The 514,048-nt window shown below is 38.4% G+C and overlaps 3 protein-coding genes and 2 pseudogenes across 3 annotated transcripts; 2 read left to right on the top strand and 3 right to left on the bottom strand.

The window, feature by feature from the left end:
- Positions 1 to 104,029: 104,029 nt before the first annotated feature.
- Positions 104,030 to 110,488, top strand: LOC114306879 (uncharacterized). The gene is made up of 5 exons (XM_082897145.1): positions 104,030 to 104,033; positions 106,773 to 106,909; positions 109,735 to 109,887; positions 110,001 to 110,070; positions 110,179 to 110,488. Exons 1-5 carry the CDS (start codon positions 104,030 to 104,032, stop codon positions 110,193 to 110,195), a joined length of 381 nt encoding a protein of 126 aa, XP_082753271.1. The 3' UTR covers positions 110,196 to 110,488.
- Positions 110,489 to 133,717: 23,229 nt separating this feature from the next.
- On the top strand, positions 133,718 to 400,229 carry LOC114297351 (heat stress transcription factor A-6b pseudogene; annotated as a pseudogene).
- Positions 302,888 to 311,838, bottom strand: LOC114273317 (BTB/POZ domain-containing protein At1g03010-like). Its single transcript, XM_082899524.1, has 4 exons — positions 306,745 to 311,838; positions 305,486 to 305,552; positions 303,923 to 305,110; positions 302,888 to 303,757 (listed from the first exon to the last, which is right to left on the bottom strand). The coding sequence occupies exons 3-4, from the start codon at positions 304,937 to 304,939 to the stop codon at positions 303,215 to 303,217; spliced, it is 1,560 nt and encodes a 519-aa protein (XP_082755650.1). The 5' UTR covers positions 304,940 to 305,110; positions 305,486 to 305,552; positions 306,745 to 311,838; the 3' UTR covers positions 302,888 to 303,214.
- A 15,825-nt stretch (positions 400,230 to 416,054) lies between the features above and the next one.
- Positions 416,055 to 417,495, bottom strand: LOC114297364 (receptor-like kinase TMK4 pseudogene; annotated as a pseudogene).
- A 13,809-nt stretch (positions 417,496 to 431,304) lies between these two features.
- LOC114288683 (BTB/POZ domain-containing protein At1g03010) lies at positions 431,305 to 438,914 on the bottom strand. Its single transcript, XM_082899525.1, is given in 7 exon segments — positions 431,305 to 431,961; positions 432,127 to 433,188; position 436,035; positions 436,115 to 436,239; positions 436,615 to 436,681; positions 437,868 to 437,970; positions 438,541 to 438,914. Coding segments are annotated over 7 exon segments (2,001 nt in total). The 5' UTR covers positions 438,641 to 438,914; the 3' UTR covers positions 431,305 to 431,418.
- Between the last annotated feature and the right edge of the window lie 75,134 nt (positions 438,915 to 514,048).

The following is a 514,048-nucleotide window of genomic DNA, read 5'->3' as shown; positions in this document are numbered from 1 at the left end:
ATTGGAGTTGAAACAGGAGATTTACAATGCTATTTTCAAAATGAGTTTGCCTTAGAAAAAATTGTTAATGATGTCACTCAGATTTATACCATAATTTGTGACAACTGATTCAACGGCACTAATTTACAAGCCAGACATTTAAAATCCCACCTTCGTATTCTTCATCGATGGATAGTTGAAAATGTCACTCTCAAAAAAAGACATTATGATACTGTTTCATGTTTTAATGTTTATTTGTTATATTGTTTCGAAATTGGACAAAAATTAGATTTATGATTCATATTACTAAAAGAAATGATGGTTGCAAAATTGGATACTCTGAGTGGCCGGTCACTATCTTTTGGAGCTTTGTTAACCATAATGTTCAAAGCGCATGATGTCAACCTTAAAGGTGAAGTATATGTCAAAACCACTTCACCAATTTCTAAGTACACACTGACCCGAGCTGGTGGTACTGACACATTGATGGGCTCTATTAATATTGAAAATGAACTAATACCTGATGAGGAAGAACCCAATGACAATGCCATGCCACCAAATGAACAACCCCATTACTGGACTGATTATTTAGCCTTAGAACAAGAACGGTACAATCAGCGTCTACGATGGGAACAACAAATGGTTAATCAGCTCAATACATTGGGTACTCGGTTCAATGAATTTGCCGCCACTCAGAACTCACTAATTCAACAATTTGGTGAGTTTCGTGTAGACTCAGGGAGACGTGATGAAGTGACAAGGAACCGCATTAGTCAGGTTGACCATCGAGTCACTCAGCTGTACCATCACTATTTCCCTCCACCTCCAACACCACCAGACAATGATACTTAACGTGTTCAAAAATCAGTTTAAATAGTTCACAGATGTAGTGGTTACATTTTTTTTCTTTTTTTGTTTTAGTTATTTGTTTTCTCATTTTGTTGTGAATTTCTTTTTTTTGTAATTTTGTTATAATCTTTTGTATTCACGTCATGAATAACAAAGCTTTTTTTTCGGCATTGTAAAATTAACTAGTCACAATGTTATAACAATGTGTGAGTTAGATTAAAAAAATTGGAAAAAAGATTTGTACAAAAATTAATAAAAACAACTTAATAAATGTCTAACAAATCCTTCATTTCAATAAAATGATAAAAGTAAACAATTAAAAAATAATTGGTGTGTATCAAGTAATAAAAAAAATTAAATTAATAACAAAACCAAAAAGTTAACAAGGTCAAAAAAAAAAAAAAAAAATTAACAAAAATAATGTTCTCAAATGAAATAAAACAAGTTAAAAAATAATAAGTATACTTTTTTTTTTTAATGAAAAGGAAAAAAAAGGTTAATATAAACTTACCTACAGAAAAGTTAAAGAGAACAAAAAAATTTAAATTCATAAACCGAATTAATAACAAAACCTTCAAATTGTTTAAAATTTAACAAAAAGTCAAAAAGACGGATATGTCATGTACAAATCAATTATACAAAATTTTAATTAATAACAAAACCATTATTTTAATAAAATGGAATAAACATTAAATAAAATTTTAAACCAAAAATAATAATTACACATTTTGTTTAATGACAAGGAAAAAACAATTTGGCATGGTTTGAGATCTCACAAAAAAAGTCAAAAAATTAAACAAGTTACTCAAAAATTAAAAAATTTATGATATTCACCAAAAATAAATATATTTAAAATAATGGGTCACAAAACAAATTCTCAATCATTGGTGAGTTTTTCAACAGAGGCAAATTGGTGAGCTTTTCAAACGAGCTTCTGTTCAGCTTCTGTTTTTCAAACGACCTTCTAGGCCGAATAGTAACAAAACCATTAGTCGATGGCGATTAGGTGCAATACAATTTAATAACACATGTATCAATAACAATTTAATAAAATGAAAAAAATAAAGTTATAAAAAAAGGTCAAATACAATTTAGGTGCAATACAATTATTAAAATTAATAACACATGTATCCATGCTGAACATTTTTTTTAATACAAAGTTAATGAACATCATAAACTGAATGAATATCATAAACTAACAAGTTTTGCATGCATCATTGAACTATCAAATTGAATAAAATACATAAAATTGCATATTACACATTGCATGAACAACATATTTAATTATCTTCGTTACTAACAAAACCATTATCTTGATTGACCATGTGATGATCTTTGTATTTCCTTTCGTTTCATTGGAATTTAGACCAATCGTTGTCCGCAGTATTAGTTATCCTACAAAAAGATAAAAGAAGTCAGTAAATCACAGTTACATAAAGTGGGTGAAGATCAATAATAAAGGTGTCATAATGATTGAAATTAGTAAAATAATTACACATTTAAAACCATTAGTTAGTACGATATTCACTTGCCTTGTTGACATCCCTTTTCTATCCATGCCAACATGATTTTGCCACATAGCAGTAGCAATTGCATCCCTAACGTTCGATTGGTACGTTAACCCATGTTGTGACATGTCAACATAGTTAGCTTGGTCTCCAACAAGCCCGTCTACTTTTACTTCTGCGGCCATTTCATTATCAGCTTCCATAAAGAATGGGTCCATATCTGCATGCAAATGGATCCAATTGTACACTACACAACATGCAATCACGAGAGGCCCTTGTCTTGTAGACTTGTAATTTGGCATGGACCACAATATTGGGAAGCGCTTTTTCAAAACACCAAATGTTCTTTCTATGACATTGCGTAACGACAAATGTCGATGGTTAAACAATTCCTTAGGTCCTGAATATTGACAGCCATGAAACTCTTGCAAGTGATACCGTTGAGACTGAAATGGGGCAAGAAATCCAAGCATGTTCGTGAAACTAGCATCAACTAAATAGTACTTACCTACATGTAAATAATGAATGGACACTGTTCTGTCAATTGATATGTACAAAAAAAAGACAAGGAAAAAAGTGTATCGTATGTTATTTAGGGACAGTCACCATTGGGTGGGTGTAGAAACTGTAGATCAGCTCGTGTAATAGAGTCAACCAAAATAATGTTGTCGTGAGCGCTACCTTCCCATCCAGAATTAATAAATGTAAACAACATATCGAAGTCGCAAGCTGCGAGTACGTTTTGCGATACCATTGATTTCCGACCGTGGAATGTATTTTGTCTTGAAACAGGGACCCATGCATCCACCAATATAGCGATCCCGGGTTTACCCTTATTATACCGTGATCCGGACATGTGTCCGTGGATGTTGGTAGTTGTTTATTATTTTGTTTACATCCTTTTACTTCGTATTTGAGTTATAGGATGTGTTGGGCGGATTTGTTTCAGGTTGGTTGAGTTTAGAAACCAAAACTAGTTGCCCAGATTTTTGGCCTGTACGCTCGAGCGGAGGTGTTGGCGCTCGAGCGGGGAATACACCTATCCAGTAATTCTTGTGCAGTGTTGTACGCTCGAGCGTGGAATTGGCCGCTCGAGCGGGGTTGAGTGAGTGCCGCTCGAGCGTAGGGTTGGGAGCTCGAGCGGAGGCCTGGTTCTGCAAAAGTGCTGGGCGAGTGCATTCTGCGCTCGAGCGGGCGGTTGGCCGCTCGAGCGGAAGTCTGTGAGTGGCCGCTCGAGCGGGGTGTTTTACGCTCGAGCGGAGACCTGGGTTAAAGTCCCGAATTTGTGACTCTTCAAATCACTTTTTCACTTTCTCTTCTCTCTCTTACTTTTCCAAAATCACCATTGTTGAGCCTCTCACTCTAAACTCTACCTTCTCTCTAGGTTTTGATCTAGTAGGAGTGATTTACTCACCTTTGGCCTTTACAAAAAAGTTGTTGATCGTCGAGGGCTTCATTTTAATCTGAAAATCTCGGGTTTTGGAGCACGTTGGGTTTTGTCGTCTTCTCCTTTGGGACTCCGAATTTGAGGTAGGGATATCCTACTCCTCTCTATGGGTTTTGTCTTTAAATTTTGGTATTTTGAGATGTTGGGCTTGGTTTGGTAAATTTGTGAAAGTTTGGGGCTTTTGTGTAATTTTACAAAAGTTGGGGTTTTATTCATAATAAACCTAGATGCATGTTTGGCATGGAAAAATGGAATAGATGTTAATTCATTGATGGAAATGGGACCTAAGGATTGAAATGGTAATTATGGAAAATAGCCTAATTACATTGATTGATTAATTGGGATAATTAATGGTAAGAAATGAGGAAATGAAATGTTGATTGAATATCCATTGTGCATTTATTTTCTGTTTAGAAATAACTGCTTTGGGCTATCGTGGAGGATAGTCGTGATTGTTGTAGACAATGCATGATGATTAGGTAAACTGAAACTAATCAATGAAATGTGTCATGGAACTTGACGGTTGATAGAATACATTAATTGTATGTATTGTGTGATTGTATATAGAACCAATGTGTTTATATACGTTGTGTGTAGAGGAGGAGATAAGGGATGTACTCCGCGGTTTAGGGGAAGATAGGGGATGTACCTCTAAACCGGATAAGTATTGGGAGAAGATAGGGGATGAACTCCGTAGACACAGCTCATATGCTTGTCTAGAGAAGTGAAGATAGAGCTCATATGCTTATCTTTGTGAAGTGTGGATACAGCTTATATGCTTATCTGTGAATGTGGGATATTGTTGTTATACATATCTGTTGAGAATGTGGATATAGCTTTTATGCTTATCTGAATGTGAGATATAGTTTTTATACATATCTGTGGAAATGATGATAGAGCTAGCATGCTTATCTGTTGAAAAAAGGGAAAATGAAAGGTAACTTAGACTCATAAGTTGTAAGACATAAATATGTGATTTATGTGATTGTATCAGTGTTGACCATCTATCAATTGCTAATATTTTAGTCATTGTCCATGGTTGGTTTAGTGTATTTCTACTGGGCTGTGGCTCACCCTATATGGGAATATCATTTTTAGGTGCAGGAAGCATGCCACCTCCAAGGACATAGCTGGGAGGCTAGTGGCGGACATACTTTTGTCGCTTAACTTTTGATGTATTACATGTAACTTCAAGCCTAGGGCTTAATGTGTAAACGAGTTAGTACTCTTTTGTTGTAACCAAGTGTTAACTTGGAAAGCTGTAAGCCCGTAGGGCATTTTGTTATGATGTTAACATGTAATACTTATGTAATGGAACTCTAATGAATAAAAGAATGTGGTTAGTTTATATGTAAATGCATGTCTTATCTGATGGGTTTATTGTTGTTATTTTGAGGGCGTTACAACCAATGTGCCATCGATAGCACCGATACAATCCTAATTAACAGATATTTGTTTGACATCAAAAATTAAACAAACTTGGATATTACTTTTATAATTAAAAAAAATAATATTTATTAACCCTTATTGATATATAAAGCTTATAGGACAGTCATTAAATTCGTATCTTGAACCAGGGAAAAAACCTCTTGTCATTTAAAATTTTTGCCAGTATGTCGTCTTGGTTACGTGGTTTGATAATCGTTGATGCAAGCTTGCACAATGCCCGCATAACAATTTTTATGTGCCGACAAATTGTTTCCGTGGAGTGTTGAAATCTATCTGCCAGTAGTCGATGGCGATCATTTTGTGCAAAAGTGTATAAAAAAATTCCAAGCGATTCCTCCACACTGATATGCATATGTTCAGTATCGATAAAGCCATTTTGGAGTAAAGTGTTTTTCAATAAAATGAATGTTTGTGCATCCATTCGCATAATGTTCATCATTGTTTCTGGATGGCCATTTAATAGGCTGAAGATGTAATCATCACCTTTGAATGGACATGTTTGCTGCGGTCGGCGACTACTTGACGCGTTGATATGGTCATGCATGAAAGCAATCATCAAAAAATCCATAAAATCATCAATAACCTCATCCGCCTCTGATGAGATCTCCATTGTATTATTTTCTCTGTCGGATGACATATGGTTTTGTCTACATCACAGTAAAAGCATAATTATAAAATAATGTTTGACAAATTGTAACACTTACCATTATTGGTGAAACATAATTAAAAAGTGAGTACATGAACAGTCGGCCGTAGTCATTTACCAGCGTACAATAAAATTCATACGAGAACAAAATTTATTTAATACGTAGTCATATTGTAATAACTGAACATATTTTTAATAAAACACAACCTACTTTGAAGTTCAACAAAAAAAAAACATACGAAGATAGAAAAGGAAAGAGGATATCATGGAATGAAAAAAAAAAAAAAAAACAAATTAGGAATAATGAAATCATCAAACAGTTCAAACAATGAGATTCGCTAACACAATCAAAACAGAACTTCTCACTTCACTGCAAAGCGAGGATCATGGCTAGGCGCAAATGGGTATGAGTGCGCATAAAAAACCTTCGCCATTCCTTATCCTTGAACAGTGCCAGTGCCCTAACGTATTGCACTGGTGGTATGTCCCCAAGCTCTAGCAATGCATCTTGACATGCATCAAGGGAATAATCACTACCACCTGCACTTACAGCCTCTATCTCATTTTCTCGTGCACGTGAATGTTCTGTTTTTCCCTGTACATAGGATGTGACAGCTGCGCACAATCATCTAATGTCACGACCCCAAACCGCCCCTAGTAGTTTGGTGCCGTGATGGCCAGTAATCCGTAATTACCGAAGGCCAACTTTTCAAAACTTAACACAATCAGAGTATGGATATAGGGGGCTCACAAATGCGGAAGCAATAAATCAAACACAAGTGGTCCATAAGAGCTGTGCGTAGTTCAAAGCAATGCCAAACATCTCCAATTAACTTTACAACTTAAATACAACAAGGTAAAAAAAATACATATTACATCTTGATCAAAAGGCTTCTCGAGCCGACATATACAAAATACAGCTAATACAAGTCAAGAAGCATGATTTTCAAGATTTGCCGACATGCAAAGCAGGGCATCGCCGACGTAAATACAAAAGCAAAGCCGACATAAGTACGAATCCAAACAAGCATCCAAAACGATCTAGGCGTCGCCGCCGTCCTGCTCATCACCTACATATATATAGAGGGGTGAGTACAAAACTCAGTGAATGATACTAAAAATAAAGGTTTTGCATGAATATAGCCGAGGTCCTTCTAAACAAACTCATCGACTTTAGTAAAACGAGGGATGAACCGTATTCATCAATCAAACATTACAAGTAACCAAAGATGTTCACTGACATAGGCAAAACAAGGGATGAACCGTATTCATCATCCAAGTATCATAACATCGGCAAAGCAAGGGATGAACCGTATTCATCATTCAAGTATCATAACATTGGCAAAACAAGGGATGAACCGTATTCATCATTCAAGTATCATAACATCGGCGAAGCAAGGGATGAACCGTATTCATCATTCAAGTATTATAACATCGGCGAAGCAAGGGATGAACCGTATTCATCATTCAAGTATCATAACATCGGCAAAGCAAGGGATGGACCGTATTCATCATTCAAGTATCATAACATCGGCGAAGCAAGGGATGAACCGTATTCATCATTCAAGTATCATAACATCGGCAAAGCAAGGGATGAACCGTATTCATCATTCAAGTATCATAAGGCTGTACGATCCGTAATCGTTTGGTCAAAAGTATTGCGAAAGTTTAGAGTCCTCCAATACAAGGGACTTGTGCACTTGGTACCGCGAAAGTTTAGAGTCCTCCAGTACAATGGACTTGTGTTACTTAGGCCCGTAGCCCGATTTAACAAGGACCGTATCCTTTTACACATAGTACTGCGAAAGTTTAGAGTCCTCCAGCACAAGGGACTTTCCGAGGATAACAGTCAAGCAAGGCCATTTATTCATGCTTTTGCAAATACCACGTCAAAACAAACAAAACAAGATTTATCAAAAGCAAGTGTAACATAGCTTTATTAGAAATACCACTCACCTAGTTCTTCGGGTGTAGACTCAAAGCAAATATCAAGGACCTACAATCACATGGCAAGTCACATTCTCAAAGCAAGCTCTATATATACATGCAAATGATCTCGGCATTCTTGCCAGATCCAAGTCAAAGACAAAACAAAACAAGCTGGGAGCTTAATCACTGCTCCCGTTTCTCGAAAGCACACTGGGTACTGCCCAGGACTACGCCGAGGTCCCGCTAAACAAAGTCAGGAAAAACCTGGGTTTTCCTTTGAAGAATATGAAGAACATGATCATTGAAAGGTGGATGCAAGCTCACAACTTGTTACAAAAATCTGAGTTTTCATGCCAAGAGTTCAAATCATAGACCTGGGTACCCATTCAAGAAAGTCATGCAAGAACAAACACAAAACATGATTTTCGTTCCAAACTTTTCGATCAAAAAGAGACCTTTTTCAAGAACACATGGAAAACCATTTTCTCTTTCCAAACTAACTTCAAAACGATGCATGACATGCAAAACAAATCCGATCATGCAATGCAGCTAGGTAATCCATAACAACATTCAAAGTAGATCAAGAATCTAACCTCAAAACTCGGATCCAACGGTTCAAGCCACGAAGATCAAGCTTGGAAGACTACTCTCACTCAAGAACTCTTCTCAAGAGCTTCTCTCTCTAAAACAAGGATTGAGACAAGAAAATGATTTGTTTTAGGGTCTGCCGGCTGTCTTAACAATCAGCTCGGACACGTGGCGTTATCGGATTGGTTCAGCTCCAAAAAGGTGATTGATAGACAAGACAAGTCTCTGACAAAGCGTATGCTGCAAGCTCGGGTAAGACACATCGGCAACAAGATGACATCGGCTTAAAACAAGGATCCAGCAACAGGATAACAAAACATCGGCTAGGGAGGACGACACTTGACTAAGCTGTGCCACACCTTGGCCGGGGTGCGCCACATCTCGGCCTAGGCCATACCTGCCTGCGGACAAGGTTCAAGTGCAAAACATCTCGGCAAAGAATGCCCGAGGTGAAGATGGGGTTGGACAAGATCTCAAGATAGTTCTAAGCATAAGGGTCAAAGGCGGACTAAGCTCAAGATGACCTCGGCTACGCACACACATACACTAAGCAAAGAACAAAATCATGCAAGCAACTTTAAGCAGATCAAGACAAGGCAAAACTTTCAAATTAACATAACAAGCAAGACCATGCAAGAATGTATGCAAGTATGGCAAGAGTAAGGTGAGGGTTGTTACATCCTACCCCCCTTAAAGAAGTTTGGTCCCCAAACTTGAATTACCTTGTTCCCAGAACAATTCCGGATAACGGACTCTCATATCCTCTTCCTTTTCCCACGTGGCTTCTGTGCCATAATGCTCCTTCCATTCGACCTTTACCATCGGTATCGATCTGTTCCTCAATTGCCTCACTTGTCGGTCAATAATCCTCATTGGCTTCTCCTCGTAGCCCAAATCTTCATTAACTGTGATCTCGGAATGATCGATTATATGCAGTGGATCTCGGATGTACTTCCTTAACATCGAAACATGAAACACATTGTGGACTTGACTCAAATCTGGCGGCAAAGCAAGTCTGTAGGCGACGGGATTAATTCTCTCAAGAATTTCAAATGGCCCAATATAGCGAGGTGCTAACTTACCTTTTCTTCCAAATCTGGAAACTCCTTTCATTGGTGAGACCTTCAGGAATACATGATTTCCAACTTCGAACTCAATCTCATTCCTTCTCTGATCGGCGTAGCTCTTTTGTCGGCTCTGGGCAGCTTTAATCCTCTGTTGGATAAGTTTAATCTTCTCCGTTGTCACTTGAATCAATTCGGGACCAAGCAGAGTTCTGTCTCCGACTTCGGCCCAACATATCGGCGACCTACATTTTCTTCCATACAAGGCTTCATACGGCGCCATGCCAATGCTGGCTTGATAACTGTTATTGTAAGCGAATTCCACTAAGGGCAAATGTGTTCCCCAACTTCCTTGGAAGTCCAATACACAAAGTCTAAGCATATCTTCCAGCGTCTGGATTGTCCTCTCAGTCTGTCCATCTGTCTGGGGATGGAAGGCTGTACTAAATCTCAGCTCGGCTCCAAAAGCCCTCTGTAGACTCTGCCAAAATCTAGAAACAAATTTAGGATCTCGGTCTGAAACAATTGACATCGGCATTCCATGAAGTCTGACAATCTCGTTCACATATAGCAAGGCGAGTTGATTGGCGTTGAAGGTAGTCTTAACGGGTAGAAAGTGTGCTGACTTAGTTAACCTATCCACAACAACCCAAATTGAATCCATACCCTTAGGTGTTTTCGGCAAACCAATCACAAAATCCATGGAGATGTGCTCCCATTTCCACTCAGGAATCGGCAAAGGTTGAAGAAGTCCTGCTGGTCTTTGATGTTCTGCTTTCACTTGCTGACAATGTAAACACTGGGACACGAATTCGGCTATTTCTCTCTTCATATTTGGCCACCAGAAGGTCTGCTTCACATCTTGATACATTTTGGTGTTCCCTGGATGGACAGCAAACTTAGAACCATGAGCTTCCTGCAAAATCCTTTTCTTCAGCTCTGGGATGTCGGCCACGCATAACCTTCCTTCAAACTTGAGTACTTGGTTTTCGATGGTATACCCTGGTCTCGGCTTTGTGCCAATTTCCTCGGTTATTTTCTTGAGGAAGTTATCCTCTATCTGTCTTGTCTTTACTTCATTAACAATAGTCGGCTCTGCTGACATCACGGTTAAACACGCCAAATTTCCATCTGACTTCCTGCTCAAAGCGTCGGCCACACTGTTGGCTTTCCCGGGGTGATATTGGATCTGCATATCGTAGTCTTTCAACAACTCAAGCCACCGCCTCTGTCTCAAATTCAATTCCTTCTGAGTGAATAGATACTTTAAGCTCTTATGATCTGTAAAGACCTGACAAGTAGCTCCATACAAATAGTGACGCCAAATCTTTAAAGCAAATACTAAGGCCGCCAATTCTAAGTCATGGGTAGGATAGTTTTTCTCATGAGGTTTCAACTGACGAGATGCGTAAGCTATAACCTTACCCTTTTGCATTAATACACAACCCAAACCCTTATGCGATGCATCACTATAGACATGAAACTCTTTGTTACCTGATGGTAGTACAAGTACTGGTGCTGTAATTAACCTCGTCTTCAGTTCCTGGAAGGCTGACTCCCGATCTTTAGTCCATTCATACAGTGTTCCCTTCTTAGTCAGTTGCGTCAATGGGATTGCAATCCTTGAGAAATCTTTCACAAACTTTCTGTAATAACCTGCCAAACCCAGAAAACTACGAATCTCGGACACATTAGTCGGCCTCGGCCAATTTACTACGGCTTCAACTTTGCTAGGATCTACTGAAATACCCTCTTCATTAATCACATGACCCAAAAATGAGATGGTAGAAAGCCAAAACTCACACTTGTTAAACTTAGCATACAACTTCCGTTCTCTCAAAATCTGTAAGGCAAGTCTCAAATGGTTTTCATGTTCAACATCACTCTCGGAATAGATCAATATATCATCAATGAAAACAACTACAAATTCATCTAAATATGGTTTGAAGATTCGGTTCATTAAATCCATAAATGCAGCAGGGGCATTGGTCACTCCAAAAGGCATTACTAAAAACTCGTAGTGGCCATATCTTGTTCGAAAAGCAGTCTTCTCAACATCTTCGGCTTTAACTTTAAGCTGATGGTAACCAGACCGAAGGTCGATCTTAGAAAAGACTCGTGCTCCTTGTAACTGATCAAGCAAATCATCAATTCTAGGTAACGGGTACTTGTTTTTAATGGTGACTTTATTGAGTTCTCTATAGTCAATACAAAGACGAAGTGTGCCATCCTTCTTCTTAACAAATAAAACAGGTGCTCCCCATGGTGAAGTGCTCGGCCTAATAAATCCCTTATCTAACAACTCTTGCAATTGTAGTTTCAATTCTCTAAGTTCAGCAGGGGCCATTCTATAAGGTGGTTTCGAGATCGGCTGCGTTCCCGACATAATGTCGACAGTAAACTCTATTTCTCTATCGGTCAAGTGGCCAGGCAATTCGTCCGGAAAGACGTCGGGGAAATCACTAACAATCGGGATGTCGGCTAAGTTAACATTTCCATTCTGATCACTCAGTATACTACACAAGTAACCTCGACACCCCTTCTGAATTAACTTACAGGCCTTAATGGACGAAATCAAGTATGGTGGGGGCACTATCCCTTTACCCTGGAAAATAATCTCGGCTAGGTTCGGGGGTCTCAGTGTGACACTTTTCGAAACACAATTAATAGATGCATCGTTTGCAACTAACCAGTCCATTCCCAGTATAACATCAAAATGAGTTAGGTCTAGAGGCATTAGATCTACTAGTAATTCAACATTCTCAATCACAACAACACATGCTCTGTAAATGGATGCAACAAACATAGATCTCCCAGATCGAGTAGATACAGACAACACATGATCAAGGGGCTCTAGTTCTCTATTAATTTTCTCGGCAAACTTAGCAGATATAAACGAATGAGTAGAACCCGAATCAATCAACACATAGGCATCTTGGGAGCAAATTAGTAACATACCTGACACCACTGCCTCAGCATTCTGAGTGTCTCCTGGTACTAATGCAAACACTCTGCCCTGTCTCATCTGTCCTTTCCCAGCATTCCCCTTCTGAACGGAACCCGAGGTATTCTCTTCTTTATTGTTGTTATCAGCCTTTGTTTTGGGGCAATCCCTCACATAATGGCCCATCTCGCCACATTCATAGCAGGCTCCAGACGTTCGTCGGCAGATCCCGAAATGCTGTTTCCCACAATCCGAACACATCGGTTTAACACTCCCTTCCTGCCTTAGGTTACTAGTACTGCCCATGTTCGTTCTCTTCTTGGTGCCCAGCTGTCCTCGGCGATTGTCATAGTTCTGTCTCTTTCGCTGGTTTTCTCCCGAGCTCTGGTATCGGTTCAAGTTAGCTTCGGCCTGAATGGCTTTGTCCAATACTTCGGCATAAGTCGGCATATCGAGCAAGTTGACCCGGTCTTGGATCGGTCCACGAAGCCCACACTCGAACTTCCTGGCCTTCATATATTCATCGTTGGTCATGTGAGGTACAAACCTTACCAATTCAGTGAAAGCGCGATCGTATTCGGCCACTGTTCTGTTGCCTTGCGTCAAAGTATGAAATTCGGTAGCCTTGCGGTTTCGAACACTTAGGGGAAAATGTTTCTTGTAGAACAACTCTAAGAATCGGGTCCAGGTCAAATCTGGATTGCTCCCTCTAACCATCATCCACCACCTGCGGGCGTCATTATCTAATGTGAATGCTGCCAACGTCACTTTCTGTGCGTCGGTGCTAGGGAAGATCTCGAATAACTTTTCCATTTCCAAAACCCATGCTTCAGCCTTCATCGGCTCTATACCCCCAGAGAATCTCGGTGGTCTCATCTTCTTGAACTCCCTGATCAAAGCTATCGTGCCATCCCCATATAAGGCTGGTTGCGGGGGAATTTGCGGCACTGGAGGGGGTGGAACTACATTTCGGCCGTTGGTCTGCTCGGCCTGAGTCGACGTAGCACTCGCGAACTGCTGTCTGGTTTGCCTCAACTCGCAGGCCAAACCTTCAACTAATCTTTCCAATCTGTCCATTCTGTCTTCGGGCTGATCTCGGCCAAGCGGTGGTCTACCTCTCCTCATGATACTATGAGTATGCAAGGTATGACTTTAAAACAATTAAGCAAATAACCACATAGGCAAATAGCAAATAAGCATATCAAAACAATGCACACCTTGTTCGAATAGCAAACACCATGATGCAACCCTAACATCTTTCTAAGGGAAATCCTATGCTTTTTAGGACTCAAGTGTGTGAATAGCGTATACCGAGGAACTCGTGCTCTGATACCATTATGTCACGACCCCAAACCGCCCCTAGTAGTTTGGTGCCGTGATGGCCAGTAATCCGTAATTACCGAAGGCCAACTTTTCAAAACTTAACACAATCAGAGTATGGATATAGGGGGCTCACAAATGCGGAAGCAATAAATCAAACACAAGTGGTCCATAAGAGCTGTGTGTAGTTCAAAGCAATGCCAAACATCTCCAATTAACTTTACAACTTAAATACAACAAGGTAAAAAAAATACATATTACATCTTGATCAAAAGGCTTCTCGAGCCGACATATACAAAATACAGCTAATACAAGTCAAGAAGCATAATTTTCAAGATTTGCCAACATGCAAAGCAGGGCATCGCCGACGTAAATACAAAAGCAAAGCCGACATAAGTACGAATCCAAACAAGCATCCAAAACGATCTAGGCGTCGCCGCCGTCCTGCTCATCACCTACATATATATAGAGGGGTGAGTACAAAACTCAGTGAATGATACTAAAAATAAAGGTTTTGCATGAATATAGCCGAGGTCCTTCTAAACAAACTCATCGACTTTAGTAAAACGAGGGATGAACCGTATTCATCAATCAAACATTACAAGTAACCAAAGATGTTCACTGACATAGGCAAAACAAGGGATGAACCGTATTCATCATTCAAGTATCATAACATCGGCAAAGCAAGGGATGAACCGTATTCATCATTCAAGTATCATAACATTGGCAAAACAAGGGATGAACCGTATTCATCATTCAAGTATCATAACATCGGCGAAGCAAGGGATGAACCGTATTCATCATTCAAGTATCATAACATCGGCGAAGCAAGGGATGAACCGTATTCATCATTCAAGTATCATAACATCGGCGAAGCAAGGGATGAACCGTATTCATCATTCAAGTATCATAACATCGGCAAAGCAAGGGATGGACCGTATTCATCATTCAAGTATCATAACATCGGCGAAGCAAGGGATGAACCGTATTCATCATTCAAGTATCATAACATCGGCAAAGCAAGGGATGAACCGTATTCATCATTCAAGTATCATAAGGCTGTACGATCCGTAATCGTTTGGTCAAAAGTATTGCGAAAGTTTAGAGTCCTCCAATACAAGGGACTTGTGCACTTGGTACCGCGAAAGTTTAGAGTCCTCCAGTACAAGGGACTTGTGTTACTTAGGCCCGTAGCCCGATTTAACAAGGACCGTATCCTTTTACACATAGTACTGCGAAAGTTTAGAGTCCTCCAGCACAAGGGACTTTCCGAGGATAACAGTCAAGCAAGGCCATTTATTCATGCTTTTGCAAATACCACGTCAAAACAAACAAAACAAGATTTATCAAAAGCAAGTGTAACATAGCTTTATTAGAAATACCACTCACCTAGTTCTTCGGGTGTAGACTCAAAGCAAATATCAAGGACCTACAATCACATGGCAAGTCACATTCTCAAAGCAAGCTCTATATATACATGCAAATGATCTCGGCATTCTTGCCAGATCCAAGTCAAAGACAAAACAAAACAAGCTGGGAGCTTAATCACTGCTCCCGTTTCTCGAAAGCACACTGGGTACTGCCCAGGACTACGCCGAGGTCCCGCTAAACAAAGTCAGGAAAAACCTTGGTTTTCCTTTGAAGAATATGAAGAACATGATCATTGAAAGGTGGATGCAAGCTCACAACTTGTTACAAAAATCTGAGTTTTCATGCCAAGAGTTCAAATCATAGACCTGGGTACCCATTCAAGAAAGTCATGCAAGAACAAACACAAAACATGATTTTCGTTCCAAACTTTTCGATCAAAAAGAGACCTTTTTCAAGAACACATGGAAAACCATTTTCTCTTTCCAAACCAACTTCAAAACGATGCATGACATGCAAAACAAATCCGATCATGCAATGCAGCTAGGTAATCCATAACAACATTCAAAGTAGATCAAGAATCTAACCTCAAAACTCGGATCCAACGGTTCAAGCCACGAAGATCAAGCTTGGAAGACTACTCTCACTCAAGAACTCTTCTCAAGAGCTTCTCTCTCTAAAACAAGGATTGAGACAAGAAAATGATTTGTTTTAGGGTCTGCCGGCTGTCTTAACAATCAGCTCGGACACGTGGCGTTATCGGATTGGTTCAGCTCCAAAAAGGTGATTGATAAACAAGACAAGTCTCTGACAAAGCGTATGCTGCAAGCTCGGGTAAGACACATCGGCAACAAGATGACATCGGCTTAAAACAAGGATCCAGCAACAGGATAACAAAACATCGGCTAGGGAGGACGACACTTGACTAAGCTGTGCCACACCTTGGCCGGGGTGCGCCACATCTCGGCCTAGGCCATACCTGCCTGCGGACAAGGTTCAAGTGCAAAACATCTCGGCAAAGAATGCCCGAGGTGAAGATGGGGTTGGACAAGATCTCAAGATAGTTCTAAGCATAAGGGTCAAAGGCGGACTAAGCTCAAGATGACCTCGGCTACGCACACACATACACTAAGCAAAGAACAAAATCATGCAAGCAACTTTAAGCAGATCAAGACAAGGCAAAACTTTCAAATTAACATAACAAGCAAGACCATGCAAGAATGTATGCAAGTATGGCAAGAGTAAGGTGAGGGTTGTTACATCTAACCTACTTGACCGTGACTTTTTGGAACGATCACTGTCAGTTTGGCTGGTTGTAGGGCCCCTCTTGTGACTTTTGCCCTTTGCTGTTGTTGGATCCATGTACTCATCGCCGAATAAGTCAACAAGAATGGCCTCAGCAGCATTACTCCCACCAATATCAAGGTTCCAAAATTTATTTAACATTTCATCTTCTTCTTCTGAGTCAAGGGCTCCTTGTGTGGATGCACGAGACAAGGCCTCTGTGGCACAACAATTTTTAACAATTTCTGCCATTTCTTGGAAATATTCAAATCCTTTTGTCCTAAACTTCTTCACATTTTTGCTAGCCTACAACAATTACAATTATAGAATTAAGCACTGTATGTATCATGAAATTCATAAAATAAAATTTCAAAATAGTATAGATTAATGAAAAACCTTATCCCAAAATTTATCGGGTACAACAACAGTGCCTACAGTAGGATCCTATCCCAGACCAGTCTGTGCCTGAAGTCGCTTAAATGTCTGGTAATAAGCTTTCAATCACTGATATTTTTGTCGCACCTGCTTTCCTGTATACCGAAATCCATACATGTTGTGCAACTGATTTGCATAATGATTCTAATGCCTAATTGTCCATGAAGTAGTACGACTCGTTGTTTGATTTTTTCTAACCTCATCTCTTAACATATTTATTAATTTCGTTTCAATTCTGGGCGTCCACATTTTTGTATCTTGATTGTCATCGGAATTATTTCCATCCATCTATAAACATACAAATTATATTTAAGCTAGTCTGGGGTGGATATACAAGAATAATAGAGCAAAATGGTTTGAAGGAGAACACAGATAAAAAATAAAAAGCAGATGATTTTATTTCAAGGAAAAAAATATGAAACAGATTAGTTGAATTTAAATAGTAGAAATATAACCACAAATAATAAGAAAATCAGGTAACATTGTCTTTAAATAGTAAAAAAAAAAAAACCAGTAGAAGAAGAAGTAAGGAAGAAATAAAGGAAGAAAAGGAAAAGCAGAAGAAACAGGGACGAAGTGGAGGACAGATAGGTCGACTGGCCAGATGACCCGGGGGATGACCGGCAGGGTGTCCCAGGTACTCACGGCTCACCTTCTCTTCGTCGAAAAGGGTTCAAACAGTTCAGAATTTATCACAACAGATCTGAAATAAAAAATACTCGGCTACAAATTCTCAGAAATCATTTGAGAACTGATTTCAACTTCTCTGAAATCATTTCCACATAACAGATGAATGATTTATTTACCAGATTAGTAACTATTCTTCTTGGCAAAAGGTTGAAACAGTTCAGACAAATCACAAAAGATCTGAAACTGAAAAAATACTCGGCTACACTTCTCAGAAAAGATTTGAGAATTGATTTCGACTCGTCTGAAATCATTTGCACATAACAGATGAAGGATTTATTTACCAGATTAGTGGGAGTTGAATAGTTATCGCTGGTGATGGAATGTGTATACTGACTGAATGTGCCACTCTTTGCTCGTCTGATTCGACAATAGATTTGATAAATTTGACCTGAAAAAAAAAAAATTGAACAAAATTAGGGATGAATTTTTCAAATCATTTCCCTATAACAAAATATCTAAATAAATTTGTGAATTATTTCACCTCGCACTCATCGTTGTTTGGTTGCCCGTAATAAGAATCTTCCACAACGCACAAATTGTAAGTCAGTCGATTTGTGGAAGATGATATGAGTAGGGAGCAGGTTCACAGGATTCATTATTTATAAAATGAGTTTGACTTCTCTGTGAAGCCTACCCGTGACGAATCTTGAGTACTGATGTTTGATACAGAGAAAGAAAGATGAGATTCACGTGAAATTTTCAAAGACGATGGAGATGGACATGGAGCTTTTTAGATCAAAAGAAGAAGAAGGCAGAAACGTTGAAAGTGGAAAACTGAAGTACAACCTGCCAAACGGGTTTTCAAAATGTAGTTTGAATTAACTCGCGGAATTGTATTTTGAACGCGCTATCCAAACATTAAGCGGGAGTTCACGTGTTGAAACTTAATTTGAAAACACAAACAAACAGAGCCATTGTTTTTGGACTATGTGGTTGGGTTAGATTTGTATTTTATGTTTGTTTAGTTATGGAATTTGATGTCTGGATTGAACTATTCTATTAAATCTTATATTTGTTTAGAATATTATGAAAAATGATAAATGTTCAAATGACTATTTTATTCTTTTCAATTATTATTAAGCAATAATAATATTAAACATAATTTTAATATTTTAATTATTTTTAACTAGATTAAATAAAAACTTATTTTATTTTATTTTTTATACAATTAAATAAATTTATTTAAAAAAAAATTAAATATCAATAAAAATATATGTTATTTTTTAATTAAGATTTTAAATAAATTTATTTTTAAAAATAATAATAATTAAATAAAACATCTATTAAAATTTAAATAATGAAATTAAATAAAATATAAAAAAAATTTTAAAATAAAACATCAATAAAATATCTATAAAAAATTATTTTAAAAAATTAAATAAATAAAACATTAATAAAAATTAAATAAAATTATTTTATTTTTAAATTGAGACATTTAAATTTTATTGAATTTTACTAAATATAATACATAATTAAATATCAGAGGTCAAAAATGTAATTTCATTAACTAATTTCATGGGATGAGTTATCCCATGGTTTCTATCTCACCCTTCCCATGAGATACCATAGTCCCACAAATATAGGACTAATAGTTCGGAGTAATACTTTTGCAACAAACAATAGACTATTAGTCCATCCGAACTAATAGTCCAATTCCATGTCCAATCCTTCAAAACAAACACCACCTTAATATTAAAAAATTATCACATAATTTTTATGTAGTAATTGGATTGAAATGTACATTAATTTTTGTTAATAGAAGTTATAAATTGACAATTATGCCTTTATTTTCATCTTTTTCTCTCTCTCCATTTCATCTTTTTCACAATTTACTGTCTAAACTTTACATATATATACATATACGTATATATTTTATATGTGTACATATATATACATATATAATCTCATGTGGTGTTTAATGATTAGCAATCATATATATATACATACAGCTGATGCAAAAATAATTGTTTTTTTAAACATAACACAGATATATATATATATGTATATAGATAAAATATGAGCATACAAAGTTTTTTTTTTTCAATCTTCACTGTGCATCTATATATACGTGTGTGTAAAATATAATTTTGGAGATATTGGATGAACTAGATGATTTGGTGATGTTTGATGAATCAGAAATTCAAAATTATTTTATTTGATTCACTGTGCATAAATATATATATATATATATATATATATATATTCTTCAAGAAGATGGTCAAACGCATTTAAATTGGACAACAACAATGGACACCCCAACCTCGATCTACGATTCTGCACCATGTCTTCTTCAGTAGGTGAAACTTATCCAAAACAACTTCTATTATCGTCCAGCCTCATATGTGTGTGTAAAATATAATTTTAGCGATATTTAATGAACCAGATGATTTGATAATGTGTTTGATGAATTGAAATTTAAAATCATGTTATTTAAGTTTTTTTACTATGTATATTTACATATATATATATATATATATATATGATTGGGAAACATTACAAAAATAAATATGTAAAAAAAAAGAGAAAGAGAGAGAAGATGTTGATTCAAAAAAACATATATATATATCTATCTATATATAAATATATGCATATGAACGTATATGATTCTAAAAAAATAAATATCTAATGATGTATATATATATATATATGATTGTATATATGTTTGTATAACTAACTGTTAATGGTTGAAAAATAAAAACAACACTATTAGGTGGCCCGAATTTTTATGACTCGAATGACTCAAAATGACATCATTTTGGGTGTAAAACGACGTCATTTTGACACATTCGAACCATTTGGGTCACCAAGCATTTTTCAAATAAAAATAAGAAAAGAATGGCATTCTTTGTAAATTTGAAGAGATAGAAAGGGTATTTTCATAATAAAAACTGACTCACTTTCTATAGAGGCGTGTGTAACTTTCACATTTTGCTATCTTAGACAGAAAAGTTAACAGTCATTTTAATTCACAAACTACATAGAGATTATGTGGTGATTTATGAATGTCAATAATAATTTGTACATGACCCAAATCACAAAGAGTAAAATAAAGTTTGTCCTATTAAAAATTTGAATAAAATCTTCATCGTGTTTGAACAAATTTTTTTTTGTCCGAATTTTTATCAAAATTAGGCGGATGTTTAGAAGCAATGATAAGGACACAAAAATGTTTTTATCAAATATTTTATTAAATGTGTCTTACATGGTAGGGTTCTTATATTATTTGAGATATTTACGCTGTGTTTAGTTAAGATATTTGAGAAAATGATTTAAAAAGGAAATGAAAAAAGTAAATAATATGTGAATAAAATATACTTATATTTCACATAGTTTTACACACATTTTCTTTTTCTCTATTCAAATCATTTCTCAAATCTCTTAATCAAACAGAATGTTAGTAGAATATTTGGTAAAATATTTGGAGTTCTTAATATTTTTCGGATGTTCAGTTAGGCAACCAATTTAGTCATAACTTGCAGAATAATTTTGCACAGAAGAGATTATTCGAGAGGATATCCGAGACGACGTCCAAACGAATATTTGGCCCAACAATTGTAAGAAATGGTTTGAAAAATAGTTTGGCAAAAACATATATTTTTTTCTGCAAAACTTTGATCTAATTTTTAGGTGAGACTCATGCGTCAAAGTTGGCAGGTCCATGTGGCAACGCGTTCTTTATCGTGTAACGATTCACGTCGTATATTTGATTGCTTAAAATCATTATCGGGTGAATGAGAAATTGAAGCCAATGTGAGCTCCATGAAAATAGTGTTTTTGGTGAAATTTCTATAAAGATTGAAGAGGTTTGTCCTGCATTGCTTTGTTAGGCAAACTTGATGTGGGTTTATAAGCCTTGGGTGTTTACAACTTGGGTAAGGTCCCAAGAGGTACCAAGTTTTGTGGAAGGGTGAAGTGATGGGTAAAATGGGTTAGATCCATTGGACCAAAAACAAACACACGCACCGTCAAACGGGCTGGGCTGGGTGCGTGGTATGAGGTTGGATTGGGCTTGTCCGGCTCAATGCTTATCTTTTTGGGCAAAAAACCTTTGACTTTTATTTTTCCTAAAATTAAGGCCTAGTTTGGCATGATACAAAAAAGTTAAAAAGTCATTATCCTATTTAAGTCACATTATCTCATTTAAATCACATCACTTCAAACCCAACCCATATTTCACGTTTTTCTGTAAAAAGTTAAAAAGTACACTTATTTAGATCATACCAAACAACCCCTAAAATTCTTACCATTTGGAATTTAAATTAATGGATTTTATTTTTTCTAAAATTAAATTCTTACCGTTTGGAATTTAAATTTTGATTTGAAATTCAAACTTAATTCCGAAATGACCCCAAACGTTGGCAGTTTGGTCCCTTGCTCCTCTTTAATATTTTCCTCCAGCCAAACAGATACACTATCTGTTCAAATTTAAACCCGAACAAGTACTGTACCTGTTCAAATCTGTTAGAACAGGTTTGGTACATGTTGAAGTCATTTTGAATAATCACCAGTTCATTTATAAATAGTTAGTCCATCATTTGAATTTTTGCAATCTGATTTCGTTTTTTTCATTTACCAAAAATGTTCCTTCATATTTCTGCATTTTTTTTCCTTCAGAGAGAATATATACACGGAGTGTGTTCGTTGTGCGAACAGTTAGTAGTGCTGCTACTGTTCGTTGTAGATTATTTCATCCTGGGAGATAGATGTCTGTAATCTGTGAGTATCCTAGAGAAAACAAATTTGTTTTAAGATTGTTAGACAATCTTCAATAGATTAATGAATTTTTTTATTTGTGTACTTAACAACAAAATAGAACACACAAATAAAATAAATAAAAGAAAGATTTCCAATTTTTGTTTTGTTTCTGTAATTAAACAGATTTTGGAAATTTTTCTTTTATTTATTTTATTTGTGTGTTCTGTTTTGTTGTTGAGTACACAAATAGAAAATTTTATTAATACAGTAAAGATTGTCTAACAATAATTACTTACAAATTTGATGAAACGTTCAAATCATCTTTAATTTGATGAAAAATTTAAAACATCTTCAATCTAATATTGATTTGATATTATGATTAGAATACTAAACAGAACTTTTTTTTTTTTTTTTTTATCAAATTTAAATTTAATTAAAAAATAATAATAAATAAGAGTTGGAAACGAACTTATAACTTACAAGCCCTCTGCAATTTCGCGCACAAAGCATTCCTGGAGCGGTTGTTGGACTACTCGGGATTACTTTTGGTTGGGCCGGTGTTGTCTTGGGCCGTTTTGCTAACTTTCATAAGCATTCCTGGAGAAGTGGACTTGGAATTTATTCTGGTTGGGCCTTTGGGGTCTTGGGCCCTTTTTTCATAGTACTGAAGCGCGACGGTGAATATTTTTTTAGAGTTGTTATACATACGTGAATTTTATAAAAAAATTTACTTCTTGTATGAATTATCTATATTTATATTTCTATTTATATTATATACATACATAGGGCCTATTCTGGAAATTATATTAAAAGATGATTTTTGAATTTTTTATTATTATTTTTAAAACGTGAAAAAAAATAGAGAGGTGATGTGACTTAAAAAGCCAAAAAATTAAAAAACTAACTTTTAACTTCCGTGTTTATTCTTAATTTTTTTTTTGTCTCTCATTGCATCTCTCTTCTCTTTTTTTTTTTTTTAATTTTATTTTAAATGTTACATCAATATACCTTCTTTCGCCATCTTGTGGCTCTTATGTAGCTCTTGTTAGCAGTCGGGTTGGGAAGGGTATACCAAAATTATATGAATCTTATTACAAAAGATTGCATGATTATTTTTACTTAGGCCTTGTTTGGGGTGCCTTAAAAAAGTTAAAAAGTCACTATCCTATTCACATCATCTTATTTAAGTCACATCACTTCTCTACCACATCACTTCAAACCCAACCTATATTTCATAAAAAGTCAAAAAGTATACTTATTTAGATAATCCCAAACTACCCCTTAAAGTCACTGTTATATGCTTTGCTATATGAAAATGTAAAATTATATTTATAAACTAAAATCTCCATAGACTTGTTTTACTATTCATGCTTTGGTAGTATGAAGTTTTATCTGATTCTGTTGTTAATAATCATTTTAGGTGATGAGATCTGAGTTGGAGGCCTTGCCTTTGCTTGATTCATGTTTTGACTTTGGAGCAGGCTAATTCCAACCTTGATGTATTTTTTTACATATCAGGGATGGAATTAAGAGAAGATTATGGGAGTTATGGACCTCTATTTCTGTTAAAAATTATATTTACTATTAACACTTTTAAAATATATATATATATATATATATATCTTATTTTATATATAAAATAGCCGCTCAGTATAAAAATATATATCATATTCTTCTACCATCCTATATTCTCTTTTTATTTCGAACAAAAAAAATTCTTTATCCTATTAGAGATTACTTCTATAGTATTTGAATTTTTTTAATGTGTATATCTAGTTTATATTTCATATTGTATGTAGTGTGTTTGTATATATGGTAAAAAAAAAAAAAAAATTTATTTTTGACTTCCCCAATAATGAAATCTTGATTCCGTTCCGAATATACCAATTATGAATGTAAATACATGTCAAAGGAGGTATATGATTAGCTCAAACCTTTGAGAATTTTTGAGTCATTGATTGTGACGTGGATCTCATGCAAGTCTTACTTATCTTAATACATGAGATTATCACTCTTTATTCATCCAATGGTCATAAATATTTCTTTTCCCTTATCCAATCATTTATTTTACCCTAATCAAATATATTACAATTCATTATATATCATATATAATCTTATCTATTATCTCACAATATTTCTTGCTCCCTTACTCCCAACTATAATCCCATAATATTTAATCCGTCCTAAATTAATAAATTAATAAATAAAGTTAAAGGGTATATATAATCTTTTTGTCTTTGCACACTGAAACTTTTCATGTGTCTTTATTCATTTTTTGTATACAATGTACACAATTTGTTATTCATGCATATTCATGTCTTTATTCATTTTTTTAATACAATGTACATAATTAATGTTATCCATGCATATTCATTTCACCATATACATATTTTAATTTTATTAAAAATTATCACAATATCCTTGCCAATCTAAATTGGCCATGTATTGAAAATGACCCAAAATTTACTTGAGATGTAATAGTTTAATAGATGTGTATTTTTCTTCCATTTTGCCATTATTTTTTTTTTCCAGAAATGCCTCGTAGCTCAATTTATTGAGGCTTGAGTGGCCCGAATTGTTCTCTCTCCTCCCCTCTTTATTCTACTTCTGTTCTTCTCTCTTCTCTAAGTGTTCTCTCTCTCCTCTCTTCTCTATCTCTGTTTTGTTCTCTCTCTCACTTGCCGTGACCGTCGTGACCCCCCTCGTCTTCGCTCAACACTACGACGGCGCAATAAACGGATCCGGCAACACCATAGTCTACGCCTTCAGAGAGTGCATGAAAGACCTTTCTCACTTCGATTGCGACCTCTATTTGCCCAAATCAAAACCCAGATCCTTCGTTGCCTCTCTTTCCAATGTTTGATTCACGATGGTCAATTGTTCTGCGATGGGTGTTAGTTGAGGTACGACGATTACATGTTCTTCAACGAAAGTTTGAGTGGATTGGATCGAACTGTGTGTGGGTCAAGTGGGTGTATGGGTGGGAATGAGACTCTATTTCGAGAAAATGTTGGTGATTTGATGAGGAATTTGAGCTTGGAAGGTGTTAACAATGGTGGATTTACTGTTGGGTCTGGCTTAGTGTTGTTTTTATTTTTGTGTTGTTTAACAATGGTGTTCTCCCATCTTTTTGTGTGTGTGTGTGTGTGTGTTGTTTAATATGGTGTTCTCCCATATTTTCTGTGTGGTGTTCTTCTATCTTTTCTTCTTCCATCTCTTTTTTTTGTTTTGTTCTCCCATCTCTTCTTCTCCTCTGTGTGTGTGTGTTGTTTTTGTTCTGTATTGTATTGTTCACCATCATCCTACTCTCTCTCTCTCGGTCCCTCTTCTCTCTTCCTCCTGCCTTTCTGTTTCACTGAGAAAAAAGAAAAAAGAAAAAAAAAAATGCTAAAATGACGTCATTTTGGCACTTCGAGCCATTCGAGCTAGTCCATTTTCGAGCTATGCAACAGAGGTGATTTATTTTATACTTCTCTTTGATATATATAGTTTGAAAAATAGGTGGTAGCTCGAAATGGGTGAGGGTCGAATGGCTTGAAATTTGAAAACCACGTCGTTTTGCGATTTTCTTTTTCTTCTTCGTTGAACTTCGTTGAACACAGGAGAATAGAGGGGAAGAGGAGGAGAGATGGAGAAAGTGAGAGGAGAGAAGAGAAGAGCTCGTCGCCTCCGTCCGCCGTCCTCGTCGCAGCTCGTTCGTCGCCTCCGCCCGCCGTCGCAGCTCACAGCTCGTCGCCTCCGCCCGATCGTGCCTCCGTCCCCCGCCTCCGCCTCCAGTCCTAATAATTGGGCCCCCTCCAGTCCTTCTCCTCCGGTCCTTCTCCTCATTTCTCCTCCTCCTCCCTCCTCCCTCCTCTTCCTCCTCCTCCTCCTTTCTGCTTCCTCCTCCTTCTCTGATTTTCTACTTCTTCTAAAAAAAAAAAAAAAACACCAAAGGGAGGGGATGAACGGAGCTCTGTGTGTGTGTGTGAGTTTTCCAGAGAGAGGGGATGAACAGAGGGAGGATGGGTGTACAAAGAAAAGGGGTGGGTGTACAAAGCAATTCGGGCCTTTCGACCCACGCCACTTCGAGCTACGAAATGGAGTTGATATAGTTTACAATGTTTCTCACTTTTTATTTTAAAATTTGGGACTAAGGCGTCTAGTGTAATTTCGACTTTTATCTTATTAAATAAAAAAAATAATTATTGAACAATTTAAAAGGTAAATACTTTGAGGATAAATTAATTTCTCCTGAAATTTTGAAAAAATACAACAAGTTTTACAATTTTGACATAATTATATTGGACATAACTATATTGGCTCTTTAAGGTTTTAATTCATATAGCACTTAATTCCATTTCCATTAATAATTCAGTAGTCCTATGAATAAAAAAATGATATTGTCATTCCTTTTAAATTAAAATAGATTTTTTTCTTGTTTACTTTTGTTTCTTCACACTATTTGCATTAGTTTTAGTCCATTTAATCCTATTAAAATGGAAGTTAGTGTATTTATTCTAAAATTGTAAAACTGTTTATATTTTTTTCAAATTTTAAGAGAGATTAGTGTAATTTATTTTTTAATTAGTAATTTTCAGTTTAAAAAATAATAATTGCACCAAAATTCATTAATTGCAAGATTCCAAGAAGAATCATACCACCAAGGTTTCAATCTCGAAGTCTCTTTGAAAAAATAATAAAGTATTACTCCAAGTCTCCAACCTTACTTTCATCAAAAAAAGAATCTAATAAACACTAGAACAATTTAGCAGGTTCATTTTTTTTAATCTATGCTATATATATATATATATAAACAAATATAGTGGGTGTGCTCTTAGGCCTCCAAATCTCTATTCCTAATTTCTTATAAAATTTAAAAAAATTATGCGACACTTAAGTTTCAAACTCCCTCCTCTTCCATCACTTCCATTTAAAACAAAAACTATTTTCTTTAATAATTTAATAATATATGCTCTTAAAATAATAGTTATCCGAATACAAACTTATCAACAAGAAGGAAAAAAAAAAGAAAAAGAAAAAAGTTATCAGAAAATTTCAAAATATTTGAATTGGAAATCTATATAAAGATAATCAATATCTATCAATAAAATTCAAAATAAAGATAATTTAAATTTGAATTTAATATATAATAAAGATAATCTATATTTATCTATCAAATTTCACATTTCTCTTATCCTATATAAACAGTTATATTTCAATTGATTATAAACACATGTAAAACTATTAATGAAATCAAATAGAAAAATGTTTGAGGGCCACAAAATCAGTGGCTCAAATGGCTTGAAACTGCCAAAACGGTGTCGTTTTGCGCTCAAAACGGCGTCGTTTTGACAGTTTTGACCTATTCGAGCCACTGAATTTCGGGCCACCAACCATTGCTGAATCAAATAGGGCCATTTGTATTTAAGTCTAGAAATTTGACCACCGACATGAATACTAAATTATTAATTGTTTATTATTTTTAAGCTCAGACCCAATGGTCTTGGTCTTCTGTGATTAGCTTATTATGTTATTCTTTCTCTTTCTTCCTCTCTTTCTATATATATATATATAACTAGTGCATACCTGTGCCTGAAGGCACGATGTAAATAATGTTAAGATTAAAATATAATTGTAATCCCAACACTATTTAAATTTATTTTTTAATTTGATAAAATCACAAACTTATTATAAAATTTTGGAATTCTCACAAAACTTCTCACGAAAACTCGCTTTTGCTTATATAATATACAGCTACAGAGATAGATGAGCTTGGCATACATATAATTTTCACGGGCATACATATAATATTGCTTTTGCTTATATAATTATATGAAAATTATATGTATGCCCATAATGTCCTAGTGTATTACGGCATACATACATTCTATGGAAATATGTGTAAAATATATTGAACAAAAAGGAGAAAATGAAAAAAAAAACAAATAGAGAGAAAAATAAAAACGGGAGAAAATGAAAAAAATAAAAAGAAAAGAGAGAAATGTGGGATCATGGAAGGATATGTGAGAAAATAAAAAGTAAGAGAGAGAGAAGCGGGAAAGTATAAAATGTATATGTATGATATTTTTTGAGAAAATATATTTCAGCTATTGTTTTATAATTTGAACAGATCTGAGCCATCCAAATGTCCTAATAGGACAAAAATATGATGAAGATTCAAAAACCGTCCTACTTTATTAAAATATGTTGAAGATTCATATAAGGTCTAAATTTATGAAGTCTATTAGGTATTCAATATATTTAAAAATAATAATTAATTGTTCAAATTCATTTAATTTGTGGACTATAAAATTCATAAATTTAATCTGCACTATACAAAGTAAAATCTGGTTCCTAATTCTGGGATTGTAAACTTTTTCATATAATGTGAATAAAAATAAGTGAACAAAAAGGAGAAAATAAAATAAAAAAAAAACAAATAGAGAGAAAAATAAAAATGGGAGAAAATAAAAAAAAATAAAAAGAAAAGAGAGAGGACGGCGGGATCATGGGTTCATGGAAGGATGGGTGATAAAAGGAAAAAGTAAGAGAGAGGAGTGAGAAAATAGAAAATGTACATGTAAGATATTTTTTAGAAAATATATCTCAACCGTTGTTTTATAATTTGAATAGATCTAAGCTGTCCAAATGTCCTAGTAGGACAAATATGTGTAGGATAAATCCAAAAACCATCATGCTTTATTATATAGATGTTGAAAATTCATATAAAGTCTAAATTTATGAAGTCTATCAGGTATTCAATAGATTTAAAAATAATAATTAATTGTTCTAATTCATTTAATTTGTGGACTATAAAATTCATTAATTTAATCTCCACTACACACAGTAAAATTTGCCTCCTAATTCTGTGATCGTAAACTTTTCCCTATAATATGAATAAAAATAAGTGAACAAAAAGGAGGAAATAAAAAAAATAACAAATAGAGAGAGAAATAAAAATGGGAGAAAATAAAAAGAAAATAGAGAGGAAGGTGGCATCATCGGATTATGGAAGGAAATGTGAGAAAATGAAAAAGTAAGAGAGAGAAGCGGAAAAATAGAAAATGTACATGTAGGATATTTTTTGAAAAATATATCTCAGCCGTTGTTTTATAATTTGAATAGATCTAAGCCGTTCAAATGTCCTAGTAGGACAAATGTGTGTAGGATAAATTTCAAAACCATCCTGCTTTATTATATAGATTTTATATTATTATAGATATGGCTGAAATGTTTTACAATTTAGTTTAATTTTTTTGTAGGTGACATCATAAATATAATACCAAGCTTGACAGTTAGAGAGTTTTTGAATTTCTTTTTATTGCATCAAAGTTGAATATTATGTACCAAAATTGCAAAAAAAAAAAAAAAAAAAAAATGTGTAAGAAAATTATTTGTGTGTATCATTCTCATTAAGAATTTCCCATCAAACTAAAAAACTCTTTCCTATTTGAGAATTTCAAAATAATTTAACTTGGCCATTTAGTGTTCATTATATTTTTTTTACTTAAAATTTTATCTTCGAGGATATTTTGGTTATGGGTTCACATAATTTTGTGATTTATATGTTTTTATATAATATTTAATTTTGTATATCTTTATACAATTCTAATGCATTTTTCTCTTTTACATTTGATATTAAATTTATTTTTTTGATAAAAAAAACTTGAATAATTGAGTATTTTATTTTGTTTTGTTTGTGAGTTGACAGTGGAATATTATTTATATCATAAGCATAACCATCAATTATATAATACTTATTGATGTTTCACTATAGTTGTTTTTTTATTATTTATGAGAGGGTAATTTATGTGAAAATTGGCTGAGCTAGGTGATGGGCCGTTATGAACCACGGTAGAAAGGGCCGAAGTAAAATGGCCATGTAAGATACTCCGGTCGTGCGATATTTTGGAGTTAGTCCGGTCCTAAGGATGAGAAGCTAGACCGGTCCAGTAGAAGATTGAAGTTAGACCGGTCTTGGAGTTGCACCGGTCTCGAAATATTAGTTCGGTCTGACCATGCTATGGGTTGTTCATGAGAAACCGATGTAAGAACAGTAAAAAGGAAGAACCGAACTAAGTATAATTCGGCCTACTCTGCGGCTTAGCATAGCCATGCTTATTTCGGTCATGTTGGAGTTCGGCCATGGTAGAAACCATCTCACTTGGTTTAAGCAGTGGGGGGTGTTAGAGGATAAGCATTATCCTTTAGGAGTATGAATCCTAGGAGGACTCTGCATGGAGGAATAGAAGTCCTACTAGGATTGTGCCACACGAAACCTATAAAAAGCTCACAAACATCACCTTTGGGGAGGTAACACACAACTTTGCTTTCTGAATTCACAGAGCTTTGTCTATTTGTCAAGCTTGCTGACTTAGGCATCGGAGAGGTTTTCGGCACACACCCGCCGGCTAGCTCACGTTTGTGTTTTCAGGTAATAAAGCGACGTCGTACGGAGGAGCGCAGACTTGGTCAGCAAGATTATACGAGAAGGTTTATTTCTTTCCCGTACAATTGGCGCCGTCTGTGGGAAGTACAGACAGGACAAAACCTCTTGATTAAGCTCCTCCTCTTCAGAGACAATGGCGCACATTGAAGAATTGCCACAGTCCGCCATCGACGGACAAACTCCAGATGGGGGCGCAAGGCGTGAAGGACTACCTTCTATCCCTCCCATGGCAGATTTGGAGCCCCAACGACATAACACCAGGAGGGATACTAGGGGAAGGCAGAATAACAGCCCCCGTCACTCTCGTTCGCAGAGTCTTGACAGGCAAAGATGGAGGATTGATCCTCAAGCTCTGGAAGACCGCGTGAAAGAGCAAGATGAATTAATAAAAAAGATGGTGGCGGACATGGAAGCTTTGAAGCGCCAGATGAAGGGAAAAGAAGTGGCGACAGGAGAGGGGCGCAAAAACAAGACGCCCCCTCGCCACTCAGAAAATCATAGTAGGAATATCACACCCTCGCAAGGAGAGAGCAGAAGCCTCAGGACAGGCGATATTCAATCCTGGTCTTCCAGAACTCGTCACTCCAGGTCTGAGAGGACGAGATCGGAAAGATCATACACTGAAGGAAGCACGTATTGGTCCTCGCATTCGCACCAAACCAGATCTAGACAGACGGAATTACTCAGATCATCCGACTTACGAACCGTGCTCGAAGCAAAGGCACGATGCAAGGAGGATGCCAGGGCAAGGGATCCACACAGAGTTTCGGCTTTACAACGGTTGGCTCCTCGGATGCATAGAAGCGTCGAGGTTGGAATGCCAATACTGCGCCCTGCCTACGAACCAACGGACAAAGCATTAGCAAGGCTACAGACTTCGCCGTTTGTTCCGGCGATTGAAAACGCGCCCCTACCATCAGGCTTCCTTCAACTCAAATTCACTACATATGAAGGGAAGACAGACCCCTACTCACACTTGAGCCACTTTCGCCAGGTCATGGCCGTATACAGGCGAAACGAGGCCTTAATGTGCATACTCTTCCCATCTAGCCTTGGCGACCGAGGCTTGACTTGGTTCGAGAAACTTCCAGAGGGAAGCATAGCCTCTTGGGCGCAATTGGCGGAGGCCTTCATAACAAGGTTTCGAACGAACACTAAAACCCCGGTGGAGATTGACCAATTGCTCTCCATCGACATGGGCGATAAAGAAACCCTAAGATTCTACAATAGTCGCTACTGGGAGACATTCAATCAGATTGGGGACTGCCCCACCAATCTCGCTATTGCACAGTATAAAAGAGGCCTTCCAGTCGGGAACAGACTAAGGGATTCAATCACCATGACGCCGCCCCTCACCATGGAAGCCTTGATGGAAAGAGTGCACCAGCACATCAGGGTAGAAGAGGATGGCGCGCGTGCCAAAGCAAAGTCTGGGGCAACCACAGTACCAGAAAGGAAGACCTCAGCAAAGGTCAACACAGTAGATCGAAGTAACAGAAACGGACGTGGCAGACGAGATAACGGAGAAGACCCGGATAAAAGATGGTTGAGAATCTGCACGGCCATAACCACGGTGTTCAAGAAACCGATATATCGGATTCTGAGCGAAATAAGAGATGAGCCTTTCGTCAAGTGGCCAGCCAAACTAGGAGAAGCTCAGAAGGACTATGACGAAAGATCACGATGCACCTTCCACAAAGAAAAGGGGCACCGCACTGAAAATTGCACGCCATTGAGACAACACCTGGAGGAATTGGTGGCAGCAGGACACTTGGATAAGTACATTGAAGGAGGAACGCAACCTGCCCCCCAGGATCACAATAACCCCAACGGGATGCCAGTCGACGCCCCACCTCAAGGCGTTATCAATGTGATACATGGGGTCTTTGAACCTGAGCGTGTATGTGAGCTCAGAGGATCAATCAAAAAGGCTGAACACTTAAGAGAGGTGCTAAGTGCCCAACCTGCCACCAAGAAGGGGAAGATAGAGGCAACAAACGTCATGCCTTTTTCGGATAAAGACTTAGAACGGATATATTGCCCTCACAATGATGCCTTGGTCGTCACTCTCCGAATCAAGGATTTTGACATCAAGCGGATTCTGATTGACCAGGGTAGTTCATGTGAAATCATGTACTATGAAACATTTAAACAACTGAAGCTACAAGACAATGACTTGGCGTCTGCTGTATCACCCTTAATTGGATTTAACTCTATGCCAGAATGGCCTGTTGGCAAAATAATTCTTCCAGTTAGAGCAGGAAGCATGACGAAACAAGTGGAGTTCTGGGTATTGAAGGTCCCCTCCACTTACAACATCATCTTGGGCAGAACATGGCTGCATGCTATGCGATCGGTGGCGTCATCCTACCACCAGGTAATGCGGTTCCCCAATGACACCGGTATAATTGAAGAAGTCTATGGAGATCAGATCATGTTGAAGCAATGCTTCGTCACGGTAATTGGCAGCCGCGCTGCCAAAGGATATGTTCATTCGGTGGAAGAACCAGAGAGTAATGAGCTATTCGCAGATGTTGGCAAAGCGGCGGATCAGAAAGCAGTGGAGGACTTGGTAGAGGTAAAAATAGATGAAAAGAACCCGGATAAGTTCTTTTTGCTCAGTTCGTCGTTGTCCAGCACTGAGAGACTAGAGGTCTTGGAATTCTTAACCTCTAACATCGAAGTGTTTGCCTGGACACCCTACGACATGCCAGGCATTGATCCAAACTTCATCTGCCACCAACTCAATGTCCATCCATCCGCCAGACCAGTCATTCAGCGCACACACAGATCGGCACTCCATCACGCCGAGATAGTGGCGGAAGAAGTGGGAAACCTACTGGAGGCAGGAGCGATCAGAGAAGTGCACTACCCAAGATGGATCTCCAACACAGTCGTAGTGCCAAAGAAGAATGGCAAGTGGCGTGTCTGCGTCGACTACAAAACAGTCAACAAGGCGTGCCCAAAAGACAGCTTTCCTCTACCACGGATAGATTAACTGGTCGACCTAACGGCAGGGCACAACCGACTTAGCTTTCTGGATGCATACAGAGGCTACCATCAAATCGCCATGTATGAACCAGGAGGTCAAATCCTTTACAACTCCCAGAGGACTATACTGTTACAAGGTCATGCCCTTTGGCCTAAAGAATGCAGGGGCAACGTTCCAACGGATGGTCACCAAGATGTTTGAACCATTGTTAGGCAGAACAATGGAAGCTTACATCGACGACATGGTGGTCAAAAGCAAGGATGAGAATGACCATCTCAAGGACCTAGGCAAGATGTTTCAGATCCTAAAGAAGCACAAATTACGCCTCAATGCGTCAAAATGTGCTTTCGGAGTAGGATCAGGCAAATTCTTGGGCTTCCTTGTGACCAACCAGGGTATAGAAGCGAACCCCTCCCAGATCAAGGCAATCCAAGACTTGGAGTGACCAAACTCAGTAAAAGAAGTGTAGCATCTCACCGGCATGGCGGCTGCACTCAATCGATTCAACAGCCGATCGTCAGACAGACTACGACCATTCTTTCAAGCTTTAAAAGCCAAGTTCGAATGGGACGAAGAATGCGACCAAGCACTGGAAAGCCTGAAAGAATACATGTCTTCTCCACCATTGCTGGTCACTCCAATACCAGGAGAAGAACTCTTCCTATACCTTGCAGTCTCTCAGCACGTAATTAGCGCAGTATTGGTCCGTGCAGAAGGAATTCAACATCTGCCCATCTATTATGTTAGCAAGACATTACTGGGAGCCGAAACAAGGTACTTGCCATTGGAAAAACTTGCATTGGCCTTAATGATGGCCTCCAGGAAATTGGCACACTACTTTCACACCCACACCATAGTTGTCCTCACAGCTTTCCCACTAAAAGCTTTGTTTGAGAGGGCGAACTTTTCTGGGCAAATTTTGAAGTGGGCAGTAGAGCTGGGACAATTCGACGTCAAGTTCCAACCTATAACCGCAGTAAAGGCCCAATCTTTGGCAGACTTTGTCGCAGAATTTACTCCAGGAAGTCATCATATCTGCCTAGTCGACCTAACTGACACAACCGAACTAGGGTTGGAAGTTGACGCCGGAATAGCACAACCCTTAGCAGAAGGTACTCAGTCAGATCCCAAGGCAGGCCAGACTATAGACAGCAAGGAGGGAGCAAACCATACTACAAATAAAGACTTGGTACAACCAGATAGTGAGGGGCAGACAACAAACACGGACCTTGAAGAAAACACCAGCGACATTCTTGATCCCACAACATCATCTGACCCCTCCATTTGCTGGAAGTTGTTCGTCGGTGAGATGTGGAAGCTCTTTGTGGATGGAGCATCCAACCGGCATGGTGCAGTACTTGGCATAGTCCTCATCTCACCAGACGGCTTGGTTGTGGAGCAAGCAATCAACTTTGGCTTCCCAGCATCAAACAACGAAGCGGAATATGAAGCACTTCTAGCAGGACTCAAATCAGCATACCGCATGAAGGCCACCGAATTAATGGTCTACAGCGACTCACAGTTGGTGGTAAACCAAATTTCTGGCGACTATGAAGCAAAGGATGACAGGATGGCCAAGTACCAAGAATTGGTCAGAACAGAGATCAAGAAATTCGAAGTAGTAAGGATAGAGCAAATCGGCAGGGAGGAAAATAGTAGAGCAGACGAACTAGCAGGCTTCGTCTCAATGGTAGACACCTCCATCCCTCATCCACTACTGATCGACTACCTACTTAGACCAAGCATTGAGGACCCCGAAGCAGAAGAGGTATGTTGCACAGAACTAGGCCCCTCATGGATGGATCCCATCATATTATTCTTGAAAGATGGCGTCCTACCGGAAGAAAAGAAAGAAGCTAACAAAATTAGAGCAAAGTCACAGCGATTTTGGCTCTCCCCATCATTGGCATTATACAAAAAGTCGTTCTCAGGACCCTATCTAAAGTGTGTCCACCCCAGCAAAGTGGAAGCATTCTTATACGAGATACACGAAGGGGTGTGAGGAAGCCATCAAGGGGGAAGATCGCTAGCCTACAAGGCCATTTCACAAGGATACTGGTGGCCATACATGCAGGCAGACTTAGAGAAATATGTGAAGAGGTGTGAAAAATGCCAAAAAATCGCACACCAAATACATCAACCAGCAAGAGAACTCCTACCATTAACTAGCCCATGGCCTTTCGCAATGTGGGGCTTGGACATAGTAGGACCACTTCCGACAGCACCCGGCAACAGAAAGTTCTTTCTTGCAGCAACAGACTACTTCACAAAGTGGGTGGAAGCAGAAGCATTGGCATCAATCAAGGAAAGAGATGTGAAGAAATTCGTCTGGCAGAACATCATCACTCGGTTTGGCATACCAAAAGCCCTTATCTCAGACAATGGCACTCAGTTCGACGACAGAATCTTCAGAGGCTTTTGCGAAGAGTACAAGATAGAGTTCTATAATTCTACACCGGCATATCCTCAAGCAAATGGCCAAGCAGAAGCATCAAACAAAGTCATCCTGGATGGACTGAAGAAAAGGTTAGAAAAGGCAAAAGGCAAATGGGCGGATGAACTCCCTCATGTTTTATGGGCTTACCGCACCACATCTCGTCGATCAACAAGAGAGACACCATTCTCCTTAGCTTATGGAATGGAAGCAGTAATCTCACCGGAAGTTGGCCTTCCCACAATTCGAAGCGAAAATTTTGATCCAGACTTGAATGAAGAAGCCATAGCATTAGAACTTGACCTTGCGGAAGAAAGAAGGGAAAGAGCACTGGTTCACATTGCCTCGTATCAACAAGAGTTATCTAGGAAATACAACAAAATAGTGCATCCAAGACAATTCAAAATCGGAGATTGGGTACTACGCAAAGTGATGGGAAACACCTTGATACCAGGAGATGGCAAGCTAGGGCCAAACTGGGAAGGTCCTTACAAAGTGATTGGGTTAGCAGGCAAAGGGGCATACCACCTAGAAGACAAGGACGGCAAAGCAATCCCTAGGCCATGGAACACCACCAATCTCAAGTTATTTTATTTTTAGTTTTAGTTTTCCTCTTTCAAACATATGTAATTTCTTTTTCCTCAATAAAACAATCAATTCTTTTCAGCATGAGTTATTCTCTGTAAAAGTTAGCCTTAGTGAAGTTTAGGAACATTGCGAACATTTTATTCTAAGTTGGCTGGAAAAACTAACTTAGAGGTTGGCTGGACTAAACCAGCACCCTTCCTAAGCCCAGGATAAGAATACAGGCTGCAGGACGTTTGGTCGGAATAACCAAACATTATTCTAAGTTGGCTGGAAAAACTAACTTAGGGGTTGGTTGGATTAAACCAACACCCTTCCTAAGCCCAGGATAAGGATCCAGGCTGCAGGACGTTTGGTCGGAAAAACCAAACACTTTATTCTAAGTTGGCTGGAAAAACTTAGAGGTTGGTTGGATTAAACCAACACCCTTCCTAAGCCTAGGATAAGGATCTAGGCTGCAGGACGTTTGGTCAGAATAACCAAACATTATTCTAAGTTGGCTGAAAAAACTAACTTAGAGGTTGGCTGGACTAAACCAACACCCTTCCTAAGCCCAGGATAAGGATCCAGGTTGCAGGACGTTTGGTCGGAATAACCAAACATTATTCTAAGTTGGCTGGAAAAACTAACTTAGAGGTTGGTTGGATTAAACCAACACCTTTCCTAAGCCCAGGATAAGGATCCAGGCTGCAGGACATTTGGTCGGAATAACCAAACATTATTCTAAGTTGGCTGGAAAAACTAACTTAGAGGTTGGCTGGATTAAACCAACTCTTTGTACACTTCAGTCGAAGTAAGGGTATGGCTGAAGGGTGGTTGGCTGGATTAAACCAACTCTTTATACTCTTCAGCCGAAGTAAGAGCATGGCTGAAGGGTGGTTGGCTGGATTAAACCAACTCTTTATACTCTTCAGCCGAAGTAAGAGCATGGCTGAAGAGTGGTTGGCTGGATTAAACCAACTCTTTGTACTCTTCAGCCGAAGTAAGGGTATGGCTGAAGAGTGGTTGGCTGAATTAAACCAACTCTGTGTACTCCTCAGCCGAAGTAATTATGTCGGCTAAGGAGTGGTTGGCTGGTAAACATAGTTAGTTTGACGAGCAAAAACCGAGATAACAGTTTGGAAGTAAAAAGATTATGGAAAAATCAGTACAAACATACGGATCAACCGAAGTAAGAGTTCATGAAAATTTTCATTCATCAGGAAGCAAATACAAAGGAGGGGCCGTAGCCCGGTTACAAGAGTAAAAAAGTAGCAAAAAAAAGAAAAAGTACAAAATCAAGAGAAAAGGTCTTCAATTTCGGCATCAATGTCAACTTGAACGCCGGTTGCAGATGGAAGATCCGTCTCAGTAGCAACTGGCAGAACGATATCAGTCGATGGCTCAATAGTCAGGTCTTCCACCGTTGCCTCCAACCGAGCTGATTGATCGTTGACTTACGCGTCGACTACCGGAATAACAGTTTGTTCATTTTCATCATCTTCATCATCTGAATCCTGCAAGAATTGTTCTTGGACCGAAGCAGCATATTCCGCAAGCGAGGCCAGAATGAAGTACTGAGGAGCATTGTAGACCTCGGTTTCAGGCCCACAGCCGAGCTGCTCCACAGCACTTCTCCAGCCGCACTTGAAGAATAAATCCTTTGCCCCCTCGCATTGCGGAATATAGAGGCCCTCCGCCTCTTTGAAACCTGCGGCGTTGGCATCACCGATCTTCTTCTTTAAATCGGCTATTTCGGTGTCTTTTTTGCCTTCGAGTTTGGCCAACTCGCGCAAGTATTTATCTTTCACCGTTATTGCAATTTTTTGTTTTTCAGCTTCAGCCGAGCTAACAAGTCCGGTCAAGCGACCGTTCTCGAACTGTAGCTCGGCTATCTGCTTCTTGGCACGCTCAAGTTCGGCTGTCTTGGCCTCGGCATCTGCCATGGCATGCCTTGTTGTCTTGCGGAGCTCCAGCACCTTTTTATGTGCAATATTGTTCTTCTGAATGGCCTGTAAAAGAATAGTAACTCTCTTCAGCCGGACTGACAGTTGGGAAAAATTAGACAGAAAAGGGAGAGCCACTTACCAGGATCATTGATTTTGTAGAAGACCGGATGGCCTTCAGCTCGGTGTTTAGTTGCTTGTTGTGGTGCTCCATATCCTTCGGAAGGCAAACACTCTTGGCTAGATTGAAATCCATCAAGTGATCCTTCTCAGTAACGACCGAATCAGTCTCCTGGATATCTCGGTCTTGAAAAGTGAGAATTGGAGCCCATTTGGAGGAGTCATCTCGGTCAGGTTGCTCCGGTTGAAGGATGGGTTGGGGACTTGGTGGTGGGATGGATTCTTCCTCATCCACAAGCTGTTGTTCGGTCGGGGTAGATCGGGCGCGCTTAGAGGGGCGTGATGAAGAAGGCTGTTGAGAAGGGAGGGCCACAACGGCGGGCTGCGTTTGGCTTGATGGCGGTACTTCGGGTCTGTTAGTTTCGGTTAGAAGAGCCCTTACTCTGTTCTTTTTAGCCATTTCTTCTTCAGCAGTTAGTGGGATTAGTCTGATTTCGGGCAAGGTTGGGTCCGGTTCTGGGGCCTCCTCAAGAAGAAAGTCGGTCACTCTCGCTTTTCGGTGACCGCTGTATCTGTAAGTCGGCTCGAACTTTAACAGTTTAGCCCAACTACGTTCTGGATACCGTAGTGCGGCGCGCAAAGTTGCTAGATTGGGGTAGCTGTATAAAGAATGAAGGTGGGTAGAATCTGCGAAAAAAGACAACTGTTAGTTCGGCTGAAAGATTGACAAACTGAAATGTAAAATAGCATGCAAGAAAACCGAAGTAAGTTTACCAAATTCCCCTTTTTTCCAATTGATACGTCGGCCAGGAATCTGGGCTTGATGATCCTCAAAATTCCCAGACACCCAGAAAAAATCGTCGTCGTTTAAGTCTTTATCCGGTGTGTTCTTTATTATTTTCTCACGATGGCGGCGTATTCTGAGGTAGTATACCCAGCCGTCTTCCTTCGAACCAATGGAGTATTGGTGAAAGATTTCGGCCAGACCAAGGTTGAGACCGGCTTGCCGGTTTAGTTCGGCTATTCCCATTATTATGCGGTATGAATTGGTGGATAGTTGGGTAGGGCATAGTCTAGTTTGCCTAAGAAACTCGCAAATTAAAGGTTGGACTGGAAATCGCAGTCCGGTTTCAATAATTGACAAAAGGGTGAAGGGGACAAAGCCTTCATTACCCCAAGGAATGACATCTTTTTCGGCTAAAATCAGGTGGACGTCATCAGGTATATTGTAGTCTTTTCTGAAATCGGCTAAGCCGCCCGGAGTGTCTACTAGATACCTATACTTCCCCATTTATGGTATAATTTATGAATAAATTAAAGTTCGGTCCACAAGATTGTCTCAGTAGCTCGGTTGAGCACGCAGAGGAGTGCTTGGGCAACCTAAGTTTGCAAAGTAGAAAACAGAGGGGTTAAGCACAGATCATTGGACCGTGCTACAAGATAAAAGTAAAAAATAGGAGCCTCACTTCGGCTATGTGGATGCTATAATTTCTAACTCGGTTTCTACAAGGTGATTTGTAGCTCGGTTTGAGCAGGACTTTGCTAGTTCGAACTCGGCAAGCGTCTAGTTATATCAGTTGAGGAAACGGTTCTGTTTGACCGGTTGATCGCCTAGGGGCAGTTTTCTGAGTTCCATCTAAAAAACTAAGGAAGCTGGTTTAGCCCCAAAGGCCTAGATCGGTCGGAGTTCAAGTATCTCGGTATGCTAAGTGCAAACCTAGTTCTGTTGGTTACCTTGGCTAAGGTCTATCAAGAAGTGGTTTGACTTATTCAAAGCTACTGGTGTGAACATGAAGTGTTAGTCCGATTTTAAGCTGACTAATCTTTTACCTAGCTTAAACAGTGTCCTAGTTCGGTTGTATCATGATTTTGGATCAAAAATCTGTTTCCTACAGGGTATTTCATATACACATATGTTCTACTGTTAAACTTTTCCATAGAAATACAAAGCAAAGCAAAACAGAAAAGCATGTTTGCAGAAAACATAGAAAACAAAACGCATAGAACCAATACGAAAATAAAACAGAGCAAGTAAGATGAATGATACTAACCAGATAAGGGAGCAGGAGCTGAAGATGGAAGCAAAAAGTAGCAGTTCACGAGCTCTTTCAGAACAATGAAGAACTCGAAGGAAAGGAAGAAGATGGATGGCAAAAGTGAAGGGGCTCTGGCCTCAGGGTTTGTTTTTGTTTGAAAGCCCAAAAATTGGACGGGACTGTTCAAAAAACACGAAGTACGAAGATTGAGTGACAGCCGTCCTCAGCCAATCAGAGCGTGCCACGTGTGATTAGAATGGGAAGCGTTACAGTCGCTGTGATTGAAGAGACGTTTTGATCGGACAAGCAGAGCCCGGAGTGAAATTAGCTCGGCTGGAAAGGCTAAAAGATTTTTTTTAGCTCGGCTGGAAAGGCTTAAAAACTTCAGCTCGGCTGATAGACAGGTAATCCCTATCATGCTGTGCAGATGGAATTAAGGGGCAATTGAGAGGGTAATTTATGTGAAAATTGGGCTGAGCTAGGTGATGGGCTGTTATGAACCACGGTAGAAAGGGCCGAAGTAAAATGGCCATGTAAGATACTCCGGTCGTGCGATATTTTGGAGTTAGTTCGGTCCTAAGGACGAGAAGCTAGACCGGTCCAGTAGAAGATCGAAGTTAGACCGGTCTTGGAGTTGCACCTGTCTCGAAATATTAGTTCGGTCTGACCGTGCCATGGGTTGTTCATGAGAAACCGATGTAAGAGCAGTAAAAAGGAAGAACCGAACTAAGTATAATTCGGCCTACTCTGCGGCTTAGCATAGCCATGCTTATTTCGGTCATGTTGGAGTTCGGCCATGGTAGAAACCATCTCACTTGGTTTAAGCAGTGGGGAGGGTGTTAGAGGATAAGCATTATCCTTTAGGAGTATGAATCCTAGGAGGACTCTGCATGGAGGAATAGAAGTCCTACTAGGATTGTGCCACACGAAACCTATAAAAAGCTCACAAACATCACATTTGGGGAAGTAACACACAACTTTGCTTTCTGAATTCACAGAGCTTTGTCTATTTGTCAAGCTTGTTGACTTACGTATCGGAGAGGTTTCCGGCACACACCCGCTGGCTAGCTCACGTTTGTGTTTTCAGGTAACAAAGCGACGTCGTACGGAGGAGCGCAGACTTGGTCAACAGGATTATACGAGAAAGTTTATTTCTTTCCCGTACAATTTATTTGTTTGTTTAATTGAATTATCTTTTATATTTTTTGTTATCAAAATCTCATTGCAAATAAATAATAAAAATAATAAATACGAATGATATTAAACCTAAAATCATAATACATCATATATTTTGTAGTTTTATTTTTAAATTATTCATTTTAAATAATACACACCCCGTATATAGCACGAATTACCACTAGCATTTCATGGAAGATTGTAATCACTCCTACCCTGCCACCTGTTGAAATATACCATGATTTGTGTCATCGTTTCACCTATGAAAATATACCATGATTTTTGTCATCATATAATATTTTTATTTTTATATTAATGATAAATAGAATAATAAAATGCTGTACGTATTTTTTGATTTAAAAATTATAATAGCTAGGAAGTGGGTTGGGAGTTTTATTTTCTCAATGCCATTTGTCTTATATCTTCAATAGACACGTATATATATTTTTTTTATTTTTAAAAAATGTTAGAGATCCTAAATAAATTATTAAATATTTTACTAAATTTTTCATATAGATGTGGGATTTGTATGAATCCCACACCTATATAAAAGATTTGACAAAATATTTTATAATTTATTTGAGATTTCTAACATAACTCTTTGTTTTCTAATATTTCTGTTTCCTCATTTCCAACAAGAATTAAAAAAATTTATTGTACCTATTTTGGATTTGAATAAGCAGAACTAGGAGTGGGTTGGGAATTTGTTTATCTCAATGCCATTTGCCCTATATCTTCAATCGACACGTGTAATGCTTCCTTTTTTTTTATAAATTAAAAAAAATGTAATTTGCAATAACTAAGGGTATGTTTGGTTTGGTTTGGTTTTGTAGAGTGATTTTGAAATTTTTTTTTCTAAAAAACTTGTTTGGTTTGAAATTTTTTCAAAATAATTTTCAAAATCATTTGTTTTCTTTTACATATCAATCAATCACTTTTTTTCTCTCCTCTCTCATTCTCAATCACTTTTTCTCTCACATACATCTACTAAATTACAACAAAATATCAAATTATTCCAAATTCCCAAACTGCAAAATTACTTTCAAAATACACAACTAAATAAACTAAAAGAATTTCTAAACTCTTTTTCCAAAATAATTTTTAAAAATTACTCTCTCCAAACTAAGGCCTTGTTTGGGGTACTAATAAGTACACATTTTTTATCTTTTTTTCATCACATCACCTCTTTATTTTTTTACACATGTTTTCATAAAAAATAAAAAAATACACTTATTTAGATTATCCCAAACTACCCTCAACCAAACATACCTCAATCTTTCTGTTTCCTCGTATCCAACCGGAATTAACCATGCTTATTTTATGTTACATAATCGCTTCAATTAACCACGCTCGTAACTTTGACTGTGATTAGAAATTTGAAACGTTAATGGTGTGTTTGGTTGAGGGATTTTGGGAGGGATTTAGAAAGGGAAAGGGAAAAGGTGAGTGAAACTATGTGAAATATAAGCATGATTTATTCACATTTCACCTATCTTTTTCATTTCTTTTTCCAAATCCCTCTCCAAATCCCCCAACCAAACACAGCATAAAGGTTACTTGACACGTGTATTGGCCCTTTGTAATAGTTTATTTTCATGTATATTAGCTTTTGTACTTTTGATTGTTTGATTGACTGTTATAATGTGAAGAAGAATAACAATTTTACACTTTTCAGAGATTATTAAGATTTATATCAGCAATGGATATATTAATATTTTTTTTTTAAAAAGGGACTATAATATATTGCTTCTGAGCAGAGCACACACTACCATTATTTATTTATTGATTGATCTAATATTATGTATGTATGAAAAGGCCTATTATCAATCATTTTATAAAATAGAAAAAAAAAATTAAAAAATAAAAACTAAAAAAATTGAAAGGTCTTTGTATTCCCAAAATGAGGAATCAAGCCCCACTAATGATATGCGATGATAATTAGACTTGTATGATTTCAATCTAATCCGTACACCTGTTAGAGAAAATAATGTAAGTTTTTAGAGTATATTGTGGTATCAGTCAAAGATTTTTTTATGCCTTTGTCAGTAGTATGGACTTAGAAAGAGAGAGTAATTTATATGTAAATTGAGCCAAGCTGGATAATGGGCCGTTTTGTGGGCCACAGTGAGAAAGGCTGAGTAAAAGAACCTTGTAGTTAGCCCGGTCCAAGAAGAACCTTGAAGTTAGCCCGGTTCAAGAAGAACCTTGAAGTTAGCCCGGTCCAAAAAGAGCCTTGAAGTTAGCTCGGTCACCATGGTCAGAATGGTAGCAGTTAACTCGGTCGTACCGTTATGAGCCAAGGTACTTTGGGTTTTTACTCAGGATCTTGTTATTGAATAGCTCGGTCCAAGCACGCTATGGATAGCGTGGTCTCAACATTTGAAACCGAAATACAAGCTATAAAACGAAGAGCCGAGCTAGTTAGAGCTCGGTCGTTTCTGCCAGTTTAACATGGCCTTGTTATCTTGGTCGTTTTGTCATACTACCGAGATAAAACCATCTCACTTGGTTAAGCAGTGAGGGGGTGTTGAAGGATAAGCACTATCTTTCAGGAGTGTGACTCTTAGAAGGACTCTACAGGGAGGATTAAAGAGTCTTACTAGGATTGTGCCACGCGAAACCTATAAAAGCTCATGGCATCACTTATGGAGAGGTAACACAACTTTGATTCTCGAATACACAGAGCTTTTTGTCTATTTGTCTATTTTGCTGACTTAGGCATCGGAGAGGTATCCGGCACACACCCGCCGGCTAGCTCACGTTTGTGTTTTCAGGGAGTAAAACGACGACGTTTGGAGGAGTACAAACTTGATTAAGAGGATTATACGAGAAAATTATTTCTTATTCATACAACACACTACCATTATTTATTGATTGATTGATCTAATACTATGTATGTATGAAAAGGCCTATTATCAATCATTTTATAAAATAGAAAAAAAAAGTAAAAAATAAAAAATAAAAAAATTGAAAGGTCTTTGTATTCCCAAAATGAGGAATCAAGCCCCACTAATGGTATGTGATGATAAATTGACTTGTATGATTTCAATCTAATTCGATAACCTATTAGAGAAAATAATGTGAGGAATCAAGCCCCGCTAATGATATGTGATGATAATTAGACTTGTATGATTTCAATCTAATTCGATAACCTGAGAGAAAATAATGTGAGTTTTCAGAGTATAGTGTGGTATTAGTCAAAGATTTTTTTATGCCTTTGTCATCAGTGTGGACTTAGAAAGAGAGGAAGAGCAGAGATAAGAGACCTTAAGGGTTTTTGTGCATACCTTGACATTTTATAGGGGGTTTTTGTGCATACCTTAAAGGGTTTTTTTTAGCTTTTTTTTTCCATTTTAGGTTATATCATCATTCACATTTTTTACTTATAAAAAGACAAAATAAACTAAAAAAAATAAAAAATCAACTTTTTACCAACTTCCCGAAACACCACGTATATCTGTTTTCTCATGTCCAAAAATGAAAAAAACAATACTTATTCTAAAGTTGCTTCAATTGATACTCCAATTAGTAGAGTAAAAAATGAATTGATTTCAATTGAGTAATAAGTTATTTAATTTAGAAATTTAATGAATTTAATATCATATTTAAATTTAATTTATTTACTTAATAAGTTAATTTTAAATAAATTTTGAATAACTTAGTTCATTTAAGAGTTTTACCAATAACTTCTGATGCGATGTAAATTGAAATTTGGAATCCTTTAGATTTAGGCTTGTTTTGAAAAAGTTAGTTAAAAAGTTAATTTTTGACTACTTTTTAAAAAATATATAAAAAAATAAAGAGATAACATAACCAAAAATAAATTAAAAGTCAAAAATTAATTTTTAGTCCAGTTCCCAAAATAACACGAATTACCTTTTAGTAATAAAATAAATCCTAGGTCCATCATTATGTTTCCTCGTGTCATTGTGACAAAAAAATTGTCAAACAAGTCTTCATATTTTAGGTAGTATATTCTTATAATTCTATTAGTTATACATCTATTATTTTTATTTTTTCTCTTATGTATTTCATAAAGTAACCAATAAAATTGAAAAAAATATACAATCTGATTGAAATTCCTAAAAACAGGATAATTCCTCTTTTGTTACATAACAGCTTGTTGACATATGTGTACTTATTCTTTATATAACAAATATATTTTAACAAATTCCAGGATTCATTAAATGCAATAGAGCATGAATAATTATTTTTCGGTGGTATTATATACATTAATTAATATACTAACTAGTATATTAATATTAATTGTGATATTATTATTGACCTACTCATTATACAAATTATAAATACCAAAAACTTTTTAAATTATGCCACATCTTCAATTGGTACACCAATTAATATATTAATTAGTGCATATAACATAATTCTTATTTTTTTAACACTTTTCACCGATGTGACTTGATCTAAATTTCACTTTAATTTTTGTAATTTAAATTTGAGTAATTTAGTCCATATTTTTTAAGTTTAGCTTCAATTTGAATTGAAAGTTAAAATTAACAATTTTGAGACACTTATTAATTTTTTAAAGTTTCAATTCAGTCATTCCGTCTAAAATTAAGGTTAAAATTAATAATTTTGAGATATTTGTCAATTTTCTAATATGTACACATAGACAAAATTAACAAAAATTTAAATGAAAGAATTAAATTCATACTAAACTTAAAGCGTAAGGACCTAGGGGTGAGCATGGTCCGGATTGGACTAGATTGGGGTAAAACCAGGACCAATCCATTATCTACAGTTCTTGAAAAGTTAGAACCAATCCAATCCGTTTAAATCGTGGAACCAATCTGGACCAATCCATTTAAATACGGATTGGATCGGTTTAGGACCACGGATTTACATAATTAAATAACAAAAAATATATATATAACACTTTAATTTCATAAAAATATAAATATAGCACCATATTATTTTCACAATGGCAACATGCTTTTTCATAATAACGACATACTGTTCTAAAATTTAAATAACCATAAGAAAACTAGTTCCACTATAAGTATTTAGACCATTACAAATTAACACTAAAAACTATCAAACAAAAGTAATAAAAGAAGATACTATGCGAGTTTAGATTTGGATTTAAGTTTTATATGAAATAAGAGAAGATACTATGTAGGAGAGTGTATAATAAAAATATAGACTATTTGTATACGGTCCGGATCGGTTCCAATCCGGAATCGTGGGGTTCAATCCGGAACCAATCCGTGAACTACGGATTTTTAATTTTTCAATCTGGAACCAAACCACGGATTTAAAAAACCAATCCAAACCTACTAGATTGGACTGGACTAGATCGGATTACGAATTTCACGGATTTCTTGCTCAGCCCTATAAGGACCAAATTGTTCAAATTGAAACTATAAAGACTAAAATGAAATTTGAGTCAAATTATAGGGGTGAAAAGTGTAATTAACCCTTAATCTAATTTTAATTTAATTATATTTTATTTCAATTTTTTAATTATTATTTAATGTAGTTATAGTTTAGATCAATCCGAAATTATATTTTTTACTTTATTTTATTTTAATTAATATCTTAATTTAATTTCAAGTTTGGAGAAGATGAGGGTAAGATTATGTCACGACCCAAACCCGGTCCTATGGGTTTAGCACCGTAACCGGCCAGTAATCCGAGATTACCGAAGGCCTGCAGAACAGTAATACAGTAAAACAGAGTACAGGGCCTGGCGGAAGCCAATACAGTAAATAAATAGTGTCCATTGAGCTGTGACAGTCTGTATGCAAAAAGGCTTTTCATACATTTATACATAAACAGTACAGAACAGTATACACAATATTTACAATCATTCAGACTAGGGACTCGACCCTATATAACAGTACAGTAACACTCAGTCTATACAGAACAGTAAAACAGTACAGAAGGGGGAATTGTAAAAGACCCCTAAGCCTTAACAGATAGGCTCGGAACCTCGCAGTGAGGCACAAAGGCTGGCTTGACAAAACTGGAGTCTAACCCACGCTCCTAGCTCCGATCTGGTGGCTGAGCACCTACATATATATATAAACAGTGAGCTAAAGCCCAGTGAATAACACAATGCGTAAAGGGGTTTAGAATGAATGTCCTTACAGTAATGAAAACAGTTCAATTCAATCAGTATTTCAGTTGTTCAGTACAGCAAACAGTCATATGTGGTACATCCATTAGCATAACAGTAACAGTAGGTCTTAAAAGACCGAACAGTAATGATGGCCATCAGTCAGTAAACAGTAGTGGTTCCGCGAGGGAACCGATAGAGATCTCTGTAACAGTAACAGTAACAGTAAACAGTAGGTACTAAGGATGCCACAGTACAGTTCAGAAATAAAGGACATACATTCATTCAGTAATACCAGTTCAGTAAACAGTTCAGTTCAGTATTCAAAAGATATCAGTTGAACATATCTTTACACAATTGTTACTCACAGAGTTTGGGCTACAGTAGGCTAGAGCGTGTCTCCCCAGTCGCCAACCCTACACAGTTAACAGATTGAACACACTAAGCTACACAGTTGGGAAATCTCATAACTTAATCCCCAATTTGCCTTGGTGTGTTCTACAACGATATCCTCATCTAAATGTCTTAAACTAGGCCTAAGAATGCCTAGGATGGGATGAGGATGCAAAAATACACTTAGAAAACATTTTGCAAAGTTTGCTGAAAATAGGAGCTTCGCTCGAGCGAGACTTTCTCCGCTCGAGCGTAAGTCCAAAATCAAAGGCTTCGCTTGAGCGAGTAATCCTTCGCTCGAGCGGTCTGCAAAACAGTAAAAATACTGGATGCTGAGATTTTACGCGCGATGGTCGCTCGATGGTCGCTCGAGCGGAGCCCTGGACAAAGGCGCTCGCTCGAGCGGGGAATCCTTCGCTCGAGCGAGGAAGCCAAAACTGGAATTTCCAGATCTGCCTCCCAAGCTCAAACCAAGCATTCTACCACTCCAAACTCGACCTCTTGGGCCCAAATTCTGGAAAACATCACTAAATTCAATGTATAACAAGTTTCAAAGCTCAATTTATGAATTCAAGCCCCAAAGGTGAGTCAATTAGAACCATATTCAAACCCATTTTCAAAAATATGAAGAACATGCAAACATGCATGGATTCAAACCAAATTCAACCTTCAAAGCTTGTTCAAATGGGCTCATTTCTTCAAGAACATGATGAATTCATGGAGTATGACCAAAAGATGGACATGCATGTAACCTTTGCCATGAAAACAACTCAAACATCTACATTACAAACATGCATGCATGAAATGAGTTCCAAATCAACAACGATGAACCAATTCTAGACTTGAATCACTAGAGGCTCAAGAATCTTACATGAATGAGCTTAAACACAACAAAGAGGGGTTGAATTCCTTACCTAGAGCTTTAGTTACAAGGTGAGGAAGCTAAATTTGCAACCTATGTTCCAATTCCTTCAATTTCCAAGCAATTCACAAGGTAGAACTCAATTCCTCTCCCTTTTCCTCTCTTGGTCGGTTAAGCTCAAGAAATGAGCTGATGAAATGCTCTGATTGAAGTGTATACAAGGCTCAAGTGTGTGTATTTGAGTGGACCACTAAGGGTGGCAATTCGGTAATTAAGTCCAACTCTTTAATTAGCTTATTTAATCTAATTTAATCATACCTAATCAAGTTTCAGATAATTGCACTATAAAATCACATAAATTATGAGGGTCATAGAACACTAATCGGTTTCGGATTCGGCCGCCGATAAGGCCTTCAATTAGCAGTTAAAACATATGAACATGAACAGATAATCATACTGTCAACAGATAAAATGCAATTTAACTAACATATACTCAATCAATTCGGTTTCCAATTTCAGTCAGTCAGTTCAGTACTTTTAATCAGTTCAATTATCAGTCAGTTATCAGTCATTATCCGTTTCGTTTAACAGTAATCGGTGATTATCGGTAATCAAGCAGTCATTAATCAGTAAACAGTATGGGGGTTATTACAGATTAGTTTTTTTTTTTTTTGTGTTAATTTTACTTCATATTTTAAAAAATCAGGCCTGCTCTAAAAAAACGGTGTATGTCATATACCTTCGGTTAATTAAGATAAAAAATTTAATTATGATACTTTAGTCTAAAATACATAGAACCTTTTTTGATATATTTGAACTATAAAGGGTTTTATGGACACTTTAGTATTAATTAAAATACTGATGGGTGCAAATCCAGTGAGTTTGTAATTTTGTATTTAAATTTTTAGATTATTTAATGATTGAGAAGCAGTTTGATGAATAAGAAAATAATTTAACAATTTTAAATAACTTGATGTATAAGAAAATTTGTTGATCAGTACATAGCAATTACAAAATGAAGGGCATTATTAAAAATAAAAAAAATAAAAATAAAAAAGGTGACAATTTTCGCACTAAATGGAAACCACACTTAAAAGGAGTGGCTTGATAACATTGTCAAGATATCTGTTTTTAATAAGAGACCCCAAAAAAAAAAAAAAAAAACGAAAGGAAAAACAAAATTATTTAATATATGAAATCATTTTAAAAATAAAAATAATAAAAATCAAGAAAACTATTTGAGACACTTAATTTATAACCCCTAAAAATTATCTCTAATGATGTTTCAACAATCGTTAAATTTTAATTTGTCAAATATTTCATTATGTGAAGATTTAATTTCAATATCATATCGTTAGAGATTATTTAGAAATGATAAATTCAATGAACATAACATTGTTAAAAAATCAATATTAAAGAAGAAGAAGAAAAAAAAAAAAAGAAGCATAAGTTATACAAGGGATTGGCTTCCCTCAAGTCCGAGATCGGACTGGAGGGTACTGTTGAGCCCGTAGGGGCCCACCATGGGTACCGTGGGGGACTCACCATAGGTCATGTTTCAATAATCTGTACTGTTCAATATGTAGAACTCGTCGAGTACTATATGTGAAGAAAAAATCACGTTAATCGAATATTGATAGTTATTTCAACGGATCAAATTTCTATCAACCGTTTATTTTTTTATTGTTCATTTTTTTTTATACAAAATTGATTTGATCGCGTAGTTATCGATATCCAATCAACGTAATATTTTACAGATATATAATATTCGACGAGTTTTACATATTCAATATTTTAAATTATCAAAACGAAATCCACAATAAACCTTTCACAAATTCAACAACATGCCACAATCTTATCACGGACGAGAAAGAGGGCAAACCCTTATCAAAACTAGTAGTCATCGGTAAAAATGGACAGATATGAAAACGAAATGATGACCGAAATTGGTCGGCAAAATTATTTACTAAGTGCCGTGGGGTTGGGGGTCGCTAGAAGTTACGGGCCGTAACACATAAAAGGTTTTTTTTTTTTTAATATTTTTTTTCTTCAAAGATTGTGATCTTTTTCTATCCTGTCACTGTGGAATATACCTTGTTAGAATAATCTTTTGTGTAAATAAAATAAATTGAAACTAAATCAAACAAAATAAAATAAAAATTTACAGAATTTATTTTGTCGAACCGAATGGAAAAATAAAAGACCAAGTCGAGTGTGTGGCACTCTATCCTTAAGACAGATTCGTCCCGTTTCGGTACTTACGGACTAATGGCATCTATCTCCCAAGATACAATGATCTTCACAAATTTATAGTAGCACTCTAAACAAATTTGTCCGGCGAACTAGAACCTTGTGTTCTATACTCTCTTTGATTTTTCTTTAAAACTAGAACGAAGAATGTATGCAAAAGTGCAGAAAATAGGACAGCAAAGAATGAATTTTTAGACTATTTTTGGATGCACCAACACTGCTGGAACTGTAGGTATTTATAGGCAAAAAGGTCCTGTCCGAACAGGTGCAAAAGAAATGAACAGGTGTGAAACAGATTTTGAACATATGCTGTTTTGAATTCAAACAGATTTGCAGCCAGGTTTTGAATCTGTTCTGAAGTAACAGATCTGTAATTGCTAGGCAGTTATAACACTGTTCAAAATAGTTTGAAACCGTTTGAAAATAAATCTGTTGAAGAATTAAATGAACAGATGCAATTACTATTCAAACAGATCTGTTAACTGTCCAGATTTTTTGAATCTGAACCTGTCTGGATTTGAACAGATTGAAAAAACAGTTTGGGCTCAAAAATCTGTTATGGAATAAAAGGAAGAGACACAATTGTTGGACAACAATTCAAATTACAAAATTTAAATTAATTTTTCCTTCAAGAAAATTAGGAAAAATTCAAATAAATTAATATTTTGAATTGACCCGATCCGCACCTGTGCCTGGCCAGATGGCGGCGGTGCGCGTATGGTGGTTTGGGCTAAGGTTCACTTTGTCCATAACTCATCCCTTCTACAAACTTGGGGTGCCCCTTGGGGCCCAACCCAAGTGTTGTAGTCTAGAGCTTATATACATACACAAGCTCTCTTAAAGTTTCAATGTGGGACAACCCATTCCAAGGAAACCCACATTTCATTCTTTAAATGCCTATTCCACGAACCCGAAAACGACGTCAAGTTCCCTTTCACTTATAAATGGTTTTGACGAACCGTCTTCACCGTGTGACTTGCCATGCGGTAAGGAACACGTCACCTCTTCGGACTCGTCCCAAAAGACGTTCGGGGCCCACTCAATTTTGGGCTCAAAGTTGGCCCGAAATAAGCCTATATTAAACCATTTTTCCAACAATCCCCCACATGAATGGAATTTGACGGAGAGAAAATGTAACAACATGATCTAAATACAGAGAGTACAAAAATTGGAAATATTCTGCAAATGATAGGTAGCTTTTGGCTTTGAACCTTCCATTGTGAGACACTATCGGATTTACTAGCTATCTAGTGAACATGATGTCTTGAATTGTTCAGCCGTTTGTGTAAACCAAGACAATAGAACTCACACAGTATATCCCCAGACACAGTTTAGTTCTCACTATTGTGTTCATTTTGGCCCTGAACAACTTGGTCTTTCATGAGTGCTCTAGAGAATTGTAGCCCTTCACAAATCTCATAGAACCGGCCCAGTTCACACTCACATAGGTGATTCTTATGAAGGGTATCCTGCCATACTCCACTAGGTTTACCTAGATATAAACACTGCAGACATCACTATTTCATCATAGAAATAGGTAGGAGTTTAACTCCCCAGTAATCTTTCTGAGTCAATCACAACTTGGTTGTCCCTTTGAACCTAGATCTTGGGATCTCCAGTCAACTAGGTTGGGTTGCCGTTGTGGTAACTCTTATTTAATAGGCTTTAGTCCCATTCCCCTTGATGAGTTTTCAACTAACTCTCTTGCTAACCCTTTGGTTAGTGGATCTGCTATGTTGTCTTTAGACTTCACATATTCAATGGAAATAATTCCATTAGAGAGTAGTTGTCTTACGGTATTATGTCGACGACGAATGTGTCGTGACTTATAGTTATATATATGACTCTGTGCTCTACCTATTGCTGATTGATTATTGCAATGTATGCATATAGCAGGCACCGATTTTGGCCATATTGGAATATCTTCAAGGAAGTGGCGAAGCCATTCTGTCTCTTCCCCTGCTTTGTCTAAAGCTAAGAATTCTGATTCCATAATAGACCTAGCAATGCAAGTCTGTTTGGAAGATTTCCAAGATACAACTGCCTCACCAAGAGTAAAGACATGCCCACTGGTGGACTTTGAGTCTCTAGTATCTGATATCCAATTTGCATCACAGTATCCTTCAAGTACTGCTGGATATCTAGTATAATTCAGCTCAATGTGACGAGTAAATCGGAGATATCTGAGAACCCTTATAATTGCTTTCCAGTATTCTACTCCCGGATTACTTGTATATCTACTTAATTCACTTACTGCATAAGTTATATCTGGGCGAGTGCAGTTCATCAAGTACATTAAGCTTCTAATAATTTGGGCATACTCTAATTGAGAAATACCTTCCTGTACATTTTTAGATAGAAACAAATTAACATATACAGGTGTTCTAACAAGATGATCATCATCTTTGCTGAATTTGTCAAGTATTTTCTCAATGTAATGAGATTGTGAAAAGGCATAACCTTCTGATGTTTTGGTAATTTTCATACCAAGAATTACATCAGCAATGCCCATGTCCTTCATGTCAAAATGTTTATTCAACATTTTCTTAGTAGTTTTAATCATATCATTATTACTACCTATGATGAGCATATCATCTACATAAAGACATACAATTGTTGGACAATCTTCACTGTATTTAAATAGATTAATTCTGTTGTGTACTTAACAACAACTAGAATATAAAAGAAATAAAGGAAATGAGAGAATTTGTTTGATTACAAAAATCAAACTAGAAATAAAATTAAATAAATAAAAACAGATTTTATTTTGTTACAAAAACAAAATTAAAATCTAATTTAAATATATAATAAAAAAACATCAAAAATAAATTATATAACTTACTTGATTAATTCTTGAATAATAATCTGATCAAGTCCAGTGTTTGACACTGTGTCCTTAAGACAGATTCGTCCTCTCCACTGTGCATTCAGAATGTGGACGTCTATATCCCAGGATGAAATGATCAACTACAAACAATAGCAGCACTACAAATTATTTGCCTTACGAACACACTAAGTGTTTATATTCTTTCTTACAAGAAAAAATAATAGAATAAATGCAGCAAAATGCAGACACGAATTTGCAGCAAGGAAGAACAAATTTTTTTTTTTTTTGAAAAACAAATGAGAGACTTGTTTATTTATAGGAGAAATTATGGCTGTTGGGTTTGAATTAAATAGGTGCAAAACCTGTTTGAACATGTATGAAACCTGTTCAATTTGAATAAACAGATACAAACCTGTTAGATTCAAATTTGAACAGATAAAAAGGGGAAGGACCCTATTTGGGTGTATAGTAAAACCGGACCAGTTTATTTCCGATTTAATTTGAATTCTGGAATTTTATTTTACCAAAAAATAAAATAAAATTCAAATGTTTTTTGCCCCAAAAGATAGGTATTGGGCCAGACAAGCCCAACCCAACCTCACACCACGCACTCGCGCCCAAGCCCAGGCCTAGGCCAGCCCGCCCGACCGACTGGACGGACGGACAGACGGACGGCAGCGGCGGCGCGCTTGTGTGGTGATTTTTGGGTCCAATGGGTCTAGCCTATTTTGCCCATAACCTCCATCTCTATAACACTTGGGTACCTCTTGGGGCACACCCCAAGTTCCAATCCCATACCTTATAAACCCATTCAAAACTTCCCACTAAATCAATGTGGGACAAGCCATATTCAAACCTTTAAGGATTTTCCACCAAAACTCCATTTCCATGGAGCATACTTTGGCTTCAATTTCCCATTCACTCGGTAATGGTTTTGAGCAACCAAACATACCACGTGAATCACAACACGGCATAGAACGCGTTACCACTTTGACCCATGAAAATTGACGCACGGGGCCCACCTAAATAATAGACCAAAGTTAGGAAAAAATTCTGGTTTACCCAGAATTTTTCCAAACCATTTCCAACAATCCCCCACATGAATGGAATTTGATGACAACGGAAATGCAACAATATGCAAACTTTATCGAAAGAGTATAAGTCGAAAATATCTTGTATCAGGATAGGTAGCTTTCGGCTTTGAACCTTCCCTAGTGATAACCTATCGGACTTACTAGCTAATCAGTTGAGGCGATGCCTTGAATTGTTCAGCTGTTTGTGTAAGCCAAGACAATAGATTTCACACAAAATATCTTCTAACACATCGTGGTTCTCATTGTTGTGTTCATTTTGGCCTTGAACGCTCCTGGTTTTCATGAGTGTTTCTAGAGAATTTAGCCTCTTCATTCTCATAGAACCGGCCCCAGTTCGACACTCATATAAGTGATTCTTATTGTGAGTATCTCCTTATACTCGTTTTGATTTTATACCTAAATCAAGATATAAGTAATCATTAAAAGCTAAACTTATCCTTATATCCCTGTAGACAACACATGTTGCAGATATCACTCTCACCATAGGAATGGGTAGGAAAATTTTAATCCCTTGGTGATTTCCGGCGAGCCACACATAACTTAGTTATCCCTTTGAACTTAGTTCTTAGGATCTCCAGTCATATAAGTAGGGTTACCATTATGACGACTCTTATGTAATAGGCTTTAATCCCATCCCCTTCGATGAACTATACACTAACTCTTTTGTCAAACCTTTTGTAGAAGGATCCACAATATTCTCTTTAGATTTTATATAATCTATTGAGATTATTCCATTTGACAACAACTGCCTAACGGTATTATGTCGACGATGAATATGTCGTGACTTACCGTTATACATGTGATTCTGTGCCCTGCCTAATGCAGATTGACTATCACAATGAATGCAAATAGCTGGCACAGGTTTTGGCCACATTGGAATGTCTTCTAAGAAGTGACGAAGCCATTCTGCTTCTTCTTCTGCTTTGTCTAAAGCAATGAATTTGGATTCTATTGTGGATCATGCAATGCATGTTTGTTTCATGAATTTCCAAGAAACAGCAGCGCCTCCTAGAGTAAAAACATATCCACTTGTGGATTTTGAATCTTTAGTATCTGATATCCAATTTGCATCACAATAACCTTCAAGTACTGCTGGATATCGAGTAAAGTTCAAACCACGATCACGGGTGAATCTTAGATATCTAAGAGCCCGAATGATCGCCTTCCAATGGTCTGCTCCGGGGTTACTAGTTTACCTACTCAATTTACTGATAACATAAGCTATATCAAGACGAGTACAATTCATTAGGTACATTAGGCTTCCAATAATTTGGGAGTATTTTAACTGAGATACCGCATCACCTTTATTTTTTGATAAATAAAGATTGACGTCTACAGGTGTTCTAGCTAAATTCATATCATCCTTGATAAATTTATCAAGAATTTTCTCAATATAATGAGATTGCAATAACGCATATCCGTCAGATGTTTTAGTAATTTTCATTCCTAATATAACATCTGCGACCCCCATATCTTTCATATCAAATCTTTTGTTAAGCATTTACTTAGTTGATTTGATCATGTTTTGACTGCTTCCAATGATAAGCATGTCATCCACATAAAGACAAACTATGACATATCCTTGGTCAGTGTTTTTAACATAGACACATTTGACACATTCGTTTATCTTAAACCCATTAGTAAGCATTGTATGATCAAATTTTTCATGCCATTGCTTAGGTGCTTGTTTTAATCCATAAAGGGATTTTACAAGTCGACAAACTTTCTTTTCTTGCCCTGGCACTACAAACCCTTTGGGTTGCTCCATATAGATCTCTTCATTTAGATCACCGTTTAAGAAAGTTGTCCCAACATCCATTTGATGTATTTCTAAATTAAACAATGCTGCTATAGAAATAAGCATGCGAATGGATGTTATTCTTGTCACAGGGGAATATGTGTCAAAATAGTCTAGACCTTCCTTTTGTCTGTAACCTTAACTACAAGTCTTGCTTTATACTTGTTAATTGAACCATCTGCTTTCATTTTTCGCTTGAATATCCATTTATATCCAAGAGGTTTAGAACCTGGTTTAAGATCCACTAATTCCCAAGTATGATTTTGCATAATGGACTCAATTTCATTATTAACAGCCTCTTTTCACAAAGGTGCTTCAGGACCTGTCATTGCTGTCTTAAAGCTTTGAGGTTCATTTTCTAACAGGTATGTCAGAAAATCTGGACCAAAGGATTTTGATGTTCTCGCTTTCTTACTTCGTCGTGGTTCATTATCAGTTAAATCCTGTTGGTTGAGACCATTACTAGTCTCTTGTGTATAATTGTTATTAGTCTCTTGACTTTGTGTACAATCATAAGTTCTTTTTTGTGAACTTAATTCCTGTCGGTTCTCGTAAGGAAAGACATGTTCAAAAAACACAGCATTCCTTGACTCTATAATAGTGTTCAAATTTATATAAGGTATTTTTGATTTATAAGTCAGAAACCGATATGCACTACTATTCTGAGCGTAACCAATAAACACACAATCTACTATTTTTGGTCCAATCTTAGTCTTTTAGGAACAGGTACTTCAACTTTTGCCAAACACCCCCACACTTTTAAGTATTTGTAGGAAGGCGGTCGACCTTTCCACAATTCATGAGGAGTGCTGCTGGTTTTCTTGTGGGGTATTCTGTTAAGAACATAATTAGCAGACAATATTGCTTCCCCTTACAAGTTCTGTGGCAAGCTTGAACTTAGTAACATGACATTCATCATTTCTTTTAGGATTCTATTCTTCCTTTTAGCAATTCCATTTTGCTGTGGAGAATAAGGTGCTGTAGTTTGGTGAATAATGCCATGTTGTGCACAAAATTCATTTAATGGTGCATCATATTCACCACCCCTATCACTTCTAACCATTTTAATGGTTTTACCAAGTTGATTTTCAACTTCTGTTTTGTAGAGTTTAAACATTTCTAAGGTTTCATCTTTACTTCTAAGTAAATAAACATAACAATATCTTGTGCAATCATCGATAAATGTTATGAAATACTTTTTGCCTCCTCTAGTTTGAACAAATTTAAGATCATATACATCAGTATGAATTAATTCTAGAGGTTCGGTTTTCCTTTCAATCGATTTAAATGGAGCCTTAGTTACGTTCGCTTCTACACAAACTTGACATTTATGATTAGGATTAATTTCAAACTTTGGTATATAATCCAAACCAATTAATCTACGCAAAACATCATAATTTACATGTTCTAATCTACCATGCCATAAATTCAACTCAAGAATATAAGCAAAAGATGTGTTATTCTTATTCATAACAACTTTCGGTACAATTGTCATTACATTCAACTTAAAGAGACCATCACTCATGTATCCCTTACCAACATACATACCACTCTTTGTTAATACAAATTTATCAAACTAAAAAACAAGCCTAAAACCATTTTTACTTAACAAAGAACCAGAAACTAAATTCTTCCGGATGTCAAGTACATGCAGTACATTGTTGAGGGTCAGTTTTTTCCCTGATGTCATCTTCAAGATCACCTTTCCTTGTCCAGCCACAGTAGAAGTAGAAGAATTTCCCATGAAAAGTTGTTCACCATTTGCAGCCTCATTGTAGGTAGTGAACATCTTCTTGTCCGCACATATGTGACGAGTTGCTCCAGTGTCAACCCACCACTCTTTGGGATTTCCAACCAAGTTAGCCTCAGACACCACAGCAGAGAGGTTGATGTCATTCACTCTGTCAGAGATGTAATCTAGTTCAGTTACATTGGCCTGATTGGTAGTCTTCTTGCTTGTACTTCCATGATCCTTCTTAGGGCGGCGGCAATCAGAAGCTCGATGTCCAGTTTGCCACAATTATAGCATTTTCCTTTGAACTTCTTGTTGCTATCGCCTTGTTTAGGACCATCTCCAGTAAACTTCCTCTTTTTGTTATGTGATTTATGAACTTGTTCAACCACATTAGCCTTGGACTCAATAGGATTTTTCCCATTCCTCTTTTTAACCTTTTGGTTGTCTTCCTCAATTCTTAGTCTTACAATAAGTTCATCCATGGTCATCTCTTTGCGTTTATGTTTTAAATAATTTTTGAAATCTACCAAGCTGGTGGTGACTTTTCCACTAAAGCAGCGACTTGGAAAGACTCACTCAGAGACATACCCTCAGAATGGATATCATGCAAAATTATTTGAAAACTTTGAACTTGAGAAATTATCGTTTGGGAATCTACCATAACGAAGTCCAGAAATTTACCGACAACAAATTTCTTCGTGCCAGCATCCTCCGTCTTGTATTTCTTCTCCAAAGAATTCCACAATTCGTTTGCTGTTTTCAAAGGACTATACAGTATATTATCAAGGCCATTGAGGATGTAGTTTCTGCACAGGAAATTTGAATGTTTCCAAGCATCTACAGCGGCAACAACTTACTGATCACTTTCACCCTCTTTATGGAGAAACCGGGCCAAATTAAGAGTTTTTCTCCATGGTTGATTGGTACATGAACATGGTTCTGGATAGGGACCGGTGTTGGTGTAACAATCGGAGTACCACTTCCAGTTGCAGTAGCCATAATCTTTGATTACAAAAATCAGAAAAAATTAAAACACAAATTAATTTTCTAGGTACTAAAATCAGAAAATAAATTATAACACAAAATAATTTTATTTTCCTTGTTACTAAAACTAGAAAAATAAAATACCACAATAATTTTCTGTAACACAATTAATATTCTGCAATTGTTAATAACACCAGTATATTACTACTAGTTGTCAAAGAAAAGAGACAGTATATTACTACTATCTGTCAAATATCATAAATCACTATTTGTTTTTCCAACCATAATATGTCTTTATGAAATCAAAAAATTAAATACAATGAAGATACCAAAAAAGAATCTGTTTTAAGATTGTTGGACAATCTTCACTGTATTTAAATAGATTAATTCTGTTGTGTACTTAACAACAACTAGAATATAAAAGAAATAAAGGAAATGAGAGAATTTGTTTGATTACAAAAATCAAACTAGAAATAAAATTAAATAAATAAAAACAGATTTTATTTTGTTACAAAAACAAAATTAAAATCTGATTTAAATAAATAATAAAAAAACACCGAAAATAAATTATATAACTTACTTGATTAATTCTTGAATAATAATCTGATCAAGTCCAGTGTTTGACACTGTGTCCTTAAGACAGATTCGTTCTCTCCACGGTGCTTTTAGAATGTGGACGTTTATCTCCCAGGATGAAATGATCAACTACAAACAATAGCAGCACTACAAATTATTTGCCTTACGAACACACTAAGTGTTTATATTCTTTCTTACAAGAAAAAATAATAGAATAAATGCAGCAAAATGCAGAGACGAATTTGCAGCAAGGAAGAATAATTTTTTTTTTTTTTTGAAAAACAAATGAGAGACTTGTCTATTTATAGGAGAAATTATGGCTGTTGGGTTTGAATTAAACAGGTGCAAAACCTGTTTGAATAGGTCTGAAACCTGTTCAATTTGAATAAACAAATACAAACCTGTTGGATTCAAATTTGAACAGATAAAAAGGGGAAGGGCCTTGTTTGGGTGTACAGTAAAACTAGACCAGTTTATTTCCGGTTTAATTTGAATTCTGGATTTTATTTTACCAAAAAATAAAATTAAATTCAAATGTTTTTTGTCCAAAAAGATAGGTATTGGGCCGGACAAGCCCAACCCAACCTCATACCACGCACCCGCGCCTAAGCCCAGGCCCAGCCCAACCCTCCTGACCGGGCGGACGGCGGCGGCGGCAGCGCGCGCGTGTGTGGTGATTTTTGGGTCCAATGGGTCTAGCCCATAACCTCCCTCTCTAAAACACTTGGGTACCCCTTGGGGCACACCCCAAGTTCCAATCCCATGCTCTATAAACCCATTCAAAACTTCCCACCAAATCAATGTGGGACAAGCCGTATTCAAACCTTTAAGGATTTTCCACCAAAACTCCATTTCCATGAAGCATACTTTGGCTTCAATTTCCCATTCACTCAGTAATGGTTTTGAGCAACCAAATATACAACGTGAATCACAACGCGGCGTAGAACGCGTTACCACTTTGACCCATGAAAATTGATGCATGGGGCCCACCTAAATAATAAACCAAAGTTAGGAAAAAATTCTGGTTTACCCAGAATTTTTCCAAACCATTTCCAACAACAATGACATAACCTTTGTCTGTATTTTTAATATAAAGACATTTGTCACACTCATTAATTTTGAATCCATTTGACATCATTACCTTGTTAAATTTCTCATGCCATTGCTTTGGCGCTTGTTTTAAACCATATAATGATTTAACCAATTTACACACTTTCTTTTCTTTCCTGGAACAGAAAATCCTTCTGGTTGTTTCATGTAAATTTCTTCATCTAACTCACCATTTAAGAAAGCGGTTTTCACATCTATTTGATGAATTTTTAGATTGTACAGAGATGCAATGGCAATTAGCATTCTAATGGATGTTATTATAGTTACCGGTGAGTATGTATCAAAGTAATCAAGACATTCTTTTTGTCTATGCCCTTTGACCACAAATCTTGCCTTGTATTTGTCAATTGATCCATCCGCTTTCATTTTTCTTTTGAAAATCCACTTGTACCTAAGAGGTTTACAACTTGGTGGCAAATCCACCAATTCCCAAGTGTGATTTTGCAAGATGGATTCAACTTCACTATTGATAGCTTCTTTCCATAAAGGAGCTTCAGGACTAGACATAGCCTCTTTAAAGGTTAAAGGCTCATTTTCTAACAAATATGTTAGAAAATCTGGACCAAAAGATTTTGAGGTTCTAGCACGTATACTACGCCTAGGTTCGTCTTCCTCATTTTGATCTAACTCTTGCTCTTGATCATGTTCTTGATCATTACTAGTAATAGCATCAAAAGATCTTTTATTAGTACTAGTCTCTTGTCCAGTCTTATTTGGAAATACATGTTCAAAGAATGATGCATTCCGAGACTCAATAATAGTATTTATATGCATTTCAGTATGTTCTGATTTATAAATTAATAACCGATATGCACTACTATTCTTGACATAACCAATAAAAATGCAATCAACTATTTTAGGACCTATCTTAGTCTTTTTAGGATTAGGAATAGCCACTTTAGCCAAACATCCCCACACTTTTAAGTATTTGTAGGATGATACTCTCCCATGCCACAATTCATAAGGTGTTTGATACACTTTCTTTCAAGGTACTTTATTAAGTATATAATTAGCTGAAAGTTTGCTTCCCCCCACAAGTTCTGAGGTAATCTAGAACTTATTAACATGGCATTCATCATTTCTTTTAAAGTCCTATTTTTCCTTTTAGTAATTCCATTTTGCTGAGGTGAGTAAGGAGTGGTGGTTTGATGAATTATTCCATGTTCTTTACAAAACTCACCAAAAGGTGATTCATATTCACCACCTCTATCACTTCTTAGTTTTTTTGATTTTCTTACCAAGTTGATTTTCAACTTCATTCTTATATTGAATGAAAGTTTTCAAAACTTCATCCTTGGTTCAAATTAAATAAACATAACTATATGTAGTATAGTCATCTATAAAAGTGATAAAATATTTTCCCACCTCTAGTTTGAATTGAATTAAAATCACAAATGTCACTATGAATTAATTCAAGTGGTTCTGTACTTCTTTCAATTGAATGAAAAAGAGTTTTAGATAATTTTGCCTCAACGCAAATTTCACATTTATGATTTGAATCAATGTCAAATTTAGGTAAACATTCCATATTAATTAATCTACGCAAAGATCCATAATTAACATGTCCTAATCTACTATGCCATAAATTTGAAGACTCAAGCAAGTAAGAAGAAGATGTATTTTTATTAATAACTGAGGGTACAACGGTCATTACATTCATCTTGAAAAGGCCATCTGACATGTAACATTTTCCTACATATATCTCATTCTTAGTAAATACAAATTTATCACTCTCAAACACTAGCCTAAACCCATTCGTACTCAACAAAGATCCGGAAACAAGATTTTTGTGAATGTCCGGTACATGCAACACATTGTTAAGAGTGAGTTCCCTTCCAGATGTCATCTTCAGAACAATCTTCCCTTGTCCTTCAACTTTGGAAGTTGAGGAGTTGCCCATAAAAAGTTGTTCACTATTGTCCACTATAGAGTAAGATGTGAACATCTTTTTTGTTGACACAAATGTGGCGAGTAGCACCAGTGTCCACCCACCATTCTTTAGGATTTCCGACAAGATTTGCCTCGAAAACAACTGTAGAAAGATTGATGTTATTTACACCATTGAAAATATTGTCCACTTCGGTCATATGGGCTTCAGCAGGCTTCTTGCTTGTTCTTCTTTTGTTTTTGCCTTTGCTATGGCAATCTTTGGCCCGATATCCCTCTCTGTCACAGATGTAACATTTGCCATTAAACTCGTACTTTTTAATTTGTCCCTCTTTAGAGCCTTGTGATGAACTTTCTCCAGGTAAGACTTCCGTTTCTTGGTTTTTGAAAAATGTTCCGCTACATTTGCCTTAGACTCCATAGGATGCTTACCAGCCCGCTTCTCTGAATTGCGGATGTCCTCTTCAATCCTCAAACGCACAATTAATTCATCTAAAGATATTTCTTTGCGCTTGTATTTGAGGTAGTTTTTGAATTCCTTCCGGGCTTGTGGTAATTTCTCAATTAAGGCTGCAACTTGAAAGGATTCACTGAGAGGCATGCCCTCTGCGTGAATGTCATGCAGAATGAGTTGGAGATCTTGAACTTGGCTGATCACAGTTTTAGAATCAACCGTTACAGAGTCGAGAAATTTGCCAACCACAAATTTCTTTGAGCCGGCATCTTCTGTTTTGTACTTTTTCTCCAACGACTCCCAAAGTTCCTTTGCTGTCTTGATAGGAATGTAGATGTTGTATAATGTGTTATCAAGTCCGTTCAAGATGTAGTTCCGGCAAAGGAAATTGACATGTTTCCAGGCATCGACCGCAGCAACCACTTGCCGGTCGGTTTCATCTCTTTCAAAATAGGAGCATCCTCACGGAGGAAATGAGCCAGGTTAAGAGTTGTAAGATAGAACAACATTTTCTGTTGCCATCTTTTGAAATTAGTTCCTGAGAACTTCTCTGGCTTCTCACCGTGATTTACCGGTACTGTCATAACAGGAGAGGGGGTTGGCGCAATTGCAGCCACCACACTAGTACTTGTTTGGGTATTAGTTTCAGTAGCCATGAATTCTAAATTATAATTAGAATTTATACTACACAGAAAATTAAATCAAATTCACAGAATTAAATTCTGTAAAAATAAAAGAAACAAGAATGTAGCTTTTATTTTTTTTAATTAATTTGAAAATAAAATAAAATAAAATTTTATTTACCCAAACTAATTCCACACAGAAAATTAAATTTCTGTAACACTTCAATAATTAAAAAACTGAAACAGAATTTTAATTAATGAACATTCAGAAAATAATTTCTAAAAACCAAAATTAATTTCTGAAAAAATTTCACAAATAAATATTCTGAATTGTTAATGACACCAGTATATTACTACTAGTTGTCAAAGAAAATAGATAGTATATTACTACTATTGTCAAATAGTATATAATCACTATTTCTTTTTCTAACCAGAATATTATTTTGTAAACCCACAGAAAATAATTTTTGTAAAAGAAGAAAGAGAAAGGGAAACAAACGAAAAATTCTATAAACAGAATAATTCAAATTTGTCTTAAGATTGTTGGAACAATCTTCTATGTAAATAAAATAAATTGAAACTAAATCAAACAAAATAAAATAAAAACTTACAAAATTTATTGTGTCGGACCGAATGAAAAAATAAATGACCAAGTTGAGTGTGTGACACTCTGTCCTTCAGACAGATTCGTCCCGTTTCGGTACTTACGGACTAATGGCGTCTATCTATCAGGATACAATGATCTTCACAAATTTGTAGTAGCACTTCAAACAAATTTGTCTGGCGAACTAGAAACCTTGTGCTTTATGCTCTCTTTGATTTTTCTTTAAAAGTAGAATGAAGAATGTATGCAAAAGTGCAAAAAATAGGACAACAAAGAATGAATTTTTAGACTATTTTTGGATGCACCAACATTGCTGTAACTGTAGGTATTTATAGGCAAAAAGGTCCTGTCCGAATAGGTGCAAAAGAAATGAACATGTGTGAAACAAATTTTGAACAGATGCTGTTTTGAATTCAAATAGATTTGCAGCCAGGTTTTGAATCTGTTCGGAAGTAACAAATCTGTAACTGCTGGGTAGTTATAACACTGTTCAAAACAGTTTAAAACAGTTTGAAAATAAATCTGTTGAAGAATTAAATGAACAGATGCAATTACTATTCAAACAAATCTGTTAATTGTCCAGATTTTTTGAATCTGAAACTGTCCGGATTTGAACAGATTGAAAAAATAGTTTGGGCTCAAAAATCTGTTATGGAATAAAAGGAAGAGACACAATTGTTGGATAACAATTTGAATTTCAAATTCAAATTACAAAATTTAAATTAATTTTTCTTTCAAGAAAATTAGGAAAATTCAAATAAATTAATATTTAGAATCGATCCGACCCACACTCGCGTCCGGCTAGACGGTGGAGGCAGCGGGCGTGTGGTGGTTTGGGCTAAGATTCACTTTGTCTATAACTCCCCCCTTCTACAAACTTGGGGTGCCCTTTGGGGCCCAACCCAAGTGTTGTAGTCTAGAGCTTATATACATACACAAGCTCTCTTAAAGTTTCAATGTGGGACAACCCATTCCAAGGAAACCCACATTTCATTCTTTAAATATCCATTCCACGAACCCGAAAATGACGTCAAGTTTCCATTCACTCATAAATGATTTTGACGAACCGTCTTCACCGTGTGACTTGCCACGCGGCAAGAAACACGTCACCTCTTCGGACCCGCCCCAAAAGACGTTCGGGGCCCACTCAATTTTGGGCTCAAAGTTGGCCCAAAATAAGCCTATATTACACCATTTTTCCAACAATCCTATCATGGTTTAGAGAATTAATCGATTAATAATTTTTTATAAAGTAAAAAAAAAAAAAACCATATTTTTGAAAAAATTATCAAAAAACATGGATAATTGATATATATGATTTGTTTTGAAAAATTTACTTGTAAATGCTACGAGAAATGTTGATTCATTTAGTTTTAAGAGTTTTTTTTATGAATTAATTAATTCTTTATGTTTTGAAAGTTACATTTATTTGATTTGGTTCCATTCTACTTTAAATAAATGTCTTTTTATGATTTATTTTTCTAATTTATTTTTGGGATGCGAATGGAAAGGTGAGGTGTGAAAATTTATTTTTAAAGGAATTGTTGGTTGAAGTATGGGTCGTCGAGCGTGGAAATTTACATTTCTGTATTGTGGGTTTCTAGTGTTACATTAGAGTGTTATATTTAGAAAAAACACATTAGGGAGTTTTTGTGTGTTAATTGATTGGAGTGTCACGCTTAAAAAAAAAATACGCTAAGGAATTTTTAAAAATATTACGTTATTACATTTGGAAAAAGTACACTAACGATTTTTTTAGTGCATTACGTTTGGAAAAAGTATATTAAGAAATTTTTGTATGTTACATTAATTGGAATGTTACATTTGAAAAAAATATACTAAGAATTTTTTTTCAAATGTTACGTTATTACATTTGAGAAAATATATTAAGAAGCTTTTTAGTGTTACATTAATTGGAGTGTTATGTTTGAAAAAAATACACTAAGAAATTTTTTAGTATATTACATTAGAATGTTACGTTTGAGTAAGAAGTTTTTGTGTGATACATTGATTGGAGTGTTACCTTTGTAAAAAGTATACTAATTTTATTTTATTTTAATTTTTTTAATTTTTTGTATTACATTGGAGTGCTATGTTTTTTGAGTGTTATATTAGAGTATTACGGTTAGAAAAAGTACATTAGAAATTTTTTTTTTGAAGTGTTACCTTTAGTGTAACTATCTTGATTTTTTGTAAGTCATTATTTAGTATTTTTGCTTTATTTTATTTTTTCTTTATTAATTACGTGGTTACATGAGAATTTAATGTGATAATTAATTAATTTAATATATTATTTAAGTATATATAATTAATTTGAATATTTATATATTTATATTTGTTATATAAAAAAAAAGAAAAAAAAGAAAGAAAGAGGTGTTACATATATATATATATATATATTTAATCTTATATTTATATATATTATAATTATGTTATGTTATATAATATAATATATTATAATAGTTTATTAGGTTATATACGTGATAGAGCCTCATTAAACCCAAAGAAAAAAAAAAAAAAAGAGCAGGCGCAGTAGCTGAAAGTCGAGAGAGAGAAAAGAGAGAGACGACAGGGAAGAAGAGGAAAGGAGAAAAAAAAAAGATTAGGGTTAGGGTTAGGATTTTGTTTTGGTGGCTCCATTAGTTCTTCAAATATTTCTTTGATTTAAAAAAAATAAAAATTGTGAGTACAAAATACACTTCCCTTGATTTATATTTAATTCGTTGTTTTTATTTATTTATTTTGTGTTAAATTGATTTCATATTTGCATGTAGATGATTAATCGATCAATTTTAATTATTTTGATTGGTTGTGTATGTAAGGTTTAGGATTTTTAGATGATTGATTGATTTTAATTATTTTGTTTAGTTGTGTATGTAAGGTTTATGGTTTTTAGTTGTTGATTGATTTTAATTATTTTGATTAGTTGTGTATGTCAGGTTTAGAGTTTTCACCATGACTCCATGGATTGTTGTTTTATTTGAGTGATGGTGAGAAATAGTGTATAAAAAAAAGTGGGGCTTATGAGATTTATTTGAATGCCTTAGGTTTGGCATTATTATGTTGTTCTCATGAGTGAAATGTTTTGTATATGTATATTATTGCCTTGTTCTCATGAGTAGACGAGTGTTTTGATTTACGCGCATACGTATATGCTAACCATCCAGGGAGTGTGAGTCAAACTCGGGACGATATCCCCGTGCAAGTTTGGCTTCGGAGCGGTGTTAGGTATACGGGAGGCACATGGAATATATGTGTAGGCCGGAAGTGAAGGCCGAAGTGGTGAAGTTAAGGTACAAAGAATTTAGTAATAAGTTTATTGTTATAGTGTGAATTGTATTGATTTGTACATCTTGGAAAAAAAATAGTAAACAACCTCGATAAATTATGAAATTTGAGGAGAGGCATGCATACGTGATTCTAGACAATTTTTATGTTTTAACTTTTTATTAAAAAGATCGATTTGTTATTGTAGTTTTGATTCATTTTAGCAATGCAAATTTTAGAGGCTGTTTTAACCCACGAAACGAGTTTATTTTTATTGGTTTCTCGTGAATTGAAGTAAAACATTATTCTACACACTTTTCATATTTTGAACTTTTCCGAAAAAAATTATCTTAGGGCAGTTTCTAACCGTTTTCAGCTTCAGATTTTTCAATTAAATTCCGTCTAGGCTCTTTTATCAAATTTTTCTCTCAACCTGTTCAGTTTCTGTTAAATTTGTTCACGTAGTCTTTTATGAAATTTGATTCTGTACAACTTTTGTTCTTTGAATTTTGGTCAATTTGAATTATTTAAGCATGAAACGGTGCATTTTTATACTTCTTCAGCAAGTTACTTATGATTAAATTAGACTAACTTTATTTTTTTGCAGGATGGTGGGTCTTACTATTTTTTTTTTATGCAGGGCTGACCCACCATATTTTTATTTTTATTTTGTTTATTTTATAATCAATTTATATTTCGTTGTATACGGGCAAGAAATTAAATGCCACCGTATCTCGGGAAACTACCTATTCGTCTCGATGTGGTCGGAACTACTTGTCTTGTCCCGTAACAGAAATTAAATTTATTTTTGTTTGTGTATGGTGGACACGTTGGTGTTAAATCTTGTACTCATACCAGTATACTTGTATACTGACCCGTTTGTCTCTTGGCAACTCCGGTGCGTTTTGTTTGAGGGCAGCCGAACTTCCTTTGCAGGATTAGTTGAGGTTATGATGGTGACGTAGAATAACTATAGTTGTTGGACATGTCTCTTGAATTTCTTTTGTTTTCTTGAGCTTAGGGTTGATATAAGTTTATGTATTTATTATTATTTTTTTTATATTAGTATTGAGATAATTTGGCATGGTTTGTAACCGTACATTATTTAAGTTATTTTGACTATGTATTGTTACTTTAATGTTGGAGGTATTAGTTAGTTATGAAATTATGGTGGATGGTTTGGTTGGCGTTTAGTTTTTTTGTTTCACCTCTAGGATTTGGATGATGGAATATTAATTGGGGTTTAGTCCTAATTTAATATTTAATTGTCCAAATTTTGGAGTGTGACAGTTTAGTATCAAAGCTCTAGGTTACTCTAGACTTGTGATAGTTTAGGTGATCCTCGGATTGTGGAAACATGGGTTAGTTGGTTTAGTTTGGTGGTTGAGTTTATTCTAAGTATTTGTGAACGAATTCTTCCTATGTTTTTAACTTGAAGGTGATGGCTGGAAGGTATAATTTAAGAAGTGTTGAGCCTAATGGCATAGGGAAAGAAACTACTGCTAACGTAGCGGCAGCGGCGACTGCTACCGAGGCAACCAATACGGTACAGGTTAATGTAGGGGAGATGATGGCTCAGTTACTTCAGGTTGTTCAGGACAATAATCAAGGCCAGCAAGGAGATCCTTTTGCGAAGAGAAACAAAGACTTTGGTTCTTTGGGAGGTCAAAAATTCTCTGGAGATGGAGGACCCATTGCAGTTGACGCTTGGGTTCAGAAATGTGAGATGGTTTTTCGTTGTATGCAGCTCACCGAGGTTCAAAAACAGGAGTTGGCTACACATCAGCTTGAGGGAGCAACCCTATTTTGGTAGAACTCGTGGAAAGAGGGTCTAGATTTGACGACTTTGACTTGGGTAGATTTCAAGACTCGATTTGACCGGAATTTTGTTCCTGCTGCTATTCGGTCTCAACTGAGTGATGAATTTTTGAAGTTGACTCAAGAGGGTAGAACAGTGATCGAGTATGTCACCAAGTTTAATAAGTTGTCTCGTTATGCCCTTTACTTGGTTGACACGCAGGAGAAAAAAAATGAGAAGTTTATTAAGAGATTAAATCATTACCTATCTAAGTCCTTTATTCCTTTTGATGCTGAACTGTTTGACAGAGTTCTTGACTTGGCACTGAAGTATGAGGAAAATAAGAAGTAGTTTAAAGAAGGGAAGGTTAAGGTCGGAGAGACTTCTAGAGTGAGTCATTTCCAGCAGTGGGATGGGAACAGATGCCGACCCTATGATCAAAGGCATAGGGGTCAGCAGTTTCAGAGGCCACAGCAACAACGTCGTCAGGGAAATTTCAGACCTCAAGGTAATTTTTAGCCTTAGGGCTATTTCCAACCGTAGGGGCACTATTATCAGAGACATGGTGGTCCGCGCTCACAAGGTTATCAAGGACAGTGGCAGCAAGTGCCACAATTGGGTTATCATCCTCCCGTACCTCAGTTAGAAGGGCCCCTACTTATCAGACTAGTAGCACTTCAACTGATCAATAGGAAGTGTTTTGGGTGTCAGCAGTTAGGGCATGTAATCAAGGATTGCCCTCAGAGACAGTAAGCGAGACAGGGTCAGGCAGCTCCAGCCAGGGCATTTGCAGTGATGCCAGGAACTGACAAAGTGCAAGGTACTTTTAATCTCTTTCAAGAACCCATTAGAGTACTTTTTGATACTGGTGCCTCTCATTCTTTTATATCTAGACAGTTTGTCGAAAGAGAACATATTATAACTACCACCTTGTGTAGACCTATTCGTGTTGAGACCAGTTTAGGAGGGGCAGTTACTCTTTATGAGACGTGTAAAGATTTTGAGATTGACTTTGCGGGCAAAGTCTTATACGTAGACTTAATTGTGTTAGGGTTTAAGGGGTTTGTAATTATTTTGGGTATGAATTGGCTGCGAAAACACTTTGTGACTCTAGATTGTGCTGGAAGGACTGTAAATATAGATGTTCCCGGTATGCCACGGCTTACCCATACTTCTAGCGATGGAGAATAGTCGACAATGACGAGTTTTCTATGCTCGGTAGAAATCTCTAAGCAGGATATTAGTGAGGTAGATGTGGTGCATGAGTTGGAGGATGTATTTCAGGAGATACCTGGACCTCCAACTCGATGGGTAGTAGAATTTCACATTGACCTAGTGCCGGGAACTGCACTGATTGCTATGGCAGCATACAGAATGGTGCCTAAAGAGCTTATGGAGATGAAAAAGCAGCTGGAAGAGATGCTTCAGAAAGGGTTCATTCGTTCAAGTAACTCCCCATGGGGAGCACCTGCGATCTTTGTCTCCAAGAAAGATGGCACTCTCCGTATGTGCATAGATTACAGAGAGCTAAACAATGTGACTATCAAGAACAAGTATCCGGTACCTAGAATTGATGACTTGTTTGATCAGTTGAAGGTGGCGGCCATGTTCTCTCAGTTTGATCTTAGAACGAGTTACCATCAGATGGGTATGTCAGAGGAAAGTATAACGCTTACTGGTTTTCGGACTCGGTATGGGTTGTATGAATTTCCTGTAATGCCTTTTGGTTTGACCAATGCTCTTGCTTATTTCATGGACTTGATGAACAGAATTTTTCAACCGTATCTAGATAAGTTTGTGATTATCTTCATAGATGATATCCTGGTGTATTTTAAGAATAAGAAGGAACATAGAGAACACTTGAAAGTTGTATTGTAGACTTTGAGGGAGCAACAGTTATACGCTAAGTTCAGTAAGTGTCGCTTTTGGGAGAAAGAAGTTTGATTTTTGGGGCATGTTGTGTCCAAGCAGGGGATAGCGGTAGATCTTGAAAAAGTTGTTGCGGTCAAAGAATGGAAGCAGCGTACAAACCCTACAGAGGTGAGAAGTTTTTTAGGGCTAGCCGGTTATTATAGGAGATTTATAGAGAAGTTTTCCACTATTGCAGTACCCATGACCAAGTTTACCCACAAGAATGTGAAGTTCTTATGGACAGATGATTGTGAGAAAGCTTTTCAGGAGTTAAAGCAGTGGTTAACTATAGCTCTGGTGTTAACTATACCGGTACAAGGGGAAAAGTTAGTAGTGTTTACTGATGCGAGTGGAATTGGGTTGGGATGTGTGTTGATGCAGCATCAGAAGGTTTTATCTTATGCTTCTCGACAGTTAAAACCTTATGAGAGACAATACCCTACTCATGACTTAGAGTTGGTAGCAGTTGTTTTTGCATTGAAAGTGTGGCGACACTATTTGTTTGGGGAGCGCTTTGAGTTGTACACAGATCACAAGAGCCTCAAATATCTTTTTTCTCAAAAAGAGTTGAACATGAGGCAACAGAGGTGGGTTGAATTTGTCAGTAGTTATGATTTTGAGATCTTTTACCACCTGGCAAAAGGAAATGTGGTTGCAGATGCACTTAGTCGACAACATGGGATTATAGCTTCTTTGATGATTTAGGAATGGAAGTCCTTGGAGTTAATTTCGATGCATGATGTTCAACCAATAGAGAGTGCTGAGAGGGTATACATTGGTAGTTTGACCGTGCAGCTGGCGTTACTGGGTAAAGTTTGTTAGATGCAGAATTTAAATAGGCTTCTCGTCAACAAGCTCGATGATCTTGTAGTGGATTTGATCGATGATTGTCCTACTGATTGGTCTATGGACCCAGATGGGGGATTGCGATTCAAAGGCAGGTTGTGTGTACCTAACATTGTTGAATTGAGAAAAGAGATTATGGATGATGCCCATAGGTCCCAATATACCATTCACCCTGGTGGGACTAAGATGTGTCATGACCTGAAGAGGACGTTTTGGTGGGAAGGTATGAAGAAAGACGTAGGAGAGTATGTTTCTCGATGTTATGTGTGCCAACAGGTTAAGGCAGAACACCAACGACTATTTGGACTTTTGCAGCCTCTCAAGATCCCTACTTGGAAATGGGAGTACATATCTCTATGGACTTCGTGGATGGATTGTCGTGGTCTAAGCGAGGCAATGAATCTATTTGGGTGATAGTGGATCGACTCACCAAGTCTGCTTATAGCGACCCCGGTCTTTTCCCACTTGATTATTGTATCCGGACTTAGGTTCCGTAGATTCTGTCATTGTATAATTGTTGTTGTTGTCCCTTATTTTCTCATTTGGAATTATAGGATGTGTTGGGCAGGTTTGTTTCAGGTTGGTTGGGTTTAGGAACCAAGTGTTGCTGTCCAGGTTTTTGGTTCTTCGCTCGAGCGAGGAGTTGTTCGCTCGAGCGAATGGTTGCGTTTGTTTTGGACCTGTAGCTGTTCATTCTTGGCTCGAGCGAGATTTTCTTCGCTCGAGCGAGTTAGTTCGTCCTTCGCTCGAGCAATAGTTCCTTCGCTCGAGCGTGTGTCTTGTTGCAGACCTGAGGGTTTGAGTTCTTCGCTCGATCGAGCTTTCTTTCGCTCGAGCGAGATTTTGAGTTGTTGGCTCGAGCAAGGCTTCCTTGGCTCGAGCGTAGTTTCTCTGTGTCTGGTCGCTCGAGCGACAAAGTCTTCGCTCGAGCGAGCCTGTCCAGTTTATATACCCAGCAACGGGTTTTGATCAGTCTTTTCTTATTATTTTTGGTTCTAAACCCTAGGTCCGACTTCTCTCCCTCAAAACTCATCTTCTCTTTAGGTGTTCATCTACTTCTAGTGTGAATCCATCTTAAGTTCTTTGTAAGAAAGATAGAGGGCGGCTTGGGCTTCATTCTAATCTGAACATTTGGTGATTTGGAGCACATTGGAATTTGGGCATTCATCTCTATCTTCTCCATTTGGGTTGTTTTCTTTGAGGTAGGGATTTCCTACTCCATTATATAGGTTTTGTTCTAAGTTTTGGTATTTTAACATGTTGGGGATACTTGATAAATTTTGGGAAAAACCCTAGTTGTATTATTGAATTAATTTGTATAAGTAATTCATGGAACTGGGAAAAGAGAGTTAAATTCATGGAATTCATTGATTAAATGGCGTAATTGGGTAATTGGTATCATTTGTCTATTGAATTGTTGACATAGTTATTTTCAGTTTAGAAATAACTGTTTTGGGCTATCGGTGGAGGATAGCCGTGATTGTTGTAGACATTGCATGTGGATTAGGAATAACTGAAACTAATCACATTGGTTAAGTCATTAATTTTGACTATGGCATTGATACAGAAAATACGTGTATTGATTGAGCATTGCATTTGCATACATTGTTTTGTGTGTGGGAGGAGATAGGGGATGTACTCCACGGTTTAGGGGAAGATAGGGGATGGACCTCTAAACCGGATTTTGTTTGGGAGGAGATAGGGGATGGACTCCATTAGCATCACTTTTATGTGTGCTTATTTATATAGAAGTGTTTTATTGATACATCACTAAAATGTGTATCAATCTGGAAGTATAAAGTGTTTGATTTGAGCTTGAGTCTCATTTGTTTGTTGATATTGGAAGAATGTGAATATTATATATGTGATTCACTGTTGTAAGTTTGGCCAGGTTCTGAGCCATGTTGATAAAATTGGAAAGTAAAACGTATCTTAGACAATAGTGTCATGAGATTGTAAAATGAAGTAATTGATTATCTTGGTTAACCATCTGTTGAATACTATTGCTTTATTCATTGCTTATAAGTGGTTTAGTATATTTCTACTGGGCTGTGGCTCACCCTTTATGGGAACACCATTTTCAGGTTCAGGTGATAAACTACCTCCAAGGACTTAGCTTGGGAGGGTTTGGCTTCTGGTTTGAAGAAGACTACCTTTAGTTAATTGTCTTTATTTATTAGTACATGTAAACATTCAAGCCTAGGGCTTTTCTTGTTTTGAGTTAGAACTCATATTTTTGTATCCAAGTGTTGGCTTGGAAAGATGTAAGCCTGTAAGGCATTTTATTCAATGTTACATGTAATGCTTTATTTAGTAATACTCTGATGAATGAATTAATATATTGTCTTCTTTAAGTAATGCATGTCAATGATATATATAATGGGTTATTTTTGAGGGCGTTACACTGCTCATTTTATTCCTATCAGTATTCACTGAACTACGGATAAACTAGCTAGGTTGTATATTCGGGAGGTGGTGTGATTTCATGGCACACCAGTTTCTATAGTTTCGGATCGTGATCCGTTGTTTGTGGCAGAGTTTTGGGAGAGTTTTCAGCATGCTTTGGGTGCTAGGTTAGACTTGAGCACGACTTATCATCCTCAGACATATGGGCAAACTAAGCGGGTAAATCAGATCTTGGAGGATATGTTGAGAGCTTGTGTCCTCGATCTTGGTGGTAGTTGGGAAGAACACTTGCCATTGGTGGAGTTTGCTTATAATAATAGCTATCACTCCAGTATCGGGATGTCACCTTTTGAGGCTTTGTATGGAAGGCCATGTCAATCACCTACTTGTTGGATGGAGGTAGGAGATGCGCCGTTGTTAGGGCCAGAGTTGGTGAGAAAGACTACAGAGAAGGTGAACATTATTCGGGAACGTATTAAGACTGCACAAAGTTGTCAGAAGAGTTACGCTGATAGAAAACGTAAGGAGATTGAGTTGAATGTTGGAGATTTCGTGTTTTTGAAGGTCTTGCCGATGAAGGGTATTATGCGGTTCGAAAAGAAGGAAAAGTTGGCACCTAGATTTGTGGGACCATATGAGATCACTAAGAAGATTGGTAATGTGGCTTACAAATTAGCCCTACCACCTGCTTGAGCTATGATTCATAATGTGTTCCATGTAATTTTATTGCGGAAGTGTGTGCAAGACCCTTTCCAAGTAGTATCACCAAAAGTGTTAGAGATTAGTGATGATCTAACGTATGTGGTGCGACCGATTACTATTTTAGACCGGGATGTAAAGTAGTTGCGACATAAGAAAGTGAACTTGGTGAAAGTGCAATGGAGCGAGGATGAGAACGATATTACTTGGGAGTTAGAAGAGAAAGTTCGGCGTATGCACCCAGAACTTTTTGCTTAGTACTCTCTCCTATCGAATCTCGGGCTGGTTGTTGCTTATATCTTGTTTCCGTCCTTCAATTCTTTGTGTATGAGTTTTAGGATGTGTTGGGCTGGTTTGTAACAGTTTGGCTGTGATTGTAAGCAAATGGTTACTGTCCAGCCTTTAGTCTCTTCGCTCGAGCCAGGACTTTGTCGCTCGAGCGAGCCTTGTGTTATTGCTTCTTCGCTCGAGCGAGAGTTTGTACGCTCGAGCAAGTTTTGTGTGTCTTCAGGTGTTTGTTCAGACGCAGTCTTGGCTCGAGCGAGCTTTTCTTCGCTCGAGCGAGCGAGCTGTATGTTTTGGGTTTCTTCGCTCGAGCGTGCTTCTGGTTGCAGACCTGAAACTTCGAATTGTTGGCTCGAGTGAGGCTTTCTACGCTCGAGCAAGTTATCTTTGTGTCTGGTCGCTCGAGCGACCACTCATTCGCTCGAGCGAGCCTCTGTTATATCAGTATGCAGCAGCAGTCTCCTTCATCACTTTTTGATTTCCTTTTCTCCCTTAAACCCTAGATCCGACCTCTCTCTCTCTCTATACACCTTCTCTCTAGGGTTTCATCTATTTCTAGAATGTTTCTACCCTAGTCTCTTTGTAAGAAAAAGAGAGGGTGGCGTGGGCTTCACTTTAATCTGAAAATTTGTGGATATAAGCACCTTGAGTTTCACCTCTCTTCTCTATTCGGTCTCTCCATTTGAGGTAGGGATATCCTACTCCATCTTATGGGTTTTGACATATATATTAGTCATTTTGATTAGTTGATGTTGTTGGGTAATTTTGGGAAAATTAGGATTTGTTTGGTGGTTATAAAAAAAAATAGGGGGGGTTTCAAATGTTAAACTCCATGTGTATGAGAAACTTTGGAAAGTGGAATTATTGTTGTCAAATTGATGAAATTGAACCTTAGGGTTGATATTGAGAAAGGGGGAAAAAATGCCCTAATTATGTTGAATAATTAATTTGAATAATTCATTTGGGGAAAAGTGAAATTGAGTTGAGAATAATGAAATTGGGAAATTGTGGGAGTAAATGGTGTAGTTGAATAATTTATTCACTCACCTATGAAAATGTCAATATTTTATCTGTTGATAAATTTATTACCTGTTTAGAGATAATTGCTTTGGGCTATCGGTGGAGGATAATTTTGATTGTTGTAGACACTGTATGTTGATTAGGGAAAACTGAAACTAATTGAACGTGTTATGTCATCGAATGTGACGGTTAGAATAATACAGAAAATATGTGTATTGATTGATCATTGTATGAGATAAAGTGCTTAAATACATTATATATGTATATTTGTTTGGGAGGAGATAGGGGATGTACTCCAGTGTGTGCGAGGAGATAGGGGATGTACTCCACACATATATGTGTTCATATACTTTAACACATTGTTTATGTATCTTTGTTTGGGAGGAGATAGGGGATGTACTCCATATGTGTTCATATACTTTAACACATTGTTTATGTATCTTTGTTTGGGAGGAGATAGGGAATGTATTCCATACGTGTTCATATACTTTAACACATTGTTTATGTATCTTTGTTTGGGAGGAGATAGGGGATGTACTCCATATATGTTCATATACTCTAACACATTGTGTATGTATCTTTGTTTGGGAGGAGTTAGGAGATGTACTCAAAAGGTGATTATATGTTTAAGTGCATTGTATAAGTACCATTATTTGCAAGAAGATGGGGAATGTACTCTATAGACAATTAAGTTGGTCGGAGTGTCCGGGGTAAAAGTCCCACAACCTTATAAATTGAAGTGCAGGAATGAAGTTGTCAATTGAGGTATTAATTACGTAAGACGTAGTCTCATTTTGAATTGAGGGTAACGGAGGTGTTAATAAGTCGAGTGGTAGTCTTACTTAAATTGTTTGGGTTAGATAATGAATCATATCTAGGAATTGAATTGGATAAATAAGGGAGGTGGAAGGTAGCATGGATGTAATTGTTATTGGGCTATGAGAAGGGTGTGAATTGGTTTACACGTGTTAATCACTTGTTGAATGATAATGTTTTAGTTATTTCTCATATTGAGCTTAGTATATTTCTACTGGGTTTTGGCTCATCCTACTTGGGACACCATTTTCAGGTACCGGAAACGTGCCAAGTTCAAGATCTTTGCTTAGGAGGTTTTCGGAATTGAAGACTCGGTTTTGTTATTTGTTTTATTGATTTTATGTAAATGCAAGCCGAGGGCTTTACCTGTAAAAGAGTTAGAACTCTTCTTTTGTGTAACCAAGTAACAACTTGGAAATATGTAAGCCCACATGGCATTCTATTATTTTTGTAAACATTTGTAACTTATATGAAATACTCTTTTGTAATATTAACTCTGATGTATGTATCGAAATGTGATCTATCTACCATGTATATAAAACTGTTGGGTGTTGGGACTATGTATTATTTTGAGGGCGTTACAAACTCAGTGGTTCTCTATCCACATAACTATCATATGAACACTTCAACCTTGCCATTTTACGAAAATTTCGTTTGCGGGATTGCCACCTACTGCATAAGATTTTGGGACTTTCACCCTGGACACTTCGACCAACTTAATTCTTAATGGAGTCCACCCCCTATCTCCTTTTAAACAATGGAGTATATCCCATTTCTTCTCTCAAAACGTTATATATATACAATGTATTTAAAAACATCGTCATATACAATGACTATCCATAACACATATTCAACGCCTTAATCATACTATCATATTCAATGACATAACTTAAATGATTAGTTTCAATTCACCTAATCCTCATGCAATTTCTACAACAATCATAGATATCCTCTACCGATAGCCCAATATAGATATTTCTAAACAGATATACAATTCTTAGAACAGATAATTTGTCAAAATTCCATGGGTGAGTGATTAAACAAATCCAATTACACCATCCATTTATACTTTTTCCCAATTTCACATTTCTCACATCAACTTCATTATTTATACAAAATAATATTCAAGACATATTAGGGCAAATTTCCTTTTTTTTTTTTTTTAAAAAATATTAACTGTAGACACCCCATTTTTGACCGTCCTCAAGACTTGGACGTCACCGTTTGAACACTCGGTGATCATCCATGTTTGTGTTCGTTTGGAGTTCCCGGAGGTTTCGGCTACGCTCCTTGTCTCAGGATCTCCGAACTCGACCGTTTAGTGTCTGGTTTTGCACCAAACACTTGTGTTTTGCCTTGGAGAGGCAGGGTAGGGCTTGTAGACCATCCCCATCCATCACCGGCAGTGGCTAGAGGCCACCGGCTGGTTTTTGCTGCCACCGGCAATGTATATTGCCGGCCGGCACTATTTGTTGCCGGTCAGCACTTTTTAGTGCCGGCCGGCACTCTTTTTGGCCAAGATGGCATTTTTGGCCGGCCGATTACTGTGCATCTGCTTTTGCAGATATTTTAAGACAGCTGTCTTGCTTTTGCTCCCCTCTATACACGTGTATGGAGGGATCTCCCTCTTATGAAGCTTGTCTTGTAAGCTTTACAAGACAAGAAGTGCCATATAGAGAGAGAGAGGTCTCTTGGCTAGAGGTTAGACATTTTGAGATATTTTGAGAGCTTAGACAGCCATTGTTAGGGTTTGAGATTTAGGGTTAGGGTTTGTTACACCTTATCTCTCTCTTTTTCCCTCTTGTGTGTGTTTTAGTGTGTTTGTGTCTTACTATTGCACACAAACACATAGTGTTTCACCTTCCTCTAGCTACTAAGGTTCTAAAGGGTTGTTCTTGGTGTTCTTGAGTGGTTTTGAGCTTGAAGAACCAGCTGGTCCACCATTTGTGAAGAAAATCATCAAGGGTAAGAAACTTACACCTTTATTTTCCATTTTTGCATTGATTTTCTACCTGTCTTAGAGCTGTTTTTGTGCTTATTGTATAACATAAAAAAGTTCTATTTTTAGGCCCTCTTTATTGTTTATTAAGAGTGTTTTGTTGTTTGAGGGTGGTTGACCCCCCTTAGGCCTTGAAAGGCCTCATTTTGTGCCCTTTTGTGCTAGCTCCGGGATTTTGGTGTTAGGGTCTCTTCACCACTGAAATCTTGAGGGATTTCAGTGGTGAAGATGATGCCTTGAAGTCCCAAGAAGGAGAGGGCCACCCCCTCTCCTTGTTGTCCTTGAAAAGGGCATGTTTTGGCCTCTTGAGAGAGCATTATGCTTGAGTGTGTGTTGAGCATGTTTAGGCTGTTTTTCATGCTTATATATCCATAATATAACATGATTTTAAGTTGGTTTTGGTACTCCATGCATGCTTAGCATAGTTGCCTTGTAATGCCTTGTTATGCCTTAACATGTCTTAGGTTGTTAGCCTTTGTTGGAACATGTTTTAGGCTTAGTCTTGTGAAGATTTTGTGCATGTTTTGCCCTGTTCTAGGTCTGTCCTAGGTTGTTTGGGTTGATTTTGGCATGCTTGATATAGCTCCTTTGTATTTGGGCTTGTTGGCCTTGAGTATGTGCATGTGTAGCATGACATCTTTGCATCGATTTGGTGATTTGGGGTCCCCCCACATGTTGTTTCAGTCCCATTTCCATGCTTGTTTGATTGCCTTGCATGCCTCTTTAATGCTTTGGAAGCTTGTGTAGCAATGCTCCATGTATTGACCATTATGCATGCCTTTGTTTTTTGAGTCACTTAGATGCCATCTAAGTAGTCCTTTAGCCTTGTTTTAACATGCTAAAAACCTGTTTTTAGCTACTTAATGCATGCCATGTTTGGTCTTGCTAAGTGTAGTTCAATGCTCCATTGATTTGCTTTGAGCATTTGGGCCATTTGTTACATGCTTGGCTTGATTTATTACTTGGTTTGGCACCATGTTTTAGCATGATTTCAATGCTTATGTTGCATGCTAATTAGTCCATGATTCCCCCTTTCAAATCTGTTTGAGGGTTGTGCAATTTGTGCTTAAGTGTTGGCCTTCAATTAGGTGCATGTGTGCATGTATATTTGGTCCTTCATTATAGCATTTTGGCTACTATTTTAGGCCTATTTAGAGTTGCCTAATTCATGTTTAAGTCCATCTTTGCATCCATTTGCATTGCCATATGTATGCTTGTATGCTTGCATAAGTTAGTTGCCATGCTATGTTGCATCCTTAGCTTGTATGCTTAGGTTGCATTGCATTTTGCATGCATTCCTTGCCCCTTGATTTGGTGATAGGGATTAGGACTTTGGTTTGATTTGGTTTGCATTTCATTTGAAATCAAAGTTGCATACTTGGTTCTTTGGACCATCATGCATGGAAATACGTGATTGGTGGTCCGAGAATCGAGGCACATGCCCCTTTGAGTCATTATCATGATAAGGGACATGGTTGGTGCATATATGCCTTGAATTGTGCTGTCATTTGCAGATTCTGCAGGAATACTCTGCCGACCGGCAGTGTAAAATGCCGACCGGCAACAATTACCCTGCCGACAGCTTCATTTTGTGCCGATGGCCACACACCACTGCCGGTGGTAATTCCACTCAGCCGGTGGCACTCCCCAGTGTCCAGGGATGCAGTCCTGAGGTTTTGACAGCCTCCAGAGGAGTGAAGGAAGGAAAACAGAGGCAGCCTATGCATGGCGGCGCGTTTCCCGAGGCGGTTTACCTGTTTTCTTAGCTTAATTTAATTTGTTAATTAATTAAATTAATTTGTAATTATTAATTAGCTTGCGTAGTTAATTAATTTGTAATATTTATTTGGTCCCTCCGAGTGAGGGCAAATCTGTAATAAGTGTGCGTGAGTGTGTGTATGTCTTCCAACCTCACGTCTTTCTTCCCTTTTATTTACCTGCTTACGATGGTAGATTAGGGCACGTTTAATTTAGCATATCTTATGCTATGCATGTGTGCATCCATGCATTTGTATTGCATGCATTAGGCTTGGTACATCACGCTAACTGCATTTATACTTCAATTCAAAAATTGAATATGTGATAGTTGATCGCATTTCATATGCCATGCTTAGGTTAGCCGAGCCTATCTAATTGCATCCTGTATGTGTTGCATTAGGCAATTTAACATGAACTAGGACACGCATGTTTGCTAACTAGTTTACTGTTTTGGCACGGAGTACAATGTAAGTATTTATGCTTTAGCATCTCGCATGTGTGTGAATGTTAACATGACAGTATGCTTGCCATGCGGCTAAATGCTTATATGATAAACTGTTTAAAATGCCTGTGGGTGAAGGTTAGATTGTTTGAGTTGGAAAAACTCATTGAAATCCGTGTTTTAGCCTACTTGCGAGTAGCAAAATTTAAAGCATTTTCAAAACAAACGGATATGCAATGTTTCTTTTCAAATTAGGCAATCTAGTCTATACTTGTTTGCTGCGCGCATAACATAGTAATTCTAGGCTAATAATTGGAATAAGAACACATAACGTTTTCAAAATCGGATATCATGGTTAGTAGAGGCCGGTCTTCGGACCGGGCGAAAGGGGGTGCTCATAGCTGACCTTCCCCGATCGTACCCAAGCTCCCGAGCCGAGACAACTCTGGTGATGACGGACATGTGGCCTTCGGCACCGAGTCAGGGTTTCCTAAATTTCCCCATTTTAAAAAAAAAAAATATTTAGGTGGCGACTCTGTATCTGGCAAAGCAGTCCATGTTTGGCACTACTTTTTCAAAAATCTGTTTCTCAAAACGATTTGCCAAATTTGGACTCTTTGGTTCAGATTAAGAACCGCGACAACAAAAACCGCGAGTCCGAATCGTAGCAGCGAGGTCCCCCTCCGCCGGCGCGTCTAACCCAAAGGCTAAAATCCACCATTCTAACACAAGATATCCTCATATTTAAAACCCCATAATCATGTATGAAGCATAACATAGAAGCCCCTCTTTCAATTTAAAACTAAGCCCTAGGTTTACCCAAAAACTCCCAAAATTTTCATCATTCATACATAACAACAAATAACTAGGTTAAAAGTCATACCAAAGTGTAGAATATCCCTACCTCAAAGAAAGAAGGTGAGCCAAGCAAGGGAGAAACCCCAAAAGTGCCGAAATCCAACTCTAATCGGTTCAAAGAGAAGATCTTGAGAAGCTCCACCTTCTTATCAAAGGGAGTAGGGCGGAGAGATCAAAGGATCTAGGCCAAAATGTAGAGAGATAAAGTATTTTAGAGAGAGAGGCTTTCAACTTTAGGGTTTTAGCTGAAAAGATATGAAAAAGTGCTTTTCGCGATCTGATACACGCGCAGTTCGCTTGAACGGAGAGTTTAACGCTCGAGCGTCAGACACAAAGACTTGTCTCGCTCGAGCGCAAGAAAGGACCAGCTCGAGCGTAGAATACATACTTCCAGTATTTTTTGTAGACGACAGACCGCCCGCTCGAGCTCAAGAAAGGATGCTCGAGTGTGGGAAACGCCGCTCGAGAGTGAAAGACACTCCTCTAGCACTTTTGCAGACATGCAGAGTATTGAGAGTTTGCAACTCCCACTCGAGCGGAGGACCAAAAATCTGGGCAACACAATGTTTGAAAACTAACCCACCAACCTATTCCAAACACAACCACAACAACCTAAAGACCAATTTCAAAGGTATACAAGGGAAGAAAGAGATATACAATAATGTGAAAGCATTAAACTCGAGTCCAAGACATCACAAGAATCGGGCCAAAACCGGGATTGCTATAGTTTAAGGATATTGTAACAAATATTTTGTAAATCTTTTAACTTAGCTATTTGCTCAGCTAATTTGTTGACCATAATTCCTATGTGTTTTCGAAATTTTACTTTGTTATCTATAATATGAGTTTTCCAAACTCCATTGAGTTCTATATAAATTTCTCTGGCTATACTAGGGTTGAATTTTTTTATTTATTTCAAATTCATCTGGTTTAGATGTCTGAATGTTAATTGGAACTAGGTTAGTTCTCATTTGACAAAAAATATTTTGATAAACAGGCATAGCTGGTGCACTGTAAAAAGCTTTTTTAGCCTTGGTCATGCTATCATAGGCTTTATAACTTGCTCCTAGAAATCCGCAAACTTGCTTATTGTAATCATTCAATTATGTCTAAATTTCAAGTTGTCTTCCTGCAAACACAACAAAAACTTTTTCCTATCTGGGGATTGGTTTTTTAGCAATTGTCACCCATTTTACTTGTGCGGATTGTTTTCTCTTATTCATTTTTTCTTCTTGGTCTAGAGGTCTTCTGCAAAAATAAAAATTACTTGTTTAATAATTTAATTTTCTAAAAACAATTCCTACTAAGAAAATCTGCAAGAGAATTGTTAGTATCTTTAAGATGTTCTATCTCAAAAATATATTTAGAAATTTTATTATACCTGGCTAACCTTCTTCCTTTCTCAATAGGCATTTTATTGATCAAGAAATCTTTTACTGGTTAATTATCAGTGAGTACAATAAAAAAATTTTGTGACTAAATAAATATGGAAACTTTTTATTGCCAATTTTATTGCAAGTAATTCTTTCAAAAATAATATATTTCTGCTCATTTGGTTGAAATGTTCCAAAATTATATCCACAAATTAATTATTCTTTTTGTAATTTTATGGGTATTAGATTTTTTCTTAGTCTAATCTCATTTTCTGATAAAGGTATCTCTTTATTATGCCATAATTTACTTGGTATTGCTTTAAGAACACATCCCTAGCATGCTTCGGAGGCATCTATTTCTAAACTTAATTTATCACCTATTTTAGGAAGATAAACATCGGGCAAAATTCTAACATTTTCTTTAATTTGTTTAATTAAAACAACATTATAATAACCCCAACCCATGATTAACATATAATCTATGATTAAGAATGCTTAGTAAGTATCTAAGATGAAATCGTGTGATTAATTATGTGTTATGTGTGTGAATTGCATTGTATCTGTCCATGGTAAAAATATATGTTTGTCTTTTTGTTTTGTTCTACGAATTGAAGGCCTCATCGGCATCCGATCATGAAATTGACTTGAATTATGTGTTAGTTGAAATTTTTAGAACGTTATGGTAAGTTTAATTGAAATTCGATTCGGAACGAAATAATTAGAATAATTAATACTCAATTAAGCCTAATTAATGAATTCCTTAATCCAAGCCTATATAAGGCACTAGTGGACCCCTGTATACACTTTACACTCCTATTTTTTCCTCCTTGATGAGCTTCCAACATGAGAGAGAGAGAGTTGAATTCAAGAAGGAAAGGAGAAAATTGCTAAGAAATGGAAAGGCAATTGGAGAATTGAGTTAGAACTCACTAAGAATTCAAGGAATTAAGAACTTTAGGTAAGATTTTCATTCCTTAAGCTTATGATTGACTCCTCCATACAAGAATTCAAGAAAAGTTAGAGATGTAAAACAATGATTGAGCTAGAATTGATGAATTGAAGCCATACCATGCATGCATGCACTTCCATCACATTTTTGGGTTGAATTTCAAGTAATTCTCACATGCATGTACCAAGTCTATCTTAGTTTTGAGAATTCATCTTGTTTTCTATCAAATTGCCTTATTTGATCATGATTTGGAAGTTTGAAGTCAAGAACTTCTATGCATCTCATGTTTTCAACATTTCAAGTTTGAGGTTGAGCAATTCACATGCTTTTGGCCTTGATTTTATGAAATTACTTTCATTTCAAGAAGTTTTATATGCCATATATATGTTTTCTCAACTTTAGGCTCAAAAAGATGTGTTTTGAAAGGTTAAAGTTAGGTTTTGAAGCTTGGAGGTGAATCTGGAAATTTCAGAATTCAACCTCACCGCTTGAGCGACAGATCCTGCGTTCGAGTGACCACCTTTGTTTTTGCACCTCTGCTCAAGTGGCCAAAACTTGGCTTAAGCGTAAATTGAATGCTCCCAGAAGTTTTCATATTTTGCAGACCACTCGAGCAACAAGAGTTGCACTCGAGCGACCGTCGAGCGTGCGTCGAGTGGAAAAATCAAGCAGCCAGTACTTTTGCAAAGTTTGTAGATCACTCGAGTGACTGAAGTTGCGCTCGAGCGACCACTCACATTTTATAGCCTTTGCTCGAGCGAAGGAAGTTGCGCTCGAGCGAGGCCCCTATTTTCAGCAAAATTGACTAAATGTTGAACAACATGTTTTGGTATTTTCATTGCATCTTAGGCATTCCTAGGCCAAGATTAAGACATAATGAGGATAAAGGCTAGAAATACCCTAAGAATGAAATGAAATAAGTTATATATGATCCAAGCGTGTGTTTCAGTATATGTATCTGTTATGTTTGTGTAGGTCACATGCCATGAGTTGTCGATCCATTGGTTTGCTATCAAGCTAGCAATGAAGCTATCTATGAGTAATAGCTTAGTAAAGTTATGTTCGATATGAAGTACTTTCAGAACATTATGATATGATATGAACTATTTTTGAATAACAGAAAAGAATGTGTTGTGATTACATGAATGATGATCCACTTCTTTGAAATGTTTATATGGTATCCATAGCAGAGGCCCTTGCCCAGGGGAAAAAATATTGTGGCTTATGGTCATGAGGCCCTCACTCGGGGGAAACAATATCGTGGCCCAGGCCCTTACCTGGGGGAAACAATGCCGTGGTCCATGTGTGAGATATGTTACCCGGTACCTGAGGTTCCAATATGAAAGTTAATATACTTGACCAAAGAGATATGTTTAATGCTAATAGATACACCATGTATGATATGAATATGCTTATGACTTTGTTTTTTATACGAATATGCTTATGCTTCTGTTAAATAAGAGATTTGAAAGTTATATCTGTGACGAACATCATGCATTAAACGCTTTTACTCTGTTATTTTTCATTGGGCTCTAGCTCACTGTATTATATATGTATGTAGGTGACCAAGCGCGTGACCAGGCTCAGAGTTGAGGACCTGGAGTTTCAGTCTGTCAGCTAGCTACTGTGCCTCCCGAGAAGGTTCCCTTTTGTAGCTCAAACGTGTTTGAGCCTTTGTTTTCTTTTGGAAGTTAAACAAGTTTTATGTTTATGTGTATATCTGTAATGAATGTGGCATGGACTATTGTATGTGTGGCGTCACGCCTATGTATATAAAGTTTTTGGACTTACTGTCTCATGTATGTCTACACAGCTTAATGGACTATACATTTTCTATATTTGCTTCTGTAGCCCCTTACATTTTATGATATTCAAGTCAGAGGCTTTTGGTAATTCGAGAATTACTGGCCGGTTACGACACTAAACCTATAAGAGCGGGTTTGGGTCCTGACAAACATCCTCTCCTGTCTATTCAAAAATAACATTTTTCCTTAATTTGGTTGACCACGAAATTTCTATTTTTGAAAGATTTTTGATGAAATTTTGTCCATAATTTAAAATACCTAATAAACTTTGTAATTGTGTTATATTTTCAAGAGTGTCAGGAAAATCTCATACTTTTGACAAAATATGTTCCTATAATTTTAAACCTTTCTAGTCTAAAATTATTCCTAAAAATTCAGTTGATTCTTTTTCTAGTTCAATCTTTTTTGGTGACAAAACAATTTCATGTTTTTGAAATTTTTCATAAAGTAATTTTAAATGTTTTTTATGCTTCTCTTGAGTTTTAGAGAATATAAGTATATCATTAACATAAATTACGCAACAATCCTTAAGATCTTTAAAGATTGTATCCATCTACTGTTGAAATACCTGTGGTGCTATATTTAAACCAAAAGGTATAACATTCCAGTAGTAATGTCCTCTAGGTGTATTGAAAGCTGTCAATTTTTTTGACTCTTTAGTCAATTAAATTTTCCAAAAACCACTCTTACAATCAATTTTGCTAATGATTTTTGATCCTTTGGTTAAGTTAATTAAAACATCTTTTCTTGGAATAAAATATCCATCAAATTCTAAATTTTAATTTAGCCATTTATAGATGACTACCATTTGAGCTTTCTCTCTTTTAATTTCAGCATGGTTTCTTATCACAAAAGCTGGACTAGAGTGAGGGTTTTTAGTTTCTTCAATTAACTTTTTTTCTAAAAGGTCTTGAAGTTGAATATCAAATTCATCTATACCTTGTCTAGTATAGATCATTGGTTTTACTCTAATGATAACATTAAGGTCTTTCAATTTCAAACTACAGTAATGCCGACTACGTTGCCATCGTTTTAATGGATTTTCACTAAAATTTTCTTATAAAATTTTATAAATCCAATGTGATTCATCAATAATTTTGATGATGGGAGTTAAATCACCACGTGGAACAGGCACAAACTCTTTATCACAAATATATTTTTGTTGTTCTAACAAGGGAATATGAATTAAGACATTGTTTATGCTTAAAGAAATGGTTTTTTCCTATATTTGCATTGGAAGGTATTTATATATAAAATTATTTCTAAAAAGAAAATCTCTATGCATATAAGGAAAACATAAATTTTTTGGTATAATGAACTTGCTATTATTTAACCAAATAGCTATATTTTTAGCTTTGAATTGTATGGAAGTATAGTTGCCATCAATTCCGGTAACCAAAATTGGATGTTTCATTAATGTCTGTTTTTCTTTTGGTATGGCATTCCATTTACATTAGCTGATTGTAGCTCCTGTATCTATGAGAACACTAAGGCTATAGGGTTTATATCCTACAAAATTAAATGTTCTCAATACATATGTGTATCTTCTTTTTCCTTGGCTAGAAGAAAAAATAATATCATCATTTTTTGTTGGAAAATGATACAGATATGCAGACTTAATATGTTCAGATTGTCTTCTTGTTCCTGAAAAAATAGGAATCTGAACATTTGTTGAAGCAATAGATTCTTGATTAGAATTATTACTCGATTCACCAATTTTTAATTTTGAAAATGCTTTGTTAGCAAAATCTTTTTCAAATACAGAAGTTGATCTTTTAACTTTTGGAACTATATTTTGAATATGTAATTTTTTTCCTGATGCTTGCATTTGCATTTGTGCAGGATTTTTTGTTTTAGACGATTCTCATTGTTCCACTAGGTTATGGATTAACTATTGTCGAGGGACTTATAAATCGGTCCAATTCATTATATGCGGTTGGATTACCGTGTCAAATGGTTTTGGTTCGAAGATTTCAACGATTTTATTATCATTTGATCTTGTTTTTGTTTTAGGAAATTTGGTTAATTCGTGAATTATTTTCCAACGAATAGCCAAATCATAGGAATTCGATTTCATTCCTAATCCTTGTGTTTTAATTCTTATTTTGACTGTGTCCTCAAGATTAGGATCATAAAGCAATTTGGTCTAACATTAAACCAAAACCACTTCATTATCCAAATTAGATTGAATTCCTCCAATGATTGCTTTTATTGGGTCGAAAAATCTTTTATTAAAGATTACTGCCAAAATAGAAGTATCTATCCTTTGGCAGAATAAGACTGTTATAGTTACCTATATTAATCCAATATGAATATATTGAATCTCAGGATATTTCGTTTTCCATCTTGTCATCTTTTTCTTATCAAAAAAAGGAATATCAATATTTCCTTTTTCTGATCATTTTGCTTGAGTGTTGCCACTGCATTGTTCAAACACTATTGCTGAAAAGAAGTTGAATTTTGAAAATTTGTAAATTTCCGGCACAACAAATTCTTGCATTTTTTCGAATTTTGCTAATTCTTCTTCAATAAAAGTTTTTCTTCTCCGATTACATCTCCAAGTCAAATTGCTTGTAATTATTCTTCAGATATACTATCTGCTTCTTGAGATATTTATTGACTATCTATATTAGTCATCATAAAGATTAGTTCTTTATCTGAACTTTCTTTATCATTAGAAATTTCGTATAAGATTTCTTCTTCATCATAAATTTCTTCGCCATATATTATTTCAAAATCTTGTTTTTCAAGAATTTCGATCATTTTCTTTACACTTTTTCTCCTTTTTGGGCATTCGGGGTGCATAGTGACCTTTTTCATTACAAATGTAACATTTAAAAGTTTTCTTTTTTGAAACACTTGTTGGTTTTTTTTTCGAATATACTTTTTCTTTGTTGAAAAAGTTTTGTTCTTTTTCCAAGGTTTCTATTTATATTTTCTACGTTTTTTGAAAAATCATTTTCGCTTTGGAAATGTATTACAATCAATTTTTCAATTTTCTTTCAAAATTTTATCACAACATTTTTGACTATATTGTGAGTTGGAAATTTGATTTTTTATTTATTTTTTCGCCTTTGCTTCTAGACACTGATCTGCTATCAGTCTTAGAACATAATTTATGCGAAAATCAAGATTATCATATTCTCTTTTCCTCATTTTTTTGAGAAAGTCCGGATATATTTTAATACATAACTCATCCTATGGATTAGGGAGTTTATAGAAAAATTGAACTAATCAGGGTTGATTTGCTGGTGGATCAATAAGATAATAATATTTTTTAAAGTTTGAACATAGTCTTCAAAAAGACAAATGTTACATAATTCTGATTTAGTTAAAATATAATTTGCATCTGCTTGCAAATTAGTATTTCCTGTAAAACTACATAAATTTTCTTTTATGATTTTTGCAAACTCAGCTAATATTGTGTCAAGGGCAAGAAAATTTGCCAATAAAGCTATTTTTTTGACTTTTTCCAATTTCAGATTTTTCCCACTATCTTAACCATTGCAACACATCTCCTTGGAGAGTTATTACAATATAATCAAGGAATTTTTCCTTTGACCCACCATTTTTATAATTGGTTATAATGATGGATAATGATTATACCAAATCATCAATTGCTTGTGGCTGGTCCTGTGATAACCCAACCCGTAGTATGCTTAATTGTGTATGTGATTATGTGTTTGATATGAATTTGCAAGTTTAAGTATGGAAAATATGTGAATTTAGAAAAATATCTGTTGAAAGTAGGAATATCTATTGCAATTGGAACTATGAACCAAAATTGAATGCCGTAGAGGCGTGATAAATAAAAACCGACTTCATAGTTATGATTAGTATGATTTTTAGAGCCTTTGGTGAGATTTTGAAAAATTACGATTCGTAATGATTAATTAAGATTTATGAGTTATATAAGCATAGCTTCTTGTGTTCTTCATTTTTGTTGAGAGCTCTAGAGAGTGAGTTAGAGAGAGAAGAAGAGGAAGAGCTAGAGTGTAACAACCCCGACCCGTGATTAACGTATAACCATGATTAAGAAGGCTTAATAAGTAATTAAATTGAAATTTTGTATGAATTGCCTGTGTGTTACATTATTTGTATTTATATCTGTTTATCGTAGAAAGATCTATTCATATCTATGTTTTGTTTTTAGAATTGAAGGCCTTATTGACATTTGATTACGAAATTGATTTCGGGTATGTGTTATTTGGAATTTTTAGAATTTTATAGTAAGTCCAAGTTAAATTCGATTTGGAACCGAATAATTAGAATTAAATAATATCACTTAATTAGCCTCAAGCCAAGCTTAATTAGATATCACTAATCAAGCCTATATAAGGAGCAATGTGGACTCACACCTTTAGTTACACCTCAATTTCCTCATTCTTGAGTTCAAAACGTGGGGGAGAGAGAGAGAGAGAGAGAGAGAGAGAGAGAGAGAGAGAGAATGAGGAAAATTGAATTTAAGCACAAGGATTGTAGAAAGTAGAAGAATTTGAAGCTTTTGGCTTGGAAACTCAAATAATGAACCATCTAGAGCACAATTGAGAAGCTAATGTAAGAATTCAAGCCTTTGGTCTTGTTCTTGAGTTGGTGAATTCATGAATTCAAGAGATTTGAGTGGTCTATTATGAGAAGTGAGTTAGAATGAAGGAACATAGATCATACCATGCATGCATGTCCTTTTGAGTACAATTTGAGTTTGATTTCAAAGAATTATCTCATACATGTGTCCATCTTACCTTTATTTTAAGACTTCATCTTGATTAGTACCAATTCATATCAATTGATCATGTTTGGTAGCTTTGAAGTCAAGATAAAGCATCCATGTTATGTTTTCAAAGAGTTGAGTTTTGTTTTGCACAATTAGTAAGCTTTTGGGGCTTGATTTCGTGAAATAACAATAAACCCATCAGATAAGACACGCATTTACATTTAAACTAACCGCATTCCTTTCATTCATTAGAATTCCATTACATAAGTATTACATGTTAACCTCATAACAAAATGCCCTACGGGCTTACAGCTTTCCAAGTTAACACTTGGTTACAACAAAGAGTTCTAACTCGTTTACACATTAAGCCCTTGGCTTGAAATTACATGTAATACATCAAAAGTAAAACGACAAAACTATGCCCGCCACTAGCCTCCCAGCTATGTCCTTGGAGGTGGCATGCTTCCTGCACCTGAAAATGATATTCCCATATAGGGTGACCCACAGCCCAGTAGAAATACACTAAACCAACCATGGACAATGACTAAAACATTAGCAATTGATAGTTGGTCAACACTGATACAATCACATAAATTACATATTTATGTCAACGACTTACAAGTCCCAATTACATTTCATTTTCCCTTTTTCAACAGATAAGCATAAAAACTATATCCACATTCTCAACAGATATGTATAACAACAATATCCACAGATAAGCATACAAGCTATATCCACACTCTCAACAGATATGTATAACAACAATATCCACAGATAAGCATACAAGCTATATCCACATTCTCAACAGATATGTATAACAACAATATCCACAGATAAGCATACAAGCTGTATCCACACTTCACAAAGATAAGCATATGAGCTCTATCTTCACTTCTCTAGACAAGCATATGAGCTCTGTCTACGGAGTTCATCCCCTATCTCCTCCCAATACCTATCCGGTTTAGAGGTACATCCCCTATCTTCCCCTAAACCGCGGAGTACATCCCCTATCTCCTCCTCTACACATAACGTATACAAACACAATGGTTCTATATACAATCACCCAATACATACAAATAATGTATTCTATCAACCGTCAAGTTCCATGACACATTTCATTGATTAGTTTCAGTTTACCTAATCATCATGCATTGTCTACAACAATCACGACTATGCTCCACCGATAGCCCAAAGCAGTTATTTCTAAAACAGAAAATAAATGCACAAATGGATATTCAATCAACATTTCGTTTCCTCATTTCTCACCAATTAATTATCCCAATTAATTAAACAATGTAATTAGGCCATTTTCCATAATTACTATTTCAACCCTTAGGTCCCATTTTCATCAATGATTTAACATTCATTCAATTTCTCTATGCCAAACATGCATTCAGGTTTATTATGAATAAAACCCCAACTTTTGTAAAATTACACAAAAGCCCCAAACTTTCACAAAATTACCAAACCAAGCCCAACATCTCAAAATACCAAAATTTAAAGACAAAATCCATAGAGAGGAGTAGGATATCCCTACCTTGAAGTTTTAGCCCAAAAGGAGATGAAGACTCCAAGATCAACTTGCTCCAAATCCAAACTTTTTCAGATTAAATCGAAACTCTCAACACCCTCTACCTTTTTAACAAAGGCCCTAGGCTAGATTCACACCCTAGGGAGATCAAACCTTAGAGAGAGTGCAAGTTTAGAGAGAGAGAGTGTCGGATTAAGGGTTTGCTCAAAGAAAAGAAGTGAAAAAGTGATGTTTTAGACGCTGCTGTGCGCTGATATAAAACACGCTCGCTCGAGCGAAGGATTGGTCGCTCGAGCGACCAGACACAGAAAACTCTCGCTCGAGCTAAGAAGTTCTCGATCGAGCGAAGAAAAACCCAGACCGCTCGAGCCACGAGAAGCTCGCTCGAGCCAGGAAATGCAACTCTCAGGTCCAGAACCGGTGCAACACAACTCTCGCTCGAGCGACAAACTCCTCGCTCGAGCGAAGGACCAAAAATCTGGGCAGCAACACTAGGCTCCCAAACGCAACCAACCTGTAACAAACCTGCCCAACGCATCTTATAACTCAATATACAAAGTAAAGAGGATGCAAACTAGAAAATAAACAACTACCAACATTCACGGACACATGTCCGGATCACTGTACAACAAGGGTAAACCCGGGATCGCTATATATACAGCCCAAAAACAGTGGGAAAACAGTAAGAAAAAGAGTGATTAAAGCAAGTAGAGAAACAAAGCTTTGTACCTCTTGAAGAGGAGATCACTTTCAAACAACAAAACTACACTTGCACACCTTTGAGAACTCAAGATAGGCTCAAAGGTACCTCAGCTCCAAGATGGAGAGGTTGGGTTAAGAGTGTATAGGCAAAGGTGTAACAAATTTGCAAGAGAGAGAGAGAGAATTGTAGAGAGAGGGAAAATATTTTGCTCCAAGATTTTTCTAACCTCTAAAGCAAGAGGGGAGGTCTTCTACATATAGAAAACATGAACCTCTCTCAGAAACATCCCTCCATATATGTGGGAGCAGATGCAAGCATCTGTGCAAATAGTTGGCAGAAAATATCTACAAAATACACACATAGTCAGCACTACAGCTGGCCGGTAAAGCACATTAATGGCCGGTAACCAAAAGCTATGGCCGGCAGCAATGTTTTGAAAACCGGACTAGTGAGCGAACCAGAAAAGGGACCGGGTGGACGGGTCACCGGTTTAACCGCCGGATTGAAGTGGTCGAACCTAGGGATGGATTCAGGATTATGTCTTTGGGGGGCTACTCTATAGTTTAAAAAATTGAGGGGGCTACTCTATATAATTTTGAAATTATCTACAAAAAATTTGGGGGTGCGAACTTCTATAATTTTAAGTTATTTTAAAATTTTTGATATAATATATGATATTTTTCAAATTTTTGGGGGTGCGGCCGCCCCCCCTAGCCCCCTTTAGATCCATCATTGGTTGAACCATGACATCATAATTATATTTATATATATATATTAAAAATATAAATATAAAAATGAAAAAAATAATTAAATTAAAAAAAACAATAAAATTTTCAAATATCACTCGCAATGAAATTGTAATTTGCAATAATAATGTGACATACTGTATTTTTATTTTTTGAAGACCTTTCTCTAAACAGATTGCGCAACACTTTTGACAAGCAAAAATCACTGCACAATCTTTACATATATCAAAGTTAGAAAATAAAATATATTATAATTACAATCATAATAATGAAAGTAATAAAAACATTATACTAAAATCAATTAATATTACCTATTTGTCAAATAAAAACACAAACATAATTAAATCAAAATAGTATTGTTTGCTACATCAATTAAGAGTCAAATCTCAAACACAAACATAAATCAGGCATAGAGATAAGATCTATAGTTCCAAATCTTAAAACACACTAATGAGCATCCATCATTCCTAAATAAAAATAGACAAATAAATATAAAACAAAAGGTCAAAACCAATCCACTAGCCAAGCATCGCCATCCTCATTTTGATTGTTGCTTGTGCCTACTTCACCACTTTGAGCATTAGATCTATCATCCACGTTGACATCACCAAATGATCCAAGGTCAATATCATCTCCAACCTCTAATACCACATTATCTTCGTCATCTTCTACAATAGTTACAACAAAATCAACAAGTAATCAATTTAATAATAACGAAAACATTGTTATATAATAATGAAATAATTAAATACTAACCATCACGTAGACCATGACATTGCTTCTTATTTTGTGGAGTCGAACTTTCTTCATGAAGCATATGTTCCAACTCATTAAAATCAAGAAGAAGAGGCTCTTTTTCATCTTCAACAATCCAAAACTCGGTTTTCTCAATACTTTCAATGTCAACTGGATCATAGTTCTTCATTTTGTTGAAATGCCTATAATTTTCACTTAAAAGTAAGACTACTTGAATAAGTATTCTATTTGTAAATGCAGGACAAGGTAAATGGTTCATTCACCTATTCTTCAACCACAAATTATAATGAATGTATACAAGATCATTAAGCCTTTGATGTTCCAATCTATTCCTCTTCTTTGTATGTATACGTTCAAAAACACTTTAATTCCTTTCACATCTAGAAGAGCTACTAGTTTGGCTAAGAATTCGAATTGCCAACTTTTGCAAATTTGGAGCACTATGGCCAAATAACCTCCACCATTCATCTTATTATTAAAAGAAAAGAAGAAATAAATAAATTAGATCTAATATTACACTTAAAGAATAATTAAGTAATCACAATGAAAAAAATCAAATGTAATAAATAATTTTACCTGGTTGTGTTGTCTTGGATGTAATAGCAGCAAGCTCTCTTCCAAAACTTTCTAATTGATCTCGAAACAATCTAGCTTTATCCAAGAGTTTTGTCTTGCTACATGTAGCTTTTGTTTCAATCACATCAAGCACATTTGCTATAACCTCTGGATTTTTGCAAAATGATGCTTGATCATATTGAAGAGCCGGATTCAACCAATAAGCTGCAGCATGGCTATTTTTACATAATGTCCTATCCCAACGCTCTTTGACAATATTTGTATAAGGCTTGTACAATCTTTTTTTCTTTATGAAAAGATTCTTAATTGCTATTCTTTCCCTATACATGCCCTCATATACATATCCCATTGAAGGCTTTTTATCTCCATCAACAATACACAACAATCGCATGAGTGGCTCAACAATCTTAACAATGATCAAGCAATCATTCGAAAACTTACTATCTAAAATGATAGCAACAACTTCTTTTGCTTTATCTTTTGCATGCCTTGAGTCCACAAAATCCTTACTTGTCACTAAAGTTTTCAAATCACGCATATGTTTTTGAATACTATGCAATGCAATGAAAGTAGTGGCAAAACGGTTTGCTCCTAGGCACACAATTTCAATCCATCCCTTCCTTTTTCTCAACCAAGCTATCAACTATGGGTGATTGTAAATAAATCTTGTTACACTTGATTCTCTACAGGCAAGCTCTTTCACATGTTGCAACTTGGAAATATCACTTAACACTAAGTTCAAACAATGTGCTGCACAAGGAGGCCAATTAATATTCTTGTAAGTTTGACTAACAAGTTTTCCAATAGCAACATAATTTGCCCCATTATCTGTCACCATGTGCACAATATTGCTCACTCTCACCCACTCAATAATTTTTTCAAACAATTTAAAAAAAAGAGGAGCATCTTTTACAGCATCAGAGGCATCAATAGATTTAACAAAAGTGACTCCTTTAGGGCAATATACAAGAAAATTAATGAGGGTTCTATGTCTACCATCAATCCAACCATCACCCATAATTGTACACCAAGTATCAGCCCAAGTACCTTTTATAGAATCAATAAACAATTGAAGCTCTTTCTTTGAGTCATTCAATAAAGGAACTCGAACTTCATGGTAAGTAGGAACTTTATATCCTGGACCAATGGAGATTGCAGCACAAACATGGGTTGAAAGTATATGAATTGACAACATTCATTGGAACACATGTATCATACAAAAATTTTGCCACAATCATTTGTGCCCTATGTACAACTTCTTTAGTTGCAAGGGCACTTTTAATAGTTGGTTGAGAGTCCGGAGTGGTCCTTGGTACAAAAAAATTATCAATTTTTGCAGGCTCCTTTCCTTTTCCTCTTTGTGTTATTGCTTTACTCTTATTCCTACTGCCACCATGTTCATTAATTAAGATGCCCTTATTACTTTGTGGAATTATTTCTTTAATTTCAATATCATCCTCAAATTCGAAAACAGCTCGACCAAAGGAATTAGATTCCTCACCTTGTTTTTTTTTTTTTCCTTAGTAATTGCTTTCAAAGCCTTTTCTATTCGATACCTAACATCACCTGGAACTTTTTTATATGGACCAACCTCACCAGACTTTCTTGCAAGATATTGCTTGATTCTATTAATCCCTCTACCTTTGATAGTTTTCCCACAATACAAACATGTTAAAGTTCTTTTCCCATCGGGAGCTTACCCCTCAGTGACATGGTCCCATGCTGGATCAGATTTACCTCTTGTTGATGATGGGGTATTAGAGTGTGTTGTTGAATTATGGCCAGATGAATCCATTTCACCTAAAACAACACTATATAATATATTTATCATATATATAACAACTATGAAAAAAAAAAACATTAACAAACAAACATTTAAATAATTACAAAATGGAAGTTTATATAGACCATTAACAAACATTAACAAACCATAACAATTATATTATAGACCATTAAAAAAAAACCATTAAAATGAATGCAGAAGAGGAAGAGAAGGGGGAGAGAAAAAAAGCAGTTAGCAAAACAGGGGTAAACTAGCCAGAAAAGAGGGACCAAAATCTATAAAAATAAAAAATATAATAAAAACATGAGACTTGATTATAATAAAAATGAAACTATTAGATAATTGCAAATGGGGAACTACTCAATTTTAAGGGATCCGTTATGACATGAGATGACTCAAGCTTTGACACAAACAGAATTACATGAGTAATTAAAAATTATGCATATACAACAATCACACACACACATATATATATATATATATAAACAAAACAGTTAACAAAATGAAACTGTTAAATCATTGCAAATACACAAATACGCAGCAATTTCATGCATATTATATTACACTAGTAATTAAAAACTATGCATAACAATCACATACATATATATATATATATATATATAAATCTAAGCAATCCAAAAGAAAAAAAAAAGGTTTAGTTTAATTGGAATTTGGGTTCACCAAATCACAGATTTTTGTTCAACAAATCACAAATTTTTGTATATAGGAAACTATCCCTAAATCATAGATTTAATTGGGTTTAATCAAAAAAATAAACCAAAAGAAATTAGTTCACCAAATCACAGATTTTTACTCACCTTTGTGTCCTCCGTTCACCGTCGGAATTCTGTGCAAACACCATCGGGATTTTTGCTCACCGGATTTGCTGCTGGGACAACAGAGAAAGTAAGAGTTTGAGTTTGAGAGAGACGACACCCAGAAGAAAAATGAGATGAAAGCCCTTCGTTGTTGAGCCTTAGGAGATTTTTTTAGGCTATATATATATGTACCAGACCCGGCTGGGTCTCCAAACCCATTCCGGGTCGCCGGTTATTCCGGTTAGACCGCCGGTCTCACGACCCAAACCCGCCCCTATAGGTTTAGCATCGCAACCGACCTGTAATCCTTGGATTACCAAAAGCCTCTGAACAGATAAACAAAAATAACGGGCTAGTGGAAGCAAATACATAAATATAATTGTTCAATGAGCTATGCTGACTTATATGAACGGAATATTGAAAACTTTATATACATATCTAAAAGTCATTCTTGCATTATACCCACACACATTATAGCATCTTAAGTACAGCCAACAAAAACAAACAAGTCTCGTATACAGAAACAACTAGAACTTATAACACGTGACACTTTCGGAACCTCCATATGAAGCACAATGGTTGGCTGACAACAGAACACAGATCCAGACAAAAGCCTTTAGGCTCGATCTCCAGAATGCCCACCTATACATATATATACATAGTGAGCTAAAGCTTGGTGAATAACATTAAGGTAAAGGGGTTAGTGAACGAATTCCGAACATTTCATAATCATAAGACAAATCATAACATAATCATTCTCATATCTGAACATACTAATGGTCTATCCCATAGAACACGTCACATATTGTCTTCCGACTAGAGTAATCGGTTTTGGATACCTATTAAACACATATCACCACAATGAAGTGGCTAACAAGATCTCGTAATCACATATATGTCATGGACCCGTATTAACATGCCGTCCCCCATGACTTGGGACTATCTATGGATGCCATAATAGATTTCAAACATAGGACATTCATTCACGTAAATAAATATCATTTCAGAAATCATAACTTATCAAATCACATTTGAAACATAATTCATATGAACATATCTTTACAATAACGTTACTCACAGTGGGTTCCCATAAATGGTCAATCGAACGGTAGACGTTGACCTACAAACACAAAAGTGCATTACACAAACATATCTTATCATTACACGTGTTCACATAGCCGTGATGGCTTAGCTCTCTTACTTCAACTTCTTATTCATTCCATGCCACATAACTTGTTCATATTGCCTATATACTCGGATTCGACACATATTTTCTAATTCACTTTACATACATCGATTCTTAGCTCATGACACTTCAATAACTTATAATTCATGTCTACATATGCTCAGAAATGGATGGAAATAAAATGCAGAACAACTTGTCAAAATGCACTAAAAATGACCTGGTCGCTCGAGCGTAACATTGGTTGCTCAAGCGAACCGGCCTATCTGAAAAAGTACTGGTTGGTCTCAATCTACACTCGAGCCCCAACTCCCACACTCGAGTGGTTCAAAAAAATACAAAGGGTTCTCTCGAGCGCGACTTTGGTCGCTCGAGCGAAGCGCTTATGCCTGCAAAAATGTTGAGAGCTCACATTCTCTGCTCGAGTGTAAGTTTCCTCGCTCGAGCGGACTGCGGAATTCTGGGTTTTCAAAAATAGAGTTTTGAGCTTCCAAATGCAATTTCAAAGGTAAACTCGTGCAAGGCTTGTCTTTAAAGCTTGAAAAATTTTCTTAAACATGAACACATGATCCTTTATAAACCCTTTAGCTCAAAACTCATGATGTTAGCCAAAATTAAGTTCAACTTTCATGCATGTAAACCTTTCAATCTCTTTTCTCCAAAACTTATGAAGTTAACAAAATTTGAGCTTATAAACTCCAAGCATGTGAGGAATTATTTTCCAAAACATGAAACCAAGGTTCAAACATGATAATTCAAACATGCATGTGTCAATTATCCATAATTTCTACATGAATGATCAAAATCAAACTTGATATAGAAAAACCCAATATGTTTAGGCATGCATATAGAATTTTCTTCTTAATTCTTCCCTAAGACTCCTCAAACATGGAAATTTACTTACAAAACTTGTTGACATATGCATGCATGTACATTTCGTACACCAAACTCAACACAATTGATAAAACTCATAATCAAAATGATGATTAACACTTATATATACATGCATGTTAGAATTATAATCAAATTCTTCATCTTCTTAACAAACATATGTGAAATACATGAAAATGATCATAACAACTCCATGAATTCATCTCTACAATACATAATCTGCATGAATTAATAGCCAAAGGCTTGCGTAGAGTGTTGAATCACTCTTGTTCTAACTTAATTTTGATGGATTCTAGCCAAGATCTTCAATTCTCCTTCAATCTCTTCTTTTCTCTCTCTAGAATTGCACTCTCTCTCTCTAAAATAAATTCTCAGAATTTAGCACTCACTTGGAGCAAATTGAGCTCAAGAATAAGCTTAAGGGCTCATATATATAGTCATGATGCCATAATACATTAATTAAAATATTTGGCCAACCAAACACAACTTAATTAAACGGACTGAATCAATTTTTTAATTAACTTACCATAACGTTCTAAAAAATCTAATTAGTCCATCCATGCGGTCAATTCCCATTTCAATTCCCATTTCTGACGTTATTCGGGCCATCAATTTAATATTCTAGGCGGAAATTGCAACAGATATTTTTACATTAGATAGATATAAACACAAATAATGTGACACATATGCATTTTTTTTCCCAGAATTTCACCTTAATTACTTATTAGGCATATTTAGGCATGAATTAACGTTAATCAAAGGCCAGGGTTGTTACAGCCAGGTCTATTGATTTTTCATTTTTACCCCGATTTTGAGCCTACTTCAATTTTAGAGGGCTGTCCGGACCAAAAACAGGCGCGGTTCCTGGTCCAACTGGTCTGACCAACCGGTTTGGTCTGGGTTTCATAATATTGGCCAGCAAGCCATAAGAGGTTGTAGGCTTGAAAAACTCTGGTTTTAGTCCAAAAATAAGGCAACAGGTTTGTAGGGTTTGAAGGCTCAAAACTGTGGCACTCCGTTGAAGACTTTCGAACACTTGACAAGCATATACATTCATCATTGGGTGTGCAAGTGATAGTGCCCATGTCGTAAGGGCCATAAAAAATGGGGTGTCTACACATTGACTTGAACAAAAATATGAATATTAATCTATTTCTGATTGAAATCTAAATATGCATAACTCTGTTTCTGATAAGAATCTATTTTTGATATAAACTCTAATTTCTAACTCTGTGATGGACATCATTCATTAAAACCCTACTCTATTATTATTCAATGGGCTTCTGCTCACTATTTATATTTATATATGTAGGTGAGTAGGTGTGTGACCAGGCCTAAGCTGCTATCTGGCGAGTTTTTGGATCAGCCAGTCACCATGCCTCCTGAGGAGGTTCCTTTTGAGAAGTCAAATTTTGTAGTCCTATTGAAGTCGTTCTTTTGTTTTTGTTAGGTTTATTTACCTATACATTGGGCGAAGTCCCTCATGATGCTATATGTATGGAAGTTTGACATCATACAAGTTTAAAATATTATCTGTTTCATGTATGTCTCCATAACTCGATGGACCTTGTATTTTGTATAATGGCTTCCGCAGCCCCTTATATTTTGTTATTCTGTTAAGAGGCCTTTGGTAATTCCAGGATTACTGGCTGGTTACGTCGCTAAACCTATAGGGGTAGGTTTGGGTTGTGACATGGGGATTGCAAGAGAATCAAGGGGCAAATTATAGATTTGAGTTAAGGTATAGAAATTTACTTACAATCTTTGTTTCCAACTCACCTTTGTCAAGAAATCATGAAGAAATTAAGAATTTTGAGCTAGGGTTTGAGTTGTGTGGTGATTAGAGCTAAAGACATGAACTTGGACTCTAATCTCTACATCTTTGTTTGATTTGAATTCATTCTTATGATTGATCCATGAAACAAACTCTAGATGGCTCATGCAAACAAGATTTGTGAGAAAATCATTCATGAATATATGTATTTTGAACTTGTGTATGTAGACCATGAAATTATGAAAAGATAAGACCACGAAATTGTTATTGATGTAAGATTAATATGTTTAATATGGAATTACACTTGTATCATGCTTAGATATCATGTTTTGAGTTGTTTTGCAATAATTTGGGCTTGGGAATGAGATGTGAGGGTCTGTATTTTTGGCCATTTTCGGACTGTCTGGGTGTGCCCAGACTGCTCATGTGGCCATGGGCTCCGCATGAGCAGCCTATGCCTTAAACCAAAACTGGATAGCATTGTGTGCTCGAGCGGCTGCAATTTTCACACGTGTAAAGCCAGACTGCTCGAGCGGCTGGACTGGCCGCATGTGTGGCCATGCGGGGGGAAAATTTTGTTTGTTTGTATTGATGCTCCCAACCTCCAGAACGCATTTCCAACCTTATTTAAACCCTTTTGGAAGTGAAATTATGATTAAAAACCATTAAAAAGGGTTGTGAATCACTAAAAGAAAGTGTATATGATATGAATGAATTATTTATCGAATATGTGTGTGACATGTTTGGTGTAAGTCATGTGCTGGAGGAAATGCCTTAAGATCGATCACATTGTGAGTAATAATACCACATCTATATATTCGTTATTATGTACCTCGAACCATGAACGGTGATTGGTGCTGTTTGAAATGAGAAACCTCATTAACATTATACGGGCGTAAGGCCGTTTTGTTATCTGTTAGGCCCAAGGCCATTTTGTTATATGTTGGGCCCGAGGCCGTTTTGTTATATGTTGGGCTCGATGCCATTTTGAAACGTGATTGGGCCCGAGGCCGTTTTGATATACGTTGGGTCCGAGGCCATTTTGATACACGATTGGGCCTAAGTCCATTTTGATATATGATTGGGCATGATGTTGGGCCTGAGGCTGTTTTGAAATATGATTGGGCCTAAGGCCATTTTGGTTATACGATTATGGGTATTGTAAGAATCTTATGACTATTTATTTACACTATTTTACTGTATTATTACTCATTGAGCTTCGCTTACCCAGTTTTATGTATGTACATGTAGATAATCCACAGAATTGGCTTACACCCCTAGAGTCAGCTTCAGGGGCCATTCTTTTTTAGACCCAATCGAGTCATGTCTCCGAGTTAGAGTTTTGTCTTTGACTCACATCATACTTTGACTTCACTTTGTTTTGCTAATGAGGTCTTGGGTTCGTAAATGTTATGCACAAATTTCTTTCAATATTTATATTCTTTTTGCATGGGCATGTAAATGACGTGGATGTGTTACATTTTGCTCATATTGGTATAGCTCAATGGACTCATTCTTTTGTTGTATACTTCCACTTTTGGCCCCATTACTATAATTACTCTATTTGTTTGCTTGAGGCCGAAGGCAATCAAGTGATTACTGGCCAGTTATGACCCAAACTTTTAGGAGTGGGTTCGGGTAACGACAGGTCCTTAAATGGAACATGAGACAAGTCTAAATAAGTACCGTTTTGAGCTATTAGATACTTATGATTATTATCTTTTCTAGCTATTATTGGCTCAGGTATAGGATTGGAGGTACTTCCCGTGTCAGTATCATTTTTAACTTCATTTGTTTGAATAAAGTTAAAATTTTCTCCATTTCCCCATGTGCCAAACAATTCGGGATCAATCAACTTTTCTGCCTTTCTTTTTCCTTTATTTATTTATGATGAAACATCTTGATCTATTATTTCTTCAGATAAGGATGATTGACTATCATCATCATTAGTTGACATATTAATATCATAATTAAAGTGCTGTAAAAGGGTTTCATGGTCTAGATAAGTTTCTTTTATCTAATCTAGTAGCTTGTTTCTTTCATCAATACCTAAATCTGGGTCGATATATAATTTTCTCCAATAATCCAATATTTCAACAATATTTTCATATTCAATCTTATAATAAGTATTGGTTTGAAGTACCAGGATATCTTCTGTACCATAAAATAGCCTAGGAATGGAGTTATTTCCTAAACTATTCATTCCATCATTATTTATTTTTTGTATTTCCAAAGCATATTATATCTTCAGGGTTAATTGCCATTATAGATTGTTGTTGATACCTAAGACCCTCCTAGTATATTTATTTGGTGTCTAAAACTTCTCTTTATGATTTTAAAGACTTAAAAATGCCTAATTATGGCCAATAGTCAAAAGATCTTAGAGTATATAGGCTTTGACATACACTAAGCATATAGGTTTTAAAACAACTATAAATGAAACAAATAATTATGAAGATATAAAATACAAAGGATACACAATTTAAGACGAAACTTGTCAAATAATATTTTTTTGATTTTTTTTTTATATCATTAAGCAAGCCATACAAACTTATATATATCAAGATTAATACATAGATCGAAATACTTACATAGTTTGATCTTACTTTCAAAAACTCTCCACCAAGCTCTGATACCAATTACAAAATAAGAAGATGAGTTTTCTACTATTTTTATTATGGAGTTATGGAGTTAAGAGAAGTTAGAGAAGTTAGAAAAGAAGCAGACAACAAAGAGATTGTGAGAATTTACATTGCTTCATTTGTTGGCTTGAATATCAATTTATAGAATATATCTTGTAGATACAAACAAAAATAAAAAAGTCATCATAATCTAAAAAGTTTATCCTAACATTATTATATGTCTACTTTGTAGAAAATTACCACACTAATACGGCCAAAACTTTATACAAAAGTCTACAAGCCTAGGCATATGCTTATACAAAGTTTTCACAAAAATAAATACAAAGGCAAAAAAGTCTTAAAAAAAATAAACGAAAAATGATGATTATTTGTCATATTCAGACAAACTACTAGTATAGACCTCGTTGGAAAGGTCGTTGTAGCTCCCAAGGTGAGGAATCAAGCCACATCATGATGGTTTTTTTTTTTAAAATTTATTTAAAAAAAAGACAAATTATACTAATAGTCTCTAAATTTTCTTTCTTATGTTAGTTTAGTCCTTGATATTTCAATTAAAACATATTTGCTTTTTCAATTTTTCAGTATGTGTCAAATAAGGACAATAATTAACTCCATCAAATGTTTAGATGGAAATTGATCACGTACAATCCACATGACACTCTTTTGAGGACAAAACATACAACCAACAAATTTTTTTACCATCAACAAATCACAACCACTTATCCTAATGTATCCACGCACTTGACCACACTAAATCCCCCATACACCCCCTTTGTAGCTCCCTTTTCCCCCTCACCTTTGCCTACACCGTTTTTTCCTCTCTTCATCGCTTCTGGCCTTCTTCTCCGGTGTTAACTGTCCCTTCTCTCTCCAGATATCCTTTTAAAAAAATTATACCCACGCTACCTCTCTCTATTACATATTAGACAAAGTAAAACCAAATCATTAACAAGCAACAAATTTATCTGCGAATTTAAACAAACCAACAAATGAGTTCCACTAGGGCTGTGCAACGGACCAGCCGACCCGCCATAATTGCCCGACCCGACCCCAAACGGGTGGATGCGTGGTACTTGGCGGACGGGTGCGGGCCGAATATTTCAAGTTTCTCGGGTTCGGGTCGGGTGGCGGGTGATCCGCCGTTTTACCCCTCAAACCCGACCCGTCCGTGCCTTTTTTTCCCCTTTGTTTTTTCCCTCAAATTTATACACGCATCAGGCCCTTTTGTTTAGAATTGGCCCTAATTTCTTCAGACCAACACGCTGAGACTCTCTCTCTCTCTCTACCCTACCTTACCGTCCGACGATGTACACTTCTGATCGACGATTTGCTTGCACTGAACGACAATCCCTTTGCTTGCACTGAACGACGATCGACCTACTACACTGAGGTATCTCTCTCTTTCTCTCTCTCTCTCTAAATAGAAGATTTACATCAAAAATATATATACACAACACATTGAATATACACAGTGTAATATACAGAGTGTAAATTTCCAAAAATGAGTAAGAAAATTGCATCAAAAATTTTACAGTACCTCTTTGTGTATATATAATATATATTGAGTTGATTGATCGTATATATAATATATATCGACGATCATTTTACAGTACCTCTCTTCATATACAGATATACCTGTCTCTGTATATAATTTACAGATACCTCTCTCCGTTTTTTTCCCCTCTTTGATTGAGGGTTTGATGTATATATTGAGTTGTCATGTATATATTGATTGAGGGTTGAGGGTTTGATGATGTATATATTAAATTCTGGTGTATATATTGATTGAAGGTTGAAGGTTTGATCATATTGAGTTTTTTTTAAGACTAGTGTTTGATTGAAAGGTTGAGGGTTTGATCATATTGATGTATGTATTGAGTTTTTTTTTTCCTGAGTATTTGACTGTGTTAGTCCATGGTTAAGGTTGGCTTCCTGGGTTTAGAAACTAATAATTGGTTAATTGAATTTTATAATTGGTTAATTGAAAATGAACATAAACATCACTGATATAAAATAATTGACTGTGTTAAATTTCTGAGTATTTGACTCTGTTAAATTTATGACTTAATTTTGTTAAACTGTTAAACTGTGTCAAGCTTTTCTATGACTCTATCAAGCTTTTTTTTATCACTCTGTCAAACTATTAAATTTATGACTGTCAAGCTTTTTTTTTTGTTAAACTGTTGTTAGACCATGGATTTAAAAAGCATATTTTGAATGAATTTTTATTGGATTTGGCAGTATATTTGATAATCTTGTGGTCATGGATCCTTCAAGTGATGAAATATTGTTTGTGAGTCATGATGTTGAGCTCGAATCATCGTTTATTGACCCATCCACCCAACCTAATGCTCCTCCTCCTAGACCACCCATAGCCAAAACTAGTAGTAGTAGTGAGAGAACAACATCAAAGGCTTGGGATCATTTTGAAAAGATTAAGGGCATTGATGGGAAAGATAGGGCTATGTGCAAGTATTGTAAGAAAGAATATATGGCAGGCTCTAAGAGTCATGGAACGAGTAATTTGTTAAGTCATTTGAAAAATTGTACAAAGTATCCATATAGGGATACTCATGGGCAACAATCATTGGGATTTAAACCTAGAGAAGTTGGTGGGGAGGATGTTGTTGATGTTATGGCTACGTCATTTTCTGTAGAAGTTGCTAGAAGGCATCTTGCAGAGATGATAGTAATAGATGAATTGCCCTTTAGATTTGTGGACAGGGTTGGATTTAAGAGGTTTTGTAATGTCATGCAACCTAAGTTCAAGATTTCATCTCGATATACCGTTGCTAGGGACATTCTAGACATATACATCAATGAAAGGGAGAGGTTGAAAAAAATTGTGAAGGGGCGTAGAATTTGTTTTACCACGGACACATGGACTTCCATACAAAATTTGTGTTATATGTGTCTAACTGCACATTTCATTGATGATGATTGGAAGTTACAAAAGAGGATCATAACAAAAGAGGATCATAAATTTTTGTCAAGTTGAAGACCACACAGGAGAAACTCTTGGTAAAAAAATTGAGGCACTCTTAAAAGAGTGGGACATTGATGGCCTTTTTACCTTAACTGTGGATAATGCGAGTTCCAATAATCTAACCATTAGATTCTTGAAACAAACCACAAAACTGTGGAAGGGAACTATCTTGGGCCATGAATTTTTACACATGCGTTGTTGTGCGCATATTCTAAATCTCATTGTTAGTGATGGATTGAAGGATCTTGAGGCTTCTATAGCAAATGTGAGGCATGCAGTAAGGTATGTGAGGTCTTCTCCAAACCGCCTTGACACTTTTAAAAAGTATGTAGAAAGTTTAAAAATTGAGAGTTAGAGTCTTTTGTGCCTAGATGTGCCAACACGGTGGAATTCCACATATCTTATGTTGGAGGCGGTAGAAAAATTTGAGAGTGCTTTTCAAAGAATGGGTGAGGAGGACTACAATTACAAACACTACTTTTTGGATAATGAAGGGGGTGAGAGGAGAGAGATGCCTACAGCCGAGGATTGGGATAATTGTAGGGTGTTTTTGAAATTTCTTAGAATGTTCTACAATGCCACAAAGAGATTTTCTGGATTTTTATTTGTTACTTCAAACACATTCTACACTGAAATTTTTGTCATTGAAAATATGATTGGACAATTAATCAAAGACAATGATCCTATTTTGTCTTCAATGGCAAAGAAAATGAAAGAGAAGTTTGACAAGTATTGGGGAAATGGGGATAAAATCAATCTACTTTTGTATGTTGCGGTTGTGCTTGATCCTAGAAGAAAAATGACATACTTGCAATTTTGTTTTTCAACAATTTTTGGTGGAGATATGGTGAAAGGGAAAGAAATGTTAGACAAGGTCAAAAATTGTTTGGGCAAATTGTATGATCATTATGCCACACTTGAGCCAACAAATGTGCATGCCTCCAATGTAAATGAAAGAGTAGATATGGTAATAGATGAAAATGACCCACACACTATTGTGAACTCTCAATTTAACTCATTTTTGGAGGGACAATTTTCTAATAGTGGGAGTATGTCGGAATTGGACAAGTACTTGGGTGATATTGAGAAAGGTGGGAATAATTCTCAATTTGATATCTTGGAGTGGTGGAAGGTTATTGCAACAAAGTATAAAGTATTATCACTTATAGCACGAGATGTGTTGGCAATGCCTATTTCCACTGTTGCTTCTAAGTCGGCTTTTAGTACAGGAGGTCGTATACTTGATCCATTTCATAGTTCACTTGCTCCCAAGATGGTGGAGGTTCTTGTTTGTGCACAAAATTGGCTTTGAAGTAACATTCCAATATGCCTTAGACAAGCAATGGAGGATGTTGAGCAATTTGAACAACAATATGATTCGGGTAATATATACAATGATTTATTTATTTTTTTTATACATTTTATTTATTTTGTATTATTCAAAATTCATTTTCTTTACTTTACATATTTTTGTTGTGTAATGTTTTTTGTGTAGTTGTTTCGGAGTCAAGCTCATGTTCAAGCCCAAGTCCAGAGACTAATTTTATTGAAGTTTAATATTATTGGTAAAATATTTCCCTTTGGTAAATGTTGTTAACATATGTTTACTTGTTTTAAGTTTAAAACTTTTTAGTGTTTTCTTTATTAAATAATTTCATTTTTTTGTTGTGCAGGTTTACATGGCTCATGATTTGGTGAAAAGAAATGAATGGTTTTTTTGCTACTTTTTGGATGACTGTAACTTATTTTTTTTGGATGCACAATATTTGTTGGATGAGCAAAAAAAAGTTACAGTCAAGGGGAAATATTGTGCATCCAACAAATATTGTGCATCCAAAAAAAATAAGTTGTAGAGTTATGTAGCTTTGAATTCTATTGGTTGTAAAATTGCTTCAAGGAATCCAACAAACAAAAAACAACACACACACACACACAAAAGAAAATAGAAAAAAGAAAAAGAAGCTTACCTTGATCATTTTTATCCATCTGTGCCTTTGTTTCAGTAATTATTATGAAAGCAATAAATGTAACGCCCTCAAAATAACAACATTAAACTAACCACATTCTTTTATTCATTAAGTTCCATTACATAAGTATTACATGTTAACATCAAAACAAAATGCCCTACGGGCTTACAGCTTTCCAAGTTAACACTTGGTTACAACAAAAGAGTACTAACTCGTTTACACATTAAGCCCTTGGCTTGAAGTTACATGTAATACATCAAAAGTTAAGCGACAAAAGTATGTCCGCCTCTAGCCTCCCAGCTATGTCCTTGGAGGTGGCATGCTTCCTGCACCTGAAAATGATATTCCCATATAGGGTGAGCCACAGCCCAGTAGAAATATACTAAACCAACCATGAACAATGACTAAAAGATTAGCAATTGATAGATGGCTAACACAGATACATTCACATAAATTACACATTTATGTCATACAACTTATGAGTCTAAGTTACCTTTCATTTTCCCTTTTTCAACAGATAAGCATGCTAGCTCTATCATCATTTCCATAGATATGTATAAAAGCTATATCCCACATTCAGATAAGCATATAAGCTATATCCACATTCTCAACAGATATGTATAACAACAATATCCCACATTCACAGATAAGCATATAAGCTGTATCCACACTTTACCAAGATAAGCATATAAGCTCTACCTTCACTTCTCTAGACAAGCATATGAGCTGTATCTACGGAGTTCATCCCCTATCTTCTCCCAACACTATCCGGTTTAGAGGTACATCCCCTATCTTCCCCTAAACCGCGGAGTACATCCCCCATCTCCTCCTCTACACATAACGTATATAAACACATTGGTTCTATATACAATCACCCAATACATACAGTTAATGTATTCTATCAACCGTCAAGTTCCATGACACATTTCATTGATTAGTTTCAGTTTGCCTAATCATCATGCATTGTCTACAACAATCACGACTATCCTCCACCGATAGCCCAAAGCAGTTATTTCTAAACAGAAAATAAATGCACAATGGATATTCAATCAACATTTAATTTCCTCATTTCTCACAATTAATTATCCCAATTAATTAAACAATGTAATTAGGTCGTTATCCATAATTACCATTTCAACCCTTAGGTCCCATTTTCATCAATGATTCAACATTTATTCCATTTCTCTATGCCAAACATGCATCTAGGTTTATTATGAATAAAACCCCAACTTTTGTAAAATTGCACAAAAGCCCCAAACTTTCACAAAATTACCAAGCCAAGCCCAACATCTCAAAATACCAAAATTTAAAGACAAAATCCATAGAGAGGAGTAGGGTATCCCTACCTCGAAGTTTAAGCCAAAAAGGAGATGAAGACTCGAAGATCAACTTGCTCCAAATCCAAACTTTTTCAGATTAAATCAAAGCTCTCAACGCCCTCTATCTTTTTAACAAAGGCTCTAGGCTAGATTCACACTCTAGGGAGATCAAATCTTAGAGAGGGTGTAAGTTTAGAGAGAGAGAGTCTCGGATTTAGGGTTTGATCAAAAAAAGAAATGAAAAAATGAAGTTCAACATCGCTACTGTCCGCTGATATAAAACACGCTCGCTCGAGCGAAGACTTGGTCGCTTGAGCGACCAGACACAGAAAACTCTCGCTCGAGCCAAGAAGTTCTCGATCGAGCGAAGAAAAACCCAGACCGCTCGAGCGAAGGAATCTCGCTCGAGCCAAGAAAGGCAACTCTCAGGTCCAGAACCAGACACAACACTCGCTCGAGCGAAGCCACCCTGGCTCGACCCACCAGACACGAACCTCACTCTCGCTCGAGCGACCAACTCCTCGCTCGAGCGAAGGTCCAAAAATCTGGGCAGCAACACTAGGCTCCCAAACACAACCAACCTGTAACAAACCTGCCCAACACATCTTATAACTCAATATACAAAGTAAAGAGGATGCAAACATGATAATAAACAACTACCAACATCCACGGACACATGTCCAGATCACTGTACAACAAGGGTAAACCCGGGATCGCTATAACCTCCCCCCTTAAAGAATTTCGCCCCCGAAATTAAGCACAAGTTTTCAAAAACAGGTTTTCTTTCATTTTAGACAATGTTACAATTTAACATTCAACAATTCGACCCATTACCGGTCATCCCATCCCTTTAACAAGAGACATATCACAATATGTAAACAACATATGTATTTTCAACATGCATCAACATTATGCACTATCTTTCCAATTTCAACAATACGTTCAACATATATAATGTCACATTCAACTTCCATATGAGGCAAGTCCCAAAACATACTTCCAATAAACAAAACATTTTCAATGTTTCACAACTTAAGACATATATAAAAGCTCTTAAGTTCAACAATAGCTCAAAATTTAAACACAAGGTTACATAGCAATAAACAAGTCCGGATATTTCTCATGGACTTCCAACTCACGTTCCCAAGTGGCTTCCTCCACTCCGTGATGTTTCCACAAGACTTTCACCAAAGGAATGGTCTTGCCACGCAGGACCTGATCCCGCCTATCCAAGACCCGAACCGGTCTCTCCTCATACGAGGCATCCTCATCTACCTCTAAATTGGTCCAATCCAACACATGTGATGGATCTGCTTCATACTTCCGAAGCATACTCACATGAAACACATCATGTACACCGGACAACTGCGGCGGTAAGGCTAACCGATAAGCAACCTCACCAATCCTCTCAAGAATCTCAGAAGGACCAATAAACCGAGGGGATAACTTCCCACTCTTCCCAAATCTCATCAAGCCTCGCCTAGGTGATATCTTCAGAAAGACATGATCACCTACCTCAAACGCCAATGGTCTCCTCCTACGGTCGGCATAACTTTTTTGTCGACTCTGGGCTGTAACAAGCCTCCTACGGATAAGCTCAACTTTCTCCGTCGTCTCCCTAACCAACTCCAGACCCAACAAAGGTGTATCACCCACCTCGGCCCAACAAACTGGAGACCTACACGGTCGGCCATACAAGGCCTCAAACGGTGCCATACCGATGCTAGACTGAAAACTGTTGTTGTAGGCAAACTCTACCAATGGCAAGTGCCTCTCCCACGTCCCACTGAAGTCCAGGACACAACCCCGAAGCATATCCTCGAGGATCTGAATAGTACGCTCGGACTGCCCGTCAGTCTGAGGATGATAAGCCGTACTAAAGGTCAACTTAGTGCCCAAAGCACTCTGCCAACTCTGCCACAACCTAGCAGTAAAACGAGGATCTCTATCTGAGACGATCGTCACTGGGACCCCGTGCAATCTCACTACGTCCCGAATATACAAATCGGCAAGATGATCCACCGAATCTCTCACGCACATAGGAATAAAGTGCGTCGACTTGGTCAACCGGTCTACAACCACCCAAATAGCATCACTACCCCGCTAAGTCCTCGGAAGACCTACAACGAAGTCCATAGTGACATGCTCCCACTTCCACTCGGCAATAGGCAAGGGTTGCAACAAACCCGCTGGCCTCTGATGCTCGGCCTTCACTTGCTGGCAAGTAAGGCACTTTGATACGAAAACAGCCACATCTCTCTTCATACCCCGCCACCAAAACTGGCAACCCAAATCCTGATACATCTTAGTACCTCCCGGATGCACCGCAAGGCGCGAATGATGAAACTCTCGGAGTACTTCCTCTCGGCAAGACTCCGGTACAAACAAACGGTCTCGGTATCTCACACTCAGGTCGGGATACACCGTCAAACCCTTCTCAACTTTCCCACTGGAGATCTTCTCTCGGAGGGATTCTACCTCAAGGTCACCTCTCTGTGCCTCTAACACTCTAACCACAAGTGTAGGCTGCGTAACAACAGAAAACAAGGCCGCAGCCCCAACAGATTCGCCCAGTAGCAAATCAAACTCGCCAAGTGCTCCCAACATCTCCCATTCCCGGATGGCTATACTAGCAACATCACTAATGGTCTTCCTACTAAGGGCATCGGCCACAACATTGGCCTTTCCCGGATGATAGTGCAACTCAAAATCATAATCCTCGATGAACTCCATCCATCTCCTCTGCCTCAAATTCAAGTCTCTCTGTGTAAACAGATACTTCAAACTCTTGTGGTCCGAGAACACCTCGAACCTCTCACCATAAAGGTAGTGCCTCCAAATCTTCAAGGCAAAGATCACAGCCGCTAACTCTAGGTCGTGTGTGGGGTAATTCTTCTCGTGTATTTTCAACTGACGTGAACCATAAGCTACCACTTTTCCCTCTTGCGTCAACACACAACCCAAACCCTCTCGTGAGGCATCACAATAAACCGCATAACCCAACCCTCTCTCCGGAATAATCAACACCGGAGCGGTGGTCAATCTAACTTTCAGCTCTTGGAATGACTTTTCACAAGTCTCACTCCACACAAACTTGACTCCCTTCCGAGTCAGTCTAGTCAACGGTGACGCTAACCTGGAGAAATCTTTCACAAACCGACGATAATACCCAGCCAATCCCAGAAAACTGCGAATCTCAAACACACTCTTAGGCTGTGCCCAATCTTGCACTGCCTCAACCTTGGATGTATCAACAGACACCCCTTCCCCAGATACCACGTGGCCTAAGAATTTGACTTCCCTCAGCCAGAACTCACACTTCCCAAACTTGGCATACAGCCTATGGGCTCTAAGCAACTCAAGCACCACTCTCAAGTGTTCCTCGTGCTCCTCCTCTGAAGGCGAATAGATAAGGATGTCGTCCACAAAGACGACCACAAATCGGTCTAAGAACTCCCGAAAAATCCGGTTCATCAAGTCCATAAAGACTGCTGGTGCATTGGTAAGCCCAAATGGCATCACCAGAAACTTGTAATGGCCATACCGCGTACGGAATGCCGTCTTAGGAATATCCTCTTCCCTGACCCTCAACTGGTGGTAACCCGATCTCAAGTCTATCTTAGAGAAACAACGGGAACCCTTCAACTGGTCGAACAAATCATCTATACGGGGCATAGGATACTTATTCTTAACCGTAGCCCGATTCAACTTCCGATAGTCAATACACAATCTCAAGGCACCATCTTTCTTTTTAACAAAGAGGGCCGGTGCTCCCCACGGCGAAACACTAGGGCGAACAAAGCCCTTATCGAGCAATTCCTGGAGCTGAACTTTCAACTCAACCAACTCTGCTGGAGCAAAACGGTAAGGTGCCATAGAAATCGGCGCCGTGCCGGGCACTAAATCAATAGAGAACTCTATCTCTCGGTGAGGTGGTAAACTAACAAGATCTTCGGGAAAGACATCCGAATACTCACAAACCACCCTCGGCAATAATACATGCTGGGTCTTACCACTCTCACCACTCTCAAAGCTAGCAAGTAGACCACTAAGTTCACTTCGCCCTCGCGAATCATACCCGGTGGCAAAACACTACCAACCCGGTCTCCCAAGAAATGGAACCACTCCCCGCTCAAGGTACATAACGTGACCCTCTGGCGGTAGCAATCGATAACAGCCCGGTATGACGATAACCAGTCCATACCCAAAATAACATCAAAACCCTTCATGGGCATGACAACAAACGGAAAAGGAAGCCTATAGTCGGCGACCTCTATATCACATCCTCTAACACCCTGTTTCAGGATCAACTCACCACCCAAAGGCGATACCACACAAATAGGAGATGCTAACTGTGCTAACTCCAATTCCAAAACCGATGCAAATGCAGCAGATACAAAAGAATGAGATGCACCCGTGTCTATCAACACACTAGTAACCGAGTTGCAAAACAGAAAAGTACCTCTCACTACTGATGGAGCCGGTACTAAATCCTGCGCGGTAACAGCATACACGCGCCCCGTAGGCCCCTGGTCTACCTGCTCACCTCTCGGAGCAAAAGACTGCTGCACAGACTGGGATGACGAAGCTCCCGGATTGGCCCTCGAGGCCTGCACAGACTGAGCTGGCTGAAAACCCTGCGTCTGCCTAGAACCAGACGCTCCCGAAGTGGCACTCAACTGCGGGCAAAACCTCTTCAGGTGCCCAGGCTGTCCACACTGATAACAAGACAAGGGCTGCCCCCTACCCAAACTCTGACTCTGCGGTCTAGTTGAAGAAGAAGCAGCTTTCTGACCTCCACCTTTCAGCGGGCAAACAGAAACCTTGTGACCCAGCTGGCCACACTTGTAACAGGTGAAATCCCCCTGACCACCTCTCCCGGAGCCTGCACTCGGCACTGGGAAGGTCGATCTAGCAACACCACCCTGCGACTGCTGAGGGTTAGAACCCCTCTGCCTCCTACCATCACCCTGACTATCCTGGCTCCTCTTGGAGCATCTCTGCCCCTCATCCTCCTCTTGCATCATAAGCTCCATATGAGCTGCAGCATCTACCAGGTGTCTATACTCTCGGATGTAAGACCCACCAACTCTCAACTTGAGGCCCCGCCTCAACTTCCTCTCAAACTCATAGTAGCGGCGTTCCTCAGACGCCACCAGTTCAGGTGCAAACTTGGACAGAATGGTAAAAGTAGCCTCAAACTCGGCCACTGACAAGCCCTGCTGATTAAGCCGGCTAAACTGATCCCTCAGCTTCTCCCTAGCTGCTGTAGACAAAAACCTCTCCTGAAAAGCATTTATAAACGCCTCCCAAGTACCACCAACACGAGCCTTCTCGTACTTCCACCATTGACCCGCATCTCCCTTCAGTTGGAAGGATGCCAAGGTCACTTTCAGTGGTCCGTCCTCGATGCCAAGCATCTCGAACGTCTTACTCATTTGCTCTAGCCACTCATCAGCCTTCAGTGGCTCCTTCGGATCCCCGATAAACTCATCCGGATTAGACCGGAAAAACTCCCTCTTCAAGAAAGAAGGCCCTGCCTCAGCTGCCTGATTCCCAGCTCTAAGAATACCCAAAGCTCCTGTTATCTCTCTGGCCAAGGCACCCATAGCCTGCTGACCCACTGGCTCGGCCACATTGGCCTGACCAACTCCCTCCTGCATTGCCGGAATCTCACCCGGTAACGGTGCTTCCTGCCTCGCAGGTCTACCACGCCTAGCACCTCTTCCTCGTCCTGACATCCTAATAAAGGTAACATAGAACATTAGCACATTCATAAATGTGCCGAAACTAAACACTCACGTCCTAATACATGGACAACTGTAATTCACTCCACGTAAGCACACAAACACATAAGCACTTACGAATTTCATTTCCGGATAATGATAGTCCCGAGGCGTTACTAGAGTTCCGGTTAGAAACAGCATTGATCAAGTGCTTTTCCAACAAGACTCCCAGAAACTCAAGGATCCAATCAACATCCTAGAAATTAAATCCCATACCCACATAGTCACATAAGCATGTTATCAATTAAGCACATAGCATATGATATTACATCTAAGTCTCTATCAAGCGAGACAAACCCATTGTGATACTAATCACTTCCCACGTACCCAAAGTATTCGAACCCGGTACGCTCTGATACCAAGTTGTAACGCCCTCAAAATAACAACATTAAACTAACCACATTCTTTTATTCATTAAGTTCCATTACATAAGTATTACATGTTAACATCAAAACAAAATGCCCTACGGGCTTACAGCTTTCCAAGTTAACACTTGGTTACAACAAAAGAGTACTAACTCGTTTACACATTAAGCCCTTAGCTTGAAGTTACATGTAATACATCAAAAGTTAAGCGACAAAAGTATGTCCGCCTCTAGCCTCCCAGCTATGTCCTTGGAGGTGGCATGCTTCCTGCACCTGAAAATGATATTCCCATATAGGGTGAGCCACAGCCCAGTAGAAATATACTAAACCAACCATGAACAATGACTAAAAGATTAGCAATTGATAGATGGCTAACACAGATACATTCACATAAATTACACATTTATGTCATACAACTTATGAGTCTAAGTTACCTTTCATTTTCCCTTTTTCAACAGATAAGCATGCTAGCTCTATCATCATTTCCATAGATATGTATAAAAGCTATATCCCACATTCAGATAAGCATATAAGCTATATCCACATTCTCAACAGATATGTATAACAACAATATCCCACATTCACAGATAAGCATATAAGCTGTATCCACACTTTACCAAGATAAGCATATAAGCTCTACCTTCACTTCTCTAGACAAGCATATGAGCTGTATCTACGGAGTTCATCCCCTATCTTCTCCCAACACTATCCGGTTTAGAGGTACATCCCCTATCTTCCCCTAAACCGCGGAGTACATCCCCCATCTCCTCCTCTACACATAACATATATAAACACATTGGTTCTATATACAATCACCCAATACATACAGTTAATGTATTCTATCAACCGTCAAGTTCCATGACACATTTCATTGATTAGTTTCAGTTTGCCTAATCATCATGCATTGTCTACAACAATCACGACTATCCTCCACCGATAGCCCAAAGCAGTTATTTCTAAACAGAAAATAAATGCACAATGGATATTCAATCAACATTTAATTTCCTCATTTCTCACAATTAATTATCCCAATTAATTAAACAATGTAATTAGGTCGTTATCCATAATTACCATTTCAACCCTTAGGTCCCATTTTCATCAATGATTCAACATTTATTCCATTTCTCTATGCCAAACATGCATCTAGGTTTATTATGAATAAAACCCCAACTTTTGTAAAATTGCACAAAAGCCCCAAACTTTCACAAAATTACCAAGCCAAGCCCAACATCTCAAAATACCAAAATTTAAAGACAAAATCCATAGAGAGGAGTAGGGTATCCCTACCTCGAAGTTTAAGCCAAAAAGGAGATGAAGACTCGAAGATCAACTTGCTCCAAATCCAAACTTTTTCAGATTAAATCAAAGCTCTCAACGCCCTCTATCTTTTTAACAAAGGCTCTAGGCTAGATTCACACTCTAGGGAGATCAAATCTTAGAGAGGGTGTAAGTTTAGAGAGAGAGAGTCTCGGATTTAGGGTTTGATCAAAAAAAGAAATGAAAAACTGAAGTTCAAAATCGCTACTGTCCGCTGATATAAAACACGCTCGCTCGAGCGAAGACTTGGTCGCTCGAGCGACCAGACACAGAAAACTCTCGCTCGAGCCAAGAAGTTCTCGATCGAGCGAAGAAAAACCCAGACCGCTCGAGCGAAGGAATCTCGCTCGAGCCAAGAAAGGCAACTCTCAGGTCCAGAACCAGACGCAACACTCGCTCGAGTGAAGCCACCCTGGCTCGACCCACCAGACACGAACCTCACTCTCGCTCGAGCGACCAACTCCTCGCTCGAGCGAAGGTCCAAAAATTTGGGCAGCAACACTAGGCTCCCAAACACAACCAACCTGTAACAAACCTGCCCAACACATCTTATAACTCAATATACAAAGTAAAGAGGATGCAAACATGATAATAAACAACTACCAACATCCACAGACACATGTCCGGATCACTGTACAACAAGGGTAAACCCGGGATCGCTATAACAAACACTTTGTCACGACCCTAAACCCGCCCCCATAGGTTTAGCGTCGAGACCGGCCAGTAATCCTCGGATTACCAAAGGCCTCATGACATAATAGCATATAATGAGGGGCTGCAGAAGCAACATACAAAACATATACAGTCCATTGAGCCATGTTGACATACATGGAACGGACAACTTAAAATTTCTTTATATCAAGATGCAATATTTACACACACCAAGTACATGCCAAAAGACATTCTGACTAAATATCACATAGTATAAAGTGTTTACAAAAGCAGCCATGAAACTCGACTTCAATCAGAACCTCCTCGGGAGTGTAGACGTCCCCGAACGTCCCGGGAAAATCCCGTTTTGTTCATTGGGCTCACTATAGCTCGGACTCAAATGTCACGGTTCTGAATCTAACCCCGCAAAGTGCAATGCGAGACCGATAAATCACCAAAGAGTCCAAATTCGGCAAATCGTTTTGTAAAACAGATTTTTAGAAAGAAGTGCCATACATGGATTGCTTTGCCAGATACAGAGTTGACACCTAAATATTTTGTTTTGGGAAATTTAGGAAACCCTGACTCATGCCTAAGGCCACGCGTCCGTCATCACCAAAGTTGCCTCGGCTCAGGGACTTGGGTACGATTGGGGAAGGTCATTTCATGAGCATCCCCGCTCGCCCGATCGAAGATCGGCCACTACTAAGCATGGTATTGAGTTTTTGAAAACACATGTGCTCTTATTCTGGTTTGTTAGCCTAGAATTATTATGTGATGCGCACAGCATACAAGTATAGACTGGTATTGCCTAAGTTGGAACAAAGCATCGCATATCCATTTATTTTGAAAATGGATTGAAGTTTGCTACTCGCAAGTAGGCTGAAACACGGGTTTCGACGAATTATTCCAACTCAAGCAACACAACCTTCACCCACAGGCATTCAGACAGTTATATCACATAAGCACACAGCCTCATGGCAAGCATGCTATCATGGCAGTCACTCACACACATGCAAGGATGCTAAAGCATAAACACTCACCGAGTATTCCAAGCCAAAACAGAAACTAGTTAGTAATCAATGCATGATCCTAGTTCATGTTAGGATGGCTAATGCAACATATGCAAAATGCAACTAAGATAGGCTTAGCTATTCTAAGATGGCATATGAGATGCTACAGATAACATGTATTCAACTTGGAATTAAAATACAATGCAGTTAGTATGATGCGCCGAGCCCCATGCATGCAATACAGATGAATGAATGCAAACATGCGAACATATAGATGCTAATTGAAACATGCCCTAAAACTAACCATCATAAGCTGGTAAATAAAAGGGAGAAAGACGTGAGGTTGGAAGACATACATCACACAAACGCACACTTATTACAAAGTTCGCCCTCTCGCGGAGCGTCCGAATAAATAATACAGACTGAATAATTAATCAACTATCCCGGCTAATTAAATATTACAAAGCCCTTAATTAATTAACGAATTAATTACAAAACACTCTAAGTATGAAATTAAAGAGGCCGCTGCAGTTCTGCCTCGAAATGATTGGATGATGCATGCTCGATTCGCCTCCCTCAGAAACCCGTTGCCATGCCAACTGTTGCCTCTGTTTGTACTGTTTAATGCCTCTGAAAGCTGCGCAAGTCCCAAGTCTGTTTCTGAACCACTTTCTGAGCACTGTGGAAGGTCATCGGCCAAGAGACAGGACTACTGGCCATGGAAGGATGGTCATCGACCAAAGATGGGGCCATCGGCTGGATGTTGGTAGTCGGTCGGCACTGAAAGTGGCCGATCGGCCATTTCTTCCTGCAGAACACTGGTTTTGCTGCAGCAGAGGACAGACAGTGCATGGCATGGAATTTACAAGCCAAATGTATGCACGACCACCCTCCCTGTAACGCCCTCAGAATAATACAAAATACCCAACATTTTAGACATGCCTTGATACAAAAGAAATCAACCATTTCTATTCATCAGAGTAATTCTTACAACTGTATTACATGTTAACAACAAAAGGGAATGCCCTATGGGCTACAGCTTTCCAAGTTAACACTTGGTTACAAAAAAAGAGTACTAACTCAATACATATTAAGCCCTTGGCTTGAATTTGCATGTAATACATCAAAATAAACAAACAAAAAAAAAAAGAGTCTTCAACTCTCATCATCATCCAAGCTATGTCCTTGGAGGTGGCATACTACCTGTACCTGAAAATAATGTCCCATAAAGGGTGAGCCAATGCCTAGTAGAGATATGCTAAACACAGTATGAGCAATAACTAAGACATTAGCAATTGATAAATGTTTAATTTCCATAAACCAATTCCTAATCCATTTTCATTTCATGACCATATGTTCATGTTTCATTTCAGTTTCCATTTCTTATCAATTTCACATTTTTTTCATCAACGGCTCAGAACCTGGCCAACCACTTATATGAGGCAATGCCTCATATTAAACATCTCCCATTTATACAACAGATAAACATACTAATTGTATCAACATCTCAACAGATAAGCATACAAGCTATATCCACATTTCAACAGATATGCATATTAGCTATATCAACACTTCCAATGACAAGCATATGAGCTGTATCAACACATTATCTGACAAGCATATGAGCTGTATCAGTGGACTCCATCCCCTATCTCCTCCCAAACAACATCCGGTTTAGAGGTCCATCCCCTATCTTCCCCTGAACCGTGGAGTACATCCCTTATCTCCTCCCACACACACAATGCATATATACACAAACGTCATATACACAATCAATCAATACATAACGTTAATGTATTCTGTCAGCCGTCATACTCTATGACATATCCAATTGATTAGTTTTAGTTTGCCTAATCATCATGCATTGTCTACAACAATCAAAACTACCCTCCACCGGTAGCCCAAGCAATTATTTCTAAACAGATAATAAAAGCTCCAACAGATAAAATATCAATGTTTTCAAAAGTGAGCGATTAATAAATCTAACTCCACTATTCAACCATATAATGACGCAATTCCATTATTTCCAACTCAATTCCATATAACCACAATTTCCTCTAATTAATCATACCAATTAATTTATACAACCAATTAGGGTTTTCTACCCCATTTCTCAATATTGACCCAATGGTCTATATTTCAACAACCAACAACAATAACACCATTTTGAAACCCAAATACATATTATGAGCCCAAAATCACAAAACCCTCTTTAACACATTTTGAAACCCTAAGTTCCAAAATTTCCCAAATATAACACTTTATCAAAACAACTAAAAATCTAGGTCAAGGACCATAAGAGTGAGTAGGAACCCCTACCTCAAATTCGGAGCTCAAGGGAAGAAGATGACGAAACTCAACGTGCTCCAAAACTCGAAATTTTCGGATCAAGGTAAAGCCCTCGACGATTAACCCAACTTTTGTGAAGACCCAAGGTGAGGAAAACACCCTAGCTAGATCAATACTTAGAGAGAAGGCAAGGCTTTAGAGAGAGAGGCTCTCAAATGGCTTTTTCGGAAAAGTAAGAGAGAGAAAGGATGAGAAAAAGTGATTTAAAACTGCCTCACAGCCAACTGATATACGACATTCCCGCTCGAGCGGAAAACACAACGTTCGAGCGTCAAGAACAAAAACTAGGTTTGCTCGAGCGCAATAAGACCCGCTAGAGCGCCAAGTCACAAGAATAAAGCACATCCGCTTGAGCACGAAAACCAGTCCGCTCGAGCGTAGATTTCCACCTCCCAGAACTTACACCCAAAGGTACTACCCGCTCGAGTGCCAAAGTACCTGCTCGAGCGCAAAGAAACTGCTCGAGCGTAAAAATCACACCTGCAGAAGTTTTGCAGGGACACGGAATACTGGGGGTGTGCAATCCCCGCTCGAGCGCAAGAAGACCCGCTCGAGCGGACCTCCTAAAAACTGGGTAACAAGGAATTGAAACCAAGGCCTAACCAACCTGTAATAACCCTGCCCAAAACATCCTAAAACTCAATCAAGCGGAATTAAAGGATGACAACAGGATAGATACAACACTCAACTCCACGGAACTGAGTCTGGAATACCACAGAACAGTAAAGGGACAACCGGGATCGCTATACTCCCTATCATGCTATGAACTCAAGGGAGCATGGCACTCGACCCTCGGGCCACCATTCACGCATTTCGATGCATTATGGCCAAAGGTGTCAAAGGTGCATATCAATATGGAATGAATGCAACAAAAAAATGAATACTACACACTCTATCATGTTGGGTCAAGAGTGTCGGCGACCGAGGATTGAAGGATGTTTTGTCACTTTAGGTACGAAACGTCCCTTGGTTCTCATGTTTGATTTAACACCCCAAACCAAACAAAAATGCAATGTATGTATGCCAAATGCAATGAGAAACATGCAATTAATGCAATGCAACATGAACATTGCAACTTAAAATGCAAGCAACATGGTAATGCAATAGGTATGTGATACTACAATGTAACCTAGGCATGTAAGTATATCAAGTGATAGGCATGCAACAATGACACTAACCACAAGGATGCGACAACATGCAATGCGGTAAGCCTACAACAATACACGAGTGCATGATCCATGGACCTGCACTAAGGATGGATAGGCCTCAGCCGTACCAAAATAGTGGCCAAAGTGCCAAGAAATGATGGACAAAACACACTCAAACACGCACATGTAAAGGTCCAACATTTAGGCATAAAAAAAAGTCGACTCTTAGACACATTAAGAAGAGACAAATATGGACATATGACAAGTATGATAAGCTCTGAAAATGCGCGAGGGATGATGCCAAATCAACCAAGCCATGCAAGTAGGGCATGCAATAAAGCCCAAAACTTGAGACTAACAAAGGGGTTCAAACCATGGCCATATCAACCAAGCCCCAAAGAGCCAAGATGACTTAAAATAGTCTTAGGGCAGACCAAAATAAGGCTACATCATACATGGAACAAGGCCAAAACACGCTAAGAAATGGGCGCAAAACAGGGGGGCATTCAAGGCCACAAAGAGAGCACTCCACTATAACTACCTCAACCAAACATGGCATGGGTTATGCCATGAAAAACAGAGTTATAATATGTCAAGATAAGCCCGAATGCCCACTTAGATAGAATCTAAATGACCTAAGTCTAGAGGTATGCACAATGGCCTAAATATGGAGCATAAGACAACAACTCTTCAAAGCATTGAAAGGATGGCAAATGCAAGCATACAAGCATGGAACATGGATTGAAATAGCATGATAAATGATTCCAAACCACTGAAATAGCCCGAGTAAAGCATGCTCATGACTCACACTCCCAAAGCTAACAAGCTAGAATGCATGGTGGCTATACAAAACATGGCAAACATGACCAAATCAACACTAAACAGAGCTTAAACATGTCACAACATGGATAAAAGCTTCATAAAGTCAAGCCAAAACGTGCAAGCATGATGGTCTAAATGCATGATACATGTTTAGGCAAATGAGAGGATTGCAAGGCAAGTGCATAATGCATGCAATAAGCCAACGAACTAACATGAAACAGAGCTATAACATGATAAACTAACACCAAATACCCAGTGAAATGAAGCTAAAACTATAGTGATCCCGGGTTTACCCTTGTTGTGCAGTGATCCGGGCATGTGCCCGTGGATGTTGGTAGTTGATCGTTATCTTGTTTGCATCCTTTCTTACTTTGTATTTGAGTTGTGGGATGTGTTGGGCAGGTCTATTATAGGTTGGTTGAGTTTAGAAACCAAAACTAGTTGCCCAGATTTTGGCCTGTCCGCTCGAGCGGGTATTATTGCGCTCGAGCGGGGATTACACACTTCCAGTATTTTGTGTCTCTGCAAAACTTCTGCAGATGTGATTTTTACGCTCAAGCGGGTTTGTTTACGCTCGAGCGGTGGCGCTCGAGCAGGTCGGTGGCCACTCGAACGGGTAGTACTTCCAGAGTACAAGTTCTGGGAGGGGGAAATCCACGCTCGAGCGGACTGGTTTTCTCGCTCGAGCGGAAGTGCTTTATCCTTGTGTCTTGGCGCTCGAGCGGACATTATTGCGCTCGAGCGTGTCCAGATTTTTGTTCTTGGAGCTCGAGCGTCGTGTCCTCCGCTCGAGCGGATCATGCGTATATGAGTCTGCTTGGTGATTTCAAATCACTTTTTACTTTTCTTTCTCTCTCTCCTACTTTTTCTAAAAGCCATTTTGAGAGCTCCTCTCTCTAAAATCTTGCCTTCTCTCTAGATTTTGATCTAGCTAGGGTGAGTTCCTCACCTTCGGCCTTTGTAAAAGTCGTGTTGATCATCGAGGGCGTCATTTTCATCCGAGAATCTTGGTCTTTGGAGCATTTTGATTTTGGTCTTCATCTCCTTTGGAGCTCAAACTTTGAGGTAGGGATATCCTACTCCTCTCTATGGATTTTGTCCTTAAATTTTAGTATTTTGAGATGTTGGGGTTGGTTTGGTAATTTTGTGAGAGTTTGGGGCTTTTGTGTTATTTTTACAAAAGTTGGGGTTTTATTTATAATAAACCTAGATGTATGTTTGGCATAGAGAAATGGAAATTTATGTTGAATCATTGATGAAAGTGGGACCTAAGGGTTGAAATGTTAATCATGGAAAGTGACCTAATTACATTGTTTAATTAATTGGGATAATTAATTGTGAGAAATGAGGAAATGAAATGGAATTGTTGAGATTGGGAATGTATGGGGAAAAAGGGTGTAGTTGAATTATTTATCACTCACCGAATTGAAATGTTGATTTTATATCCATTTGTTGCATTTATTTTCTGTATAGAAATAACTGCTTTGGGCTATCGGTAGAGGATAGTCGTGATTGTTGTAGACAATGCATAATGAGTAGGCAAACTGTAACTAATCACTGGAATGTGTCATTGAGATTGACGATTGAAAGAATACATTAAATTTATGTATTGTGTGATGATGTGTATAATTGTTGTTTATATGCATTGTGTTGTGTTGGAGGAGATAGGGGATGTACTCCACGGTTTAGGGGAAGATAGGGGATGGACCTCTAAACCGGATGTGTTGGGAGGAGATAGGGGATGGACTCCATAGATAGAACTCATATGCTTATCTAGTGATGTATTGACAGCGCTCATATGCTTGTCATTGGAAGTGTGATAGTGCTCATATGCATATCTGTGGAAGTGATGATATAGCTTGTATGCTTATCTGTTGTTGTGTGATATAGCTAGTATGCTTATCTAATGTGAAATGGGAAGTGTTTGATATGAGTTATTGTCTCATATGAGTTGTTGGCCAGGTTCTGAGCCATGGTTATAAAAATGAGAATTGAAAGGAACTGGAAAATGAATTATAAATGAAACTGTAAAGTGTGATAAGAGAAAGTATCAATGTTGACCATCTATCAACTGCTAATCTTTTAGTCATTGTTCATATTTGGTTTAGTGTATTTCTACTGGGCTGTGGCTCACCCTATATGGGAATATCATTTTCAGGTACAGGTAGCATGCCACCTCCAAGGACGTAGCTTGGGAGGCTAGAGGCGGATACACTTCTGTTGTCTTATTTTTGATGTATTACATGTAAATCCAAGCCAAGGGCTTAATGTGTAAACGAGTTAGTATTCTTTTGTTGTAACCAAGTGTTAACTTGGAAAGCTGTAAGCCTTTAGGGCATTTGCTTTCGTCGTTAACATGTAATACTTTTGTAATGAAACTCTGTTAAATGGAAGAATGTGGAAGTTTTACATATAAATGCATGTCTTTATTGATGAGTTTAATGTTGTTATTTTGAGGGCGTTACAAAAACACATTAAGCCAACATGTTACCTTTACAAGTCAACAATGTAAGCAAATGGGACATAAGGGGAGAGGGGTGTCCCTCCCCTATACAAGACCTCAAAACCACTTCTCTACCACTGAAAATCCTCTGGATGTCAGTGGTGAGAAGGCCAAAACAAAAGGGTTACAAAGCCTAAAGAGGAAAGCACAAAAAGTGTCCAAACAAGGCCTAAGAGGGGGTAAACAACCCCCAACCCAAAAGTGACCTTAATGAAACATCTTAAGCATGAAAATACAGAACTTTTATCAGTTATACACTAAGCTTAAAACAACATGCAAGAAAGGCTAAAAGCTTAAGAAAAAATGGGGAATAAAAGAGGTAGTTCTCACCCTTGAAGAACACTTCAAGAACACCAACTCCAGCACCTCCTTTTGATCAAAACCAACTCAAAAACTCTGAAATCAACCCCTTAACACCTCAATAACCAAAGTGTAGTGTAACACTAGGTGCCTTAGTGCAAAAATAAGAACAAAAACACACTTTTGAACACTATTACATACATAACTAGAGAGAGAGAGAGGGAGATATAGAGAGAGAGGTATATCTAACTTCTATGTCAGATGAATCAACCCCTGGAAAGGGAGGGGAGGCCCTCCTTTTATAGAAAAACAACTTTACAAAGCTTCCAAGGGAAGCTAAATAAGGCTCAAATCCCTCCATACATGTGTATGGAGGGCAGAGTCTGTGCTCACCAGCTAGCACAGCTGGCATGCACAATGCCTGAAAAAGGCAAAGAAAAGGTCTCGGCTAGAAAAAGTGGTCGATCGACCAAATAAATGGCTGATCGACCAACTAAAGTGCCGATCGACCAACACACTTAGCCGATGGAAAGAAAAAGGGGCCGACGGCCTCAAGCCCTGGCCGGTGGGTTGAGAAAATGGTCAACAAGCCATCCTCTTCCCTTAGAAGCAAAAACATAAGTGTTTGGTCCATGACCAAGCACAAAACAAATAAGTTGAGAGATCTTGAGGCAAGGCGTGTAGCCGAGACCTCCGAGAACTCAAAAAAAACACGAGCATGGATGATCATCGAGTGTTCAAACGATAACGTCCAAGTCTTAAGGACGGTCAAAAATGGGGTGTCTATAGGGAGGCACAAGGGTTGGCTGACAAAACTGAAGCATAGGCCATCAACTCTAGGCCTGATCACATGCTTGCTCACCTACATACATAATATAAATAGTGAGCTAAAGCCCAGTGAATAATAACAGAGTAAAGATTTCATTGAATGATGTTCATATGGAAATAAAGCCTTGTACATATTTAGCTACCATAACAGAGCAGATTCAAAGGCATTTTTACATTCGTAGTCAAAACTTGTGCATGTATCATATCATAGTACGTGACACATCCATCAGTATTAACAAATCCGATGACCCACGAAGGGACTGCCACGCTGGCTTACTGATGACTCATGTGCACAGAGACATTTCTGATTACCCATAAAGGGACTTTATAACCCATGAAGCGACCTGATGAACCGTGAAGGGATGTATATTATATAATGCTAAGGATGCCACGGATAACTTTCAGAATCTTGGACAATCATTCATTCATTTCAAACACAGTATTTCATTTAAGAAAACTAATTACTTCACATTGTAATATTCAGAAAGTACTTAACATTGAACATAACTTTACAAGGTCATTACTCACAGATGATTGCTAGCTCTAATTAGATGGTAAGGTGGCACTTCAATTGTCCTGAGGCGCGTGACCTACATGAACATGCATACGAAAACACACTTGAAACACACGTTCGCATTGTACATAACTTATTTCATTTGTTCTTAGTGTGTTTCTAGTCTTTAATCTTCATTATGGAGTCTGAACATGGCCTAGGAGTGCCTAGGATGGAATGAGGATGCAAAAATGTGTTGGAAAACATTTTTCAAAACTTGCTGAAAATAGGGTTCTCTCTCGAGTGTGGCTTTTCCCACTCGAGCGGACATGCAGACAATGAAGCTCTACTCGAGCGTGACTTCCCTCGCTCGAGTGTACTGCAACTTTTGAAAAAGTACTGGTTGCATGTTTTTCACGCTCGATGGACGCTCGACCCATGCTCGAGCGTGAGACTCAGACCCTCGCTTGAGCGGACTGCAAAACATATGAACTTCTGGGCATATGCATTTCACGCTCAAGCGGAAGTGCATGTACTCAGAGTGCACGCTCGAGAGTGAAGTCCTCCGCTCCAGCGTGGATAAAAAATCTAGAATTCCCAGATTGATCCTCAAGCACAAAACTCAACCTTTAAAGCTTTAAACTTGATTTTTCTGGGCCAAAATTTGAGAAAATACATGAAGTCCCTTAAAATAACATAAATTAAAGATCAATTCAAGAAATCATGGCTCAAAGGCTTGCCAATTGTACAAAATTCCAACACACACTTTATGAATATGACATTAATACAACATGCATGGACTCCCTTGAATTCAACCACTTCAAAACATGATCAAACCTAGTAATTTAATGGAAAACATGATGAATGACCCAAAATGTAAGTGAGATTAACACATGCATGAAAGAAGTCTCTGAAATCATGCTCAATTTGTAAGAAAATGCACATGCATACATGGATTGATCTACCTCTCTACTCCTTAAGCTTGATTCTTACCTCTTATAGTTCAATTTACTTGAATTCTTGTATGAATTAACTCAACTTCAAGGCTAAAGGCTTGGTTTCATACCTTAGATGTTCGATTAGGCTCTAGGTGCTAGAATCTTGAACTAGATAAACAAATCCTCAAGTTTTCTTCTTTTCTCCTAGTAATTCCCTCCTTGTGAAATCAATTCTTCAACCTAGGACCTAAATCCCTCAATTCTCTTCCTCTCTCACGTTGAGCATCAAAATGAGGAAGGAAGAAATGAAAAGGTAAGCTTAGTGGGGTCAAAATGGCCCTATAGGTAGTAATTAATCTAAATTAATCAAATGGCATTAATTTAATCTAATGTAATCGTTCCGAACCGAATTTTACTTAAACCTACCATAAAATTCTATAAATCCTAATTAGTATATAAATCGAGTCAATTTTTGTATCCGATGCCGATAAGGCCTTAAATTCGCAAATCGAAACTAAAACATAAACAGAGCTTTCTACGCTAAACAGATAGAGACACATTAATAATGCAATACACATGTCATTAACTCATGATTTCTTCTTAATCACTTGTTAGGTACACTTAAGCATGAATTAACGTTAATTAAGGGTCGGGCTTGTTGCACACTTGAACACCAACAACCAAGAAAAATCCCACGTCGAAAGAAATAGTTCCTTGTACAATCATCACAAGGCAAAGCCTAGAGTGGCAAATAAAAATTGGCGATGAGTACACACACTGAATGAAGGAAACATAGAGCAAACAAACCATGAAATTTCTTGTACACACACGGAAAATGCTCAATAATAGAAGAAACTAAGCAATAACATTATGATGAGAGAAACGTTTTACTTACATTTCCCATTGCATGTAGTCCCTTGTCAAAAAATAAATGATTCCCAAGAATGAGAACAGTAAGCCAAATGCTGTCAATCCCTGCCCAATCTCTGTTTCATCATAGAGTTTTCATTTCTTTCATTAATCAGAATTTTGAAATGCAACAATTCATAAAAATAGAGTTAATGTTATGAAGGTGAAGAACCTAAATAAGTTAATTGGTTTGTATAACAAAATAAACATATAGAAGAGTACCTTATCCAATGTCAATAAACACCAAACAATCAATAATGGGATTCGAGGATTTCAATTGCCAAACCAGTTTAAGAACATAGAATTATTATGCATACCAAAAAACAAGAAAGAAATCATCAAAATGCGAAAACTTTGATTAAACCATATGAGGGTTCCAAGCAATTGAGGGATAGATAGATGGTGGATAATTTGCAGCCCACGTGTCCAGCCCACACCTGCAAGGAAAAAATTAAAAAAAATAAATAAGTAAATAACTGAAGGAAACTAAACTACTTAACAAATAGAGCAAAAATCCAAATCCAATAAATAGCTCAAGGAATGATATAATTCTTAACAAACTTATTTGCATAAACAAATAGCACAAATTGATTCTCAATTCCCAATAATATTTGAGAGTACACATTTAAAAACACATAATCTTGTGGTTCCTCAATGATATACTAATATTATTGCTGTCAAGAGGATCAAATTCATCTTCTAGATCAAAATAATTTTGCTGTGAAGAGGATCTACCAATATTCTTGGTGGATTTAGTAATACCATTTTTCAAGCTAAAGGAAGACCATTTTCTTAGATGAAACCTAATTTACTTCCAGAAGTTGCTTTTAGAATCCAAACAAATTTAATCCATTTACCCAAAATACCCACCCAGCAATTACAGAAAACAAAGACAGAAGTTGGGTTGGGCATACTGATATTATTCCAGGCAGGGAGAACAAACTAGTAAAAAAGCAAGGTTATCATCATCAATCAATACAAGTATGTTATTATTGGGTTGGGCATATTGTCAAACACATGGTGAGCACAAGATAAAATTATAACAGAACAACAAAACAAAGATAGCACATAGTTTGAGCCACATATTAAATTGAATTAGGGCAACAAAACAAGGAAATCAAATACATACTATCAAACAAAGCACCCTTAAAAATCTAAGATCTTTCACCAAGAACCCAATGTCATATGATCGAGCACATGGTGGACACACAATTAAACAGTTGTAAGGATCAAGAATAGAGCCCCAAATAGATAAATTAGGAATAATTTCATAATTGATAAAAGGAAGAAGACACACCTCAGTTTCTGCAGGTTGTTCCAGCTCATAGAACATACACCAATCCAGGATGTATGGCCATAAATATACTGAACGTTCTGTTTCGGTGATGTGTTTGAAAATCCACTTAACTCTTTTAGATCTTCCACCGTTCCACCGATCACACCACTCAACTCCTGAAGAGCTTATTGGTTGTGTCATCAGCTTATCCCTTCTTGAAGGTTCCTGCTGCTTGTGATCTTCCTGAAATGGTGATAGCGGTGTATGCGTTTTGTGCAAGATTCCAGAAGGGAGAACTGGTGGCCTCCGATTAGTTGGTCAATCGGTTGTAGATGTCGTGGCTATTGTCATTGTTAAGAATAGAGAGAGGCATAGCCAAGCACCAACGTTACACCACTGCATTACACCACTGTTATATCCTTTTTATATATGTTATAGATATTGTGAGAGGTAAAAACTTGATCTCAAATATCACCCCGATGTCTATGGCCAAGTAAGGCAGGTGGTAGGGTAGCCAAGCTAGTAACTGGGCAAGATTAGTTGGTCGAGCTAGATACAGTTGGAAACGAATCATTCCATCAACACAATTTAACATAAAAAAAACGAATCATTCGTTTCTTCAGTTGGAAACGTTTCTTCATTTGAAAATTGTGATGGAACGAATCATCACTTTAACATTTTCATTTGATTGTTTTTTCAAGTTAGATTCTAATTTGACTAGGTAATTGTCAAAAAAAAAAAAAAAAACCCAAAAAATTTTAACTTCCCCCCCCTCTTCTTTGTTTTGCAATTTCTTCACTACTCTGTTCAAACTCCATTTTTTGTGCTCTGTTCTGTAGTATCTCAATCTCCTCTTTAGCACCTTTGGATCTTTAACAAATTTCAGCTTAACATTCATTTGATCAAACCATTTAATTGTCTGTCAAGTTAGACCGTAATTCGACAAGGGAATTTTGACAAGAATTCAAACCCAACAAGATTTAACCTTTTTTTGTGGCAATCTCTTCACTACTCTGTATTCTCAATACTACATTCTCTGTGCTTCTCTGTTCTTCACAGTATATCAATCTCCTATTTGGCACCTTTGGATCATTCACAAGTTTCTAGTTAACATTCATTTGACCATAACATTTTCTTCTTTTTTGCAATTTTGATTATGAATCCTTCATACCCAGTTAAGGAGGAGTAGTGGGGATCGAGTTCATCACAATCCGGTGAGCTGGCAAGGATGTGGCCACCGCTGCCACAGCCGATGGAGGGGCTTCATGATACAGGCCCCCTTCCATTTCTGACAAAGACCTATGACAAGGTGGATGATCCAACCAATAATCAAATAGTTTCTTGAAGCAGGGAGGGTCACAGCTTTGTTGTTTGGGATCCACATGCCTTCTCTACCAATCTCCTCCCAAGACTCTTCAAGCACAACAACTTCTCAAGTTTTGTCAGGTAGCTCAACACTTATGTGAGTACTCTTCTCAATTGAAAATCTTGTTTTTCCTTGCATTTTTAATATCAAAAGGAATAAATAAATAATAAATAATAACTAAATAAATATATATAAATGGTAAATGCAGTATGTTTGGGAAACTATGAGAATTTCCTCAATTCCTAGAACTATTTCATTGACTGTTTATTGATCTATTTTTTTAGCGTGGATGATCTTCATGTGGGTTCTTGGATTCTCACATATCTGAATGTTAAGGCACTTTGAATTGGTCTCCATTCTACCCTTTGATTTGGATGATTTAGAACTTCATTTCATTCTTTAAATCTTTTTATTCTTAGTTTTGCATATCTTTAAAGGGTAATGCTATGGTACATTTACATGTACCATACATTTAGTTATGAAGTTATGTGAATTTATATCATAACTAATATCATATAGATCATAACCATTATTGTCACAACCCAAACCAACCCCTAAAAGTTTGGACATGACCGGTCTCACATGAGGCCTAAACTTGGTTACTTTAATGGCACTTAACCTCGGGGCTTAAACGGAAGCGAAACAATAGAAGAATAAACATTCATTGAGTTGTGTCTAAATGCCAGGATTAAAGAGTTTTGCCATACATATATAATATTCTATGATCGTTTCACAATACAAAATGTAAAAGAAGAACAACTTGAAAGTTAAGCATCATCAACTTTTATACACATGCCCATTGTTCTCAAAACTTACAACAAAACATATTGTCATAGGGATTAATCAAAATGAGACAAAAGAGTCACTTTGGGTGACTTAGCAAAACAGGTTCAGTTACAGGCTTTTGGGCTAGCCTAGGGTTGATCCACAAGCTGGTGTAGACGTGCCCGAACGTCCCAGGCTCCGCGCGCGACATGGCGCGATCATTAGGCTACTATTACAGTTCGGACCCAATGTCACGGTTCTGAATCTAATCTCACAATGTGCGATGTGAGACTGATAAATCACCAAAGAGTCTAAATCCGGCAAATCGTTTTGGAAAACTGATTTTTGTAAAGAAGTGCCAAATATGGACTGTTTTGCCAGATACAGAGTCGCCACCTAAATATTTTATTTTGGAGGAATTTAAGAAACCCTGACTCGTGCCTAAGGCCACGTGTCCGTCATCACCAAAGTTGCCTCGGCTCAGGAACTTGGGTACGAGAAGGGAAGGTCATGCAATGAGCACCCCCGCTCGCTTGATCAAAGATCGGCCTGTATTAAGCATGATATCTTATTTTTTTGAAAACACATATGTTCTTATTCTGGTTTATTAAACCTAGAATTACTATGTGATGCGCACAGCATACAAGTATAGACTAGATCGCCTAAGTTGGAATAGAACATTGCATATTTGTTTGTTTGAAAACAGTTTGAAGTTTGCTACTCGCCAGTAGGCTAAATCGAGGATTTCAATGAATTATTCCAATTCAAGCAAGCCAACCTTCACCCATAGGCATTCAGGCAGTTAATCACTTAAGCAGTTAGCCTCATGGCAAGCATGCTATCATGGCAACACTCACACTCATGCAAGGATGCTAAAGCATAAACACTTACAGTGTACTTCGAGCCAAAACAAAGAACTAGTTAGTAATCAATGCATGATCCTAGTTCATGTTAAGGTGACTAATGCAACACATGCAAAATGCAACTAGAAATAGGCTCGGCTATTCTAAGATGGCATATGAGATGCAACATTTGATAAAATGTATTCAAATTGGAATTAAAATACAATGCAGTTAGTATAATGCGCCGAGCCCGGTACATGCAAGACAAATGAATGATGCACGCATGCAAGCATGAGGTATGCTAAACAAAATATGCCCTAAAACTAACCATCGTAAGCGGTTAAGTAAAAGGGAGACAGAAATGGAGGTTGGAAGACATGCATCACACACACGCACGCTTATTACAACAATTCGCCCTCTCGACGGAGGGTCTGAATAAATAATACAAACCCACTAATTAACTAACTATCAAGCTAATTAATTATTACACAACCAAATTGAATAATTAGCTACAAGTAATTATTACAAAAACTTAAACTAATTAACGAATTAATTAAGTTACAAAACCGAATGCTAATTAACAAATAAAGCATTAAAATATGTAGACTAGGCCGCCTCAGCTCTGCCTTGAAGAAGTTGAAGATGCATGCTCGATTCCCGTCTTGAAAGCTCTCCAAATGCTATTTAGAGGCTCTGTCTGCAGGGTGTCTTTGAGAACTAGCTGCTGGATCTTACCAAAAACATGCTGAGGAGTGCACCAGTGGCCTGCCGACCATGAGAAGCTGTTGCCGACCACCCAGCCGGCCAAGAGTGCACACCGCCGGCCAAGGATGAGAGGTTGTCGGCCATTGGTGTGTTGTGACACCAAGCTGCAACAGAGCACAAAACAGAGGAAATGGAGGGCCTCCCAAGGATATGTACGCATTATGCCATCTCAAATCACCTCGAAACATCAAGGGAGAGGCATTATCGGATCCAAGACCATCAATCACGCATCTCGATGCATGATGGCCAAAGATCCAACTTGTGCAAATCAATGTAGAATGAATGCACAAAAACACATAAGTGCCTAGAACTCTATCATGCATTGTCAAGAGTGTCGGCGACCAAGAATTGAGACACGTTTCATCACTTGAAGTATGAAACGTCCCTCGTTTCTTGTGCTCGGATTAATATTTAATCCAAACAACAATGCAACACAAGCATGGCAAACATGCAATATGACTTAAGCATGCAAACATGCAACTACATGGTATACTCAATGCAACGTGATATGATTAACTTAACAAAGCTAATGATATGCGGGCAATGCTAATGCATGCATGCGCAATGCAATGCTACAAGGGCAAATTAGCAATGTTAGGGACATGCATACTCAATGTAAGGCAAAATAACTACGTGGCATGCACAATGCAATGTAGGATGGCATACTACATGCAATGAACAATATGGCATACTCAATGCAATATACATAGCATACTCAATGGACTTAAACCAAAAGGGTAGACCTCAGTCATGCCCCAAATCAGTGGCCATTAGTGTTGAAATGACGGTATGAAAAGCATGAAAAGGCAAGGCAAACATGCATGCCAATTGGCTCAAGGATCAAAGAACAAAGATACGACTCTTAAGCACACTTAAAGAGTGACAAGCATGGATATGTGACAGCGCCATAAGTTCTGAAAACATGCATGGAATGATGCCAAACCACCCTAGCAAGACAAACAAATCATGCAAGAAAGCTCAAAGCTCGAAACTAGGAAAGGGACTTAAGCCAAGGCCATGCAAAGCAAGCCTCAAAGGGGAAAGGGCATCTAAGACAGTCCCAAGGTAGGTTAAGGTGAGACTAAAAACATGCTTGAACCTAGCCAATGCGAGCTAGAACAAAAGGCCAAAAACATGAAGCATGCAAAGCTACAAAAGGGGTATTACACTACACCTATTAAAACCAAACATGGCATGACTTGGACAGCATAAAACAGAGTTACATCATGATACAACAAGACCAAAAATGCACTGGTATGATGACCCAAAGGCCTAGGCTTAATGGTGTGCACAATGATCCATTCATGAGGCATAAAACACCAACCCTTCAAGGCATTGAAAGCATGACAAAGACAAGTGTATGACCATGGAACACGCACTGATATAACACTTCAAATGATTCCAAAGCATGCAAATAATCCAAATAAAGCATGCTAATGGACTTGGTGTACAAAGCCATCAAGCTAGATTGAACCATGGCTATACAAAGCAAATCATGCATGGCCAAAACAACCTAAATCAGAGCTAAAGCATGTTAAAACATGGATAAAAGCTTCATGAAGTTAAGCAAAAAACATGCTAGAATGACATGTTAAAGCATGAGACACACTAGGCTATTTCATGGAAATGCACTACAAGTGCATGGAGCATGCAAAGGCTAACCAAACTAAACCCTAACAGAGGTATGACATGGCAAGACATCGCCAAAAACATGCTGAAATGGAAAGAAAACAAACTAGAATGACATGCCACTTCATGAAGCATACAAGACTAGTTTGTATGATTTACACTACAAGTGTATTAATCATGCATGGAGTGACAAAACCAAGCAAAAACAATGGCATGCCACAGAAAAATAACCACAAATACAAGCTAAGATATGACCAACATAAACTTAACAAACATGCTCACACATGAGGCATATGAAGCAAGTAAACACGACACAAGGAAAGGGGATGACCCTCTCCTATTTAAGACTTCAAAACCACCTTTCCACCACTAAAAATCCTCTGGATTTCAGTGGTAGAAAGGTAATGCAAAGGTTGCAACAAGAGCCTAAAGGGATGGCTCAAAACAAGGCCTAACAAGGCCTAAGGGGAGGTAGATCACCCTAAATGAAAAAAAGACCTTAAACAAACTTTTTAAGCATTCAAAAATAGAACTTTTTCCAGTAGAAAGCTAAGCTTAAAACAGCATACAAGAAGGGATAAAAGCTTAAGCAAGAATGGGGGTTTTAAGGGATAGAAACTCACCCTTGAAGACCTTCTTCAAAGCTGCAGCTCCAGCAAGCTTTTCAAGCCCAAATCAACCCAAGAACACCAAAAACAATTTCAAGAAGCCTCAGCAATACATGCAAGGTGTTTGAGTGTGTGTTTGTGTGTTAAGCTAAGACAAAACTACATTTTCAAGACACAAAGCAAGAGCAAAAGAGAGGTATAGATACAAAACTATATCTATATCTCAAACCTCAAATTTCTGAACCCCTGAAATGGAGGAGGAGCCTCTCTTTTTATAGAAGAGAGGCAATGCAAAGCTTGTTCAACAAGCTTGAAAAGAGGCTCATCCCTTCATACACGTGTATGAGGGAGAGATGAGTGAAAACCAGCTGGCTCAAAAGATCTGGCGTGAAATTTGCTGAGACAAAGCGTTATGCTGGCCATTAGCTATGGTCAGCAGTGGCTCACTGATGGCCGGCAGGGATCATCAGTAGCAGGCAGGGGAAAGTGCATAGCTGGCAGTGCTAAACAGTGGCCGACAGTCCCCCATGAGAATCATGCAGAAAGGACCAACATATGGTCCAAAAATGGGGCAAAAAGGATACAGGGTTTGGAAAGCTCAAATCTGCGATGTTCCGCCGCGAAAGTCGAGTAATCGATGAGTAATTGAACTTGTGGTTGGATGTACCTGCAAGCACAACCAAGTCTTGAGGACGGTAAAAAATGGGGTGTCTACAGCTGGTCACCTACAATACATTCAGAAAAGTAAAGTGAGCAAGGCTCAATGAATGATAGTAGTATAAACAAATTCAAAGTACGAACATAAACTAATAGAGCATTTTCTCAAGTCATGCGCTTAGTCATATCTCCTTTTTCTGAACGGTCTTGGATCCACATAAGATAGAACGGCCTCAGGCCCAACCGAGTACAGAACGGCCTTAGGCCCATCATAATAGCAAAACAGCCTCAGGCCCAACAAAATACAGAACGGCCTTAGGCCTAATACATTACAGAACGGTCACAGGCCTATTATGTTACAGAATGGGCTTCGGCCCATTTCGTTACAAAATGACCTCATACCCATTATAGTAGCAAAACAGAACGACCTCAAGTCCATACTTCACATGTCGGGGCTCAAACATATATATATATATATACATATATCGGACACATTGCATAGAACATAAAGTATTGGGTCTTTAATAACAATTATAATACAAAATGTGAACAAAGCGTTTTAGTAAGCTACTATCATTCACAGTGATGTGGGTGGATGCCGGTTCCTTCCTGCGGATGCCCTACACAAAGCATATAAATCATTAATACATCACTTTTCTTTTCATTTCTCATTATTTAATTCGTTATACTTCACATAATTAAGTGCATCCTGGGAGCATCAAACGGACATAACCATATTTTTAAGAAGTCGGGAAGAGCAAGAGAAGATCGCGGATTTTTCCGGCTTGGGCCGTATGTGCGGAGGTCATCGCCGCACGTGCGGGACGGTTGGCCGCACGTGCCTTTTTAACGGAATGCCCTGACATTTCTCCCCTATTTGTGCTTCCTGCATGTGCGGCCATGGGTCCTGCACGTGCAGTTGTTTGCCCTGTTTTTCAATCCAAAACTTCAACAATCTTAGGGCACAAAGGGGTAGTTTTTTATAGCCAAACTCAAGATAAATTTGCATTAACACATGACATAACAACACATAAACATGTGATTCTAGCTCTTTGGCCTTTTACACTTCAAATTTCCATGATTTTTCACTCCTACTATGTAGATATACATGCACCATTGCTTAGCTATTCTTTGACATGAATTCAAACACATAAAAGAATGAGACTAGGAAAAACATAGAGAAATCAAGTGATTATATTGCTATCTTACACATTCAAGAGGTATATGATCATGTGTCCAAACAAACCTTAGCTTTCATGGAGAAAGAATACTCCAATACAAAGTTTAATTCAAGTCAATTTAAGAGGAAATTGAGAGTGTACCAAGGATCTATACTCACTTGAAGTTGAATTCTTCAATTGCTCCTAGCAAGTTTCTCAATCCCTAAACTTCTTGACTTCCCTCTTCTCCCTTCCTTTCTCCCTTCTACCAAGTTCTCTAGATTTCTCACTCCATTTATATTTCAAAGAATGAATCCAAGGAAAGAGTCTATATAACACTAATATAAGTTTAGCTTCTATCCTAGCCAAACGAGCCTTAACGATTCAGACAATAGATTTTCAATTAAGTTTTCCAAATGGCTCTAAAAATTCCCATTAGCATGTTCCCATATTCAATTTCAGCCTATTACGTCTCTACGGCCTTAAATTGTCAAGTTAACATTTAATTTTTAACAGATGTATTTCAACAAGCAACAGGTAAATAACCATAATTCAACTATTCCCACATGTAAGCATAACTTTACATGAAATTTCATATTAAACATATAATTTTTCGTAAAACTAGAGATGCAAAACACATAAGAGGGTCGGGTTATTACAATTATCATATAAGTTCATAACTTGGTTGTAATGGTTTATACCAACATATCATATTACCTCATAACATTCACCTTTCTCTTCTCTTTCACCATAGCCGAAGCTTCCGCCATGGCCAAAGACCACCAGCCTCGTCGGCGATCCACGCCAGCGTTGTCGACATTTTCTTCACAAGCCGTTACTCTGTTCACGTCTCTACCATGGGCTTGTCAGCAAATATTTTCCCTTCTAGTCGAGTTGAATATTTACGAGAGCTCTTTTCTATAGGTCAGGTATATTCCTATTTACAGCCACCCAAGATAACTGTGCCATTGGGGCTTTGATTTCAAAACCCTAACCCTTATTGAATATCTAATATTAAGGTTTGTTCTCAGTCAAAATTAACATCTGCAACCACCCAAGATAGGGCTTTGATTTCAAAACCCTAACCCTAAAAAATGAATAGCTGATGATATTAAGTTTGGTTTACATTCAAAATTAACATCGGTTCTCAATCATATTCGCATTTGTTTAATTGCTTTCTCTTTGCTATAGCATTATACATCTATATGCTGATTAAACACACAGGCGACCTTGCTCAAGCTTTTTTGAGAAAATCTAAAAGTGCACCTAAGGAGAAAAATTTAAACGAGTTTTTTTTTACAATGTAAATTTTTATATAAAATAAATTTTCTCTGTTTTTAAGCTACAAAATTACTTTAAAGTTTTATTTATTATTTTTTTTTGTGGAAAGTTTGGCAGATCCAAATTTTTATTTGACACAAGTAAAATAAAAAACCTAGACATATAAAACAAACACCAATAACATAATAATGTGTAAAAGAAAATTTATAATAAAATAATATAATCTAATTGGTGTATTTACTTATCTTAAAATGATTTGTGGATCAAGCTTGAATGGTGTTGTTTGATAGAATGATTTATCTGGGTATTGTTTTGATCGTATGATTATGTTATGAAAACCAATAGATATGTAAGAAATTGTAGACTTTGTTTGAGCTTCTGATTAATATGTTAGAATCAAAAGAGCTCTCTTGGATTGCTTCCTGATATGAAATTTTGGATTTGAAAGTTGTGTGCAAGATTAGTGTGATATGGGAAAACCCAACTCATCTTAACACTCTTGTTCAATTAGAGTTTTATCAAACATTTAAAAAAAAAAAAAAAAAATTGATGAATTTTTTTCTTTCAACTTAGGCTAGTTGAAGACAAGTGCAACCAATTTTCTTGATGAATTCTTCAAAAATTGTTATCTAGAAAAACATTTCATTGTGTGTATGTGTATTGTGGTTTTATTGAACCCTTTGATAATGATAATCTTGAACATTGTTTACAGATTCAATGATAATACTTGTTGTTTACTCATTTTTTTGGTTTAGTGGAAACTTACTTTCCTATGAGAAATGTTACTTTCTCATATCTATATATTTAAGATACATATATATATATATATATATATATATGCGCGCGCACACACACACACACATAGGGGTGACCATTGGTTGAATGGTAAAAATCTTAGCCTAATAACCTTTAAGTTATGAGTTCAAGTCTTGAGGTAGCTAATTTGTGTACTATGGCAAAGGTTAGGTGTGTACCCAATCTTTTCCCTCCTAGACACATATTAATGTGTACTATTTGGGTGTTGTTTATATATATATATATACACACACATAGAGATAGCATATCATATGCATATAGGTATGTATATATGCATACATATAATCTACCCTTATACCCATTAGTTTTCTTGATTGTTTGTATCAATCTCTAGACCTTGAAAACATATATTTAATAAATTAGTAATTATATCTCTTGTATCAATTATCTTTTTTTACCAATTTTAGATTTACGGTGAATCTACAGCGTCTAATTAGGTAGCATAATGGGGAAATGAGGAGTGGTACTTGGAGGACCCAAGACTAAAGGCTTTAGTAAATGGTTTTGTGTTACCTACTCTTCAGGGAAAGACCTTCTCTCTTGACTTCTAAGTTAAAGTTGCTTTTAAATAGCAACTTTTGTGGTAGTATGCCGTTATTCCTTTCGTTTTCAACTATTCTTTTTGAAATGTTAGTACCTATGACTCATCAATTATGCCAATAGGCCATTGACAGAACTTACCCATGCTTTGGAAGTTTGGCAGTGATTGTGATTGCAATTAATACCTTTCAATGGGTATGGCAACAAAAAAAAAAAAAAAAAAAAAAAAATTATGGTTTTGGAAAATATGCCTGCATCACTTGCATGTTCTATTCATTTGTGCTATTACAGATTTTGTACTTTTTTCTTACAGAAAACATGTTGCTATTGTTTGATTATTGAAAGAACAAGGTAAAAATTGGCTTATAACATAGTCCAATTATTTGAAGATGGTATAGAACATCTTGGATGTGGACTAATGGGAATTTGCGCTCCAATTTAACATTCTAGTGTTAGTTATAGAAATGTTTTATTTTAATTTTTAGTCAAAGCCTTTTGGATTCCATTGTAAAATAGTATTTTGTATGCATTACACGTTGAAAGCATATGGCCTTTTTTTGAAATGTGCCTTATGGATTTCCCGAAATCTGCAAGCAATCAATGTTGTATGGTGCATTCTAATTGTGCTTTATTTATATATTTCGTTACTTAATAACTGTCCTTCTAGAGAAAAAAATGCATACATTATTGTGCTAGTTACTTTTTAAGAAGAAAACAAATTGATAGGTATTATTGTTTCTTTTTACTTTTTAACGGTGAACATATAATTTTTTCCTTAGCTGCTATGTTTGTCATAATCTTATTCACTTTGGTATAGTTTTCTCTCTCTCGCAGTTGAAGGTTGTTCATCATGGCTTGCCATATGAAAGTGTTCGATGGGAGCTAATTTGAATTTAAAACTTTTTTTTTAAGTGGATGGCTTTCTAAGCTTATATTTGCTTTAAAATTTGTATGGTTGCTTTAAGTTTTCCATTGTCCCATGTCTCCATGTTGATGATAGAAATAAGAATGTCATAGTACCCCTTGACATAAACACACACCAGCCCCAGTATTTTTGTTAGCTTACATGTGGGGACACATACTAGCAAGGTGGGTAAGTACAAGGTTAGGTGGGTTTGTGATTCAGGACTTCTCTCTTGCCAAAGTACTCCTGGCTTTTGCCAACTCAAACGACTATGAATGGAAAAAAAAATGTCCTCTTAAGATTCAATGAGGAAACTTGACTCGGACATTATGTTTATTCACTAAAAGAATTACCCTAGAAACAATAAGCCTAACAGAAAATATATATAGTACTTAAATAGTACTTTATTTTGCTCAAATGTGTTTGTCTACTTTGTTTTATCACTTACCTTTAGATTTGAGTTTTCAACCCTTGCTTTAGAAAATCAAAGGAAGCTACCAAGGAGGGTTACTGATTTTAAAGAGGGGTTATAGAGCAAACATAATAGTTGGCCAAGGTTGGTGGTGTGTTTTCCTATACCTAATCTGAATCTTCTCCTTGATATTTGGCTTATATTTTTTTTTTATACAGGTTTTGGATTCTATAATTTTGTTGTGGTTAGTCTATTGTATACACTAAAATATTCCATCTGCCAATTGTGTTACTTATTATTGGTTAGTCTCTTGTATACATGGACAAAATGGATTGGAAATATGGGAGAGTTAAGGGTAAGGAACCCGGTCAACTTTAACATGTTATCAAAGAATCCAAGAATTTTAACTATTGTTGCAATTTCCTTTCTTATAAAATTTACATCTTCTCAATTATAGCGATCCTGGTTTTCCCTTCATTGTTTAATTGTATTTCGGACTCGGTTCCGTGGATGTGTTGTTGTCTTATTCCCGTTTCCATCCTTTACTCTTTGTATATGAGTCTTGGGTCGTGTTGGGCAGGTTTGAAACAGGTTGGGTGTGTTTAGAAAAACAGGTTGGTTGTGGTTGGAAAACAAGGGTTAGTGTCCATTAAATTTTCATAATAGTCCATTTAATGCCAACTAGTGTTCATTTAACCCAACTAGGGTTCATTTAATCCAACTAGTGTCCATTTAATGCCAACTAGTGTCTTTTCATAATCCAACTAGTGTTTATTAGTGGGCTTTAATGAACCAATAAATTCTAACTTGACCTTTCAATTCTAGCCAGCGGGCTTCTATGCCATGTTACACCAGATTTGCCTATAAATATCACCATTCCCTAGCATGGCAAACACTAGTAACACTCACACACACACACACATTCGACTAAAGGAGAAGAAGGGGAACAAGAGAGAAATCTTGAGAGGAAGAGGAAGGGATGGCTTGCTCTTCATTTTGATTCAAAAATTATTGGGTTTAGAGCACCTTCGAAATCCTTCATCTTCTCCATTTGGTCTCTCCATTTGAGGTAGGGATAACTACTCATTTTTATGATCTTTGACATAAACTTTTGGTCATTTTGATTTAATGTTGAAGTTGGGTGATTTTGGGTGTCAGGGTTTCAACTTGAATAAATAGGGGTTTTGCTAATTTGACCAATATATGTATATCTTGGGTCTTAAAATGAGCTTATTGATTGTTGTAGACACTGCATGATGATTAGGTGAATTAAAACTAATCGGTTGAATATGTCATTGAATATGACGGTTGGAATAATACATCGAATTTGTGTATTGGTTGATCGTGTATATGATAAGTGTTTATATACATTGTATTGTGTGGGAGGAGATAGGAGATGTACTCCACGGTTTGGGAGAAGATAGGGAATGGACTCCTAAACCGGATATTATTTGGGAGGAGATAGGGGATGCACTCCATTGATACAGCAAATCTGTGTATCATTTATGAAATATGAAGTGTTTTAATATGAGTTGCTATCTCATGTGAATTATGAAGTATGGAAGTGTTTTATTATGAGTTATAATCTCATTTAAATTGTTGATATTAGAAAGGATCATGGACATACTTGTCATGGATTTGGATTGTGTTGTATGTTGGTTTATATGAGTTAAACATTTATCAAAATGCTAATGTTTTAGTTATTGCTCATATTATGTTTAGCATATCTCTACTGGGCATTGGTTCACCCTATATGGGACATCATTTTCAGGTCCAGGTGATATGCCGCCTCCAAGGATGTAGCTTGGGAGGTTGTCGAAGCTGAAGGCTTCCTTTTTGTGATTATTTTGTGCGTTACATGTAAATCAAGCCAAGGGCTTATTTTGCGTTTTGAGTTAGTACTCTCTTCTTTGTAACCAAGTGTTGGCTTGGAAAAGTGTAAGCCCATAGGGCAATTTACTTTTGATGTCAACATGTAATACTTTTATAATGAATACTCTGATAAATAGAAATATGCTTTATCCTTTTATGTCTATGCATGTCAAAAATGTGGGTTTATATTGTATTATTTTGAGGGCGTTACAACTTGGTATTAGAGCGTACCAGGTTTGAATACTTTGGGTACGTGGGAAGTGGTTAGTACCACGGTGGGTTTGCCTCGCTTGTTAGAGACTTAGATGTAATGTTATGTACTTATGTGATAACATGTTTATGTGACTATATGGGTATGTGATTTAGTTTCTAGGATGTTGATTGGATCCTTGGATTTCTGGGAGTCCTATTGGAAAAGCACTTGATCAATGTTGTTTCTAACTGGAACTCTAGCAACGCCACGGGACTGTCATTATCCGAAAATGAAATTCGCAAGTGCTTATGTGATTATGTGCTTACGTGGAATGAATTATTGTTGTCCAAGTATTAGGACACGAGTGAAATAGCTTCGGTTTTTATAGATACGGGTGCATCTCATTCTTTTATTTCTGCTGCATTTGCATCTATTTTGGGGTTGGAGTTGGCGTAGTTAGCATCTCCTATATGTGTTGTATCACCTGTTGGGGGTGAATTGATTTTGAAACAGGGGTGACGGGGCTGTGATATAGAGGTCGCCGACCGCAGGCTTCCATTTTCTTTTGTAGTATGGCTATGTCAGGTTTTGATGTAATTTTGGGTATGGACTGGTTATCGTCATACCGGGCTGTTATTGATTGTTACTGCCAAAGAGTCACAGTATGTACCTTGAGCGGGGATTGTTTTCATTTCTTGGGGGATCGAGTTGGTAGTGTTTTGCCACCGGTGTATGATCCGCGAGGGCAGAGTGAGCTTAGTGGTTTTCTCACTAGCCTTATGAGTAGTGAGTGTGATGAGATCCAATTTGAGTTGCCGAGAGTGGTTTGTGAGTACTCGGACGTCTTTCCCGAGGATCTTGTTAGTTTGCCACCCCATCGAGAGATCGAGTTCTTTATTGACTTAGTGCCTGGCACGACACCGATTTCCATGGCACCTTACCGCTTTTCCCCAGCCGAGTTGAGTGTGTTGAAGATTCAACTCCAAGAGTTGCTAGATAAGGGCTTTATTCGTCCTAGTGTTTCTCCGTGCAGAGCACCGACCCTCTTTGCTAAAAAGAAAGATGGGGCTTTGAAACTTTGTATCGATTACTGGAAATTAAATCGGGCTACGGTTAAGAACAAGTACCCTATGCCCCGTATAGATGATCTATTTGACCAATTGAAAGGGTCTCGTTGTTTCTCTAAGATAGACTTAAGATTGGGCTACCATCAGTTGAGGGTTAGGGAGGAGGATATTCCGAAGACGGCATTCCGTACGCGGTATGGCCACTATGAGTTTCTGGTGATGCCTTTTGGGCTCACCAATGCACCGGCAGTGTTTATGAATTTGATGAAAGGGATATTCTAGGAATTCTTAGATCGTTTTGTAGTTGTTTTCATGGGCGACATTCTGATTTATTCACCTTTTGAGGAGGAGTACGAGGAACACTTGAGAGTGGTGGTTGAGTTGCTTAGAGCCCATAAGCTGTATGCCAAGTTTGGGAAGTGTGAGTTCTGGCTAAGAGAGTTTAAATTCTTAGGCCATGTAGTCTTCGGGGAAGGGGTGTCTGTTGATACATCCAAGATAGAGGCAGTGCAGGATTGGGCACAGCCTAAGAGTGTTTTTGAGATCTGCAATTTTCTGGGATTAGCTGGGTATTACCACTGTAGACGTCCCCGAACGTCCCGGGAAAAATCCCGTTTTGTTCATTGGGGCTTACTACAGTTCAGGACTCAATGTCACGGTCTTGTATCTAATCTTGCAAAGTGCAATGCAAGACCGATGAATCATCAAAGAGTCCAAATCCGGCAAATTATTTTTTTTGAAAAACTGATTTTTAGAAAGAAGTGCCAAACATGGACTGTTTTGCCAGATACAGAGTCGCCACCTAAATATTTATTTTGGGGGAATTTAGGAAACCCTGACTCGTTGCCTAAGGCCACGTGTCCGTCATTACCAAAGTTGCCTCGGCTCGGGAACTTGGGTACGATTGGGGAAGGTCAGCTATGAGCACCCCCGCTCACCCGATCAAAGATCGGTCACTACTAAGCATGATATCGAGTTTTGAAAACAAATGTCCTCTTATTCTGGTTATTAGCCTAGAATTACTATGTGATGCGCACAGTATATAAGTATAGACTGGATCGTTTGAGTTGGAACAAAACATTTCATGTTTGTTTATTTGCAAGATGGTTTGATGGTGCTACTCGTAAGTAGGCTAAGACGTGGATTTGTCACCCTCAAGTGGGCTTAAGAAAACATGATTTTGCCACTCTCAAGTGGGCTTAAAACTCTCAATTGGTGAATTGTTCTAATTCAAATAACCCAACCTTCACCCACAGGTATTCAGGCAGTTATATCACATAAGCAAATAGTCTCATGGTAAGCATGCTATCATGATAGTCACTCACACGCATGCAAGAATGCTAAAGCATAAACACTCACCGAGTACTCTAAGCCAAAACAGAAACTAGTTAGTAATCAATGCATGATCCTAGTTCATGTTAAGATGGCTAATGCAACACATGCAAAATGCAACTAAGATAGGCTCGGCTATTCTAAACATGGCATATGAAATGCAACAGATAACATGTATTCAACTTGGAATTGAAATACAATGCAGTTAGTATGATGCGCCGAGCCCGGTGCATGCAAGACAGATGAATGGATGCAAACATGCGAGCATAAGTATGCTAATTGAAACGTGCCCTAAACTAATCATCATAAGCTGGTAAATAAAAGGGAGAATGACGTGGGGTTGGAAGACATGCATCACACACACACGCACACTTACTACAACATTGCCCTCCTCAGAGGGTCCGAATGAATAGTACAAAATAAACTAGCTAATCTAAGCTAATTAAACTAATTATTACACAACATTAATTAATTAACGAATTAACTAAGTAAGTAAGGAAACTAGCATGCAAATTAAACAAAATGGACTGCCACAGCTCTGTTCCGAATGATAAGGATGCATGCATGCCCAAGTCGCCTTATCGGGAAATCCATCGCGATGCCCCGATTTGCCTCTGTTTGCAACTAGTCCTAGAACACTATACAAAGCTCCAGAAGGCTACTGACCAGTTTTTGCTGTTGGTTTTTGGTTTGCTACAACAGAGAGCAAGAAAGGGGCATGGCAAAGTATTTTCAATATATGTGTGCATGACCACTCTCCCCATCATTGCACAAGCTCCAGGGAGTGTAGTCCTCGATCCTCATACCACCAATCACGCATCTCGATGCATGATGGCTGAGGAGTTGGATTACACGACTCGATGTAAAATGAATGCACATATAAACACAGCAAGGCCTAAGCTCCATCATGGGTAGTCAAGAGTGTCGGCGACTGGGAATTGAAGCACGTTTCGTCACTTTAAGTACAAAACGTCCCTCGTTTCTCGTGTTTGGACTAACTCCTATTCCAAACACGATGCAACACACAATGCATGCACCAATGCAACTCTAGCATGCAACCTAAATGCAATACGACTAAATGATGCAAACATGCAAGGGATGACATGCAAGGGTGCGACTAGCATACGCAATGCTATGAACTAAGAATGGCATACTCAATGCACATGACGCTATATGGCATACACAATGCACGTATGAAGACTATGAATAAGATGATCAAGGCATACACAATGCAATGGTCAATCATGCAACAACATGGACTATATGGCATATGCAATGCAAGATGGACTTAAACCAAGATGGATGGACCTCAGCCACATCCAAATCAGTGGCCAATAAGATGAAAATGAGACAACAAAAATACGTGCAAACATGCACAAATGCAAGGGACCAAACCTAAGGCAGAAAGTGCAACTCTACCAAAGTATGGCAAGCATGAAATATGGTATACAATAACACAAGTTCCAGCTCTGAAATGGCATACAAGGCGGTCCCGAATCATGCAAACAACTCACCCGATGCATGTTGGATGACTCAAGTACCGAAATTAGTGAAGTGCATTACACTAGAGGCATGCAAAGCAATACTCAAATGGCCAAACCAGCCCCAAACAGTCCCTATGCAAGCCCAAAACAGTAAGAAAATTGACTAAAATGGTGGCTCAAAAGGCACGGAAATGAAGCTCATGCAATGGTCCATAAATGAGGCATACGAGCATAACCCTCAAATGCATTTAAGGAGTGTAAAACATGGGAACATGGAAACCTTACATGCTTTGAAATACCATGCACAATGACCCCAAAACATGCAAACACCTCAATATAAGCATGCAATAGGCTTCAAAACTCAAAGCTAGGCAAGGGTATTGCACTACAACCATGCATAGCAAACATCATTCGACCATGAGGCCCAAAAACAGAGCTAAGGCTGTCCAAAACATGCACAAAATCAGTTTAAGGCATGGCCAAAAAGTGCTAGAATCAAAGGCCAAAATAGCATGCAATGTAAGCTAGTAAAGATGATTTGCACTACAAGCATGTGAGGCAATCAAGAGGCCACTAAACCAGCAAAAGTTAGAGGTATGACATGCCAAATAAAGCCCAAAAACCTACTGAAACATGGTTAATGCATGCAAGAATAAGATGCTCTTGTGATAGGCTATGAAAAGGGTTATTCTACACATGCAAGATCGACACCCAATATGGCAAAAAAAGCTCTGGACAGAGCCTATGCAGGTCCTAAAACTCACCAAAAATGGCCTGAAACATGGCTTGGAAGCATGCAAATAAGGGCTCCTTTGTTAGGCCAAATATGCTAGAAATCAAAACAAGGAGAGAGAGGGTCACCCCTCTCTGATTTTGGCTCTCAAAAACACATAATAACCACTAAAAATCAGTTGGATTTCAGTGGTCAAAAGGGCAAACAAAGGTCAAAACAAAGGCCTTAATGCATGGCTCAAAACAAGGTGAAATGAAGCATGCAAGGGGGTGGATGACCCCCAACAGAAAATTGATCTTAAACAAACATGTTAAGGACCTCAAAATAAGACTTTTTTAGTTTACACCAAAGCTCAAAAATACTTCCAAGTATGGCTAAAAGAGAATAAAGCTCAAAAGGGAGGATATGGTGTTACCCTTGTAGCTCAGCAATTCCAGCAGCTTATGGACCAAAAATGCAGCTCCTTAGGACCTCTCAAGACCCTCAAAGAAGCTTAGGTTGGTGTTGGAGGTGTTAGGCTAAGAGGTAGTGTGCAAAAGGGGCAAGAACTTAGCACTTTTGAACACAAAATATAAAGACAAGGGGGGAGATGTATGTGTGTCTGCTTCAGCCAAATTCTCAACCCTTGCAAAGGAAGATGAGGCCTTCCTTTATAGACAAGAGGAACTAAAGCTTCTCCAAGAAGCTTCAAACCAAGATGGAAGATCCTCCATACACGTGTATGGAGGATCCATTTTGTGCCTTCCAGCTGGCACAGCTGGCAACAACTCACAGAGACAAGATAGGAAGAGGCAGGCCGACCAGTTCAGGTGGTCGGCCAGCCACTTTAGGTGGTCAGCCGACCAGTCCAAAAGGGTCAGGTGGTCGGCAGCCCAATTTAGTGGTCTCCCAACTGAATGCAAACTAGTGGTATGGTGGGAGACTAGTAAATGTGGCCTAAAAACTAAGGAGACTAGCTTCCTGTCAAGAAAATCGGCCGGCGAAGAGAAAGGTGGTCTCCAAGGAGGAAAGGTGGTATCCCACCCTTGTACCACCTCCCAAACAATGGAAACAAGGTCCATGCCAAAAATGAACCAAGACGGATGGAGAACGAGGGTTCAGGGGTCAAAACGCGCAGCCGGATGCCCCGAAAACAGGCTGTTAAGCATCGAAAGTGGCGTGCGACCACGAAGGTGGTCTCTCGGGCCACAGTGTCCCTCTAGGGAGAGGAAACAAGGTGTGTGCCAAAAACCGGAGCAAACGGAGAAAGTTAAGCGGTCCCGAACCGAGGTGCACGACGGACGGCTCCGAAAATCGAAAACTGGTCTCCAAACAGGAGCAGTGGTCTATGACCTTGAAAAGTAGCCTACGACCACTGAGAGATGGTCTACGAGACCTCTCCCTCCCTTCGGAAAGAGAAAACAGAACCTGGTTCGCAAACTGAGACAAAGCATAAAAGAGTCCCGAAGTCCGGAGGCAAGGCTCTCAGCCGAGACTCCGTAACCTCAGAATGAGCACAACATGCACAATCACCGAGCGCTCAATCAATGACGTCTGAGTCTTAAAGTTGGTCAAAAATGGGGTGTCTACAGTTACCCCTCTTTGACAGAACTCGAAAGTCATAAGTGGCGGGAGTGAATGTCAAAGCCCAAAGACAACCCATTTTTGACAAGACCGAAGACTTAGACAAACAGGTGAGATAAACAAGAGATGGGCCCGCAGGCGTGCCCACAGGCAGAGGCAAAATGAAAAACGACATGCACAAAGCCGAACGTAACTCATGATCATGCAAAGCAGCAAACTATAATGAAACAAATATTCACAATAAATGCAACAGTTTTAAGCAAGAATGCAAAGCAAAACTACATTTCATGCAGTAAGGATGTAAGAGAATTACAATTCTAGCTACGTCTCACACGGAGAAGATACAATACCTGTCTGGTTCGTCTGGTCGCACCAGCTTCGAATGAACCGTATATACAATATCGTGCCTGAAAGAGGAAGAAACTGAACATGTACAATATCGTTAGAAACAATGCGTGCCAATGCAAGCGAAAAGTGCGTAACAACGCAAGTCGAGGGACGCATAACAATGTGGAATACAATGCAATGCACTAACAAGTGCTGATAAGATGCACAAGATAGCGCGATGCAATGCACTAACAAGTACAGGTAAGGGTGCACAAAATAATGCGAGCAATGCAAAATGATGTGCAATGCAAATTATATGCAATGCATTTGAGATGATCAAACCACAAGCAGTACAAAACCACACAAATATCATGAAGGGATGGAGATGCAAGATTGAACTTCGTGCCTACCATAGCAAAGGTGCCGACACCCTCAAACCATAATCTCCTTAGTGGAATAGCCGCGTACACATGCGGAACTATGTGTGTTGTAAACAGAACACAAAATACAAGTAAGTGGGTAGCATGATATAAGTGAGGAATGATCTGCTGAGGAAAGATCGTGATCCTAAATGCTGGATGTAACAAATTAAAATACAATGCAATGGATGAATTGAATAAGGGGCGTGGCCAAACCACATTTTGCCTAGAAAAGGCATAAGCACAAACAAACCACGTCTAACACAGAAATGGTGCTGTCACCCTCAAACCACGATTCCCTTAGTGGAATAGGCGCGTACACATAAACACATAACCATGCTTTAACGCGAAAAGTATGGGCACGTACCAGACCAAGCTTAACATGGAAAGGCGGAAGCGATAGATGGACAATGCAGCTGAATGCAACAAACTACAATGCAATGGATGCAATGAATGGAATGAATAAGGCACGCGGCCAAACCACATTTCTACTTAGAAAAGGCATAAACACAAAACAGACCACGTCTAACACAGAAATGGTGTCGAAACCCTCAAACCACACTTCTCTTAGTGGAATAGGCACGTACACATAATCACAGAACCATGCTTTAACACGAAAAGTATTGGCACATGCCAGACTAAGCTTATCATGGAAAGGATGCAGGCGATACAATGGATATGCGGTAGATGGATGCGATAGATGCTATATGCAATGCAATGTAATAGCTAAAATGCAACGTAATAACTAGGAAGTGAAGGTACCTTACAAGGGCAATTGGCAATGACTTACCTCATGCTGCTAGGGATCTTTCGCTTCTTCTTAGTTGAACCACAGGTACTACTTTTCTCCCTGACTATGGTCCCAGCTTTCCCTATTCTCTAACAGGGTGATAGACTAGGTTAGTTCAGTATCCAGAATTGAGGCGCATATACATGCTATCTCAATCTATGGGGCTGCCATACAGATTTCAAGCCGAGGATATACCCCTGGGTATTTAAACCAGACTTTAGTCTCGAAAATCCTGAACCTTTGCGTTCTAGGCATGAGCCATTCAAACTCTAGTTTCTACCGTCTCAGTTGGTCTTTTAGGAACTCATCGCAAACACAGACAGGTGGCTATATCAGACCACTGGAAGTAGTTCGGGCACGACAAACACCAAAGGAATTGCACCTTTAGAGGATTTAAGGTCTCCTAGACCAGAGAGTGCACAAGACAGTGCGAATGAAGATGCAAGATTTAAGGTCTCATAGACCAAAGGATTTAAGGTCTCCTAGACCAGGGAGCACACAAGACAGCGCGAATGATATAAAAATACAATGTGCACAAGGCAGTGCGATGTAGATTGAATGCATAAAACAGTGCCAAGAAGATGGGTGCACAAGACAGCGTGAGCAATGCAATGCACTAACAAGCGCAGGCAAGATGTACAAGAAAGCGCGAACAATGCAATGCAATACATTAATGTGGATTACATTTCAGAACCATCTTTTTCCTTTTTTTTTTTTTTTTGTAAATATGACCAAACTGAAAAATTTTAAATTTCCATTTGAAACATGTTGTCATATTTCAAAAAAGTAAATCCCAATACTTTCAACTACACTCCAAATTGAACAATTGACAACTCAAAATACAATTTACAACTCTTTTCAAAACTGAAGCCTCTATTGGAGATAACAAGTTCAAATACTCTTTTAAAAATTATTTTCAAAACACATTTCAAAAGTCCACCACTAAACCAAACACAAGCTACGTAAGTGTTGTAATCGAAATAATGCACTTTACTTGCTATATAATTGATAATTTAGTGCTTATTATTGCTAAACTTTTATCAAGTATTTCAATGTCATTTACACTTTTCAGAAGAGTTCATAATTTCATGCAGCTCCATCACTTGTGTACTTCCCTACCCATATGAACAACCTAAAAATGACATTAGTCCAAACCGACAACAATCAGCCTATCCTTTAAGAACCTAAGTGCTACTCATTGCCAACCAAAAAATAAAAAGGTTCAAACAAGATTCAACCAAACTACAAACTACGGAGTGACAGTTGACTACTTGTTGGCAAAAATATAGCAAAAAATATCCAGTGATACAAGATTCAACCAAAACAAACACACTTCGGCCAATATCTATGTCGTGCAGTTTACATTTTATTAAAGTTCCTCAATAGTAGGTTAGAAGAATTAAATATACAAATATAAACACCTTATAGGGAATGGAAGCAAGCCAACCACAACAAATTTCACAATCCAATCTACTTGTTGACACAATTACATTTGTCAAACATACACCATTACAATTGTGAAGCATACACCATTACAATTGTGAAACAGACACCATTACAAATCTCAAAAATGACCTTCATTCAAACTGCCACAATTGCTTAAACAAATCAACAAACGTTGAGAATTACATTAACACATAAACTTCGTAAAAACATATGCAACTTCAATCACATATTACTCCTTGACAACTGTGACAGATGAATCTGTTCTGCAAGCTCATAACCCAGTTGACATGTGGATAGAACAGATAATTGGGGATCAGGGCCTACGGTGTCCAAACCAAGTTGTTGGTCCAATTGAGGGGCTTATACAGTCCAGCTAGAATATGTAGAATAGGTAACAGTTACAAACTTATGTTACTTTGGGTTCTTCCAATACTGAGGGGAGTAAAGATTAAATACAATCTCAAACGGAGTATGATAATGAGTCACCTACTAATATATGGAGTTCTAATAAAAACAGTGAGTCCAATGGTAGCAAGGAGTGGGTTGTTGACAAAAAATAGAATTTGGGAGATGACACGACGTCAAAGGCAAATGGTTGGGGGTCCAGTAAAGGAGGTTGGGGTTGTTCGAGTGAAGAGGGCCAGAGTAAAGTTCAATTTCGGACCTAGAGAAACAATCTCAAAGCCAAGTGGTTGGTCCAGTTGGGGGGGGGGTAATGCAGTTCAGACAAATGACGTGCCCTTTTCAACAACACAGAAAACAAAACAGGTAGCTCAGTCAAGAGCTTCCTTTAACTAGGCTTCTTCAAATAGTCATGGTCTGGGTACAAAAAATTCATAGTCTAAAACTCAAGAAGATAGACTCACCATTGAATTCTAGCAAATCCAATGAGGATGACCACTCTATTATGGAAGGGGGTGTTGATAGAAAACTAAACTTCGGGGCTAATACATTTCAGACACATGAAGTCCCACAATAAAGGCACACCAAACAGAATGGGCAACTCCGTCAAAAACCTCCCTTCACTGGGCCTCTCCATCAAGATAGCATTAACAGTCACCATTCAATTCGTCCAAGTCTAGTCAGAATGAGGACCATAGTGATGGGAAGTCAACCAATGGGGGGTTCACAAAAACCAAAAATTGGGGGCTGAAAAAACAATCTCAAAGGAAAGTGGATGGTCCGGTACCTCAGTTCTAGGAAGGAATGGGTGCTTCACAAAAATCAGAAATTGAGCGCTAAAATAAAAACGAAATTCGGTGGTCCGGTAGGGGGGGCAATACACCACAGAAACATGATAATCTCTCTTCTAGACCACAACAACCATAACACCTTTCTCAGTCTAAGGGGATGAGGACCAAGGTAGTTGTACGCCCTGCTCCTTATCCCCTGAACCCCAAGCAACGGTTTTCTTGGACTGAGATGTCTGGAGTTTCATAAAATAACTAATTTTGAGCTTTAAATTCCCCAATCAAAAATGTAAACCCTAATTTATCCAAAACAAACCTCAATGTCGATGATGGAAGGGAGAGGTGCGACGATGTATTGAGGTCTTTCTCTTATTCCTTCTTGCTACAGCTCTCGCGGTGGCCTTCGTCTTCTTGGCCTCCTCCGCGGTTCTCTTCGCGTCTCACCCTTTGTTGTTGTTTGTCGAAGAGCAGGGTGTCCTTCAGACTGTGGAGGATATAAATATCACCTTCTAACTCAAAACAAAGACCAAAAAAAAGAAATTTTTTTTTAATAAAAACAGCTTTACTAAAGCCGTATTAGAAAAAAAAAATATTAATGAAAATGGCTTTACTAAGGCCGTATTATAAAACGGTTTTACAAAACTCGTTTTCTGAGTTACATTATTTATGGCAATTTATATTTATGTTGGAAAATATTGGGAAATAAAATTACTAAAAAACGGGTTTTAGAAAAACCGTTTTCCATAAACTCAAAATTAATTAAACATTAAGTAAAAACGGTTTTTAAAAAACCGTTTTGGTGAACAAAAAATTTATTATTTTTTTATTCTTTAAAAACGGCATTGGCAAAACCGTTTTACAGAAAACGGCTTTAGGAAGACCGGTTTACCCTATAATAGGAATAAAGTAAGAAAGACACCCTAGAGTGGGACTAAAATTTTGAGACTGCCATAGTCAGGGAAAATGGCCACAGAGAGAGATGCTCAGCCTTGCTGAAAACGAAGAGAGTTTGAGCTGTTGGATTAAGAAATCATCCAACAGTTTGGATGGTGTCTTGGAATGCAAATTTATGAAAATTTATTGTTTGGTTGGTTTGGATGCTCAACCTTAATTATTGCTTGGTTCAAAATTTATGAGAATTTATTAAATTTTTTATATTATTTAATTTCTTTTACAAATTTTTTTTATAAAGATTATAAAATAAAAAAAAATAAATTAAAAAAATTCATTAAAAATCCATATCCAAATAAACTTATAAAATTACAAGAAAAGATGGTTCAGATTTGCCAAAATGGCATGTGACCATTAGAGTATTATTGCTATAATTTAACAGTTTATTACTATTCTTTGCCAAATTATAAAAATGACAAATGCCATTAAAAATGCTTAGGGTTCGTTTGGGAAGTGGGTTGGCTTTTTGACTTTTTGACTTTTTAGCTATTTTAGCTTGGAAGCCTCGTTTGGAAAAGACTTTTTGGCTTTTTCGACTTTTTGTAAGAGAAAGAGAATAATGATTATGTGTTAGATGTGATGTTTTGTCTTATTAAGCTAAAAAACTTATTTTGTCTTTTTGTGGCTAAAATAGCCTCAAACCTAACGCAACCCTTCTTCCCAAACGAAGCCTTAATGTGTTGTGTAAAGTGGAAAAGATTAGAAATAGTAAAAATTCAACATGTTTAGAATTTTAAAAGAAAATTTTCAAAAAACTAATTGGAATTTTGCAATGAAAAACTCAGGTAGTGTTTGGTAGAGTTTTAGAATTATAATTTGATAATAGAGTTGTATTTTAAGTTTGTCAGTTTGAAATTATAATTTGAGTGTGAAAAATTTATTTGGTTATGAGTTTTGAAAAAAGTTTTAAATTGAGTTTAGAATTTTTGATATGACACATGATATTTGATTAAAAAACTTACAACTCATAACCAAACATATAACCCAAAATTCTATTCAAAATTCATAAAAATTTTTTTTTATAAAATTCTAAAAATATTTTTTATTTAAAATATAAAAAATAACAGGTGCCAATTGTCTCCCCCCCCCAAAAAAAAAAAATATTGTTCTGGTCAACTGGCTAGACGACCAGTCAGAAGTTTGGGGGACGACGGGGTGGGCCAAATTTCAAAATTCAAATCCTCACCTGAAACGAGTTTTCAAAATGGATGTGAAATTAATTTTTAAAAGTTGTATCCAAACACCACACTCAACTATAAATGTTAAGTCATAATTATAACTCCACACCCAACACAGATTTATTTATGATCAGGTCTCATAACAAAGTTAAATATCTAAGATTTATTTGAAATTCTAAGTAAATTCTGATCACTTTTTCTAAATTTATAAACTTTATAAACTCAAACTTTGTCTGATAACTAGTTAAAAATTTAATATATATATATATATATATATATATCAAAAAGTCATAATTTTTTTTAAAAAAAATTCTCATTATATTTACTTTTTTTTACACATTTTTTTCATAAAAAATAAAATATTATTTCGAAGTATTTTAAATTTTTTTACCGCATATTTTAATAAAAAAAATTATTATAAAAATCACTTTTCAAATTAACCCACACTTTATTATAATTTATAATATTACACAAAAATGTGAGTCAAGCTTTAGACTTTGGAGACCACATCAAGTAACTACTTTGTAAGCAATTCTCACTCTCATGGGAAATTGTAACGCCCACAAAATAATACATAAAACCCATTACTTTAACATGCATTGATATAATAGAAATCAACCATTTCTATTCATCAAAGTAATTATTACAACTGTATTACATGTTAACAACAAAAGCAAATGCCCTATGGGCTTACGGCTTTCTAAGTCAACACTTGGTTACACAAAAGAAGAGTACTAACTCTATACAAAATAAGCCCTTGGCTTGATATACATGTAATACAGACAAAATAAACAAAAGGAGTCTTCAACTCTCATCATCATCGAAGCTATGTCCTTGGAGGTGGCATACTACATGTACCTGAAAATAATGTCCCATAAAGGGTGAGCCAACGCCCAGTAGAGATATGCTAAACACAGTATGAACAATGACTAAGACATTAGCAAATGATAAATGTTCAGTTTCCATAAATCAATTCATAACCCATTTCCATTTCATGACCACTATGTTCATGTTTTGTTTCAATTTCCATTTCTTATCAATTTCACAATTTACATCAACGGCTCAGAACCTGGCCAACCACTTATATAAGACAGTGACTCATATTAAACACTTCCCATTTTTACAATAGATAAACATACTAGTTGTATCAACATCTCAACGGATAAGCATACAAGCTGTATCCACATTTCAACAGATATGCATATTAGCTATATCCACACTTCCAAAGATAAGCATATGAGCTGTATCAACACTTCCAAAGATAAGCATATGAGTTATATCAACACATTATCTGACAAGCATATGAGCTGTATCAGTGGAATCCATCCCCTATCTCCTCCCAAACAACATCCGGTTTGGAGGTCCATCCCCTATCTTTCCCTAAACCGTGGAGTACATCCCCTATCTCCTCCCACACACACAGCGTATATACACAAAGGTCATATACACAATCAATCAATACATAACATTAATGTATTCTATCAACCGTCATACTCTATGACATATCCAATTGATTAGTTTTAGTTTGCCTAATCATCATGCATTGTCTACAACAATCAAAACTACCCTCCACCGGTAGCCCAACAATTATTTCTAAACAGATAATAAAAGCTCCAACAGATAAAATATCAATGTTTTCAAAAGTGAGCGATTAATAAATCTAACTCCACTATTCAACCATATAATAAGTCAATTTCATTATTTCCAACTCAATTCCATATAACCATCATTTTCTCAAATTAATCATACCAATTAATTTATACAACTAATTAGGATTTTCTACCCCATTTCCCAATATTGACCCAATGGTCTATATTTCAACAACCAACAACAATATCATTATTTTGAAACTCAAAATACACATTCTTGAAATCAAAATAACAAAACCCTCTTTCAACATTTTGAAACCCTAAGTCCCAAAATTACCCAACTTCAACACTTTATCAAAACAACTAAAAATCTATGTCAAAGACCATAAGAGTGAGTAGGAATCCCTACCTCAAATTCAGAGCTCAAGGAAAGAAGACGAAGAAACTCAACGCGCTCCAAAACTCAATATACTCGGATCAAAACGTAGCCCTCGACGATCAACCCAACTCTTACAAAGGCCAAAGGGAAGGGAAACACTCTAACTAGATCAAACCCTAGAGAGAAGGGAGTTTCTAGAGAGGAGAACTCTCAAAAAGTCTTTTTAGAAAGTAAGAGAGAGAGAGAGAATGTAAAAAGTGATTTTAAAATGCCCAGCTACCAACTGATATACGACATTCCCGCTCGAGCGGAGAACACAACGCTCGAGCGTCAAGAACAAAAAACTAGGTACACTCGAGCGCAAGAAGACCCGTTCGAGCGCCAAGACACAAGAATAAAGTACATCCGCTCGAGCGCGAAAACCAGTCCGCTCGAGCGTGGATTTCCCCCTCCCAGAACCTACACCCAAAGGTACTACCCGCTCGAGCGCCACCGCTCGAGCGTAAAGAAACCCGCTCGAGTGTAAAAATCACACCTGCAGAAGTTTTGCAGGGACACGAAAAACTAGGAGCGTGCAATCTCCGCTCGAGCGCAAGAAGACCCACTCGAGCGGACCTCCTAAAAACTAGGCAACAAAGAATTGAAACCAAAGCCTAACCAACCTGTAACAACTCTGCCGAATACATCCTAAAATCCAAACAAATGGAATTAAAGGATGACAACAAGGTATACCACCACCAACATCACAAAACTGAGTCCGGAATACAACAGAACAGAAAAGGGACAACCGGGATCGCTATAGAAACCACCTTTGCCTTTCGAAGAAATTTCTTCACAATTTTGTAGCAGTCTGTCGGTGATAATAAGGAGAATACTCATTTCTCTAAGTTTTTGAATGAATTATAAATTAATAATAAAACATAATATTTAAGTAGATAACAAATTTTATAGTTGAATCTCATCTTTTACCTAATAATTATAATTTGTTTGGTTTGGATGAAATTAGAAATTTATTTTAGGGAAGACAAAATTAAGTGTAGCAAAAAAAAAAAAATTAGTAAAACAGAAATTTTAACATTTACTTTAAGGAAAAAAATAAAATAAGAAGAAACATCAAAAAATTTATATTAGTTAATAATGAAATCAATAGGATCATATACTATTATATTAAATAATGGGCAAACTTCACTTTACCCTCCTATGGTTTAGACCATGTGCGGATTACCTCCTGACTTTCAAATATCACTACATAACCCTTATAGCGATCCCGGGTTTACCCTTGTTGTACCGTAATCCGGACATGTGTCCGTGGGTGTTGGTAGTTGTTTATTATCTTGTTTGCATCCTCTCTACTTTGTATATTGAGTTATAGGATGTGTTGGGCAGGTTTGTTACAGGTTGGTTGTGTTTGGGAGCCTAGTGTTGCTGCCCAGATTTTTGGACCTTCGCTCGAGCGAGGAGTTGGTCGCTCGAGCGAGAGTTGAGTTTGTGTCTGGTGGATCGAGCCAGAGTGGCTTCGCTCGAGCGAGCGATTGCGTCTGGTTCTGGACCTGAGAGTTGCATTTCTTGGCTCGAGCGAGCTTTTCTTGGCTCGAGCGGTCTGGTTTGTTCTTCGCTCGAGCGAGAGGTTTGTCGCTCGAGCGTGCTTCTGGTTGCAGACCTGAGGGTTTGAGTTGTTGGCTCGAGCGAGCATTCTTTCGCTCGAGCGCACTTCTGAGTTTTTGGCTCGAGCGAGAACTTCTTGGCTCGAGCGAGAGTTTTCTGTGTCTGGTCGCTTGAGCGACGAAGTCTTCGCTCGAGCGAGCGTGTTTTGTATCAGCGGACAGTAGCGTTTTTGAACATCACTTTTTCACTTTTTTTTCTTTCAAACCCTAGATCCGAGACCCTCTCTCTCTAAACTTATACTCTCTCTAAGAATTGATCTCCCTAGAGTGCGAATCTAGCCTAGGGTCTTTGTTAAAAAGATAGAGGGCGTTGAGAGCTTTGTTTTAATCTGAAAAAGTTGGGATTTGGAACACGTTGATCTTCGAGTCTTCATCTCCTTTTTGGCTCAAACTTCGAGGTAGGGATATCCTACTCCTCTCTATGGATTTTGTCTTTAAATTTTGGTATTTTGAGATGTTGGGGTTGGTTTGGTAATTTTGTGGAAGTTTGGGGCTTTTGTGTAATTTTACAAAAGTTGGGGTTTTATTCATAATAAACCTAGAGGCATGCTTGGAATAGAGAAATGGAATAAATGTTGAATCATTTATGGAAATGGGACCTAAGGGTTGAAATGTTAATTATGGGAATTGACCTAATTACATTGTTTAATTAATTGGGATAATTAATTGTGAGGAATGAGGAAATGAAATGTTGATTGAATATCCATTGTGCATTTATTTTCTGTATAGAAATAACTGCTTTGGGCTATCGGTGGAGGATAGTCGTGATTGTTGTAGACGATGCATGATGATTTGGCAAACGAAAACTAATCAATGGAATGTGTCATGGAATTTGACGGTTGATAGAATACATTAATTGTAACGCCCTCAAAATAATAACATTAAACCCATCAGATAAGACAAGCATTTATATATAAACTAACCACATTCCTTTATTTCATTGAGTTTCATTACATAAGTATTACATGTTAACATCAAAACAAAATGCCCTACGGGCTTACAGCTTTCCAAGTTAACACTTGGTTTCATCAAAAGAGTACTAACTCGTTTACACATTAAGCCCTTGGCTTGAAGTTACATGTAATACATCAAAAGTAAAACAACTACACTATGTCCGCCTCTAGCCTTCCAAGCTATGTCCTTGGAGGTGGCATGCTTCCTGTACCTGAAAATGATATTCCCATATAGGGTGAGCCACAGCCCAGTAGAAATACACTAAACCAACCATGGACAATGACTAAAACATTAGCAATTGATAGTTGGTCAACACTGATACAATCACATAAATTACATATTTATGTCAACGACTTACAAGTCCCAATTACTTTTCATTTTCCCTTTTTCAACAGATAAGCATGCTAGCTCTATCATCATTTCCACAGATATGTATAAAAACAATATCTCACATTCAGATAAGCATAAAAGCTATATCCACATTCTCAACATATATGTATATCAACAATATCCACAGATAAGCATACAAGCTGTATCCACACTCTACAACAGATATGTATATCAACAATATCCACAGATAAGCATACAAGCTGTATCCACACTTCACAAAGATAAGCATATGAGCTCTATCTTCACTTCTCTAGACAAGCATATGAGCTCTGTCTACGGAGTTCATCCCCTATCTCCTCCCAATACCTATCCGGTTTAGAGGTACATCCCCTATCTTCCCCTAAACCGCGGAGTACATCCCCTATCTCCTCCTCTACACATAACGTATATAAACACATTGGTTCTATATACAATCACACAATACACACAATTAATGTATTCTATCAACCGTCAAGTTCCATGACACATTCCATTGATTAGTTTCCGTTTACCTAATCATCATGCATTGTCTACAACAATCTCGACTATCCTCCACCGATAGCCCAAAGTAGTTATTTCTAAAACAGAAAATAAATGCACAAATGGATATTCAATCAACATTTCATTTCCTCATTTCTCACCAATTAATTATCCCAATTAATTAAACAATGTAATTAGGCCATTTTCCATAATTACCATTTCAACCCTTAGGTCCCATTTTCATCAATGATTCAACAATCATTCCATTTTTCTATGCCAAACATGCATCTAGGTTTATTATGAATAAAACCCCAACTTTTGTAAAATTACACAAAAGCCCAAACTTTCACAAAATTACCAAACCAGGCCCAACATCTCAAAATACCAAAATTTAAAGACAAAACCCATAGAGAGGAGTAGGTTATCCCTACCTCAAATTCGGAGTTCCAAAGGAGAAGACGACAAAACCCAACGTGCTCCAAAACCCGTGATTTTCAGATTAAAATGAAGCCCTCGACGATCAACAACTTTTTTGTAAAGGCCAAAGGTGAGTAAATCACTCCTACTAGATCAAAACCTAGAGAGAAGGTAGAGTCTAGAGTGAGAGGCTCAACAATGGTGATTTTGGAAAAGTAAGAGAGAGAAGAGAAAGTGAAAAAGTGATTTAAAGAGTCACAAATTCGGGACTTTAACCCAGGTCTCCGCTCGAGCGTAAAACACCCCGCTCGAGCGGCCACTCACAGACTTCCGCTCGAGCGGCCAACCTCCCGCTCGAGCGCAGAATGCACTCGCCCAGCACTTTTGCAGAACCAGGCCTCCGCTCGAGCTCCCAATCCCTACGCTCGAGCGGCCACTCACACAGATTTCGCTCGAGCGGCCAACTCCACGCTCGAGCGTACAACACTGCACAACAAATACTGGATGGGTGTATTATCCGCTCGAGCGCCAACACCTCCGCTCGAGCGTACAGGCCAAAAATCTGGGCAACTAGTTTTGGTTTCTAAACTCAACCAACCTGTAACAAACCCGCCCAACACATCCTATAACTCAAATACAAAGTAAGAAAGGATGTAAACAAGATAATAAACAACTACCAACATCCACGTACACATGTCCGGATCACTATACAACAAGGGTAAACCCGGGATCGCTATAACCTCCCCCCCTTAAAGAATTTCGTCCCCGAAATTAAACACAAGTTTTCAAAAACAAGTTTTCCTCCATTTTAAACAATGTTACATTTTAACATTCAACAATTCAACCCATTACCGGTCATCCCATCCCTTTAACAAGAGACATATCACAATATGTAAACAACATATGTACTTTCAACATGCATCAACATTATGCACTATCCTTCCAATTTCAACAATATATTTAACACATATAATGTCACTTTCAACTTCCATATTAGGCAAGTTCCAAAACATACTTCCAATAACCAAAACATTTTCAATGTTTCACAACTTAAGACATATATCAAAGCTCTTAAGTTCAACAAAATGTAAAATTTAAATATAAGATTACATAACAACAAACAAGTCCGGATATTTCTCTCGGACTTCCAACTCACGTTCCCAAGTGGCTTCCTCCACTCCGTGATGTTTCCACAAGACTTTCACCAAAGGAATGGTCTTGCCACGCAGGACCTGATCCCGCCTATCCAAGACCTGAACCGGTCTCTCCTCATACGAGGCATCCTCATCTACCTCTAAATCAGTCCAATCCAACACATGTGATGGATCTGGCTCATACTTCCGAAGCATACTCACATGAAACACGTCATGCACTCCGGATAACTGCGGCGGTAAGGCTAACCGATAAGCAACCTCACCTATCTTCTCAAGGATCTCAAAAGGACCAATAAACCGAGGGGATAACTTCCCACTCTTCCCAAACCTCATCAGACCTCGCCTAGGTGATATCTTCAGAAAGACATGATCACCTACCTCAAACGCCAAAGGCCTCCTCCTACGGTCGGCATAACTCTTTTGTCGACTCTGGGCTGTAACAAGCCTCCTACGGATAAGCTCAACTTTCTCCGTCGTCTCCCTAACCAACTCCGGACCCAACAAAGGTGCATCACCCACCTCGGCCCAACAAACTGGAGACCTACACGGTCGGCCATACAAGGCCTCAAACGGTGCCATACCGATGCTAGACTGAAAACTGTTGTTGTAGGCAAACTCTACCAATGGCAAGTGCCTCTCCCACGTCCCACTGAAATCCAGGACACAACCCCGAAGCATATCCTCGAGGATCTGAATAGTACGCTCGGACTGCCCGTCAGTCTGAGGATGATAAACTGTACTAAAGGTCAACTTAGTGCCCAAGGCACTCTGCAAACTCTGCCACAACCTAGCAGTAAAACGAGGATCTCTATCTGAGATGATCGTCACTGGGACCCCGTGCAATCTCACTACGTCCCGAATATACAAATTGGCAAGATGATCTACCGAATCTCTAACGCGCATAGGAATAAAGTGCGCCGACTTAGTCAACCGGTCTACAACCACCCAAATAGCATCACTACCCCGCTGAGTCTTCGGAAGACCTACAACGAAGTCCATAGTGACATGCTCCCACTTCCACTCGGTAATAGGCAAGGGTTGCAACAAACCCGCTGGCCTCTGATGCTCGGCCTTCACTTGCTGGCAAGTAAGGCACTTCGATACGAAAACAGCCACATCTCTTTTCATACCCCGCCACCAAAACTGGCGACCCAAATCCTGATACATCTTAGTACCTCCCGAATGCACCGCAAGGCGCGAATGGTGAAACTCTCGGAGTACCTCCTCTCGGCAAGCCTCCGGTACAAACAAACGGTCTCGGTATCTCACACTCAGGTCGGGATACACCGTCAAACCCTTCTCAACTTTCCCACTGGAGATCTTTTCTCGGAGGGATTCTACCTCAAGGTCACCTCTCTGTGCCTCTAACACTCTAATCACAAGTGTAGGCTGCACCACGACAGAAAACAAGGCCGCAACCTCAACAGATTCGCCCAGTAGCAAATCAAACTCGCCAAGTGCTCCCAACATCTCCCATTCCCGGATGGCTATACTAGCAACATCACTAATGGATTTCCTACTAAGGGCATCGGCCACAACATTGGCCTTTCCCGGATGATAATGTAACTCAAAATCATAGTCTTCGATGAACTCCATCCACCTCCTCTGCCTCAAATTCAAGTCTCTCTGTGTAAACAGATACTTCAAACTCTTATGATCCGAGAATACCTCGAACCTCTCACCATAAAGGTAGTGCCTCCAGATTTTCAAGGCAAAGATCACAGCTGCTAACTCTAGGTCGTGTGTGGGGTAATTCTTCTCGTGTATTTTCAACTGACGTGAGCCATAAGCTATCACTTTCCCTTCTTGCATTAACACACAACCCAAACCCTCTCGTGAGGCATCACAATAAACCGCATAACCCAACCCTCTCTCCGGAATAATCAATACCGGAGCGGTGGTCAATCTAACTTTCAGCTCTTGGAACGACTTTTCACAAGTCTCACTCCACACAAACTTGACTCCCTTCCGAGTCAGTCTAGTCAACGGTGACGCTAACCTGGAGAAATCTTTCACAAACCGACGGTAATACCCAGCCAATCCCAGAAAACTGCGGATCTCAAACACACTCTTAGGCTGTGCCCAATCTTGCACTGCCTCAACCTTGGATGTATCAACAGACACCCCTTCCCCGGATACCACGTGGCCTAAGAATTTGACTTCCCTCAGCCAGAACTCACACTTCCCAAACTTGGCATACAGCCTATGGGCTCTAAGTAACTCAAGCACCACTCTCAAGTGTGCCTCGTGCTCCTCCTCAGAAGACGAATAGATAAGGATATCGTCCACGAAAACAACCACAAATCGGTCTAAGAACTCCCGAAAAATCCGGTTCATCAAGTCCATAAAGACTGCCGGTGCATTGGTAAGTCCGAATGGCATCACCAGAAACTCGTAATGGCCATACCGCGTATGGAATGCCGTCTTAGGAATATCTTCCTCCCTGACCCTCAACTGATGGTAACCCGATCTCAAGTCTATCTTAGAGAAACAACGGGAACCCTTCAACTGGTCAAACAAATCATCTATACGGGGCATAGGGTACTTATTTTTAACCGTAGCCCGATTCAACTTCCGGTAGTCTATACACAATCTCAAGGCACCATCTTTCTTTTTAACAAAGAGTGCCGGTGCTCCCCACGGTGAAACACTAGGGCGAACAAAGCCCTTATCGAGCAATTCCGGGAGCTGAACTTTCAACTCAACCAACTCTGCTGGAGCAAAACGGTAAGGTGCCATAGAAATCGGCGCCGTACCAGGCACTAAATCAATAGAGAACTCTATCTCTCGGTGAGGTGGCAAACTAACAAGATCTTCGGGAAAGACATCCGAATACTCACAGACCACCTTCGGTAACACAACCTGGGTCTCACCACTCTCACCACTCTCAAAACTGGCAAGTAGACTACTAAGCTCACTTCGCCCTCGAGAATCATACCCCGGTGGCAAAACACTACCAACCCGGTCTCCCAAGAAATGGAACCACTCCCCGCTCAAGGTACATAACGTGACCCTCTGGCGGTAGCAATCAATAACAGCCCGGTATGACGATAACCAGTCCATACCCAAAATAACATCAAAACCCTTCATGGGCATGACAACAAACGGAAAAGGAAGCCTATAATCGGCGACCTCTAAATCACATCCTCTAACACCCTGTTTCAGGATCAACTCACCACCCAAAGGCGATACCACACAAATAGGAGATGCTAACTGTGCTAACTCCAATTCCAAAACAGATGCAAATGCAGCAGATACAAAAGAATGAGATGCACCCGTGTCTATCAACACATTAGCAACCGAGTTGCAAAACAGAAAAGTACCTCTCACTACTGATGGAGCCGGTACTAAGTCCTGCGCGGTAACAGCATACACGCGCCCCGTAGGCCCCTGGTCTACCTGCTCACCTCTCGGAGCAAAAGACTGCTGCACAGACTGGGATGACGAAGCTCCCGGATTGGCCCTCGAGGCCTGCACAGACTGAGCCGGCTGAAAACCCTGCGTCTGCCTAGAACCAGACGCTCCCGAAGTGGCACTCAACTGTGGGCAAAACCTCTTCATGTGCCCAGGTTGTCCACACTGATAACAAGTCAAGAGCTGCCCCCTGCCCAAACTCTGACTCTGCGGTCTAGCTGAAGATGAAGCAGCTTTCTGACCCCCACCCTTCTGCGGGCAAACAGAAACCTTGTGACCCAGCTGGCCACACTTGTAACAAGTGAATTCCCCCTGACTGCCTCTCCCCGAGCCTCCACTCGGCACTGGAAAGGTCGATCTAGAGACTGCACCCTGATACTGCTGAGGGTTATAACCCCTCTGCCTCCTGCCATCACTCTGACTATCCTGGCTCCTCTTGGAGCCTCTTTGACCCTCATCCTCCTCCTGCATCATAAGCTCCATATGAGCTGCAGCGTCCACTAGGTGTCTATACTCTCGAATATAAGACCCACCAATTCTCAACTTGAGGCCCCGCCTCAAATTCCGCTCAAACTCATAGCAACGGCGTTCCTCAGACGCCACCAGTTCAGGTGCAAACCTAGACAGACTGGTAAAAGTAGCCTCAAACTCGGCCACTGACAAGCCCTGCTGATTAAGCCGGCTAAACTGATCCCTCAGCTTCTCCCTAGCTGCTGCTGATAAAAACCTCTCCTGAAAAGCATTCACAAACGCCTCCCAAGTACCACCAACACGAGCTTTCTCGTACTTCCACCATTGACCCGCATCTCCCTTCAGCTGGAAGGATGCCAAGGTCACTTTCAGTGCTCCGTCCTCGATGCCAAGCATCTCAAACGTCTTCATTGTCTGTTCGAGCCATTCATCTGCCTTAAGCGGCTCTTTAGGATCCCCGATAAACTCGTCCGGATTACACCGGAAGAACTCCCTCTTCAAGAAGGAAGGCCCTGTCTCAGCTGCCTGATTCCCAGCTCTAAGAATTCCCAAAGCTCCTGCTATCTCTCTGGCCAAGGCACCCATAGCCTGTTGACCTACTGGCTCGGCCACATTGGCCTGCCCAACTCCCTCCTGCACTGCCGGTATCTCACCCTGTAACGGTACTTCCTGCCTCGCAGGTCTACCACGCCTAGCACCTCTTCCTCGTCCTGACATCCTAATAAAGGCAACACAGAACGTTAGCACATTCATAAATGTGCCGAAACTAAACACTCACGTCCTAATGCCTGGACAACTGTAATTCACTCCACATAAGCACATAAACACATAAGCACTTACGAATTTCATTTCCGGATAATGATAGTCCCGAGGCGTTACTAGAGTTCCGGTTAGAAACAGCGTTGATCAAGTGCTTTTCCAACCAGACTCCCAGAAACTCAAGGATCCAATCAACATCCTAGAAATTAAATCCCATACCCACATAGTCACATAAGCATGTTATCAATTAAGCACATAGCATATGATACTACATCTAAGTCTCTATCAAGCGAGACAAACCCATTGTGATACTAATCACTTCCCACGTACCCAAAGTATTCGAACCCGGTACGCTCTGATACCAAGTTGTAACGCCCTCAAAATAATAACATTAAACCCATCAGATAAGACAAGCATTTACATATAAACTAACCACATTCCTTTATTTCATTGAGTTTCATTACATAAGTATTACATGTTAACATCAAAACAAAATGCCCTACGGGCTTACAGCTTTCCAAGTTAACACTTGGTTTCATCAAAAGAGTACTAACTCGTTTACACATTAAGCCCTTGGCTTGAAGTTACATGTAATACATCAAAAGTAAAACAACTACACTATGTCCGCCTCTAGCCTTCCAAGCTATGTCCTTGGAGGTGGCATGCTTCCTGTACCTGAAAATGATATTCCCATATAGGGTGAGCCACAGCCCAGTAGAAATACACTAAACCAACCATGGACAATGACTAAAACATTAGCAATTGATAGTTGGTCAGCACTGATACAATCACATAAATTACATATTTATGTCAACGACTTACAAGTCCCAATTACTTTTCATTTTCCCTTTTTCAACAGATAAGCATGCTAGCTCTATCATCATTTCCACAGATATGTATAAAAACAATATCTCACATTCAGATAAGCATAAAAGCTATATCCACATTCTCAACATATATGTATATCAACAATATCCACAGATAAGCATACAAGCTGTATCCACACTCTACAACAGATATGTATATCAACAATATCCACAGATAAGCATACAAGCTGTATCCACACTTCACAAAGATAAGCATATGAGCTCTATCTTCACTTCTCTAGACAAGCATATGAGCTCTGTCTACGGAGTTCATCCCCTATCTCCTCCCAATACCTATCCGGTTTAGAGGTACATCCCCTATCTTCCCCTAAACCGCGGAGTACATCCCCTATCTCCTCCTCTACACATAACGTATATAAACACATTGGTTCTATATACAATCACACAATACACACAATTAATGTATTCTATCAACCGTCAAGTTCCATGACACATTCCATTGATTAGTTTTCGTTTACCTAATCATCATGCATTGTCTACAACAATCTCGACTATCCTCCACCGATAGCCCAAAGCAGTTATTTCTAAAACAGAAAATAAATGCACAAATGGATATTCAATCAACATTTCATTTCCTCATTTCTCACCAATTAATTATCCCAATTAATTAAACAATGTAATTAGGCCATTTTCCATAATTACCATTTCAACCCTTAGGTCCCATTTTCATCAATGATTCAACAATCATTCCATTTTTCTATGCCAAACATGCATCTAGATTTATTATGAATAAAACCCCAACTTTTGTAAAATTACACAAAAGCCCAAACTTTCACAAAATTACCAAACCAGGCCCAACATCTCAAAATACCAAAATTTAAAGACAAAACCCATAGAGAGGAGTAGGTTATCCCTACCTCAAATTCGGAGTTCCAAAGGAGAAGACGACAAAACCCAACGTGCTCCAAAACCCGTGATTTTCAGATTAAAATGAAGCCCTCGACGATCAACAACTTTTTTGTAAAGGCCAAAGGTGAGTAAATCACTCCTACTAGATCAAAACCTAGAGAGAAGGTAGAGTCTAGAGTGAGAGGCTCAACAATGGTGATTTTGGAAAAGTAAGAGAGAGAAGAGAAAGTGAAAAAGTGATTTAAAGAGTCACAAATTCGGGACTTTAACCCAGGTCTCCGCTCGAGCGTAAAACACCCCGCTCGAGCGGCCACTCACAGACTTCCGCTCGAGCGGCCAACCTCCCGCTCGAGCGCAGAATGCACTCGCCCAGCACTTTTGCAGAACCAGGCCTCCGCTCGAGCTCCCAATCCCTACGCTCGAGCGGCCACTCACACAGATTTCGCTCGAGCGGCCAACTCCACGCTCGAGCGTACAACACTGCACAACAAATACTGGATGGGTGTATTATCCGCTCGAGCGCCAACACCTCCGCTCGAGCGTACAGGCCAAAAATCTGGGCAACTAGTTTTGGTTTCTAAACTCAACCAACCTGTAACAAACCCGCCCAACACATCCTATAACTCAAATACAAAGTAAGAAAGGATGTAAACAAGATAATAAACAACTACCAACATCCACGTACACATGTCCGGATCACTATACAACAAGGGTAAACCCGGGATCGCTATATTAATTATATGTATTAAGTGATTATATATAGAACCAATGTGTTTGTATACGATATGTGTAGAGGAGGAGATGGGGGATGTACTCCGCGGTTTATGGGAAGATAGGGGATGTACCTCTAAACCGGATAGTGTTGGGAGAAGATAGGGGATGAACTCCGTAGATACAGCTCATATGCTTGTCTAGTAAAGTGAAGATAGAGCTCATATGCTTATCTTTGTGAAGTGTGGATATAGCTTATATGCTTATCTGTGGATATTGTTGTTATATATATCTGTTGTAGAATGTGGATATAGCTTATTTGCTTATCTGAGAATGTGGATATTGTTGTTATACATATCTGTTTAGAATGTGGGTGGTGCTTATATGCCTATCCGTTGAAAAAGGGAAAATGAAAGGTAACTTGGACTCATAAGTCGTATGACATAAATATGTGATTTATGTGAATGTATCAGTGTTGGCCATTTATCAATTGCTAATATTTTAGTCATTGTTCATGGTTGGTTTAGTATATTTCTACTGGGTTGTGGCTCACCCTATATGGGAATATCATTTTCAGGTACAGGTAGCATGCCACCTCCAAAGACATAGCTTGGGAGGCTAGAGGCGGACATACTTTTGTTGTTATCTTTTTGATGTATTACATGTAATTTCAAGCCAAGGGCTTTATGTGTAAACGAGTTAGAACTCTTTTGTTGTAACCAAGTGTTAACTTGGAAAGCTGTGAGCCTGTAAGGCATTTTGCTTTTGTTGTTAACATGTAATACTTTTGTATGAAACTCTGATGTATAAAAGAATGTGGTTATTTTAATATGTCAATGCATGTCTTACTTGATGGGTTTAATGTTATTATTTTGAGGACGTTACAACCCTCCTGTGGTTAATGGAGTAATGTACACCGTTAGTTTTTCCGTGTATTCTAACCAGTTGTGTTGTGCACGCGAGTGTGGTGCAAATGGGCATGAACTGATGATGTTCCCTTGCAATGAAAAGACCAAAATGCCCCTAGGGTTAAACATAAAAGCTTACCTTGCTTTTTATATTGCCTCCTTGCTTTGTATGTTGAGTTACAGGCTAGTCTATCCAGCAAAAATGTCATCTTCAAACATTGGAGGTGAAGAAGGACAAATGTTGAGGTACATGACCAAGAAATGTCGTTGTGGGAGAAAAGTAGCCATTCGAATCGTGAAGTCTGTGAAGCCTTCAAAAGGTAGGTTGTACTATCTTTGTGAAAATGCGGGTTTAGGGGGTTGTGATTTCTGGGCTTGGTGCAACCTAGTTGAATATGCTCCCATCTATGGAAGAGATGAGATTGATGATGAGAAGCCAAGAGTTGAAGAAGGTGTGCAGTTTAACGAAAGACTGATGAAGCTGGAGATAAAGATGGAGGCACTGACCATGATAATGAAGACATCTATAGTGGTTTTGCTTGTGTGTTTCATTTCTAGCATGTTAATGTTCAGTATGAAATGAATTTGTAAGAATTTGTAAGCTGCTTTATGTACTTGATGTATGTTTGAAAGAAACGAATTATGTCTATGAAACTTGTGATTTTTGTATGTTTTTTTTTTTACTGCATTCAACAAATTCATAATTTCTTTTACTGGAAAAAAATTCTTACAAATTCTTAATTGGAAAAAAATCAACCCTGCTGAGTTTAATTTGAAAAAAAATCAACAAATTCTTAATTTCTTTTACTGCATTCCAATGCAAAATATACAACCAACATTTCCAACACAAACAAACTGACTGTATACGCGAAGCAATGGTAACCCTATTGAGTTGATTTGCAAAACAACAGGCCTCATTCCAAATCAATGCACTTGAGACAATGGAACAAAAATGACAAAAAAAAACTAAGATTCACAATGCTATTCAATACCAATCCATTTACAGAAGTATGCTGCATTTGAAAACCATTCTCAAAAATCATAACTCTAAATACAAAACATAGCTTAAATATAAAAACCATAACTCTAAATACAAAACATAACTCTATATACAAAAACCATAACTATAAGTGTGTGTCTATCCTTTCTTAACTTAAATACAAACACAACACATCCCACAGTATTGTTTCATTACAAAAACATAAATAACAACAGGTAATCCTATAGTCTACTTTGACCCAGTTGTCAGTTCTTTGTCCAGTCTCCTTGCTTTGATTGTCTCTAGTACAAAAGTTACAAAAATAGCATGCCCTCTGACATTAGCATTCACTCCAGTTCTTCCAGCATTGACTGCAGATGCAAATGCATTAATTGGTTATCTACCCCTCCCACCAACTGTGATTTCAGGTCCTTTGCCAGGACCACTTGATGCCTTCCCACCATGGGTTGGTAGTTTTGTGGGTTGCAACAACATTTTCAATTAACAAACTGAAAAGTTACAAAATAAAAAAGTTGGTTATATAAACAAGTGAGTTACTTGAGTGGATGACCTAGTACTCCTCCTCTTCAGTCCAATAGAAGCAGTACTCATAAGTGGCTGAGATGCTGCTTGGCCTCCTCTTCTAGTTTGGATGCTACTGGACATCTGAGGCAAAAAAAGAAAAAATTGTAGTTAGGATCAAATTAGGCAAACTACTGTGAGTTTCCTACTTGAAGTTACAAGTTAGCATTCAAAGTTGGTTACCTCATTTGATGGGATGTTTATTGTTGGAGTAGGAGTAGGAGTTGATGCAGGTTGAGATGATTTCCCATTAGTACATCTCTGCTACAACAAACAAATAACAACATGTGTACAATAAATGAATGCATAAGTATACACTGACCTTCACCATTTGGACTTAGGTTGCAGTTTGTTCTTGCATGACCTCTGATTGTGCCTCTTCTATAGACACTTAGCACATGTGACATTGATGTTCTTCCTTGATGCCTTGTGTGGGTTTCTTGGCTCATCTGCTTGTCTGTTTCTTAACTTCTTTGGTCTGCCTACTAATTTCTTTTTTTCTGGTGGATTCAATTTCTGGCCAACTTCCTGATACTCATGCATGTCTGGAACTGGGTGTATCATGAATTCATAAGTATCCAAGTACCTAGACTTACTGTAATACTCATGCACATAGGCTTCTGGTTGCTCATGATTGATTTGAATGGCACTGATGACATGACTACAAGGGATTGGGAAATTTTATTCCAACTACAAGTTTGGGATCGTTCATCATCCCTTCTTTGTATTATGGGTATCCAGCATCATCTGCCTTATCTGATGACCCTTTCAGACTAATCAATTCATCATCATCATCAACATTTGAATACCAACCAATATCACCTGGTAGATTAACTTTAGGTGGTGGTCCTCCAGTTCTCTTGTGTGAGGTTTCATCAAAATGGTCATCATTTGGACCCTCTAGGTCTTCATACAACCAACTTTGGTCATCATTTTCCTCTTCACTATCCTCAGAAGTCTCAGTATCACTATATTGTTCACTAACTATATAGTCCAAGTCCTCAGAATCATCACTATCAGTTCTCTCTTCATCAACCAAAAATTCAGTCTCACTCTATGCACTGTCACTTTCATCAGCCTCATTACCTTCTACAGACTTGGTGTCAGTAGTATGGTGCAACCCCTCCTTATGTTGTGTATCATTACCCTCATGTTGTGTAACACTACCCTCACAATCTTTACCCACATCCTCACCTTCAACTACCTCTGCATTAAAAACCATTTTTACTAAACTCAAAATTAATTAAACGTTAAGTAAAAACGGTTTTTAAAAAACTGTTTTGGTGAACAAAAAATTTATTTGTTTTTTATTCTTTAAAAACAGCATTGGCAAAACCGTTTTACAGAAAACGGCTCTAGGAAGACCAATTTACCCTATTATAGCGATCCTGGTTTTCCCTTTCTTTGTTTATTGTATTCCGGACTCGGTTCCGTGATTGTGTTGTTGTCGTATTCTTATTCTCATCCTTTACTCTTTGTATTTGAGTCTTGGGTTGTGTTGGGTAGGTTTGGAACAGGTTGGTTGTGTTTAGAAACCAAGAGTTGATGCCCAAATTTTGGCCTTTATGCTCGAGCGGGGATTTTGACACTCAAGCGAGCCCTTGTTGTTGCTTGTCTGCTCGAGCGGGGGTTTTGACGCTTGAGCGGGATTTTCCATCTCTCAGCATTTTGTTCTGCAGGTCTTCGGACGCTTAAGCGTCCACTTTCATGCTCGAGCGGGGACCATTGACTACAAAACTTCTGGAAGTGTGCATCCGGCGCTCGAGCGGCGCTTGTGGCGCTCGAGCATGAGTCTGTGTCTGACACTCGAGCGGGGAGTTCCACACTTGAGCGGACCTGTTTTTATATCAGTCCGTGAAATCACTTTTTGGATCACTTTTTGACTTTCTTTCTCTCTCTTACTTTTTCAAAACCTCCATTGGAGAGCTCCTCACTCTAAAACTTCATCTTCTCTCTAAGAAATCATCTAGCTCTAGTGATCTCCTACCTTTGGGCCTTTGTAAAGAGTGTGGAGCTTGGTGAAAGCTACATTTTGATCCAAAAATCTTGAAGTTTGGAGCATTTTCAATTTTCTTCATCATTCCTTTGGGTCTCTCCATTTGAGGTAGGGATAACCACTCATTTTTATGATCTTTGACATGAGCTATAGTCATTTTGATTTAATGTTTGATTTGGAAAATTTTGGGTGTTAGGGTTTCAAAATATATAAAGAGGGGTTTTGTTACTTTAACCCATACATGAGTATTTTAGGTCTTAAAATGCGATTAGAGATGTCTTTGCTGATATTTGGACTATTGGGTCAATATTGGAAAAAATGTGGGAAATGTCATATTTGGATTTTTGTTGGGTCGTTAGTGTAATTAATGACTTCCATTATGAAATATGAAATTGGGATGGAAAAGATGAAATTGGCTTAAGATGAGATTGAATGGTGGAGTTGGATTTATAAATCGCTCACCTTTGAAAATATTGATAATTTATCTATTGATGCATTTATTATCTGTTTAGAAATAATTGCTTTGGGCTATCGGTGGAGGATAGTCTTGATTGTTGTAGACACTGTATGATGATTAGGCGAATTAAAACTAATCAATTGAATATGCCATTGAATATGACGGTTGGAATAATACATCGAATTTGTGTATTGATTAATCTTGTATATGATATGTGTTTATATACATTGTGTTGTGTGGGAGGAGATAGGGGATGTACTTCACGGCTTGGAAGGAGATAGGGGATGGACTTCTAAACCGGATATTATTTGGGAGGAGATAGGGGATGGACTCCATTTATACAGCGAATCTGTGTATCATTTGTGAAGTATGGAAGTGTTTTAATGTGATATTGATACAACAAATATGTGTATCTATTGTGAATTTTGGAAGTGTGCTGATATGAGTTGTTATCTCATTTAAAAAGGAAGTGTTTTAATATGAGTTGTCGTCTCATTAAATTGTTGGATAGGTTCTGAGCCATGTTCATAAATTGAAAATTGGATAATTAAAGAAACGTGGGATGAAACATGGACATATTTGTCATGGTACTGAAATGTGTTGTACGTTGGTTTATGTGAGTTAAACATTTATCAAATGCTAATGTTTTAGTTATTGCTCATATTATGTTTAGCATATCTCTTATGGGCGTTGGCTCACCCTATATGGGACATCATTTTCAGGTTCAGGTGATATGTAACGCCCTCAAAATAAACCCATAATAACCATAACATTAACATGCATTTATAAAAGAAAATGAATCATTTGAGTTATTCATCAGAGTATTCTTATTGAAAGACATCACATGTAACATCCTGCAACATCAAAATAAATGCCCTAAGGGCTTACATCTTTCCAAGCTAACACTTGGACACAAAAAGGATGAGTACTAACTCATTTACAAGTTAAGCCCTAGGCTTGAATGTTTACATGCAATCTCAAAAATAACAAAATAAAACATATAACTAAAGACAAGTCTTCAAAATCCCAAACATCAAATCCTTCCAGGCTAAGTCCGTGGAGGTAGCTTATCACCTGAACCTGAAAATGATGTTCCCATAAAGGGTGAGCCACAGCCCAGTAGAAAAATACTAAACCAAATATAAGCATTGAATAAAGCTATAGCATTCAATAGATGGTTAACTAAGAATATCAATTTTATCATTAAACAGTCTCATGACACTAATGTCTAAGACACATTTCACTTTCCATTATTATCAACATGGCTCAGAACCTGGCCAAACTTACAACAGTGAATCACATATATCATATTCACATCCTTCCAATATCAACAAACAAATGAGACTCAAGCTCAAATCAAACACTTCATACTTCCAGATTGATACACATTTTAGTGCTGTATCAATAAAACACTTCTATATAGATAAGCACACATAAAAGTGATGCTAATGGAGTCCATCCCCTATCTCCTCCCAAACAAAATCCGGTTTAGAGGTCCATCCCCTATCTTCCCCTAAACCGTGGAGTACATCCCCTATCTCCTCCCAAACAATATGCGTATGCAATGCTCAATCAATACATGTATATTCTGTATTAATTCAATAGTCTAAATTTATGACTTAAACAATTTGATTAGTTTCAATTTTCCCTAATCCACATACAATGTCTACAACAAACACGACTATCCTCCACCGATAGCCCAAAACAGTTATTTCTAGACTGGAAATAAATACATCAACAATTCAATAGGTGAGTGATTTAAATTATACAACTACACCATTTAATCAATGAATTCCTCAATTTCATGAATTTAACCAAATTCCCCAATTTCCTGAAATTAATTATACAAATTAATTCATTATTACAACTAGGGTTCTTCCCAAAATTACTAAAGCATTCCCAACATATCAAAATACCAAAACTTAGAACAAAACTTATAAGATGGAGTAGGAAATCCCTACCTCGAAGAAAACAACACAAAAGGTGAAGACAAAGATGAGTGCTCAAATACCAAAGTGCTCCAAATCGCCAAAAGTTCAGATTAAATGAAAGCCCTCGACTCCCTCTATCTTTTTAATGAAGGATCTAGGGTAGAAATACACTCTAAGTAGATCAAACCTAAGAGAGAAGGTGTGTAGGGAGAGGGAGAAGACGGTTCTAGGGTTTTAAAATCAAAAAGGAGATGAAAAATGATCCTGAAAGTCGGATCTCGGATTTTTATACCAGTCGCCCCGCTCGAGCGTGGAAACCCCCGCTCGAGCGCCACTCACAGACTCCCGCTCGAGCGCCCAAACTCTCGCTCGAGCGGCGAATGCACTCTCCCAGAAGTTTTTGCAGACAGGTCCCCGCTCGAGCGCCCAACTCCCCGCTCGAGCGTCACTCACGACTTCCAGCTCGAGCGTCCAATTCCCCGCTCGAGCGGCCAACACTACACAGGACATACTGGATGGATGTATTCCCCGCTCGAGCGTCCAAACCCCCGCTCGAGCGGACAAGCCAAAATCTGGGCAACTAGACTTGGTTCCTAAGCTCAACCAACCTGCTCCAAATCTTCCCAACACAACCCAAGACTCAAAATAAGAAAATAATGAATGACAACAACAATTATACAATGACGGAATCTACGGAACCTAAGTCCGGATACAAAAATCAAATGGGAAAAGACCGGGGTCGCTATATGATATGTCACCTCCAAGGACGTAGCTTGGGAGGCTTGAGGCTGATAGCTCGTTTTGTTAATTCTCTTTTGTATATTATATGTATATCAAGCCATGGGCTTAGTTTGTGTAAAGAGTTAGAACTCTACTTTTGTTGAACCCAAGTGTTGACTTGAAAAGTTGTAAGCCTATAGGACATTTACTTTTGTTGTCAACATGTAATATCTTTTATAAGAATACTCTGATGAAAGGCAATATGTTTTACTCTCTTAAGTTTATGGATGTAATGAATGCATGATTTATGGGTTGGATTTGAGGGCGTTACACCTATAATGGGAATAAAGTAAGAAACAGACCCTAAAGTGGGACTAAAATTTTGAGAATGCCATAGTTAGGGAAAATAGCCCACAGGATTGTTATAACACTCCTGCCAAGCATGCCCCCTTGTCCTTTCCCTAGGTCAAATGCCCAAACTGCTTCTAATTTAAAAAAGAAAAAAGAAAAAAAGGAAAAAAAGAAAGAGATTCGCCATTTGAAACTCACTACAAGAAGTTATATTTTAAATTTTTAATTTTGTCATAAACTCAATTGTGTCTCGCTCAACTCAATTGACATGCCATTGTGAGTGAATTATAAATTTTTAACATTTATGATCATTAAGGAAATTGAAGTTTTACGCTTCTAAACAAGTTGAAAGGGAAGGGGAGGGGATGGTTAGGGAATCCGACCACATTAATTCTACTAGGAATGCTCCTAACTAATCTTGTTTGATTTCTAAGCAAGTAGGGACTTTTTCTTATCACGTTTAAAAAGAATGTTATGGTTGATCAATCTCATGCATTGTCTACAACAATCACGACTATCCCCCACTATAGCGATCCCGGGTTTACCCTTGTTGTACAGTGATCCGGACATGTGTCCGTGGATGTTGGTAGTTGGTTATTATCGTGTTTACATTCCTTTTTCTTCATATTTGAGTTATAGGATGTGTTAGGCAGGTTTGTTATAGGTTGGTTGTGTTCGGGAGCCTAGTGTTGCTGCCCAGAATTTTGGACCTTCGCTCAAGCGAGGAGTTGGTCGCTCGAGCGAGAGTGGGGTTCGTGTTTGGTGGGTCGAGCCAGAGTGGCTCGCTCGAGCGAGCGGTTGCACCTGGTTCTGGACCTGAGAGCTGTCTTTCTTGGCTCGAGCGAGCTTCCTTCGCTCGAGCGGTATGGGTTTTTCTTCGCTCGATCGAGAACTTCTTGGCTCGAGCGAGAGTTTTCTGTGTATGGTCGCTCGAGCGACCAAGCCTTCGCTCGAGCGAGCATGTTTTATATCAGCGGACAGTAGCGATTTTAAACATCACTTTTTCACTTTCTTTTTGATCCAAAACCTAAATCCGAGACTCTCTCTCTCTACACTTGTGTTTCTCTCTAAGATTTGATCTCCCTAGGGTGTGGATCTAGCCTAGGGCCTTTGTTAAAAAGATAGAGGGTGTTGAGAGCTTCGATTTAATCTGAAAAATGTTGGATTTGGAGCAAGTTGATCTTCGAGTCTTCATCTCCTTTTTGGCTAAAACTTCAAGGTAGGGATATCCTACTCCTCTCTATGGATTTTGTCTTTAAATTTTGGTATTTTGAGATGTTGGGCTTGGTTTGGTAATTTTGTGAAAGTTTGGGGCTTTTGTGTAATTTTACAAAAGTTGGGGTTTTATTCATAATAAACCTGGATGCATGTTTGGCATAGAGAAATTGAATGAATGTTAAATCATTGATGAAAATGGGACCTAAGGGTTGAAATGGTAATTATGGATAATGACCTAATTACATTATTGATTAATTGGGATAATTAATGGCGAGAAATGAGGAAATGAAATGTTGATTGAATATCCATTTGTGCATTTATTTTCTGTTTAGAAATAACTGCTTTGGGCTATCGGTGGAGGATAGTCGTGATTGTTGTAGACAATGCATGATGATTAGGCAAACTGAAACTAATCAATGAAGTATGTCATGGAACTTGACGGTTGATAGAATACATTAACTGTATGTATTGGGTGGTTGTATATAGAACCAATGTGTTTATATACGTTATATGTAGAGGAGGAGATAGGGGATGTACTCCGCGGTTTAGAGGAAGATAGGGGATGTACCTCAAAACCGGATAGTGATGGGAGAAGATAGGGGATGAACTCCGTAGATACAGCTCATATGCTTGTCTAAAGAAGTGAAGATAGAGCTTATATGCTTATCTTTGTAATGTGTGGATATAGCTTTTATGCTTATCTGTGGATATTGTTGTTATACATATCTGTTGTAGAATGTGGATATAGCTTATTTGCTTATCTGAGAATGTGGATATTGTTGTTATACATATCTGTTGAGCATGTGGGTAGTGCTTATATGCCTATCTGTTGAAAAAGGGGAAATGAAAAGTAATTGGGACTTCTAAGTCGTTTGACATAAATATATGATTTATGTGATTGTATCAATGTTGGCCATCTATCAATTGCTAATCTTTTAGTCATTGTTCATGGTTGGTTTAGTATATTTCTACTGGGCTGTGGCTCACCCTATATGGGAATATCATTTTCAGGTGCAGGAAGCATGCCACCTCCAAGGACATAGCTGGAGGCTAGAGGCGGACATACTTTTGTCGCCTAACTTTTGATGTATTACATGTAACTTCAAGCCAAGGGCTTAATGTGTAAACGAGTTAGTACTCTTTTGTTGTAACCAAGTTTTAACTTGGAAAGCTGTAAGCCCGTAGGGCATTTTGTTTTGATGTTAACATGTAATACTTATGTAATGGAACTCTAAGGAATAAAGGAATGTGGTTAGTTTATATGTAAATGCATGTCTTATCAGATGGGTTTAATGTTGTTTTTTTTTAGGGCGTTACATCCACCGATAGCCCAAAGCAGTTATTTCTAAACAGAAAATAAATGCACAAATGGATATTCAATCAACATTTCATTTCGGTGAGTGATAAATAATTCAACTACACCCTTTAACCCCATACATTCCCAATCTCAACATTCCTATTTCATAACCTCATTTCTCACGATTAATTAACCCAATTAATCAAACATTGTAATTAGGGCATTTTCCATAATTAACATTACAACCCTTAAGGTCCCATTTTCATCAATGATTCAACATTTATTCCATTTCTCTATGCCAAACATGCATCTAGGTTTATTATAAATAAAACTCCAACTTTTGTAAAATTACACAAAAGCCCCAAACTTTCACAAAATTATCAAACCAACCCCAACATCTCAAAATTCTAAAATTTAAAGACAAAATCCATAGAGAGGAGTAGGATATCCCTACCTCAAATCCGGAGCCCCAAGGGAGAAGATGACAAAACCCAACGTGCTCCAAATCCCGAAATTTTCAGATTAAAATGTAGCCCTCGACGATCAACAACTTTTTTGTAAAGGCCAAAGATGAACAAATCACTCCTACTAGATCAAAACCTAGAGAGAAGGTAGAGTTCTAGAGTGAGAGGCTCAACAATGGTGTTTGTGGAAAAGTATGAGAGAGAAGAGAAAGTGAAAAAGTGATTTGAAAATTCAAAACTCGGAACTTAAACCCAGTCGCCCCGCTCGAGCGTCCAAACCCCCGCTCGAGCCGCACTCACAGACTCCCGCTCGAGCGGCCAAACTCCCGCTCGAGCGCCGGATGCACTCTCCCAGCATCTCGACACAACAGGTCCCCGCTCGAGCGCTCGAAGCCCCGCTCGAGCGTCACTCACAACCTCCCGCTCGAGCGTCCAATCCCCCGCTCGAGCGTCCAACACTGCACAGGAAATACTGGATGGGTGTATTCCTCGCTCGAGCGTCAAAACCCCCGCTCGAGCGGATAGGCCAAAAATCTGGGCAACTAGTTTTGGTTTCTAAACTCAACCAACCTGTAACAAACCTGCCCAACACATCCTATAACTCAAATACAAGGTAAGAAAGGATGTAAACAAGATAATGATCAACTACCAACATCCACGGACACATGTCCGGATCACTATACAACAAGGGTAAATCCGGGATCGCTATATTAAGCCTAGGTCATGTTAAGCCTAGGTCATACCATGCCTAGGTCATGTCAAGCCTAGGTCACACCTTTGAACCTCTTACCCCTAGGACCATCTTGGAACCACTTTGGTTGACCTCAACCATCACCTAGGCATATTGGCCGAGATGTCATCATCTAGGCCGAGGTGTGCATCACCTAGGCCGAGATGTGCGTCATCTAGGCCGAGATGTTATCATCTAGGCGCCCTAGATCCTCGATCCTTGCACCTAGTGATCTTGTTCCGGGACTAGAATGACCTAGACTGAGGTGTGGCACAGCTTGGCCAAGTGTTATCCTTCCTAGCCGAGATCATTGAAACCTTACTTGCCGAAGCCTATGTCCTTAACCAAGATCATTACCTGCCGGAGTGCCCATGTCATCTAGCTTGTTGTACACACTTTGTCATACACTTGTCTTGTCTTTCTATCACCTTTTGAGGAGAACCAATCCGGTAGTGCCACGTATCCCTGCAGAGGGTTAAATCAGCCGGCGGAGAGAGAAAAACATATCATTTGCTATATTCTTGTCTTAGAAGAGAGAGAAGCACTAGGAAGAGGAAGGAGAATTCTAGAGAGAGGTAGATTTCCAAGCTTGATCCCTAGAGATCGAACCGTTGGATCCGTGTTTTAAGGTTAGATTCATGATCTACTCTTGTTATTCTTTAAGTTGATCTAATCGCATTGCATGATCTAGCATGTTTCATGAACCATGCATTGCTTTGAAGTTCAGTTTTAGAAAGAGAAAGTGATATTCATGTGTTCTTGAGGAAAAGCCATGTTTTGATCCGAAAGTTTGTATCAAGATCCATGTTTTCGTGTTTGTTTTCATATGATCTTCAAGTATGGGTACCAAGGTTCATGTTTTTGAATTCATAGCATGAAACCTCAGATTTTATAATAACAAGTTATGATTTTAGCATTCATGTTCTTCATGTTCTTCGTGCCCATGTTCTTCAAGGATGAAACCCAGATTTCCAGGCTTCATTTCCCTAGGTGTGATCACCAAGACCACTCATGCCTAGATCACACACTTAGGCCAAGCATCGTATCTCACCTTGGCCTACCTTGCATGGCCACTTGCACGTTAGTTTATCTTGCATGCACACCTAGGCTAACCACTGCACACCTAGGCCGACCATGGTACACCCTTGTCGGCACCTTTTAACACCTCGGCAAGCAGCTACATACAGAAGCCTAGGTAACCACACCTCGGCCAAGAGGTGTGGGACCTCGGCCAAGACCTCCTAAGTTCACTCAGCTAGGTCATTTTTGCCTAGATCATTTCTGTGCGTCCATTCCAAGACCTGGTTGGTACCTAGCATGTTTTCCCTAGATGTTTTCTAGCATGTTTTCCAGCATGTTTTCCCTAGATGTTTTCCAGCATGTTTTCCCTAGATCATTTGCATTCATGTAAAGCTTGTTTTTAAGAGTACATTCAATAGACTTTGCCATGTGTTTGTAGGACTTGGACCTTTGCCTTGATCCCGACGTCCCAAGAACTATGTGAGTGGTATTTTTAATAAAGTTATGTTCTTAAGGATTTGATAAAGCTTTGCCTTGTTTTGATAAAAGTATTTGTTAAGCATGAATGATATCCCTATTTTATGTATCAAGTATAAGCTTCGTTTTGAATGGCAATGTATCAAGTAAGCTTTGTTTTGACGACATTCTTGGAAAGTCCCTTGTGCTGGAGGACTCTAAACTTGAGCAGCACCCAAGTGTTAAAGGGCTACGGGCTCTTGTAACATAGGTCCCTTGTGCTGCAGGATAAACTTGAGCAGCACCCAAGTGTTAAAGGGCTACGGGCTCTTGTAACATAGGTCCCTTGTGCTGGAGGACTCTAAACTTGAGCAGCACCCAAGTGTTAAAGGGCTACGGGCTCTTGTAACATAGGTCCCTTGTGTTGGAGGACTCTAAACCTGCGCAGCACCTAAGTGTTAAAGGGCTACGGGCTATAGCGATCCCGATTTTTCCTTCCTTTGTATACGGTATTCTGGACTTGGTTCCGTGGACTTGTTTTTGTATCATTATCACTTCTAGCCTTTCCTCTTTGTATTTGAATCTTGGGTTGTGATGGGCAGGTTTGAAACAGGTTGGTTGCACTTTGAAACCAAAAGGGTGATGTCCAGATTTTGGCCTTCACGCTCGAGCGGAAGTTTTAACGCTCGAGCGGGCTCTTCGTTGTTGCTTATCCGCTCGAGCGGGAGTTTTGACGCTCGAGCGTGTTTTTCCATCTCCCAGTACTTTACTCTGCAGTCCCTCCGCTCGAGCGGAGAGTTTGGCGCTCGAGCGGGTACCATCACCTACAAAACTTCTGGAAGTGTGCAATCGACGCTCGAGCGGCTCTTTTCACGCTCAAGCGTGAGTCTGTGTCTGACGCTCGAGCGGGGATTTTCACGCTCGAGCAGGGAGTCGACTACATCAGTCCGAGATTTCACTTTTTGGATCATTTTTTGACCTACTTTTCTTTCTTAACTTTTAGAAAACCGCCCCTTGAGAGTCTCTCTCTCTTTCTCTCTCTCTAAACCTGCCTTCTCTCTAAAAATTGATCTACCTAGGGTGAGTATCTAACCTTGGTCCTTTATTAAAAAGATAGAGTGAGTCAAGGGCTTTCATTCAATCTGAACGTTTGGTGGTTTGGAGCACTTTGGAATTTGGGTATTCATCTTCGTCTTCTCCATTCGGGTTATTTTCTTCGAGGTAGGGATTTCCAACTCCATGCTATAAGTTTTGTTCTAAGTTTTGGTATTTTGATATGTTGGGAGTATTTTGGTAATTTTGGGAAAAACCCTAGTTGTATTAATATATTATTTGTATAATTAATTTAAGGAAATTGGGGAAATTGGTTAAATGCATGAAATTGAGGAATTCATTGATTAAATGGTGTAGTTGGATAATTAAAATCACTCGCCTATTGAATTGTTGATATATTTATTTCCAGTCTAGAAATAACTGTTTTGGGCTATCGGTGGAGGATAGTCGTGTTTGTTGTAGACATTGCATGTGGATTAGGGAAAATTGAAACTAATCAATTTGTTTAAGTCATAAATTTAGACTATTGAATTAATACAGAAAATACATGTATTGATTGAGCATTGCATATGCATATTGTTTGGGAGGAGATATGGGATGTACTCCACGGTTTAGGGGAAGATAGGAGATGGACCTCTAAACCGGATTTTTGTTTGGGAGGAGATAGGGGATGGACTCCATTAGCATCACTATTATGTGTGCTTATTACATTGAAGTGTTTTTACATGTTATTGATACAGTACTAAAATGTGTATCAAATGAGAAGTACGAAGTGTTTTGATATGAGCCTGAGTCTCATCTGTGTTGTTGATATTGGAAGTAATGTGAATGTGATATATAGTTCACTGTTGTAAGTTTGGCCAGGTTCTGAGCCATATTGATAATAATGGGAATTGAAACATGTCATAGACATTAGTGTCATGAGACAGTATCAAGTTATAATTGATTATCTTGGTTAACCATCTATTGAATGTTATAGCTTTATCCAATGCTTATATTTGGTTTAGTATTTTTCTACTGGGCTGTGGCTCACCCTTTATGGGAACATCATTTTCAGGTTCAGGTGATAAGCTACCTCCAAGGACTTAGCTTGGAAGGAATTGGAGTTGAAGACTCTGTTTAGTTTAGTTGTTATTTATTTATTTGATATTACATGTAAACATTCAAGCCTAGGGCTTTATTTGTATTTGAGTTAGAACTCATATTCTGTGTCCAAGTGTTGGCTTGGAAAGATGTTAGCCCGTAGGGCATTTAATTTGATGTTACATGTAACGCTTTTATTTAGTAATACTCTGATGAATGAATTAATGAATTGTTTTCTTTACATATTGCATGTCAATGATATATATATATATATATATAATGGGTTAATTTTGAGGGCGTTACACGGGCCTTCTTACTTGGTCTTGTTTTGCCACTGGCGGTTTACCGCGTGGGTCTTGTAAGTAAGTAAGTAAGTTTTGAAGGACCAAGGTTATGCCGAGGTTATGTTATAAGATTTGACGTATGTTAAGTATGTAAGTTTTGTAAGATCAAGTTTGATGAACAAGATTTATCTCATGTTTTGTACAAGCTATGATAAGTATGGTTTTGACAAAGATATATTATGTATTGTTTTGAAAGACCTCGGGAATCATTCATTTAACCCCTTTATTACTTATACCATTCATTGAGTATCCAAGCTCACCCTCCCTATGTATATATGTAGGTAACAAGCAAGAAGTCGGCTACGTCGAGATGTGTGTTTTGCATGTATGTTTATGCCGGCAGTGAGGATGTCGGCAAACTAGAAGATTATGTTTCATGATTTGTGGCTCAAGTGTTTTTGTTTATGTCGGCAATTTTTGAAACTTATGTATTTTGAACATGTCAGCTCGAGAAGCCTTTTTCCAAGATGTAATATGTATTTTTGTACTTCATTTCTATTTGTATTCAAGTTGTAAAGCTATGTAAAGATGTATGCCATTTCATTTGACTTATGCACTGCTCTTATGGACCACTTGTATTTTTAAATTATTGCTTCCGCACTTGTGAGCCCCCTATATCTATTCTCGGATTGTGTGTGAATTTTAGAAGTTGGCCTTCGATAATCACGGATTACTGGCCATCATGACACCAAACTACTAGGGGCGGTTTGGGGTCGTGACAAAAGTGAGGGAAAAAAAAATAAGGAGCAAAGAAATGAATCAAAGATTTGATCAAACAAATTCCTTGAATTATAAATCTATCAAAATCCCTTGAATTATGAAATGGCTAGTTAATTCCTTAATCATTGTTAATTATAAAAAGAAATGAATCTTACTAAAAATCAATGAGAAAAAAAGAGAAAAAAAAAACATATATATATATGGACTTCACACATATGGCCAAAAGTTTTCATAGTATCACCCACATTCTTGGCCCTTACCCAATAACAAAGGTCTACATATAAAAAGTGCAAGAAATTAATAAGAAATCAATGTGGGACAAGGAAAAAATAAAATAAAAAATTAAAGCATTTTTTTGTTATCATTTTCTTTCAATTTTAACTTGACCCATTAAAATTTATACTTTATTAATATGTCTTGTTATGACAAAAAAGACACAAGATTATTGCAAACAAATTACGAAAAAAAAATCCAACTCTTTGATTGGTTAACTAGTGACATTAATTATTCTCATTGCGTAATATATAAAATATTGATATTTAACCAATCAATCTTCTAGGACAAGGGAATGGAATATTTTCTAGTGTAGCTATAAAACATAAACCCATAAATCATGTTTCTTCACTAGGGTATCATAAAATCAAAATCGAAAATTTTGGATCATCATCAGTACATACCTAAACTGGTTAATGTGTTAATATTTGAGTAGGACTAATTATGGGCATAAAAAACAATCAAAGGAAAGTTTACTTTAAGCCGAAAGATAGGCCGTTTACATATGTGTGCACGCATCGTTTAACCAAAGGTCAATTTCATTTTCTCTCCCCTAAATTATTTTAACTTTGATTTTTAATTTTTATTATTACTATTTTTTTGAACTTTTGGTTCTCAAGGTATGTAATTCTTTTTAATTTAGACCAATAACTAATGTTTATCTCAAATTAGATAGAAAAATGTCATGCCAATATCATGTGATATCAGTTTGTGACATGTGATATTTTATTCGACTCAAACTCAAGGACAACCATATGATTAAAATAGGTAATTTCTCATATTAAGCTTTTTAAGTATTACTATATTTTTTGTCACATTGATACTAAAAATATTATATTTTTTTTCTATTACACTATAAATTTGAGAGACGTGACACAGACATTAAATTTTTGGTACAATTTTAGATGGACATTTGTTGTTGATGCAAATTGAAAATAATTACATATTTTAAAGATTAAAGTGAGAAAAAAAAAATAACGGGCAAATTGTAACGTACCCTTAAACAAATACATTATAACCCAAAAGGCAAACCATAAAGTTGCAAATATCCAAGCTCATACGTGTGGTTTGAATGTGTTATATGAGTTGAACAATTTCCCATTCTTCGTTTTTGATGTTACACAATTGGTAAATGCACCTTCTTCTTTTTTAACTATATAATTGTTGAATTTAATCATCATAGCTCTAAGACATCAAGTGGTAATGATGATTCCATTGATTCCTCTATTTGTGTGGCCCTTTTATCATTTGGTAGGTAAACCGACTTCCATTGCTACACCATATGATCAACAATATATATCTACACTTAAAATGAATTTCATATGTACATTTCTTTTTGATCCAAAAAAGTTGGCCAGGTCTAACTTTATTTTGGATTTGCTTAAGCAATGACTTGTCGTCCCAGGTTTGATCCCAACCAAAAAACCTTCACCTATCTATCAATGAGCTGGGTAACATATTCCTTATCCACCGGGGCAACCCATTTGTTCAGGTATCAACCCAATTTGAATCTTTCAAATCACATGGAATGGGTAAAAAATGCAATTTGAATAACTAATTTTGAGTTTAGATGGTAAAAAAAATAGTGTGTAATTTCGTCTTATAATATATGTCTAATCTTATCCTATAATGAGTCTATTTGGGAATGATCTAGCCAATTCTTAATCAAAACTCAAAACTGTTTGCTAATTTGATTGTACAAAATTTGTAGAGTTTAGATCAAATCATATCAAATCAAGTGAGTTTAGTGTCCTCTTTTATCTAGACTAATAATAAAACATTATTGTTTCTTTTGTAGTCATACTACTCTTTGTCTTCCCATTTTCACTCTTCTTTCAAGACTAGGTGAATAACTTACGTGTCAAAAACAAAAGCCCCAAATTTGTGCATAATTGATTCAACAAGGATCTCTAAAATTTAGTTTATTTTTTTTAGAAGCATTTTTGGAATTTTATTCCGACTAATCCCAAATACATATAATTCTCCTGCTTCATATATAACAAGCAATTTATGACGAGACTAAACATGCATCGTTTATTTTATCTGCTAAAAATTTTTTTTTTTTTTTTTGGACAAAGAAGGGTTAATAGTGTGAAAAAGTACTTAGAGTTTGATTACTGATTATGAAGCATGACATTAATTTTATCGGAATATATTAGTAAAAAATATGCAATTTATTTAGAAAAAAAATAATAATAATGAAACTGCCTCTTGAAGAATCAAATGATGATAAGGCTTGCCTCGACATAGGTGGCAATGGAGCAACCCCCTCTCTTTCATTACACACTCCACCTTTAAGGGCACCCAATTTATTTATTTATTTATTTGAATAATTAAAAAAAATTGTTTAGTAAAATGTTCTAAAAATATTTTTAAAAATGCTGCTATAGGTACTAAAAGCGTCGCTAATTCTTTTTGTGACGTTTAGTAACAAACGCCAACAATGTGGCCGTCGCTATAGCTTTGTGGCATTTGAAAAACATCATTATAATAGTATAGGGGGAATTTTTAATTCATCATCTTACCAGCAAAACTTTGCACCATTGTCATTACTCACTTAGCTACTTGCTGCATCAACCAAAAGGCACAGAATATTGCCAAATATCCCACAAGATTTGGATTTTTTTCAAGGTACTATTTTCTAGGTTAATATATAAAACTATGTGGCTGATTTGGCCTAATTTAAGTTCTTAATTTGTTTCCAAACTAAAAACAACCAAATTGTATCACTCCAAGTTTTCATTTTCCTCATTTTTTCAGGTTATCCAATCTCAATATCGCGCAAAGATGTGTTGCGTTGCGTTGCGTTTAATTTTTCAGTTTTTAATTTGCTTCCAAACTAAAACCCACTCTTCTGCTTTCTAAGTCTTTTCCCAATCTACAATTATTCACTAATTTCCAACACCAAATCACATCATGTCTTAATAGATTTAGAAAATTGAGAAATTAAAAACTAGTGATGTTAGTACTTTCTTCTTCTTCTTCTTCTTCTTCTTCTTCTTCTTCTTCTTCTTCTTCTCTTTCTTTGAAAGGTGAACCTATACTTAATAAGAACAAGTATTGTAATTAATAAGATATTGTATTTGTCAAAAAAAGCTTCGATTAAACGATTGCTCACCTCTTGGGATGAAAATGCATGAGATTGTTGTTGATGTGACATTGGCCGAACAGTGGGTTGACTACTAAGTGAATCCATAACCTATCATTCAATAAGAGGCTTAAGTTGTAGATAAGCTCTAGGCAATTTAAAGTAATAACTAGTAAAAATAGTTAAAATACCTGATGCCTATATAATGGGTTTGTGAACCTCTAGTGTACATGGGAGACACACATTGGTACATTTTCTATAAATGAACTTATTCTTCAATTGATAAAGAAATTATAATCCTTAGCCTCACCTAATTCTGGACTTTATTAAATTTTCAAACCACACAACATGCAGAGAAATGAACAAAATTAAATAGTCCAATTAGTGGAGTTGTTTCCCTACAAAAACAGAATAAAAAAAGAACCTGAAACCAGTCTTCATGAAAATCCATAATGTCTATATATCCAATTCTTTGCTCTAAGAGCTTTTATATTCTATGTTACATGGACTCGTCACTTTGGGGCGAAGTACCCGTGTCGACACGACACGACACGGGTGTGGGTGTGAGATCTGTGTCGGATTCGCCTCGTCTCTCTCGGACACGGCACTTTACAGACAGCAAAGAAATGAAAGAGGAGAAAGGAAGAGAACCTAGTCACTGTTGGCTTCGATCATCGATCACGATTAGGGCTCTCACTATTGATCACGATCGTCTTCGTCTAGGGCTTTGATCACTGTCGATCTCGATCTCGACCTTGAGCTTGATCATCTTCGTCTCTCTCTTCGTTTCTGCTTCTCTCTCTCTCTCTCTCTTCGTCTTGTCTCTGCTTCTCTCTCTCTCTTCATCTCTCAATCTGTTCTGTCTCTCTTCGCCTCTGTTTTAATGATCATATATATTGATCATATATAATATATATAATATAATTTATATAATTTATCATATATAATATAATTTATAAATTATAATTTTTACCATATATAATAAAAACATCTAATTATTATTTCTTAAAATGTCATATATAATAATAATTTTTATAAATTATTATTCATATTACATTTACGTTAATATATAATATAGTATAAATTACATTAATATAATAATATGCAATATTATTCATCTAAAAAAAATTATATAAATTATATAGATATTATATAATAATTATTGTATAACATATAAGATATTTATAAGATAATATATACTTATATATATTAATAAAAATAAATAAACACATATATGTAAAATAATTATTTGTTATTTATATAATATAACTCATCTTAATAACTATATTTAGATACGCACCTGCACCCGATCCTCGTACCCGCGTCCGTGTAACTTAGTTTATATTCTCTGTTTTGATCAAAAACTAATTCAAAGGCTCACAACTAGTTAAACAGCTAGGTACAGCAGGATCTACCTTCATCCACCTTCCTAGTCTCAAACTAACAAGGAGTTTTATAAGACTGAAATAGCTTAATGCAAAATCATAGTCATTGAAGCAGTCTACAATGACAAAGTCCACTTTAAGAATTGCATACATAAAGCATAGCTATGGCAGTGGCACCTGCACCATCTGTGCTATTTCAAGTTCAAAACTTTTTATGCATTCAATGAGTAAAAGAGAATAGCGATTAAATAATCTGCAAAGAAAACCAACTTGAACCATACACACAAAATCCAATAGCATGTACTGGACATAGTTGTTTGATACAAAATCCATCATTGTACCCTATCCTAACACCTGTTTTGGTCTATTAACACAATTCCCCAACAATGGTGAGGGAACCCTTGTCCCAAAAATATTAAGAATATATATATATATATTATCATAACTAAGCAAAAATATTTGTGTTATTAATATCTAAATAAAAGATAAGACCACCATCTGAAAAAATAAAAAATAAAAGATAAGACCCATTATCACATAAGATGATATCCAAAGAGCAATCATCAACCTAAAAAAAAAATAATAGCCAAAATGTAGTGGTTGCTTTCATTGCCTCCTGTCTTGTCCTGGTAATTCCCGAGAAAGAAAATGATATAATGCGACTAAAATGACATACGCACATAATGGATTGTAAGACAGCTCGTTCAACCTAACAATACTTGAGCAACAAACAGCTCATTGGTTTTTCACTGGAAATTTCAATAAAAATTAAGCTATTATGTAATTGGTATTTTTAAAAATATTCTCTTCTTTCACACACAAAAAGCAAAGCTTTGCTATTAAAAGCAATAGAATAACTTTCAAAAGGTATAACCAAATTCACTGATTCCTTCCATTTAAAGATTCTATTAAATAGTAAAAAGCAGTCAAGGTCTTGAAAACTTGTGGCATGGATGGCCAGAAAATAAATAAATAAATAAATTTGAATAGTAGGCATGGATAAAAGGCAGAGCATAATAGACGCACCAACCATCTCAAGACAACATATGTAACGCCCTCAAAATAATAACATTAAACCCATCAAGTAAGACATGCATTGACATTTAAACCAACCACATTCTTTTATTCATTAGAGTTCCATTACCTAAGTATTACATGTTAACATCAAAACAAAATGCCCTACGGGCTTACAGCTTTCCAAGTGAACACTTGGTTACAGCAAAAGAGTACTAACTCGTTTACACATTAAGCCCTTGGCTTGAAGTTACATGTAATACATCAAAAGTTAAGCGACAAAAGTATGTCCGCCTCTAGCCTCCCAGCTATGTCCTTGGAGGTGGCATGCTTCCTGCACCTGAAAATGATATTCCCATATAGGGTGAGCCACAGCCCAGTAGAAATATACTAAACCAACCATGAACAATGACTAAAAGATTAGCAATTGATAGATGACTAACACAGATACATTCACATAAATTACACATTTATGTCATACAACTTATGAGTCTAAGTTACCTTTCATTTTCCCTTTTTCAACAGATAAGCATGCTAGCTCTATCATCGTTTCCATAGATATGTATAAAAACTATATCCCACATTCAGATAAGCATATAAGCTATATCCACATTCTCAACAGATATGTATAACAACAATATCCCACATTCACAGATAAGCATATAAGCTGTATCCACACTTTGCCAAGATAAGCATATAAGCTCTACCTTCACTTCTCTAGACAAGCATATGAGTTGTATCTACGGAGTTCATCCCCTATCTTCTCCCAACACTATCCGGTTTAGAGGTACATCCCCTATCTTCCCCTAAACCGCGGAGTACATCCCCCATCTCCTCCTCTACACATAACGTATATAAACACATTGGTTCTATATACAATCACCCAATACATACAGTTAATGTATTCTATCAACCGTCAAGTTCCATGACACATTTCATTGATTAGTTTCAGTTTGCCTAATCATCATGCATTGTCTACAACAATCACGACTATCCTCCACCGATAGCCCAAACCAGTTATTTCTAAACAGAAAATAAATGCACAATGGATATTCAATCAACATTTAATTTCCTCATTTCTCACAATTAATTATCCCAATTAATTAAACAATGTAATTAGGTCGTTATCCATAATTACCATTTCAACCCTTAGGTCCCATTTTCATCAATGATTCAATATTTATTCCATTTCTCTATGCCAAACATGCATCTAGGTTTATTATGAATAAAACCCCAACTTTTGTAAAATTGCACAAAAGCCCCAAACTTTCACAAAATTACCAAGCTAAGCCCAACATCTCAAAATACCAAAATTTAAAGACAAAATCCATAGAGAGGAGTAGGGTATCCCTACCTCGAAGTTTAAGCCAAAAAGGAGATGAAGACTCGAAGATTAACTTGCTCCAAATCCAAACTTTTTCAGATTAAAACAAAGCTCTCAGTGCCCTCTATCTTTTTAACAAAGACCCTAGGCTAGATTCACACTCTAGGGAGATCAAATCTTAGAGAGAGTGTAAGTTTAGAGAGAGAGGGTCTCGGATTTAGGGTTTGATAAAAAAAAGAAATGAAAAAGTGAAGTTCAAAATCGCTACTGTCCGCTGATATAAAACACGCTCGCTCGAGCGAAGACTTGGTCGCTCGAGCGACCAGACACAGGAAATTCTCGCTCGAGCCAAGAAGTTCTCGATCGAGCGAAGAAAAACCCAGACCGCTCGAGCGAAGGAAGCTCGCTCGAGCCAAGAAAGGCAACTCTCAGGTCCAGAACCAGACGCAACACTCGCTCGAGCGAAGCCACCCTGGCTCGACCCACCAGACACGAACCTCACTCTCGCTTGAGCGACCAACTCCTCGCTCGAGCGAAGGTCCAATAATCTGGACAGCAACACTAGGCTCCCAAACACAACCAACCTGTAACAAACCTGCCCAACACATCTTATAACTCAATATACAAAGTAAAGAGGATGCAAACATGATAATAAACAACTACCAACATCCACGGACACATGTCCGGATCACTGTACAACAAGGGTAAACCCGGGATTGCTATAACATAAAAAGCAGCATTTCACCGCACACTGGGAATCTCTCTGATTAGGTGCAAATGATTTAGCAAACATGTCTAAAAATATGAAACAAATATGGACTGCAACGGTAACACCATCCTCATAGTATCATCAGCCAATAAAATACTACAAATGAGACTATTTGACACTACCCGACTATGTAGCGGTTCGTAATATTATCATGTACTTTCACCGTTATAACTAATATTTACTCTTAAAAGACAAAGCGAAGATGTGGAAACAAAAATTGGATGCCAAGCAGATGCATGAAAATTATAAGCGGCTAAAAGAATTTAGGGTTCACGAAGGCAGTTGATTTTATTATTTTATGGTTCTCTAATGTTTCCACCCATTTTTCAAACATTTGGAATGACGCAATGCTATTAGAAGTAACAGTAACAGAATCATACAGACAGCATTAACTGGCACTCATCTAAAATCAATATCAGTAGGAAATCACAATTTGTAGCAAGGCATACATCTCGTCATATGATTTGAAAAGGAAGAATTGATTTTACGCATGCATACGTTCCCTGCAATTGCTGTGCGGATCTATCGTTCTATGAATTTGCTACACTTTGTTTATATCATTTGTTACCATCATTTTATTTATGCACATTCATAAAACCAACATTCCTCTTGTCATTCATGAATTTCACAAACGATGATGAGAAACAACGAGAAGTAAAACAAGGAAAGCATTAACAACACCTACTAGGAAAGCATGTTTTCAAGAATCCATTATAAGCTAAATCAAACGCGCACACACACGCACACACACACAAAAAAAAAAAAAAAAGAGTTTACTAAGAGCTAGAGATTGGAGCTAAGACACCATAATTACTAATACTAAGCATACCAACTAATAGATTCAAAGGATGGCTGGATATATAGTGATTCGAAAGGGCTTCTCATATTCCTGTCCTGGCTGCTCCCAGACCAGCAAGAAGCCTACAACAATGCCATCTCAAAGCACTTAATAAAGTAAAACAAAATCGAATGATAGAGCATGTAGCAAAAAAAATGTATCTTTAACTGAGCAAATTCATATTTGTTTGTACAACTATCCCAGAGAAGTAAACAAGATGAAGGTACAAAAATTATTAAGTTTAATTTGACGAATTGGAAAAGTCAACACCCCTAGGCTACATTACAAATGCAGTATGTGTTGGGACTTGAATATGCAATAAGATAAATCACATTTGCAAAGCAACTGAAAAACTCTAGGACTGAAGCCAAAGAAAGTGCCCCAGTAGGGATTTAGCCAAAACTCTATCACAATTCAAGGTAGTCCCTCCAACCATGCTTTTAACCATCTTAGTTTTCATGCACACAACCACCAGACCCAGCACTCATGCATACAACCACCAGCACTCATGCTTTTAACCATCTTAATTGGCACAAATTGATAAATGGTTCAAATAATGGCAGAGTCAGTGATGGCAGAGTCGTTAATAGAAGTGATGGCAGAGTTAGTAACATGCCTCCACATCTACTTCCAATAACACTCTAGCCAAAAACAGTTAACAGAAACAATGATAGATAAGATATTTTACACATACATTGGACATACTACCTATCATTATTAAAAAAATACGGGCAAGAAACAACTAGGCAGAGGCAATTATTGACCACAAACACAAAAGTAGCAGGAAAGATAGCAACTTCTGTAACAGAATCGTGGGTGAATAAATATAGATGGAAAAAAATGCTTTATGTCTTAAAACAGATATCGATCAAAATAATCTCAGATAAAAGTATTGAAATTAATGTGTCATTATACCCAAGAGACATACAATGCAAATTTAATCACAAAAGGTCTTTCAGTATCAATCTTCAGAATTGCTTCTGTTATGACATATCCTGCCTCAATTTCCATTAAAAAAAACAGAGTCCTTGCCTGAATGTTGAATCAAAGGCATGCAAATGTCATCGTTCCCCCTCTAAGATGAATCACTACGAGGAATCACCGAGCTGAAGAGGAATTGAGAGAGAGAACTTCATATTGATAAACCCCCACATGTTAATGTTCAATCATCATATATTTTGCTGAAATTTTATGCATATAAATCCAGCAGATACATACATTATAAACGCCCAAAACAAAACAAAACAAAACAAAACAAAAAAATTCAAATGAAAAACACCCATTAAAGGAATGGATTAAAAAGGGTATGATCGAAAAGAAAAAAAGCACCTTTCTTGGCATGAAGAAGATTCCGACCCATTAGAGATCTACCCCCAAATATATTATCTGCATTACTATCAGAGAAATCGAGCCAGTGTAGACGGTGATGGCGGTGGAGCTTCTAAATCGAAATCAAAATCGCTCTGAATCTCAAAGATGAATATGTGAGAATGATAAGGGTTTAGAGAGTGTTGAGAGAGAGGCGAGATTTGAAGGCGTGAGGATTCAAAATAAGGGTTTACAAAGGCTTTAACAATTATTCTCAGATTCAAAATAAGCTTCGAAATTGAGAAAGAATAACCAAAACATAGATTTCGAAATCGAAATCGAAATCGAAATCGAGAGAGAGAGAGAACTTCGATTAGGGCTACAGCGAGAGATGAAGCAGAGAGAGAGAGGAACGAGAGGGCCAATTTCCCTGTTTGGGGCATTTTTAATATTTTAGTCCGACTCGAGGGCCTCGTTTGGGAACCCTCCTTTTTAGTTAAAAAGTCAAAAAGTTATTAAATTAGTCAAAAGGCCAACAACTCATACCAAAAAATCAAAGATTCTCTTTTCTCTCTACTTTTTACACATCTTTTCGTAAAAAACCAAAAAATCATTCCAAACATACTATTTTTTTTAGCTCATATTTTAGCCAAATAGCCAAAAAGTTACTAAATTAGCCTGTTCCCAAATGAGGCCTAGGTTGTGTTTTCTGCTTTATTCCCAATATAGGGTGAAACGGGTTTACCAAAACCGTTTTCATTAAAACGGCATTGGCAAAACCGTTTTTGATAAATAAAAAAATAAATTTTTTTTTTTATTATTTAGCCTGTTCCCAAACGAGGCCTAGGTTGTGTTTTCTGCTTTATTCCCAATATAGGGTGAAACGGGTTTACCAAAACCGTTTTCATTAAAATGGCATTGGCAAAACCATTTTTGATAAATAAAAAAATAATAAAATTTTCCTTCATAAAAACGGTTTTTGTAAAATCGTTTTTACTTAACACCTAATTAATTTTAAGTTTATATAAAACGGTTTTTCTAAAACCATTTTTATTTTGATTAATTTTTTTTTTCAATTTATAAATATTGTTTGCCTAAAATAATAATTTGAAAATAAATAGAAAACGATTTTTGTAAAACCGTTTTATTTTTAATAAAAAAAAAATTCAATTTATAAATTTTGTTTGCCTAAAATAAGGATTTTATCATAAATGGAAAACGGTTTTCGGAAAGCCGTTTCATTTGACACAAAACCCATCTCCTTCTCCCTTTACGAAAGTCGTTTCTTCTTTTCCAGCCCATCTTCTTCTCCCTCACTCAGCCAAACTCCGAAGGGAAGACCGACGACAAAGAGGAAGCAACGAACAACGGCCAACAGTACACCACCGGAAAATCGAGGAACACATTCATCAAACACCCACATTCAAGTTTGTATCGCATAAATGAGGGTTTTCATTTCAAATTTGGGATTTTAAATTTCGAAATTAGGGCATTGAAAAGTTAGGGCATTAAATTTCGAAATTTGGGGTTTTCATTTCATTGCTGAATCTAGGGCATTGAAAAGTTACAAATTTTGTTATTCGTAGGATATAGTTTACGATTTTCTGTATCTCAGTTCACTTTTCTAGGGCATTATACGATTCAATGTATCTCAGTTCACTTTTGTGGATATTATACAATTTTCTAGGGCATTGAAAACCCTCATCTGTTCACTCCTTTTTTGTTTATCATATAATATCCTTATTTTCCTCTTTTTCAATACACTCTTAGCCACAAGTAGTGGAATTTTGAAATATTGAAATCTTGAGACATAATCTTGTGTTTGGAAATGTATTGGGAATATAGGGCAAAATTTTAGAACAAAAGTAGGAATAGCAATGAAGTAGAGTGGGATTGGATTTGTGGTGTTCTATTCCTACACCATTCCTAGTTGGGGCAATACTACTGGCCTTGGCTCATTATTAGGATCCTTGGGGCATCTCCAATGGAGATGCTGAGCACACTACACACAGATTTATACAAGTATACACACCACACGTTTTATAGCGACCCCGGTCTTTTTCCATTTGATTATTGTATCCGGACTTAGGTTCCGTAGATTCTGTCATTGTATAATGGTTGTTGTTGTCCTTTATTTTCTCATTTGGAATTATAGGATGTGTTGGGCAGGTTTGTTTCAGGTTGGTTGGGTTTAGAAATCAAGTGTTGCTATCCAGTATTTTGGTTCTTCGCTCGAGCGAGGAGTTTGTCGCTCGAGCGAGCTGTTGTTTTTGGTTCTTCGCTCGAGCCGGGGTTTGGTTGCTCGAGCGAGAGTTTGCGTCTGGTTTGGACCTGTAGCCTTGCATTCTTGGCTTGAGCGAGCTTTTCTTCGCTCGAGCGAGTTAGTTCATCCTTCGCTCGAGCTATAGTTCCTTCGCTCGAGCGTGTGTCTGGTTACAGACCTGAGGGTTTGAGTTCTTCGCTCGATCGAGCATTCTTTCGCTCGAGCGAGCTTTTGGGTTGTTGGCTCGAGCAAGGCTTCCTTGGCTCGAGCGTAGTTTCTCTGTGTCTGGTCGCTCGAGCGACCAAGTCTTCGCTCGAGCGAGCCTGTCCAGTATATATTTTCAGCAGCGGGTTTTGATCAGTCTTTTCTTATTCTTTTTGGTTCTAAACCCTAGGTCCGACTTCTCTCCCTCAAAACTCATCTTCTCTTTAGGTGTTCATCTACTTCTAGTGTGAATCCATCCTAAGTTCTTTGTAAGAAAGATTGAGGGCGGCTTGGGCTTCATTCTAATCTGAACATTTGGTGATTTGGAGCACATTGGAATTTGGGCACTCATCTCTGTCTTCATCATTTGGGTTGTTTTCTTTGAGGTAGGGATTTCCTACTCCATTTTATAGGTTTTGTCCTAAGTTTTGGTATTTTGATATGTTGGGAATACTGTGGTAAATTTTGGGAAAAACCCTAGTTGTATTACTGAATTAATTTGTATAAGTAAATCATGGAATTGGGAAAAGAGGGTTAAACTCATGGAATTCATTGATTAAATGGCGTAATTGGGTAATTGGTATCATTTGTCTATTGAACTGTTGGCATAGTTATTTTCAGTTTAGAAATAACTGTTTTGGGCTATCGGTGGAGGATAGTCGTGATTGTTGTAGACATTGCATGTGGATTAGGAATAACTGAAACTAATCACATTGGTTAAGTCATTAATTTTGACTATGGCATTGATACAGAAAATACGTGTATTGATTGAGCATTGCATTTGCATACATTGTTTTGTGTGTGGGAGGAGATAGGGGATGTACTCCACGGTTTAGGGGAAGATAGGGGATGGACCTCTAAACCGGATTTTGTTTGGGAGGAGATAGGGAATGGACTCCATTAGCATCACTTTTATGTGTGCTTATTTATATAGAAGTGTTTTATTGATACAGCACTAAAATGTGTATTAATCTGGAAGTATGAAGTGTTTGATTTGAGCTTGAGTCTCATTTGTCTGTTGATATTGGAAGGATGTGAATATTATATATGTGATTCACTGTTGTAAGTTTGGCCAGGTTCTGAGCCATGTTGATAAAATTGGAAAGTAAAACGTATCTTTGGCAATAGTGTCATAAGACTGTAAAATGAAGTAATTGATTATTTTGGTTGACCATCTGTTGAATGCTATTGCTTTATTCATTGCTTATATGTGGTTTAGTATATTTCTACTGGGCTGTGGCTCACCCTTTATGGGAACATCATTTTCAGGTTCAGGTGATAAACTACCTCCAAAGACTTAGCTTGGGAGGGTTTGGCTTCTGGATTGAAGAAGACTACCTTTAGTTACTAGTTGTTATTTATTGGTACATGTAAACATTCAAGCCTAGGGCTTTTCTTGTATTGAGATTAGAACTCATATTTTTGAATCCAAGTGTTGGCTTGGAAAGATGTAAGCCTGTAGGGCGTTTGATTCGATGTTACATGTAATGCTTCATTTAGTAATACTCTGATGAATGAATTAATTAATTGTCTTCTTTAATTAATGTATGTCAATGATATATTTAATGGGTTAATTTTGAGGGCGTTACAACTTGGTATCAGAGCGTACCGGGTTTGAATACTTTGGGTACGTGGGAAGTGATTAGTATCACATTGGGTTCGTCTCGTTTGATAGAGACTTAGTGTAATGTTATATGCTTATGTGATAACATGTTTATGTGATTATGTGAGTATGGAATGTAGTTTCTAGGATGTTGATTGGACCCTTGAGTTTCTAGTAGTCTTGTTGGAAAGGCACTTGATCACTGCTGCTTCCAACCGGAACTATAGTAACGCATTGGGACTATCATTATCCGGGAATGAAATTCGTAGGTGCTTATGTGATTATGTGCTTACGTGGAATGAATTTTTGTTGTCCATTGCATTAGGACGCGAGTGTTTAGCTTCGGCACATTTATTAATGTGCTAATGTCTTTGTTTCCTTTATTAGGATGTCAGGACGAGGACGAGGACGCGGTAGGCGTGGTAGGCCGGGTAGGCAGGAGGTGCCTATGCCAGAGGAGATTCCGGCAGTTCAAAAGGGAATTGGCCAGGCCAATGTGGCCGAGCCAGTAGGCCAGCAGGCTATGGGCGCTCTAGACCGAGAGATAGTAGGGGCATTCAGAGAGTCAGTAGGCATTCTCAGAGCTGAGAATCAAGCTCAGGCTGGTATTGCGGATGTAGGATCTTCCTTTCTGAAGAGGGAGTTCTTTCGGTCTAATCCGGATGAATTTGTGGGTGATCCTAAAGAGCCGCTTAAGGCAGATGAGTGGCTCGAACAGACAACGAAGACGTTTGAGATGCTTGGCATCGAAGACGAGGGGTTGAAAGTGACCTTGGCATCTTTCCAGTTGAAGGGGGATGCGGGTCAGTGGTGGAAGTTTACTAAGGGGCGTATAGGAGGTACGTGGGAGGCTTTTGTGAATGCTTTCCAAGAGAAGTTCTTATCTCCAGCAGTCAGGGAGAAGCTGCGGGACCAGCTTTGTCAGCTTAAGCAGGCGAGTTCTTCAGTGGCCGAATTTGAGGCTGCATTCACTAGTTTGTCCAGGTTTGCACCTGAGTTGGTGGCGTCTGAGGAACGCCGCTGTATTGAGTTTGAGAAGAAGTTGAGGCGTGGCCTCAAGCTGAGAGTTGGGGGAACTATGATTCGGGATTACGGGCGTATGGTTGATGCTGCAGCCCATATGGAAATCATGATGCAGGAGGATGAGGAAGGGCAGAAGGGCTCCAAGAGGAGTCAGGATGGTCAGAATGATGGTAGGAGACAGAAGGGTTTTAATCCCCAGCAGTCTCAGGGTAGCTTTTCGAGATCGACTTTTCCTGTACCGAGTGCTAGTTCGGGGAAAGGCAGTCAGGGAGACATTACCTGTTTCAAGTGTGGCCAGCTGGGCCACAAGTCTCCAGTTTGTCCTCAGAGGGGAGGAGTTCAGAGAGCAGCACCTTCTTCGGCTCGATCTCAGAGCCAGAGTCAGGGTAGAGGTCAGCCACTCTCGTGTTTTCAGTGTGGTCAGCCAGGGCATATGAAGAGGTATTGCCCGCAGTTGGGTGGCACATCTGGTGCATCTGGTTTGAGGCCGATTCAGGGTCAGCAGCCAGCTCAGTCGGGTCAGGCCTCGAGGGCCAATCAGGGGGGGGCTTCATCGTCTCAGTCGGTGCAGCAATCTTATGCTCCAAGGGTTGAGCAAGTTGATCAGAGGTCGTCTGGGCGCGTGTATGCTGTTACCGCGCAGGATCTTGTGCCAGCACCATCAGTTGTGAGAGGTACCTTTTTGTTTTGCTACTCGGTTGCTAATGTTTTGATTGATACGGGTGCATCTCATTCCTTTGTGTCTGCTGCATTTGCATCTGTTTTGGAGTTGGAGTTAGCACAGTTAGCATCTCCTATTTGTGTAGTGTCAGCTCTTGGGGGTGAATTGATCTTGAAACAAGGTGTTAGGGGTTGTGATATAGAGGTTGATTATCATAGAATCCCATTTTCCTTTGTAGTTATGCCTATGAGGGGTTTCGATGTTATTTTAGGTATGGACTGGTTATCGTCATACCGGGCAGTTATTGATTGCTACCGCCAGAGGGTCACTTGTTGTACCGTGAGCGGGGAGTATTTTCATTTTCTGGGGGACCGGGTTGATGATGTGTTGCCACCGGGGTATGTTCCACGAGGACGGAGTGAGCTTAGTGGTCTACTTGCTAACCTTTCGATTAGTGAGGATGATGAGACTCAGATTGTGTTGCCAAGGGTGGTTTGTGAGTACTCGGATGTCTTTCCCGAGGATCTTGTTGGTTTGCCACCGCATCGAGAGATTGAGTTCTCTATTGACCTAGTGCCCGGCACGGCGCCGATTTCCATGGCACCTTATCGTTTTGCCCCAGCCGAGTTAGTTGAGTTGAAGATTCAGCTCCAGGAGTTGCTAGACAAGGGTTTTATTCGTCCTAGTGTTTCGCCGTGGGGAGCACCGGCCCTCTTTGTTAAAAAGAAAGGTGGTGCTTTGAGACTTTGTATAGATTACCGGAAGTTGAATCGGGTTACGGTCAAGAATAAGTACCCTATGCCCCGTATAGATGACCTATTTGACCAGTTGAAGGGTTCCCGTTGTTTCTCTAAGATAGACTTGAGATCGGGTTACCACCAGTTGAGGGTCAGGGAAGAGGATATTCCGAAGACGGCATTCCGTACGCGGTATGGCCATTATGAGTTTCTGGTGATGCCATTCGGGCTCACCAATGCACCGGCAGTTTTTATGGATTTGATGAACCGGATATTCCGGGAATTTTTAGATCGTTTTGTAGTCGTATTTGTGGACGACATCCTTATCTATTCACCTTCTGAGGAGAAGCACAAGGAACACTTGAGAGTGGTGCTTGAGTTACTTAGAATCCATAAGCTTTATGCTAAGTTTGGGAAGTGTGAGTTATGGCTGGAAGAGATCAAGTTCTTAGGCCATGTAGTGTCTGGTGAAGGAGTGTCTATTGATACATCCAAGACTGAGGCAGTGCAAGATTGGGCACAGCCTAAGAGTGTATTTGAGATCCGCAGTTTTCTGGGATTAGCTGGGTATTACCGTCGGTTTGTGAAAGATTTCTCTAGGTTAGCATCACCGTTGACTAGACTGACTCGGAAGGGAGTCAAATTTGTATGGAGTGAGACTTGTAAAAAGTCGTTCCAGGAGTTGAAAGTTAGACTGACCACCGCTCCGGTCTTGATTATTCCGGAGAGAGGGTTGGGTTATGCAGTCTATTGTGACGCCTCACGAGAGGGTCTGGGTTGTGTGTTAATGCAAGAGGGGAAAGTAGTTGCCTATGGCTCACGTCAGTTGAAAATTCACGAGCAGAATTACCCTACACATGATCTAGAGTTAGCAGCTGTGATATCTGCCTTGAAGATTTGGAGGCATTATCTTTATGGTGAGAGGTTCGAGGTGTTCTCAGATCATAAGAGTTTAAAATATTTGTTTACACAGAAAGACTTGAACTTGAGACAGAGGAGGTGGATGGAGTTTATAGAGGATTATGACTTTGAATTGCATTATCATCCGGGAAAGGCCAATGTGGTGGCCGATGCCCTTAGCAGGAAACCTGTTGGTGACATAGCTAGTATAGCCATCCGAGAATGGGAGATGTTGGGTGCACTTGGGCAGTTCGATTTACTTTTGGGCGAATCCGTTGAGGCTGCGGCCTTGTTTTCTGTTGTTGTTCAGCCTACACTTGTGACTCAAGTGTTAGAGGCTCAGAGAGGTGACCTTGAGGTAGAATCTCTCCGTGAGAAGATTTCTGGTGGAAAGGCTGAGAAAGGTTTGACGGTGTATCCCGACCTCAGTGTGAGATACCGAGACCGTCTGTTTGTGCCGGAGTCTTGCCGAGAGGAAGTACTCCGAGAGTTCCACTATTCACGCCTTGCGGTGCATCCGGGAGGCACTAAGATGTATCGGGATTTGGGTCGCCAGTTCTGGTGGCGGGGTATGAAGAGAGATGTGGCAGCTTTCGTATCTAAGTGCCTTACTTGTCAGCAAGTGAAGGCCGAACATCAGAGGCCAGCGGGTTTGTTGCAACCCTTGCCTATTGCCGAGTGGAAGTGGGAACATGTTACTATGGACTTCGTTGTGGGTCTTCCGAGGGCTCAGCGGGGTAGTGATGCTATTTGGGTAGTTGTGGACCGGTTGACTAAGTCGGCACATTTTATTCCTATGCGTGTTAGAGATTCAATCGATCATCTTGCCGATTTGTATATTCGGGACATAGTGAGGTTACACGGGGTTCCAGTGACGATCGTCTCAGATAGAGATCCTCGTTTTACTGCCAGGTTGTGGCAGAGTTTGCAGAGTGCTTTAGGCACTAAGTTGACTTTTAGCACGGCTTATCATCCTCAGACTGACGGACAGTCCGAGCGTACTATTCAGATACTTGAGGATATGCTTCGGGGTTGCATTCTAGACTTTAGTGGATCGTGGGAGAGGCACTTGCCGTTGGTTGAGTTTGCCTACAACAACAGTTTCCAGTCTAGTATCGGTATGGCACCTTTTGAGGCCTTATATGGCCGACCGTGTAGATCTCCTGTTTGTTGGGCTGAGGTGGGTGATGCACCTCTGTTGGGTCCGGAGTTGGTGAGGGAAACGACAGAGAAAGTTGAGCTTATCCGTAAGAGGCTTGTTATAGCACAGAGTCGTCAGAAATCGTATGCCGATCGTAGGAGGAGACCTTTGGTGTTTGAGGTGGGTGATCATGTCTTTCTGAAAATATCACCTAGACGGGGTTTGATGAGGTTTGGGAAGAGTGGGAAGTTATCCCCTCGGTTCATTGGTCCGTTTGAGATCCTTGAGAGGATTGGCGAGGCTGCATATCGTTTAGCTTTGCCGCCGCAGTTGTCCGGAGTACATGACGTGTTTCATGTGAGTATGCTTCGGAAGTATGAGCCAGATCCATCACATGTGTTGGATTGGACCGATTTAGTGGTTGATGTGGATGTCTCGTATGAGGAGAGACCGGTTCGGGTCTTGGATAGGCGGGATCAAGTTTTGGGAGGCAAGACCATCCCTTTGGTAAAAGTTTTGTGGAAACATCACGGAGTGGAGGAAGCCACTTGGGAACGTGAATTGGAAGTCCGCGACAAATACCCGGACATGTTTATTAATTTGTAATCTTGTATTTAGATTTTCTAATATTGTAGAACTTAAGAGCTTTACATATGTCTTAAGTTGTGAAATATTGAGTTTGTATTGGTACATGGGTGTATCTTGAAACTTGCTTCATTATAGAAGTTTAGTGTAATATTGCATCTGTTGAGTACATTGTTGAATTGGTTGTATATATCATGTGATTGAATATGATATGGAATTGTTAACATTGAAAGGAATAGTGCATAATAATGACACAGATTGAGATTTATGTTGTGTTATATATTTAATATGAGATGCCTCTTGATAAAGGGATGAAATGACCAGTTTTGGGTCAAGATGTTTACTAATGCATTGCAAACAAAAATTTGTTTTCAAAAACTTATACTTAATTTCGGGGACGAAATTCTTTGAAGGGGGGGAGGTTATAGCGACCCCGGTCTTTTTCCATTTGATTATTGTATCCGGACTTAGGTTCCGTAGATTCTGTCATTGTATAATGGTTGTTGTTGTCCTTTATTTTCTCATTTGGAATTATAGGATGTGTTGGGCAGGTTTGTTTCAGGTTGGTTGGGTTTAAAAATCAAGTGTTGCTGTCCAGTATTTTGGTTCTTCGCTCGAGCGAGGAGTTTGTCGCTCGAGCGAGCTGTTGTTTTTGGTTCTTCGCTCGAGCCGGGGTTTGGTTGCTCGAGCGAGAGTTTGCGGCTGGTTTGGACCTGTAGCCTTGCATTCTTGGCTCGAGCGAGCTTTTCTTCGCTCGAGCGAGTTAGTTCATCCTTCGCTCGAGCTATAGTTCCTTCGCTCGAGCGTGTGTCTGGTTACAGACCTGAGGGTTTGAGTTCTTCGCTCGATCGAGCATTCTTTCGCTCGAGCGAGCTTTTGGGTTGTTGGCTCGAGCAAGGCTTCCTTGGCTCGAGCGTAGTTTCTCTGTGTCTGGTCGCTCGAGCGACCAAGTCTTCGCTCGAGCGAGCCTGTCCAGTATATATTTTCAGCAGCGGGTTTTGATCAGTCTTTTCTTATTCTTTTTGGTTCTAAACCCTAGGTCCGACTTCTCTCCCTCAAAACTCATCTTCTCTTTAGGTGTTCATCTACTTCTAGTGTGAATCCATCCTAAGTTCTTTGTAAGAAAGATTGAGGGCGGCTTGGGCTTCATTCTAATCTGAACATTTGGTGATTTGGAGCACATTGGAATTTGGGCACTCATCTCTGTCTTCATCATTTGGGTTGTTTTCTTTGAGGTAGGGATTTCCTACTCCATTTTATAGGTTTTGTCCTAAGTTTTGGTATTTTGATATGTTGGGAATACTGTGGTAAATTTTGGGAAAAACCCTAGTTGTATTACTGAATTAATTTGTATAAGTAAATCATGGAATTGGGAAAAGAGGGTTAAACTCATGGAATTCATTGATTAAATGGCGTAATTGGGTAATTGGTATCATTTGTCTATTGAACTGTTGGCATAGTTATTTTCAGTTTAGAAATAACTGTTTTGGGCTATCGGTGGAGGATAGTCGTGATTGTTGTAGACATTGCATGTGGATTAGGAATAACTGAAACTAATCACATTGGTTAAGTCATTAATTTTGACTATGGCATTGATACAGAAAATACGTGTATTGATTGAGCATTGCATTTGCATACATTGTTTTGTGTGTGGGAGGAGATAGGGGATGTACTCCACGGTTTAGGGGAAGATAGGGGATGGACCTCTAAACCGGATTTTGTTTGGGAGGAGATAGGGAATGGACTCCATTAGCATCACTTTTATGTGTGCTTATTTATATAGAAGTGTTTTATTGATACAGCACTAAAATGTGTATTAATCTGGAAGTATGAAGTGTTTGATTTGAGCTTGAGTCTCATTTGTCTGTTGATATTGGAAGGATGTGAATATTATATATGTGATTCACTGTTGTAAGTTTGGCCAGGTTCTGAGCCATGTTGATAAAATTGGAAAGTAAAACGTATCTTTGGCAATAGTGTCATAAGACTGTAAAATGAAGTAATTGATTATTTTGGTTGACCATCTGTTGAATGCTATTGCTTTATTCATTGCTTATATGTGGTTTAGTATATTTCTACTGGGCTGTGGCTCACCCTTTATGGGAACATCATTTTCAGGTTCAGGTGATAAACTACCTCCAAAGACTTAGCTTGGGAGGGTTTGGCTTCTGGATTGAAGAAGACTACCTTTAGTTACTAGTTGTTATTTATTGGTACATGTAAACATTCAAGCCTAGGGCTTTTCTTGTATTGAGATTAGAACTCATATTTTTGAATCCAAGTGTTGGCTTGGAAAGATGTAAGCCTGTAGGGCGTTTGATTCGATGTTACATGTAATGCTTCATTTAGTAATACTCTGATGAATGAATTAATTAATTGTCTTCTATAATTAATGTATGTCACTGATATATTTAATGGGTTAATTTTGAGGGCGTTACACGTTTGGCCATAAGCTAATACACCTAAAAAATCAAAATTTTATATATACTAGGGTAATACACCTAAAAAATCAAAATTTTATATATACACCTAAAAAATCAAAATTCTAAAAATCAAATTTTTTAAATGCATAGCCGTATGTCTTGTGAGTATAAAATTGAAAATTAGATAAGGTAGTTCATGTCTCATAAAATGAACCCATATATATATATATATATACTAGGCAGGGAGGCCATGGCCTTCCATGGTTTGTGTATGTAATGCCCTCAAAATAAAAACATTAAACCCATCAAATAAGACATGCATTGATATATAAAAGTTCCACATTCTTCGATTTATCAGAATTCCATTACATAAGTATTACATGTTAACAACAAAAGCAAATGCCCTATGGGCTTACAGCTTTCCAAGTTAACACTTGGTTACAACAAAAGAGTACTAACTCAATTACACATTAGGCCCTTGGCTTGAATTTACATGTAATACATCAAAAATAAAGCGACAAAAGTATGTCCGCCTCTAGCCTCCCAAGCTATGTCCTTGGAGGTGGCATGCTACTTGTACCTGAAAATGATATTCCCATATAGAGTGAGCCACAGCCCAGTAGAAATACACTAAACCAACCATGAACAATGACTAAAAGATTAGCAATTGATAGATGGCCAACACTGATACATTCACATAAATCACATATTTATGTCATACGACTTATGAGTCCAAGTTACTTTTCATTTTCCCTTTTTCAACAGATAGGCATATAAGCTCTATCCACATTCTCAACAGATATGTATAAAAACAATATCCACATTCACAGATAAGCATATAAGCTGTATCCACATTCTCAACAGATATGTATAACAACAATATCCACATTCACAGATAAGCATATAAGCTCTATCCACACTTCACAAGATAAGCATATGAGCTCTATCTTCACTTCTCAAGACAAGCATATGAGCTGTATCTACGGAGTTCATCCCCTATCTTCTCCCAACACTATCCAGTTTAGAGGTACATCCCCCATCTTCCCCTAAACCACGGAGTACATCCCCCATCTCCTCCTCTACACATAACGTATACAAACACATTGGTTCTATATACAATCACTCAATACATATAGTTAATGTATTCTATCAATCGTCAATTTCCATGACACATTCCATTGATTAGTTTTCGTTTGCCTAATCATCATGCATTGTCTATAACAATCACGACTATCCTCCACCGATAGCCCAAAGCAGTTATTTCTAAACAGAAAATAAATGCACAAATGGATATTTAATCAACATTTCATTTCGGTGAATGATGAATAATTCAACTACACCCTTTAACCCATACATTCCCATTCTCAACAATTCCATTTCATTTCTTCATTTCTCACGATTAATTAACCCAATTAATCAAACAATGTAATTAGGGTATTTTCCATAATTAACATTACAACCCTTAAGGTTCCATTTTCATCAATGATTTAACATTTATTCCATTTCTCCATGCCAAACATGCATCTAGGTTTATTATGAATAAAACCCCAACTTTTGTAAAATAACACAAAAGCCCCAAACTTTCACCAAATTACCAAACCAACCCCAACATCTCAAAATACTAATATTTAAAGACAAAACCAATAGAGAGGAGTAGGATATCCCTACCTCAAAGTTTGAGCTCCAAAGGAGATGAAGACCAAAACTCAACGTGCTCCAAATCCCGAAATTTTCAGATTAAAAGGTAGCCCTCGACGATCAACAACTTTTTTGTAAAGGCCAAAGATGAGCAAATCACTCCTACTAGATCAAAACCTAGAGAGAAGGTTGAGTTCTAGAGTGAGAGCCTCAACAATGGTGTTTTTGGAAAAGTAGGAGAGAGAAGAGAAAGTGAAAAAGTGATTTGAAAAGTCAAAACACGGAACTTAAACCCAGTCGCCCCGCTCGAGCGTCCAACTCCCCGCTCGAGCGTCACTCACAGACTCCCGCTCGAGCGTCAACCATCCCGCTCGAGCGGCGGATGCACACTCCCAGAACTTTTTACAGAACCAGGTCTCCGCTCGAGCTTCCAACTCCCCGCTCGAGCGGCACTCACACAACCCCGCTCGAGCGGCCAACCATACGCTCGAGCGTCCAACACTACACAGGAAATACTGGATGGGTGCAATTCCCGCTCGAGCGCCAACACCCCCGCTCGAGCGGACGGGTCAAAATCTGGGCAACTAGTTTTGGTTTCTAAACTCAACCCACCTGTAACAAACCTGCCCAACACATCCTATAACTCATATACAAAGTAAGAAAGGATGTAAACAAGATAATAATCAACTACTAGCATCCACGGACACATGTCCGGATCACTGTACAACAAGGGTAAACCCGGGATCGCTATAACCTCCCCCCCTTAAAGAATTTCGTCCCCGAAATTAAGCACAAGTTTTCAAAAACAAGCTTTTTCTCCATTTTAAACAATGTTACATTTTAACATTCAACAATCCGACCCATTACCGGTCACCCCCTCCCTTTAACAAGAGGCATTTCACAATATGTAAACAACATATGTACTTTCAGCATGCATCAACATTACACATTTCCTTTCCAATTTCAACAATATATTCAACATATATGATGTTACATCCAACTTCCATATGAGGCAAGTTCCAAAACATACTTCTAATAAACCAAACACTTTCAATGTTTCAACACTTAAGACATATATAAAAGTTCTTAAGTTTAACAATAGTTCAAAATTTAAATACAAGATTACAAATCAACAAACAAGTCCGGATATTTCTCACGGACTTCCAACTCACATTCCCAAGTGGCTTCCTCCACTCCGTGATGTTTCCACAAGACTTTCACCAAAGGAACGGTCTTGCCACGCAGGACTTGATCCCGCCTATCCAAGACCCGAACCGGTCTTTCCTCATACGAGGCATCCTCATCTACCTCTAAATCGGTCCAATCCAACACATGTGATGGATCTGGCTCATACTTCCAAAGCATACTCACATGAAACACGTCATGCACTCCGGACAACTGCGGCGGTAAGGCTAACCGATAAGCAACCTCGCCAATCCTCTCAAGGATCTCAAAAGGACCAATAAACCGAGGGGATAACTTCCCACTCTTCCCAAACCTTATCAAGCCTCGCCTAGGTGATATCTTCAGAAAGACATGATCACCTACCTCAAACGCCAAAGGCCTCCTCCTACGGTCAGCATAAGATTTCTGATGACTCTGGGCTGTAACAAGCCTCCTACGGATAAGCTCAACTTTCTCCGTCGTCTCCCTAACCAACTCCGGACCCAACAAAGGTGCATCACCCACCTCGGCCCAACAAACTGGAGACCTACACGGTCGGCCATACAAGGCCTCAAACGGTGCCATACCGATACTAGACTGAAAACTGTTGTTGTAGGCAAACTCTACCAATGGTAAGTGCCTCTCCCACGTCCCACTGAAGTCCAGGACACAACCCCGAAGCATATCCTCGAGGATCTGGATAGTACGCTCGAACTGCCCGTCAGTCTGAGGATGATAAGCCGTACTAAAGGTCAACTTAGTGCCCAAGGCACTCTGCAAACTCTGCCACAACCTGGCGGTAAAACGAGGATCTCTATCTGAGACGATCGTCACTAGGACCCCGTGCAACCTCACTATGTCCCGAATATACAAGTCGGCAAGATGATCTACCGAATCTCTCACGCGCATAGGAATGAAATGCGCCGACTTAGTCAACCGGTCTACAACCACCCAAATAGCATCACTACCCCGCTGAGTCCTCGGAAGACCTACAACGAAGTCCATAGTGATATGCTCCCACTTCCACTCGGCAATAGGCAAGGGTTGCAACAAACCCGCTGGCCTCTGATGCTCGGCCTTCACTTGCTGGCAAGTAAGGCACTTCGATACGAAAACAGCCACATCTCTCTTCATACCCCGCCACCAAAACTAGCGACCCAAATCCCAATACATCTTAGTACCTCCCGGATGCACCGCAAGGCGCGAATGGTGAAACTCTCAGAGTACCTCCTCTCGGCAAGACTCCGGTACAAACAAACGGTCTCGGTATCTCACACTCAGGTCGGGATACACCGTCAAACCCTTCTCAACTTTCCCACTGGAGATCTTCTCTCGGAGGGATTCTACCTCAAGGTCACCTCTCTGTGCCTCTAACACTCTAGTCATAAGTGTAGGCTGCGCAACAATAGAAAACAAGGCCGCAGCCTCAACAGATTCGCCCAGTAGCAAATCAAACTCGCCAAGTGCTCCCAACATCTCCCATTCCCGGATGGCTATACAAGCTACATCACTAATGGACTTCCTACTAAGGGCATCGGCCACAACATTGGCCTTTCCCGGATGATAGTGCAACTCAAAATCATAATCCTCGATGAACTCCATCCATCTTCTCTACCTCAAATTCAAGTCTTTCTGTGTAAACAGATACTTCAAACTCTTGTGGTCCGAGAATACCTCGAACCTCTCACCATAAAGGTAGTGCCTCCAAATCTTCAAAGCAAAGGTCACTGCTGCTAACTCTAGGTCGTGTGTGGGGTAATTCTTCTCGTGTATTTTCAACTGACGTGAGCCATAAGCTACCACTTTCCCCTCTTGCATCAACACACAACCCAAACCCTCTCGTGAGGCATCACAATAAACCGCATAACCCAACCCTCTCTCCGGAATAATCAACACCGGAGCGGTGGTTAATCTAACTTTCAGCTCTTGGAACGACTTTTCACAAGTCTCACTCCACACAAACTTGACTCCCTTCCGAGTCAGTCTAGTCAACGGTGACGCTAACCTGGAGAAATCTTTCACAAACCGGCGGTAATACCCAGCCAATCCCAGAAAACTGCGGATCTCAAACACACTCTTAGGCTGTGCCCAATCTTGCACTACATCAACCTTGGATGTATCAATAGACACCCCTTTCTCGGATACCACGTGGCCTAAGAATTTGACTTCCCTCAGCCAGAACTCACACTTCCCAAACTTGGCATACAACCTATGGGCTCTAAGTAACTCAAGCACCACTCTCAAGTGTGCCTCGTGCTCCTCCTCAGTAGGCGAATAGATAAGGATGTCGTCCACAAAAACGACTACAAACCGATCCAAGAATTCCCGGAAAATCCGGTTCATCAAGTCCATAAAGACTGCCGGTGCATTGGTAAGCCCGAATGGCATCACCAGAAACTCGTAATGGCCATACCGCGTACGGAATGCCGTCTTAGGAATATCCTCCTCCCTGACCCTCAACTGGTGGTAACCCGATCTCAAGTCTATCTTAGAGAAACAACGGGAACCCTTCAACTGGTCAAACAGGTCATCTATACGGGGCATAGGGTACTTATTCTTAACCGTAGCCCGATTCAACTTCTGGTAGTCAATACACAATCTCAAGGCACCATCTTTCTTTTTAACAAAGAGGGCCGGTGCTCCCCACGGCGAAACACTAGGGCGAACAAAGCCCTTATCTAGCAATTCCTGGAGTTGAACTTTCAACTCAACCAACTCTGCTGGAGCAAAACGGTAAGGTGCCATAGAAATCGGCGCCGTGCCAGGCACTAAATCAATAGAGAACTCTATCTCTCGGTGAGGTGGCAAACTAACAAGATCTTCGGGAAAGACATCCGAATACTCACAAACCACCCTTGGCAACACAAGCTGGGTTTCACCACTCTCACCACTCTCAAAGCTGGCAAGTAGACTACTAAGCTCACTTCGCCCCCGCGAATCATACCCCGGTGGCAACACACAACCAACCCGGTCTCCCAAGAAATGGAACCACTCCCCGCTCAAGGTACATAACGTGACCCTTTGGCGGTAGCAATCGATAACAGCCCGGTATGACGATAGCCAGTCCATACCCAAAATCACATCAAAGCCCTTCATGGGCATGACAACAAACGGAAAAGGAAGCCTATAGTCGGCGACCTCTATATCACAACCTCTAACACCCTGTTTCAGGATCAACTCACCACCCAAAGGCGATACCACACAAATAGGAGATGCTAACTGTGCTAACTCCAATTCCAAAATAGATGCAAATGCAGCAGATACAAAAGAATGAGATGCACCCGTGTCTATCAACACATTAGCAACCGAGTTGCAAAATAGAAAAGTACCTCTCACTACAGATGGAGCCGGTACTAAATCCTACGCGGTATCAGCATACACGCGCCCCGTAGGCCCCTGGTCTACCTGCTCACCTCTCGGAGCAAAAGACTGCTGCACAAACTGGGATGACGAAGCTCCCGGATTGGCCCTCGAGGCCTGCACAGACTGAGCTGGCTGAAAACCCTGCGTCTGCCTAGAACCAGACGCTCCCGAAGTGGCACTCAACTGCGGGCAAAACCTCTTCAGGTGCCCAGGCTGTCCACACTGATAACAAGACAAGGGCTGCCCCCTGCCCAAACTCTGACTCTGCGGTCTAGCTGAAGAAGAAGCAGCTCTCTGACCCCCACCCTTCTGCGGGCAAACTGAAACCTTGTGACCCAGCTGGCCACACTTGTAACAAACAAACTCCCCCTGATTGCCTCTCCCCGAGCCTGCACTCGGCACTGGAAAGGTCGATCTAGAAACTGCTCCCTGAGACTGCTGAGGGTTATAACCCCTCTGTCTCCTGCCATCACTCTGACCATCCTGGCTCCTCTTGGAGCCCCTCTGCTCTTCCTCCTCTTCCTGCACCATAATTTCCATATGAGCAGCAGCATTTACCAGGTGTCTATACTCTCGGATGTAAGACCCACCGACTCTCAACTTGAGGCCCCGCCTCAACTTCCGCTCAAACTCATAGCAACAGCGTTCCTCAGACGCCACCAGTTTCGGTGCAAACCTGGACAGACTGGTCAAAGAAGCCTCAAACTCGGCCACTGACAAGCCCTGCTGTTTAAGCCGGCTAAACTGGTCCCTCAGCTTCTCCCTAGCTGCTGCAGACAAAAACCTCTCCTGAAAAGCATTCACAAACGCCTCCCAAGTACCACCAACACGAGCCTTCTCATACTTCCACCATTGACCCGCATCTCCCTTTAGCAGGAAGGATGCCAAGGTCACTTTCAGTGCTCCGTCCTCGATGCCAAGCATCTCGAACATTTTACTCATTTGCTCTAGCCACTCATCAGCCTTCAGTGGCTCCTTCGGATCCCCGATAAACTCATCCGGATTAGACCGGAAAAACTCCCTCTTCAAGAAAGAAGGCCCTGCCTCAGCTGCCTGATTCCCAGCTCTAAGAATACCCAAAGCTCCTGCTATCTCTCTGGCCAAGGCACCCATGGCCTGCTGACCCACTGGCTCGGCCACATTGGCCTGACCAACTCCCTCCTGCACTGCCGGAATCTCACCCGGTAACGGTACTTCCTGTCTCGCAGGTCTACCACGCCTAGCACCTCTTCCTCGTCCAGATATCCTAATAAAGGTAATACAGAACATTAGCACATTCATAAATGTGCCGAAACTAAACACTCACGTCCTAATGCATGGACAACTGTAATTCACTCCACGTAAGCACATAAACACATAAGCACTTACGAATTTCATTTCCGGATAATGATAGTCCCGAGGCGTTACTAGAGTTCCGGTTAGAAACAGCATTGATCAAGTGCTTTTCCAACAAGACTCCCAGAAACCCAAGGATCCAATCAACATCCTAGAAATTAAATCCCATACCCACATAGTCACATAAGCATGTTATCAATTAAGCACATAGCATATGACACTACATCTAAGTCTCTATCAAGCGAGACAAACCCATTGTGATCCTAATCACTTCCCACGTACCCAAAGTATTCGAACCCGGTACGCTCTGATACCAAGTTGTAACGCCCTCAAAATAATAACATTAAACCCATCAAATAAGACATGCATTGATATAAAAAAGTTCCACATTCTTCCATTTATCAGAATTCCATTACATAAGTATTACATGTTAACAACAAAAGCAAATGCCCTATGGGCTTACAGCTTTCCAAGTTAACACTTGGTTACAACAAAAGAGTGCTAACTCAATTACACATTAGGCCCTTGGCTTGAATTTACATGTAATACATCAAAAATAAAGTGACAAAAGTATGTCCGCCTCTAGCCTCCCAAGCTATGTCCTTGGAGGTGGCATGCTACCTGTACCTGAAAATGATATTCCCATATAGGGTGAGCCACAGCCCAGTAGAAATACACTAAACCAACCATGAACAATGACTAAAAGATTAGCAATTGATAGATGGCCAACACTGATACATTCACATAAATCACATATTTATGTCATACGACTTATGAGTCCAAGTTACTTTTCATTTTCCCTTTTTCAACAGATAGGCATATAAGCTCTATCCACATTCTCAACAGATATGTATAAAAACAATATCCACATTCACAAATAAGCATATAAGCTGTATCCACATTCTCAACAGATATGTATAACAACAATATCCACATTCCCAGATAAGCATATAAGCTCTATCCACACTTCACAAGATAAGCATATGAGCTCTATCTTCACTTCTCAAGACAAGCATATGAGCTGTATCTACGGAGTTCATCCCCTATCTTCTCCCAACACTATCCAGTTTAGAGGTACATCCCCCATCTTCCCCTAAACCACGGAGTACATCCCCCATCTCCTCCTCTACACATAACGTATACAAACACATTGGTTCTATATACAATCACTCAATACATATAGTTAATGTATTCTATCAATCGTCAATTTCCATGACACATTCCATTGATTAGTTTTCGTTTGCCTAATCATCATGCATTGTCTATAACAATCACGACTATCCTCCACCGATAGCCCAAAGCAGTTATTTCTAAACAGAAAATAAATGCACAAATGGATATTTAATCAACATTTCATTTCGGTGAATGATGAATAATTCAACTACACCCTTTAACCCATACATTCCCATTCTCAACAATTCCATTTCATTTCTTCATTTCTCACGATTAATTAACCCAATTAATCAAACCATGTAATTAGGGTATTTTCCATAATTAACATTACAACCCTTAAGGTTCCATTTTCATCAATGATTTAACATTTATTCCATTTCTCCATGCCAAACATGCATCTAGGTTTATTATGAATAAAACCCCAACTTTTGTAAAATAACACAAAAGCCTCAAACTTTCACCAAATTACCAAACCAACCCCAACATCTCAAAATACTAATATTTAAAGACAAAACCCATAGAGAGGAGTACGATATCCCTACCTCGAAGTTTGAGCTCCAAAGGAGATGAAGACCAAAACCCAACGTGCTCCAAATCCCGAAATTTCAGATTAAAAGGTAGCCCTCGACGATCAACAACTTTTTTGTAAAGGCCAAAGATAAGAAAATCACTCCTACTAGATCAAAACCTAGAGAGAAGGTTGAGTTCTAGAGTGAGAGCCTCAACAATGGTGTTTTTGGAAAAGTAGGAGAGAGAAGAGAAAGTGAAAAAGTGATTTGAAAAGTCAAAACACGGAACTTAAACCCAGTCGCCCCGCTCGAGCGTCTAACTCCCCGCTCGAGCGTCACTCACAGACTCCCGCTCGAGCGTCAACCATCCCGCTCGAGCGGCGGATGCACACTCCCAGAACTTTTTACAGAACCAGGTCTCCGCTCGAGCTTCCAACTCCCCGCTCGAGCGGCACTCACACAACCCCGCTCGAGCGGCTAACCATACGCTCGAGCGTCCAACACTGCACAGGAAACACTGGATGGGTGCAATTCCCACTCGAGCGCCAACACCCCCGCTCGAGCGGACGGGTCAAAATCTGGGCAACTAGTTTTGGTTTCTAAACTCAACCCACCTGTAACAAACCTGCCCAACACATCCTATAACTCATATACAAAGTAAGAAAGGATGTAAACAAGATAATAATCAACTACTAGCACCCACGGACACATGTCCGGATCACTGTACAACAAGGGTAAACCCGGGATCGCTAAAGTGTACATGTGGTACTCACCCTGATGGACTTTCAGGATAGTATAGAGTTTGAGTTGGAAGTAGAGAGAGTTTGAATTGAAAATAGCAAGTTCACAAGAAGTAAAGTTCGAATTGGAAGTACGGAGAGTTTACCATTGCTTTGTTAGTTTGGCCAAATGATGCCTTTGGCCTTCAAATCTTCAATTAATAGTCTAGAGATATACACAAATATCAACAATCCAATGGTGTGGAAACTATCTAATTCTTCCATTTTATAACCAAATGATTGCCTATTATATATTTTAATTAATAGTCTACATATGTATAAATTTCAATGATCTAGTAGTATGAAAGCTATCTATATCCTTCCACCACCTTATGATGAATAAATTCTACAATTATCTACCTAATTATAGGGATTTCTACAAAATTTTACATAAATCTAAAATCGAATTCGTAACTCAACTATTTGATAAAATTCTCAAGTTGTGACATTATTCCCCGCCTAATATGACCACATCCTTAATGCAAATTCCTCGTGAAAGCTTTCGATCTTCTCTTCAAATTGATGTAAGAGTTTTGCTAACTCGCTAACTCTCAACTTGTCAATTTCAAGTAGTGCATCTATTTTACTTGGTATTTTTAACACATCATTGGAGTTCCTAGTGATTCCAAACCTTTAAAATATCCAAATTCGACCTTTTAAATCTCCACATTCAAGACGTATTAGTAGTATAATTTTCTCTCAATAAATGCAAATTATACAGATAGCATTTTTAAGCAAGAGACTATCTTATTTACGATTGAACCATATAAACACTAACTTTATAGTCAGTCAGTAAAGAGATGAGACATAAGCAAAAGAGTGGACTCTATGATTTCTTCTTCTTCTTCTTCTTCTTCTTCTTCTTCTTCTTCTTCTTCTTCCCTTAATCCCACTGTTCCACTGTCCACTACGTTGGGATTGATCTCTCATATTAGTTAGTCAATACGGCCGGATATCAATCCAAATATATATATATATATATATATATATGTATTTTTGAGATCATATTAGTCAGTCATTACGGCCGGATACCAATAAAAAAAATATATATTTTTGTAAGTGGGTTGAGGAAAGATTAAAAACAAAGGACAACAATGAGTTGCTTGGAGTTTTTGGTGATTGAACATCACATTGTTGTCCTCGAACCCCCTACGGCCATTGATGGACACTTGGACTTCATAATTTTCTGAGACTTTACCTCTTGAATGATCAACATGGAATTAATATGCCAAATGACCGAGGAATGGAGGGGCATATTTTAGAAGATTTAATTTTAATTTCTACATTTGGATTTTAAATTTGTTAATAGAAACGGCAAGAAAAAAAAGAAAAAACAAGATAAAAAAGTTCATGATTCTAAAAGTTTGGGAATAACAAATGCCTTCAAATAATAATATAATAGGTTTTAGAAAACTTCACAACAAACTTAACATATTTTTCCTTGTATTTTAATTACATTTTTTTTAGTACATAAAAAGAAAATTATAAATATGTGCAAGAAAGATCCTCAAAACAAATATAAAAAGAAAAAACCCACATCTAATAAGGGAATCAAACCTTTTTTGAAGAAAGGAAAATCCTATAATTCAGAGCCTCTAGATATAGAAGTCTGGCCCGTTTGGACCAAGCCCTACAATAAGCCCACAATTTTCTTGTATGAGCCCACAGCCTAGCCCAACCCATTACATCGTATGCAATAACAACAGATCTAAATCGAGTTATTCAAGCCTAGATATATGGAAAATGCTACCATATGCACCTGCCACAAAATGTGTAATCCTATTACAAATTGACGTAACAAAAAATGCCGCAACAAAACCATAAACTTTTACATCATGCATAACCTAACTACAAATTGGCATAATAAAAAATATCGTAACTAAGCCAAAAACTTTTACATCATTAACCACAAAATTTTGGACATTTTATTATGCTAATTTATAACGCGATTATACATTTTGTTACTGATGTTACACAATTTTATGGTAAAACCATATTTTTGTGATAGAGTGCAACCCTTTAGGGCCAGATATATAGATACTAGGGTAAAATGCCCATGCCTTGCACGGGGTTACAGGTACTATTGTGATAAATTTAAATTTAAGAAATACACACATTCTAATAGAGTTTAGAAATTTAAAAAAAAAAAAAAAGAGCTTTTATTTTTGTCTTCATCTATTTTTGATTTTTTTTAGATTTTAATTAAAAATCTATTTATTTTGATGCACCTAATATAAATATACTTAAAATTTTAATATTTATGAGAAGTTTGAAAAAAATTTCACTAAAAAATAAAAAATATGAAAATGTTCTTATTTTTTCTTCTTTTTATTTTTATTTTTAGTAAGCTTTTTTTTTTTCTTTTTTTCTTTGCTTGTTGTTAATTTTGGCTAGTACTTTGTTCGGTGGTACTGTATGGGTGTGCATATGTGATGTCAAACTTGGGTTATAAATTGATGTTAAAGAAATCAAATGTTGTTATTAAAATGTGATAATTTTCCCGTCTTCTCTAATAGGATCAAAATTTCGTTTCCGTACGTTCTTTTGGTTACGTTGGAAATGAAAATAGAATTGGAAACTTTTCAAACTATTCGAAAAGTTTGAGAAATAACAAAAGGATTTGAAAGTGTATGAAAATATTTAGAAAAAAAAACAAAAACTTTTATTGATGTTAATAAATTCTCAATAGTTAATTACTTGAACATGTTGAGTGTTATGAATGCTTAGTTGGATAAAGGGGTTTCCCATTTTAAGAAAAATATATTAAAAGAAATTGCGAAATTCTTGTAACAGTAAGCATGGAAAAATAAACAATCGGTGCATTGCTCCTTAATGGATTCTAGACTACGAGCACAATTGGTAGGTAATTTGTTATCACAATAAAGTCTCAAAAAATCTTTTTTGGTTGGTCTTAATTCTTGTGGTGATTTTTAGTCAAAAGAAGTTCAAAGGGTCTATGTGTCATTGATTTGCACTTGGTCTGACATCTGTTTGACTGACATTTACTTTACCAAGTTGCAAAGATAACCTCTTTATCAATGTAATTAGCCCAATCAAACGGAGTTAAGAAAACAAATGTTCATTCAACAATCCTCAGAGCTCCTTCTAAACTGAGGTGTTGTAACTCCATGCGTGAATTGATTAGTTGTAGCTACATGAATCTATTAGATTAGCGATTGACCCAAAAGCTTAATGTGTTTATGTTTTTAGAAGGCAAGATACTTTTTATTCTTCATGGAAAGTTGGAATTTCAATATTTTATACTATTGTTTCAGACTGAACAATTGTGGGCATGGTAGTTTAGAGTTTGAACTTGTGAACAATTTAGGATTTTCCTGTTGGAAGGTCTTAGGTTGTTATAGTATGAAAAATTAGGGCTTGTAAAATTAGGTTCTTATAGTATGAAGAAGTAGTTTAGTAGAGTTTTTCTGTATCAAAGGCTTATTGGTTATAATGTCTTACGTGGATGGTTCAATACATGAAGATGAAATGAGAAATTATGGTGCGCACAGTGAGGTTATGGAAAGAGTTCTTACAGTATGTGCATGCTATTTCATAGAATGTGAAATTAAAAAAATCAAAGTATGAAAGCAACTGCACGCGAAACACATGACGAAAATGGGTTTGATAAACCTGAACAAAATGTCAATTAAAGATATGGAAAAGGTTCTTTCAAAGCATTTGAAAACACCCACCCATGAAAGCCCCAAAAAAAGAGTTTTAATTGAAAAAATTATTTAAAAAAAAAAATAATACCAAAGGGAAAGCATAACAACATAAAACAAAGAGTAAAGGAAAACATAAGCTCGTAAGAAGGGATGAAGAAATCATGACAAATCACAACAAAAGAATTCAAATGTTAATTCATCATAATTGGAGAAATGATCCCACACATGATTTTTTGTTTAAATATACAAATAGATAATCCTTCTAAATAATACAAGAAATATAAGTCATGTAGGATGCTATTATATATGGAGCAAATAACTTTCATTTCCATGTTCATGTCGATATGCCACTTAAATATTTTGTAATACCAAAAGACCCATGCCTAACAGCACTCATGTGTAATATATGTGGTGTTTGCTCTCAAATGTGCTTACTTTATTATTTTGAAATAATTGAGTTACTTTGAATGCAAAGTGTAGGTATGGAAGTTGTGAGCATTATGTTCTATTGGGGTGGAAAGATTTTGCGCAATCGCGATGAAGGTGTGTCGTACGACATCGAACCTCAGGGGTTGTATAATGTGCACAGGGGGATAACATTGGCCGAGTTGGAGGCTATGATGGTGCCGAAGGTTGGTACGCATGGGAAAATAATGCGATTAGAGTTTAAATGTAGACTCCCATGTCGGGGGAAGTATAGGTTGCTGCCAATCAAAGATGATGAGACCTTAAGTAATGTCTTAGAGCTCCCACATAAATTAGGCCCTGATTATTTTTTGGAAATCTATGTGGAGAAGGAGAGCAATTTTGGTGGCACAGAGATGCCAATTCCGGTAGGTGGGACATTCACTCAAATGTTGACACAATCACAATCCCCTGACAATAAACTTATACAGTCTGCACACATGTTCCCTGCAGATTACCATCCATTCAATCATTCTCAGAGTTACAATCAATTAAATGCATCACAGAACGTAGATGGTTATTACAGTGCCGGAGCAGGTCCAAGTGCTCCGACAACGTATAATCCGATGGTTCTTACAACCCCATATCCCCACTGGAATGAAGAATGTCCACCGGTTTGTAATGTTCAACGTACACCGGAGACGACTGTCCAAAATTATGCATACTCCGATGATACAGTGCCATTGTTTAACGAGGTTGGAGTAAGTGATGAAGATTCCGTGGAAGATTTGGATGGCTCATGGGAAGGTGCGAACAATGACTCCAATGATCACGAAGTTGGAGGGCATCATGATATGCAGAAGGTATAGCGATCCCGGATTTACCCTTGTTGTATAGTGATCTGGACATGTGTCCGTGGATGTTGGTAGTTGATCATTATCTTGTTTACATCCTTTCTTACCTTGTATTTGAGTTATAGGATGTGTTGGGCAGGTTTGTTACAGGTTGGTTGAGTTTAGAAACCAAAACTAGTTGCCCAGATTTTGGCCTGTTCGCTCGAGCGGGGGTTTTGACGCTCGAGCAGGGAATACACCCATCCAGTATTTCCTGTGCAGTGTTGGATGCTCGAGCGGGGGATTGGACGCTCGAGCGGGAGGTTGTGAGTGACGCTCGAGCGGGGCTTCGAGCGCTCGAGCGGGGACCTGTTGTCTCGAGATGCTGGGAGAGTGCATCCGGCGCTCGAGCGGGAGTTTAGCCGCTCGAGCAGGGGTTTGGACGCTCGAGCGGGGCGACTGGGTTTAAGTTCTGAGTTTTGACTTTTCAAATCACTTTTTCACTTTCTCTTCTCTCTCCTACTTTTCCACAAACACCATTGTTGAGCCTCTCACTCTAGAACTCTACCTTCTCTCTAGGTTTTGATCTAGTAGGAGTGATTTGTTCATCTTTGGCCTTTACAAAAAAGTTGTTGATCGTCGAGGGCTACATTTTAATCTGAAAATTTTGGGATTTGGAGCACGTTGGGTTTTGTCATCTTCTCCCTTGGGGATCCGGATTTGAGGTAGGGATATGCTACTACTCTCTATGGATTTTGTCTTTAAATTTTAGTATTTTGAGATGTTGGGGTTGGTTTGATAATTTTGTGAAAGTTTGGGGCTTTTGTGTAATTTTACAAAAGTTGGGGTTTTATTTATAATAAACCTAGATGCATGTTTGGCATAGAGAAGTGGAATAAATGTTGAATCATTGATGAAAATGGGACCTTAAGGGTTGTAATGTTAATTATGGAAAATGCCCTAATTACATTGTTTGATTAATTGGGTTAATTAATCGTGAGAAATGAGGTTATGAAATAGGAGTGTTGAGATTGGGAATGTATGGGATTAAAGGGTGTAGTTGAATTATTTATCACTCACCGAAATGAAATGTTGATTGAATATCCATTTGTGCATTTATTTTCTGTTTAGAAATAACTGCTTTGGGCTATCGGTGGAGGATAGTCGTGATTGTTGTAGACAATGCATGATGATTAGGCAAACGAAAACTAATCAATTGAATGTGTCATGGAATTTGACGGTTGATAGAATACATTAACTGTATGTATTGAATGATGGTATATAGAACCAATGTGTTTGTATACGTTGTGTGTAGAGGAGGAGATGGGGGATGTACTCCGCGGTTTAGGGGAAGATGGAGGATGTACCTCTAAACCGGATAGTAATGGGAGAAGATAGGGGATGAACTCCGTAGATACAGCTCATATGCTTGTCTAGAGAAGTGAAGATAGAGCTCATATGCTTATCTTTGTGAAGTGTAGATACAGCTTATATGCTTATCTGTGAATGTGGGATATAGTTGTTATACATATCTGTTGAGAGTGTGGATATAGCTTATATGCTTATCTGTGAATGTGGAATGTAGTTTTCATACATATCTGTTGAGATGATGATAGAGCTAATATGCTTATCTGTTGAAAAGGGGAAAATGAAAAGTAACTTGGACTCATAAGTCGTATGACATAAAATGTGATTTATGTGGATGTATCAGTGTTGGCCATCTATCAATTGCTAATCTTTTAGTCATTGTTCATGGTTGGTTTAGTGTATTTCTACTGGGCTGTGGCTCACCCTATATGGGAATATCATTTTCAGGTGCAGGTAGCATGCCACCACCAAGGACATAGCTTGGGAGGCTAGATGCGAGCAGATTTTTACTGTTCAATTTCTTTTGATGTATTACATGTATATTCAAGCCAAGGGCTTAATGTGTAGATGAGTTAGCACTCTTTTGTTGTAACCAAGTGTTAACTTGGAAAGTTGTAAGCCCGTAGGGCATTTTGCTTTTGTTGTTAACATGTAATACTTTTGTAATGAAACTTTGATGAATAGAAGAATGTGGATATTTCGTATGTCAATGAATGTTTTATTTGTTGGGTTTAATGTTATTATTTTGAGGGCGTTACAGGAGGTACACAGAAAATGTCCATATCCCTTTCTACCATAATTTGCATTTCGACAATGATGGTTCTATCACTAGCCGTGATGTTGTTGAACGTTGGCCATTGTGGGACTTCGAAACTGCTAATTTAGAGAAAGGAATGATATTTACTAATAAGAAAAGACTAGTGCACGCTGTTCAGTTGTATAACCTGAAGCGCAATCGAGAATGCAAGGTCGTAGAATCCAAAGGAAACAGTTGGGTGGCCGAGTGCAAGCACGGCTGCAACTGGAGGGTTCGGGCAACGAAGTTAAAAGACAAAGATTTCTTTCAAATTAGAAGGTTTGAAGCGCCGCATCAGTGTGTGTACCCTATAATGAATAGGGACAATTGCAACCTCAAGTCCGAGGTCATTGCTCATTTCATCAAGGCACAAATTGCAATAAGTGCCATGCTAGATACATTATTGTTTTTAAGATTTCATTATGACTGTAATGTATTCAAATATAATTTATATTTGCAGATATCACCAGAATTGCCTCTTGCTACCATAATTGAGGTCGTGAAGGAGAAGTTTCAGTTCACTATATCATATAAGAAAGCGTGGCTTGCAAGGACGAAGGCAGTTGCAATGGTGTTTGGTGACTGGGACGAGTCGTACCGAAGGTTGCCTAGATATATGGCTGCATTGCAGGCATTCAATCTAGGCACAATTGTCATGTGGGACATGATTCCGAATTTGCACTCTACCTCAATCGGAACTAAAATGTACATGAACTATGTGTTCTGGGCATTTAAACCTGCAATAGAAGGCTTCAAGTATTGTCGTCCAGTGATATGCATTGACGGCACACACTTGTACGGGAAATACGAAGGGAAGATTGTTGCGGCCACTGCAGTGACTGCTGCGGACAAGATTGTACCTCTTACCTTTGCCGTTGTTGACAAGGAGATGATCGAGAGTTGGGGTTGGTTCATTACTCTGCTTAGGCGACATGTGTGCCGTGACCGAGAGGGGGTCACATTGATATCCGATCGACACACAGCTTTGCTTAGTGTCGTGTCAAGAATTTGGGACAATCCAGCAGTTCAATCAAGAGGGTACCATATGTATTGCTTGCGACACGTATGTAGCAATTTCAATGAAAGATTCGGCAATACAGTAGGGAAGGATCTTGTGTGGAGAGCTGGTTCTGCACGGTAAGTGCGAAAGTTTAACAAGATTATGGACGATATCTACAAGCTCGAGAAGAATACTGAACGGTGGTTTAGACGGATGAACCCTATTCATTGGACATTGTGCCATGATGGTGGTTGTCGTTGGCGCATATTGACGACAAACCATATAGAGGGCTTCAATGGTGTACTGAAAGGCGCACGCAGTGTTCCCATTACAGCATCAGTTGAGATAACTTGTTATCAGTTCATGAAATATTTTGACGAGGGCAGGACCATTGCTGAAAATGCGAGTAATCGGGGTCACTTGTACATGACTAATGTTCAGCAATGGATTGACGAGCACCAAGCTAAAGCGAATGTGCATATGTTGGTACCGATTAATAGGTAATTTTTATTGGATGCACCGAATTCACTACACATTAACATTTCGCACTCGTCGATCATTGATGTTAGTCTATATTTAAACATATATGCATATTAATCTACATACATATATTTTTCCTGCAGGGGAATAGGGGAATATGAGGTGAGGACAGCACCGCATGGGATGGGGGGTGGTGCTCGTCAAATAGTTAGTCTCCGACCACCGAGTTGTTCATGTGGGAAGTACACATTATTTCACTTGCCATGTTCCCACATGCTTGCTGTGACAGCAGATTTGGGCGAGGACCCTTTTCTTTTCGTTGCACCAGAGTATAGATTGGAAGACCACAAGCGTATCTTCGCACAGAAGTTTAGGCCCATGCCGCACGAGCAATATTGGCCTGACAATGATTACCCAACTTTGCTTGCTATTCCAGCTCGACAACGTGAAGTTAAAATGGGTTGGCCTCAACATAGCTGCATACACAACGAAATGGATACTTCCAAACAAAGTGGGTTGCACCATTGTAGTTTGTGTTTTCAAAGAGGGCATGATAAGAGAAAATGTCCAGTGAGAATCCGATCGATTCGACAGTAGTTTTTTGTCTTCTTTACATATTAGTTCCACACTACTTTCTTTGAATTGGAGTCAATGTAATATTCAATGAATCAGTATTCAGTAAATTGATAATGTATTTACGACTTCAATTACTAATGACATAGATTTGGTCAAATGTGGCAAATCTCTTCAATTGCTTTAGTTGTTGCAAGTGTCCTTTGTGCACTGGATTGTGCAGACTTTGGTGCGTTGATGGTCGATTGTGTCCTGACCTCGATGGACACCAGTTTATCTAATGTTAGAAAAATGCAAATATTCACAGAATGAATTGATAATCACCAATATAAATGCAGTTTATATTCAATGTTTTGCCACATTTTGTTATGTGGGAAACTAATTTTTTTTTAAATTTTTTTTCCAAAATCCATTACGTGTGTGAAGGCCCATTTTATGAATTCAATCATTTCTCGGACATTTACTACGCATTCGTATATGCTTAGTTCTTGTAAAAAGTTTGACTAATGTATTTCAAATCTACATAAAACCCTCTTCAAACCTTTGTACTTCTTTCCTGTCCAAATGACAACTCCTTTAAAGTGAAAGCACGTTTTTTCATGTCATACAGGTTGACGTGACAACACACTGACAATAACTTTAATCACATAGGTACCATGTGAACCTTATCTCCTATGACAATAATGTCAAATGAATTACTAATCACCAATATAAATGCATGTCATATTTAATGCGTTGCCACATTTTGTTACGTCGTGAATTGTTTTTTTAGTTTCCAAAAATTCATTACGTGACGGTAGACCATTTTATCAATTCAATCATGTGTCTTAAATTTAGTACATATTGGTAAATGCTTAGTTGTTCTAAAAAGTTTGAGTAGTGGATTTGAAATCTACTTAAAGCATGGGTTTTCATGTCATAAAGCTTGACGTGACAACGCGCTGACAATATCTTTAAACTCACAGGTACCATGTGTACCTTATCTCCTATCACAATAATGTGAAATGAATTACTAATCACCAATATAAATGCATGTAATATTCAATGCGTAGCAACATTTTGTTAGGTGGTGAACTGTTTTTTAGTTATCAAGAAATTTTTCCAGGCAACCCTTTCTTTTTGTTTTCCCTAACTTGTTGCAGTTTGTATACCTGTGATATACTGTCAGCTCGTATTCTAATTTTGTCAGCATATGTATGTACTATTGTCAAACATCTTGTTATCGGATATCGATTTCATATATGAAAACTTGTGCAGGTCTATGACTCATTTACCAGAGAAGATCCCATTATTGATTCATCAGCATCGAGCCGATACGATATGGCGTCAGTCGGTATGAATTATTTACTTATAATCGATATTTGAATACTACACAAACACTGTAGTTGTTACATAATATAATGTGAAACTGTAAATGTTAGTCCATGGATCATCCTATTTGGACATTTCAATGGTTTAGATAAATTTCCCCAAGTGTAAACGTTAGTCCATAGAGAGAGAACGAAGAAGATTATATTAAATGGATCGCTAGCTTAACCACAAAAAATGGTTAAAAATTGATAATCATCAAGTTTAACAATTACCCCAAGTTCACGCTTACGATGAAATAAAGGACTTTTAAATACAATTCCTAAAATAAAAGAAGAAATAAATATCACAAACAAAATTCTTTTTTATAGAGGTTGAATTCATAATCTTATAGCACAAAATAATATTATATAATCATCAAATCAAAAGTCCTAGTTCATCACCCATTACCTACTAAAAAAATCCAGTAAATAATCCTATTTCAGCGACTCATAGTACCATCGCAGTGTGGAAAACCTAGATCTGTCTACTTCCTTACTTGAACAACATTATTTCAATTGATAAATTTCAATAAAAAATTTTAAAAATAGGCGGAGTTTGCCCTTTCAAAAATAGTTAAGTGTTGTAACAGCAGGAACCACCCGCTGGTTTTTGGAATTCATAGTACGAACTGTTTTCACACTATTAACCCACATTGACTTTTTCAATTTTTATGAGACGATTTTCAGTATAATTTACATGAATTGTTTGTAGTTTTTTTTTTTAATTATAATTTCAGAGTTGCGTATTGGCCTGTTGGTGCAACTTTTATTTTTAAATAAGTTGAAAAAGTTAATTACCATAATGTTACAGAAATAATGCTTTCGGCGTCTTTTTTATTACTAACCTTTAACTTACAATAAACTGTACCAAATAAACACATGAAGGGGTTCGTTTGGGATGTGGGTTGACTTTTTGACTTTTTAACTTTTTGGCTATTTTAGCCTGCGGCTAAAAAGCCTCACTTGGGATAGGCTTTTTGGCTTTTGTAAAAGAAAAAATGAAATGAATATTGTTTAGATGTAACATTTTGTGTTATTGGCTTTTTAGCCTATTTTGTCTTTTCGCCATGGCGAACGAAGGACCAGTTGTTCATTCCTTGTCTTCTACCTAGTTAATAAAGTGAGTCAACATTATTTCTTGTAAAAATTGTCATCACGTAAGTAGTTGGGAACATTAAATAAATAACACCACATGATACTCTAGGATGACTCAATAATTATCCTTGCTAGCTGGCTAATTAAGTAGTTCTCTAGGAGAAAAATATGTTGATTCACTTTTGTTAAATAATTAAGAAATAATAAATAATTCACTTAATATGTTATGATTTCTCATTTGTTGATTCATCTGTGAAGCGTTTTGCCAATTCTGAATAACATAATCTTCTACTTGCCAGCGATTTCTTATTTTATATTTTGACTGTCCTAAAAATTATATAAAATAAGAACACAAACAATTTCAATTATTGACAAAGTGAGTATTTTAGCTTGTTCGTTTACTTAAATAACTTTTAACTTATTTCATACTACAATAACTTGCATTAATATAGTTCGAGCGACATTTTTCATTTCAAAATAAAGGACTTTAAACTCTTCAAAATATATTCATTATATGTTATATTAGTCTGTAATATTTCATTGTATTCATTTGATCCCCAACTTATTTAATTCTTATCTCAATGATGAAATGACGGCTTAGTTATATTTTACGCCCTTCTAATTTAACTGAAAACCACATAAACCCCCATTCCAGTCTACAGTGAAGGGTACAACCCAACTTCGTTAACAAGTGTACCAAACATTCTAAAACTTATATCAGTTTTGATGGAGCCTTTTATTTCTATGTCATGACACTGCAAATCTGTGTCAGTATGTATTTATCTTTGTACATTTACACCACTTACGCACTATGCACCACTAAAATGTTGGTTATCTCACCCACTGTGTCAGTTAATAGAAGATGGGTTCATTATGAAATTTCAATTGTCATTTGTACAAGCATTATGTCTCTTACACACAACGTTGTCTTGTGTAGGCGAAAGATCAGTCGAAATTGAAATGCCAACGATCTGATTCGGGCATATGGGACACTGCCTTGGACCATAGAGTCCTACGTTGCCTACTCCGTGCGGGGTTCTACGTGGTGTATCGGATTGGGTGTATTCGATTGGACCACCATCTCGTTACAACTCTCGTAGAGAGGTGGCGCATAGAGACGCGCACATTTCATTTTCCTGTTGGAGAGTCCACAGTTACATTACAAGATGTGGCTATTCTATTTGGCCTACCAGTTGACAGACACGTAGTCACTGGAAAAGACCCAGGAAATAAGTTGGATGATTTGATAGCGCTATGTGTGGAGTTGTTAGGAGCAGCACCTACAGAAGAAGACTTCATAGGCTCATCGCTTAAGTTGAAATGGATATCAGAGCATTTCCGTCACCTTCCACATGATGCATCCAATGAGAGGGTTCATCATTATGCTCAAGCCTATATTATGTGGCTTATTGGGGGGGTACTCATCCCCGATAAGTCACAAAATATAGTCAAGATGATGTTTTTGCCACTACTTAGAGACTTTGACCGTATCCAGGAGTACAGCTGGGGTGGTGCCACATTGGCATGTTTGTACAGGATGTTGTGTCGGGCAACTAAGGCTGATACAAAGGAGATAGCTGGCCCACTAGTGTTGTTACAAGTGAGTTGCAATGACTTGTAGTTTTATCTAATATTCTCAATTTCCATGTTTTCTAAAGTGCCTACTGTAATAAATTAATAATGGCATCATTCATTGTAGGTTTGGGCGTGGGAGAGATTGAGCAGGATCGCCCCTAGTTGGAAGTCGAACATTGCTGCTGGTGAGTGTGCCATAGGGGAGGGCAACCAACTGTTGCCACTTGGCCCGCGAGCTTGTAGGTGGAAGGTTCCCTTCAGCCAAGAGGTGATATCGACTAATGTCGGTGTCATCTTCCAGAACCAGTTCGACCGCATGGTGGAGGGGGAGGTTTGTAATTTGTTCATGTGAATTTACCCATTTTTTTTGTTTGTCAACCTCCCTTGTACGAATAGATCTCTAAATTATTGCATTGCTATTGCAGTTCATATGGGAGCCTTACGGGACGGAGGATGACATCATGACCAGCTTCCCATCGTATTGTACCGTTGGTCGAGACATATGGATGGCACAAGTGCCACTTATATGCTTCGATATCATTGATTGGCATCTCCCCGACCGGGTGCTTAGACAATTTGGACGAGTTCAGAGTGTGCTTGATCGCTTTGACGCCCACTTGGCTATGCATTTTAGAGATAGGCGTGGCAAAATGGCCATTGATTGGGCAAAGGAATACCAGACATTTATTGGTGAGTGGAACAACTGACGCAACACCATTGTCCATGCTGAGAGGAGCAATGAAGTGCTTACATCTTCGGACCCATACATGTTATGGTTTCGCCGTCATACACGTCTAGTACTTAGTAATCCGAGTGACATTGCTGCCTTCGGATACCAAGGCGTCGGGGGTAGTTTAGAAGGATTGGTAAGTTCTTTATATTCTCCAAAACAACATTTGCTTAAGTTTGTGTATGTTTGTTATTTGGCATTAATGGTTATGTAACACAGCTACCATTACATTACAGGTTCGTAGAGTTGCGAAGGCATATCACATGGCAGACGCTGCCCATATTACACGCGATGGTAGAGAGGGATCGGATGCCATTGCCGAGATACGGGAGTTATTGTACGATGGTTTACAACAGGCACACCGACGTGACCGACTAGATTTCAGCTACTTTGGCGAGGATCCTTATATGGGGGTAAATATTACAGTGACATCAATGTCGCACCTGAATATGCCATCCACTGAGCCATCGACATCAATGCATCCACCGCATCCTACCGCACGTCATGCACATCAATCGGACTATTTCGATATGGAACACTTTGGTGAGGGGCCTTCCATGGGCCTGTCCCCTCATGGTCCATCTACAGCAATGCATACACTGCAGACTTCCCCACCTGAATGTACCAATTACACATTCCAGTTTGCCCCTGAGGTAGATCCTCTAATGTCTGAACATACTTCCACACACCATGGCCATATATTGGACCCCTCCTGGTCACCACCCCCATATAGGACAGTGGTTGGTAACCCGGTGACTCCCTTAGCACCACTGTCTACTACATGCCTGTCTACTATGATTCCCTCTGCGTCAACATTGACCGCACCCGACCCTTTCACAGTACCATCATCTCCTACCCCACCATCATCTCCTACACCACATATAACCTTCACCTACCATGTTGATCCACTCATTACCCATGACTTCCACATTGACAGGGAGGGGGAGGGCCAGGTCCATGCACCTACCAGAGGGACAGGTAGGGGTAAAGGTTGTGGCGGCCGTCGTGGTGTAAGTAGAGGCCGAGGGCGAGGGCGAGGGCGAGGGCGACGCCAAGCAATAGACCATGACAATAATGCAGCGGATGATGGCGTTTCACAGCTTAGCGCCATATGTGAAAGTGTGTCAGAGGTGGTATCAAATGATTGTACTACAGCCATTGTTGATGTGCAGCCAGCTTCTACAGAAGCGGGCGAGGGAGTCGTACGTGCAGCAGTGCAAGATATACAGAGAGTATATAGTAAGAGACCCAGGAGACAAACCCATGGAAGGGGTTATGGAACAGGGGAAAAATTAGGACATTAGGAACAACAAACATTGGTAAGTATATTCAAACATTATCTTCAGGTGGTGTTTTCACTTGGATTAGTCTATATTGTTTAAGTTGTGGCTTATTATATAGTTCTGGCTTTTGGATTATCTTATCTTGTAATTGTGGCTTATTTTATAAGATTCTAGATGCTGATGCTGCTGCTATTTTTGTTACTGTTTTGAAGGAACGGGTAGCTGCTTGCTGTGTTGCTGGTTGCTTGCTGTTTCTTCATTCTGGTTGCTGCCGGCTGTGTGTTGCTGCTGCTGCTGATAATTGGGTATGAATTTTATGGTCTTTTGCAGTGTACATGATGCACATACTTATGCATTGAACATTTTTACTTAGATCTAATATTGCTGAACCTTTGTTTTTTGAAGCTTGGAACTGGGTTGTGCATCATGATGGCAAAAAGAAATCTCTCCCTAGTCACAACATTTGCCTTCCTTTCATGTGGATACCTTTGTAGCTCCTACCAAGAGGTTGTTTGTTGTATATTAGTAATAATTTTTTGCCCTTTATATACTTTTGTGCCATATGGAACAAAGTGTGTCATTTTTACCTACCAAGTATTCATTTTTTTTTTTTTTTGTGCAGGTTAAATCTGTTGTGTTGCGTACGCTGAATCGAGCCAGGTTAAATGTGGCTATAGATTCCTTCCTTAAGACAGGTTAGGACAAGTGCCCCACTCACCTGTGCTGATGGGGTTATGTTGTTTGATCATCTCAGTTAATCATCAAGTCCCATATGCACATAAAATGACAGCCCTTTTCTGATATCCTGTGGCTTAATTGTGTTGTGTATTTATTTTGCAGGGAGAGTTCCAACACTGAAGAAGGGAAATAGGATGGAAAAAATATTCAGTTTTCCCTAGTCAAAAGAGAGGCCTGTTGTTCTCGGTATGCAGCATGTATATAACAGCACCTGATGCACATTTTTTGGTGACTAAAATTCAAATTTGTCGGCGTTGGTTCAAGATACCGGTACTAAATTTTTTTTGTCAATAAATATTACTTATTGGCGACTAAATTTAAATTTAGTCGCCAAATAGTACTTTTAGCGACCAATATTTTCGTCGCTGTTCAGTAATTTAACTATTGCTGGTCTTTTACTATTAATACCATTTTCTCTATTCCAACAGATCGACTTGCAACTCTTTTGGCTAAAGACAAAAGCCATTCACTAACTTACATTGGATGCATAAAGAAAGGACCTGTGATAACTAACTCTAAACTGAAGTGGTAGATAGGAAAACTTTTATCCCTCCCTCTCCTTTAAATATATATTTTTGTGTTTTTTTGTTTATGCAATAATGTATATATTTGATGAAGTGTGTATAACTATTCGCAACCTAATTTTTGAGTTTGGTGTTGTATTGCAAATATTTGCAGGTATGAGAAATCAGGACATTTGATTGGTAGTAAATACGTCTTGCATGCTTATGGTACTACTTGACACGAAGCTAACTATCCTAATTTTTGGTGCTGCATTTTACGCAACTGGTAGTTAAGTTTTCTTTTCAACTATGATTCTCTTTGTTTTACTGTATTCTGATCCATTTTTTCTTTGATAACATTGCTTAACAGTCATACAACAGCTATTACTGCTGGTAATAATGGGATTCCTGTTAGAGTGCATGGATATGAATTTGGGAAAGCGAGTGGAATGGCTCCCCGTGCCAGGTGAGGATAAAGATCTGATACTAACTTTTCATTACCCTTTTCCCCAATGCTAGTTTTAATAGCAAATCCTTTTGTTCATGTGTTTAGAGTTGTTGTGTACAAGGCACTATACAGGCTTTTTGGAGGGTATGTTGCTGATGTGGTTGCTGCTATTGAGCAGGTAAACAGATATGTGGATACTGAGTTTAGAAATAGGAGATGCTAATACTAGACTTTTATTTTTCAAATGTTCACTCTAAATGATTTTCTTCACATGGGTAACTATTGATTTTTGACGACAAACCTATATAATCTAGACATGTTCCATCCTTACACATATCCACACTGTTGTCTAAGTGTCAGGAGTCGGGCGTCTGACATTGCTATTTGAGTTGTTTTGGGAACTCCATGTAACATAGATTAAGAGTTACAATAATTTAGTATAGACTTACATACTCTCTTTTTCTTTTTGGCTTCCTTATGCTAAAAATATACACAATAAAATGTGTAATGAGTTATTCCATTTTTTTCACTACATGGTGGTGGGATAAGTTTGGTCTTCATCTATTTTTTTATCACTCATTTTCCTGTATGTCTCAAATTTCAAGAGAGCAACCATAATTTTTAGCATTGGGGGATAAGAGACCAATCATAAATTAGTTGGATTATTGCATATGTAGCCGGCCCATTTGATGGGACTTCAGGCTTGGTTTTGGTTTGTTGCCTATGTACTCTATTTGCATTGTGTGCTTAGCTATCACCCCCACCCTCTCCCAAAAATAATTAAGTGAAGCAAATCTTCTATCTTTCTAATACTTTTTTGCCTTTGAGTTTTTTTAATGCCCTTACTCATTTAGCGTCTTTTGAGCTCAGTAAGTATTGACTATTTTGTTGGTAGGGGTGAAATCGGTTCGGTTCGGTCGGTTTTTTCACTAGTTTTGCACCGAACCAATCATTTCGATTTTTCATATTTGTGAACTGAACCGCCCAGAAAAATGACATAAACCAGCGCGGTTCGGTTTATTACGGTGCGGTGCGGTTTTTTCGGTTTTTCGATTTTTTGGCCTTTTTTTTTCCTAGTTGGGCCTCACATTTTGGGCCTATATTTCTATCCATTCTGCATAAAATTTGGGCTCAGGCCATGTAATTCCTACATAGGTTTGGGGCCTCACATTTTGGGCCTATTAATATTATACAAGTCGGTTCGGTTCGGTGCGGTGCGGTTCAGTTCAAAAAATCAAAAATTGTAAACCGAACCGAATGTACAGAAAAACATAAACCGAACCGAACCGAACGATTAAAAACTTAAAACACCGACCAAAAACCGTTCGGTTCGGTCGGTTCAGTCGGTTTGGTCGGTCCTTCCGGTTATTCTTTCACCCCTATCTGTTGGGAAAAATTGTTCTTTAAATTTATTTAAGGTTGTACCTTTTCTTGCAAATTGTAATTGAACATTGTGTGCATCAAGTGCGATAGTGATTTTTTAATTAATTATGATTTTTATATAGGATATTATTTTATAACAATTTTTGGGTTTTTTTTAAGAACAGATGAAGGATGAGAACCTAGCAGAAGTGCCACTCTCCTTAGTCAATTTAGGATCCTTGAGCTATAGTAATTTAGCTTAGGATCCTTGAGCTATAGTAACTTAGTTTGATGCCTTAGCTATGGAAACATGGCATGGGATAGATGTCACATGGTACGACTAAATTTTTTTTTAAAAAGAGGATAGGAATACACCAATGGCATGGTTTTACACACGTATTTATATATTTCTGGGCATATAAAGTCAGAATGTATTTTTTTTTATTATTATTTTGAAGAACAATCTGTTTTTATGAATCTTAAATATTCTAAATTTTTACACATCATTAAAAAATTATGCTTGGAGAAACCAATAAAGAAACGACACCAATTGGCAAAAAGAAGAATGATTCAAACCCTCAATAGTTCTTCGTTTAGAACTATACAACACCGAAGCTATTCACCACTCAGCTCTGAAGTAGTAAGTATAGCATTTGATTTTTTGTTATGATTTTCTGAATCATTTTAGTAATTATACTTCGCTGCTATTCTAGTAATGCAACATTTCAATATTCAAGATTCAGGTTTTAGTTGAGAAGTGTTGGGACTTGTTTAAAATTAAACACTTGTGTGCATAAAAATGGTGATCTATACTCTTAGGAAGGATTTGGCAGTCTGCGAGTACTTGTAGAGACGTGTTTTATACTCTCTAAATGTTTTATTTTGATAATTCGAAATTATTTTCTTCAATTTTGAAGGACGGTCAAATACTTTTCGATGCTCTAGATCATGTATCTAACCTATCTTGGAATTGAGATGTGACATTTGCATATACTACAACTAGTAGGTAGGATAAATGTGAAAATAATTTCGCATACACCTTGGGAGAAGAATTGGAAAATAGTAATGAAAGATTAAAGCATGTCAAATTTGGTCAAGTTCTTGTTCACACATATAATTTTAATATTACTTGCTGTATATATGGTATCCACTCACACACACATATTGCCCTATTTTAATATATCTGATCTTACTTTTTTTAGAATTTGTCCAGTTGACATATTCATATGATATCATATCCTCTTGTATTTCATTGGTTAAAAGTTATTAAATTATAGTGGTTGATTTGGGTAGTGACATCAATGTGGATGTGCTATTGTTAGTGGTTGATTCCAATTAAACCTTTCTGTAAATTAGTTTGATGATTGGTTTTTTCCGTAGCCTAGCTCATAGGCTAACCTCCCCTTCACCCTGTCCGTACAAGCAGACTTACGGGAGTTGTGCATCTTTTCAAACTGGGAACAGGGAATGCCACTAGAGCTATTAGTTGGCAGTAACCTTGGAATTTATAGTTGGTAAATAGCTAATGGGAACTTTTAATTTATAGTTGGTAAATAACTAATGGGAACTTTAATTTATTTTTTGGTGGTCAAACCTTGCTTTGGGGATTGTATCTTAAATTAATGAGCGATGGGACATTTCTACAGTAAAATTCAAGGCTTGTTTGGTTGTGTTTTCATTTTGTTCATTTTTGTTCTTCATGTTTTTGGAAACAAAAACAATGAAAAGTTTGAAAGCATCCATTCTTTTTTAATATCATTTTCATTTTGTGCAGAAACATTATTCAAGAATTTGAAAACAATTTTTTTGGAGTTTAAAAAACAGTTTGCCAAACAAATTTTATGTATTTCCAAAAACTGGAAATAGAAAATAGAAAATGATAACCAACAAGCCCTAACAACTCTTTGTTTTAATGATGAAAAGAAAGTTCATGGTAAATAATATTTGCCTATATAAAGTGGTTATCTAATGGGAGGAATGTGCCCTGCATACTCTCTCTCTCATTATGTGTGTTTGTTTGTTTGTTGGTTTGTGTACTTGTTTATACAATGTGACATGTGATTGATCAAAACATCCCTATATGCTCTCTTTTTTGTTAATCTGTTGTGCTATTCCTTGTCTGCTCTAGCTTACCTTGGGGAAGCATATGAAATAAGGGCAAAGACAGTGCTTTAGAAATGAAGATATAAGATTGCTGCTATAGTGCCATTGAATCTCTAGCTAGAGTGCTGCTGCTTTTTTTTTTTTTTTTTTTTTTTTGGATAAGGTAGAGCGGACTATTTTTTCATTTATATCTACAGTTTCAAATAACATGTCATACTTGACTTTACGTATGTAAAATGGCCTAAGGAAAATCTATCTTGTTTCAGTTCATAGAATACTTAATTTTCTATCTCCATGCCTGCTTAATTTATAGATAACGACATGTCATATTCCGAAGTAAGGTGGAAAATGAAGCTACACGATTATCTTTGATGCTGCTCCTGATCTTGTTTGATATAATTGTACTTAATGTAGAAAAAGCTAGCATTTTTTCAAGATTGTTTTATTTGTTTATTTATTAGTAAATCATTATACTAATTACCACAAGATTGTACAGAATCACGTGGAGGGATTTCTTTTGACATATATATGGTTCCTTGGAGTCGTTAATGTTAAATGTTTTGTTGTTTTGGGTTTATGAGGAGCTTGTTCAGGCTATCAAAGATGCAGAGCAATGGCTCCTTCAGTTGAAACGTGCAAGGTTGCTGCAAGAGGTGGATTCGGTTCTAGATAGTTCCAAGTATGTCGCTGATGATGTCAAAGTGGAGCCCCTTGATCCAACACAAGTTGAAGCAGAACCACTGGCGGATCTAAGTTATTCTGTTGGATCTAAGTGTAGAATCCGCCACACCGATGGACGTTGGTATGATGGTCTGATTTTTGGGTTGGAAGGTTATAATTCAACGAAGATTTCTTTCCTCATACCAACATCTAAAAACATGTTGGTGAGTCCAATCTTCTGTCTTGTTTATTTTTCCTTTATTGTAGTTACAACATCTGCTTTTAAATTGACCCTTCTAGTTTAACTTGTTTATTTATTGAATTATATATATTCTGGATGCCGATCTTTGGTTGAGTAGATTCTGTTAGAGAAAAATCTGCTATAAAGATCTTATTGCATTCCCAGTGTATCATAATTTCTGGTAGACGATAGCGAACATTGGTTTACTCTTTGATGCATTAAGATGATATCCTATGAGTTTGAGTAGAACAAAAGTTATTGACCCTGATGAAATGCTAATTTTCAGATGAAGTTTTAAATATTCGAGTTAACAGATCTCTCTCTCTCTATATATATATATATATGTGTAGCGTATACAGTAATGCTTTTAATTAGGTTTATTTGCACTACACTCCAAAACATTTCTTTGTTCTGTTCTTGGACTTTGTGAGATGACTTTCAGATAAGGCGAATGTATTTAGGAACGTGTTATACAGTTTCCAACTTTAATACTAAGTTGCATAAACATTATACACTGTCATACATGAACAAAGATGAGTGCAATGGTGACCCTGTCCTACGTAGTGTCACCACCCAAAAGAAAATCACAAATGGGTTTACATAGACATCTCTATTATTAAATAAAGTGAATCTTATTTTTTTTCTTCATTCGGCTTTTGTTCTTTCATTGCTTTATATTCAATGTGTACTTTGGACTTTGTCAGGTGGCATAGAGGTTGGCCAAGGAGAAATTGTTTTGGGATTTGTTTCTGGTTATGTTGGGGAGTTTGGACATTAAATATCATTGGGTTGGTTGGGAGATTGTTTGTGCTCCAGTTTGGAGAATAGGTTTGGGTGGCTATTTTTAATAGAACACTCTTGGGTAAATGTTTGTGGATATTTTCATTTGAAAAAGGATAAGTATTGGACTTGGATAAATGTGGTCATGGCTAAATAAGGGAGTTACTGGGGGAGATTGGAACTTACAGGAAGTGACAATGTCTCATGGGGTAGGACTTTGGAAGGGTATTCATTAGGTTTGGGATGACTTCTCGAGATTTGTAAGTTTTAGGGTGGGAAACAGATAGAGTAAATTTTTAGAAGGATAGCTGACCCAGTGTTTGAGACCTTGGACGAAGATTTCCTTTCTATATTTCTTCTTGAGATAAATTATAGAGCTTAACATAAATTATATAAACTTTACACAAATTATAGTGCTTGCTTAGTTATTTCAGGTCACAGATGATTGAATAGGAATAGAGCTTAACAGTTGGTATGATTTTAGCCCTCGCCTGCTCTGATTCTGTTCATATGCATTAACTTTGCTGAAAACGCCTTCAACTTAACCAAAAAAGGGCAATAAGGGGGCGAAAATATGAAACAGCCCCCGAACTACCGTATGGATGTCACGGTCACCTTCCCCATCATAAATAGGAGCTGTGACAACAGACATAATTTAATTAGCCCGTATAGCGACCCTGGTCTTTTCTCTTTAAATTATTGTATCCGGACTTAGGTTCTGAGGATCCTGTCATTACTTATTGGTTGTTGTTGTCCTTTAATCTCTTTGTATTTGAAGTATAGGTTGTGTTGGCGGGTCTGTTACAGGTTGGTTGATTTTAGATGCCAATAGGTGATGCCCAGATTTTGGCCTTTACGCTCGAGCGGAAGTTTTAACGCTCGAGCGGTCCCTTCGTTGTTGCTTCTACGCTCGAGCGGGAATTTTGACGCTCGAGCGTGATTTTCCATCTCCCAGTATTTTGCTCTGCAGTTCTTACGCTCGAGCGGTAGTTTTTACGCTCGAGCGTGATCCCTTGTTTTTGCTCCTCCGCTCGAGCGGGGAGGTTGACGCTCGAGCGGGTGCAGCGCCTGCAAAACTTCTGGAAGGGTGCAATCGACGCTCGAGCGGCTTTCTTCACGCTTGAGCATGATTCTGTGTCTTACGCTCGAGCGGGGCTTTCTACGCTCGAGCGTAGAGTCGATTATATCAGTCCGTGATTTCACTTTTTGGATCACTTTTTGACCTACTTTTCCTTCATAACTTTTAAAAACCACCCCTGGAGTGTTTTTATCTCTCTCTCTCCCTCTACACACCTTCTCTCTTTCGATTGATCTACTTAGAGTGAGTTTCTACCTTAGATCCTTTATTAAAAAGTTAGAGTGAGTTGAGGGCTTCGTTTTAATCTGAGAAACTTAGGATTTGGAGCACGTTGGTCTTTGGTCTTCATCTCCATCTTCTCCATACGGGTTATTTTCTTCGAGGTAGGGATTTCCTACTCCATTCTATAAGTTTTGTTCTAAGTTTTGGTATTTGATATGTTGGGGATACTTTGGTAATTTTGGGAAAAACCCTAGTTGTGTTAATTAATTAATTTGTATAATTAATTTAAGGAAATTAGGGAATTTGGTTAAATTCATGAAATTGAGGAATTCATTGATTAAATGGTGTGGTGGGATAATTTAAACCACTCGCCTAGTGAATTGTTGTTATATTTATTTCTAGTCTAGAAATAACTGTTTTGGGCTATCGGTGGAGGATAGTCGTGATTGTTGTAGACATTGCATGTGGATTAGGAATAACTGAAACTAATCACATTGGTTAAGTCATTAATTTTGACTATTGCATTAATACAGAAAATACGTGTATTGTTTGAGCATTGCATTTGCATACATTGTTTTGTGTGGGAGGAGATAGGGGATGTACTCCACGGTTTAGGGGAAGATAGGGGATGGACCTCTAAACCGGATTTTTGTTTGGGAGGAGATAGGGGATGGACTCCATTAGCACCATTTTTATGTGTGCTTATTATATTGAAGTGTTTTTACATGATTATTGATACAGCACTAAAATGTGTATCAAATGGGAAGTATGAAGTGTTTTGATATGAGCATGAGTCTCATTTGTTTTGTTGATATTGGAAGTAATGTGAATATGATATATAATTCACTGTTGTAAGTTTGGCCAGGTTCTGAGCCATGTTGATAATAATGGAAAGTGAAATGTGCCTTAGACATTAGTGTCATGAGACTGTTTAATGGTAAAAATTGGTTATCTTAGTTAACCATCTATTGAATGCTATAGCTTTAATCAATGCTTATATTTGGTTTAGTATTTTTCTACTGGGCTGTGGCTCACCCTTTATGGGAACATCATTTTCAGGTTCAGGTGATAAGCTACCTCCACGGACTTAGCCTGGAAGGATTTGATGTTTGGGATTTTGAAGACTTGTCTTTAGTTATATGTTTTATTTTGTTATTTTTGAGATTTCATGTAAACATTCAAGCCTAGGGCTTAACTTGTAAATGAGTTAGTACTCATCCTTTTTGTGTCCAAGTGTTAGCTTGGAAAGATGTAAGCCCTTAGGGCATTTATTTTGATGTTGCAGGATGTTACATGTGATGTCTTTCAATAAGAATACTCTGATGAATAACTCAAATGATTCAGTTTCTTTTATAAATGCATGTTAATGTTATGGTTATTATGGGTTTATTTTGAGGGCGTGACAACTTGGTATCAGAGCGTACCGGGTTCGAATACTTTGGGTACATGGGAAGTGATTAGTATCACATTGGGTTCGTCTCGCTTGATAGAGACTTAGATGTACTGTTATGTGCTTATATGATAGCATGTTTATGTGATTATGTGGGTATGGAACGTAGTTTCTAGGATGTTAATTGGACCCTTGAGTTTCTAGTAGTCTTGTTGGAAAGGCACTTGATCAATGCTGTTTCCAACCGGAACTATAGTAACGCTTCGGGACTATTATTATCCAGGAATGAAATTCGTAGGTGCTTATGTGATTATGTGCTTACGTGGAATGAATTATTTTTGTCCAATGCATTAGGACGCGAGTGTTTAGTTTCGGCACATTTATTAATGTGCTAACGTCTTTGTTTGTTTCCTTTATTAGGATGTCAGGGCGAGGACGAGGACGCGGTAGGCGTGGTAGGCCGGGTAGGCAGGAGGTACCGGTGCCAGAGGAGATTCCGGCAGTTCATGAGGGAATTGGCCAGGCCAATGTGGCCGAGCCAGTAGGCCAGCAGGCTATGGGCGCTTTAGCCCGAGAGATAGCAGGGGCATTCAGGGAGTCAGTAGGCATTCTTAGGGCTGAGAATCAAGCCCAGGTTGTTGTTGCGGATGCAGGACCTTCCTTTCTGAAGAGGGAGTTCTTTCGGTCTAATCCGGATGAATTTGTGGGTGATCCTAAAGAGCCGCTTAAGGCAGACGAATGGCTCGAACAGACAACGAAGACGTTTCAGATGCTTGGCATCGAAGACGAGGGGTTGAAGGTGACCTTGGCATCATTTCAGTTGAAGGGGGATGCGGGTCAGTGGTGGAAGTTCACTAAGGGGCGTATAAGAGGTACATGGGAGGCTTTTGTGAATGCTTTCCAGGAGAAGTTCTTATCTCCAGCAGTTAGGGAGAAGCTGAGAGACCAGTTCTGCCAGCTTAAGCAGTCGAGTTCTTCAGTGGCCGAGTTTGAGGCTGCATTTACTAGCTTATCCAGGTTTGCACCTGAATTGGTGGCGTCTGAGGAACGCCGTTGTATTGAGTTTGAGAGGAAGTTGAGGCGTGGCCTCAAGCTGAGAGTTGGGGGAACTATGATTCGGGATTATGGGCGTTTGGTTGATGCTGCAGCCCACATGGAAATCATGATGCAGGAGGAGGAGGAAGGACAGAAGGGCTCCAAGAGGAGTCAGGATGGTCAGAGTGATGGTAGGAGACAGAAGGGTTTTAATCCCCAACAGTCTCAGAGTAGCTTTTCTAGATCGACTTTTCCTGTGCCGAGTGTTAGTTCGGGGAAAGGCAGTCAAGGAGGCATTACCTGCTTCAAGTGTGGCCAGCTGGGCCACAAGTCTCCAGTTTGTCCTCAGAGGGGAGGAGTGCAGAGAGCAGCATCATCTTCGGCTCGATCTCAGAGCCAGAGTCAGGGTAGAGGCCAGCCACTCTCGTGTTATCAGTGTGGTCAGCCAGGGCATATGAAGAGGTATTGCCCACAGTTGGGTGGCACACCTGGTGCATCTGGTTTGAGGCCGATTCAGGGTCAGCAGCCAGCTCAGTCGGGTCAGGCCTCGAGGGCCAATCAGGGGGCTTCATCGTCTCAGTCGGTGCAGCAATCTTATGCTCCTAGGGGTGAGCAGGTTGATCAGAGGTCGTCTGGGCGCGTGTATGCTGTTACCGCGCAGGATCTTGTACCGGCTCCATCTGTTGTGAGAGGTACTTTCTTGTTTTGCAACTCGGTTGCTAATGTTTTGATTGATACGGGTGCATCTCATTCCTTTGTGTCTGCTGCATTTGCATCTATTTTGGAGTTGGAGTTGGCACAGTTAGCATCTCCTATTTGTGTAGTGTCGCCTCTTGGGGGTGAATTAATTTTGAAACACGGTGTTAGGGGTTGTGATATAGAGGTTGATTACCATAGAATCCCATTTTCCTTTGTAGTTATGCCTATGAGAGGTTTCGATGTTATTTTGGGTATGGACTGGTTATCGTCATACCGGGCAGTTATTGATTGCTACCGCCAGAGAGTCACTTGTTGTACCGTGAATGGTGAGTGTTTTCATTTTCTGGGGGACCGTGTTGGTAGTGTTTTGCCACCGGGGTATGTTCCGCGAGGACGGAGTGAGCTTAGTGGTCTACTTGCTAACCTTTCGATTAGTGAGGACGGTGTGACTCAGATTGTGTTGCCAAGGGTGGTGTGTGAGTACTCGGACGTTTTTCCCGAGGATCTTGTTGGTTTGCCACCGCATCGAGAGATTGAATTCTCTATTGACTTAGTGCCCGGCACGGCGCCGATTTCTATGGCACCCTATCGTTTTGCCCCAGCTGAGTTAGTTGAGTTGAAGATCCAACTCCAGGAGTTGCTAGATAAAGGCTTTATACGTCCTAGTGTTTCGCCTTGGGGAGCACCGGCCCTCTTTGTTAGAAAGAAAGGTGGTGCTTTGAGACTTTGTATAGATTACCGGAAATTGAATCGGGCTACGGTTAAGAATAAATACCCTATGCCCCGTATAGATGATCTGTTCGATCAGTTGAAAGGTTCCCGTTGTTTCTCGAAGATAGACTTGAGATCAGGTTATCATCAGTTGAGAGTCAGGGAGGAGGATATTCCTAAGACGGCATTCCGTACGCGGTATGGCCACTATGAGTTTTTGGTGATGCCATTTGGGCTCACCAATGCACCGGCAGTATTTATGGATTTGATGAACCGGATATTCCGGGAATTTCTAGATCGTTTTGTAGTCGTCTTCGTGGACGACATCCTTATCTATTCACCTTCAGAGGAAGAGCACGAGGAACACTTGAGGGTGGTGCTTGATTTACTTAGAGCCCATCAGCTTTATGCTAAGTTTGGGAAGTGTGAGTTCTGGCTAGAGGAGGTGAAGTTCTTAGGCCATGTAGTTTCTAGGGAAGGGGTGTCTGTTGATACATCCAAGACAGAGGCAGTGCAAGATTGGGTACAGCCTAAGAGTGTGTTTGAGATCCGCAGTTTTCTGGGATTAGCTGGGTATTATCGCCGGTTTGTAAGAGATTTCTCCAGATTAGCTTCGCCTTTGACTAGATTGACTCGGAAGGGAGTCAAATTTGCTTGGAGTGAGACTTGTGAAAAGTCGTTCCAGGAGTTGAAAGTTAGCCTGACCACTGCTCCAGTCTTGATTATTCCGGAGAGAGGGTTGGGTTATGCAGTCTATTGTGACGCCTCACGAGAGGGTCTTGGTTGTGTGTTGATGCAAGAGGGGAAAGTGGTTGCCTATGGCTCACGTCAGTTGAAAGTTCACGAGAAGAATTACCCTACGCATGATTTAGAGTTAGCAGCTGTGATATTTGCCTTGAAGATTTGGAGACATTATCTTTACGGTGAGAGGTTCGAGGTATTCTCGGATCATAAGAGTCTGAAATATCTGTTCACACAGAAAGACTTGAACTTGAGGCAGAGGAGGTGGATGGAATTTATTGAGGATTATGACTTTGAATTGCATTATCATCCGGGAAAGGCCAATGTGGTGGCCGACGCCCTTAGCAGGAAACCTGTTGGTGACATAGCTAGTATAGCCATCCGAGAATGGGAGATGTTAGGTGCACTTGGAGAGTTTGATTTGCTTCTGGGCGAATCCGTTGAGGCTGCGGCCTTGTTTTCTGTTGTTGCGCAACCTACACTTGTGACTCGAGTGTTAGAGGCTCAGAGGGGCGACCTTGAGGTAGAATCCCTCCGTGAGAAGATTTCTGGTGGGAAGGTTGAGAAAGGTTTGACGGTGTATCCCGACCTGAGTGTGAGATACCGAGACCGTCTGTTTGTGCCGGAGTCTCATCGACAGGAGGTACTCCGAGAGTTTCATCATTCACGCCTTGCGGTGCATCCGGGAGGTACTAAGATGTATCGGGATTTGGGTCGCCAGTTTTGGTGGCGGGGTATGAAGAGAGATGTGGCAGCTTTCGTATCTAAGTGCCTTACTTGTCAGCAAGTGAAGGCCGAACATCAGAGGCCAGCGGGTTTGTTGCAACCCTTGCCTATTGCCGAGTGGAAGTGGGAGCATGTCACTATGGACTTCATTGTAGGTCTTCCGAGGACTCAGCGGGGCAGTGATGCTATTTGGGTGGTTGTAGACAGGTTGACTAAGTCGGCGCACTTTATTCCTATGCGCGTTAGAGATTCAGTAGATCATCTTGCCGATTTGTATATTCGGGACATAGTGAGGTTGCACGGGGTTCCAGTGACGATCGTCTCCGATAGGGACCCTCGTTTTACTGCCAGATTATGGCAGAGCTTGCAGAGCGCCTTAGGTACTAAGTTGACCTTTAGCACAGCTTATCATCCTCAGACTGATGGGCAGTCTGAGCGTACTATTCAGATCCTTGAAGATATGCTTCGGGGCTGTGTTCTTGACTTTAGCGGGTCGTGGGAGAGGCACTTGCCATTAGTGGAGTTTGCCTACAACAACAGCTTCCAGTCTAGTATCGGTATGGCACCGTTTGAGGCCTTATACGGCCGACCGTGTAGGTCTCCTGTTTGTTGGGCCGAGGTGGGTGATGCACCTCTGTTGGGTCCGGAGTTAGTGAGGGAAACGACGGAGAAGGTTGAGCTTATCCGTAAGAGGCTTGTTACAGCCCAGAGTCGTCAGAAATCTTATGCCGACCGTAGGAGGAGACCTTTGGTGTTTGAGGTGAGTGATCATGTCTTTTTGAAGATATCACCAAGACGGGGATTGATGAGGTTTGGGAAGAGCGGGAAGTTGTCCCCTCGATTCATTGGTCCTTTTGAGATCCTTGAGAGGATTGGCGAGACTGCTTATCGTTTAGCTTTGCCGCCGCAGTTGTCCGGAGTACATGACGTGTTTCATGTGAGTATGCTTCGGAAGTATGAGCCGGATCCATCACATGTATTGGATTGGACCGATTTAGTAGTTGATGAGGATGTCTCGTATGAGGAAAGACCGGTTCGGGTCTTGGATAAACGGGATCAAGTCTTGCGAGGCAAGACCATTCCTTTGGTGAAAGTTTTGTGGAAACATCACGGGGTGGAGGAAGCCACATGGGAACGTGAGTTGGAAGTCCGCGAGAAATATCCGGACATGGTTATTGATTTGTAATCTTGTAGTTAGATGTTGTAATATTGTCAAACTTTAAAGTTTTTTTTTTATATGTCTTAAGCTGTAAAACATTTAGAATGTTTTGGTTAATGGAAATATTTTGGAACTTGCCTCGAAATGGAAGTTTAATGGAATATTGTATATATTGAATATATTGAAAATTGTTGAAATTGAAAGAAAATTGCATAGTGTTAATGCAGGTTGAAATATATGGTTGTTTTGCATATTGTGGCATGCCTCTTTGTTAAGAGATGGAATGGCCAGTGTTGGGTCAAGTTGTTTATTAGTGAGTTATCATATTGTTGGAATTTGAGAAAAACTTGTTTTCGAAACCTTGTGCTAAATTTCGGGGGCGAAATTCTTTTAAGGAGGGGAGGTTATAGCGACCCTGGTCTTTTCTCTTTAAATTATTGTATCCGGACTTAGGTTCTGAGGATCCTGTCATTACTTATTGGTTGTTGTTGTCCTTTAATCTCTTTGTATTTGAAGTATAGGTTGTGTTGGCGGGTCTGTTACAGGTTGGTTGATTTTAGATGCCAATAGGTGATGCCCAGATTTTGGCCTTTACGCTCGAGCGGAAGTTTTAACGCTCGAGCGGTCCCTTCGTTGTTGCTTTTACGCTCGAGCGGGAATTTTGACGCTCGAGCGTGATTTTCCATCTCCCAGTATTTTGCTCTGCAGTTCTTACGCTCGAGCGGTAGTTTTTACGCTCGAGCGTGATCCCTTGTTTTTGCTCCTCCGCTCGAGCGGAGAGGTTGACGCTCGAGCGGGTGCAGCGCCTGCAAAACTTCTGGAAGGGTGCAATCGACGCTCGAGCGGCTTTCTTCACGCTCGAGCATGATTCTGTGTCTTACGCTCGAGCGGGGCTTTCTACGCTCGAGCGTAGAGTCGATTATATCAGTCCGTGATTTCACTTTTTGGATCACTTTTTGACCTACTTTTCCTTCATAACTTTTAAAAACCGCCCCTGGAGTGTTTTTATCTCTCTCTCTCCCTCTACACACCTTCTCTCTTTCGATTGATCTACTTAGAGTGAGTTTCTACCTTAGATCCTTTATTAAAAAGTTAGAGTGAGTTGAGGGCTTCGTTTTAATCTGAGAAACTTAGGATTTGGAGCACGTTGGTCTTTGGTCTTCATCTCCATCTTCTCCATACGGGTTATTTTCTTCGAGGTAGGGATTTCCTACTCCATTCTATAAGTTTTGTTCTAAGTTTTGGTATTTGATATGTTGGGGATACTTTGGTAATTTTGGGAAAAACCCTAGTTGTGTTAATTAATTAATTTGTATAATTAATTTAAGGAAATTAGGGAATTTGGTTAAATTCATGAAATTGAGGAATTCATTGATTAAATGGTGTGGTGGGATAATTTAAACCACTCGCCTAGTGAATTGTTGTTATATTTATTTCTAGTCTAGAAATAACTGTTTTGGGCTATCGGTGGAGGATAGTCGTGATTGTTGTAGACATTGCATGTGGATTAGGAATAACTGAAACTAATCACATTGGTTAAGTCATTAATTTTGACTATTGCATTAATACAGAAAATACGTGTATTGTTTGAGCATTGCATTTGCATACATTGTTTTGTGTGGGAGGAGATAGGGGATGTACTCCACGGTTTAGGGGAAGATAGGGGATGGACCTCTAAACCGGATTTTTGTTTGGGAGGAGATAGGGGATGGACTCCATTAGCACCATTTTTATGTGTGCTTATTATATTGAAGTGTTTTTACATGATTATTGATACAGCACTAAAATGTGTATCAAATGGGAAGTATGAAGTGTTTTGATATGAGCATGAGTCTCATTTGTTTTGTTGATATTGGAAGTAATGTGAATATGATATATAATTCACTGTTGTAAGTTTGGCCAGGTTCTGAGCCATGTTGATAATAATGGAAAGTGAAATGTGCCTTAGACATTAGTGTCATGAGACTGTTTAATGGTAAAAATTGGTTATCTTAGTTAACCATCTATTGAATGCTATAGCTTTAATCAATGCTTATATTTGGTTTAGTATTTTTCTACTGGGCTGTGGCTCACCCTTTATGGGAACATCATTTTCAGGTTCAGGTGATAAGCTACCTCCACGGACTTAGCCTGGAAGGATTTGATGTTTGGGATTTTGAAGACTTGTCTTTAGTTATATGTTTTATTTTGTTATTTTTGAGATTTCATGTAAACATTCAAGCCTAGGGCTTAACTTGTAAATGAGTTAGTACTCATCCTTTTTGTGTCCAAGTGTTAGCTTGGAAAGATGTAAGCCCTTAGGGCATTTATTTTGATGTTGCAGGATGTTACATGTGATGTCTTTCAATAAGAATACTCTGATGAATAACTCAAATGATTCAGTTTCTTTTATAAATGCATGTTAATGTTATGGTTATTATGGGTTTATTTTGAGGGCGTGACAGCCCGTGTAGGTTGGGAGTTAGAGCCGAAAACGCCTTAAACTTAACCGAAAAAGGGCCTTAAGGGGGTGAAAATACGAAACAGCCCCCGAACTACCGTATGGATGCCACGGCCACCTTCCCCATCATAAATAGGACCTGTGACAACAGACGGATTGTAATTAGCACGTGTAGGTTGGGAGTTAGAGCCGAAAACGCCTTAAACTTAACCGAAAAAGGGCGTTAAGAGGGCGAAACTGCGAAACAACCCCCGAACCACCGTTCGGATGTCACGGTCATCTTCCCCATCATAAATAGGAGTTGTGACAACAGACGAAATTTAATTAGCCCGTGTAGGTTGGGAGTTAGAGCTGAAAACACCTTAGCTTAACCGAAAAAGGGCCTTAAGGGGGGCGAAAATACGAAACAGCCCCCAAACTACCGTATAGATGTCACGGCCACCTTCCCCATCATAAATAGGACCTGTGGCAATAGACAGATTGTAATTAGCACGTGTAGGTTGGGAGTTAGAGCCGAAAACGCCTTAAACTTAACCGAAAAATGGCGTTAAGAAAGCGAAAATACGAAACAACCCCCGAACTACCGTATGCATGTCACAGCCAACTTCCCCATCATAAATACGAGTTGTGACAATAGATGGAATTGAAGTAGCACATGTAGGTTGGGAGTTAGAGCCGAAAAAGCCTTAAACTGAACTGAAAAATGGCGTTCAGGGGGCGAAATAGCGAAACAGCCCCCGAACCACGTTACAGATGTCACGACTACATTGCCTGTGACAAATACGACCTGTGACAACAGACAAAACGTAACTAGCACGAGTAGGTTGGGAGTTAGAGCTGAAAATGCATTAAACTTAATCGAGAAATGGCGTTAACAGTGCGAAAAAGTAAAAAGGGCGTTAAGGGTGTGAAAAAGCTAATTGATAAACTCACTTTGTTGCTGTATAATTGATATTGTGTGTCATATCCTCATAAATCATAATTTGCCTATTTTAGATGAAATAACAATATGTTAAGCTAAAAGGAATGATTGACTGATTTTTATTTATATAGTCTTGCTATATCACTTGGTATATTCGTTGTGTTATTCATCTAAATTCAACTGAGTTAGTTATCTAATTTTTTCCTTCTCCATAAGCTAAATTACTTGTTAAATAAATTGAACCACATTCTGTTTAAACAAAAATCAAGCTCTGCATTTTTTATTACTTACCTCACTGGTTTTTGTTGCAGATTGATTATGTTGCCATGGATACAGTGATGCTTTTGGGGCAAATTGATGATGTTTGCATGGGCGCAATTTACATTATATTTTTTCTTTATGGAAAACATGTACAGTTGATATGTTTTGTTATTACGTTTCTTTTTTTTTATAGTTTGAATTGTAATTGTTGGTTCGGATAGTATATGTATTTGTTAGATTATACTATGTTTATGAATTCTTATTTTCTTTGATATGTACGACTAATAGTTAAGTTGTGTATATGGTTGAAAATTGAATGCTACAGGTTGTGGAGAAATATTTTTATTGAATGGTTGAGAATTGAATGAATGAATGGATGGATGAATAATTTTGTATATGCACAGGTTACAGGTGACACAAAAAGTATTATTTCTTGTACTGTTATTTGGTGTTAGAACAGGTGTGTTGTTTTTTCTTAATGGGTTGAGCTTCGAAAATAAACTCCGCATTAATGTTGAAAATTTACAGTAGGATTGTCATGAAAATTTACCCCCACCAATTATCCCAGAAAATGAAATTAAAATAGAAATATAATATCATGAACCCAAGTAAACACAAAATCACAATAATGCTGCATTGCATAACAACAATATATTGTACAAGTTCACATTAGAAAGATACAAAACTTAATGCACCATCTATTCCAATAGAACATGGAAAATGTTAGGGTAAGGAAAACAAATTCATTTCGACAGATAAAACAAAATTTGTTAGTTGGAGAAACAATCTCAAAGCCAAGTGGTTGGTCTAGTTGGGGGACTAATAAAGTTAAGACAGACGAACTGCCGCCTTCAACAGCACAGAAAACAGAATAGGTAGCTCAGTCAAAAACTTCCCTTAACTACGACTCATCAAATAGTGATCATCTTCTTAAAGAATTTCAATCTCCATCAGGAAAGACGAAAGAGTCGCCTTTCAATTTCTGGAAGTCCAGTCAAAATGATGACTGTGGTAAGGAATGGGGGGTTGACAAAAAACTAAACTTGGGGGCAAGACAAACATTACCGAAAAACAAGTGGTTCGTCCAATTGGGGGACTAATAAAGTTCAGACAGACGAACTACCGCCTTCAACAACACAGAAAACAGAACGGGTAGCTCAATCAAAAGCTTCCCTTAACTAGGGCTCCTCAAATAGTGATCCTCTTCTTAAAGAATTTCAATCTCCATCAGGAAAGACGAAAGAGTCGCCTTTCAATTTCTGGAAGTCCAGTCAAAATGATGACTGTGGTAAGGAATAGGGGGTTGACAAAAAACTAAACTTGGGGGCTGGACAAACATTACCAAAAAACAAGTGGTTGGTCCAGTTGGGGGACGAATAAAGTTCAGACAGACGAACTACTACCTTCAACAACATAGAAAACAGAACAGATAGCTCAGTCAAAAGCTTCCCTTAACTGGGGCTCCTCAAATAGTGACCTCTAAGTAAAGAATTTCAATCTCCATCAGGAAAGAAAAAAGAGTCACCTTCCAATTCCTAGAAGTTCAATGAAAATGATGACACTAGTAAGGAATGGGGGGGTTGACAGAAAACTAAACTTGGGGGCTGGACAAACAAGCTCAAAGCCAAGTGGTTGGTACAGTTGGGGAACTACTAAAGTTCATACAGACGAACTACCACCTTCAACAACACAGAAAACAAAATAGGTAACTCAATCAAAAGCTTCCCTTAACTGGGGCTCCTCAAATAGTGACCTCTACGTGAAGAATTTCAATCTCCATCAGGAAAGAAGAAAGAGTCACCTTCCAATTCCTGGAAGTCCAATCAAAATGATGACTCTAGTAAGGAATGAGGGGGGTTGACAGAAAACTAAACTTGGGGGCTGGACAATCAAGCTCAAAGCCAAGTGGTTGGTCCAATTGGGGGACTACTAAAGTTCAGACAGACGAACTACTGCCTTCAACAACACAAAAAATAGAGCAGGTAGCTCAGTCAAAAGCTTCCCTTAACTGGGGCTCCTCAAATAGTGACCTCTACGTCAAGAATTTCAATCTCCATCAGGAAAGAAGAAAGAGTCACCTTCCAATTCCTGGAAGTCCAGTCAAAATGATGACTCTAGTAAGGAATGGGGGGGTTGACAGAAAACTAAACTTGGGAGCTGGACAAACAAGCTCAAAGCCAAATGGTTGGTCCAGTTGGGGGAATACTAAAGTTCATATAGACGAACTACCGCCTTCAACAACACAGAAAATAGAACAGGTAGCTCAGTCAAAAGCTTCCCTTAACTGGGGCTCCTCAAATAGTGACCTCTACGTAAAGAATTTCAATCTCCATCAGGAAAGAAGAAAGAGTCACCCTCCAATTCCTGGAAGTCCAGTCAAAATGATGACTTTAGTAAGGAATAGAGGGGCTGACAGAAAACTAAACTTGGGGTTGACCTGAAATTTATGAAATCACTACATTTATAAGTACACAAATCCATTCATTGAAGTATTTGTAGAATTACTTGAACTATTCAAAAACAATTGAAATATCTCCCTTCATTGATAAGTCGTGGATAAGCATTACAAATCCATTACAACATAAATGGTTTGGTCATTCATCCAAACAATTTCATTCATTATCATCATCATCTGACATCTCAATATCATATTCATACATAACATCCATGCTCCAAGTGAAGTACTGGTGTGCATCATCCATTAACCCATCTTCGGCACGCTCATTTGCGGTCTTCATTAGTGAGGACCTTTGCAAACGTTGGGTCATGCGATTAACTTCGTCGCGGATACGATGCAATACCCTTTGCAACAACTATGGAGTGTCAGTTGGCATACGCATGGCTAACCGGTGAGGAATTTTAATATTAACTTCATGACATAACTTAACGAGAACGTTTGCTCGAGTTATGCGAAATTCCCACTCAGCTCTCATGGTATTGACGGTGGCACGTGAGTAACGCAAATTTGGATTAAGTGGGTATTGAAATTCATCTCCATCTGCAACCCAATAGTGACTCATTGCTGAATACAAATCAACCACCGTATATCTCATGATGATATCGCTCGAAATAGCTGTAAAACTTTTGTTGTGGTATGATGCGATATTTCTACCATATATACACATGGTAGCTGTATGTATAAAATTATTGTAAACAACTATGCATCAGAGTTGTCACATCAACATTTATGACCTGAACAACTATGCATCAACTTGATAGGAGTTGTCACTTCGACTTTTATTTACTACTCAGTGCATATCTGAAGGTTTTTAGCAAAGTTTAAATTCGCTTGGAAATTTAATTTAATTTTTCCGCTTACAAATATAATTTAATTTAATTTTTCCGCTTACAAATATAATTCAATTTATTTTGCCTTGACAACATATTTAATTTCATTTTTTACCTTACATATTTCATTTAATTTAATTGGAGAAATTTGACCAATTTAATTTGAAGTTAATTATGTGTTGATTTAAGTCGGTGTTGTTTTTGTTTGTAACACTTTCAAGTTCTGTTCATCGAAAAATCCATTCATTCTAACTCTACTACAAATTAATCTTCAATACATTCTAACTGTATAATATTTCTTCTTCAACGTTTATGAATCTATTTAGGGGTGCATAGGGTGGCTTTTTAAACACAAAGGGTCTAATTGTTTTGTTATTTTGTTCTGACACCCCCTCAGAATTTTTATGAATTGCATAATTCACATGGGCACAGTAGGTGTGGTACGATAATAAATTGTAGCTCGGCACAGTGATACGTCCAACATTTCTCAGTGATACTCGCCAGTGACTTGAACAGATGTAATAATTTGGATGCTTTGTTTTTTCCTCAGATGCTATGTGAATTTGTGCAGCGATGCAGTGATACATATGACTTTGTTCAGTGATGCAGTGATGTATGTCACTTTATGCAGTGATGCAGTAATGCATGTGACTTTCTGACTTTGCCATGCATGTGACTTTTTTCCTCACATTACGTGATGCATGTGACTTTGTGCAGCGCAACGTACATGCTTTGTTTTTTCCTCACATTTCAGAATTCATGTAAGTCACATTAATACGACCACATGGCAATAGTGTTGATAAACAATTATGTGATGGACTGAAGGCAGTGAAGTGTAATTTACCGAATATAAAAAGAAGCAGAAAATACTACTCAGTACACAAAGTCACGGGTACTTAGGAGTGCATGAAATGAATAACATAAAATAATATCACGGGTATCACTTCTTCCATAGTGCTCCATCATGCATTATCATCACTAGATCATCTCTAGTTAACCCCTACTATGATGTCTATAAATAGCGATACCCCCAGTATGATGTTTGCTCAAGTCATAACAATAGTAATATATCTACAATTACTATTATTATTTGTTGGTTTATTTTATGAACAATGTCTTCAAGAGATACAGGAAGTTCACACCGGCAAAGAAATCTGAAAGTGTGGTTGCTACCTCCATTTACTTATGACTACAAGAGCGAAAAGTACTCGAGTCCGAAAGATTATTATGCTGGTATCCGAGCAGAATGGGTGTTCAGGGTAACGGAGCAAGAAGGATTGTTTAATGATCTACGTAACTTTGGGCACCGGTACCTCATCGTCGTTCATTGACCATGGCTAGACGAAATGTGAGTGACTATGAAAACGCAGTTAGCAGAATTAAGAAGGAGAACAACAGAATGTTGATGCGGAGATGTCGACATTTCATGCTTCAGCTAGCCACCGAAATGGCAGAAGCAAGCAACAGAGATTTGACAGTGATTGAGCGAAATAATGTCTTAAACAATGAAAAATATCTCTCTGACTACTACATGTCAGATGGGGAATGAGAGATCAAACACCTTTATCTTTCATATATGTTTGTATGTTGTGTCGTATCTTCGTTCCTGGAGTGTAAGACGATGTTGTTGTTCATCTAACGTACGAATGTATTTTAGATTTATACCAGTTCTAATGACGCTGATTTTATATTTTTCTTACGTTTCTTACATTTTTTACAAGTCTAGTTTCTTACATTTCTAGTACCTGTCTTTTTCCCAAAAATGTAAAAAACTAGACTTGTAACCAGTTCTAATGACGCTGATGTTATATTTTTCGGATTTATACCGAAAAAGAACAACACTTCCGAAATTACTGTGTAACACCAGTTTCCTGGACAGATTTGAATGCACCAGTTTTCTGGACAGATTTGAATGCACCATGATATTCACAAACATTGGTGGCCAAGTACTCCTACCTAACCCACGTTTCACTCACAAGATCCACCATTATTTTAAAGTTTATTTCAAAAGTTGAGATTGTAAATGTTTCCCAAAATATTACAAATTGAATATTCAGAAGTTGATTTTAAAATGATTCCAAATGACAACAAAAATTCAAATAGTCATACATTTCAATGAAATACAAATAGTTGGTCGTAACAACGAATGATGCATAGCTAAGTGAAACACAACATTGCCTACATAAGCTTCCTTTTTTATTACAGTGACAACTCATCTCTTATTGATATATGTGGGATTCTCAATTCAGAAACTCACATGACAACAGTGAATTCACTGATTTACCTTACAGTGAACATGCCCTTATTTTGTCCGTATATGCAGATGGATTGTCAAGTCATGTGACTTGGTGGACAGGCTTTGGTTTTCTCAATTTTTTGCTCGATTTTTTATTACAGTGACAACTCATCTCTTATTGATAAATGTGGGATTCTCATTTCAGAAAGTCACATGGCAACACTGAATTCACTGATTTACCTTACAGTGAGCATGTCCTTATTTTGTCCGTATATGCAGATGGATCGTCAAGTCATGTGACTTGGTGCACAGGCTTTGGTTTTCTCAATTTTTTGCTCGATTTTTTTTATTATAGTGACAACTCATCTCTTATTGATATATGTGGGATTCTCAATTCAGAAAGTCACATGGCAACACTGAATTCACTGATTTACCTTACAGTGAGCATGCCCTTATTTTGTCCGTATATGCAGATGGATTGTCAAGTCATGTGACTTGGTGCACAGGCTTTGGTTTTCTCAATTTTTTGCTCGATTTTTTTATTACAGTGACAACTCATCTCTTATTGATATATGTGGGATTCTTAATTCAGAAAGTCACATGGCAACACTGAATTCACTGATTTACCTTACAGTGAGCATGCCCTTATTTTGTCCATATATGCAGATGGATTGTCAAGTCATGTGACTTGGTGCACAGGCTTTGGTTTTCTCAATTTTTTGCTCGATTTTTTTATTACAGTGACAACTCATCTCTTATTGATATATGTGAGATTCTCAATTCAGAAAGTCACATGGCAACCATGAATTCACTGATTTACCTTATATTGAGCATGCCCTTATTTTGTCCGTATATGCAGATGGATTGTCAAGTCATGTGACTTGGTGCACAGGCTTTGGTTTTCTCAATTTTTTGCTCAATTTTTTTATTACAGTGACAACTCATCTCTTATTGATATATGTGGGATTCTCAATTCAAAAAGTCACATGGAAACACTGAATTCATTGATTTACCTTACAGTGAGCATGCCCTTATTTTGTCCGTATATGCAGATGGATCGTCAAGTCATGTGACTTGGTGCACAGGCTTTGGTTTTCTCAATTTTTTGCTCGATTTTTTTATTACAGTGACAACTCATCTCTTATTGATATATGTGGGATTCTCAATTCAGAAAGTCACATGGCAACACTGAATTCACTGATTTACCTTACAGTGAGCATGCCCTTATTTTGTCCGTATATGCAGATGGATTGTCAAGTCATGTGACTTGGTGCACAGGCTTTGGTTTTCTCAATTTTTTGCTCGATTTTTTTATTACAGTGACAACTCATCTCTTATTGATATATGTGGGATTCTTAATTCAGAAAGTCACATGGCAACACCGAATTCACTGATTTACCTTACAGTGAGCATGCCCTTATTTTGTCCATATATGCAGATGGATTGTCAAGTCATGTGACTTGGTGCACAGGCTTTGGTTTTCTCAATTTTTTGCTCGATTTTTTTATTATAGTGACAACTCATCTCTTATTGATATATGTGAGATTCTCAATTCAGAAAGTCACATGGCAACAATGAATTCACTGATTTACCGTATAGTGAGCATGCCCTTATTTTGTCCGTATATGCAGATGGATTGTCAAGTCATGTGACTTGGTGCATAGGCTTTGGTTTTCTCAAGTTTTTGCTCAATTTTTTTATTACAGTGACAACTCATCTCTTATTGATATATGTGGGATTCTCAATTCAGAAACTCACATGGCAACACTGAATTCATTGATTTACCTTATAGTGAGCATGCCCTTATTTTGTCTGTATATGCAGATGGATCGTCAAGTCATGTGACTTGGTGCACACACTACGCCAAAATTGGGCTTTAGCGGCGGTTTTTTACCGCCGTTAAAGGCTGTAAAATCGCCGTTAAAGCCTTTAACGGCGGTATTAACGGCGGTTTTGTTACCGCCGTTTATGCGCGTGTCGGAAAAAGTACAACCGTCGTAAAAAGGTAAATTACCGTCGTTAAAAGTCGACCAAAAACGGCGGTAACATAGGACCAAAAACGGTAGTTTTTTACCGCCGTAAATAGGTTCAAATTTTTCGAAAAATAATTCTTTCTTCTTGCACTCCCCAAGTCTTGAACTCTCAACCTCTCATCCACCCACACTAACCACTCTACCATAGCCACTCTTCATGAAATATATTCCCTAAATAAATATTTAAACATTACTTTTACTTTATTGTAGATGGTTTCGCCGGAGCTCGCCGGAGTTTCGCCGGCAAAGACCGCTGTCATTAACGGCGGTAATGATTGGGCATTAGCGGCGGTTTTGTTACCGCCGTTAAAAGTGGGCATTAACGGCAGTTTTTTTAACGGCGGTAACAAAACCGCCGTTAATGATACCTTTAACGACGGTTTTCGTTACTGCCATTAATAGTACCTTTAACGACGGTTTTCGTTACCGCCGTTAATGCCCTGTTTTGGCATAGTGACAAGCTTTGGTTTTCTCAATTTTTTGCTCGATTTTTTTATTATAGTGACAACTCATCTCTTATTGATATATGTGGGATTCTCAATTCAGAAAGTCACATGGCAACAGTGAATTCACTGATTTACCTTACAGTGAGCATGCCCTTACTTTGTCGGTATATGCAGATAGATTGTCAAGTCACGTGACTTGGTACACAGTATTTGCTTTACTCTGTTTTTTCATTCTAGTGACAACTCATACCTTGTTCGTATATGTGGGATTGTCATGCAGAGGCATCTTTCTAAAGCCGTTCATAAGCAACTATATAAACGACTAAAGCTGAAGACACAACCTTAAAACTCATTTCGCCCTACGAAATTGTCATTCATTTGTTTTAAAAAATTAGCATGGCTACATGGTTCATGGGAGGGAGTGGGAATCGTAGAGGTGGTAGGAACTTGCAAAGGGGTGACAGTTCACGACGAGGAGGGGGTAGGGCAAGTGGCGATGCTGAAGATGAAACACCATTTACTTTGTTAGATGCCTCTTGTGCTTATCATGATAGGTTTGGGAAGCGACATTTTGTCATGCCCAAGTACTATCGAGATCCATGTGGTTTGGTCGAGGATCCATCAGATAATCAAACAGGATATGGTTTAGCAAACGCTAGACTTCTGAAGTGGCCCGCACTATTTATAGAGCGAGTGCAAATGGAAAGATTATGTCGGGAAAATCGACTGAAGGTGTCAAAAGCACATTCTGTTGAGATCCTGATAATGTTGATCGACTATGTGAAAGACGACAACGTGAGATTTCTCAAATGCGCCGTAGGTTAGCCCGCGATATGCAGCTACACATAGTTAAGAAGGATGCCCAGAAGAACATAACAGAACCAAATGTTACGGCTATCAAGGGTATCATGGAGGATCCTGAACTTATCTCTGACACTGAGCTTTTGGATTATTCAGACTCTGAGCCACCTGCCGATTTAAGCGCGAATTAGGTGTTAATGTCTACACTTCGACAATATAACAACTTGCATTAATATGTAATATATGTGTTAGACTAAGTGTTTCCGTAATGAGTTTGTCAGATTGTCTGCCTAATATTTGTCTGTCTAACTGTTATGTTTATGTATTGTGTGTTCAGTTCAAGGTGTCTAGAATGTATGTATTGTGTGTTCAGTTCATGGTGTCCAGAATGTATTTTTGAGGGAGACTTATGTCTGTACTACCTATGTAACTGAAAACTGTTACATTTGCAACTTCAGTTATGTTGTTTTCATGCCTGTATGAGTATTTAGTAAATTAGTGACTTCTTATATTATGTATTAAGTTTTATTACAAAAATGTTAACAAAATTTATTTTAGGAGAAATACACATTCTCTTAACCTGTTCATCTTCTCAATCGTGAGAACCCAATAATGTAACCATTATTCATTGAATATAACAAATAACATTCTCATTCTTACAAAAAAACTACACTACCAATAGCGCTTTCTTAATTTTAAAAAAAAAATGTTAAAAGCGTGGTTTGCAATCACGCTTTCTTAATTAAAAGCGTGATTTCTAATAGTGCTTTCAATGTTCATCAAATTTTCAGCCCCAAACAGTGAAAGCGTGTTTAAAACATAAAATATTTATTCCCACTCTAGGGTGGCTTTTGTAAACACTTTGAAATTTTGGAAATTTTTGAAAAGTGATTTTGAAAATTTGTTTTCAAAAAATTTGAACTACAAAAAATTTTAAAAAAATTTCTCAAAAATTATATCTTGAGATACAAACCAAACAAGCCCTAGGTTTCAGTTTTCTGAATTAAGTTTTTTAAAAATTGAGTTTGTTGTTTTTAGTGAATATTTTTAAATTTTAAGCATTTTTTTTTTTACTTTTTTGGATGCATTTTACTTAGCTGTGTTTAAAAAGTAAAATATTTGTAAAAAAATATTTTCAAAAATTAATAAATACACAAAAATATGAAAAACGTAATGAATTTTCGTTTTTTTTTTTTGTTTGTATTTTTGGTATTTAGTGTATTTATGCTAGGTATGTTTAAAAACTTAAAATATTAAAAAATTCAACAAAAACAAAAAAAAAATACGAAAAATAAGAAAATAGAATTTTCTAAAAAATGTTTTAGAAAACTCAAATTAAGCATTACGTTTTAATTTTTATTTTTATTTGTGCTGTAATTTTCTAAAGAAACCCATCTTTGAATACATTGAAATTGTTGCTCTTTTACTCATCTTTTGATTCCCAAGTCCAACCTTCCCACATGAGAAAAAATAATTAAAAAAAAAATTCTAAAACCATTTTTTATTAAAAATATTTGTGGTCAAAAAATATTTAAGTTGAAAATATAAATTAAAAAAAATTAATGTAAAAACAACTTTTCTAAAAACGCTTTTTATTAAAAATATTTTTGGTAAAAAATATTTAAGTTGAAAATATAAATTAAAAAAAAATAAAAATTAATGTAAAACCGGTTTTACCAAAACCGTTTTCTAAAACGACTTTTCTAACACCGTTTTTTATTAAAAATATTTTTGGTGAAAAAATATTTAAGTTGAAAATATAAATTAAAAAAAATTAAAAATTAATGTAAAATCGGTTTTACCAAAACCGTTTTCTAAAGAGACTTTCCTAACACCGTTTTTTATTAAAAATATTTTTGGTCAAAAAATATTTAAGTTGAAAATATAAATTAAAAAAATTAAAAATTAATGTAAAACCGGTTTTACCAAAACCATTTACTAAAACGACTTTTCTAACACCGTTTTTTATTAAAAATATTTTTGGTCAAAAAATATTTATGTTGAAAATATAAATTAAAAAAAATTAAAAATTAATGTAAAACCGGTTTTACCAAAACCGTTTTTAATTAATTTAGAATTAATTAAAAAGTTAATTAAAACCGGCTTTTCTAAAGCCATTTTTTATGTTCAAATTTTATTATTATTTTAAACACAAAACACGGCTTTTCAAAAGTCATTTTCTAAAAAACGGCATTTCTAAAACCGTTTTACCCTATTATGGGAATAAAGATAAAAACACACCCTAAAGTGGGACTAAAATTTTGAAAATGGTATAGTTAGGGAAATCACCCGAACGGAGAGAGAGAGAGAGAGAGAGAGAGAGTGAGAGATTAGGGCTACAAAATGTATTATGTTTGATATTCACCCGCTCGCCCATTTAAGGGAGGGAGAGAGATAAGACATAAAACGCCATTGGTCATTGAAACGGAGCCGTTTTGATTTTTTTTAAAAATGCAACGTTTGAAAAACGTTAAATATTACAGAGAGGAGTGATGCCCAAACTGCTTATAATTTACAAAAAGAAAAAAAGGAAAGGGATTCACCATTTGAAACTCACTACAAGAAGTTATATTTTAAATTTTTAATTTTGTCATAAACTCAATCGTGTATTGCTCAACTCATTTGACATGTCGTTGTGAGTGAATTATAAATTTTTAACATTTATGATCATTAAGGAAATTGGAGTTTTATGCTTCTAGACTAGTTGAAGGGGAAAGGGAAGGGGAAGGGGAGGGGATGGTTAGGGAATCCGACCACATTAATTCTACTAGGAATGATTTTAACTAATCTTGTTTGATTTCTAAGCAAGTAGGGACTTTTTCTTGACACATTTAAAAAGAAGTGTTATGGTTGATCAATGCCATCTATCATTTCTATCAAATAAAAATTAAAAAATTAAAAAAATAAGCTCTCTGCATAATCAACTCTTCATTTGCTCCTTATTGTTTGATATTAGAAAAATGATATATAAATCCACTTTCTAAACCCAATGACGTGTAAATAAGATGATTGGTTGATAATTAAAGAATATTGGAGAAAGAGTGTTGATTTAAATATTGTAATTAATTATCACATCATTAAGTTTGAAAAGTAGAGCTAATTTGAATAGCAATACTCTTGATATTATCATAGTAAGAACCTTAGGATGACGTGGAAAAGGAAAAGACTTTATCCAATTTATATTCACTTTGAAGAAGTCATGGCAACAAAAAAATTCTAAGGTTACTGAAGTTAGGTGACTTACATGTACGTCCTAATAAATGGATAGGCCATGTGAGAATTAATGACATTTTTATATAAAAAAAAACTATTAAAAACATCACTAATTGTTAATTTCTAGCGACATTTAAAATTGTCATAAAAAAAGTTATTAATTATAAGTTTTAGCAACGGTTTAAAAAAATATCACAAAAAAATCAATAATTTTTAACTTTCAATGACTGTTTGAAATATTCTTTATGGGAAAACGTCACTAATTGTAAGTTTTAACGATAATTTATAAAAACTTTGACAAAAAATAGTCACTAGTTGTCAATTTTTAACGACATGTGCAAAAAAAATATTACAAAAAATTATTTTTTGCGACCACTTTACTAAAAGACTTATTTTCAATAGGACTTAATGGTAATTAAATTTAACTTTTAGGACCTATTGATAATTTATCCCAGAAATCATGGGTAGCATTCTATTTTGTTTTCAATAGCATTTTATTGTAAAAATACATTCACTACAGTTAAGTTGTCAAGTTTTAGAAACTCATCATGATTTTCTAAATGATTTTCTTCTTCTTAAAACATGGGATTTGGACAGAAAAAAAAAAGATAAAATTGTACGAACTTAAATTATAGAAATTTTTTATTCATTTATTTTTTTGTAAATTATACCGGGCGGACTTTTTATCCTTTCTAATCAAATAACTAATTGAAAGAGACATTAATAATATTGTGCAATGTGAAATTATCATATTTCTTATATCTATTGATGATAAGCTTTTAATGATTTAATTGTATGTTCCTCATTTGGCACCAATTTTTTAGCTATATATATATATATATATATATATTTCCTTTAATGATTTAGGAGAAAAAAATATTTGTCAAGATTATGTACTTTTTTTGGTTTATGGACTAAAAGGCCAAATATTTTTTAAAAAATAAAATAAAATAAAACCCCCCTCACTATGTTGGAGATGAAATGACCAAATACCTCTCACATAAATTTACCAACTTACTATTGGCAACCTCTCTGAAGAACCCTACACCACAGTTTAACACAAACGATAAACTTGCTAATGTCGAAATTCAAATTCAAGCACAATTTTGCTACTCGGCCTTAGATAGCTTTTTATTTTTTATTTTAAAATATAATTATATCTTTAGATTTGCACAATAAATTAATGCAATTATTTAAGCACTAAATTAATAAATTAATGCAATTATTCATACATGTGCCAAAACTAAACACTCGCGTCCTAATGCATGGACAACTGTAATTCACTCCACGTAATCACATAAACACATAAGCACTTACGAATTTCATTTCCGGATAATGATAGTCCCGAGGCGTTACTAGAGTTCCGGTTAGAAACAGCATTGATCAAGTGCTTTTCCAACAAGACTCACAGAAACCCAAGGGTCCAATCAACATCCTAGAAATTAAATCCTATACCCACATAGTCACATAAGCATGTTATCAATTAAACACATAGCATATGACACTACATCTAAGTCTCTATCAAGCGAGACAAACCCATTGTGATCCTAATCACTTCCCATGTACCCAAAGTATTCGAACCCGGTACGCTCTGATACCAAGTTGTAACGCCCTCAAAAGAATACATAAAACCCATTACTTTAAACATGCATTGATATAAAAGAAATCAACCATTTCTATTCATCAGAGTAATTCTTACACTGCATTACATGTTAACAACAAAAGCAGATGCCCTATGGGCTTACAGCTTTCCAAGTTAACACTTGGTTACAAAAAGAAGAGTACTAACTCAATACATATTAAGCCCTTGGCTTGAATTTACATGTAATACATCAAAATAAACAAAAAAAAAAAGAGTCTTCAACTCTCATCATCATCCAAGCTATGTCCTTGGAGGTAGCATACTACCTGTACCTGAAAATAATGTCCCATAAAGGGTGAGCCAACGCCCAGTAGAGATATGCTAAACACAGTATGAGCAATGACTAAGATATTAGCAATTGATAAATGTTCAGTATCCATAAATCAATTCATAACCCATTTCCATTTCACTTCAGTTTCCATTCCTTATCAATTTCACAATTTACATCAACGGCTTAGAACCTGGCCAACCACTTATATGAGACAATGACTCATATTAAACTTTTCCCATTTTTACAATAGATAAACACATTAGTTGTATCAACATCTCAACAGATAAGCATACAAGCCATATCCACATTTCAACAGATATGCATATAAGCTATATCAACACTTCCAATGACAAGCATATGAGTTGTATCAATACTTCCAAAGATAAGCATATGAGCTATATCAACACATTATCTGACAAGCATATGAGCTGTATCAGTGGAGTCCATCCCCTATCTCCTCCCAAACAACATCCGGTTTAGAGGTCCATCCCCTATCTTTCCCTAAACCGTGGAGTACATCCCCTATCTCCTCCCATACACACACCATGTATATACACACAGGTCATATACACAATCAATCAATACATAACGTTAATGTATTCTATCAATCGTCATACTCTATGACATATCCAATTGATTAGTTTTAGTTTGCCTAATCATCATACATTGTCTACAACAATCAAAACTACCCTCCACCGGTAGCCCAAGCAATTATTTCTAAACAGATAATAAAAGCTCCAACAGATAAAATATCAATGTTTTCAAAAGTGAGCGATTTATAAATCCAACTCCATCATTTCACAATATAATGAGCCAATTTCATTATTTCCAACTCAATTCCATAAGTCCACAATTTTTCCCAAATTAATTATACCAATTAATTTATTCAACGAATTAGGGTTTTCTAACCCATTTCCCAATATTGACCCAATGGTCTATATTACAACAACCAACATCAACAACACCATTTTGAAACCCAAAATACATGTTTAAAAATCAAAATATCAAACCCTCGTTTATACCCTTTTGAAACCCTAAGTCCCAAAATCATCCAACTTCAGCACTTTATCAAAACTACCAACAATCTATGTCGAAGACCATAATAGTGAGTAGGAATCCCTCCCTCAAATTCGAAGCTCAAGGGAAGGAGATGACGAAACTCAACGCGCTCCAAAACTCGAGATTTTCGGATCAAGGTAAAGCCCTCGACGATCAACCCAACTTTTGTGAAGACCAAAGGTGAGGAAAACACCCTAGCTAGATCAATACTTAGAGAGAAGTTATGGTTTTAGAGAGAGGAGCTCTCAAATGGCTTTTTGGAAAAGTAAGAGAGAGAGAGAGAATGCAAAAAGTGATTTTAAATTGCCCAACTGCCAACTGATATACGACATTCCCGCTCGAGCGGAGAACACAACGCTCGAGCGTCAAGAACAAAAAATCTGGACACGCTCGAGCGCAAGAAGGCCCGCTCGAGCGCCAAGACACAAGAATAAAGCACATCCGCTCGAGCGCGAAAACCAGTCCGCTCGAGCGTAGATTTCCCCCTCTCAGAACTTACACCAAAAAGTACTACCTGCTCGAGCGCCAGAATACCCGCTCGAGCGCCACCGCTCGAGCGTAAAGAAACCCGCTCGAAAGTAAAAATCACACATGCAGAAGTTTTGCAGGGACACGAAAAACTGGGAGTGTGCAATATCTGCTCGAACGCAACAAGACCCGCTCGAGCGGGACGACCAAAAACCTGGCACAAGATTTCAGACCAAGGTTCAACCCACCTGTTCGAAACAAGCCCAACACATCCTATAACTCAAACAAACGGAATTAAAGGATGACAACAAGATAGATACAACTACCAACTTCACGGAACCGAGTCCGGAATACAACAGAACAGTAGAGGAACAACCGGGATTGCTATAACCTCCCCCCTTAAAGAATTTCGTCCCCGAAATTAAACACAAGTTTTTCAAAAATAGGTTTTCTCTATTCTCAACAGTATTACAACATTTAAACAACCCGACCCATTACCGGTCAATCTCATCTCTTTTCAAGAGGCAAAACACATTATTCATAACAACCTGCATTATCAACATGCATTCTTTTGAAATCTACCAATTTCAACCTGATTCCCACAATTTCTTAACACATGCAACATTAATATTATGCTTGCATTTCCACAATATACTTAACATACGCAATGTTAAAACAAACTTCCATCCACCAAAACATTCACAATGTTTTACAACTTAAGACATATACAATGCTCTTAAAGTTCAACAATATTATAGAATTTCATTACAAAATTACACATCAATAAACATGTCCGGATACTTCTCACGGACTTCCAACTCACGTTCCCAAGTGGCTTCCTCCACTCCGTGATGTTTCCACAAAACCTTTACCAAGGGAATGGTCTTGCCTCGCAAGACTTGATCCCCACCGAACCGGTCTCTCCTCATACGAGGCATCCTCATCTACCTCCAAGTCGGTCCAATCTAACACGTGGGACGGATCCGGCTCATACTTCCGAAGCATACTCACATGAAACACATCATGCACTCCAGACAACTGCGGCAGTAAAGCTAAACGATAAGAAACCTCCCTAATCCCCTCAAGGATCTCAAAGGGACCAATAAACCGAGGGGACAACTTCCCACTCTTCCCGAACCTCATCAAACCTCGCCTAGGTGATATTTTCAAGATGACATGATCACCTACCTCAAACACCAAAGGCCTCCTCCTACGGTCGACATAACTCTTTTGGCGACTCTAGGCTGTAACAAGCCTCCTACGGATAAGCTCAACTTTCTCCGTCATCTCCCTAACCAACTCCGGACCCAACAAAGGTGCATCACCCACCTCGGCTCAACACACTGGAGACCTACACGGTCGGCCATACAAGGCCTCAAACGGTGCCATACCGATGCTAGACTGAAAACTGTTGTTGTAGGCAAACTCCACCAAGGGCAAATGCCTCTCCCACGTTCCACTAAAGTCAAGGACACAACTCCGAAGCATATCCTCAAGGATCTGAATAGTACGCTCGGACTACCCGTCAGTTTGAGGATGATAAGCCGTACTAAAGGTCAACCTAGTGCCCAAGGCACTCTGCAAACTCTGCCACAACCTAGCAGTAAAACGAGGATTTCTATCTGAGACGATCGTCACTGGGACCCCGTGCAATCTCACTATGTCCGGAATATACAAGTCGGCGAGATGATCTACCGAATCTCTCACGCGCATAGGAATGAAATGCGCCGACTTAGTCAACCGGTCTACAACCACCCAAATGGCATCACTACCCCCGCTGAGTCCTCGGAAGACCTACAACGAAGTCCATAGTGATATGGTCCCACTTCCATTCGGTAATAGGCAAAGGTTGCAACAAACCCGCTGGCCTCTGATGCTCGGCCTTCACTTGTTGGCAAGTAAGGCACTTAGACACCAAAACAGCCACATCTCTCGTCATACTCCGCCACCAAAACTGGCGACCCAAATCCCGATACATCTCAGTGCCTCCCGGATGCACCACAAGGCGTGAATGATGGAACTCTTGGAGTACTTCCCCTCGGCAAGACTCCGGCACAAACAAACAGTCTCGGTATCTCACACTCAGGTCGGGATACACCGTCAAACCCTTCTCAACTTTTCCGTTTGAGATCTTCTCTCAGAGGGATTCTACCTCAAGGTCACCTCGCTGTGCCTCTAACACTCGGGTCACAAGTGTAGGTTGCGCAACAACCGAAAACAAGGCCGCAGTCTCAGCTGATTCAACCAGAAGCAAGTTAAACTCGCCATGTGCACCCAACATCTCCCATTCCCGGATGGCTATACAAGCTACATCACTAATGGATTTCCTACTAAGGGCATCGGCCACAACATTGGCCTTTCCCGGGTGATAGTGCAACTCAAAATCATAGTCCTCAATGAACTCCATCCATCTCCTCTGCCTCAAATTCAAGTCTTTCTATGTAAACAGATACTTCAAACTTTTGTGGTCCGAGAACACCTCGAACCTCTCACCATAAAGGCAGTGCCTCCAAATCTTCAAGGCAAAGATCACTGCCGCTAACTCTAGGTCGTGTGTAGGGTAATTCTTCTCGTGTATTTTCAACTGACGTGAGCCATAAGCTACCACTTTGCCCTCTTGCATTAACACACAACCCAAACCCTCTCGTGAGGCATCACAATAAACCGCATAACCCAACCCTCTCTCCGGAATAATCAAAATCGGAACGGTGGTCAATCTAACCTTCAACTCTTGGAACAACCTTTCGCAAGTCTCACTCCACACAAACTTGACCCCTTTTCGCGTCAATCTAGTCAACGGCGAAGCTAGCCTGGAGAAATCTTTCACAAATCGACGGTAATACCCAGCTAATCCCAGAAAACTACGGATCTCAAACACACTCTTAGGCTGTGACCAATCTTGCATTGCCTCTACCTTGGATGTATCAACAGACACCCCTTCCCCGGATACCACATGGCCTAAGAATTTCACCTCTCCTAGCCAGAACTCACACTTCCCAAACTTGGTATACAGCCTATGGGCTCTAAGTAACTCAAGCACCACTCTCAAGTGTTCCTCGTGCTCTTCCTCAGAAGGCGAATAGATAAGAATGTCGTCCACGAAAACGACCACAAATCGATCCAAGAATTCCCGGAAGATCCGGTTCATCAAGTCCATGAAGACTGCCGGTGCATTGGTAAGCCCGAATGACATCAGCAGAAACTAATAATGGCCATACCACATACGGAATGCCGTCTTAGGAATATCCTCCTCCCTGACCCTCAACTGGTGGTAACCCGATCTCAAGTCTATCTTAGAGAAACAACGGGAACCCTTCAACTGGTCAAACAGATCATCTATACGGGGCATAGGGTACTTATTCTTGACCGTAGCCCGATTCAACTTCCGGTAGTCTATACACAATCTCAAGGCACCATCTTTCTTTTTAGCAAAGAGGGCCGGTGCTCCCCACGGCAAAACACTAGGGTGAACAAAACCATTATCTAGCAATTCCTGGAGCTGAATCTTCAACTCACTCAACTCGGCTGGGGCAAAACGATAAGGTGCCATAGAAATCGGCACTGTACCGGGCACTAAATTAATAGAGAACTCTATCTCTCGGTGAGGTGGCAAACTAACGAGATCCTTGGGAAAAACATCTGAATACTCACAAACCACCCTCGGCAATACAATATGGGTCTCATCACACTCACCACTCAAAAAGCTAGCAAGTAGACCACTAAGCTCATTCTGCCCTCGCGGATCATATATCGGTGGCAACACACTACCAACCCGATCCTCCAAGAAATGGAAACACTCCCCGCTCAAGGTACAAACCGTGACCCTCTGGCGGTAGCAATCAATAACAGCCCGGTATGACGATAGCCAATCCATACCCAAAATAACATCAAAACCCTTCATGGGCATGACAACAAAAGGAAAAGGAAGCCTATGGTCGGCGACCTCTATATCACAACCCCTAACACCCTGTTTCAAGATCAACTCACCACCAATAGGCGATACTACACATATAGGAGATGCTAATTGTGCCAACTCCAATTCTAAAACAGATGCAAATGCAGCAGACACAAAAGAATGAGATGCACTCGTATCAATCAATACATTAGCAACCGAGTTGCAAAACAAGAAGGTACCTCTCACAACTGATGGAGCCGGTACTAAGTCCTGCGCGGTAACAGCATACACGTGCCCTATAGGCCCTTGATCCACCTGCTCACCTTTAGGAGCAAAAGACTGCTGCACTGACTGGGATGACGAAGCTCCCTGATTGGCCCTCGAGGCCTGCACAGACTGAGCTGGCTGAAAACTCTGCGTCTGCCTAGAACCAGACGCTCCTGAAGTAGTAGTCAACTGTGGGCAAAACCTCTTCAGGTGCCCAAGCTAACCACACTGATAGCAAGACAAAGGCTGGCCCCTGCCCTGACTCTGGCCCTGAGGTCTAGCTGATGAAGAAGCAGCTCGCTGACCCCCTCCCTTCTGCGGCAAACCGAAGACTTGTGACCCAGCTGGCCACACGCAAAATAAGTCAAGCCTCCCTAACTACCTCTCCCAGAGCCCGCACCCGGCATTGGAAAGGTCGATCTGGCCAAACCACCCTGAGATTGTTGAGGGTTAGAACCCCTCTATCTCCTGCCGTCACTCTGACCATCCTGGCTCCTCTTAGAGCCTCTCTGCCCCTCGTCTTCCTCCTGCATCAAAATCTCCATATAAGCAGCAGCATCCACCAAACGTCTATACTCCCAGATAAACGACCCTCCAACCCTCAGCTTGAGCCCACGCCTCAACTTCCGCTCAAACTCAAAGCAACGGCGTTCCTCGGACGCCACCAGTTCAGGTGCAAACTTGGACAGACTAGTAAAAGTAGCCTCAAACTCGGCCACTGACAAGCCCTACTATTTAAGCTGGCAAAACTGTTCCCTCAGCTTCTCCCTTGCAGCTGAAGATAAAAACTTATCCTGGAAAGCATTCACAAACACCTTCCATGCACCACCAACACTGCCCTTCTGGTACTTCCATCATTGACTCGCATCTCCCTTCAGTTGGAAGGATGCCAAGGTCACCTTTAAAGCCTCGTCCTCGATGCCAAGCATCTCGAATGTCTTCTCCATCTGTTCCAACCACTCGTCAACCTTAAGTGGCTCCTTCGAATCCCCAACAAACTCGTCCGGGTTAGACCGGAAGAATTCCCTCTTCAAGAAAGAAGGCCCTGCCTCAGCAACTTGATTCTCAGCTCTGAGAATACCCAAAGCTCCCGCTATCTCTCGGGCCAAGGCGTCCATAGCCTGCTGACCCGCTGGCTCGGCCACGTTGGCCAGACCAACTCCCTCCTTCATTGCTGGAACGTCATCCGGTAAAGGTACCTCCTGCCTACCATGTCTGCCACGCCTACCACGCCCTCGTCCTAACATCCTAATAAAGGTAACGAAGAACGTTAGCACATTCATAAATGTGCCAAAACTAAACACTCGCGTCCTAATGCATGGACAACTGTAATTCACTCCACGTAAGCACATAAACACATAAGCACTTACGAATTTCATTTCCAGATAATGATAGTCTCGAGGCATTACTAGAGTTCCGGTTAGAAACAACATTGATCAAGTGCTTTTCCAACAAGACTCACAGAAACCCAAGGATCCAATCAACATCCTAGAAATTAAATCCCATACCCACATAGTCACATAAGCATATTATCAATTAAACACATAGCATATGACACTACATCTAAGTCTCTATCAAGCGAGACAAACCCATTGTGATCCTAATCACTTCCCACGTACCCAAAGTATTCGAACCCGGTACGCTCCGATACCAAGTTGTAACGCCCTCAAAAGAATACATAAAACCCATTACTTTAAACATGCATTGATATAAAAGAAATCAACCATTTCTATTCATCAGAGTAATTCTTACACTGCATTACATGTTAATAACAAAAGCAGATGCCCTATGGGCTTACAGCTTTCCAAGTTAACACTTAGTTACAAAAAGAAGAGTACTAACTCAATACATATTAAGCCCTTGGCTTGAATTTACATGTAATACATCAAAATAAACAAAAAAAAAAGAGTCTTCAACTCTCATCATCATCCAAGCTATGTCCTTGGAGGTGGCATACTACCTGTACCTGAAAATGTCCCATAAAGGGTGAGCCAACGCCCAGTAGAGATATGCTAAACACAGTATGAGCAATGACTAAGATATTAGCAATTGATAAATGTTCAGTTTCCATAAATCAATTCATAACCCATTTCCATTTCACTTCAGTTTCCATTCCTTATCAATTTCACAATTTACATTAACGACTCAGAACCTGGCCAACCACTTATATGAGACAATGACTCATATTAAACTTTTCCCATTTTTACAATAGATAAACACATTAGTTGTATCAACATCTCAACAGATAAGCATACAAGCCATATCCACATTTCAACAGATATGCATATAAGCTATATCTACACTTCCAATGACAAGAATATGAGCTGTATCAATACTTCCAAAGATAAACATATGAGCTATATCAACACATTATCTGACAAGCATATGAGCTGTATCAGTGGAGTCCATCCCCTATCTCCTCCCAAACAACATCCGGTTTAGAGGTCCATCCCCTATCTTCCCCTAAACCGTGGAGTACATCCCCTATCTCCTCCTATACACACACCATGTATATACACACAGGTTATATACACAATCAGTCAATACATAACGTTAATGTATTCTATCAGCCGTCATACTCTATGACATATCCAATTGATTAGTTTTAGTTTGCCTAATCATCATACATTGTCTACAACAATTAAAACTACCCTCCACTGGTAGCCCAAGCAATTATTTCTAAACAGATAATAAAAGCTCCAACAGATAAAATATCAATGTTTTCAAAAGTGAGCGATTTATAAATCCAACTCCATCATTTCACAACATAATGAGCCAATTTCATTTTTTCCAACACAATTCCATAAGTCCACAATTTTCCCCAAATTAATTATGCCAATTAATTTATTCAACGAATTAGGGTTTTCTAACCCATTTCCCAATATTGACCCAATGGTCTATATTACAACAACCAACATCAACAAAACCATTTTGAAACCCAAAATACATGTTTAAAAATCAAAATATCAAACCCTCGTTTATACCCTTTTGAAACCCTAAGTCTCAAAATCATCCAACTTCAGCACTTTATCAAAACTACCAATAATCTATGTCGAAGACCATAATAGTGAGTAGGAATCCTTCCCTCAAATTCGGAGCTCAAGGGAAGGAGATGACGAAACTCAACGCGCTCCAAAACTCGAGATTTTCGGATCAAGGTAAAGCCCTCGACGATCAACCCAACTTTTGTGAAGACCAAAGGTGAGGAAAACACCCTAGCTAGATCAATACTTAGAGAGAAGTTATGGTTTTAGAGAGAGGAGCTCTCAAATGGCTTTTTGGAAAAGTAAGAGAGAGAGAGAGAGAATGCAAAAAGTGATTTTAAATTGCCCAGCTGCCAACTGATATACGACATTCCCGCTCGAGCGGAGAACACAACGCTCGAGCGTAAAGAACAAAAAATCTGGACACGCTCGAGCGTAAGAAGGCCCGCTTGAGCGCCAAGACACAAGAATAAAGCACATCCGCTTGAGCGCGAAAACCAGTCCGCTCGAGCGTAGATTTCCCCCTCCCAGAACTTACACCAAAAAGTACTACCTGCTCGAGCGCCAGAATACCAGCTCGAGCGCCACCGCTCGAGCGTAAAGAAACTCGCTCGAGCGTAAAAATCACACCTGCAGAAGTTTTGCAGGGACACGAAAAACTAGGAGTGTGCAATATCCGCTCGAACGCAACAAGACCCGCTCGAGCGGGACGACCAAAAACCTGGCACAAGATTTCAGACCAAGGTTCAACCCACCTGTTCGAAACAAGCCCAACACATCCTATAACTCAAACAAACGGAATTAAAGGATGACAACAAGATAGATACAACTACCAACTTCACGAAACCGAGTCCGGAATACAACAGAACAGTAGAGGAACAACCGGGATCGCTATACTCTTCTTTCAAGACTAGGTGAATAACTTACGTGTCAAAAACAAAAGCCCCAAAACTTGTGAGTAATTAATTCAACAGGGGTCTCCAAAATTTATTTTATTTTTTCACTTGCATTTTTGGAATTTTATTCCGATTAAACCCAAATACATATAATTCTTCTGCTTCATATATAACAAGTAATTTATGACGAGACTAAACATGCATTGTTTATTTTATCTGCTAAAAATTTTTTTTTTTTTTTTTTGGACAAATGAGGGTTATAGTGTGAAAAACTAGTTAAAGTTTGATTACTGATTATGAAGCATGACATTAATATTATCAGAATATATTAGTAAAAAATATGCAAATTGTTCAGAAAAATAATAATAATAATGAAATTGCCTCTTGAAGAATCAAATAATGATAAGGCTTGCCTCGACATAGGTGGCAATGAAGCAGCCCCCTCTTTTTCATTACACACTCCACCTTTAAGGGCATCCAATTTATTTATTTATTTATTTGAATAATTAAAAAATTTTGTTTAGTAAAATGTTCTAAAAATATTTTTAAAATGCCGCTATAGGTACTAAAAACGTCGCTAATTCTTTTGTGACGTTTAGTAACAAACGCCGACAATGCGGCCGTCGCTATAGCCTTGTGGCGTTTGAAAAACATCGTTATATTAGTATAGGCGGCATTTTTAATTCATCGTCTTACTAGCAAAACCTTGCACCATTGTCATTACTCACTCAGCTACTTGCTGCATCGACCAAAAGGCACAGAATATTGCCAAATATCCCACAAGATTTGGATGTTTTTCAAGGTACTATTTTCTAGGTTAATATATAAAACCATGTGGCTGATTTGGCTTAATTCAAGTTTTTAATTTGTTTCCAAACTAAAAACAACCAAATTGTATCACTCCAATTTTTCATTTTCCTCATTTTTTCAGGTTATCCAATCTCAATATCGCGCAAAGATGTGTTGCATTGCGTTTAATTTTTCAGTTTTTAATTTGTTTCCAAACTAAAACCCACTTTTCTCCTTTCTAGGTCTTTTCCCAATCTACAATTATTCACTAATTTCCAACACCAAATCACATCATGTCTTAATAGATTTAGAAAAGTGAGAAATTAAAAACCAGTGATGTTAGTACTTTTACCTTGTTACTTCTTCTTCTTCTTCTTCTTCTTCTTCTTCTTCTTCTTCTTCTTCTCTTTCTTTGAAAGGTGAACCTATACTTAATAAGAACAAGTATTATAATTAATAAGATATTGTATTTGTTAAAAAAAGCTTCGATTAAATGATTGCTCACCTCTTGGGATGAAAATGCATGGGATTATTGTTGATGTGACATTGGCCGAACAGTGGGATGACTACTAAGTGAATCCACAACCTATCATTCAATAAGAGGCTTAAGTTGTAGATAAGCTCTAGGCAATTTAAAGTAATAACTAGTAAAAATAGTTAAAATACCTATTGCCTATATAATGGGTTTGTGAACCTCTAGTGTACATGGGAGACACACATTGGTACATTTTCTATAAATGAACTTATTCTTCAATTGATAAAAAAATTATAATCCCTAGCCTCACCTAATTCTAGACTTCATTAAATTTTCAAACCACACAACATGCAGAGAAATGAACAGAATTAAAGAGTCCAATTAGTGGAGAAGTTTCCCTACAAAAACAGAATAAAAAAAGAACCTGAAACCAGTCTTTATGAAAATCCATAATGTCTATATATCCAATTCTTTGCTCTAAGAGCTTTTATATTCTCTGTTTTGATCAAAACCTAATTCAAAGGCTCACAACTAATTAAACAGTTATGTACAGCAGGATCTACCTTCATCCACCTTCCTAGTCTCAAACTAACAAGGAGTTTTATAAGATTGAAATAGCTTAATGCAAAATCATAGTCATTGAAGCAGTCTACAATGACAATGTCCACTTTAAGAATTGCATACATAAAGCATAGCTATGGCAGTGGCACCTGCACCATCTGTGCTATTTCAAGTTCAGAACTTTTTATGCATTCAATGAGTAAAAGAGAATAGTGATTAAATGATCTGCAAAGAAAACCAACTTGAACCATACACACAAAATCCAATAGCATGTACTGGACATAGTTGTTTGATACAAAATCCATCATTGTACCCTATCCTAACACCTGTTTTGGTCTATTAACACAATTCCCCAACAATGGTGAGGGAACCCATGTCCCAAAAATATTAAGAATATATATATAAATATATATATTATCGTAACTAAGCAAAAATAATAGTGTTATTAATATCTAAATAAAAGATAAGACCACCATCTGAAAAAATAAAAAATAAAAGATAAGACCCATTATCACATAAGATGATATCCAAAGAGCAATCATCAACCTAAAAAAAAATAACAGCCAAAATGTAGTGGTTGCTTTCATTGCCTCCTATCTTGTCCTGGTAATTCCCAGGAAAGAAAATGATATAATGCGAGAAATGACATACACACGCACATAATGGATTGTAAGACAGCTCGTTCAACCTAACAATACTTGAGCAACAAACAGCTCATTGGTTTTTCACTGGAAATTTCAATAAAAATTAAGCTATTCTATAATTGGTATTTTTAAAAATACTCTTCTTTTACACACAAAAAAGCAAAGTTTTGCTATTAAAAGCAATAAAATAACTTTCAAAAGGTATAACCAAATTCACTGATTCCTTCCATTTAAAGATTCTGTTGAACAGTAAAAAGCAGTCAAGGTCTTGAAAACTTGTGGGATGGATGGCAAAAAAATAAAAAATTGAATGGCAAGGATGGATAAAAGGTAGAGCATAATAGACGCACCAACCATCTCAAGACAACATAAAAATCAACATTTCACCACACACTGAGAATCTCTCTGATTAGGTGCAAATGATTTAGCAAACATGTCTAAAAAGATGAAACAAATATGGACTGCAATGGTAACACCATCCTCATAGTATCATCGGCCAATAAAATACTACAAATGAGATTATTTGACACTACCCAACTATGTAGCGGTTCGTAATATTATCTTGTACTTTCACCATTATAACTAATATTTACTCTTAAAAGACAAAGCGAAGATGCGGAAACAAAAATTGGATGCCGAGCAAATGCATGAAAATTTCTAGTGGCTAAAAGAATTTAGGGTTCACGAAGGCAGGAGATTTTATTATTTTATGGTTCTCTAATGTTTCCACCCATTTTTCAAACATTTGGAATGACGCAATGCTATTAGAAGTAACAGTAACAGAATCATACAGACAGCATTAACTGGCACTCATCTAAAATCAATATCAGCAGGAAATCACAATTTGTAGCAAGGCATACATCTCGTCATATGATTTGAAAAGGAAGAATTGATTTTATGCATGCATATGTTCCCTGCAATTGCTGTGCAGATCTATCGTTCTATGAATTTGCTACACTTTGTTTATATCATTTGTTACCATCATTTTATTTATGCGCATTCATAAAAGCAACATTCCTCTTGTCATTCATGAATTTCACAAGCGATGATGAGAAACAACGAGAAATAAAACAAGGAAAGCATTAACAACACCTACTGGGAAAGCATGTTTTTAGGAATCCATTATAAGCTAAATCAAACACACACACACACACACAAAAAAAAAAAAAAAAGAGTTTTACTAAGAGCTAGAGATTGGAGCTAAGACACCATAATTACTAATACTAAGCATACCAACTAATAGATTCGAAGGATGGCTGGATATATAGTGATTCAAAAGGGCTTCTCATATTCCTGTCCTGGCTGCTCCCAGACCAGCAAGAAGCCTACAACAATGCCATCTCAAAGCACTCAATAAAGTAAAACAAAATCGAATGATAGAGGATGTAGCAAAAAAATTGTATCTTTAACTGAGAAAACTCATAGTTGTTTGTACAACTATCCCAGAGAAGTAAACAAGATGAAGGTACAAAAATTATTAAGTATAATTTGACGAGTTGGAACAGTCAACACCCCTTGGCTACATTACAAATGCAGTATGTGTTGGGACTTGAATATGCAATAAGATAAATCACATTTGCAAAGTAACTGAAAAACTCTTGGACTGAAGCTAAAGAAAGTGCCCCAGTAGGGATTTAGCCAAAACTCGATCACGATTCAAGGTAGTGCCTCCAACCATGCTTTTAACCATCTTAGTTTTCATGCACACAACCACCAGACCCAACACTCATGCATACAACCACCAGCACTCATGCTTTTAACCATCTTAACTGGCACAAATTGATAAATGGTTCAAATAATGGCAGAGTCAGTGATGGCAGTGTCGGTAATATAAGTGATGGTAGAGTCAGTAATATGCCTCCACATCTACTTCCAATAACACTCTAGCCAAAAGCAGTTAATAGAAACAATGATAGACAACAGATTTTACACATACACTGGACATACTACCTATCATTATTAAAAAATACGGGCAAGAAACAACTAGGCAGAGGCAATTATTGACCACAAACACAAAAGTAGCAGGAAAGATAGTAACTTCTGTAACAAAATCGTGGGTGAATAAATATAGATGGAAAAAAATGCTTTATTTCTTAAAACAGCTATCGATCAAAATAATCTCAGATAAAGTATTGAAATTAATGTGTCATTATACCTAAGAGACATACAATGCAAATTTAATCACAAAAGGTCTTTCAGTATCAATCTTCAGAATTGCTTCTGTTATGACATACCCTGCCTCAATTTCCATTTAAAAAAACAGAGTCCTTGCCTGAATGTTGAATCAAAGGCATGCAAATGTCATCTTTCCCCCTCTGAGATGAATCACTACGAGGAATCACCGAGCTGAAGAGGAATCGAGAGAGAGAACTTCGTATTAATAAACCCCCATATGTTAATGTTCAGTCATCATATATTTTGCTGAAATTTTAAGCATATAAATCCAGCAGATACATGCATTATAAATGCCCAAAACAAAACAAAACAAAACAAAAAAATTCAAACGAAAAATACCCATTAAAGCAATGGATTAAAAAGGGTATGATTGAAAAGAAAAAAAGCACCTTTCTTGGCGTAAAGAAGATTCCGACCCATTAAAGATCTACCCCCAAATATATCATCTACATTACTATCAAACAAACGAGCCGGTGCAGACGATGGTGACGGTGGAGCTTCTAAATCGAAATCGAAATCGCTCTGAATCTCAAAGATGAATCTGTGAGAATGATAAGGGTTTAGAGAGGGTTGGGAGAGAGGCGAGATTTGAAGGCGTGAGGATTCAAAATAAGGGTTTACAAAGGCTTTAACAATTATTCTCAGATTCAAAATAAGCTTCGAAATTGAGAAAGAATAACCGAAACATAGATTTCGAAATCGAAATCGAAATCGAGAGAGAGAACTTCGATTAGGGCTACAGCGAGAGATGAAGCAGAGAGAAAGGAACGAGAGAGAGAGAGAAAGAGAGAGACGAACGAGAGAGAGGAACGAGAGAGTGAGTGAGTGAGAGATTAGGGAGATTAGGGCTACAAAATGTATTATATTTGATATTCACCCGCTCGCCCATTTAAGAGAGGGAGAGAGATAAGACATAAAACGCCATCAGTTATTGAAACGGTGCCGTTTTGATTTTTTTTTTAAAAAGCGACGTTTAAAAAACGTCGTTAAATACTACAGAGAGCAGTGATGTGCAAACATGGTCTGCTTGAAGATATCATGAAACCTTATTTTGCAAAGAACATATGCTCTACTAATACTTGTCCAACAATACTGTCTTATTCATAGGATTGCTATAACACTCTTGCCAAGCATGCCCCCATGTCCTTTCCCTAGGTCAAATGCCCAAATTGCTTATAATTTACAACAAAAAAAAAAAAAAGGGATTCACCATTTGAAACTCACTACAACAAGTTATATTTTTAATTTTTAATTTTGTCATAAACTCAATCGTGTATCGCTCAACTCATTTGACAAGTCGTTGTGAGTGAATTATAAAATTTTAACATTTATGATCATTAAGGAAATTGGAGTTTTATGCTTCTAGACTAGTTGAAGGGGAATGGGAGGGGATGGTTAGGGAATCCGACCACATTAATTCTACTAGGTAGATCTTAACTAATCTTGTTTGATTTCTAAGCAAGTAGGGACTTTTTCTTGACACGTTTAAAAAGAAGTGTTATGGTTGATCAATCCCGTCTATCATTTCTATCAAATAAAAATTAAAAAAATAAGCTCTCTGCATAATCAACTCTTCATTTGCTCCTTATTGTTTGATATTAGAAAAATGATATATAAATCCACTTTCTAAACCCAATGACGTGTAAATAAGATGATTGGTTGATAATTAAAGAATATTGGAGAAAGAGCGTTGTTTTAAATATTATAATTTATTATCACATCATTAAGTTTGAAAAGTAGAGCTAATTTGAATAGCAATACTCTTGATATTATCATAGTAAGAACCTTAGGATGATGTGGAAAAGGATAAGACTTTATCCAATTTATATTCACTTGGAAGAAGTCATGGCAACAAAAAAATTCTAAGGTTACTGAAGTTAGGGGTCTTACATGTACGTCCTAATAAATGGATAGGCCATGTGAGAATTAATGACATTTTTATATAAAAAAAAAACTACTAAAAACGTCACTAATTGTTAATTTCTAGCGACATTTAAAATTGTCATAAAAAAAGTTATTAATTATAAGTTTTAGCAACGGTTTAAAAAAATATCACAAAAAAATCAATAATTTTTAACTTTCAATGACTGTTTGAAATATTCTTTATGGAAAAACGTCACTAATTGTAAGTTTTAACGATAATTTATAAAAACTTTGACAAAAAATAGTCACTAGTTGTCAATTTTTAACGACATGTGCAAAAAAAATATTACAAAAAATTATTTTTTGCGACCACTTTACTAAAAGACTTATTTTCAATAGGACTTAATGGTAATTAAATTTAACTTTTAGGACCTATTGATAATTTATCCCAGAAATCATGGGTAGCATTCTATTGTGTTTTCAATAGCATTTTATTGTAAAAATACATTCACTACAGTTAAGTTGTCAAGTTTTAGAAACTCATCATGATTTTCTAAATGATTTTCTTCTTCTTAAAACATGGGATTTGGACAGAAAAAAAAAAGAAGATAAAATCGTAAGAACTTAAATTATAGAAATTTTTTATTTATTTATTTTTTTGTAAATTATACCGGGTGGACTTTTTATCCTTTCTAATCAAATAACTAATTTAAAGAGACATTAATAACATTGTGCAATCTGAAATTATCATATTTCTTATATCTGTTGATAACAAGCTTTTAATGATTTAATTGTATGTTCCTCATTTGGCAACAATTTTTTAGCTATATATATATTTCCTTTAATGATTTAGGAAAAAAAAATATTTGTCAAGATTATGTACTTTTTTTGGTTCATGGACTAAAAGGCCAAATTTTTTTTTTTAAAAAAAAAATAAAATAAAATAAAATAAAACTCCCCTCGCTATGTTGGAGATGAAATGACCAAATGCCCCTCACGTAAATTTACCAACTTACTATTGGCAACCTCTCCGAAGAACCGTACACCATAGTTTAACACAAACGATAGACTTGCTGATGTCGAAATTCAAATTCGATCACAATTTTGCTACTCGGCCTTAGATAGCTTTTTATTTTTTATTTTAAAATATAATTATATCTTTAGATTTGCGCAATAAATATTATTAAATATGCGTTAATATATATTTTTATTTTCAAAATAAAATTTTAAAATAATATGTATTTGGCCATTTAAAATAAATTGATAAAAATGAGCCGAGTATCGCATGATTTAGGACATAAATCAATGCAATTATTTTAAGTGTGGTTACGGGCTAAGGAATGAACTTGTTTCAAGAGTATTGAATCAATGTCAAAAATTCCATAAAATTGCAAGTGAAAATAAAGAATCATGTCACCTCAAGAACGTTTCGGTGAAGCTCTAAACAAACAAATATATATTTTTTTACCTATAACAGGTGCGTATATGAAGGGAAAAAAAAAGAGAAAGAGATTCACCATTTGAAACTCACTACAACAAGTTATATTTTAAATTTTTAATTTTGTTATAAACTCAATCGTGTATTGCTCAACTCATTTGACATGTCTTTGTGAGTGAATTATAAATTTTTAACATTTATGATCATTAAGGAAATTGGAGTTTTATACTTCTAGACTAGTTGAAGGGGAAGGGGAAGGGGAGGGGATGGTTAGGGAATCCGACCACATTAATTCTACTAGGAATGCTCCTAACTAATCTTGTTTGAGTTTTGAGCAAGTGGGGACTTTTTCTTATCACATTTAAAAAGAGTTGTTATGGTTGATCAATCCCGTCCATCATTTCTATCAAATAAAAATAAAAAAATAAAAAAAATAAGCTCTCTGCATAATCAACTCTTCATTTGCTCCTTATTGTTTGATATTAGAAAAATGATATATAAGTCCACTTTCTAAACCCAATGAAGTGTAAATATGATGATTGGTTGATAATTAAATAATATTGGAGAAAGAGTGTGGATTTAAATATTATAATTAATATAGCGATCCCGGGTTTACCCTTGTTATATCGTGATCCGGACATGTGTCCGTGGATGTTGGTAGTTGTTTATTATTTTGTTTACATCCTTTTACTTCGTATTTGAGTTATAGGATGTGTTGGGCGGATTTGTTTCAGGTTGGTTGAGTTTAGAAACCAAAACTAGTTGCCCAGATTTTTGGCCTGTACGCTCGAGCGGAGGTGTTGGCGCTCGAGCGGAGATTACACCCATTCAGTATTTTCCTGTGCAGCGTTGTACGCTCGAGCGTGGTATTGGCCGCTCGAGCGGGGTTGTCTGAGTGCCGCTCGAGCGTAGGGTTGGGAGCTCGAGCGGAGGTCTGGTTCTGCAAAAGTGCTGGGCGAGTGCATTCTGCGCTCGAGCGGGAGGTTGGCCGCTCGAGCGGAAGTCTGTGAGTGGCCGCTCGAGCGGGGTGTTTTACGCTCGAGCGGAGACCTGGGTTAAAGTCCCGAAATTGTGACTTTTCAAATCACTTTTTCACTTTCTCTTCTCTCTCTTACTTTTCCAAAATCACCATTGTTGAGCCTCTCACTCTAGACTCTACCTTCTCTCTAGGTTTTGATCTAGTAGGAGTGATTTACTCACCTTTGGCCTTTACAAAAAAGTTTTTGATCGTCGAGGGCTTCATTTTAATCTGAAAATCTCGGGTTTTGGAGCACGTTGGGTTTTGTCGTCTTCTCCTTTGGGACTCCGAATTTGAGGTAGGGATAACCTACTCCTCTCTATGGGTTTTGTCTTTAAATTTTGGTATTTTGAGATGTTGGGCTTGGTTTGGTAATTTTGTGAAAGTTTGGGGCTTTTGTGTAATTTTACAAAAGTTGGGGTTTTATTCATAATAAACCTAGATGCATGTTTGGCATAGAAAAATGGAATGATTGTTGAATCATTGATGAAAATGGGACCTAAGGGTTGAAATAGTAATTATGGAAAATGGCCTAATTACATTGTTTAATTAATTGGGATAATTAATTGGTGAGAAATGAGGAAATAGAATGTTGATTGAATATCCATTTGTGCGTTTATTTTCTGTTTTAGAAATAACTGCTTTGGGCTATCGGTGGAGGATAGTCGAGATTGTTGTAGACAATGCATGATGATTAGGTAAACGGAAACTAATAAATGGAATGTGTCATGGAACTTGACGGTTGATAGAATACATTAATTGTGTGTATTGTGTGATTGTATATAGAACCAATGTGTTTATATACGTTATGTGTAGAGGAGGAGATAGGGGATGTACTCCGCGGTTTAGGGGAAGATAGGGGATGTACCTCTAAACCGAATAGGTATTGGGAGGAGATAGGGGATGAACTCCGTAGACACAGCTCATATGCTTGTCTAGAGAAGTGAAGATAGAGCTCATATGCTTATCTTTGTGAAGTGTGGATACAGCTTGTATGCTTATCTGTGGATATTGTTGATATACATATCTGTTGTAGAGTGTGGATACAGCTTATATGCTTATCTGAGGATATTGTTGTTATACATATCTGTTGAGAATGTGGATATAGTTTTTATACATATCTGTGGAAATGATGATAGAGCTAGTATGCTTATCTGTTGTTAAAGGGAAAATGAAAAGTAATTGGGACTTGTAAGTCGTTGACATAAATATGTTATTTATGTGATTGTATCAGTGTTGACCAACTATCAATTGCTAATGTTTTAGTCAATGTCCATGGTTGGTTTAGTGCATTTCTACTGGGCTGTGGCTCACCCTATATGGGAATATCATTTTCAGGTACAGGAAGCATGCCACCTCCAAGGACATAGTTTGAGAGGCTAGAGGCGGACATAGTGTAGTTGTTTTACTTTTGATGTATTACATGTAACTTCAAGCCAAGGGCTTAATGTGTAACGAGTTAGTACTCTTTTGTTGTAACCAAGTGTTAACTTGGAAAGCTGTAAGCCCGTAGGGCATTTTGTTTTGATGTTAACATGTAATACTTATGTAATGGAACTCAATGAAATAAAGGAATGTGGTTAGTTTATATGTAAATGCATGTCTTATCCGATGGGTTTAATGTTATTATTTGAGGGCGTTACAACTTGGTATCAGAGCGTACCGGGTTCGAATACTTTGGGTACGTGGGAAGTGATTAGGATCACAATGGGTTTGTCTCGCTTGATAGAGACTTAGATGTAGTATCATATGCTATGTGCTTAAATGCTAACATGCTTATGTGACTATGTGGGTATGGGATTTAATTTCTAGGATGTTGATTGGATCCTTGAGTTTCTGGGAGTCTTGTTGGAAAGGCACTTGATCAATGCTGTTTCTAACCGGAACTCTAGTAACGTCTCGGGACTATCATTATCCGGAAATGAAATTCGTAAGTGCTTATGTGTTTATGTGCTTACGTGGAGTGAATTACAGTTGTCCATGCATTAGGACGTGAGTGTTTAGTTTCGGCACACTTATGAATGTGCTAACGTTCTGTGTTGCCTTTATTAGGATGTCAGGACGAGGAAGAGGTGCTAGGCGTGGTAGACCTGCGAGGCAGGAAGCGCCGTTACCGGGTGAGATTCCGGCAGTGCAGGAGGGAGTTGGGCAGGCCAATGTGGCCGAGCCAGTAGGTCAGCAGGCTATGGGTGCCTTGGCCAGAGAGATAGCAGGAGCTTTGGGTATTCTTAGAGCTGGGAATCAGGCAGCTGAGACAGGGCCTTCCTTCTTGAAGAGGGAGTTCTTCCGGTGTAATCCGGACGAGTTTATCGGGGATCCTAAAGAGCCGCTTAAGGCAGATGAATGGCTCGAACAGACAACGAAGACGTTTGAGATGCTTGGCATCGAGGACGGAGCACTGAAAGTGACCTTGGCATCCTTCCAACTGAAGGGAGATGCGGGTCAATGGTGGAAGTACGAGAAGGTTCGTGTGGGCAGTACTTGGGAGGCGTTTATAAATGCTTTTCAGGAGAGGTTTTTGTCTGCAACAGCTAGGGAGGAGCTGAGGGATCAGTTTAGCCGGCTTAATCAGCAGGGCTTGTCAGTGGCCGAGTTTGAGGCTACTTTTACCAGTCTGTCCAGGTTTGCACCTGAACTGGTGGCGTCTGAGGAACGCCGTTGCTATGAGTTTGAGCGGAAGTTGAGGCGGGGCCTCAAGTTGAGAATTGGTGGGTCTTATATTCGAGAGTATAGACACCTAGTGGACGCTGCAGCTCATATGGAGCTTATGATGCAGGAGGAGGATGAGGGTCAGAGAGGCTCCAAGAGGAGTCAGGATAGTCAGAGTGATGGCAGGAGACAGAAGGGTTATAACCCTCAGCAGTCTCAGGGTGCAGTCTCTAGATCGACCTTTCCAGTGCCGAGTGGAGGCTCGGGGAGAGGCAGTCAGGGGGAATTCACTTGTTACAAGTGTGGCCAGCTGGGTCACAAGGTTTCTGTTTGCCCGCAGAAGGGCGGGGGTCAGAAAGCTGCTTCTTCTTCAGCTAGACCGCAGAGTCAGAGTTTGGGCAGGGGGCAGCTCTTGACTTGTTATCAGTGTGGACAACCTGGGCACATGAAGAGGTTTTGCCCACAGTTGAGTGCCACTTCGGGAGCGTCTGGTTCTTGGCAGATGCAGGGTTTTCAGCCAGCTCAGTCTGTGCAGGCCTCGAGGGCCAATCCGGGAGTTTCGTCATCCCAGTCTGTGCAGCAGTCTTTTGCTCCGAGAGGTGAGCAAGTAGACCAGGGGCCTACGGGCGCGTGTATGCTGTTACCGCGCAGGATTTAGTACCAGCTCCATCAGTAGTGGGAGGTACTTTTCTGTTTTGCAACTCAGTTGCTAATGTGTTGATAGACAAGGGTGCATCTCATTCTTTTGTATCTGCTGTATTTGCATCTGTTTTGGAATTGGAGTTAGCACAGTTAGCATCTCCTATTTGTGTGGTATCGCCTTTGGGTGGTGAGTTGATCCTGAAACAGGGTGTTAGAGGATGTGATATAGAGGTCGCCGATTATAGGCTTCCTTTTCCGTTTGTTGTCATGCCCATGAAGGGTTTTGATGTTATTTTGGGTATGGACTGGTTATCGTCATACCGGGCTGTTATTGATTGCTACCGCCAGAGGGTCACGTTATGTACCTTGAGCGGGGAGTGGTTCCATTTCTTGGGAGACCGGGTTGGTAGTGTTTTGCCACCGGGGTATGATTCGCGAGGGCGAAGTGAGCTTAGTAGTCTACTTGCCAGCTTTGAGAGTGGTGAGAGTGGTGAGACCCAGGTTGTATTGCCAAGGGTGGTTTGTGAGTATTCGGATGTCTTTCCCGAAGATCTTGTTAGTTTGCCACCTCACCGAGAGATAGAGTTCTCTATTTATTTAATGCCTGGTACGGCGCCGATTTCTATGGCACCTTACCGTTTTGCTCCAGCAGAGTTGGTTGAGTTGAAAGTTCAGCTCCAGGAATTGCTCGATAAGGGCTTTGTTCGCCCTAGTGTTTCACCGTGGGGAGCACCGGCACTCTTTGTTAAAAAGAAAGATGGTGCCTTGAGATTGTGTATAGACTACCGGAAGTTGAATCGGGCTACGGTTAAGAATAAGTATCCTATGCCCCGTATAGATGATTTGTTTGACCAGTTGAAGGGTTCCCGTTGTTTCTCTAAGATAGACTTGAGATCGGGTTACCATCAGTTGAGGGTCAAGGAGGAAGATATTCCTAAGACGGCATTCCGTACGCGGTATGGCCATTACGAGTTTCTGGTGATGCCATTCGGGCTTACCAATGCACCGGCAGTCTTTATGGACTTGATGAACCGGATTTTCTGGGAGTTCTTAGACCAATTTGTGGTTGTCTTCGTGGACGACATCCTTATCTATTCGTCTTCTGAGGAGGAGCACGAGGCACACTTGAGAGTGGTGCTTGAGTTACTTAGAGCCCATAGGCTGTATGCCAAGTTTGGGAAGTGTGAGTTCTGGCTGAGGGAAGTCAAATTCTTAGGCCACGTGGTATCCGGGGAAGGGGTGTCTGTTGATACATCCAAGGTTGAGGCAGTGCAAGATTGGGCACAGCCTAAGAGTGTGTTTGAGATCCGCAGTTTTCTGGGATTAGCTGGGTATTACTGTCGGTTTGTGAAAGATTTCTCCAGGTTAGCGTCACCGTTGACTAGGCTGACTCGGAAGGGAGTCAAGTTTGTGTGGAGTGAGACTTGTGAAAAGTCGTTCCAAGAGCTGAAAGTTAGATTGACCACCGCTCCGGTGTTGATTATTCCGGAGAGAGGGTTGGGTTATGCGGTTTATTGTGATGCCTCACGAGAGGGTTTGGGTTGTGTGTTGATGCAAGAGGGGAAAGTGGTAGCTTATGGCTCACATCAGTTGAAAATACACGAGAAGAATTACCCCACACACGACCTAGAGTTAGCAGCTGTGATCTTTGCCTTGAAAATCTAGAGGCACTACCTTTATGGTGAGAGGTTCGAGGTATTCTCGGATCATAAGAGTTTGAAGTATCTGTTTACACAGAGAGACTTGAATTTGAGGCAGAGGAGATGGATGGAGTTCATCGAGGATTATGATTTTGAGTTGCATTATCATCCGGGAAAGGCCAATGTTGTGGCCGATGCCCTTAGTAGGAAAACCATTAGTGATGTAGCTTGTATAGCCATCCGGGAATGGGAGATGTTGGGAGCACTTGGCGAGTTTGATTTGCTACTGGGCGAATCTGTCGAGGCTGCGGCCTTGTTTTCTGTTGTTGCGCAGCCTACACTTGTGATTAGAGTGTTAGAGGCACAGAGAGGTGACCTTGAGGTAGAATCCCTCCGAGAGAAGATCTCCAGTGGGAAAGTTGAGAAGGGTTTGACGGTGTATCCCGACCTGAGTGTGAGATACCGAGACCGTTTGTTTGTACCGGAGGCCTGCCGAGAGGAAGTACTCCGAGAGTTTCACCATTCGCGCCTTGCGGTGCATCCGGGAGGTACTAAGATGTATCAGGATTTGGGTCGCCAGTTTTGGTGGCGGGGTATGAAGAGAGATGTGGCTGTTTTCGTATCAAAGTGCCTTACTTGCCAGCAAGTGAAGGCCGAGCATCAGAGGCCAACGGGTTTGTTGCAACCCTTGCCTATTGCCGAATGGAAGTGGGAGCATGTCACTATGGACTTCGTTGTAGGTCTTTCGAGGACTCAACGGGGTAGTGATGCTATTTGGGTGGTTGTAGACCGGTTGACTAAGTCGGCGCACTTCATTCCTATGCGCGTGAAAGATTCGGTAGATCATCTTGCCGACTTGTATATTCGGGACATAGTGAGATTGCACGGGGTCCCAGTGACGATCGTCTCAGATAGAGATCCTCGTTTTACTGCTAGGTTGTGGCAGAGTTTGCAGAGTGCCTTGGGCACTAAGTTGACCTTTAGTACGGCTTATCATCCTCAAACTGACGGGCAGTCCGAGCGTACTATTCAGATCCTCGAGGATATGCTTCGGGGTTGTGTCCTGGACTTCAGTGGGACGTGGGAGAGGCACTTGCCATTGGTAGAGTTTGCCTACAACAACAGTTTTCAGTCTAGCATCGGTATGGCACCATTTGAGGCCTTGTATGGCCGACCGTGTAGGTCTCCAGTGTGTTGGGCCGAGGTGGGTGATGCACCTTTGTTGGGTCCAGAGTTAGTTAGGGAGACGACGGAGAAAGTTGAGCTTATCCGTAGGAGGCTTGTTACAGCCCAGAGTCGACAAAAGAGTTATGCCGACCGTAGGAGGAGGCCTTTGGCGTTTGAGGTAGGTGATCATGTCTTTCTGAAGATATCACCTAGACGAGGCCTTATGAGGTTTGGGAAGAGTGGGAAGTTATCCCCTCGGTTTATTGGTCCTTTTGAGATCCTCGAGAGGATTGGTGAGGTTGCTTATCGATTAGCCTTACCACCGCAGTTGTCCGGAGTGCATGACGTGTTTCATGTGAGTATGCTTCGGAAGTATGAGCCAGATCCATCACATGTGCTGGATTGGAGCGATTTAGAGGTAGATGAGGATGCCTCGTATGAGGAGAGACCGGTTCGGGTCTTGGATAGACGGGATCAGGTCCTGCGTGGCAAGACCATTCCTTTGGTGAAAGTCTTGTGGAAACATCACGGAGTGGAGGAAGCCACTTGGGAACGTGAGTCGGGAGTCCGTGAGAAATATCCGGACTTATTTGTTGATATGTAATCTTGTATTTAAATTTTACTTTTTGTTGAACTTAAGAGCTTTTATATATGTCTTAAGTTGTGAAACATTGAAAATGTTTCGATTATTGGAAGTATGTTTGGAACTTGCCTCATATGGAAGTTGAATGTGACACTATATGTGTTGAATATATTGTTGAAATTGGAAAGATAGTGCATAATGTTAATGCATGTTGAAAATACATATGTTGTTTACATATTGTGATATGTCTCTTGTTAAAGGGATGGGATGACCGGTAATGGGTCGAATTGTTGAATGTTAAATTGTAACATTGTCTAAAATGAAGGAAAACTTGTTTTGAAAACTTGTGCTCAATTTCGGGGGCGAAATTCTTTAAGGGGGGGAGGTTATAGCGATCCCGGGTTTACCCTTGTTATACCGTGATCCGGACATGTGTCCGTGGATGTTGGTAGTTGTTTATTATTTTGTTTACATCCTTTTACTTCGTATTTGAGTTATAGGATGTGTTGGGCGGATTTGTTTCAGGTTGGTTGAGTTTAGAAACCAAAACTAGTTGCCCAGATTTTTGGCCTGTACGCTCGAGCGGAGGTGTTGGCGCTCGAGCGGAGATTACACCCATTCAGTATTTTCCTGTGCAGCGTTGTACGCTCGAGCGGGGTTGTCTGAGTGCCGCTCGAGCGTAGGGTTGGGAGCTCGAGCGGAGGTCTGGTTCTGCAAAAGTGCTGGGCGAGTGCATTCTGCGCTCGAGCGGGAGGTTGGTCGCTCGAGCGGAAGTCTGTGAGTGGCCGCTCGAGCGGGGTGTTTTACGCTCGAGCGGAGACCTGGGTTAAAGTCCCGAAATTGTGACTTTTCAAATCACTTTTTCACTTTCTCTTCTCTCTCTTACTTTTCCAAAATCACCATTGTTGAGCCTCTCACTCTAGACTCTACCTTCTCTCTAGGTTTTGATCTAGTAGGAGTGATTTACTCACCTTTGGCCTTTACAAAAAAGTTGTTGATCGTCGAGGGCTTCATTTTAATCTGAAAATCTCGGGTTTTGGAGCACGTTGGGTTTTGTCGTCTTCTCCTTTGGGACTCCGAATTTGAGGTAGGGATAACCTACTCCTCTCTATGGGTTTTGTCTTTAAATTTTGGTATTTTGAGATGTTGGGCTTGGTTTGGTAATTTTGTGAAAGTTTGGGGCTTTTGTGTAATTTTACAAAAGTTGGGGTTTTATTCATAATAAACCTAGATGCATGTTTGGCATAGAAAAATGGAATGATTGTTGAATCATTGATGAAAATGGGACCTAAGGGTTGAAATAGTAATTATGGAAAATGGCCTAATTACATTGTTTAATTAATTGGGATAATTAATTGGTGAGAAATGAGGAAATAGAATGTTGATTGAATATCCATTTGTGCGTTTATTTTCTGTTTTAGAAATAACTGCTTTGGGCTATCGGTGGAGGATAGTCGAGATTGTTGTAGACAATGCATGATGATTAGGTAAACGGAAACTAATAAATGGAATGTGTCATGGAACTTGACGGTTGATAGAATACATTAATTGTGTGTATTGTGTGATTGTATATAGAACCAATGTGTTTATATACGTTATGTGTAGAGGAGGAGATAGGGGATGTACTCCGCGGTTTAGGGGAAGATAGGGGATGTACCTCTAAACCGAATAGGTATTGGGAGGAGATAGGGGATGAACTCCGTAGACACAGCTCATATGCTTGTCTAGAGAAGTGAAGATAGAGCTCATATGCTTATCTTTGTGAAGTGTGGATACAGCTTGTATGCTTATCTGTGGATATTGTTGATATACATATCTGTTGTAGAGTGTGGATACAGCTTATATGCTTATCTGAGGATATTGTTGTTATACATATCTGTTGAGAATGTGGATATAGTTTTTATACATATCTGTGGAAATGATGATAGAGCTAGTATGCTTATCTGTTGTTAAAGGGAAAATGAAAAGTAATTGGGACTTGTAAGTCGTTGACATAAATATGTTATTTATGTGATTGTATCAGTGTTGACCAACTATCAATTGCTAATGTTTTAGTCAATGTCCATGGTTGGTTTAGTGCATTTCTACTGGGCTGTGGCTCACCCTATATGGGAATATCATTTTCAGGTACAGGAAGCATGCCACCTCCAAGGACATAGTTTGGGAGGCTAGAGGCGGACATAGTGTAGTTGTTTTACTTTTGATGTATTACATGTAACTTCAAGCCAAGGGCTTAATGTGTAACGAGTTAGTACTCTTTTGTTGTAACCAAGTGTTAACTTGGAAAGCTGTAAGCCCGTAGGGCATTTTGTTTTGATGTTAACATGTAATACTTATGTAATGGAACTCAATGAAATAAAGGAATGTGGTTAGTTTATATGTAAATGCATGTCTTATCCGATGGGTTTAATGTTATTATTTGAGGGCGTTACAATTAATTGTCACATCATTAAGTTTGAAAAGTAAAACTAATTTGAATAGCAATACTCTTGATATTATCATAGTAAGAACCTTATGATGATGTGGAAAATGATAAGACTTTATCCAATTTATATTCACTTTGAAGAAGTCATGGCACCAAAAAAATGATGAGGTTACTGAAGTTAGGGGACTTACATGTACGTACTGATAAATGGATAGGTCAACTGAGAATTAATGACATTTTCATAAATAAAAAACTATTAAAAACGTCACTAATTGTTAATTTCCAGTGACAATTTAAAATTTTGTAATAAAAAAAGTTATTAATTATAAGTTTTAGCAACGGTTTAAAAAAATATCACAAAAAAATGAATAATTTTTAACTTTCAATGACAGCTTGAAATATTCTTCATGGAAAAACGTTACTAATTGTAAGTTTTAAGGACAATTTATAAAAACTTTGACAAAAAAAAAAAGTCATTAATTGTCAAATTTTAACATGTGTAAAAAAAATATTACAAAAAATTATTTTTGCGACCACTTTACTAAGAGACTTATTTTCAATAGGACTTAATGGTAATTAAATTCAACTTTTAGGACCTATTGATAATTTATTCCAGAAATCATGGGTAGCATTCTATTGTGTTTTCAATAGCATTTTATTTAAAAATACATTCACTACAGTTAAGTTGTCAAGTTTTAGAAACTCATCATGATTTTCTAAATGATTTTCTTCTTCTTGAAACATGGGATTTGGACAGGAAAAAAAAAAAAAAAGATAAAATTGTAAGAACTTAAATTATAGAAATTTTTTATTTATTTATTTTTTTGTAAATTATACCGGGTGGACTTTTTATCCTTTCTAATCAAATAACTAATTTAAAGAGACATTAATAATATTGTGCAATGTGAAATTATCATATTTCTTAGCTTTTAATGATTTAATTGTATGTTCCTCATTTGGCAACAATTTTTTAGCTATATATATATATATTTCCTTTAAGGGCAAATTACAAACACCCCCTCAAGGTTTGGTGAAAATACAAATTCCCCCCGAGATTTGAGAAATTACATCCCGCCCCCTGAGGTTTATATTTTCATAACAAATTACCCCCTGAGGTTTTTATTTTCATACAGATTTCCCCCTAATTTTTCCTAATTTGTTATGAAAATTTGACCCTCAGGGGGCAATTTGTAATTTCTCATACCTCAGGGGGGAATTTGTATTTTTACCAAACTTCAAGGGGGAGTGTTTGTAATTTGCCCTTCCTTTAATGATTTAGGAAAAAAAAAATTTGTCAAGATTATGTACTTTTTTTGGTTTATGGACTAAAAGGCCAATTTTTTAAAATAAAATAAAATAAAATAAAACTCCCCTCACTATGTTGGAGATGAAATGACCAAATGCCCCTCACATAAATTTACCAACTTACTATTGGCAACCTCTCCGAAGAACCCTACACCACAGTTTAACACAAACGATAAACTTGCTGATGTCGAAATTCAAATTCAATGACAATTTTGCTACTCGGCCTTAGATAGCTTTTTATTTTTTATTTAAAAATATAATTATATCTTTAGATTTGTGCAGTAAATATTATTAAATATGCGTTAATATATATTTTTATTTTCAAAATAAAATTTTAAAATAATATGTATTTAGCCATTTAAAATAAATTGATAAAAATGAGCCGAGTATCCCATGAATTAGAACATAAATCAATGCAATTATTTAAAGTGTGGTTACGGGCTAAGGAATGAACTTGTTTCATGAGCATTCAATCAATGCCAAAAATTTCATAAAATTGCAAGTGAAAATAAAGAATCATGTCACCTCAAGAACGTTTCGGTGAAGCACTAAACAGAAAAATATATAGTTTTTTACCTACAACATGCAAGTATATGAAGGGGGGGGGGAAAGAATAGTATGTGACAAAAAATAAACTTAAATAAACTAAAAATTACCTCAGTAACACTATTTAGATCATAAATTTTAGTAAAAATTCTAAAATATATATGTAAAATGTAATGATATTTTATTCACATTTACCTACCTTTTCATTCTCCATTCCAATCCAAATTAATTAACCAAATACAATTCATTAAAAATTAATTTTTTTGAAAACAAAACCAAACTAGAATAATATATGAACCCCATGGCATCCAATTGTAGCCCAACTGCATACATACCACAGAAGAACTTCATAACGAGTAACTAATCACCTTTAAGTCTGTTATTAAGAAGTACGGATATGAACACGTAACACAATATGAATATGATACGGATACATTGATAAGATAATTCTCAAAAAATACAAGACACGACACGTGAGGGACAAGCACAAAATATATAATTTTATATATTTATTATATGTCATATATATGAATATATCATTCTAAGATAATAAATAAATGGGTTAATTACACTAATAGTCCCTATAGTTTGGGACTTGTGTCACTTTGGTCCCTGACTTTTCAATTGTGACACATTTGACCCTGAATTTTGAATCTTATTCCAAATAAGGACAATTGAAAATATCATTAGATTTTTCATGGGTAAAATCGTCAATTTGATAAAATATAAACTAATTTGACAAAAATAAATGTCAAAAAAATATTTTTAATTTTTTAAAAATTATTTCTATCCACCAATGATAAAATTATGTAAAATTAATAAAAATTACATGATTAATTTTTTAAAATTAATTTTACATGATCATCATCCAAACACATAATAAAAATTAATTTGGTAAAAATAAATAAATAAATGTCTGAAAGATTTATCAATTTTACATAATTTTATTTTTAGTAGGTAGAAATAATTTTTAAAAATTCAAAAATATTTTTTTGACATTTATTTTTGTCAAATTAGTTTATATTTTATCAAATTGACAATTTTACCCTTGAAAAATCTAATTATATATTCAATTGTCCTTATTTGAAACAAGATTCAAAATTCATGATCAAATGTGTCACAATTGAAAAGTCAAGACCAAAGTGACAAAAGCCCCAAACTATAGGGACTATTTGTGTAATTTGCCCTAAATAAATACAATACAATACTAATTTCTATAAACTGATATTATTTTTCTTTTACCATTGTATTCTAAGTTATTTTGTTCAAACCTATAATTAATTTTATGTGTATCTAATCAATGGACACGTGTGTCCTCAAAGTATCTAAAAAGTACCCGTGTATAAATTATTTGTTAAAAAATAGGATGCGCTTGGATTAGTGTCGAACACGTGTCAGGAAAATGTCTGACAAGTGTCGATGTCCAACACAAACACACCACTCTTTTAGAAATGTCATACTTCTTTGGTCAATTCAGTTTTTTGGCTTAAAAGATGTCAACAAAAATCATTGGTAAAAAAAAAGTCAAGTTAACAAAGCACATCTATATTTAAAAACAATGGTCATTCATCCCCCTAAAACTAGAAATCTAATTGAGTTCTAGTGATGTGGAAAATCAAAAAAAAAAGAAAAAAAAGCACAAGGCCAAAACATTATATCAAATGGGTTCACACACACATTAGAAATATTGGAGCTCCTTTTCTAGAGCTCCCAAATATTTTCCATTTAAAAAACTTCTCATTTTAATTTTTCTTGTTCAGACAAGACAATCCGAGCAAGTGCTGTCACGCCCCACCTTTTATTACTCGGAGTCATTACCAAATTCTTTAACTTAATTCAATTTCAGAGATAACATGCGGAAATAAACTCATACATTCACTCCGTAGAAGTATTTACAATACTCTCATTCGTATGCAAAGTAAATATTACATGAACTAACTTAATAAATTGCCCTTGGGCTTACATCATTAAAAGTACAAGAAGAAGGGTGTAACCCTTTACAACAATGGCATTCCGCCAACATAACTGAGGCCCCGTGGCCAACAAATAAGAAGATCCAAATCTTGTAGCACACCCTGCTAAACGCCTGAAAAAGATTCAACAACGTGGGATGAACATATAGTCCAGTAGGGAACTCAACATGCTCCTTAACAATAACAACATTACAGATAGCTATGATCATGAACACCCATTCTCATACTAGAATAATAATGTGACAGTTTATACAAAATATATATATGAACTTTTCTTGAAAACAATCATTTAATTCACCGCTATAAGCGATTTATCCTTCCTTTTTCCTTTCATTAACCCCCGTTCCCAATCTTTTATAACATTAACAACTATTTAGAAAAAAATAGATTCACTAAGCCCATTACTCTTCCATTTGCCACACATACAACAGATGTGCCTTTTCAAAACATATTTGGCATTTCAATGCAATTCCAATTATATCATAATTATCCATACACACCTCTATAAAAAAGATAACAACTCAACTACATACATAAAATCAATCAATGAGTCAACTCGTCCCTACAACACTGTAACAAATACAATCCACAATGTTTCCAGATACACTGAAACAATAACAAAACAACAATGCACTACTAGCTATATGCGTAGTAAGCCAAAGATACACTTCTCACCACAATCTACCAGTTTACCAGGCGCTAGCTGGAAGGGTATGGTACCTTAGATTATCAGCGCGTCAGTTCTCCAGGCGCTAGCTGGAAGGGTATGATACCTCTGATTATAAGCGCAGATTATATATATATGAACATATAGGTGTGTGGAGTCCATCCCCTATCTTCTCACACACACTGGAGTACAACCCCTCTCTTCTCCTCAACCAGAATACAAATATAATGTAATTCAGCATTTCATTACATATGATGTTCAATCAACAATGGTGTAATACATACACAACAATTCAACACGACCTTATCATCCTCCACCGATGACCAAAATCTCCAGATGCATGCATATTATACATCAATTAACAGACCCAACTAACATGAGATTACAAAACTCAGCAACAACATGAACATGGTAGTTAAAGCTATACCCCACACAAGTGTGTTCAACACTCAAGATACAACACTCCAATTCTCTTATACTTGTTTCAAAATACCTTTCCCATTTCACAAAATGAATTCCACTTCCTTTGTTTTCACAAAAATCATTCCTATGGACAAAAGCCATACTTCATTTAAATTCACTACATTCTTTTCAAAGCCATTTCAAACTAATTATGCACATTAAGTCATAAACAATAAATTAGGGTCTTTCCTTCCTCTTTCTCAATATTGACCAAAAAGGTCTAATTAACATCAACAAACAACAATAACCACAATTAAGACTCATAATACCTAAGTATTTGCCCAAAGATCAAAACCCCTCAATTAATTTATTAAATCAAATAAGAAAATTTAGGGTTTCCTCTCCTTTCAATAACCACATGCTAATTAACACCCCAATTAGCCCAAATCATAACTAATGATAATAAACCCAAATTCAACAACCAACCCAAGGTTCAGTCCCATGATTTTCACAAATCCAACATGATACAATTTTTATGCAATACAAAAACTACCACATGTCTATCTATAGATGAAGTATTGAAAAGAAACAAGGAGAATCCCTACCTCAAAAGAGAACTCAAAAAGAGATGATGACCCGAAATCCAAGTGCTCCAAATCCACTATTTTTCAGATTAGAATGAAGCCCAAGCCGCCCTCTATCTTTCTTACAAAGAACTTAAGATGGATTCACACTAGAAGTAGATGAAAACCTAGAAAGAAGATGAGTTTAGAGAGAGAGAAGTCGTACCTAGGGTTTGGAAACTAGAAGAGGATGAAAAGACTGATTAAAACCCGCTGCTGCCTATTAAAACTGGACAGGCTCGCTCGAGCGAAGACTTGGTCGCTCGAGCGACCAGACACAGGAAAGCCTCGCTCGAGCGAAGAAACGCTCGCTCGAGCTAAGAAACACTGCTCTCAGGTCTATACTAGACGCAAACACTCGCTCGAGCGAAGAAACCCTGGCTCGAGCCACCAGACACAAAACTCAACCCTCGCTCATGCGACCAAACTCTCGCTCGAGCAACCAATCCAAATTCTGGACAGTAACCCCTGATTTCAAAACCCAACCAAAACAAAACAAACCTGCCCAACACATCCGATAACTCAAAAGAGAAAATAAAGGATGAAAACCACAATTATACATTGAGAGAACCCAAGGAACCTAAGCCCGGATACAACAACCAAAAGGAAAAAGACCGGGGTCGCTATAAGTGCCTTATCCAATACTCCACTAGTACAAGTCGCTCAGTTCGAACAGTTAACTAATAATATTACACTCATCACATTTCTATACCATATTATGTTTTAATATCTTACTTATGAACACACTATAATCATTGTACATTACTCCATTAGTATTTCTAACCAAAAACAACTGTGCACGTCAGTACACTAAGGGCATGTTTGATTGGATGGTTTAGAGCATGAGATTGAGTTTATTAATCCGTGAGCCCAATTATCCTGTGTTTGTTTTAACATTTTGGTTTAGGATTATTAATCCAATGGATAATTAATCCAACAAATTTTTAGGATTATTAGTAATGGGGTAGGGGTGGGATTATTAATCCAATGGATAATTTATCCTATTAATCCAATTGGATAGTGAATACCGCACTAGTTTTGATAGGATTATTAATACTTCACTATTAGTCTTGTGAATCAAACATGACCTAAATGCTTAATTGAAAAAAAAGAAAAAAAGAAAAAGAATGCTTAAATATACTCCCTCTTACAAACACTTCTTATAATCTTATGTTTTATAAATGTCACATCATACAAGTAAATAAGAATCGATGTTTAAACTTACCAATTCTTCATCCAATTCAAATTTGATAAATAAAAAGTTAAAAGTGAACTCCGATCTTTTCATGAAAACTTGTATCAAATCAAGAGAGAAGTGAAAAATTTCACCAAATTTTAAACAGTCATCTTTAATTTGATAAAAATTTAAAAAGCAGAAGGATTAGCACCGATTTTCTTTCATAAAGAATAATTAAAATAGGATTTTTAAAATAAGTCTGATAATTCTCCAAAAAAGTGACGATAAATTACAAATAAAATGAAAAAATGTAAGGGAGAGTAAGAATTAGAGTATTCGCCAAGTCAAAAAATCAAAGTTTTAACAAAAATTTCACTCATATATGATGAAAAAGGGAGTAAGGATCAGAGATGCTCTAATAAAAATATAGATATTTTTTTAAGGTTAATTACCAATTAATCCTATTGATTGAGTGGATAAATATTTACATAAGATCTAACTCTAATACCATGTTAAAGCATCCAACTCAAAATCAATTGACAATGAGAGTGAAGAGGCCCTCACATATTAACCAAATTTGGGTGGATTAGATTGGCAATTATGTCTAACACAGTCGATCAATAACAAGCTTGGCCAATGCTCCGGGTCAATCAATTCCTCACTTGGGAGATCAATGCTTCCTGCAACATCTTCCTCCCAAGTGTTGCCATTAAAAAATTCCTAACCTTTAGAATACAAATTATGAAGTTCGATTTGAGTGCTTTCTTTCAAAGACTCCATTAGATAAAATGGGAGAAAAAGTGCAGAGAATAAATCTCACTGAACACAACACTCCATAATTCGCAATAACATTAAAAGTGTTTTCTTTCTTGCATGCACCTGTTTGATCATGAATCATGATACAGAATGACGCCTTCGCTTCTGAAACAAAATCCGAGTTTCTGAATTAGCCTTACCACCTATCGGCTTCATATCTTTAATCCGAAACACGGCATTTAACTTGCTCAACTTCTTCGTAAATGACCTGAATAACTTGTTAGCAGGATGTGATTTCACACTAAGCTCCTGTTTCATCGAAACATGGTCTTTTTCCAAGTCAGACAGTCTCATCCTCATTCTTACAACTTCCAGCTTGAGTTCCCTGTTCTCTCTTCTCACCGACGCGTAGTTGTCTCTTGGTGAGATGCATCCACTTCCTGCTCCGCTACCTGAACGTTGAGGGAATTGGCCATTGACAGAGCCAAAGAACAACTGATTGTGACCGCCATTCATTGCGTTTCGAAGCCTGATTTGCTCAAAGTATAACACTTGGACAGCCATCTGCACTGGCAGCCTTTCATTCTGTGCTGCATGACTGCAGGCTTCTTGAGATAGTTTCTGGCAATTGATGGTTTTGCAAAGTCTATAACGCTCTGAGTCCTTCGTGTTCGGATGAACCTGTCAGTGGAAGCACACACAAAACACAATAGTGTTTAAAGCCTTGACAAATCCAGACACAAAAATATAGAAATGATATGGGTCTTTCTATCTGTGGGTAAGGCTGCAAACAAGCCGAGTTTTGGCATTTGCAGCTCTATCTGTCAGAGAGAAAGGGTTGCGCACATTGAGAAAGATATCCACAGCTCTGTATAATCCATCATTCACTATACGGGCATGGTCTGGGAGTAATTCTGCCAATGCTACGAACTTCGATGGCGTCAAGTTTGAATCGAGTGCAACTTCTGCAAGACAATTGTCCAACAGTTTCGACGCATTCAGGATTGAGCTCTGCTTGGGAGATCCAGGGCTGTCAAAGTCGTATACCATTTCACTTTCATCCCTCAAGTGATTATCCTCATCATCATCCTCATCCAAGTTCAAGAAAATGGAGAAAATCCTCAGGATTGAATCTGTATCATACATTGGGCTATGATTGTTTCCATGAGAATTTGCAGGAATGAGTAGGTCCTCAAGAATTGCTTGATCCAATTGCAAACCAATCCTCCTCTCTAAATTAGATCTGTATGGAGTAGATGCTGATGCCACCATTGCAGACTTCAACAATCTAGAAAGAAATGCCATGGGAACAGCACTCTGTCTTGACTGTGTTGGCAACAAACCGATTATAGCTTCGACAATGGCTCTTTGTTTCTTCTGCAATTCCAAGTCCAAGAAACCCCCCTTAACCAATTGTGGATCCCTAACCGCAACGAGTCCCTGAAGAGAATTGTGGGCATAATTTATCAAAATCCTGATGATTATATCCTGTTTCAGACCCTTACTTTTTACTGCATATAGAACGCGCTGGAAGAAATCAAGATTAAGCACGGTGAGTGATTTTCCCCACCAATCTGAGGGTGTTTCTGTTTCGGGTTTTGAAGGAAAGTGGTGCTCTAGCTTGGACAAGCCAGATGTGAGTTGCTCTTTACATGCATTACTTGCAATGGCATTGATAATCCTGTTGACAAGGTTGATATCTTCCGCTATGGGTAGGAGTGATTCGCAGCAGTGAAGAACTGATATCAAGTTTGATATGTTTGGAAGTATGTTCTCCTTCAGATATGCTTCAGTTTGCGTTTCTAGGTTTTTCTCAGCAAAATCTTCTGTCATTTCCAAGAAATGAGCCGCACAATGTAGCATCGCAACGTTTGATAGAGTAATTTCAGTGTTTACTCCGTAACAGAACTTTGCAGCTAGCTCAAATGCCTTTGGTCCACCCGGTACAGCTGACAGATTTATATGCGATACTATTGAATCTTTTGCTTCCAACAACAGTTTTCGTATTCTTCCACTCCGAGAAACTAGAGGGAACTGCAAAAGAATCCTGATCATATTATAAAAGTTCCTTTACATATTTTTCATTTACTTTCTTCTAACATTGTTGTGGTTATTATTTTGTGTTAGCCTTTTTTAATAAGATTTCACTCTCATCTACTTTTTTTATGTAAAATTTTACCTCAGTTCCTCCATTACAAACCATAATGTTCAAGCAAAATTTTCTTTTTTTGTTCCAGCCAAAATATTGCTGAATTTTCAAATTCTCAAGTTGAAAATTGTTTGATTCCTCAAAAAACTAACATGGGATACTTGGATTAAATTTTGATTTTAAAAGGATTTTATGGCACTTAAAGCTATTGATTTACACAAAAGGTGAAATTTCTCATTATTGCAGTACATTTGCCTTACCTTGTGAAGCGCAAAACTTGCTGTTCCAACTTCAATTGTAAGATCGCTGGAAACATCAGATATCGGCCTGCAAGATACAAGACATGCCAAAATTAGCATCATAGAGACGGGTAAAATCAAGAATGAAGAAAGAAAACTGCCCATACAGAATTGTTAGTTAAAAATCTTGGTTTCTTCTTTACATCTTCATCACCATGTTGAACCTATGATACCAATTTGTTCCAAAGTGGTTTCAATTCATATACAGTGATCCATTTGGATCCTACATTCAACGTGGAGGACCCCAGTTGAAAGCAAAAGCTCAATTATAAAAAAGGAGTGGGACTTCACAAGCAGTACTTTTCGCAGATAAGGCCAAATTTAACCCAATGGTTCTGAAACCTGCAATGAAGATTGCAAGGCTGGTTGCATTCAAGAAACAATTTGATTTGGCTGTTTCGCTTACTTTCATGGGTATGCTCGGACCCTTCATTGCAATCAGAAAACGTGTCTGTTTGTCTGTTTGTCTGTTTGCAAATTTTTAGTCTATTTCACGTAAAAAATGTCATACTCAAGCATCTATTATATGACTCCTTCGTACGCTTGAGGGCCTCTGGATAGGGGTGAGATGCGAAAATATTGATAGACGGATACTAAAACCATATCAGAGCATTAATGGGTGTGTGTTGAAATAAGGACATTTAACATCACCGCCTCGTGGGGGTGCTTTTTAAGCACAAGAGATTTGTTGACACATATTCGACAAGTTGTATTCCATCTTGAAAACTAGTTGTGATTTTGCTACCTTCTGTAAAATTTGGGGGATTGGACACGATGTAGATTGCTTACAGTTATGAAATGAATTCAGTAACCTATTTTACGATACTAAAAAGTCATTTCAAATTTAAAGTCTTTTTTTTTTCCCCCCTTTTCAGTAGTGAAAGTGGAAAAAACAACTTTTGGGCTGAATGAATAATATAAGTTGAAGAAGATGCTTGGTGGAATCTTTGCTTTCTTGCACAAGACCAAATCAAGCTTTAATTCTGTAAAATTTTAAACTACTTAAATCTATTCAGCCTCAAATTTTCCAAAAGTATAGAGTAGAAACCAGACCTAACACATCACAGATTTTCAAAAAAAAATAAATCAAGATTCATGTTAAAATGCAGAATTAGAGGCTGTAAAAACCAGATTTTATCATACTTGGTTTGAAACTACCTAATTTTTGTGAAACATAGTACTAGTTTAGTGTGTGGAACAGAGAAGGAGAAGAAGATTACCATTCAGTGACATGCCTTGTACTCGAACTCGGCCGAAAAGACCTCTTCCCTGCGATGCTGGGCTTCAATTCACCAACAGTCACAACTCCCAGCTCTTCAGAACTTGACAAAATTCAGCCTTTAGCCACTCTTTACAAAACTTAACAGAATTGACACTTTCAAGATCCCCAAACTGTGAACTCCTTTGCTCTGCTGCCACTTCGTTGAAGAACCCTTCTCTCTCTCTCTCTCTCTCTCTCTCTCTCTCTCTCTCATGTGGGAAAGAAAGAGAAAGCTGGAGTGAGGAGAAAGACACATGAACCTACGCACGATTAAAGGGTAGAGAGATATACTTTTAATGAGTACATATAATTTGATTAAGATAAGGTCAAGAAAATGAAGCCATGGTGGCACTTTTTGGTGAAACGTGTGGTGGGTAGTGTCTTTTTTCACAATGTTTTTTTTGTTTTTGTTTTTGTTTTTTGAGAAAGAGGAGAGAGATCGCAGGATTTCTGAAGGGTTGCAGGGCTTTTGGGGCCTGTAATGATAGCTGAGTGAAAGCTACCCGCATAAAAAGATTGGTTTTTAAAAAACTCTATATTATGTGTAAAGCTAATTAAAGTCGATACAAGAAGATAAAAACTCAGTTTGATTAAGAAACTAAAATAGATACAAAAAGGATAAAACATACTTTTAATCATGCTCTCAGCATTTGACCCACTCCCTTCGCTCAAACAAAGGCCAAAAAAAGTAAACAAACAACTTTTAAACATCTTCCCAAAGAACCCCATAACAAATAATAACGAAGAAAAGAGAGCTTTTTATGAATCTTAAACCTATAGGAAGATGTGTATATATATAACTCCAAGTCAGAAAGAAAAGGCAAGAATATTATGAAATGGCTAGTTTATAAATTCCCTAAAAAGAAATTCCTTAAAAAGAAATTCCTTCTTAATTCCCTATAAATTCCTTAAAACAAATTCCTTAAATTGTGATTCCTTAATCATAGCTGATTATAAAAGGAAATGAATCGACTAAAAATCAAGTCACAACTCCCAGCTCTTCAGAACCTGACAAAATTCAGCCTTTAGCCACTCTTTACAAAACTTAACAGAATTGACTCTTTCAAGATCCCCAAACTGTGAACTCCTTTGCTCTGCTGCCACTTTGTTGAAGAACCCTTCTCTCTCTCTCTCTCTCTCTCTCTCATGTGGGAAAGAAAGAGAAAGCTGGAGTGAGGAGAAAGACACATGAACCTACGCAGGATTAAAGGGTAGAGAGATATACTTTTAATGAGTACATATAATTTGATTAAGATAAGGTCAAGAAAATGAAGCCATGGTGGCACTTTTTGGTGAAACGTGTGGTGGGTAGTGTCTTTTTTCACAATGTTTTTTTTGTTTTTGTTTTTGTTTTTTGAGAAAGAGGCGAGAGATCGCAGGATTTCTGAAGGGTTGCAGGGCTTTTGGGGCCTGTAATGATAGCTGAGTGAAAGCTACCCTCATAAAAAGATTGGTTTTTAAAAAACTCTATATTATGTGTAAAGCTAATTAAAGTCGATACAAGAAGATAGAAACTCAGTTTGATTAAGAAACTAAAATAGATACAAAAAGAATAAAACATACTTTTAATCATGCTCTCAGCTTTTGACCCACTCCCTTCGCTCAAACAAAGGCCAAAAAAAGTAAACAAACAGCTTTTAAACATCTTCCCAAAGAACCCCATAACAAATAATAAAGAAGAAAAGATAGATTTTTATGAATCTTAAACCTATAGGAAGATGTGTATATATATAACTCCAAGTCAGAAAGAAAAGGCAAGAATATTATGAAATGGCTAGTTTATAAATTCCTTAAAAAGAAATTCCTTATTAATTCCCTATAAATTCCTTAAAACAAATTCCTTAAATTGTGATTCCTTAATCATAGTTGATTATAAAAGGAAATGAATCAACTAAAAATCAATGAGAAAAAAAGAGAAAAAAAAAATATATATATATATATATATATAAATAGACTTCACACATATGGCCCAAAGTTTACAGTCACCCCCACATTCTTGGCCCTTACTCAATAACGAAGGTCTACATATAAAAGGTGTAAGAAATTAATAAGAAATCAATGTGGCACAAGCAGCAAAATGAAAAAATAAATAAAAATTTGGGGAATTTTTTTGATATCATTTTATTTAAATTTTAACTCGAACCATTAAAATTTCTATTTTATTAATATGCCTTGTTACGTCAAAAAAGACACAAGATTATTGCAGACAAACTATGAAAAAAAATCCAACTTTTTTATTGGTGAATTAGTGACATTAGTTATTCTCATTGCCTACTATATAAAATATTGATATTTAACCAATCAATCATCTAGGACAAGGGAATGGACTATTTTCAAGTGTAACTATAAAACATAAACCCGTAAATCATGTATCATCACTAGGGTATCATAAAATCAAAATGGACAGTTTTGGATCATTATCAGTACATACCTAATCTAGTTAATGTGTAAATATTTGGGTAAGACTAAATTATGGGCATCAAAAACAATCAAAGGAAAGTTTACTTTAAGCCGAAAGATAGGCCATTTACATATGTGTGCACGCATCGTTTAACCAAAGGTCAATTTCATTTTCTCTCCACTAAATTATTTTAACTTTGATTTTTAATTTTTATTATTACTATTTTTTTAAACTTTTGGTTCTCAAGCTATATAATTCTTTTTAATTTAGACCAATAACTAAGATTTATCTCAAATTAGATAGAAAAATGTCATGCCAATATCATGTGATATCAGTTTGTGACATGTGATATCTTATTCGACTCAAACTTAAGGACAACCATAGAATTAAAATTAGTAATTTCTCACATTAACTTTTTAAGTATTACTATATTTTTTGTCACATTGATACTGAAAATATTATATTTTTTTTTTCTATTACACCGTAAATTCGAGAGACGTGACAAAGACATGAAAGTTTTTGTATAATTTTAGATCGACATTAGTTGTTGATGAAAATTGAAAATAATTACATACTTTAAAGATTAAAGTGAGGAAAAAAAAATAAGGGGCAAAGAAATGAATCAACGATTTGATCAAAAAAAAATTCCTTGAATTATAAATCAATCAAAATCCCTTGAATTATGAAATGGCTAGTTAATTCCTTAATCATAGTTAATTATAAAAAGAAATGAATTTTACAAAAAATCAATGAGAAAAAAATAGAAAAAAAAACATATATATACATATATATATAGACTTCACACATATGGCCCAAAGTTTACATATTCTCCCTCACATACTCAATAAAAAAGGTCTCCATATAAAAAGTGTAAGAAATTAATAAGAAATCAATGTGGGACAAAGAGCAAAATGAAAAAAAAAAAAGAGAAAAAAATAGAGCCTTTTTTTCATATCATTTTCTTTCAATTTTAACTCGAACCATTAAAATTTATATTTCATTAATGTCTTGTTATGACAGAAAAGACACAAGATTATTGCAGACAAACTACGAAAAAAAATCCAACTTTTTGATTGGTGAATTAGTGACATTAGTTATACTCATTGTCTAACATATAAAATATTGATATTTAACCAATCAATCTTCTAGGACAAGGGAATGGACTATTTTCAAGTGTAGCTATAAAACAAAAACCCGTAAATCATGTATCTTCACTAGGGTATCATAAAATTAAAATACACAGTTTTGGATCATTATTAGTACACACCTAAATTGGTTAATATTTGGGTAGGACTAATTACGGTCATCAAAAACAATCAAAGAAAAGTTCACTTTACGCCGAAAGATAGGCCATTTACATATGTGTGCACACATCATTTAAACAATGGTCAATTTCATTTTCTCTCCACTAAATTATTCTAACGTTGATTTTTAATTTTTATTATTACTATTTTTTTAAACTTTTGGTTCTCAAGCTATATAATTCTTTTTAATTTAGACCAATAACTAAGATTTCCCGCAAATTAGATAGAAAAATGTCATGCCAATATCATGTGATATCAGTTTGTGACATGTGATATCATATTCGACTCAAACTTAAGGACAACCATAGAATTAAAATTTGTAATTTCTCACATTAACCTTTTAAGTATTACTATATTTTTTGTCACATTGACATAAAAATATTATATATTTTTTTTCTATTACACCGTAAATTCGAGAGACGTGACAAATACATGAAAGTTTTTGTATAATTTTAGATCGACATTAGTTGTTGATGCAAATTGAAAATAATTACTTACTTTAAAGATTAAAGTGAGGGAAAAAAATAAAGGGCAAAGAATGAATCAAGGATTTGGTCAAACAAATTCCTTGAATTATAAATCACTCAAAATCCCTTGAATTATGAAATGGTTAGTTAATTCCTTAATCATAGTTAATTATACAAAGAAATGAATCTTACAAAAAATCAATGAGAAAAAAAACATATATATATGGACTTCAAACATATGGCCCAAAGTTTACATAGTCTCCCCCACATTCTTGGCCCTTACTCAATAACAAAGGTCTACATATAAAAGGTGTAAGAAACTAATAAGAAATCAAAGTGGGACAAGGAGCAAAATGAAAAAAAAAAATAAATATATAAATTAAAGCGTTTTTTTATATCATTTTCTTTCAATTTTAACTCGAACCATTAAAATTTATATTTTATTAATGTCTTGTTATGACAAAAAAGACACAAGATTATTGCAGACAAACTACGAAAAAAAATCCAACATTTTGACTGGTGAAATAATGAGATTAGTTATTCTCATTGCCTAATATATAAAATATTGATATTTAACCAATCAATCATCTAGGACAAGGGAATGGATTATTTTCAAGTGTAGCTATAAAACATAAACCCGTAAATCATGTATCTTCACTAGGGTATCATAAAATCAAAATGGACAGTTTTGGATCATTACTAGTACATACCTAATCTGGTTAGTGTGTAAATATTTGGGTAGGACTAAATTATGGGCATCAAAAACAATCAAAACAAAGTTTACTTTAAGCCGAAAGATAGGCCATTTACATATGTGTGCACGCATCGTTTATCCGAAGGTCAATTTCATTTACTCTCCCCTAAATTATTTTAACTTGGATTTTTGATTTTTATTATTACTATTTTTCTAAACTTTTGGTTCTCACGTTATGTAATTCTTTCCAATTTAGACCAATAACTAATGTTTATCTCAAATTAGATAGAAAAATGTCATGCCAATATCATGTGATATCAGTTTGTGACATGCGATATCTTATTCGACTCAAACTTAAGGACTACCATAGAATTAAAATTAGTAATGTCCACCATTAACCTTTTAAGTATTACTATATTTTTTGCTACATTGATAATTAAAATATTATATTTTTTTTCTATTACACCATAAATTCAAGAGACGTAACAAAGACATGAAAGTTTTGGAACAATTTTAGATGGACATTTGTTGTTGATGCAAATTGAAAATAATTACATATTTTAAAGATTAAAGTGAGGGAAAAAAAATAAGGGGCAAAGAAATGAATGAAGGATTTGAATAAACAAATTCCTTGAATTATAAATCAATCAAAATCCCTTGAATTACGAAATGGCTAGTTAATTCCTTAATTAAAGTTAATTATAAAATGAAATGAATCTTACAAAAAATCAATGAGGAAAAAAAGAAAAAAAAAAAACATATATATATATACATATATGGACTTCACACATATAACCCAAAGTTTACAAAGGTCTACATATAAAAGGTGTAAGAAATTAATAAGAAATCAATGTGGGACAAAGAGCAAAATGAAAAAAAAAAAAAAATGAGAGCCTTTTTTTCATATCATTTTCTTTCAATTTTAACTCGAACCATTAAAATTTATATTTCATTAATGTCTTCTTATGACAAAAAAGGCACAAGATTATTGCAGACAAACTACGAAAACAAATCCAACTTTTTGATTGGTGAATTAGTGGCATTAGTTATTCTCATTGCCTAATATATAAAATATTAATATTTAACCAATCAATCTTCTAGGACAAGGGAACGGACTATTTTCAAGTGTAGCTATAAAACATAAACCCGTAAATCATGTATCTTCACTAGGGTATCATAAAATCAAAATGGACCGTTTTGGATCATTATCAGTACATACCTAATCTGGTTAATGCGTAAATATTTGGGTAGGACTAAATTATGGGCATAAAAAACAATCAAAGGAAAGTTTACTTTAAGCTGAAAGATAGGCCATTTACATATGTGTGCAAGCATCGTTTAACCAAAGGTCAATTTCATTTCTCTTCTAAATTATTTTACTACAATTTTTAATTTTTATTATTACTAATTTTTTAAACTTTTGGTTCTCAAGGTATGTAACTCTTTTTAATTTAGAACAATATCATGTGATATCAGTTTGTGACATGTGATATCTTATTCGACTCAAACTTAAGGACAACCATAGAATTAAAATTAGTAATTTCTCACATTAACCTTTTAAGTATTACTATATTTTTTGTCACATTGATACTTAAAATGTTACATTTTTTTTCTATTACACCATATATTCGAGAGACATGACATAGACGTGAAAGTTTTGGTACAATTTCAGATGGACATTTGTTGTTAATGCAAATTGAAAATAATTACATATTTTAAAGATTAAAGTGAGGAAACAAAAATAAGGGGCAAAGAAATGAATCAAGTATTTGAATAAACAAATTCCTTGAATTATAAATCAATCAAAATCCGTTGAATTATGAAATGGCTAGTTAATTCCTTAATCATAGTTAATTATAAAAAGAAATGAATCTTAAAAAGAATCAATGAGAAAAACAAAAACATATATATATCGGCTTCACACAAATAGCCCAAAGTTTACATAGTCTCGCCCACATTGTTGGCCCGTACTCAATAACAAAGCTCTACGTATAAAAGGTGTAAGAAATTAATAAGAAATCAATTTGGGACAAGGAGCAAAATGAAAATATAAAAATCAAAAAACATTACAGTGTTTTTTTGATAACATTTTATTTCAATTTTAACTCGAACCATTAAAATTTATATTTTATTAGTATGTCTTGTTATGACAAAAAAGACAGGATTATTGCAGACAAACTACAAAAAAAAAAAAAATCCAACTTTTTGATTGGTGAATTAGTGACATTAGTTATTCTCATTGCCTAATATATAAAATATTGATATTTAACCAATCAATCTTCTAGGACAAGGGAATGGACTATTTTCAAGTGTAGCTATAAAACATAAACCCGTAAATCATGTATCTTCACTAGGGTATCATAAAATCAAAATGGACAGTTTTGGATTATTATCAGTACATACCTAATCTGGTTAATGTGTAAATATTTGGGTAAGACTAAATTATGGGCATAAAAAACAATCAAAGGAAAGTTTACTTAAAGCCGAAAGATAGGCCATTTACATGTGTGCACGCATCGTTTAACCAAAGGTCAATTTCATTTTCTCCCTACTAAATTATTTTAACTTTGATTTTTAATTTTTATTATTACTAGTTTTTTAAACTTTTGGTTCTCAAGCTATATAATTCTTTTTAATTTAGACCAATAAATAATGTTTATCTCAAATTAGATAGAAAAATGTCATGCCAATATCATGTGATATCAGTTTGTGACATGTGATATCATATTCGACTCAAACTTAAGGACAACCATAGAATTAAAATTTGTAATTTCTCACATTAACCTTTTAAGTATTACTATATTTTTTGTCACATTGATATAAAAATATTATATATTTTTTTTTTCTGTTACACCGTAAATTCGAGAGACGTGACAAAGACATGAAAGTTTTTGTATAATTTTAGATCGACATTAGTTGTTGATGCAAATTGAAAATAATTACTTACTTTAAAGATTAAAGTGAGGGAAAAAAAATAAGGGGCAAAGAAATGAATCAAGGATTTGATCAAACAAATTCCTTGAATTATAAATCAATCAAAATCCCTTGAATTATGAAATGGCTAGTTAATTCCTTAATCATTGCTAATTATAAAAAGAAATGATTTTACTAAAAATCAATGAGAAAAAAAATATATATATATGTAACGCCCTCAAATATATAACATTAAACCCATCAAATAAGGCAAGCATTTTCATATAAACTAACCACATTCTTTTATTCATTAGAGCTCCATTACATAAGTATTACATGTTAACATCATAACAAAATGCCCTACAGGCTTACAGCTTTCCAAGTTAACACTTGGTTACAACAAAAGAGTACTAACTCGTTTACACATTAAGCCCTGGGCTTGAAGTTACATGTAATACATCAAAAGTTAAGCGACAAAAGTATGTCCGCCACTAGCCTCCCAGCTATGTTCTTGGAGGTGGCATGCTTCCTGCACCTGAAAATGATATTCCCATATAGGGTGAGCCACAGCCCAGTAGAAATACACTAAACCAACCATGGACAATGACTAAAATATTAGCAATTGATAGATGGTCAACACTGATACAATCACATAAATCACATATTTATGTCTTACAACTTATGAGTCTAAGTTACCTTTCATTTTCCCTTTTTCAACAGATAAGCATGCTAGCTCTATCATCATTTCCACAGATATGTATAAAAACTATATCTCACATTCAGATAAGCATAAAAGCTATAACCACATTCTCAACAGATATGTATAACAACAATATCCCACATTCACAGATAAGCATATAAGCTGTATCCACACTTCACAAAGATAAGCATATGAGCTCTATCTTCACTTCTCTAGACAAGCATATGAGCTGTGTCTACGGAGTTCATCCCCTATCTTCTCCCAATACTTAACCGGTTTAGAGGTACATCCCCTATCTTCCCCTAAACCGCGGAGTACATCCCCTATCTCCTCCTCTACACATAACGTATATAAACACATTGGTTCTATATACAATCACCCAATACATACAATTAATGTATTCTATCAACCGTCAAATTCCATGACACATTTCATTGATTAGTTTCAGTTTACCTAATCATCATGCATTGTCTACAACAATCACGACTATCCTCCACCGATAGCCCAAAGCAGTTATTTCTAAACATAAAATAAATGCACAATGGATATTCAATCAACATTTCATTTCTTTATTCTTCTCAATTAATTATCCCAATTAATTAAACAATGTAATTAGGTCAATTCCCATAATTAACATTTCAACCCTTAGGTCCCATTTTCATCAATGATTCAACAATCATTCTTTTTTTTGCCAAACATGCATCTAGGTTTATTATGAATAAAACCCCAACTTTTGTAAAATTACACAAAAGCCCCAAACTTTCACAAAATTACCAAACCAAGCCCAACATCTCAAAATACCAAAATTTAAAGACAAAACCCATAGAGAGGAGTAGGATATCCCTACCTCAAATTTGGAGTCCCAAAGGAAAAGACGACAAAACCCAACTGTAGACACCCCATTTTTGACCGTCCTCAAGACTTGGACGTCACCGTTTGAACACTCGGTGATTATCCATGTTTGTGTTCGTTTGGAGTTCCCAGAGGTCTCGGCTCGCGCGCCTTGCCTCATGATCCCCGAACTCGACCGTTTAGTGTCTGGTTTTGCACCAAACACTTGCATCTTGCCTTTGAGAGGCAGAGTGGGGCTTGTAGACCATCCCCACCCTTCACCGGCAGTGGCTAGATGCCACCGGCTGGTTTTTGCTGCCACCGGCAATTTAGTTTGCCGGTCGGCACTATTTGTTGCCGGTCAGCACTTTTTTGTGCCGGTCGTCACTTTGTTTGGCCAAGATGGCATTTTTTGCCGGCCGATTGCTGTTCATCTGCTTTTGCAGATATTTTTGGACAGCTGTATAACTTTTGCTCCCCTCCATACACGTGTATGGAGGGATCTCCCTCTTGCAAAGCTTGTTTGGTAAGCTTTACAAGAGGCTTATAGAGAGGAACTCTCTCTAAGGCAAAGGAGGAGAGCTTAGACATTTATGAGGGAGAGAAATACAGAGAAGAGCTCTGGTTTTTCTAGGGTTAGGGTTAGATATACACTTTCTATCTCTATTTCCCTCTCATTTTGCACACTAGGTGTTTTGTGCCTTACTATTGCACACAAACACCTAGTGTTTCACCTTCCTCTTGGAGCTGAGGTTCCAAAGAGTGTGTTTTGAGATTTTGGTGTTAGATTCAAGCTCAAGAAGGCCATTGGAGCACCATTGTTGAAGAGGACTACAAGGGTAAGAAACTAGTCCCTTTTTCCCTTATTTTTTGCATCAATTTTCTACTAGTCTTAGAGCTGTTTTTGTGATTATTGTATAACATAAAAAAGTTCTATTTTTAAGCCCTCTTTATTGTTTATTAAGAGTGTTTTGTTGTTTGAGGGGTGTTGACCACCCTTAGGCCTCAAAAGGCCTCATTTTGAGCCATTTTGTGTTAGCTCCGGGATTTTGGTGTTGAGGTCTCTTCACCACTGAAATCTTGAGGGATTTCAGTGGTGAAGATGATCCTTTGAAGTCCCAAGAAGGAGAGGGCCATCCCCTCTCCTTGTTGTCCTTGAAAAGGACACATTTTGGCCTCTTAAGGAAGCCTATGCTTGAGTGTGTGTTGAGCATGTTTGGTTTGTTTTTCATGCTTATATATCCATGATATAACATGATTTAAAGTTGGTTTTGGAACTTCATGCATGTTTAGCATAGTTGCCTTGTAATGCCATGTTTGTGCCTTGACATGTCTAGGTTGTTAGCCTTTGTTGGAGCATGTTTTAGGCTTGTATTTGTGAAGATTATATGCTTATTTTGCCATGTTTTAGATCTGTCCATAGTCGTTTGGGTCGATTTTAGCATGCATTATATAGCTCCTTTGCATTTGGGCTTGTTGGCCTTGAGTATGTGCATGTGTAGCATGCCATCTTTGCATTGTTTTGGTGATTTGGGATCATTCTATATGTCATTTCAGTCCCATTTCCATGCTTGTTCGATTGCCTTGCATGCCTCTTTAATGCTTTGAAAGCATATGTTGCAATGCTCCATGTTTTGGTGCCTTTGCATGCCTTTGTCTTTGAGCCATCTAGACGCCATCTAAGTGGTCTTTTGGGCCTCATGTTATGAGCTAAAAACCTGTTTTAGGTTGTTCAATGCATGCCATGTTTGTTATGATAAACATGCTTCAAAGCTTCATGACTTGCTTCAAGTGCTTAGACCATGCTTACATGCATTTGCCTGTCTTGCTTAATATGATTTGACATCATTTTATGACATGATTTCAATGCTTAGGTTGCATGCTAGTTGCTCTCGTTTGTCCCTTTTAAGTGTGCTTGAGGGTTGTTTAAATTGTGTCCAAGTGTAGGCCTTCCATCATGTGTATGTGTGCATGTGTTTTGGCTTCTTGTTTTGGTCATTATGGCCACTGTTTTAGGCCTTATTAGAGCTGCCTAATTCATGTATAAGTCCATCTTGCCATCCATTTGCATTGCCCTATGTATGCTTGCATGATTGCATAAGTGCATTGCCATGTCATGTTGCATTCCTAGCTTGTATGCCTAGGTTGCATTGCATTTTGCATGCATGCCTTGTTCCTTGAATTGGTGATAGGAATTGGGCCTAATTTGTTTGATTGGTTTGCATGCATTTGAAACCAAAGTTGCATACTTGTTTCCTTGGGCCATCATGCATGGAAATGCATGATTGGTGGTCCAAGAACCGAGGCACATGTCCCTTTGAGTCATCACAATGATAAGAGACATGGTTGATGCATACATGCCTTGAAATATGCTGCCATGCCTTGTTTTGCCCTTTGTTGCTGTGAGTTGCAGGTTCTGCAGGAATACTCTGCCGACCGGCAGTGTAATGTGCCGACCGGCACATTTTTCTCTGCCGACAGACCCTATTTTGTGCCGACGGCCATACCACACTGCCGGTGGAAGTTCCATTCAGCCGGTGATGATCCCCTCTGTCCAAGGATGTAGTCCTGAGGCTTTGACAGCCTCCAGAGGAGGAAAGGAAGGAAAACAGAGGCAGCTTGTGCATGGTGGCGCGTTTCCCGAGACGCTTTCCTGCTTTAATTAATTTAATTTAATTTGTTAATTAAATTAGTTAATTTGTAATATTAATTAGCTTGCGTAGTTAATTAATTTGTAATATTTATTCGGTCCCTCCGAGCGAGGGCAAATCTGTAATAAGTGTGTGTGGGTGTGTGAATGTCTTCCAATCCCCACTTCTTTCTTCCCTTTTACTTACCTGCTTTGATGGTTAGTATTAGGTCACATTTATTTTAGCATACCTTATGCTATGCATGCGTGCATCCATGCATTTGTATTACATGCATTAGGCTCGGTACATCACGCTAATTGCATCAATACTTCAATTTTCAAACTGAATACGTGATAATTGTGCATTTTCACATGACATGTTTAGGATAGCCGAGCCTATTCTAGCAACATTTTGTATGCGGTGCATTAGGCACTTCACATGGACTTGGATCATGCATGTTTGCTAACAAGTTCTTTGTTTTGGCACGGAGTACTATGTAAGTATTTCTGCTTTAGCATATCGCATGAGTGTGAATGTTGCCATAATAGCATGCTTAACATATGGCTAGATGCTTATGTGTTAAACTGCTTTGAATGCCTGTGGGTGAAGGTTGGGTTGTTTGAGTTGGAAAAACTCGTTGAAATCCGTATTTTAGCCTACTTGCGAGTAGCAAATTCCAAAGCATTTTCAAACCAAACGGATATGCAATGTTTATTTCCAAATTAGGCAATCTAGTCTATACTTGTTTGCTGCGCGCATAACATAGTAATTCTAGGCTAACAATTGGTTTAAGAACACATAAAGTTTTCAAAAACGGATATCATGGTTAGTAGAGGCCGGTCTTCGGACCGGGCGAAAGGGGGTGCTCATAGCTGACCTTCCCCGATCGTACCCAAGCTCCCGAGCCGAGACAACTCCGGTGATGACGGACATGTGGCCTTCGGCACCGAGTCAGGGTTTCCTAAATTCTCCCATAAAAAAAAATATTTAGGTGGCGACTCTGTATCTGGCAAAGCAGTCCATGTTTGGCACTACTTTTTCAAAAAATCTGTTTCTCAAAACGATTTGCCAGATTTGGACTCTTTGGTTCAGATTTAGAACCGTGACACAAATCGAGTCCGAACTGTAGCACGAGGCCCCACGCGGGCGCTGTTACAGTTTCTGGCGACTCTGCTGGGGATGTTTAGAGAGCTTGACTCGAACTCATGATATCCTGTTTTGATTTCATTTATGTGTTTCTTTGCATTGCATGTGCATTGGTGCGCCTAGGAACACAGTGTTTGCCATCTGCCATTCCTGAACGGTTTGCCGGAGGCTTGTCTTGTCAAGGCATGTCCATAAGGCTGACCGGCTATGGGCTCTGACAGCATGGGAACACAAACCCCGGTTTTTTTTCCGGGGCACCCTTTTTGACCATTCGACCTAGTGCATATTCGGAATCCATAGTGACCATTCCAAGTTAGGACAGGTTGCTTACCCGATGTTAGGTTGTTTGAAGACCGCTGTGTGCGTAGTGAAGCCCTGGCTCCTGACAAAATAGGACAGGGAAACCCTACCCCAATATAGGGGTGTTTTGTTCTCTTTACTTGCTATGTGCTTTTAGGGTGTTGCTCTACAGGAACGCACATGTCAGTTTGCAAGTCAGAGTATCTAACCTGGGGACACCAGTATCAGTATCAGTTGTAGGAATCAGTTATCCGCGGGTATCGGTTCAGTTTTCGGGAACAGAAATCTGGGAACAGTGATCAGCAGTAGGGTACAGTTGTTTGGCTACACCCGTGTTTGATCAGTTTGGGCTGAAGTGCTGTCTGTTTTTCTTTCAGTTTAGAGAGTTGCAGAGTTGAAACAGAATAGCCAGTGTCCCCCTTTGCTGAGGCAAGATTTATGGCGGCACAAAGTTCAGAAGAAATTGTGGTTATGGCAGCTGCATCGGAGCAGGGGACCGCTCCGCAGAGTGAGGCCAGTATCAGTATGTCATACCCGCCCAGGTCGCCCGTTGTGCACCCGGTTTGGGCTCCCCAGTTATACCAGGCTCGTGAGCCCACCACCTTCGAATTGATGGGGATGATAGGCGATCTCCAAAGGTCTGTGGCAGACCTCGCCTATGGAATGTCGGCTTCACCGCCAGCGGCACCGTATGCCGGGAATTTTGTACCACAGGAGCCCCCGCTACTGGGGCGGATTGTGATAGAGCTCAGCCAGCCAGAGGTGGCTTCCGGCTATAGCCACGACATGTCAGCACCAACCTAGACCCTCGATCAGGCTGAGGCCAAAGGGAAAGACAAGGCAAAGATAGATGCCGATCCTATTGAACAACTGCTGTGGGCAGTCGAGGCTTTGAAGGCCAGAGGGATGAACAAGCAACAAACATCTGCAATAGTGACCAAAGCTGTAGATGATGCTTTCCCCGCTCCAACCAAAGGCAGTTCAAGCCAGACAGAAAACCGGGATGGGCCCCGTCATGCCCAGACAATTCCGGTAGTTCCCAACCCTGCACCGGGGAAGGTTCAAAAAGCCAAGGCAGCGCCAGCTGATCCTTTCGCCAGCGCGTCTGGCAAGAATCCTCAAACTGCAAAGTACCTGCCCCGAGGGCGCAGGGTCTTTCACGACCTCCACATGCCTTTGTCTAGGGCATTGCTAATATTGGCAAAGAATGGGCATCTTAAGCCTTTGGAGCCCCGGCCACTCCCGAAGAATCTCCCCACCACCCATGATGCTACCTTGTACTGCGCGTACCATCAGCAGTCCGGTCACAGTACCGATGGATGTTCCCGCCTTCGTCATGAAGTGCAGGATTTGATCGATAACAAGGTTATCCTACCACCCACCTCAGGCAAGCCCGTTACCACCCAGTTGCTGGATTTCGAGGGCTCAGATACTGCGAGTATGTAAAGTGAACCGCCTGCGGGCAACATTTGGTACATTTTGGATGAAGCGTCTGGCACGCATTTTTGAGCACCGGTGAAACCGAGTTTTTGTAAATCCTGGCTTGGATATCGAGTCAGTCTTTTGTTTTGAATCTGTCTCTTTGTCTTGAGTCAGTCTTTTTTGCTTAAGGGTCTGTCTTGTTGTATCGAGTCAGTCCCCGTTGTATATAATACCAGGTGATTCTGGGGTTGTTGCCTCGAACACCGTTTTGTTTTGTAATTATCTGTTTTTGTTTTGAGTCTGTCTCTACCGAGGGGCCAGTCGCACCAACATAGCCGATTGAAACAGCTGTTGCTATCTCAACCTTCATGCTTGCTTTCAGCATAAGGACCAGAGAATTTGAATGGGCTGACAGTACATCTCGCCTGCTCTCCTGCGCGCCAAACTCATAGCATTAACCTAAGTTTTTCAAAAAAAAAAAACTTTTGAACACTGCGGTGATGAAAACGAAGGGGAAGGAATTCCTCGGGTTTTGCAAAATTTTGATCATTTTGAGAGAAAGAGAGGCGTGCTGAGCCTTTTTATGAATGAAACCATGCTTGTCGGCGTGAGTACTGAGAAGGACCCTGGCCTGATCCAGATTGGTTCCACACTATCTTCGGCGCGAGCGATTCGTCGCTTCCTTAAAAACTTTCAAAAGCAAATGTTTTATGCGGCCCTGCGAAGACCTGTGTGGAATCGCTCTTGAGATTGCGCAGCCTAGGATCGCTCTCAGTCTCAAGATTCAACCTATTTGTTTTTCGAGTTTGAACCCGTTCAGAATGTTCAGAAAGTTCAACGGACAAACGCCATGAAGGCCCGTGTGGCCAGTTTTGAGGTAGCCTTCTATCAAGAAGCATCAAGGCCGAATCAGAAGGAGTAGATCTTGCCGGGAGAAGCTCGTAGAGTAACCCTGATGGATTCTCCGCGAATCAGTGCAACAGCCGTTCTCCTAGACACAGAGAGGCTTCAATTTCAAGAAACCATTTGGCATGGACTTGCTATACTTTTACCCTTGAGAGGCTCACTGGGCCGAAAACCCGGAAGGGCGGCCCAGGCAAAAGTTAGAGCAAGAGAAAAATACAACAAAAAAGAGAAAAATACAAAAAGAAAGATTGAAAAAGAAGAAAAGAAAAAAATAGAAAAGAAAAGAAAAAGAAAAAGAAACGAACAAAAGAAAATGAAAAGAAGCTCGCAAGGTCGAAAACCCGCATTGGGCGCCTTGGCAAAAATAAGAGCCAAACAAAGTGAAGGTTAAAATACCCGAGTGTACCTTAACCCGGAACTACGTAAGGCTTGATTCCCATGTTTGGGATACGTAGGCAACTTCATCATGAAGTCCAGCCCCCAACGCTTTCATAAGCGTCCCAGTCCATGCAATGGTTTCGACTTCAAAGTCCAGTGGCCAACGCCCTCCAAAGGCGACTGTGTCCATATATTTGTTGTGACCGTCTTCGTCATCGCAGTGTCCAAGAACTCGACCACCGCCAATGAAGACTGTCTGCGGATTGCTGCGGCACCATCCCAAACAAGGGGCAACTTTCCGTTGCCACCACCCGCCGCGAGCCGCCATTCAAACTAGGGGCAACTTTCCGTTGCCTCCCACCCCCTTCAAACCAGGGGCAATTTTCCATTGTCTCCAATCCGAGGTTGCGCATCTCGAAGAGTAAGTTCCATGCTTGTTGAGCATCAGCTGTTTGAAAAATAGTTTTTGAAATTTTTTACTGAGGTTGACTATTTTCTCGAAAACTATTTCATTTTCCAAAACTGGACCATTGTCTTGGATCCAAAAGGAAAACTTTCAGTGCTTGCAGCTTGACTTGCATGCCTTTCAAATCAAAAATCGAACAAGTACGTTAATCCGACTCTCATTTTGATCAAAACTGTTTTAGTAGAAAGCAAAAACAAAGAATGGTTAAAATGATGAACTAGGGGCACAGTTGAGCCAGGCGTTCTGTCTCTCCCCCGTCATCGACGTACTTGCCAGAAGAGCACTCTGCCCACCAGAAGAAATAGCTGTGAGCTAACGGTATTGAGCATGAACCCACACCTTTCTATTTATCCATCAATCACCCCGGGGAGGGATGAAAAATGAGAGAATGAAGAATAGAGAGGTGTAAGTTGAGAGAAAAAGTGAGGAAAAGGGTTTTGAGAGAAAAATCCGAGCTTGAGAGTTGAGTGATGTGAGGATCACAAATGAGAAAGGGTGGGAAACAATACCCAGATTGAACTGGCCCCTCATGGTCCGAGGTCCCCCATCTTCGTTTACGCGTCTGTGTGTCGTGTCTCTTTCATTTGACGGTCTCGTCTTTTGTTTTGAATCTCTCCCGAGCGTGTCTCGTTGTGTTTAGGTCGTGTACCTTTATATTTGAGTCCTCCCCGCTGTGTTCGGTTGTAGGCTCGACATCCCGGCTTGAAAAACCCTCATTCGATTTCAAAAATCGCTTATGCTCAGAATGCTGTGCCATTCTCTACATTTGAACGCATTTCGACTCCAACCGGTTCCATCTTTGAGGTCCGTCTTGTTAGACTGGGCTGTTTGTTTGAGAATTCGCCGTGTGCAGAATGAATCGAATGCTGTGTTATGGGCTGTGTGCAGATCAATCCCCAACAGAGTAAGGGCCGTGTGTCAAGAATCAGGCAGTGGGTTGCTTGGGTTATTTTGCTGTTGGCTGTTTAAGTTATCTGATTATTACAGTGCAAGTGTTCAATTTTCAGACAACCAATCAGTTCCGTTTACATTGAGGTGTAACATGATGAGATGCGATGCAATGCATGAGATGTGTAAATGTAAACACTTTTTCAGATAAAAAGTCCGTTTCATTTCATTATCTTTTCAAATGTACAAGTTTTGGAAACAAAAATCTGCCTGCGGCAGTACAAGGTAATCTATCTACCAACAAAAAGAAAAGTACAAAGAGGAAAAGATAGCAAAAATCTGCATCTATGTCCAGCGACTCCAAGGGCTGTCAGTCCGTCCTGGTCCTCTTCCTGGACGAAGGTCCAGGAGCATCATCAGCATCGTCATCAGAGCCCGAGCTAGAACCGTCTCCGGTCTCCTCCTCCGATGACCCTGCCTCCGCCTCTGACTCCTCGTCGTCATCATCGTCCGGGGCTGGAGCTCGCGAGCTGCTCCCGACGTGAGTACGCCCACCCCTAGTGCGGGGAAATATCCTGCCCTCCTCGTCTCTCCCCGGAGCAGGGACAGCAGGTCTAGCTGGAGCACCTCCTGCCATAGGAATCTGGAAAGGAGGCTGAAAAAGTGTACAAAAGTGAAATGCATCAGTATACTGTAGACAGTTTATCAGCGCAGAATGCAATGTCGAGTACAGTGTGTGAATGCCGTGAGCAGTTTATCAGTGCAGAATGCAGTGTATGAATACAGTGTATGAATACCGAGAGCAGTTTAGCAATGCAGAACGCAGTATGTGAGTACAGGGTATGAATGCCGTGAGCAGTTTACCAGTACAGAGTACAGTGCAGAATGCAGTGTATGCAGTGTTCAGATACTGTGAGATCAGTGTGTCAGGTGTTGTGCCGTGCATCAGATTATGCAAAACAGTGTATGAATGGTTTGAGGCCAGTGTCAGAAGGACATACCGGTATGCTGTAGACGGCCAGGAGGTCAAATGTCCGCTGAAGCATCCCCATCATCGAGGCATTCATCGCCAACGACTGACGGGTGTACTCAGAAGAAGCCTACAAAGGTATCAGATGCATTAGTATTCTGTGGAATATCAAGTAAACTAAAATGAAATGACTGTACGAAGTGCAGTGATACATACCGGCGGAAGGTCGGGGATGTCAATGAACTCATGACCAGCCGGTGGAGGGGCGAAGGGGATCTGATAGGTCGCCCCACCCTGCCCCTGGAAAGTCAGCACAGCGGGCAGGGCAGGCCACCCAGCTCCTCGTCCACCCCGCACTCCGCCCCTGCCACGGACTCGGGCCCTCCTCGAAGATCCAGCCCCTGCTCCTGCTCCAGCCCCAGCCGCCGATGCTACAGGCCTGGCCCCCCCTGCTCGACGGCCGCTCAAAGGTCGCATCAGGTACGTCCGCACGTACTCCTGATAGTCGCCGGTGCCTCGGAAACCGGCCTCCTCCCAGCCGATGGAGTAATCATCCAACTGCTCAGTGGTCAGCCCCTCGGTCTCCCTCATCTCTGCAGGAGGGTGAACCGGGACTATCTGCTCAGGTAACCCGCGGGTCTGGCGTAGGAAACGCTCCCCCAGGTACCAAGCCCGACAGACCGGGCCCTCTAGCAAGATCCGGAAACGCGAAGTCTCCTCAGCACCAGGGAACCGACCCCGCATCGCCGACGGCAAGGAAGCCCATGGCCGCCATGTGATCTGAAAGTAACAGACAGTTTGTTATCTACTGTTATTGAAACATGCAGTGGGAAAGTGAAGCTAAACGAACTGAAAGTAAAACATACCTCGGCCGGGGTGATGGTGTCGAAATATCGGCAGAAGAAGCCGAATGTCTCCCGTGGTCGCCGGGTGCATCCCCCGTCAAAGCGACTCGAGAAAGGAACAGCCGGAGGAGGCTCCGCGACTGGTACGGGTGCAAGCCTAGGAAAATAGGCGTAAACCCACAACTGCAAAACAGATGTCGGTATGACCATCAGATAAAGCAGGATATACAGAATAAAGCAGAAATGGCAGAGCCGTATGTTGTGCAGTGTATTGTTTGCAGTGTACAGTGTGAGCAGTGTACAGTCAGTGTAAAACAGAATGTATGTGTGTGCCGTGTGTACAGTGTACAGCAAGTGTAAAGCAGACCGCAGTGTGTGCAGTGTACAGAGTGCAGAGAATATCGGACAGAAATGAAAAGTGGAGAAGAAATGTACCTCCCAAGCCCGCCAGTAACCTCCAAGCAGCTGGCCGCTGCCGCGAGAAGCCGAGCTCATATATCCGTACAAGGTGGCCAGAGCAGCGCCGCCCCAGTCGTAGTGCAAGATGTCCCGGACGTCCACCAGTGCGCTGAGAAGACAGAGAGGCACGGTGTTCGCCCGGTCGGCGAAGATAGTAGTCCCGAACAGGAACATGAGGAAGCCACGAGCATATCTCTCCTCGTCCTCCGGGGTCATCTGCACCTCCTCCCCCAATGCGGGCTGGACCCGAAACTGTGTCTCGAACCAGGAGTATCGGACGAAGCCTGGACGAGCTAGCGGAGGGGCCTCCCCCTGTAGATGGACCTGAGCGGCGGTCCACTCATCCATGTCAGTGTCGAAGGGGATCGGATCACCCCCTACCCCGATGCCTGTGAGCATCGAGAAGTCATAAGGGGTCATCGTCATGTCCCCTGCGGCAGAAAAGTGGAAAGAATCGGTGGTGTCCCACCACCTCTCCACCAGAGCGGCAAGAAGAGGTCTGCAGGTGGACAACCTAGAGAGCCCTCGGCAGAAGGTGCCGAAGCCCGCCCGATCCACGATGCGCTGGACCGCATCAGGGAGCTCGTCATACCACTCCCGTGCACCAGTATTCCCATACCCGCGAATGGTATGGGAACCCTCCTGCAAACAGAAAATGACAATGGCAAGACAACATTCAAAATGCAATTTTGAAAAGACAGATATGGCATGTATGCAAGTTTGTCAGATTCAGGCAGATACCGGGTGCCGGTGTGCTTACAGTAAAATACGTGTGCTGTGTCAGCGTGTTTGAGTGTTTCAGAACAGATGTGGCATGTGTGCAAATTTGACAGATTCAGAAAAATACTGGGTACCAGTGTGTGTGCAGTAGAATACAGTGTGTGCCGTGTGTTTGGGTGATTCAGGACTAGTGCAGTGTGTGTGCATGTGTCAGTCTCAAGCAGATATCAGTTGTATGTATGTTTACAGTCAACTACGGTCTACGGCATATCAGGTTTCAGCAATTAAAGAATACAGCTAACTATGGCAGTTTTGTATCCTACATTGCAGAAAGTAAAGCAGAAGATGAAGAGTTACCTCGGGAGTGCCGAATGAAAGGTGGGAGGTAGGCTCACGCAGCAGTAGCTCAGGGGCCGCGTACCTCTCGAAACTCCGGAACTGACGCAGGCCGTCTGGGGGCAGAACGTGAATCGCCGGCCGGTAGGTCGCCGGGTCGAACGGGCGCTCGCTCAGTGGTAAGAGCTCGACCCCGGGATCCATCTCGTGGTCCGGGGGAGTCCCGCCACGTGGAATGTCGTCCGCCATATAGAGAGTGGTGTGAAAATGGCCGGAAAAGGAAAACCGAGCCGGAATGCGAAGAGTCAACCGAAAAGTCAACTCCTGAGAGGGTCGGAAATGGCCGGGAAGGCCGGAATGTGAAAAGGCACGGAAATGAAGAGGAAAGCGAGGGGAACAAACCCCGAGAAGGCGAGAACGCCGAACGAGGCACCGAAACGAGAATGTGATCGGTGGAAAATGTCCGAAACGCGAAGAGGATCGCGAATCCGACGACGAAACGAGCGTAGAACGCGAAGAAATGGACAAAAAATAAGAGAGAAGCACTCTAGAGAGAGAGGGCAAGAATTTTCGGCGGTGGAAAAGTGAAGAATAGGGTTTTCAAGCCCTATTTTATAATGCCCGAAGTGAAAAGACAGAACTGCCCTGATTCAGCAACTGTTTGCCGGTCGGCAATGTTTTGTGCCGGCCGGCACTTTTTTGTGCCGATAGAATTGTTTTTGTGCCGATGGCCAGCCGGTGGCCTCCCCTTACTGCCGGTGGGGTTCCCACAGCCTTGTTTAGGCCATTTGAGAAGTTTGTGGTCTTCATAGCTCAAGAAAGTGCAAGAAAGTGCATCTCCGACGCTCAACCAGCCTCCGTTCTGACCGCGGGCCGTGTCTCCAGTGCGTGGCACTCGAATTCGTACAAGGTGTATCCTTTTTGTATCCTTTTTGAATTCAAAAGTTGCCCCATGTGTGTTGCACGAACTCATCGCACTACTTCGATGCATTACATCGCGCTATCACGCGCCACACATTTGCATTGTTATGCACGTGTTACATGCGTTGCAACACGCACCCCTTTGCATTGTCGTGCACATTTCTCACGCATCATCATTGCATTTCCATTCCATGCGTTGTCATGCATTCCGGAATACATGCGTTATTGCGCATTTGAGCCCATTTACACTCCGTGTGGCATGCACGTCACACTTGGCATTGCACTTGTTAGTGCATTGCATTTGTTCGCGCTATCTTGCGCACCTTACTTGCACTTGTTAGTGCATTGTATTTTGTTCGCGCTATTTTGCGCATCGCACTTGTTAGTGCATTGGATTTTGTTCGCGCTATTTTGCGCATCGCACTGTTTTGTGCATCACATTTTCTTCGCGCTATTTTGCGCATCGCACTGTTTTGTGCATTGAATTGCTCGCGCTGTTTTGCGCATCGCACTGTTTTGTGCATTGTATTGTCCGCGCTGTTTTGCGCATCGCACTGTTTTGTGCATTGAATTGCTCGCGCTGTTTTGCGCATCGCACTGTTTTGTGCATTGTATTGTCCGCGCTGTTTTGCGCATCGCACTGTTTTGTGCATTGTATTGTTCGCGCTGTTCGTTATTTTACGCACCTCACTTGTACTTGTTAGTACATTGCATTGTTTTGCATACGAACCGGCTTCGCGAAGCGTGTAAGTCCAATTTTCAAAATTTTGCATTCCGTGTGGCATACGTGTCACACATGCATACATTTAATACGCACGGTCTGGCGAGACCTTAAACACGCATGGTCTGGCGAGACCTTAAACACGCACGGTCTGGCGAGACCTTAAACACGCACGGTCTGGCGAGACCTTAAACACGCACGGTCTGGCGAGACCTTAAACACGCACGGTCTGGCGAGACCTTAAACACGCACGGTCTGGCGAGACCTTAAACACGCATGGTCTGGCGAGACCTTAAACACGCACGGTCTAGGAGACCTTAAATCCTTGGAAGGTGCAAAACCTTTATTGCATTGGTGTGCACACTATTGCTTTGTACATATCTTAAGCCGCGTGTAGTCGCGCATTCCATGCAACATGCATCACGTGCATCATTTGCATTTCGAAAAACAAAAAAAAAACATGCATTGTCATGCATACATTTTGCATTCCGGTCTAGGAGACCTTAAATCCTCTGAAGGTGCAATTCCTTCGGTGTTTGTCGTGCCCGAACGACTTTCGGTGGTCTGGTAAAGCCACCTGTCTGTGCTTGCGATGAGTTCCTAGAAGACCAACTGGGACGGTGGAAACTAGAGTTCGAACGGCTTTTGCCTAGAACGCAAAGGTTCGGGAGTTCCGAGACTAAAGTCTGGTTTAAATACCCAGAGGTTTACCCTCGGCTTGAAATCTGTATGGAAGCCCCATAGGTTGAGGCGGCATGTCTACGCCTCAGTTCTGGATACTGAACCAACCTAGTATATCACCCTGTTGGTAAGATAGGGAAAGTTGCAATCATAGTCATTGCATCATAGTGCATTGTCATGCATTTGCATTGTAGTTTGCATGCATTCATTGCATCACCTTCCGCCTTTGGCTTGCGCCTTTCCAGGTTGAGCTTGGTCTGGTATGTGTCCTTACATTTCATGTTAAAACACAGTTCTGCATGTGTATCGCGCCGATTCCACGTTGATATGTTGGTTGAGGGTTGCGGCACCTTTTCTGTGTTACACATGGCTCGTATGTGTGCATGCCTTTCCTAGGCAAGATTTGGTTTGGCTTGTATGCCATATCCATTGTATCCATTCCATTGCATATTTGTAAATATTGCATTGTAGATTGCATGCATTCATTGCATCACCTTCCGCCTTTGGCTTGCGCCTTTCCATGTTGAGCTTGGTCTGGTATGTGCCCTTACTTTTCATGTTAGAACACAGTTCTGTATGTGTATCGCGCCGATTCCACGTTGATATGTTGGTTGAGGGTTGCGGCACCTTTTCCGTGTTACACATGGCTTGTATGTATGCATGCCTTTCCTAGGCAAGATTTGGTTTGGCCTGCGTGCCATATTTATCCATTACATTGTAGTGTAATTTTTGCATCCGGCATTAGGATCGTAGTCCTTTCTCCAGCGGGTTGTTTCCCCACTTGTGTCATTCCACCCAATACTTGTTCTTGCGTCTGTCTACAATACTCATAGTTCAGTTGACCGTTCTATGGTAGACAGACTTGTTACCTCCATCAATCTATTTGACATAGGTGTGGTTTCGAACCGCTCGTGATTGGATCACGATTCAATTGCTTTGCATGTAGCTTGCATTGTTTCAATTACATTGCATCTGCATTTGCATTGTTTATACATTGTTTTGTATATATCGCATATCGTTTTGCATCCACATTTGCATTGTCATGCATGTTGCTAACGATATTGTACCTGTTAAGTTTGTTTTCTTTTCAGGCACGATATTGTATGTACGGTTCATTTGAAGCTGGTGCGACCAGACGAACCGGACAGGTATTGTATCTCCCGAGTGAGACATTTTGAGAATTCCGTAATTCTCTTACATCCTTTCTGCATTGTAGTGTAGTTTGGTATGCTAGCTTAAAACTGTTGCATGTTTGCTTCGTTACAGCTTTCTTTGCATGATCATAAGTTATGCTCGGCTCCGTGCATTGTCTTGCATTTTGCCCCTGCCTCCGGGCGCATATCTTATTTGTATTGCATGATTGTCTAAGTCTTCGGCCTTGTCAAAAATGGGTCGTCTCTGGGCTTTGACATTCACTCCCGTCATTGTTATGACTTTCGAGTTCTGTCAAAGAGGGGCAACTGTAGACACCCCATTTTTGACCGTCCTCAAGACTTGGACGTCACCGTTTGAACACTCGGTGATTATCCATGTTTGTGTTCGTTTGGAGTTCCCAGAGGTCTCGGCTCGCGCGCCTTGCCTCAGGATCCCCGAACTCGACCGTTTAGTGTCTGGTTTTGCACCAAACACTTGCATCTTGCCTTTGAGAGGCAGAGTGGGGCTTGTAGACCATCCCCACCCTTCACCGGCAGTGGCTAGATGCCACCGGCTGGTTTTTGCTGCCACCGGCAATTTAGTTTGCCGGTCGGCACTATTTGTTGCCGGTCAGCACTTTTTTGTGCCGGTCGGCACTTTGTTTGGCCAAGATGGCATTTTTTGCCGGCCGATTGCTGTTCATCTGCTTTTGCAGATATTTTTGGACAGCTGTATAACTTTTGCTCCCCTCCATACACGTGTATGGAGGGATTTCCCTCTTGCAAAGCTTGTTTGGTAAGCTTTACAAGAGGCTTATAGAGAGGAACTCTCTCTAAGGCAAAGGAGGAGAGCTTAGACATTTTTGAGGGAGAGAAATACAGAGAAGAGCTCTGGTTTTTCTAGGGTTAGGGTTAGATATACACTTTCTATCTCTATTTCCCTCTCATTTTGCACACTAGGTGTTTTGTGCCTTACTATTGCACACAAACACCTAGTGTTTCACCTTCCTCTTGGAGCTGAGGTTCCAAAGAGTGTGTTTTGAGATTTTGGTGTTAGATTCAAGCTCAAGAAGGCCATTGGAGCACCATTGTTGAAGAGGACTACAAGGGTAAGAAACTAGTCCATTTTTCCCTTATTTTTTGCATCAATTTTCTACTAGTCTTAGAGCTGTTTTTGTGATTATTGTATAACATAAAAAAGTTCTATTTTTAAGCCCTCTTTATTGTTTATTAAGAGTGTTTTGTTGTTTGAGGGGTGTTGACCACCCTTAGGCCTCAAAAGGCCTCATTTTGAGCCATTTTGTGTTAGCTCCGGGATTTTGGTGTTGAGGTCTCTTCACCACTGAAATCTTGAGGGATTTCAGTGGTGAAGATGATCCTTTGAAGTCCCAAGAAGGAGAGGGCCATCCCCTCTCCTTGTTGTCCTTGAAAAGGACACATTTTGGCCTCTTAAGGAAGCCTATGCTTGAGTGTGTGTTGAGCATGTTTGGTTTGTTTTTCATGCTTATATATCCATGATATAACATGATTTAAAGTTGGTTTTGGAACTTCATGCATGTTTAGCATAGTTGCCTTGTAATGCCATGTTTGTGCCTTGACATGTCTAGGTTGTTAGCCTTTGTTGGAGCATGTTTTAGGCTTGTATTTGTGAAGATTATATGCTTATTTTGCCATGTTTTAGATCTGTCCATAGTCGTTTGGGTCGATTTTAGCATGCATTATATAGCTCCTTTGCATTTGGGCTTGTTGGCCTTGAGTATGTGCATGTGTAGCATGCCATCTTTGCATTGTTTTGGTGATTTGGGATCATTCTATATGTCATTTCAGTCCCATTTCCATGCTTGTTCGATTGCCTTGCATGCCTCTTTAATGCTTTGAAAGCATATGTTGCAATGCTCCATGTTTTGGTGCCTTTGCATGCCTTTGTCTTTGAGCCATCTAGACGCCATCTAAGTGGTCTTTTGGGCCTCATGTTATGAGCTAAAAACCTGTTTTAGGTTGTTCAATGCATGCCATGTTTGTTATGATAAACATGCTTCAAAGCTTCATGACTTGCTTCAAGTGCTTAGACCATGCTTACATGCATTTGCCTGTCTTGCTTAATATGATTTGACATCATTTTATGACATGATTTCAATGCTTAGGTTGCATGCTAGTTGCTCTCGTTTGTCCCTTTTAAGTGTGCTTGAGGGTTGTTTAAATTGTGTCCAAGTGTAGGCCTTCCATCATGTGTATGTGTGCATGTGTTTTGGCTTCTTGTTTTGGTCATTATGGCCACTGTTTTAGGCCTTATTAGAGCTGCCTAATTCATGTATAAGTCCATCTTGCCATCCATTTGCATTGCCCTATGTATGCTTGCATGATTGCATAAGTGCATTGCCATGTCATGTTGCATTCCTAGCTTGTATGCCTAGGTTGCATTGCATTTTGCATGCATGCCTTGTTCCTTGAATTGGTGATAGGAATTGGGCCTAATTTGTTTGATTGGTTTGCATGCATTTGAAACCAAAGTTGCATACTTGTTTCCTTGGGCCATCATGCATGGAAATGCATGATTGGTGGTCCAAGAACCGAGGCACATGTCCCTTTGAGTCATCACAATGATAAGAGACATGGTTGATGCATACATGCCTTGAAATATGCTGCCATGCCTTGTTTTGCCCTTTGTTGCTGTGAGTTGCAGGTTCTGCAGGAATACTCTGCCGACCGGCAGTGTAATGTGCCGACCGGCACATTTTTCTCTGCCGACAGACCCTATTTTGTGCCGACGGCCATACCACACTGCCGGTGGAAGTTCCATTCAGCCGGTGATGATCCCCTCTGTCCAAGGATGTAGTCCTGAGGCTTTGACAGCCTCCAGAGGAGGAAAGGAAGGAAAACAGAGGCAGCTTGTGCATGGTGGCGCGTTTCCCGAGACGCTTTCCTGCTTTAATTAATTTAATTTAATTTGTTAATTAAATTAGTTAATTTGTAATATTAATTAGCTTGCGTAGTTAATTAATTTGTAATATTTATTCGGTCCCTCCGAGCGAGGGCAAATCTGTAATAAGTGTGTGTGGGTGTGTGAATGTCTTCCAATCCCCACTTCTTTCTTCCCTTTTACTTACCTGCTTTGATGGTTAGTATTAGGTCACATTTATTTTAGCATACCTTATGCTATGCATGCGTGCATCCATGCATTTGTATTACATGCATTAGGCTCGGTACATCACGCTAATTGCATCAATACTTCAATTTTCAAACTGAATACGTGATAATTGTGCATTTTCACATGACATGTTTAGGATAGCCGAGCCTATTCTAGCAACATTTTGTATGCGATGCATTAGGCACTTCACATGGACTTGGATCATGCATGTTTGCTAACAAGTTCTTTGTTTTGGCACGGAGTACTATGTAAGTATTTCTGCTTTAGCATATCGCATGAGTGTGAATGTTGCCATAACAGCATGCTTAACATATGGCTAGATGCTTATGTGTTAAACTGCTTTGAATGCCTGTGGGTGAAGGTTGGGTTGTTTGAGTTGGAAAAACTCGTTGAAATCCGTATTTTAGCCTACTTGCGAGTAGCAAATTCCAAAGCATTTTCAAACCAAACGGATATGCAATGTTTATTTCCAAATTAGGCAATCTAGTCTATACTTGTTTGCTGCGCGCATAACATAGTAATTCTAGGCTAACAATTGGTTTAAGAACACATAAAGTTTTCAAAAACGGATATCATGGTTAGTAGAGGCCGGTCTTCGGACCGGGCGAAAGGGGGTGCTCATAGCTGACCTTCCCCGATCGTACCCAAGCTCCCGAGCCGAGACAACTCCGGTGATGACGGACATGTGGCCTTCGGCACCGAGTCAGGGTTTCCTAAATTCTCCCATAAAAAAAAATATTTAGGTGGCGACTCTGTATCTGGCAAAGCAGTCCATGTTTGGCACTACTTTTTCAAAAAATCTGTTTCTCAAAACGATTTGCCAGATTTGGACTCTTTGGTTCAGATTTAGAACCGTGACACAAATCGAGTCCGAACTGTAGCACGAGGCCCCACGCGGGCGCTGTTACACCAACGTGCTCCAAAACCCGAGATTTTCAGATTAAAATGTAGCCCTCGACGATCAACAACTTTTTTGTAAAGGCCAAAGGTGAGTAAATCACTCCTACTAGATCAAAACCTAGAGAGAAGGTAGAGTCTAGAGTGAGAGGCTCAACAATGGTGATTTTGGAAAAGTAAGAGAGAGAAGAGAAAGTGAAAAAGTGATTTGAAGAGTCACAAATTCGGGACTTTAACCCAGGTCTCCGCTCGAGCATAAAACACCCCGCTCGAGCGGCCACTCACAGACTTCCGCTCGAGCGGCCAACCTCCCGCTCGAGCGCAGAATGCACTCGCCCAGCACTTTTGCAGAACCAGGCCTCCGCTCGAGCTCCCAACCCTACGCTCGAGCGTCCACTCACACAGATCCGGTCGAGCGGCCAACTCCACGCTCGAGCGTACAACACTGCACAACAAATACTGGATGGGTGTATTACCCGCTCGAGCGCCAACACCTTCGCTCGAGCGTACAGGCCAAAAATCTGGGCAACTAGTTTTGGTTTCTAAACTCAACCAACCTGAAACAAATCCGCCCAACACATCCTATAACTCAAATACGTTGTATAAAGGATGTAAACAAAATAATAATAAACTACCAACATCCACGGACACATGTCCGGATCACTATACAACAAGGGTAAACCCGAGATCGCTATAATATATATATATATATATATATATGTATGGACTTCACACGTATGGCCCAAAGTTTACATAGTCTCCCCCACATCTTAGTTGCACGAAGCGGGGGCGGAGGCGGGAGTGGGAGCAGGAGCGGGGGAGCGTGAGCCGATAGAAGTTTCTTAGGTTGGGAGTGCCTCGGGAAGCGCATAGATATATACATATATGTATATTATGCATATATAAATAAAATTAATTCAAAAATTTTGGAGTGACTTTATTTAAATATATTAAATTTGATGACTTACATTGCTACACAAAAATATAATAGAATCTCATTAGAAAATTCATCACTAATACAAAATATCATTAATTCTTAATCATCTAATCAAATAAAAAGACTTGACAATATATAACTTTATTTATTATATGTAAAATTAAAAAATATATATATATTATTTATCTATTTATTTTTAAATTTTATTTATTTACTTTAATATCAAATTTTATTTACAAACTAATTTTTTCTTACAAAAAAAATAATTTATTTTATGTATGTTTAAGTAGAGAAAATAAGAATATTCAAAAAAAAATAGAAAAAAAAAAGAAAAAAGTGGAAAGGAAAAAAAAAAGGTTTTTTTTTGTTAATATATATATATATATATATATATATAATAAGGAATTAGGGACATCAAACAAATAGAACAAAGGAGAGAAGATGAGAGAGAGAGAGAGAGAGAGAGAGAGAGAGAATTGCTCAGAAAGAAGAGAGAGAGACCATTGTGCAGAGTCGATGAGTTCAACACAAGCAAGAGACAAAGTCGAAAGCGAGAGAGAGACGATCGCGCAGACTCATGGAGATGAACAGAAGAAGAAGAAAAATAAAGAACGAAGAAGAATAATAGATTAGGGCTTCAACAGGTCCTTCACCCTTCCTCTTTCTATTTCTCTCTGTGTGTCTATCTTTTAGGGTTTTTATCTCTCCGCATTCGAGTTAGGATTTCTCTCTGCGTATTCAGCGAGTTAGGGTGTATCTCTCTGTTTTGCTTTTCTTTTCCACCAACGATCCCATCTTGGAAAGGATCGCGTTTCTCTCTCTGCAGAAACGCGATTCTTACACATTTCTTTCTAAGAAACGCGGAATCGCGCTTCCTACGAAGATTCGTCACTTGGTTGCACGAATCCTGCAAATAAGCCCCATATTCTTGGCCCTTACTCAATAACAAAGGTCTGCATATAAAAAGTGAAAGAAATTAATAAGAAATCAATGTGGGACAAAGAGCAAAATGAAAAAAATATAAATAATAATAATAGTAATTAAAGCTTTTTTTTATATCATTTCCTTTCAATTTTAACTCGAACCATTGAAATTTATATTTTATTAATATGTCCAGTTATGACAAAAAAGACACAAGTTTATTGCAGACAAACTACGAAAAAAAATCAAACTTTTTGATTGGTGAATTAGTGACATTAGTTATTCTCATTGCCTAATATATAAAATATAGATATTTAACCAATCAATCTTGGACAAGGGAATAGACTATTTTCAAGTGTAGCTATAAAACATAAACCCGTAAATCATGTATCTTCACTAGGGTATCATAAAATCAAAATCGAAAATTTTGGATCATCATCAATACATACCTAAACTGGTTAATGTGTTAATATTTGGGTAATACTAATTATGGGCATCAAAAACAATCAAAAGAAAGTTTACATTAAGCCGAAAGATAGGCCATTTACATGTGTACGCATAGTTTAACCAAAGGTCAATTTCATTTTCTATCTCCTAAATTATTTTAACTTTGATTTTTAATTTTTATTATTACTATTTGTCTAAACTTTTGGTTCTCCCGTTATGTAATTCTTTCCAATTTAGACCAATAACTAATGTTTTATCTCAAATTAGATAGAAAAATGTCATGTCAATATCATGTGATATCAATTTGTGACCCGTGATATCTTATTCGACTCAAACTTAAGGACAACCATAGAATTAAAATTAGTAATTTCTCACATTAACCTTTTAAGTATTACTATATTTTTTCACATTGATACTTAAAATATTATATTTTTTTGTTATTAAACCATAAATTCGACAGACGTGACAAAGACATGAAAGTTTCAGAATAATTTTAGATGGACATTAGTTGTTGATGCAAATTGAAAATAATTACACTCTTTAAAGATTAAAGTGAGGGAAAAAAATAAGAGGCAAAGAAACGAATAGGATTTGATCAAACAAACTCCTTGAATTATAAATCACTCAAAATCTCTTGAATTGTGAAATAGCTAGTTAATTCCCTAATCATAGTTAATTACAAAAACAAAGGAATATTACAAAAAATCAATGAGAAAAAAAAGAGAAAAAAAACACACATATATATATATATATATGGACTTCCCACATATGGCCCAAAGTTTATATAGTCTCCCCCACATTGTTGGTCCCTACTCAATAACAAAGGTCTATATATAAAAGGTGTAAGAAATTAATAAGAAATCAATGTGGGGACAAGAAGCAAAATGAAAAAAAAATAAATTAGAGCCTTTTTTATATCATTTTGTTTCAATTTTAACTCGAATCATTAAAATTTATATTTTATTAATGTCTCGCTATGACAAAAAAAGACACAAGATTATTACAGACAAACTACGAAAAAAAATCCAACTTTTAGATTGGTGAATTAGTGACGATAGTTATTCTCATTGCCTAATATATAAAATATTGATATTTAACCAATCAATCTTCATGAAGAAGGGAGTGGACTATTTTCAAGTGTAGCTATAAAACATAAACCCGTAAATCATGTATCTTCACTAGGGTATCATAAAATCAAAATAGACATTTTGGATCATTATCGGTACATTCCTAAACTGGTTAATGTGTTAATATTTGGGTAGGACTAATTATGGACAACAAAAACAATCAAAGGAAAGTTTACTTTAAGCCGAAAGATAGGCCATTTACATATGTGTGCACGCATCATTTAACCAAAGGTCAATTTCATTCTCTCCTCAATTATTTTAACTTTGATTTTTAAATTTTATTATTGCTATCTTTCTAAACTTTTGGTTCTCAAGGTATGTAATTCTTTTTAATTTAGACCAACAACTAATATTTATCTCAAATTAGCTAAAAAAATGTCATGCCAATATCATGTGATATCAGTTTGTGACATGTGATATCTTATTCGACTCAAACATAAGGACAACTATAGAATTAAAATTAGTAATTTCTCACATTAACCTTTTAAGTGTTACTATATTTTTTGTCACATTGACACTTAAAATATTATATTTTTTTTCTATTACACCATAAATTCGAGAGACATGACAAAGACATGAAAGTTTTGGTATAATTTTAGATGGACATTAGTTGTTGATGCAAATTGAAAATAATTAGAAACTTTAAAGATTAAAGTGAGGGGAAAAAAAATAAGGGGCAAAGAAATGAATCAAGGATTTGATCAAAAAAATTCCTTGAATTATAAATCAATCAAACTCCCTCGAATTATGAAATGGCTAGTTAATTCCTTAATCATTGTTAATTATAAAAAGAAATGAATCTTATTAAAAATCAATGAGAAAAAAAGAGGGAAAAAAAAAACATATATATATATATATATGGACTTCACACATATGGCCAAAAGTTAACATAGTCTCCCCCACTATAGCGACCCTGGTCTTTTCTCTTTAAATTATTGTATCCGGACTTAGGTTCTGAGGATCCTGTCATTACTTATTGGTTGTTGTTGTCCTTTAATCTCTTTGTATTTGAAGTATAGGTTGTGTTGGCGGGTCTGTTACAGGTTGGTTGATTTTAGATGCCAATAGGTGATGCCCAGATTTTGGCCTTTACGCTCGAGCGGAAGTTTTAACGCTCGAGCGGTCCCTTCGTTGTTGCTTCTATGCTCGAGCGGGAATTTTGACGCTCGAGCGTGATTTTCCATCTCCCAGTATTTTGCTCTGCAGTTCTTCCGCTCGAGCGGTAGTTTTTACGCTCGAGCGTGATCCCTTGTTTTTGCTCCTCCGCTCGAGCGGGGAGGTTGACGCTCGAGCGGGTGCAGCGCCTGCAAAACTTCTGGAAGGGTGCAATCGACGCTCGAGCGGCTTTCTTCACGCTCGAGCATGATTCTGTGTCTTACGCTCGAGCGGGGCTTTCTACGCTCGAGCGTAGAGTCGATTATATCAGTCCGTGATTTCACTTTTTGGATCACTTTTTGACCTACTTTTCCTTCATAACTTTTAAAAACCGCCCCTGGAGTGTTTTTATCTCTCTCTCTCCCTCTACACACCTTCTCTCTTTCGATTGATCTACTTAGAGTGAGTTTCTACCTTAGATCCTTTATTAAAAAGTTAGAGTGAGTTGAGGGCTTCGTTTTAATCTGAGAAACTTAGGATTTGGAGCACGTTGGTCTTTGGTCTTCATCTCCATCTTCTCCATACGGGTTATTTTCTTCGAGGTAGGGATTTCCTACTCCATTCTATAAGTTTTGTTCTAAGTTTTGGTATTTGATATGTTGGGGATACTTTGGTAATTTTGGGAAAAACCCTAGTTGTGTTAATTAATTAATTTGTATAATTAATTTAAGGAAATTAGGGAATTTGGTTAAATTCATGAAATTGAGGAATTCATTGATTAAATGGTGTGGTGGGATAATTTAAACCACTCGCCTAGTGAATTGTTGTTATATTTATTTCCAGTCTAGAAATAACTGTTTTGGGCTATCGGTGGAGGATAGTCGTGATTGTTGTAGACATTGCATGTGGATTAGGAATAACTGAAACTAATCACATTGGTTAAGTCATTAATTTTGACTATTGCATTAATACAGAAAATACGTGTATTGTTTGAGCATTGCATTTGCATACATTGTTTTGTGTGGGAGGAGATAGGGGATGTACTCCACGGTTTAGGGGAAGATAGGGGATGGACCTCTAAACCGGATTTTTGTTTGGGAGGAGATAGGGGATGGACTCCATTAGCACCATTTTTATGTGTGCTTATTATATTGAAGTGTTTTTACATGATTATTGATACAGCACTAAAATGTGTATCAAATGGGAAGTATGAAGTGTTTTGATATGAGCATGAGTCTCATTTGTTTTGTTGATATTGGAAGTAATGTGAATATGATATATAATTCACTGTTGTAAGTTTGGCCAGGTTCTGAGCCATGTTGATAATAATGGAAAGTGAAATGTGCCTTAGACATTAGTGTCATGAGACTGTTTAATGGTAAAAATTGGTTATCTTAGTTAACCATCTATTGAATGCTATAGCTTTAATCAATGCTTATATTTGGTTTAGTATTTTTCTACTGGGCTGTGGCTCACCCTTTATGGGAACATCATTTTCAGGTTCAGGTGATAAGCTACCTCCACGGACTTAGCCTGGAAGGATTTGATGTTTGGGATTTTGAAGACTTGTCTTTAGTTATATGTTTTATTTTGTTATTTTTGAGATTTCATGTAAACATTCAAGCCTAGGGCTTAACTTGTAAATGAGTTAGTACTCATCCTTTTTGTGTCCAAGTGTTAGCTTGGAAAGATGTAAGCCCTTAGGGCATTTATTTTGATGTTGCAGGATGTTACATGTGATGTCTTTCAATAAGAATACTCTGATGAATAACTCAAATGATTCAGTTTCTTTTATAAATGCATGTTAATGTTATGGTTATTATGGGTTTATTTTGAGGGCGTGACAACTTGGTATCAGAGCGTACCGGGTTCGAATACTTTGGGTACGTGGGAAGTGATTAGTATCACATTGGGTTCGTCTCGCTTGATAGAGACTTAGATGTACTGTTATGTGCTTATATGATAGCATGTTTATGTGATTATGTGGGTATGGAACGTAGTTTCTAGGATGTTAATTGGACCCTTGAGTTTCTAGTAGTCTTGTTGGAAAGGCACTTGATCAATGCTGTTTCCAACCGGAACTATAGTAACGCTTCGGGACTATTATTATCCAGGAATGAAATTCGTAGGTGCTTATGTGATTATGTGCTTACGTGGAATGAATTATTTTTGTCCAATGCATTAGGACGCGAGTGTTTAGTTTCGGCACATTTATTAATGTGCTAACGTCTTTGTTTGTTTCCTTTATTAGGATGTCAGGGCGAGGACGAGAACGCGGTAGGCGTGGTAGGCCGGGTAGGCAGGAGGTACCGGTGCCAGAGGAGATTCCGGCAGTTCATGAGGGAATTGGCCAGGCCAATGTGGCCGAGCCAGTAGGCCAGCAGGCTATGGGCGCTTTAGCCCGAGAGATAGCAGGGGCATTCAGGGAGTCAGTAGGCATTCTTAGGGCTGAGAATCAAGCCCAGGTTGTTGTTGCGGATGCAGGACCTTCCTTTCTGAAGAGGGAGTTCTTTCGGTCTAATCCGGATGAATTTGTGGGTGATCCTAAAGAGCCGCTTAAGGCAGACGAATGGCTCGAACAGACAACGAAGACGTTTGAGATGCTTGGCATCGAAGACGAGGGGTTGAAGGTGACCTTGGCATCATTTCAGTTGAAGGGGGATGCGGGTCAGTGGTGGAAGTTCACTAAGGGGGCGTATAGGAGGTACATGGGAGGCTTTTGTGAATGCTTTCCAGGAGAAGTTCTTATCTCCAGCAGTTAGGGAGAAGCTGAGAGACCAGTTCTGCCAGCTTAAGCAGTCGAGTTCTTCAGTGGCCGAGTTTGAGGCTGCATTTACTAGCTTATCCAGGTTTGCACCTGAATTGGTGGCGTCTGAGGAACGCCGTTGTATTGAGTTTGAGAGGAAGTTGAGGCGTGGCCTCAAGCTGAGAGTTGGGGGAACTATGATTCGGGATTATGGGCGTTTGGTTGATGCTGCAGCCCACATGGAAATCATGATGCAGGAGGAGGAGGAAGGACAGAAGGGCTCCAAGAGGAGTCAGGATGGTCAGAGTGATGGTAGGAGACAGAAGGGTTTTAATCCCCAACAGTCTCAGAGTAGCTTTTCTAGATCGACTTTTCCTGTGCCGAGTGTTAGTTCGGGGAAAGGTAGTCAAGAAGGCATTACCTGCTTCAAGTGTGGCCAGCTGGGCCACAAGTCTCCAGTTTGTCCTCAGAGGGGAGGAGTGCAGAGAGCAGCATCATCTTCGGCTCGATCTCAGAGCCAGAGTCAGGGTAGAGGCCAGCCACTCTCGTGTTATCAGTGTGGTCAGCCAGGGCATATGAAGAGGTATTGCCCACAGTTGGGTGGCACACCTGGTGCATCTGGTTTGAGGCCGATTCAGGGTCAGCAGCCAGCTCAGTCGGGTCAGGCCTCGAGGGCCAATCAGGGGGCTTCATCGTCTCAGTCGGTGCAGCAATCTTATGCTCCTAGGGGTGAGCAGGTTGATCAGAGGTCGTCTGGGCGCGTGTATGCTGTTACCGCGCAGGATCTTGTACCGGCTCCATCTGTTGTGAGAGGTACTTTCTTGTTTTGCAACTCGGTTGCTAATGTTTTGATTGATACGGGTGCATCTCATTCCTTTGTGTCTGTTGCATTTGCATCTATTTTGGAGTTGGAGTTGGCACAGTTAGCATCTCCTATTTGTGTAGTGTCGCCTCTTGGGGGTGAATTGATTTTGAAACACGGTGTTAGGGGTTGTGATATAGAGGTTGATTACCATAGAATCCCATTTTCCTTTGTAGTTATGCCTATGAGAGGTTTCGATGTTATTTTGGGTATGGACTGGTTATCGTCATACCGGGCAGTTATTGATTGCTACCGCCAGAGAGTCACTTGTTGTACCGTGAATGGTGAGTGTTTTCATTTTCTGTGTTGGTAGTGTTTTGCCACCGGGGTATGTTCCGCGAGGACGGAGTGAGCTTAGTGGTCTACTTGCTAACCTTTCGATTAGTGAGGACGGTGAGACTCAGATTGTGTTGCCAAGGGTGGTGTGTGAGTACTCGGACGTTTTTCCCGAGGATCTTGTTGGTTTGCCACCGCATCGAGAGATTGAATTCTCTATTGACTTAGTGCCCGGCACGGCGCCGATTTCTATGGCACCCTATCGTTTTGCCCCAGCTGAGTTAGTTGAGTTGAAGATCCAACTCCAGGAGTTGCTAGATAAAGGCTTTATACGTCCTAGTGTTTCGCCTTGGGGAGCACCGGCCCTCTTTGTTAGAAAGAAAGGTGGTGCTTTGAGACTTTGTATAGATTACCGGAAATTGAATCGGGCTACGGTTAAGAATAAATACCCTATGCCCCGTATAGATGATCTGTTCGATCAGTTGAAAGGTTCCCGTTGTTTCTCGAAGATAGACTTGAGATCAGGTTATCATCAGTTGAGAGTCAGGGAGGAGGATATTCCTAAGACGGCATTCCGTACGCGGTATGGCCACTATGAGTTTTTGGTGATGCCATTTGGGCTCACCAATGCACCGGCAGTATTTATGGATTTGATGAACCGGATATTCCGGGAATTTCTAGATCGTTTTATAGTCGTCTTCGTGGACGACATCCTTATCTATTCACCTTCAGAGGAAGAGCACGAGGAACACTTGAGGGTGGTGCTTGATTTACTTAGAGCCCATCAGCTTTATGCTAAGTTTGGGAAGTGTGAGTTCTGGCTAGAGGAGGTGAAGTTCTTAGGCCATGTAGTTTCTAGGGAAGGGGTGTCTGTTGATACATCCAAGACAGAGGCAGTGCAAGATTGGGTACAGCCTAAGAGTGTGTTTGAGATCCGCAGTTTTCTGGGATTAGCTGGGTATTATCGCCGGTTTGTAAGAGATTTCTCCAGATTAGCTTCGCCTTTGACTAGATTGACTCGGAAGGGAGTCAAATTTGCTTGGAGTGAGACTTGTGAAAAGTCGTTCCAGGAGTTGAAAGTTAGACTGACCACTGCTCCAGTCTTGATTATTCCGGAGAGAGGGTTGGGTTATGCAGTCTATTGTGACGCCTCACGAGAGGGTCTTGGTTGTGTGTTGATGCAAGAGGGGAAAGTGGTTGCCTATGGCTCACGTCAGTTGAAAGTTCACGAGAAGAATTACCCTACGCATGATTTAGAGTTAGCAGCTGTGATATTTGCCTTGAAGATTTGGAGACATTATCTTTACGGTGAGAGGTTCGAGGTATTCTCGGATCATAAGAGTCTGAAATATCTGTTCACACAGAAAGACTTGAACTTGAGGCAGAGGAGGTGGATGGAATTTATTGAGGATTATGACTTTGAATTGCATTATCATCCGGGAAAGGCCAATGTGGTGGCCGACGCCCTTAGCAGGAAACCTGTTGGTGACATAGCTAGTATAGCCATCCGAGAATGGGAGATGTTAGGTGCACTTGGAGAGTTTGATTTGCTTCTGGGCGAATCCGTTGAGGCTGCGGCCTTGTTTTCTGTTGTTGCGCAACCTACACTTGTGACTCGAGTGTTAGAGGCTCAGAGGGGCGACCTTGAGGTAGAATCCCTCCGTGAGAAGATTTCTGGTGGGAAGGTTGAGAAAGGTTTGACGGTGTATCCCGACCTGAGTGTGAGATACCGAGACCGTCTGTTTGTGCTGGAGTCTCATCGAGAGGAGGTACTCCGAGAGTTTCATCATTCACGCCTTGCGGTGCATCCGGGAGGTACTAAGATGTATCGGGATTTGGGTCGCCAGTTTTGGTGGCGGGGTATGAAGAAAGATGTGGCAGCTTTCGTATCTAAGTGCCTTACTTGTCAGCAAGTGAAGGCCGAACATCAGAGGCCAGCGGGTTTGTTGCAACCCTTGCCTATTGCCGAGTGGAAGTGGGAGCATGTCACTATGGACTTCGTTGTAGGTCTTCCGAGGACTCAGCGGGGCAGTGATGCTATTTGGGTGGTTGTAGACAGGTTGACTAAGTCGGCGCACTTCATTCCTATGCGTGTTAGAGATTCAGTAGATCATCTTGCCGATTTGTATATTCGGGACATAGTGAGGTTGCACGGGGTTCCAGTGACGATCGTCTCCGATAGGGACCCTCGTTTTACTGCCAGATTATGGCAGAGCTTGCAGAGCGCCTTAGGTACTAAGTTGACCTTTAGCACAGCTTATCATCCTCAGACTGATGGGCAGTCTGAGCGTACTATTCAGATCCTTGAAGATATGCTTCGGGGCTGTGTTCTTGACTTTAGCGGGTCGTGGGAGAGGCACTTGCCATTAGTGGAGTTTGCCTACAACAACAGCTTCCAGTCTAGTATCGGTATGGCACCGTTTGAGGCCTTATACGGCCGACCGTGTAGGTCTCCTGTTTGTTGGGCCGAGGTGGGTGATGCACCTCTGTTGGGTCCGGAGTTAGTGAGGGAAACGACGGAGAAGGTTGAGCTTATCCGTAAGAGGCTTGTTACAGCCCAGAGTCGTCAGAAATCTTATGCCGACCGTAGGAGGAGACCTTTGGTGTTTGAGGTGAGTGATCATGTCTTTTTGAAGATATCACCAAGACGGGGATTGATGAGGTTTGGGAAGAGCGGGAAGTTGTCCCCTCGATTCATTGGTCCTTTTGAGATCCTTGAGAGGATTGGCGAGACTGCTTATCGTTTAGCTTTGCCGCCGCAGTTGTCCGGAGTACATGACGTGTTTCATGTGAGTATGCTTCGGAAGTATGAGCCGGATCCATCACATGTATTGGATTGGACCGATTTAGTAGTTGATGAGGATGTCTCGTATGAGGAAAGACCGGTTCGGGTCTTGGATAAACGGGATCAAGTCTTGCGAGGCAAGACCATTCCTTTGGTGAAAGTTTTGTGGAAACATCACGGGGTGGAGGAAGCCACATGGGAACGTGAGTTGGAAGTCCGCGAGAAATATCCGGACATGGTTATTGATTTGTTATCTTGTAGTTAGATTTTGTAATATTGTCAAACTTTAAAGTTTTTTTTTTTATATGTCTTAAGCTGTAAAACATTTAGAATGTTTTGGTTAATGGAAATATTTTGGAACTTGCCTCGAAATGGAAGTTTAATGGAATATTGTATATATTGAATATATTGAAAATTGTTGAAATTGAAAGAAAATTGCATAGTGTTAATGCAGGTTGAAATATATGGTTGTTTTGCATATTGTGGCATGCCTCTTTGTTAAGAGATGGAATGGCCGGTGTTGGGTCAAGTTGTTTATTAGTGAGTTATCATATTGTTGGAATTTGAGAAAAACTTGTTTTCGAAACCTTGTGCTAAATTTCGGGGGCGAAATTCTTTTAAGGAGGGGAGGTTATAGCGACCCTGGTCTTTTCTCTTTAAATTATTGTATCCGGACTTAGGTTCTGAGGATCCTGTCATTACTTATTGGTTGTTGTTGTCCTTTAATCTCTTTGTATTTGAAGTATAGGTTGTGTTGGCGGGTCTGTTACAGGTTGGTTGATTTTAGATGCCAATAGGTGATGCCCAGATTTTGGCCTTTACGCTCGAGCGGAAGTTTTAACGCTCGAGCGGTCCCTTCGTTGTTGCTTCTACGCTCGAGCGGGAATTTTGACGCTCGAGCGTGATTTTCCATCTCCCAGTATTTTGCTCTGCAGTTCTTCCGCTCGAGCGGTAGTTTTTACGCTCGAGCGTGATCCCTTGTTTTTGCTCCTCCGCTCGAGCGGGGAGGTTGACGCTCGAGCGGGTGCAGCGCCTGCAAAACTTCTGGAAGGGTGCAATCGACGCTCGAGCGGCTTTCTTCACGCTCGAGCATGATTCTGTGTCTTACGCTCGAGCGGGGCTTTCTATGCTCGAGCGTAGAGTCGATTATATCAGTCCGTGATTTCACTTTTTGGATCACTTTTTGACCTACTTTTCCTTCATAACTTTTAAAAACCGCCCCTGGAGTGTTTTTATCTCTCTCTCTCCCTCTACACACCTTCTCTCTTTCGATTGATCTACTTAGAGTGAGTTTCTACCTTAGATCCTTTATTAAAAAGTTAGAGTGAGTTGAGGGCTTCGTTTTAATCTGAGAAACTTAGGATTTGGAGCACGTTGGTCTTTGGTCTTCATCTCCATCTTCTCCATACGGGTTATTTTCTTCGAGGTAGGGATTTCCTACTCCATTCTATAAGTTTTGTTCTAAGTTTTGGTATTTGATATGTTGGGGATACTTTGGTAATTTTGGGAAAAACCCTAGTTGTGTTAATTAATTAATTTGTATAATTAATTTAAGGAAATTAGGGAATTTGGTTAAATTCATGAAATTGAGGAATTCATTGATTAAATGGTGTGGTGGGATAATTTAAACCACTCGCCTAGTGAATTGTTGTTATATTTATTTCCAGTCTAGAAATAACTGTTTTGGGCTATCGGTGGAGGATAGTCGTGATTGTTGTAGACATTGCATGTGGATTAGGAATAACTGAAACTAATCACATTGGTTAAGTCATTAATTTTGACTATTGCATTAATACAGAAAATACGTGTATTGTTTGAGCATTGCATTTGCATACATTGTTTTGTGTGGGAGGAGATAGGGGATGTACTCCACGGTTTAGGGGAAGATAGGGGATGGACCTCTAAACCGGATTTTTGTTTGGGAGGAGATAGGGGATGGACTCCATTAGCACCATTTTTATGTGTGCTTATTATATTGAAGTGTTTTTACATGATTATTGATACAGTACTAAAATGTGTATCAAATGGGAAGTATGAAGTGTTTTGATATGAGCATGAGTCTCATTTGTTTTGTTGATATTGGAAGTAATGTGAATATGATATATAATTCACTGTTGTAAGTTTGGCCAGGTTCTGAGCCATGTTGATAATAATGGAAAGTGAAATGTGCCTTAGACATTAGTGTCATGAGACTGTTTAATGGTAAAAATTGGTTATCTTAGTTAACCATCTATTGAATGCTATAGCTTTAATCAATGCTTATATTTGGTTTAGTATTTTTCTACTGGGCTGTGGCTCACCCTTTATGGGAACATCATTTTCAGGTTCAGGTGATAAGCTACCTCCACGGACTTAGCCTGGAAGGATTTGATGTTTGGGATTTTGAAGACTTGTCTTTAGTTATATGTTTTATTTTGTTATTTTTGAGATTTCATGTAAACATTCAAGCCTAGGGCTTAACTTGTAAATGAGTTAGTACTCATCCTTTTTGTGTCCAAGTGTTAGCTTGGAAAGATGTAAGCCCTTAGGGCATTTATTTTGATGTTGCAGGATGTTACATGTGATGTCTTTCAATAAGAATACTCTGATGAATAACTCAAATGATTCAGTTTCTTTTATAAATGCATGTTAATGTTATGGTTATTATGGGTTTATTTTGAGGGCGTGACACCCACATTCTTGGCCCTTACCAAATAACAAAGGTCTACATATAAAAAGTGCAAGAAATTAATAAGAAATCAATGTGGGGCAAGGAAAAAAAAATTAAAATTTAAAGAGTTTTTTTGTTATCATTTTCTTTCAATTTTAGCTCGACCCATTAAAATTTATATTTTATTAATATGTCTTGCTATGACAAAAAAGACACAAGATTATTGTAGACAAACTACGAAAAAAATCCAACTCTTAAATTGGTGAATTCGTGACATTAGTTATTCTCATTGCCTAATATATAAAATATTGATATTTAACCAATCAATCTTCTAGGACAAGGGAATAGACTATTTTTTAGTGTAGCTATAAAACATAAACCCGTAAATCATGTTTCTTCACTAGGGTATCATAAAATCAAAATCAAAAATTTTGGATCATCATCAGTACATACCTAAACTGGTTAATGTGTTAATATTTGAGTAGGACTAATTATGGACACAAAAAACAATCAAAGGAAAGTTTACTTTAAGCCGAAAGATAGGCCGTTTACATATGTGTGCACGCATCGTTTAACCAAAGGTCACTTTCATTTTCTCTCTCCTAAATTATTTTAACTTTGATTTTTAATTTTTATTATTACTATTTTTTTAAACTTTTGATTCTCAAGGTATGTAATTCTTTTTAATTTAGACCAATAACTAATGTTTATCTCAAATTAGATAGAAAAATGTCATGCCAATATCATGTGATATCAGTTTGTGAGATGTGATATTTTATTCGACTCAAACTTAAGGACAACCATATGATTACAATAGGTAATTTCTCATATTAACCTTTTTAAGTATTGCTATATTTTTAGTCACATTTATACTAAAAATATTATATTTTTTTCTATTACACCATAAATTTGAGAGACGTGATACAGACATTAAATTTTTGGTACAATTTTAGATGGACATTTGTCGTTGATGCAAATTGAAAATAATTACATATTTTAAAGATTAAAGTGAGAAAAAAAAATAACGGACAAATTGTAAAGTACCCTTAAACAAATACATCATAACCCAAAAGTCAAACCATAAAGTCGCATACATCCAAGCTCATACGTGTGGTTTGAATGTGTTATATGAGTTGAACAATTTCCCATTCTTTGTTTTTGATGTTACACAATTGGTAAATGCACCTTTTTTTTTTTAAACTATATAATTGTTGAATTTAATCATCATAACTCTAAGACATCAAGTCGTAATGATGATTCCATTGATTCCTCTATTTGTGTGGTCCTTTTATCATTAGGTAGGCAAACCGACTTCCATTGCTACACCATATGATCAACAATATATATCTACACTTAAAATGAATTTCGTATGTACATTTCTTTTTTATCCAAAAAAGTTGGCCTGTTAAAACCTACCACCTACTTCACCCACTTCACCTACTCCATTACACCTACTCCACCCACTTCACCTACTCCACCACCTACTACACCTACTCCACCCACTTCACCTACTACATCTCCTATATAAAGAACATACTCACCATGTGTAATAGACAACATACATCAATCAATAATACAATCAATATCTATACAATTCTCTATTTCTCTTTATACATTAAATTTCTACACAGGTCTAACTTTATTTTTGGATTTGCTTAAGCAATGACTCGTCGTCCCGGGTTTGATCCCAACCAAAAAACCTTCAGCTATCTATCAATGAGCTGAGTAACATATTCCTTATCCACCGGGGCAACCCATTTGTTCAGGTATCAACCCGATTTGAATCTTTCAAATCACATGGAATGGGTAAAAAATGCAATTTGAATAACTAATTTTGAGTTTAGATGATAAAAAAAATAGTGTAAGTAATTTCGTCTTATAATATATGTCTAATCTTATCCTATAATGAGTCCGTTTGGGAATGATCTAGCCAATTCTTAAACAAAACTCAAAACTGTTTGTTAATTTGATTGTACAAAATTTGTAGAGTTCACATCAGATCATATCAAATCAAGGGAGTTTAGTGTCCTCTTTTATCTAGACTAATAATAAAACATTATTGTTTCTTTTGTAGTCACACTACTCTGTCTTCCCATTTTCACTCTTCTTTCAAAACTAGGTGAACAACTTACGTGTCAAAAACAAAAGCCCCAAATTTGTGAGTAATTGATTCAACAGGGGTCTCCAAATTTTATTTTATTTTTTTCACTAGCATTTTTGGAATTTTATTCCGACTAATCCCAAATACATATAATTCTCCTGCTTCATATTTAACAAGTAATTTATGACGAGACTAAACATGCATCGTTTATTTTATCTGCTAAAAAAAATTTTTTTTTTTGGACAAATAAGGGTTATAGTGTGAAAAACTAGTTAAAGTTTGATTACTGATTATGAAGTGTGACATTAATTTTATCAGAATATATTAGTAAAAAATATGCAAATTGTTCAGAAAAAAAATAATAATAATGAAAGTGCCTCTTGAAGAATCAAATAATGATAAGGCTTGCCTCGACATAGGTGGCAATGAAGCAACCCCCTCTTTTTCATTACACACTCCACCTTTAAGGGCATCCAATTTATTTATTTATTTATTTGAATAATTAAAAAATTTTGTTTAGTAAAATGTTCTAAAAATATTTTTAAAATGCCGCTATAGGTACTAAAAACGTCGCTAATTCTTTTGTGACGTTTAGTAACAAACGCCGACAATGCGGCCGTCGCTACAGCCTTGTGGCGTTTGAAAAACATCGTTATATTAGTATAGGCGGCATTTTTAATTCATCGTCTTACTAGCAAAACCTTGCACCATTGTCATTACTCACTCAGCTACTTGCTGCATCGACCAAAAGGCACAGAATATTGCCAAATATCCCACAAGATTTGGATGTTTTTCAAGGTACTATTTTCTAGGTTAATATATAAAACCATGTGGATGATTTGGCTTAATTCAAGTTTTTAATTTGTTTCCAAACTAAAAACAACCAAATTGTATCACTCCAATTTTTCATTTTCCTCATTTTTTCAGGTTATCCAATCTCAATATCGCGCAAAGATGTGTTGCATTGCGTTTAATTTTAGCTTTTAATTTGTTTCCAAACTAAAACCCACTCTTCTCCTTTCTAGGTCTTTTCCCAATCTACAATTATTCACTAATTTCCAACACCAAATCACATCATGTCTTAATAGATTTAGAAAAGTGAGAAATTAAAAACTAGTGATGCTAGTACTTTTACCTTGTTAGTTCTTCTTCTTCTTCTTCTTCTTCTTCTTCTTCTTCTTCTTCTTCTTCTCTTTCTTTGAAAGGTGAGCCTATACTTAATAAGAACAAGTATTGTAATTAATAAGATATTGTATTTGTCAAAAAAACTTCGATTAAATGATTGCTCACCTCTTGGGATGAAAATGCATGAGATTGTTGTTGATGTGACATTGGCCGAACAGTGGGATGACTACTAAGTGAATCCACAACCTATCATTCAATAAGAGGCTTAAGTTGTAGATAAGCTCTAGGCAATTTAAAGTAATAATTAGTAAAAATAGTTAAAATACCTGCTGCCTATATAATGGGTTTGTGAACCTCTAGTGTACATGGGAGACACACATTGGGACATTTTCTATAAATGAACTTATTCTTCAATTGATAAAGAAATTATAATCCTTAGCCTCACCTAATTCTAGACTTCATTAAATTTTCAAACCACACAACATGCAGAGAAATAAACAGAATTAAATAGTCCAATTAGTGGAGAAGTTTCGCTACAAAAACAGAATAAAAAAAGAACCTGAAACCAGTCTTCATGAAAATCCATAATGTCTATATATCCAATTCTTTGCTCTAAGAGCTTTTATATTCTCTGTTTTGATCAAAACCTAATTCAAAGGCTCACAACTAGTTAAACAGTTATGTACAGCAGGATCTACCTTCATCCACCTTCCTAGTCTCAAACTAACAAGGAGTTTTATAAGACTGAAATAGCTTAATGCAAAATCATAGTCAGTGAAGCAATCTACAATGACAATGTCCACTTTAAGAATTGCTTACATAAAGCATAGCTATGGCGGTGGCACCTGCACCATCTGTGCTATTTCAAGTTCAGAACTTTTTATGCATTCAATGAGTAAAAGAGAATAGTGATTAAATGATCTACAAAGAAAACCAACTTGAACCATACACACAAAATCCAATAGCATGTACTGGACATAGTTGTTTGATACAAAATCCATCATTGTACCCTATCCTAACACCTGTAACGCCCTCAAAATAATAACAATAAACCCATCAGATAAGACATGCATTTTCATTTAAACTAACCGCATTCCTTTCATTCATTAGAATTCCAAGACATAAGTATTACATGTTAACCTCATAACAAAATGCCCTACGGGCTTACAGCTTTCCAAGTTAACACTTGGTTACAACAAAGAGTTCTAACTCGTTTACACATTAAGCCCTTGGCTTGAAATTACATGTAATACATCAAAAGTAAAACGACGAAACTATGCCCGCCACTAGCCTCCTAGCTATGTCCTTGGAGGTGGCATGCTTCCTGCACCTGAAAATGATATTCCCATATAGGGTGAGCCACAGCCCAGTAGAAATACACTAAACCAACCATGGACAATGACTAAAACATTAGCAATTGATAGTTGGTCAACACTGATACAATCACATAAATTACATATTTATGTCAACGACTTACAAGTCCCAATTACTTTTCATTTTCCCTTTTCAACAGATAAGCATGCTAGCTCTATCATCATTTCCACAGATATGTATAAAAACTATATCTCACATTCAGATAAGCATAAAAGCTATATCCACATTCTCAACAGATATGTTTATCAACAATATCCACAGATAAACATACAAGCTGTATCCACACTCTACAACAGATATGTATATCAACAATATCCACAGATAAGCATACAAGCTGTATCCACACTTCACAAAGATAAGCATATGAGCTCTATCTTCACTTCTCTAGACAAGCATATGAGCTCTGTCTACGGAGTTCATCCCCTATCTCCTCCCAATACCTATCCGGTTTAGAGGTACATCCCCTATCTTTCCCTAAACCGCGGAGTACATCCCCTATCTCCTCCTCTACACATAACGTATATAAACACATTGGTTCTATATACAATCACACAATACACACAATTAATGTATTCTATCAACCGTCAAGTTCCATGACACATTCCATTGATTAGTTTCCGTTTACCTAATCATCATGCATTGTCTACAACAATCTCGACTATCCTCCACCGATAGCCCAAAGCAGTTATTTCTAAAACAGAAAATAAATGCACAAATGGATATTCAATCAACATTTCATTTTCTCATTTCTCACCAATTAAATTATTCCAATTAATTAAACAATGTAATTAGGCCATTTTCCATAATTACCATTTCAACCCTTAGGTCCCATTTTCATCAATGATTCAACAATCATTCCATTTTTCTATGCCAAACATGCATCTAGGTTTATTATGAATAAAACCCCAACTTTTGTGAAATTACACAAAAGCCCAAAATTTCACAAAATTACCAAACCAAGCCCAACATCTCAAAATACCAAAATTTAAAGACAAAACCCATAGAGAGGAGTAGGTTATCCCTACCTCAAATTCGGAGTCCCAAAGGAGAAGACGACAAAACCCAACGTGCTCCAAAACCCGAGATTTTCAGATTAAAATGAAGCCCTCGACGATCAACAACTTTTTTGTAAAGGCCAAAGGTGAGTAAATCACTCCTACTAGATCAAAACCTAGAGAGAAGGTAGAGTCTAGAGTGAGAGGCTCAACAATGGTGATTTTGGAAAAGTAAGAGAGAGAAAAGAAAGTGAAAAAGTGATTTGAAAAGTCACAATTTCGAGACTTTAACCCAGGTCTCCGCTCGAGCGTAAAACACCCCGCTCGAGCGGCCACTCACAGACTTCCGCTCGAGCTGCCAACCTCCCGCTCGAGCGCAGAATGCACTCGCTCAGCACTTTTGCAGAACCAGACCTCCGCTCGAGCTCCCAACCCTACGCTCGAGCTCACAACACTGCACAACAAGATACTGGATGGATGTAATCTACGCTCGAGCGCCAACACCTCCGCTCGAGCGTACAGGCCAAAAATCTGGGCAACTAGTTTTGGTTTCTAAACTCAACCAACCTGTAACCAACCCGCCCAACACATCCTATAACTCAAATACAAAGTAAGAAAGGATGTAAACAAGATAATAAACAACTACCAACATCCACGGACACATGTCCGGATCACTATACAACAAGGGTAAACCCGGGATCGCTATAACCTCCCCCCCTTAAAGAATTTCGTCCCCGAAATTTAAACACAAGTTTTCAAAAACAAGTTTTCCTCCATTTTAAACAATGTTACATTTTAACATTCAACAATTCGACCCATTACCGGTCATCCCATCCCTTTAACAAGAGACATATCACAATATGTAAACAACATATGTATTTTCAACATGCATCAACATTATGCACTATCCTTCCAATTTCAACAATATACTTAACACATATAATGTCACTTTCAACTTCCATATGAGGCAAGTTCCAAAACATACTTCCAATAACCAAAACATTTTCAATGTTTCACAACTTAAGACATATATCAAAGCTCTTAAGTTCAACAAAATGTAAAATTTAAATATAAGATTACATAACAACAAACAAGTCCGGATATTTCTCTCGGACTTCCAATTCACGTTCCCAAGTGGCTTCCTCCACTCCGTGATGTTTCCACAAGACTTTCACCAAAGGAATGGTCTTTCCACGCAGGACCTGATCCCGCCTATCCAAGACCCGAACCGGTCTCTCCTCATACGAGGCATCGTCATCTACCTCTAAATCAGTCCAATCCAACACATGTGATGGATCTGGCTCATACTTCCGAAGCATACTCACATGAAACACGTCATGCACTCCGGATAACTGCGGCGGTAAGGCTAACCGATAAGCAACCTCACCTATCCTCTCAAGGATCTCAAAAGGACCAATAAACCGAGGGGATAACTTCCCACTCTTCCCAAACCTCATCAGACCTCGCCTAGGTGATATCTTCAGAAAGACATGATCACCTACCTCAAACGCCAAAGGTCTCCTCCTACGGTCGGCATAACTCTTTTGTCGACTCTGGGCTGTAACAAGCCTCTTACGGATAAGCTCAACTTTCTCCGTCGTCTCCCTAACCAACTCCGGACCCAACAAAGGTGCATCACCCACCTCGGCCCAACACACTGGAGACCTACACGGTCGGCCATACAAGGCCTCAAACGGTGCCATACCGATGCTAGACTGAAAACTGTTGTTGTAGGCAAACTCTACCAATGGCAAGTGCCTCTCCCACGTCCCACTGAAATCCAGGACACAACCCCGAAGCATATCCTCGAGGATCTAAATAGTACGCTCGGACTGCCCGTCAGTCTGAGGATGATAAGCCGTACTAAAGGTCAACTTAGTGCCCAAGGCACTCTGCAAACTCTGCCACAACCTAGCAGTAAAACGAGGATCTCTATCTGAGACGATCGTCACTGGGACCCCGTGCAATCTCACTACGTCCCGAATATACAAATCGGCAAGATGATCTACCGAATCTCTCACGCGCATAGGAATAAAGTGCGCCGACTTAGTCAACCGGTCTACAACCACCCAAATAGCATCACTACCCCGCTGAGTCTTCGGAAGACCTACAACGAAGTCCATAGTGACATGCTCCCACTTCCACTCGGCAATAGGCAAGGGTTGCAACAAACCCGCTGGCCTCTGATGCTCGGCCTTCACTTGCTGGCAAGTAAGGCACTTCGATACGAAAACAGCCACATCTCTTTTCATACCCCGCCACCAAAACTGGCGACCCAAATCCTGATACATCTTCGTACCTCCCGGATGCACCGCAAGGCGCGAATGGTGAAACTCTCGGAGTACTTCCTCTCGGCAAGACTCCGGTACAAACAAACGGTCTCGGTATCTCACACTCAGGTCGGGATACATCGTCAAACCCTTCTCAACTTTTCCACTGGAGATCTTCTCTCAGAGGGATTCTACCTCAAGGTCACCTCTCTGTGCCTCTAACACTCTAGTCACAAGTGTAGGCTGCACCACGACAGAAAACAAGGCCGCAGCCTCAACAGATTCGCCCAGTAGCAAATCAAACTCGCCAAGTGCTCCCAACATCACCCATTCCCGGATGGCTATACAAGCTACATCACTAATGGTTTTCCTACTAAGGGCATCGGCCACAACATTGGCCTTTCCCGGATGATAATGCAACTCAAAATCATAATCCTCGATGAACTCCATCCATCTCCTCTGCCTCAAATTCAAGTCTCTCTGTGTAAACAGATACTTCAAACTTTTGTGATCCGAGAATACCTCGAACCTCTCACCATAAAGGTAGTGCCTCCAGATTTTCAAGGCAAAGATCACTGCTGCTAACTCTAGGTCGTGTGTGGGGTAATTCTTCTCGTGTATTTTCAACTGACGTGAGCCATAAGCTACCACTTTTCCCTCTTGCATCAACACACAACCCAAACCCTCTCGTGAAGCATCACAATAAACCGCATAACCCAACCCTCTCTCCGGAATAATCAACACCGGAGCGGTGGTCAATCTAACTTTCAGCTCTTGGAACGACTTTTCACAAGTCTCACTCCACACAAACTTGACTCCCTTCCGAGTCAGTCTAGTCAACGGTAACGCTAACCTGGAGAAATCTTTTACAAACCGACGGTAATACCCAGCTAATCCCAGAAAACTGCGGATCTCAAACACACTCTTAGGCTGTGCCCAATCTTGCACTGCCTCAACCTTGGACGTATCAACAGACACCCCTTCCCCGGATACCACGTGGCCTAAGAATTTGACTTCCCCCAGCCAGAACTCACACTTCCCAAACTTGGCATACAGCCTATGGGCTCTAAGTAACTCAAGCACCACTCTCAAGTGTGCCTCGTGCTCCTCCTCAGAAGACGAATAGATAAGGATATCGTCCACGAAAACAACCACAAATCGGTCTAAGAACTCCCGGAAAATCCGGTTCATCAAGTCCATAAAGACTGCCGGTGCATTGGTAAGTCCAAATGGCATCACCAGAAACTCGTAATGGCCATACCGCGTACGGAATGCCGTCTTAGGAATATCTTCCTCCCTGACCCTCAACTGATGGTAACCCGATCTCAAGTCTATCTTAGAGAAACAACGGGAACCCTTCAACTGGTCAAACAAATCATCTATACGGGGCATAGGATACTTATTCTTAACCGTAGCCCGATTCAACTTCCGGTAGTCTATACACAATCTCAAGGCACCATCTTTCTTTTTAACAAAGAGGGTCGGCGCTCCCCACGGTGAAACACTAGGGCGAACAAAGCCCTTATCGAGCAACTCCTGGAGCTGAACTTTCAACTCAACCAACTCTGCTGGAGCAAAACGGTAAGGTGCCATAGAAATCGGCGCCGTACCAGGCACTAAATCAATAGAGAACTCTATCTCTCGGTGAGGTGGCAAACTAACAAGATCTTCGGGAAAGACATCCGAATACTCACAAACCACCCTCGGTAACACAACCTGGGTCTCACCACTCTCACCACTCTCAGAGCTAGCAAGTAGACTACTAAGCTCACTTCGCCCTCGCGAATCATACCCCGGTGGCAAAACACTACCAACCCGGTCTCCCAAGAAATGGAACCACTCCCCGCTCAAGGTACACAATGTAACCCTCTGGCGGTAGCAATCAATAACAGCCCGGTATGACGATAACTAGTCCATACCCAAAATAACATCAAAACCCTTCATGGGCATGACAACAAACGGAAAAGGAAGCCTATAGTCGGCGACCTCTATATCACATCCTCTAACACCCTGTTTCAGAATCAACTCACCACCCAAAGGCGATACCACACAAATAGGAGACGCTAACTGTGCTAACTCCAATTCCAAAACAGATGCAAATGCAGCAGATACAAAAGAATGAGATGCACCCGTGTCTATCAACACATTAGCAACTGAGTTGCAAAACAGAAAAGTACCTCTCACTACTGATGGATCCGGTACTAAATCCTGCGCGGTAACAGCATACACGCGCCCCGTAGGCCCCTGGTCTACCTGCTCACCTCTCGGAGCAAAAGACTGCTGCACAGACTGGGATGACGAAGCTCCCGGATTGGCCCTCGAGGCCTGCACAGACTGAGCTGGCTGAAAACCCTGCGTCTGCCTAGAACCAGACGCTCCCGAAGTGGCACTCAACTGTGGGCAAAACCTCTTCATGTGCCCAGGTTGTCCACACTGATAACAAGTCAAGAGCTGCCCCCTGCCCAAACTCTGACTCTGCGGTCTAGCTGAAGAAGAAGCAGCTTTCTGACCCCCACCCTTCTGCGGGCAAACAGATACCTTGTGACCCAGCTGGCCACACTTGTAACAGGTGAAATCCCCCTGACCACCTCTCCCGGAGCCTGCACTTGGCACAGGGAAGGTCGATCTAGCAACACCACCCTGCGACTGCTGAGGGTTAGAACCCCTCTGCCTCCTGCCATCACTCTGACTATCCTGGCTCCTCTTGGAGCCTCTCTGGCCCTCATCCTCCTCCTGCATCATAAGCTCCATATGAGCTGCAGCGTCCACTAGGTGTCTATACTCTCGAATATAAGACCCACCAAATCTCAACTTGAGGCCCCGCCTCAACTTCCGCTCAAACTCATAGCAACGGCGTTCCTCAGACGCCACCAGTTCAGGTGCAAACCTAGACAGACTGGTAAAAGTAGCCTCAAACTCGGCCACTGACAAGCCCTGCTGATTAAGCCGGCTAAACTGATCCCTCAGCTTCTCCCTAGCTGCTGCTGATAAAAACCTCTCCTGAAAAGCATTCACAAACGCCTCCCAAGTACCACCAACACGAGCTTTCTCGTACTTCCACCATTGACCCGCATCTCCCTTCAGTTGGAAGGATGCCAAGGTCACTTTCAGTGCTCCGTCCTCGATGCCAAGCATCTCAAACGTCTTCGTTGTCTGTTCGAGCCATTCATCTGCCTTAAGCGGCTCTTTAGGATCCCCGATAAACTCGTCCGGATTACACCGGAAGAACTCCCTCTTCAAGAAGGAAGGCCCTATCTCAGCTGCCTGATTCCCAGCTCTAAGAATACCCAAAGCTCCTGCTATCTCTCTGGCCAAGGCACCCATAGCCTGTTGACCTACTGGCTCGGCCACATTGGCCTGCCCAACTCCCTCCTGCACTGTCGGAATCTCACCCTGTAACGGTACTTCCTGCCTCGCAGGTCTACCACGCCTAGCACCTCTTCCTCGTCCTGACATCCTAATAAAGGTAACACAGAACGTTAGCACATTCATAAATGTGCCGAAACTAAACACTCACGTCCTAATGCATGGACAACTGTAATTCACTCCACATAAGCACATAAACACATAAGCACTTACGAACTTCATTTCTGGATAATGATAGTCCCGAGACGTTACTAGAGTTCCGGTTAGAAACAGCATTGATCAAGTGCTTTTCCAACAAGACTCCCAGAAACTCAAGGATCCAATCAATATCCAAGAAATTAAATCCCATACCCACATAGTCACATAAGCATGTTATCAAATAAACACATAGCATATGGTACTACATCTACGCCTCTATCAAGCGAGACAATCCCATTGTGATCCTAATCACTTCCCACGTACCCAAAGTATTCGAACCCGGTACGCTCTGATACCAAGTTGTAACACCCTCAAAATAATAACAATAAACCCATCAGATAAGACATGCATTTTCATTTAAACTAACCGCATTCCTTTCATTCATTAGAATTCCAAGACATAAGTATTACATGTTAACCTCATAACAAAATGCCCTACGGGCTTACAGCTTTCCAAGTTAACACTTGGTTACAACAAAGAGTTCTAACTCGTTTACACATTAAGCCCTTGGCTTGAAATTACATGTAATACATCAAAAGTAAAACGACGAAACTATGCCCGCCACTAGCCTCCCAGCTATGTCCTTGGAGGTGGCATGCTTCCTGCACCTGAAAATGATATTCCCATATAGGGTGAGCCACAGCCCAGTAGAAATACACTAAACCAACCATGGACAATGACTAAAACATTAGCAATTGATAGTTGGTCAACACTGATACAATCACATAAATTACATATTTATGTCAACGACTTACAAGTCCCAATTACTTTTCATTTTCCCTTTTCAACAGATAAGCATGCTAGCTCTATCATCATTTCCACAGATATGTATAAAAACTATATCTCACATTCAGATAAGCATAAAAGCTATATCCACATTCTCAACAGATATGTTTATCAACAATATCCACAGATAAGCATACAAGCTGTATCCACACTCTACAACAGATATGTATATCAACAATATCCACAGATAAGCATACAAGCTGTATCCACACTTCACAAAGATAAGCATATGAGCTCTATCTTCACTTCTCTAGACAAGCATATGAGCTCTGTCTACGGAGTTCATCCCCTATCTCCTCCCAATACCTATACGGTTTAGAGGTACATCCCCTATCTTCCCCTAAACCGCGGAGTACATCCCCTATCTCCTCCTCTACACATAACGTATATAAACACATTGGTTCTATATACAATCACACAATACACACAATTAATGTATTCTATCAACCGTCAAGTTCCATGACACATTCCATTGATTAGTTTCCGTTTACCTAATCATCATGCATTGTCTACAACAATCTCGACTATCCTCCACCGATAGCCCAAAGCAGTTATTTCTAAAACAGAAAATAAATGCACAAATGGATATTCAATCAACATTTCATTTTCTCATTTCTCACCAATTAAATTATTCCAATTAATTAAACAATGTAATTAGGCCATTTTCCATAATTACCATTTCAACCCTTAGGTCCCATTTTCATCAATGATTCAACAATCATTCCATTTTTCTATGCCAAACATGCATCTAGGTTTATTATGAATAAAACCCCAACTTTTGTAAAATTACACAAAAGCCCAAAATTTCACAAAATTACCAAACCAAGCCCAACATCTCAAAATACCAAAATTTAAAGACAAAACCCATAGAGAGGAGTAGGTTATCCCTACCTCAAATTCGGAGTCCCAAAGGAGAAGACGACAAAACCCAACGTGCTCCAAAACCTGAGATTTTCAGATTAAAATGAAGCCCTCGACGATCAACAACTTTTTTGTAAAGGCCAAAGGTGAGTAAATCACTCCTACTAGATCAAAACCTAGAGAGAAGGTAGAGTCTAGAGTGAGAGGCTCAACAATGGTGATTTTGGAAAAGTAAGAGAGAGAAAAGAAAGTGAAAAAGTGATTTGAAAAGTCACAATTTCGGGACTTTAACCCAGGTCTCCGCTCGAGCGTAAAACACCCCGCTCGAGCGGCCACTCACAGACTTCCGCTCGAGCTGCCAACCTCCCGCTCGAGCGCAGAATGCACTCGCTCAGCACTTTTGCAGAACCAGACCTCCGCTCGAGCTCCCAACCCTACGCTCGAGCTCACAACACTGCACAACAAGATACTGGATGGATGTAATCTACGCTCGAGCGCCAACACCTCCGCTCGAGCGTACAGGCCAAAAATCTGGGCAACTAGTTTTGGTTTCTAAACTCAACCAACCTGTAACCAACCCGCCCAACACATCCTATAACTCAAATACAAAGTAAGAAAGGATGTAAACAAGATAATAAACAACTACCAACATCCACGGACACATGTCCGGATCACTATACAACAAGGGTAAACCCGGGATCGCTATAACACCTGTTTTGGTCTATTAACACAATTCCCCAACAATGGTGAGGGAACCCCTGTCCCAAAAATATTAAGAATATATATATAAATATATATATTATCATAACTAAGCAAAAATATTAGTGTTATTAATATCTAAATAAAAGATAAGACCACCATCTGAAAAAATAAAAAATAAAAGATAAGACCCATTATCACATAAGATGATATCCAAAGAGCAATCATCAACCTAAAAAAAAATAACAGCCAAAATGTAGTGGTTGCTTTCATTGCCTCCTGTCTTGTCCTGGTAATTCCCAGGAAAGAAAATGATATAATGCGAGAAATGATATACACACGCACATAATGGATTGAAAGACAGCTCGTTCAACCTAACAAAACTTGAGCAACAAACAGCTCATTGGTTTTTCACTGGAAATTTCAATAAAAATTAAGCTATTATATAATTGGTATTTTTAAAAATATTCTCTTCTTTTACACACAAAAAAGCAAAGTTTTGCTATTAAAAGCAATAAAATAACTTTCAAAAGGTATAACCAAATTCACTGATTCCTTCCATTTAAAGATTCTGTTGAATAGTAAAAAGCAGTCAAGGTCTTGAAAACTTGTGGGATGGATGGCCAAAAAATAAAAAATTGAATAGTAGGGATGGATAAAAGGCAGAGCATAATAGACGCACCAACCATCTCAAGACAACATAAAAAGCAGCATTTCACCACACACTGAGAATCTCTCTGATTAGGTGCAAATGATTTAGCAAACATGTCTAAAAAGATGAAACAAATATGGACCGCAACGGTAACACCATCCTCATAGTATCATCGGCCAATAAAATACTACAAATGAGATTATTTGACACTACCCAACTATGTAGCGGTTCGTAATATTATCATGTACTTTCACCGTTATAACTAATATTTACTCTTAAAAGACAAAGCGAAGATGCGGAAACAAAAATTAGATGCCAAGCAAATGCATGAAAATTTCTAGTGGCTAAAAGAATTTAGGGTTCACGAAGGCAGGAGATTTTATTATTTTATGGTTCTCTAATGTTTCCACCCATTTTTCAAACATTTGGAATGACGCAATGCTATTAGAAGTAACAGTAATAGAATCATACAGACAACATTAACTGGCACTCATCTAAAATCAATATCAGCAGGAAATCACAATTTGTAGCAAGGCATACATCTCGTCATATGATTTGAAAAGGAAGTATTGATTTTATGCATGCATATGTTCCCTGCAATTGCTGTGCAGATCTATCGTTCGATGAATTTGCTACACTTCGTTTATATCATTTGTTACCATCATTTTATTTATGCACATTCATAAAAGCAACATTCCTCTTGTCATTCATGAATTTCACAAGCGATGATGAGAAACAATGAGAAGTAAAATAAGGAAAGCATTAACAACACCTACTGGGAAAGCATGTTTTCAAGAATCCATTATAAGCTAAATCAAACACACACACACACAAAAAAAAAAAAAGAGTTTTACTAAGAGCTAGAGATTTGAGCTAAGACACCATAATTACTAATACTAAACATACCAACTAATAGATTCGAAGGATGGCTGGATATATAGTGATTCGAAAGGGCTTCTCATATTCCTGTCCGGGCTGCTCCCAGACCAGCAAGAAGCCTACAACAATGCCATCTCAAAGCACTTAATAAAGTAGAACAAAATCGAATGATAGAGGATGTAGCAAAAAAATTGTATCTTTAACTGGGCAAACTCATAGTTGTTTGCACAACTATCCCAGAGAAGTAGACAAGATGAAGGTACAAAAATTATTAAGTATAATTTGACGAGTTGGAACAGTCAACACCCCTTGGCTACATTACAAATGCAGTATGTGTTGGGACTTGAATATGCAATAAGATAAATCACATTAGCAAAGTAACTGAAAAACTCTAGGACTGAAGCTAAAGAAAGTGCCCCAGTAGGGATTTAGCCAAAACTCGATCACGATTCAAGGTAGTGCCTCCAACCATGCTTTTAACCATCTTAGTTTTCACGCACACAACCACCAGACCCAGCACTCATGCATACAACCACCAGCACTCATGCTTTTAACCATCTTAACTGGCACAAATTGATAAATGGTTCAAATAATGGCAAAGTCAGTGATGGCAGAGTCAGTAATACTAATATGCCTCCACATCTACTTCCAATAACACTCTAGCCAAAAACAGTTAACAGAAACAATGATAGACAACATATTTTACACATACACTGGACATACTACCTATCATTATTAAAAAAATACGGGAAAGAAACAACTAGGCAGAGGCAATTATTGACCACAAACACAAAAGTAGCAGGAAAGATAGTAACTTCTGTAACAGAATCGTGGGTGAATAAATATAGATGGAAAAAAATGCTTTATTTCTTAAAACAGATATCGATCAAAATAATCTCAGATAAAGTATTGAAATTAATGTGTCATTATACCTAAGAGACATACAATGCAAATTTAATCACAAAAGGTCTTTCAGTATCAATCTTCAGAATTGCTTCTGTTATGACATATCCTGCCTCAATTTCCATTTAAAAAAACAGAGTCCTTGCCTGAATGTTGAATCAAAGGCATGCAAATGTCATCGTTCCCCCTCTGAGATGAATCCCTACGAGGAATCACCGAGCTAAAGAGGAATCGAGAGAGAGAACTTCGTATTGATAAACCCCCATATGTTAATGTTCAATCATCATATATTTTGCTGAAATTTTAAGCATATAAATCCAGCAGATACATGCATTATAAATGCCCAAAACAAAACAAAACAAAACAAAAAATTTCAAACGAAAAATACCCATTAAAGCAATGGATTAAAAAGGGTATGATTGAAAAGAAAAAAAACACCTTTCTTGGCATGAAGAAGATTCCGACCCATTAAAGATCTACCCCCAAATATATCATCTGCCTTACTATCAGAGAAATCGAGCCGGTGCAGACGGTGGTGGCGGTGGAGCTTCTAAATCGAAATCGCTCTGAATCTCAAAGATGAATCTATGAGAATGATAAGGGTTTAGAGAGGGTTGGGAGAGAGGCGAGATTTGAAGGCGTGAGGATTCAAAATAAGGGTTTACAAAGGCTTTAACAATTATTCTCAGATTCAAAATAAGCTTCGAAATTGAGAAAGAATAACCGAAACATAGATTTCGTATTCTTCCAACAACAGTTTTCGTATTCTTCCAATCGAAAGAATAACCAACAACAATTTTCGTATTCTTCCACTCCGAGAAACTAGAGGGAACTGCAAAAGAATCCTGATCATATTATAAAAGTTCCTTTACATATTTTTCATTTACTTTCTTCTAACATTGTTGTGGTTATTATTTTGTGTTAGCCTTTTTTAATAAGATTTCACTCTCATCTACTTTTTTTATGTAAAATTTTACCTCGGTTCCTCCATTACAAACCATAATGTTCAAGCAAAATTTTCTTATTTTGTTCCAGCCAAAATATTGCTGAATTTTCAAATTCTCAAGTTGAAAATTGTTTGATTCCTCAAAAAACTGACGTGGGATACTTGGATTAAATCTTGATTTTAAAAGGATTTTATGGCACTTTAAGCTATTGATTTACACAAAAGGTGAAATTTCTCATTATTGCAGTACATTTGCCTTACCTTGTGAAGCGCAAAACTTGTTGTTCCAACTTCAATTGTAAGATCGCTGGAAACATCAGATATCGGCCTGCAAGATACAAGACATGCCAAAATTAGCATCATAGAGACGGGTAAAATCAAGAACGAAGAAAGAAAACTGCGAACACATAATTGTTAGTTAAAAATCTTGGTTTCTTCTTTACATCTTCATCACCATGTTGAACCTATGATACCAATTTGTTCCAAAGTGGTTTCAATTCATATACAGTGATCCATTTGGATCCTACGTTCGACATGGAGGACCCCAGTTGAAAGCAAAAGCTCAATTATAAAAAAGGAGTGGGACTTCACAAGCAGTACTTTTCGCAGATAAGGCCAAATTTAACCCAATGGTTCTGAAACCTGCAATGAAGATTGCAAGGCTGGTTGCATTCAGGAAACAATTTGATTTGGCTGTTTCGCTTACTTTCATGGGTATGCTGGGACCCTTCATTTCAATCAGAAAACGTGACCGTTTGTCTCTTTGCAAATTTTTAGTCTATTTCATGTAAAAAATGTCATACTCAAGCATCTATTATATGACTCCTTCGTACGCTTGAGGGCCTCTGGATAGGGGTGAGATGCGAAAATATTGATAGACGGACACTAAAACCAGATCAGAGCATTAATGGGTGTGTTGAAATACGGATATTTAACATCACGGCCTTGTGGGGGTGCTTTTTAAGCACAAGAGATTTGTTGACACATATTCGACAAGTTGTATTCAATCTTGAAAACTAGGTGTGATTTTGCTACCTTCTGTAAAATTTGGGGGATTGGACACGATGAAGATTGCTTACAGTTATGAAATGAATTCAGTAACCTATTTTACGATACTAAAAAGTCATTTCAAATTTAAAGTTTTTTTTTTTCCCCTTTTCAGTAGTGAAAGTGGAAAAAACAACTTTTGGGCTGAATGAATAATATAAGTTGAAGAAGATGTTTGGTGGAATCTCTGCTTTCTTGCACAAGACCAAATCAAGCTTTAATTCTGTAAAATTTTCAACTACTTAATTCTATTCAACCTCAAATTTTCCAAAAGTAATAGAGTATAAACCAGACCCAACCCATCACAGATTTTCAAAAAAAAAAAAATCAGGATTCATGTTAAAATGTAGAATTAGAGGCTGTAAAAACCAGATTTTATCATACTTGGTTTGAAACTACCTAATTTTTGTGAAACATAGTACTAGTTTAGTGTGTGGAACAGAGAAGGAGAAGAAGATTACCATTCAGTGACATGCCTTGTACTCGAACTCGGGCGAAAAGATCTCTTCCCTGAGATGCTTGGCTTCAATTCACCAACAGTCACAACTCCCAGCTCTTCAGAACCTGACAAAATTCAGCCTTTAGCCACTCTATCCAAAACTTAACAGAATTGACTCTTTCAAGATCCCCAAACTGTGAACTCCTTTGCTCTGCTGCCACTTTGTTGAAGAACCCTTCTCTCTCTCTCTCTCTCTCTCGAATGTGGGAAAGAAAGAGAAAGCTGGAGTGAGGAGAAAGACACATGAACCCATGCAAGATTAAAGGGTAGAGAGATATACTTTTAATTAGTGTATATAATTGGATTAAGTTAAAGTCAAGAAAATGTAGCCATGGTGGCACTTTTAGGTGAAAGGTGTGGTGGGTAGTGTCTTTTTTCACAATGTTTTTTTTTTTGTTTTTGTTTTTTGAGAAAGAGAGGGAGAGATCGCAGGATTTCTGAAGGGTTGCAGGGCTTTTGGGGCCTGTAATGATAGCTGAGTGAAAGCTACCCACATAAAAGATTGGTTTTAAAAAAACTCTATATTATGTGTAAAGCTAATTAAAGTGGATACAAGAAGATAAAAACTCAGTTTGATTAAGAAACTAAAATAGATACAAAAAGATAAAAACATACTTTTAACCATGCTCTCAGCTTTTGACCCACTTCCTTCGCTCAAACAAAAGCCAAAAAAAGTAAACAAACAGCTTTCAAACATCATCCCAAAGAACCCCATAATAAATAATTGTTAGGTTTTATTTCTTGGCAATCCCGTTTGACAAAACTCCTTTGAGTTGTAATTTTATTCGCATTTTTATTTCAGTGAGGCTATGAGTTGTTAGATGCGAATCCAACCCGAATCAAGCATTTCAGAGAAGTTTGTGATGCTAATGCTTTCAAGATTGCCACTTCGCTGATTATGCCTGTCCGAGCATGTTATTTTTTTCCAGATTTTCCAGTTTTGGCCTGTCCGCTCGAGCGGGACATCGGGCGCTCGAGCGGGGATTGGAAGCTCTCAGCATCTCTGCAGTCGCCTGTAAAAATACTGGAATGTGTGATTTTACGCTCGAGCGGATTCTCCTACGCTCGAGCGCATCTCAGTTTGTTCGCACGCAGTTTTTTGTCAGTCCGCTCGAGCGGGCTGTGTTGAACTCGAGCCCGAGCATGTTATTTTTTTCCAGATTTTCCAGTTTTGGCCTGTCCGCTCGAGCGGGACATCGGGCGCTCGAGCGGGGATTGGAAGCTCTCAGCATCTCTGCAGTCGCCTGTAAAAATACTGGAATGTGTGATTTTACGCTCGAGCGGATTCTCCTACGCTCGAGCGCATCTCAGTTTGTTCGCACGCAGTTTTTTGTCAGTCCGCTCGAGCGGGCTGTGTTGAGCTCGAGCGGAGATCGCGGGACAGATTCTATAAATTCGCGTGTTGGGTCAGATTTTAGGAGAACTTCTCCAGATCTTCTTTTTGGTTTCTAGGGTTTATATCTGGGGATACTTTGGGAGTTTTCTTTGATGTTTTATTGAGTATTCAACTCATGTTCTAAAGAGAGTACATCAAAGGTTGTGTTTTGTTCTACTAAAGAGAGTGTTGTTCTTCAGTTGTGTATTCTGAAGAATTCGAGCCTGAAGCTGTGGTGGAATCCAGAGTGGCTCATCAGAAAGACAATTCCGTGGTGAAGATGGGGTTGGAAGAGGCACATAGAGGTTGGTTCAATTTGGCGTTGTGGATTCGCTAGGTAATTGAGAGTATACCTGTGTAATTCCTTTAATTCTTCTTAGTGGATTGTTCTTGTGGCTGTTGCCCGTGGTTTTTTGATCACAGTTGGAGGTGTCCAATTGTGGTTTTTTCCACGTTAAAATCGTTGTGTCTCTTTGTCTTGATTGTTTGATTGTTTGATTGGGATTGTTATATTCTGCTTAAAATTGATACATAATCACAAATCAACATCTAGGGGATTTCTAGATTTTTCAATAATAAAGAAGAAAGAACAACTTTTTATGAATCTAAAACCCCTAGGAATATGTGTATATATATATAACTCCAAGTTTGAAAGAAAAGGTAAGAATATTATGAAATGGCTAGTTTATAAATTCCTTAAAAAGAAATTCCTTATAAATTACTTTAAACAAATTCCATAAATTATATTTCCTTAATCATAGTTAATTATAAAAAGAAATGAATCTTAGAAAAAATCAATGAGAAAAAAAAGAAAAAAAAAACATATATATATATATATATGGACTTCACACATATGGCCCAAAGTTTACATAGTCTCCCCCACATTGTTGGCCCTTACTCAATAACAAAGGTCTACCTATAAAAGGTATAAGAAATTAATAAGAAATCAATGTGGGACAAGGAGCAAAATGACAACAAAAAAAAATTAGAGCGTTTTTTTTATATCATTTTATTTCAAATTTAACTCGAACCATTAAAATTTCTATTTTATTAATATTTCTTGTTATGACAAAAAAGACACAAAATTATTGCAGACAAACTACAAAAAAAAAAATCCAACTTTTTGATTGGTGAATTAGTGACATTAGTTATTCTCATTGCCTAATATAAAAAATATTGACATTTAACCAATCAATCTTCTAGGACAAAGGAATGGACTATTTTCTAGTGTAGCTAAAAAACATAAACCTGTAAATCATGAATCTTCGCTAGGGTATCATAAAATCAAAATGGACAATTTTGGATCATTATCAATACATACCTAAACTGGTTAATATGCTAACATTTGGGTAGGACTAATTATGGGCATCAAAAACAATCAAAGGAAAGTTTACTTTAAGCCGAAAGATAGGCCATTTACATATGTGTGCACACATCGTTTAACCATAGGTCAATTTCATTTTCTCTCTCCTAAATTATTTTAGCTTTAATTTTTAATTTTTAATTTTTAATTTTTAATTTTTAATTTTTATTATTACTATTTTTTTAAACTTTTGGTTCTCAAGGTATATAATTCTTTTTAATTTAGACCAATAACTAATGTTTATCTCAAATTAGATAGAAAAATGTCATGCCAATACCATGTGATATCAGTTTGTGACATGTGATATCTTATTCGAATCAAACTTAAGGACAACCATAGAATTAAAATTAGTAATTTCTCACATTAACCTTTTAAGTATTACTGTATTTTTTTGTCACTTTGATACTTAAAATATTTTTTTTTTCTATTACACCATAAATTCGAGAGATGTGACACAGACATGAAATTTTTGGTACAATTTTAGATGGACATTTGTTGTTGATGCAAATTGAAAATAATTACATATTTTAAAGATTAAAGTGAGGAAAAAAAATAAGGGGCAAAGAAATGAATCAAGGATTTGATCAAACAAATTCCTTGAATTATAAATCAATCAAAATCCCTTGAATTATGAAATGGCTAGTTGATTTCTCAATCATAGTTAATTAGAAAAAGAAATGAATCTTACTAAGGGGTTGTTTGGGGTGTCCTAAATAAATGCATTTTTTGTCTTTTTGGACTAAAAAGTTGAGGGAAAAAATATGGATGTTTGGGTTAACTTTTTGACTTTTTATGGAAAAATGTGTAATAAAAAATTGTAAAAATTAGTTTGTAGAGGAAAATTAGGATTGGGACTTGTGCAGCCGTAATTGTTGACTTTTGGTGAATAGTGTTAACTTTTTAACTTTTTGAGTAACTTTTTGGCTTTTTTTAAGTATCCCAAACTTGGCCTAAAAATCAATGAGAAAAAAAACATAAATATATATGGACTTCACACATATGGCCCAAAGTTTACATAGTCTCCCCCACATTCTTGGCCCTTACTCAATAACAAAGGTCTACATATAAAAGGTGTACGAAATTAATAAGAAATCAATGTGGGAAAAGGAGCAAAATGAAAAAAAAAAAAATTAGAGTGTTTTTTTGATATCATTTTATTCAATTTTAACTCGAACCATTAAAATTTCTATTTTATTAATATGTCTTGTTATGACAGAAAGGACGCAAGATTATTACAGACAAACTACGTAAAGAAATCCAACTTTTTGATTGGTGAATTAGTGACATTAGTCATTCTCATTGCCTAATATATAAAATATTGATATTTAACCAATCAATCTTCTAGGATAAGGGGATGGACTATTTTCAAGTGTAGCTATAAAACATAAATCCGTAATCATGTATCTTCACTAGGGTATCATAAAATCAAAATGGGCAGTTTTGGATCATTATCGATGCATACCTAAGCTGGTTAATGTGTTAATATTTGGGTTGGACTAGTTATGGGCATCAAAAACAATCAAAGGAAAGTTTACTTTAAGCTCAAAGATAGGCCATTTACATATGTGTGCACGCATCGTTTAAGCAAAGGTCAAATTCATTTTTTCTCTCCTAAATTATTTTAACTTGAATTTTTAATTTTTATTATTACTATTTTTTTAAAACTTTTGGTTCTCAAGGCATGTAATTCTTTTAATTTAGACCAATAACTAATGTTTATATCAAATTAGATAGAAAAATGTCATGCCAATATCATGTAATATCAGTTTGTGACATGTGAAATCTTATTCGACTCAAAACTTAAGGACAATCATAGAATTAAAATTAGTAATTTCTCATATTAACCTTTTAAGTATTACTATATTTTTTGTAACAATGATACTTAAAATATTATATTTTTTTTTATTACACCATAAATTCGAGAGACGTTACACAGACATGTAATTTTTGGTAAAATTTTAGATGGATATTTGTTGTTGATGCAAATTGAAAATAATTACATATTTTAAAGATTAAAGTGAGAAAAAAAATAAGGGGCAAAGAAATGAATCAATGATTTGATCAAACAAATTCTTTGCATTATAAATCAATCAAAATCCCTTGAATTATGAAATGGCTAGTTAATTCCTTAATCATAGTTAATTATAAAAAGAAATGAATCTTACTAAAAATTAACGAGAAAAAAAAGAGAAAAAAAACATATATATATATGGACTTCACACATATGGTCCAAAGTTTACATAGTCTCCCCCATATTCTTGGCCCTTACTCAATAACAAAGGTCTGCATATAAAAGGTGTAAGAAATTAATAAGAAATCAATGCGGGACAAGGAGCAAAATAAAAAATAATAAAAAATTAGAGTGTTTTTTTTATGTCATTTTATTTCAATTTTAACTTGAACCGTTAAAATTTATATTTTATTAATATGTCTTCTTATGACAAAAAAGACACAAGATTATTGCAAACAAATTACGAAAAAAAATCTAACTTTTTGATTGGTGAATTAGTGACATTAGTTGTTCTCGTTGCCCAATATATAAAATACCGATATTTAACCAATCAATCTTCTAGGACAAGGGAATGGACTATTTTCAAGTGTAGCTAAACATAAACCTGTAAATCATGTATCTTCACTAGGGTATTATAAAATCAAAATGGGCAATTTTGGATCACTATCAGTACATACCTAAACTGGTTTGAACTAATTATGAGCATAAAAAACAATCAAAGAAAAGTTTACTTTAAGCCGAAAGATAGGCCATTTACATATGTGTGCACGCATCGTTTAACCAAAGGTCAATTTCATTTTCTCTCTCCTAAATTATTTTAACTTTAATTTTTAGTTTTTATTATTACTATTTTTTAAAACTTTTGGTTCTCAAGGTATGTAATTCTTTTTAATTTAGACCAATAACTAATGTTTATCTCAAATTAGATAGAAAAATGTCATGCCAATATCATGTGATATCAATTTGTGACATGTGATATCTTATTTGACTCAAACTTAAGGACAACCATATAATTAAAATTAATAATTTCTCATATTAACCTTTTAAGTATTACTATATTTTTTGTCACATTGATACTTAAAATATTATATTTTTTTCTATTACCAAAGTCACAGTTACTGCCACTAGTGGCAGTAACTGTGACTTTGGTACCGAAATGAATTGCTAGTAGTGCAATGGGTGGGTTGGCTAGATTATAAGCCGACGCCTTAGTACTTTGGCATTTTCGGCTACGAGTTGTGCCTGCAGGAGCGAGGAGTGGAGCTCGGCGTCGGTGTTGGCACTGGGCTAGAGGAATCAGTCGGGGAGTGGATATTGATGGCTGCTCCGTTGGGTCAGAAGTTGAGGCTTGATCAGGTCTTGGCGATGAAGTGGCAGGGGGAGTTGTCGCGGAATGTGGAGATTTGCTCTTTCGAGGAACGTTGGGGAGAGGACTCTGGTATGTTGGGATGTGGTTAAGGAGGATTGGAACCTTGCGAAGCTCGAGTATCAGACCAAGAAGGCGAACCAGGTCTTTGTTCGACGTATAGTGTCGGCGAAAGTCTTTTTCTGGTTTAGGGAGAGCTACAAAAAGAGATCATAAATTAGAAACAAAGTAACAAAAAAATGATTAAAAGAGAAGTAGGAGAAGAGACTCTAGGGAGGGAAACTAAGTCCTTACCCTTGTCATCCCTAAAAACCTCGCAGCGCAATGGGAAAATGTGGAGTTTGACGTCTGGCGAGAACTCCCAATTGCCCAAGACAATCAGGTAGTCATCAGTTGTGCCTTTATTTGAGTCTGGAATGTCAGCTATCAACTTGTATTGGGTGGATCTCGACTTGAGGTAGTATGTATAGCCAGCTTTGGTTTTAAAGCCACACATCGTGTAGCAGTATTGGATATCAGACAAGGAGATCCTAGCATTTTGTCGACGTTCCAACTCGACGATTCCGTTTTTTATCCTAAAAGAGTTTACAGCTAGTTGCTTGGGGTTCAGTTTATAATATTGGAGGACCTCCCTGAAAAGGGTGTTAAGAGGGAATCTGACTCCTCCTTCAATAATGGAAACTATGGAAAAGGGCATGTAGTCCTTCTCGGGCATAAAGGAGTCATTCTCTCTAGCCAACCAGATTTGAATATCGACTGGGATAGAAAACTCCTGCCTAAAGTACTCTAGCTTAGAAGGGGTGTTGACTCTCCACCTAAACATGCCCATTATCTCAGACAAAGTGGATCCAATTTCAGGTTATTTGGTAAGAGATTTTGAAAATGGAAAATGATCTCGGCTCAACCCTAGAAAGCACTGGATTGAAGATTTGTGAGAATCTAAGAGGGTTTCAGTTTAGTTTTCCCAAATAAAAGGGTTCTAGAACAAATCCCAAACCTAAACTTTCTGTAGATACAGGAATCAAAGGCAAGAATCTAGAAATAAAAAAAGAAAAATAGAAAAGAATAAAGATTCAGACTAAAGAAAACAAACAGAAATTCAACGAACACCGAATAAAGTGTGTGCAAATGCGCAAAGTCAAGGACAATGGCAAAATAACAAGTGTATGGGCAGTATGTGTATGCATATGTAGACCCAGATATAGGTTGGGCAAACATGAAATTGCAAACAAACATGCTCAACACGTGAAAGATGAAAATTAGAACATGGGCAAAGATTGAAGAACACGAATGGATTCACAATAGCAACAAACAAACGAAATAGAGTTTGAAATAAATTAAAAACTGAAAAGAGGGAAAACAGTGACTTACCGAGAAGAATGCCGCCAGGTGAATATCGCCGGAGTCAGACGACATGAGTGGTCGCAAATGGACGGTGAAAAGTTCACCGGAGGAGGTGATCGATGTAGGTTGTAGAAAGCTTTAAGGGAACAAAAATGGAGGTTTTCTTACAGATAGAGAAAACTTTGAGAGAGTGGAGAAGCGCAAAGTGAAGAGACAGAGAGAGGGAAGGTACTTTTGTTAAAACATGAAAAGGTGACAAAACCACAAGGAATGTGCCTTGGATGGCGTGCCTGTCAGGCAACGGGCGCAGAAGCGACGCGACCTGATAGCGCATGTCAAGTACGAATTAATGAAAGAAGGACGCGTGGCTGAAACGGTTGAGAAAACCGTGCGTGACAGCTCATACGTAGATAGAACTCTTGGAGTTCTTGATTTAATAGAGCAAGGACCTCGGCTCGAGGAACGGTCTTGGTTAAGGAACTTGGTTCTTGGTCATTAAAAAAGTAGACTGCAAAATCTTGGTCATGTGAAGAATGGGGTAAGTCCTAGCCGATGAGCTATATAGACAAACGGTATAGGTTCCATCACCTCAGGATAGCAAGGTAATAGAACCTAGGGGGCAGTTGTGGGGCATATTTTCTGAATGACAACACGTAGCGAGGTGACACCGAAGTGTTAGCCGAGGTGCCACGTGTCTTGGTCATGGCGCCGAGGTGATCTCGGATAGGCCGAGGTTATTTGTGGAGATACCGGAACCCAGGATGAACGGATAAGGGACAAAAGTCCTAAAGTGGGAGAGGACCTTAGTCTGAATAAAGATAAGGCTCTTAGGGAGTTTATCTCTATCTGACTGGGAGTCCAGGATGAGCATTGAGTCAGAGTCCATTGAAACTGGGCTTTTACAGGGATCAGGTTAGTGCTGGCTATAAAAGTAGGGCACCCTCGTGGGTCTAAGGGACGCTTTTTGTATTCTGACTTATGAGTTAAGCACTATTTGCTATCTTTGAGAGATAATTGAGTACCGACTTGATCGTCGAAGTGCCTCCAGGTGGATGAACTGCCGCCGGAGTCTTATCTTTCTGTGACAGGTTGTTCGGGCGTAATCTATTTTGCCTCTGCTCTCCTGTTAAATTCCTGTTTGGCAGTGTAGTCGGAAATCAATACCCACAACTACTATTTCATTAGACTTGACTATCACTGAAATAAACCTCACTTACCACATCTTTAGACTTGATTTACCGCTCAAATAAACCTTACTTACTACCATTCAAATAGACTTCACTTACTATTTTATTATTCTTGGCTTACCATTTCATTCAACCATACATACTTACTATTCGATAAGACTCCACTTATCACTTTTTTTTACACCACCATTCAAATAAACCTCACTTACTACCACTTCATTAGACTTGACTATCACTGAAATAAACCTCACTTACCACATCTTTAAACTTGATTTATCACTCAAATAACCTTACTTACTACCATTCAAATAGATTGCACTTACTATTTCATTATTTTTGGCTTACTATTTCATTCAATCATACTTACTAATCGATGAGACTCCACTTACCACTTTTTTAAACTTCACTTACTATTTAAATAAACCTCACTTATTATGCCCTCAGACTTGACTTACTATTCAATCAGCTTCCACTTAATATTTTATTACCCTTCACTTACTACTCAATTTTGGTTCCACTTACTATTTCACTAGACTCCACTTTCTACTTAATAAGCTTCCACTTACTATTTCATTACACTTCAATTACTACTCAATGAGCTTCCATTTACTACTTTACTAAACTACACTTACTACTGAATAAGCTTTCACTTACTACTTAATCACTTCACTACTATTTCATTACACTTCACTTATTACTCAATCTTGGTTTCACTTATTACTTCAATAGAGGCCCTATCATGTAATGGTTATGCTATGTGCTGGTAGTTGAATAAAGAAGAGTAATCGCCAAGATGCTTCAAGTTGGGTGCTTTTTAGCCTCCAACAGCTTGTGTTTCTGTTCCCTGGATGAGATCAAGGATTCTTTCCACCTGATTAGTAACAGTCTGGTTCAGCCTTAGCCTTCCTCTAAGTCAGCATTCCCTTAGTCAACATTGGAACTAAACAATTTTTTTGGAAAAGTTCTTAAGAGCCACCACCGAAACACCCTTTAAACAACCCATAAACTGTTTAGACTAGCAGTTAGAATTTCTTCGAATATGTCCTTGAATTCATTCGAGATGTAGTAAAACCCAAATTGGGAAAGAATATGGTCCTTGGGTTCCCTTTATTAGAATTATGTTTCTATTTATTTTTGTTTCGAATTGGTTAGGAGCTCTTTTTAACAAACTTAATCACTTCATATTTGGAAATATTTCGATTGTGTTTGATACTAAAGGATGCATGAGATCTCTAGTTAATTATTTTGATTCTCTTTTACGATTTTCCACCTCAAGGTATTCGGATTGTCGATGCCCTTCTTTTGAGCAAGCCCATCTCCTCAATATGGCCATATTACTGTTGTCCTTATACAATTGATCCTTTTAAATACTAAAACCTTTCACTTTTGCATACATATAATAGAAACTTTCTCCATTTTCTACCGAATCAAATGTCATTTCAAATATTTTTTTTTTTTTCAGTTAGTTGACCCATACAGTTTACATCTCTTTCGGTTGGGAGATCACCAGAATTAACGATATTCTCTTGATTGCCAATGTTGTACTCACCAATGTCAATATCGTCATCATCATCATTATGTAATTCATAAATGGTGTTGTTATGCCCATCAATGGTAAGTATAATAAAATTAATCAGATCAAACCAAATTGTAAGTGATATTACAATAAGTTAATGAGACTCCACTTATTATTTTACTAGATTTCACTTACTATTCAATTAAATCGTACTTAAGATTTAATGAGTTTCCACTTACTACTTGAGAGGGTAATTTTTGGTAAAAATTGGGCCGAGCTATGTGATAGGCTTCGTGGCCCAAAGTGCCAAGGACTTGGTGAAAAGGCCGCAAGGTTACTCCGGCCCAAGAGAGGTATGGTTACTCCGGCCCAGGAGAGACAGGGTTACTCCGGCCGAGGAGAAGCAAAGCTACTCCGGCATAAGAGGGACAAAGTTACTTCGGCACAGTGACTGTAGAGGTACTTCGGTCCGAAAGCAACTTGGAGTTGTGCCGGTCTTGGGGTTATACTGGTCGAAAGTCGCTGGTTCGGTCTAAAACCGTACTATGGGTTCTATATGGAAAGCCGAGATAAGAAAGGGAAGACAAAAGAACCGAACTATGAGTGAGTTCGGTCCACTCGGTGGCTTAAGTATAGCCAAGATTTATTTCGGTCAAATGGTGGTTCGGCCATGGAGGAAACCATCCCACTTGGTTTAAGCAGTGGGGGAGGGTGTAAAAGGATAAGCATTATCCTTAGGAGTATGAATCCTAGGAGGACACTGCATGGAGAAATACAAGTCCTACTAGGATTGTGCCACGGGAAACTTATAAAAGCCCACAAACATCACCTTGGGGGAGGTAATTGAACATAATTCTTTCTGAGAGCACAAAACTTTGTCTATTTGTCAAGCTTACTAACTTAGGCATAGGAGAGGTTTCCGGCACACACCCACCGGCTAGCTTACGTTTGTGTTTTCAGGTGATAAAGCGACGTCGTACGGAGGAGCGTGGACTTGGTCAACAGGATTATACGAGGAGAATTATTTCCTCCCCGTACAATTGGCGCCGTCTGTGGGAACAAACAGACAAGAACAAAAACCTCTTGACTAAGCTCCTCCTTTTCTCAATCCATGGCACACATTGAAGAACTACCGCAGTCCGCCGTCAACGGGCTAACTCCAGACGGGGGCGCAAGGCGAGAAGGATTACCCTCTGTCCCTCATATGGCAGATCTGGAGCCCCAACAACATAACTCCAGGAGGAGTGGTAGGGGAAGGCGGAATAGCAGCCCTCGTCACTCTCAAAGTCCTGACAGGCAAAGGAGGAGGATTGATCCTCAAGCCCTGGAAGATCGCGTGAAGGAACAAGATGAACTAATTCGAAAGATGGCGGCGGACATGGAGGCTTTGAAACGCCAGATGAAGACTAAAGATGTGGCGACAGGAGAGGGGCGCAAGCACAAGACGCCCCCTCGCCACTCAGAGAATCGTAGTAGGAATACTACACCCTCCCAAGGAAGGACCAGAAGCCTCAGGACAGGCGACACTCATTCCTCATCTTCCAGAACTCGTCACTCCAGGTCTGAGAGGACGAGATCCGAAAGATCATACACTGAAGGAAGCACGTATTGGCCTTCACATTCACACCAAACCAGATCTAGACAAACAGAGCTGCCCAGGTCATCCGACTTACGAACCGTGCTCGAAGAAAAAGCACGATGCAAGGAGGATGCCAGGGCAAGGGATCCACACCGAGTTTCGGCCTTACAACGGTTGGCTCCTCGGACGCATGGAAGCGTCGAGGTTGGAATGCCAATACCGCGACCGGCCTACGAACCAACGGACAAGGCATTGGCAAGACTACAGACTTCGCCGTTTGTCCCAGCGATCGAAAACGCGCCCCTACCATCAGGCTTCCTTCAGCCGAAATTCAATACATATGAAGGGAAGACGGACCCGTATTCACACCTGAGCCACTTTCGCCAAGTTATGGCTGTGTACAGGCGAAACGAGGCCTTAATGTGCATACTCTTCCCGTCAAGTCTTGGCGACCTAGGCTTGACTTGGTTCGAAAAACTCCCAGAGGGCAGCATAGCCTCCTGGGCCCAATTGGCAGAAGCGTTCGTAACAAGGTTTCGAACAAATACTAAAACACCGGTGGAGATAGACCAGTTACTCTCCATCGACATGGGTGAAAAAGAGACCCTCAGATCTTACAACAGTCGCTACTGGGAGACATTCAACCAGATTGGAGACTGCCCCACCAATCTAGCCATTGCGCAATATAAAAGAGGCCTACCAGTAGGAAACAGACTGAGGGATTCGATTACCATGACGCCACCCCTCACCATGGAGGCCCTGATGGAAAGAGTGCATCAGCACATCAGGGTAGAAGAGGATGGCGCACGTGCAAAAGCAAAATCTAGTGCAACCGCAGTACCAGAAAAGAAGACCTCAGCAAAGGTCAATACAGTAGATCGGCAGAACAAAAACGGGCGTGGCAGACGAGATAACGGAGAAGACCCAGATAAAAGATGGTTGAGAATCCGCACTGCCATAACAACGGTGTTCAAAAAACCAATATATCGGATTCTGAGCGAAATAAAAGATGAGCCTTTTGTCAAGTGGCCAGCCAAGCTAGGGGAAGCTCAGAAAAATTACGACGACAGATCACGGTGCACCTTCCACAAAGAAAAGGGGCACCGAACTGAGAATTGCACGCCACTGAGACAACACTTGGAAGAATTGGTGGCAGCAGGCCACTTGGACAAATACATTGAAGGAGGAGCGCAACCGGCCCCCCAAGGTCATAATGACCATCCCAACAGAATGCCAATCGATGCACCACCACAAGGCATTATCAATGTAATTCATGGAGTTTTTGAACCTGAGCGCGTATGCGAGCTCAGAGGTTCACTTAAGAAGGCTGAGCACTTTAGGGATGTATTAAGTGCCCAACCTGCCATCAAGAAGGGGAAAACAAAGGCAACAAACGTCATGTCTTTTTCAGATAAGGACCTGGATCGAATATACTGTCCTCACAATGATGCTCTAGTTGTCACTCTCCGAGTCAAAGATTTTGACGTCAAGCGGATTCTGATTGACCAGGGTAGTTCATGTGAGATCATGTACTACGACACATTTAAACAACTGAAGCTGCAAGACAGAGACTTGGTGCCTGCAGTTTCTCCCCTGATTGGATTCAACTCCATGCCAGAGTGGCCTGTCGACAAAATAATTCTTCCAGTCAGAGCAGGGAGTGTAACAAAACAAGTGGAGTTCTGGGTATTGAAGGTCCCCTCCACATACAACATCATCTTGGGCAGAACATAGCTGCATGCCATGCGTTCGGTAGCGTCATCATACCATCAGGTAATGCGGTTCCCCAATGACACCGGCATAATTGAAGAAGTCTATGGTGATCAGATCATGTCAAAACAATGCTTCGCCACAACGAATGGAAGCCGAGCTGCCAAAGGATACGTTCATTCGGTGGAAGAACCAGAGAGTAATGAACTATTCGCGGACGTCGGCAAAGAGGCTGATCAGAAAGCGGTGGAGGACTTGGTGGAGGTAAAAATAGATGAGAAGAACCCGGATAAGTTCTTCTTGCTTGGCTCATCGTTGTCCAGCACTGAGAGATTAGAGGTCTTGGAATTCTTGACCTCTAATATCGAAGTGTTTGCCTGGACACCTTACAACATGCCAGGCATTGATCCAAACTTCATCAGTCACCAACTCAATGTCCACCCATCCGCCAGACCTGTCATTCAACGCACACGCAGATCGGCACTCCACCACGCCGAAATAGTGGCAGAAGAGGTAGGCAACCTGCTGGAGGTAGGAGCAATAAGGGAAGTGCACTACCCAAGATGGATCTCCAACACAGTCGTAGTGCCAAAAAAGAATGGTAAATGGCGTGTCTGCGTCGACTACAAAACAGTCAACAAGGCGTGCCCAAAAGATAGCTTTCCTCTACCAAGGATAGATCAACTGGTGGACCTAACGGCAGGGCATAACCGACTTAGCTTTCTGGATGCATACAGAGGCTACCACCAGATCGCCATGCATGAACCAGACCAGGAGGTCACATCCTTCACAACACCAAGGGGGTTATATTGCTACAAGGTCATGCCTTTTGGCCTAAAGAACGCAGGGGCAACATTCCAACGGATGGTCACCAAGATGTTTGAACCATTGTTAGGCAAAACAATGGAGGCTTACATCGACGACATGGTGGTCAAAAGCAAGGATGAGAATGACCATCTTAAAGATCTAGGAGAGATGTTCCAGATCCTGAAGAAACACAAGTTGCGCCTCAATGCGTCCAAATGCGCATTCGGAGTTGGATCTGGCAAATTCTTGGGCTTCCTGGTGACTAACCGAGGTATAGAAGCAGACCCCTCTCAGATCAAAGCAATCCAGGAGTTTGAGAGACCAAACTCAGTCAAAGAAGTGCAGCATCTCACTAGTATGGCAGCTGCGCTCAACCGGTTCATAAGCAGGTCATCAGACAGACTACGACCATTCTTCCAAGCTTTAAAGGCAAAGTTTGAGTGGGATGAAGAATGCGACCGAGCTCTGGAAAGCTTGAAGGAGTACATGTCTTCCCCACCACTACTTGTTACTCCAGTACCTGGTGAAGAACTCTTTTTGTACCTGGCAGTCTCTCAGCACGCAGTCAGCGCAGTGTTGGTTCGTGCAGAAGGAATACAACACTTGCCCATCTTTTATGTCAGCAAGACATTGTTGGGAGCCGAAACAAGGTACTTGCCCCTGGAGAAACTAGCATTAGCATTAATGATGGCATCCAGAAAATTGGCGCACTACTTTCACGCCCACACAATAGTCGTCCTCACAGCCTTTCTATTAAAAGCTCTGCTTGAAAGGGTGAACTTTAGTGGGCGAATTTTGAAGTGGGCAGTAGAGTTGGGACAATTCGACATCAAGTTCCAACCCAAGACCACAATTAAAGCCCAATCTTTGGCAGACTTCGTCGCAGAGTTTGCTCCTGGAAGTCATCATATCTGCCCAGTCGACCTAACTGGCACAACCGAACTAGGGACGGAAGTTGACGCCGGAATAGCGCAACCCCTAGTAGAAGGTAGTCAATCAAGCACCAAGACAGACTATACTAACGACAAGAAGGAAGAGACAAACAAAGGCTCACCAGCAGTTCAAACAGAGGACGAAGGGCAGACAGCCAACATGGACCTTGGAGAAAACACCGCTCTAGACCCCACGACATCATCTGATCCTTCCACTTGCTGGAAGTTATTCGTTGGAGAGATGTGGAAGCTCTTTGTCGATGGAGCATCCAACCGACATGGTGCAGGGCTTGGTATAGTCCTCATCTCTCCAGACGGCCTGGTTGTAGAGCAAGCAATCAACCTTGGCTTCCCAGCATCCAACAATGAAGCGGAGTATGAGGCGCTTCTCGCAGGACTTAAGTCAGCATACTACATGAAGGCCACCGAACTAATGGTATACAGTGACTCTCTGTTGGTGGTAAACCAAATTTCTGGCGAATACGAAGCAAAGGACGACAGAATGGCCAAGTACCAAGAGTTAGTTAGAACAGAGATCAAGAAATTTGATGTAGTAAGGATAGAACAAATTGGCAGGGAGGAAAACAGCCGAGCGGACGAACTAGCAGGCCTTGCCTCAATGGCAGATACATCAATCCCTCATCCATTACTCATCGACTTCTTACCAAGACCAAGCATAGAAGACCCCGAAGCAGAAGAGGTATGTTGCACAGAATTAGGCCCCTCCTGGATGGATCCCATCATCCTATTCCTAAAAGACGGCATCCTACCAGAAGAGAAAAAAGAAGCCAACAGAATAAGAGCAAAGTCGCAACGATTTTGGCTATCTCCATCTTTGGCACTTTACAAGAAGTCATTCTCAGGGCCTTACCTAAAATGTGTTCATCCCAGCAAAGTAGAAGCATTCTTGTTCGAAATACACGAAGGGGTGTGTGGAAGTCATCAAGGGGGAAGGTCGCTCGCTTACAGGGCTATTTCACAAGGATATTGGTGGCCCTATATGCAAGCAGACTCAGAAAAATATATGAAGAGGTGTGAGAAATGCCAAAAATTCGTACACCAAATACATCAACCAGCAAGAGAACTCCTACCATTAACTAGCCCATGGCCTTTTGCAATGTGAGGCTTGGACATAGTAGGACCACTTCCAACAGCACCCGGCGGCAGAAAATTCTTTCTCGCAGCAACAGACTACTTCACAAAGTGGGTAGAAGCAGAAGCATTGGCGTCAATCAAAGAGAAAGACGTGAAGAAGTTTGTTTGGCAGAATATCATCACTCGGTTTGGCATACCAAAAGCACTAATCTCAGACAATGGTACTCAGTTCGACGGCAGAATCTTCAGAAGCTTTTGTGAAGAGTACAAGATAGAGTTCTACAATTCCACACCGGCATATCCTCAAGCAAATGGGCAAGCTGAAGCATCAAATAAAGTCGTCTTGGATGGACTAAAGAAAAGGCTAGAGAAAGCAAAAGGCAAGTGGGCAGATGAACTTCCTCACGTCTTATGGGCTTACCGCACCACGCCCCGGCGATCAACTGGAGAAACACCATTCTCTTTAGCTTATGGAATGGAAGCGGTGATCCCACTAGAAGTTGGCCTCCCCACAATTTGAAGCGAAAATTTTGATCCAAACTTAAATGGAGAAGCCATAGCCTTAGAACTCGACCTTGCAGAAGAAAGAAGAGAAAGAGCACTAGTCCACATCGCCTCATACCAACGAGAGTTAATCCGAAAATACAGCAAAAAGGTTCATCCAAGACAATTCAAGATTAGGGATTGGGTACTACGCAAAGTAATGGGAAACACCTTGATCCCAGGAGACGGCAAGTTAGGCCCAAATTGGGAAGGTCCTTATAAGGTGGTTGGGTTAGCAGGCAAAGGGGCATACCACCTAGAAGACAAGGATGGCAAGGCAATCCCTAGGCCATGGAATACAGCCAATCTCAAGTTATTTTACTTTTAGCTTTTCTTTTTCAAACATATGTAATTTTTTCTTCCTTCAATAAAACAAGCAATTCTTTTCAGCACAAGATGTTCTTTATAAAAGTTAGCCTTAGTTAACATTAGGTATAGTGCAAGCATTTTTATTCTAAGTTAGCTGGAAAAACTAACTTAGAGGTTGGCTGGAATAAACCAACACTTGTTACTCTTCAGCCGAAGTAAGTGCATGACTGAAGAGTGGTTGGCTGGAATAAACCAACACTTGTTACTCTTCAGCCGAAGTAAGTGCATGGCTGAAGAGTGGTTGGCTGGAATAAACCAACTCTTGTTACTCTTCAGCCGAAGTAAGTGCATGGCTGAAGAGTGGTTGGCTGGAATAAACCAACTCTTGTTACTCTTCAGCCGAAGTAAGTGCATGGCTGAAGAGTGGTTGGCTGGAATAAACCAACTCTTGTTACTCTTCAGCCGAAGTAAGTGCATGGCTGAAAAGTGGTTGGCTGGAATAAACCAACTCTTGTTACTCTTCAGCCGAAGTAAGTGCAAGGCTGAAGAGTGGTTGGCTGGAATAAACCAACACTTGTTACTCTTCAGCCGAAGTAAGTGCATGGCTGAAGAGTGGTTGGCTGGAATAAACCAACTCTTGTTACTCTTCAGCCGAAGTAAGTGCAAGGCTGAAGAGTGGTTGGCTGGAATAAACCAACTCTTGTTACTCTTCAGCCGAAGTAAGTGCAAGGCTGAAGAGTGGTTGGCTGGAATAAACCAACACTTGTTACTCTTCAGCCGAAGTAAGTGCATGGCTGAAGAATGGTTGGCTGGAATAAACCAACTCTTGTTACTCTTCAGCCTAAGTAAGGGTATGGCTGAAACTGGACTGGCTAGATTAAACACTTTGTACTCCTCAGCCGAAGTGATTATATCGGCTAAGGAGTGGTTGGCTAGTAAGCATAGTTTAACAAACCAAAACCGAAATAACAACTGGAGTAATAGAAGACATTACAGAGTACAGGCATACATATCACAACCGGAATAAGAGTTGAAGCAAATTTTTTCATTCATTAAAACTATTACAAGGAAGATTCATAGTTCGGTTACAACGGCAAAGAACAACAAGGAAAAAATCAAGAAAAAAGATCTTCGATTTCGGCGTCGAAGGCAGCATCGGCGCCGACCTGAAGACCGGTTTCAGGTGCAAGGACGTTTTCAGTAGGAAGAATGGTTTCGGCCGGAGCCACGGTTTCACTTGGTTGATCAATAGTTAAAGCTTCCACCATGGGCTCCGACCGAACTACTTGATCTGCATTCACAACCGGAGTATCCTCAGGGGCAGAATCTTCGTCAGAGTCTTCATCGTCTGAGCCCTCAAGAAACTGCCGTTGCATGGCATTGGCGTATTCCATCAGGGAGTTCGGTATAAAGTAGGCTGGAGGGTTGAAAACCTCGGTCTGAGGATCATGACCGAGCTTCTCAACGGCTCCCCTCCAGCCGCACTTAAAGAACAGCTCCTTGGCAGCATTGCATTGTTGGGCATAAGCATCCTCTGCTCTCTTGAAGCCTTGTTTGTCAGCTTCCTTTGCCTTCTCCTTTATTTCAGCATCTTTCTTTCTTTCGAGCTTCACCAGCTCGCGCAGGTATTTTTCCTTAAGAGCTATGGCAGTCTTCTGCCTTTCTGCCTCAGCCGAACTAACTAGTCCGGTCAGCCTGTTGTTCTCAGCCTGAAGCTCGGCCATTTGCTTCTTGATTTCTTCTACTTCGGCCGACTTCACTTCGGCTTCTGCAACGGCATCCCTTGCCGTCTTTCTGAGTTCCAGCACCTTCTTGTGAGTATTGTAGTTTTTTTGAATTGCCTGGCAAAAAACGAGGACTCACCATGAGCCGAAATAAGAGTTCACAAAATTAGACAGAGAAATGGACAGAACGGCATACCAGGATCATGGACTTCGTTGCAGACCGAATGGACTTTAATTCGGTGTTTAGCTGCTTTTTGTGGTGCTCCATATCCTTGGGGAGGCACACACTCTTGGCCAGACTAAAGGCCAACTCGTGATCTTTTTCGGCGACAACCGAATCAGCATCCACGACATCTCGGTTTTTAAAAGTCAATTTTGGTACCCAACTGGTGGTAGTTCGGTCGGTGGGTTCCGGTTGGGGGCTCGGTGGCAAGATTGGTGGAATAACAGTCTCATCTTCATCAACCAAACTTGGTTCAGACTCGCTGGTTCGGGCGCGCTTGGTTCGGCGCGATGAAGACGGTTGTTGAGAGGGGAGCGCCACAACGGCAGGCTGCGTTTGGCTGGGTGACGGTACTTCGGGCCTGCTTGTTTCGGTCAGAAGCGCCCTTAGTCTGCTCTTCTTGGCCATCTCCTCTTCAGCAGTTAAAGGAATTAATCTTATTTGCGGCAAGTTTGGGTCCGGCTCTGGGGCTTCTTCAAGAAGAAAGTCAGTTACTCTTGCTTTTCGGCGACCGCTGTACCGGTAGGTCGGCTCAAAGTTTAGAAGCTTAGCCCAGCTCCTTTCTTTACACCGTAGTGCGGCTCGCAAGATCGCAAGGTTAGGATAGCTGTACAAGGAATGAAGGTAGGCGAAATCTGCGAAACAAGAACTGTTAGTTCGGTTGATAGACTAAAAAAACCGAAATAAAATACAAGGAAGAAGACCGAAGTCAAATTACCGGGCTCTCCCTTTTTCCAATTTATAGGTCGGCCAGGAATTTGGGCTTGAAAGTCCTCAAAGTTCCCAGAGACCCAGAAAAAATCGTCGTCATTAAGATCTTTGTCCGGTGTGTGTTTAACTATCTTCTCTCGGCGGCGGCGAATCCTAAGGTAATAGACCCACCCAGCATCTTTTGAGCCGATGGAGTATTGATGGAATATTTCGGCCAGGCCAAGGTTTAATCCGGTTTGGTGGTTCAGTGCGGCTATCCCCATTATAACGCGGTATGTATTGGTGGACAGTTGGGTGGGGCATAATCTAGTTTGCCTAAGAAATTCGCAAATCAACGGTTGGACAGGAAACCGTAGTCCAGTTTCTATTATGGATTGAAGGGTAAAAGGGACGAAGCCTTCATTTTCCCAAGGAATAACATCTTTTTTGGCCAACGTCAAATGGACGTCATCAGGAATTTGGTAATCTTTCCTGAATTCAGCCATGCCACCAGGGGTCTCAACTAGATACCTATACTTACCCATCTGATGTATAATTTACTTATAATTTATATCGGTGCAAAAATCGTGCTCAGTAGCTCGGTTGAGCGCACGCAGGAGTGCCTGGGTAACCTAAGTCTGCAAAGTAGAAAACAGAGGGGGTTAAAGCACTGATCATTGGACCGTGCTACAATTTAAAAGCAAGGTATAAGAGCCCTACTTCGGCCTCAAGAAAAACTGGTTCTATCTCGGTTCATCAAAAGGTTTTGTAGCTCGGTTTGAGCAGTTTGCTCGTTAGGCCGGTTTATCGTCTAGGGGCAGCTTTCTGAGTTCGATCTAAAAGACTAAGAAAGCTGATTTGGCCCCAAGGCCTAAATCGGTTGTAGTATGAATAAAGTTACTTCGGTTAAGCCTCTAGGGGCAGCTTTCTGAGTTCGGTTTAGGAATTAAGAAAGCTGGCTTGGCCCCAAAGGCTTAGCTCGGTTGAAGACTAAGGTTCTTAGGTCAATGTATTCAGACTTCGTTCGGTGATCCTATTTCGGCTAAAGTGAATCTGAAGGTTATTTTTTGAAGCTACTGTCATTTCTACAAGTTCTAGTTCGGCTATTGACTGAAGTAATTTGCCTATTTGGACAAACAGTACCCTAGATCGGTCGCTACATTATTCTGGATCTAAGACTAGTTTTTTTTCAGAAGTTCATACACACATGAACTCTGCTACTATTTCTTCGTGAAAGTACAAAAGCAAAGCAACAAATGGAGAAAAGTGTTTGCAAAAAGCATACAAAACAAAAACAGATGATAAAACAGGCAAAAGAGCAAGAAGGATAGGCTTGCTTACCCGAGTAAGGGAGAAGCTAAGAGATGGAGGCAATGGCAGCAATGGAGGCACGAACACAGCAAGCTCAAAACTCAGGGGCTCAGGAGACAAGGGAGAAGAGAAGGTGAAGAGAATGGGTGAATGATTCAAAAAAGAAAAGAGTGTTTTGTGAAATAAGAGAGAGAGAAAAGGCGGGAACTGTACAAAATTTCTGTAGGGCGGCGTGACAGTTGGCCACAGCTTATCAGAGCTTGCCATGTGTCACTGGAATGGGAAGCGTTACAGACGCTATGATTGAAGAGACGTTTTTGACCGGACAAAATGGAGCCCGGAGTAAAATTAGCTCGGCTTAAAAGTTCGAGAGTTTTTAGCTCGGCTGGAGAGGCTAAAGTATTTTTAGCTCGGCTGGAAAAGCTTAAAACGACGCCAGCTCGGCTGGTGGACTGGTAATCCCAATCATGCTATGCAGATGGAATTAAGGGGCAATTGAGAGGGTAATTTTTGGTAAAAATTGGGCCGAGCTATGTGATAGGCTTTGTGGCCCAAAGTGCCAAGGACTTGGTGAAAAGGCCGCAAGGTTACTCCGGCCCAGGAGAGGTATGGTTACTCCGGCCCAGGAGAGACAGGGTTACTCCGGCCGAGGAGAAGCAAAGCTACTCCGGCATAAGAGGGACAATGTTACTTCGGCACAGTGACTGTAGAGGTACTTCGGTCCGAAAGCAACTTGGAGTTGTGCCGGTCTTGGGGTTATACCGGTCGAAAGTCGCTGGTTCGGTCTAAAACCGTACTATGGGTTCTATATGGAAAGCCGAGATAAGAAAGGGAAGACAAAAGAACCGAACTATGAGTGAGTTCGGTCCACTCGGTGGCTTAAGTATAGCCAAGATTTATTTCGGTCAAATGGTGGTTCGGCCATGGAGGAAACCATCCCACTTGGTTTAAGCAGTGGGGGAGGGTGTAAAAGGATAAGCATTATCCTTAGGAGTATGAATCCTAGGAGGACACTGCATGGAGAAATACAAGTCCTACTAGGATTGTGCCACGGGAAACTTATAAAAGCCCACAAACATCACCTTGGGGGAGGTAATTGAACATAATTCTTTCTGAGAGCACAAAACTTTGTCTATTTGTCAAGCTTACTGACTTAGGCATAGGAGAGGTTTCCGGCACACACCCGCCGGCTAGCTTACGTTTGTGTTTTCAGGTGATAAAGTGACGTCGTACGGAGGAGCGTGGACTTGGTCAACAGGATTATACAAGGAGAATTATTTCCTCCCCTTATTATTTTACTAGATTTCACTTACTATTCAATTAAATCGTACTTAAGATTTAATGAGTTTCCACTTACTACTTCATTAGACCTTACTTACTGCTCAATAACCTTCCACTTACTATTTCATTACACTTCACTTGCTACTAAATTAAACCCTATTTTCTATTGAATGAGACTCTACTTATTACTCATTGATACTTTACTTACTATGTGGTAAACTGGTAAGTTGTAAGTTGAGTCACAAAATGTTATAAGTAGGGCTAAGCATAAAAATCAAAAAAGTCGTAAATCGGTTTGGTCTAGATCAAACCACACGGTTTGGATTGGTTTTCTCACTGCACAGTTCAGTTCTGATTTTTGAAATAGGTGAACTGTACTTTACAGTTCAATCCGTGATTTTATATCTTTTTTTTTTGTTGTTGTTGTTGGAACCAAACCAGACCATTTAGATTCACTATGGTTCTTTAAGTAAGATTTATTATACAAATGAGAGAGAGAGAGAGAGAGAGAGAGAGATTACCTTATGCTTGGTGAATACCTTTATGAATTCATTTGCAAAATTGTTCCCAGCTAATTTATGGCAACCATAAAGGGACATGTTCGTCCAAACTACCCATTTTAATTCAATGTTCTCTAACAAAGCACAATCCTCTGCATACAAATTAGATAAACTTAGAGAAAGCTTAGGAAGCGATTGCAGCCTTGCATTTTTATCCAAGTAGAGGTATAATAATCGAGTAAGGTTACTGATGCTATCTGGTAAGCTACATAAATTGTTTTTGCCTAGATGCCACAATTTTAATGGCTGCAACCTCCAAATTTCACTAAGCAAATGTGACACATTACAGTTTGCCATATCCAATCGTTCCAAGCGAATAAGGTTGTAGAAGCTTTTCGGTAAGGTACACAAATTGTTTCCATCAAGATTCAAATATTTTAATGACAACAGCTTTCCAATTTCGCTAGGCAAATGTGATACATTGCAGCTCAAAATAGACAAATATTCCAAGTAAGTAAGGTTACAGATGTTATCTGGCAACGTGCATAAATTGTTTCCTTCATGATCCAAATCTATTAGTAAGCTCAACCTCTTGATTTCATTAGGCAAATGTGATACATTGCAGTCTGACAAAGACAATTTCTGTAAGCAAGTAAGGTTACAAATGCTATCCTGTAAGGTACACAAATTGTTTCCTTTAAGATTACAATGTGTTAATGTGATCAACCTTCCAATTCCTCTAGGCATATATGATACATTGCAACCTACCATCTCCAATCTCTGCAAGCAAGTAAGGTTATAGATACTATCTGGTAAGGTACACAAATTATTTGCTCCAATATCCAAATATGTTAATGAGATCAATCTCTCCATTTCACCAAGCATATTTGATAAATTGCAGCCTAGCATTTTCAATTCTTGTAAGCAAGTAAGGTTACAGATACTATTCGGTAAGGTACATAAATTATTTCCTATGAGATCCAAATGTGTCAATGAGATTAAGCTCCCAATTTCATTGGGCAAATGTGACAAATTGCATTATGCCATCTTCAATTTCTTCAAACAACTCGAGCCTTGTAGTTGCAGACCAATGGAATCTGTGTTCTTTGTTTGCAATGCCCAGGATGAGAGGATTATGTACAATGATTTAAATGGTGATCTTTTAAATGCAACTAATTTTCTTAGTTTGGAGCAACCAGAAAGATCAAGGCATTCAAGAGATTTCAACATCAAAATGCTCGAGGGAACTGCTCCAATTTTCTACAATTGGTCATATCTAGGATAACAAGTTTGTCGAGACATCAAATAGATTCATCAACCTCTACCAACTTTATGCAGTTATTAAGCAACAATTCCTCAAGACTGTTGAGCCTAGAGAAGTCAAGTGTTTTGGTTCAGTAATAACAATGGCTTACATAGAGGAATTTCAACTTGTTAAGAATCTATCAAAAAACACAATGAGAAAAAAAAATTATTTTTCACATGAAGTACAATATCATTCATGCATGAAAGAGAGAAATAATGTTATACCTTAGTTCATTTCCAAACTTGTTTCAATAGTCTACTATAACGCAAGTCAAGAACAACTAACTTCTCCTTATATAAGTTCGATGGCAACACATTCCAGAGGGAAGCCATTCCAACTTAGGCATAATAGCCTTCTAAAAATATATTTATGACCTACACTTAGGTGAACATTATTGAGATGTAGCACCCAAAGTCTGTTCATCTTTTCAAATGCCTTTGCATGCACTTGGACTTGTTTTTGCTTGGGAAAGTTTAGGAAGAGGCCTTTAACTGTGTCAGTACCCTGTTAAGAAAACCCATTGCATAACACAAGGAAAATTTTTATCTTGGTGAGAGAACAAAACATAAGGTCAAGTATATTCATGTCAATTAGTTGTGAGAATTAAGAATGTGCATATGCATGTGAAATTTTTGTAGGAATTAACTATCAAATATTATGTGGAAGTTCATGTATATGACTCTCACCGTGCCATATCTGAACAATTCAAGGACATCCTCTTGATGCCACAATCTACTACGCCTCCCTGGTTTATCATTAGATTCTATTTTGACGATTTCTGTGCCATGTCTCTAAGCATATCATGCATCACAAGTTCATTATAAGGCCCATATTTTATAAGACACTGATTGACCAGAATCTTAAACCCAATTTTCGGGTGTAACTTATAGCCTTATAATATTTTGATTGTAAAATCTCGATTCATCCCAGCAAAGAAACATGCTATATCTAGGAATAAATCCTACACTTCGTTACTTAGTGAATCAAAACTTATCTTAAGTTTTGCTTGAATACCGTTATGTGGGATTTTTTTTAATTTCTCTATTGCACTTTTCCCATTCCGGTATGCTTCTGATGGGAAACAAAAAGGAACCCAAAATTTCAAGAGCTAATGGAAGCCCTCTAAGCATAGTCCACTACTTGATTTGAAAGCTCCACATAGTTTTCTTTGGGATGGTCTTCCCTAAAGGCATGCCAACTAAAGAGTTGAAGAGATTTGTCCTTGTTTGATTCCTTTGGTTTATGTATCTCGTCCACTTCAATATTTAGCGAAGACAAATCGCTTGTTGTTATGATGATTTTACTGCCAGAACCAAAATAATCTCAATCTATGGCTAATCTTGTCAGTTGTTGGACATCATCAATGTCATCCAAAACAAGAAGCACTTTTTGACACAGAGCTCTCCGTTTTATGACCTCCTTTCCTTGGTGAGGATTTATGATGTGATAAGTTTCATCTTTTAAAATATCAGAAAGAAGATGTTGTTGTAAAACAGACAGACCATTTGGTAGCTTCCAAGTTTCTCTAACATTTGCAAGAAAACTATTACCATCAAATTTACGGTGGATGAGATTATACAACTTTTTAGCTATTGTTATCTTGCCTCTTCTACCAATCCCCCATAATGCAACAATGCAAACATCATTATTATTCGACTCCATGCCCAACAACGTACTGAGTTCCTACACACGATCCTCTAGTCCAACTAGATGGTCTGCAACACTTAGATGTTCAAGATCTAATATATTTCCAACCTCCTCAATAGTTTTCTCAATTAACTTTGCTTCATCTTCGCAAATTTGAACATAATTGAAAAAATAAAAATAAGTATTTAGTAAATTCTAAAGAGCCATGACTATAGAATGAATCTTGCAAATTTAGGCACAAAAATTATCTCAAATGATCAGGACATCTAGCCTAGAAATCAAGATAATAGAGATTAGTTGTATAGATATATGCTTCTAGTTATTATCAGTGGCATGCACAACAGTAATTTTAAAATTAGTCAAAAGTTCACTCTTATTTAAATTTCCTTTCTTTTGGCTTATCTAAAAAGTTATGCAAAATAAAATTAGTACATTGTTCATTGTTCGGTGTTTGGGATTGACCTTTTTGTCTTTAGTAAATTTTTATTATTTTTTTTAAATTACATTTTTAGATTCTACTCAACTAGAAGGACAAAAAAAGTAAAAACTTAAAAATTAAAAAAATTGAAGAAAAATCCACCAAAGTAAAAAAAAAAAAAAAACTTTTTTTCCAATTTTTAGATCCTTCTACACTAGACAAATCCAAAAAATACAAACAAAAAAAAAAAACAAAATTGACACAAATTTTTTTTTTTTTTTGGGGGGGGGGATACCAAAGACAAAATTTTGGAAAAAAATATAATTAGATGTCAAACCAAGACCTTTTGGCATATTTGAAGTAATTCAAATTAATGTTTTTCTCCTATTAATATGTAATAATAGGAGGCAAGCATAACAATGAACCATCTAATAAGTCAAATCTTTAGGAAAATTAACACAGTTAGTGCTATGGCGTTTGAAATTTGATGGATAAACTAGTTATGAACTATTTTATGAATAACGTAGAAGATTCCAACATAAATGTTATAACAATAATTAAGATTCTACTTACAATTCCAAATAAAATTGTTCTTAACTTGTGTTGTTTTGGGTTATTTTCATGCAAACATTAACAGGAATGAGGGAAATACCCGTTGTCCACATTTTTCAAGTCCCAACCAGACAAATTAGCAGCCTCAGTAAAAGCTGCCCTCCACTTCTTCACCTTGCCATCTGAGCCCTCTTTAAAACGCTCTTTGTGCTTGGCAAATGCTTCTGCAAAACTCATGTTTTGTGCCTGCATGTCGAATGGGACAACGTCATAAAAAATAGGTAGAACAGTCTGTTGAAATGTTTTCCTGCACTCCATGATCTTTACAAGTTCGTCAAGGCACCAACTCGATGCTGCATAATTTTTCGAGAACATGATAACCGAAATTCTTGACTCCTCAATTGCTTCCAGTAGTGCAGAACCAATATCTTCTCCTCTCTTGAGCTTCTTGTCATCTCTAAATGTGTAAAAACCATGTCGCTCTAAAGCGGCTAACAAATGGCCAGTAAAGTTCTTGCGGGTATCAATGCCACTGAAACTCAAGAAGACATCATATTTGCATTGTGGTGCAATGGAGGAGGAAGAGGTACTTTTTGCCCAAGAAGCAGCCATGCACAAAGCTAAAAGATGAATGAAAGTTTAGGGACCTTTGTTTAAAGAACAAGGGATATCCTTGTATACTTCTTTGTTCCTTGTTAGATGGCTTGACTATACTTCAAATGTTTCTTACCCCTGAATATTTATAAATAAATAAAAAGGGGCTAAAGAAGTGATTTCTTTCTCATACACCATTTTATGTCCCCCCAAAAAATAATAATAATAATTATAAAATAATGCAATAATTGGTCTAATGGTAACTTAAGAGAAACAAATTGCAAAATAGTCTAATTATATACAACAAAAGACCTATAAATGCAACAGTAAGAAAGATGCATGACACCACACTTAGCGGTTTATTCATTTAGATTGGATACCACCAAAAAAATTAAGGGTCGGTTTCCTTTCAGTCCATGATCGGATTGAAAGATACTATTAAGTTTGTAGAGATTTATCATAGATCCCGTTTTAATAATATGAATTGTTCAATGTGTAGAACTCATCAAATACTATATGCCTATAAAATATCACGTTGATTGGATATCGATAACTACGTGATTAAATCAGTTTTGTAAAAAAAAAAATAGACGGTGAAAAAATAAATGATTGACAGAAATCTGATCCGATGAGATAGCTATCGATATCTGATCAAAGTGATTTTTTATAAGCATATAGTACTCGACGAGTTTTACACATTGAACGGTTTGAATTATCGAAACGGGACCCGTGATGGGCCTCACTGACCCAACAATATCCTCTAATCCGATCACGGACTAGAGAGAAGCCCAACCCGAAAAGAATATCAGTAATAATAGTATATGTTTTGGATGGCATTTGTCACTTTACAAATATTTTTTTGAATATCATATGCATGACTTGTCACCTCTCATTTTTTTTAAAAAAAAAAAATTACACACCTTAGTGTCATTTTGTCACATAACAAAATAAATAAATAAACAAATAAATGATAAATTACATCAATAGTTCTTAATTATATTTTGGCGCTTTCGTAATTTCAATTGATTCTATTTTGATTTTGAATTTGTGATTTTATTTCAATTTGGTACAATTGTAATCGCAATGTGGTTTAATTGATTATAATTATTAGTGTTTTTTAATAGAAAATGTGCACATAAGCCGCATATGTATTATATTTTTATAGGCAAAATTGTAAATTTATTTAACTCAATGAGTATACATCAATCAACTCAGTAATCATTTTCTTTCAAAAATCTTAATTGTCATTATCAATTAGACCAATTAACAAAAAATTATTAAATTAATAGTCAAAATCGAATTAATTAATAAAATTATAAAAAATGACTACAAGGGACAAAATGATCGGACTAGCAATGTAACTTACCCATAACTAAATGAACACCATGTCTAGCTCACTTCATTTCCAAAAAAAAAAATGTACTTTCTTACTAAGTCACACACCCCTCCGATGATTTTGGACTCGCATCCAGAAATTGTACCATACATCTCCGAGTGTGATTGTTTTCACAATGTGAACAACACACAGCACTTGATTTGTTGATTTTCAAATTTTGATGGAACCACTCTTTAGTTTAACTAAAGAAAAGTTGTGTATTGTTTATATGTGAACAAATTCACACATCTTAGACAATATGAAAGAAAATTTTTAAGTCAAATTTTAATGTAGGGTAAATTACACCAACACCTCTTAAGGTTTATATTTATTATAGCTCCCTCTCTCACCTATTAGAAATTACATTTCCCTCTCTAAGGTTTAAAATATCATTATATATTTCTCCCTCAGCAATTTAATTTTTTTAAATACCAATTTTGCCCTCACTAGGTAAATTACATTGACACCCCTTCACATTTTAGAAATTACAATCTCCTCCCTAAGGTTTAAAATAGTATTATCAATTGCCCCCTCGGATAGTATTAGTTGGAAAAAAAATTAATTGAAAAAAAATTAATTGGAAAAAAATTATTTGAAAAAAAAATTAATTAAATTTTTTTTTTTGTTAGTAAAATTTTTAAATTTCTTTTTAAAAATCAACGTAAGCTCATTTTTTGAATTTACGTTTTTTTCCTCAAATTTACAAACTGAGATAACCATTTTTAAACCAAAAAATTATCAAACAAGTTTTTATGACAATTTTAAAAAAATTTGTAAATATAAATTGAAAACGGAAAACGAAATGGTTACCAAATATGTCTCAGATGGTAAAAATATCGTAAAATTAACAAATAATTAAATAAGTTACTAACGTAAGAAATGACTTATCAAAGATTCTTAGACTATGTATCGTTTGATTTTTAGATTTTTTTTAAAAATTTTAAAATTAATTTGGTTAATAAATAAAAAAAAAATTATCATTTAAGGGTAAAAAATAATTATCATTTTAATTTTTGGGCAAGTTACATACATACATATGACTGTTTGAATTTAATTTGTTAAAAATTATTTTTAACCACTTGAAAGATAAAAATTATATAAAAATGATAATTATTTTTTTATTTTTTATTTCTTAACCAAATTAGTTTTTAATTTAAAAAAAATTCTAAATCAAATCATACATAGCCTAAGAATCTTTTGATAAGTCATTTCTTACGTTGATAATTTATTTAATTATTTGTTAATTTTGGGACATTTTTACCATTTGAAGCCTGTTTGGTAACCATTTCGTTTTTAGTTTTAAATTTATATTAACAAAACTTTAAAAAACTGTTATAAAAACTTATTTGATAATTTTTTTGGTTTATAAATAGTTATCTCAGTTTGTAAATTTGAGAAAAAAATATAAATTCAAAAAATGAGCTTACGTTGATTTTTAAACAGAAATTTTAAAATTTTACTAATAAATTTTTTTTTCAATTAATTTTTCTTTTTCAAATAATTTTTTTCCAATTAATTTTTTTTTCAATGAATTTTTTTTTTCCAACTAATACTAACCGAGGGGGCAATTGGTAATGCTACTTTAAACCTTAGAAAGGGAATTGTAATTTCTAAAATGTGAGGGGTGCCAATGTAATTTACCTAATGAGAGCAAAATTGGTGTTTAAAAAAATTAAATTGCTAAGGGAGGGAATTTGTAATAAAATTTTAAACTTTTGGGGGGAGAGGTAATTTTTAAAAGGTGAAGGAGGAGCTATAATAAATATAAATTTCAGGGGGTGTTGGTGTAATTTACCCTTTAATGTATAACAACAAATTTACCCTTCTTTACATCTTTCAAACCTTAACCTCAATCCTAAACTCCACCAAAGATCCTCTAAAGTGTTTTTTTTCCTAAAGTTTCTTAAAGTGGTGTATTGTGTGATTGAGATTTAATGCTGAAAAATTGATGTGACTTGTCATTAAATCTCAACCACATAATACATCACTCTAAAAAACTTTAGAAAAAAAAAAAAAAAACTCTAGAGGATCCTTGCTCTCCTAACTCACCCACCTCTCACCATCCCACCTTAACTCCTCCACCTCTCCGACCTTTCCCTCCTCCATTGTCTCCCTCCTTCCTTACCCACAGTCCCCAGCTTAGTGAACAAAGGATGAATAAAGCCTATGAGAGCAACAATACTTGCAGGATGAAGATCTATATATATATATATATATATAAGGAAAAATTATTGGTTGATTTAGAGGCATCGTGGCCATATCCTAAATATCCCAAAATCGATTTAGGTTTTTTTTTGTTTTTTTTTTCTATTTATTTCTTATTTGGGTCGTTAGACAAAATCCTTGTGTTACGGGCTTTTCCAGTATTATAGGCCCTTCTAAGCTCTTCTTGTCGGACTCCCAATGAATAGTGGTTGCTCTACCCTATAATTTTTAATGAGGAAAAAAATTACAGAAACTTCCTGATCACTTTGACTTTAAATGTGGAACTGGTTACTTACATTGCAGGGCTTCAGAAAGATTGATCAAGACAGATGGGAATTTAGCAATGAAGGATTTTTGAAGGGTCAAAGGCACCTTTTGATGGGCATCAAAAGAAGAAAGGCACCTTATTTATTTGCAGCCTTTTCCTTCCCAACAAGTTCCAAGTCCTTGCGTCGAGCTTGGTAGATTCGGATTAGATAAAGAAATGGATCGTTTGAGGCGCGACAAGCAGGTTCTGATGATGGAACTTGTCAAGCTTAGACAGCAACAATAGAGTACCCGAGCATACCTTCAAGAATTGGAACTGAAGCTTCAAGGGACTAAGAAGAATAGTAACAAATGATGAGTTTCTTGGCAAGAGCTATGCAAAACCCATCATTTATCCCATAGTTAGTCCAACAAAATGATAAAAGAAGGGAATTTGAAGAAGTTATTGGTAAAAAAAGGCTGAATAGAATCAATCAAGGCCCTACAGGTTGTTTTGTTGGGGAATCGAGTCAAAGTGGAGAAGGGTTAAACCTCATTAAAATTGAACCTAAGGAATGTGAAGTATCAGAGCTCGAGGCACTTGCATTGGAAATGCAGGGGGAGCAAGAAAGGAGATTGTGGAAGAACACGGAGAGTTTGAGCATTTTAGGAGTGGGGATAAAGAAATTGATGTGGGATTTTGGGAAGATTTATTGAATGAGAAGTTTGATGAGGAATGAGACAATCAGTTGGGTCATTTAGCTTCAAACCCGAAGTAGAAAGTGGGCTTGTTATCCATCGCTAATCGTTCACTTCCCAGCTCTTATTGCATCAATCACCATTTCTTTTTAGTTCTAGATTAGATCTTTCTATGTTATTTGTTAATTTTGTTCCATTTTGATGTAGTTTAGGTCCTCAAGTGTAGAGGGAGACGTGAATATCATGGTGAATCCATTGGATTACAACTTGTGTTCACGCACAAAGTAGGAAGGTGGACTCGTCACATTAGCTAGTTGTTTGTTTAATTTCACTCACAATTTGTATCCTCTTTATACAATGCACTCTCAATCGCACAATCGAATTCGGAATGCATTGAACACTGGGAATTTAAGATTTTGGATAAGTACAAAGCATCCTAACTCGTCTCACTTCGTGTAATTTAGGTCATAGCAAAGCCATTAGGGCATCACTTTCTTCTAGGTATCTTGAGATTTGACAGGAGAGGGAATAACAAAGCATTGTATTATTTGTATCCTTGGAAAGTAGCTTGGTTTTGTTGTTTCTAACTCTGTAACTTTTGTTTCCCTCCTGTTTGGCATACTTTCTGACCATCGTTGCCTCTCTCTCATTCTCGATCAGATTGCAGGCAGTGCTTGGGCAGACTATGTACAAGTCCTTATCATGATTTTGTCTCAAGGTTCTTGAATTCAATTTTTTATTATTTTTTTAATTTTTTATCAGAACCCATTACCTCATGCTTAAATATCAATGATTTAATTGCTTCCGGATATTTACTTTTGGCCTACATGAATGTAGATGGCTCAGGAGCTGTTGAACTTTATACTTATCTTCTTGCATTGTAGATATAGCTTATCTCTATCTCTCTCTATCTCTATCTTCTTCTATACTTATCTAGGTTTGTATTCAACTTATAAAAACAAGCTCTCCTATTGTAGTCAATTCAATTCAATATAATATAGATACACAGTTTTCCTTTTTTTTTCAACCATTCTAACATAATATCAGAGCCCTAGATCATAAAATTAGAGCCTTCTTTCTCTTCCTTTTCTACGTAGTCCCGTACACAGTCGTACTACAACATTTATTCAATTACCCAAACACTGCTCGGACTGTTTCGCCATTTTTTTGTTTACTCTAAATTTTTCCATTTACCATTAAACTAATCGAAATCTTCTCACGATTCCAATGACACCAATTTCATCACCAAAAAAGTGTCGCACGCGCCCTGACATGCCGTTTTTGTGGTCGGCATGTCCATTGCTTCTGCTGTTAGTCGTACACGCGTTCTCACGCGTACATAGCCAACTTGTTGCTTAGCTGCGCAACCGTTGATGCCATCCCATTACGTTAGCCATACACGCTTGGCTTTGCCTTCGTGTGCTGATGTCACACGCATGCACGCGTTATCAGGCGTCCGTGCCACGCTGACATGTTGACGTCAGCCCTAAACAATGCAGCCTCTGATTTTGCTCATTCTGTCCAATTTTAGCCTATTTTTTGGGCGGTTCAACTTGGTCCCCACCTAATTTGGACCTTCTAAATTCATTGGTGCACTTATTTTTTTGCTGATTTTGATCCTATAGCACTGGTTTTCTCTATTTACTTCACCAAACCACCGTTATGGATCGTCATGATGTTTCCTATCCAATCTTTGTTATCCTTGACGGCTCCAACTACGTGTTATGGCCACAGGCCATGTCCGATTTTCTGAAAGGGAAGAAACTCTTGCACATTATCACTAGGGATGTGGTTCAACCAAGGCAAGAGGTTCATGAAACCGCTACTACATATGCAGACCGTTTAGAGGACTAAGACAGTAAGAACTACTAGATCATCACTTGGCTTCAAAATACTTCTGTTACATCTATCAGTTTATAATTTGGTCATTTTCAACTTGACTCCGTGACTACTCCTGCCAAAGACATTTGGGATTTTTTGACAGAATGCTATCAGACTACTGGTATTACTCATTACTATCAACTTCAAAGTCAACTTCATCGCATGCATCAGGTGCCTAGTCAGTCTGTTAATGATTTCCTCTCTCAGATATGTTCTATTTGGGACCAGCTCGCTCTCTCATATTGAAGATGCTGCTTTATTCACTCAGTATCGTAATCACCAATGTTTGGTTCAGTTTCTCATGGCTCTCACTACCCAGTTTGAGCTCATGCGTGCATCTCTGCTTCGTCGCACTCCATTGCCCACTCTTGAACATGCTATTTCTAAGCTATTATCTGAGGAGACTCATCTTGGCCCTTTCAAGACACATCATGTGGATACAGTTCTTGCCATTCGTCAATCACTGAGTTCCTCTACACCAACCACCCAATGGCCCACTACTTGCAATTATTGTCAGAATCGGGGCTTCCTTCTACTCATCTTCTGCTTTATTGCCCAGTCAGATCCTGTTGGTACTACAACAAGATTAGTCCTGGTCATCTGCAGCAAGATTACTTTCGCAATCCAAACCGCTCATCTACTACTCACTCTTCTCATGGTGCTTCCTCACAAGGTCGTTCACAACGTCCAGGGAATCAGTCTAGATCTCTGCCTGCTCATCGCACTACTACTGTTGCCTCTGAGGAGTTTTCTAAGCCTTTAGATCCAACCACTCCTGTCTTTTCCCAAATTGATGTTGAAGCTATGTTCAAACAGTTTATCACTACCTTTAGTACACCTCATTCTACTAGTCTGTCTGTGACTTCAGGTACATCTCCCTGTTATTTTGACTGAGTATGTTGCAATCATATGACTTCTAGTTCTACTATATTTTCTTCTTTCTCTTCCTCTCCTCATATTCTCTCCATTCATACTGCTGATGGTTTTCTTATTTCTATAAGCCATATTGGTTCTGTTTCCACCTCTCATCTATCCTTATCAAATGTTTATCTTATTCATACTCTCACTTTAAATCTTATCTTTATTAGTCAATTATGTGAGCTTGGTGTAACTGTCACATTTTCTACCAATAGTTGTTTGGTACAGGACCCTCAGATGGGATAGATTCTTGGGATCGGCCGTAAGCATGGACGTCTCTATGAGCTTATTCATCTTCATGTTCCAAGCTCCACATCGATAGCTGCTCCTACATTTACTTCCAACATGTCTCCTTTTAATATTTGGCATTGTCTTTTAAGACATATTTCTGTTAGTCGATTGCAATATTTAGTTTCTACTGGTTAGTTAGGTCATGTCATTCCCGATACTTTGGATTGTTTATCTTGTCAACTTACAAAACAACCTATTTTATCATTTAATGCAAGTACTTGTGTTTCTTATGCACCATTTGATCTTATATATTTTGATGTTTGGGGACCATCCCCTACTACCACTATAGGGGGATCACATTACTTTGTTGTTTTTGTTGATGATTTTTCACGTTTTATATGGTTGTTTCTCATGAAAAGTCGCTCTGAACTCAAACAACTTTATTACAATTGTGTAAGCATGATCTAAACCCAATTTTCTAAAACCATTAAAATTTTTCAATCTGATAATGTTATGGAATATAGGGATTTTGATTTTATCTCATTCCTTCAGCATCACGGTATACAAAATCAAGATCTATTCTGATGGCACTATTGAGCACTACAATGCTTGTCTTGTTGCAAAGGGCTTCACCCAGGAATATGGCATTAATTATGAGGATTAATTATGAGGAGACTTTCGCTCTGGTTGCTCGGCTTACCTCTGTTCATAGCTTACTTATTGTTGCCGTTGCTCGTCGCTGGGGTCTCTTTCAGATGGATGTCAAAAATGTCTTCTTTAATGGTGATCTTTTTGAGGAAGTCTACATGCAACCTCTCCCTGGGTCTGCTTATCCGACTCATAAGGTTTGTAAACTACAGCGTGCTCTCCATGGTCTCAAGCAAGCCCCGCGAACTTGCCTTGCTAAATTCAGTTTCACCTTCCATGACTTTGGCTTCACCTCCAGCTCATATGACTTTGCTCTATTTGTTTGGACCACTCCTCATAGCACCACTCTTCTTCTTCTGTGGGTGATGTGATTATCACCGGTGATGACGTGGCTAGTATAGCGATCCCGGGTTTACCCTTGTTGTACAGTGATCCGGACGTGTGTCCGTGGATGTTGGTAGTTGTTTATTTTCTAGTTTGCATCCTTTGTACTTTGTATATTGAGTTATAAGATGTGTTGGGCAGGTTTGCTACAGGTTGGTTGCGTTTGGGAGCCTAGTGTTGCTGCCCAGATTTTTGGTCCTTCGCTCGAGCGAGGAGTTTGTCGCTCGAGCGAGAGTTGTGTTGCACCTGGTTCTGGACCTGAGAGTTGTAGTTTCTGGCTCGAGCGAGCTTTTCGTGGCTCGAGCGGTCTGGGTTTTTCTTCGCTCGATCGAGAACTTCTTAGCTCGAGCGAGAGTTTTCTGTGTCTGGTCGCTCGAGCGACCAATCCTTCGCTCGAGCGAGCGTGTTTTATATCAGCGGACAGCAGCGTCTAAAACATCACTTTTTCAGTCCTTTTCTTTGATTAAACCCTAAATCCGACACCCTCTCTCTCTAAACTTGCACTCTCTCTAAGGTTTGATCTCCCTAGGGTGTTAATCTAGCCTAGGGCCTTTGTTAAAAAGATAGAGGGCGTTGAGAGCTTCGATTTAATCTGAAAAAGTTTGGATTTGGAGCAAGTTGATCTTGGAGTCTTCATCTCCTTTTTGGCTTAAACTTCAAGGTAGGGATATCCTACTCCTCTCTATGGGTTTTGTCTTTAAATTTTGGTATTTTGAGATGTTGGGCTTGGTTTGGTAAATATGTGAAAGTTTGGGGCTTTTGTGTAATTTTACAAAAGTTGGGGTTTTATTCATAATAAACCTGAATGCATGTTTGGCATAGAGAAATTGAATGAATGTTAAATCATTGATGAAAATGGGACCTAAGGGTTGAAATGGTAATTATGGAAAATGGCCTAATTACATTGTTTAATTAATTGGGATAATTAATTGGTGAGAAATGAGGAAATGAAATGTTGATTGAATATCCATTTGTGCATTTATTTTCTGTTTTAGAAATAACTGCTTTGGGCTATCGGTGGAGGATAGTCGAGATTGTTGTAGACAATGCATGATGATTAGGTAAACGGAAACTAATCAATGGAATGTGTCATGGAACTTGACGGTTGATAGAATACATTAATTGTGTGTATTGTGTGATTGTATATAGAACCAATGTGTTTATATACGTTATGTGTAGAGGAGGAGATAGGGGATGTACTCCGCGGTTTAGGGGAAGATAGGGGATGTACCTCTAAACCGGATAGGTATTGGGAGGAGATAGGGGATGAACTCCGTAGACAGAGCTCATATGCTTGTCTAGAGAAGTGAAGATAGAGCTCATATGCTTATCTTTGTGAAGTGAAGTGTGGATACAGCTTGTATGCTTATCTGTGGATATTGTTGATATACATATCTGTTGTAGAATGTGGATACAGCTTGTATGCTTATCTGTGGATATTGTTGATATACATATCTGTTGAGAATGTGGATATAGCTTTTATGCTTATCTGAATGTGAGATATAGTTTTTATACATATCTGTGGAAATGATGATAGAGCTAGCATGCTTATCTGTTGAAAAAGGGAAAATGAAAAGTAATTGGGACTTGTAAGTCGTTGACATAAATATGTAATTTATGTGATTGAATCAGTGTTGACCAACTATCAATTGCTAATGTTTTAGTCATTGTCCATGGTTGGTTTAGTGTATTTCTACTGGGCTGTGGCTCACCCTATATGGGAATATCATTTTCAGGTACAGGAAGCATGCCACCTCCAAGGACATAGCTGGGAGGCTAGTGGCGGGCATAGTTTTGTCGTTTTACTTTTGATGTATTACATGTAATTTCAAGCCAAGGGCTTAATGTGTAATCGAGTTAGAACTCTTTGTTGTATCCAAGTGTTAACTTGGAAAGCTGTAAGCCCGTAGGGCATTTTGTTATGAGGTTAACATGTAATACTTATGTAATGGAATTCTAATGAATGAAAGAATGTGGTTAGTTTATAGGTAAATGCATGTCTTATCTGATGGGTTTATTGTTATTATTTTGAGGGCGTTACAACTTGGTATCAGAGCGTACCGGGTTCGAATACTTTGGGTACGTGGGAAGTGATTAGGATCACAATGGGTTTGTCTCGCTTGATAGAGACTTAGATATAGTATCATATGCTATGTGCTTAAATGCTAACATGCTTATGTGACTCTGTGGGTATGGGATTTAATTTCTAGGATGTTGATTGGATCCTTGAGTTTCTGGGAGTCTTGTTGGAAAGGCACTTGATCAATGCTGTTTCTAACCGGAACTCTAGTAACGTCTCGGGACTATTATTATCCGGAAATGAAATTCGTAAGTGCTTATGTGTTTATGTGCTTATGTGGAGTGAATTACAGTTGTCCACGCATTAGGACGTGAGTGTTTAGTTTCGGCACACCTATGAATGTGCTAACGTTCTGTGTTACCTTTATTAGGATGTCAGGACGAGGAAGAGGTGCTAGGCGTGGTAGACCTGCGAGGCAGGAAGTACCGTCACAGGGTGAGATTCCGGCAGTGCAGGAGGGAGTTGGGCAGGCCAATGTGGCCGAGCCAGTAGGTCAGCAGGCTATGGGTGCCTTGGCCAGAGAGATAGCAGGAGCTTTGGGTATTCTTAGAGCTGGGAATCAGGCAGCTGAGGCAGGGCCTTCTTTCTTGAAGAGGGAGTTCTTCCGGTGTAATCCAGACGAGTTTATCGGGGATCCTAAAGAGCCGCTTAAGGCAGATGAATGGCTCGAACAGACAACGAAGACGTTTGAGATGCTTGGCATCGAGGACGGAGCACTGAAAGTGACCTTGGCATCCTTCCAGCTGAAGGGAGATGCGGGTCAATGGTGGAAGTACGAGAAAGCTCGTGTTGGTGGTACTTGGGAGGCGTTTGTGAATGCTTTTCAGGAGAGCTTTTTATCAGCAGCAGCTAGGGAGAAGCTGAGGGATCAGTTTAGCCGGCTTAATCAGCAGGGCTTGTCAGTGGCCGAGTTTGAGGCTACTTTTACCAGTCTGTCTAGGTTTGCACCTGAACTGGTGGCGTCTGAGGAACGCCGTTGCTATGAGTTTGAGCGGAAGTTGAGGCGGGGCCTCAAGTTGAGAGTTGGTGGGTCTTATATTCGAGAGTATAGACACCTAGTGGACGCTGCAGCTCATATGGAGCTTATGATGCAGGAGGAGGATGAGGGTCAGAGAGGCTCCAAGAGGAGCCAGGATAGTCAGAGTGATGGCAGGAGACAGAAGGGTTATAACCCTCAGCAGTCTCAGGGTGCAGTTTCTAGATCGACATTTCCAGTGCCGAGTGGAGGCTCGGGGAGAGGTGGTCAGGGGGATTTCACCTGTTACAAGTGTGGCCAGCTGGGTCACAAGGTTTCAGTTTGCCCGCAGAAGGGTGGGGGTCAGAAAGCTGCTTCTTCTTCAGCTAGACCGCCGAGTCAGAGTTTGGGCAGGGGGCAGCTCTTGACTTGTTATCAGTGTGGACAACCTGGGCACATGAAGAGGTTTTGCCCACAGTTGGGTGCCACTTCGGGAGCGTCTGGTTCTAGGCAGACGCAGGGTTTTCAGCCAGCTCAGTCTGTGCAGGCCTCGAGGGCCAATCCGGGAGCTTCGTCATCCCAGTCTGTGCAGCAGTCTTTTGCTCCGAGAGGTGAGCAGGTAGACCAGGGGCCTACGGGGCGCGTGTATGCTGTTACCGCGCAGGATTTAGTACCAGCTCCATCAGTAGTGAGAGGTACTTTTCTGTTTTGCAACTCGGTTGCTAATGTGTTGATAGACACGGGTGCATCTCATTCTTTTGTATCTGCTGCATTTGCATCTGTTTTGGAATTGGAGTTAGCACAGTTAGCATCTCCTATTTGTGTGGTATCGCCTTTGGGCGGTGAGTTGATCCTGAAACAGGGTGTTAGAGGATGTGATATTGAGGTCGCCGATTATAGGCTTCCTTTTCCGTTTGTTGTCATGCCCATGAAGGGTTTTGATGTTATTTTGGGTATGGACTGGTTATCGTCATACCGGGCTGTTATTGATTGCTACCGCCAGAGGGTCACATTATGTACCTTGAGCGGGGAGTGGTTCCATTTCTTGGGAGACCGGGTTGGTAGTGTTTTGCCACCGGGGTATGATTCGCGAGGGCGAAGTGAGCTTAGTAGTCTACTTGCTAGCTTTGAGAGTAGTAAGTGTGATGAGACACTGATTGTGTTACCGAGGGTGGTTTGTGAGTATTCGGATGTCTTTCCCGAAGATCTTGTTAGTTTGCCACCTCACCGAGAGATAGAGTTCTCTATTGATTTAGTGCTTGGTACGGCGCCGATTTCTATGGCACCTTACCGTTTTGCTCCAGCAGAGTTGGTTGAGTTGAAAGTTCAGCTCCAGGAATTGCTCGATAAGGGCTTTGTTCGCCCTAGTGTTTCACCGTGGGGAGCACCGGCACTCTTTGTTAAAAAGAAAGATGGTGCCTTGAGATTGTGTATAGACTACCGGAAGTTGAATCGGGCTACGGTTAAGAATAAGTATCCTATGCCCCGTATAGATGATTTGTTTGACCAGTTGAAGGGTTTCCGTTGTTTCTCTAAGATAGACTTGAGATCGGGTTACCATCAGTTGAGGGTCAGGGAGGAAGATATTCCTAAGACGGCATTCCGTACGCGGTATGGCCATTACGAGTTTCTGGTGATGCCATTTGGGCTTACCAATGCACCGGCAGTCTTTATGGACTTGATGAACCGGATTTTCCGGGAGTTCTTAGACCGATTTGTGGTTGTTTTCGTGGACGATATCCTTATCTATTCGTCTTCTGAGAAGGAGCACGAGGCACACTTGAGAGTGGTGCTTGAGTTACTTAGAGCCCATAGGCTGTATGCCAAGTTTGGGAAGTGTGAGTTCTGGCTGGGGGAAGTCAAATTCTTAGGCCACGTGGTATCCGGGGAAGGGGTGTCTGTTGATACATCCAAGGTTGAGGCAGTGCAAGATTGGGCACAGCCTAAGAGTGTGTTTGAGATCCGCAGTTTTCTGGGATTAGCTGGGTATTACCGTCGGTTTGTGAAAGATTTCTCCAGGTTAGCGTCACCGTTGACTAGACTGACTCGGAAGGGAGTCAAGTTTGTGTGGAGTGAGACTTGTGAAAAGTCGTTCCAAGAGTTGAAAGTTAGATTGACCACCGCTCTGGTGTTGATTATTCCGGAGAGAGGGTTGGGTTATGCTGTATATTGTGATGCCTCACGAGAGGGTTTGGGTTGTGTGTTGATGCAAGAGGGGAAAGTGGTGGCTTATGGCTCACGTCAGTTGAAAATACACGAGAAGAATTACCCCACACATGACCTAGAGTTAGCAGCTGTGATCTTTGCCTTGAAAATCTGGAGGCACTACCTTTATGGTGAGAGGTTCGAGGTATTCTCGGATCACAAGAGTTTGAAGTATCTGTTTACACAGAGAGACTTGAATCTGAGGCAGAGGAGATGGATGGAGTTCATCGAGGATTATGATTTTGAGTTACATTATCATCCGGAAAAGGCCAATGTTGTGGCCGATGCCCTTAGTCGGAAAACCATTAGTGATGTAGCTTGTATAGCCATCCGGGAATGGGAGATGTTGGGAGCACTCGGTGAGTTTGATTTGCTATTGGGCGAATCTGTCGAGGCTGCAGCCTTGTTTTCTGTTGTTGCGCAGCCTACACTTGTGACTAGAGTGTTAGAGGCACAGAGAGGTGACCTTGAGGCAGAATCCCTCCGAGAGAAGATCTCTAGTGGGAAAGTTGAGAAGGGTTTGACGGTGTATCCCGACCTGAGTGTGAGATACCGAGACCGTTTGTTTGTACCGGAGGCTTGCCGAGAGGAAGTACTCCGAGAGTTTCACCATTCGCGCCTTGCGGTGCATCCGGGAGGTACTAAGATGTATCAGGATTTGGGTCGCCAGTTTTGGTGGCGGGGTATGAAAAGAGATGTGGCTGTTTTCGTATCGAAATGCCTTACTTGCCAGCAAGTGAAGGCCGAGCATCAGAGGCCAGCGGGTTTGTTGCAACCCTTGCCTATAGCCGAGTGGAAGTGGGAGCATGTCACTATGGACTTCGTTGTAGGTCTTCCGAGGACTCAACGGGGTAGTGATGCTATTTGGGTGGTTGTAGACCGGTTGACTAAGTCGGCGCACTTTATGCCTATGCGTGTGAGAGATTCGGTAGATCATCTTGCCGACTTGTATATTCGGGACGTAGTGAGATTGCACGGGGTCCCAGTGACGATTGTCTCAGATAGAGATCCTCGTTTTACTGCTAGGTTGTGGCAGAGTTTGCAGAGTGCCTTGGGCACAAAGTTGACCTTTAGTACGGCTTATCATCCTCAGACTGACGGGCAGTCCGAGCGTACTATTCAGATCCTCGAGGATATGCTTCGGGGTTGTGTCCTTGACTTCAGTGGGACGTGGGAGAGGCACTTGCCATTGGTAGAGTTTGCCTACAACAACAGTTTTCAGTCTAGCATCGGTATGGCACCATTTGAGGCCTTGTATGGCCGACCGTGTAGGTCTCCAGTTTGTTGGGCTGAGGTGGGTGATGCACCTTTGTTGGGTCCGGAGTTGGTTAGGGAGACGACGGAGAAAGTTGAACTTATCCGTAGGAGGCTTGTTACAGCCCAGAGTCGACAAAAGAGTTATGCCGACCGTAGGAGGAGACCTTTGGCGTTTGAGGTAGGTGACCATGTCTTTCTGAAGATATCACCTAGGCGAGGCTTGATGAGATTTGGGAAGAGTGGGAAGTTATCCCCTCGGTTTATTGGTCCTTTTGAGATCCTTGAGAGGATAGGTGAGGTTGCTTATCGTTTAGCCTTACCGCCGCAGTTGTCCGGAGTGCATGACGTGTTTCATGTGAGTATGCTTCGGAAGTATGAGCCAGATCCATCACATGTGCTGGATTGGACTGACTTAGAGGTAGATGAGGATGCCTCGTATGAGGAGAGACCGGTTCGGGTCTTGGATAGGCGGGATCAGGTCCTGCGTGGCAAGACCATTCCTTTGGTAAAAGTCTTGTGGAAACATCACGGAGTGGAGGAAGCCACTTGGGAACGTGAGTTGGAAGTCCGTGAGAAATATCCGGACTTGTTTGTTGATATGTAATCTTGTATTGAAATTTTATATTTTGTTGAACTTAAGAGTTTATATATGTCTTAAGTTGTGAAACATTGAAAATGTTTTGGTTATTGGAAGTATGTTTTGGAACTTGCCTCATATGGAAGTTGAATGTAACATTATAGGTGTTAAGTATATTGTTGTCAATGGAAAGTTAGTGCGTATTGTTGATACATGTTGTTAATACATATGTTGTTTACATATTGTGATATGTCTCTTGTTAAAGGGATGGGATGACCGGTAATGGGTCGAATTGTTGAATGTTAAAATGTAACATTGTTTAAAATGGCGGAAAACTTGTTTTTGAAAACTTGTGCTTAATTTCGGGGACGAAATTCTTTAAGGGGGGGAGGTTATAGCGATCCCGGGTTTACCCTTGTTGTACAGTGATCCGGACGTGTGTCCGTGGATGTTGGTAGTTGTTTATTTTCTAGTTTGCATCCTTTGTACTTTGTATATTGAGTTATAAGATGTGTTGGGCAGGTTTGCTACAGGTTGGTTGCGTTTGGGAGCCTAGTGTTGCTGCCCAGATTTTTGGTCCTTCGCTCGAGCGAGGAGTTTGTCGCTCGAGCGAGAGTTGTGTTGCACCTGGTTCTGGACCTGAGAGTTGTAGTTTCTGGCTCGAGCGAGCTTTTCGTGGCTCGAGCGGTCTGGGTTTTTCTTCGCTCGATCGAGAACTTCTTAGCTCGAGCGAGAGTTTTCTGTGTCTGGTCGCTCGAGCGACCAATCCTTCGCTCGAGCGAGCGTGTTTTATATCAGCGGACAGCAGCGTCTAAAACATCACTTTTTCAGTCCTTTTCTTTGATTAAACCCTAAATCCGACACCCTCTCTCTCTAAACTTGCACTCTCTCTAAGGTTTGATCTCCCTAGGGTGTTAATCTAGCCTAGGGCCTTTGTTAAAAAGATAGAGGGCGTTGAGAGCTTCGATTTAATCTGAAAAAGTTTGGATTTGAAGCAAGTTGATCTTGGAGTCTTCATCTCCTTTTTGGCTTAAACTTCAAGGTAGGGATATCCTACTCCTCTCTATGGGTTTTGTCTTTAAATTTTGGTATTTTGAGATGTTGGGCTTGGTTTGGTAAATATGTGAAAGTTTGGGGCTTTTGTGTAATTTTACAAAAGTTGGGGTTTTATTCATAATAAACCTGAATGCATGTTTGGCATAGAGAAATTGAATGAATGTTAAATCATTGATGAAAATGGGACCTAAGGGTTGAAATGGTAATTATGGAAAATGGCCTAATTACATTGTTTAATTAATTGGGATAATTAATTGGTGAGAAATGAGGAAATGAAATGTTGATTGAATATCCATTTGTGCATTTATTTTCTGTTTTAGAAATAACTGCTTTGGGCTATCGGTGGAGGATAGTCGAGATTGTTGTAGACAATGCATGATGATTAGGTAAACGGAAACTAATCAATGGAATGTGTCATGGAACTTGACGGTTGATAGAATACATTAATTGTGTGTATTGTGTGATTGTATATAGAACCAATGTGTTTATATACGTTATGTGTAGAGGAGGAGATAGGGGATGTACTCCGCGGTTTAGGGGAAGATAGGGGATGTACCTCTAAACCGGATAGGTATTGGGAGGAGATAGGGGATGAACTCCGTAGACAGAGCTCATATGCTTGTCTAGAGAAGTGAAGATAGAGCTCATATGCTTATCTTTGTGAAGTGAAGTGTGGATACAGCTTGTATGCTTATCTGTGGATATTGTTGATATACATATCTGTTGTAGAATGTGGATACAGCTTGTATGCTTATCTGTGGATATTGTTGATATACATATCTGTTGAGAATGTGGATATAGCTTTTATGCTTATCTGAATGTGAGATATAGTTTTTATACATATCTGTGGAAATGATGATAGAGCTAGCATGCTTATCTGTTGAAAAAGGGAAAATGAAAAGTAATTGGGACTTGTAAGTCGTTGACATAAATATGTAATTTATGTGATTGAATCAGTGTTGACCAACTATCAATTGCTAATGTTTTAGTCATTGTCCATGGTTGGTTTAGTGTATTTCTACTGGGCTGTGGCTCACCCTATATGGGAATATCATTTTCAGGTACAGGAAGCATGCCACCTCCAAGGACATAGCTGGGAGGCTAGTGGCGGGCATAGTTTTGTCGTTTTACTTTTGATGTATTACATGTAATTTCAAGCCAAGGGCTTAATGTGTAATCGAGTTAGAACTCTTTGTTGTATCCAAGTGTTAACTTGGAAAGCTGTAAGCCCGTAGGGCATTTTGTTATGAGGTTAACATGTAATACTTATGTAATGGAATTCTAATGAATGAAAGAATGTGGTTAGTTTATAGGTAAATGCATGTCTTATCTGATGGGTTTATTGTTATTATTTTGAGGGCGTTACAGCTAGTATTCTTAGCCTCAAACAATTTTTCAATCGTCAGTTTGAGATAAAAGACCTTGATACTCTCAATTATTTCTTAGGGTTTGAAATCTCTCGCAATTCCACTGGTTATTATTTGTCACAAGCCAAATATGCATCCGATCTTCTGGCACGTGCTGGTCTTACCAATTGCAAGACTACCTCTACTCCCATTGATCCTCAGAATCGTCTCACTCTTCTAGATGGGGATCTTCTCTCTGATGCTATTTGTCATCGCCAGCTGGTCGGTAGTCTTGTCTATCTCGCTATGACTCGTCCTGACATTGCCTATGCTAACTATCTTGTTAGTCAGTACATGTTGGCTCCCCACACCCCACATTACACTGCTCTACTCCGCATACTTCGCTACCTCAAAGGCACTATGTTCCATGGACTCCACTACTCTGCTCACTCTTCTATCGAGCTTCGTGCCTTTTCTAATGCTGATTGGGCTGGGAATCCTACTGATCGACGCTCTACCACGGGTTTCTGTTTCTTCTTAGGAGATTCTCTTCTTACTTGGCGCAACAAGAAACAGCCCCTCACTACTCGCTCTAGTACTGAAGTTGAATACTGCGCTCTTACTGACACTGCTTAGGAACTTTTGTGGTTTCGCTGACTCCTTGCTGATATGGATGTTCCTTCCCTTAGTGCCACCTCTCTCTATCGTGACAATCAGCGTGCCATTCAAATTGCTCACAATGATGTCTTCCATGATCGCACCAAACATATTAAGATTGATTGTCAGTTCATTTGACAGCATGTTATACATGGCCCTGTTCATCTTCTCCCTATTTTTTCTACTGATCAACCAGCTGATATTTTCACCAAGGCTCATCCTCCTGATCATTTCAGTAATCTAATTTCCAAACTCAAGTTGGTTGATGCTTACCCACCTTGAGTTTGAGGGGGGTTGTTAATGTATATATTAGCTTTATACTTATCTTCTTGTATTATAGATATAGCTTATCTCTATCTCTCTCTATCTTTATCTCCTTGTATCTCTATCTTTATCTTTTTCTATACTTATCTAGGTTTGTGTTCAGCCTATAAATACAAGTTCTCTTATTGTATTCAATCAATTCAATATATTGTTTGGTTTGATTTTGGGAGAGTTGTTTTTGAAATTTTTTTCCAAAATTTTGTTTGGTTTGTAGTTTTTCTCAATAAAAATTTAAAATCACTTTCTCTCTCTTACATATCAATCAATCATTTTTTCTCTCTCCTTTCTCTTTTTCAATCACTTTTTCTCTTACACACACCTACTCAATTACAACAAAATATCAAATCATTCCCAACTCTCAAACTCCAAAACTACTTTCAAAATATACAACTAAACAAACTAAAAACATTTCTAAATTCTCTCCTCACTTTTTTTTTTAATAAAAATCTCTCTCTTAAAAACAAATCAAATACACCCACAGTTTTCTTTTTCTTTCAACCATTCTAACAAAATTCAAGTGGCAATTGGTGGCCAATTTGTCGGTTAGTTTTTTTTTTTTAATTGTTTTAATGAGACAGAGATGATGGACATTGGAGAGGTGGTCGGTGATGAATTTGGTGATGTGTTGTCTGACATTTATAATTTTCCAGTGTAATAAGATATTTTCTTGTCATGGTAATTTATAGTTGTCAATCTGTCATTTTTTCTTATCATTTTCATTAATGCAAAAGACTGTGAAGAACACATGAACGTAACATCCTTGGAAACTTGTTTGCCTCAAATATATAATAGGGAGAATTTCATTTCAATGTAATTTTAAAAATATATTTACATATTAATGATAAATTTTACTACATTAAAAAAAAATTTTATAAAATTTCCTATATATTTAAAATTATTTTTTAAATACACATTGAGAGGGTAATTTTTGTGAAAATTGGGCCGAGCTGTGAGATGGACGTTATGGCCTCAGTATAAAGGGCCGAAGTGAAATGGCCATGGAAGATACTCCGGTCGTGCGATATTTTGGAGTTAGTCCGGTCGTAAGGCTGCGGAGATAGTCCAGTCCGACGTAAGAACGATGTTAGATCGGTCTAACGGTACCTTTGAGTTAGACCGGTCTTGGAGTTATACCGGTCACAATTCGTTAGTTCGGTCCGACCATGCCATGTGCTGTGCCTGAGAAGCTGACGTAAGAGAAGTAAAAGGAAGAACTAGTTCGGCTCATTCTACAGCTTTACATAGTCGTGTTTTACTTCGGTCGTATTGGAGTTCGGCCATGATAGAACCATCTCACTTGGTTTAAGCAGTGAGGGGGGTGTTGAAGGATAAGCATTATCTTTCAGGAGTATGAATCCTAGGAGGACTCTGCATGGAGGAATAAAAGTTCTACTAGGATTGTGCCACACGAAACCTATAAAAGCTCACAAACATCACCTTTGGGGAGGTAACACATAACTTTGCTTTCTGAATTCACAGAGCTTTGTCTATTTGTCAAGTTTGCTGACTTAGGCATTGGAGAGGTTTCCGGCACACACTCGCCGGCTAGCTCACGTTTGTGTTTTCAGGTGATAAGGCGACGTCGTACGGAGGAGCGCAGACTTGGTCAACAGGATTATACGAGAAGGTTTATTTCTTTCCCGTACAATATCAGTACGAATATTTGAATTGGTTTATTAGTATCTAATAATATAAGAATGACAATGAATACCTAATGTAGAATAATGTCACGTAAAGTGTTTATGGATAAAGTTCTAAAATGTGAAGCTAGACGGTTAGTCAAAAAAAAAAAAAAAAGGAAGAAAGATTGGGTCAATGATTTGTTCCGTATAATTTTAAAAATTTCATCATGTTTGTTAAACATTTACAATAATGTTGAAATAATCATATTTTCTTACAATGTTTTGTTTATTATCTCATGTGTCGATACTATATTGGTATCAAGTATGAGTGGTTAAAGATAGTAAATAAATTGTAATAAGAAAATATAGTCATTCTAACATTATTGTAAAATTAATCTAGCCTGTGTTAAAAAAATATTGGTAACCACATATTAAGAAAAACGTACAATAAATAAATAATACAATTTATTTGATTGGTATAAAATCATATTAAACCCAAAAAAAAAAAAAATTACTAAAAACAAATAAATTGTGTTAAGGAAATAATATAGTCGACTGTTTTTTAATTTATTTACTTGTCAAACTTTATGAACCAAAGGATATTATGTAACATTTAAATTAGCTATAAAATTTATTTTAAAAAGTTGAATAGAAAGTAGGTTAATTACATTATAAAAAGATTCTCTCAACTATTAGAAAATATCACCTAATTACTTATTTATAAATCCATACATTTTGAACCTTTAATTACTAAAACGTACAAATAACGTTTAATTAAGGCTAATCTCTTATAATTTTATTAGTCTACTTGGCCTCTCTTTTGGAAAGTGTCAAAAAATCAACTTATTAGTTTATTGATTTATTTAGGTCACATCACATTTTTATTTTTTATACGCCTTTTTTGTAATAAATAAAAAAGGTAATTTTTTTCCAAACAACCCTAAGTAATAATTAATAATAAATAATATTTTAATTAAATAAACTTTGACCTGATCCATGGAAAATTCTATTTCCACATATCAAATTATCTCTGTGTACATCTTTTCTCAATCTACACATTTAGTAATTTAATTTTTATTTCTTTATCTCAATCCACACACTTCACATTCTAAATATATCCTTACATTCCATACACATCCTCTCCTTCCCGTGATTATCTCCAACAAGATCACTCCCAATGCAAAAACATCCACCTTTGTGGTCACTTTTCCGGTGGCTGTCAGGAAGCAAAAGATGATGGATCAACATTGAAATTAAGATGTAAACTTGGCAATTTTGGAATTACTTGATCCATGAATCAGGTTTTTAATGTATGACTGTAAAATGAAAATCCTAAGAAAGTCTATGAAATATTGTTTCTTCTTTTTTCTTTTTTCTTTTTTTTTATAAATAAAAATATAAACTTAACCATATTCTTTCTAAACCATACATTAAAAGATAAAATATGTTCTATTCAATGCTTAAGAAAAATTTGAATTGGCTTGTTCACAGATTGATAAATATCTAATTAATTCATATGAATGAAGTTGTGCTTACCAGCATACTCAAGTGCTAAATATCCAAACGTTCTGGCCAACCTTGTCTGCATCGAATGCTTCCCATCAGGGGCATTCTTAACCAAACCAAAATCAGACACCTTAGCTCTCATATCATCTCCAAGAAGTACGTTAGAGGGTTTCAGATCTCTACAGACAAAACTCTGCTCTGCTAAGCTGTGCAAATATTCAGCCCCTCTGGCAACATCTAACACTATTGTGACTCTTTGTTTCCAAGTCAGTGGAGAAACCCCCATTTTTCTATAACCAAACAGATGTTGTGCCAATGTCCCTTGAGCCATGTACTCGAAAACCAAGAGCCTTTCATTTCCATTGACACAAAAACCATGTAGTCCGACCAAATATGCTTGTGCCTAAGTGGCTGGTTAGATAGTGGTGGGTGAGATGTGTATGGAGAAATTGTGAGATGTGTGAATAAGATGGTAATTTTGTTAAAGGATAAAATTATGATTTTGAAAAAATTCATTAAGTGTGTGGAGTAAGGAAACTTGATGTCACTACAAGAAAACTGGGTATATGAGACGGAACTATTTGCGACGGCACACTTGCCGTCTCAAAAAGTCACTTTTTGCGACGGCAGAAAATGCCGTCTCAAAAAAGCAGAGTATTTGCGACGGCATCATTTGCCGTCTCAAAAAAGCAGAGCATTTGCGACGGCACTAAATACCGTCGCAAATACTCTCATTTTTTGAGACGGCAAATAGTGCCGTCGCAAATGCTCTGCTTTTTTGAGACGGTAAATGGTGCCGTCGCAAATACTCTGCTTTTTGAGACGGCATTTTCTGCCGTCGCAAAAAGTGACTTTCGTGTTTTTTTTTTAGTGAATATTTTTAAAATTTTAAATATTTTTTTTAGATGTACCTTACTTAGATGTATCTACAAAATAAAAAAATTATGAAAAAATATTTTTAAAAATTAATAAATACATAAAAATACAAAAAAATGTATTGAATTATTGTATTTTTGGTATTTAGTGAATTTTTAAAAGATTTTTTTTACAATTTTTTTAATTTTTAGGTGTATTTATGTTAGGTGTGTCTAAAAATTTTAAAAAATACTTAAAATATTTTAAAAATTCAGTAAAAACAATATAACACGGAAAACAAGAAAGTTTAATTTTCTCAAAAGAGTTTTTGGAAAACTCTAACCTAGCATAGTGATTGTGGTTTTGAGATAGCTTCATATATATACAGTCACAAAATGGTTTGAATAAATTCAACGGTATTTTTCTGTCGCAAAAAAATTAAAAAAAACAATGTCGTCTTACTCTTTTGATATACCATTTCTCTTTTCATTCATTTTTTCATCTTCCCGTCTCTCTGTCTCTATCTCTCTCTCTCTTCTCTTTATCTCTTTCACTTATCACTCTTCTTTCTATGTCTGCCTGTTTCTCTCTCTCATTCTCTCTGTGTCTCTCGCCTATCTCTCTTCTCTCTATCTCTCTCATTTCTTTTTTCTCTCTCTCTCTTATCTTTCTATCTCTCTCGCTCATTTCTCTTCTCTTTCTGTCTCTCTCTTTTTCTGTCTCTCTCTCTCGCTCATCTCTTTTCGCTCTATTTCTCTTTCTTTTTGTCTATCTCTCGCTTATCTCTTGTTTCTCTCTCTCACTCATCACTCTTCTCTCACTCTCTCTCTGTCTACTTGTTTATTTGTCTATTTCTCCCTCACTATGTTCGCCTTGTTCGCTCTCTTACTCCCATCTTCTCTATTTATCGAGCTCCTTCTCGATTTATCGATCCACTATAAGAAAATACACTTTTAGCAACCACTTTGTCTATCTCTCTCTCTCTCGCTCATCACTCTATCTCTGTCTCTCTCCCTCTCTCTCTCTCTCTATCTCTCTTCTTTATCTGTCTCTCACAAAATTAAAATATTTTTAAAATATTTAAAAAAATGATTTGAATTAAGTTTTGAAAAGAGTTTTGAATTATCTGTCTTCTTTATTTATTGAGCTTCCTTTCGATTTATCGATCCACTACAAGAAAATGCATTTTTAGCGACCACTTTGTCTCTTTCTCGCTTATCATTCTGTCTCTTTCTCTGTCTCTCTATCTCTTTTCTCTATTCGTCTCTCACTCATCTCTCTTTCTCACCACCCATCTTCTCTACCACATTTACCACTACTGCAAATGCCATTTAACTACCACCACTCTTCTCTTTCTCTCTTTTACTCATCACTCTTATTTCTCTGTCTGTTTGTCTATCTGTCTGTTTGTCTGTCTGTCTGTGTGTCTTTCGTTCATCTTTCTTCTTTCTATCTCTCTCATGTGTCTTCTCTCTATGTCTCTTTCGCTATCACCACCACCACCACCATCTCTCTTTCACAACTTCACCACTAATTTCTTTCTCTACCACAACTTCACCACTAATTTCTTTCGCTATCACCACAACCACCACCATCTCTCTTTCACATTTTTTTCATTAAAATATTGCCCCTACTTCTACCAAATAAAAAAAATATATATTTTTTTTCATTAAAATAAAAATGAAACAAATAAATTTTCAATCTTCGTAACTAAAAAAAAAAGAAATTTTTAAAAAAAAATTCATTTACTAGAAAAAATATATATTTTAACGAAAAATAAAATTTTTTGACAATAGCAACCCCAATCTCAAAAAAAAATAAAATAAAATAAAAAATGTAACTTTACCAAATGAAAAAAAATAAATATAAAACAAATAAATTTTTAACTTTACCAAATGAAAAAAAAAATTCATCAACTATAAAAATTATTTTAATAATTTTTTATTTTAATAAAAAATACATTAACTATAACATTTGTGGGTGTGGGTGTGGGTGTGTATAGGGTTTTGTTTGAGAACACACACACACAACACAAACACAACAAGCCGCCTCCTCTCCTCCTGCTCGCTCTCTGTCTCTCTCTCCATCTAGGGTTTCGCCTTCCTCTCTCTCTTTCACACAACGACGGCGCCGATCATCCGTCACCGCCGATCCTCCCTCACTCCCGATCCTCCCTCACCGTCGCTCGTACCTCACTGTCGATCCTCCTCCCTTACCGCCGCTGCTGCCTCCCTCTCTCTCTCTCTCACAAACGACGTTGACGGTTGCTCGCCCCTCACCGCCACTCCTCCCTCACCGGCGATCTTCCCTCACCGCCGATTTCAAAAGGTATCTCTCTCTCTCTCTGTGTCGGGATTTCGGATATAGGGGGTTTTCATACACACACACATTATTACAATTTTTTATTACAATTTTTTCCTGTACATTTTGCCTACTTTCATTAACACTATTGTGGGATCTTTCATTAGACATGGTTTTTGAACCGGCCTTTCAAATTTGCAGGCTGAACTGGAAGCATATTTTGTAAGTCAGCCAAATCCCCATGAATATCCAACTGAATCCTTAAAATAACTTCTGAATGTTGTTTCTCAGTATCATTTGAAAAGGATTTTTCTGAAATTTTGCTTGGACTATGACTTCGTATCAGATTATTTATAGCTGCTCTACTTTTCATCATCGCACATTCATGGTATTTTTGTCATTGTCAGTGGATCAAATTTGTGCCTTGATTGTTTTCATTCATTTACTTATTCATTCTTTTGGGTGGGATTTGTTATGTCAGTATCACTTGGGAAGAGGTCACATTGGTACTTCCATGAAAGCAAAATTGTATCATTTGTTGGAGCACAGAGCGGCAACTTGGTATGTCCCATTACTTGGCCTTTTTTTTGTAGATAAGTCTTCTTTCCTCCTTTTTTATTGTTCTAACTTAAACTCTTCTTGTAGCCGGTACTTCGTCATTCCTTTGTGGAGAGGAAGTGGTTATACAACAATGTTTGCTCAAGGTTTGGTCCCTAATGGTTTTTTTCAAACATCCTGTAATTGTTGGAGCTTGCCTACATAATATTGATTTATTTTGTTTGGAAAATTTCCCACCTTTTTCTTATTTAAAACATGTTGAATACTTATATTTATTACATGTTTGACATCACTCATGCTTGTCACAAATCCCTACCCAAATTCTAAATCCAAACATAGCCATAGGGTATGCAAAGGAGCAACCAAGCACACCACTCGGCCAGCATGCCTTCACTCGATCACTCTCACTTGGTAGCAGCATAGTCCGTCCCTTGGCCTGCCTATATTTTCCTTATTCACTCACTCCCTTAGCTGGGATTATTCACTACCTAAGCCAATAGTGTTAATTAAGATGAAGTGAATTTGTTTCATAAGCACTGTGTTTCATTTGTAGTTAATATCCAAGGCAAATTTTCATAAATTTTCATAAGTTTTGGTTTGTAGGATCATATTTATACGAACCGTTTTTCTTAATTATTCTTTGGTTGGTTATACAGGTGGACATACAATGATCCTCTTCGGGCAAAGTACAATGCAAAAATGGCCGGAATGAATGCACCTATAGCAAAACCCAAAGGAAGCAAGAAGCTTAAGGATTGGGAGTCTCGGTGAAGCGGAAATGTTTCTTGTGCTGCTAAAGCACCCATACAAGTCCGTAACTTCTTTCTCTATGTTGTTTTTAATTGGATTCGCATTGCAACCTCTATAGGCTTTTACTTTGTTAGTGCTATTAATGTGTGAAAGTACTATTTTTGTCATTAATGTAGATGAGCTCCATACAATATTAGTGCTATTAACCTATGGCCATGAGATGAGTGGATTTTCCGGTGAGATGAGCTCCATACAATATTACCTGGACCTGACTACATCAACGCTTGATATTTGATAAAATAATACCAATATAAAAAGATGTTAAATTTCAGAGTTTAATTGGCTTTACCAACTAGAGGGAATTGGACTCCTAATATTATAGCCATGTAATTCTTTTTGGACAATTTTTAATTGTGGAAGTGCATACCATATGTATTTACGTAAGTTATCTTATAAGATTGCGTAAGTTTTCACAAATGTAAGTTGATCTATAAAATTTTGAAAAATCACAATTTACGTATATTTGTGAGTATTTATGTAATTTTGTGAGGTAACTTGTATATATTTATAAGAATTTATACAAGTATATATGGTATATACTTTATACACCTAAATACTTTTTATGTACTTATTGTTGTTATTAATAAGAGCAATGAACGCAATGACTAAGGATGTAATAATTTTCTCCATATTATCATTAGACATGTCTTATTTTAAGATTCAAGCAATGGCTATGGATGTAATAATTTTCTCCATATTATGATTAGACATGTCTTATTTTAAGATTCATCAATTGGAATCTTATTTCAATATAATTTTATTTTGGTAATGACATGTAGTAGTTCTTTTCCATAAATATTTTAGTATTTTATATTTTTGTGAAAGAGAAAAGTATGCTACACAAATATTTTAGTATTATGATATTGTCATTTATCATTTCAATAATATTACATACTTAAATAAGTATTCATAAAATAAAAGTATAAATTAGATTCATTTTGAGTATGGTTCATCTTACATTAATTTTGATCTATACTAAACATCTTAATTTTTAAATATTTTTTTGAATTAAAAATTTGGTACATGTATCAAGTTTTTTAATTATTTATATTTTACCAATGAAATATCATGGGATGAGATGAAGGGGACATTTTGGTAATTTCACTTCAATCCTTTAAGTCAATTGCAGAGTTCCAGGTTTGGGGAGTTAAATAGCTGACAACAAAATTTTATTTATTTATTTCTTTGTGTTGAATGAGAAACAAAGAAGCATTCGAGATTCGAGAATAGAAGCTTAAATCTCATTTATATATTTGTTGTGTGTATTTATTAATCTATTCCTTTGTATTTTATATATTCGTTGAAACTCATCGTCTAGTTACTATTATTATATTGATGTTCTTCAATTTCATTCATATGTTGTGCTTGAGACAGACCTTTTATTTTTAAAAGTGGACTCCTAATCACATTTACAAATAGATCTGAGTTTCTCAGGCCGTAACTATTTTTTTGAGGCTTTATATATATATATATATATATATATATATATTGCATTTTACAACAATAGATAGAGTGGACTACTAATAATACTTATCAAAAGGTCCAACTTGCATTCTTGGCATTATTTGAGCATGTTTGACCCAATTTTAATTGAGCTTGGTCTGATCCAATTTTGGAGTTTTTATGGCAGCATGAACTGCATGGCACGGAGTGGTGCTTGCTTGAGTCTTAACACTTTTTTGGCAAATTGACAGTATCATTTCTCAATTACCACTTAGCTTGCTTTCATATATTAGATTATAACTTCTATTTTTCAATTACATTTGGAACAGGGAATATATGGTTATCCAATTGAGATCTAGGCCCTTTTCTTTTTTGCACTGAGGTGTGCACAACAAATGTTAAAACCAGAGGGTGGTGGCAAGGAATTGATTGAGCGGATTGACAAGAGGATTACAGCCCTGAGCTTCCACATACAAAATTACTACTGGCTTGATTTCACTCAATTGAATATTGAATTTGAACATGTACAGTTTAATTATTCTTTGTAAAATATTGAATTTGATCGCTTGATCAATTTTTATTTTTATTTTCTGTTATGATGTTTTTGTGAACGGAATGTAAATAATCAGCTCTTAGTGAGTGAGAGACGGCACCACCGTCGGAAAAAATAGAAATTTTTAATATTTTTATTAATTTTGTTATATGTTTTACTTTTTGCGACGATATTATACTGTCGCAAAAAATAGAAATTTTATTATTTAAAATAAAAATTTTATTATTTTTTAATATTTTTTGCGACGGCATTACACTGTCGCAAAAAATAGAAAATTTCATATTTTTTATACTTTTTGCGACGGCACCACACCGTCGCAAAAACAGTGTTTTTTTTAAAAAAAAAATTATTAGCGACGGTATTTTTTGCCGACTCAAATAACATTTTTAGCGACGGTAAAATAGGGCCGTCGCAAAAAAGTTAAGAAATTTCAAACGTTATTAGCGACTGCACGGTACCGTCGCAAAAAGGTAAAAAATGCCGTCGCAAAACATTAGCGACGGCACTTACCGTCGCAAAAACTCTTTTGCAACCCCTCCAGTTGCGACCCCCTCTTGCCGTCGCAAAAAGTCATTTTGCCGTCGCAAAAAGTATTAGCGACGGCATTAAGAGTATTAGCGACGGTATTTTACCGTCGAAAAAAATCAATTTTTTTGTAGTGTGTGTGGAAATAGCATTTTCCCTGATCCATCGATGACCTAGTGGGGTATGCGCCATGTCTTGCTCTGGCAATTTGGCCCCTGGAGGAATTCTGGCACTGCCCTGATACATGATACAGATGATATAAGTGTTTGGAAGAAACTTTTTTAGTTTTTTTTTGGCTAAAATAGTACTAAAAAACAAAATACATTAAAATAGTCAATAAGATAAAATATCATATTAAATTCATAATCATTTCACTTTTTTCTCTCACAAATATTACATCTAATTACAAAAAAATCTAATCATCTTTTCAAATACAAAAATTTTAATATACTAAAAAGTCAAAAACTAAAATAACCTATTAAAATAGCACCTTCCCAAATGCCCACAAGATATGAGGCATAGAAATTGATGAGGAATGGGAGTTTAAAAAATTAAAAATTAAAAATAAGAGATGGAAAAATGAAAAATAAAATATATAATTGAGATGGAGTTAGAAAAACCATGGGACAAGCAAATTCCCTTGACAACTCCAAAGATACGGATAGAGAGATAACATGGGGACAAATTGGCATTCCAATGGACCATCCTCCTCTTCCAGCACAATGTTTGTAGAGTCTTTAATTTGGAGAAGTTATTTGGTGGTCATAAAATAACAGTAATGATTTAGATCATTAATTTTGATATTCTAATGAAACATTAATTACATGGCAATGAACAAAAAAAATAAAATAATAACAAATTAGGACCAAAACATGAGCCCACTGCCAACTCATTAGAGTTACCTTTAGAATTCAAAAATTAGAGCTTCAAAGTATTTTTCGTAAAATAATACACTTCTTTTACTAATAAGTTGGGACATTACGTAAGCTTGCCCAATACCATTGGTCCAACTCACACTTAAAAGTTGGGTTGGGTTGGGTTGGGTTGGCTTCTTTGACTGTGTTCTACAGTACAGTGGTCCAACTTATACTTCGAACTTTCATTACAATATCAGCCTAACACAGCCAAATCCATTGGTCCATGAGAAGTGAGGCGTGTGGATTTTTTTTATGATTTTTTTTTTCTCCTTTAAAAGTTAAAAAATTAATGTGTTTAAAAAGGAAAAAGTTAATGAAACATTTCTCTCTAATTTTGTGTAGTAGGAGAGATTTAAGATATATTTTTTTATTAGTTAAGGTCCCTCAATATTTTAACAGAAAAAATTCGGCTCAGAGAAATTTTGTCCCGACTCAAAGAAATTTCAATTTTTACAGAGAAAATTTTGAAGAGAAATTTTAAAAAAATTTCTGTAAAAATTGAAATTTCTCTAAGTCAGAGCGAAATTTCTGAGTTAAATTTTCTCAGTAAAAATATTAAGGGACCTTAACTACTATGAAAATATTACATATTCTTTATCTTATAAAATCTTAATATCATGGATCTTAAAAAAAAATTCTTTTAAAAAATTGCTAAAATATTTACTTTTTTGTACGTAAAAAATTAATGTGACATTTGACTATTTTAACTAATAACAAACAACTTAGCTTTAAATATTTTTTAAAGTAAAACACTAGTTGTTGGTTTTTTTTTTTTTTTTTTTTAAGTTGTTCCCAAACAAAGAATTCAAATGCAAATGCAACTCCTTAATTTATTTTATTTATTTATTTTGATCTTCCAATTAATAGGATATTGATTTCAACGACTGTAAATCATAATATCACATGGATTCATGGTGGATGGGGTGTTCAGGATTGGAAAAATTACCCGTAGGTCCTGTTTGAAATATGTGTACATTGTTTATTCCAATAACTTTTTAAGTGGATCCAAAAGTCTTACACATTTCCCCTCTCTCTCTCTCTCTGTTTTCTCTCATTCTTTATGTTTTTCTCTCCCTTTTTCCTGCGTTTTCCTCTAATTCTCTTTGTCTTGTTCGACAACCGGTGATCACACATTTCTTATTCTCTTTCTTGCTCTAGTATATAGTCATCGATGATCGATGACCACCATTGATTGGAATTCATCGGCAACCATCAACCACTTACATCAACTCGTTACTTTATCCTTATCGACGGCGAACAAGATATATCAGATTTGAGTAGATCTACATGATATTCGACTAGATCTAAGCCAAAACTAGTTGCCAGAGTATAATATTCTTTCTATATCCATTATGTCCTTTGATTTCTCAATTTTTCTACATTTTCTCTGTTACACACGTCTATTTTTCTGTTTTAATGGAGAAAAATTTCAAGTTCTGAATAAGTTGTTTTTAAGTTTTAGTTGCAGGTAGTGAAAACTGTAAAATTAGCGAAGTGTTGGATGTGATTTCACGCTTAAGTCTAAATAATGTTGTTAATAAGATCTCAAATATATATATATATATATCAAATTTTTATACTAAATTTACTTAGTATAGGGCACACATTACGTGCAAAATTGTCAAGTTTCGATCGGAGTATAACACGAAATTTCTGAAAAAAATCACTGAAAAATTCAGAATTTTTGTACCCCCAAGAGTCGAACTCGACTCATGACTGTGAGAAGACAATATCACTAAAAAATTCAAAATTTTTGCACTCCCAAGAGTCAAACTCGACTCATGACTGTAAGAAGGCAATACCATCACCACTGCACTACCACTCACGGTGCATTGATATAATGCCATTTCAGTGATGGCAATGGAGTGAAACAGAATATTTGTGCCTAGCATGTTGTTTAGTACTGACTCGTAAGACATGAACCCGATACATTTCACATCATTTTATTGTACAATGTCCTAGAAACGTAAAAAATGTCCTAGAAACCTAAAAGTCAATAACTTTAAATTAAAAGTTCAACTTTTTCTTGTTCAATTTTTCAATAATTATTTTTTTTTTCCCAATTTATTCATTTTGGCCTTATCAATAAGAATTAGGTTTTTCTCTCGTTCAAATTTAAATTTTTAAACCCGTTATAAGGTTTATTTTAATAATTTAAATCGTTTATTTTTAAGTACTTATGTGCAAATCATTATTCAAAAATTATATTGATTTAATAAAGTTAGCCTTTCAATGTATTTGTTTTGAAAAATGGATTACACGTATAATTTTTAAAAATGCATTGTTTATCTTTTTTAAGACAAATACAATGAAGTTATGCTATTACGTTTATCGAATCAATATAATTTTTTTCAATGATGATTTATACAAACGTCCTTAAAATGAGATTTGTGACAAGCCTAAAAGCTCAAAACTAGACTATCCAATTCTCATAGAGAACTGGAGACAAGCGTTGTATGAAGAATAAGCAAAAGTTGTAGCAAAAATATTTATTTAGACATAAACTCCACACACATGCACACAAAATGACATACCCACCCCCATGACCAAACGGTTAATTTGTATGTTCTCATTTTTCAAAAACATTCATAATTGTTAGATTAAGCATTGAGAATCCTTTTACTCAAAATTTTATAGGAAAATGTTTAAAACTCCTAAAAAAATCTCAACAATTTCACTTATAATAATGTGAAATGATATGTATCAACTTTTGATCTAATAACTATGAATACTTTGGAACCATGACAAGGCTAATATTTCCATCAACATTAAATGTTTTTAAATCTTGAATTAAGTGTTTTTTTATTGCTAATCTATCCAGTAGCCACCTTCGATGAAATTCAAAATATGCTTGTTGGACCAGTTGAATTGAATTCCAAATATGCTCACAAACATTCAAAAAAGAAATGTTTATTAAAAAAAATCAAATATTTAGCTTCTTTTTTTTTAGTGGACTTTTTATTTTTATTTTTTTTATTTAAAAAAAAAAATTCGGCCATGTTTAGTTTGAATTTGTAGAGTGATTTTGGGGAAAAATTTCTAAAAAAATTGTTTGGTTTGCAAATTTTTCAAAACAATTTCCAAAATTACTTTCTCTCTCTTGCTTATCAATCAATCACTTTTTCTCTCTCATCTCTCATTCTCAATCACTTTTTCTCTTACGTACATCAAGTCAATTATAACAAAATATCAAATCATTCCAAACTTCCAAACTTCCAAACTACTTTCAAAATACACAACCAAACAAACCAAAAAAATTCTAAACTCTCTTCCCAAAGCAATTTTTAAAAATTACTCTCCCAAAATCAAACCAAACATACCCTTCGGCCATGTTTGTTTGGGCGGACTGGATTAGCATTCCCATGCCTAATAGTCCTAGGACTACGAATCCGTTGGATTATGTATCCTATCTTAACTAATAGTCAAGTTTAAAATAATTAGTCCCTACTTTAATTGTTTAACCAAATATCGGATTAATAATTTTATTGGACTATTAGTCCAATCCCAAGTTTATGTCCACCTAAACAAACATGGCCTTCGTGTTTGTCTAATCTAGTAGGACGTAAAATTAAAAAAATAAATAAATAATTTATTAAAGACACAAAAACAAAAACAAAAACAAAAAGCAGTTAAAGTATAATTTCCAAATCCAAGCTAAGTAACAAGCACCTTCATTTATTTATTCATTTTATTGTTGAACCTTTAAAGGTGAACGTAAAAGAGGACATGAATAAAAGCCATGGCAACAGAAAATCAAGACATTGAAAGGTCAAAATAACCCACATACAATTCGGAGGATTTATATATATGGGAAATATCACATTAGTGGGATTACAAGTCAATAAGAAATATTAATAATTAAATTTATAATTTTTTTTTTGATTTTTTTTTCTTTTCTTCTTGTATTACTCGGATGTAATAACCCCTATATATAGATATATATATATATATATATAGGTTAAATTACACTTTGCCTTTTTTTTATGTTTGGCCATTTTTTTACTTTTTTCCTTGAATTTTTTTTCTTCGCTTTGATTGTTCATGTTTTAAGTTTTTCTCAATTTACTTTTAAAATTAACTTGGGCAAATTACACTAATAGTCTCTGTAGTTTGGGACTTATGTCACTTTAGTCCTTGACTTTTCAATTGTTACACATTTGACTATGAATTTTGAATCTTGTTCCAAATAAAGACAATTGAACATATCATTGCTTAATTTTAAGGACAAAATCATCAATTTGATAAAATATAAACTAATTTGACAAAAATAAATGTCAAGAAAATATTTTAAAAATTATTTCTACCCACAAAAAATAGAATTATATAAAATTGATAAAAATTAATAAAAATTACATGATTAATTTTTAAAAATTAATTTTACATAATCATCATCCAAATACATAATAAAAATTAATTGGGTAAAAAAATAAATAAATATCTAAAAGATTTATCAATTTTATATAATTTTATCTTTAGTAGCTAGAAATAATTTTTAAAAATTCAAAAATAATTTTTTAACATTTATTTTTGTCAAATTAATTTATATTTTATCAAATTGACGATTTTGCCCTTGAAAAATTCAATAGTATCTTCAATTGTCCTTATTTGAAATAAGATTCCAAATTCAAGATCAAATGTGTTACAATTGAAAAATCAGAGGCCAAAATGACACAAGTCCCAAACTATATAGACCGTTAATGTAATTCACCCAACTAACTTTTGTTCAACATTAGACAGAAAATGTCACATCAATTGTCAAATGACATAAAAATATATTATATTGGGGTTTAAATTTGTATCAGATGTTTGAGTTATATATAATAAAATATTTTTATATTAGGTGATTATCAATGTATCATTTTTTGTCTAAGTTTGGTCATACGTTAGTTTTTAGAGAAATTAAAAAAAAAATTGAAACATGAATGGGTGTGGGCCTAAGAAGGGAAAAAAAAATTTAAGTTTTAAAGTAAAAAAAGGGCATACATAAAGGAGTAAAATTAGATATATAGCTATATTTATACATATCATGAGATCAAATATTTGATAAAAAATTTATTTACACATTAAATTCATATACAAATTTTATAAAAATGATGTGGCAATATCATTTTTATAAATAAATTTCATCTTTATAGATATTTTGTTCTAAAGTGATAGGTTCACATTGAGTCACATCATTCAGTATTAATTTTTTTATTTGTATATCATTACTCATATTATACACTAAACAGAAACTCAATTTTGAGTTTAAATTTTGAAATTTTGAACAAAAAAAGATTGCAAACAGAATTAAGATTTAAATACAGCCGTAGTGATTCATCTTAGCCATAGGAATTTTTATATATTTTTATATTTTTTTCGTATCTAGTAAATACTATGTTGATAAGTGGAAGTTAATCTGGTGGTAAAATGGTCAATATATTTAATCTATCTGCTCCTTCTAATTTGGGTTTGGAATATTTTTTTTAAAGTAAAGCTAAAAAAGAGAAGAAAAATACACCTTCTCTAAATTCCCATGGTGGGGTTTGGTAACATTCACTGTCACTATATACTAGGATATGAGAATAATTGCCAAAAATAAAAAACAAATAAAAAGGGAAAGGAAAAAAAAAAGAAAAAAAAATCATTTTAAAAAACAATTGAAGACGGCATCCCTACCACATTAGTTTTAGAGCATCTCCATCAATCCACCTTATTTTTATTTTAAAATATTATTAAAAAGTTAATTCTTTATTTTAGAAAACCACTTTTTCTTTTACTTACCTCAACAAACTTTTTATTCTTTCTCTATTCAATTAAGATATTATTTTCAATTATTTTTAGCTTTGAATTGTGAATTTTTTTAATAGTAAAATAATTATTACAAAAAATTTACAACAATGTACAGTTGCACTAAAAAAAAGTTAAACAAGTATTTTTTACACTTTATACTCCTTAAATATTGTCAAATTGTCTATTTAGTTCCTAAACTATCGATTGAATCTATTAAATCTCTAAAATATATAAATTAAAGTCTATTTAGTCCATAAACTATCGATTGAATCTATTAAATTCCTAAAGTATTTAAATCAAACCTAGTCCTTGAAAGGATTACAAGATTAAAATATAAACTCATAAGTATTATAAATTAGTAAAAAAACTCTATTTAGTTAAAATTTTATTTAAAAGAAATCAATAATTTCATCTTAACCATTCCATTCCATTTTATCTCATTATAATGAACACAACACCGCATAATTCGCAATAACATTAAAAGTGTTTTCTTTCTTGTACGCACATGTTTGATCATGAATCATGATACAGACTGACGCCTTCACTTCTAAAACAAAATCCGAGTTTCTGAATTAGCCTTACCACCTATCGGCTTCATATCTTTAATCCGAAACACGGCATTTAACTTGCTCAACTTCTTCGTAAATGACCGGAATAACTTGTTAGCAGGATGTGATTTCACACTAAGCTCCTGTTTCATCGAAACATGGTCTTTTTCCAAGTCAGTCAGTCTCATCCTCATTCTTGCAACTTCCAGCTTGAGTTCCCTGTTCTCTCTTCTCACCGACGCGTAGTTGTCTCTTGGTGAGATGCATCCACTTCCTGCTCCGCTACCTGAACGTTGAGGGAATTGGCCATTGACAGAGCCAAAGAACAACTGATTGTGACCGCCATTCATTGCGTTTCGAAGCCTGATTTGCTCAAAGTATAACACTTGGACTGCCATCTGCACTGGCAGCCTTTCATTCTGTGCTGCATGACTGCAGGCTTCTTGAGATAGTTTCTGGCAATCGATGGTTTTGCAAAGTCTATAACGCTCTGAGTCCTTCATTTTCGGATGAACCTATCAGTGGAAGCACACACAAAACACAATAGTGTTTAAAGCCTTGAAAAATCCAGACACAAAAATATAGAAATGATATGGGTCTTTCCATCTATGGGTAAGGCTGCAAACAAGCCGAGTTTTGGCATTTGCAGCTCTATCTGTCAGAGAGAAAGGGTTGCTCACCTTGAGAAAGATATCCACAGCTTTGTATAATCCATCATTCACTATACGGGCATGGTCTGGAAGTAATTCTGCCAATGCTACGAACTTCGATGGCGTCAAGTTTGAATCGAGTGCAACTTCTGCAAGACAATTGTCCAACAGTTTCGACGCATTCAGGATTGAGCTCTGCTTGGGAGATCCAGGGCTGTCAAAGTCGTATACCATTTCACTTTCATCCCTCAAGTGATTATCCTCATCATCATCCTCATCCAAGTTCAAGAAAATGGAGAAAATCCTCAGGATTGAATCTGTATCATACATTGGGCTGTGATTGTTTCCATGAGAATTTGCAGGAATGAGTAGGTCCTCAAGAATTGCTTGATCCAATTGCAAACCAATCCTCCTCCCTAAATCAGATATGTATGGAGTAGATGCTGATGCCGCTATTGCAGACTTCAACAATCTAGAAAGAAATGCCATGGGAACAGCACACTTTCTCGACTATGTTGGCAATAAACCGATTATAGCTTCGATGACGGCTCTTTGTTTCTTCTGCAATTCCAAGTCCAAGAAACCCCCTTTAACCAATTGTGGATCCCTAACCGCAACGAGTCCCTGAAGAGAATTGTGGGCATAATTTATCAAAATCCTGATGATTATATCCTGTTTCAGACCCTTACTTTTTACTGCATATAGAACGCGCTAGAAGAAATCAAGATTAAGCACGGTGAGTGATTTTCCCCACCAGTCTGAGGGTGTTTCTGTTTCGGGTTTTGAAGGAAAGTTGTGCTCTAGCTTGGACAAGCCAGATGTGAGTTGCTCTTTACATGCATTACTTGCAATGGCATTGATAATCCTGTTGACAAGGTTGATATCTTCCGCTATGGGTAGGAGTGATTCGCAGCGGTGAAGAACTGATATCGAGTTTGATGTGTTTGGAAGTATGTTCTCCTTCAGATATGCTTCAGTTTGCGTTTCTAGGTTTTTCTCAGCAAAATCTTCTGTCATTTCCAGGAAATGAGCCGCACAGCGTAGCATCGCAACGTTTGATAGAGTAATTTCGGTGTTTACTCCGTAACAGAACTGTTAAAATTCACCTACTACACAAATTCACCTATTCTCTTCCCACATCCTCTCTTCTGTATATAGGATGTTAAAACCTACCATCACCTACTCTACCTACTACACCTACACACCTACCACTACCACTACACACTCACCTACTTCACCTACTCTCCACCTACTCCTCACCTACTCCTCACCTACTACACACTCACCCTCTCCTATATATAGGAATCATTGTAAACATAACACATATCAATCAATAAATAATACATACATCAATTTTAACATGGTATCAGAGCAGGTTTAGAACCTAATATTTTTCGCTTCACCGGCGGGCGGCAACCTCACCTTAGCCGTCCGCCGGACCTCCACCTATTCCGCTTATTTTCTACACATACCTTTCCATCATTGCCCAAATCCTCTCTCTCTCGGAGGCAACCCAGCAACACCCACTCGAGCTTTGATGCGAATCGATCTGGACTAGCGAACCTCTACCAGGAATCATCGATGCTGACTTTCGAAGGTCAGAAGATCCAAGGGTCCCAAGGCATCGTAGCCAAGCTCACCAGCCTTCCCTTCCAGCAGTGCCAGCACAGCATCACCACCGTCGATTGCCAGCCCTCTGGCCCTGCCGGCGGCATGCTCGTCTTCGTCAGCGGCAACCTCCAACTCGTCGGCGAACAGCACGCTCTCAAGTTCCGCCAGATGTTCCATCTGATGCCAACGCCACAAGGTAGTTTCTACGTGTTGAACGACATTTTCCGATTGAACTATGCATGCAGACGGTGGATGGTTCAGTTACAAACAGTGAAGAATACATGATATGCTAAATGCCCTCAAACCATCTATCTATTTGTTTTGGTGACCTGACCCATTTGTTTACTTTTTCAACTTCCAACCATCTATCTTTTGTTGCCTATGACCATCTATTATATATCTATCATATATAATAAATTGTATTCTTCCTGCCAACTCCTCGTCCCACTACCCCCGCTTTACCTTTATTTATTTTATGTTATCTTCCCTTTTCCATTCAAAAAAAAAAAAACCGAAATCCATGTGACCCACTCTACACAAATATATATTTTGCAGGGGCACTACTCCCAACCTGCACTCTTTTTCCCTGAAATTCCCTGCAATTCCATCATCATTTTCTTTTCTTTTATTTTACCTCCATCATCATATTTTATCATCATCATTCTGTCTCCACTACCCGCATCAATTTCTATCCACCACCATTCTTTTCTTTATCACACCTATCTTTATTATTATTCTTATTATTAAAAAAAAAAAAAAAAAAAAACTATTTCCACACACCATTGCTGTTTTTCAGAAATCCATGTGATAAAGATTTGCACACCAAACCTTCCCTTATTTTATTCATCTCAGGGATCAACCCCGATCACAATTCCACAAAACACAAAAAAAAACAAAAAAAAAACAAAAAAAAAAAAAAAACAAATACACAAACAACCATCTCCACAGGCTGGATTTTTCTTCTCTGCTCTGCAGCTGGTCTCTTCTTTTTGCCTCCGTCCTGGGCGGCCCTTGACGGTGCTGCCTCTGTGTTTCCCACGCCGCCGAGCACGTTCACTCCCCCATACTCCTCCACTGCAGCATATGCCGGACCTCCAAATCGGAACATCACGGTGGCCTTCCGCTTCAGCTCCTTGTTTTCCGCCTTTAGCACACTTATCTCTGCTCGCGCATCCTTATACATGCGCTGGAGCAGAGCCAGTTGGGCGTTTAACTGCTGCACCTCATTTGTCCTACTCTGCAGCCGGTGTGACAAGTTTGTGACCGCAGTCATGGTTTCCACACATGACTTCAATGTATACTGATTGGCCTCAATATCAGTTTGCACCGCCATTTTTTGCTCCACCGACCGCATCGGAAAGTTCAACGGAGCAAAACCAGAGGCGCTTGGTTGAGGTTCACTGGCCACCGCACTAGTTATCTCTCTTGTTGACTCGTTGAGGTCGGGAAAGAGAGTGAGCAGACCACGGGACGAAGAGGCCATATTCTGGGTAGCTGAACGGGAAGACGAGGCCATGTTATGGGTTGCTGAGTGTTTCAGAGAAGGGTTGGTTACAGAATGGCAACAGAGTGTTCCAGACTCTCTTTCTCAGAAACGGAAGAGTTTTTTCAAAGGATTTTCGGCGGTTTCAGATTGGTTTGCACAGCCTCCGCCTCAACCTTGATTAAATAGCCGAGGCAGACACGCGCATCATGCGCCTCTCGGCGCTCGCCGACAATATGGGCGCTCCTTTTGATAGGCACGCCTTTTGATGGCACGCCTTTTTATAGATTGGGCTCGCCTTTTGATGGCACGCCTTTTTGAAAAAATTGGGCACACCTTTTGAGGGTGCGACTTTTTAGGGGTCCGACAAGACTCTGTAAACTGTTCCGACATTGATTCCGGTTAGCTCCTTCATAGGTCCGACAAGACTCTGTAAACTGTCCCGACATTGATTCCGGTTAGTTTCTACAAGAGTCCAGCAAGACTCCGTAAACTGTCACAACAATTGTCACAGCATTGTCTGCTACAACGGTCCGACATGACCCCATAAACTGTCGTCTACATCGGTCTGCCATAACCATACAGTCTTCTACAACGGTCTGACACGACCATACAGTGTCTCCTATCCATTTTTTATTTTTCAGATTATTTTCTTGTTTTGTTACTCTCTCCAAACTCAAGTTGGTTAGTTCCTATCCCCCTTGAGTTTGCGGGGGGCTGTTAAAACCTACCATCACCTACTCTACCTACTACAACTACACACCTACCACTACCACTACACACTCACCTACTTCACCTACTCTCCACCTACTCCTCACCTACTCCTCACCTACTACACACTCACCCTCTCCTATATATAGGAATCATTGTAAACATAACACATATCAATCAATAAATAATACATACATCAATTTTAACAAGAACTTTGCAGCTAGCTCAAATGCCTCTGGTCCACCCGGTACAGCTGACAGATTTATACGCGATACTATTGAATCTTTTGCTTCCAACAACAGTTTTCGTATTCTTCCACTCCGAGAAACTAGAGGGAACTGCAAAAGAATCCTGATCATATTATAAAAGTTCCTTTTCATATTTTTCATTTACTTTCTTCTAACATTGTTGTGGTTATTATTTTGTGTTAGCCTTTTTTAATAACATTTCACTCTCATCTACTTTTTTTATGTAAAATTTTACCTCGGTTCCTCCATTACAAACCATAACGTTCAAGCAAAATTTTCTTATTTTGTTCCAGCCAAAATATTGCTGAATTTTCAAATTCTCAAGTTGAAAATTGTTTGATTCCTCAAAAAACTGACGTGGGATACTTGGATTAAATCTTGATTTTAAAAGGATTTTATGGCACTTTAAGCTATTGATTTACACAAAAGGTGAAATTTCTCATTATTGCAGTACATTTGCCTTACCTTGTGAAGCGCAAAACTTGCTGTTCCAACTTCAATTGTAAGATCGCTGGAAACATCAGATATTGGCCTGCAAGATACAAGACATGCCAAAATTAGCATCATAGAGACGGGTAAGATCAAGAATGAAGAAAGAAAACTGCGCATACATAATTGTTAGTTAAAAATCTTGGTTTCTTGTTTACATCTTCATCACCATGTTGAACCTATGATACCAATTTGTTCCAAAGGGGTTTCAATTCATATACAGTGATCCATTTGGATCCTACGTTCGACATGGAGGACCCCAGTTGAAAGCAAAAGCTCAATAATAAAAAAGGAGTGGGACTTCACAAGCAGTACTTCTAGCAGATAAGGCCAAATTTAACCCAATGGTTCTGAAACCTGCAATGAAGATTGCAAGGCTGGTTGCATTCAGGAAACAATTTGATTTGGCTGTTTCGCTTACTTTCATGGGTATGCTGGGACCCTTCATTTCAATCAGAAAACGTGTCTGTTTGTCTGTTCGCAAATTTTTAGTCTATTTCACGTAAAAAATGTCATACTCAAGCATCTATTATATGACTCCTTCGTACGCTTGAGGGCCTCTGGATAGGGGTGAGATGCGAAAGTATTGATAGACGGATACTAAAACCAGATCAGAGCATTAATGGGTGCGTGTTGAAATAAGGACATTTAACATCACGGCCTCGTGGGGGTGCTTTTTAAGCACAAGAGATTTGTTGACCCATATTCGACAAGTTGTATTCAATCTTGAAAACTAGGTGTGATTTTGCTACCTTCTGTAAAATTTGGGGGATTGGACACGATGAAGATTGCTTACAGTTATGAAATGAATTCAGTAACCTATTTTACGATACTAAAAAGTCATTTCAAATTTAAAGTTTTTTTTTTTTTTTGCACTTTTCAGTAGTGAAAGTGGAAAAAAAAAACTTTTGGGCTGACTGAATAATATAAGTTGAAGAAGATGCTTGGTGGAATCTCTACTTTCTTGCACAAGACCAAAACAAGCTTTAATTCTGTAAAATTTTCAACTACTTAATTCTATTCAACCTCAAATTTTTCAAAAGTATAGAGTATAAACCAGACCCAACCCATCACAGATTTTCAAAAAAAAATAAATCAAGATTCATGTTAAAATGCAGAATTAGAGGCTGTAAAAACCAGATTTTATCATACTTGGTTTGAAACTACCTAATTTTTGTGAAACATAGTACTAGTTTAGTGTGTGGAACAGAGAAGGAGAAGAAGATTACCATTCAGTGACATGCCTTGTACTCGAACTCGGCCGAAAAGACCTCTTCCCTGCGATGCTGGGCTTCAATTCACCAACAGTCACAACTCCCAGCTCTTCAGAACCTGACAAAATTCAGCCTTTAGCCACTCTTAACAAAACTTAACAGAATTGACTCTTTCAAGATCCCCAAACTGTGAACTCCTTTGCTCTGCAGCCACTTTGTTGAAGAACCCTACTCTCTCTCTCTCTCTCTCTCTCTCTCTCTCTCACTCTCATGTGGGAAAGAAAGAGAAAGCTGGAGTGAGGAGAAAGACACATGAACCCACGCAGGATTAAAAGGGTAGAGAGATATACTTTTAATGAATACATATAATTTGATTAAGATAAGGTCAAGAAAATGAAGCCATGGTGGCACTTTTTGGTGAAACGTGTGGTGGGTAGTGTCTTTTTTCACAATGTTTTTTTTGTTTTTGTTTTTGTTTTTTGAGAAAGAGGAGAGAGATCGCAGGATTTCTGAAGGGTTGCAGGGCTTTTGGGGCCTGTAATGATAGCTGAGTGAAAGCTACCCGCATAAAAAGATTGGGTTTTAAAAAACTCTATATTATGTGTAAAGCTAATTAAAGTTGATACAGGAAGATAAAAACTCAGTTTGATTAAGAAACTAAAACAGATACAAAAAGAATAAAACATACTTTTAATCATGCTCTCAGCTTTTGACCCACTCCCTTCCCTCAAACAAAGGCCAAAAAAAGTAAACAAACAGCTTTTAAACATCTTCCCAAAGAACCCCATAACAAATAATAGAGAAGAAAAGAGAGCTTTTTATGAATCTTAAACCTATAGGAAGATGTGTATATATATAACTCCAAGTCAGAAAGAAAAGGCAAGAATATTATGAAATGGCTAGTTTATAAATTCCTTAAAAAGAAATTCCTTAAAAAGAAATTCCATATTAATTCCCTATAAATTCCTTAAAACAAATTCCTTAAATTGTAATTCCTTAATCATAGCTGGTTCTAAAAGGAAATGAATCAACTAAAAATCAATGAGAAAAAAAAGAGAACAAAAAAAATATATATATATGGACTTCACACATATGGCCCAAAGTTTACACAGTCACCCCACATTCTTGGCCCTTACTCAATAACGAAGGTTTACATATAAAAGGTGTAAGAAATTAATAAGAAATCAATGTGGCGCAAGGAGCAAAATTAAAAAATTAAATAAAAATTTGGGGCATTTTTTTGATATCATTTTATTTCAATTTTAACTCGAACCATTAAAATTTCTATTTTATTAATATGCCTTGTTACGTCAAAAAAGACACAAGATTATTGCAGACAAACTACGAAAAAAAATCCAACTTTTTGATTGGTGAATTAGTGACATTAGTTATTCTCATTGCCTAATATATAAAATATTGATATTTAACAAATCAATCATCTAGGACAAGGGAATGGACTATTTTCAAGTGTAGCTATAAAACATAAACCCGTAAATCATGTATCATCACTAGGGTATCATAAAATCAAAATGGATAGTTTTGGATCATTATCAGTACTGTCACGACCCCAAACCGCCCCTAGTAGTTTGGTGCCGTGATGGCCAGTAATCCGTAATTACCGAAGGCCAACTTTTCAAAACTTGACACAATCAGAGTATGAATATAGGGGGCTCACAAATGCGGAAGCAATAAATCAAATACAAGTGGTCCATAAGAGCTGTGCGTAGATCAAAGCAATGCCAAACATTCCAATTAACTCTACAACTTGGATACAACAGGATAAAAAGCATGTTACATCTTGATCAAAAGGCTTCTCGAGCCGACATATACAAAATACAGCTAATACAAGTCAAGAAGCATGATTTTCGAGATTTGCCGACATGCAAGGTAGGCATCGCCGACGTAAATGCAAAAGCAAGCCGACATAAGTACAAATCCAAAACAAGCATCCAAACGATCTAGGCGTCGCCGCCGTCCTGCTCATCACCTACATATATATAGAGGGGTGAGTACAAAACTCAGTGAATGGTACTAAAAATAAAGGTTTTGCATGAATAAAGCCGAGGTCCTTCAAAACGAAACACATCAGAACTTTAATAAGACAAAGGATGAACCGTATTCATCAATCAATTATTACAAGTATCCAGAGATGTTTACAGACATAGGCAAGACAAGGGATGAACCGTATTCATCATTCAAGTATCATAACATCGGCGAAGCAAGGGATGAACCGTATTCATCATTCAAGTATCATAACATCGGCGAAGCAAGGGATGAACCGTATTCATCATTCAAGTATCATAACATCGGCGAAGCAAGGGATGAACCGTATTCATCATTCAAGTATCATAACATCGGCGAAGCAAGGGATGAACCGTATTCATCATTCAAGTATCAAGGCTGTACGATCCGTAATTGTTTGGTCAAGAGTATTGCGAAAGTTTAACGTCCTCCAATACAAGGGACTTGTGTTACTTAGGCCCGTAGCCCGTTTTAACAAGGACCGTATCCTTTTACACTTGGTACTGCGAAAGTTTAGAGTCCTCCAGCACAAGGGACTTGTGTTACTTAGGCCCGTAGCCCGATTTAACAAGGACCGTATCCTTTTACACTTGGTACTGCGGAAGTTTAGAGTCCTCCAGCACAAGGGACTTTCCGAGGTTAACAATCAAACAAGGCCATTTATTCATGCTTAGCAAATACCACGTCAAAACAAACAAAACAAGATTTATCAAGAGCAAGTGTAACATAGCTTTATTAGAAATACCACTCACCTAGTTCTTCAGGTGTAGACTCAAGCAAATATCAAGGACCTACAATCACATGGCAAGTCACATTCTCAAAGCAAGCTCTATATATATACATGCAAATGATCTCGGCATTCTTGCCAGATCCAAGTCAAAGACAAAACAAAACAAACTGGGAGCTTAAACACTGCTCCCGTTCCTCGAAAACACACTGGGTACAGTCCAGGGCTAAGCCGAGGTCCCGCTAAATAAGGTCAGGAAAAATCCGGGTTTTCCTTTGAAGAATATGAAGTACATGATCATTGAAAGATGGATGCAAGCTCACAACTTGTTACAAAAATCTGAGTTTTCATGCCAAGAGTTCAAAATATATGGACCTGGGTACCCATCAAAGAAAGGCATGCAAGAACAAACACAAAACATGATTTTCGTTCCAAATTTCTCGATCAAAAAGAGACCATTTTCAAGAACACAGAAAACCGTTTTCTCTTTCCAAAGCCAACTTCAAAACGATGCATGACATGCAAAACAAATCCGATCATGCAATGCAGCTAGGTATTCAGCAAGAACAATCAAAGGGGATCAAGATTCTAACCTCAAAACTCGGATCTAACGGCTCAAGCCACAAAGATCAAGCTTGGAAGACTACTCTCACTCAAGAACTCTTCTTCCTCTTCTCAAGAGCTTCTCTCTCTAAAACAAAGATTTGAGACAAGAAAATGATTTGTTTCAAGGTCTGTCGGCTGCCTTAACAAACAGCTCGGACACATGGCATAATCAGGTTGGTTCAGCTCCAAAAAGGTGATTGATAGACAAGACAAGTCTCTGACAAATCGTATGCAGCAAGCTCGGGTAAGACACATCGGCAAAGAGATGACATCGGCTCAAAACAAGGATCCAGCAACAGGATAGAAAAACATCGGCTAGGGAGGATGACACTTGACTAAGCTGTGCCACACCTTGGCCGGGGTGCGCCACATCTCGGCCTAGGCCATACCTGCCTGTGGACAAGGTTCAAGTGCGAAACATCTCGGCAAAGAATGCCCGAGGTGAAGATGGGGTTGAACAAGACCTCAAGATAGTTCTAAGTACAAAGGGTCAAAGGCGAACTAAGCTCAAGATGATCTCGGCTACGCACACGCACTAAGCAAGGAACAAAATCGTGTAAATAACTTAAGCGAACCAAGGCAAGATAAAACCTTCAAATTAACATAACAAGCAAGACCATGCAAGAATGTATGCAAGTATGGCAAGAGTAAGGTGAGGGTTGTTACATCCTACCCCCCTTAAAGAAGTTTGGTCCCCAAACTTAGATTACCTTGTTCCCAGAACAACTCCGGATAACGGACTCTCATGTCCTCTTCCTTTTCCCACGTGGCTTCTGTGCCATAATGCTCCTTCCATTCGACCTTTACCATCGGTATCGATCTGTTCCTCAATTGCCTCACTTGTCGATCAACAATCCTCATTGGCTTCTCCTCGTAGCCTAAATCTTCATTAACTGTGATCTCGGAATGATCAATTACATGTAGTGGATCTCGGATGTACTTCCTCAACATCGAAACATGAAACACATTGTGGACTTGGCTCAAATCTGGCGGCAAAGCAAGTCTGTAGGCAACGGGATTAATTCTCTCAAGAATTTCAAATGGCCCAATATAGCGAGGTGCTAACTTACATTTCCTTCCAAATCTGGAAACTCCTTTCATCGGTGAGATTTTCAGGAATACGTGATTCCCAACTTCGAACTCTAACTCATTCCTTCTCTGGTCGGCGTAGCTCTTTTGTCGGCTCTGGGCAGTCCTAATCCTCTGTTGGATAAGTTTAATCTTCTCTGTCGTCACTTGAATCAATTCGGGACCAAGCAGAGCTCTGTCTCCGACTTCGGTCCAACATATCGGCGACCTACATTTTCTTCCATACAACGCTTCATATGGCGCCATGCCAATGCTAGCTTGATAACTGTTATTGTAAACGAATTCTACTAAGGGCAAATGTGTACCCCAACTTCCTTGAAAGTCCAGTGCACAAAGTCTAAGCATGTCTTCAAGCGTCTGAATTGCCCTCTCAGTCTGCCCATCTGTCTGGGGATGAAAGGCTGTACTAAATCTCAGCTCGGCTCCAAAAGCCCTCTGTAGACACTGCCAAAATCTAGAAACAAATTTAGGATCTCGGTCTGAAACAATTGACATCGGCACTCCATGAAGTCTGACAATCTCGTTCACATATAGCAAGGCAAGTTGATTGGCGTTGAAAGTAGTCTTAACGGGTAGAAAGTGTGCTAACTTAGTTAACCTATCAACGACAACCCAAATTGAATCCATACCCTTCGGTGTTTTCGGCAAACCAATCACAAAATCCATGGAGATGTGCTCCCATTTCCACTCAGGAATCGACAAAGGTTGGAGAAGTCCTGCTGGTCTTTGATGTTCCGCTTTCACTTGCTGACATTGTAAACACTGGGACACGAATTCGGCTATTTCTCTCTTCATATTTGGCCACCAGAAGGTCTGCTTCATATCTTGATACATCTTGGTGTTCCCTGGATGGACAGCAAACTTAGTGCTATGAGCTTCCTGCAAAATCTTTTTCTTCAGCTCTGGGATGTCGGCCACACATAACCTTCCTTCAAACTTGAGTACTTGGTTTTCGATGGTATACCCTGGTCTCGGCTTTGTGCCAATTTCCTCGGCTATTTTCTTGAGGAAGTTATCCTCCATCTGTCTTGTCTTTACTTCATTAACGATAGTCGGCTCTACTGACATCACGGTTAAACACGCCAAATTTCCATCTGACTTCCTGCTCAAAGCGTCGGCTACACTGTTAGCTTTCCCGGGGTGATATTGAATTTGCATATCATAGTCCTTCAACAATTCAAGCCACCGTCTCTGTCTCAGATTCAATTCCTTCTGGGTGAATAGATACTTTAAGCTCTTATGATCTGTAAAAACCTGACAAGTAGCTCCATACAAGTAGTGACGCCAAATCTTTAAAGCAAATACTACGGCCACCAATTCTAAGTCATGGGTAGGGTAGTTTTTCTCATGAGGTTTCAACTGACGAGATGCATAAGCTATAACCTTACCCTTTTGCATTAATACACAACCCAAACCCTTATGCGATGCATCACTATAGACATGAAATTCTTCGTTACCTGATGGTAGTACAAGTACTGGTGCTGTAATTAACCTCGTCTTCAGTTCCTGGAAGGCTGACTCCCGATCTTTAGTCCATTCATACAGTGTTCCCTTCTTAGTCAGTTGCGTTAACGGAATTGCAATCCTTGAGAAATCTTTCACAAACTTTCTGTAGTAACCTGCCAAACCCAGAAAACTACGAATCTCGGACACATTAGTCGGCCTCGGCCAATTTACTACGGCTTCAACTTTGCTAGGATCTACTGAGATACCCTCCTCATTAATCACATGACCCAAAAATGAGATGGTAGAAAGCCAAAAATCACACTTGTTAAACTTCGCATACAATTTCCGTTCTCTCAAAATCTGTAAGGCAAGTCTCAAATGGTTTTCATGTTCATCATTACTCTTGGAATAGATCAATATATCATCAATGAAAACAACTACAAATTCATCTAAATACGGTTTGAAGATTCTGTTCATTAAATCCATAAATGCAGCAGGGGCATTAGTCACTCCAAAAGGCATTACTAAAAACTCGTAGTGACCATATCTTGTTCGAAAAGCAGTCTTCTCAACATCTTCGGCTTTAACCTTAAGCTGATGGTAACCAGACCGAAGGTCGATCTTAGAAAAGACTCGTGCTCCTTGCAACTGATCAAGCAAATCATCAATTCTAGGTAACGGGTACTTGTTCTTAATGGTGACTTTATTGAGTTCTCTATAGTCAATACAAAGACGGAGTGTGCCATCCTTCTTCTTAACAAATAAAACAGGTGCTCCCCAGGGTGAAGTGCTCGGCCTAATAAATCCCTTATCTAACAGCTCTTGCAATTGCAGTTTCAATTCTCTAAGTTCAGCGGGGGCCATCCTATAAGGCGTTTTGGAGATCGGCTGCGTTCCCGATATGATGTCAACAGTAAACTCTATTTCTCTATCGGTCAAGTGGCCAGGCAATTCGTCTGGAAAGACGTCGGGAAAATCATTAACAATCGGGATGTCGGCTAAATTAACATTTCCGTTCTGATCACTCAGTATACTACACAAGTAACCTCGACACCCCTTCTGAATTAACTTACAGGCCTTAATGGATGAAATCAAGTATGGTGGGGGCACTATCCCTTTACCCTGGAAAATAATCTCGGCTAGGTTTGGGGGTCTCAGTGTGACACTTTTCGAAACACAATTAATAGATGCATCGTTTGCAACTAACCAGTCCATTCCCAGTATGATATCAAAATGAGCTAGGTCTAGAGGCATTAGATCTACTAGCAATTCAACATTCTTAATCACAACAACACATGCTCTGTAAATGGATGTAACAAACATAGATCTCCCAGATGGAGTAGATACAGACAACACATAACCAAGGGGCTCTAGTTCTCTATTAATTTTCTCGGCAAACTTAGTAGATATAAACGAATGAGTAGAACCCGAATCAATCAACACATAAGCATCTTGGGAGCAAATTAGAAGTATACCTGACACTACTGCCTCAGCGTTCTGAGTGTCTCCTGGTACTAATGCAAACACTCTGCCCTGTCTCATCTGTCCTTTCCCAGCATTTCCCTTCTGAACGGGACCCGAGGTACTCTCCCCTTTCTTGTTGTCATCCGCCTTTGCTTTGGGGAAATCCCTCACATAATGGCCCATCTCGCCACATTCATAACAGGCTCCAGACGTTCGTCGGCAGATCCCAAAATGCTATTTCCCACAATCCGAACACATCGGTTTAGCACTCCCTTCTTGCCTTACGTTACTAGTACTGCCCATGTTCGTTCTCTTCTTGGTGCCCAGTTGTCCTCGGCGACTGTCATAGTTCTGCCTCTTTCGCTGGTTTTCTCCCGAGCTCTGGTATCGGTTCAGATTAGCTTCGGCCTGGATGGCTTTGTCCAATACTTCGACATAGGTCGGCATATCAAGCAAGTTGACCCGGTCTTGAATCGGTCCACGAAGCCCACACTCGAACTTCCTGGCCTTCATATATTCGTCGTTGGTCATGTGAGGTACAAACCTTACCAATTCAGTAAAAGCGCGGTCATATTCCGCCACTGTCTTGTTACCTTGCGTCAGAGTATGAAATTCGGTAGCTTTACGGTTTCGAACACTTAGGGGAAAATGTTTCTTGTAGAACAACTCTAAGAATCGGGTCCAGGTCAAATCTGGATTGCTCCCTCTAACCATCATCCACCACCTGCGGGCGTCATCATCTAATGTGAATGCTGCCAACGTCACTTTCTGAGCGTCGGTGCTAGGAAAAATCTCGAATAACTTCTCCATTTCCAAAACCCATGCCTCAGCCTTCATCGGCTCTATGCCCCCAGAGAACCTCGGTGGTCTCATTTTCTTGAACTCCCTGATCAAAGCTATCGTTCCATCCCCATACAAGGCTGGTTGCGGGGGAATCTGCGGCACTGGAGGAGGTGGAACTACATTTCGGCCGTTGGTCTGCTCGGCCTGAGTCGACGTAGTACTCGCGAACTATTGTCTGGTTTGCCTCAACTCGCGGGCCAAACCTTCAACTAATCTTTCCAATCTGTCCATTCTATCTTCGGGCTGATCTCGGCCAAGCGGTGGTCTACCTCTCCTCATGATGCTATGAGCGTGCAAAGTATGACTTTTAAACAAATAAGCAAATAACCACATAGGCAAGCAACAAATAAGCATATCAGGACAATGCACATTCCACTCAAACAACAAATACCATGATGCAACCCTAACATCTTTCTAAGGGAAATCCTATGCTCTTCAGGACTCAAAGTGTGTGAATAACGTATACCGAGGAACTTGTGCTCTGATACCATTCTGTCACGACCCCAAACCGCCCCTAGTAGTTTGGTGCCGTGATGGCCAGTAATCCGTAATTACCGAAGGCCAACTTTTCAAAACTTGACACAATCAGAGTATGAATATAGGGGGCTCACAAATGCGGAAGCAATAAATCAAATACAAGTGGTCCATAAGAGCTGTGCGTAGATCAAAGCAATGCCAAACATTCCAATTAACTCTACAACTTGGATACAACAGGATAAAAAGCATGTTACATCTTGATCAAAAGGCTTCTCGAGCCGACATATACAAAATACAGCTAATACAAGTCAAGAAGCATGATTTTCGAGATTTGCCGACATGCAAGGTAGGCATCACCGACGTAAATGCAAAAGCAAGCCGACATAAGTACAAATCCAAAACAAGCATCCAAACGATCTAGGCGTCGCCGCCGTCCTGCTCATCACCTACATATATATAGAGGGGTGAGTACAAAACTCAGTGAATGGTACTAAAAATAAAGGTTTTGCATGAATAAAGCCGAGGTCCTTCAAAACGAAACACATCAGAACTTTAATAAGACAAAGGATGAACCGTATTCATCAATCAATTATTACAAGTATCCAGAGATGTTTACAGACATAGGCAAGACAAGGGATGAACCGTATTCATCATTCAAGTATCATAACATCGGCGAAGCAAGGGATGAACCGTATTCATCATTCAAGTATCATAACATCGGCGAAGCAAGGGATGAACCGTATTCATCATTCAAGTATCATAACATCGGCGAAGCAAGGGATGAACCGTATTCATCATTCAAGTATCAAGGTTGTACGATCCGTAATCGTTTGGTCAAGAGTATTGCGAAAGTTTAACGTCCTCCAATACAAGGGACTTGTGTTACTTAGGCCCGTAGCCCGTTTTAACAAGGACCGTATCCTTTTACACTTGGTACTGCGAAAGTTTAGAGTCCTCCAGCACAAGGGACTTGTGTTACTTAGGCCCGTAGCCCGATTTAACAAGGACCGTATCCTTTTACACTTGGTACTGCAGAAGTTTAGAGTCCTCCAGCACAAGGGACTTTCCGAGGTTAACAATCAAACAAGGCCATTTATTCATGCTTAGCAAATACCACGTCAAAACAAACAAAACAAGATTTATCAAGAGCAAGTGTAACATAGCTTTATTAGAAATACCACTCACCTAGTTCTTCAGGTGTAGACTCAAGCAAATATCAAGGACCTACAATCACATGGCAAGTCACATTCTCAAAGCAAGCTCTATATATATACATGCAAATGATCTCGGCATTCTTGCCAGATTCAAGTCAAAGACAAAACAAAACAAGCTGGGAGCTTAAACACTGCTCCCGTTCCTCGAAAACACACTGGGTACAGTCCAGGGCTAAGCCGAGGTCCCGCTAAACAAGGTCAGGAAAAATCCGGGTTTTCCTTTGAAGAATATGAAGTACATGATCATTGAAAGATGGATGCAAGCTCACAACTTGTTACAAAAATCTGAGTTTTCATGCCAAGAGTTCAAAATATATGGACCTGGGTACCCATCAAAGAAAGGCATGCAAGAACAAACACAAAACATGATTTTCGTTCCAAACTTCTCGATCAAAAAGAGACCATTTTCAAGAACACAGAAAACCGTTTTCTCTTTCCAAAGCCAACTTCAAAACGATGCATGACATGCAAAACAAATCCGATCATGCAATGCAGCTAGGTATTCAGCAAGAACAATCAAAGGGGATCAAGATTCTAACCTCAAAACTCGGATCTAACGGCTCAAGCCACAAAGATCAAGCTTGGAAGACTACTCTCACTCAAGAACTCTTCTTCCTCTTCTCAAGAGCTTCTCTCTCTAAAACAAAGATTTGAGACAAGAAAATGATTTGTTTCAAGGTCTGTCGGCTGCCTTAACAAACAGCTCGGACACGTGGCATAATCGGGTTGGTTCAGCTCCAAAAAGGTGATTGATAAACAAGACAAGTCTCTGACAAATCGTATGCAGCAAGCTCGGGTAAGACACATCGGCAAAGAGATGACATCGGCTCAAAACAAGGATCCAGCAACAGGATAGAAAAACATCGGCTAGGGAGGACGACACTTGACTAAGCTGTGCCACACCTTGGCCGGGGTGCGCCACATCTCGGCCTAGGCCATACCTGCCTGTGGACAAGGTTCAAGTGCGAAACATCTCGGCAAAGAATGCCCGAGGTGAAGATGGGGTTGAACAAGACCTCAAGATAGTTCTAAGTACAAAGGGTCAAAGGCGGACTAAGCTCAAGATGATCTCGGCTACGCACACGCACTAAGCAAGGAACAAAATCGTGTAAATAACTTAAGCGAACCAAGGCAAGATAAAACCTTCAAATTAACATAACAAGCAAGACCATGCAAGAATGTATGCAAGTATGGCAAGAGTAAGGTGAGGGTTGTTACAAGTACATACCTAATCTGGTTAATGTGTAAATATTTGGGTAAGACTAAATTATGGGCATCAAAAACAATCAAAGGAAAGTTTACTTTAAGCCGAAAGATAGGCCATTTACATATGTGTGCACACATCGTTTAACCAAAGGTGAACTTCATTTTCTCTCCACTAAATTATTTTAACTTTGATTTTTAATTTTTATTATTTCTATTTTTTTAAACTTTTGGTTCTCAAGCTATATAATTCTTTTTAATTTAGACCAATAACTAGTGTTTATCTCAAATTAGATAGAAAAATGTCATGCCCATATCATGTGATATCATTTTGTGACATGTGATATCTTATTCGACTCAAACTTAAGGACAACCATAGAATTAAAATTAGTATATTTTTTGTCACATTGATACTGAAAATATTATATTTTTTTTTTCTATTACACCGTAAATTCGAGAGACGTGACAAAGACATGAAAGTTTTTGTATAATTTTAGATCGACATTAATTGTTGATGCAAATTGAAAATAATTACATACTTTAAAGATTAAAGTGAGGAAAAAAAAATAAGGGGCAAAGAAATGAATCAACGATTTGATCAAAAAAAAATTCCTTGAATTATAAATCAATCAAAATCTCTTGAATTATGAAATGGCTAGTTAATTCCATAATCATAGTTAATTATAAAAAGAAATGAATTTTACAAAAAATCAATGAGAAAAAAAATAGAAAAAAAAACATATATATACATATATATATGGACTTCACACATATGGCCCAAAGTTTACATAGTCTCCCTCACATACTCAATAAAAAAGGTCTCCATATAGAAGGTGTAAGAAATTAAAAAGAAATCAATGTGGGACAAAGAGCAAAATGAAAAAAAGAAAAAAGAAAAAATAGAGCGTATAGCGACCCTGGTCTTTTCTCTTTAAATTATTGTATCCGGACTTAGGTTCCGTGGATCTTGTCATTTCTTATTGGTTGTTGTTGTCCTTTAATCTCTTTGTATTTGAAGTATAGGTTGTGTTGGACGGGTCTGTTACAGGTTGGTTGATTTTAGATGCCGATAGGTGATGCCCAGATTTTGGCCTTCACGCTCGAGCGGAAGTTTTAACGCTCGAGCGGTCCCTTCGTTGTTGCTTCTCCGCTCGAGCGGGATTTTTGACGCTCGAGCGGGATTTTCCATCTCCCAGTATTTTTCTCTGCAGTTCTTCTGCTCGAGCGGTAGTTTTTACGCTCGAACGTGATCCCTTGTTTTTGCTCCTCTGCTCGAGCGGGGAGTTTGACGCTCGAGCGGGTGCAGCGCCTGCAAAAATTCTGGAAGGGTGCAATCGACGCTCGAGCGGCTTTCTTCACGCTCGAGCATGATTCTGTGTCTTACGCTCGAGCGGGGCTTTCTACGCTCGAGCGTAGAGTCGATTATATCAGTCCGTGATTTCACTTTTTGGATCACTTTTTGACCTACTTTTCCTTCATAACCTTCTAAAAACCACCCCTGGAGTGTTTTTATCTCTCTCTCTCCCTCTACACACCTTCTCTCTTACGATTGATCTACTTAGAGTGAGTTTCTACCTTAGATCCTTTATTAAAAAGTTAGAGTAAGTTGAGGGCTTCGTTTTAATCTGAGAAACTTGGGATTTGGAGCACGTTGGTCTTTGGTCTTCATCTACATCTTCTCTATACGGATTATTTTCTTCGAGGTAAGGATTTTCCTACTCCATTTTATATGCTTTGTTCTAAGTTGGGTATTTTGATAGGTTGGGGACACTTTGATAATGTTGGGAAAAAAACCCTAGTTGAATTGCTAAATTGATTTGAGTAATTAATTTAAGGAAATTGGGCAATTTGGTTAAATCCATGAAATTGGGGAATTTATTGATTAAATGGTGTAGTTGGATAATATAAATCACTCGCCTATTGAATTGTTGGTATATTTATTTGTCGAGTCTAGAAATAACTGTTTTGGGCTATCGGTGGAGGATAGTCGTGCTTGTTGTAGACATTGCATGCGGATTAGGGAAAATTGAAACTAATCAATTTGTTTAAGTCATAAATTTAGACTATTGAATTAATACAGAAATTACATGTATTGATTGAGCATTGCATATGCATATTGATTGGGAGGAGATAGGGGATGTACTCCACGGTTTAGGGGAAGATAGAGGATGGACCTCTAAACCGGATTTTTGTTTGGGAGGAGATAGGGGATGGACTCCATTAGCACCATTTTTATGTGTGCTTATTATATTGAAGTGTTTTTACATGATTATTGATACAGCACTAAAATGTGTATCAAATGGGAAGTATGAAGTGTTTTGATATGAGCATGAGTCTCGTTTGTTTTGTTGATATTGGAAGTAATGTGAATATGATATACAATTCACTGTTGTAAGTTTGGCCAGGTTCTGAGCCATGTTGATAATAATGGAAAGTGAAATGTGTCTTAGACATTAGTGTCATGAGACTGTTTAATGATAAAATTGATTATCTTAGTTAACCATCTATTGAATGCTATAGCTTTATTCAATGCTTATATTTGGTTTAGTATTTTTTTCTACTGGGCTGTGGCTCACCCTTTATGGGAACATCATTTTCAGGTTCAGGTGATAAGCTACCTCCACGGACTTAGCCTGGAAGGATTTGATGTTTGGGATTTTGAAGACTTGTCTTTAGTTATATGTTTTATTTTGTTATTTTGAGATTTCATGTAAACATTCAAGCCTAGGGCTTAACTTGTAAATGAGTTAGTACTCATCCTTTTTGTGTCCAAGTGTTAGCTTGGAAAGATGTAAGCCCTTAGGGCATTTATTTTGATGTTGCAGGATGTTACATGTGATGTCTTTCAATAAGAATACTCTGATGAACAACTCAAATGATTCATTTCTTTTATAAATGCATGTTAATGTTATGGTTATTATGGGATTATTTTGAGGGCGTTACAACTTGGTATCAGAGCGTACCGGGTTCGAATACTTTGGGTACGTGGGAAGTGATTAGTATCACAATGGGTTCGTCTCGCTTGATAGAGACTTAGATGTACTGTTATGTGCTTATATGATAGCATGTTTATGTGATTATGTGGGTATGGAACGTAGTTTCTAGGATGTTAATTGGACCCTTGAGTTTCTAGTAGTCTTGTTGGAAAGGCACTTGATCAATGCTGTTTCCAACCGGAACTATAGTAACGCTTCGGGACTATTATTATCCAGGAATGAAATTCGTAGGTGCTTATGTGATTATGTGCTTACGTGGAATGAATTATTTTTGTCCAATGCATTAGGACGCGAGTGTTTAGTTTCGGCACATTTATTAATGTGCTAACGTCTTTGTTTGTTTCCTTTATTAGGATGTCAGGGCGAGGACGAGGACGCGGTAGGCGTGGTAGGCCGGGTAGGCAGGAGGTACCGGTGCCAGAGGAGATTCCGGCAGTTCATGAGGGAATTGGCCAGGCCAATGTGGCCGAGCCAGTAGGCCAGCAGGCTATGGGCGCTTTAGCCTGAGAGATAGCAGGGGCATTCAGGGAGTCAGTAGGCATTCTTAGGGCTGAGAATCAAGCCCAGGTTGTTGTTGCGGATGCAGGACCTTCCTTTCTGAAGAGGGAGTTCTTCCGGTCTAATCCGGATGAATTTGTGGGTGATCCTAAAGAGCCGCTTAAGGCAGACGAATGGCTCGAACAGACAACGAAGACGTTTGAGATGCTTGGCATCGAAGACGAGGGGTTGAAGGTGACCTTGGCATCATTCCAGTTGAAGGGGGATGCGGGTCAGTGGTGGAAGTTCACTAAGGGGCGTATAGGAGGTACATGGGAGGCTTTTGTGAATGCTTTCCAGGAGAAGTTCTTATCTCCAGCAGTTAGGGAGAAGCTGAGAGACCAGTTCTGCCAGCTTAAGCAGTCGAGTTCTTCAGTGGCCGAGTTTGAGGCTGCATTTACTAGTTTATCCAGGTTTGCACCTGAATTGGTGGCGTCTGAGGAACGCCGTTGTATTGAGTTTGAGAGGAAGTTGAGGCGTGGCCTCAAGCTGAGAGTTGGGGGAACTATGATTCGGGATTATGGGCGTTTGGTTGATGCTGCAGCCCACATGGAAATCATGATGCAGGAGGAGGAGGAAGGACAGAAGGGCTCCAAGAGGAGTCAGGATGGTCAGAGTGATGGTAGGAGACAGAAGGGTTTTAATCCCCAACAGTCTCAGAGTAGCTTTTCTAGATCGACTTTTCCTGTGCCGAGTGCTAGTTCGGGGAAAGGCAGTCAAGGAGGCATTACCTGCTTCAAGTGTGGCCAGCTGGGCCACAAGTCTCCAGTTTCTCCTCAGAGGGGAGGAGTGCAGAGAGCAGCATCATCTTCGGCTCGATCTCAGAGCCAGAGTCAGGGTAGAGGCCAGCCACTCTCGTGTTATCAGTGTGGTCAGCCAGGGCATATGAAGAGGTATTGCCCGCAGTTGGGTGGCACACCTGGTGCATCTGGTTTGAGGCAGATTCAGGGTCAACAGCCAGCTCAGTCGGGTCAGGCCTCGAGGGCCAATCAGGGGGCTTCATCGTCTCAGTCGGTGCAACAATCTTATGCTCCTAGGGGTGAACAGGTTGATCAGAGGTCATCTGGGCGCGTGTATGCTGTTACCGCGCAGGATCTTGTACCGGCTCCATCTGTTGTGAGAGGTACTTTCTTGTTTTGCAACTCGGTTGCTAATGTTTTGATTGATACGGGTGCATCTCATTCCTTTGTGTCTGCTGCATTTGCATCTGTTTTGGAGTTGGAGTTAGCACAGTTAGCATCTCCTATTTGTGTAGTGTCGCCTCTTGGGGGTGAATTGATTTTGAAACACGGTGTTAGGGGTTGTGATATAGAGGTTGATTACCATAGAATCCCATTTTCCTTTGTAGTTATGCCTATGAGAGGTTTCGATGTTATTTTGGGTATGGACTGGTTATCGTCATACCGGGCAGTTATTGATTGCTACCGCCAGAGAGTCACTTGTTGTACCGTGAATGGTGAGTGTTTTCATTTTCTGGGGGACCGTGTTGGTAGTGTTTTGCCACCGGGGTATGTTCCGCGAGGACGGAGTGAGCTTAGTGGTCTACTTGCTAACCTTTCGATTAGTGAGGACGGTGAGACTCAGATTGTGTTGCCAAGGGTGGTGTGTGAGTACTCGGACGTTTTTCCCGAGGATCTTGTTGGTTTGCCACCGCATCGAGAGATTGAATTCTCTATTGACTTAGTGCCCGGCACGGCGCCGATTTCTATGGCACCCTATCGTTTTGCCCCAGCTGAGTTAGTTGAATTGAAGATCCAACTCCAGGAGTTGCTAGATAAAGGCTTTATACGTCCTAGTGTTTCGCCTTGGGGAGCACCGGCCCTCTTTGTTAAAAAGAAAGGTGGTGCTTTGAGACTTTGTATAGATTACCGGAAATTGAATCGGGCTACGGTTAAGAATAAGTACCCTATGCCCCGTATAGATGATCTGTTCGATCAGTTGAAAGGTTCCCGTTGTTTCTCGAAGATAGACTTGAGATCAGGTTATCATCAGTTGAGAGTCAGGGAGGAGGATATTCCAAAGACGGCATTCCGTACGCGGTATGGCCACTATGAGTTTTTGGTGATGCCATTTGGGCTCACTAATGCACCGGCAGTATTTATGGATTTGATGAACCGGATATTCCGGGAATTTCTAGATCGTTTTGTAGTCGTCTTCGTGGACGACATCCTTATCTATTCACCTTCAGAGGAAGAGCACGAGGAACACTTGAGGGTGGTGCTTGATTTACTTAGAGCCCATCAGCTTTATGCTAAGTTTGGGAAGTGTGAGTTCTGGCTAGAGGAGGTGAAGTTCTTAGGCCATGTAGTTTCTAGGGAAGGGGTGTCTGTTGATACATCCAAGACAGAGGCAGTGCAAGATTGGGTACAGCCTAAGAGTGTGTTTGAGATCCGCAGTTTTCTGGGATTAGCTGGGTATTATCGCCGGTTTGTAAGAGATTTCTCCAGATTAGCTTCGCCTTTGACTAGATTGACTCGGAAGGGAGTCAAATTTGCTTGGAGTGAGACTTGTGAAAAGTCGTTCCAGGAGTTGAAAGTTAGACTGACCACTGCTCCAGTCTTGATTATTCCGGAGAGAGGGTTGGGTTATGCAGTCTATTGTGACGCCTCACGAGAGGGTCTTGGTTGTGTGTTGATGCAAGAGGGGAAAGTGGTTGCCTATGGCTCACGTCAGTTGAAAGTTCACGAGAAGAATTACCCTACGCATGATTTAGAGTTAGCAGCTGTGATATTTGCCTTGAAGATTTGGAGACATTATCTTTACGGTGAGAGGTTCGAGGTATTCTCGGATCATAAGAGTCTGAAATATCTGTTCACACAGAAAGACTTGAACTTGAGGCAGAGGAGGTGGATGGAATTTATTGAGGATTATGACTTTGAATTGCATTATCATCCGGGAAAGGCCAATGTGGTGGCCGACGCCCTTAGCAGGAAACCTGTTGGTGACATAGCTAGTATAGCCATCCGAGAGTGGGAGATGTTAGGTGCACTTGGAGAGTTTGATTTGCTTCTGGGCGAATCCGTTGAGGCTGCGGCCTTGTTTTCTGTTGTTGCGCAACCTACACTTGTGACTCGAGTGTTAGAGGCTCAGAGGGGCGACCTTGAGGTAGAATCCCTCCGTGAGAAGATTTCTGGTGGGAAGGTTGAGAAAGGTTTGACGGTGTATCCCGACCTGAGTGTGAGATACCGAGACCGTCTGTTTGTGCCGGAGTCTCATCGAGAGGAGGTACTCCGAGAGTTTCATCATTCACGCCTTGCGGTGCATCCGGGAGGTACTAAGATGTATCGGGATTTGGGTCGCCAGTTTTGGTGGCGGGGTATGAAGAGAGATGTGGCAGCTTTCGTATCTAAGTGCCTTACTTGTCAGCAAGTGAAGGCCGAACATCAGAGGCCAGCGGGTTTGTTGCAACCCTTGCCTATTGCCGAGTGGAAGTGGGAGCATGTCACTATGGACTTCGTTGTAGGTCTTCCGAGGACTCAGCGGGGCAGTGATGCTATTTGGGTGGTTGTAGACCGGTTGACTAAGTCGGCGCACTTCATTCCTATGCGCGTTAGAGATTCAGTAGATCATCTTGCCGACTTGTATATTCGGGACATAGTGAGGTTACACGGGGTTCCAGTGACGATCGTCTCCGATAGGGACCCTCGTTTTACTGCCAGATTATGGCAGAGCTTGCAGAGCGCCTTAGGTACTAAGTTGACCTTTAGCACAGCTTATCATCCTCAGACTGATGGGCAGTCCGAGCGTACTATTCAGATCCTTGAAGATATGCTTCGGGGTTGTGTTCTTGACTTTAGCGGGTCGTGGGAGAGGCACTTGCCATTAGTGGAGTTTGCCTACAACAACAGCTTCCAGTCTAGTATCGGTATGGCACCGTTTGAGGCCTTATACGGCCGACCGTGTAGGTCTCCTGTTTGTTGGGCCGAGGTGGGTGATGCACCTCTGTTGGGTCCGGAGTTAGTGAGGGAAACGACGGAGAAGGTTGAGCTTATCCGTAAGAGGCTTGTTACAGCCCAGAGTCATCAGAAATCTTATGCCGACCGTAAGAGGAGACCTTTGGTGTTTGAGGTGAGTGATCATGTCTTTTTGAAGATATCACCAAGGCGGGGATTGATGAGGTTTGGGAAGAGCGGGAAGTTGTCCCCTCGATTCATTGGTCCTTTTGAGATCCTTGAGAGGATTGGCGAGACTGCTTATCGTTTAGCTTTGCCGCCGCAGTTGTCCGGAGTACATGACGTGTTTCATGTGAGTATGCTTCGGAAGTATGAGCCGGATCCATCACATGTATTGGATTGGACCGATTTAGTAGTTGATAAGGATGTCTCGTATGAGGAGAGACCGGTTCGGGTCTTGGATAAACGGGATCAAGTCTTGCGAGGCAAGACCATTCCTTTGGTGAAAGTTTTGTGGAAACATCACGGGGTGGAGGAAGCCACATGGGAACGTGAGTTGGAAGTCCGCGAGAAATATCCGGACATGTTTATTGATTTGTAATCTTGTAGTTAGATTTTGTAATATTGTCAAACTTTAAAGCTTTTTATATATGTCTTAAGCTGTAAAACATTTAGAATGTTTTGGTTAATGGAAATATTTTGGAACTTGCCTCGAAATGGAAGTTTAATGGAACATTGTATATATTGAATATATTGAAAATTGTTGAAATTGAAAGAAAATTGCATAGTGTTAATGCAGGTTGAAATATATGGTTGTTTTGCATATTGTGGCATGCCTCTTTGTTAAGAGATGGAATGGCCGGTGTTGGGTCAAGTTGTTTATTAGTGAGTTATCATATTGTTGGAATTTGAGAAAAACTTGTTTTCGAAACCTTGTGCTAAATTTCGGGGACGAAATTCTTTTAAGGAGGGGAGGTTATAGCGACCCCGGTCTTTTCTCTTTAAATTATTGTATCCGGACTTAGGTTCCGTGGATCCTGTCATTACTTATTGGTTGTTGTTGTCCTTTAATCTCTTTGTATTTGAAGTATAGGTTGTGTTGGACGGGTCTGTTACAGGTTGGTTGATTTTAGATGCCGATAGGTGATGCCCAGATTTTGGCCTTCACGCTCGAGCGGAAGTTTTAACGCTCGAGCGGTCCCTTCGTTGTTGCTTCTCCGCTCGAGCGGGATTTTTGACGCTCGAGCGGGATTTTCCATCTCCCAGTATTTTTCTCTGCAGTTCTTCTGCTCGAGCGGTAGTTTTTACGCTCGAACGTGATCCCTTGTTTTTGCTCCTCCGCTCGAGCGGGGAGTTTGACGCTCGAGCGGGTGCAGCGCCTGCAAAACTTCTGGAAGGGTGCAATCGACGCTCGAGCGGCTTTCTTCACGCTCGAGCATGATTCTGTGTCTTACGCTCGAGCGGGGCTTTCTACGCTCGAGCGTAGAGTCGATTATATCAGTCCGTGATTTCACTTTTTGGATCACTTTTTGACCTACTTTTCCTTCATAACCTTCTAAAAACCGCCCCTGGAGTGTTTTTATCTCTCTCTCTCCCTCTACACACCTTCTCTCTTACGATTGATCTACTTAGAGTGAGTTTCTACCTTAGATCCTTTATTAAAAAGTTAGAGTAAGTTGAGGGCTTCGTTTTAATCTGAGAAACTTGGGATTTGGAGCACGTTGGTCTTTGGTCTTCATCTACATCTTCTCTATACGGATTATTTTCTTCGAGGTAGGGATTTTCCTACTCCATTTTATATGCTTTGTTCTAAGTTGGGTATTTTGATAGGTTGGGGACACTTTGATAATGTTGGGAAAAAAACCCTAGTTGAATTGCTAAATTGATTTGAGTAATTAATTTAAGGAAATTGGGCAATTTGGTTAAATCCATGAAATTTTGGAATTTATTGATTAAATGGTGTAGTTGGATAATATAAATCACTCGCCTATTGAATTGTTGGTATATTTATTTGTCGAGTCTAGAAATAACTGTTTTGGGCTATCGGTGGAGGATAGTCGTGCTTGTTGTAGACATTGCATGCGGATTAGGGAAAATTGAAACTAATCAATTTGTTTAAGTCATAAATTTAGACTATTGAATTAATACAGAAATTACATGTATTGATTGAGCATTGCATATGCATATTGATTGGGAGGAGATAGGGGATGTACTCCACGGTTTAGGGGAAGATAGGGGATGGACCTCTAAACTGGATTTTTGTTTGGGAGGAGATAGGGGATGGACTCCATTAGCACCATTTTTATGTGTGCTTATTATATTGAAGTGTTTTTACATGATTATTGATACAGCACTAAAATGTGTATCAAATGGGAAGTATGAAGTGTTTTGATATGAGCATGAGTCTCGTTTGTTTTGTTGATATTGGAAGTAATGTGAATATGATATACAATTCACTGTTGTAAGTTTGGCCAGGTTCTGAGCCATGTTGATAATAATGGAAAGTGAAATGTGTCTTAGACATTAGTGTCATGAGACTGTTTAATGATAAAATTGATTATCTTAGTTAACCATCTATTGAATGCTATAGCTTTATTCAATGCTTATATTTGGTTTAGTATTTTTTTCTACTGGGCTGTGGCTCACCCTTTATGGGAACATCATTTTCAGGTTCAGGTGATAAGCTACCTCCACGGACTTAGCCTGGAAGGATTTGATGTTTGGGATTTTGAAGACTTGTCTTTAGTTATATGTTTTATTTTGTTATTTTGAGATTTCATGTAAACATTCAAGCCTAGGGCTTAACTTGTAAATGAGTTAGTACTCATCCTTTTTGTGTCCAAGTGTTAGCTTGGAAAGATGTAAGCCCTTAGGGCATTTATTTTGATGTTGCAGGATGTTACATGTGATGTCTTTCAATAAGAATACTCTGATGAACAACTCAAATGATTCATTTCTTTTATAAATGCATGTTAATGTTATGGTTATTATGGGATTATTTTGAGGGCGTTACAGAGCGTTTTTTTCATATCATTTTCTTTCAATTTTAACTCGAACCATTAAAATTTATATTTTATTAATATGTCTTGTTATGACAGAAAAGACACAAGATTATTGCAGACAAACTACGAAAAAAAATCGAACTTTTTGATTGGTGAATTAGTAACATTAGTTGTTCTCATTGTCTAACATATAAAATATTGATATTTAACCAATCAATCTTCTAGGACAAGGGAATGGACTATTTTCAAGTGTAGCTATAAAACAAAAACCCGTAAATCATTTATCTCCACTAGGGTATCATAAAATCAAAATAGACAGTTTTGGATCATTATCAGTACACACCTAAATTGGTTAATATTTGGGTAGGACTAATTACGGTCATCAAAAACAATCAAAGGAAAGTTCACTTTAAGCCGAAAGATAGGCCATTTACATATGTGTGCACGCATCATTTAAACAATGGTCAATTTCATTTTCTCTCCACTAAATTATTCTAACGTTGATTTTTAATTTTTATTATTATTATTTTTTTAAACTTTTGGTTCTCAAGCTATATAATTCTTTATAATTTACACCAATAACTAATGTTTCGCGCAAATTAGATAGAAAAATGTCATGCCAATATTATGTGATATCAGTTTATGAAATGTGATATCTTATTCGACTCAAACTTAAGGACAGCCATAGAATTAAAATTAGTAATTTCTCACATTAACCTTTTAAGTATTACTATATTTTTTGTCACATTGATACTTAAAATATTATATATTTTTTTTTCTATTACACCATAAATTCGAAAGACGTGACAAAGACATGAAAGTTTTGGTAAAATTTTAGATGGACATTAGTTGTTGATGCAAATTGAAAATAACTACATACTTTAAAGATTAAAGTGAGGGAAAAAAAAATAAAGGGCAAAGAATGAATCAAGGATTTGGTCAAACAAATTCCTTGAATTATAAATCACTCAAAATCCCTTCAATTATGAAATGGTTAGTTAATTCCTTAATCATAGTTAATTATACAAAGAAATGAATCTTACAAAAAACCAATGAGAAAAAAAACATATATATATATATATGGACTTCACACATATGGCCCAAAGTTTACATAGTCTCCCCCACATTCTTGGCCCTTACTCAATAACAAAGGTCTACATATAAAAGGTGTAAGAAATTAATAAGAAATCAATGTGGGACAAGGAGCAAAATAAAAAAATAAATAAATTAGAGTGTTTTTTTGATATCATTTTCTTTCAATTTTAATTCGAACCATTAAAATTTATATTTTATTAATATCTTGTTATGACAAAAAAGACACAAGATTATTGCAGACAAACTACGAAAAAAAATCCAACATTTTGACTGGTGAAATAGTGAGATTAGTTATTCTCATTGCCTAATATATAAAATATTGATATTTAACCAATCAATCATCTAGCACAAGGGAATGGATTATTTTCAAGTGTAGCTATAAAACATAAGCCCGTAAATCATGTATCTTCACTAGGGTATCATAAAATCAAAATGGACAATTTTGGATCATTACCAGTACATACCTAATCTGGTTAGTGTGTAAATATTTGGGTAGGACTAAATTATGGGCATCAAAAACAATCAAAACAAAGTTTACTTTAAGCCGAAGGATAGGCCATTTACATGTGTGAACGCATCGTTTATCCGAAGGTCAATTTCATTTTCTCTCCCCTAAATTATTTTAACTTTGATTTTTGATTTTTATTATTACTATTTTTCTAAACTTTTGGTTCTCACGTTATGTAATTCTTTCCAATTTAGACCAATAACTAATGTTTATCTCAAATTAGATAGAAAAATGTCATGCCAATATCATGTGATATCAGTTTGTGACATGCGATATCTTATTCGACTCAAACTTAAGGACTTCACACATATGGCCCATAGTTTACATAGTCTCCCCCACATTCTTGGCCCTTACTCAATAACAAAGGTCTACATATAAAAGGTGTAAGAAATTAATAAGAAATCAATGTGGGACAAGGAGCAAAATAAAAAAATAAATAAATTAGAGCGTTTTTTTGATATCATTTTCTTTCAATTTTAACTCGAACCATTAAAATTTATATTTTATTAATGTCTTGTTATGCCAAAAGAGACACAAGATTATTGCAGACAAACTACGAAAAAAAATCCAACATTTTGACTGGTGAAATAGTGAGATTAGTTATTCTCATTGCCTAATATATAAAATATTGATATTTAACCAATCAATCATCTAGGACAAGGGAATGGATTATTTTCAAGTGTAGCTATAAAACATATGCCCGTAAATCATGTATCTTCACTAGGGTATCATAAAATCAAAATGGACAATTTTGGATCATTACCAGTACATACCTAATCTGGTTAGTGTGTAAATATTTGGGTAGGACTAAATTATGGGCATCAAAAACAATCAAAACAAAGTTTACTTTAAGCCGAAAGATAGGCCATTTACATATGTGTGCACGCATCGTTTATCCGAGGTCAATTTCATTTTCTCTCCCCTAAATTATTTTAACTTTGATTTTTGATTTTTATTATTACTATTTTTCTAAACTTTTGGTTCTCACGTTATGTAATTCTTTCCAATTTAGACCAATAACTAATATTTATCTCAAATTAGATAGAAAAATGTCATGCCAATATCATGTGATATCAGTTTGTGACATGCGATATCTTATTTGACTCAAACTTAAGGACTACCATAGAATTAAAGTTAGTAATGTCCAACATTAACCTTTTAAGTATTACTATATTTTTTGCCACATTGACAATATTATATTTTTTTTCTATTACACCATAAATTCAAGAGACGTAAGAAAGACATGAAAGTTTTGTAACAATTTTAGATGGACATTTGTTGTTGATGCAAAATGAAAATAATTACATATTTTAAAGATTAAAGTGAGGGAAAAAAAATAAGGGCAAAGAAATGAATCAAGGATTTGAATGTACAAATTCCTTGAATTATAAATCAATCAAAATCCCTTGAATTATGAAATGGCTAGTTAATTCCTTAATTATAGTTAATTATAAAATGAACTGAATCTTACAAAAAATCAATGAGGAAAAAAAGAAAAAAAAAACATATACAAATATATATATATGGACTTCACACATATGGCCCAAAGTTTACAAAGGTCTACATATAAAAGGTGTAAGAAATTAACAAGAAATCAATGTGGGACAAAGAGCAAAATGAAAAAAAAAAAAATGAGAGCCTTTTTTTCATATCATTTTCTTTCAATTTTAACTCGGACCATTAAAATTTATATTTCATTAATGTCTTCTTATGACAAAAAAGACACCAGATTATCGCAGACAAACTACGAAAACAGATCCAACTTTTTGATTGGTGAATTAGTGACATTAGTTATTCTCATTGCCTAATTTATAAAATATTGATATTTAACCAATCAATCTTCTAGGACAAGGGAATGGACTATTTTCAAGTGTAGCTATAAAACATAAACCCACAAATCATGTATCTTCACTAGGGTATCATAAAATCAAAATGGACCGTTTTGGATCATTATCAGTACATACCTAATCTGGTTAATGCGTAAATATTTGGGTAGGACTAAATTATGGGCATAAAAAACAATCAAAGGAAAGTTTACTTTAAGTTGAAAGATAGGCCATTTACATATGTGTGCAAACATCGTTTAACCAAAGGTCAATTTCATTTCTCTCTTCTAAATTATTTTACTACAATTTTTAATTTTTATTATTACTAATTTTTTAAACTTTTGGTTCTCAAGGTATGTAATTCTTTTTAATTTAGAACAATATCATGTGATATCAGTTTGTGACATGTGATATCTTATTCGACTCAAACTTAAGGACAACCATAGAATTAAAATTAGTAATTTCTCACATTAACCTTTTAAGTATTACTATATTTTTTGTCACATTGATACTTCAAATATTATTTTTTTCTTTCTAATACACCATATATTCGAGAGAAATGACATAGACATGAAAGTTTTGGTACAATTTTAGATGGACATTTGTTGTTAATGCAAATTGAAAATAATTACATATTTTAAAGATTAAAGTGAGGAAACAAAAATAAGGGGCAAAGAAATGAATCAAGTATTTGAATAAACAAATTCCTTGAATTATAAATCAATCAAAATCCGTTGAATTATGAAATGGCTAGTTAATTCCTTAATCATAGTTAATTATAAAAAGAAATTAATCTTAGAAAGAATCAATGAGAAAAAAAAGAAAAAAAGAAACATATATATATATATATGGGCTTCACACAAATGACACAAAGTTTACATAGTCTCGCCCACATTGTTGGCCCTTACTCAATAACAAAGGTCTACGTATAAAAGGTGTAAGAAATTAATAAGAAATCAATTTGGGACAAGGAGCAAAATGAAACAATAAAAATAAAAAAACATTACAGTGTTTTTTTGATATCATTTTATTTCAATTTTAACTCGAACCATTAAAATTTCTATTTTATTAATGTCTTGTTATGACAAAAAAGACACAGGATTATTGCAGACAAACTACGAAAAAAAATCCAACCTGATTGGTGAATTAGTGACATTAGTTATTCTCATTGCCTAATATATAAACTATTGATATTTAACCAATCAATCTTCTAGGACAAGGGAATGGACTATTTTCAAGTGTAGCTATAAAACATAAACTCGTAAATCATGTATCTTCACTAGGATATCATAAAATCAAAATGGACAGTTTTGGATCATTATCAGTACATACCTAATCTGGTTAATGTGTAAATATTTGGGTATGACTAAATTATGAGCATCAAAAACGATCAAAGGAAAGTTTACTTTAAGCCGAAAGATAGGCCATTTACATGTGTGCACGCATCGTTTAACCAAAGGTCAATTTCATTTTCTCTCCACTAAATTATTTCAACTTTGATTTTTAATTTTTATTATTACTATTTTTTTAAGCTTTTGGTCCTCAAGCTATATAATTCTTTTTAATTTAGACCAATAAATAATGTTTATCTCAAATTAGATAGGAAAATGTCATGCCAATATCATGTGATATCAGTTTGTGACATGTGATATCTTATTCGACTCAAACTTAAGGACAACCATAAAATTAAAATTAGTAATTTCTCACATTAACCTTTTAAGTATTACTATATTTTTTGTCACATTGATACTTAAAATATTGTATATTTTTTTTCAATTACACCGTAAATTCGAGAGACGTGACAAAGACGTGAAAGTTTTGTATAAATTTAGATCGACATTAGTTTTTGATGCAAATTGAAAATAATTACATACTTTAAAGATTAAAGTGAGGAAATAAAAAATAAGGGGCAAAGAAATGAATCAAGGATTTGATCAAACAAATTCCTTGAATTATAAATCAATCAAAATCTCTTGAATTATGAAATGGCTAGTTAATTCCTTAATCATTGCTAATTATAAAAAGAAATGATTTTACTAAAAATCAATGAGAAAATATATATATATATATATATATATGTATGGACTTCACACATATGGCCCAAAGTTTACATAGTCTCCCCCACATCTTAATTGCACAAAGCGGGGGCGGAGGCGGGAGCGGGAGCAAGAGTGGAAGCGGGGGAGCGTGAGCCGATAGAAGTTTCTTAGGTTGGGAGCGCCTCGGGAAGCGCATAGATATATATATATATATGAGAGGGTAATTTATATGAAAATTGGGCCGAGCTGAGTAATGAGCCGTTATGGGCTACAGTACAAAGGACTGAGTAAAAATGCCATAAAATTACTCCGGTCCAAAAGAGGCTTGAAGTTACTCCAGTCCCGAAAAGCTTACGGTAAGCTCGGTCATCACACACAGTTATCCCGGTCGAGACATACCATGGTTAGCACTGGGAGAAATCGGGGTACGAGCAGTGCATGGAAGAGCTGAGCTAAAGTTAGCTCGGTCTAATCTGCGGCTTAGCATAGCCATGCTTACCTCGGTCATATTGGAGTCCGACCATGGTAAAACCATCTCACTTGGTTTAAGCAGTGAGGAGGGTGTTGAAGGATAAGCATTATCTTTCAGGAGTATGACTCTTAGGAGGACTCTACATGAAGGAGTAAGAGTCCTACTAGGATTATGTCACGCGGAACCTATAAAAGCTCACAACATCACCTATGGAGAGGTAACACAACTTTGATTCCCGAATTCACAGAGCTTTTTGTCTATTTGTCAACTTGGCTAACTTAGGCATCGGAGAGGTATCCGGCACACACCCGCCGGCTAGCTCACGTTTGTACTTTCAGCGAGTAAAGCGACGACGTACGGAGGAGGGCAATCTTGATCAACAGGATTATACGAGAAGGTTTATTTCTTTCCCGTACAATTGGCGCCGTCTGTGGGAATTCCAGGCAAAGAACAAAACCTCTCAATCAAGTTTCCCTCGTTGATTAAATGGCGCACAACGAAGATTTGCCACAGTCCGCCATTGACGGACAAACCCTAGAGGGGGGTGGGAGGCGCGAGGGATTGCCCTCTATCCCTCCCATGGCGGACTTAGAGCCCCAGCGACAGAATCCCCGGAGGGATACAAGGGGGAGGCGGAACAACAGCCCCCGTTGCTCTCGCTCACAAAGTCCTGAAAGGCAAAGGCGAAAAATCGACCCTCAAACTTTGGAGGATCGCGTAAAAGAGCAAGATGAACTGATAAGGAAGATGGCGGCGGACATGGAGACCATGAAGCGCCAGATCAAGGGAAAAGAGGTGGTTACTACAGGAGAGGAGCGCAAAGGCAATACGCCTCCTCGCCACTCTGAAGATCGTGGTAGGTATACCACGCCATCGTAAGCAGAGAGTAGAAGCCTCAGGTCGGGCGATACTCAATCAAGGACTTCCAGAACTCGTTACTCCAGGTCTGAGAAAACGAGATCATTGAGGTCTCACACTGAGGGAAGTACCTATCGGCCCTCACACACGCACCAGACATCATCCAGGCAAACGGAGTTGCCTAGATCGTTCGACTTACGGACTGTGCTTGAAGAAAGGGCGCGACAGAAGGAGGATGCCAGGGCACGCGACCCACACAGGGTTTCAACCTTCAGCGGTTGGCTCCTCGGACGCATGGAAGCGTCGAGGTTGGAATGCCAATACCGCACCTTGCCTACGAACCAACAGATAAAGCGTTGGCAAGACTACATTGTTTGCCGTTCGTTCCGGCGATTGAGAACGCACCATTACCCTCAGGCTTCATCCAGCCTAAATTTACCACGTACGAAGGGAAGACAGACCCTTACATGCACCTAAGCCACTTTCGCCAGGTTATGGCAGTATACCGGCGGAACGAAGCTTTGATGTGCATCCTATTCCCATCTAGCCTTGGCGACCTAGGTTTAACCTGGTTCGAAAGGCTACCAGAAGGCAGCATAGCCTCCTGGGCGCAATTAGCGGAGGCATTCGTGACGAGATTCAGAACGAACACCAAGACGCCAGTGGAGATTGATCAACTACTCTCCATCGACATGGGCGACAAAGAAACACTAAAGTCCTACAACAATCGCTACTGGGAGACGTTCAACCAGATAGGGGACTGCCCCACCAATCTCGCCATCGCACAGTACAAAAGAGGACTTCCAGTCAGAAACAGAATGAGAGATTCGATTACAATGACTCCACCCCTCACGATGGAAGCCTTGATGGAAAGAGTGCACCAACATATTCGGGTGGAGGAGGATGGTGCCCGTGCCAAGGCAAAATCTAGTGCGACAGCAACACCAGAAAAGAAGACTATGGCAAAGGTCAATACAGTAGAACGTCAAAGCAAGAATGGACAAGGCAGGCGAGATAACGAAGAGGACCGAGATAAAAGATGGTTGAGAGTCCGCACTGCCATCACCACGATATTCAAGAAATCAATCTACCGAATTCTCAGTGAGATACGCGATGAACCATTCGTCAAATGGCCAGCTAAATTGGGAGAGGCTCAGAAGGACTACGACGAAAGATCACGGTGCACCTTCCATAAAGAAAAGGGGCACCGCACTGAAAATTGTACACCATTGAGACAGCATTTAGAGGAGCTGGTGGCAGCCGGTCACCTGGACAAATACATTGAAGGAGGGGCGCAGCCAACCCCCCAGAATGACAACCACCCAAACGGAATGCCAATCGACGCCCCACCTCAAGGCATGATAAATGTAATACATGGGGTATGCGAACCTGAGCGCGTATGTGAGCTCAGGGGCATGATCAAAAAGGCTGAGCACTTAAGGGAGGTTCTAAGTGCACAACTCACAATCAAGAAAGGAAGAACGGAGGCCACCAATGTCATCTCTTTTTCAGACAGAGACTTGGCGAGGATATAATGCCCTCACAACGACGCGCTAGTCGTCACACTCCGCGTCAAGGATTACAACATCAAACGGATTTTGATAGACCAAGGTAGCTCGTGTGAGATAATGTTCTACGACACCTTCAAACAACTGAAATTCGAGGACAAAGACTTGGCACCAGCTGTATCCCTCCTGATCGGATTCAACTCAATGCCAGAGTGGCCAATCGGCAAGATCATCCTTCCAGTCAGGGTAGGAAGCGTGACAAAACAAGTGGAATTTTGAGTATTGAAAGTCCCTTCCACTTACAACATAATCTTGGGAAGAGCGTGGCTACATGCCATGCGAGCAGTAGCTTCATCCTACCATTAAGTAATGCGATTCCCCAACGAAGCCGGGGTAGTTGAAGAGGTCTTTGGAGACCAAATTATGTCCAAGCAATGCTTTGTCACGGTTAATAGTAGTCGCGCTGCCAAGGGATATGTTCATTCGATGGAAGAACCTGAAAGTAATGAACTGTTCGCAGATGTCGGCAAAGCAGCTGATCAAAAAGCAGTGGAAGACTTGGTAGAGGTAAGAATAGATGAAAAGAACCCGGATAAGTTCTTTTTGCTCGGTTCGTCGTTGTCCAGCATTGAGAGATTAGAGGTCTTGAAATTCTTGACCTCTAACATCGAAGTGTTCGCCTGGACGCCCTACGACATGCCAGGCATTGATCCAAACTTCATCTGTCACCAACTCAATGTCCACCCATCTGCCGGACCAATCATTCAGCGCACTCGCAGATCGGCACTCCACCACGCCGAGATAGTGGCAGAAGAAGTGGGAAATTTGCTAGAGGCAGGAGCTATCAGAGAGGTGCAATATCCCAGATGGATTTCCAACACAGTCGTAGTGCCAAAAAAGAATGGCAAATGGCGTGCCTGTGTCGACTATAAGACAGTCAACAAAGCATGCCCAAAGGACAGCTTAGCCCTACCGCGGATAGATCAACTGGTAGGCCTAACGGCGGGGCACAACCGACTTAGCTTTCTTGATGCGTACAAAGGCTACCATTAGATCGCCATGTACGAACCAGACCAGGAGGTCACGTCCTTTATAACTCCAAGAGGACTGTATTGCTACAAGGTCATGCCCTTTGGCCTAAAGAACGCAGGGGCAACATTCCAGAGAATGGTCACTAAGATGTTTGAGCCGTTGTTAGGAAGAACAATGGAGGCTTACATCGACGACATGGTGGTCAAGAGCAAGGATGAGAATGACCATCTAAGGGACCTAGGTGAGATGTTCCAGATTCTGAAAAGGCACAAGTTGCGCCTTAATGCATCTAAGTGCGCGTTCGATGTAGGATCTGGCAAATTCCTAGGCTTCCTAGTAACCACCCGGGGTATAGAGGCAGATCCCTCTCAGATCAAAGCTATTCAGGATCTGGAGAGGCCTAACTCAGTAAAAGAAGTGCAGCATCTCACCGGCATGGCAGCTGCACTCAACCGATTCATTAGCCAGTCATCAGACAGACTACGACCATTTTTTCAAGCATTAAAAGCCAAGTTTGAGTGGGACGAAAAATGCGACCACGCTCTAAAAAACTTGAAAGAATACATGTCTTCTCCACCATTACTTGTCACCCCAATACCTGGAGAAGAACTCTTCCTGTACCTGGCAGTCTCTCAGCACGCAATTAGCGCAATGTTGGTCCGAGCGAAAGGACTCCAACATCTACCCATCTTCTATGTCAGCAAGACATTGCTGGGCACCGAAGCAAGGTACTTGCCACTGGAAAAACTAGCCCTGACCTTAATAATGGGCTCAAGTAAGTTGTCACACTACTTTCACGTCCACACCATAGTCGTCCTCACAGCTTTCCCATTAAAAGCTTTGTTTGAGAGGGCGAAATTTTCTGGGCAAATCTTAAAATGGGCAGTAGAATTGGGACAATTCGACATCAAATTCCAACCCAGAACCGCGATAAAGGCCCAAGCCTTGGCTGACTTTGTCGCAGAATTTACCCCAGGAAGTCATCATATCTGCCCAATCGACCTGACTGATGCAACCGAACTAGGGATGGAAGTTGACGCCGGAATAGCGCAACCCCTGGTGCAGGATACTCAGTCAGATCCCAAGGCAGACCAAAGTAAAGAAAGCAAGGCAGAAGCGAACCATACTACACCAAGCCAAGACTCACCAACAAATAAAGACTTGGTTCAATCAGATAGCGAGAGGCAGACAACAAGCATGGACCTTAAAGAAAACACCAGCAACATTCTTGACCCCACGGCATCATCTGATCCCTCCACTTGCTGGAAATTGTTCGTTGGAGAGATGTGGAAGCTCTTTGTAGACGGAGCATCCAATCGGCATGGTGCAGGACTTGGTATAGTCCTCATCTCACTGGACGGCCTGGTTGTGGAGCAAACAGTCAACCTTGGCTTCCCAGCATCAAACAACAAAGCAGAGTATGAAGCGCTTCTTGCAGGTCTCAAATCAGCATTCTACATGAAGGCCACCGAGCTAATGGTCTACAACGACTCACAGCTGGTGGTAAACCAAATTTCTGGCGACTATGAAGCAAAGGATGACAGGATGGCCAAGAACCAAGAATTGGTCAAAACAGAGATCAAGAAATTTGAAGTAGTAAAGATAGAACAGATTGGCAGGGAGGAAAACAGCAGAGCAAACGAACTAGCAGGCTTTACTTCAATGACAGATACATCCATCCCTCATCCATTGACTACCGACCAAGACCAAGCATTGAAGAACCCGAAGCAGAAGAGGTATGTTGTGCCAAACTAGGCCCCTCATGGATGGATCCCATCATACTATTCTTAAAAGACGGCGTCTTACTGGAAGAAAAGAAAGAAGCCAACAAAATTAGAGCAAAGCCGCAGCGATTTTGGCTCTCCCCATCTATGGCATTGTACAAAAAGTCATTCTCAGGACCTTATCTAAAGTGTGTCCACCCCAGCAAAGTGGAAGCATTCTTGTTCGAGATACACGAAGGCGTGTGCGAAAGCCACCAAGGAGGAAGATCGTTAGCCTACAGAGCCATTTCACAAGAATACTGGTGGCCGTACATGCAAGCAGACTCGGAGAAGTATGCGAAGAAGTGCGAGAAATGTCAGAAGTTTGCACACCAAATACATCAGCCAGCCAGAGAGCTCCCACCATTGACCAGCCCATGGCCCTTCGCAATGTAGGGCTTGGACATAGTAGGACCACTTCCAACAGCACCCGGAAACAGGAAGTTCTTTCTTGCAGCAACAGACTACTTCACAAAGTGGGTGGAAGCAGAAGCATTGGCATCAATCAAGGAAAAAGATGTGAAGAAGTTCGTCTGGCAGAATATCATCACTCGGTTCGGCATACCTAAAGCCCTAATATCAGACAACGACACTCAGTTTGATGACAGAATCTTTAGAGGCTTTTGTGAGAGTTCTACAATTCTACACCATATATCCCCAAGCAAATAGCCAAGCAGAAGCATCAAACAAGGTTGTCTTGGATGGATTGAAGAAGAGGTTAGAAAAAGCAAAAGGTAAGTGGGCTGAGGAACTGCCTCATGTTCAGTGGGCTTACCGTACCACACCTCGGCGATCAACTGGAGAGACACCATTCTCTTTAGCCTATGGCATGGAGGCAGTAATTCTACTGGAAGTTGGCCTCCCTACAATTAGAAGCGAAAATTTTGATCCAGACTTGAATGGAGAAGCCATAGCATTGGAGCTTAACCTCGCTGAAGAAATAAAAGAAAGAGCACCGGTTCACATTGCCTCGTACCAATAAGAGTTGTCCAGAAAGTATAACAAAATAGTACATCCAAGACAATTCAAAATCGGAGATTGGGTACTACGCAAAGTGATGGGAAACACCGTGGTACCAGGAGATGGCAAGTTAAGGCCTAATTGGGAAGGACCTTACAAAATGGTGGGATTAGCTGGCACAGGGGTATACCACTTAGAAAATAAGGATGGCAAAGCAATGCCCAGACCATGAAACACTGCCAATCTCAAACTATTTTATTTTTAGCCTTTTTTCAAGAATGCTTGTAATTTTTTCCTTTCTCAATAAAATAAGTGGTTTCTTTTAAGTATAGTTGTTTCCTTCTGTAAAAGATCGTTTTTTAGTGAGTTAGGGACATTGAAAGCACAGTTGGCCGGAATAACCAACTATGCACCCTCCTAAGCCCAAGATAAGGATCCAGGCTGCAGGACGTTTGGTCGGAATAACCAAACACTTTACTCTAGATTGGCTGAAAAAACTAATCTAGAGGTTGGCTGCAAAACCAACACCCCTCCTAAACCCAGGATAAGGATCCAGGCTGTAGGACGTTTGGTCGGAATAACCAAACACTTTATTCTAAATTGGCAGGAATAACCAATTCAGAGGTTGGCTAGATTAAATCAACTCTTGGTACTCTTCAACCAAGGCAAGTATCTCGGCTAAAGAGTGGTTGGCTGGATTAAACCAACTCTTAGTACTCTTCAGCCGAGGTAAGTATCTCGGCTAAAGAGTGGTTGACTGAATTAAACCAACTCTTGGTACTCTTTAACCGATGTAAGTATCTCGGCTAAGAGTGGTTGGCTGGATTAAACCAACTCTTGGTACTCTTTTGCTGAGGTAAGTATCTCGGCTAAGGAGTGGTTGGCGGGTATACTTATCGTTGCAACGATTAACACCGGGATAAAGTATCTCGGTAAGAGAATGTTGTACCGCATCCAAGGCTTCAGTTAGAAAGTAAAGTATAAGCATAGAGATCAACCAATATAAGAGTTGGAACAAAAAAGAAGACTTCATTAAAAATTCAATGCAAGTACAAAGGATGGGGCCTCAGCCCGGTTACAATCTGTGTCCAAAAGCAAAAAAAGAAAATACAGAAATCAAGCAAAAAGAAGAGAAATGCAAAGTCAGGCAAACACATCATCAAGATCCGCATCAAGTTCAACTCACAGCCCGGTTTTAGTTGAAAGCTCGGTTTCAGTCGGGAGTATGGTCTCGATTGGAAGCATGGTTTCAGTTGGTAGTTCGACAATCAGGTCTTCCACCGTTGGCTCCGACCGAGCCGACTGACAGGCGGGATCATTGACAACCGGGGTATCATTGGGCACGGTTTCTTTTTCATCTGAATCTTCAAGAAACTGTTGCTAAGTGATAGCAGCATACTCCACCAGTGAGCTCAGTATGAAGTATTGAGGAGGATTGAAGACCTCGGTCTCAGGCCCATGATCGAGCTGCACCACAGCACCCCTCCACCCGCATTTAAAGAAGAGTTCCACCCGCATTTAAAGAAGAGATCCTTTGCAGCTTCACACTGCTTAATGTATAGGGCTTCACCCTCTTTAAAGCCCCGGTCCTCTGCAGCCTCCAGCTTCTTCTCAAGCTCCGTTATTTCGGATTTCTTTTTTCCTTCAAGCTTGGCCAGCTCACGCCGGTATTTTTCTTTCGTCACGTCCAGGGCCTTTTGTTTATCAGTATTAGCCGAGGTAACTAGTCCGGTTAGACGGGTCACCTCGGCCTCTAGCTCGGCCGTCTTCTGTTGACATTCTTTCAGCTCGGCCGATTTGGCATCTGCTTCTGCCATGGCCTACCTTGTTGTTTTCCTAAGTTCCAACACTCGCTTGTACGCGATGTGGTTTTCTGTATAGCCTGCAAAAGGATAGAGAGTAACCTTTTAAACCGAGCAAACAGTTGAGAAAATCAAAAAAAATAAAGAAAAAAGGGCAACTTACCAGCACCACGGATTTTGTGTACGAGCGAAGGGCCTTTAGCTCAGTCAGGTGGTTGTGGTGCCTCATGTCGGCTGGAAGGCAAACACCTTTAGCCAGGTTGAATGCCATCAGGTGGTCTTTCTCTGCGACCACTGAGTCAGAATCCGTGATAGCACCGTTCTGAAAGGTGATTTTTGCAGCCCACTTAGAAGAGCTAGCTCGGTCTGAACGCTCCGGCTGTGGGCTCGGTGGAGGAGTTGGTAGAGTGATTTGGGGAACCACGGTTTCATCTTCATCAACCAGACGTTGCTCAGTTGGAGTAGTCCGGGCACGCTTCCTTTGGCGGGATAGTGAGGGTTGATGAGATGGAAGGGCCACCACGGTCTCCTGAGGTTGACCGATTGGAGGTACCTCGGTTGGGTTTGTTTCGGTAAGAAGGGCTTGCATGGCTCTTTTCTTGGCCATTTCTTGTTCGGCAGTAAGTGGGATAAGGTTGATTTGAGGCAATGATGGATCCGGTTCAGGAGAGGCTTCTAGCAAAAAGTCAGTTACCCTGGTCCTCCGTTTTCCACTGTATCGGTAGGTCGGCTCAAAATTTAGCAAGTCAATCCAACTCCGGTCTGGATATCGCAGCGCGGCGCGGCAAAAAAGAAGACAACGTTTAGTTTGGTTCACAATCAGAAAACCGAAATAACGAGAAGAATGCAGTAAAGCCAAGGTAACCCTACCGACTACACCCTTGTTCCAGTTTATTCTATGGCCTGGGATCTGGACTTGGTGGTCTTCAAAATTTCCAGATACCCAGAAAAAATCATCATCGTTCAAGTCTTTGTCCGGTGTGTCCTTTATTGTTTTTTCACGCCGGCGCTTTATTCGTAAGTAGCAAACCCAGCCATCTTCGGCTGATCCTATGGAATACTGGTGGAAGAGCTCGGCGAGACCAAGGTTAAGGCCAACCCGGCGATTTAGCTCGGCTATTCTGTTTATTATGCGGTAAGAATTGGTGGAAAGTTGGGCAGGGCAGGGCAAAGTTTGGTTTGCCTGAGGAATTCACAGAGTAAGGGTTGTACAGGGAAGCGTAGACCGCACTCCACAATGGAAATAACATTAAAAGGGACAAAGCCCTGTTTGCCCCAAGGAACGGTTTCTAGGTCGGCTAAAGTGAGGTGAACATCGCCAGGGATGTTATAATACTTTCGGAATTCAGCCATACCACCAGGTGTGTTAACTAAATACCTATACTTTCCCATTTATGGTTTAAGTTATGAATAAATTATACTTGGGTGTTAGCTCGCTCGGAGAATGGTGCCGAGTAGCTCGGTCGAGCGCTCAAGGGGTCTGTTAGCTCGGTTTAAGCGAAGGTTTGCTAGCTCGGTTTGAGCAAGGGATTTGTTAGCCCGGCTGAGCCTATAGGGGCAGTATTCTTAGTTTGGTTTGAACTAAGAAGGCTGGTTTAGCCCCGAGTTGAAGCTCGGTCATGGTCGAGGCTTTCAAGCATACTATTACAAACATAGCACGGATCAATTAGCCCAGGCTAAGATAGATGAAACAAAAGATGGTTCGACATGATGAAACTACTAGTTTAGCATGAAGTGCTAGTGCGGTTGGTAGTCTGGCTAGATTGACATCAACTACAAACAACTTCTTAGTTCGGTTATATTGTGATTTTGGATCAAATATAGTGTTCTACAAATTGCTTAGTAAAATACAAGTGGTTCTTGTAAGGTTTTTCCCAGAAAACGCAAGGAAAAGCAAAAATGTGTTTTGCAAAAGGCACATAAACAATATGTTGTGGATTGAAAACAATAGTGTAAAAAGAGAACAGATTTGCATTACTTACCAGGTTAAGAGGAAGGAAATGGAAGTAGAGAGCAGCAAGGACCACAAGCTTCACAATTGCAAAGTTGAAGAACAATGGAGCCTCGAAGAGAGAGAGAGAAAAGGAGGTGAATAGCGGTGTGAATGATTCAAAAAAAAAAAAAGATCGAAGAGATTTGTTTTGATGTAAGGCCCAAAATTTGGGGGGGACTGTTCAAAAAACACGGGGTACGAAGACGGCATGACAGCTGTCCTGGGCCAATCGGAGGATGCCACGTGTCATTGGAATGAGAAGCGGTTCAGTTGCTTTGGTAAAATTTTAGATGGACATTAGTTGTTGATGCAAATTGAAAACAATTACATACTTTAAAGATTAAAGTGAGGAAAAAAAAATAAAGGGCAAAGAATGAATCAAGGATTTGGTCAAACAAATTCCTTGAATTATAAATCACTCAAAATCCCTTCAATTATGAAATGGTTAGTTAATTCCTTAATCATAGTTAAGTATACAAAGAAATGAATCTTACAAAAAATCAATGAGAAAAAAAACATATATATATATGGACTTCACACATATGGCCCAAAGTCTCCCCCACATTCTTGGCCGTTACTCAATAACAAAGGTCTACATATAAAAGGTGTAAGAAAATAATAAGAAATCAATGTGGGACAAGGAGCAAAATGAAAAAAAAAATAAAAAAATAAATTAGAGCGTTTTTTTGATATCATTTTCTTTCAATTTTAATTCGAACCATTAAAATTTATATTTTATTAATGTCTTGTTATGACAAAAAAGACACAAGATTATTGCAGACAAACTACGAAAAAAAATCCAACATTTTGACTGGTGAAATAGTAAGATTAGTTATTCTCATTGCCTAATATATAAAATATTGATATTTAACCAATCAATCATCTAAGACAAGGGAATGGATTATTTTCAAGTGTATCCATAAAACATAAACCCGTAAATCATGTATCTTTACTAGGGTATCATAAAATCAAAATGGACAGTTTTGGATAATTACCAGTACATACCTAATCTGGTTAGTGTGTAAATATTTGGGTAGGACTAAATTATGGGCATAAAAAACAATCAAAACAAAGTTTACTTTAAGCCAAAAGATAGGCCATTTACATATGTGTGCACGCATCGTTTATCCGAAGGTCAATTTCATTTTCTCTCCCCTAAATTATTTTAACTTTGATTTTTGATTTTTATTATTACTATTTTTCTAAACTTTTGGTTCTCACGTTATGTAATTCTTTCCAATTTAGACCAATAACTAATGTTTATCTCAAATTAGATAGAAAAATGTCATGCCAATATCATGTGATATCAGTTTATGACATGCGATATCTTATTCGACTCAAACTTAAGGACTACCATAGAATTAAAATTAGCAATGTCCAACATTAACCTTTTAAGTATTACCATATTTTTTGCCACATTGATACTTAAAATATTATATTTTTTTTCTTTTACACCATAAATTCAAGAGACGTAACAAAGACATGAAAGTTTTGGAACAATTTTAGATGGACATTTGTTGTTGATGCAAATTGAAAATAATTACATATTTTAAAGATTAAAGTGAGGGAAAAAAATAAGGGGCAAAGAAATGAATCAAGGATTTGAATAAACAAATTCCTTGAACTATAAATCAATCAAAATCCCTTAATTATGAAATGGCTAGTTAATTCCTTAATTAAAGTTAATTATAAAATGAAATGAATCTTACAAGAAATCGATGAGGAAAAAAAGAAAAAATATATATATATATATATATGGGCTTCACACATATGGCCCAAAGTTTACAAAGGTCTACATATAAAAGGTGTAAGAAATTAATAAGAAATCAATGTGGGACAAAGAGCAAAATGAAAAAAAAAAAATGAAAGCCTTTTTTTCATAAACCCGTAAATTATGTGTCTTCACAAGGAATGAACTATTTTCAAGTGTAGCTATAAAACATAAACCCGTAAATCATGTATCTTCACTAGGGTATCATAAAATCAAAATGGACAGTTTTGGATCATTATCACTACATACCTAATCTGGTTAATGCGTAAATATTTGGGTAGGACTAAATTATGGGCATAAAAAACAATCAAAGGAAAGTTTACTTTAAGCTGAAAGATAGGCCATTTACATGTGTGCAAGCATCGTTTAACCAAAGGTTAATTTCATTTCTCTCTCCTAAATTATTTTAACTACAATTTTTAATTTTTATTATTACAAATTTTTTTAACTTTTTGTTCTCAAGGTATGTAATTCTTTTTAATTTAGAACAATATCATGTGATATCAGTTTGTGACATGTGATATCTTATTCGACTCAAACTTAAGGACAACCATAGAATTAAAATTAGTAATTTCTCACATTAACCTTTTAAGTATTACTATATTTTTTGTCACATTGATACTTAAAATATTATATATTTTTTCTATTACACCATATATTCGAGAGACATGACATAGACATGAAAGTTTTGGTACAATTTCAGATCGACATTTGTTGTTAATGCAAATTGAAAATAATTACATATTTTAAAGATTAAAGTGAGGAAAAAAAAATAACGGGCAAAGAAATGAATCAAGTATTTGAATAAACAAATTCCTTGAATTATAAATCAATCAAAATCCGTTGAATTATGAAATGGCTAGTTAATTTCTTAATCATAGTTAATTATAAAAAGAAATGTATCTTAGAAAGAATCAATGAGAAAAAAAAGAGAAAAAAAAACATATATATATATATGGGCTTCACACAAATGGCCCAAAGTTTACATAGTCTAGCCCACATTGTTGGCCCTTACTCAATAACAAAGGTCTACGTATAAAAGGTGTAAGAAATTAGTAAGAAATCAATTTGGGACAACGAGCAAAATGAAACAATAAAAATAAAAAAACATTACAGTGTTCTTTTGATATCATTTTATTTCAATTTTAACTCGAACCATCAAAATTTCTATTTTATTAATATGCCTTGTTACGTCAAAAAAGACACAAGATTATTGCAGACAAACTACGAAAAAAAATCCAACTTTTTGATTGGTGAATTAGTGACATTAGTTATTCTCATTGCCTAATATATAAAGTATTGATATTTAACCAATCAATCTTCTAGGACAAGGGAATGGACTATTTTCAAGTGTAGCTATAAAACATAAACCCGTAAATCATGTATCTTCACTAGGGTATATGTATCTTCACTAGGGTTTCATAAAATCAAAATGGACAGTTTTGGATCATTATCAGTACATACCTAATCTGGTTAATGTGTAAATATTTGGGTAAGACTAAATTGTGGGCATCAAAAACAATCAAAGGAAAGTTTACTTTAAGCCGAAAGATAGGTCGTTTACATGTGTGCACGCATCGTTTAACCAAAGGTCAATTTCATTTTCTCCACTAAATTATTTTAACTTTGATTTTTAATTTTTATTATTACTAGTTTTTTGAACTTTTGGTTCTCAAGCTATATACTTCTTTTTTAATTTAGACCAATAAATAATGTTTATCTCAAATTAGATAGAAAAATGTCATGCCAATATCATGTGATATCAGTTTGTGGCATGTGATATCTTATTCGACTCAAACTTAAGGACAACCATAGAATTAAAATTAGTAATTTCTCACATTAACCTTTTTAAGTATTACTATATTTTTGTCACATTGATACTTAAAATATTATATATTTTTTTTCTATTACACCGTAAATTCGAGAGACGTGACAAAGACATGAAAGTTTTTGTATAATTTTAGATCGACATTAGTTGTTGATGCAAATTGAAAATAATTACATACTTTAAAGATTAAAGTGAGGGAAAAAAAATAAGGCGCAAAGAAATGAATCAAAGATTTGATCAAACAAATTCCTTGAATTATAAATCAATCAAAATCCCTTGAATTATGAAATGGCTAGTTAATTCCTTAATCATTGCTAATTATAAAAAGAAATGATTTTACTAAAAATCAATGAGAAAAAAAATATATATATATGCATGGACTTCACACATATAGCCCAAAGTTTACATAATCTCCCCCACATCATAGTTGCACGAAGCAGGGGCAGAGGCGGGAGCGGGAGCAGGGGAGCGTGAGCCGTTAGAAGTTTCTTAGGTTGGGAGTGCCTCGGGAAGCGCATAGATATATATATATATATATATGTATATTATGCATATATAAATAAAATTAATTCAAAAATTTTGGAGTGGCTTTATTTAAATATATTAAATTTGATGACTTACATTGCTACACAAAAATATAATAGAATCCCATTAGAAAATTCATCACTAATACAAAATATCATTAATTCTTAATCATCTAATCAAATAAAAAGACTTGACAATATATAATTTTATTTATTATATGCAAAATTAAAATATATATATATATATTATTTATCTATTTATTTTTAAATTTTATTTATTTACTTTAATATCAAATTTTATTTACAAACTAATTTTTTCTTACAAAAAAAATAATTTATTTTATGTATGTTTAAGTTGAGAAAATAAGAATATTCAAAAAAAAAAGAAAAAAGAGGAAAGGAAAAAAAAAGGGTTTTTTTTTGTTAATATATATATATATATATATATATATATAATGAGTTAGGGACATCAAACGAATAGAACAGAGGAGAGAAGAGGAGAGAGAGAGAGAGAGAGACGATTGCTCAGAAAGAAGAGAGAGAGACCATTGTGCAGAGTCGATGAGTTCAACACAAGCAAGAGACAAAGTCGAAAGCGAGAGAGAGACGATCGCGTAGATTCATGGAGATGAACAGAAGACACAAGATTAATGCAGATAAACTACGAAAAAAAATCCAACTTTTAGATTGGTGAATTAGTGACGATAGTTATTCTCATTGCCTAATATATAAAATATTGATATTTAACCAATCAATCTTCATTAAGAAAGGAGTGGACTATTTTCAAGTGTAGCTATAAAACATAAACCCGTAAATCATGTATCTTCACCAGGGTATCATAAAATCAAAATGGACATTTTGGATCATTATCAGTACATTCCTAAACTGGTTAATGTATTAATATTTGGGTAGGACTAATTATGGGCAACAAAAACAATCAAAGGAAAGTTTACTTTCAACCGAAAGATAGGCCATTTATATATGTGTGCACGCATCTTTTAACCAAAGGTCAATTTCATTCTCGGCTAAATTATTTTAACTTTGATTTTTAAATTTTATTATTGCTATCTTTCTAAACTTTTGGCTCTCAAGGTATGTAATTCTTTTTAATTTAGACCAAAAACTAATATTTATCTCAAATTAGCTAGAAAAATGTCATGCCAATATCATGTGATATCAGTTTGTGGCATGTGATACCTTATTCGACTCAAACATAAGGACAACTATAGAATTAAAATTAGTAATTTCTCACATTAACCTTTTAAGTGTTACTATATTTTTTGTCACATTGATACTTAAAATATTATATTTTTTTTCTATTACACCATAAATTCGAGAGACATAACAAAGACATGAAAGTTTTGGTATAATTTTAGATGGACATTAGTTGTTGATGCAAATTGAAAATAATTAGATACTTTAAAAGATTAAAGTGAGGGAAAAAAAATTAGGGGCAAAGAAATGAATCAAGGATTTGATCAAAAAAATTCCTTGAATTATAAATCAATCAAACTCCCTTGAATTATGAAATGGCTAGTTAATTCCTTAATCATTGTTAATTATAAAAAGAAATGAATCTTACTAAAAATCAATGAGAAAAAAAGAGAGAGAAAAAAAAAAACATATATATATATATATGGACTTCACACATATGGCCAAAAGTTAACATAGTCTCCCCCACATTCTTGGCCCTTACCCAATAACAAAGGTCTACATATAAAAAGTGCAAGAAATTAATAAGAAATCAATGTGGGACAAGGAAAAAAAAATAAAAAATTAAAGATTTTTTTGTTATCATTTTCTTTCAATTTTAACTCGACCCATTAAAATTTATATTTTATTAATATGTCTTGCTATGACAGAAAAGACACAAGATTATTGCAGACAAACTACGAAAAAAATCCAACTCTTTGATTGGTGAATTAGTGACATTAGTTATTCTCATTGCCTAATATATAAAATATTGATATTTAACCAATCAATCTTCTAGGACAAGGGAATAGACTATTTTCTAGTGTAGCTATAAAACATAAACCCGTAAATCATGTTTCTTCACTAGGGTATCATAAAATCAAAATCAAAAATTTTGGATCATCATCAGTACATACCTAAACTGGTTAATGTGTTAATATTTGAGTAGGACTAATTATGGGCATAAAAAACAATCAAAGGAAAGTTTACTTTAAGCCGAAAGATAGGCCGTTTACATATGTGTGCACGCATCGTTTAACCAAAGGTCAATTTCATTTTCTCTCCCCTAAATTATTTCAACTTTGATTTTTAATTTTTATTATTACTATTTTTTTAAACTTTTGGTTCTCAAGGTATGTAATTCTTTTTAATTTAGACCAATAACTAATGTTTATCTCAAATTAGATAGAAAAATGTCATGCCAATATCATGTGATATCAGTTTGTGACACGTGATATTTTATTCGACTCAAACTTAAGGACAACCATATGATTACAATAGGTAATTTCTCATATTAACCATTTTAAGTATTACTATATTTTTAGTCACATTTATACTAAAAATATAGTGATCCCAGGCTTACCCTTGTTGTACAGTGATCCGGACATGTGTCCGGGAATGTTGGTAGTTGTTTATTTTCTAGTTTGCATCCTCTTTACTTTGTATATTGAGTTATAAGATGCGTTGGGCAGGTTGGTTGCGTTTGGGAGCCTAGTGTTGCTGCCCAGATTTTTGGTCCTTCGCTCGAGCGAGGAGTTTGTCGCTCGAGCGAGAGTGGTGTTGCGTCTGGTTCTGGACCTGAGAGTTGCATTTCCTGGCTCGAGCGAGCTTTTCGTGGCTCGAGCGGTCTGGGTTTTTCTTCGCTCGATCGAGAACTTCTTGGCTCGAGCGAGAGTTTTCTGTGTCTGGTCGCTCGAGCGACAAATCCTTCGCTCGAGCGAGCGTGTTTTATATCAGCGGACAGCAGCGTCTAAAACATCACTTTTTCAGTCCTTTTCTTTGATTAAACCCTAAATCCGACACCCTCTCTCTCTAAACTTGCACTCTCTCTAAGATTTGATCTCCCTAAGGTGTGAATCTAGCCTAGGGCCTTTGTTAAAAAGATAGAGGACGTTGAGAGCTTCGATTTAATCTGAAAAAGTTTGGATTTGGAGCAAGTTGATCTTGGAGTCTTCATCTCCTTTTGGGCTAAAACTTCAAGGTAGGGATATCCTACTCCTCTCTATAGGTTTTGTCTTTAAATTTTGGTATTTTGAGATGTTGGGCTTGGTTTGGTAATTTTGTGAAAGTTTAGGGCTTTTGTGCAATTTTACAAAAGTTGGGGTTTTATTCATAATAAACCTAGATGCATGTTTGGCATAAAAAAAATGGAATGATTGTTGAATCATTGATGAAAATGGAACCTAAGGGTTGAAATGTTAATTATGGGAATTGACCTAATTACATTGTTTAATTAATTGGGATAATTAATTGGTGAGAAATGAGGAAATGAAATGTTGATTGAATATCCATTTGTGCATTTATTTTCTGTTTTAGAAATAACTGCTTTGGGCTATCGGTGGAGGATAGTCGTGATTGTTGTAGACAATGCATGATGATTAGGTAAACTGAAACTAATCAATGAAATGTGTCATGGAACTTGACGGTTGATAGAATACATTATTTGTATGTATTGGGTGATTGTATATAGAACCATTGTGTTTGTATACGTTATGTGTAGAGGAGGAGATAGGGGATGTACTCCGCGGTTTAGGGGAAGATAGGGGATGTACCTCTAAACCGGATAGGTATTGGGAGGAGATAGGGGATGAACTCCGTAGACAGAGCTCATATGCTTGTCTAGAGAAGTGAAGATAGAGCTCATATGCTTATCTTTGTGAAGTGTGGATACAGCTTGTATGCTTATCTGTGGATATTGTTGTTATACATATCTGTTGAGAATGTGGATATAGTTTTTATACTTATCTGAATGTGAGATATAGTTTTTATACATATCTGTGGAATGATGATAGAGCTAGTATGCTTATATGTTGTTAAAAGGAAAATGAAAAGTAATTGGGACTTGTAAGTCGTTGACATAAATATGTTATTTATGTGAATGTATCAGTGTTGACCAACTATCAATTGCTAATGTTTTAGTCATTGTCCATGGTTGGTTTAGTGTATTTCTACTGGGCTGTGGCTCACCCTATATGGGAACATCATTTTCAGGTGCAGGAAGCATGCCACCTCCAAGGACATAGCTGGGAGGCTAGTGGCGGACATACTTTTGTCGCTTAACTTTTGATGTATTACATGTAACTTCAAGCCTAGGGCTTAATGTGTAAACGAGTTAGTACTCTTTTGTTGTAACCAAGTGTTAACTTGGAAAGCTGTAAGCCTGTAGGGCATTTTGTTATGATGTTAACATGTAATATTTATGTAATGGAGCTCTAATAAATAAAGGAATATGGTTGGTTTATATGTAAATGCATGTCTTATCTGATGGGTTTAATGTTATTTTTTTTTTAGGGCGTTACAAAAAATATTATATTTTTTTTCTATTACACCATAAATTTGATAGACGTGACACAGACATTAAATTTTTTGTACAATTTTAGATGGACATTTGTTGTTGATGCAAATTGAAAATAATTACATATTTTAAAGATTAAAGTGAGAAAAAAAAATAACGGGCAAATTGTAATGTACCCTTAAACAAATACATCATAACCCAAAAGTCAAACCATAAAGTCACATACATCCAAGCTCATACGTGTGGTTTGAATGTGTTATATGAGTTGAACAATTTCCCATTCTTTGTTTTTGATGTTACACAATTGGTAAATGCACCTTTTTTTTTTTTAACTATATAATTGTTGAATTTAATCATCATAGCTCTAAGACATCAAGTGGTAATGATGATTCCATTGATTCCTCTATTTGTGCGGTCCTTTTATCATTAGGTAGGCAAACCGACTCCCATTGCTACACCATATGATCAACAATATATATCTACACTTAAAATGAATTTCATATGTACATTTCTTTTTGATCCAAAAAAGTTGGCCAGGTCTAACTTTATTTTTGGATTTGCTTAAGCAATGACTCGTCGTCCCGGGTTTGATCCCAACCAAAAAACCTTCACCTATCTATCAATGAGCTGCGCAACATATTCCTTATCCACCGGGGCAACCCATTTGTTCAGGTATCAACCCGATTTGAATCTTTCAAATCACATGAAATGGGTAAAAAATGCAATTTGAATAACTAATTTTGAGTTTAGATGATAAAAAAAATAATGTATTTAATTTCGTCTTATAATATATGTGTAATCTTATCCTATAATGAGTCTGTTTGGGAATGATCTAGCCAATTCTTAAACAAAACTCAAAACTGTTTGTTAATTTGATTGTACAAAATTTGTAGAGTTCAGATCAGATCATATCAAATCAAGGGAGTTTAGTGTTCTCTTTTATCTAGACTAATAATAAAACATTATTGTTTCTTTTGTAGTCACACTACTCCTTGTCTTCCCATTTTCACTCTTCTTTCAAGACTAGGTGAATAACTTACGTGTCAAAAACAAAAGCCCCAAATTTGTGAGTAATTGATTCAACAGGGGTCTCCAAAATTTATTTTATTTTTTTCACTAGCATTTTTGGAATTTTATTCCGACTAATCCCAAATACATATAATTCTCCTGCTTCATATATAACAAGTAATTTATGACGAGACTAAACATGCATTGTTTATTTTTTCTGCTAAAAAAATTTTTTTTTTTTGGGACAAGTAAGGGTTATAGTGTGAAAAACTAGTTAAAGTTTGATTACTGATTATGAAGCGTGACATTAATTTTATCGGAATATATTAGTAAAAAATATGCAAATTGTTCAGAAAAAAAATAATAATAATGAAACTGCCTCTTGAAGAATCAAATAATGATAAGGCTTGCCTCGACATAGGTGGCAATGGAGCAACCCCCTCTTTTTCATTACACACTCCACCTTTAAGGGCACCCAATTTATTTATTTATTTATTTGAATAATTAAAAAAAAAATTGTTTAGTAAAATGTTCTAAAAATATTTTTAAAATGCTGCTATAGGTACTAAAAACATCGCTAATTCTTTTTGTGACGTTTAGTAACAAACGCCGGCAATGCGGCCGTCACTATAGCCTTGTGGCGTTTGAAAAACATCGTTATATTAGTATAGGCGGCATTTTTAATTCATCGTCTTACCAGCAAAACCTTGCACCATTGTCATTACTCATTCAGCTACTTGCTGCATCGACCAAAAGGCACAAAATATTGCCAAATATCCCACAAGATTTGAATGTTTTTCAAGGTACTATTTTCTAGGTTAATATATAAAACCATGTTGCTGATTTGGCTTAATTCAAGTTTTTAATTTGTTTCCAAACTAAAAACAACCAAATTGTATCACTCCAATTTTTCATTTTCCTCATTTTTTCAGGTTATCCAATCTCAATACCACGCAAAGATGTGTTGCATTGCGTTTAATTTTTCAGTTTGTAATTTGTTTCCAAACTAAAACCCACTCTTCTCCTTTCTAGGTCTTTTCCCAATCTACAATTATTCACTAATTTCCAACACCAAATCACATCATGTCTTAATAGATTTAGAAAAGTGAGAAATTAAAAACTAGTGATGTTAGTACTTTTACCTTGTTAGTTCTTCTTCTTCTTCTTCTTCTTCTTCTCTTTCTCTTTTTTTGAAAGGTGAACCTATACTTAATAAGAATAAGTATTATAATAATAAGATATTGTATTTGTCAAAAAAGCTTCGATTAAATGATTGCTCACCTCTTGGGATGAAAATGCATGAGATTGTTGTTAATGTGACATTGGCCGAACAGTGGGATGACTATTAAGTGAATCCACAACCTATCATTCAATAAGAGGCTTAAGTTGTAGATAAGCTCTAGGCAATTTAAAGTAATAACTAGTAAAAATAAATACCTGCTGCCTATATAATGGGTTTGTGAATCTCTAGTGTACATGGGAGACACACATTGGTACATTTTCTATAAATGAACTTATTCTTCAATTGATAAAGAAATTATAATCCTTAGCCTCGCCTAATTCTAGACTTCATTAAATTTTCAAACCACACAACATGCAGAGAAATGAACAGAATTAAATAGTCCAATTCGTGGAGAAGTTTCCCTACAAAAACAGAATAAAAAAAGAACCTGAAACCAGTCTTCATGAAAATCCATAATGTCTATATATCCAATTCTTTGCTCTAAGAGCTTTTATATTCTCTGTTTTGATCAAAAACTAATTCCAAGGCTCATAACTAGTTAGACAGCTATGTACAGCAGGATCTACCTTCATCCACCTTCCTAGTCTCAAACTAACAAGGAATTTTATAAGACGGAAATTGCTTAATGCAAAATCATAGTCATTGAAGTAGTCTACAATGACAAAGTCCACTTTAAAAGTTGCATAAATAAAGCATTACTATGGCAGTGGCACCTGCACCATCTGTGCTATTTCAAGTTCAGAGCTCTTTATGCATTCAATGAGTAAAAGAGACTAGTGATTAAATGATCTACAAAGAAAACCAACTTGAACCATACACACACAATCCAATAGCATGTACTGGACATAGTTGTTTGATACAAAATCCATCATTGTACCCTATCCTAACACCTGTTTTGGTCTATTAACACAATTCCCCAACAATGGTGAGGGAACCCCTGTCCCAAAACTATTAAGAATATATATATAAATATATATATATTATCATATCTAAGCAAAAATGTTAGTGTTATTCATATCTAAATAAAAGATAAGACCACCATCTGAAAAAATAAAAGATAAAAGATAAGACCCATTATCACATAAGATGATATCCAAAGAGCAATCATCAACCTAAAAAAAAAAACAGCCAAAATGTAATGGTTGCTTTCATTGCCTCCTGTCTTGTCCTGGTAATTCCCAGGAAAGAAAATGATATAATGCGACTAAAATGACATACACACGCATATAATGGATTGTAAGACAGCTCGTTCAACCTAACAATACTTGAGCAACAAACAGCTCATTGGTTTTTCACTGGAAATTTCAATAAAAAATAAGCTACCTTATAATTGGTATTTTTAAAAACATTCTCTTCTTTCACACACAAAAAAGCAAAGTTTTGCTATTAAAAGCAATAAAATAACTTTCAAAAGGTATAACCAAATTCACTGATTCCTTCCATTTAAAGATTTTGTTGAATAGTAAAAAGCATTCAAGGTCTTGAAAACTTGTGGGATGGATGGCCAAAAAATAAAAAATTGAATAGTAGGGATGGATAAAAGGCAGAGCATAAAAGACGCACCAACCATCTCAAGACAACATAAAAAGCAACATTTCACCACACACTGAGAATCTCTCTGATTAGGTGCAAATGATTTAGCAAACATGTCTAAAAAGATGAAACAAATATGGACCGCAACGGTAACACCATCCTCATAGTGTCATCGGCCAATAAAATACTACAAATGAGATTATTTGACACTACCCAACTATGTAGCGGTTCGTAATATTATCATGTACTTTCACCGTTATAACTAATATTTACTCTTAAAAGGCAAAAGTGAAGATGCGGAAACAAAAATTGGATGCCAAGCAGATGCATGAAAATTTCTAGTGGCTAAAAGAATTTAGGGTTCACGAAGGCAGGAGATTTTATTATTTTATGGTTCTCTAATGTTTCCACCCATTTTTCAAACATTTGGAATGACGCAATGCTATTAGAAGTAACAGTAACAGAATCATACAGACAGCATTAACTGGCACTCATCTAAAATCAATATCAGCAGGAAATCACAATTTGTAGCAAGGCATACATCTCGTCATATGATTTGAAAAGGAAGAATTGATTTTACACATGCACACGTTCCCTGCAATTGCTGTGCAAATCTATCGTTCTATGAATTTGCTACACTTTGTTTATATCATTTGTTACCATCATTTTATTTATGCACATTCATAAAAGCAACATTCCTCTTGTCATTCATGAATTTCACAAGCGATGATGAGAAACAACGAGAAGTAAAACAAGGAAAGCATTAACAACACCGACTGAGAAAGCATGTTTTCAGGAATCCATTATAAGCTAAATCAAACCAAAAAAAAAAAAAAAAGAGTTTTACTAAAAGCTAGAGATTGGAGCTAAGACACCTTAATTACTAATACTAAACATACCAACTAATAGATTCGAAGGATGGCTGGATATATAGTGATTCGAAAGGGCTTCTCATATTCCTGTTCTGGCTGCTCCCAGACCAGCAAGAAGCCTGCAACAATGAAATCTCAAAGCACTTAATAAAGTAAAACAAAATCGAATGATAGAGATGTAGCAAAAAAATTGTATCTTTAACTGAGCAAACTCATATTTGTTTGTACAACTATCCCAGAGAAGTAGACAAGATGAAGGCACAAAAATTATTAAGTATAATTTGACGAGTTGGAAAAGTCAACACCCCTTGGCTACATTACAAATGCAGTATGTGTTGGGACTTGAATATGCAATAAGATAAATCACATTTGCAAAGTAACTGAAAAACTAACTCTAGGACTGAAGCTAAAGAAAGTGCCCCAGTAGGGATTTAGCCAAAACTCAATCACAATTCAAGGTAGTGCGTCGAACCATGCTTTTAACCATCTTAGTTTTCATGCATACAACCACCAGACCCAGTACTCACGCATACAACCACCAGCACTCATACTTTTAACCATCTTAGCTGGCACAAATTGATAAATGGTTCAAATAATGGCAGAGTCAGTAATAGAAGTGATGGCAGAGTCAGTAATATGCCTCCACATCTACTTCCAATCACACTCTAGCCAAAAACAGTCAACAGAAACAATGATAGACAACATACTTTACACATACACTGGACATGCTACCTATCATTATTAAAAAAATACAGGCAAGAAACAACTAGGCAGAGGCAATTATTGACCACAAACACAAAAGAAGTAGCAAAGATAGTAACTTATGTAACAGAATCGCGGAGAATAAATATAGATGGAAAAAAAATGCTTTATTCCTTAAAACAGAAATGGATCAAAATAATCTCAGATAAAGTATTGAAATTAATGTGTCATTATACCTAAGAGACATACAATGCAAATTTAATTACAAAAGGTTTTTTAGTATCAATCTTCAGAATTGCTTCTGTTATGACATATCCTGCCTCAATTTCCAATTAAAAAAAACAGAGTCCTTGCCTGAATGTTGAATCAAAGGCATGCAAATGTCATCGTTCACCGTTCCCCCTCTGAGATGAATCACTACGAGGAATCACCGAGCTGAAGAGGAATCGAGAGAGAGAACTTCGTAGTGATAAACCCCCATATGTTAATGTTCAATCATCATATATTTTACTGAAATTTTAAACATATAAATCCAGCAGATACATGCATTATAAACCCCCAAAACAAAACAAAACAAAACAAAAAAATTCAAATGAAAAATACCCATTAAAGCAATGGATTAAAAAGGGTATGATTGAAAAGAAAAAAAGCACCTTTCTTGGCATGAAGAAGATTCCGACCCATTAAAGATCTACCCCCAAATATATCATCTGCATTACTATCAGAGAAATCGAGCCGGTGCAGACGGTGGTGGCGGTGGAGCTTCTAAATCAAAATCGAAATCGCTCTGAATCTCAAAGATGAATCTGTGAGAATGATTAGGGTTTAGAGAGGGTTGATAGAGAGGCGAGATTTGAAGGCGTGAGGATTCAAAATAAGGGTTTACAAAGGCTTTAACATAGATTTCGAAATCGAAATCGAAATCGAAATCGAGAGAGAGAACTTCGATTAGGGCTACAGCGAGAGATGAATAGCAGAGAGAGGGAGGAACGAGAGAGAGAGAGACTAGGGCTACAAAATGTATCATATTTGATATTCACCTGCTCGCCCTTTAAGAGAGGGAGAGAGAGAGAGGACATTCGAAGGCGTTTCAAACGCCTTTGTTATTGAAACGGTGCCGTTTTGACTTTTTAAAAAAAGCAACGTTTTAAAAGCGTCGTTAAATATTACAGAGAGGAGTGATATGCAAACATGGTCTGCTTGAAGATATCATGAAACCCTATTTTGCAAAGAACATATGCTCTACTAATACTTTTCCAACAATACTGTCTTATTCACAGGGTTGCAATAACACTCTTTGCCAAGCATGCCCCCTTGTCCTTTCCCTAGGTCAAATGCCCAAAATGCTTATAATTTAAAAAAGAAAAAAGAAAGAGATTCACCATTTGAAACTCACTACAAGAAGTTATATTTTTAATTTTTAATTTTGTCATAAACTCAATCATGTATCGCTCAACTCATTTAACATGTCATTGTGAGTGAATTATAAATTTCTTACATTTATGATCATTAAGGAAATTGGAGTTTTATGCTTCTAGACTAGTTGAAGGGGAAAGGGAGGGGATGGTTAGAGAATCCAACCACATTGATTCTACTAGGAATGCTCCTAACTAATCTTGTTTGATTTCTAAGCAAGTGGGGACTTTTTCTTATCACGTTTAAAAAGAATTGTTATGGTTGATCAATCCCGTCTATCATTTCCATCAAATAAAATAAAATAAAAAGCTCTCTCCATAATCAACTCTTCATGTCAGTCAAGAGGTCTTCAACGATAGCCTTGTTGCGTCCCATCTCGTCGACAGTGGCAGTAACTGTGACTTTGGTACCGAAATGAATTGCTAGTAGTGCAATGGGTGGGTTGTCTAGATTGTAAGGCGACGCCTTAGTACTTTGGCATTTTCGGCTACGAGTTGTGCCTGCAGGAGCGAGGAGTGGAGCTTGGCGTCGGTGTTGGCACTGGGCTAGAGGAATCAGTTGGGGAGTGGATGTTGATGGCTGCTCCGTTGGGTCAGAAGTTGAGGCTTGATCAGGTCTTGGCGATGAAGTGGCAGGGGGAGTTGTCGCGGAATGTGGAGATTTGCTCTTTCGAGGAACGTTGGGGAGAGGACTCTGGTATGTTGGGATGTGGTTAAGGAGGATTGGAGCCTTGCGAAGCTCGAGTATCAGACCAAGAAGGCGAACCAGGTCTTTGCTCGACGTATAGTGTCGGCGAAAGTCTTTTTTCTGGTTTAGGGAGAGCTACAAAAAGAGATCATAAATTAGAAACAAAGTAACGAAAAAATGATTAAAAGAGAAGTAGGAAGAGGGACTCTAGGGAGGGAAACTAAGTCCTTACCCTTGTCATCCCTAAAAACCTCGCAGTGCAATGGGAAAAGGTGGAGTTTGACGTCTGGCGAGAACTCCCAATTGCCCGAGACAATCAGGTAGTCATCAGTTGTGCCTTTATTTGAGTCTGGAATGTCAGCTATCAACTTGTATTGGGTGGATCTCGACTTGAGGTAGTATGTATAACCAGCTTTGGTTTTAAAGCCACACATCGTGCAGCAGTATTGGATATCAGACAAGGAGATCCTAGCATTTTGCCGACGTTCCAACTCGGTGATTCCGTTTTTGATCCTAAAAGAGTTTACAGCTAGTTGCTTGGGGTTCAGTTTATAATATTGGAGGACCTCCCTAAAAAGGGTGTTAAGAGGGAATCTGACTCCTCCTTCAATAATGGAAACTATGGAAAAGGGCATGTAGTCCTTCTCGGGCATAAAGGAGTCATTCTCTCTAGCCAACCAGATTTGAATATCGGCTGGGATAGAAAACTCCTGCCTAAAGTACTCTAGCTTAGAAGGGGTGTTGACTCTCCACCTAAACATGCCCATTATCTCAGACAAAGTGGATCCAATTTCAGGTTATTTGGTAAGAGATTTTGAAAATGGAAAATGATCTCGGCTCAACCCTAGAAAGCACTGGATTGAAGATTTGTGAGAATCTAAGAGGGTTTCAGTTTAGTTTTCCCAAATAAAAGGGTTCTAGAACAAATAGATACAGGAATCAAAGGCAAGAATCTGGAAATAAAAAAAGAAAAACAGAAAAGAATAAAGATTCAGACTAAAGAAAACAAATAGAAATTCAACAAACACCGAATAAAGTGTGTGCAGATGCGCAAAGTCAAGGACAATGGCAAAATAACAAGTGTATGGGCAGTATGTGTGTGCATATGCAGACCCAGATATAAGTTGGGCAAACATGAAATCACAAACAAACATGCTCAACACGCGAAAGATGAAAATTAGAACATGGGCAAAGATTGAAGAACACGAATGGATTCACAATAGCAACAAACAAACGAAATAGAGTTTGAAATAAATTAAAAACTGAAAAGAGGGAAAACAGTGACTTACCGAGAAGAATGTCGCCAGGTGAATATCGCCAAAGTCAGACGACGTGAGTGGTCACAAATGGACGGTGAAAAGTTCACCGGAGGAGGTGATCGATGTAGGTTGTAGAAAGCTTTAAGGGAACGAAAATGGAGGTTTTCTTACAGAGACAGAAAACTTTGAGAGAGTGGAGAAGCGCAAAGTGAAGAGACAGAGAGAGGGAAGGTACTTTTGTTAAAACACGAAAAGGCGACAAAACCACAATGAATGTGCCTTGGACGACGTGCCTGTCAGGCAGCGCGTGCAGAAGCGACGGGACCTGATAGCGCGTGTCAGGTACGAATTAATAAAAGAAAGACGCGTGGCTGAAACGGTTGAGAAAACCGTGCGTGACAGCTCATGCGCAGATAGAACTCTTGGAGTTCTTGATTTAATAGAGCAAGGACCTCGGCTCGAAGAACGGTCTTGGTTAAGGAACTTGGTTCTTGGTTCTTGGTCATTAAAAAAGTAGACTGCAAAGTCTTGGTCATGTGAAGAATGGGGTAAGTCCTAGCCGATGAGCTATATAGACAAACAGTATAGGTTCCATCACCTCAGGATGCCAAGGTAATAGAACCTAGGGGCAGTTGTGGGGCATATTTTGTGAATGACAACACGTAGCGAGGTGACACCGAAGTGTTAGCCGAGGTGCCACGTGTCTTGGTCATGGCGCCGAGGTGATCTCAGCTAGGCCGAGGTTATCTGTGGAGATACCGGAACCCAAGATGAACGGATAAGGGACAAAAGTCCTAAAGTGGGAGAAGACCTTAGTCTGGATAAAGATAAGGCTCTTAGGGAGTTTATCTTTATCTGACTGGGAGTCCAGGATGAGCATTAAGTCAGAGTCCATTGAAACTGGGCTTTTACAGGGATCAGGTTAGTGCTGGCTATAAAAGTAGGGCACCCTCATGGGTCTAAGGGACGCTTTTTGTATTCTGGCTTATGAGTTAAGCACTATTTGTTATCTTTGAGAGATAATTGAGTACCGACTTGATCGTCGAAGTGCCTCCAGGTGGATGAACCGCCGTCGGAGTCTTATCTTTCTGTGACAAGTTGTTTGGGCGTAATCTATTTTGCCTGTGCTCTCCTGTTAAATTCCTGTTTGGCAGTGTGGTCGGAAATCAACACCCACAACTACTATTTCATTAGACTGAATGACTATCACTGAAATAAACCTCACTTACCACATCTTTAGACTTGATTTACCACTCAAATAAACCTTACTTACTACCATTCAAATATACTTCACTTACTATTTTATTATTCTTGGCTTACCATTTCATTCAACCATACATACTTTACTATTCGATAAGACTCCACTTATCACTTTTTTTTACACCACCATTCAAATAAACCTCACTTACTACCACTTCATTAGACTTGACTATCACTGAAATAAACCTCACTTACCACATCTTTAAACTTGATTTATCACTCAAATAACCTTACTTACTACCATTCAAATAGATTGCACTTACTATTTCATTATTTTTGGCTTACTATTTCATTCAATCATACTTACTAATCGACGAGACTCCACTTACCACTTTTTTAAACTTCACTTACTATTTAAATAAACCTCACTTATTATGCCCTCAGACTTGACTTACTATTCAATCAGCTTCCAATTAATATTTTATTGCCCTTTACTTACTACTCAATTTTGGTTCCACTTACTATTTCACTAGACTCCACTTTCTACTTAATAAGCTTCCACTTACTATTTCATTACACTTCAATTACTACTCAATGAGCTTTCATTTACTACTTTACTAAACTACACTTACTACTGAATAAGCTTTCACTACTACTTAATCGCTTTCACTACTATTTCATTACACTTCACTTACTACTCAATCTTGGTTTCACTTATTACTTCACTAGAGGCCCTATCATGTAATGATTATGCTATGTGCTCGTAGTTGAATAAAGAAGAGTAATCGCCAAGATGCTTCAAGTCGGGTGCTTTTTAGCCTCCAACAGCTTGTGTTTCTGTTCCCTAGATGAGATCAAGGATTCTTTCCACCTGATTAGTAACAGTCTGGTTCAGCCTTAGCCTTCCTCTAAGTCAGCATTCCCTTAGTCAACATTGGAACTAAACAATTTTTTTGGAAAAATTCTTAAGAGCCAGCTCCGAAACACCCTTTAAACAACCCATAAACTGTTTAGACTAGCGGTTAGAATTTCTTCGAATATGTCCTTGAATTCATTCGAGATGTAGTAAAACCCAAATTGGGAAAGAATATGGTCCTTGGGTTCCTTTATTAGAATTATGTTTCTATTTATTTTTGTTTTGAATTGGTTAGGGGCTCTTTTTAACAAACTTAATCACTTCATATTTGCAAATATTTCGATTGTGTTTGATACTAAAGGATGCATGAGATCTCTAGTTAATTATTTTGATTGTCTTTTACGATCTTCCACCTCAAGGTATTCGGATTGTCGATGCCCTTCTTTTGAGCAAGCCCATCTCCTCGATATGGCCATATTACTCTTGTCCTTATACAACTGATCCTTTTAAATACTAAAACCTTTCACTTTTGCATACATATTATAGAAACTTTCTCCATTTTCTACCGAATCAAATGTCATTTCAAATACATTTTTTTTTCCAGTTAGTTGACCCATACAGTTTACATCTCTTTCGGTTGGGAGATCACCAGAATTAACGATATTCTCTTGATTGCCAATGTTGTACTCACCAATGTCAATATCGTCATCATCATCACTATGTAATTCATAAATGGTGTTGTGATGCCCATCTATGGTAAGTATAATAAAATTAATCAGGTCAAACCAAATGGTAAGTGATATTACAATAAGTTAATGAGACTCCACTTATTATTTTACTAGATTTCACTTACTATTCAATTAAATCGTACTTAAGATTTAATGAGTTTCCACTTACTACTTCATTAGACTTTACTTACTACTCAATAACCTTCCACTTACTATTTCATTACACTTCACTTGCTACTAAATTAAACCCTATTTTCTATTGAATGAGACTCTATTTATTACTCATTGATACTTTACTTCCTAAGTGGTAAACTGGTAAGTTATAAGTTGAGTCACAAAATGTTATAAGTAGGGCTGAGCACAAAAATCAAAAAAGTCGTAAATCGGTTTGGTCTAGATCAAACCACACGGTTTGGATTGGTTTTCTCACTGCACAGTTCAGTTCTAATTTTTGAAATAGGTGAACTGTACTTTATAGTTCAATCCGTGATTTTATATCTTTTTTTTGTTGTTGTTGTTGGAACCAAACCAGACCATTTAGATTCACTATGGTTCTTTAAGTAAGATTTATTATACAAATGAGAGAGAGAGAGAGAGAGAGAGAGAGAGAGAGAGATTACCTTATGCTTGGTGAATACCTTTATGAATTCATTTGCAAAATTGTTCCCAGCTAATTTATGGCAACCATAAAGGGACATGTTCGTCCAAACTGCCCCTTTTAATTCAATGGTCTCTAACAAAGCACAATCCTCTGCATACAAATTAGATAAACTTAGAGAAAGCTTAGGAAGCGATTGTAGCCTTGCACTTTTATCCAAGTAGAGGTATAATAATCGAGTAAGGTTACTGATGCTATCTGGTAAGCTACATAAATTGTTTTTGCCTAGATGCCACATTTCTAATGACTGGAACCTCCAAATTTCACTAGGCAAATGTGACACATTACAGTTTGCCATATCCAATCGTTCCAAGCGAATAAGGTTGTAGAAGCTTTCCGGTAAGGTACACAAATTGTTTCCATCAAAATTCAAATATTTTAATGACAACAGCTTTCCAATTTCTCTAGGCAAATGTGATACATTGCAGCTCAAAATAGACAAATATTCCAAGTAAGTAAGGTTACAGATGTTATCTGGAAACGTGCATAAATTGTTTCCTTCAAGATCCAAATCTATTAGTAAGCTCAACCTCTTGATTTCATTAGGCAAATGTGATACATTGCAGCCTGACAAAGACAATTTCTGTAAGCAAGTAAGGTTACAAATGCTATCCTGTAAGGTACACAAATTGTTTCCTTTAAGATTCAATGTGTTAATGTGATCAACCTTTCAATTCCACTAGGCATATATGATACATTACAACCTACCATCTCCAATCTCTGCAAGCAAGTAAGGTTATGGATACTATCTGGTAAGGTACACAAATTATTTCCTCAAATATCCAAATATGTCAATGAGATCAATCTCTCCATTTCACCAGGCAGATTTGATAAATTGTAGCCTATCATTTTCAATTCTTGTAAGCAAGTAAGGCTACAGATACTATTCGGTAAGGTACATAAATTATTTCCTATGAGATCCAAATGTGTCAATGAGATTAAGCTCCCAATTTCATTGGGCAAATGTGACAAATTGCATTATGCCATCTTCAATTTCTTCAAACAACTCGAGCCTTGTAGTTGCAGACCAATGGAATCTGTGTTCTTTGTTTGCAATGCCTAGGATGAGAGGATTGTGTACAATGATTTAAATGTTTTAAATGCAACTAATTTTCTTAGTTTGGAGCAACCAGAAAGATCAAGGCATTCAAGAGATTTCAACATGAAAATGCTCGAGGGAACTGCTCCAATTTTCTACAATTGGTCATATCTAGGATAACAAGTTTGTCGAGACATCAAATAGATTCATCAACCTCTACCAACTTTATGCAGTTATTAAGCAACAATTCCTCAAGACTGTTGAGCCTAGAGAAGTCAAGTGTTTTGGTTCAATAATAACAATGGCTTACATAGAGGAATTTCAGTTTGTTAAGAATCTATCAAAAAACACAATGAAAAAAAAAATATATTTTTCACATGAAGTACAATATCATTCATGCATGAAAGAGAGAAATAATGTTATACCTTAGTTCCTTTCCAAACTCGTTTCAATAGTCTACTATAACGCAAGTCAAGAACAACCAACTTCTCCTTATATAAGTTCGATGGCAAACATTCCAGAGGGAAGCCATTCCAACTTAGGCATAATAGCCTTCTAAAAATATATTTATGACCTACACTTAGGTGAACATTATTGAGATGTAGCACCCAAAGTCTGTTCATCTTTTCAAATGCCTTTGCATGCACTTGGACTTGTTTTTGCTTAGGAAAGTTTAGGAAGAGGCCTTTAACTGTGTCAGTACCCTATTAAGAAAACCCATTGCATAACACAAATTGGTGAGAGAACAAAACATAAGGTCAAGTATATTCATGTCAATTAGTTGTGAGAATTAAGAATGTGCATATGCATGTGAAATTTTTGTAGGAATTAACTATCAAATATTATGTGGAAGTTCATGTATATGACTCTCACCGTGCCATATCTGAACAATTCAAGGACATCCTCTTGATGCCACAATCTACTACGCCTCCCTGGTTTATCATTAGATTCTATTTTGACGATTTCTGTGCCATGTCTCTAAGCATATCATGCATCACAAGTTCATTATAAGGCCCATATTTTATATGACACCGATTGACCAGAATCTTAAACCCAATTTTCGAGTGTAACTTACAGCCTTATAATATTTTGATTGTAAAATCTCGATTCATCCCAGCAAAGAAACATGTTATATCTAGGAATAAATCCTGCACTTCGTTACTTAGTGAATCAAAACTTATCTTAAGTTTTGCTTGAATACTGTTATGTGGGATTTTTTTTAATTTCTCTATTGCACTTTTCCCATTCCGGTATGCTTCTGATGGGAAACAAAAAGGAACCCAAAATTTCAAGAGCTAATGGAAGCCCTCTAAGCATAGTCCACTACTTGATTTGAAAGCTCCACATAGTTTTCTTTGGGATGGTCTTCCCTAAAGGCATGCCAACTAAAGAGTTGAAGAGATTTGTCCTTGTTTGATTCCTTTGGTTTATGTATCTCGTTCACTTCAATATTTAGCGAAAACAAATCTCTTGTTGTTATGATGATTTTACTGCCAGAACCAAAATAATCTCAATTTATGGCTAATCTTGTCAGTTGTTGGACATCATCAATGTCATCCAAAACAAGAAGCACTTTTCAACACAGAGCTCTCCATTTTATGATCTCCTTTCCTTGGTGAGGATTTATGATGTGATGAGTTTCATCTTTTAAAATATCAGAAAGAAGATGCTGTTGTAAAACAGACAGACCATTTGGTAGCTTCCAAGTTTCTCTAACATTTGCAAGAAAACTATTACCATCAAATTTACGGTGGATGAGATTATACAACTTTTCAGTTATTGTTATATTGCCTCTTCCACCAATCCCCCATAATGCAACAATGCAAACATCATTATTATTCGACTCCATGCCCAACAACGTACTGAGTTCCTGCACACGATCCTCTAGTCCAACTAGATGGTCTGCAACACTCAGATGTTCAAGATCTAATATATTTCCAACCTCCTCAATAGTTTTCTCAATTAACTTTGCTTCATCTCCACAAATTTGAACATAATTGAAAAAATAAAAATAAGTATTTAGTAAATTCTAAAGAGCCATGACTATAGAATGAATCTTGCAAATTTAGGCACAAAAATTATCTCAAATGATCAGGACATCTAGCCTAGAAATCAAGATAATAGAGATTAGTTGTATAGATATATGCTTCCAGTTATTATCAGTGGTATGCACAACAGTAATTTTAAAATTAGTCAAAAGTTCACTCTTATTTAAATTTCCTTTCTTTTGGCTTATCTAAAAAGTTATGCAAAATAAAATTAGTACATTGTTCATTGTTCGGTGTTTGGGACTGACCTTTTTGTCTTTAGTAAATTTTTATTATTTTTTTAAATTACATTTTTAGATTCTACTCAACTAGAAGGACAAAAAAAGTAAAAAATTTAAAATTAAAAAAATTGAAGAAAAATCCACCAAAGTAAAAAAAAAAAACTTTTTTTTCCAATTTTTAGATCCTTCTACACTAGACAAATCCAAAAAATACAAAAAAAAACAAAAAACAAAAAACAAAAAACAAAATTGACACAATTTCTTTTTTTTTGGGGGGGGGTGAATACCAAAGACAAAATTTTGGAAAAAAATATAATTAGATGTCAAACCATATAGCGACCCCGGTCTTTTCCCATTTGATTTTTGTATCCGGACTTAGGTTCCGTAGATTCCGTCATTGTATAATTGTTGTTGTCATTCATTATTTTCTTATTTTGAGTCTTGGGTTGTGTTGGGAAGATTTGGAGCAGGTTGGTTGAGCTTAGGAACCAAGTCTAGTTGCCCAGATTTTGGCTTGTCCGCTCGAGCGGGGGTTTGGACGCTCGAGCGGGGAATACATCCATCCAGTATGTCCTGTGTAGTGTTGGCCGCTCGAGCGGGGAATTGGACGCTCGAGCTGGAAGTCGTGAGTGACGCTCGAGCGGGGAGTTGGGCGCTCGAGCGGGGACCTGTCTGCAAAAACTTCTGGGAGAGTGCATTCGCCGCTCGAGCGGGAGTTTGGGCGCTCGAGCGGGAGTCTGTGAGTGGCGCTCGAGCGGGGGTTTCCACGCTCGAGCGGGGCGACTGGTATAAAAATCCGAGATCCGACTTTCAGGATCATTTTTCATCTCCTTTTTGATTTTAAAACCCTAGAACCGTCTTCTCCCTCTCCCTACACACCTTCTCTCTTAGGTTTGATCTACTTAGAGTGTATTTCTACCCTAGATCCTTCATTAAAAAGATAGAGGGAGTCGAGGGCTTTCATTTAATCTGAACTTTTGGCGATTTGGAGCACTTTGGTATTTGAGCACTCATCTTTGTCTTCACCTTTTGTGTTGTTTTCTTCGAGGTAGGGATTTCCTACTCCATCTTATAAGTTTTGTTCTAAGTTTTGGTATTTTGATATGTTGGGAATGCTTTAGTAATTTTGGGCAGAACCCTAGTTGTAATAATGAATTAATTTGTATAATTAATTTCAGGAAATTGGGGAATTTGGTTAAATTCATGAAATTGAGGAATTCATTGATTAAATGGTGTAGTTGTATAATTTAAATCACTCACCTATTGAATTGTTGATGTATTTATTTCCAGTCTAGAAATAACTGTTTTGGGCTATCGGTGGAGGATAGTCGTGTTTGTTGTAGACATTGTATGTGGATTAGGGAAAATTGAAACTAATCAAATTGTTTAAGTCATAAATTTAGATTATTGAATTAATACAGAATATACATGTATCGATTGAGCATTGCATACGCATATTGTTTGGGAGGAGATAGGGGATGTACTCCACGGTTTAGGGGAAGATAGGGGATGGACCTCTAAACCGGATTTTGTTTGGGAGGAGATAGGGGATGGACTCCATTAGCATCACTTTTATGTGTGCTTATCTATATAGAAGTGTTTTATTGATACAGCACTAAAATGTGTATCAATCTGGAAGTATGAAGTGTTTGATTTGAGCTTGAGTCTCATTTGTTTGTTGATATTGGAAGGATGTGAATATGATATATGTGATTCACTGTTGTAAGTTTGGCCAGGTTCTGAGCCATGTTGATAATAATGGAAAGTGAAATGTGTCTTAGACATTAGTGTCATGAGACTGTTTAATGATAAAATTGATTATCTTAGTTAACCATCTATTGAATGCTATAGCTTTATTCAATGCTTATATTTGGTTTAGTATTTTTCTACTGGGCTGTGGCTCACCCTTTATGGGAACATCATTTTCAGGTTCAGGTGATAAGCTACCTCCACGGACTTAGCCTGGAAGGATTTGATGTTTGGGATTTTGAAGACTTGTCTTTAGTTATATGTTTTATTTTGTTATTTTTGAGATTTCATGTAAACATTCAAGCCTAGGGCTTAACTTGTAAATGAGTTAGTACTCATCCTTTTTGTGTCCAAGTGTTAGCTTGGAAAGATGTAAGCCCTTAGGGCATTTATTTTGATGTTGCAGGATGTTACATGTGATGTCTTTCAATAAGAATACTCTGATGAATAACTCAAATGATTCATTTTCTTTTATAAATGCATGTTAATGTTATGGTTATTATGGGTTTATTTTGAGGGCGTTACAACTTGGTATCAGAGCGTACCGGGTTCGAATACTTTGGGTACGTGGGAAGTGATTAGTATCACAATGGGTTCGTCTCGCTTGATAGAGACTTAGATGTACTGTTATGTGCTTATATGATAGCATGTTTATGTGATTATGTGGGTATGGAACGTAGTTTCTAGGATGTTAATTGGACCCTTGAATTTCTAGTAGTCTTGTTGGAAAGGCACTTGATCAATGTTGTTTCCAACCGGAACTATAGTAACGCTTCGGGACTATTATTATCCAGGAATGAAATTCGTAGGTGCTTATGTAATTATGTGCTTACGTGGAATGAATTATTTTTGTCCAATGCATTAGGACGCGAGTGTTTAGTTTCGGCACATTTATTAATGTGCTAACGTCTTTGTTTGTCTCCTTTATTAGGATGTCAGGGCGAGGACGAGGACGCGGTAGGCGTGGTAGGCCGGGTAGGCAGGAGGTACCGGTGCCAGAGGAGATTCCGGCAGTTCATGAGGGAATTGGCCAGGCCAATGTGGCCGAGCCAGTAGGCCAGCAGGCTATGGGCGCTTTAGCCCGAGAGATAGCAGGGGCATTCAGGGAGTCAGTAGGCATTCTTAGGGCTGATAATCAAGCCCAGGTTGTTGTTGCGGATGCAGGACCTTCCTTTCTGAAGAGGGAGTTCTTCCGGTCTAATCCGGATGAATTTGTGGGTGATCCTAAAGAGCCGCTTAAGGCAGACGAATGGCTCGAACAGACAACGAAGACGTTTGAGATGCTTAGCATCGAAGACGAGGGGTTGAAGGTGACCTTGGCATCATTCCAGTTGAAGGGGGATGCGGGTCAGTGGTGGAAGTTCACTAAGGGGCGTATAGGAGGTACATGGGAGGCTTTTGTGAATGCTTTCCAGGAGAAGTTCTTATCTCCAGCAGTTAGGGAGAAGTTGAGAGACCAGTTCTGCCAGCTTAAGCAGTCGAGTTCTTCAGTGGCCGAGTTTGAGGCTGCATTTACTAGTTTGTCCAGGTTTGCACCTGAATTGGTGGCGTCTGAGGAACGCCGTTGTATTGAGTTTGAGAGGAAGTTGAGGCGTGGCCTCAAGCTGAGAGTTGGGGGAACTATGATTCGGGATTATGGGCGTTTGGTTGATGCTGCAGCCCACATGGAAATCATGATGCAGGAGGAGGAGGAAGGAGAGAAGGGCTCCAAGAGGAGTCAGGATGGTCAGAGTGATGGTAGGAGACAGAAGGGTTTTAATCCCCAACAGTCTCAGAGTAGCTTTTCTAGATCGACTTTTCCTGTGCCGAGTGCTAGTTCGGGGAAAGGCAGTCAAGGAGGCATTACCTGCTTCAAGTGTGGCCAGCTGGGCCACAAGTCTCCAGTTTCTCCTCAGAGGGGAGGAGTTCAGAGAACAGCATCTTCTTCGGCTCGATCTCAGAGCCAGAGTCAGGGTAGAGGCCAGCCACTCTCGTGTTATCAGTGTGGTCAGCCAGGGCATATGAAGAGGTATTGCCCGCAGTTGGGTGGCACACCTGGTGCATCTGGTTTGAGGCAGATTCAGGGTCAACAGCCAGCTCAGTCGGGTCAGGCCTCGAGGGCCAATCAAGGGGCTTCATCGTCTCAGTCGGTGCAACAATCTTGTGCTCCTAGGGGTGAGCAGGTTGATCAGAGGTCATCTGGGCGCGTGTATGCTGTTACCGCGCAGGATCTTGTACCGGCTCCATCTGTTGTGAGAGGTACTTTCTTGTTTTGCAATTCGGTTGCTAATGTTTTGATTGATACGGGTGCATCTCATTCCTTTGTGTCTGCTGCATTTGCATCTGTTTTGGAGTTGGAGTTAGCACAGTTAGCATCTCCTATTTGTGTAGTGTCGCCTCTTGGGGGTGAATTGATTTTGAAACACGGTGTTAGGGGTTGTGATATAGAGGTTGATTACCATAGAATCCCATTTTCTTTTGTAGTTATGCCTATGAGAGGTTTCGATGTTATTTTGGGTATGGACTGGTTATCGTCATACCGGGCAGTTATTGATTGCTACCGCCAGAGAGTCACTTGTTGTACCGTGAATGGTGAGTGTTTTCATTTTCTGGGGGACCGTGTTGGTAGTGTTTTGCCACCGGGGTATGTTCCGCGAGGACGGAGTGAGCTTAGTGGTCTACTTGCTAACCTTTCGATTAGTGAGGACGGTGAGACTCAGATTGTGTTGCCAAGGGTGGTGTGTGAGTACTCGGACGTTTTTCCCGAGGATCTTGTTGGTTTGCCACCGCATCGAGAGATTGAATTCTCTATTGACTTAGTGCCCGGCACGGCGCCGATTTCTATGGCACCCTATCGTTTTGCCCCAGCTGAGTTAGTTGAGTTGAAGATCCAACTCCAGGAGTTGCTAGATAAAGGCTTTATACGTCCTAGTGTTTCGCCTTGGGGAGCACCGGCCCTCTTTGTTAAAAAGAAAGGTGGTGCTTTGAGACTTTGTATAGATTACCGGAAATTGAATCGGGCTACGGTTAAGAATAAGTACCCTATGCCCCGTATAGATGATCTGTTCGATCAGTTGAAAGGTTCCCGTTGTTTCTCGAAGATAGACTTGAGATCAGGTTATCATCAGTTGAGAGTCAGGGAGGAGGATATTCCAAAGACGGCATTCCGTACGCGGTATGGCCACTATGAGTTTTTGGTGATGCCATTTGGGCTCACCAATGCACCGGCAGTATTTATGGATTTGATGAACCGGATATTCCGGGAATTTCTAGATCGTTTTGTAGTCGTCTTCGTGGACGACATCCTTATCTATTCACCTTCAGAGGAAGAGCACGAGGAACACTTGAGGGTGGTGCTTGATTTACTTAGAGCCCATCAGCTTTATGCTAAGTTTGGGAAGTGTGAGTTCTGGCTAGAGGAGGTGAAGTTCTTAGGCCATGTAGTTTCTAGGGAAGGGGTGTCTGTTGATACATCCAAGACAGAGGCAGTGCAAGATTGGGTACAGCCTAAGAGTGTGTTTGAGATCCGCAGTTTTCTGGGATTAGCTGGGTATTATCGCCGGTTTGTAAGAGATTTCTCCAGATTAGCTTCGCCTTTGACTAGATTGACTCGGAAGGGAGTCAAATTTGCTTGGAGTGAGACTTGTGAAAAGTCATTCCAGGAGTTGAAAGTTAGACTGACCACTGCTCCAGTCTTGATTATTCCGGAGAGAGGGTTGGGTTATGCAGTCTATTGTGACGCCTCACGAGAGGGTCTTGGTTGTGTGTTGATGCAAGAGGGGAAAGTGGTTGCCTATGGCTCACGTCAGTTAAAAGTTCACGAGAAGAATTACCCTACGCATGATTTAGAGTTAGCAGCTGTGATATTTGCCTTGAAGATTTGGAGACATTATCTTTACGGTGAGAGGTTCGAGGTATTCTCGGATCATAAGAGTCTGAAATATCTGTTCACGCAGAAAGACTTGAACTTGAGGCAGAGGAGGTGGATGGAATTTATTGAGGATTATGACTTTGAATTGCATTATCATCCGGGAAAGGCCAATGTGGTGGCCGACGCCCTTAGCAGGAAACCTGTTGGTGACATAGCTAGTATAGCCATCCGAGAGTGGGAGATGTTAGGTGCACTTGGAGAGTTTGATTTGCTTCTGGGCGAATCCGTTGAGGCTGCGGCCTTGTTTTCTGTTGTTGCGCAACCTACACTTGTGACTCGAGTGTTAGAGGCTCAGAGGGGCGACCTTGAGGTAGAATCCCTCCGTGAGAAGATTTCTGGTGGGAAGGTTGAGAAAGGTTTGACGGTGTATCCCGACCTGAGTGTGAGATACCGAGACCGTCTGTTTGTGCCGGAGTCTCATCGAGAGGAGGTACTCCGAGAGTTTCATCATTCACGCCTTGCAGTGCATCCGGGAGGTACTAAGATGTATCGAGATTTGGGTCGCCAGTTTTGGTGGCGGGGTATGAAGAGAGATGTGGCAGCTTTCGTATCTAAGTGCCTTACTTGTCAGCAAGTGAAGGCCGAACATCAGAGGCCAGTGGGTTTGTTGCAACCCTTGCCTATTGCCGAGTGGAAGTGGGAGCATGTCACTATGGACTTCGTTGTAGGTCTTCCGAGGACTCAGCGGGGTAGTGATGCTATTTGGGTGGTTGTAGACCGGTTGACTAAGTCGGCGCACTTTATTCCTATGCGCGTGAGAGATACGGTAGATCATCTTGCCGACTTGTATATTTGGGACATAGTGAGATTGCACGGGGTCCCAGTGACGATCGTCTCAGATAGAGATCCTCGTTTTACTGCCAGATTATGGCAGAGCTTGCAGAGCGCCTTAGGTACTAAGTTGACCTTTAGCACAGCTTATCATCCTCAGACTGATGGGCAGTCCGAGCGTACTATTCAGATCCTTGAAGATATGCTTCGGGGTTGTGTTCTTGACTTTAGCGGGTCGTGGGAGAGGCACTTGCCATTAGTGGAGTTTGCCTACAACAACAGCTTCCAGTCTAGTATCGGTATGGCACCTTTTGAGGCCTTGTATGGCCGACCGTGTAGATCTCCTGTGTGTTGGGCCGAGGTGGGTGATGCACCTCTGTTGGGTCCAGAGTTGGTGAGGGAAACGACGGAGAAAGTTGAGCTTATCCGTAAGAGGCTTGTTACAGCACAGAGTCGTCAGAAATCGTATGCCGACCGTAGGAGGAGACCTTTGGTGTTTGAGGTGGGTGATCATGTCTTTCTGAAGATATCACCTAGACGGGGTTCGATGAGGTTTGGGAAGAGTGGGAAGTTGTCCCCTCGGTTCATTGGTCCGTTCGAGATCCTTGAGAGAATTGGCGAGGCTGCTTATCGTTTAGCTTTGCCACCGCAGTTGTCCGGAGTACATGACGTGTTTCATGTGAGTATGCTTCGGAAGTATGAGCCGGATCCATCACATGTGCTAGATTGGACCGATTTAGTGGTTGATGAGGATGTTTCGTATGAGGAGAGACCGGTTCGGGTCTTGGATAGGCGGGATCAAGTTTTGCGAGGCAAGACCATCCCTTTGGTAAAAGTTTTGTGGAAACATCACGGGGTGGAGGAAGCCACATGGGAACGTGAGTTGGAAGTCCGCGAGAAATATCCGGACATGTTTATTGATTTGTAATCTTGTAGTTAGATTTTGTAATATTGTCAAACTTTAAAGCTTTTTATATATGTCTTAAGCTGTAAAACATTTAGAATGTTTTGATTAATGGAAATATTTTGGAACTTGCCTCGAAATGGAAGTTTAATGGAACATTGTATATATTGAATATATTGAAAATTGTTGAAATTGAAAGAAAATTGCATAGTGTTAATGCAGGTTGAAATATATGGTTGTTTTGCATATTGTGGCATGCCTCTTTGATAAAGAGATGAAGTGACCAGTATTGGGTCAAGATGTTTATTGTTGTTATACAATATCTTTGAGAATTGAGAAAAAACTTGTTTTTATTTACAAACTTATGCTTAATTTCGGGGACGAAATTCTTTTAAGGGGGGGAGGTTATAGCGACCCCGGTCTTTTCCCATTTGATTTTTGTATCCGGACTTAGGTTCCGTAGATTCCGTCATTGTATAATTGTTGTTGTCATTCATTATTTTCTTATTTTGAGTCTTGGGTTGTGTTGGGAAGATTTGGAGCAGGTTGGTTGAGCTTAGGAACCAAGTCTAGTTGCCCAGATTTTGGCTTGTCCGCTCGAGCGGGGGTTTGGACGCTCGAGCGGGGAATACATCCATCCAGTATGTCCTGTGTAGTGTTGGCCGCTCGAGCGGGGAATTGGACGCTCGAGCTGGAAGTCGTGAGTGACGCTCGAGCGGGGAGTTGGGCGCTCGAGCGGGGACCTGTCTGCAAAAACTTCTGGGAGAGTGCATTCGCCGCTCGAGCGGGAGTTTGGGCGCTCGAGCGGGAGTCTGTGAGTGGCGCTCGAGCGGGGGTTTCCACGCTCGAGCGGGGCGACTGGTATAAAAATCCGAGATCCGACTTTCAGGATCATTTTTCATCTCCTTTTTGATTTTAAAACCCTAGAACCGTCTTCTCCCTCTCCCTACACACCTTCTCTCTTAGGTTTGATCTACTTAGAGTGTATTTCTACCCTAGATCCTTCATTAAAAAGATAGAGGGAGTCGAGGGCTTTCATTTAATCTGAACTTTTGGCGATTTGGAGCACTTTGGTATTTGAGCACTCATCTTTGTCTTCACCTTTTGTGTTGTTTTCTTCGAGGTAGGGATTTCCTACTCCATCTTATAAGTTTTGTTCTAAGTTTTGGTATTTTGATATGTTGGGAATGCTTTAGTAATTTTGGGAAGAACCCTAGTTGTAATAATGAATTAATTTGTATAATTAATTTCAGGAAATTGGGGAATTTGGTTAAATTCATGAAATTGAGGAATTCATTGATTAAATGGTGTAGTTGTATAATTTAAATCACTCACCTATTGAATTGTTGATGTATTTATTTCCAGTCTAGAAATAACTGTTTTGGGCTATCGGTGGAGGATAGTCGTGTTTGTTGTAGACATTGTATGTGGATTAGGGAAAATTGAAACTAATCAAATTGTTTAAGTCATAAATTTAGACTATTGAATTAATACAGAATATACATGTATTGATTGAGCATTGCATACGCATATTGTTTGGGAGGAGATAGGGGATGTACTCCACGGTTTAGGGGAAGATAGGGGATGGACCTCTAAACCGGATTTTGTTTGGGAGGAGATAGGGGATGGACTCCATTAGCATCACTTTTATGTGTGCTTATCTATATAGAAGTGTTTTATTGATACAGCACTAAAATGTGTATCAATCTGGAAGTATGAAGTGTTTGATTTGAGCTTGAGTCTCATTTGTTTGTTGATATTGGAAGGATGTGAATATGATATATGTGATTCACTGTTGTAAGTTTGGCCAGGTTCTGAGCCATGTTGATAATAATGGAAAGTGAAATGTGTCTTAGACATTAGTGTCATGAGACTGTTTAATGATAAAATTGATTATCTTAGTTAACCATCTATTGAATGCTATAGCTTTATTCAATGTTTATATTTGGTTTAGTATTTTTCTACTGGGCTGTGGCTCACCCTTTATGGGAACATCATTTTCAGGTTCAGGTGATAAGCTACCTCCACGGACTTAGCCTGGAAGGATTTGATGTTTGGGATTTTGAAGACTTGTCTTTAGTTATATGTTTTATTTTGTTATTTTTGAGATTTCATGTAAACATTCAAGCCTAGGGCTTAACTTGTAAATGAGTTAGTACTCATCCTTTTTGTGTCCAAGTGTTAGCTTGGAAAGATGTAAGCCCTTAGGGCATTTATTTTGATGTTGCAGGATGTTACATGTGATGTCTTTCAATAAGAATACTCTGATGAATAACTCAAATGATTCATTTTCTTTTATAAATGCATGTTAATGTTATGGTTATTATGGGTTTATTTTGAGGGCGTTACAAACCAAGACCTTTTGGCATATTTGAAGTAATTCAAATTAATGTTTTTCTCCTATTAATATGTAATAATAGGAGGCAAGCATAACAATGAACCATCCAATAAGTCAAATCTTTAGGAAAATTAACACATTTAGTGCTATGGCGTTTGAAATTTGATGAATAAACTAGTTATGAACTATTTTATGAATAACGTAGAAGATTCCAACATAAATGTTCTAACAATAATTAAGATTCTACTTACAATTCCAAATAAAATTGTTCTTAACTTGTGTTGTTTTGGATTATTTTCATGCAAACATTAACAGGAATGAGGGAAATACCCGTTGTCCACATTTTTCAAGTCCCAACCAGACAAATTAGCAACCTCAGTAAGAGCTGCCCTCCACTTCTTCACCTTGCCATCTGAACCCTCTTTAAAACGCTCTTTGTGCTTGGCAAATGCTTCTGCAAAACTCATGTTTTGTGCTTGCATGTCGAATGGGACAATGTCATAAAAAATAGGCAGAACAGTCTGTTGAAATGTTTTCCTGCACTCCATGATCTTCACAAGTTCATCAAGGCACCAACTCGATGCTGCATAATTTTCTGAGAACATGATAACCGAAATTCTTGACTCCTCAATTGCTTCCAGTAGTGCAGAACCAATATCTTCTCCTCTCTTGAGCTTCTTGTCATCTCTAAATGTGTAAAAACCATGTCGCTCTAAAGTGGCTAACAAATGGCCAGTAAAGTTCTTGCGGGTATCAATGCCACTGAAACTCAATAAGACATCATATTTGCATTGTGGTGCAATGGAGGAGGAAGAGGTACTTTTTGCCCAAGAAGCAGCCATGCACAAAGCTAAAAGATGAATGGAAGTTTAGGGACCTTTGTTTAAAGAACAGGGGATATCCTTGTATACTTCTTTGTTCCTTGTTAGGTGGCTTGACTATACTTCAAATGTTTCTTACCCCTGAATATTTATAAATAAATAAAAAGGGGCTAAAGAAGTGATTTTTCTTTCTCATACACCATTTTATGTCCCCCAAAAAAATAATAATAATAATTATAAAATAATATAATAATTGGTCTAATGGTAACTTAAGAGAAACAAATTGCAAAATAGTCTAATTATATACAACAAAAGACCTATAAATGCAACCGTAAGAAAGATACATGACACCACACTTAGTGGGGGTATTCATTTAGATTGGATACCATGAAAAAAATTAAGGGTCGGTTTCCTTTCAGTCCGTGATCGGATTGAAAGATACTATTAAGTTTGTAGAGATTTATCATAGATCCCGTTTTAATAATATGAATTGTTCAATGTGTAGAACTCATCGAGTAAAATATCACGTTGATCGGATATCGATAACTACGTGATTAAATCAGTTTTGTAAAAAAAAAAATAGACGGTGAAAGAATAAATGATTGACAGAAATCTGATCCGATGAGATAGCTATCGATATCCGATTAAAGTGATTTTTTATAAGCATATAGTACTCGACGAGTTCTACACATTGAACGGTTTGAATTATCGAAACGGGACCCGTGATAGACCTCACGGACCCAACAGTATCCTCTAATCCGATCACAGACTAGAGAGAAGTCCAACCCGAAAAGAATATCAGTAATAATAGTATATGTTTTGGATGGTATTTGTCACTTTAAAAATATTTTTTTGAATATCATATGCATGACTTGTCACCTCTCATTTTTTTTCACTTTAAAAATATTTTTTTGAATATCACATGCATGACTTGTCACCTCTCATTTTTTTTAAAAAAAAAAAATTACACACCTTAGTGTCATTTTGTCACATAAAAAAATAAATAAATAAACAAATAAATGATAAATTACATCGATAGTTCTTAATTATATTTTGGCGCTTTCGTAATTTCAATTGATTCTATTTTGATTTTGAATTTATGATTTTATCTCAATTTGGTACAATTGTAATCTCAATGTGGTTTAATTGATTACAATTATTAATAGAAAATGTGCACATAAGCCGCATATGTATTATATTTTTATAGGCAAAATTGTGAACTTATTTAACTCAATGAGTATACATCCACCAACTCAGTAATCATTTTCTTTCAAAAATCTTAATTGTCATTATCAATTAGACCAATTAACAAAAATTATTAAATTTTAAAGGGTAATTTATACTTATAAATTGGGCCGAGCTGGGTAATGGGCCGTTATGGGCCACATTGCGAAGGACTGAGTAAAAAGGCCATGAAGTTACTCCGGCCCAAGAGAGGTGTAAAGTTACTCTAGTCCGCGAGAGACCTGAAGTTACTCCGGTCCCAAAGAGCTTATGGCAAGTTTGGTCATCACTTACAAAGTTATCCCGATTTGGATCGGAGTATTAGTTATTCTAGTCTAGACATACTGTGGTTAGCATTAAGAAGAGCCAAGGTAAGAGCAGTGAATGGAAGAGCCGAGCTAATGTTATCTCGGTCAAGTCTGCCGCTTAGCATAGCTATGCTTACCTCGGTCGTGTTGAAGTCTGACCATGGTAGAACCATCTCACTTGGTTTATGTAGTGAGGGGGGGTGTTAAAGGATAATCATTATCTTTCAGGAGTATGAATCCTAGGAGGACTCCACATGGAGGAGTAAAAGTCCTACTAGGATTATGCCACGCGGAACCTATAAAAGCTTACAACATCACCTATAGAGAGGTAACACACAACTTTGATACACAGAGCTTTTTGTCTTTGTCTATTTTGCTGACTTAGGCATCGGAGAGGTATCCGGCACACACCCATCGGCTAGCTCACGTTTGTGTTTTCAGGGAGTAAAGCGACGACGTTTGGAGGAGCGCAGACTTGATCAACAGGATTATACGAGAGGGTTTATTTCTTTCCCGTACAATTGGCACCGTCTGTGGGAATTACAGACTAGAACAAGACCTCTTGATCAAGCTTTTCCTCTTTAAAAGCAATGGCGCACAACGAAGATTTGCCACAGTCGACGGACAAACACTAGAGGGGGGTGCAAGGCGCGAAGGCCTACCTTCTATCCCTCCCATGGCGGACTTAGAGCCACAGCGACAAAATCCCAGGAGGGATACAAGGGGGAGGAGGCAAACTAACAGCCCCCGTCACTCTTGTTCACGAAGTCCTGATAGACAAAGGCGGAGGATTGATCCTTAAGTTCTGGAGGACCGCGTGAAGGAGCAAGATGAATTAATAAGGAAGATGACGGCGGACATGGAGGCCATGAAGCGCCTAATGAAGGGAAAAGGAGTGGCGACAGGAGAGGGGCGCAAAAGCAAGACGCCCCCTCGCCGCTCAGAAGACCGTGGAAGGCATTCCACACCATCATAAGCAGAGAGTAGAAGCCTCAGGACAGGCGATACTCAATCCAGAACCTCCAGAACTCGTTTCTCTAGGTCTGAGAGAACGAGATCATTGAGGTCTTACACGGAGGGAAGCACCTATTGACCCTCACGCTCGCACCAGACATCATCCAGGTAGACGGAGTTGCCAAGATCGTTCGATTTACGGAACATGTTGGAAGAAAAGACACGATGGAAGGAAGATACTAGGGCGCGTAACCCTCGCAGGGCATCTGCCCTTCAGCGGTTGGCTCCTCGGACGCATGGAAGCGTCGAGGTCGGAATGTCGTTGCCACGCCCTGCCTATGAACCAATGGACAAAACATTAGCAAGGCTGCAGACCTCACCGTTCGTTCCGGCAATTGAAAATGCACCCCTTCCTTCAGGATTCCTTCAACCCAAATTCACTACGTACGAGGGGAAGATGGACCCCTACATACACCTAAGCCACTTCTGCTAGGTTATGGCGGTATATCGGCGAAACGAGGCTTTGATGTGCATCATCTTCCCATCAAGCCTGGGTGACCTAGGCTTGACTTGGTTCAAAAAACTTCCAGAAGGCAGCATAACCTCCTGGGCACAATTGGCAGAGGCGTTCGTCACGAGGTTCAGAACGAACACCAAAACCCCGGTGGAGATTGACCAGTTACTCTCCATCGACATGGGCGGAAATAAGACACTAAGATCCTACAATAGTCGCTACTGGAGACATTCAACCAGATTGGGGACTGCCCCACCAATCTCACCATTGCACAGTACAAAAGAGGCCTTCCAGTCGGTAACAGACTAAGGGACTCAATCACCATGACACCGCCCCTCATCATGGAGGCCTTGATGGAAAGAGTGCATCAGAACATCAGGGTGGAAGAGGATGGCGCCCGTGCCAAAACAAAATCTGGCACAGCTGCAGTACCAGATAAAAAGACCGCAGCAAAAATCAACGCAGTAGAACGTCCGAACAAAACGGACGAGGCAGGCGAGACAACGGAGAGGACCAGGATAAAAGATGGTTGAGAGTCCGCACTGCCATAACCACGGTATTCAAGAAACTGATCTACCGGATTCTGAGCGAAATACGCGATGAACCTTTCGTCAGTTGGCCAGATAAGCTAGGAGAAGCACAGAAAGACTACGACGAAAGATCGCGATGCACCTTCCACAAAGAAAAGGGGCACCACACTGAAAATTGCATGCCATTGAGACAGCATCTGGAAGAGTTAGTGGTTACCGATCACCTGAATAAATACATTGAAGGAGGGACGCAGCCAGCCCCCCAGGACCACAATAACCCCAATAGAATGCCAATTGATGCCCCACCTCAAGGTGTGATCAATGTGATACATGGAGTATTCGAACCTGAGCGTGTATGTGAGCTCAGAGGATCGATCAAGAAGACTGAGCGCTTAAGGGAGGTACTAAGTGCCCAACCTACCATCAAAAAGGGGAGAACAGAGGCCACGAATGTCATGTCTTTTTCAGACAAGGACTTGGAAAGAATATATTACCCTCACAACGATGCACTGGTCGTCACCCTCCGCATCAAGGATTATGACGTCAAACGAATTCTGATAGACCAAGGTAGCTCATGTGAGATAATGTACTACGACACCTTCAAACAACTGAAATTAGAGGACAAAGACCTGGCACCAGCTGTATCCCCCCTGATCGAATTTAACTCAATGCCAGAGTGGCCAATCGGCAAAATCATTCTTCCAGTCAGGGCAGGAAGC

This window comes from Camellia sinensis, chromosome 12 (assembly GCF_055761805.1).
Source record: "Camellia sinensis isolate YWXY chromosome 12, ASM5576180v1, whole genome shotgun sequence".
Lineage (NCBI taxonomy): Eukaryota > Viridiplantae > Streptophyta > Magnoliopsida > Ericales > Theaceae > Camellia > Camellia sinensis.
This window is presented reverse-complemented; position numbering and strand designations above follow the sequence as displayed.

Excerpts from the sequence above, each read along its gene's own strand:
- LOC114306879 (XM_082897145.1), top strand. Across the intron at positions 106,910-109,734 it reads GATCGACCTACTACACTGAG|GAGGTCGTATACTTGATCCA; the intron begins GTATCTCTCTCT and ends CTTTTAGTACAG. Across the intron at positions 109,888-110,000 it reads TGAACAACAATATGATTCGG|TTGTTTCGGAGTCAAGCTCA; the intron begins GTAATATATACA and ends TTTTTTGTGTAG.
- LOC114273317 (XM_082899524.1), bottom strand. The coding sequence starts at position 304,939 with ATGCTACATTGTGCGGCTCATTTCTTGGAAATGACAGAAGATTTTGCT. Across the intron at positions 303,758-303,922 it reads CTGTGGATATCTTTCTCAAT|GTTCATCCGAACACGAAGGA; the intron begins GTGCGCAACCCT and ends TTCCACTGACAG.